At 39.2% G+C, this 576,716-nt stretch overlaps 11 protein-coding genes and 2 long non-coding RNA genes across 41 annotated transcripts in view; 7 read left to right on the top strand and 6 right to left on the bottom strand.

The window, feature by feature from the left end:
• The window catches only part of LOC121185645 (RNA-binding motif, single-stranded-interacting protein 3-like), a 160,128-nt gene extending 27,011 nt beyond the window's left edge, over nt 1-133,117 (top strand). Inside the window, exons 1-16 of one of the 8 annotated variants that reach the window (XM_041043919.1) lie at nt 22,686-23,450; nt 23,708-24,054; nt 55,221-55,405; nt 64,040-64,098; nt 73,471-73,562; nt 91,211-91,243; nt 99,012-99,169; nt 100,234-100,313; nt 113,786-113,892; nt 118,382-118,425; nt 122,422-122,518; nt 124,568-124,618; nt 130,355-130,471; nt 130,794-130,880; nt 131,527-131,651; nt 132,440-133,117. In XM_041043919.1, the coding sequence (XP_040899853.1) occupies nt 23,980-24,054; nt 55,221-55,405; nt 64,040-64,098; nt 73,471-73,562; nt 91,211-91,243; nt 99,012-99,169; nt 100,234-100,313; nt 113,786-113,892; nt 118,382-118,425; nt 122,422-122,518; nt 124,568-124,618; nt 130,355-130,471; nt 130,794-130,880; nt 131,527-131,651; nt 132,440-132,443 (1,314 nt within the window). In that variant the 5' untranslated portion in view covers nt 22,686-23,450; nt 23,708-23,979 and the 3' untranslated portion in view covers nt 132,444-133,117. Of the gene's footprint in view, nt 1-22,685; nt 24,055-48,687; nt 48,865-55,220; nt 55,406-64,039; nt 64,099-73,470; nt 73,563-91,210; nt 91,244-99,011; nt 99,170-100,233; nt 100,314-113,785; nt 113,893-118,381; nt 118,426-122,421; nt 122,519-124,567; nt 124,619-130,354; nt 130,472-130,793; nt 130,881-131,526; nt 131,652-132,439 lie in introns of those variants that run through there. The other 7 variants (XM_041043920.1, XM_041043918.1, XM_041043926.1 and 4 more) reach the window with 7 other exon arrangements.
• Nucleotides 133,118-134,806: 1,689 nt separating this feature from the next.
• On the bottom strand, nt 134,807-146,718 carry entpd3 (ectonucleoside triphosphate diphosphohydrolase 3). Its single transcript, XM_041043917.1, has 10 exons — nt 146,572-146,718; nt 143,401-143,538; nt 142,893-143,010; nt 142,513-142,672; nt 141,507-141,666; nt 141,171-141,398; nt 140,238-140,501; nt 140,039-140,149; nt 139,238-139,375; nt 134,807-138,416 (listed from the first exon to the last, which is right to left on the bottom strand). Exons 2-10 carry the CDS (start codon nt 143,533-143,535, stop codon nt 138,228-138,230), a joined length of 1,503 nt encoding a protein of 500 aa, XP_040899851.1. The 5' UTR covers nt 143,536-143,538; nt 146,572-146,718; the 3' UTR covers nt 134,807-138,227.
• Nucleotides 146,719-155,835: 9,117 nt separating this feature from the next.
• ddc (dopa decarboxylase) lies at nt 155,836-170,939 on the bottom strand. The gene is made up of 14 exons (XM_041045378.1): nt 170,849-170,939; nt 168,799-169,006; nt 167,752-167,865; nt 167,532-167,651; nt 165,156-165,290; nt 164,257-164,400; nt 163,632-163,698; nt 163,100-163,194; nt 161,562-161,629; nt 160,638-160,714; nt 159,349-159,368; nt 159,134-159,232; nt 157,121-157,222; nt 155,836-156,936 (listed from the first exon to the last, which is right to left on the bottom strand). The coding sequence occupies exons 2-14, from the start codon at nt 168,997-168,999 to the stop codon at nt 156,736-156,738; spliced, it is 1,443 nt and encodes a 480-aa protein (XP_040901312.1). The 5' UTR covers nt 169,000-169,006; nt 170,849-170,939; the 3' UTR covers nt 155,836-156,735.
• Nucleotides 170,940-236,090: 65,151 nt separating this feature from the next.
• Nucleotides 236,091-299,550, bottom strand: grb10b (growth factor receptor-bound protein 10b). 7 transcript variants are annotated; one of them, XM_041043777.1, is made up of 17 exons: nt 299,322-299,550; nt 285,717-285,842; nt 278,692-278,788; nt 271,218-271,527; nt 268,754-268,898; nt 250,952-251,108; nt 246,412-246,527; nt 245,792-245,866; nt 243,982-244,119; nt 243,585-243,695; nt 243,074-243,172; nt 242,710-242,787; nt 242,307-242,423; nt 241,784-241,850; nt 241,570-241,657; nt 241,285-241,378; nt 236,091-240,902 (listed from the first exon to the last, which is right to left on the bottom strand). In XM_041043777.1, exons 2-17 carry the CDS (start codon nt 285,765-285,767, stop codon nt 240,756-240,758), a joined length of 1,890 nt encoding a protein of 629 aa, XP_040899711.1. In that variant the 5' UTR covers nt 285,768-285,842; nt 299,322-299,550; the 3' UTR covers nt 236,091-240,755. The 7 variants fall into 7 exon arrangements, with proteins under 7 accessions (XP_040899711.1, XP_040899716.1, XP_040899715.1 ...); XM_041043782.1 differs by having other exon boundaries at nt 241,784-241,847; XM_041043781.1 differs by having other exon boundaries at nt 278,692-278,785.
• Nucleotides 299,551-301,331: 1,781 nt separating this feature from the next.
• LOC121185737 lies at nt 301,332-313,845 on the top strand. The gene is made up of 3 exons (XR_005894385.1): nt 301,332-301,344; nt 308,034-308,036; nt 312,689-313,845. It is a non-coding gene; the product is annotated as an uncharacterized LOC121185737 (long non-coding RNA).
• On the bottom strand, nt 304,729-357,084 carry cobl (cordon-bleu WH2 repeat protein). 5 transcript variants are annotated; one of them, XM_041044114.1, is made up of 19 exons: nt 356,984-357,084; nt 356,593-356,725; nt 344,462-344,653; nt 341,890-342,100; nt 339,532-339,760; nt 337,343-337,387; nt 336,476-336,564; nt 336,097-336,168; nt 330,659-330,841; nt 319,795-320,374; nt 316,008-316,181; nt 311,990-312,311; nt 310,431-310,546; nt 310,052-310,243; nt 308,228-309,846; nt 307,867-308,094; nt 307,539-307,655; nt 305,699-306,010; nt 304,729-305,039 (listed from the first exon to the last, which is right to left on the bottom strand). In XM_041044114.1, the coding sequence occupies exons 2-19, from the start codon at nt 356,619-356,621 to the stop codon at nt 304,956-304,958; spliced, it is 4,794 nt and encodes a 1,597-aa protein (XP_040900048.1). In that variant the 5' UTR covers nt 356,622-356,725; nt 356,984-357,084; the 3' UTR covers nt 304,729-304,955. The 5 variants fall into 5 exon arrangements, with proteins under 5 accessions (XP_040900048.1, XP_040900049.1, XP_040900050.1 ...); XM_041044115.1 differs by lacking the exons at nt 356,593-356,725; nt 356,984-357,084 and adding an exon at nt 345,944-346,080; XM_041044116.1 differs by lacking the exons at nt 356,593-356,725; nt 356,984-357,084 and adding an exon at nt 345,989-346,074.
• Nucleotides 357,085-357,723: 639 nt separating this feature from the next.
• Nucleotides 357,724-373,678, bottom strand: LOC121185922. 2 transcript variants are annotated; one of them, XR_005894393.1, is made up of 3 exons: nt 373,482-373,678; nt 369,195-369,255; nt 357,724-357,989 (listed from the first exon to the last, which is right to left on the bottom strand). It is a non-coding gene; the product is annotated as an uncharacterized LOC121185922 (long non-coding RNA). The 2 variants fall into 2 exon arrangements; XR_005894394.1 differs by lacking the exon at nt 357,724-357,989 and adding an exon at nt 368,173-368,706.
• LOC121185918 (C-C chemokine receptor type 5) lies at nt 359,254-362,839 on the top strand. Its single transcript, XM_041044438.1, has 3 exons — nt 359,254-359,483; nt 360,626-360,808; nt 361,225-362,839. The coding sequence occupies exons 1-3, from the start codon at nt 359,477-359,479 to the stop codon at nt 362,130-362,132; spliced, it is 1,098 nt and encodes a 365-aa protein (XP_040900372.1). The 5' UTR covers nt 359,254-359,476; the 3' UTR covers nt 362,133-362,839.
• On the top strand, nt 363,548-367,071 carry si:cabz01093077.1 (C-C chemokine receptor type 2). Of its 5 annotated transcripts, none has more exons than XM_041044442.1 (4): nt 363,548-363,669; nt 365,293-365,429; nt 365,621-365,793; nt 366,354-367,071. In XM_041044442.1, the coding sequence occupies exons 2-4, from the start codon at nt 365,297-365,299 to the stop codon at nt 367,062-367,064; spliced, it is 1,017 nt and encodes a 338-aa protein (XP_040900376.1). In that variant the 5' UTR covers nt 363,548-363,669; nt 365,293-365,296; the 3' UTR covers nt 367,065-367,071. The 5 variants fall into 5 exon arrangements, with proteins under 5 accessions (XP_040900376.1, XP_040900374.1, XP_040900377.1 ...); XM_041044440.1 differs by having other exon boundaries at nt 363,548-363,676; XM_041044443.1 differs by having other exon boundaries at nt 363,618-363,676; nt 365,296-365,429.
• cabz01093075.1 (C-C chemokine receptor type 5) lies at nt 368,041-372,991 on the top strand. Of its 2 annotated transcripts, none has more exons than XM_041044437.1 (3): nt 368,041-368,179; nt 370,244-370,320; nt 370,593-372,991. In XM_041044437.1, exons 2-3 carry the CDS (start codon nt 370,250-370,252, stop codon nt 371,674-371,676), a joined length of 1,155 nt encoding a protein of 384 aa, XP_040900371.1. In that variant the 5' UTR covers nt 368,041-368,179; nt 370,244-370,249; the 3' UTR covers nt 371,677-372,991. The 2 variants fall into 2 exon arrangements, with proteins under 2 accessions (XP_040900371.1, XP_040900370.1); XM_041044436.1 differs by having other exon boundaries at nt 370,590-372,991.
• Nucleotides 373,679-379,644: 5,966 nt separating the features above from the next.
• triob (trio Rho guanine nucleotide exchange factor b) lies at nt 379,645-482,803 on the bottom strand. The gene is made up of 61 exons (XM_041044434.1): nt 482,567-482,803; nt 471,127-471,180; nt 443,844-443,918; nt 441,663-441,777; nt 439,512-439,704; nt 438,402-438,506; nt 437,743-438,213; nt 436,788-436,910; nt 429,610-429,801; nt 428,547-428,678; nt 427,871-428,101; nt 426,424-426,546; nt 425,764-425,955; nt 423,541-423,710; nt 422,980-423,154; nt 418,138-418,333; nt 417,397-417,563; nt 414,801-414,920; nt 413,730-413,828; nt 413,513-413,605; nt 413,097-413,246; nt 412,871-412,985; nt 412,538-412,653; nt 411,038-411,160; nt 410,384-410,578; nt 409,779-409,894; nt 408,647-408,713; nt 408,281-408,390; nt 408,039-408,108; nt 407,739-407,828; nt 407,412-407,504; nt 407,104-407,215; nt 406,588-406,778; nt 406,258-406,359; nt 404,984-405,123; nt 404,531-404,630; nt 401,147-401,399; nt 391,412-391,698; nt 391,132-391,302; nt 389,698-389,793; nt 389,047-389,195; nt 388,802-388,868; nt 388,589-388,692; nt 388,338-388,407; nt 388,078-388,167; nt 387,783-387,875; nt 387,640-387,690; nt 387,406-387,483; nt 386,938-387,129; nt 386,493-386,670; nt 385,351-386,246; nt 384,032-384,282; nt 383,768-383,897; nt 383,626-383,653; nt 383,261-383,423; nt 382,920-383,041; nt 382,618-382,696; nt 382,212-382,412; nt 381,951-382,089; nt 381,235-381,421; nt 379,645-380,221 (listed from the first exon to the last, which is right to left on the bottom strand). Exons 1-61 carry the CDS (start codon nt 482,634-482,636, stop codon nt 379,806-379,808), a joined length of 9,477 nt encoding a protein of 3,158 aa, XP_040900368.1. The 5' UTR covers nt 482,637-482,803; the 3' UTR covers nt 379,645-379,805.
• Nucleotides 432,996-436,022, top strand: LOC121185920. Of its 2 annotated transcripts, none has more exons than XM_041044445.1 (5): nt 432,996-433,346; nt 433,468-433,548; nt 433,995-434,081; nt 434,249-434,355; nt 434,478-436,022. In XM_041044445.1, the coding sequence occupies exons 1-5, from the start codon at nt 433,022-433,024 to the stop codon at nt 434,574-434,576; spliced, it is 699 nt and encodes a 232-aa protein (XP_040900379.1). In that variant the 5' UTR covers nt 432,996-433,021; the 3' UTR covers nt 434,577-436,022. The 2 variants fall into 2 exon arrangements, with proteins under 2 accessions (XP_040900379.1, XP_040900378.1); XM_041044444.1 differs by having other exon boundaries at nt 434,475-436,022.
• Nucleotides 482,804-484,800: 1,997 nt separating the features above from the next.
• On the top strand, nt 484,801-575,296 carry dnah5 (dynein, axonemal, heavy chain 5). 5 transcript variants are annotated; one of them, XM_041044455.1, is made up of 88 exons: nt 484,801-484,890; nt 493,988-494,122; nt 494,437-494,521; nt 494,673-494,839; nt 496,388-496,606; nt 497,042-497,179; nt 497,582-497,758; nt 497,921-498,034; nt 498,190-498,297; nt 498,798-498,920; nt 499,084-499,299; nt 499,978-500,004; nt 500,423-500,530; nt 500,886-500,971; nt 501,540-501,747; nt 501,867-501,980; nt 502,254-502,460; nt 503,656-503,736; nt 504,198-504,288; nt 504,625-504,770; nt 505,615-505,753; nt 505,969-506,223; nt 506,652-506,848; nt 506,987-507,080; nt 507,699-507,841; nt 507,973-508,049; nt 508,186-508,310; nt 508,499-508,734; nt 509,068-509,286; nt 509,480-509,542; nt 509,688-509,926; nt 510,759-510,906; nt 511,080-511,172; nt 512,006-512,205; nt 512,410-512,563; nt 512,787-512,950; nt 513,190-513,346; nt 513,607-513,819; nt 514,124-514,348; nt 515,381-515,553; nt 516,995-517,065; nt 517,194-517,301; nt 517,394-517,581; nt 518,454-518,648; nt 518,808-518,942; nt 519,254-519,361; nt 519,846-519,999; nt 520,382-520,528; nt 521,967-522,208; nt 522,560-522,736; nt 523,440-523,644; nt 523,880-524,022; nt 525,537-525,671; nt 526,049-526,171; nt 526,493-526,706; nt 527,057-527,280; nt 528,462-528,660; nt 528,790-528,962; nt 529,467-529,597; nt 531,858-532,011; nt 535,896-536,163; nt 537,027-537,150; nt 537,537-537,644; nt 538,637-538,751; nt 539,641-539,817; nt 541,566-541,769; nt 543,312-543,491; nt 546,044-546,181; nt 549,160-549,295; nt 549,539-549,720; nt 550,192-550,326; nt 551,980-552,135; nt 554,787-554,969; nt 556,321-556,425; nt 556,803-556,941; nt 557,401-557,515; nt 558,813-559,003; nt 560,031-560,152; nt 562,982-563,131; nt 563,876-564,121; nt 564,388-564,607; nt 566,078-566,283; nt 566,702-566,905; nt 569,459-569,674; nt 570,414-570,626; nt 571,692-571,844; nt 573,572-573,803; nt 575,066-575,296. In XM_041044455.1, the coding sequence occupies exons 1-88, from the start codon at nt 484,801-484,803 to the stop codon at nt 575,215-575,217; spliced, it is 13,950 nt and encodes a 4,649-aa protein (XP_040900389.1). In that variant the 3' UTR covers nt 575,218-575,296. The 5 variants fall into 5 exon arrangements, with proteins under 5 accessions (XP_040900389.1, XP_040900387.1, XP_040900388.1 ...); XM_041044453.1 differs by having other exon boundaries at nt 494,670-494,839; nt 505,615-505,792; XM_041044454.1 differs by lacking the exon at nt 499,978-500,004 and having other exon boundaries at nt 505,615-505,786.
• The last annotated feature ends 1,420 nt before the right edge of the window (nt 575,297-576,716 follow it).

Genomic DNA, 576,716 nt, shown 5'->3' with positions numbered 1-576,716 from the left:
TTCTCTTGATTCTCTTACCTCTTTTCTGCCCTTCTTCCCTTCTGTGATTTTGTTCTGATTCTTGTTCCCCCCTCGTTGGCCTCTCCTCTCCTCTCCTCTCCTCTAGAACTTTCTTCCTCCCCTCAGGTGACAGGGTGATGGATTAAGCCCAAATAAACTCGTTCATCTTTCAATTAGAGCCAGTGTTGAGGAGGTGTCAGCCATTATGAAGCTGTCTGGAAGACTGGGAGCAGGGGAGTGATGGAGAGAAGAAGGGAAAAGAAGGTGAGAGTGAGTTATGGCATTAGTGTGAGAGACAGAGATAGAGGGATGTTTGTGAAATACAGTGAGAAAAGAGGTAAGAAAGGAATAGAGAGGGTGCTTTGTGTGTGTGTGTGTGTGGGGGGGGGGGGGTTGGGGGGGACTTATTGGTTGAGGGAGCAGATCCAACTATTAAAACATCACTCCTGTGCTGCCATCAGAACAGAACTCCCATGCCTGGCCGACCACCCACGGTCTCGCTCCCCACGTCATCACAAGCCCAGCTTGCATTTTTACGCAACATTGCCTTTCACTGATTTGATTTTTTTTCCTCTATTGTTGTCGCTGTTTCTTATGAGTCTGATGAATTTGTTCTGAGAGGCTTAGTCATAGAATAGGAGGGCTGTGGAGTGTGTGTGTGTGTGTGTGTGTGTGTGTGTTTGTTTGTTTGTTTGTTTGTTTGTTTGTGTGTGTGTGTGTGGAAAGGTCCTTTCCTATACGGACATATGGGTGTAAAGGTAAGCATAGGTGTTTGTCTGCAAATGTGCATACTTAATCTCATACATCACAGTGTGAATACGTACACAGTATGTTAATTACACTGTATGAAAACAATATGTATATTTATATACAGTAATGAGTGTGTGTGGGTGCATGAGAGGAAGAAAGAGAGTGGTGTTTGTGGAGTCTGTTGTGACTTACTACCCTCGCCTTCTTTCTCTTCCAGAAACCAATACTGAGTTGTTGGCAGATTTTCATTTTTTCTGTTTTACTTCTTCTTCTTCTCCTTCTTCTTCAAGGGAATATTATGTACTGTAGGCACACAGGGACGAGTTCTAATGAATTTGAATGAGCGTCTCAATTTATTTTCCATGTTTTATTTATTTTTTCAGGGTTTGGGGAGTAAATTGAATCGACGGCAGTGATGCGTGCGCTAGTCAGGAGCAATATAGGGACCTGCTGTTCTGATTAAGTTCCTGTTATGGAGCCGTTCATTATTGATTTCATTTCTCCTCACTTCTCCTCCCTCTCACATTCGCAATCGCTCCATATCTCTTTCTTCTTAGCAGGTCTCTCCCTCTTTCTCCGTGCCTCTTACTCTTTCCCTCTTCTTCGCTGTCAGCTCTCATTTAAAAGCAGCAAGTTGTTATTTATAAAACTCCTCAATTTTATTTCAGACTAAATACACAGTCATTTTTTGCTACTAATTCTACTCTAGTATCGGGCCTGTGAGACTCAGATGTATTGTAGCCGGCAACCCTGTAATGTGGAGGCTCTCTTTGTTCTGATTGGAGCAGAGTCCTGAATCATGTTGTTTGGCTGTTTCACTCACTCTGATAAGTGGACTTGACAACATCCATGGTTTATTCACCAACCAGTTAGATATAAAGCTCAAGCTCTGAGCTGAGTATTATTTATTTTCTGTTAAGCGAGTAGTGCTAGAAGAAAGACTACCAGCATGTGTGTTTAAATAGGAATTTACACATTATATTCTGTAAAAAGTGAAATATTAGTAATATTGAAAATTAAAAAACAAAAAACAATTTAGATTAAGAACATTACGTTGTTCTGGTACTTCTGTGTTGTTAAATTAAAACTGATTTTTTTTCTGCTTCATACACATATCTACATCTCAGAAGCCAATTCACTTTGTCTTTACACAAAGGTGTTATCACCATCATTGTCAGCTCTTGTGAGACTTGCACTCAGACTGTAAGCTCTGCATTAATTGGTGCCCATATACATTTTGTCATTCTTCTCTGTACTCAATGTGTGATGAGACAACTGGCACCCAAACCACAGCGTACCATATGTCTCTCAGACTGTAGACCGACATATTGGTTGTTAGGTTATCCACCACATACAGCTAAATCTCATAAGTTTAATGAGTATTTATTATTATTAAATCATAGCCTGTTAATTGATAGCCTCTCAAAGCAAAATGTCACTGGTGTCTTTGAAATGCACGTTTCTGTCAGAAACCATTCACTTCAAATTAGGCAAAGGTCAGGCCTTGCAGATGCTACCAATTTTCATTTTCTGTATGCAAACATGATAGCATGTATACTGTGCAGAACCACTTCACGCTAATGAGAGCGAATTCTGGCACCAATCATCTATAGTTGTATGGATGTAAGTTCTGACATTTTGTTCTGACCAAAATTGGAAACCTATTTGAGAATACAGTTTATGAAAAAGGAAGTCAGTGTTTCTTTAAGGCAACATTTGTTCTGGCTTGTTTTGCCTCTTCAGATCTTAAGTTTCAAGTTAATATTTTTTAAATCCATTGAAACCATCATTTCCAGCTGCTAATACAGTAATAGATCGCAGGTGGGCCTGACAGCGCTCTCTCTCACTGGGAAACAAGTACTGATTGAGCTTTCAAGAAATAAGTAAACTCTCAAATAAAACGGCATTCCCTTGACAGAGCCTGAAATTAAATCTCTTGTGTGAGGGATTAAGAAGTACGGCTTTAGTAAAGTAAGAGGCCTGCAGCTGTGTGGAGACTGGGCTATGGTTAGAAAGCTGGTGTTATGACTAACTTCCTATAACCTGACCACTCCATGAGTCAAGAGCCACCTCACAGAGAAAGGAATGCAGTAACAGGTTCCATGGAAAAATGAAGAGGGGAACCTGTTGTTTTAATGAGAGTCTGACCTTTTCGACTGGCTGGCTGTGTTGCTTACTGGCAGAGTGGCCGGCAGGTTGGCTCATAATGCACGTAGTTTTTTTCCTGGATAATATTCTGACTTCCTTGGTTTCTTGCTGACATGTGAAAGCTGGCTGCTTGGCTTTTTAGCTGGGCTAAAAGTGTGGCTGGATAATCCAAAGTTTGGTTGGTCATGGCAACAGTAATTGTCCTCTGCACTATACAGTATTCATATTTCAGGTATTTTCTGCACCTCATCCATCAGTCTGATTTATATATATATATATATATATATATATATATATATATATATATATATATATATATATATATATATATATATATATATGTGTGTGTGTGTGTGTGTGTGTGTGTGTGTGTGTGTGTATCTAAATATATATAGACACATATAGTTTGTTATATATAGACTTTTGTCAGCTAATCTTAAAAAGTACAGTTTCAAATTTAATTTTGTCTGGCAGCCTCGGTCGGGCTTTTAAAGGAACCACCCAGCCAAAATTCTGGCCTTTTTAATCCAAACTGTGAGAGAGTGAGAGTGGCCTGCTGAAACATCTGTGGTCTTGGCTGGGAATGAATGACTATGGATAGACTGGGATTAAGGTTCCTGGATGGGAGCTCTGGGGTGGGGTGACGGAGAAGTTGGCTGGGTCCGTGGGGTGGTGGGGGGCTGTATTTGGGAACAAGGGTGGGGTGAGGTAGGGGTAAGGGTGTAGGGCTGGGAAATTGGGGAGGTTAGGAGGACTGGAGTTGAGAATCGGGTGAGGAGAGGATACAGGGAATTGGGTGTGAAGAGGGATGGACATGGAAAGGGTGCTGTGAATGCTGGGAAACGGGTTAAGACTGGGACAAAGGCTGAACTACAGCAGAACTACCAGTCTGCTTCAAACAAAAACAGTCCCCACTGTGCGGGGCATTTCTGTCCCAGGTAATAAATACAGTGCTGAATGGACTTTAATTTAATCACTTAAAATAACCAATACAATGAATTAGATTAATACTAAATCAATATTTTGATAGTGTGGGATTTGGTGTAAGGGAGACTATGAATTAGGTGGGCTAAGGAAAAGACCCATGCTCCTGTGATGTGGAGACTGTGGTGAAGCATGACTCCGGAGCTGGTTTAGGGTCTGTGAATTGAGGTTTGTGGAAGCAGAGCTATGTTCAGTTTTTTTTTTCTCTCTTTTCAGGACCACAGTGGGAGGCTGATGTTGAAAAATGCCTGCTTTTAGCTGAGATAGATGGATTACAGATAAGTTGGAATACAAAAGAATTTGGACCGAGCTGCAACACGTGAGAGTGGAGTTGGCTTCCCTGTTGGGAAGTTGGTCTGGGGGTTTGGGGGAGGGTTGGGATGAGGGTCATTTGATGCTATTTTGGCTGTTCCCGGATTCAATAAGGGCTAGATATCTCTTCTCTCTCTCTCTCTCTCTCTCTCTCTCTCTCTCTCTCACACACACACTCACACACACACACACACACACAAACACACACTTTGACACACATACACACTTTGAAATGCACAAACTCCTTTCATCTTAGGCCAGTTGTATGTCCAACTCTGGGGAGACTTTTGGGAAGATGATATTATGGACGACACGGAGCACAAGATGACTCAGCCACAGGAATCCCGGAAAACCCACAGTGGCTGGCTGGACTACATACAGAGACAGAGAGACAGTGAGACAGATCGAGGCAGAGGAAGTGTGTGTGTGTGTAAGTGAGAGAGAAATATGAAAACCAAGGAGAAGTAGAGGAGAAAGGGAGTCATGGGAATGTGTCATTGGAAATAATAATTGTTTGGACTGAGTTCTTTTTGGAAATTGATGGTCTTGGTAGGTTCCCATTAGCAGTTCATAATTATCCCTTATTAGTCACCACAAATAGCCACAAATATATTATAAAGACTGACAACCAATAAAAGAAAAACTCCTGCCTAGCGTCGAGTGAATGTCAGATCTGCATCGTGTTGTTGCTGAGGTAACACAAAAGTCTAAATTTCAGCCAAATTGTGCATGTGGTTTAAAAAAAACAAAAAACAAAAAAAGAAAACTGCAATTGGAACAAAAAAGTTCTTCCACAGTTGTTTTGAGGTAAAGGCTGAATGCCAAAAGAAACATTAGCATCGATGAATATTTCATCGCCTATCATGACTAACTGTGATAACTGTCCACAGCCAAATTCCACAAATGCAACAGCTGAGAATTGTCCCTGCCTGAGGTTTGAGATGTGAGACGTTTGTTCTAAGTGCACCTTATGCTTTTTATGTTTCTGACTTCATTATTTTATGGACCTTAATTGCAATATACTTGTAAGTTCTGTTTATAGCCATGTGATGTGTGCTGGTGGGATTCCTTTATGGCACAAAATTGGAAATGAGTGCTGCTCTTCAAATGCACACAGTGTTCAAAGTTTGTTGCTGTGGCTGATGGTAAAAAAAAAAAAATACCACAAGTTGTTTGAGAATGAAATATTAGGGATTAAATATCCAACATGTCACGCTTCTCTTTTGTTCTCTTCGGCTCTGTGCTGTTATTGGGGCTGACATTGCATCTCTGCTGGGGTATTTTGTCTGTTGTCCTGCCAAGTGGACATGAAGAGGTCCAGAAACAGGCCCGGGATCAGCTCGAGGCTGAAGTCCAAAATTCTGTACCCCCTCTGCTACTGGGCAGACACAACTGGAAGGAAGTAAAGGGTCAGGCAAGAGGAAGAATAGTCCTAAGTTTCATGCATAGCAATTTCTGGCTGCGTGACATCCAAGAGATTTAGAACTGATTTTGTGAACATTTGTCTGTTCCTCCTTTTATCCCTTAGAGAACTCCAACCAAGCACACTGCTTTCTTTGGTTTGTAAGGTCGGACGTTTCTGTTTTCTGCAGGCCCGTTTTCGCAACATCACAGCAGCTTCACAATCTAGAGAGGAAAGCCAAGACAGACTCAGATTATGAGTAAGCACTTACTGGAACTGTGGGTAATAAAACAGTAATTTTTGATAGAACGCTGCAAATTCAATGTCACTGAAAGCACAAATCCTCCCTAAATTAGAAACACCGTCTGCTGTGTCAAACGTGGATATGAGGCACAGAAAAATACCAGGATTATGACATAACTGAAAAATCCAAAACATCTGTAAAGTGGTGATGCAACAGCCCAACTCACATTTTATTAAAAAGAGTAGTTCTACCCACGATGCCACCACCACTGACATACAAGTGAGATATATTGGACTCTGTTAGAGGATTCACACTCTCTCTTGTGCCAGTCTGGCAGTTAGAGACAAGGAGAGGAGTAGAAAAGTGCTGACTCACCCTTGAGCTCCTGGTATCATGTACCTTCCAAACTTTCGCAGTGTTGCAGTGACCTTGAGCAACGCAGAGTGGAGCAAGCGAGTGAGTGACTGAGGAAAACGAGGAGTGGAATAGAGAGAGGGAGAGAGGGACCCCTAAAGCCTGCTTCTCGACAGATAATCTGTCAACCCCCCACTGGTCCCCAGACTCATGGTACATGCGGCATACACACACACATATGCTACGTAGAGCACACACACACTCCTCTCACCAGCCGCCTACCTCTGCAGCACCGCTGAGTGTCTGACAGAGAGGTAGTTGGTGGAGAACGCGCATATCTCCCTCCTCTCCTCTTCCTTTTTAAACTCCATCCATCATATCCAACACATCACTTTCCTCCTCTATCTTTCACTTCCTGCCTTCTCTCTCATATATTATCTTGCATCTCTCTCATAACCTTCCTTGCTGTGGGTCCATCGTGCTCTCTCCCTTCACTCTTTGTCCTTTTTTTTTTCTCTCCAATTTATTGTCTTTTATTTGTCTTTGCCTAAACCGCCTGGGTTAGTTGAGATGGAAAAATAAAGCTTAATCAGTGAAAAATGAACACTGTGGAGAACACACACTGGTCTGTAATCTAAGTACACGCTGGAACACTCTTGATTGTATTAGCCCTGAGAAAAGCTGTAACAGACATGTGAAACAAGGCTTCCCTCGAGTGGCTGTTGTTAACTAATCCGAAATTGCAAGCTATTGATTAGCTCACTCACCGTTTGTCACACGCACATTTTGTGTGTCTCTTTTTCTGTTTGACCTACCACACACACACACACCAGTGTTAGTCCATCAGATGAGAGAGAGAGAGTAGTGGTATCAAGGTCTGGTCTGTGACCGTCTTGCCAAGTGTTTGTCTCAGAGGTCTCCTGCAGGACTACAGCACTCTACAACAGACCTCTGTCTTAGGTCCAGATGCAGAGACACATTGACACAGCCATGGGACAACATGTGCAGATTACATAGGTCCCCCATGTCCCCTGCATACACTAATACATAAAACAACTCAAACTCCTACATCAAAGCCGGTGAGTTACACAATTTTTCACTCGAGGAAGTTTTCTAGTGAGTTTCAGTGGATCATCATGTGTAAGCCGTTCTGTGAGAGTCCTGATTTTCCTGGGGGACTGGATACAGCAGTTAACTTGTGTGTCTTTTTTTTTTCTTTGCTGAGTGGGTAGAGTGCAGAATGAGTCAGTGGGCTGACATTAACCAGCAATCTTGTAAAGTGCGCAGATGCATCGCAAAGACTAAAGATGAGTCACTCCTCACATCAAAGATGATAATTGCACTTACTGACTCAATTACCACATTTGGATTTGAATGATTTCCATGGAAGTTGTTGGAGAACAAGCTGAAGTGAAGAGACATGCTTTTGCACAGAGACTGGGAGACAGAGAGGGAAAGGGAGAAATAGGTTTGGGTTGTAAATATGCGAGAGAGATAGATTTAGAATACAGAGTGGTGATGCTTCCTCCAGCATGTGTGATCATTTAGACCATCACTGGTCGTATTGTTTGTTCTCAACGCCTTAACTGCTGTGTCGTCCATCTTTCTGCCAACTTAATTTCCCTGCTATGTGACGGTTAGATTTATTGATGTGTCCCCCCACTGAGCCGCCACAGGAGGTGGAGAAGCGCAGATGTGATGAAGCACTGTCCAGAATCCAAGAACTACAGTGGAGTTTCCAACCTGTGCCAAGAGCCACGTGAATGCTTTGGGTTGATGCGGTGGTGTTGGTGAAAGCAGCTGAAACTTCTAGAGGTGCTGTGAACTAAATTCAATTGAACATCTGTAGTGGGAGATGTCCAGTTGGTGACGCTCATCTTCTGGATGGGTGAGCAGACGGGGGTGGCTGGTTATGGATTGAACCAGATGATGCATCTTCACATTGGAGTTTAGGGGGTGGGGGTGGGGTGATAATGTTAAAGGATTATAGTTCACCCACCCACAAACTGTAATTTTAATCAGTCAAAGCTCCTGCTTAAAATTCTGATTCACAGAAAACTGTTAAAAACTAAATTGTTTTAAACAGAGTTTTATCAAAATGCATAACATAGGACGTTGATTGAACAACAGTTTCATTATTTTCTATGAGATGTTGCACACCTATATATGCCATAATGTGATATATATGGCCCATCACATTGAAAGTCAAAGTGTATATGTTTGTATGTGATGTTTCAGTCAGTTTAGCATTAGATGATCTTCATCATATTTATGTCATTATGCACAGATAATGCAAGATTCTGTTTATTTATGATATTTCATATGCCAAAGGTAAACATTTATTTTATCTGTAACCAAGCCATGGCTGTCAGTTCAGAAACTTGACATAGCCCCATATCACACCCATTAATCACCAACTTGGGCATCATAATATCGCAAAATAATGATCCATTTCCTTTATTCAGAGTACTCATCTAATTGACTGTGCTTCTACCAACAGAAAAATCAGAAATGTACAAAATTGCACCCAGAGCGTCTCCCACTAGGAAAATGTACATTTGCACACATAAAGTAACTTCTGAATTTATGAGATGTCTGGCAAAACAAAAGCCATAGCTGTTGCGTAATGAAGCATTTCATTTCCATCATTGTTTCTGCACCCCCACAGGATTTCAGTGTGTCTTTTTATTTGATGTATATGTGAAGTGCAGCAGAGCACTGTATCTACGTAATTTTAGATAGAGGGCTCTGAAGCAGTGCCTCGGCGTTCAGAATGGGCTGGTAATGAGAGTCACAATTTTCTTCTGCACAGAAATAACTGGTGTCTCTGTGTATGTATGCACGTGTGTGTGTGTGTGTGTGTGTGTGTGTGTGTGTGTGTGTGTGTGTGTGTGTGTGTGTGTGTGTGAGTAAATGCTCTGTGTGTGGAACAAAGATAATTGAATGTAAGTGGTGCCTATCAACTGTGGTCGTATTTCTCTGTGGTATTGAAACCTATGGAGATTTGAAAACTCATTTAGCCATGCCACTTCAAAGAAAAGAAAATATTACGTAAAAACTATGCTGGAAATGTGCCCCCCCCCCCCCCCCCCCCCCCCCCCACCCGACTTGCTGTTGCGGTGTAAAGTGCGAATTAGTACTAGAACTGGAATTCATTGTATTTTCCACTGTGCTGTGATTGTGTGTGCATATGCATGTATGTATGTATCTGTGTGCGTGTGTGTGCGCTTGTGTGCAAAGTACTCATCTGTTCACATCTTGTCTGAGCTAAGTGCATGTTTGTATCCATACTAATTAGTGTGTCCACTGAAAAACAGGAAGCTGTTCCCAGTCTGCGAAGATGAAAGGCATTAGAGCCGTGTCCAGTATTTCCTCCCCTGTGTGTTACACTGTAGCTCTGCAGCCTTTTACAATGCGATCTCTGACATAATAAAGAAACAAAGAAACAGAGAAAAAGGAATTTCTGTTCCAGAGTTTCAGAGGAGTTTCATGAGATAATTGCTGTCAGGTCAGGAAGGTTCCAATGAAGACTGCTGCAGAAGGTGTGGAGTCAGGTTATTTGCAATTAATTATGGTAGACGCAGTATGGTCTGGTGCAAATAGATGGAATACGAGCTGCTTTTTAGTGGGAAATAATGGCAAGTGTTTGTTTAAAGACGAAGATGAACGAGTTTCATAAACAAAATGTATGCTATCAAACCAAATAGGAAAGAAACTAAATTAAAATGGCTGAAAGCAAAACTATAATTCAAGCGTCAATTTAGATTTGCAGTATATTAATACAGTTTAGAGTATATATACAAAATAAATGTGTGTATGTGTGTGTGTATTATCAGCTAGGCCAGCAATTGTAATGAATTTGGCAAGCTTGAGGCAAATTTAATTCATTGCATTCATCAGAAGGGGCGTGCATTCATTTAATTACATTTAATTAAGGTAAATGTGATCCTAATATTCTTTTTCAGAACAATTCAAATATATATTGTTGGGAATTTAAATGCTAATATAAAAAGAAAGTTTTTTTCATAGTTACTGATTCAGTTAAAATCTGAATATGGTGTAACTGTTTTGCTATACTTTGGGAAATCTTTGTCATGTAATTGCTACAGTACATGCAGTTCAGCTATTGGAATTACACAGATGTCATTAAAATTCTTATTGTGTACTACTGTTCCTAATGTTACAGTGTAAATACCCTTTCAAATATGTGTTTGAAAAGTTTGAAAGAGCAGAAAATGAGCAATAATTGATATTTAAATCAAGTAATTAATGCCTCCCCCTGACAGATTTTATAGTTTATACTTATATAAAAGTTGATGAATGAATCATAACATAGCATATTGGCCTGAAGAACTTCTATAATTAAAGTGGAAAGGATCGTATTTTTTCATGCTAACGTGACAGAAGTGGCTGAAGGGGACAACTCTCCAAGTCTAATTAAACAAAGAACCTATTCATAATATGCCATGAAATATTTATTATGTGTCCCAGATACACATTCCCCAAATTTCACCTCACATTATTACTTGAGAGAGGCTCAGCTAAAGACTCTCTGTTATACCTGTCTGCCCTCACAACATAAATTGCCTCAGTTTTTTTTTGCTGTCTCATTGCTTGGATGTGTTTATGTTTGTTGCAACAGCCGCTGATTACTCAAATGCAGCCTTATTTTTCTCCAGTCTCGTCAAAAATCTTTTACTTTATTTCTCTTTTTTCTTTTTATTGAGGGATAAACATGAATACAGACAAAAGAAACAAAACATGACTAACAAATCACATCAATTCTCATAAGAGTTCAGACCACAGAACCAATGTATTGCCATTCAGCAGTAATACCAATCTTCATTCATCAATAATGAAATCAATATCAGACGACAGAGAAGTAGAATTAATTAATAACAAAAAAAGACAATGGAAGGAAAGAAAAAGGAATGCCATGTGGTCAGTTTGTCTTCACATTGAGACATGCAGGGGTGTATTGCCAGGTATCACTGAATTGTTGGGATTGTTTATTTTTTTTAGCTGTGATTTTTTACATTGAGAGAGAATTATGCCATTGTGACATTGAGAGTGTATGCATTTCCAGTTAAGGAGTGTTGTTTTCTCAGCTTTGGCCAAGGTGAAGTATGGTTTTGTGATATCTGTGAAGGTGACTGATGAGTGTGAGATCTCCTGGAAGGCAAAGAGATGGGGACAGTGGAATCCTGTGACCCATAAATTCAGAGAGTTCAACTGTTACCAGAGATTTTGGGTCGGTGTGCACTTCCAAAAATAGTGATAATAACAATCTCTTGTGTTGAGGGTTTTAACCAGCTTCTTTCTGATGATTATGTTCAAATGTTGCAGTGATGTGCCGAGGCCCCTTCTTTGCTTCAACTCCAAGGTGATGAGCCTGGTGAAAGGTCATATTGTTAACGGTATCAGAGGGAAGCTTTAGTACAGTTGTCATGAAATCATGTTTAACTGGTTTTCCAATTTGTTTTCGGAGATCCCAGAGAAAATGAAGTTATCATGCATACTGCTCGTTTGTATGTCTGATATTGCTTCTTTCATAGTCTTATTTTCTTTGTTCTCTGTTTATTATTTATTCTTTATGTTTCAACAGTGATTTTCAAGCACTTCTTGTCTCTTTGTTCTTGATTTATTTGTGATTAAATTTAAGACTCTCTTGCATTTCTTTAAGTTCAACACTGATTCTATAAGACAGAGTCTTGCATCAGTTGAATGAAACACACTAACCTCTGGTATTGGAGAGTTTAAGTCCTTGGTGTCGGTGGAAGATTCCCAGGAGCATCTCTTGGGTTTCTCAATCTTGAGCCATCTGTGTCCTGGTTGGGCTTGTGATCCGGCATCTCAAACAGATTGCAATGGTATCTGTCAACGAAATTTTCAATTTTCTCCATGGTTGATGTTCAGTGAAGGCCCAGTGTCAATTTTTAAAGAAAAGAGAGGTTTGTGCTCTTTGAAATTGAGAGACGCGCCTGTATAAGTGATTGGCTGCACCTTCATGGCTGATCACACCTGCGTTTGCACGAATTGCTGTCTCAGGGTGAAGTTTCTCTTGCTGCAGACTTTCCAACACAGCTTCCTGTTTGTCAAATATTCAGTTTAAGGCTTGGGCCGTTTAACAGTAAGACTCTAAGGAATTGCTATAAAACAGATTATTTTCCAAAACGCTTCCTCCTGTAATCAATAATTGCTGACTCAGTATGGAGTGCTGCACGATACCGGACTGTAAGTGTGATGTCGTTTCCTTGTTGCATATTAAAACTGGGCGATTAAATGCCACAGCAGGACAAGGACAGTATAACTTAATGGCTTCTTTTTACTGCAGTTGTTAGGTCCTTGCCTCAGCCCCCAGTGAGCAGTATCTTTATATTCAGCAACAGGGACAAGGTAAAATATTGTTTTCACAGATTTTTCTTTTAAAGTTAACAAGGGCAATGCATGACATATTTTGTGTTAACAAGGGAGATGCTGTCCCCCCACTCAAATTGCCCCTCTCCTGTTAAAAGCCACCAGGGTATGAAGCAGAAGCCGTCGCTGTGAGGAATGAAGGCCATTGAGTTAAGCTTGTTGAGTTTAATGGAGCAGGAAGGCTATAGTAGAAGTAATGACTGAGGGTGAGCTTAGCTACAGGCCTGTCAGGTACCACAGAGAAAGGGGAAGAAAGGTTGTATCCTGCTGCCATCTTTTCCTTTCTTTTTTTTCTTTTTTTTCTTTTTTCTTTCTTTCTTTTTTCTTTTTTCTTTTTTTTTTTTTTTTTACCAATGACACCCATTCTTTTTTTCATTGAATACTATATTTTCATTGTTTTGGCTTTGTTCCTGTTTGTGCTACACAGGGAGGAAAGGCCCCTACAGCAAAAAGCAAGTTGAAATTGTATAATATTTCTGATATGTATGTCTGATAAAATATTATGTATTACTATTATAAAACAGTATGTAAATTACTGAACGGTAGCTGATTGCCATTGTTGGTGGTTGCCCTTATGTTTCAGTGTGCGTCTTAGAAAAGGTCAACTGTTAACACCTATCATTGCTTGTTGATATTAAGGCCTAAAATGGTTGCTAATTAAGAGCAGAATTGAGAATAGACATACCTAAGATGACATTTGGCTTTGATAATATGGTAATGCCAGCTAGATGTTGCCTTTAGACATCAGTGGTTTATGGCTGTGTGATGGTGATATGGGGCAGATGTTGCAGTTGCTAATGGTCGATTTTATGTCTGATGTGGTTTGTCGTGGAGGGTGAGATGCATTTTTACTGAATGATTGTAGTGCAGACATGTCTGTGAGGGCATAATGATCACAATGAAAGGTTTGATTTTGTTTATTAAAGTAGAAATTACTGTTCTCCTTTTCTCCTCTCCTCTCCTCTCTTCTCCTCACTTCTCCTCCCCTCTGCCAGATGGCTGCTCCTTAATCAAACTCTCGTACCTCAGAGAGGTAAACACATTACGCTGCCCTGATTACACTGACTTGGCGAAGCGTACAGCTTGAATGTGTGTGTGTGCCGGCTTCGAATGTGTGTGACAGCAAGTGCATATGTATTTGTGTATATAGAAGAGGTAAATGGGGGTTAGGGGGTGCTGTTAAAAGTCAGTGCAGTGGGTTATGCTCTCGGGCACCCTCGCCATCTTATTAAGAGCTGTTCCATCTAGAAGGGAAACATTCACACATGCAACATAAGTGCAGAAATGATCGCTCAGCATATACGTAAAGAATCACTCATTCTCTTAATCTCTCATTCTCAGAGAGTAAACAATCCCCTCAGCCTGCTGTAACTATGGAAACACTTGCTGCTGCAGGCCCCTCATATGGCTGCACTAGTCTGTTCTACACTGTGGTATACTATAGTTATCCCTGCCAAGTATTGAGGCAGGCAGACTGCTGTCATACATTCCTGCAAAACCCATAAAGGCCCTTGTCATACAATCCAGCAGATCTATAAGCCCCTGGGCTTGATGTCACACAGTAATGTATATCTAGCTGTGAAAACACTGACTTCGAGGCAAACCATGTAACTCGCTTTGGCAGGGGGAACAAAGCAGAGTGGGGCTGCAGCACTAATAGTCTGGCAACCCAGTAGTGTTAGAGGCAAACAGAACGGTTTTCACAAGACTCGGCTGACCGAGTGCCGAGTGACTGCGGTGTGGCTCTGGACTTCTTGGGCTTTGGAAATTCTGAGGAGAAAGTGGGAATGTCACATGCTGTTGAGTTGTAATAACAGTCAGACACAGAGAAAACTTAAGCTGATTTAGTTTTATTGACCACAGTTTTCAAGGGTAGGGCGTATATTCAAAATAAAGAGGGAAGTGATTTAGGTGCTGAGTGATTTTGGAATAAAGGTGCACTATTGATGAAACTGTCACTTTTGTTTCCTTATGTTCTTTTTTGGGATGGAAAGACGACCACGATGGTGAAACTTTACTGATGTCAGCAGCTTAGTAATACATGCAGTTTGTGTGTTTCATAACAGGACTGACTGAGAATTTGGCAGCGTCCTGTGGCTTGTTTCTTTCTGTGGCTGCAACTATTTTCATTACTGATTAATCTACCATCTATTTGGTTTATAGAATGTCACTTACTAATAACAAAAAATGCTAAATTTCATTAAATTTGAGATGTATTCTTTTTGTCCAACTAGCACTCCAAAAAAAAAAAAAAAAACTACAAATATATAGTTTACTATCATTTCATAGCAAGAAAACCAGAAAATGTTGATGAGCTGGAACTCATGAAGTTTTGCCATTTCAATCAAAAATTATTGCAGATTAATTTAATGGCAGTGTCAATTGTTTCTTTATCTTCATATGTAGAGTTAGCTGTGTATGATCCAACCACTCCTACACCCTGGTCCAGTTTTCTAGGTGGAGCATGTTTTCAGGAGCAAAGGGCTGAAAATTTGGGTGGTGAGTGACTGAACTGTTTTTCTTGAGCCTGAAGATGTCATTGAATGTCTGGATCCATGCAAGTACAGTTAAAAATGACCAAACTTGTTACGGCACAGTCCAGTTGCAGCCAATCTAAATATTTTCTATTACGCAAACAGCTAACAGCTTATAATTTCATGGAGGAAAGAGGGACATTATGTAGCCTTTGTTTTTCTGGATGTGTAGCATTGTTCCAAATGCAGGCAATGACAGTAACAAGAAGAAAATTGGGCTGTTAAGGTGTATGTGCCAAAACATAATAAAGGGTGGTTATTTTGGATATCAAGTTAAGCTCAGATCTACAGTAAAATCATTTCACTAGATTACCACAGTGATGTTTAGTCCATGATGCTACACATAATTAGCAGTGATGATACTGGCCTTTGATGAGACCTGATGAGATGTAGTGAAATCCTTCATGCATTATAATTTTTTGTGGTGTGCAACAGCGTAGGCGTTGAGAGAATTAACACTATGAATATGGATGCTGGGTGAGCATCATGAGAGTAAATGTGCTTACTCTATTGATTAAATCTCCCATCAGTCACCTGGCAGCATGGTCCCCATCCTCTCGCTCTCCCTCTGTCTGTCCCTCTCCCACATCTCTCTTCTCATCTCTGTCAAGGCGGGCTCAGTGGAGTGGTTAAATTGTCCATAGCGCGTAAACGCTCGTTTATAAAAGCCGACAGACGTGGCGGTCGTTTGCTGAAATTAATTACCCCTTGGAGCCACAGCAAGCATGGGCCCTAGTCAGTCAGTCACGGTCTACTACCTCCCAGGCCCAGTACCTGCAGAGAGAGAGAGAGAGAAAGAAAGGGGGGAGAGAAAGAGGGAGAGGGGGAGAATGCCAGGGGGAATGACATGAGGTTTGCATTAACAACCTGATGTGAAAGAAAGGGATGAATAAATATTGAGGAGTCTGAAAAATTTATAGTTGATGCATATATTTTTCCATAAACAGGAAAAAGCGATGGAACCAAACAGACCCCAATCCTCCAGAGAACAATACAAGTCTAAGTAATGAAAAAAAGTAAAAAAAAAAAGAAAACAATGCAGGCATCTGTGCTATTAATCAAAATTGCACATTTTAGCTGTGAAATATCACTTCTTTATTTCTTAATTTTCCTTCAGTAGAGGATCCATGGAGAGTTATGCACTGACGCAGCCCAAGATGATAATGTGATACACACCATAGTGACATCAAACTAATCAGACTGTATTCATCTTCAACTAGAGTAACTTAATGAACTTCAGCACTATCTGATGCAACACTTCTCTAACATTAATAAAAGCTTCATCTCCTGTCTAATTTGCATAATTGTTCAAATGAATCCACTGATGCGCTGTTCTTTTTTCTTTTTTAATAAAATGATGATTTGTGTTAAAGTGAGATGTGGCTCGCCGTTGAGAGGAAAGGGGAGAGAGGAGAGGAGAGGAGAGGAGGGGAGGCATGGGGGGAGAGGAAAAGGAGGATGGGAGGAGTGGGATTTGCAAAGGGCCTAAGGTGATTTGTCACCATTTTGATTCAGTCATGTAATGAAGCGTACAGTGTTGTACAAGGGGTTATTGCTTTGAAGTGATTTTTCATGTGGGGTTGTGGCTACAGAGATTGTTTAGGATGTGTTGCTCACATTGTGTAACTTAATATCTCCCTCATCTTGTCTGCCCGTCTCACTGACTGAGTCATCAACATTTTCCCTCTGCCCTTTATTGTTGGTGTCCATTACAAACTCTGTGCAACCCATTTCAGGTTCTTCAGTATTGCTATTCCCTATTTTTTTGAGGTTTTGAGGTTCTTTGCTGCAGTGACATTACCTCTAAATGCCTTTCCACTTGAGCACAAATGACAGGGTGGCAATGCTGTGTTTATTCCTTCTCAGTTTGTAGCATTGAATTACGCAATAAAAATCTTGTTTGAAAGTGCCTCCTGCCATTTGCTTTTCATGTACAGGCGGTCTCACTGTTGGTTTCTGACTAAGAATTTGAGAAAATCTAACTTCTACAATCTGTAAGGGGGGGGGCATGTAACTGCTGGTAAGCTGAGCTAGTGCCCACTAGAAAGCTAATCTGCTAGCATTTTTACCGGCGCTGACCACTGTTGACTAGTATCACAATGTTATCTTGTGTTTGATTATGTTGTTTTATGAGTTTACATTTAAAAATATTTACAACGGATACATTTCAGTATGAACAGATTATTCAATAATGAGGTTTGTTGTCAGTTGCATTGAGCTGCGCCCTCCTCATTATCTGATATTTCTCCAGATAGACACTCTGAACAGAGCTGGTGGAAGCCTTTCACCAGGGGAAATTCAGTGATAATAGAACTGCAATGCAGAAATTGGAAAATAACTTATACTGAAATTAGTTTTCAGATTCTGATTAACTAGAAGTTATGCTGACTACATTGCTCACATGTGAATCATAGTCATGAGATGCTGCTTTGTCAAAACTAAACCTAGGTAAATGTAGGTGGTACTAAGTCAGTGCCAAAAGTCGGAGAATATGATGTTTTTCTACAGTACTGTAGGTACCGTAAATATCGTAAGTATTGGAGATGGAATCTGTTGTAGCAGTGCCCCACACACAACATTCACAAAGGTTAACGTTATCTTGTTTAGTCTAATGTAGCAACAGCTCATAACGTGAACTGTGTGCTTAGAATGTGAAGGCTACCATCATTACTATTCAGTCTGTCAAAATATAACATTGACTTTTTAAAGAAATATTTTCACGCAATTGGTCTGTTACCATGTTAGTCAATTTAAACTACTGCTTGCACACTGACAACATGGAGGACTGTGCGTGTGTGCGTGTGTGCGTGCGTGCGCGCCATGATGTTAAATTTGGTATCAAGAATCGTGGAATTTCAGTGATATTGGTACTGAATACCAAATTTCTGGTACTGTCACATCCTTTGGCTACAAAAAGGGCTGATCAACAAATGTTTTTCATTCATTGTTGAGAGTTTTGCTTCATTGTCAAAGGCAGTTGTGTTATGTGCTCCTTCTCTATATACCTATATAGTCTATATAGTTTTGGCTGTCTCTGTTTGACCCTTGAGACCCTTACCTTGCAGATTGTATCGGTACTTTGAGAGTTACAAGGGGGCATTAATCCAGTATTATCGGTCATCTGTGGAAGTATGTGTCATGTAAGATACATACGCTGCAGTACAATAATTTGTTAGATACTTGTGTTCAGAGTGCGGCCACCCAGCTTTTCTACCTGAGCCAGAGCAGCCCAGGTTCACAAACATATTGTATTTACTCACGCTTTCAACAAAACCATTTTCTGCAAGATACTGACCATGTATGAACAAGGTTATGGAGATGTTAACACACTCAGCACTAAATTGCCCAAGAGAGCGACTTTATTCTCTTAAGGTGTTTAAAACCTGAATTCATCTTATTTGATTTTGTGGATCAAAAGAAACCTTAAACAGTTTGTTCTGCATTCTTGTGCAGTCTCTGTATTTGTATCTCAGGAGACTTGCAAAGAGACAAATTCCCTCATGCTGTGTGTGGCAATTGGATGTAATAGTCCATTTACCACTGTAAATCTGCTGTGTGCAAATACCACTCTGTGTGTGTGTGTGTGTGTGTGTGTGTGTGTGTGTGTGTGTGTGTGTGTGCATACGAGTGTGTGTGTGTATGATGATGATATCCTGGCTCGTGTTTTCCTTGAAAACCAACCAGAGCAGCTTCTGTCGAATAGGCCTATCGTCATCATGACCTCTTCTGTTTTCCCAGCTGTATCTGAGCTAAGATGTGAGGCTTTTACTCTTCTTTTTTTCTTTCTTTTTTTTTTTTTTGGCTCTGTGTTTGTTATACATCTGGTGGTCAGTGATGAGAGGAACACATGAGATTCACAGCATGGCCTTTCCTGCTCCATTTGAAAACTGCTTTGATGACCGGGGGCTGTAAGAACACACAGTGTCAATGACAGCACTTTGATATTTTGCTCCAGCTGTCAGTTTTTGTCTGGTATTTGTCAAGCACTGGCACATGGAAAAAAAAACAGTGTCTCTGCTAAGAATAAGGTCCTTTTTTTTGCAAAGAAATGCAGATGCAGCAGATACATACTCAGGCTTTAGAAACAAGAAGGCAATTAAATTGTGGCTAAGATGTAATAGAAGTCTGTTTGATATTAAAATTAATGTAATTAACTAGTGTGTATTTACCACCACCATTATGGCTGTCTTGTCACTAGACAAGGTAATTAGGAAGCTTTATTGTGGCAGCAGAATATAGATAGAGATGTAAAGATTGTGCGTCTCATAATAGGACTGTACTGTGGAGTTGGAAGAATCAATTCTCTCTCTTTGTTTCCACAAACTGCGGTGTCAGCAGAATCTTAATTTTTCGTGAAAACTTTAGCTGGTGCACTACTCATATATACCAGACACACACACACACACACACACACACACACACACACACACACACACACACACACACACACACACACACACCTGATCTCCCTGTATCCCTCTGTCATTTGGCATTCCACACGCAGTACCGCTGAATGAATGTATAACCATCCTCCATCAAACTGCTTAGCCCTGTGTGCGTATTACCCTTCTGACTGCAAAGATTCAGGAACGCACACTCCTGCAATACAAGTGCAATATAATCAATACAGGCTGTTTTTGCTTGCAGCAGCCCTACAACATGCTTAGATATTTCACTGCGAGGTTCAGGCTGGAATTACTGCAAGATGAGCTCATGCAGCAGCTCCTCTGCAATCTAGATGAGCATGGATCATGACTTGCATGTAACAGGTAAAAAAAAAAACCAAAAGGGTTCATTTAATTCACTGAGCAGTCGCCTACAGAGAATGTACAAAAATATAAAGATGGTATGCTGTACTGACTTTTCCACCGCCCCTACTTGACAGCTGTGTTCACGCTATATTTTCCTAAGCAGGCAACTCTGACACTTCACCTCATGAAGTAGTTTTCCAACAAGTTTCTAAAATGCATCAGATTTACCTGGTTGAAATGCATCATTGCGTTTTCCAGCACATGATGGTAAGTTTGGACTGGTGTTTGTAGCTATTATAATACAGTAAATGAAAATTTGTGTTAGTGTTTCACAGTTTGTTTGTTTTTTTAACATTTTTACTTAGTGTTTAATTTCTGACAAATGCTGTTCATCTGCGAGTAGAAGCAGCTTTTCAGTCAGTAAGTATGGGAGTAGAGGCAGGGGCCTGCGTCACTGTTAACGTAGGAGTATATTTGATGTGATATATTTGTGCTTATCTTAACTACTTGTAAGCTGATGGCTTCAACCTGACTGCTACAGCTGTGGCCCTTGGTTGGCTGAGTCACTTCTTGACCTCCATTTACAAGTGACGCTTTGACTCCACCATATCCGATGTAGGCTGAGCAGCCATTTACCTGATGACTAACTTCCTGCCTGCGCTCCTTTGGGTTGCAGACAATGTCTGTTACTGTTGTTACTGATAATTATGATGATGAAACATTCTGTAACAAGGTTCTGCAGATGGCTCTGACTATGCAAAAGCCACTGGTACTATATCAGTAAAAATTCAAGGATAAACTATAGCCAATATATAGCAAACAATAACAGTTAAAGAACATAATATATGATCAGAGCAACTTTAATTATTCCCATGGGAAAATGTAGCCATCGCAGTAATTAACACAACACACACACACAAAAAAAACATAACCAATATTTACACAAAAAGACAATTACAGAGATTGACTATTAATGCATAGCTAAGAAGGATAACTATATACAAATTACAGCGCGTAATGTTTGCAGTCCTGACGACACACTTGGTTCGGTTCGTGGAATAAATCAACTCAGTTTGTCACATGGTTAACAAGGCAAAACAGACAACAATGAAAACTAAAGTGATTCTCAGAGCCGTGTCCACTCTCGCCGCCGGGCTTGATGTTACTGTTATCCTGTGTTAGACGTTATAACTCAAGGCAAGAGTCAAAGTAAAAATTCTCTCGATTTACTGGAACCCCAATTAAGCCAGTGGCAAACTACGGTGACACCACTGTGGTTTCGCGATTTCAGGCAGTGTTAACACTGTCATCATCAGTGGCGTACACAATGTTTACCCACCTCTCAGTAGCATCTGTGCTCATCTCCTAGGGCATAAATGCATACTTTACAGCGGTTAGTATGCTGTGAGGGGGCTGGTGTCAGCTTAATTACTGTCTTTGCTCCCTATCTCGTCTGGCTTGTCCTAATCTGGATCAAACGGGTTTGATGTTTTTGTTGTTGAGTGGTCAAACAAGGAGAATTGTCAGACATCCAAATCAATTTTGAGAACATTGAAATATCTTCATGACACACTGTGTTGTAGGCACCTACAACAACTATGTGTAACTACGCTGCAGCCCTCCATATGATGCACTGAAAGATGTTTTGTTGTTAAGTATATCTCTGAGCCAAACATATCATTAGTGTGTATTGTATAAGCTGACAGGAGAAGGCTACAAAAATACAGACAGACACGTGGGCATAGTGACAGAAGACTCGCAGACGGGCACACAATAGCACGAAGACAGTGATGTGTTTTTTGCATCACAGCCCGCAAAGTAGTTTAATTGGCCACGAGAAATAAAGCCCTTATCTTAGAGGAGGTTCTGCGTTTGCATTCTGTTCTCGTGCCCCTTTTTCCACTGCAGTGAACTTGCATTGTCTGCCAACCCTTGTCTCTTTCTCACACACGCACAGCTGCAGTCAGAGGGCAGAGCAGTCTTTTCATGCATGGCTCACTGTGCTTATGTAAGAGCACTACTTAAACCTGGTTACATCACATAACAGGCAGCACTGTGTCAGTGGGTCACTGTGCCACCCAACCGCTGAGCTACATACACACTCTACGTTTGGCCCTGCACCGGGCATGTGTGAATGGAGCATCTCCGTGTACTGTCGGGCATTCAGGCACACATTTCGGAAGGTCATTCAGACCTGCGTTCATGCATGTATTTACGCTGTATGTGTGTATGTTTGGGATCATCGTCTAATTGTGTGATGTTGTATAATAGAGATTGGTGTTAAATAATAGCTCAGATAAAATTGAACATATGTTTTTTTAGTTTAAGGATTCCAGAGACTTTTATTATGGAAAATGTGCCAGTGCTGGCCCTATAGAGTGCCAGTAGGGGGGCCTCTCTGTTTCCAAATTCTTCTCCTTGTGTATCCTCTTCTCACCCTTTACCCCAGCTCCTGCTCTTCATACTCCCTCCCCAGCTCCGCCTCTCTGTCAGCAAGAACAGCCCATCTCTGTCTCTCTCCTTTTCTCTCAGTTTCTATTTAGTACACACACACACACACATACACACACAGACACACACACACCCCAGGGCTTGAACGAGGGCAGGACCAACCACTCCCACTGTTCTATAGTTCCATGAAAAACACAAGGGGCGAGAGACACAGACAGAGAGAGGAAGAGAGAGAGGGAGGGAGGAGCGTAGCTGCGCTGAAGCCGAGCCCCTCTATGCCTCAGCACGCAGAGTGGAGCAGACGGCAACAGCCACACAAACACACTCCCCTCTCAGTTACATGCACAGTCACACACATACCACACGCACACACCACCGCCACCACCACCACCGCTGCTGCTGCTGCTGCCGCCGCCACCACCACCACCACCACACACACACAGTGACGGCTGCCAGGCGCAGTGGGAAGCAAGCCGTCAGGGAGAGAGCTTGAGAAGAAAGAGAAGGATCGCAGAGGGGAAGAGAAGAAAAGAGAAGAGAGTTGAAGGAGGCACCTTGTGGATCAGAAGGGATTTTCCTCTGTGTGAGTGTGCGTCTGGATAAGGCTATCTGCTTCTTCCTGAGCGAGAGGAGTTTTTACCGAGGCTTTTTCTTTTTGCTCATCCTCCACGCCGGGCTCCAGCGATATCTACCTATCTATCCCCAGAGCTTAACAAAAGAGGGAGGGAGTAAGAGAGAGTGAGAAAAAAGGCAGTCACAGCTTCAGCTCCAGACCACCCTCTCTCCTCCTCCTCCTCCTCCTCCTCCTCCTCCTCCTCGTCCTCCTCCTCTCCTCTTCTCTCACTAGCTCCACATCCATGTGTGAGTTCATCGCTGATTTCACTGTCTTTTGAGGATAGAGCAGAGGACAGCGTGTGTTCTCCAGGATACAGCCGAGCTCCCGGTGGGATCAGGGTCTCGTCTGGTGTGAGAGAGAGAGAGGAAGAACCAGACAGGGAATCGGATACACAGGAAGAGAGGAAGAGACGGAGAGAGACAAGAGAGAAAGAGACACTGGAAAGCAAATTGAAGGGGCATGTAAGGGGCAGCAGAGAAGAAGAAGAGTGAGTCTGATTTTTAGAGCGGAGAGTGCAAGGGACCGGCAACCGAATCCCATCTATTCCTTCTTTCCTCCTCCTCCTCATCCTCTCTTTCTTTCCTCTCCTTTTACCCTCTCTCTGTCCTGCTATTAAATCTCCCCTATTGTCTCCTTTGTTGCCTCCTACTATCCTTTCATATCTTCCTTTTCTTACCCTCTACCTCCTTCTTTCCAAACCTCTTTTCTGCTGCCACTCCAGATTCTCTCTGTCTCCTTTTCCAGACCCACGGGAAGAATGGATTTGTGAGGTTCCCTGTGAGCTCCCAGACAAGTGGACAGACTAATATCCCGAGTACTATCTGTCCTTCTATCCATCCCTCCCTCTGTGCGTTTATCACACAAACACCTCAGTAAGAGGAGAGCGTTCTCTCTCTGCATCCTCGACTCTTGGAAACAGTCGTCTGAAAGATCCAGGCCAGTCCCTCGGAGTGATCGTACCCCACCTGAGAGCATCTATCTCCAGCCTCCAAGACCTTCAATTGGATTCCAGCTACATGGGAAAACGTTTGGAGCAGCAGCCAATGTACCCCCACTACACCTACTACTACCCTCACTATCTCCAGACCAAGGTAGGATGGTCAGTGAGGCTGACCTATTTTACTTCTCGAACTCAAAAGAAATAAAGTTGTTTGTGTGTTGCAAATACACATTAGTGTTTCACCTTGTAACTGTCTTAAAAACATCTTGAAACCCTCTTTTTAATGAACTTAAAACCATCTATATCTGCTCCCTCTTTGTTTTTTTTTTTCCTTATCTTTACCGGATCGGGACCAAAATTCCTTTTTTCAATGGTCACAAGTTGTTTCACCAACCCAGGAAAAGATCAGAATTAGAATACACAATAATACACACTTTCTAAGCTCAAATAGTTTGAGAAAGCACAGAGATAGACATTGAAATAACCTCACGAGATGACTTGCCATGTCCCCCTCTTCTCCATCTGTCTCTGAGCAGGGAGATATTGGTGTCACTCAGCCGGGTTTTTCCCTTTTTCCTCCCACTCTGAGCAGTTGACCCTATCCTCCTCTCTCTGACCCCACCAGCTCCAAGTTCAAGTTCAGGGCATGAGGCCCACCCTTCCCTCAGCCCTTGTTTTTTCTCCTACTTTGTCCCTCTCCCGCTCTACCCCCACATCCCCCCACCCCCATCCACCGTCTACCTCTCCATTCACTGGCCATCCGTGGTCCATGATGGCATGTTGTAGACGTGGTTGATGGAACCTGATATACCTCTCCGATTACCAAGAGTACAGAAAACTGAGCTCTGCTTTTTTTTTCTTTCTTTGTTCTTTCTGTTATATTCCGATTCTCTTACTCACACACAGCATGCACCCACAGACACACATATTTCACTCTCTGAGTCTTCTACCACCAAGAGGAAGAAAATGGATTACTAAGGACTGATCAATTGCTCCTGCATCAAATCGCCCGGGCTGCCATTCTCTTTGTCTGCTGTGATTCATTTGTTTGGTTTTTTTTTTTTTTTTTTTCTTTTGTGTGATAGTAAGTGTGAGGACTTGGCAGGTTTGCTGCAATATTTAGTAAATGTGTACATGTCAGTTGGCAAGAGAGATGGAGATAGAAGCAAAGATAAAAGAGTAGGAGTGGGATGCTGCGAGAATAGAGAGATCATGCTATTGGGTGGACACAGTGTGGGAAGAGCAGGTAAGAAAATGATTGCTCCACTGATAAAAATACGTTGAACCTTGAACCAGACTCAGACTGCATGATTCATTTGCAGGCCAGCAGCAAAACATCCAGTACGTGTGTGGAGTCAAAGACACTACACATTCGTAGTGTAGTCTCAATCAAGTTTTTTTTTTTTTTTTTTGCCCAATTTGAGTTATTTTATAATGAACATATAGCAAAGCTCCAATCTTATACATTACAATTAAGCAAAATGAATGCAGTTTAGGCAGGATACACAATAGCACTGCATCTGCTCGCTCAGATGTTTTTCATTTACACAATAGCAAACTGTAAAAGTTTAAACGTCTCCTGTAATTACAAAACCGCTGACCAAAAAAGACAGAATATTCTAAAAATAACATTTAAAGGACAATCACAATTAAAAGTGTTACGATAACCCAATTTGTCGTGTTGAAAGAGGCTGTTGTTGCCACCACTCGAAGAGATCAGAGAAAAGATTACAAGTGGATGTTAGACTGCTTTCATTTTCTAATTTAAAACGCTTCCATATTGAAGACATTTTCACTGCTTGTTAACTTTTTATAACTCATGCCTCACTGCCACAAGTTGTGGATAATGTCAGTTTACGACAATTACTGCACATACGAGAGCTGGTGGAGACGGAGAATGCTGAGGCAAGATAGATTAGGGTTTGGAATTTTATCTGGTTTTATAAAGCTGATACTGATCAAAATAATACAGCTCAGTCAACACTGACTAAAGTATTTTTTGCAGCCCTTCAGCTTTAGTTTAGGAAATAAAATTAATATTTCCTGTTAGCTGCGGGATGCATTTGCAGACGACGTGCAGATTGTATTTGCAGCATGTTGACGTTACCCACTGATCTTGCTGATCTCAGAGCTGCACACATTCACATCTGGGAGCTGTCTAATGTTTTTAAGAATGTGCTCAAGATGAACAAACAGAAGCTGGGAACTGTTTGTTCATGCACATCTGTGATTTGATTGTAGTAAACAACGTCTCCAATGATAAGCACGCCTTTTTGTTTGCTAATCTGTAAGAATAAATGAATATATGGTATTTGTCTCTTGGCAAAAGTGTTTTTTTTTTAGTTATTTTCTTCCCCCTTCAACATGATGAATTAAACTGACAACACTGAATTGATCTTCTTGATGAATTCCATTTCCATTCCACAAATTATGCTTAAAAAAAACACCATGCTTTAACACTGCATATTTACACTTATAAGAAATTGCTATTGTTGTTGTTGTTGTTGTTGTCAGGGATCTCCTAATTGTAGCAATAAGGAAGAAACAGCAGTTCTGCATTGCCTGTGAATGCAGGTGCATCCAATAAAATTTATGGTTTTAGGTTTATGTTACGCCGCATGCACATATATGTTAGATTAACTTCAACATTTGATGCACGTCTGTCACATCGTTTTATGTGTACAGATGTCACCGTGCCACACTGCTGTCTCTTGTTCTATGATTTATCTCCATCAGTTCAAGGTCATCTCATTTCTCTCAAGTATCTGCAACAGGCATCTGGCCCAGACAATCACTTCATTCCTTACACTCCATCCATCCCTCCCTTACCCCAGCCCTCCCTCCCCCTCTGCGCTGTCAAGGTCAAATCAAATTGGATCCTACCTTCCCCAGTGTTCCCTCTCGGCTATGCCTGTGTGTGTGTGTGTGTGTGTGTGTGTGTGTGTGTGTGTGTGTGTGTGTGTGTGTGTGTGTGTGTGTTCGCATATATACATCCACATATGAATAAACCTGTGTCTTTATGTCAGCCTTGTATCCTTGAATGTACATGAGTCTGTAACTTTGTTTGCCAGTGTGTGTGTGTGAGCGTGAACTGAATTGATCTGCTCTCTCTTCTGTGTATAAGTGCAGGCGAGTATCCTGTGTGAGGTAATGTGAGAGTGTGTCTGCGTGTGTGTGTGGCCTCTGAACACTGACTCTCCTGCCTGACCCCTTCTCAGTGCAGCTTGCTGTCATTAAAGCTCTCTAGGTCCCAGAAGAACAGTTCTGTGTGTGTGTGTGTGTGTGTGTGTGTGTGTGTGTGTGTGTGTGTGTGTGTGTGTGTGTGTGTGTGTGTGTGTGTGTGTGTCAGAGGCCCCATAGAATAGCTCGGTTATACATCTGTATGGACCTTGACAACAGCCTAGTGTTTGATCTGCCTGTGCTGCTCTCTGACTTCAAATATGAGGAATATGTGTGTGTGTGTGTGTGTGTGTGTGTGTGTTTGTAAATGTTTGTGGGTGTGAATATAGGTGTGCAGGTGGTTTTCAGGCTTTTTGTACACAATGGACAAAAGCAGACAAAGAATTAGTGGTTGTATTTGTTCATATACTCTTTCATATACTTTGTCATATACTTTTTCTTTTTGCTCTTTTTCCTGTTTTCTACCTTTCTCTCTCCCTTTCTCCGCCATGCTCACTGATCTGTTTGGAAATGTAACTGGCCTCTTATTAATCTTGGTTCCAGAGAGTTGAGGCTCTCCTCCTTTGGAAATCAGTCGTGTGTGTGTTTGTGTGTGTGTGTGTGTGTGTGTGTGTGTGTGTGTGTGTGTGTGTGTGTGTGTGTGTGTGTGTGTGTGTGTGTGTGTGTGTGTGTGTGTGTGTGTGTGTGTGTGTGTGTGTGTGTGTGTGTGCGCACTGCCTGACAACAATAGCAGTCTTTTAACAGACAGGCTCATGTACACATGCTTCACCTTCACACAAAGGCAGTTATGAAATGACTAGCTTAAACCAACAATACTTAGCCAGATGACAGAGTGTGTGTGAATGTGAGGCTATTAAACAGAGAATTGCTCTTGCTTTTCCTCCATAATGGGCTATAGGTACAGTTAGTGTACATTAGCAGGGGGCAGGGAGGGACAGCATGCTCTCTTATGTGAGCCTAGCGGCCCTTAATCATGGCTATAAGAGGGTTCGAGGGGACCGGGGGGAGGGCTAATGCTCAAGCGCAGCTGCATTGTTGTGTGATTTGCTAAAGTTTTACCAGAAGGCATAGGTGGAGGGACAAGCCATAGCTCAAATCTATCATCCTTAAGTACAATCAGTGATTAGGATTTTCTTAATTGCCTCTGTGAGCTGGCTTCAGCTGGCATATTGCTGATGCCTGTTCAGTTGCTTTCGAGGGCACAATTTTGTAATCTACTGAAAGCATCTTTTCTCACATTTGCCAGAAATACAGTCTGTGAAATCCCTAATTGGACTGAATCAAAGTGAAAAACAAATTCTCCAAGCTTGTGATTGTTGCTGTGACTTTGTGAATGTTTTCCTGTGGTTTTGGTGAAATGTGTCATCACAGTAAATTTCAAAGCAATAACAACAAAGTCTGACATGTTGCCTATTTAAGAAGTGGAAAAGTGGCATTTGTGACGTACACGCCTGTTTGGTTTTGACGAGGCAAATGCGTCTTGTTACTCCCTCGTCACACACATTTGTTCTTTCCCACAGTAAAGCTTCTGATACTCAGAAATTAGTTTTGAAAACATTTTTATAAGTTTGATCTGCCGGACTCTTCCTTAGATAAGTCAAGAACTCTTCTTATCTTTAGTTCATATAGTAAAACTTGTGTGATACCTTCTTGTCCATCTCCTGTCCCCTTGTGCCTTCATTTCTCTTATCTCAAACTTGCTCTGCTTTGACTTTTGCACACGATTTAGCGTCTGTGTGAGTGAACTTTCATCTGTACATGCCTCTGAATGTAGTAGAGTTATTCAGGTTTTTCTCTCTTTTTAGCTTTTCATTGATTGAGGATGTGAATCTTTGATAATAATCACTAAGAGCAAGATAAGAGAGAGGCTGAAGGAAAAAAAAAAAAGCCACATTATCAACCAGCCGATCAGTAGTTTGCTGCAGATCACTGTGCTAATATGCTCAGCGGCACACGAGGAGCTTTAATTAGGGTAATGAGAAACAGCATTCAGCTGATATCAAAGTAATGACACATGCGGACACGCCCGGACATCTAAATAGAATACTCCATCCCTTCAAAAATGAGCTTTTCACATTCAATTACTCTCTATTATGCAATAGATAAACGTGGTCAGTTTGGCTTTGCTGTGATGAGTAAACATTATAAAGGCAGGGGGGGTGAGAGGGACACACACACCATGGAGATAACGCATGTGTAAACACAAAGAGGACACCAAAAAATTGATTAACTCGTCCTCTGATCTTTTTTTTTTTCATCCTCCCTTTCGCATTACTTCCTTCTTCCTTCCTTGGTTCCTTCCAAGCTTCTGTTCCTCCTCCTGTCAAACATAAAGTACTTCGCCCTAACAGAAACAGCGACCATAAATTATGCAGCACACATCGCACACACATACAGAAACTGAACGGTGTGTGTGTGTGTGTGTGTGTGTGTGTGTGTGTGTGTGTGTGTGTGTGTGTGTGTGTGCAAAGTAAACAGAGGTTATAGGCTTTATAGCCCCAGCATGCATTCTACTCATGGCCTGTTTCTCCTCACGCATCTGCCTGCCTGCATCAGTTGTAGTTTTATAACCGACAATATTATCATGTGCTTGTTGTTTAAGACCCAGCTATTCTGTTTGGATCTCAGCTCTGCTCTTGATAGCATCAATGTAGAGAATAGAGAATGGCCTTATGTTGCCTTCTTCTAAAGCCCTACCCAACGCTCTCCCTGCTTTTTCTCTGCCTCTCTCTCTCTCTCTCTCTTTTCCTGCCTCTCTCCCACTGTGTTCTGGGCTCTCTCTCTTTCTCTCTCTCTCTCCCTCCCTCTCTCCAACCATCTGTTCAGTTTGCCGGGCATGGGTAGTTTTTACTGCTTAAAAGGGACTCTCCTAACCACCCATATATGTCCATTTATTATTCTCCGTGGGCTGTTCTATTCTTGTCCCAGTACAGTAGCGGACGCTGACCAGTGCCTCGCAATGTTAAATAGGAGTGAAAAAGCTTCAGCGGGTCAGCGTATGCACAGAGGGGTGAGAGAGGCTCACCCCTGCCAGTTTTGTAATAGAAAAATATGTGGAGGAGGGAGAGAGAGAAGGGAGGATAGAAGAGGGGATGTGAAGGAGAGTATGATGTGATATATCAAAAAGAGAACAGATGGCTGTAGAGAAAAGAATTCAGAAGAAGAAGAAGAGGAAAAAAGAGATAGACATCCAAAGGGGAATGAAAAGTGATGCAGTGAAGGAGACAGAGTTGTTGGCTAGGTCAGGGAATAATGGTGCTGCTGCATTTTTAATAGTTGGCCACTTTGTAGCGACCCTTGTCTAATGGATTCTCTGCCTCTTAAAAGCTCCTGTCAGAGCCCTCTACCTCAAACAGCTACGCCACGGAAATTGCTGAGGGCTCCAATAGTCCCCAACGCTTCCTGATAGAATGTCCAATGATCTAATATTGTCTGGCAGCTAACATAATTCCAGTAAGTACGCAGATGTTTTGGCAAATCATGTTTAGAGCTAAATTTACTTACAAGGAGCAGCAAGTGAAACACTGAGGGCTTAAAAAAGTCCAAGGCTCACACTGATATCACAACTCTTTGAGATCTAAAGCTCTGGCCATCAGCTTGCCGGCTTTTAGAACATTGTGCTAAGTGCCTGACAAAGACTTTATTGGTGGAATGAAAAGGGGAGAGACAAAGTGCACAACCTCTAGCTGTTAGCCATTTTAAGTGTGTGTGTATGTGTGTGTGTAATTCAGAGCAAAGGATATGGCCCCCTGGCCATGAGGCTGATCTAGTTTCTGGAGATAGAAGGAGGTTCTTTCCACATTTTACAAATGCCAGTATCTTTGTATTACATGGAGGTTGGTCTTCAAATATACTGTGACTACACAATGTTCAGACAACTTTCCAAATTTTAAGGTTGAAAGATGAATATAGTGTCGGAAATGCTGATATTTAAGTACATGTACTGGATATTCAAGATTGAGGGTCCATGAGAGTTTTAATGGATTCAGAGAGGGAATCTCAGTTTTTGCAGTGTCCATGTGGCCCAGCAGTACCTTTCCCTGTTAAAGTATAAATTAGTAAAATATTTGGAATCACAATGTTTTGTATGGATTTTGGGGGCTGGCTAGTAATGCAGCTCTAATAATAGTCTACCTGTAGTTTAACGTACTGTCCTTTGTATTTGCACATTCAGAATATGCTCCTTTTTCATTATTTCTCTTCATGTTTTTTCATTTCTTACAAAATCAAAATCTTTGCGTCTTGGTGAATGGGAGAAGTTAGGAGATGTATTAGGATTCTGGTCTATGTCGGTTTCAGTTATCCTAGTTTAAGGGTGTGTGTGTGTCTCGTTTGGGGACCTTTTTACACCTGTTGACCCACGATATCCTCATGTCAAACTGTTTACACAGAATGTGTGTATGGGACATCGGTCAGCCAGTGCACCACAAATGAGCCGATATTTTATTCATTACAGTTTCAACTACAACACAATCTGTCACCTATTCTGACACTATGAATTTCAATATCTCGCTCTTTAAATCACACACAAAAGGATCTAGTACATATAATTAGGAAGCCTGTTTTGTTTCTTGATGAATAGAATTCTATTTTTCATTAATGCCAAATTGTATCACATATGTAGTTCAGACTTAATGACATCTATTTAATTATCTGTAATAGATTTTGCATTTAATTAGCCCATCATTTTTTTATACACATTTATTCATTCATTTTCTTAACTACTTTTTAAATCCAGGGTTGTCTGGGGCAAAAAATATGTTGGAGAAAAAGAAAAAATTAAAGCAAAAGCAAGAATCTATAAAGCTGATCTTTCATTTGTTTAACAAATGGAAATCTTGAGCACGTTAAGATTTTATTCAGACTGTTACTTGTCAGAATGCAAATATGAAATATTTATGTTCATATCACCAAATATATTTATAAAATTAAAGCATGTTCATCTACGGCACATGACCATTATGCTGTCTGTGCATTAAATCCATGATGTTGCTATTACCATTGATGTGGGGATGCAGTCCACGCATTACTGGTTCTCATTTTCCATTCATTGTGTGAACTCTCTGCTGAGACCGTGTGACGGGGTGAGGTGTGAGGGTTTGTGCGCTGGTGGGCGAGTGATCCCTACACCAGGGACCAGAGAGATAATTGAAAGAATGGCCAGAGGGATTTTCCTCCATATGTTGTTTCTTATCCTACTTAGCTGTTGCTTCCTTCTATCTCTCTGTGCTCGCTCCACTCCTTTCTCACTCTCAGTAGAAGGGTGGTGATACCTGTAGCAAAGAGAGTCTGAATTTTCAGGGCTGAAAAACTGTGAAAAAGACTCCACTGGTTATCTGTTGCTCCACATAATGGAAGAAACCCTCAAAGAGTTGCTTTAGAGCAGCTGTAGTCCCCCGCGGATTTGACGTTAAGCAACAGCAGTGACTTAAAGTCTGTATAAATCTGTACTCTACATGTTAGAATTCACACACGTTACAGTTCTCTCGAAAATCTGTCAGCATTCTTCATTCCAGTAGATATGCTGTACTAATAAGTACTATAAAAATGACTATATAGGGTCAGACAGAGTACTTGAGCTGACACTTTGGAAAAGAGGGGACGACAAAAATTGTGCTTGAAAAACAGGCTCCGTTAACGTGAACATGCACCTTGCAAAGCAATCTCCTTTGCAGTGTTTCTGTCCTCCTATCACAGGCTCATATTTATTAATGAAACAGTGTCAGCATCACAGCATCACAAAGAAAATAAAATAAACATAAAATAAATGTTAATGCAGAGAATATAATTAAAGCATACGTCTTTAATTACATCTGTAATTAATACATCTATCTAGTGTTGTGATGGCGCTGTCAATGGTTACAATGTGGTGCTGAACTACAAGTCAAAACCAACACAGTAGGTCTCAGTGCCAGGACTCCTGTTAGTCCCTTGTGTCAACCATAAATCCAGCTTGATCTCTTAGGGTTAGATTTAGGCTGTACCCGCCGATATAACACAGAGCTCATCGTTACATCCCTGTATTTTACACATATTTACTTGCTATCATTTATGGTAAACCTTAAAGCACACTCTAAAGCCTTCAAAATGAGATCCTAGTATTTGCAGGGATTTCTCACCAAAGTCTTTTCTGGGCCAAATAACTGCAGGACTCCAGGATCTGAAGCATGTGTGTGTGCTTGTGTATCTGTTAGAGTGCGTGTGTTTTGTCTGTGCTGAGGACTAATGAATGCACTGAAAGGAAGCTGCCACCTCCTAACTACATTAAAGCTGTCAACACAGTGCAAAGATCTGTAACTGAAAGACAAAATGTACACAGCATTTAACAAATACCTCTGTGCATCAAATGCAGAACGCAGTACATTAACGATACCGTAAAGGTCCCATATGTAAGTTGTACAGTGATTATTTTAGTACAGCACAGTATTCATCAGTATTCTGTATTCTTGACAATATGCATTTTCTATCTCAAAGAAGTGTTTTTTTAAGTTATTGTTATAATCTATTATTTATATTATTGTATTAAAATATTACCACATGCTCTCATTAATACTAAAGCCCAACTGCAAAAATGAGAGAAAAATAAAGTCAGTCTCTAGAAAAGAATAATACATTCCTGAGAAGTAATCATTTCCAAACCACAGGAAAATGCTCAGCCCCAGCTCACAGAGCGCCTTCTCCTCGATACTCCAGTGTCTCACCTTACCGGCCGCTAAACACCAATAGTGTTCAAACCCGAGTCACTTTAGAGCGCCTACAAGTACACAAGAAGCATTTTTTTGAATCCAGTAGCACAGCAGGACAGCTCCAAGTGTGAACAAACTCTGGAGCCTAACCTCTGCACTCTTTCTTTCTCAGTCTGAGGGGAATATAGAAAGAAACACAGAAAAACTCTATAAAACTGCAGCGGTGTTTGCCCTTATAGACAGTTTAGCTGGGTAACAGACACACACTTGTCCCTGAGCCAGAGGTGGCTGACCAGGCCAAGCATCTCCCATTCCCTGCTAATGAAATCCTGAATAAAACCCTCCCTGCTCAGCTTGATCCCCCGTACACACAATTGCACAAGTACCAACACACAAACACAGACACCCACTCTCCAGGGTTCTGGTATGCATGCACAAACACACACACACACACTCAGAACCCCTGCAGTCCTGGTCAGGGATTATCCTGTGAAAACACTCCTTTTGTTGGGCCCCAGTCAAATTACTTTTCATAGCTCTACGCTTTTTTAAGAGCTGTCGCCATAACTGTGTGTGTATATGTGTATGTGAGTGTGTGTATGGACATGCTTGTTCGAGGCTGTCCAAACACAGGCTGTTGTTGATTGCACGGAGCACGTCCAAAGTGAATGGTCACTAATGACACTTGAAAGTAAGCTGTTTATATTTCCCTCTGTGTGTGTGAGACAGAGAGATTGCGTGTGTGTGCCTACTCATATGCCAGTGATTTTCTAAAGATAGCATAACACCAAATCACCATGTTGTGTTGTCTGTTGGCACGCTGGTCTGGTGTTTGTGACATTTCAGCTTGACATTTATGAATAAAGACACTGAAACTTATAAAACTTATAAAAAAAAAAAACCATGATTTAAGTTGCTTCCTGTTGGGCCTGCTGGTTTTGGGACTCCACCCCCTCTGTGAAGACATGTTTGGGAAGTTCTGCACAACTACTTCAAGGCTGTTCTCATTTGAAGAACAACATCATTGGTTGTTCAGACGCATAAAATGACCTGTGGTTACATTTTCCTGAGAACCTCAAAACCTCTCAGAGAGAGGGGCACGTTGTCCTCCTGCCATACTTTCTTTTAACCACTAAAATCTTTCCCAAACCTTGATCGGGTACTTTATGTTATTTAAACAGAACCAAAGCTTCACTATAGAGGTGACAGATCAGGAAAATGCTCACGTTTTGTTTCTTGGAACAGTGATTTGTCTGAAGAGTGACCTTTTTTTGTTGTTTGGGTATGAGGACTTACTGACTGAATCAGTATACATGGAGTTCAGGGAGACCGCTATAATGCCAGCCAGAATAGTCATGCTTTTGTTCAGTGGATAATTATTTTCTGGGGTACCAATTCTCAGCCTGGGCAGTGGCCAACGCAGCTGACTGGGCACAGATTGTTTAGGCACATTCAGCATCTATTCATTCGCACTACCGGCTCTCCTTAGAGACTACCAGCCTTTTTCAAAGTTGTGTGAGAATGTGTGTCGTGTGGAAGTATGTTTTGGTGTGTGACTGTCCCTGTGTGTGTGTGTGTGTGTGTGTGTGTGTGTGTGTGTGTGTGTGTGTGTGTGTGTGTGTGTGTGTGTGTGTGTGTGTGTGTGTGTGTGTGTGTGTGAGCGTGCGTGTTCAAGAGTGTGTGTGTGTGTTTGAGAGATGTGTGCTTCTGCTTCTGTCTGAGACACAGAGAGATGAAGCGAGAGTGCCAAAGTGAGACATAAACTGAGACTAACAACTAAGGAGGGGAAGTAAAGTGTGTGCACGTGTGTGTGCGGAGGGTGCAAACTAGCTTTGTAGCTCTTAGTGAAGTGTTGATTTAAGTGGAAGTTGAGGGAGGAGATGGGATAAAAGGCCTGACTAGATTAGGCTGGCACACACTACTGAGGCGTGCTGTACTGCCTGGCCTTTCAGTGCACTCTGTACTCAGCGTGCGCGTCTCAGAGACTTGTGCTCGCGTGACAACGTTGAGGACATTCAGATAGGGCTTGTGTGTGCAACCGTTGGATGCAGTTACTCTGCTACTGATGTTGGTGCAGCTGTACAATAAAGCAGCAGATGAGCAGAGCTAAGGCAGCCGCTATAACAGCAGTGAGAAGACTAAGCACTGTTCTGACATCTCCGCAATATTCCTGAGTGTCTCCGATTTTTTATATTAGTAAGGAGATGGGAAATAGATTACAGACATTGCAGCTGTTTTTTCATCTTTATTTCTTTTAATGTTCCTATAACCTTGCCGTTGCTGCCAGTAGGAGGCTGAATTACTGCACATTCGAGCTCCCCCACCCAGACACCCCACTGTTTAAAGTCAAGGTGGTCTCCAACAATAATAGTTCGCTGGCGAAGACATTTGCAGAACTGTCTTTGCGCGTTAGTCTTTCTGTGTGTGGGACACTGACAGTTGAGGGTAAAAATAACATTGAAAGTGGTTTTAAATGCTTGAGGTGTGTTTGATTTAACTTGAACAGACAACATAACAGCTTCAAAAGCGGCAACAGTCCTTGTAAAATTTGACAAGTCATCCAGCCTCTTGCCTTTTCAAATATTGAACATGAGTTCCACTGCTCTTTAGCCAAGGTTTAAAGAGCAGCACAGGCTTCACCCGTTATTGGTAAAGTGTTGGCGCAGGAAGGTTTAACAGTCATTGAGCTTTTATTGTTAAACAAAGCAGTGCTAAAAACACAGTTGAATGGGTAGGAGTCCATGGGCTGTCACATTTTGGCAACAACAAGCTGAGAGTTAACTGAAGCCACTGTTTAATAATAGTCCATAGTAATTTATTTATTTATTTATTTATTTATTTGCCTGTGTTCAGTGCTGCTGGATGCTCACCCCCGTGCTGAACCAGCCGGAAGAGGCAGAGACGTTTGTCTGCTACGTGTGGTACAGCACAATCTGCATTTTTCATTGGTTTAACTTCCTGTATAAATAATTAATACCCTGGGAGGCATTATCTCCAAGTGCATATATGTTTGAATGTTCGTACGCCCATGCTCAGCTGTCTAGCTGTGTATACAATGCATAGCTGATGTGTGCATTTATAGACTTAGTAAGTTATGTGTGTATGTGTGTCTACGCTTGTGGATGCCATTTAGAAGTTCATTAAAATGTACTTTGTACATTAAGATGTTCTTTATGCAGCATGTACTACAGGGCATCAGTGCAGTATATTAAAAAGACTTTCCCATCCAAGCTTGACATTGTTCTTGGACTCTGCATATTTGTGGCTGTGGGCGTTTCTTAGGGTGTCCTGCTGTCATTTGTGCTGTTTTTGCGTTGACCTATGACTCATGGGTGATTGACTCATTCTAGCATTATTGAAGTTGGCTGAGCTGTGCTGGATTTCCCAAACCGTCCTAATATTAACATCACTGTATTCTGTAATCTTATAGTCCTCTTCTGTTAATCTTCATCTGTAATGCTTTCTTTATCTCTTCCTCCTGTTGTTATTTTGTTTTTCCTCCTCTCCCGGGTGTTTATTCTTGGGCCTTTGAGGTGCTGTGACGTGGGTTAGCAATCACAGAAATATACAAAACAAATACATGCCTTATTTTAGGGAGATTCTTTGACAATGCGCTATTATGAAAATTTAATCAAGTGTTCAGTTTCCTAAAATCATCCCTAGTGCCTGAATCTTTAACATAAATTTAACTTTTTGCCTAGATATACAGCAGCAGATACACAACTTACATATTAATGGATATATGTACATTATCACTTTTATAGTTTTTTGACAATTTCATTAATTTTACACCATGGAGAACAGTAGCTCCTGAACCCACTCCTTCCTCCCATCAGATCAGTCTGATTTTCTTTTCCCACACTTAGAATAACCCTTCACTGTTGGTTAATGCCTTTTACAAATAACATCAAATTGCGAGACACTCAAAATCCCATTTTACGGTGACTATAAAAATGCCAAGCATGCATGTACGCATGCAGACATAAATGAGGTGTACTGTGATCACTTGTATATGCAATAAAATCATGTATACACATGTACACACACACACACACACATACAGCAACTGTCAACTGCTAGATTAGATGCAGTGGAGGCTCTGAGTACAACAGGACGAGCATTCAGTGCACCGCTGTGACAGAAAATACTAACTGTAGCACTCTTACCAATACCAACCCTAGAATTATCCTCTCAGCAGAGGTCTCTCTCAGCCCTCCCTGTCTCTCTCAAGAAGAAATCAATGATGTGGGGGACACTCACATCAGTATGGTGGGAGACCTACTTGCATACAAGGCATACAGTAACTGTAAATTATATTTTGTTCTGTAGAGAATGAGAAGAGAATGCAGATGTAACCTGATGATATGATAACATGCTGAAAAAGCTAAAGTCGCCACCAATTTCTTATCCAATATTTGAAGTGTCCAGTGTGCAATGTTTTTTTTAATAACAGTTACGCCTGGTGTGTGTTAAAATGATCACACTGATGACTAAATTTGACGCTTTAGTTTTGCTTTAGTTTATCTCAGAAGCACCATGGTGGATTAAATACTAAGCAGACAGAGGTGAAACTGCAACCAATCTTCTTATTGCACTGCAGTAAATTGATCCAAAGGATTATTTTCAAAAGTCAATGTATTCCAGTAATGGATATCTGTTGTTATGGAGTACTGTGGCTGTGACTGTGTAAGGTCCAGAAACTAATCTGGTTCTAAAATAGGGCTGGATGGGTGGGGAGTTGGAGGGGGAGAGGGGGGGGGGGGGTTAAGTTGAGTGGTAGGTACTTGAAGGAGGAAACAGAGGAACATACAACTGAAAATAGCATAAAGATCCTCTGACTACTCCCACTGTGCTACATTCATGTACATATAGCTGTATCGCTTTCACAGATTCACTGCAGTGGGCACAGCAGCACACTGTACACATAAGAGGGAGAGTACATATCATAGCATAATGGACATTATATAATGACACTGTGATCTCCCCCCACTTGAGCCTAAAGCTCAACATATTCACAAAGACACTAAAGTGGAGCAGGCCCAGGTGGTGTTGGTTACAGTCTGGAGGAGGCGTCTGTTGGTTTGTTCAGTCAGAGCTTGTTCACGCTAGGTCAAAGAAGTGAAAACACAACAGCAGAGAAGATGTGGAGGAAATAAAGGAGAGGGTCAGAGCGACGGGCACAAAGACACAGATAAGGCAGAGAGAGGGGAAGAAAGGGGGTCAGAGGAAAATATGAAGAGCTTATAAAATAAGCTTATAAGAGGAGAGTTGTTTGGATCAAAGATCTCCCTGTTATCAGAGTCAGTTGCCTTTATGCACTGAAAAATTGAACTTCAGATCCATATGTCACATTCCCATCCTGCATCATACCATATATCCTCTCTAATTGCTTTACTCTAATTGCTCTCAGCCAATGTGCCTTTGACTTCTCTCTGAAATATGTAATGTTTTGTATATTGAGCTACTGTAGATCTCCACGGTGCCACAGTTGTTCTTCTTCTCAGACTTTTGTATTATTGCATGCTTATGGTTTTCTTGCCCAAGGAAGCTTATTCATATTCTAAATAAAAAAAAATAAAAATTATGAAATTATACACAAGAAAATGGAGTCAGGCTAGACCTCTCGTCAGGCGCAAAGCTGAAACTAGCAGTAATGCAGATTTGAAAACATACAGTCTTTACAACAGTCAATCAGAGACAGGATGTCCTGCTGGATTACAGATTGAGTGACAAACGCAGGCAGAAGGGAAATGGGGCTGACAAAAGTAGAGAGGAAAAACAGAGACAAAGCAGCAGAGACAGACTCTTGCTTTCTTCCATAGTACAGCCACAAGCTGTTGGTCTCAGTCTGCCAACCTAGCTCAACTTCCCAGCCATAGATAAGCTGTGTGTGTGTGTGTGTGTACATAATTCATAAACATAGCCAAATCGAGATCTAGAGATTATCATGACCAGTGGCACAAAAGAGGAGAGGAGAGAGGAAGGGAATGGGAACAGAAGAGAGTGGGAAAAGTAGATATATGGGGAAAATAGTTAATAAAGATACACAAATAAAATTACAGAGCATGAACTAGTTTCTGTTCGTCCCACACTTACCTGTATTCACCCCCATGTGTTCACACAGACATTCCCACAGGCTCCCTGTGTATAACTCTCCTCCCTCTGTTTCTCTATCTCCCTTCAATGGCTCCCTCCCTCCCTCCCTCTTTTACTTTCAAGGAAGGGTAATCCCTCTTGTAGCTAATGTGCTGTGACATTTCATGGTACAATAGGATTTGGGAGACACTATGTATTCTCATGGTGCCGGGGTCTGGCTGATAACCTCACTGTCTGGGTGATTTTGGACTGCAGCAACTATTGGACTAGTTTTTATCTCACTTTGGAAATCTAATTCTCAAGGTGGAAATGTAATTCACAATAATATTGACTGAGGTGACACATTTGGGGTTATTGGTAAACCGCATACTGTCAGGCTGCATGTTAGATTTAAAAAAAAAAAGTACTGTTAATTAGATCTGAGTCATGGATTTAATGTGGCATCAACAGCAGTGACAGATTAACGTTTTTCTGAGTGGTGACGCAGGTGACAGCCAATAAAATTATTATGCTAAATGAGTGGTGCTTATTTGACTTATAATATGTACAGAAAAGGATATACACCATACAAAGGCATCCCTTTGCTTTTGTGAAAGTGCTTTGTCAAGCATTTAACATTTGATATCCTGGAAACCAGACCAATCAGAGAGCTCAAAGATGCCAGGCTAAAGATTTGAAATGTAACAGAAAATAAAGGTTCTTGCTTGCAGTATAACTCAGGAGGAGAAATGAAGGGGAATTTCCATGTTTTGACTGAAGTTAAAGAAACTGAAACCTGTTAATACCCAAGGATCCTGAGAAACCTTTTGACCGCATTTATAAATAGATTCTTAGTTGAAAGAAGTTAGTTTTTTGGCAAGCAAATGATAAAGAAATAAAACTAAAATACAAACATAATAATGGCATAATAATAGTGCAAATACTTTTTTTAGGCAATATCTGTACAGTTACCCACATTTTTATCTTTGCTATGAGGAGTGTTGATCTGATGATATGCTTGTTTTGCCTTATATTATCGATCGGGGCTGGTTGTGAGTTTAACAAACTGATAAATGTAATCGACAAGTGTTAAACTCTATGTTGAGAGAATTTCTCAATTACCATATAAAGGTAAAATCTTTGCGTATGAGAGGCCATGTGATACAGATAGCAGGGTTTCCCCTTGGATCAGCTGAAGGCCAGTGCTTATCTCACCAGCAGAGCCGATGCGTGAGGATTGGGTACGGGGCCGGTAAATGTCCTCATCAACCTTCAGGCAAAGATGTAATGCTGCCAGAGATCGTTCAGCTGGATGGGGCTTAGAGGAGGCAGGGATGGAAGGGATAAATGTTAAATAGTTTGCATGACATTTATTGTGGATTGTTCTTTTAGTTTGTCCGAACAAAAGCAGGATGTTAAATGGCAATAAATATGAACGTCGGAAACAAAGAAAATCCTGTTCACAGTTGTTTTTCACTTTTAACTTTACAAACATTCACCGAAGACTCCATAAATGGTCCTGTAGATATTTTTTGTGTGCAGTACTGTGAGGTGCCAGCACCTTACTCTGAGAGGCATTTTACATGTTCCACAAAGAGACAAAACTCTGAACACAATTTTCTGACTTCAACACACAGTTGAAGCAGCGTAAACATGTGGGCGCACACAGAGGCATGTAAAAGACACATCATTTACTCTGCTGCTCAGAAGTGCTATGTACTTCTATTGATATTATTAGGTGCTATACACACAGTTCCTGTTGAAGCTCAAATTTAAAACTGCTGCAGGTTAACTATTTTTCAAATAACGGGTCAGGAAATCTTCATTTTCCCAATGACGCCTCTGCAGATTTTAAACCGCAAAAGGGCTTTGAATAAGTCACAGTGGCATAGAGAGGGATACATGAAACCGAAGAACAAATTGTGATTATGAGATTATCACATGACAGTAATGACTTGCCCTGAAAAGGCAAATTCAGGACCTGTCATTTTCCTCTGCAGTTATTCAAGCCTTAAATCATCAAATGAATGACTTTAATCCAAGTCATGCAAAAAGCCTCCACTGTCTTCCTCAGCTAAATGCAGATTACAGCTGAAGTGAGCCGAGTGTTTATGTAGCTAACAACCGTGCCGAGGGACTAACGTCTTGTCGTTTTGATTTGCCGTAAGATTTCTTTTGAGAGCATGACAGCGAGCGTGAGACAGATAGAAGCTGAGAAGTGTCACGCCCAGATTCATGAGACGTGGTTGGCAGGCCTGCTATTGCTGTTTTGGCTGACTTTGTTATACCTGGAGGGAACTCACTGCTGCCGCCGCTACACTGTAGCCAATTTAGGTGGAGCACAGCTGCTAAGAGGCTCCCCAAGGTGGATGTGTATGTGTGCTTCAGGATTAAGCCACAGCACCAATTAAAGCCTCAGACTGGTTTTAAAAGGATAAATTATTAACAGCAGAAGTGACCTCTCTGGTGGCCTTCCTTCCCTCCTCTCCTTTTCTCTTGTCATCTCCGCCTGTATGTTTGTCATACATGCTTCCCTTCCCTCACAATGCCGTCTCTTTCTTTGCATGTGTTTGCTTCTGTTTTTATTCTCTGCAGGTTCTTTTACTTCACTGTTTACGACTTTGTATATTTGTCCTTCTACACCTCACACCCAGACGACAGCCGTCGCCGGAGGCATTATGTTTTCGGGATGTCCGTCCGTCTATATGTCCCAATCTCATGAATTCAACATCTCAGGAACGGCTTGAGGGAATTTCTTTAAGTTTTGCAGAAAAGTTCACTTGGACTTAGACATGAACAGTCAAGGTCACTGTGACCTCACAAAATACATGATTGGCCAGTTGGCTAATTATGACAAAATGTCACACAAGTGCCTAATAGGATAAAATGATGAAGTGATGATGTTTAATATCCAAAAGTTCAAAGGTCAACTTCACTGTGTCTGCAGAATCACTTTTCTTGCCATTATTCAACACTATAGCTCAGGGACAGAAGGGCAGATTGTGGCCATATTTCACATTTAGTCCGACACTAAACTGGTGACACTGATCTTGGGTGTCCACCTTGAAACTGTGGTGATTGTACAGATCCTCTGTGCTGCCAGGTTGAAGATGTGTAAGAAGAATCCACATTGTAGAATTTGTAGCTTCTTTGCAGCAAACTTTGCAGACTGTAACAAAGTTGTTACAGTCATGGCAACAACTTTGTGTTATATCAGAATCAGCTTTATTGGCCAAGCATGTGAACAGATATGAGGAATTTGACTCAGTTTTTTATTTCCCTCCTTGAACTTACACACTAATGCTTCAGAAAAAAAAAGCAGAACAAAAACAACAAAGCGTAACAGTTAAGTTAAATCTATTTTATTTTAATATATCATAATATATCAGAAGCCAAAAATACACGTAACACCTTTTATGAAATTCCCTCAAAGTCTTCACTACATATAGCATATAGCATATGAGTCTGGCCAAACATAGATGTAAACTGCAGCTTGACTGATGGGTGGGAGGCACGCAGCTATGAGGTGGTAATTGTAGTTTAAAAGGTTTTCATATTTTACTCTTATATGTTAGAATTTAAATGGAAAACAGGCCTGGTTGTGTGTTTTGGATGTCCTCAAAGTTGCAATCATCTTTTCATCAGGCTAAAGTGAAAGAACGGTAAAGATGGCTGTATATTCTGTCAGCAAAGTATAATCGAGAACGATTTCTTTTTGTTTACTTCACTGCACTCTCTTTACCTGGTGCCTGTTCACTGTGATATTTCTCATCTAAGACGTGTTTTTCGTCACTGAATACTTTGGTATTTTTATGCCTCCAGGTTACAGTTTGGCTGGATTGTTGCTCTATGCAGCTGCATTCCCCTTTTCTCTCTGTGTTCAATAGCAAAAGCATGTTAGCTGGTAATGGATACTTTTAACCTTTTCCAGGTAATTTGATCAGGCCTTTAAATCAATTCAAGCACACACAGTGTCTGGGTTATGATCGGTGAATACATCGAATGCTGCTCTCACTGTTCAGCCATTGTTTTTTAAATGGGCGAACCATGTCTCTTTCTGATTTGATGAATGGTTCAATACTGGATTCTGAATTATAAATGTGAGCTGCTGTGTATCATCTCTCACGGGGACAAAAGAGGAGTGAGAGTTGAAACGGTTTAGCGACCCAAATGTATTTAACATTGGGGGTTACTTCATGCTGCATTTCAGTATTCCAGCACATGGAATTTCCTGTGGAAAATGGTGCGGCATCCCCTCCTGATATTATATTGGTCCAGTCATAATCCACATGCAATTTGTTTTGGCAGCTGACTCCACCAAGACACTGTTGGATCACAGTGCATAGAATATAAATTGTGAGTTTCATTTCAGCAGTAAAGTGTATATTGTGGAGGTGCCTTCCTGAGTGAAAGCCCAGAGTGTAACATTATTAGGTCTAACTCATATCATATGTGTCTGATGATTTGCTTTGTCTCTTTAGTCTGTATGTGCGCGTTATGTATTTCTCTCTGCCACACTTTTTGTACATGTTTCTGTCTAATCTTCCACCTGAGAAAAAAAAAACACATAATGATTTGACTGAGCTCTACCTTTGTTGCAATGGCCTATTATGGATTTTCCCTCTAGATATCCTCGGGTCATCATCTGATCTCAGTCAGCAGGCTTGGATTCCGCTCAATATGTTCTTACACTCTGATCTTTCCCTCTGCCCCTCCCTCTTCTTCTTCTCTCTTTCGCTGAATATTTGCTCCTCTTTTTGATGAAGGAATTTAATTAGAGCACAGAGAGAAACAGGAAGAAACGAGGGACACAGTGAAGGAAGGAAGGAAGCAGAGTAATAATGTATGGTCAGTGACCCTGAGAGTGGACAAGTTAAAGATAAGTGTGTTTAAATCAGACCTGGTCGATCTGCAGGAGAGAGGCACATTGAACCCTGTTACTGCATAGATGAGACTGCATATAGATGTTGTGGTGCAATGATGCTGCAACATTGCTTCACTTACATGTGGAATTACCCTCAGTTCCCATGCAGGATCATATGAGTTGAATAATCTATGTGCAGACGCCTACTGCACCATCACGTCTTGCAGTTTCACATTCTGTTTGCCTCCGTAGCTCAGTGAGATGACCTTAAACAGGAGTACTTGTTTACAGTGTTTTCATATGACTTCCATTAACATAGATTATGTGGAATAGACTAAATCGACCGTGGTTGAGTTTTACAGTGCAGCTCAGCTGTGTCTTCTTGTTGAGTGCTAATACACATCCTACCACTGAAGGGAGATGGATGGATATTTGTACATTCCCAGATTAGAAATGTACAAAAGCTGAAGGATTTGACTAATTAAGTTATGTAGTTGTGAGAATGTTAGCATGCTGATGGTGTACTGTGTTCATGTCACAACTACCTTCAGTCCCTGTGTCCGAAAAAATGTTCATATGTCATGTCATGTCATGTACAGTCATGTCAACAAACTGTTGGCAGAAGGGCTGTGAATGCAGGCTATTACATCAAAATAAAAATCCAGTATTAAAACAAATAAATAATCCATTCATATTATTTTATAGGAGCTATACACTGTTTGCATCTGGGTTCACTTGGTCATGAACTGCTACAAATATGTAACACAACAGAAGTAGCTAATTTATGCTGTTATTTGTGACTACCAGGTTAGCACTACAGCTAACGACCTTGATGTAATGCCTTACCACGACTAAGTCCCAATTTTTTTTCTTCTTCTTCCCATTCTGCCGACATTGCATGAATGCAGCATTAACGTTTTGCTCAAAAGCTCTGCTGTGCCAAAGCACAGGCTCACAGAGCTGCTAGCATGACTTTAGACTCTTAGTCTTATTATAACTGACAGGTTTATCTAAAGTCTCTATTTGTGTTTTGAAGTAAGTGGTCTGCTACATGATGTTGAAGGGCATTTTTCTTTTGTGTGTGTGTGTGTGTGTTATCGCCTTGAAAATGTGATGGTTCATTTCAAGGGGTCTATCCTGGTACACAATAAATCTGAACAGCAATATTAACCGATGTGAGGTAATATAGACTGGCAGTGACCCGACTGTGCTTTTTCATAACTTCCACCTCTGCAACTTTCACAACCCAGAATCTATTCAGCAGCACCTGATATTACTGCTTAGCTGCCTGTTCCCGTAATGCAATAGGTTACCGTTCCCATTTCTGTTGCCTCGTAATATGCTGTATGTCATGACCTGTGTTGTTGCTACACTTATAGAGACATTTTAATTGATTCACTAATGAGAGTAGACCCCCCAATATACAAGCAACCCCACACACACACGCCCATGCCAATTGCTATCTGTTCAGTTTCTCATTCTTGCTGCGAGAAGACGAACCCAACACACAAGTGCGAGCACCCACACACACAGACACACACGCCAATCCCTATCTTTTTAGCTTCTCATTGTTGCCGTGGAGAAACATTATTCTGTCTGCACACTTATTCTATAGTCTCCATTCTTTGACCTGATGCTATATAAGCATTCTGTTTTATTCTCATGCCCTCTTATTCTGATGGTAATTTGGCTGCCTGAAAGGACTGGCAGAGGATTGTTCTGTCTCATTCAACAAAATACGGTAAAAAGTCATTCCTGGGATTAAAAAAAGCTCCGTGGTGGATTTCCAGGGCTCTGTTGTCGTGCCTGTAGTTGCCTGTCAGCCTCCTGTTCATATGCTAATGAGCCAGAGCTTGATTGTTTCCTCATATTTTAATCTCCAGCACAGTGTTGGAGGAGAGAGGGGGGCAGCAGATAGGAGGAGTGTGAGTACGAGGAAGCGATGAGACGAGAGGAAAAGAGACGATGGGCCAGGAAAGGAAGAGAGGGCAGAGGCTGTCGGCAGCCGGGGGATGGAGAGGAGAAGAAAGTTGAAGACGAGAGACGAAGAGATGAAATTATATTGGAGGAGGAGAAAAGCAAAACGTTTGACAAGAACACTGAAGAGGTGAGGGACATGGGAGGGCAGGATGAGATTATTAATATGCAAGGAGGAGACGATAGATGAAGATAAAGAGCGATAGAAGCACTACTGGATGATAAGCGGCAGGTAGGAATACACAGTTCACCTTATGTATATAATGAACATTAGCAGTGACGAATTGGAACTACTGCTGATAGACCTCTGCAATTTTTAACACATTGCTTCATTTTAAACTTTGAGAGTCACTGAAGAGCATTGAAACCTCCATACTTTTCCTTCTTATATAGGTTTTGTGTAAAACCAATCACAATTCACAAACCCCGTCTGCCACTGCTCATCATGCACACTGCAGGGCTGAAACACTGACCAGGGGGCAATGAGAGGAGGAGCAAGAGAGACTTTCTTGAATAAACTAATGTGTCATTTGCATAAATATACATAATAAAAGAGCTTTGTGCAAAGCTCCTCTTCAATATGCATGTTTTTTTCCCTTTTTGTAACTTGCATGCTAGAGGTCATGCAATTAAGAAAGAAGAATGTAGACTATGATTTTTTTTTTTTTTTTTTTTTTTTGGAATACACTCAGAGAAGTGGAGAAAGAAATTGTGGGTTTTGAAGTATAATGTGCTGGAATGATTTTCTTGGACATCACTCAAGAAGGTTTTTTTTTTTTTTCTTAAGAAGGAGGATGCGAGGTCAGCCCCTTCAGTGTAGTTAAATTTGTTATTTATGGTGATTGTTGCTTAGAGCAAAAACAGAACATATGCAAAAAAAAAATAGCTGTAAAAAAGGAGTTGTAACTTAGCCAACATGTGAATAGTACACATATGGTCTACATAAGATACGTGCATTGGCAGAACTTACTTGTCTGAAAGGGTAAGGAAAAGTGAGTGAAATTCTTACTCTGATGTCAAGCCAGTAAGGAGATTTAAACTAAAAAAGCTGATCTATATGCATTTCAGCCAGTTCAAATATACTGTCTATACCTTGCACATACCCAGAATCCACTTCCACTTGCAGCTCCAGATCTGACAGGGCAGCAAAATGTCACCCAACGTCCATGTTTCTCTGTTTTCAGAGGACACCAGGACAGCAATGCTTATCGGTAACAAGAACGTCAATATTGGATGATTCATCAAAACCTGGATTATGTTCACTCTGTGCTTATCCATGACAGCTGAACACGATACCTGCCCATCCTCTGTAATCACTGTGTTACTGTAATTTATTTGTATTCGCTGTATGATAAGTTGAACGTGTTCAGAGCCTTTATTACATGGTGACCATGCACCATTCAACATGAGCCGCTGTGTGACTCAAGATACAGCTCACATGAATTACACCAACGTAATTTCGTAGTTCAATTTCTAGAATGAAGTTATGTTTACACATAAAAATATACATGTAAAATATTCCAAAATACAGAAAATTGCTTCACAAGCACATGTTGGTGGGTTTTTCACCAACATTTCCCATAACCCCACACACGAACACTCGCTCAGCTTTGACCCAAGAACAACAGCCGAGCAGTCTAATGCAGATTCAAATCAATCCCAACTCAAACAGCTTGCCTGTAGACTCTCACACATCCTGCACCTCCCCTCTTCTCTCTGACCTTCTCAGAAACACTGCCACTGGAATTCACTCAAAATGTTCAGCAACTTACCACCGTCGCTCTCCATCATCTCCTTATCTCCTGCCAGGTCAGCCAGCGCCAAGCCCAAACTGGATGTCCCCCTGGGATGTTTGCGCAACTTGTTTATGACAGCTCAAGTGTTGTTGATGCTGTTGTTGCTTGTGTTAACAAGAGAGATAGAGAGGTAGACGGCTGGAACATGGCGTTCCACGGGGAAGCAACCTAGACGACCTGATCTTCTGAGGAGACGGAGAGAAACAGGGAAGGAGTCGTTTGGGAAAGGGGACTGGCAGTGATGAGGCAGGAGAGGAAATTAGGTGAGAGGTGAGAGATAAACAAGAAGACCAGAGAGAATGAAAGTGGAAGGTACATGAAACGTAATGGCGGAAGATGAACGGGGCGAGCACAAGTCAGCAGAATGCGAGATCAACATTAGAGTAAGTGGCTTTGTCGCACTGCTAGTTCTAAAATGCTGGAACAGAGACTTGATTTTAGGAAGCGTGAAGCATTGACAGAAGGCAGGTGTTTATTATGTTTGACAAGGGAAGCATTTTGATGAAGAGCAATTTTACCAACAGTATTTTTTGTGTTACAGTATGTATATTTTGAATAGCGTTAATCTACTGCTTTACTTTACATCTTAACTTTAGTTTTGAAAGCCTCACAAATGTTGCAGTTTCCTGTTGCACTTTTCTTCTGATGAAAAATTCAACAGGTCATGCAGACTATATCCTGATAGGTCAACTTTCTGCATATTTAATTAAAGAGATCATTTTCCATTCTGATTGACCTTACAATGATCTTAAATCTGGGCTGATGAAACTTGCAGACACCCCTTGTTAAAAAAACAACAAAAAACATGATATCCAGTTATTTCTGCCTCAAAAGACTGCAGAGTGTCTGCTGGCCCTGAAAACCTTAACCAGTCTTAAATTACAGTAATTATGGCTGCATTCGCTCAAGGGTATAGTAAAATCTAGTGTTACGCTTGTAAAATATAGTGGATGGTGTGGTATGTTTTTGTCCAGAGACAAATAATCCCAATCACAAAGACCCATATTTGACATGTATTTTAACTGCAGATTTGTTATGGTACTTTATCGTAACTGGTACGAGAAGAGGTCGCATTTAACTTAATGAAACATGCAGACTCTGGATGGTCGTCATTACTCTGACAAACTCGATTATCAGTGCACCTCATGTAAGGACACAGTCAAAGAAGTGCAAATCCTTTTCCTGGAATTCTGGGCTGGTCATGGAACTGGACTTTGAAATGATTTTATTAAATAACCCACTGGTGTGATTTCCCCAGACGTATCATTTACTCCCCAGACTAATCACAGGCTATACCTCTAGCCTACACATTTCTCAGCTTGACACTTGGAAACCTGTAAGTGTCCTGTATTGGATGTCATTAGGCTTGTCTCCAAGAAAGCTATTTATACCTGTACACAGCATTAACTGGAGATTCTGCAGTCTTCTCTGCTTGCCCTAACATAAATATGGCATTTTACTTTTGCTTTATTTTTTTTTTTATTATTATTATAAGAAATATTTCTTTGTTCTTTTGTGATTGCAACAAACTGAAGCCACATCTTCCAATCAAACAAGGCCTGGACATTGCCGGTTTGGCAATCAACTTATTGTAAATTTCTGAAAAGATTTGTTGTCTTTTCAAGGTTTCCGACAGAAGCAATAACCGAGGCTTAATTTAGCTGCTTGTGTAATCTCCAAATGGGGGACGGTATATTGGGAGCCATGTTTCCATTCCAGTGTATTCATAAGCTCTTCCTTAAACCCTTCCGCTGCTGTGTTTAGAGGCGCTGAGAGTAAGAGAGAATCTCAGCGCTGGACCTAAAAATAGCCTGCATTCTTTCCTCTGTGTTTCAGGAAGCATCAGAAGAGGCCGGAACAACCCGCTCTCTCATGTCCCCCTCTTTCCTTTCTCCCATGTCCCATCCTCTGTCCCCTTATCCCCTGTCACTCAAACCTCTTCCACAGCCATCCCTCTTTCACCATCTCTCTCTGCCACGTTCTCTGTCACTGTCTGTCTTCCATCTCTTTATCCCCACCGTCCTTTCACCCAGAGTTCACCTCTCTCTGGGACTGTGCAGTTTCTTCTCCTCCTCCTTTGTACTTCCATGTCATCATTTAATGAGTCTTTACATCCCTCTGATTATAATGGACTCATGCTGAAAGTTGCTAAGCTTGATCCTTGCAATGAGAGTGTCTGCATATACGGTACAGGCACTTACAGCAGAGAGAAATAATGTGTTACATCATATTAAATGCACATAGAGCAGCATATTGCCAGAGATGCCTTGTTAAAGTATAGAACAGAGTTATAGCAGCAGATAAATGGACTCATTGTTGGCTATTACTCTCTCAAGCCCTATTTCTGTCTTTCACTTTGTCTGTGTTTTCTTGTATCTCTTGTACCTCTAGATCTCAGTTTTGTTGAAACAAAGATCAGTGTCGACAATGTACAACAGCAGGACACTGACACACACTGAGACAAAAAAGGGTGAAGGGGCACGGATTCACTAATGGAGGCAAAATAAATCAGCCTGAGTCATCTTTACAGTGCTGATCTCTAAGGGAACTGGGAACCTGAGAGTCCAAAATAGAGGAAGCTGTTGAAGCTTATTAGCTGTGTGGCACCATCTACTTTTATTTAACTGTCCTCCGATGCAGTATAAACTGCTGGACAAAAGGGAAGTAGTTTTCAGACAGTTATGACACAGGAGTCAGCAGGACAAGTCACACGAATATACTCACTACGTCACTAAGCCTCTAGAGCCATGTTTCTCAAAAGACCAAAGCAAGAAGTTTTTTTCAAAGATAAATGGAATATTGGTTTCTTTAATGATATCCACAAGCCAGATTAAAGATAAAAAATAAGTGTCTTAATGTGTTGGGCCACCAGAACAGAATCAGTTTGCCTTGACATAGGCTCTACATGTCTTGGGATCAATCTGCATTTGTTATGCTTCTCTGCTCATTTATTTAGGGTTTTTCTTTTATGGCAAAAGCAAATATGAGTGTCATGGAATAGGCCTATACACAACAGTGTCACCTGTTCGAGGTGATGCAAGTGATGCTATGACAGCGGCATTAGAGCTCACGGGAAGACATTGAGCAAATATTTAAAAAGGTGCTCTAAACATTTTTTACAGCGTCTTGAGAATAAATAACTTGTTTTTCCTCTTTTCAGTCAAATAAAAGCTCATCAGGTAGTCACAGCATGCACATACATGACACCGTGCAGCAGTGTTTTGCAATGTGCTGTTGTTCACAGGCTCAGCCGCGCGTGAAATCCATGAAAACCCGGTGACTGTGTTTGTTTTGTGTGACAGTTTGTGTCGCTGCCTCTGAGCCTTTTCCCCACTGCGAGAGCTGCTTCACTGTACTAAGTGTATCAACAATACCAGCTGAGAGGCAGCCTTCAGTCCACACACTCCGACTGCAGACTAATCTTTAAAAGAGAGAAACTGGAAAGAAAGATGGGAGGGAGGGGGGGAAGGAGGGGGGAGAGAGGGAGATATGTAGGGCGAGTATGTGAGAAGTGGAGGGATAGAGGTGAAAAGAGCAAGAGATTGAGCAACGGTGGAGTCAGATTTGACAGTGAGCGAGAGATGTGTAAGCGAGGAGAAAGCATGGATGCCAGAGAGAGAGACAGAGAGGGAGAGAGAGAGATTTTAATGTTTCAAAGGATTCCCTATCACAGTCTCTGACACATTACATACACAGCTCACTATCGCCCAGACCCTGACAGCTCCACAAATTGGCTGAAAGAGGTTCCCTGGGCAAGACCTTTGATCAGGTGTGTGTCTATGTTGTGTTAGCGAGTTAGAGGAAGGAGAGAGATTTTTGTACATTTGTGCATACCTGGACATCTGGATGTGTGTGAGTATGTGTGAATAAAGAAAGGCTCTTCCAGATCATGGTTGAATAAAATGAATGTAGAGATAAGGCCGACGGTGTGTGTGCATGTGTGTGGTGTGTGAGAATGAAAGCTTCCAGTGTGGTTATGTTTTTGTGTGCGTGTACATATCCCATGTGCTGGCATTGTATTTGTAAGCATGCCACGTGTGAAATGTTGGTTTCATTAATCGCGTTATAACTTTTATTCCAATGGTATTTCTCTTGCAGATTCCAGCCTGGGGTCTATTATTTGTATCTGACACTTCCCATCAAACATGTTGTCTTGCAGAGGTGGTCGGTAAACAAACCCATTGTCAAAAGGCTTATATGGAATCAGTCCTCAGCACAGTTCAGGCTTTGAAGCAGTGAGGTTTTCATTATCATGATCACAGACACCACATGCAAACACATACACGCACTTCTCTGTACAAATTGCACACTGCTGAGGACTGTTCAGCTCCTCTGGAGTGTTTGGAAGTTTGATTCTTTGTACCGTGCGTCTGTTTTCTAACAACTAGAAATCTGTTTTCCAAAAAAAAAAATATTTCAAGAAATGAGAGTTAACCTTTTCTTGTCACTTTTTATTATTATATCGACACATTTCATTATATAGTTTTAGAAAGCTGGTATCTCTTGTATGCACATGACAAACCATTCCTCGTGAATGGAGAAAATCCTGTTTTTCTATTACTAGTGATATTTAGGGCTTCAGCTAATGATTATTTTTAAAACTGATTAATTACTCAGTGGATAAAATGTCTGAGAAATGGTAAAAGAAAAAAAAAAAAAATCATAATTCTAGAGCCTTGAGTAGCAGTACCAAAAATATTCAGTTTTCTAGTACAATATAAACCAGAAAGAAAAACAGCAAATAGAATGAGCAGAACATGAGACAGTTTCACCTGATAACTGGCTTCGTTTATTGGTGATTACATCTCTGCCAGCTAATTGATTAGATCCAGTCGATTTTAGCTCTTTGCATTTCTAACATTTGCATCATCAGTAGCTTGAAGACTCGAAGACAGTGTTTTCTCAGTGAACACTGTATTGGGAAATATTCTGGAGAAAAATAATGCAAATGTAAGGCTTATAAAAGACGCTTGCAATATAGAACAGTATTTGTCACTGCCATTAAAATGAAGTATTAGGCTGTGTAGCATTTTTTCTTCTCTGTACTGTTTTTTTTTTTTTTTTTTTGCATAGTCTCATTCTGAGCTGTTAGTGTAAGGCACTGGCCTGTAAATGACACTGCTCCACAAGCACCATCTCCTTTTACTGCTGTACATGTGTTGAATCCTGTTAGCGCTGTCTTTTCTGAGCTGCCAGCATGCCTGTGTGTGTGTGGGTGTGTATGTGTGTGTGGGTGTGTGTGTGTGTGTGTGTAGGTGTGTGTGTGTGTGTGTGTGTCAGGAACAGTGTGCCAGTTGAGGGAAATACAGGTAATGGATTAATATCAGAGCTGGCTCAGGCACCACATTGCTGTGTTTTGACAACTTGTCATTATCACAAACACCGGCTCACATGCACAAGCTCACCACAGACACTCACAACCATATGTGTATGGACATGCACACGCACTGCCTAATACAGTATACACCCGAGCACATGCACTGTTAATGTCTCACCTGTCTCTCACCCTTCCTTTCTATCCTCTTTGTCTGTCTCTCTCACTTGTCGTCACGGCACACAGTGGCTCTGGCCTGTGATCACCTCAGACTGCAGTGGGTTCTTGAACTTGTTCTATCCAGTTACCAACAGTGGGACCAATCCTGAGACCAGACTTCTTTTGTCTAGCCATTGTGTCTGTTTTGCTCCAAATATCAAGGCAGCAGACAGAGTGTTTTGAACGCTGCTGTCATATGAGCCATCAGGCTTTTTTTCACTTCCTCCAAACTTAACCTAATAGTTTGCCTAAGGCAGGAGTGGGTGTGCACTCTGGACCCACCAGTTCCAAACCCTCATTAATCCTCAGACTAGCCTTCTTCCCTGCCAGAAATGGTCCTATTAAATCATTGAACTGTGTGTAAATGTGTCCAATGCAATCCTGCATAGTTGAAAAAATTTCCTTTAAACAGATGACAGTACCTTGAAGAAGGAAAATCACTTGTATCAAGAAAATGTCATTGTATTCCAGATGATTCCCTTTGATCTGTTTGATCCGAGTCGGAAAACAAGCTAAATGATCCCATTTTTAAGATTTGGTTTTCTAAATGACCTGTCAAGGCAGTTTCTTCTATTTTAACAGTGTGCTGATTTATCTGTCTGTGGTGTGCTAACACACACACACACACACACACCAGAGAGAGGACACTTGCTCACTGCCTCCTGTCCATCAACACTTTGTAAACCTCTTTATCCTCAAGAAAGCTGCCAGCGGCTTGAAACATTTCCTGATCCAAAACATGAACACGCTGTAACTCGCAGCAGGTCACTCCAGTCATGAAGATGACACCGACTGAATAGGAATGTTTATTGCAGTATCATTAAAGCTAACTAAAGCTGTAGAAGTTACTGCAGAGATGCAACACAGCCTTTAATTGTTATTGAGACAAGCTTGTGTTAAAACTTGGTGCCGTAATCATAATAGGCACTAGTAATTACACATATCCTGCTTCCTTAATTTGATGTGCTTCCTGTCGAATCAAGATATTGCGTTGGGACTTGATGCAGGAAGAGATTATTCAAAAGGATGTGAGTTCGGTAGAAAGGAGATGTTTTATTTAATGGGTAGGACTGAGGGGCAGCAACTGAAAATAACTTTGTTTGGCATTATTAGATTTGTTTTTTATGGCTCAGAAAAAGAAATATTTTTCATCATGCTGTAACCTTAAGTCACTTTTTCCCTCTCTATCTTTCTCTGTCTCCACAGCAGTCGTATGCTCCTCCCCCTCCACCCATGGCTCCGCCCAGTCCCAGCACCACAGGAGGAGGAGGTGGAGGTGGAGGAGGTGGTCACGGAGGAGGGCTAGTAGAGCAGCTTAGTAAGACCAACCTGTACATCAGAGGCCTGCCGCCAGCCACCACCGACCAGGACCTCATCAAACTCTGCCAGCCGTAAGTTCTGTTCTGCTCTGTCCTATTGAATCTGATGATATGCATTCGAGTCAAACAGCTTCCTTCAGTACAGCTGAGTTCAGTTCATTCCTGCTTAGTTCAGTTCAGCTTGTGGTAATTAGCTTTGCGTGAGTCCAACAGCAGCTTCTAATGAGTATCAACAGTTTGCTCTTGACCCCTGTGTCCCTCCTCTGTGCTTCCTCAGACGTATAAACACAACCCAGCTGGGGCTAACCCATCCACTCCGTCCTGTGCTGTGGGTCACCCACACACAAACACATACACATACTAGGATACAGACATACACCCTTCTTCTGTCCTCTCTCAACAGAAGTTTTAAACCCTGCGGTCTGCAACAGATTGACCAATGTTTTTGAGACATGTTATGTTTACAGACTGAAATATTTAAGTGGTAGGTTTCTTCATTCATTTCATGATAATAGTAATAAAAATTAGGCTGTATAGAAGTTCACTTGCACCGCAATTAAAGCTTCCAAGTGATACCAGTATAATTTGAATGGCAGTCCAGTATTTTACAGTAGCAATTGAAAAGATGTTTCACCAACATAACATAAAGTAAAATAAAATAATATAATAAAATGAAATGTATCTTCATCAGTTCTAATACTGATTTTTCAGTTTGGATATAGCTTTCACTAAACCCTTTTAGAGTTTAATAAACATGGAAATATGGATGGATGCACGGATACATCCAAACTGCAAGATCAGCATTGAGATTGAAAGTTAAATAGAAACAGTCAGTAATTGTTCTGGAGCTTTTATTTGTTTGACTCGAACAAATAAAATTATTAAGCTATAGCTAAGCAGATTAAGCTATATATGTTCATATAGGTATGTGTATATTTTAAATATATGTACTATAAAAAAAATGCTAAACAATAGTTGAGAATTTTCTGTGTTATGATCTGTGGTGTGATCACACCCTTCGGTATAATATACTGCACAGTGTGAGCAGCTCAGTGCTAATGACTCATTTTTGCTACCATGCTGTAATGACACTAGCGGACAACTTACCTTCACAGCAATATATCTGAGCCTGTTTGTTTTTCTTGATAATATATTAGTGAATGATGTGGTGTCCCTGATTATTCCTGGCCTGCTGTAACTTCAGCTGCAGCAGCAGAAAAACTCAACGCATGATAACAGAGAACTGGACTCAGTAGAGTTGGACCCTTCACTTCCTTTTCTATTCCTTCGTGCTAAAATGAAATCTTGTGCGTTTCATTCCCTGTTGTCCCCATTTAGACAAACAAGAGTCAGCACAGAATGTAACGCAAATGATAAACCAGCTCTCCCACAGAGGGTCTTGTTTGCCTACAGCTAACATCTGATATCATTAAATTGTAATTGGAGAATTTAATATATTGAGCAAAATATTTTGCAGGTAAGGGCTTTTAAATGATCTCATCAACATTTCAAATTGATCTAATTGATTTTGGAATAAAGAAAAAGGCAGATAAAAATAAAATGTGCAGACTATAACACACACACAGACACCATACCTTGCCCTTCTGCGCGTCAGCTGCAGTTCAAGCCTGTTGTATTTCAGCTTAGCCCTGGAGGCGTTCTGGAGAAACAGGGTGAAAAATGGGGGCCAATAAAAGTTTCATTAGAGGCCCAGTCAGTGTGCCAAGTGGCCAGTAACATTTAGGAAAGGTCAGTGGAGGAGAGGGGCCTGTGTGTTCTGTTGGGCAGCAGTCTTAGCCTTGGGTTTCCAACTCTCTCCGGCTTTCGGAAATAGACTGAGTGGCAGTTTCCTGTCAGTCACTGACATAACATGCACACATACGCACGCACACACGCTCACACACAAACAGGCATTTCATTCATGCACACAGTTACAATGAATAACGGAAGGACAGTCCCTTGACACTGACACACATACACACACACACACTTTCAACTCAATATCATCCTCATCCTTATTGTTACCAAGCGCAGCTTTTTTTTTGTGTGTGCCAACCCGCCCACCAGCACCATCCTCTCCCTCCCCATTCTGTCATCCTCCTCACTTCCTCCTTGCATCCTTCTCTCTCTGTCCCCCCTCCCTCTAGCCCTCACCCCTCCCTCCCTGCCTCTCTCCCTGTCTCTGTGCCAGTTCTCAGAGTGTCAGTGAAAAGTGCTGTTGTCAGCTGACATTTCCAATCACTCCCCCGGTTGCCCAAACTATGGACACACTTTTAACGTCTGGGGACAGAGCAGAACGTGAGTGGAATCTAAAGCGTAGCGCAAGGGCAATCTCTCTCTCGCTCACTCCCTTTCACTCACACTTGTTGTCATGCTGTCTCTTTCATGCTTACCACTGCATCTATCTATCTATCTATCTATCTATCTATCTATCTATCTATCTATCTGCCAGTCTCTATGATTTAGAGGCTGTATCATGACAGACAAGCCTTAGCCACTCAAAGAGGAAATGGCTGAAGAAGAATATAAAATCCGTAATGAGTTTATAGTCTCTCATGTATCATCAGCAGCTGGATTAGAAAAACTAAAGTCTTGGTCTAAAACCTGCAGAATAGCTAATAGGAATTTGAAAAGCTTGAATGTGCTTGGTGTTTCGGTCGCAGGCGATTGTTATGAAACCTGAACCCTAGACATATCTGTCTGTCCTTGAAATTTATTACTTAATATTTCAAAGACAGATTCCATCTTTAATCATCAGCGTTTCGATGACATCAAGCCATCCTTTAAATTCACAGCACATTGCCTTTTCATCATGGAAACGCTCCAAGACTTCATTTCTTTATAGTGCCTGAAGATGTTAAACTACATATGGGGAATGAATTCGAAGACATCTTAAGCACTGCACTCTCTCAGTCCTCCCTCTGTGTTGGTCTGTTTGAGTCTAACTGGCAGAGAGGGGGAAAAATGAGGCAAATGCAAGAGACAAGACAGCTGTATCGGATCCCCAATTAGGAGATACCACACACAGAGACCAACCTGCGTGTACGCTCATAAATGCACAGCCACACGCACACACACACACTGCCTCAGACAGAATACACAGAACCAACAAATACACAGCGTGTGCACATATACATTATGTATATATACACTCACAGACATCCTGCAGAGATGCAGAGAGAAATGATGCGTCCGTGTTTGTGTGTGTGTGTTTGTGTGGGTGCTGGTGGGAACTGTGGTTCAGTAGACATCAAACGGTGAGCATCCATAGGCTGACGGTGTTGCACAAGGGAATGAAAACACAGATCTGATGTGAGGGCCCTCTGAGGACTGTCATTAACACTTCACACACACACACACGCACAGCCAAGGGTGCACACTGATTTTGTCAAGCTTGCCAAAATTGGGTTTACTGAGTTTCGTATTGACAGTCCTCGATCTCGACAGTTGGGAAAAAACTGTCAGTTTCAGTGGCCTTTCTGTCCTTTGTGCTTCACACTTCTTGGTGGGGAAAAAAAAATCAAAACTCCAGTTTTTGCAAGGATTCTAAAGAGTTTCCCTGTGTTGAAGAAGACACCTACCTTGTCCTTAAAGGACTGTCATAGTAAAAGTCAGTTTACCCGACCGCTGCTGAGGAAAGGCGTTCTCTGGCTTATAGTACTGTGTTTTAGGGCTTTGTAGCATTTCTGTCAATCCAAGGCAAACAGAGAATGATAGGTTAGCCGGCAAGTCCTGGTGAGTAGTTTAAAAGTCAAAGACAAAATGCAGACGGAGACGTTCTTCTGCTGCTGTTTTCTGTGTTTCCAGATGAATACCTGCAGGTTTTGGCATGTTGGTTGAGCATGTTTTTGGAATTTGCAATGAGCATTTTTCATAACTGTTTTATGTTATAGTGACTTTGACTGTTGGATGATTGTTGGTGCCAGACGGGCTGATTTGAGTGTTTCTGACACTGCTGATTTCCTGGGATTTTCGCACATAACAGTATCTGGAGTTTACTCTGAATGCCGCCAAAAACAAAAAAGCATCCAATGAGCGTCAGCATCTGCAGACAGAAACGTGATGAGAAATTGTTGATGAGAGAGGTCAAATGAGAATGGGCAAACTGGTCGAAGCTGACAGAAAAGCCAGGCTCACCAAAACTGGACAGTTGAAGACTGGGAAAGTGCAGCCTGGTCTGATGAACCTGAATTTCTACTGAGGCTGCAGATGGTAGGGTCAGAATTTAGCATCAGCACTATGAATCCGTGGACCCAACCTGTCTTGTGTCAGCAGTCCACACTGGTGGTGGTTTGAATTCCACAGCCTGAGTATTGTTGGTAACCATGTTCATCCCCACAATTTACCATCTTCTAATGACAGTGAGTTCAGTGAACTTCAGTGACTAGTATTAGTATGGTGTTACTACTAAAGTGCTCAGTGAGAGTTTACTGTATGTCAAGTAGCTCTGAAACAAGATCACAGAACTACAGATCTAGCTGTGGTTTAGATCGCTTTGTCAAACTTGTTAGAAAACTGCTCCACTGTTGCTTCACACTTCACTCCCATTACTGACTCTTTAGTTACGATGAGCATCCAATGGAAACTGGTTATAAACCTCAGATCACATTCAGAACCTTTTCACTTACTGTTTCTACAGCACTATGGAAAGTAAAGTAGTGGAATAAGGAAGCTCTAACCGTGGCCATCTGGCTCCTTTTAGTCCTTTGGTGGTATGTTTTAAGTATTTGAATAGTTTTTACGAGTGTCTCATGTGTCACTGCCACTGGGTCAAGTGCACGTCGATGTTATTTCAACTAGTTCCAGGCTTCTGCTGGAATCAACGAAAGGCTTCCAGTTGGAGGTTGAACACAGAACAGGACATTCTGCACTCTTCTCTCCTCTTATTCCACACTATCCTCAACCGCCTTACTTCATCATCTGATCTGTTATCAATACTTTCTTCCACTTCTTCACCACAATAGCAGATTGTTGTAGCTGCCCGGATAAAATGGAATTTTACCACTGAGTCAAGTCCAGAGTGAGACACCATTTTGGATGATGCAGTGTTGTTGTAATTTGACATTTCCCCAAGGCCATAGCGTCATCCTCTTCTCCTCTTCTCTCCTCTCCTCTCCTCTCTCTTTTGTTTTTCAGTCCAGCTAAAATGTGTAACTAGAGAAAGAACAGGTGGATTTCTGCTTGTACGTCACACACATTGATCTGACGATACCACACACACAAACACAGCCGCACATTAGACATATGCTTTAGTTGTTTTCAATTTTGTGAAAATGGACAACTGTGAACACATTTTTTTACGATTCATAATGTGTCAAGTCATGCACCTCCTCTCTCTGTGTCTTTCCCTCTCTCCCTCTCACTCTCTCTTTTCTTTTTCAGACACACACACACACACACGCACACACACACACACACACACACACACACACACACACACACACACACAAACCAAACGCACAAACAGAGTCTGGAAATGTTTCACTTTTCTGCCGGGAACAACAACCTGCCAAAACACCGATGGTGCATGAGATCTTTGTCATGCATTCATACTCACTTCACAAACATACACACACGCACACTTACAAGGAATTTCACCCACACAAGTATTTGTATGCTCAAACATGTCCAGGAACATACACTCACACATGAACTGTAGGTGTTTACTCTCACACACTGACACCAAGTTTGAATCACACGGAGGCAGAAGTCAACAAAGAGCTGGGTACTGCCAGATGGTGTGTGTAGTGTGTGTGATTACTGCTTTGGTGTTTTTGATCTGTGATGTTGCCTTGCGTGTGTGTCTGCATGTGTGTTTGTTTGTGCGTATATGTGTGGGCGATTAGTCCAGCCTTGTTTTTTCAGTGTTTTCCACGTATGCAGCCGTTGGATTGCTCCCCGAACCGCAGGCCAAAGACCTTGTTTACCACCAGTCAGGACTTTGTAAAAAAAAAAAAAAATAGAGAAAGGAAGAAACCAACAAACTCCCAGGCAAACATCAGACTTGATTTCAGACTGTCACAATCGGTGAATTTGTAAATATCCTAAAAATGTCTTAAATTGCAGGAAAAATGTGTGAAAATTGAGCATTGTTCAGAAAAAAAGCAGTGATTTTTCTCTCTACCAATTGCGAGATCATAAACCGCTCAGCTGCCATGTTATGTGTGATAGCAGCCTTTTAAAGCTTTTTTTCCTGTCTTTATTTCTAAAGTCTCCTGTCCCAATAGAGTTTGATGTGAGGCTGTCAGACGAGCTAGTCTCTGTTCTCTTCTCCTCACTGACAGAAGCAGTTGGCTGACAGAGACTCTCCTGATGGTGACAACTAAATGATCTCCTCTTTATTAAACACCTCTTACTATCTCTCCATCGCTCCCTGACTACCTCGCTTCCTCCTCGCCTTCAGTGTCTCTTTTTATCTTTTGACTGACTGCTCTCCCTCTACTTGTCTATTTCTCATTCCTCCGAGTCTCTCTCCCTCGCTCCCTCCCTTTGCTTTTTTCACCTTCTCTGCTCGTGACCTCCTGTGTTGTATCTTTGCCTGATTTGTCTTTTGTTTTTGTCTCCCTCCCCAATATGCCCCCCCCCCTTTTTTCCTCTAAAAAGGAAGAGGGAAAATACTTCCATTCCTCACCTGAGGCCACCAGCTAGCCAGTCAGCCAGCTTGTCAGCCTGTCAATCTGTTTAACAGTCACTCAGCCAGCCAGTCAGTCATTGTCAGTCAGTGTTAAAACATTAATTAAAAAGTCTCATCCACAGAGCCAGGCAGTCATCCAGGCTGATCTCAGTGATCCAAGCTTCCTGTCTCAGCCCCCCCCCCCCCCCCCCACCCCCCACCCCACCCCCACTTTCCTCCCTCCTCTCTCCTCATACCTTCTCCGCCTCTTTCTCGGTTTTTTGTCTATTTCTTGTTCCTCTCTTTCCAGGAGGAATGAAAGGCCAGGCTGATAAGAAACATTATTAACTTCTTTCTGAGAACAGAGAGCTGGAGAATAGAAGTGGGATGGAGAGGAAAATAAGGGAAGAAGACAGAGAGAGGCAGAAGTGTCAAACGTCAGTAAAAGAGTGAGGTACTGAAATGGACAGGAGACATTAAAAGTTGGCAGAGAGAACAGACAGAAAGAGGTATGGGACTTGTCTCTCTCTCTCTCTCTCTCTCTCTCTCTTAGAGGCCCCTCTAGCCGGATTGGGTGCCATACAGATGTCTGGTTATTATCATAATTTATGAGACAGTAGTGGCTGTGTTCTGAGGCCCGCGGTTGGGATTTGAAATAGATAAGGACAGAATGGATAGATAGAAGCGTAGATAGAAAATTTCACTGTGATAAGGTGGACACTCTGAGAAACTGTGTGAGGATCATTTTTTTGTTCAATTTTGTGTGTCATTTTTATTTTGCCTGTACGTTTCAGATTCAAACTTGAACGCGAGCTTGTAAAAACAGCTTTACAGTTGCATTTTTCTAAGCCTACATTCCTCTCATTTACAGACTAGTCTGTTTCATGTAACCAGCTCATAAAAATGTAAAACAAGACTAGAGAGATTACAGTAGTACTTTGAGCTAAATGCTAACATTCTCACAATGACAAGGCTAGCATGCTAATGTTAAGCTGGTGTAAAGTTTACAGTTTACAATGTTCGTCTTAATTTAGCATGTTTGTGCAGTGTCTTCGTGTTGTGTAGGAAGAAAGGGCACACTTCCCAAGAATGTCCCAGCAATTTATTTGGCAATGCGCACCAGCAACTGCAATTTTGAAGAAATAAGCCATTCACAGGGTTTCTCTTGTGTACTCTCAGTGACTGTGTAACATCGTGAGCAAAATCACTAAGTGTTCCATGCTAACAAACACAGTCTCAACAATAAACTTTAGCAAAATAATTTGCACTGCAACATGTCACACACAAACTAAATATAACAGTGTTACTACATTAACATTACATATGTTTTTTAAGTTATTTAACTTCAAATTTGCAATCACAAACAGCACCGATGTAGAGATTAGCATGAACGTGTGGCTTCCTCATGAAAGTTATGAAACAAAGAGGGAATAAAGGCGCTTGCCTTTTCTGAACTGAATGTTTTCCGAATTGAATTTTTCATGCCGGCTAACCCATACTAATGAATACAATTTTAAACAAACATACTGACAACATATCAGCAACACTGAAAGAACCAAGGAAATGTGATAGTGGAAATGCTAACCCACATCCTTCAAAATAAAGGTCTGTGCTTCATTCCGTACAGAATTCTTTCAATGCTCTGCTCATAATAACACCACATTACTACATTTGCATGCTAACATTTGATAATCAGAACTAACACAGAATAAAGCTGAGGCTGATGGAATTAGTTTTGCAGGCACTTTAATTTCCCAAGAATAATGTCCAAAACTGTCCATGGGTAAAAGTTTCTCCAGCACATCGTGATTTGTGTTTCCATAGCAGGGCCAAAACCTCACCAACGTCATTAAGATTCATCCTCTGAAGAACATGTTTGTACAAAATTTCATGGCAATCCATCCATTAGTGGTTCTCACCAACAAAGTTGTAGACTGACTTAATGGCCGACTGACATTGCCACCTCACAGCCGTGGTGCTAGCATGGCTAACAACTAATTTCCATTAGACTCAACAACCCATATTGCTCCAGATGTTAAAAATAGCAGATGTGATTGAACTTTTAATCTGAATTTATATTGTTGTTTTTACAGATATGGGAAGATTGTGTCAACAAAGGCCATCCTGGACAAGAACACCAATCAATGCAAAGGTGAGTGAGCATCCGTTGACTTAATCCAGTGCCTTTATCTTGTAGCCTCGAAAAGTCGCCCCATTATTCACACGCTCAGATTTTGATATGAGATTTCAATCTGGAAAACATAAATTGCAAATTGATTGAACTTGGCAGGTTAAAGGCAGACCAATCAGTGCACTATGGGGAGCAGTTCTGCTTTCATACATCCCTTACTTTTACTTTTTTGGAATCCCCAATGAATTAATGCCCAAAAAATGTCTGTCAGAAAAATGTCAACTGACAGTTGACGTAAATTTAAAAAAATTTCTTTAACTTTTGTGAGCCACCCACTATGCAGCTGCACGAAGTCCATGTGTTTGCATTACAGTTGTGTGTTTCTATGTGGTACGGGTGTGTGTTTTTTACACTGTTTACAACACAACAGTATTGACTTCCATAATAACCATGTCATCCTTTAATCTATCCAAATGATGCACTGCTAGAGTACCCTCATTTTTTTTTAACTTCTTTATGATGATGATTTCAGGATTGCACCCTAATGATACTTAGATTTAAGCAGCTTTTGAAAGCAAGATGTTGGCATTGTTGTCATTGGCCAAATCCAAACTGAGAACACCATACAATAGCCACAATGTGTTTCAAATAGTCTCTGTGGTGAGTGAGGCTCACTCAAGTGTCTTGTGATGAGGGTCGGCTTGATTGTAGGAGAGGTCTGAACAAAGCACTAATCAATATGATTGTAGTCGTCTGCTTGTGAAGAGGCTCACAAGAACATGTGTTCAGCATGATTGCTTCTCATCTGCCGGGCCTGCTCTCAAAGGTATACTGACAAGGTTTAGGACAACAGCACAAATGCCCTGTAATCAGCATATCAACTTCAACAGTGTGAGTGAAGGAAAAGCCAGTCTGATTGATACTGATGGCAGAGATGTAAATGTAGATTCTAAGACTTAATCTGCTCTGATTACTTTGAATAAAATATTTTGAGGAAATGATTGCAGCCCTACCTGCCTTAACATTATAATGAGAAACCAAACTTCAGTGAATCTCCCCTGAAGACTGTTGTACTTCAGTTATTATCTTGGATCTTTCTAATTGGCCAGTTTTATGAATCTTATAAACTTCATCATTCCACTGCCTGCTGTGGCATCACGTTATCAAATATGGCTTTGAGCTCTGAAGGCATATTGAAATGTCTGTCCTGACATCATTACAGCATAGCTGAGGGGAAGGCAGAAAATTCTGTAAACCCAGTGATAATTATCAATTATTCTTCCATTTTCTTAACTCGTTAAATTTTTTCATCTGTGTTATTTGAAATGGAGTTTTTAAAACCAGTTTCAGCACAGCCTCATGCCCATGACTTTTAAGTTTACCAGTTATGGCTTTAGGCCTCTTTTTAGTATGATTTACAAATGGAAATTAATATCTCTTTTCTTTAAAATCACATTGCATCTCAAAAGGCCATTTAATATTCAGTGCTTACAATTTTAACCAAAACTAATTTCATGTATAATTAAAAACTAAAGCTTACCATATTCTACATTTTTGTGGTCAGCAGTCCCATGGAGAGACCAAAACCAAAACCTCCACTGAACTGCTCCTACTAACTGATATTTTCTGCAGATCCAAAGCCATGATACGAGAGGTGATTGATAAGTTTGTGGCCTAAGGTAGAAGGAAGACCTAGCACATTCAGCTTTCATAGAGCATGCAGATCCCGTCTTTGTAGAAGTTGGCATCTTGGACCTCCATAAAGAGGTGCACAGCAATGATGACGTCTTCATTACTGTCAAAGTGGCAACCACTGAGCTCCTTCTTCAAATCAGGTCAAATCAGGCCGAGGACCTCCTTAGATGATAAGCCCCTGAGACGAAAATAGCAGATGTGGTTCATTTTCTCAGACACTGCTGACTTTTTTAAAAAAAAGTTTTAGATATTTATGTCTTTAGTAGGGATGATTAAGCTTGGAGTTAGCCACAGACAACATACAAGGTAGGGAAGTTGGTAAGTATTGAGTGACAGACTATAAGAAAATATAAAATCTTACCTTAATCCCAGAAAATACTTTCTATATCTACATGACTGCGAGGGCCTGTATGGTGTAAATTTCATCACTCGTCTACAATGGTCTCTCTGTGCTTGCTGCCTGGAAGTTATGAAAAGTGAACTAGTACGTTTATGCAGACTCCCAGTGTAGTATAAACAGAACTGCTTGTCTCCTTCTGAAATCAGATAAAATAATTCAGTGAATGAAATTCTGTGCCAATTCTAATAATGCAATGAGAGAGGACATGACTGAAGGACTGTGATTTAATCAGATGGAGGTCATCAGATGTTCTACAGTATCAGTTGCTCCAGACTCAAGAAGCAAGGTGACAGCTTGATTTAATCACTTAAATCACATTTTGTGGGCTAACACGGTTTGAATTTGTAGTTTGAGGAGTCACCTGTGATGGTGTGGAGTTGTAAGAATGAGCTGCTGGATGTGTGCGCACATGTTCAAAAAAAGTAGAGTCAAATACAGATTACAGATTAGCCAAAGATGGACAAGGACAAAAGGTAAAAGAGTCAGAGAGGTAGCCCTTGGGGATGTACCCTAAAGGGAAAAAAAGGGTGCATAAAAGGTATATCTAAACCAGGAACCAGCAAGGTAAGAGTGTGCAAGGAGTAGGGCTCATTATTTTCCATAAGCACTGTGGGTATTATGGGTATGGGTTGTTGTTTTTTTTTTTGTTGTTGTTTTTTGCAAATGTGTGAAAATCCAATTTAAAACAATTAATGATACAAAGAAATCTGTGAAAATTTACTTAAAATTGCCATTTGCAGCTCAAACACACCATAGTTTACCCAGTTATTGTCTTTTCTTTTATTTGTTTGCTCAAAATTGCTACTACCCTTTCTCTAACCATAATAACTGAAGTGTCGTTTTGCAGGACAGACACATCTTTCAGTAGCATGAGTGCATAAAATCCAGGTGAAAAGCATTTCAAACAATCTGCTCCTTTTCTTTGTGAAAGCATTGAGCCTTAAGCAAGCATGTGTCTGACAACATTGATATGTGTGTGTTAGCATGTGAATAGTAAGGGTATTCCTGCCACCGGATGTGGCTGACTGAATTCCAGACAAGGCCTTGAAGAATACTCAACATTAGAGTGGCTGTTTCAAAATGCAAACCCTTTCATCCAGCTATAAAATTATGCTTATTGTTTAATGCACAGAATACCCAGAATGCAGCAGCTGAAGCTGTAGCAGCAGAGGCGATGTGGCCCCCATCAACAGTTTCACTGCTCGTGATGTAAACTTCATACATCTCTTAGCCAGTTGTTAACTCACAATGAAGGAGTTTCATTATCAGTCGGCCATTAGAATGCCTTACAACCGGATAAGTGTTGGTTTGATTGCAGAGGCATTCAGTGGGGACAAGATAAGTGCTTAGCGTGACTAAGAGAGTACAAATTGGCACAGAGAGTTCTCTTGGAAAGGGAGGGATGGATGGGAGGAGGCCCAGGGAGGAGGAGGGAGGGGTAAAAATAACCTGGGGCTGACAGAAAAGGAAGGGGACCCTTTGAAACTGATGATTTAGCAGACAGCCTCTTCTTTTCAGGAAGATTTTGCAGAGAGGAAAAAGAGGGAGGTAGAGAGCGTTAGTGAGCTAGACAAAGAGACAGGTAAATAAATAAAGTCGTCTTCCTTTGCGGTCCACAGGGACGGTGTTTGATCAGTTTGCATACTGCTGTTGTCATGTGAAAATCTTGCGGTCCACATTTCTGTGATGTTTTTACTTTATCTAAATGATTTTGTTGTGTTCTGAAATTTGATGACTCCTGGGCTTTCAAAATCCTCTCAAGCCCTGTTCAGTGAATTAAAATATGCACTGTCTTCAAGGCTTCCTTGCTTCTTTGTCCTTGAAAAGTTGACGTTTCTCTCTGAGCAATATGTAAATATGTGATTTTTTGGTGTATGGATACATTAAAAAACACTATCCTGAGAATTACTGTTTAATTAATTGTCATTTCAGTGAACAAAGAAAGCCAAACTTTTTGGTTTGTCATCTGAAATATTATAAAGATTTACAGAATTTCTGTAAAGTCCTCGGCTTTGTAGCAGGGTAGTGGCTCAATGTTAAATACACTGACAGTTTTCTAGTTAGCAGTGTGGGAGCTCTGGGGGAGGGAGAGGGCACAGAACAGGATGGAGGAAGGAAGGGAGAGGAAACCACTTTAGATTGTAAAGGATTTCCATTTCCCAAAGACAAGCACCCTCCCTCTTACTGTCTCCATGTCTCCTGCGTGTTCTCCACCTCCCTCTCCTGTTGCTCATCTCCCTCTTACTCTTTCTCTCTTTCTCTGCCTGCCAGTCTCTCACTCTCCCCCAGACTCACGTCCCCCCTCCCATTCCTCCTTTGCTCCATCTCTCTCCTGTTCCTCTGTACTCTGTAGCCCATTCTAATGGCCCAAGGCCAGGAACTCTGGAGGCTCAGGAGATTAGATGGAAGCTTGGGATGTGTGTGTGTGTGTGTGTGTGTGTGAGTGTGTGTGTGTGTGTGTGTGTGTGTGTGTGTGTGTGTGTGTGTGTGTGTGTGAGAGAGAGAGAGAGAGAGAGAGAGAGAGAGAGAGAGAGAGAGAGTGCCCATGTTTATCTGTGTTTCCACGTGTGTCTGCGAGCCCATTTGCATGTGTGTATTCACGTGTGTGTGCGATTTGTAATAAAATGTTTTCTTTTTTTCTTTTTTTTTCATTCACAAGTGGAATATTTGCCAGGCTTGACTGAGCAAGATGAATTTTCATCTCTGTGTCATCATAAGGCCACAGCTGGGAGGGACAGGGCACAAATGAGGAGGATTATATAATTCAGAGATATTATTTTCATTCTTCCGTTCTCTGGACATATCCTTATCATCGTGCCCAGAAGAGCTATCATTTACATTCACATGAGATGAGAGTTTGCACTGAATTAGAGAGAGGGTAGTTTTTAGTGTTATCAGTTATATGAAAATGTACAAATTACATCTTGGGCAGAAGCGTGGTGTAGTAATTTGGCAAAGTGTCCGTCAGCTTGGAAGGCAGACACCTGCTCAAAGGCTCATCAAGCTGCCACCCAGCTGAAGTGTCCTTGAGCAAAACAATGAATCTCTACCAGCTTCTGGGGTGTGTTCTGTCGTTGATACTTGACCTCTGACCTCCCCGAAGAGAGGGGCAAATACATTTTCAGAATACCCAGATCTCACATTGAATGATAAATAGAGTCAGAGCGAATGGCCCATTCTCTTCAAGGCTGATGTCCTATCAAACCAAACTAGTCGAGGAGAATATACCCATCATTCATGCCTAATATAATGGTGACTGGTGTCTGGCATAACATATGACGTGTGCCTGTAGCCCATGCAAACACATAGTACTCTCTAAAATGTGCAGAACAAAGCTAGATACATGTCAACATTTACAACTACTCAATATTTTATTTAGAAAGTATGTACAAGCCTCATGAGAAGTGGTTTGAGTTTTCTGGAACAGTAATACTAAGGACACATTTGATATGAGCCTTCATAGTTCATCTGTAAATCACTGTAAACAGAGCAGCTCCAAGAAGTGGCTCCTGGTTACACTGCAGATTAAAGTCTTAAGCCTCTAGTTTGATTGTAATCTAGCCCAATCAGCCAGTTATACCTGAGAGCTGTGGGTAAGAGCATTTCCTATAATACATTTAAGTTACCATCACATTTAGTGTGGTCTCCCTGATGTGTGTACGTGTGTTATGAATATTCCACTTGCTGCTACTCAAATGTACAATAAAAATGAAAAGATTAATTTAGATAAAACCATGTCAAAATCATGTTATGGTCATCAGATATTCTGCTCATAAGAATTTTACACAGGGATTTAATTGTTCCAGTGTTTGATATTACTGAAAACACCAGCGTAATTTTGGCTTTATAAATTTGATTTGTCAGGAATTTGTTATTTTGTTTGTGACAAAACCTTTAACTTTTACATCTTGGATGGATCCACATAATTGAAAATTGGCTATTACATGAGGCTACATGCTACTAATGATGAGTAACATTCAAATTTTTATGTAGACCTGCAGTATTACGGAACCCCCTGCTGCCCTCATAACCCAGAACTATTATAATCCATAATGAATTTCATGCTTAATTATTACACAGGAGGAAATGGAAATGGTTAAATAAACTACTTAACAAATGAAGTACAAGGAGCTTTAAGCTGTTGTACATATGATTAATATTGTTTGGAGAAAAAAAATCTCAACAGTGACCTGAAATTTTACTGATCTGAAATATTATGTTTATCTCTGATGATGAAGCTTTGTGACAATAGTAACTTACTGCATGAGCTGTCTGTGGCTGGTACACAGACAACTCATGCAGCTCATTATTTTTTATGTAGCCACATGTTCTTCTCTCCTTAAAGCACCAGCTTTATCAATGCAGCCGTTCTCTATTTCAGCAACCATGTGCACTACTGATTATGTTGATGCTGCTGCCATCAAACAAAAGGCCACTGTTTTGGACTAGTGGTGACTGAATTATCCATTGTGAGCCATGTTTTGGGTTTTATTTCCCCACTAATTACATGGACAGCCTATGGTTAAACAAACAGCGATTAGTTGAAATGTGAAATATGAGAGATATGGAACTTTTCAAATTTTTCTGGAATAAAATGAGAGTGTCTTTCAAGGCTACTGATGAATACTGTATGTGCATTCACAATTAGTTCAGCTGTTTTGTTGTGATCCTAATTAGATAAATATAGATTAAATGCAAAAAAAAGTGAATGCTTGTGTATGTGGTGTGCATGTGTATGTGTGCATGCTTGCATACATTTGTAAATCTGTTTTCTGGGCTTATCTGTGTGGATCTGTGTTTGTTGCAGTCACTAATATGTGCACGTTATATGTGTATGAGCTATAGTAAGAACTTGTGTGTGTGTTTGTGTTACCCTATTTTGGCTAAATTATGGGTTTCTCATTAGCAACGGTATAAATATTTGTGTGTGCAGTGCAGATCTCGCTGTGAAAGCAGCTTGCTGCCTTTGAACAATAAAAAAAAAAGAAATCATCTGCTTATCGGCAAAACTGAGCGTGGCTCCAAATCCTGGGAAAGACAGACAGACAAGAACAGATGTTAGAAATGAAGAGGGCGGTGGGGTGTATTCCCTCATTCTGAACATCTTTACATTTAGGACTATGATGAGTGAGGCTTTTGAAAATCATTTAATTGTGTTAACATGCAGATGAATGCAGCAGAGGTACTTGTGTTTTTGTGTCTTTTTTGCTTTTTTTTTGTCTTATTTTACAACTCTTTCCAGCCCCACCCATATGACCCAGTAAAACAGGGCGTGTTTCTGAAAGCAGAGATTGATATGCATGTGTTAGGACCCTTAGTCCTTGAGTGATTCCTGTTGTACCAAAAAAAAAAGATCCCTGGAGCATCAACAATTTGACAGACACACCATCCACACACACACACACGGACACGGACACACACAAAATGGTGCAGACCTTACAGTATCACAATAAAATCGACTGGGGTTCATTCTCTTTGCGTCTTTATTTCTTTAAACTGGACTCTGAATCACTTTAATCGCTGCATTAAATGTGGAGAATTTTTCAGGATGTCACTGGTGCAGAGGCATACAGTATTGAGCACTACCACAGGAGCACCATGCGTAATGACAGATTTAGTGTAGTACAGGGACCAAATGAGCTCACATGGTATTGAATGCCAGACAATCGGAAAGCAGTAGATTTCACATGTAAAACTGAGGATTCTTTCAACATTGAGTCACAATATACATGGTAAAGAATACATGTACATCTACAGACAATGCGTTGGAGCAGTGCCATTATGAAGTACATTAAAAGACATTGGAGTCATTACAAAGCATGGTCATAATTCTAGTGCAGAGAGCTGTAATGGACATAGACTTGTGCCATTAGAAGATCTTTTCACAAACAGAAAAGCAAGAGTTACTGTTATCACACCAGTTCTGTTGATGTTATGTGCTAAAACACATTTAATGGAGGAACTTGCATCTTTCATTAAAAACATGACCTGACTTGACTTTGACACTTTTTTTCTGATTAATACAGTGTTGAAAACAAAACAGACAGAAATAAACACTGATTGCTAGGGGTGTGCCCGATTCATCGATTAATCGTGACGCAACACTTTTCGATTCAGAATCGATTCATAAATGTTCAAAAATCGATTATTTTAATAACGGAAGGAAAGTGCAGCGATCGGAACGAAAAAAAAGTTGTGCGTGCCCTCCCCCCGGACATATTATAGGGTCCTTTATTTCCGCGATCACTGAATTGCGGAATTGGCCGATTAAAACGGAATCTACTTTTTAACGCGGAATATCGCGGAATTTGACATAATTTGAGTGCAATGCTGTTTTCATGTGGAAGAGGAACGTGTGTCTAGGGAGAACTGCACGGAGGGAAGCAAATCTGGGTGGCACAACAAGCCCCTTCCACAGACTAAGCCCCTCACCCTTCAAAACAATGCAAGCATGGCGAAGCGGCTACCTACGGCTTTGTCTTCGTTGGTGAAAAACTGCGAAACTCGACGCGAACTGCTCGGCTCTGTACTGAGGGGTTAGCCTCGAGTGTTGCATATTCTGTCAACACTCCGTTGACTGGAAATGTAAGAATACGCGCAGTGACCACATAGTGTCCAAAATCCATATGAGAAACAATCTGGCTGACAGGCACATACAGTAAGATTTAAAAGGATTACTTTCTGGACATGTAAATCAAGATATCAAATTGTAATAGAAGTGGAAATACTGTCAATTTCCTTTCCCTATTTTTTTCTTTTCTTTTTTAACATATTTTTTTAATTTACATGTTCATAATAAAATAACCAAATCAGAATCATGTCAGTACAGCCACACAATATATATTTTTTAGTATTATTATTATTATTGTTTTTAATCTACATCAATAAATGAATCAGACATTTAGAACTACATGTGCAAGCTAATTTTTTTTTCTTCTTTTATCAGGAGTTTTAGACATTTTAGTCATTTACATTAAAATGGATGGATTAATGGATATTTTAAAAATATACATTATTTTACAAGTAGCTACAGAGTGAGAAAAGAAACATTCTATGTGTGGAAAAAAAAGATTAATCGAGATGCATCGATAATCGGTGAATCATCGAATCATAGTACTGTGAATCGTAATCGAATCGAATCGTGAGGTGACTTAGATGGCACATCCCTACTGATTGCTTTTGCTCATTAATATCAAGACCAAACATTAACTGATATTCCTTTTATTGTTTATCTTTTTATCCTTTCTCCACACCCTGCTCCTCCTCACCTCTGTTACCGCTGTTGTCTGTGTTTACAGGCTATGGCTTTGTGGACTTTGACAGCCCTGCAGCAGCCCAGAAGGCTGTGGCCTCACTCAAAGCCAGTGGAGTCCAGGCACAGATGGCGAAGGTAAGCTTCACTCTTTGGTCTGCTCTGCTTTTGCTTTTTATCGAGGTGTTTGGCTCCTTTCTTGCAGTGCTGTATACCCCAGGCAGACTCAGTCATTGTCTGTAAACCCCTGGAGTTAAGCTGATGGCGTTGGCGGTGACGATGGTCGGTGTTATTTGCGGCCATAATAATATTAGTGACAACAACTGTGTGATGCTGATAATAACTGGATTCATTGTGTATCAGTTATCCTGTTACACTGACTGATGTGAGACTGATAGCTGCAGCTTTGATTAAGTCAATGATGAGATTATTGATTGAGCCCATATAGAGTTATTGATTAATGATTATGGTCATGATGAAGTTATTGATCAAAGCCTTGAAAAGATGGGAGAAAGGATGGACCAGGTGGTTTGGACAGCTGAGCTGAGCTTCTTTTTTCTTTTTTAGTTTTTATTTCCCTAGTTTTTGTGTGTTCCTCTTGTATTTGTTCTCTGTTTTCTTTTCAGATGGCTATAATCATTAACATGAATCACATCAATATACAGTAGAAACAAATCGCCTGTACACCTGTGTTACTCTGCAGTATGTGTGTGTGTGTGTGTGTGTGTGTAGCTGGCAGTTGTGGACAGCAAAACACGTGGGCTTAACCAGCACAATCACATTATACTTATATGCGTGTGAGAGAAAGACACTGAATAGTCTGCCTTGCTTTCAGATTCGTTAAGGCTGTATTGCTGCATGCTTCCTTTTATAAATGAGAGAGGAGTGCAATTAAAATGGGCCCATCTTCAGGCACCAGGAGCATCCCATTGAATTAAACAGCAGCAAGCCTCTGAGCCACCTTTGCCTTGCTCTTCTATTAAACCTCTTTTCATTAGACTTCCATCTCTTATTTTGTTCCTAACGGCTTGGGGGGGCATTTGGAAGAGCAGTGTTGATGTGTTTAGCTGTTATTAAAGAGAGAAGAACCCTCGACTCCTTGGAGATGGAGTTTTCCGGAGGGATGGAAAGGAGGGCAAGGAGTCAATTCCAAATGAAATTACACAGACCTCTCACTGTTTCATGAACTAATTATACACAGAGCCGCCGATGTCCTGGCTAACTTTCCTGAATCAGGGTGCAATGAGAAAGTCAGTTTCACTGATGTTGGATTTCCCGTTCGAGCCTTTAACTTTTTGTAAGATGAGCAGCTTAATTGGGGTTTGACAAAATCTTGGTTCTAATGCATTCAGTACCAATTAGACTGACTGAGACAAATTTGTCAAAGTGAAAACTCATGTCATGCTAGTTCTTACGTCTTTCTCAGAGTACACTGATGTTTTGTAGGTTAGCTGGGACAGAAACCTTTGTTCTTAGTTCTTATCTGTTAGAGAGTTGAAAGCTTTACCACCAAAGAGAGAAGGGAGGTGGCAGTAGAGAGGGAAGAAAGAGGAGATTAGCTTTTGTGAAAGAGAGAGGAGACGTATAAGAAAGGTGAACATTGATTATTTTTAAATGAGCGGAGGTTTGGAGAAAGCCTTGTATAATGCTATACTGATCTGACATTCAACTTCACTACCAAGCCTGTGGTGGACTGAAACGCTGGGCCAGACACTGTTAAGTTCTCCATGGGATCTAATCTTTAAAGATATATTCAGCCAAGCATGCAATGTGCTTAACTCTAAATATCCAAAAACATGGTACAGAAACATGGGAACCATTAGTAAGTTAAATTAAGTAGACTTGGTAGTAATATAAAAAGGATTTAATTAATATGCAGAGTGGGATAATGTGTCATGATGCTGGTTAAAGGTGTTGCTTTTAAAACATTTTTCTTAGCCATACCTCGATCAAAGTGCTACAACACAAATAACTTATATATTATATTATATTTGTATCACATACTGTATAAAATATGAAGGTAAACATATGTATGTCCTACAGCTTAATTTCTGTAGAAAGTTAATGTTGGTTGCCTGGAAGCCCACAAACAAGTTAAATGGGTCCACTACAGAAAAATATATACAATTATTAGACAGTAGTCTTGTTGTTGTCTCTTTTTAAACTTTTGTTCTTTTGTATGAAGTAGATAAATACAAAACCACAAGACACTGTGGAGTTGCATATCTGATGCTGTAGAGCTTTTGACAGGAGATACTAAATCCTTAACTTTATTGACAAAATAATAAATTGAATAACAGGGAGAGCACCAGAGACAGTTTCAACAATGCTTTCAGATAAGCTCTCATTTAAAAGATGTGTTGGATTACAGTGAAAAATGGGTGTGAAAAACATTTCTGTAGTCAGTGTGAAAGGTTAGAGAGCGTGTTAACACAGTCATTAAAACTCCATTTCAATAGAAACGTAAGTTCTATACATGACTGTTTTGCACATCAAGTGAGGGACGTGGGTGGCATGTCCTGCCTGAGAGGATAAACTCAGGGCAAGAAGTTTAAATTAGCTTAAAATACCAAGCAGGAGAGTATTAAGCAACTGTGTGTCTCACAGTGTAAGAAGTCTGAAAATTCAACCTCAAAGTTTACCATAATTAGAGTAACTTCCTGACATTACCTATGAATTAATTGGAGCACAACTGAAGCAAGATTAGACAGTTGCTGTGTATATAATTGTACTCACTGTGAGAAACCTTTATCCATTAAACCCTGCAGCCTGCACCGACATCCACTTTGTGATAGGTGCATGTTTTGGTTGCAGAAGTAAACGAGACACGGAGAAAATACAGTGAGCCAAGATGTGAGGAGAGAAGACACTGCGTGTACTACACTCTCTTCCTTCAGTCTTCTTGGTAATTACTGTTGACCTGAAAGATGATTACTGCTACAGCTGTACTCCCCCTCTCTCTCTCTCGCCTGCTCTCTCCGTTAGTTTTTCTTTTCTCCCAGGCTCATTCTAACTTTCTCTCCTCGTATCTGTCTGTTGAATCCACATTTAATACTTTAAGTCATCCTTACACTCAAACACTGTGTTGCATCGAAGACGGTAGAAGCTTTTAATGATATCTCTTGTTTTACTTGTAGTAAAACTGTATTTTAAATATTTCTACTTAAGCTTTTGTTAATTGTTGAGTCACAGAGCACAGCCTGTGTAATTTACTTTGCACAGGTAAGTGGTGAGGGAGTGTGTGTCCTTTTCTTTGTTTTCTATTTTCTATGGTTCTCCTTGTGTCCGTGAAGCCTGCATTGACACAAACTGCTGCACTTGCCAAAAAAACAGATGTGTGTTTGTGTGTGTGTGTGTGTGTGTAGTGTGTATGTGCATAGACGTATGTGTGAAATGTCTGTGAAATCTTGTCATTACAAAAGACTGACCTTCCTAAGTAAGTATTTAGCGCAAGAAAAAATATTGTGTATTAAAATTCATATCGGGCACTTTTTTACTATGCAAACACAAAACACACACTCTGCTTATGAGCAGTGAGTGTGCGTTTGTGTGTACAATAACAGTTACAGAGGACCAAGGTCACTATGCTAATTAGAGAGATGGTACCACTGGCAGTGACACTTCACACCTCCCTCCCTTCTCTCCCTTTCTTCTTCTCTCCTCCACTTTGTCCTTGGCACCTCCTGCCTTTCTCTCCCTTTCTCTGTCTCTTTTTTCTTTTTACCCCCCCACTCTCTTTTTTCTTCTCTTCTCTTCTCTTCTTTTCATCTGACCCCCTCTCCACAACCTTCCCTCCTCATCCTCTCTCCTGTACTTTTTTATCACCCCCTCCCCACGCTGTATGTGTTTGAGTCTGTATGTGTGTGTGTGTCATTGCCTCCTCCAGAGTCATTAGTTACAGGGTTGAGTAAGGACAGAGAGAGAGAGGGAGAGAGGGAGCGGGAGAGAGGGAGAGGGGGGTCTGTGTGGGTTGAGAGAGGAAGGCTTGGTGTGATGAAAGGACACACACACACACATAAAGTGAACATCATTGCGTGACTGTCATTTATCAGCCCTGAACAAACCCTTCGATTAGTCCGATTATGTTCTTTCTTTCTTTCTTTCTGTCTTTCTTTCTTTCTTTCTTTCTTTCTTTCTTTCGTCTTGCGTGTGTGTCTGATAAAAGCCAGATGCCTGATCTTCTCTTGCCTGGGTTTACTGATGTATCCAGTGTGTGCTAGCTTCCTCCCCTGTGTGCATATGTGTGTGCTCTGCCTGTATATGCCAGTATATATATTGCGTGTGGATCTTGACAGCTGAGGTTAGTGATGGGAAGAGGAGGACAACAGAGCAGGCGGAGACATAAAAAAAGATGAGCGGAGACAAAAACACACAGACAGGAAGACGCGAGCGTTGCTCTCGTTCTCACCCCACTCGTCTGTCACTCTCGTCTTTTCCTTTCCTGAAACTGTGTCACCTTCTTTCTTCACCTCGGTTTTTCCTTTTCCTCATCTTTCACCCCAATAGTTCAAATGTGTTTGTTTCCTTCTTACCTACTGTAGTAGTGCTGCTTTATGGTCTGTTTTGAAATGTGAAATGATCAGTCTCAAATCACATTATAGGAGAGAAGGAGAACTTCAGGCTAGAGTTAGCTGTCTCTCCTTCATGCGTCCACATGTGATGATGGCAAACCTCAGCAAGTCTGTATGTTACCCTGTAATTTAAATCACAGCCAGGAGTAACGTACATAGTCATGGAGAAAAGTAGGGGGTGCTCAAGTCAAGAATGACCCTATTCAAAACAAACACTGCGGATTTGCACTCACCAAGCACTTCACCAGAAACACCTGCTCATTCATGCAACTATCCAGTCAGCCAATCATGTGGCAGCAGTGCAGTGCATAAAATAATGCAGATACAGGTCAGAAGCTTCACTTAATCAAACATCAGAATGGAGAAAAAAATGTGGTCTGAATAATCTCTGGAGTTTACTCGGAATGGTGTGAGAGAGGTAAGGGGAGACTGGACAGACTAGTTGCACATGGTAGAAAGACTACCATGTGCAACTAGTCTGTCCAGTCTCCTCTGACTAGTTGCACATGGTAGAAAGACTACAGTAACTGTACAGTAACCACTGTGTACAACTGTGTTGAAAAGGAAAAGCATCTTCGAATACACAACACATTGAACCTTGAGGTGGATGGGCGACAACCAGGTCAGGTTTCACTCCTGTCAGCCAAGAACAGAGTCTGAGGCTGAAGTGGGCACAGACTCACCAAAACTGGACTGTTGAACACTGGAAACACGTAGCATTCAGAGGGCTTATCTAATGAATCTGGATTTCTACTGAGGCACAAAGATGGTAGGGTCAGAATTTAGACATCAACAGGATGAATCCTCAGACTCAACCTGCGTTGTGTTAACAGCCCAGGCTGCTGGTGGTGGTGGTGTAATGTTGTGGGGAGTGATTTTTGGCTGACTCTCTGCCTTTTAATACCAATCAATCACCATTTGAATTCCACAGCCTGTCTGAATATTCTTGCTGACCGTGCACTTCCCTTTATGGCAACAGTTTCGGTCTTCTGATGGCTACTTCCAGCATGATAATGCTCCATGTCACAAAGCAAAAGTTGGGTCATGACAGCGAGTTCAGTATGATGTGTTGTCCCACCAGTCCCACCAGATACAATGTCAGATGAAACTACCAGATACTGTATGTCGTCCAGCTGTCCTGCCATAGACAATTTCTTATGATTTCCAACAGCTGGGGCCAACAAGGAGTCCTTTCTGCAACATTATTTTACAGTAATCCAGCATGCACATATTTTTTTTGTATCGTAAAAGAATCTATTTTGGACTAGACATTTGATTAATTATAATGTTCTTATCCTCCCCAAGATCTCGGACCTTGTGTCTGTTTCAGTTTCAGTTTAAAGGTGGAGGAGAGCGGAGTGGCCAAGGACGTGTGTGTGCATGTGTATTCGTAGCAGCTTTCAAAATGAAAGCTGAATTTATTTGTGTGCATGCACGTTGTACCCCTTCTGTGTGAACTTGTGTGTTTTTGTAAGGCCGGACCACCTCTGGTCCAACAAAAGCAAGAAGAGCACAATGAAGAGAAGGAGGAAAGAAAGGGAGAGAGGAGAGAGGAGTGGGAGGGAGGCTAGTGAGTGAAACCCAATCGAATTAAATGTAATCTGGCCTGAATGTGCACAACCATCAGCTGCTCTCCAATCTTATTAACCCTGCATTACCAGCCCTGGGTTGTGTGTATGTGTGCGTGTGTGTGCGTCTTCTTGCGTTAGTGTGTGTGGAGGGAGATGGTCGGGAGAGAGATGGAGGAGTTAAGTGGATAAGTGAGAAAAGCAAAGGAAGAGATGGACGGGATGGGAGGAAGAGAGTGTGAAAGGCAGAGGGATGGAGAAGAAAATGAAGATGAATATGGGTGTTTGAGTGATTAATGTGCCTCTGTGGCATTACTGATGAGAAAATATTTCTCATCATAAGAGTAATCATAATAATTTCTTGTGACACTTAACAGTTTCTTTATTTTGGTGCATTAACTTGTGTATTATACCATCAAAAGGGATTGCAAGTGCACCGCAATCAGTGATGCAATATTGTGACCACAGTTCAAAATCTTAGCTAAATAAATGGCTGAAAGTACTTGTTTGATAAAAACACAGAGTACAAACACAACATTTATCTAATGATTTTTCAGCTACCAGTTGGCTATGACTCTATTTTATTTTTTTTATAACAACAACAACATAACACAAAATAATCAGATTCAACTTCTGTTTCTTGCAAATAACAGTTTCAGAAAGGACAACAGGAAACACCAACACATTACCCAACAAGCCTTTTTGGACTGCTTTCTCCAAATGCCTCTATCAGTGTTATATGCCACCATGAGTAATTTTGTGTAGTTCCTAGTGCCCTGCCTGAAAGCCATGCCACAACAAATGTAACAAGATATATATATATATATATATATATATATATATATATATATATATATATATATATATATATATATATATATATATATATAATTTTTTTTTTTTTTCAACAGTTCATTTACAATTTAGCCTTCCTACATATATTCACAAGTGCAAGGTGAAAATTCCATCTGTGTTTATTATACAGTAGTTTTTCTCACTCTGTCTGTGGTCTGCTATTTTCCAGGATATCAGCTTGATGTTTGAAAGACCTTGTTGTGTGTATCCAGCCTGGGGCGGCATACTGTAGCTTAAGTGATACGCAGCCAAGAACCATCCATCCAAAGGGTCCCGACTCATAAATACTTTATGCAATGTTTTCATTAAAAATGATCACTTTAGCACTTGAAACGAGGAGTCGTGCCTTTCCTGAGATGAAGTTTGCCAGAACTAAAAGAGGTTCACAGACAAATAAATGGTAGTCGCACGGAGAGACTTAACTAAGAACACAGAGGAGTTTCTTAGAAAGGGCCTACCTAAAACCTGCTGTGTGGGAAAATATGTGCAAATGCCTTCATGAGTTTGTTATTGTAGGATTCCTAAAATCTGATCACAGAGATTAGCAGAAGGGAAGTTTTTTTTTATCTAAAAAAGCTCCCTGGTTGTTAATTTAAATCACAGATTTGTAGCTTTATTACTCATAGTAAGCTTGTATCTCTGTGGGCACCAGAGATTAACACGCTATGATTTCTGCAGCTCCCTGCATCATGTCTGACAGCAGAAACAGAGAGAAAAAAGAAAATTGGGTGGTGGTGAAGTTTTGATGGCTGCTCTAAAGGAAAATGTACCAAGAGCTCCAAAACTGAATTTTTGAATCAGAAAGAGAAGCTTTGGAAACTTGTTTTTAGACGTTGAGGCATTTATGGTGCTTCATGAACACATACAGTGTAACAGCTACACGAAGGATCCCCATCACCAGTGAAGTGTTTTAATGAACCTTCTCTTATACACTCACTCAGAAGTGCTTAGAAATTCTGGGTACAGTTTTATTCATTTGTGTCCCAGTCCATAGAATAAATATTACAGCAGAAAACCAGCATATGGATCATGATGTCATTACATAGGGTCATAGTATATCTAAGTGGTGGTAATGTGATAAAATGTTAAAATGTGTTGTTTGATTTCTCCCTCAGGCTGATGTCAGCGCTGTGCTTGCTAACAGCAGTACAGCATAGATTTCAACTGAACCTGGTCCTAACACGTGCAGAAACACACCCACAGTGTGATAGTGGATGAAAGCATTACATCTTCATTGTTTCATATTTCAACAATACAAAGCTTTTGGCTACAACAATAACATTTAAAATGCTATTATTTTAGAAGAAAACGAGATAATGAGTCTCCAGCTTATATCAGGCCTCATTTTGTCAGAGTGAGGTGTTTTTCAACTGGTGAATGCCTCATTTAGGAATGAAACCCTTCAGGTTTAGTATCACCCCGGCATGGAAAACAAAGAGGAGCGAGGGAAATGTTGCCATGAAGAGAGGAGGAATAGAGTAGGCAGCTGGAGAGTGGGGGTGGTGCTTGGTTTGATGGAGCTGGTGTTGAGAACAGCTCTATAAGGACAGAGATAACTGGAAAACTCTATAAAATGCCTCTCCTCACATTCTCTCCCTCTGTGGAATTAGCCTTTGAGTGGGCTGCTGGAGCGAGGGAGGGTGCATATGAGAGATTGATGGAGGGAGGGAGTGGGAAGCCCGAACTGTAGCGAGAGAGGATAGAGAGAGATGGAGTGAATATGGAGTGGGCAGCCTGAACTCTGAGAGGGAGGAATACAGAGTGATCAAGGAGAAGGAGGTAGTACAGGAAGGAAATAAAAGGCAAGAAGAAAAGGAGGGTTTGAGGAAGAAAAGGGCTGGTGCTGCATTTAAAATCTTACTCCATCCACTCCGAGGAATACATATGAATGAAGTATATTAATGGTGGTAGGAAGAGGCTGACTGAAATGTCCTTATTTTATGGGGACACTATTAAGTCTGTTTTCTGATTGGCTGCTCAGCCCGCACATCTCTCATTGTTATTGGTGGCCAGGCATATTTGTTGTTTGTCATTGGGCAGACAGCAGAGTCGGCTAGATTCACAATCCGATGGCATAATTCAGCTATCGATCAAACTTTGTGGACAGCAGTAGCCAAACTGCTCCTCCAGACAGAGAGAGACAGAGAAAGAGAGAGAGCTTTCAGAGTAAAATATCACAAATCAAATGCTGTAACCTTTTAGAATGTCTGAGTCTGCACATGCCCACTGAAAACCAATGAGGCTTTTTCTCTTGCTGCGTCTGTCTGCTCTACCTCGTCACTTGTCTTCCTTTCTTTTTGTCTTTCTTTCTTTCTTTCATTTTCCTCCACTCACACATCTCCGATTTCAGCTCATCCTCTTTAAAAGTTTCTTTGCTGAGTTCCTCAGGGTCACTCGTCTTTGTTGATCTAAATGGGAACAGGCTGAAAATCTTGATGACGGTAGAGTGAGACACCTTCAATTCCTGCTGGTCCATGTAACATTTACTTGGATGAAAGATTTGCATGCATGTGTGTACATCTCTGCAGAAAAAGGTGAACTGTTCTAAGCTTAAAAATCAAGACAAAACCAGCGCTTCATAATTCAGCAGCATGTTTAGCTCTGTTACATTCTGTAAGACAGATATGGAAGGCGCTTTTGACACACAACCACGGTTTGTGAGGTTAAAATATTTTACAGTTCAGTTCACAAAAATTGTAAAAATGTGCACTATTTACCACAGAACCAAGTGTAGTGAAAACTGTGCACAGTGGATTATTCTGAACAACCCAGACATTGTTTTCAGTGTTGGTTGCAGAGCAGAGGAAGCTCCAACACTTGCAAATATTGCGGGTCGCAGCGATATTTCATGACAGATGTCTCAAATCCCCTAAGAATATACGGTAGAATTGAAAACATCTTCACAGCATGATATCACTAGGGGTAAATATCTTTTTTGCGATGTGGTGAACTGATGCTTTAAGTATAGCCAGACAGAGCACCAGTTAATAAATAAATATACCTATTTTGTTTTATTTTAAGGCACCTGAACAATATGAGCATCTTTAACTAAAGTACAGAACATCTTTTAGGTCCAATTTGAGTTAATGGCTTGTAGCAACAGTCACTCTAAAAATCAGGGGAATTAAATCTTCAGTCATGATAATCATGAAATAAAACCATTTTTCACATTAGAAAATAGCAACATTTCTATACAGTATATACTTTCTCAGTTTCACCTACAGGTTGCAGCTAAAAATTAAAATCTGAGATGATGGAAAGAGCTTGGAAGATCCAGCTGACATCCACTGGCAGTCCTGTTTTTTAAAGAACATTCACACTGGCTAGAGAGGGCAAATTGGACATTAGCAGCCATGGTCCTGCAAGTGGATAAAAATTCCTGGCTGCTCCCATGAATGTTAAGTATAGAGGCGCTTGGGTCTGTGCTCCTATGCATGCTATTTTAATAAATCATATGTAATTGCTGCTTCTGTCCTCTTCATGTGTCTGTGAGGGTGCCTGTGTATGAATGTATGAATGAGTGTGCGCTGTGTGTGTTAGCGATAAGGTCGTTATTAATTGGTCGACTTGTTAGTGGTGGGTTCTTGGTTATCAGATCCTGTACAAGTACAATTTGGGGTTATGGCACTGCTGGGAACCAAAATACGACACATGCCAGTTTTGCGGTGGGTGCTCGTATGATGAAACTTTAACGAGGCTCTGTCTCAGGAGGACACTAAACCTGTTCAGTTTGGGCTGGAAGGGTTTAAGAACCCTTGTTAGAGCCTAATGGCTTTGTAAGAGGGGAGGATGTGGTTTGTGCAGGTAAAATGAATAGTTGAATGTGAGTGTAAGTGTGCTGTCATGAGGTGTCCTTGGTGGAGGATATGATGGTAATTAGACTGCTGTTTTCTCAGTGGTGTTCCAGCGATGAGTCTATTTAACCTCTTGGCGGTGTGCATGTGTGTATGTATGTGTGTGTTCAAGTACTGTGTGTGTGGAGTCCGTGAGAGTGTTGTGCGCGTAGATAGATGCCCATGTCTGTGCATGTATCTTTGCATGAGTGTGTGTGTGTGTGTGGCTGCCCTTTAGTATTTGCTGACTCAGGCTGGTTTTCCCTTTCTAAAAGTAAATAACCTTGGTCCGCCAAGCTGTCAGCTGGCCCCACTGTGCCCTCGTCCCGACATCTAAAGACGGCGAGAAAATCTCCTCTCTCTCATCTGAGCACCACAGCAACACACACCACAAGCACATCTTCAGAGAGTCTGCGCACTGCAAAGCACTTGTATCTTCAAAAAGCCACCTTCTGATGCAAAACTGGTACAGTTTACATGCTTTTATTTTCTGCCAGAATATTAAATTAATTCAGCTACATGTTGCGACGTGTTGCTTTGAATGCATTGTCTGTAGCACAGAGTCTGTTTTCCAACCAGAGGGCTCAGGGTCAAACTCACACACTTGTGTTTGGGAAAGAGGATCGTTTGCTGAACTGTTTGTGCAGAGAGTGGTGATGGCAGTGGCTATGTTTTGTTGTTTTCCATAACAAAGCATAAAGACAGCCGTTGAAAAAGCAACAGCTCAATAAGAGAATCCCAATATTTAGTTTTTAAATATATGCCAGTGGTGTGGTCTGCACGGCCAAAGCAAACCAAGCCGAGCCAAACAAAACTAGAATTTAAGAAGGGAATAAAGTTGGCAACATAGTTAAGGTAAATAAAGTCAGTCACATAACTGTTTGGCTGTAATTTTGGCTGGACCGCAATAGCAGGGCCAGCCCTATGAACGCAAATGTCTAACGCTGACTGACTGAGTGATGAAGTTACACCATTGGTTGGTTGGTTGAGTGTTGGGAGTTTTCTCATCGGCAGCTGCTCTTTCAAGCAGCTTGGAAATGACTTAGAAGTGACCTCTGGTCAACATGTAGTCTTGATGGGCCGTGTTTCAGTCACTACTTGTTCTGTTGTCTGACAACAGAAACAGAAAATCAGGTAAATGAGAACAGCTTTACTGGTATTTTGTCTGTATTAAATTGCAGTATATGTGAGCACAGAGGGCAGGAGATAAGGGCTGAAACCCACTGACAGGCAGAATGCAAATATGACACAATGACGTCATGAAGATGCTAATGAACATATTACGTCTTCTGCGTTTTACCATGGCTGTAGCTACTTTCCGTTGTTGTTTACAGGGGTGCCCATAACTACATCCTACCTTTCTGATGTTGACCATAGGCTGTCCAGCCAGATACTAGGTTTTGACCGAGTCTTATAAAAAGCTGAAGTACTGTGGTTGTATGTTGAGTGATTGTGTTGATACACAAGACAGTGCACAACAAGGACATAGCAACCTGTCCACCTCCCCAGTCATTACATTAATTTGTCCCTCCATGTCCCTCCGTATACTATCATTCCTCTTTCCTCTGTGTCTCTATGTCTGTGTTTTCTATATATCTATGTATATCTCTTTTCCTATATTATTGTTGTTTTGACTTTATCTAGTTCTATCATTGTGTTACTCTTACCCATAGTTGTTTGTCTCTCCCCTTTTCCCTCTTGTTTTGGTCCTCTCTCTCATTTCTCGCTCTGTCTCCTTTTCTCTCTCTCCCAAGCTATCCCCCTGGAGGTTAATCCCTCCGGTTTTAAATAGAGATAACCATGGCAACAGGCCATGGCTTTCGAGCTTTGGATCTGTAGGACAAAGGCATTGATCAGGATGAAATAGTATCAGGTGGAAGCGCAAAACACACAACATGCACACGTGTACACACACACATATGTGTGTGTGTGTGTGTGTGTGTGTGTGTGCGCGTGCGTGCGTGCGTGTCTTTGTACTGGAGGCAGAGAATCCACTAACCCCGACTTGGCTGCTCAGTCACTCATATTACACTGTGTGAAAATCAGCCAAGTATACATGAAGTTCTTGTTGTTAAATCAATACATTGTTAAATCCAACAAATCCCTGTAAGAGGATGTGTTTAAAATGATGAAGACACAGTAACAGTAATTCAACAATGGTGTTAAAGGTGAATAAAAGTGTAATAGCCACTTCGGATGATTGAATAAGAAATGAGAGCCGCACGTTTGAGTCTTAAGATCTCTAGTTTGGAGCCCCAGAGTCACATGGAAAATGTCTGGAGGGAAAACAACTTACACTTTGCTTTTCAACAACCACAGGTCAGTGTCCTCGGGCAAATTTAACCCCCAAATCCTGCTGCTGCTCAGCGGCCTAGCATAGAAAAATTACCAGTCCTGGTGTGAATTACTGACAGTGAATCTTTTCCATGTATTAGTGGTGGTTTTTGTGAAGTAAGATCCAAATCGCATATATTTCACCTAATTCACTAGGATTAAATCAGACATGAAAAATAACTATTCAGAATTGTGGTGGAAATTTAAACTTGAGCTATTTTTGTTGCCTTTATTTTGATTTGACTCAGGTGATATTTGCCATCTTAGAGCACACACACACACACACACACACACACAAACACATATTTGACCTTGATTGTTGGATTGCAGCATGACAGATGCGGAGAGAACAGCAGAGTTGATGAAAAAGGTCTTTTATTGAAGTGTAAACCAGTATGCCTTTCCTCCAGGACTTTATAGCCGAGGCCAGCAGAAGGTGTGGGTGGACACGGGCAGCTTAACTCTCTGTTATACAGCAAGTCAACCAGCTTGTGTAACTTTTATAAGTGCTGCAAGTGTTATATGTCCTTGGATGACATGACAGAGTCATTTTTAGCCTTTTACTGCAGTGCAATTAAGGTGAGAATAAGGCTGTAGCCATTGCCTTAAAGCCCCTTATTTACAATCTAACACTGGCTTATCTTTGTTTACCCTCAAGAGATATTGTTTTGAAAATCCATAAATGTTCAAATGCAGGATACAATAGATCAATGGTGGGTTTTCTGCAGTAATCACCAATATGCTGCATGCAATTTGAATCTACTTTTCTTTGGCTGTACTTTTCCAATTCATCTTGGCATGCATGTAGAGTATGTAACATGACACAATGGAAAAAAAAAAAAACTCCAACTTTGGTCAGAATCGACTTCACCCCTTTCTTTCCTCTGAGCCGATGTGATTCTTGTGTCTGAGCCAGTGCTTTATGTTTTAATCACTGCAGTGCCGAGAGCACAGACCTACTCCTCCCCTGCACTTTTCGAGAACTTTTTTAATTTTGTAGTTTCCTTTTAATTTGTTTTCTCTCTAGCTGTGGCTCTTAACTTCATTTTTCAATGATTTGTTTGAGGACAAGTCACATTCCATTAGTAGGGGAAAAGAGAAGCCAGAAACAAAAAAATCATTCAATAAGTTTGTCTAAAAACTTTCTTTATTAATTTTCTCTTTCCTTATCCGAGAAAGTGCTTCCTCAATGATAATCCAGCAATCCAGCAGGCCTTCTGGTTTATTGCATTCTTTTAATGAAATGCTCTGATACAGACAGACAATCAAGGAGCAGTTCAGTGAAAGGATAAGAGAGGGGAATGAAAGAGGTAGTACTGTATGTGAGTCACTTCAGGAGCACAGCTGAACTTGCTTTTAATCTGTTAGAGTATGTAGTGCAGCGTCACAGTGTAGACCATGCAACCAGGACTATAAGGTTTGAGTCTTGCTCTTGACCAGCTTACCATTTCTCATCTTCTCTCCCTTCCCACATTTCCTGACACTCTCTACAGGACACTGTCCAATAAAGCAGAAATGCCACTGCTGTGCAAAAAGCTGCCTTTAGCAAGAGGCTGCAGTGACTTAAAACTGATTCAACTCAGACAACCTAAATCAGTTATTGTTGCTGTATCAGATATACACTATGTTGACATCGACTCAAAACAACAACAACATATGTTTATCAGAGATTTAGATTGTGCAGCAGCAGATAACAAAAGAGAGCCAGAAATGTGAGAAACATCGGTAGTACCTATTTTAGTTTAGAATTTAGCTTTATCAATAATAATATCCATGATTAATAATAACAGTAATGGAATCTAGCGCCTAAACTTTCAGGTTATTATTCTTTTATTACTTAAAACTGATTTTGGCAATGAATTTCTGTATTCATTTTAGCCTAATTTGATTGGGATAATCAAAGGGTTATCAATCAGAAGCCCTAACCCTAACCCTAAATTATTGCCTAAAAAGTTGTTGGCATTAACGACTCTTCAAGGCTCATGAGTAATTTCATGCTACCTTGTTTAGAGAAGCTTACCTTTAGGTTGGATGCCCATATAGAGTTTTTCCTCTGGCAGAAAAGCGCTGGCAGGGCAATGGGGAGCGTTTCATCAAAAACTGTTGTTTTTTGGGTTTTGTTTCTATGACAACAGTGTCTTGACACCGTATCACCACCGCTGTTTTATGATAGACTAGCATCGCCCCTTTGCTTTTTATTGTTATTTGTAAGCAGCCACACTAAAATAGGCAGAGTGCTCTGAAAAAATACACTGGATGCAGCACCTTTTCTCTAGGTGGCTGCATGCCGCTGCACTCTCTTCTTATTTGGAACAAATGGAAAAAGCTTGTGCTCAGAAGAAAATATTATTTGGACACACAACCTTAGTGATTGTAGAGGCTTCTTCCAGCTCTGACCTCCTACATATGGGTTTCCCCAGGAATCAATTTTTGGTCTTTTTTTATTTTCCCCTTCTATTCTTCTGTTGTGCCTCATAAAAGACATATGATCAATTTTATGTTTCTATGCAGATGATATACCACTTTACCCTGGTCAATCAGTTAATGAAAGGCACAGTCTGTTTTTTTTTTTTTATCTACAATTTTCAGTATATTATTTTACTTTAACCTTTCTTGTAACAAGCAAGTGGCTAGAGGGATGCAGTCTTCTTTACTTCAATAACAGCCAAATCAACCATATTTCTTGCAAAAGTCGTCCATGCTTTTATCTTATTTTGTTTGTATTTTTGTTTGCAGTACTGCTGTTTGGCTCTTAATAACTTAAGAAACAAGAACAAATTGTACTGGCTCTTACGTCTCTTTTCTGACTGCCAATAAGTGTTAAAACCTGTTTTACATTTTGGTTGACATTTAAGGAACTACAGGGTCAAACTTCTGCAAACTGCTGCTGCAAACTGCTTAATCGATCCTACTACTCTTATTACCAAAGGTGGAACTCTCTTCCTGAGCAACTCAGGCTGGCAAAATCAGTATCACCTTTTAGACAAATCTTAAAACTTACCTTCACATAAAGGCAGTCCAGTCAGGCCCCTTTTGAAATACCCCTGTTCAACCTTTATTTGTTTCCTTTTCATAACCTCCCTTTTACTATCATGTGTTATCTTGTTGTTTATTATTGTTTTTATTTGTTGTATTCTGTTTATTGTGAAGGATTTTACAGATCCATAGAAAATTGGTTAAAAAATAGTGGTATCACTAGAATTTTTATTATTGCATAAAATGGGCTTTAATTTAGAATAGTATGTACAACTGTATTAGAGATACATTTGATATTTAATATACATTTAATCTTTTCTTATCTCTTTTATTCCCATTCATACATCCCTTCATCCTCCATCACACCTGCCTTGATCATCTCAACCCTGTGTGACTTTTTTTTTATTGGTGTTTATGTTTCTATGTATGTTTGTATGTGTGTGTAGCTGTCATCATTAGTGAATCCCTCTGAACTGCCATGAACCAGAACAGTGTTCACTGTGATGATACTGCATCAAATGCAAACTCTCTCTCTCTCTCTCCTAGACACCCCCCCCCCCCCCCCCCCCCCCTCCCCACACACACACACACACACACACACACACACACACACAAACCTAACTCTCTCAAAGGCGTCAATAGGGTGTGTACCTGCAGAGTCAGAGACAACTCCCCTCCTTGGTTCCAGACTCCATTAATCATTTAGAGCGAGGATTTCCCTGAAGCCTGCTCTCTCCTCAGGCAGACACTACGACATCAGGCTGACAAGGCCTCAAATGACGCTGAGACACATTTATCATACATACAGGAGATTTGCTACAAAATCCTTCTCTTTTGATGAACATTCAAGTCTTCTTAACATTTTTTTTCTATTGTTCTTTAATATGCAAATTGGATCTGTGGATGGGGTGTACTTTTAATGTCTTGAGAGCCAGGAACTCTATGACTCTATGTTGCTGTTGACTGTTTTACATTCTGGACATCATTTCAGTCAGCCCCATCTGAACTCTAAAAGGTACAAGCTGTTCATCCCTGTATATAAAAATTTTCGAGCACTTGGCATGCTGCTTTATCATAGCTTTGCCATTGAAAACGTTTGAAAAACACCTCTTAAAATAAACAATTCTGAATTTCCATTCAAGGTTATTTCACTTTTGTTTCGGCCCTGATCGATTGCTTTAATCTCCATCCATCTCACCTTCTTAAGGAGGTTAAGTCTTTGTCAAATGACTGAGAATTTTAGTGAAAGTGGTGGGAAAGTGTGACCCAGGTTGAAAACAACTGGAATGACTCAGTTAATAAAAAACATAGAAATAAAGACCAGAGAGGTTTTTGTGTAAATTTAACAACAGGCTTTTCTCTGCCAGGCGGCTCCCTGGGAATTCCTGACTTGGAGGAGAAATGGAAATTTTTGCCTGAGCTTTTACTGACCTTTAACAAATGCATGCATTCATGTGCACACAATCACTTTCAGCTTATTCCTTTAACACACGCAAACACATGCCACACACAAACAAGCACATGCTGACTCATACTACAAACACACACACACACTTTTATTTGAGTGGCAGGTGCATGGAAGAAAAATGTGTGTCTATGGAGACTTTTGACTATATGTGGTGTATGTGTGTCTGTGTGTTTCTGTGTAGGCCTGTCTCCCAGATCATCCGTCTGCATTCCAGGTAATTAGACCGGCCAACAGCTGAGTCCCATTAGCCTTGATTACAGCATTCAGTATTACAGAAGAGAAGAGGGAGAGAAGAAAAAGAGCTAGAGAGAGAGAGAGGGATGTGTATGTACTGTACACGCAATCTGTTTTTTAGGCATCGTGCCTATTATGTGTAGGCGTTTGTGTGTGTAATCCCCCTACATGGGTTTTTATGTGTTATAGCAGTGTCTTGGCATGGTTGGCTGCCTTAGTATCTTAACAGTCTAACCTAAGGCTCTCTGTGTTATGAGGGGTATAACCATAATGTGTTTTGTGTCTATGACCATAAACACGTGTTTCATATTTTGTAGTATAACCCTTGAAAAATGTATTTTCTTTAATTGGCTTCCCACAGTGGAAGCTAAGACATTTTACCAGTCAGCCAAATTTGCAATCTTAAACCCAAAATGGATCACAGGCCTGTGTCTGGTGGATCCCCACAAGATAAGAAGGATCATATTTTTTCAATGAGTTTAAATGCCACATTTGGGGTTTTTTTTTTGACAGAAAAGGATTCAGTACTGAGCCATAAAGAAATAACAACAACCACATAACCACAGGAAATGACACCACTTCTACTCTGCTGTTAGGAATCAGGCCCACACTCATAAGTTGTGTTTGTGTGGCCAGTCTGAAGAATAAACAAGTACATCCACAATAAAAAACAGCACGACAGATGTAAATTTACAATCAAGCTAGGATATTGCTTAGTCTGTCCGTGTATGAATCTATCCAAAGTATCTTTTTTTTTTTTCAAATCACACCCAAGGGAAATTGATCAATTTACAAGACATTTTGATCTGTATTCAGCCCAGGAAATGTTTACTTAATCCACCCAGAGCTTCTCTTTTCCCTCTGTATGTCCACCTCCATTCTTTCTTCCTCCATCTAGCTTTCTGTGTGTGTGTTTGTGTGTGTTTGTGTGTGTTTGTGTGTGTGTGTGTGTGTGTGTGTGTGTGTGTGTGTGTGTGTGTGTGTGTCTCTCTCTCTCTCTCTCTCTCTCTTCTAGCTGTGTCTCACCCTCCCTTATGGTTTCAGTGTCTCAGGATTGGGTGATTGATTCCAGCTCTGGACGGCTGGCAGGCAGGCAGCTTGCACACTGGTGTGCAGCAGGGACTGCACTCTGCTCTGACTATGTGATGAATTACTGGCCTTTTAATACACACACTAGAAACAGTGTGAGTGAAAAAAAGAGATGGGAAGAGAGGGGAAGAAACCATGTTAAAATTGCAATGAGATAGAGAGGAGAGCAGAGAACAATGTGATTGCGGAAAAAGAGGGCTGGAGAGAAAGAGGGGCAAACATGTAAATTAATGGTTGAATTTAGTAATAACTCCATGTGTGACTAGAGAATGTGAAAACTGTGTGTGTGTGTGTGTGTGTGTGTGTGTGTGTGTGTGTGTGTGTGTGTGTCTGTGTGTGTGTAGTCCCCATTATCTTGACAGGCCTCTCTTATTGCTTTAAATGAGTCACGCAGAGTGTGAAGACGCAGGCAGTGTTGGAAGCCAGAGGGAGGAAAAACGTTCTGCCCGTCACGAAATTGAATTAAACATTGAAACATAGTCAGTCTCTCACTTAGTCAAGTGTGATGCTATTTCTTTGAATAGTCAGGGTTTCTTTGCCACTTCACAGTCGCTCGAGAGCCACAGAGTGGAAAACAGCTTTTCTACCTCTGCATAGTTTCATAAGTATGCCATCACTTGAAAAGCCTCTAACCCCAATTTTAATGATCCATGAGCGTTAGCTCAATCTTTCAAAGGTTAGCTAAGCCAAATGACCTTCGTAGGCAATTAACCAAGGCAAAAACCTGGTGGAGAATTTACAAGTGCATGAATTAATCTTAGTGTTTTCTTTTTCTGCTTGAAAAGTTGTTATTACTTGGAAGTTGAAGGGATGTGACAATAGAGATAAAGTCTATGCCCTTTTTGTATTATTGTGTATTAAAACCAATTCTCTGGAGACATTCAACACTCTAATATATAGAGGAAATAACCAGCTGTGGCTCCTCCTGTGCTGGCTAGCACATGCTGTACATCCCGAAACTCTGGAATCTCTTAACTTGCAAGAACACTGACATTACATTACATTACATTACAGTGGCCTTTAGCTGGCTGAACCATGCTGCAGTGCTACAGGAATTTTGATCATGTCTTAATATTTCCATTTTTTTTTATATTGTGCCCACAAAAGCCACATAACAAGCAAATTAGCTGAGCCAGACTGAAAACATACTGTACATACAAGTGATTTGACATGTGGGTGGTGTGTTAAGACCTTTATAATTGAGAGAACGTACATCCTATGTATAACTGATCATCTTACAAAGAGATTTGTGTCATTTGTGTTTTTGTGCTCTCCGCCTACAACCCAAGAGCAAACACATGTGAATTAAAAGAGGCAGCAGCAGCCAAACAGCATGCCTACTGATATGAACTGACCGGAGCATTTAATGATGAGGTAATCAGTATCCAGTGTTGATTTCACTGAGCCTGTAGTCATCATGAAGATGGAGAAAAGTGTATATCTCCATGGATAATGAAACCCTGGGGATTTCAGGGTTTAGGGTTCATAAAGTATTTATGGTATGTTCATTAAGTATTGATTAAGCCGTTAGAGAGCGTTTAGACACCCAGACAATCATTATGAAAGATTAGAACTTGGCTTGAGGAAGAGGAAGATGGAGGAAGGCAGAAATGCAGAGAGAGAGGGGAAAAGGTGGTGGCGATGGATGAATGGAAATGAAGGAGAATAAAGACGAGGATGGAATGAAGAGGAAAATGTAAGACATGGAGGAGGAAAAAGAGTGAAGTGGCAAGGGGGAAAGGAAAAGAAGGATGAGAAGGGCGAGGAGAAAAACTCTGCTCTTTAAATATTAATTAAGCATTCAGATAGCATTTTAGCAGCAAGGCTACCATTATAGGAGATTAGGTTTTAATCTGAGGAAGAGGAGGGGCGAATAGCAAGTAGGGAAAAGAGGAAAGGACAGGAGGAGGGGGGTTGGGGGGGGGGGGGGGGGGGGGGGGTGACCATGAGAAAGGAGGAAGTTAAGGATAGAGAGGAGGTGGGCTGAAGGAGGGCAAAGGAGAAGGAAGAATAGATGGATTAAAAGAGGAAATGAGCAGGATTAAGCGAAAAACATGCTGGAATGGTAAGAGGAAGGAGTCAACACATAATGAACAGAAAGTCTGATTTCCCTCATCACATACTGCTCCTTTATGAAAGTGCTCTGCTCTTGCCAGTTGTTTTCAAAGCATTTCTCTGCCAGTCTTCACTTAATTTTACCTAATCTTTCCCTTCATCCATTTTCAATAGCCACTCATTCCTGTTCAGGGTTGTGAGATGTGTCATTTTCTGATGTGAAGTGTTGCTATTTGAGATGCAAGTGGGGTTGCAAAGAAATGTGACATTCAAATACCGTCTCACCTCATATCCATCCATCTAGTGTACAGACTCTGCCTGTCTTTTTCACAGGTACCTAACCATTGCTTTGCCCTCCCTTTACCCTCTACCTCTTCAGCAGGTGTTGCGACATGGGAAGGTAACTGGGAAGTAGAATTATAAGAGGCACAGACCTGCTATAATGATGCAGCAATGAGGTTTAATGGGGCTGAAAACACAGGCTGACTCACTGGCAGGCGACACAGTCAGGGAGAGGCACAGTTGGTGTGAAGCCGTTTCCAGCTCATGACAGATGTTGCAGAAAGTGGGAGGGGGGGACAAAGAAGCAGAGAGACAAAGAGGCAGAGGGAGAGAGGGGACAGAGAGAGAGAGGTGAGTCATTTGCAACATGCAGAGTGAGAGATCGCTGAGAAATAACTTTGTGCAAACGGCAACTTTGAGCAAAGTCGAGCAGAGTTCATTCACATGTGGGTGCTCCAAAGCACTTTAGTTCATATCCCAGGAGTACTCATGCAAATATGTTTTACAGCCAGCTGTGTCCAGAGGTGGTGAGGTGGAGTGTAATTCAATTTCAGTAACCCATCACGATGCCTCTGTTGATTTTGTGCCCATCCCACTCTTGATTTCCCTGGATTAAGACAATATAAAACATACAAAGACATCTGAAGATTTTTAGGCAGGCAATGCAATAGACAACGCAGACATGTATCATAATCAGCAACTGGAGGAGTGGAGGAGAGGTTATGGCATCCCTCATGTTCGCACAAATCTGCACTCATTTCCCTTGTTACAGTAACTGCAAACTGTACGGAAAATGTGTGCAGAAACAAAACAGCTGACCCACTTTTCGCTGAAATTGGGCAAACCACTGTGAGATTTTGTTTAAGACATATTGTCTTTGGATGAAATTAGCTTGTAACCACATTGACCACAGGGATAGGAAATCTTCTGTTTTACCATTTAATCTTTTTAGGGCTTGAAAACAAACAAAAAAATAAATAAATAAATAAAAGATTTAAAAAAGAGAGAGAGAGAGAGGGAGAGAGAGAGAGAGAGAGAGCAGGATTCTGGTAGTTTTGCCTCTATAGACAGCCAGGGGAAATTCTGCTACATGCACAGTAACTCTAGATTGAAAACTGAAATTCCCTCGTGTCTAGATGAGCAAGTTATTGTTGTTAATGACAAAGTCCACAGCCACAATGAGAGTGTAAAGCACAGCAGAGCGTAGCTAATTTGTTTGGATGACAAAAACTCGGAGACTTGTAACTTTAAGTAGTGTGACATGGCCATGGATGCGTTTGAGTTTCTCCAGTGATTACTTCACTGAATTCCTGTAACATGGATGTGCAATGGTGCCTTTATTAGCTTTTGCCCTATTAACTATAGACGGTGTTTCACTGCTGAATCTCAACACAGCTGTGAGAGCTGTAAAGTTCTTATTTTTACTGTAAAGCTTTCCCACAGCACCTGGGTATATAAATTCCCCATTTGTCAACCCAGACCTTGCTGCAGCTTGTCAGAAGGTATAAAGATGGTCCCATGGGGTAATTCTTTGCGCCTCTGCAAACTAGGATATATCTTGGTTTCATCAACACAACGCTCACTGTATAGTCAGATATGTCTATATGCTGTGATTCTACACATTCACCGTGGTTTCAACCATTTGACGAGTAGGAAGTTTGCGAGATGAAACCCAAACCCTCTGGTAAAAAGAATAGTTTGCAATTTTTATCAAAATAAAGTGATGTGCTTATTAAACTATGAGCTCCAAATATCCAGTTTTTGTAACCTGCACACTCAAGTGGCATTTTGAAGGCTTAAACAGGATTTGCTTATTGTAATAGTTTCTCCAGTTCAAACAGGATGTTAAATGATCTTTTCCAAATTTCTGTAAGTGATGGGAATCAAAGAGGGAATCTTATACTAAAAAGTCTAATTTTGTAAGATAGCTGCTTATTTTAATTTTTGACCAAGACTACCAAAGTCTCACATTAGCTTCAGATAAACTTTTTGACCAGAAAGAGGACCATTAATTCGTATTCCCCCATCATTTACCCTGAAAGGACATAAGGAAGAGATCTTTTAATTGCCAGTTTGAACAAGAGGACTGATTACAGCCAGCAAAACCTGTATCAGTGTCCATATGGGCACCTGACTGGTGTTTTAAGACAGACTTGAACATTTTAATTAAATCAGTTTTGAAAAGGATTGAAACTATAGTTTGCACAGGTTTGTTGCAAGTAGATGTCCTTGACGATTATAGTGATGCAACTCCTTAAGGAAGATGACTCTAAGTGACAGATTCCACAGCTGTTATATGACTCTTTGCATTTGATGGTGCTGCTTTCGTCTGCCGCTGCTCGCATAAATGCACACACGCACAGGCACACACTCAAATGTAAAAGATTACATTCAAAGCCAGTTGCCCTGTGTGGGAAGACAACTGTGCCACTCTGTTTATTGGACACTGCCAAAGGAAAATCCCTGCCGCCGAACAGAGATATTCAGGCTTAGAAAGAAAGGTAAATATTTCAGACTTTCTTCACTGAAGCTGTTCTGCTTACTCTGAGTCACTGATTACATAGATGGGTTTGGTCACAGTCAGCCAGACTTGGAACTCCAACTCTTGAAATCAACCAGCTCTGGTGCATGCAAAGGAAAATCCTCCTCGGATAAAGGAAAGATTTAAGTTTAAAGTGAACCACATAGGGCAGCTTTTTTTGGTCACAAATACACACAAGTATTCACCCAGCAAACCCAGATGCACATATATATAGTTGTTTGCCATAGTAAAAAAACAAAAAAAATCAAACTAAACATTTTGGAGTCTTAGTATTTAGTTCGAAGCATAGGAAACACTATATGCATTTAAAGTATTTCATTTTCCATGACAACTGTGGAATAAAATAAATGAACAATGTCCCATTACAGTCCTGAACAGAATTGTGTGTCAGCCTGCAGTATTACTTATAGTTCTGATGTCTTGAATTGTGCACAGGAGATGAGAGGAATATAAAATATGAGACACTAATGTTTAATATGAAGAAGAGCCTTCTGATAAAATATATCAGAGGCCTTCCAGGAACTCCTGGGCCCTGATTGTAATAAAATGTATTGTGTTGCATGCATCTACCCTGCCACTGTAGCAAGTTTATAATGAACGCACAAGCATCATTACAGCACAGAAGAGAGAGACAGCCAACGCAGCCATAAACTCTCACGAAACATCGCAGAACCATTTACAATTTACAGCATCAACACAAGCTCTGTGGGGAACTGCGTATCCAAATAGTTTAATGAAATTACAATGTAATGGCTTAAAATTGTGCAGTTGTGATTCGTAGAACATATGTGTATTATTCCTCTTTTTCTTTCTCTGTCAATAGTAATTGTCTGTAAAATAAAGCACCCACCATCAAACCCCCTCCTGCATCCATCCCTCTTTAATTTGCAGCACTGTAGTTACACACACACACACACTCACACACACATGCTCGCACAGGATTTGGTCTCCTGCGGAGGATCATTTCAATGGAGTGCTGCCAAACAGAACGAAAATAATTGAAGTGTACTAGTCTAACTAACTGAGAGGCACATTAAATGGAGGTTCCCTCATTCCAGTGGAAAATTTTAATGCAACCCTGTTAACATCTATGAATCCTGAGGGGGTTACCTTATTGCTTCAGGGGTTCTGAATGTGAAGCTGGTGTACTGTCTTTCCAGTGAAATGTTTATTCCTCTTTTGAGAAGAGTTTGCCACTTGAGTCAAATTCACAGATATTTTGCAGTGGGATATTCTGTCATAAATATGGAAATAAACAACTTGAATGGCACAACTTTAACCTTTAATGCATTTACTGCTGCAAAACCAGCTTTCAGTGGAGGGTTATTGTCAACTCTTTTATTCCTCTCACTTTATTTTGGGCTTTTTACATTCTTGAAAGGAATAAAAAAAAATGGCTTGCTTGGCACAAGGGCAATATCATGTCTAGATTTATCCTCCTGGAATGAGGATAAATACAACATTTCAGCCCTTCACCATTAGAGCTCTTTTTGTGTACATGTGCTGCTGATCTTGCAGCGATATTTGTCTTTAGGTCTTATTTTAATTATTATTTAAAGTATAAATTCAGTTCTTTTTATATTTTCTCTAAGGAGAGCAAGAGTTCATTGTGAGACCAGTGATTGTTTTCAAGGCTTCAGAGTCACAGTTCTTGACTCTCACAGACCAAACTAAAATATGCAACTTCTGTTTTCGGGCTGGCATTGAAACTTTTGTTTATGTAAGTCAAAGACAGTGATGATAGCAGGCTGCTTATCTTCTACCCCTACTCTTTCCACAGCAACAGGAGCAGGACCCCACCAACCTGTACATCTCCAACCTGCCGGTGTCCATGGACGAGCAGGAGCTGGAGAACATGCTGAAGCCCTTTGGTCACGTCATTTCCACACGGATACTGAGGGACGCCAACGGCCTGAGCAGAGGAGTTGGCTTTGCCAGGTACCCACAGACAGACACATAAAGCACGCACAGGATTCTCTGTTCTTGCTGTGGTTCCACACAAATTTTATAATTATAACGACTTAATAGACAAAATAATTCTGTACTCATAGTTATCACACTATGGTCCAGTTTAATGTTTTAGATCATTGCAAGAGACACTGTTACTCTGAGGTGACTCCCTTCCAATTTGCAACTAAAGGACTTTTAACTCTAATGATACAACTCCACATTCCTCTACCCTTGGCCCCTTCACTGTGTGTGTGTGTGTGTGTGTGTGTGTGTGTGTGTGTGTGTGTGTGTGTGTGTGTGTGTGTGTGTGTGTGTGTGTGTGTGTGTGTGTGTGTGTGTGTGTGTGTGTGTGTGTGTGTGTGTGGTCTTCTCAGTTACACCGTGGAGTGTGCCAGTGATTAGAATGCAGTCAGGGCTCCATTCAGGGTCACTGGCTATGTGAAGAAAACCCAAGACACACACATGCATGCTCACATACCACATGCACACACATCCACAACCTCTCTCTCTTTCCAGACACTGTTTTTCTCTCTCCTACACACACACACACACACGTATTCACACACTAGCTTTTGCTTGCCAAGCAGGCAATTAGTCATTGAGCTGTGATTGGGTGAGCGGAGCTGAATAGGGGCAGACAAAGAGGACATGACACACAACAGATCAGACTGAATGGAGCTTTTAAACCGGGACAAAGGAGAGGAAACCCCATAGAAAACACACAGACACAAAAACACACACACATGCTCGGGCCTACCTAAGGCATTGTGCTCAGGCATACATTGACAAACAAGCACAGATGCATAAACAGGCAGATATTTAATGTATTTACTGCAATGTAGGACACATTGTAATGCATTTATATCCACATACAGCACTTTCACATTAGCAGACTTCACAATGAAACCACAGTACCTCTTGTGAACATTGAATTGTAAACATAAAGAGCTGATTGTCCTCAAGAAGTCCATGTTTCTTTCCCTCTCTCTCTCTCTCTCTCTCTCTCTCTCTCTCTCTCTCTCTCTCTCTCGCTCTCTCTCTCTCTCTCCCAGGATGGAGTCCACGGAGAAGTGTGACGTGGTGATCCAAAATTTCAATGGGAAATTCTTGAAAACCCCTCCAGGCATGACAGGTGGGTGTCGATCACCAAGACAATTGCTTCATGCTTTCTAAGCCAGTGTTTTCCACAGTGAGAACAAGGTGTTTCTCCATAGGTCAGGGTGCTCATAGAGATGTAGCACCATGCGGCATCATACACTCAACCTTCCAGCAAAAGGTCAGATTATTTGAACCTGAACTCAGTTTGCTGCCAACCTTTAAAAAGCACTTCCAGTGAGTTAAGAGGTTTTGTGTTGGAAGTCATCTTGTGCATTGTGTCTTGTTTGTGGAGAACACAGCAGTGTTCCTGTCATGTATCACCCACGCACAGCATGATGCTGTTATGTTCACATCATGACAAGATGGACAGCTTGCATGAAAGGGGCTTGGTATTGTGTGAACATTTTTAATGCCAGTTCCTACAGTACCTGAGAGTTTGGTACCGATACAGACATGATACTTTTTTCTGTACCTTAGTTTGATGGAATTAAACACATTTCTCTACAAAGGCATATTTAATTATTTGATAAACTTCAGTCATAATTTCTGATTTCATTGGTGTTTAATGTTATCTTCACACACATAGCCATATATGATCTTAGCCTAAATAAAATACAGACTAAACTTGATTTGCTGATTTAAATTAGGAAATTATTTGACATTTTGGTAGCTATTCAAAAACTATTGAGCTCCGATATCCAGCTTTATAAATTATTTTGCCTCAGGAAAGTGGGTTATCATCTGGCTGTAGAAGCATTAACATTATCTTTGTTTCCTCAGATTTTTTTGTGGCTGCTGTAGAGAAACCAGCCTTGGTTTCAGACTAGAAGACAAATGTGTACTGTGTGACATCAAATCAAGTGGGGATATTTCTCTTTGTTTTGTTTTGTTTTGTTTTTTGAAGTAAAAATCTCAGTCCCCCTCACATCAGGACATCTCTGCCTGTTGGTATTGCATCTGTCTGTGTACAAAGCAGTGTCAGTGCGACTGGTATGACTTCATAATCATCTGTGCTGCTCTCTCTCTCTCTCTCTCTCTCTCTCTCTCTCTCTCTCTCTCTCTCTCTCTCTCTCTCCCACCCCCTAGACCACCTTGAATTTATTTAGTAGGAAGGTCTGAATGATTAATTCCTCCAATGTGCAGGACACAAACTGAGACAGGCACACGCACGAGACACATGTACATAGACGGACAGACATCCCCTTAAGCAAGCAATCTGTCTCTGATTGTCCCCCAAATAAACAGCAAAGACTCACTGCCTTTTAACACAGAGGGGAAGGGAGAAGGGTGGGGTTAGGGAGATGAAGAAAGAAAGTGAGAGGAGGAGGAGGAGCAGGAGGAGGAGGAGGAGGAGGGATGTGTGGGTGTAAAAGAGAACAATATATACTGCATAGAGAGAGCCTGGTGGGGTGACTAAAATGAGTGAGATAACAGAGCAAGGACAAGGTGGTGGAGAAGAAAAAAGGCTGAGGTGGGAAGCAGCAAACTGAAAGTGACACAGAATGAGGGAGAAGAGATGGAGATACAGAGGGATCAGATATAGATAGAGGAGAGAGAGGAGTGCGCCACACTGAAGGAAATGGAAATCAAGGACAGACACAGAGAGCTATGCCCTGTGCCCTTCCAGTATGATTTGTTAGGTACAGAATGGTGGGTGACTCAGTTTCTCACCTGGACACACACACACACTGCTGTACCTCTATAAACTGTGAGACATAGCAGTTTAATTTTGTAGCAAGTGATTAATGCATCATCGCACCCATTGCTGCTTCTTTTTGCCCCTGTGTCTGTGTGTGTGTGTGTGTGTGTGTGTCTGTGTGTGTGCATGTGTGAGAAACACAGAACCTTAACTTCTCATACAAGAAAAGCTGTGACTACCAGCACATTAAGGGGTCATGAGCCTCATGGTTGTGCTCTTTGTGCTGGTTAACCAGCTTGATTCTGTGACAAATCTGAAAAGAAAACTGTTGTGGTGAAGATTATTATATAAAATCAAAGAACTAAGTGCGGCAGATTATTGTTCCAGAACATTTTTATGAAAATATTTTAAGAGAAATTCCAGGTTATCATGTTAATAATTTATAAATGTATTAACTTTTGCACACAGTTACCGTGACATAGGGTGGTAAATGTTGAAAGCTACTGATGGCTGGTGTGTACTCCTACATATATAATTGACTTATATTTTCACATTAACGGTGGATCAAATGTGTAATATGAAAGCTCCCATCATCCTCATTTTCGTCTGGACACAGCAGCTGTTTACAGTTGCTGGCTGCACCTGCAGACACTGAAAACCCAATATACACAACCTACCCAACACCAAACGTCAAACGTAGTGGACATAGTGGAGCGTTTCACAGCTAAAAAGCCAGAACTGGACTTTCGCCAGGTGGCCAGAAACAAGACTCCAAACGAAGGTTTTTGTTGCTCTGTATCTGCTGGATTTGTGCTTAAGCAACTGTTTGCTAACAGATTTGTTATAAGGTGATAATACGTCAGTGTTGTGTTTACAGCTTGTGGTGCAAAAAAATGATTTCAAGTTTAAACTTAGTCGCACGCACACACACAAACACAGTTATGCTCCCTCTCCCCACACCCGCCAAGTTGCTGACCTCTATATTGAAAGAGATGCATTGCTTGTCTTTGCCAGGATTGTCCATTTTCTCTTTTGTGTGTGTGTACGTGAGAGAGTGTATGTATTAACGTATGTTGACCTCTTAAATTGCTCTGAGCTCACCAACCGATGAAATAGGGAGAATCTGGCCAAGCCAGATCCTCTGTGTACTGATCCACAAAACACACACACATACGCTGTGCCTACTGATGTAAAGAGAAAATGTGTGTCCCTGAAGCCAGATTCTGTTGATTTATGTCACTGGTTTTCTGTGTCACTGACAGTCTGTTGGCATGGTCTCTTGGCATTTCCAAGGCTGTTGCAGTGACTTTAATGACAGGCAATGTTTTGTTTTGTCATTAGTCTCCTTATTACTTCCACTTCTTATCTTACCACAAAAAATACCACAAAATCATTGTTATAAAATGTTAAACCAGTGCCAATGCTGGAACAGTGTAATATTGTAATGTGTGTGTGTGTGTGTGTGTATCATTAAGTGATTTGTACTTGTGCCTTTTCCCTGTGTCTTCCTCTGATTGATACTGCTCTCTGTCCATCCAGGCTGATGTATTGACAGGCAAGAGTAATATTTTACTCTCTAGCTGCAAGATTAATGCAGACATTGATCACATGACCAGAGCTTCCATCAGCCCTAGTTAGCAGGAAGTCCATTGATCCACAGCTTTCTGCTTCGCTTGGTGGGTCCTTTCATAGGGATAGAGTATCTAGATTGAATGTAGACTTGTTTTTCTCTTTTTTTTTTTACCTTTTATTTATACAGAGTGTATAGTGCTGGATTATTGTCAGACTTTATACAGATCTATATCGTCTTCATACAATATAGGTTATGTTATATAAATACAGCATATTTAGAATAGGGTCATTTTCTCACAGGCCTTTGTAATGGATCCACAGCTTGAGGTCTCCATAGATAAAATGTGCTGGAAACATCTTTACTGCTCCTAATGTCTCATCACTTTTACCGAGTTGAGCCGCCTTGCTAATTCGACATTCCAGTCTGAGGTGTAAATCGAGTAATCACAGTCTGTGCATTTACTATACGTTGTAATTCTGTCTTCTCTGTGCTCGTCATTCGATAGTGTTTTGCCCCGAACTGTGAGGGAGAGACTCAGCTCCAGTGGGAGGTCCCTATCTGTCCCTATCCACCCATTAAGAGCACTTGCCACAGCTTCATCATGACTTCATGTCACAGCCTGATATTTTAAACCTGGCTTTCAAAGCTGTAGTTTGGTTCATCTGATCCAGATCAAGAAGGGGAAATAAGATTCATCCTTGTCTTTCAGTTCTGGTCCGGTTCATGTTCACACTGACTTATAACAAACAAGCTGTAAACATAAAATTAAATGGACTGAGAGTTGATTTATTCATTTGACTCTTTTGGTCACTGTCCTCCTGTCAATTCGATCACCAATCCAATATTATGAGTCAAGGAACTGAACCTTTTATGTTACACATTTTGTGCCATAATATTAAAGGAAAATACTGTTTGGTCCTTTCGCTGGGGAGCACAGACTCAGCACACCTCTGTTTGAACTCCTTTTCACTGATAGAAGGGAGTTCCCCACACTCAGTTGGTGATGCATGTGAGGCGTTACTGTGGTTACCAAATGAGCTTGAATAAATAGTGCTATAGGTTCTACATTTATACTGACTGCTTTGAAAAATCCCTTTTGTAATGACTTGTGATCGGCAGATGATTTAATAGTGGTTCAGCTTTTGAATTCACTCTAAAACCTCTGTGCATGTAGCTGCCATCAGAAAATCCTGTGGCTGGTCCGTTAAGTTTTTATACCATGGGCGATCCACACCGGTGTCTGCCTGGAAGCAGTTGTTTAGTTTGATTGCAAATGCAGCAGAATTTGATTGAACCAAAGCAAAGATCTGGTGTGAAAGTCAAATCCATGTAACGTTATTGGACAAAGGCCTGCAAGTTCTATTTTGACCTTTTTTGTTTTTGTTCAGTGTAAATAAATCCTCAGGCCAATAAGTAAATTGCTGTTCAGATCAATTTTGGTTTTAATCCACAAACTGACAACGTGCACCCTCATGACCCTTCACTAAAAGTTATGAGTTTCTCAGGCAATTTTGTTGAATCATGTTTATTTGAGATTTTGGTAAAAATAACCTCATGCAGCACTGTAAAACAAATACATTGTGGTTTAAACTGCTGTTTTCAGTCTTTTTTTTAAACTTGATGTGTCACTGAAAACAGCTGCAATCACATATGATCTGCTCAGAGACAGCTTAACACAAGTAAAAATTCAGGCAAAAAAATTAATCATTTTCACCCTTTGCATTTTCCCTTTATGTCTTTTTTACTGTTCATGTTATTTGTTTGTCTCCTCTTCTCCCCCTAGTTATCCTCTCTCTCCCCCCACCACCTCTGTCCCACATCTAATCTCCCCTTCCTACATCTCCACTGGTCCCTTGCCATTTCTCCCTCACCCACTTGGCACTCTTCCTTTCTTTTTCCATCCCTCTTCAACTTTTTTGTCCAATCTTTCCATCTCTCTTTCTCTCCCACTATCTGATCTAGTGCTGTAGCTTTGATATTTCCCTTTGTCCTGCCCTCCCCTGATGGGAAGACAAACGGAGGACAAGAATGAGTCCAGATCTCAGAGAAGGCACATTATCACTCAGTAGTTTCAATAATAATCAGGAGGCTTTTAAAAATGTGCGCAGCCTTATATGCCTGGTATAATCACGAGGCATTAAGCTCCCATTCATTGCCGCCATTCAAGTGGTTCAATACTTTCAGAAATGGGAAATGAATTTTATTTGATGTTCCTGATAATGGAGGAAAAAATTGAACAAGGCTGCGCTGAGAAAAAGATTGTGTAATTATGTGGCAGTGCTGCACTGTCAGACTTGGTGTCAGCTTACATGTATTATTTGGAGCCACTTATTCAACACTGAAACATAGCTATGGGTGTTAAAATGCGATGCTTTTGAAGCACTAACCAAATCACATCAATGCCGTCAAGTTCTGTAAATTGCGAAGACATTTGGTGCTATCTTCACATCATTTGGGGAATTAATTTCCTAAATAAATGTGTCAGTTCATCGATGCATTTTATTCCTGCTTGTCTCACTGCCAGTTTCTGTCGTGTGTTGCCTTAGGTTTATGATGAGAAAATGGAGTGAATGTAGTAAACTTCCTCTCCCCCGAGGATGCTTTGAGGGAATGGTTTGGTGAGTGCTTGTCATTGTAAGGAACAGCCAGAGGAGAGGAAGACAGAGGGCAGAGACCATCACTTCTCTTTTAAACTTATTAAATGAAAAAATCTTCTAAATCTCAGTTCTCTGTCTCAGCTTGCAATCCTTACCATTATGTTTATCTCTGTAGACATATCTATTGAAATTTTAATGATATTAAAGTGCTAACAGCAATATGAATAAACTAAAATATATATTTTAAAATTTGGTGGCAAATAGTTGGCTTCCTCTCATGTGTGATGCTTGAACAAGTAAGTAACCCTCCAGAGTTCATACTGTTCTGTTCTTTGAGCTCTTTCTTACCGGATAACTAAAAAAAAAAAAAAAAAAAAAAAAAAAAGAAGAGGAAGAGGGATTGCATCCCATTCGACCCAGCTGAGGGATTCACATTTGGGGATTGGATCCCATTTTCCAACTGAATGATTTCCCACGTTGCTAATGGATTTGACTTTATTTTAAATGAGAGCTTTGCCATTTCAAAGCTGGGTCCCACTTATGATACCCCCTCTGTTCTCACAGTGAAAACCTAAGTCTACTTACCTACAGACTGGTGTCTTGCTTAGAAACACCAAAGCTATATATCCTTCACTTAACCAGGTACATCTAGAGTAACCTTTGTGTTTCTTCCTCCCCCATATTTTTCTTTGTCTCTTATTTCTGTTCCTGTGCCCCTCTCACCAGAGGCGAGATGGATATGTTTGTTTGCTCTGCTGGAGTTTTAACAGTTTCTGTGCAGCCCTACTGTGGTTTGCAATATCCCACAGCTCCAATGAGTGGTAACAGTGTGTGCTCCACTCTTCACAGTACAAGCCATGCTATATGTACACATCCTGTCAGTTAAACACACAACGCCACAGATCGAAAACTCCAGTTCAAATCAGTAAAGCACTAGTTCTTTTGCCCTATAGCACACACAAACACACACGCACACACATTCAGACACACAACTACACAACTACCTATCCCTCTGTCTCTCTCTCTTGTTGGCATCTCTTGCAGTCTACACACCTTTTATGTCTTATTTGCGCTGACTGTCTCTGTAGCGAACGGATGTCACAATGTTTTTCTCCCCAAATAACACAAAAACTGGAGTGGAACTATCCAGGAAGCAATGACATTTTGATAACTACATTTAACCAGTAAATCAACAACTGCAAGCCTTAGTTAATGAGTGCAAATAAATCTTGTGAAAAGCCCCCAATTTGAGAACAAACCACATGTAGGTTTTGTCCAATAAAGTGTTTTTGTCTGTTCACTACAGTTACTTGCCTTTGTCAAGTCTACAGCTCTTAGCAACGCCTTATGTTATGTTTAGTTGTATTGACTGCTGGGAGACACACATGTGCAGTGACGCACAGCTACACATGTAGTAGCTCAGTGTGTGGGTGGGTCTTTTTTATTTTTGGTCTTTCAGTATTTGAGTTCACACATTTTTCAGAGCGATGGAGCTCAGAAGCACCTTATAAAGCAGAGAAAAAAACCTAAGAAATTCAGTTTGAGACACTGAAAACTGACATGATAAATGATTTATCAATCACAAAATTTGTAGCCATATTTGTTGAAAGACTTACAGTAAGACTTGTTTTATGTTAATGTTAACATTTTGAAATATTAATACAGACAGTTTTCACACAGATACATGGACCAAATACCAAGGATACCCCACACTAAGCATGGGGGGAAGAAACAAACAAAAAAAAAAAAAACAACCAAACTAGGCACAGTCACTGGTTGGCAGCTTTTTCCTCCTCTCAGTGTGCCTTCTCTCTCTCTGAGTATCCACACTGACTATTTCTGTAATGGTCTAACTCCACCAAATGTAATCCACTAAGGAGCCAGCTCTGTCTCCATTAACTTCCCTCGAGACATGAGCAGTTGTCTTCGCAGTGCAATAGTTTGCTCTGCAAACTAGGCAATGATGTTTAGATTTGCCGCTAAGTATGAGACCCCCCTTCTCCCTACCCGGCGGGATGCTAGGAAGGGAAACACAGCCTGGAGAAGGAAGGGGCTTGGGGCTACAAAGATCAATTTATGTGTGACTTTAGCAATTGTTAGCAATAATTTACCTCATTCGATTTGGATTTCATTTCATTTCTTCAACTCGGTGTCCTGTTTACTAAAAATTTACATCTCTCTGAACTCTTTAGATATCCAAATATTTGGTTCGGACAATGTTAATTAACTTGACATGCCCAAAAGTGACCCATTTCAGGGGCCAGATGCAGCTGTACCCAAATTCATCATGAATTCATCACATTGTGTGACAGAGAAGGAAGAGTGAGAACAGCAGGGGTCAAACTGACAATTAAAAACGTTCTTCCTTTTAAAGCCCTCTTGTGACACGCAACAGATTGTAGAAATGTAGCTGTGAAAGCAAGCTGAATAATTCATTTGATTCACCAGTTTGAGCAGTTTTTCCTGCAGGTAATCTTGTCTCTGGATGTTTTTTTTTCGGCTGTTGTTGCTTCCTGATTGTGTGGTGACTTAGTTTGCCTCTTGATAATAAATTCAAACATTCATTATTGTCATTATCAGTGTCAGTATTTATGGCCTGTCACTGTAGCTGGCATTACGAGAAAGTAATACAATAGCGATGTTACACTTGTCTGTTTTTACCTTATAGCTGGACTATAATGTGAATAAAATATTTTTTACGTATTTCTTTGGCTGTTACGATATTGCTATTTTTCTGTAGTACAATAGCACTGGTAAGCGAGAATCATTTTATATTCCTCATCCTACATTGGCTCTGCAGCAGTAAAATACAGATGAGCTTTTAGACAAAAATAATCATGCTGTTAAATGGCTTAATTGCTTTAATGAAATGACTGAGTAGACAAACTGCCTTTATAGGTTGGCTGATTTTTGCAGGGTATTCTTTTGCTCATGATCCAATTCTGATTAACTAATAGCCAGTTGCAATCATTTCACCATTTTGTGCCCCATTGAAATCCTGGCTTGCAAGACCAGTTTTGCAATATTGTCTAATTATGTTAGTAATGACAGACATCCTCTTCCTCTGAAGGTGAAAATTATCAATAGCAACACCAAAAAAGTACTTCCCCTACAAGATACTTAGGTGTATTGACACTTCTCCTTCACTCAAACAGGCACCCATTCACTCACAGCCACATACCCATATGCACACTATATACTGCAAATGCAGGTTCAAACATTATTGTGTGTTAAATTTACATTTTTAAGTTGTTTGATTTAAAAATTATTTTATTCTCTTATGTCTGTTGGTTTGGTGTCATAAGCTCGAGCTCAAATACTTAATCTACTCTAGGTTTGATGTGTTGTTTTGGCAGAATTGGGAAATGCCACGACAGTATAATCTGACATGTCAGTTTTAAATAATAATAGGATTAAATTCCAGGTATCCGAGAATGCGGCAGCATTGTGCAAAAATTACAATTACCTATAGTAAAAAGAAACACAGCTCTCTCCCATAAATTGGTCGGTCCAAATTTCCTGCACAAACAAATATTGAACTTCTGCAACAGTCACTGAAAAACACAAAATTCAAGCTCCAGGTGCACCAAGGCAACCAAAACATTATAACAGTATTGATGCATGTGTGTGCGTAGGCGTGTTTGTGCATGTAAATAGTGGCCGATAGCACTGAGCCAGTGTTTAATATCTGGAGTCATTTCACCAGCTCAGATTAAAAAAAAAACAGCTTACAGCAACACTGTTGTGTATGTGAACTTTTATGTCTGTGTATGCGGATGTATGCTACAATTGGGGATTATATAAAATGGAAGAAGGGCAGTGTGTCACTTTTAACAAGCACAGTTACTTTTATTTTGCTGTCTTAGAATCTCCTACTTTGCATTTGTGCATCAATAAATGGACCCATTTTTTTCATCTTACTTAAGTCCAAAAACACAAACTTTTTTGCTGTCTACAAGATAAGCCAGGTGAGTAAAAAAAAAAAAAAAATTGAAACCCAGAGGCATCCTTTTCATGCCAATACCAAGGACAAACAATTGTTTTAGATAAGCAAGAGTTTCTCCTGTCTTTGTGCTGTACTTTAGAGGAGAAGCAGAAAAGAAAGTGTCCTGACTATAAACTTGACAAGTTGTCAACCATCGATAATGTTGCTTTCTCTGTTTGTCACACTAGTAAAACAGAACAGCAACACAAAACAAACACTGCCTTTAAGTCTATATCAAGAGTGCGTCTCTGTCCTCACATCACATATTTCCTCATACTTGGAATAGCAATCATTTGTCACACAAATACACACACATCAGTGAAAGTTTAACTTTACACCCATAAACCTGACAGTTAAATCCTGTCCACGTCATTCTCAAATGTGTCTTTTACCAATAATCTGAACTTTATCCTGTTCTTAATCAAAAATTAGAATTCACAGCTATTTCATATGAATAATAACCCTATTTTCACTTTTTTTTCTTATCACCCATTAATACCACATATTGATTCAACCTAAGATCAACTAATAGATTTTACATTTGCATTTCAGTGACCATTTATCACCAAAGATTTTGCCAGAGTCTCACAAATTAAGAGTAATAACCCATTTCTTCCACAGGAAGTTCTCCAAAGGGCCAGGAACTTTACCAGTGCAGAGGAAGCTGGGTCTAAATTTAGTTCTTCTGACCTTAGTTCCCGGTGTAAAAAAGTACCTTCACCGATTAGTCAAACGCAACTTCTGTGCAGCAGGATGACGAGTGAACACGAAAAACAAAACGATTATATTTAATTGCCATTGCGCTAAAGCAGAGATAAATAACCATAAAATGCTTAAATTGTTGCCACTTGGAAGACAGGTGCTCTGGGGTTTTCAGTCTCCTTTTGCATCTCCTTGCGTCCAAGTAAAGGTCAGAGGTGGGTTGGCACGGCGACTTGGAATTTTTCCTTGTGTGAGGAAGTTTCACAGTTCCTTTATTGTGGTGGAAATGCAAACAGGAATGCATAAAACAAAGTTTTAGGCTATAATTGCAAAGCACAACTTGAAATGACAAAAAGAGCAGCTGAAGAATGCAGTTCTAAGTGAGTTTATAATGCCATCAAACATGCAGTACCAACATATTTTTTAATATCTTCTGGCACTACCCACCCATGTTTCTTTCATGATGCTGCTTTCTCTCTGGTGTTGTTTTCTATCTAAGAACATCCATCACCTGTGATGTAAATCTTGGCCATTTTTTTGTGTTTCTCTTGTTTTTCACGAGGAAACTAGACAGATTTTTGTGGTGAGACATGATGATACATGTACTCATCACGCATACACCTACACACATGACTGTTTACCAGATGTACTGTATATGAATGCATGGAGCAGAGTAAGGAGAAGAGGGACAGAGAAGAGGAGTCATTGAGAAAGATGAATTGCAAAGACGAGGGATGATAACAGGGGCCCAGCCGTGTGGCCTACTATTCAGATAGTCATCAGGTTAACAACATAGTACCCCTAAATGCAGTGTAATCACATAGCACTGGGAATTTCAGTCCTTCAGCGTCAGCTTTGGAGAACCCATCCAGGCCCCAGGCATTCCAAATAACTCTTGTCTCAACCTTGAGCTCTGAATGCTTTTCTCCGCTGAGAACACCTCTTCTCATTTTTCAGTTTACAGAGACGAAGAAACATTTTTCTTGAAGTAGGCGAGGTAATTGCGTTGTTTATTTTGGCATTTACAATGTGTGAATCAGTACCAGCATGATGACATTTCTGTCAAAAATTTCTGTATTTCTAAGCTACACACAGTGATGACGCTCCACAATTTGACTTTCTGCAGTTTGAAATCATTGCCAGTTAAACAGGATAGTGCCAGCTAATTGTCTCTTTGAATATGCAGTCAGTGACTCAAACATGCCATGGTGGATGTTTTAAAGGAACAAGTGAGAAGCAATGCATAAAAGTGGGTGGCTTCTTCGATTTCAAGGTCAGGAGGTGTCTTCATAAAACTGACGCAGAACACGAACAGAACATTTGTTGGTGTGACACTGTTCTACTGCTGCAAATGACGCTCAGTGTAAGTTCAGTCAGGGAGACTGAATTTTTATGCCTCATTCATTAACAATTCTCTCCTCGCTGCCTCTAAACAGCTGACTATGGGTGGTTTCGATAAACCAATCAGATTTCGCCACAGTCTCAATCAGCCAGTCATGTAGTTGCTCTCAGATGTCATTTCACTGCGAATTGCTGTGACTCTCCTCCACTTCATTCACCTCCAGTTTTCATATTCAGCGTATTCAGCACTTGAACGTAAATATACGTTGCTCGTGCCACTCACTGAAACAAATTATGCTGCTGGGATGACAGTCTCCAACTTGTATACATTATTTATATGAATACACTATTATATTCCTTCTCCAACTGTATAATATATAAATATTTATATATGTACATGTTGTAATTATATAACACACCTCAGGCAGTACTCATGCTGTGGTAACTGCTGTGAAAGTCATAATAACTGAGGGCAGTATTTACTTTCATCCAGGGTGGGAAGATTATTCAGTGTTTATGAAGTTTATTGAGTTATTTCAATAATTTCTCATCTTTATTGGTCTCTAATCTCTTCACTCTGTTTATGCTGAATAAAAGACTGGTTCTGAGTTTAGTGGGTATAGATGTGTGGGTTTCTATGCGATCGGTTGGTTAAACAATAACTGGAAATCCAAGCGATACACCCTCCTCTCAGAGATCACATAAAACAGAACACTGTTGCCTGTCAGCTACATACGCCATCAAGTGTCTGATCTGAGTGTCCTGGCTCATGTCAGGATAGGACCTTTTATTGTGTTTGTCAAGTCGTGCTGAAGCACTTCCCAGAAATAATAATTCACACTCTCTTGCTTTTTTAACAAATTCTGAAGATATGCTTTTAAAATAAAATTAATTGATAACAGAACAAAGCCTTATTTCTTAAGGAGAACCCTGCTCCAATCCAGATACTTCCTGCTATTTCAGAAGCCTGTAGGGTATTTGAAGCAGAAGCCTATCAGGTTGCAGTTGGAGTTTGGTGAACTTTTGTATGGGAGGTCACACTCAGCTAATCCTATTTGTAATCAAGGCTTTCTTCTTTCTCTGGTCCAGAAAAGGACCATGTTGTCTTTGGAGCAATCACAACCGCAGTCTGTTGCCCGGGGGTCAAGCTGTGTGGAGTTATTTAGCGTATTAAGTATGCCTGTTTGGTTTGTCGTTTGAACCACGCACACCACGCTTTGATGATTAGCCCATGGCTTCATTTCTACGTCAAGGCTGCTTTTGTCGAAGCGCGGTTGTAGGAGTTGTAGAGATGGCGCGATAACTGCTGTTGTTTAGATGTTTGGATTAGGGGTGGAAGAGATAAATGTAAGAGCTGAAGTGCTGTTTTCAGGTCCAGTTGATTTATGTTATGTTTTTGTTTAAGCCACAGCATAACACCCTTTCTTTAAATCTTATCTTTGAAATGTAACTCCTAACCTAATGCATGAAATTTCACTTTTTCCTGCTATTAAGATGATTAATCCATCTCTGTGTTTGTCCTTGTCTCTCTCTCTCTCTCTCTCTCTCTCTCTCTCTCTCTCTCTCTCTCTCACTCTCTCACTCTCTCTCTCTCACTCTCTCACTCTCTCTCTCTCTCTCTCTCTCTCTCTCTCTCTCTCTCTCTCTCTCTGGCTGACTCACTGTGTAGCCCCGGCAGAGCCATTGCTGTGCAAGTTTGCTGATGGAGGCCAGAAAAAGAGGCAGACCCAGGTCAAGTATCCCCAGAATGGCAGACCGTGGACACGGGAAGGAGAGGTAAAGCTTAAAAGTTTATTTAATTATCAAAAAAAAAAAAAAAAGATTCCCTTCACCCTCCACTGCAGCGTTTTCTTAAAACACAAGTGGAAAAGGTAATTGTAACACAAGAACCGTGTCTTTCAATCAGTTTGTTACAACGTAATCCTTTTCACCCTCTGCCACTATGAAAGAAAGCAACCTAGATTTTTCCTCAGGCAGAATTATGCTGCAGCAAACATTTCCTAAATCAACAATAGCCTCTCGCTTCTCACAATCATAATGAGTACACCACGTCTACTGAGAGGATTTTTTTTTTAAGAGGAAATGGTAAAGTTAACAAAACCAAAAGTGGTATTGTTCTAACTTAGTCCCAAGTATGAATACAGCACATCCACAAACCTCTTTAAAACCTTTTGCTACTCAGCTTTCCCGCAAAAGCATAGCAATAATTTTATCATAATAGAGTGAGAGTGAGATACTGATATATATACTACAGTAGATTGTACTGTAGCATAGTGTCCACAGCTGCTTCACAGGAAGCATTACCAAAGGAACAAAAAGTCATCTTTTACATACATATTCAATATCTAGCGGATGTTCCCTTTGACATCAGTTTCTTTTTCACATTTTATAACAAGAGTATAAAATCTGAAGAGCTTGACAGGCCCCCCTGCGGGGTCATTATCAGCTTTCATTTCCAATAACATACTGTAGGCTGAATTAGAGATGCTGCTGACAGTATGAAAGCTGGTGTATATAAAGGTTTTTAAATTTAAAATGCAAGGTTATTGCAAGACTCCAGTGCCAAGTTGTTTTTTCCTTTTGTTGAAACTCTCACTTTCAGTCTGTCATCTTCAGACGAAATGAAACCTTGTGCAGCAGATTGAAGGCAGATTGACTGTTGCACAATGCTGAGAGTTCGGGAGTTGTTAGTGTCGATACCAAAGCTTTAATTTACAGAACAAGGGAAAGCGAATAATAATGTCGCCACCCACGCACTGAATACAGTTTTAAACAATTTCCCAACATTCACATTACATGGACTTTGGGAAAGAGCAGTGTGGTGAAGTGAAATGAAATGGAACCACACTGAAACAAATGTGCGCTGAAACTGGAGCTGCCACAACAAAAACAGGATACCATGGTGTGTGTGTGTGTGTGTGTGTGTGTGTGTGTGTGTGTGTGAGTGTGTAGTAGTAGGCACAGATTGCAGTTTTATTTGTATTTATTTTAATATTCATTTTATTTCTTTTTTTTTTTTTTCTTGAGGGAGCAAAGAATGACAAATCACACCAGGGCTTAGTTAATATTAGAGGCCTCGGTGTTAGTGATTCTTTTTTTTTTGTTTGTTTCCTGTTATCAACATTTGTGAATTGTCAGATGGACTTAAAAGAAAGGATCTGTGCTTTCAGTGGGATTCCTCACACATTTGTCAGTCGCCCAAGTCCTGACAAGCCCTCACTTCCGAGGTTTATGCATTTGTCAGAGCCAAGTCTCCGAGTCCAGGCAGACTAATAGAGACATCTGGCCGGGGAGGTGCTTTGAGGGGCCTCACTGCGTCCTCACACTCAGTCAGCCGACCCTAATCTCCCAGAACCCCTCACTCCTAAATGAATCTGGCCTTGGGACTATGACATGGGCACACATCACACACAGAATCACTCATACAAATAACATTTGTGCGGAGAAGCACACATCGGATAAACATGGTCAGACTATGAAATAGCAGGCCCCTGGACGCAGCCTATATAGGCCCTCACCCCCCCTACATACAACCAAGACACCCAGAGAAAGAGGGGACACAGCTGCATTGTTTGTAGTTGTTTTGTGTCTCTTTCAGGTCGTTTTGTGTTTCTTGGGGTTTCTTGGGGTCATTTTTTGTCTCTTTGCAGTTGTTTTTTGTCTTTTTGTAGTTCTGTTTGGTCTGTTGAATTTTTGTAGTTGTTTTGTGTCTCTTTGTTATTGTTCGATGTTTCTTTGTAGTTGTTTGATTGACTTTCACACATTCATGGACTAATGCAGAGGAGGAATGTTGTCCAGTTTTTGCTTTTAGGTGAAGGAAACTTAGAGGACAAGAAGCAAACATCAAGATGCTTCACAGAGCTGGTCTTTTCAAGCTCTGGCTAAGAAATCTTTTGTTGCTAAAGACAATTCAATAGATCACCAAGGAACCAGCAGTGAATACAAATTTTGCTCAAGGTGAAAGACAGAATTCTTGTGTATGTGTAATTTTTTTACCTGCTTAAACTCAGATGTTTGTTTGAGGGCTGGTATGAAAATGAATCTTGGGCTTTGGAATGATTTTTTTTTTTCTGTTTGATGTCATCAGTGTTTGGCACTCCTTTTAATTGCTTCTGTGGTCTACATTCCCCCCGTCCTGGCTAGGAACAGTGTTTGGGGAAAAACCAAAACATCACAGCAGAGTTCAACATCAGGGCACACTTTCAACTCATGTGCCAATTTGGAGAGAAGAGCCTTGTGTGGAATATAGAAGAAAAAGTACAAATGACTTTTATAACGCTGCAGATAGGGAGGGGGGGGCAATGACAGAGGGAAAGACAGAAGAGGAGAAAAATAAAGATTAGAATAAAGATTAGAGGACTAAAAACACTATTGATGCTTTAAGTTTGTTACAACATTGCCGAGAGGCAGTCAAGTGGATGAAGATCTCCGTTCATTTGCACATGATAGAGGAAGTGAGTCACAGATAGAGAACATTCAAAAAGAAAAGTGTCTCTTAATGATGAACACTTGACGTAATAGGGACAACATTTAATGGAGAGGAGGAGGGACAGAGAGAATACTCAGGCACCTAAAAAAAAAAAAACACTCTTGTGGCTTGACTTTCTTCTCACACTGATATTATGAAGCTGTGTAAAACCTTTTCTTAGTCATTCTTTTAGTCATATCTGAGCCCTGTGATCAGTGGAGATTTCCATAAGAAAATTACTTGTACAGTATGGTGTCCACTTGTTGTTGCATGAGCAGCGCTTCTTGTAGTTGGGGTGTAACAGTGTAGAAACAGTAGTGAAACCAAAATGGTCTTGATATGTATGATGGAGCTGAAAACTGGATCGTAGTGTTTAGTAAATATTTACAACTGGCTCCCAAACTGTGAGAGTTTTTTTTTTTTTTAATGAGAAATGACGTTTGATTTTGTTTTGATTCATTGAGTACATTTGTTGCTTTAAGTTTTCTTACTGATAATACAGACTGTGTGTGTGGCAGCTCAGACAGACTGCTTTCGAAACTTACCAGGAACTTCCATTTTTCTCATTTTCCCTCCAGATTGTCTCCTTTCTACTCCTTTGTGCGTTCACAAAGCCATACGGTTGGGAATAACTGACTAATTTTCACTCAATATGAAACATTTTCAGCTCAAGCAGAGGTGCTGTCACCTTAGTTCATGGCGCCCAGTGTGGATTTATGTCTGTTTCTCTCTGCGTGGGTCTTTTCTGTTGGCTTTGTGAGCTCCACATTGTTAAATGCAAGTGGAGCGAACAGCAGCGTTTGCCGCAGTTGGTTTAAAGAGATGTTTGTGGCGTTTGTTTCATCGAGGGACATTCCTCATGTAGATATTTATTATTAATCTAGTGATTTTAGTCTATTTTGATGAATGATGTTCTGTTATTTGCATTTTGCAAACAAAACCTTCTAGAAAACTACCAGTGATGAAACACGAAAAAGTGATGAAAAAAGTTAAGGACTAAGGAGCAATAAATAAGAAACCTTCTACTCTCGTATATTATAGTTTAAAACATTGCAACAAAGAACTTACATGATTAAGATAATGACAATCAGACTTTCTGTGGTAATTTTACTACGTCTGAGTTTACTTTTGAACATGACACATAGTTTTAAGTGGCTCAGGAGCTCATACACAATCATGCAGAATCATTTTCATAAGTTTTTCTAACTGGCTCGTTTGAGATTTTTGGGCTACTGTGGACATCATCCATTGTTCTTTATTTAGCAGGTCTTTGTATTCCACTCAGTTGTTTATAATGGTGAATGTTAAGAGAGAGAGTCTGTGTTCAGTGTTTACCTCTTGAATCATCTTACTCTCCCTCTTCACTGTCTCTCCCTTGCTCAATTCATTAACTTTATTGGCTTCACTATTTGTCATAAGCAGTATTACTAAAGCAGTTTTTAATGTCAGTCGACACCACCAAGTAACAGTTTACACATAAAAATCTGAATGAAAGTAAACACAAATCCCTCAAAGGACATATGAGGTATTTTACAACGTTGCACATTATTTGTACAGATTGTATATATCTCCAGTATTACTTTTCTTGCTTTTTATCCTTCTCTTAGTACTTTCTTTTTATTTAGTATGTTTCACTGCATGTGTTATGGGACCTCTCAGTCCAAGTTTTCTGTTTTCACCAAGAACACCATGCCAAATTCCTTGTATGTGTAACATACCTGCCAATAGAGTGTTTCTGATTCTGATTCTGATTTAACCTTTATATGTATTTGTTTCTCTCTTTGCCTCTTTCTCCAGAGTGGTATGGCGTTGACGTATGATCCCACTGCGATGCAGAACGGGTAGGTGGAAAGTTTTCTTCGCAGATTTGCAAACTGTGTCTACAACTTTAGATGTACAAACTTTACTTTTGATTTTTAAAGCAAACCCCACAAAACTGCTGGAGTCCCAACATCAGCTCCCTGTATACGAACCTTTACAAACCTGACACATAATCTCACAAAGCTGCACAGATGCACATATATATCAACCATCCATCAGCACTGATATCCACAGGAGCACTTGCATACAAATGAGCAGACCACACATATTCACACACACTCTCATGCAGACACAGGGCATGCAGGTCGTTAACACACACACACACACACACACACACACACACACACACACACACACACACACACATATATAGTATCTCTCTCTCCCTCTCTCTCTCGGCTTTTCCTGCTCCCGCCCTCATTCCCGCGTCTGACTGATGCAGATCAAGCATTTATTTATGCACCTATGCATACAAGCTGTCAGGCATGTAGGTTTTGATTGCAGACAGGGAATTTGGGTGGTGTTGCAGTGCCGCTGTAAGACTTTCGTCAGCCGAGGCTATCTGCAGTGCTCCCAGGCTGAATGCAGAGAGCCGAGCGTCTGCCTGTTTTAGGGGGAAATTGGAGATCGGTCCTGTCTGCTAGGAATGCTGCTGGTGATGCGATCCCAGGAGACGCGTCCCCCCAGCTCTGTGTTTCTCTTCTCCTCCTCCGTCTACTCAGCCCTCCTTCCTCTTTGTATCTCCACTTTTTGTCCTCCTCCTTACTCTTGTCCCATTGTGCTCTACACTGTTACACTCACCCTTCTTCATATCACCTTATAACCTGTCCTTGTGCTTGTCTGACCTTATCCTAAGTTTTTTTTCCTCTCTTACCCTCCTTTGCATTGTTTGTCTTGTTTGGTTCCTTTCTTCTTCTAATTCCTACTCTGCATTTCCAAGCATCTGCTTTACTTTTGGTCATTTCTCTGTGCATGTGTGCGTGCTCGTGCATGCATAAATGCATGCTCACACGCGAGCATCTGTGAGCTCGCGGTGCTTAAGCCCTCTCCGACCTCTCTTCCGAGGTCATCCGAGCTCCTTCCGGCAAAGCACTAAATGACTGTGAAATGCTAATGCAGCTAATTAGAGAGGTGAAAAGCAGGGAGGGAAAGGGGCTGAATAAAAAGGGTGGGCTGGGTGGGGTCAAGAGGAGGGCAAAGGCAAAAATAAAGTCAGCCCAAGGAGAGGGGAAGGGTATGAATCAATTACAGGTTTGCGAGTCTCTTCAAGCTTGAGGACTGCTGGTGTTTAAGGTCTGATGCCAATCTGATGTTATTGGAAACATGTGTCCCAAGCGGCCAGACTGCTTTGGCTTATAGCCTGTCCTTTCTTTATCAGAGAAACACAACATTTACTTTCTCTGGCGGCTCTTTTTCTCAGTCTCCCGCCTCCTGTCTGGTCTGTCTGTTTTCCTTTTGTTTCTCCATTCTTCTCCCTTTCTCCCTGCCTCTGTTGTTACCTCTGTTCCTCTGTTCTCTCTTTCCTCTGTCCCTCCTGCCCACACACATACATACATACAGTATATTTTAGCATGCTCACCCGCATTTCTCCGCTGAAAAGTCACTGAGGTCGGCACTAAATCATTTGCTAATTTTTCAGGGCAAACTCCTGACAACGCAGCTAGGTCACACCAGGGATTCACAGAGAGGTTTTAAATTCAATCTCGTCTTAATGTTCTCTTCGCAATTACATGTTTAGTGTATTGTTTAAACAGCCGCGCTGGAGTCCCTATTGACAGCGCGCTGCTCAAGGCTAATAGCCTCCATCAATAACCTTGGATCTGTCCTCTACCTACGATTTCTCTCTCTCAATACACATCGCTCTAATGAAAAATACAATAAACACAATCAGAGAACCATATTGAATAACCTGGTTGTGTTCGCTCATTTGTAGTCATCAGTGACAGTAATACACTATCTCTAATGCAAGTCATATATTAATTGTACAGTCAAAAAGATGGATCCCTTCTGCCATATTATCCGTAGAGAAGTTTTTTGTCTTGTCACTGATCATCACATGTCCCAGTTCTTACTCCAACCTAGATCTGGAAACATGTGTCCAATCCTTTCAATTCAAGTGATGTCTTGTGGAATTGAAATATATCAATAAATGCAGATTACAGTGCACAAGAACAAAGAAAACCAATCAAAATACCAATGCAGAATATTTGCGTAACTGACAATACACATGGTTTCCTTTGCAAGGAAAGCTGAGGGAGACATAAAGGTAAGCCAGAGTTGAAAGTTGCAAGGGGAAAATTTTAGAAAATCTATGTCCCATCAAGGACTTATGGGGAAATCAAAGTAAGTTGAGCCAGTATCAACACGCCTACACTAAGATAAAACATACAATCAACCTGCGCATGAACCAGAGCTGAAACTTGGCAAGGGAAAATATATATTGCTAATAATTCATGGGATTTCTTTTTCGTGGTTCCAAAGAAGTGAACCACGTTATATCATGAAAAGTAGAGAGCAAGTGTTGTAGCTCTACTCTTTATGTACAACTGCTTAGGCTTCAACACACCAAGGAGAGCATAAAAATCCAGCAGGGAGGCTGGATGTCCGTGTGAAGCACTATCACGCTCTGGAGCTTATCGCCGGCAGTTGGAAACCAACTGCATCCACAACGGGCTGGACAGCAATAGTTTAAAAATATCTGAGGGTTTGCATCTCACAGCTGAGATCCAAAACTGCTCGTGCTATCGCTGACCGAACAAATGTAATGTGAAACAGAAAGTGCAATAACAGAACAGGTGGGCACTGCAGGAACCCATTTCACCCTTGAAATGAAATGTGTGCCTGTGTTGCAGTGGAGTAGCACCAATTCATCTACATTTCCTGTCTTTGGCTAGTCGCTGAGCCCCGCTGTCAACTCAGTATGTTGTTTATTCTACTATGAATAATAGACAGCTACAAGAATACAATTCCTTAAACATTAAAACATAATATGTATTTGTCTGTGGTAATTTGGAGTAACCGTTGAAAGTTAACCAGCAGTGTTTGTTTGTTTAAGTACTTTTCTCGCCCAATTAAACAACACTTGATTTGTTTGCAAGTACCTTTTTTATACAATCATGGCTGTTAGAGATAGAAAGGGGAGGGCCTCTGTCTCTGTCTGTGCCTCTCTCTCTCTCTCTCTCTCTCTCTCTCTCTCTCTCTCTCTCTCTCTCTCTCTCTCTCTCTCTCTCTTTCTCTCTCTCTCTCCCTCTCTTTCTTTCTCTCCCTCCCCTCCCTTGCTCCATTATTCAGTCAACAGACACTTGGGGATCGATCGGGCACAGCAACATGGCCTGGCGGATGAAACATGTCCTCTCTAGGTACACAATGATAAATAAAGCACCTCGAGCCACAACATTCTACTGCTGCAGGGTTTAGGGGGTGAAATGGAAAAAAAGGGAGTTGGAGTAAAATCAGAAATGCAAACAAAGGTATAGGAAGAGAAGTAAACAGAGTATAAAATGCAGATGTTGCAGATGCAGCCTTCCCTCCGAAGTGGAATATATGTGTAGGTGGGAACATAAAAGGCAATACTGAAATAATTCACCCACTCACACATTAAGGTGATAATTCATTATTATGCATAGCAGTGGAGCAGACTCCTTTGTAACATGATGTGTACTTCGGTGCAGTGTCAAGTCTCATTCTAAGACGTCTTTGATGGTGTAGCACGGAGTGAAGCTGCAATATTTATTGTTTCCAAGACAGCCTTGATGATGTCTAATCCATTTCGTCAGCGGCATCTTGAAGTGTGCGGAGTGGTTTAAAGCAAAGAGGTACAAAAGGCTCATTCTCTCACCTTTGCATGTGGCTGTGTCTGGAGAGCTGAAGCTAAATGCTCAGAGAAGCCTCTCGACTGATGTTACATTTCTGTCAGCATAATACTGTCTCTTCACATGCACAGTTTTATCCCATTCACATGAATATGGCGATACTGATTATGTCAAAATTAAACATTGTCTTGTTTCCTTCCGTAGATTCTACTCTTCGCCATACAGCATCTCCACCAATCGGATGATTGCACAGACATCAATCACACCCTTCATCGCTGCCTCTCCTGTCTCCACATATCAGGTGGGTGGACCCTGTCCGGGGTCTGCTGGGTTAAGTCGAGCCTTGTGGGCCTGTAAGAGCTTTTCTGTTGCTCTAGAAAATGAAACGAGCAACTTCAAATAAGCAATTGGAAAATGGCCTGTCTAATAAAGGATAGAAGATGTGTGTTTAGATGAATAACTTAATAGCTAAAATTATGTATTCATCCTGTTCATTTCTCTCCAAATTCAAAGTCACCATTGCAAAACACCTCACCCAGCTTATGACATGCTTCTTGACTTTGCTAGCTTAAAGCCCAGCCATCAGATTTAGCAAAGCAACTAATGCTCTCAGTCAGACATCTCCAACATGGCGTCCCATGGTTATATAATGCAACCTGGTAGCACTGTGTTAGCCTTTTGAGTGAAATGAACAACAAATGTTTCCTCCTGTTAAAGTGATGTTTGCTCAAAACTACAGTGTGCAGCAGTAGAAAATATTTAATTTATTTTTTTTTTAACGAAACTATATATTTGAGACCACCATGAATAAATGGAGCTTTGGCCTGAGACTCACGCACAGGGGGGGTCTGAAGGTATTATATGATGGACAAATACATTGTTGGTTTTTTTATATTTTCATGGGATGTGCTGAGAGGAAGAAAAAAAAACTGAACAACGGCTGCCTCATCTTGAGTGAAGAACCCTGTAACCTTGCATAGGACAAGAGCTTTTGAAATATGTAATGAATATTTTCAAATGGTCCCTTTCCACCGCAGTTCTGGTCCATGGTTTCTGAATTGAAATTTAGTTGAATTGGCCATGGTCAAAGAAGTAGTTTGTCTTTTCTGTGGAAAGACTTTAACACAGAAATTGAGTTATCAGCTCCCTCCATTCAAGACAGTTCTTAGTCTAGCAAAGATAAAACATAGGCTTACATTGCAGCACTCCTCCCGATCTTTCATTCTTAGGCACAAATCCTCCTTTTGTCTCACTCTGTTCCCATGTGTCACATTCTCTCTCTTCCACACACACATACACACACATACTATACCAATTCATGTCAAAGCTGGTTGGCGATGTAGCTTCTTTGAGAGGTTGACTCTGTACTTGATCCTCAGTGTGTCAAACGCATAGACTTTAAAACAAACACCAGTCCTCCCCCACAGGTTTTCACAAGCACAAAACAGTGCTGCAAATGAGAGAGACAAATGCAAGGACACACCTTCAGCGGTGCAGAATTACACAGTGAGACAGTCACATCCTGCTTATTGAGGAAAACACAAGAAGAAATTAACCTGCCTTGTGTTACCTGAACTCCCCATAGACAGATAAGCTAACATACACATGCACTTATATAATTACTGTATACACACGTATCATAAGTTACATGTGACAAAGGGGTCTCCGGGGACTTATTTCTCCTGATGTTAGGGCTGGGCAGTGGGTAGCAGTAGGAGATGAAAGTGGTGATTTGTGGCCAAGACAGACTTTGATGATGAAACCTCCTCTGTGAAACAGTAATTATTAGACTGAATTGCTCTCTGTGGTCTTCATATCCTCTTATAATTACAACATAACATACTGTATAGTGGACCCTCAGTTACCGTCGTAATATTCTTTAAGACACACTGCCGCAGGGACTGAGACTCTGAAATGGGCTTGTAAAGACTTGAGCTAATGATTAATTTTCTCTGTTCTCCTCTTTGGTTTTCTCATTTTCGCTGCCTTCCTGTCATTCCGTCTTACAATTGTCCTTCTTTATGTTCACTCTTCAATTCTTTACCCACTTATAACAATCTTCTCTGTGATCTTCTCTTTTCCTCTCATCTGTTCCTGACCTCCCTTCTGCATCCTCCTACTCATGCCCATCCTCTGTTTCTTTAATTACTGTACTTTTTTTCCTCATCCTTCCTTTCTTTTTACCCTCCCTCTGTCTTATTTCCATTTCCTTCGTCATCTCTGATCATATTGTCATCACCTCTACTTTTGCTACATCTTTATTTTTTCTCTTCTCTTCTCTTCTCTTCTCTTCTCTTCTCTTCTCTTCTCCTCTTCTCTTCTCTTCTCTTCTCTTCTCTTCTGTCCACAGGTCCAGAGTACATCTTGGATGCCACATCAACAGTATGTTATGCAACCTACAGTAAGTTTCTGAAGGACACTCTCCTTAGTTCTTTTGTGTCACATGTCTTGTTCCCATTGGAGTAATTTTCTCTATCTTTGTCACTGCTTCCTTTTTACATTACATTCCTGTCTCAGTACTGCTAATCTCAAAATATTTAACATATTTCACAGTAATGCTCAGACCAGGAATGTGAGTGTCTGTCTTATTGGCAGCCCCAGGATTTATGAAATTAAAAACTAGTCATTCAAACCACTAGGTCATGTTTGGGCTATAAAGTTCACCATAATTGCATTTAATTGTTAACCGCATATATAGTTTCAGGTTTTTTTTTACTTCATAAATTTCATATTTCAGTGCAAATGATGGACTGTCTTTGATTAATTACAGAGTTTCCAGCAAGTGCAGCAGTGTATGAAAGCCAAACTAAGAGCAGAACAAAAAAAAAAAAGAAAAAGAAAAAAAAAATGTAGCCCTGCATCTGAGTCCTGCTCTGCTGAATCAGCCTGTGAATAACCACCTTAAAGTAGTGAGAAGGGCTCAGCGGACTGAAGACTGAAATCCATAATAAAAGGTTGCTCCCTGCTGGTTTGAAATGAAACTGCAGGTACAGAGAACTGTCTTCCACAAAGTGTAGTGGTAATTGTGATACTGATGTTAAAGTCAATTTAAACTGCTAACTGTGGATCAGATTTATACAGATATAAATATAATACAAATACAAAAATATCAAGATGCAGCATTACAGTGATATCAGAATGCTTCCTTTCCTGCTGGAGACCTGGGTAAGTCTGTTAGATCTGAAGGATTCAGACTGTCTGAGCTCAGTCTGAGCACACACACGCAACATCTCTCTCACACACATATGTGCACACAACTTTGACTGAAACACAAAATTGTGTTAAAACACACCCACACATATAATTACACTTGTAGTCACACACATGTACACCTACACAATCATTATGCATGTTAAGCTACAGATTATCATTTCTTCTTCTGTAATACTTTCTCATACACTACGCTCCTGACACATACATCAGAGTTTTCCCTTGTTTTGGCCAGAGACTGTAAACAGCTACAGCAACAACCTCCACAGACTTTGAGCCCCATGTGAAGTCTCACCTGACACCCTGTCTGACTTACAGTAACTTAACCACACAAACATAGAATAAAATCACTACACCTTCATCCAATCCAGGAAGGGAGTCCTTTATTTACAATTACATTCTATAAATGGGTTTCTTTAAATTGTTGGGAGGAGTGAGGTAGATTTTACTCTGGCTCTTAGGTGATAAGCTGGTTAATTATTTCTCAGTACATCAGGGCCAGTATCATGTTTAGACCATACACTAACCTTGAAAGTGCATCAGATGACACACCTTAATCCCCTCTGTTACATTTATTCACTACTAGTTCATAGTTTCACTGGTTTGGCTTGCGCACAGTCTATATTAGTATTTTCAACATGTAGTCTGAAAAAAACAAAAAGTTAAAGTAGCCTATAAAATATGCATTTTATTTTTATGCCCATGGGTTTTAATTGCACGCATGTTCTGAAAACGTCCTCTTCTTAGACGGGTTTCATATGAAGGGGAAAGAAATGAATGTTCCTGCATAATAATAAGTGCTTTTATATTTTTATAGGGAAAATTTCTATCAGTCAAGAAGTAGGGGTGTCAGTCATCAGACAAGTGCAAAATCCAGTGATAACACTCTCTTGTGCAGGTTTTTTTCTTTTTTCTTTCTTTTTTTTTTGTAATGGAAGAATAAGATTTACAGTGCATCATGCTCCTGCACTGTCAATATTTTTTACTTGAAAATAAAGTTGGCTTCTCTAACAAAGAGGCAAAGATAAATTTGTGTTAGTGAGTTGGTTTCTTTCCAACAACTGCAAACTGTTTTATACCTGCAAAATTTAGTTGTGCGACTTTGAAATTGTTGGCTGTAGGGGGCTGGAAGGAAGAGGCAGCACAAATACTATCTAACACAAGTTCCAAATTCTGTCGCTCCTCCTCCTCTCTGTCGTTCTCTGTCTTCCTCTTTGTGTCTATCTGCCAACTGGTAAAAACATTCTGTTGTTGTGTCTGATTAAAATTATGTCTGTGTGAGAGGATAATACCCTTCTGTGTTTTCAAACAAATGTCCCATCAAATTATTTGGCAGGCGGCTTGATATGACTTCCTTAGACTTGGGAGAAGACAGAGAGAGATAGAAGGGAAGAAAAATGAGGAATTGGAGAAAGAGAAAATAAATAAAGTGCCTGTATTTCACAGAGAGAGAGAGGACAGGGGAGAGAGAGAGAGAGAGGACAGGGGAGAGAGGCAGGCACAGGGAAAGGAGAGGAAAGAAGGGATTACAAAGAATAAATTGAGAACAAAGAAAAGAAAACAACTGCTGCAAAAGCATGTCTGGGCTGTGCGTGCCTGTTCCCCAGCCTTGTCTCTGCATAGTCAAAATCCCTGTTAGACAACAAAGGCGAAGGCTAGTCATTGTATTTCCTGGATGCAGAGGAGCTTGGCAAATTAAAGCTGCGTCAGGGAGGGAGACTGGGAGAGACACAGCGGCTTAATTCTGTTCCTATGGTAGCAGAGGCTTCCTCACTGCTGTACCACAGTTAATAACTGGTAACTTCGATTAGTGGTGCACGTCCATTGACACATTTAGGTTGATGCACACGGGCGCGACTCTGCTAATCACTTGGTCAACAGTCCATCATACAGTTAGAGATTTTTACATGCTTGTGGTACTAAAACTGTGAGGTGGCTGTGTGTATCACTGACAAATACACTTTTATAGATACACACTGTAGACACATGGTTGCTTAAGAAAGGAATGACCCTAATTAAAAGGTTAGAATAAGAGAAATAAAAACACTGCTAAGTGCTGTTTTTGTTCCTCAGGAATAAAGAAGGGACACATACATGCTCTCAGACAACTATATTTACACACAGACACAAGCGCTCTCCCAAATTAATTCAGATACACACACACCTATACACACAGTGGAGTGCCTTAAGGACTGTGTGTTTCCGAGCCTTGGTGGAATGCCCAGATTACTTGAACTCCCTGTCTTTACATCTTAATTAGTGAGAGGATGTCTTTGTGCATAATTACTCACAAATCCCCCTACAGGAAATGAATGCATTACCCTAACCATGCATAGCAAGAGAGACAAGGAAGGCGGCTTATTGGGGAGGGCTGTAATGAGACATCCAAAGAATTGGGATTTCAGATCTTCCTGAGTTAAATTACCATGTTAAACCTATTTTAGGAGACAAAGGGGGTGAGGAATGTGTCGGAGGAAAGCACAGTTCAGTACATATCTGAGCCTGCACCTACTGTACAACTCTCACTTTGTTTCCTTTTTTGAAGCTGAGATCCTGTGTTTGCTGGACTGTCACCCATGCATGCATGTTGGTGCGTGTTTAGTGTTTACAACCCTACCTGTCTTTTTAGTTCCATGCAGTCCTGTGAAAGCCAGTTTGCTTTTGTGTGCAAAAAAAAAGAAGAAGAAGACGATAAAGGCGAGGCACAGAGAAAGGGTGTGGTTTCAGTATGGAAAATCGTTCCTGTAGAATAATACAAACATCTGCTTTTCAGAGCACACCACCTGCAAGAGAACAAATAATGCCGGTTCACATCCTTTGCGTGCTCACACACACAGCGCTCCCCTTCACACGAGCAGCAGTTAGTGGTTTTCTCAATAAACTGGTGTCATTATCACTAATACTGTGCATTTGATGCTGCACGGTGCCTGCAGCATTCTGTTAGTCAGCTTCACTTCTCTGCTGGAAAATTGACAGCAAAAGAAGGGGGAGGAGAGGAAGAGAAGGGGGGAGAGAGTGAGAGAAAGAGCGAGTTCAAAGTTGAAGCAAGATCTTACATTTTTCTCTCTCCTGTCCTCAGGGAAGAGATAACTGTCTGTCTTGTGTACTCATTTATTTATTTTTTGTCTGATACATGAAAACATTAACACATATGCAGACGCTCCAGCACATTCAGTTATACAGCCATCACACACCAGCTAATACACAGTGCTCACACACAGATACATATGGAGATAGCAGGTTTAACACTTGTACAGCTATAAATCAGAGCAGGCAATTAGTCATTGTGGGTTTCTTTTCTCTTTATGCATCTTTCTCTCTGCATGGAGGCCTGCTGCGAGATTGGATGAAGTGGGAGAAAGAGCGAGGGAGGATGAGAAATCATTAAACAAGAGAACGTATTATATGGATGGATTGAGAAGCTTGGATATTAGCTAGAATCTGGCCGCTAAATCTACCTGCCTGCCAAAGCATTGTGAGGGTTTGTGGGTAGATTTGTTGATGCATCTGTGTGTGGATGCACGTGTGGATGCTTCTGTGTGTGTATATACAGTATGTGTGTGAGCGTGTGTGTGTGTGTGTGTGTGTGTGTGTGTGCACATACAGAAGAAGTGCCACTCATTCACTTGTGATGTTGAGGAGAGTGTTGACAGAGCATTTCTGAAAGCTGGGCTGCTGTGCTCTTCAAACAGATCCCCCAATGAAGACAGCAGTCAGGAGGAAGAGCACTCACCACTGTTAACAGCTCTGACAATCCCTGTCTGTTCTCTGTGTGTGTCTGTGTATATGTGTGTGTGTATGCCTCCCTGTGAAGCTTGCAGACATAAGGATCTTCACTTACAGCAACTGTGAACAACTCTGACAGACTGTATGTGCCTTCAAGAGGAACGCTTCACATAGCTAGAACTTTGATTACTCTGTGTGCGTTTACGTACCTAAAACTAAATTTAATACAGGTGTTCTTCTAACATCCTGCCTCACCATGCAGCGACAGAAGTGCTGACTGCTCTCTGGAGCAATGCTGACACATATCCACTGCTGCTGTCTGTGCTCATGGGACATGCAGTTAAACAGCTATCACAAATGAATAGTGTTTACCGCTGCAAGGACATGCGTTGCCAGGCGTTTCAGCACACAGGGTGAGGAGCCTCCTATTAAGTCTATCCAGAGCTGTTGAGTCTGTAGCAGAGCTGTACTGGAAAAGTAGAGCTCAGTGCATCAAGGTGTTAGGCTGCATCACAGCCCTTCACATTGAGGGGATTTACAGTAAAAGCCTTTCTGCTCCATTCAAAGGCATGTTCTGTCAAGCCTGCCAAGCTGGCTGACTGGCTTCATCGCCATGTACAAAGTCAAACCATTTGCAGTCATCAAACTTAACTGGCTTGGAAGTTTCCTTTAGGTGTCTGTTTTAAAGGGGTGTTATGTAGCTGTATATCACAAAAAAACAACATTTTTTGCCATTGCTGTAAACATATCAAGTGACATATTTTGCTGCTATAATTCATGTTACCATTAGTTTTTAACTGTCTGGCTTCTTAGTTTGCATGGTACTTTTTTCCACCTAATAAAAGGAATAGTTGTAGATTTTGGAAATGCACTTATTTGCTTTCTTGCTGAAAGTTAGATGAGAAGACTGATGTCACTCTCAGATTTGTCCATTAAATACAAAGCTGCAGCCCTGAGACGGTTATGCATTAGCTTAGCACAAAGACTGGAAAACAGGGGGAACCGGCTGGCCTGGCTGCATCGAAACTAAAAGAAAGCTGCCTAAAAGCACCACTAAGGCTCATGACTAGCAGCTTATATCTCATCTGCATCATGACTTCGACTTTGTTTCCCAAATTATATTTTGGTCAGTGGATGAGAGCTTGTGCAGTGGTGTCTATAACCCAGTCGGTCATGTGTCCTTCCTTCCTGCCTGCCTCAGGGTGCTGTCATCACCCCAGCCGCGGCCATAGAGCCCAGTTTGTCCCTTCACCCCTCCAGTGTTATGGCTCCTCTCACCCAGCAGATGAACCATCTGTCTCTGGGCACTACAGGCACTGTGAGTATCAAGTTTTACCTCCCCGTAACCATCTTACTCTGCATGCATGTTTACATTCTGAGTTGCGATATATTAAATTATATTAGTAAGTAGAAATTTCTGTGATCAGCTGTAGTTGTAAACCACACAGACACGTTGAAAAATGTCTTTTCTTGTTTGCAACAAGTCTGAAATGTGCAGTGACCTCGGACTCGAGCCAAACTGTTGTTACGTAATGTTTGGTGAAATGTCAAAGTGGGAAATGTCGGGCGCTTCTTTTAATCCAGGGATTCTGGAGGACATATCCTTTGTGTCTGTATCAAAATATCCTTCCTCTCTGCAGTACATGCCTGCTGCAGCAGCTGCTCCTATGCAAGGAACCTACATTCCCCAGTACACTGCAGTGCCTGCCTCTGCCATCACAGTGGAAGTAAGGACAAAAAGAAGAAGTTGTTTGTTGACTTTATACTGGTTGCTCCTTGGACCAACTTCATACACCAGCTGGAACTGTATAGAACTACACCAGGCTGTATTTAACCATTTTATTGTGGAAGGTTTAAAGCATTTTGAGCCACACCTGCACACAAGACAAAAAGCAAATATGAAATTGTGTTTACTTTATAAAGAAAGATGAGTATTTCTTATATACACTATATAAAGTATAATTCTCTCACTTTATGGCTCTCAGATTAAGTACATGTAAATAAATGTAAATGTACAAGAAAATGTGGTTGATATCCTGTGAGACATCAGTGTCAGTCACTTTATTGCTACTGAGGGAACTGAAAGCTTTAATAATATCAGAATCAGATTGTGGTTCTGTGCAATTCAGTGAGAGACACTACCACTAAGATCCCGAGGGCCAGAGGAACTATTTTCGATTTTTTAAAAATGATTGTCAGGAATTAAACGGAGCCTGTCTGAAGAAGTTGATGCCCTCGCTTTTTTGTCTTTGGTAAACTCTTTGGATTCACTCAGTGAACTTTTGTGCTAAATGGAGGTTGAAATTAAACCTTCTAACAGCTTGAGATTGTTTCATATCTGACTTATTTCTATAACTGTGTCTCTGGCGACAGGGCGTGGTGACAGACCCATCTCCACAGACAGCCGCCCCCTCCTCGCAGGACGCCAGCGGGCCGCAGCCTTTATCAGTGGAGAGTACGGGAGATCATGCCACAGCCTACTCTTACCAGCAGACTAAGTGAGTAGATTTTTTTTTTAATCACATTCTTCCTGTACAGCTGGTACACTCGTTATTGCCATATCACTCCTACATTGCACTGTCAAGTTGTATTCAAGTGTTTCGGCACTGTTTTACATTCACAGTAATAGTTGTAACAGTTTTGTTGAAAGCGGATGCCAGAGAGAAAGGAGGCTGAACGCCAGTGTGGGACTGTGATAGAATGCAACAATTTGCAGGATAACTTAATAATAACAGATATGCTGGAAATATTTCCTACTTTTAATAGATTAATTCATAGAGATTTGCCAGTGCTGCTGATTATAGCTTCATATTTACTGCATAGATATGAGAATCCCATCAATCTTCTCATCTAACTCTCAGCAAGATGTTTTGTTTAACGTTTCTACATGGAAAAGACCCTGGATAGAGAGAGGGACATAATGCAGTCATCAGTGTATTACAACGGTGTTTGCTAAGGCTGTGATTTACAACTGGAATAAATCATGTTGAATAGTGTGTACATGCAGAGTAATTAGCTACAGGAATCAGCAGTGTACAGTTGTTGCAGAGACAAAATGCTATGCCATTTGTTGTGGGGTTTTTTTGTCAACCTTTGCTTGTAAAACACTACTTCCCCATTTTTATCTTTCTCCTTGTGTTTGTCCTGTTTTTTGCCTCCTAGATAACCTGTTTGTGTTCTCCTTTACGCACTGCGGCTGAACAAAGAATGTTGTGCTCGCTTTAGAAACACTAACATTGTCCAGAGTTTCCTCAGTTACCCTGACTTGTTTTTCTGTCTCCTTTAGATAACAAGATTGGGTGGAATCGTTACTGCATTGCCTTTAGAAGGACTGCACTGAGGCGCTGGAGACACAGAGAGAAATCAGAATGAAACAGGGAAAAAGAAAAAGAGGTGACATGGACAACACTGAGGGGGAGAATGCTTCCACTGTGCACAGGCACCAAATAAAAGACAAAATGCAGAAAAAAAAATTAATTATATTTCTAACATGATTGAACCAAGAAAAAGACAGAGGAATAAAGAAATGATGGTTTGCTGAACTTGAGGACGAGGAAATTAAATGCAGTCTGCAACTCTGAGTTTATCATTTCTCACCGTGAGACAGGACTTTGCCTCCAAAGGAAAAAGAGAAGACACAGACTGAAATCTAAACTCAACCAACAAGCTGTACAGAAAAAAAGAACATTTGAATGTGCAGGTAGATTTTCAGACTTTTTTTTATTAAAAAAACAAAAAAAAACAAAACAGGAAGGAAGCAAAGTCTAGAAAAAACAGGTTGTCTTCCTTTGATATTAAGCTACATTATTTTCATTCTTTTTATTATTTGAGTAGTTTTCTAGAATATCAGTGTTTTCGTAAATCTTTATTGCCTTAATTTTCTCAAACTTTGGGAAAAAAAGTTTCCATAGTGTTGAATTATAAAAAAAAAAAAAAAAGACTGAGTGATTGAATGACTTGAGAGGTTCTCAGAGTTTCCGAGAGCTTCGAAGACCTAATCTACAAAGCTATCTGTACAGGATTAAAAAAAAAATAAGGTTGTATTTGTATGAAGATGATTTTAAATTATGTGGTGCAGTGCAGCTGGTGTTGGTGGATAAGAAAAAAAAAGTTCTTTAATGCGACTTGTGGAAAGGGTCAGTCCACTGCTCCCTGGAAAATGCAGTTTAGTTTAATCATGGGATAAAAGTTCTATTTCTCCATTGCATTTGTATTTTTTTTTCTTTTTGGTCTTTTTACCTTCCAAAAAGTTTTTTGCTTTGCCTGCTTTGCTTGTCTCACTGCAAAAAGAAAAGTTAAAAAAAAAAGGAACATTTCTGACTTTGACAAAGAGCAGAAAAAAGCTAGGATTTTTAAATGTGCAAAAAGCAATAGTTTTAGTAAACCTGTTGACAGTTTCTTGAGTCTTTCTTAACTGTTGAACAAACGCAGCCCACAGGTGGCATATTTTATACCAAAGATGAAGAAACTAAGTAGTGAAGAGATCTTCCTTATGTTGCTTTCTCTTTATTTTTTCACCTCTGAAACAGAATTTGTCTTTCTTGCTTTTCATGCTGTTGGTGTGTGAGATGATTTTATCTGTGACTGAGAACATGCAGGAGGTGTTTTACACAATTGCCTCAACCAGAAGATCTCAAGATGATCTAAAGTGGCACTGTAACATCTGATGAGAGACCAGACACCCTGTGGTATGAAGATATTGAAAGAGGTAGGTATATTATTGGGAATAACTTGGTATAGTATATTTTAGTGGTAAAGAGGCTAAATATCCTGTGGAATACTGGTGTGTCCACTTTAAACTTCCTTTTTCTTAAACTTTAATACACCAACTACACCATCCTCAGGCTGCATTGACTAATCTCACATGCTAAATGCCGACAGTGAGCTGCTGTAACTCATTATGACAGCTTCCCAAAACACTCCAGCGTTAACAGTTTTGAAATTCATATCCTCAGTTCACACGACAAGCTGTTTTACACCGCTGTCTTGCCAAACATAAGCCATTTAAAATGTGAGCAGGGCAATGATCTCTGTAAGATGAAAGGGCATTTTTGTTGAACGAAATCATTTCAGCTTTTGTGGATTCTCCCTGAAGGACGGGGAGATAGTTTTTCTTTTTGTGTTGCCTTTTCTTTCTCTTTTGAGAACTGATTATGATATGTGAGCTGCTAAACACTTTTTCAGTATTGGGGATTTAAGTTGTCTTGTGTTGGGTGGGTGTGAAAGAGGTGCGCCCCCAGAATGACAGTAATTGACCATTTTACGCCCAGATAAAGACGATCATTCGTACTGGATAAAAATGCATCAGTTGAGAACAAAAAAAAAAGAAAGAAAGAAAGAAAAGAAAAAAGAAAACACTATATGGACTTTAAGTGGCTGACGCTGGCTGGCTCTGAGGTCACATCCTCAAAGCCCCACCCACCAGACTCTCCACCAATAAAAGAAAGCTAATGGAAACAGACACAAACAGAAAAAGAAAGGTTCAACCAAAATCAAGCAGATACAAACCTCTATTGGAAAGTAAATTATTGAAAGGGGAGAGTGAGAGAGGGTAGAGAAAGCAAGAACAAAAGTAATATTTATGAGATCTTTTTTTGTACAGGTGTGTAAAAGATGATGCAACAGAAATAACTTTGATGATGCTATTTTTTTATTTGCTTGGTCACATGCCTCCCATGTCTTTCAAATTGTGATTCTGAGAGTGTCTGTAGAACCAGTGGATATTGCTGTAGTTCCAAATGTCTCTTTTCTTTTTGTTTTCTTTTTAGACAACTCTTTCAATAAAAAAAAAAAAATTTCAAACAGTCAACACTTATCTTGCACATTCAGCAAGTACACGACACGACCACTGGAGTGCACTGCTGTACACAGCTAAAGTGAAGGGTTGACAAGGAGCTGATTGTGTTAGAGCTGATTGTGTTAGTGTGTGTTTGTGTAGATCCTCAGCATGTCAACAGGGATTTTACAGTTCGTCAGATATAAAACAAGGAGGCATTTAGATTCAAACAGGCGTAATTATTATAGAGTCTGACTGATAGATTTTATCAGCTGATATTGACAGATTGACAGACCTTGAACAGATATATCGGTATCTCTGTATATGATATACGATATGTGCAGATTTGAAAAATATTTTTACAGAAAATATTTTTGCACAATGCAGAAAATGCAGAAAAAGATGCTTGGTGTAATTTAGAAATTCGGTCATTACATAGTTTGTCCAGCAGAGCATGCTCTGACCCCACTTTTGCTAAATAGCTTGTTAAAGTTGCTAAAGTTGCTAAATAGCTTGTGAAAGACATAGCTGAAAAGTTAATAAATAACAACCCCATCATGTATAAAGAGTATTGGTTGATATGTCTATTCAAATTTTTTTACTCCACAAATTCTGTATCAGCATTGGCCTTAAAATTCCTGTATCAGTCAGGCTCTGTAAGGTCAGTAATTACATCTGTAAGGTGTGTTATGATGCAGCAGCCACAAAATGTGCAGTTAGTAGATATGTTTATTATTTACTGTTTGGAGAGAATTATGTAAAACAGATAACAATCAGTGCATCAAATGAGAATCATGCATATCCTGCAGTAGTTGACGATAGCATTTGAAAAAAAGATAGAGCCGCAAACCAAATAGTTCCTGTTGAAGGATTTTGTTTGCTGTTGTGACGTTTAGCAACTTTACGTGAGGACACTGCTTGGATCCACACCACCATCTGCTCAGTTGTCATGCATCTCCTGCTGGTGTGCCTTGTTCTTTAAACATCCCAACAGCAAATAAAGTCCTTCAACAGGAGATCTATCTGTATATATCTGTTGCAGATTGATCTCCTGTTGAACTACTTATAAATGTCTTTTTTATCTAGGATCCATCCTTTTGGATAGTTTACAGTCATGCATATCTTCCCATCCTTTCTAGTGCAAAGAGTACAGTATCACTGAAAACTTCTCAAATAGAGCATGATGTATACAGAATGGCAAAAGATACACACTCACACACCCATGCTGCTTTTTTGATACTTGAAAAACTTTGGATGTACATACAGCTCAATCATTCAGATTCATTGCTCCCTCTTAGCTAAGCCTTTACCATTTAGACTCAGGACTGGGGCTCATCTCGAAAATTGGCAAATCAATACCAAAAAAAATCAAATTGATATGTTGTCGTCAACCTTTGTATTTGCAGATTAATTTTCTGATTTAATCTCTCATGAAAGGCTACATATTGACATAAACAGACAAATTTCATATTATGTAAGCACTGTGTATAGATTACACTGAAAATTGGACATGACTCAGTTGTCAGTTATACTTTGTTTAATTCTCTGGCATAGTAGCCACTCCACTGATGGAATTTATTGTACTGAATTAATCAGTTATGTATATTTATCCAACAATAATCTGTTCTTTAAGCACAGAATGAAAACAATCCCAGGGGTGGAACAGCACCAGGTTAGCATCTGAATATGATGTACTGCATTTAATAGGAAAAAGCAACATGTAGAACAGTTGCAGCACTAAGTCATTTTCTGTTGCTGCTTGGCTGCTGTGCCAAACCCGGAAATTAATTTTTATCTAGTGCTTAAATCTATTAATTGTTTGCAGATAGACTACATAAAACTTAATGACTTCATATAACATGTATTTAGTTTGCAAAATCCTAAGAAAACAATGTCAAAATTCATATTCATTATATTATTTATAAGGAAGGTTTTCATTCACTAAATGTGGAATATTGTTGTTTAGTTATAGTTTCAGAAACATGGTATAAAACACAATAATAAAGCTGTGGCTAAGTGCTGCCATTTTGTATGTAAACTAATGCATTCAGTGCAACTACACGTATAATACAGGAAACAAAACATAATCAGTAGCAGAGTGAATATATCATGCTTTTGCATGAGGGGTCCATGTGTGAATGTGAGCATACAAGTGTGAATGCACGTATAGAATCTCATTTTAAGATTATACAATTGTAAGATTACACAATGTGCAACGAGAATGAGCACATGGACACTTCTGGGTGCTCCTTCATCATTTGTGAGCCATTCAGGCAACCACTGTGTCAACTTTTTCCCTGTAAAACAGCAATGTTTCCCTTTAGTGGAGCTTGAAAAAGAGCACTGTCAACTAAATACATATTTAAATCTATGTGAGTTTCCCTGAGGTATAAAATGAAGTGATAGTTTTTAGAGCTGTTTTATACTATTTCTGTGAAACCAGTCCCACATCTGAACCGAGTTCAAGGACATGTCTGTGTAGGTTCTCATTCATCCAGGTCATAGTTATCCTTTGGGTTGATTTGAAGGCCGCTGGACTTCTTGTTTGAAACTTTGAAGATGTTTCACCTTTACCTTATCCACTAAAGTCCCAAGAGGAAACACCAACAGGGAAAAAAAAAACACAAACCAATGCAAAAATGTTGTTCTGTATGTGACAGGGGAGTGAGAGAAAGTCAGGAGGATGTTCTTCAAACATGACATCCCGTTTTAGGCCTTGTAACACCCTGTGATAAAAACTGGTTCACCGCAAAGACAAAACTACCAAAAACAAACTGTGACGTGGTCTATGCTGTCAAGTGAAGCGAAGTGCGCTCTGACCTATACATAGGTGAGACTAAACAGCCATTCCACAAACACATGGCCCAGAGTAGATGACGGCCCCACCAAGCTGTTTCGATTGTCCTGAGTGGACCGCCCACTAGGGAAAGGAATAGGTTTAAATGTTTGGCCTTTCAAACCAGTCTTCAGAACTGAGGAAGCTTCTCGGATGAGAGGTGAAACGTCTTAAATGCTTCGAACAAGAAGTCCAGCTGCCTTCAAATCAACCCACAGGCTAGCTCAAGGACTAGAAAGACCATAAATGGACACACAGTGGCAGGTTTTAACGTTAAGGCTTTTCAGTTTTCAATGAAAATTGACAGATGGCAGTAAATGGCTCAAGCTGAAAAAAAACCCCCAAAATAAAACAGTTTTCTTTGTAAGTACCTTGGCACATGCTGCTGTAGTGCTCTCCACTTACTTACAGCAGCCCCCAAGGCTTCCAATGGCAGATCACTCCCTTTAGTAACTGATAATCTCAGAAGCAGGTGCGAATGAGGATGATGAAAACTAAGACAACAGTTACAATGGTTAGTGATGAAAATAGATAGATAAGGCCGGCAAAGACAGGGTCTGCCATGGGGGGGATTTCTTTCACTTCAGACGGGATCATGTTGGACATACTCAGCATGTAGCCCAAACTCCAGCCTATGCTGGTTTCCTTTACCTGTGGAGAAGAGAAGAGAAGAGACTCAGCTAAGACATCCCTTTGCATGTCTAGAGAAGTTGAGAATGTCACACAGGCCTGTCCTAATGTTGCACAGTTGCAGCTCTAGGGCAAAAGATGAGTCATAAAACCCAAAGAACACCCCTGTAAAGAATCCAAGTGTGTCTGTTTAGCTTCCTCTAAAAAGACCTACCAAGCATGAGACTCCAAGACACCACGAAGGCATTACATCACACATGCAGCACACTAACTCTCTTGTTGGTGGGGGCTGGAAATTGGCAGCCTTGCCAACTGTTATGGGACAATCTTGTCCATGCAATTTGGGAACTGTGGCTGTAATGTGTGATTATCTTCCTTTGTGATTCATGAGTGACTCAGCGTCACAGACCAGGAATCCCCTTCTGCTGAGGGAGTTTCATTGTGAAAGACGTTCCATACCCTCAGGGCATCCCGAAGCCATACATTGCCTGTCTTTCACTCAACCTTTTGATCGCAGATGATTGGGATGTCAGCCATCCATCTTTAATAGGTCCCAGTGGGTGGCCTCATTCACATTTGTGTATGTAAAAGGCTGATAAGCTGGTAACAGCTCAGCACCAACCACTCTCATCAAATATCTATATTTGACATATTCTGATGGTTGTATTTTTCTACTTTAAATTATATATGAGCATAATTTTGTTGCATGAACATGGGAACACGAAGGATAAACAATGGATATGCATTGGCTTCCTTGTTGTGAAGAGGACAGCAGAAGGAAGCATTAGAAGCAAGAAATGTCTTGGTGAAAATGATGGGGTTTTTTTTGTTGTTTGACCAACCTCTCTCTCAAAGTGAATGCTTTTCCACGTCTCTTTGTCAAACTTGTATCCATCTGCCAGCAAAGTGAAGACGTAGTGAGCTCCAAAACAGTAAGTCTTAAGGTATTTGTCAGAGATCCAGGGCTTTTCTTGCTTCAGCTAAATGACAGAGAAATAAAGCTGTGATTAGCCTGTGAGAGAATAATGATACAAGACAATTAAAACCAGTGCTGTGGAGAAAACATCAATGTTGTCGTCAAGATGAAGGTGAAAGACTTCAAGACCAAGACAAGATGGAGAGAAGATGGTGTGTAATCAAATCAGATTTCAATGTACAACTTCAACCATATAGAAGGCATTTCTTTCAAACAAAACAGTTGCAAAGATACTGTGAAGCTATTTTGGGTTTCGGTGCACTGAAAAAAGCCCCTGCAATATCCATTCTTACAGTACACTGAAGAAATATTCTCTTATAAATGTTTTCTCTTGATTAAAATTGTAAAATAATAAGTCCAGCAAACCTGTTCTGTAAGCTCAGTTTCAATGCATCTACTTTTTATTTAGTAGATTAAGCTGCATCATGTGGTATCCTGTTTTGAAAGGAACACCAACTAAATCACACAGAGAAGAAAATGCTGTCACAGTTTGCATTACCTCAGTTGGTGATATCAAAGCAGGTATGATGCCTGAGGAAAAATCCTCTCTGTTTGCTATTCAACTTAATGGATAATTACTGTTTCTGTTTGTTCATTCTTGCCTCCCTCCTGTTCCACCTTTTTCCATTCTCTAGATTTACACTGTATACCAGTTTGAAGTACTTACCACTGTCCAATGTGTGTGGCAGTGTTTCCTGACTGACGAGTTGAACTGATCAAGATCTGATGTGCCATTCAGTAGCAGAGCTCTAGCAGTGAAGAAGAATCCAGCATATGCCTGGCAGGAACAGCAGAAATATACAAGTAAGTTGTTTTGCATTGTCATCTGCCTACCTGCATGTATTACATTTTGCACTGTGTGTTACCATAAACTCTCCAGCGACTGGTGGCTGCTGAACCCCGTTGAAGGAACACTGGGATGAAGTACAAGTCTTGAAATCAAATATGGACTTCACTATGCTACCGCACTTGTCTGAGTCAGGGTCTCCCACCATGAAGAGGTTTTGATCTGGGTTGTACTTTTCTGGCTTCTTTGTGCACTCCGTGTCATAAATGGTTGAGGCCTTTAGAGTGATGTTGAAGCCTTCAGGATAGCACGGGTTTATAATGTAAGCAGGGTCAGATGATGCCTGGAATATTGAAAGAAGGCAGAAAATATCAAAAGAACAAATGGAGGAATAAGAATAAGAATAAGAAAGAGACGGAGAGGACAGGAAGAGGCATGGCAGGATGAGATAAGAGAACAGTATTACTCATGCATTTACAGACATATCATCTATACTGTTTAAATAAACCATGACTTATTTATTCAAATTACATATGATCAAATACAGATCCTAATGTAACTACAAACAAAGTTAAAATTTGATCCTAGGATCATGCCTCAAATTTATACCCATTACATACAGCGTGGCATATTCCTCCCGCAACAAATACTGTTAGTTTCAAGAATTAAGCTATAAGCTACCAGAAATAATGCATTTCTCGGAGACTGGCTTGATGACATTCACGGTCCAGTCAATATTCTTAATGACATAATGCATCCTTGACTGGTCTCTGTCTGCCTGTTAGCAGCTCAGGGACAGCAGTGTTCACTAATCAATTCTTTACTGGGCATTAATGGATTTTGACGTGCACATGCATGCAAAAGCACATGCATTCCCACTGCTGCCTGCACTTAAACATGAACATAGAAACACACAAAGAGAACAAGTTCAGGAGAGAGCCACCACCCTTGTACAGATATGACCTTCAGCACACCTACACACATGCAAAAGACAAAAAGAAAAGATGTGCACCTGTACGATTTTGTCCAGAACCCTCTTCTCAGCCTCATTCTTGCCATAGCAGAGGAAACTGTGTGTGTAGACGTTGTAAGGGTAACCGTACAGTTTGACATGCATGTAGTCAGGCCCTCTGAGATCATCCTGGACTACAAAGGCGATCTGGGTTGACGCTCCACCAAGGTCCATGGATCCTACTGTCTTTCCCCCTTCTGGCCGTACGTAGGTGTTCCACAGGTTCTTCTGTAATGGAAAAGGTTAGTCTACAGTGAAACGGGATCCTGTTTGTGAAGCAGCACACAACTGAACTTTGACTTAGATCAACCAGATAGATCAATGATAGTGTCTGACCTCTAGGAAGTTTCCATTGAGGTAGTTGACAGTGATCCACCCATACAGCCCTTCTTCTTGACCACTGATGATGGAGGCATTTTGGAAGGAGAAGGGCAAAGAACTCAGGTATTCTCTGAGACTTGCCAGGATTTCATTGGATCTTTGTTCATCCTTCTCTCTTATGGCAAAAAAAAAGAAACAGGATTACAGTCAGTGGCTGTCAAAAAGTGGAATCAGTGTAATTAAGTGAATAGTTTGACTTTTAGGAAAATATACATTTATTTTCTTGTCAAGTGTTAAGACGATTGATTACATGTTCATGCCTGTACACCAAATATTAAGCTGACGCCAGGTAGTTACAGAGTCAATTAACATTAATACTGAAGGCAAGGAGAAGGAGCTAGCCTTGCTATGTCCAAAGATAACAAAAATCCTAGCCTATCAGTAACTTTAAAGATCTTTAATTAACACACTATATCTTATTAGTTTAATAGATGCATGAAAGCCTAAACTTATTTCCTGGAGTACAGTCACTGTAAGGTTATCTCCAGGAAATACCCCTACCTTTGGACAGAGTCAGGCTAGTTGTATCCCCCTGCTCCCAGTCTTTATGCTAAGCTAAGCTGTGCTGAACCTTTTTATCTGCTCACTGCAGCCCAACCAGTAAATGCAGTGACCACAGCACTGTAGAGCTGAGTGAAGGAGCAAATCAGCCCTTGGACAAGTATCATGAATTTTATGACCCCTACAGCGCAGTAAGCATCTCATGCAGTGACTCACTATTGTGTGAAGATCCTATGTTTGCAGCCTGACTGTTACACTGTCTGAGCTCCTTACGTTTGCCCCAGCCTGTTGTCTACACGTTTTTATTTCTGAGGTTCCCTGGTGACTCAGTAGGCTTTGAGAAAAATCATGTGGTGCATGAATGAAATGAAATATCTCTGGCCCTTCCTGTCACTCTCCAGGAAATAAGTAAGAGTGAGAGAATATCATAAAGCCATAACATATTTTGACACTTTCTTACTGTAGCAGTCTCATTCCAGCTGTAGCCCCTAAAAAGAGGGGTGTGGTCTTGTGTTTTTTGGCAGGAATGACTCTGACGATTTTGTCCATGCAGACATTGAATGCTTTCCATGATTCAGCATCTTTCTGAGGGTCAACTCTCATCTCTGAGATACCATCACCTGTGGACACAAAGCCAGTGTTCAGTAAGTGTTCAGTAAGCCTTGGCTTTCATTTTTCTCTTCATTGCATCCTGTACTTCAACTCACTCATTTCAATTTACTCTTTTTCATTTTCTAATCTTCACTTTTCATTTTCTAATCTTCATTTGTTTAACTCAATACTAGAAGATGTAAACATTTCACTGCATTGTGCTCTTCTCTTGTACATACAATGACTCACCGGCAACTCTGCAGTTCATTACTTCAGTCACCACTCCTGTTTCATTTTGCTTCTCCCCGGGCCACTGGTACAGGTACACATTGGAACGAGATGAACCCGAGTCTATCACTATGCCATACTGAAGAGAAGAAAGAAAAAAAATATGTTGCAAGGTTGCATTTTTCACTTGGCCTATCTGATCGCATTTCTCACCTTGTTTAATGAAAGATCTAAAAGCCCTAAATGATGATCTGACAAAGAGCTGAGGTGATGAAGATACCATGACCACACCTCCAGCACGCCTTTAAAAAAAAATCTGCACATGGTTCATCAGGACCAGCATCCATTGCCAAGCTAACAGATGACAAAACCTTATTTTCCTTACCCTGACATCTGGAAAATGTCTGGACACAGATTCACATTCACAACTGAAAGCTTGTTGGCTAAGACACTGTACAGCCAAAGGGCAAGTTCCTATAAGAATCGTGTGCATCTATGAACATTTGTACATGCACATGTGTGCACCCACCTCTACGCTGTACTCTTTCAAAGCCCAGGTGTCCTGGATGACAGCAACAGCGATGAGGGCAGCAATACTGGCCAACAGCAGAAGCACCACTCCTGCTATGCAACACCTGTAGCCCATGCGCTGCTTGGATGCCATTTCCTGTTGGCAAGAAATGGGGTTAAAAAAAGAAGTGTGGTTCTCACTAAAAGCATCTCGGCTCTGAAAGTGATGACGTGGAAATGTTTGAAAAGTGATGATGAGCAATAATAGTACACTTTATTTACTTTAAGCTGGAAAAAATTGCTGACAGCATTAATAGTATTGATGGGCTGAGCAATATCACCAGGGTTAACAACCACATAAAAATTTAAACATTTTCCTTCTATCATGGATGGTGATGACCACAGTGTGATACTTAAATCTCATAAGATTATCTTTGACCTATTAAATGCAATTATGCAAAGCGATGACGTGAAATGGGAATTTGTTGAATGTTTGTCATGATCTGCATGAGGAAGAGCACAAGCTTCTCAAGTGAACTGAGGATTTGAGGTGTGATTTAAGAAACTTTTGGGGTTGACAGCTTTTGAGGACTTGCCAATTTCTGATGAAAGCCCTGCTTATTCGATTCCAAAATCTCCAGGGTTTTGGTTGAGTTGATTATTTGGACTTAATTGCATGAATGAAAACCTTACAGGTGTCTTGTGTGTCCACCTCATTAAAAACACAACAGTGATTGACAGAACTTGTTCAGGTATTTAGGAAGAATCTCAGAGTGTGTGGGCATAGAGCTAAGTTGCAACATTGAATATAAAATTGTTGCCAATATTGCACAAACTCCTGTGGACAGGGAAACCTGCTATTGAAGATATTTAAATTTGTTTAACTCTTCCTAATGGCTTTGGAGAAGCAGCCAGACATTCAGTACTGACACTAAAATCTAGAACAAACAAACTTTAAGCTGCAGGCCAAAGACAAATATTCACCTCAGTGAAAGACTTTTTCAGTCAAATTTTGATCTTGTTTATAAACGTAGCTTGCAAGAAACCGTTCTGTTTGAGGTTCATATTTATACTCAGTGACAGAAAACATGTGTGCTTTAATGTGGAAAATATGTACACATGCACCAGGCAAAAAAAAAAACATTTCTAGTATGAAGGAGTTTTGTTCTTCTTGCCTCTCACATGCTTTTCTCATGTAATCATGTAGTATGGCTACAATTACAGGTCACGCACAAACACTCTGCAACGCAGCTCTTTGTCCCTGAAGGCACACACACACCCTTGAGCTCACTACCGTTCTTTCTAATTTTCCAGTTAATTCTATTTTCCTTGCATGCTATTTATGCCTTCCTTCTTTACCTGTGCATGTTATCACTGGTATGTACACTCAATCCACAACTAAGCTGTGCAATGTCAGGTTATATTATAATAATGATATATATATATATATATTCTGTTTAAATTAGTAAGAGGGAGAAATGGCATACTTTTCTTTATTAAGTCAGTAAAAAAATAAATGTGAAAAATAATACAGCAACGAATATTATTCCACCGTCCTTTACTTAAACCTGTATTTTCAACAGCGGTTTGTCATAAATGGCTGCGACATGGTAAGTATAACCTTGTGTCTGTCTAAAGCCATTAGGCAGTGCTGTCTGAGCCTTGTCAAAAGTTATTATGAGACTATCAAACAGTTTGTAGAGTAAGCAGCCCCGCAATTCTCACAATCTCTCTCTGTACGTTTTCCTTTTCTATAAATTTATTTTTAAGCTGTGCTAATCCAAAATAAATATTTGGTGTCTCAGTTATCAGCAGACTGTCAAAACACCCCAATGACAGTGTTTGTTTTTTTTTTTAATTGCAGCATTGAAAGTTACCACAGCAACACCAGTGGCAAACAAGGAGGACAAAGCTGTTAGACAAGGTGAGATTAGAACCTGGTGACATGTCAACACTCATGTCTAATGTCTGTGACTGATGTTGCCTTTAGTCTGCTTAATGCTTCACTGTCATGTGTGACACAGTTGAAATTCTAGGTTTTTGCATTTTAAATTTCTTTATAGCTATACTTAGGATATTTTCATTTTCCAGTGCTGTTTGCCAATGCTTGTGAAAGAGACAGCGGGTCTCTGTAAGACTTTCAGTATGTGATAGTTTGTGAGAAACATTGTTTGAGAAACAGAAGAAATCAAATATTACCTAATCTTTTCTTTTTTTCACTCTTCTTTTAGTCAGATTTGCTTCCCCACCAGGTTAAGGCCAGAACACATTCTTTTTGAACATTCATTGAAGCAGGTTTTTGAGTCAGTGGCTGCTGTATCTCTAAGAACAAATACCAAACTTTTACAGCTGGTGGTTATTCTGGTCCTTAACGTCAGAGTTGACTTCAGGATGCTTGAGCAGTCCCACTAACATCCAGTAACTGTCCATAAGTAGCAACCAAAGTTTTCAAATAACAGTCCCAGGGACTGTAATTAAGTTTGTGGACAATGTAACGTGTGGTTTTCCGAACTAAGTAAAGATGAGTAACTCGGTTGTACTTTAATTTCATGAAATTATTTGGTGTAACTTTGAACACTGAACTCTGCTTTTTCTATGAACATGAAAAAATCTTACAGACTCCTGGTTTGTGACACCTGAACATTAGTACACTTTAATTAAATTTCAGTGCTTTCTTTTCGTATGAATAGCTTTGCTGTGTGTCATTCATTTACAGTTTTACACTTCAAGCAGTTGTGAATTTACCTGATGCAGCATGCATGTACTAGATGACATACATGTGGATATACTACTACAAAATCACATGTAAAGAACATTAACTTGTGATGGGTCAACCAGAAGAATGAACTAGTGTAAGTCAGAAGTCTGCCACACATTTTATCCCTGCAAAAGAAGAGCCATGACGGGGAATCAAATAACTCATATGTAACTATAACTGACACATATTGTTGCCTCTGCTTGTACAGACTGGTCCATGAGCTTGAGGAGTAGCTGAACACTAACACACCCCAGCAGATCAGTTTGACTCATGCAAGCCTTGTAAATCAGCTGACACAATGAAACAGACTTACCTGTGTGAATTAACCCTTTAGCCTGACTTTTTTTTTCTTTATTAAACAAATGCATATTCTGTTAACAAACCGATAAAGACATGCATGTGAGAAAGAGGAGGCCTGTTGTGGTTTCTTACCTTAACAGGTTTGCAGATCCTTTAAGAGTTCTGTAGATCCTGGTTGGGAGTGGGAGCGAGGTGGCTCTGAAGAGAGGATGATTAAACACAGCAGAAAACAGGGGAGCAGCAAAGGAATGGGGGAGAGAGAGAGAGGGAGGGAGAGCAAGGAAGTGCGCTGTGAATAGGAGATGTCTACAGAGTGACTGGCTCACAGGAACAGGAGCATTGTACCCCATCAAAACAGAGAGAGAGAGAGAGAGAGAGAGAGAGAGAGAGAGAGAGAGAGAGAGAGAGAGAGAGCGGTAGCATGTAGGAGGAGCAATGTACACATACTCCACTCTTCACCACTCCCGCCACACCAGTACTAATGAGCAGCCAGTCCCAGAACTGTGGCTAGTGAATGATGCAGGGCTGTTACTTGTTCACTGTCTGTTTCTAATGATTAAACACAGACACAAGTATTCATGAAAGGGCACATGATTTTAAAGTTAATTGATGTAATCAATAAGATAAAGTGCAGTGTAGTGGAGTGTCTGCTGCAAGAGTTATCACAAAGTCAGCTCTTATCAGATAGGCCTGAACTGAAGTACAATGGACGATGAAAAGCACAGGATCAAGCACTGTATCAACAATCAATGATGTGTTGTTATTTGCAAACGCTTCCGTCATAAATTCTTACAGTGAAAACTAGGAGCCATTTATTTGTCTTAAAAAATGCTCTTTTGCAAATGGAAAACTGTGCTGGAATCCCGCGTGTATGTTTTGCATTCAGAGGTAGAGTGTAGAGCTGAAAGCATACTTTCACTTGTGTCCATGTGTGCACGTATTTTTGAGTGTTTTTGTATGTGCACACACACATGTGTTTGTATTTTACCACACTCTCTGGTAACATGAGAACTGCTCGCATGCATGTGTGTCTGTACAACATTGCATTAGTGGAGTGGAGAGTCATAGGACTGCATCAGCCTCCAAATTCCAAATCAATGGCCAAAATGATTTCTACCAGTTCAGACAGCATATCTAAACAATCCTGAACAAGACCGCACCAAAATGCTCCCATTCCCTCATTTACTATTTTGTTTGTTAATTCATTTATTAATCATAACAGTCACACAGCCACTTATTACCTATCATATGCATTCACCAAATTGTCTTTTACACTTTATATTCACAGGTCAAATGTATGTCTTCAATTCAGCAAATAGTGGCATTCTTATAGATCAACAGGAAGTTATGCATTTAGCAACAAACACTACCAATTTTACATGTGAAAGTCAATTTACCAGTTACAGTGGGTGTTTCTTTGAAAACAGTTGTATAATGTTTTTTGTGGCTCTGTTTTACCAACTAGGGGTTTTAAGTTTGAAAGATGTTGGCATTTACATGATATCAACATATCTTGTACTTGTTTTTTGACTTCTCTTTTAAATCCTCCAATTTTATGTATACTAAATAGCTTTGACCAAGTAATCAAGTTGACATTAATGTTTACTGTAGGGGAGACAAATAAAGAATGTTTGCAGTCAACATTTTGCATGTTTAGTACAAACGTTCAGCAGATGTGTTTGAAATAAATAAAGCTTCAAAACTGAGTAGTAAATGCAAACATTTTTTTAAAGATACGTTTAAAATCTGAAGCCTGTGATAATGATGAAAAATAGATCGATCTGGATGTAATTCTCAGGTGAAGCTGCAGCATTCATTCTCCCACACCCACACTCTTCCTAAGCCTTGGGCTAGCTGCATTTTATAATACGTCCCACTTAGCCTGAGCTAACTCAGCCTTGGGCTTAAGGCTTTGCTGAACTAAGCTAACAAGGAATGTGATAAAGCTGGTCTTACATTATCTCCACTCTATACTTTGCTTTGTGTCATGTTTTTGGTTTGACATATTCATCATGTATTTTCTTCCATTGTCTTAGGGTGATATGTACTGTCATAGCAGTAGAATATTCTCTTCTCTTCTCTTCTCTTCTCTTCTCTTCTCTTCTCTTCTCTTCTCTTCTCTTCTCTTCTCTTCTCTTCTCTTCTCTTCTCTTCCTTGCTCTTCTCTAGTGGATTCCTTAACATTTTTGCATGTGGGTGGTCCTCTGGTATCTGGACTATCTACAAAGAAGATACTGATGGGGCCAGTGAAAGTGAATCGCGTCTCATTCAGTGGATGGTGAATGAAGATGTTAGAAGAAGTATTTTTAGCTGCCTAAAGTGAGACCTGAAACCCACTGCTCTGAACGAACCAGAAAAACAGGACGCTGAAAATTAGATTTGTCCTGAGAGAGAAAATAGAAGAAAGGCAGAGAGCTCCTATTTAGCTTTATGTGTTTGAGGCCTCCTGGATACAGATTACATACCTAACACACTGTGGTTCTGGTGTAGTACTTCTGCTTAACTCTTTGATACTGAGGTGAGGTCGTTCCAGTCTTGGGGCAGTGTCCGGTGTTGCTGTCTTGAACATGATTTATATGAGTAAGTCTGCTGCTTCTCCGGGTTAAAATCATGCAGCACTAATTTAGCACAGACGTTGGAGCTCACCAATCTATAACCCTGTGCATGAAATCTAACAAAAATGTTGACAGCATTTTCTTCCTCATGAAATTTTGTAAAACCATTTTCTAAATGTTGTTACATCAGTGCTTGCTGGGCAGCAGTAGGACTAGTAATAGTTATCAGCTTGTTCTTCCCCAAATTTTGTGGCAGTTGGAAAAGCATGAAACAAACCACAGAGCTGTGTATCATGTTTCCTGCATTCTTACACTAATGTAGTGTTCCACAATGGCACTCATGGTCACAATTCCACTGGGTACATTTAACAAAGTCAGATCATTTGAAACAGCAAATACTGTGTCTACATGATAAGGAAACATTCTCCCCACAGTATCCACCCATGGCAGCTAAAGCAGTACACTGAAACTTGAAGGAAATATAGATATATATTTTTTCACACAGGATAAAGAATAATAATAATACCTTTTATGAATAATCTATAATAAAAAATATTCCAGTTTTGTTGAAAATATTGTGACTGTATTAAACTTTGAGCCCTGTATTGTGTAGTATTCAAAAGTGAGGTGACTGTACCACAACCTATCGGTGGATACTGTACCCTCTTTGCTTAAACATTTTCCCTTTTCCTTTATTGTGTTTTATGTTTTACAACTTGACTCCAGAATCAAGGAAAATGATAATTTTTTTAATGCTATGCATTTTGCAGTTATGCTCCTACGTTCACTGATGTTTTATCCTATTTGTGCTGTGAAAAAGTAGCAATGAAAACAATATTCTATGTTGTTATGAAAATGAATTAGCCTACTATACAATATTATTGATGCTTTATCATTCTGCCCAAACAGGTGTTCAGTTTTTTAATTGATGCAGCCTGTACCTTACGGCCTCCTATAAATATAATCTTGGCAGTAAAGCTGTAATTCCAGTTGAAGCACTTCCATACTGTATTTCATTGGTACAAGCTGAGACCCAAGTCTCTGCAGGGGCTCAGTTGTTTTGTCATCAATAAATGTACTGCCAGACTATCAATAATTTAAAGTTAGTTGTAGGAAAATACTGGCTTCTTGGAAAATACACCTACAGTATTTCAGACTCACCAGTTTTCTTCTTTGAGGCTGAACTAAAGTGGTGTATAAGCCTTCACAAAAATCGAGGGGCAGTACCATCAACCTCACAGCATTACCAACTGTACATTAAGATTGTTAATTGTTTGCTGAGATTTGAAAAGCTGCCCAGATATGTTCTCGCTAATTGTGTGTGTGTCTGATTCGGTGCTTTCAAAACACACTAGACATCCTGAGGAACTTGTGCCACAGGCCAGGGAGGAAATGTTCTGGTCATGCTGCGGTCAGATCAATTAGAGGACAGAGCCACTTGAAATCCACAGGAAGACCCAGGACTTCACTGTTCAGATATCTCAATTTGAGCAATGGGGATTTGATGAGATAATGGAGTTTGCTCCGTCTTCTCCCAACTCTCGCTCAATTGATTTCTTGCGCTTTTCTTGTTTGCTCTCCTCGTTTCTTTCTGACTTATACTCTGAATGTTGCTAAATTCCTTTGCCCAACAATTCTTGTCCCACTTTCCATCTCAACCACAGTATACACACATTGTACGTACTTACTGAAGTCTGTGCCAAATTCAGTGAAAATGAACCATCAAGTGTGTAATGTGTGGCTTACTAATGTGTGGGCTGGTGCACTTTAAACCCAGCCCCCTGCTTTTCGCTTCATCCTCAGTCCTTCCCACCCCCTCGTCTGCCTCATCTACTCATCAGGACCCACTCCCTGTGGTAGCCACTGTGTAAAACTGTCTTTATGGAAGTGACGTAGCCTCTACATAGTATAAAAAACACTCCTCCACTGATGTTACAGAAACACATCCCCCGGAAAGATGTAACACAACCCTACATCTACTTGCATACTAAAGCTGTGAAATAACACTCATCACTTTATTATTGAATTATCAAAAGTGAAACACTTATCCTAACACAATTCTAAGTATTAGTGTTCACAGCAATCAGTGCATGGTTCAAAGCAAGGCAATAAATGACCATGTAATGTGATCTTTGAGGTCTAAGGGGTAGCTGTGACTTCAGATTCAGTTATGTGCTGATGGCTGCTTGATTGTTATGTTTTCCCATCTGATGCCCCCCAAGTGAAAAAAGTGTCTGTGGCAAACATGCAACCAATAACCTCAAACAACATGTCTGACATGCTGAACCACAGCACTGGGACTCAATACAATATCCATTGTGGATGAGAACAGACCCAAACTTTAACTCTTAAAGTGTAAAGTCAGCACTTTAACCTCACAGAGGTTGCTTCTTTTGAAGTCTGGAAAGTGAAATTCTTTCTAAATATTTATGGACTGGATTAGTTGCGCTATCTTCAGTCCGACACACCCTACTGTACATGATCCATATTTTAGAGTTATTGTTTAATTTTCTCAGAAACAAAGGACTGCCAGTTTATTAAGTCTTGATATCATTTTCACAAAAATATCTGAGAACAGCTGTCTCATATGTAGAAAGTTAGTGTACGTGACACATCACCAAATTCCCTTCCTTGTCATGGCCTTTACTGTATATTTGACCTGACTGACCAGGAGCAGATTGCATCTCTCCACAAATTACTTTGAATTTAGTTTTATGATTAAAAAAAAAAAAAAAAGTGGCTTGTTGCCAATATACAGATCCTTATAAAAAGAGTTAGTAAAAGCTTTGTTACCTCCACCAAAATGGAAAAAAAGATCAAAATCGAGAGATATCATCTTTTTAATTCCACACATTCTTCTTCATTGTCAAAACCTGCCGTCTACATTTGTAACAATGAAACCTGATCAGAGGTTTGGGTGTGTTACACTAGTCGCAGCTGATATAGCCTTGAGCTGCTAGCTTCCCACAGAGATGAAGAGTGGGCTACAGAGGGCTGGCTTACTTCATTCCAATTCAGCATCCCCAGATTAGTCTTCAGCCCCAACCAATGCTTCAGACTTCAAATTACCTTGCTCTGGAGCAGCTTCATGCTTTTTTTCATATTTGCAGAAGTAAAATTGGTGGAGTTCCTCTTTAAATCTTGAAAAACTGATTTTTTTTTGGCCACTTGGGGGCAATGCACATGATTGACATAATTCCACACTTATTAAGTTTAAACGGTAAACTTCTTAACAAACAGTTGACCATTTATACTTTCACCAGATAACATTACTGTTCATTTGGAGTCATCCCTCTGACCACCCAGTGAAAGTAGAGGGAGCATAGGCTTGCTAATGGCTTGAACTCTGATATTGCTCTAATTTGTGTTTGTGTGGTGGGCTTAGTTTCTGTCTTTCTTTCAAATCACAGATATTTTGGTTCCAGATTTTAGAATTACCAGTGTGACTGTTAAGATGGAAGCAAAGGGGGAAATAGAGGACAGCAGGTTGACACTGTTTGATGAAGTTAGAAGATGTAAAGACAAGAAGGGCTCATAAAACATGAAGGCTAAAATAGATAATTACTGAATTTCAACAGTTCAACTCATAAGCTTTCTACAAAACGTGACGCACAAAGAAAGATGCAAAGGAAGTGTGTTATGAAGTCATGTATACCTGCCTTTCATTTAGATGAGCGTTGTGGCAAGCCTAAATCCTCTTCTGTGTTGACTCATTTACAGATTTTCAAAAGACCCCCAACTGAAGGGTCACCATGTATTTGCACAGAGCCAAGTCTACACCTGTAACAACAAATATTTGGCACCGGCTGAGCTAGACCGTCTATGTTCAGGAGCGTACCTCTCAGCAGTTACACTGCACTGAAAGTTTAGCTGCTTGCAGTTGCTTTGCTTGGCAAAGGCACAGCAGTCTGCAACAGACAGTGAAATCCACACTCAAAATACAAATAACTGTGTCTTTATATAGTGCACAGCTTTAGATTTGACACAAAGATATATAAGCCATGTAAAGGGCAGGTCATATATTGGAGCATATCCATCCGTGTCAATATCAATAGCATATGTTAGTATGCGGGTCGACCAGTGACAAATGTTTGCCTGTCATTTGATGGAAGATGCAATAGCCTCTCTTTTGGCAACATGTTTAATAGCATCCTCTTGTGGACAGACCAAGCAGCTGCAATTCTAGAGACATTTCTGGCACAAATATACACTGGTACACTGAAGAGGGAGCAACAGGCAACAAAAGTTTTGGCTGTGATGCATAGAAGATCCATTTATGCAAATCTATTTCTACCACTGTAAAATATTCAAGTTGTTCTACAACACACTGCTATTGAGTGCTTTGGATTGCCTTGTATCAATCCACAAAGAACAACAGTTAATTCCAATTCAGGCTTAATACACTAAATTTGTCAGGATTTGGAAGATTATTTCACCTTTGCCATGACTTCCTCTAGAATCCAGTGACATTTAAGTTAGTGGACTGATCTGCCATATTTGATGATTTTTTTTTTTTCATAAGCGTTTAGCAAATTATTTTCCGTCTTTGACAAAAAGACATTTTTTTCAGTATTGTGGTTTTAGTGTTGAGAACTGCAATACTACATATTTAAACCTTAATTCTAAAAGTATTAAAGAATAATAATAAACAAAGAGCATAACATTTGTAAATAAGTCCTCTACCTTGCATGTATCCCTGTTTGCATTCAAGAACTGACATTTCACTCAATAACCCAACTGAACAGCATGTCCAGTAAAAGCACATGTTTTATTCATACAGGTTACATAGGTCAAGTATGCCATCACAAGTGCTTGAACTAGGATCTCAATAACAACATTGTTATGTCCCATGTGATCCATCATCCTAGTTTACAATTTAGTCTGAACTGACCACATGACCACAGGCCACATGACCTTTCCTCTTTGGCATTGTACTCATATTTCTGTAGGGAAGCTCTGCTTGTCTACAACTATAGTTGTATGATGAAGTTGCCAGCAGAATGATCTTAATTTAGCTTTGGAAGCAAGCGCGTTAGTAGGTCAGTAATGCTGAACAGTAATCGGGGCTAAGACTTAACCTCTAATACTGAATCCTCATCTGTATTTATAGTACGCTGGCCTTTGTCCCCAGGGATTAGGATGCTCAGAGGAGGCTGAGTGGCACAGCATGTTGGCTGGTAGTGTGTGCATGTGTGTGTGTGTGTGTGTGTGTGTGTGTGTGTGTGTGTGTGTGTGTGTGTGTGTGTGTGTGTGTGTGTGTGTGTGTGTGTGTGTGTGTGTGTGTGTCTGTGTGTCTGTGTGTCTGGGCTTGTTTTTATATCCGGGTGGGGACTTACAGCTGACTGCACACTAACCCATGGGGACAGAAAATGAGGTCCCCGCAGGTAGGCACTGCTTTTTGAGGGTTAAGACCAATCTTTAGTGTTTAGATTAGGGTTAGAATTGGGTTTTGGTTAGGGTAGGGATTAAGCATTAATTGGCGATGGTTAAAGTTAGGGTGAGGGGCTAGGGAATGCATTATGTCAATGAGTGTACCCTACAGGGAAAGTCAAACAAGTCAGTGTGTACGTGTGTGCACGTTATCTACGCCTGTCATCTTTGATTGAGTACACCACAGTAGAGAGCAGATTGCATTTTTACTACTCTCTCAGTAATGTAAACATAACCTCTGGTTGTGTCCAATGGTTTGACATGGCTAATTTTGACTAGTGCTGGCCAGAAGTGAAGGAACAAATACGTTCCTCTGGTATTTTATGATGGTTTTATACAAATGGCGTTTACACTGCTTTACAGTTCTACAATTGAACATCCTACATCCACAAAATAGCCACATGCTCATACCCGATTGATGACAGTTGATTGCCACATTTTGCCTTCTGGGCTTACCTTAGCTGTGTGCTGAGATTCATTCATGTAGCTACCTGTTAGTCTGTGGATATTAGCACACTCTTTTACCAGCATATGATGTTAATGTGACCTGCACTCTGTGACCTGAAGGGTGCACAACATCCAATATTCGAAATTGTCAATACGATTTTGAGATATGGACCTAATACATACCCAGGAAAAAAAAAAACACTGGAACCTCCCTGCTGTAATTATGACACAAAATGAATTTGTGGTGTTGTCTAATGTGTTATGCGTTTGAACCATTGCTGTGCTGATGCTGTGTGCTGCGACAGTTGTGTCCAGAGAGAGCTATTTTATGGTGTTGTAGAGTTTGCTCTTAAACGATTTAATTAGTGCACTGCCCTAATGTCAGACACAATTAAATCTTATCTTCATCGCCCTGATATATTGGAGACTTTTAATGAGGATTCAAAAAAAGATCCAAACACGTGGACTACAGCAGACTTTAATATAATCAACCCATACCATTGCATGCAGCGCATAGCAAAGCCAAAGAGAAAGCATCTTGATCAGAAACAGCAGCTTCATATGAATCGATAACAAGGTGTGTTGATGTCACACCACAGATTTACAATCCCCTGGCAGACAAACATGAGTGGATCAGTGATCTACAAACCATATTTTGATTGTTGTGGGTGTGTACAACATGCAGGAGACTAGTCTTGTCTTTATTACATTTGTTCATCACAAGAATGCATCTTACATCTTGAGGCTTACACTTAAACATACATAATGACTAATGAGACTAATGTGGGGGATGGGAATGATCCAAGATTCCTGGTACACACAATGCAGAAACATTAGTCCTATGTTCCCCAAAAGAGAGATAATTTCATTCTCATTCCACTGACTTACAGGGGAAGAATGATTGTCTTGACAGTTTTAGGAAATATTGGCTCACTGTGCATAAGACAACATGTGAATTAGTAAGAATTTTGTAAAAAAAAAAAAAAATGTCAGGTGCTTACCTGCTATTATATATTAAACACAACTGCTTTTGCTAATCAGGTCATAAATAAATAATGCACTTATATAAGGGGTTTAACCTGATAACTAGAAGCAATGTTAGACATTTTCAACCACACACACTCTGTGAATCCCTTCTAATAAAATCAAACTATTAATGTCATAAATTAATCTTGACCAACCCTTTTTACAACCCATTCATTACTAATTCCTCCATTAAACTGTATCACTTAATATACACATAAAAAATGGATTTTTTATGTGTATATTAAGTGATACAGTTTAATCAATTTCTGAATGAGCACCCACAGAAAACTGCAGACACTCAAAAATTCTTTCACACACACGAAATGTGCAATACATTCATTGCAACTTAAAACCTTCACCCCAGTTCAACCCTACCAAATCTTGACTTCACCTCAAACCAAATTTCACACACAGAAGACACAGAAGTGGCACAGACAGCAAAGACAAGTCAGCAGGAGTACGAGTGCATTATATTCAAGACAACAACATATAAACAGTGAGAGATAAATCAGTGGATCAATGGAGGCAGAAGCTGCAGACAGAAAATTAAATATTGGAACCCATATCCTTTCCTATTGCACACATTTGGGTCTTTGTAGATGGTTACTAAGTTTGCAAAATCAAAAAAAAAATCAGCAAAATAATGACCACTGCTTACAAGACTGGACAACTTGGTTGCTGACACAAACACACTTGACCGCTAAGTGAGCTGTGAAATCATTGTTCATTCCCTTTGTGACATTTTACATCTACAACATGAATTTTTTTTTTTTTTTTTTGTCCTAACTTTGGTCCTCATTTAGGCATCAGCGTGGACAGACCCTCCCCTGCCTTTTGGTCAATGATTGGGCTCCTGCAGAAGCTCAAAGGTCAGCTGTGTGATGTGCCGCCATGCTTGTTGGATGTGACGCGACTCCGTAGTTCGTGCGCAGATGGCGAAGCGCAAGACAAAGCGGCCGGAGAGCTGGCAAGGCACCAGGTGAATCTCTCTGCTCTTCGTGATCTTTTTCAGCAAGTTCTGGTTCAACTCATTGGAGCCCTGAGAGGAGGGGGCGAGTAAGAGATACAGCTCAAGTTGTTTAGATTTACATTAGCCAGATTTTTTGTCTTGCCTACTAGACATTATAAAAGGGGTTCAACTGGCTAAGGCACTTTGGTAAAGGACCAGACTGGACTTATCAATGGCAATCAAAAAAGTAGTTCTATATGATAGATGTTGTTACCTTCAGCCTGAAGCAGACCAGTCCCATGATGACCTCAGCACAGATCTCAAACCTCTTGTCTGCTCTTACTAGACTTTCAAACTCTTTGGCCAGGGCCACTTGCTGCAAAGAGAAGGAATAAATTATGAAGTGCTACAACTTAGCATTAAATTACAATCCTGTTGTTTTAATTAATCCACATTTATTGAAAAAGGAAAAGTCTTTAATTCTATTGCTTCTTAGTCACTCAAAAGCGTAGAAGGTTATTTACTGTACAAGAGAGCAATACCTGTGAAAAATGTATAAATCAAACTGTTGCCTTGCCTTTACATGACTTAACTGGTCACATGCAAGCAGCTGTACTGAAGGCTGTAATTTCTATGAACTCCATTAGATGGCAGAGCTGTAACATTACATGGCGCAGCTCTTTCAGCTGTGCAGATTAAAGGACTTTCCCCCTGCGTTCAGTTTCCACCTATCTACCAACACCCAAGAGTGTAATCCCCTTCTATAGACTAAATGCTACCTCCTGTACAATCAATAACCGATAGAATTTGATTAAAAGAGCGTGTTGAGGGATGGTGCACATTCTGGGTGGAAGCACTGCCTGAGAGGCTCAGTTCAAATGAGTAATAAATCAGGACTCATTAACCATGAAACAACCTGTATCAAAATCTGCTCCCTGGAAATGTCATTGCACTCCTTTAGAATAATTTTCAAACTGTGTGACCAAAACCTGCTTCAACATCATAATTTATCCACTTATGATCAAAGAGCCCACTGAGACATTGGATGCATGGTGATACTCTAAATGTGCATCACTGCATCTAATCACAGTTATGGACCAACTTCAGCTCCACTTTTCCTGCCAATTCCTCCCTAATGAAGCTAAACATTGTCTTAAATGGCCAACAACTCGTTGACCACCAACTCGCCTCCACATTCCCAGCCAATAATTCACCATCACCCAGAGGTGTTTACAAGCTAATATATTATAATGACCTCATTGTCTCACTTGCTACCTTAATGATACGTAATTAGATGTCATATGGACTCATAGGCTACATGTTATTGTTATTAACATGCATCATTTTGCAGCTTCTTTTGTTCATGGGGGGATAATTCATGAGTGTTTGTAAAGACGTAATGACAAAGTAGAATTTAAATTTGTTTTCTTCAACTGGGAAGGAGGAAACTCACAATCAGTACATCACACATGCTGTGTTTCCACTTAAACATATTTTCTAACTCCACCAAGAAAAGAAAATACTAAAAATACAGCTTATAAACTGTTCTGTCTAATCTAGAAGAAGGATGTACAGTACAGTAGTGTGTCATGGGTTATGGCTGCAGGGATCAATTCTGCTTCTGCCGCTTCATTTAAAATTGAGTAAACACAAAACAGGCTCATTTGATTGACAACGCAGACTGGAGGGAGGAAGACAAAAATGGGGGGGGGGTGGGGGGGGGGGCATGCAGGGGAGAAGCATCAAGAAGAAAAGGGATGGGCATGGGTGGCTTATGAGGAGGAAATGTCACTTTTAAAAGAAGATACAGACCAGACAAATATGACTGAGAGGATATGCTGATGCAGGGAGAGATGAGGAGGGAGGCCACTGAAGGGAGGTTAGTGGTAAGGAGGATTAGGAGGGGTGAGGTGTGTGAGGGAGGAAGGGGATGGCATTTACTATGAAGACCAATTGTATGTAATTGTCATATGTGTTTACTTCCTTCTAAGAAGTGATTGGGTGTGAATGACACAGAGGACGAGAAGGGAGACACATGAATGAATGAAAGGAATGTTTTAGTCATTTTTAACAAAGCACAAGTAAGTCAGGATTTAGATTAAGTTAATAACACTACAGGATTACCACGCTGATGTTGTTAATACCAAATGGCTGGTTATTCACAACTGCTAACACACATACCACATATTTTTTTCAGTCTTTAATGCCCCATTATACCCTTCATAGCCAGGCAAAGATACACTGTATTGAATGCTGAGTGTGGTGGATCATTCAGTTGGTTGCCTACCTTGCGTATATGAGCCTGCAGACCTGTGAGCCCGTAGATACGAAAGACAAACCACATCTTTAGTGAGCGAAATCTCCTTCCCAGCGGAATCTGCCAATGCTGCAGGACAGATGAGGAGGAGAACGTGACAGTGGTTAAAGCTAAAAACTGATGCCCACTGGGTTAAGTAATTTCTTGCAAATTGTAAAAACAAAATGACTATTGATTAATCTTACCCTATAATCTGTGACCAGGCCTGTTGAATGAAAAACAAACATACAATAATGTCCATTACATGTTAATAGTTATACTAATAATTATAGTTATACTAAAATTTTAATAAAACGTCATATCATACTATGATACAAAAACAAAAACACAGTGTCCTGAATGTAAAACAACAGTCCAATACAGATTACAACTTTCAGCAATAAATCTCTGACACTGAACACTGTTAGCTTCAGAAGTGTATCTATTGTGCGACTGTTTTGTTTTGAATTCTGTTCAGATTTCCAGGTGTTGCAGTCATTGTGCCAACCTCCTGTATCTCACTGATCACAGCACTGTCAGCCCACGCAGACCACTGGCTACGGGTATCTTATCTCTACAGAATGAAGGCCCATGTTAGCTGGAGCTAATAACCACTAATTAGATTGAAGAGTCCAGATTGTATGAGAGAAGGCTTTTGTAAGGTGCTTCAGTGTGGTGGGAGGTAGCTGTTTGTCTTTCTCTCTGTCTGCTTGTCTGTCAGACAAATTATAGTGCGGATCTGAGCCCATCTGCAGGCTAGGAGCATGTACGCCAGCACACACAGTAGCAGCAAACGCACATGAACACACTGACTCACATTAAAGGACATTTTTATTTATTATATTTAAAGTTTTATTTGTTTTAATTTTAATTTTAGTCCTAGGTTTGCATTCTTACCACGTCTCACACACACACACATACACACACCTCCAAGGCAGGACAATGTGTGATACTAACAGGTTGTATTAATTAAATTAGGTCACAAATACTGTAAATCAGCTTAACTACAGGTGGGATAGGATTATGAAATTATTAAGCTGGCTCACAGGAGCCAACATTTACTCACACACACACAGAGAGACTTGTGAGATCCCTTGTTGACAAAATGCATTCTATAAAACACTAAAGCCAAGTCTTAACACTCGAACATCCCTTTGAAGAAGTTAGAATCAGATATGATTTCCTCACTTTCAGCGTCTAAAGCTCAATTTTACATAAAAAAAATAGTGGATGCACCAGAGCACACTCAACACACACACTGTTTAATTGTCACATGTTTATCTTTTTGCTTGTGCTTATCTGTATTTGGCTACACAGCATTTCAAGACACTGGTGCAATGCTTCAGCAGTTACTGAGTTATTGCTGAAACTAAGCAGCTTCCTCACAATGCGAACAGCAAACAAAATCACATTGTTCATTGTTTGCATGTAGCTCAGGTTCATCCAAGCTGATTTGTAATCATTGATTCAAATAATGTAAGTGAAATGACACTACCTGACTCCTGATTTTCATGTTTCAGGTAGAGCGGTTCCATCTTGAAGGCTCCAATAATGTCTGCTCTCTTCTTCACCCTGTTGACAGGTGTTGACAAGCAGAAAAAAATCTTTATACCAAATATTACTGGGCCATTTCACGCCAGAAAAAAATTATTATAATCACTCGTACAAATTCTTTTTTTGGCTTTATCAAAAATTATTTTGTTGGATTTCACACAATATTAAATATGTTTAGTGTATACTGGTTCAGTGCCCCATGTGTGTTTTATAGTATAGACAAGTATGTCATAATATACGTTATCATTAGTATGTTTTATTAAACGAGAGTATGTTCTGTAGTGTAACACAGTGTACATTCATGAATTGTAGCCATAAACTGTGACAAATATAATTTCTTTGAGGAAGATAGCTTAATGGTTATAATGTACATGTGCCAGAGAGCTAAAACATGAAGATATCTCAAAGACAATAGATTTTATATCAGTATTGTCAGACTGAGCCAGAGGTGATGGAAAAAGGTTGTAAGAACCTCTTCCCTTCACGACATGTTTGGGTTTGAAACACCTCTGTTTCCATCTTGTGCAGAGCCTGTCTCGTTTAGTTTGCTGCTGACAGAAGGAGCAGATGGAAGGCGTAGTTCTATTTTTATTGTGCAAATGAGTGAGGTGTAGATGGATATCACTTCTGTGATGGCAATAACTTCCCATTGTTGCTTTCACTCTGAGGTAAATTGGTATACCAGTATATTGGACAAAAGACAAATACAGAAGATGCTAGAGGCTAATAATATGTAGCTCCCGCTTAACAGGTCTTTGTGTGACCAACAGTGTATTGTCATTTTCTGTGTGCACACCAATTGTGTACTTGATATTAATGTTTTTTTGTTTGTTTGTTTTGTTTTTAGGTGTGTTAGACAACTCACCACATTGCAGAGCAGTCAAAGTTGACTAAAAGCCATTTGTGTGGGTTGAAGTTGAACGAGTCAGCAAACTAAAAGAAACAAGAAGTAAATGATAATGAAGACACACTGTTGAATACCTCACCAGGATGACAGGTAATACAGATTAACAGAAACAAACAAAAAAATTGGGTTTTTTTTTTTGGTTTGTTTTTTTAAGATCTAATAATGCACCCAGAGGAAAAATAAATCTAAAAAATAACTTGTTTTTGCAAAAAACACAAACCATAATACATCTTTATTTACCACTAGTGACACAGAGACAACCTTTTCATCAACAGCTTTATCTAGACTGAAGCAGCCACAGGTTATTTGAAATGCAAAAGAGAAACATCAAGCCAACAGCCTGCAAAGAGCATGGGAAATAACCCTTTCCTGGAGGGGTTTATTCACAGAGAGACAAACCCTTCCTAATCGCTTCTCATCTTTTTGTTGGCTATCTTTTGTAATATCCTTTTTTTATTCTACCTCCACAAATGCACTAACACAGCACTGAGAGACACTGTGACACACTCCTGGCTGACAGTTGCCATGCTGACTGATTCAAAGGGGGGCTGGTTGCCTGCTTGCCCGTCACTCATATCCTAGCAACCAACCCTCCAGCAGAGCTGCACTCTCATCCAAAAAGACTGGATTCCTTCCACATGTCCCCTGTCAAAAATGTTCTTTGACCCTGTAATGTTTCAAAGTTATGTACTATAACATCTATACAGTATGTGAATTGGACTAAATATTACTGCATATGGCTTAAATGCAGTAATACACCCTTCCTTGTCCCATTGCATAAAAAAATACAAGTTAATGTAAAATTGCTAGATTACTAGAAGAAAACATTACTGTAAAGAGCCAGTAGCAAATATAACATCTAACAATCAGTGGGAGAAAAGATGAGAAAACAGTCAGTCCTTTTACGGTCAAGTCTGTTTTCTCTGTCTGCCCACCAACATTGTTTGAAATTGTGTGTCTAATAAACAGTGATATATAAAGGTCTAACGCTGCCTCAGGAAATTACTCTGTCCTTATCTCTGCGTCTCTGCACAGCTTGGGGAGCACCAGCTGCCTCGGCAGCCTCAAAAGGCAGACTGATGCTCCTGCGTCTCTTGCCGTTTGTTCAGCCTATTACTCATTCTTGCATGCTTCCTCCTTGACATTAACGTTATGCCATTTTCAAACAGAAATATAGCAGCTGGATATAATGAGTATGCAGTTAGTGTTTCCCTTTATAGATGTTATAAGAGATATTTCACAAGTAACTGAACAGAAATAGGTTCTCTTGTCATTCAGCACCAGCTGTGTTTAAGCAGGTGGATTTTTCACTTCAAGTTTCTGACCACACTTAAACCACATCCTGCACATACTGATGATCAGAGGCAAAAATCCTACTTTGTAATTTTTCTCATGAGAATTCTTGGTGCAACTTCATCACTGAAATTTTGCCAAGAAGCTAAAACACTGTAACCAAGACACGCACTATATGAACAGGGATGTATATTTTTACACACCTCAACGCCATTCAACAAAGGCCTAAATTCAGGACAGATAAATGCACTCCCAGCATATGCTGCATCAATATGCATCCACATATTTTCCTTATTACCTGGAAGAGACAGGAACAGAGAGGTTAGTTACATCTGTAAAAGAACTGCTTTTGTTTGTCTTGATTTAACAACCTGGGGTATAAAACCTGTAGAGCGTAAATTATCTTTAGCTGGGAATAATTGAGGATCGGTAAAATTAATACTGAATATTTAGAAAATTGACTGAATATATACCTTTTTTGGTCACGCATTATACTTGGTTGGAGCTAATGGGAGTTTTTAACTCTGACTCCTTATTTATCTGGATTTTCCTTCCAAACAACCTGGTCCTACTTAAGTCAAAGCCGGTCACAACTTAACACAAGTGCTTGTAAAGCTAATAAAGAATATTTGTGCGTGTGTGTGTCAAAGCTAATAAAGCCAATTGGGTTTTACAGTCCACTTCCTGTTATGAACCAAAAAAATCAAGAGTGCGCTGCTGCAGTGGTTGACTCACATATGGGCCCCAGCTCGGTGATGTGATCAAAAGCACACGATGGAGTGGTGCCGAGAGTCGCACAGAACTGAAACATACACACATACAAATCATAAAGACCCTAAAGTGCTTTATTACCTGTCGCAACAACAGATCTAATTATACAAAAAAATTAAATACAAATCCACCGTCAACGCAGTTACTGTAACATATTGCTTTTACACAAGGCTTGACATCAGTTTCTTATCTAAACATAGATCCAGCCAGTTTGGACACACACAAATGATGCAGAGCTGCCAGAGTGTTGCAGCCCCCATGAATATTATACACTGATAGTGATCTGTGCTTCCAGATGAGGCAAGGATTATTGTCCTTAACCAGATAGACATAGATTAGATTCAGCAGAAACAATGTTATCCTTCAGCAGAGGCCTCAGGGTGTGCAAAGCAGCATCAGTTGTGGCTGTCAAGTCTGTGGGTGGTTGTGCAACTGGTTGTAGGTGTATGGGTAGCAAAAGCAAATAATGACAGATGTGTATGAATCAATGGAAAAAGAACATAATTTAATGTTGGAGATGTTGCTATGTGTGTCCATCTGTGTGTGGTGTCTGTACGATAGCTGGATGTAGATTTTTGTTTTTTCTTACATAGAAAGGGATGAGTCCAGCTGCTTTGTCCTCCTCCAACATCTTCTTAAGGTCGTCCCCTCTGACAGCATAGGTGTTGTCCGTAGGTACCTTCTTGATCATCACTGCTCCAATCAGAGCCGCACGCTCCACAGAGGAATGAGCCTAAAGAGGAAAGAAATGCAGAAGATAAACCTTAACAGCCAAATCTAAGTGCTATTACACACACACATTTTAATAAATGTTAAATGGGAGTACTCAAAGAGAAACAATATTCTAAGTAATGTGAGGACTTCCTGTCAACTAGGAAAACCCACAATTACTGCCAGTGTGTTGAAGTTCACACAACACTATGATAATGGTAGATTTGATCAATGTTTCTTCCACGTCGGAATTTTTGTACCATGCTCAACCACCGATTAAATGTTTTTTTTCTTCTGGTCATCTACAATAGATAACTGTGCAAAAAGATTCACATGCATACGTTAGACATGTCCTTTCCATCAATGGAACAGTGTTCTTCAGTAGAAAAAGAACTAACTGGCCTCCCTTGAAAGGTCTTTGTGGCCTTCAGGCAACTCCCTAACCCAATCACAAAGTCAGCCTGGTATTAAACCTGATCAGAGCTAGCAACTGCCTGACTGACCCTCTGTCTCTGTCTTTCACTGTTACCGAGGTAACCTTTAATGATCTGAGTCCACGTGGAGGCCATTTACAGAAGTCAACATCTTTGCAGAAACTTTGCAAATGCACAGTTGCATTGTATTTTCATTTGTCCAGCAGTTCTGGCTATTCAAGGACACAACGTTATTAAAATTAGACTGATGTGTAAAGTCAGGAATTTGAGAGAAATAAGTGGAGTTCTTGCTTTAGCCATAAATCAGACACTAGTAAAACTTGAAATCTGTTCTAATTCTTACCTGCTCAGAGGTGTACGCCACCAGTTTGGAGAGGATTTCAGCCTCTGATTTTTCAGGGCAGGAGGCCTGAACCCATCGGACTGCTTTACAACGAGCAGCGAGCAAGGACATCAGGGTCGCCTCACTGGCTGTGCCCTGGTGGAGAAAGAGTAAACTTGTACAGTACTATTTCAGCTCCCACTAGTGACAACTTGTTGACTAATGTAGTTGGGGATGCTGTAGTTCAATATGATCTTGTGAACAACTCAGTCTAGACATGTACACATGGTTCAGAAGATGCATGGCATGTTCTTGACTACAATGTACTTGAAAACTAATTCTGGTGAGCAGGGTCGATCTTCATGTTTCCAAAGGAGGTTCTGTGGTTTTCCAGCTGATGTTTCAGCAAAGGACAGCATTTGGTAAACCTCTTTCGATTGTTGAAAAATTATACAAATTTAAATGGTATAGAAGCTACTGGCAACATTCACAAAGTCAGTTGATTGTGTGAGCATTCCTACTGTATTGTTAATATGATAAAAAATGATAGAAAAATAATCAACTAACTCTTATATTTATACTTCCTATAATGAATTTAGCCTGTAGTATCACACTCAATTTTTTTGAAAGCACACAATCACACACTCAGAGCTGGTCAGCATTTTGTGCTGTTGGATATTCTCTTTGATTTGAATGCTGTGACATCTCCACATTGTGATTAGAGAAGAAAACGACAGTATGTAGAAACTGTGTGATCATCAGACAGTCTAATACAGAGAGAATTGTTTGAGGCTACATAATGAAGTGAAGCGTGGCTTCTGAGGTATCAGGGGGCATTACTACAAGAACGTCAATGAAATGTTCAAATCACTCAATCAATAAGAACAAATTACACAGCAAACAAGCAGGCTCATATAGGTTGTGTCATTTGTGTCAAAACAAATTGTGAGGTGGAGTAAAATTAAGCTCAACCACTGAGAGGTCAGGGATCCACAAAATGGATCAATTAATCAACCTACCCATCATCAAATCACTACAATTTTCAGGGCGCTAACTCTAAGAAACTGAACAAAAAAAAAAAACTGTTTCAAACAGACAACAAACGCAAACCTCATGCTTCCAAACACGGCCAACCCAGGTGTACTTCCTGTCTTTTCCTTTGGACATTAGCCTTTGAGCTTTCCATCTATCTTCCTACCCACCAGTGAAGGCAAAACATGATTTTGTCTTATTCAATATAACTGAGCTGGCTTTTTACCATAACATCCTTTTCCCAGCTGAAAACACAGCACAATTGATCTTAAGTGATGTTCCACTGCTAAAGATGATCTGAGGAACTTGATGTAGAAGGTACCATAGAATGATAACACACTATTGTGTTTTCTCTGATGCATTGGTCAATTAGACTAATCTTTTGTCATTTGTAATTTATTTTAATCATAGGCAAAGTGTCTTCTTCTGCCACCAAAGTCTAATGACTCACACAAAAGTAAAAAGGGAAGTCTAAGGTCACCAGAGGGCCTTTTTGAAACCATCCCAGTTCCCCTTTGTGTTGGTATAAGGTTTATAATAATAGGCTGGCAATATGCTGTCACAACACTCATTAGCCCTGCTGCAGCGAGAAGAGCCCCATTCGTTGCCATAGCGAGCTGGTAAGCTGCACTTAAAAAGGAGAGTGGCAAGACAGAAACAAAAACATGATGAACCAGATGAGCACACACATAAACACACCCTCACACTCTGGTGGTCACAATAGAAGAGGCATGAAATGATCTGTCATCAGCGTGCGCTCTCATGCGCCACTACACCCCATCCCATGAACACACACACACACACATATATAGCTATCAGCTGCCCCCGCTGCTGCTGTTTCAGTCAATGGAACACTAAACTAATGTTTAGCCTTTTGCCTCACAAAAACAATGCCAGCACCGTCACTGTCATCTCTGTCTGTCTGTGGATGACATATTAAAAGGCAATTTCCTGCCAATTTTCAGCCAGTGTGAATCAGGGAGAGAAAGAGAAGACAAATCAATAGCACACAAATTGCTGATGAATATGGGTTCAGAGTTGTTAGTGCGTATAAATGCCTTTGTTCTTCCACAAGTCAGACTGGCAAGTACATTAGAGAAAGTATAGAAATACAGATACCTGACAGTTTCAATGTAAATAAATACACAGAAAAGACTATCATTCTGCATCACTTCCTGGCCACAAGCCTCACAATCAGCTATAAAAACCCAACACCATCGTATAGCAGCTAATAAGAATTTATGGACAAAAAAAAAATGCAATAAGATGGAGGTCCCTGTATTATTTTTTATTTTCCTTTATTCATTCTCCTGTGGACAGGTTTTGTTACACAGAGCATCTGATACTAAACTAAATTCAACTTACTTGGATGACACCTCCTCCGTGACCGTGAGTCCCGGCTATAAAACTCCCAGGCAGTTGCAGCATCTTCCCAAGCCAATCTAACATCACTGTCTCCAGCTCTGTGCAGGCTGGGCTGGCAGCCTGAAACACACACACAAAATATAGACAAAAAACTCAAAATGTTCTGCAACAGTCTTGAAATACAGAATAAGATACAGCGACACAGGAAAGTGTTAGCTACCCAGGAGAATCCAATGCAGCCAATGGCTCCAGACAGCATGTCAGCCAACATGCCAGGGTAAGAGGAGGTAGCTGGAAAGTAGGCAAAGAAGTGTGGGCTTTGCCAGTGGGTGACCTGGAGACAGACAAGACGTGCAAACACTTTCTTAATTTGAAAGCAAGATCAACTTTAGTTCTTCATTGGGAACGAGTGGTCACCAGAATGATTGATGAATATATAAACACTGGGCGGTTCATTGCCAAAAGCCACAGATGGGGTTTTCAATGACTGTCAATTCTTTTGCCACAAAAATGTTATCGAATGAAATAAACTGCTGTAGATTTTGGTTGCAAAGGAAATCTGTATACACAATACAGTAGCTGAATTCCTACTGCATGGTTTTTCTAGTGCAAGTCAACAAGTAAGACTACTGCATACTCCCACTTTGGTAAAGGAGTAGAGGTGCTGGAGGGACAGTATTGTTGATGTCTTGCAGGTCTGAAAGGAGCAACACTCTTTTAAAAAAAGGTTAGGGGTTTCCAAAACCACTTCTGTTGCTCATTGGGCAACTCATGTAGCATTGAGTAAAAACCCTTAGTATACAGACAGACAAAAACCATTGCATGTTTTCGACTTCAGTGTTTTCAAGAACATGCCTGCTCTTGTCTGTTGCACAAAACTTTTATCCTCCTAGTAGTTGCTGTAATTGTTTCAAAAGCAACACTAACAAAAAGCTTTATAAAGCACAATTTCATATTACTTTAAAATACCTATTTTCCTTTTAATAATTTAATTTATAATAATTCCATTTTATTTCATCTATGCTATGCTGAGATGGAATAAAATAAATGATGAAAATGAGCTGTTGCTAGGTATTGTTGTTGAAAAGTTCTTTTAGGTATGGGACATGAAATTGTTTTGTTTTATTAGTGAAACAGTACAACATGTGGTCCCTACAGGTGGCGTCAAGATTTTACAACCAGCAAAGGACATTTGAATGACATTGTGAGAACAACATGAGAATCTGTACATCTACAACAGCATGTACATCTGCAAGTATCAGCTCACCCCTGGCATTATGACCCTCTCCACATCTTTTATAATGTCCTCATAATTCTCAGGCTCCAATGGGGCCTCGGTGGGGATCAAGGAACGAAGATACCCTGGTTCCAAATCCGGGTAGACAGGTCGCTGTTCTATGTTCTCCAGGTAGTCTGCCATATAGTCCACCATCTCCTTTCCTCTGCGCCGAAACTCTGCTGCATCCATGATACAACTGGGATACAGCACAGAAACACTTCATTTCTTTAGTGACTGATGTTGATATTTCAACCAGTTGGATGTAACCTCTTGAAGCACACACATATTCACACACACTTTTAACCTTTGATCTCACCAGTAGGACTGAGTTAATTGTTACAAATCAACGATTAACTCATGATGCCAAGTAAGTTGCTGACTTTGAAAATGTATTGAGATTTATAGATTACATAAAATGACCCTAGATGAACTCATGTTATGGAAACAAAATTAGCACAACCAGATGGAAACAGTATCTGTTGAAACTACCACACTTTTGTCAAAGACTGTTAAAGCATATTTTCACATTGATATGACATTTACAAAGTATTGCACACACTGATATGGCTACATTTACAAACCGTCTCTGGTTAAGCATTTACAAGAGCATATTCTCAAATTTTTGTAAGGCAAATGGCATGATTTGAGCCAGTTGAGAGTTTGAGCTCTACCTTTTTTTTCTAGTCTTTTTTTTCTAGAATTTTTTTTCATGTTATTTTACTCACACTAGAAAAAGACACTGAAAAAGTGTTAAGGTTATTTAAAAAAAAGTTGCATACATGTGAATGCTTAAAAAAAACCTACAATATGGGATTTAACTGTTGACTGCCACAAAATTTCTGAAAATTTATGTAATGTTTAAAATGAGATAAAGGGCTAGAAAATTATTGTTTTCGAAATTTCTGAATTTAACAAACGTTTGTGGGAAAATGTATCTATCTATTTATTTATTTGTTTATTTATTTATTTATTTTTAAATTCCATGAATACGATATACTGATCAACCACAACATTAAAACCAGTTACTGGGTTTAAATGTTGTGGCTGAGCACTGTACATTCTCACTTAGTTCAGCAGAAAAATTTCAAAAACAGTCAAAAACAGTTGCTGGGTTGCTATTTTCAAAACTGTTTATTTTAGAGATAATATTTAATCTGCTGACCACAGAGATGTCCATCATTTAATCCCATTCCACTCTCAGCTCACAAAGGTTGGTTACATATTGTCAGTATTAGTCCTGATTTACAGCAATTCACATTAACACAACTTGTAGAGTGGGGTGCATATCAAGAATAAACATTGACTAAGCTGTTGTGTGCATATGTTTTGCAAAAGAAATCTGTAATCTGATTTTCTTTCCACTTCCACAACAATCAACTAGTAGTACATGATGTACAATACAGATACACTTACACACAAATACACATACACAACCTGAACCATTCTCCTTGGCACAGTTTGTATGAGCTTGCACAATTTAAATGTGCTCCGATCAGCCACAACACTGAAAAACGGTCACTGGTTTTAAAGTTACGGCTGATCAGTGTGTGTATGAACCCTTGACCCTTCTTACCAACACATTAAGCCAGTCTGATCATAGCTTGGTTCCCTTTCACTTTACAGGTTGACATGAATGACACCTTTTCTCATAAGACAATGTGCTAAAGGGCAGTTTCATGAACCTGTTTAAAACAGAGCCCCATCAAGATTTCTTTGATTTCAACAGCAAACCATTTTTATGACATACATGAAAGAATAATCGGTTGTAGTTCCATAACAATAAACTAATTAGACTGTAGCAAAAAGCTTTGAACATATTCTGATGCAAATTACTCTCATACTGCCAATTCAAACGGCACAACAACGTACGAACATTGCCCCTTGCTCTTGCACTAGTGCCTTATCAATCAACAAGTGTTTCTCCCTGCATGTTTCTTTCCACTCTTGAGAAGCATAGCCCTTATCCTTCTCCTGATCTCAAATAGGATTAGGCATGTTGTATGAGGGTGTGTGTGTGTGTGTGTGTCTGTATACTTACATTTTCAGGTGAGAATGTCAAATGGTTTGAATGGTAGATCGTCTCTTCTTTTAGCGTACACAGACAGCCAGACACGTGGTGAGTGTGTTTGTCTGTGTGTAAGCAGGACAGGAGACATTTGCTCCTTTTATCTTGCCACTAACCACCCCCACCAGCCCCCACTGGTCCAGCCAATGGGAATGGGGCTCACAGCCCATGCAAGAAAGAAACATTCATAAATTTCTGAAGCTGTTCTTCACATACACACACAACATATGTATGCTAGGTACCCACTGTAACATCTATATTCACACAGACAGATGTTAAAATAATGTGGAGACACCAGAATAAAAATACAAAAGTAAAAATGCATGCAACAGAGAATAAAATATACTATATGCAGTATTGCAGCACACACTCTAATAATTAAAATCTCTAATAATAACAATGATAATAAAATTTAATTTAAAAAATGCTTCTGAAATCTCCGTCCAGTTCAGGATCACTTTTTTCCCCCCAAATTTTTGCTTTGTATATGTTGCGCATTATGTGACAATCAGGAAACCACTGGATGAAAGGGAGGGTTGAATTCATCAATATATAGATATAAAAGTGAAAATATGGAACACCCAAAAAAAAAAAACCAAAAGAGAAGAAAGGAAGACATAGATAGCATACTTACATGTCTTACAGTATTTTAATGATTAATTTTATTGTTAGGAGCTGGGGTTAGATTTTTAGGATTTTTACTAATTTATTTATTAGTCTTTTATGTAAAACACCCATCAAGTCTATGATGACAATACCCTATTAATAAATATAGGACACATAAATACAGAGCATATTTTGACGTCATACTATACTATGATGTTTTTTAATGACATTTTGAGGCCTTACTAAAGTATGACATTTTTTGGCATATTTTGACGTCATACTATACTATGATGTTTTTTATGACATTTTGAGGCCTTACTAAAGTATGACATTTTTTGGCATATTTTGACGTCATAGCGCGGTATGACGTTTTTTATGGCATTTTGAGGCCTTACTAAAGTATGACTTTTTTTGGCATATTTTGACGTCATAACGCGGTATGACGTTTTTGATGGCATTTTGAGGCCTTACTAAAGTATGACTTTTTTTGGCATATTTTGACGTCATACCTCGGTATGACTTTTTTAATGGCATTTTGAGGCCTTACTAAAGTATGACTTTTTTTGGCATATTTTGATGTCATACCGTGGTATGACGTTTTTTTATGACATTTTGAGGTCTTACTAAAGCATGACTTTTTTTGGCATATTTTGACGTCATACCATACTATGACGTTTTTTATGACATTTTGAAGCCTTGCTAAAGTATGACTTTTTTTGGCATATTTTGACGTCATTTTTGACGTTATTTATGACATTTTGAGGTCTTACTAAAGTATGACTTTTTTTGGCAAATTTTGACGTCATAACGCGGTATGATGTTTTTGATGGCATTTTGAGGCCTTACTAAAGTATGACTTTTTTTGGCATATTTTGACGTCATACTATACTATGACGTTTTTTATGACATTTTGAGATCAAAAATTTTTTTGACTTTTTTTGGCCGATTTTGACGCCTTACTATACTATGACGTTTTTTATGACATTTTGAGGTCAAAAAAATTTTTGACTTTTTTTTGACAGATTTTGACGTCTTACTATAGTATGATGTTTTTTATGACATTTTGATGTCAAAAAAAATGTTGACTTTTTTTGACCGATTTTGACGCCTTACTATAGTATGACGTTTTTTATGACATTTTGAGGTCAAAAATTTTTTTAACTTTTTTTGTCCGAAAAAAACGGCATACTATACTATGACGTTTTTTATGACATTTTGAGGTCAAACATTTTTTTGACTTTTTTTGTCCGAAAAAAACGCCATACTATACTATGACGTTTTTTATGACATTTTGAGGTCAAAAATTTTTTTGACTTTTTTTGTCCGAAAAAAACGCCATACTATACTATGACGTTTTTTATGACATTTGGAGGTCAAAAATTTTTTTGACTTTTTTTGGCCGATTTTGACGCCATACTATACTATGACGTTTTTTATGACATTTTGAGGTCAAAAATTTTTTTGACTTTTTTTGTCCGAAAAAAACGCCATACTATACTATGACGTTTTTTATGACATTTTGAGGACAAAATTTTTTTTGACTTTTTTTGTCCGAAAAAAACGCCATACTATACTATGACGTTTTTTATGACATTTTGAGGTCAAAAATTATTTTGACTTTTTTTGTCCGAAAAAAACGCCATACTATACTATGACGTTTTTTATGACATTTTGAGGTCAAAAATTTTTTTGACTTTTTTTGTCCGAAAAAAACACCATACTATACTATGACGTTTTTTTATGACATTTTGAGGTCAAACATTTTTTTGACTTTTTTTGGCCGATTTTGACGCCTTACTATACTATGACGTTTTTTATGACATTTTGAGGTCAAAAATTTTTTTGACTTTTTTTGGCCGATTTTGACGCCTTACTATACTATGACGTTTTTTATGACATTTTGAGGTCAAAATTTTTTTTGACTTTTTTTGTCCGAAAAAAACGCCATACTATACTATGGCGTTTTTTATGACATTTGGAGGTCAAAAATTTTTTTGACTTTTTTTGGCCGATTTTGACGCCTTACTATTCTATGACGTTTTTTATGACATTTTGAGGTCAAAATTTTTTTTTGACTTTTTCTGGATGATTTTGACGCCTTACTATACTATGACGTTTTTTATGACATTTTGAGGTCAAAAATTTTTTTGACTTTTTTTGGCCGATTTTGACGCCTTTCTATTCTATGACTTTTTTATGACATTTTGAGGTCAAAAATTTTTTTGACTTTTTTTGTCCGAAAAAAACGCCATACTATACTATGACGTTTTTTTATGACATTTTGAGGTCAAAAATTTTTTTGACTTTTTTTGTCCGAAAAAAACGCCATACTATACTATGACGTTTTTTATGACATTTTGAGGACAAAAATTTTTTTGACTTTTTTTGTCCGAAAAAAACGCCATACTATACTATGACGTTTTTTATGACATTTGGAGGTCAAAAAATTTTTTGACTTTTTTTGGCCGATTTTGACGCCTTACTATACTATGACGTTTTTTGTGACATTTTGAGGTCAAAAATTTTTTTGACTTTTTTTGTCCGAAAAAAACGCCATACTATACTATGACGTTTTTTATGACATTTTGAGGACAAAAATTTTTTTGACTTTTTTTGTCCGAAAAAAACGCCATACTATACTATGACGTTTTTTATGACATTTTGAGGTCAAAAATTTTTTTGACTTTTTTTGGCCGAAAAAAACGCCATACTATACTATGACGTTTTTTATGACATTTGGAGGTCAAAAAAATTTTTGACTTTTTTTGTCCGAAAAAAACGCCATACTATACTATGACGTTTTTTATGACTTTTTGAGGTCAAAAAAAATTTTGACTTTTTTTGTCCGATTTTGATGCCTTACTATACTATGACGTTTTTTATGACTTTTTGAGGTCAAAAAAAATTTTGACTTTTTTTGTCCGAAAAAAACGCCATACTATACTATGACGTTTTTTATGACTTTTTGAGGTCAAAAAAAATTTTGACTTTTTTTGTCCGAAAAAAACGCCTTACTATACTATGACGTTTTTTATGACTTTTTGAGGTTAAAAATTTTTTTGACTTTTTTTGTCCGATTTTGATGCCTTACTATACTATGACGTTTTTTATGACTTTTTGAGGTCAAAAAAAATTTTGACTTTTTTTGTCCGATTTTGATGCCTTACTATACTATGACGTTTTTTATGACTTTTTGAGGTCAAAAAAAATTTTGACTTTTTTTGTCCGAAAAAAACGCCATACTATACTATGACGTTTTTTATGACTTTTTGAGGTCAAAAAAATTTTTGACTTTTTTTGTCCGAAAAAAACGCCATACTATACTATGACGTTTTTTATGACTTTTTGAGGTCAAAAAAAATTTTGACTTTTTTTGTCCGAAAAAAACGCCATACTATACTATGACGTTTTTTATGACTTTTTGAGGTCAAAAAAAATTTTGACTTTTTTTGTCCGAAAAAAACGCCATACTATACTATGACGTTTTTTATGACTTTTTGAGGTCAAAAAAAATTTTGACTTTTTTTGTCCGAAAAAAACGCCTTACTATACTATGACGTTTTTTATGACTTTTTGAGGTTAAAAATTTTTTTGACTTTTTTTGTCCGATTTTGATGCCTTACTATACTATGACGTTTTTTATGACTTTTTGAGGTCAAAAAAAATTTTGACTTTTTTTGTCCGATTTTGATGCCTTACTATACTATGACGTTTTTTATGACTTTTTGAGGTCAAAAAAAATTTTGACTTTTTTTGTCCGAAAAAAACGCCATACTATACTATGACGTTTTTTATGACTTTTTGAGGTCAAAAAAATTTTTGACTTTTTTTGTCCGAAAAAAACGCCATACTATACTATGACGTTTTTTATGACTTTTTGAGGTCAAAAAAAATTTTGACTTTTTTTGTCCGAAAAAAACGCCATACTATACTATGACGTTTTTTATGACTTTTTGAGGTCAAAAAAAATTTTGACTTTTTTTGTCCGAAAAAAACGCCTTACTATACTATGACGTTTTTTATGACTTTTTGAGGTCAAAAATTTTTTTGACTGTTTTTGTCCGATTTTGATGCCTTACTATACTATGACGTTTTTTATGACTTTTTGAGGTCAAAAAAAATTTTGACTTTTTTTGTCCGATTTTGATGCCTTACTATACTATGACGTTTTTTATGACTTTTTGAGGTCAAAAAAAATTTTGACTTTTTTTGTCCGAAAAAAATGCCATACTATACTATGACGTTTTTTATGACTTTTTGAGGTCAAAAAAAATTTTGACTTTTTTTGTCCGATTTTGAAGCCTTACTATACTATGACGTTTTTTATGACTTTTTGAGGTCAAAAAAAATTTTTGACTTTTTTTGTCCGAAAAAAACGCCATACTATACTATGACGTTTTTTATGACTTTTTGAGGTCAAAAAAAATTTTTGACTTTTTTTGTCCGAAAAAAACGCCATACTATACTATGACGTTTTTTATGACTTTTAGAGGTCAAAAAATTTTTTGACTTTTTTTGTCTGAAAAAAACGCCATACTATACTATGACGTTTTTTATGACTTTTTGAGGTCAAAAAAATTTTTGACTTTTTTTGTCCGATTTTGATGCCTTACTATACTATGACGTTTTTTATGACTTTTTGAGGTCAAAAAAAATTTTGACTTTTTTTGTCCGATTTTGATGCCTTAATATACTATGACGTTTTTTAAGACTTTTTGAGGTCAAAAAAAATTTTGACTTTTTTTGTCCTATTTTGACGCCTTACTATACTATGACGTTTTTTATGACTTTTTGAGGTCAAAAAAAATTTTGACTTTTTTTGTCCTATTTTGACGCCTTACTATACTATGACGTTTTTTATGACTTTTTGAGGTCAAAAAAAATTTTGACTTTTTTTGTCCGAAAAAAACGCCATACTATACTATGACGTTTTTTATGACTTTTTGAGGTCAAAAAAAATTTTGACTTTTTTTGTCCGAAAAAAACGCCATACTATACTATGACGTTTTTTTTTGACTTTTTGAGGTCAAAAAAATTTTTGACTTTTTTTTCCGAAAAAAACGCCATACTATACTATGACGTTTTTTATGACATTTTGAGGTCAAAATTTTTTTTGACTTTTTTTGTCCGAAAAAAACGCCATACTATACTATGACGTTTTTTATGACATTTTGAGGTCAAAATTTTTTTTGACTTTTTTTGTCCGATTTTGATGCCTTACTATACTATGACGTTTTTTATGACTTTTTGAGGTCAAAAAAAATTTTGACTTTTTTTGTCCGATTTTGATGCCTTACTATACTATGACGTTTTTTATGACTTTTTGAGGTCAAAAAAAATTTTGACTTTTTTTGTCCGAAAAAAACGCCATACTATACTATGACGTTTTTTATGACTTTTTGAGGTCAAAAAATTTTTTGACTTTTTTTGTCCGAAAAAAACGCCATACTATACTATGACGTTTTTTATGACTTTTTGAGGTCAAAAAAAATTTTGACTTTTTTTGTCCGAAAAAAACGCCATACTATACTATGACGTTTTTTATGACTTTTTGAGGTCAAAAAAAATTTTGACTTTTTTTGTCCGAAAAAAACGCCTTACTATACTATGACGTTTTTTATGACTTTTTGAGGTCAAAAATTTTTTTGACTGTTTTTGTCCGATTTTGATGCCTTACTATACTATGACGTTTTTTATGACTTTTTGAGGTCAAAAAAAATTTTGACTTTTTTTGTCCGATTTTGATGCCTTACTATACTATGACGTTTTTTATGACTTTTTGAGGTCAAAAAAAATTTTGACTTTTTTTGTCCGAAAAAAATGCCATACTATACTATGACGTTTTTTATGACTTTTTGAGGTCAAAAAAAATTTTGACTTTTTTTGTCCGATTTTGAAGCCTTACTATACTATGACGTTTTTTATGACTTTTTGAGGTCAAAAAAAATTTTTGACTTTTTTTGTCCGAAAAAAACGCCATACTATACTATGACGTTTTTTATGACTTTTTGAGGTCAAAAAAAATTTTTGACTTTTTTTGTCCGAAAAAAACGCCATACTATACTATGACGTTTTTTATGACTTTTAGAGGTCAAAAAATTTTTTGACTTTTTTTGTCTGAAAAAAACGCCATACTATACTATGACGTTTTTTATGACTTTTTGAGGTCAAAAAAATTTTTGACTTTTTTTGTCCGATTTTGATGCCTTACTATACTATGACGTTTTTTATGACTTTTTGAGGTCAAAAAAAATTTTGACTTTTTTTGTCCGATTTTGATGCCTTAATATACTATGACGTTTTTTATGACTTTTTGAGGTCAAAAAAAATTTTGACTTTTTTTGTCCTATTTTGACGCCTTACTATACTATGACGTTTTTTATGACTTTTTGAGGTCAAAAAAAATTTTGACTTTTTTTGTCCTATTTTGACGCCTTACTATACTATGACGTTTTTTATGACTTTTTGAGGTCAAAAAAAATTTTGACTTTTTTTGTCCGAAAAAAACGCCATACTATACTATGACGTTTTTTATGACTTTTTGAGGTCAAAAAAAATTTTGACTTTTTTTGTCCGAAAAAAACGCCATACTATACTATGACGTTTTTTTTTGACTTTTTGAGGTCAAAAAAATTTTTGACTTTTTTTTCCGAAAAAAACGCCATACTATACTATGACGTTTTTTATGACATTTTGAGGTCAAAAATTTTTTTGACTTTTTTTGTCCGAAAAAAAACGCCATACTATACTATGACGTTTTTTATGACTTTTTGAGGTCAAAATTTTTTTTGACTTTTTTTGGCCGATTTTGACGCCTTACTATACTATGACGTTTTTTATGACATTTTGAGGTCAAAAATTTTTTGGACTTTTTTTGTCCGAAAAAAAAACGCCATACTATACTATGACGTTTTTTATGACATTTTGAGGTCAAAAATTTTTTTGACTTTTTTTGTCCGAAAAAAACGCCATACTATACTATGACGTTTTTTATGACATTTTGAGGTCAAAAATTTTTTTGACTTTTTTTGTCCGAAAAAAACGCCATACTATACTATGACGTTTTTTATGACATTTTGAGGTGAAAAATTTTTTTGACTTTTTTTGTCCGAAAAAAACGCCATACTATACTATGACGTTTTTTATGACATTTTGAGGTCAAAATTTTTTTTGACTTTTTTTGTCCGAAAAAAACGCCATACTATACTATGACGTTTTTTATGACATTTTGAGGTCAAAATTTTTTTTGACTTTTTTTGGCCGATTTTGACGCCTTACTATACTATGACGTTTTTTATGACATTTTGAGGTCAAAAATTTTTTTGACTTTTTTTGGGCGAAAAAAACGCCATACTATACTATGACGTTTTTTATGACATTTTGAGGTCAAAAATTTTTTTGACTTTTTTTGGCCGAAAAAAACGCCATACTATACTATGACGTTTTTTATGACTTTTTGAGGTCAAAAAAAATTTTTGACTTTTTTTGTCCGAAAAAAACGCCATACTATACTATGACGTTTTTTATGACTTTTTGAGGTCAAAAAAAAATTTTGACTTTTTTTGTCCGAAAAAAACGCCATACTATACTATGACGTTTTTTATGACTTTTTGAGGTCAAAAAAATTTTTGACTTTTTTTGTCCGAAAAAAACGCCATACTATAGGCCTACTATGACGTTTTTTATGACTTTTTGAGGTCAAAAAAAATTTTGACTTTTTTTGTCCGAAAAAAACGCCATACTATACTATGACGTTTTTTATGACTTTTTGAGGTCAAAAAAAATTTTGACTTTTTTTGTCCGAAAAAAACGCCTTACTATACTATGACGTTTTTTATGACTTTTTGAGGTCAAAAAAATTTTTGACTTTTTTTGTCCGATTTTGATGCCTTACTATACTATGACGTTTTTTATGACTTTTTGAGGTCAAAAAAAATTTTGACTTTTTTTGTCCGATTTTGATGCCTTAATATACTATGACGTTTTTTATGACTTTTTGAGGTCAAAAAAAATTTTGACTTTTTTTGTCCTATTTTGACGCCTTACTATACTATGACGTTTTTTATGACTTTTTGAGGTCAAAAAAAATTTTGACTTTTTTTGTCCTATTTTGACGCCTTACTATACTATGACGTTTTTTATGACTTTTTGAGGTCAAAAAAAATTTTGACTTTTTTTGTCCGAAAAAAACGCCATACTATACTATGACGTTTTTTATGACTTTTTGAGGTCAAAAAAAATTTTGACTTTTTTTGTCCGAAAAAAACGCCATACTATACTATGACGTTTTTTTTTGACTTTTTGAGGTCAAAAAAATTTTTGACTTTTTTTTCCGAAAAAAACGCCATACTATACTATGACGTTTTTTATGACATTTTGAGGTCAAAAATTTTTTTGACTTTTTTTGGCCGATTTTGACGCCTTACTATACTATGACGTTTTTTATGACATTTTGAGGTCAAAAATTTTTTTGACTTTTTTTGTCCGAAAAAAAACGCCATACTATACTATGACGTTTTTTATGACTTTTTGAGGTCAAAATTTTTTTTGACTTTTTTTGGCCGATTTTGACGCCTTACTATACTATGACGTTTTTTATGACATTTTGAGGTCAAAAATTTTTTGGACTTTTTTTGTCCGAAAAAAACGCCATACTATACTATGACGTTTTTTATGACATTTTGAGGTCAAAAATTTTTTTGACTTTTTTTGTCCGAAAAAAACGCCATACTATACTATGACGTTTTTTATGACATTTTGAGGTGAAAAATTTTTTTGACTTTTTTTGTCCGAAAAAAACGCCATACTATACTATGACGTTTTTTATGACATTTTGAGGTCAAAATTTTTTTTGACTTTTTTTGTCCGAAAAAAACGCCATACTATACTATGACGTTTTTTATGACATTTTGAGGTCAAAATTTTTTTTGACTTTTTTTGGCCGATTTTGACGCCTTACTATACTATGACGTTTTTTATGACATTTTGAGGTCAAAAATTTTTTTGACTTTTTTTGGGCGAAAAAAACGCCATACTATACTATGACGTTTTTTATGACATTTTGAGGTCAAAAATTTTTTTGACTTTTTTTGGCCGAAAAAAACGCCATACTATACTATGACGTTTTTTATGACTTTTTGAGGTCAAAAAAAATTTTTGACTTTTTTTGTCCGAAAAAAACGCCATACTATACTATGACGTTTTTTATGACTTTTTGAGGTCAAAAAAAAATTTTGACTTTTTTTGTCCGAAAAAAACGCCATACTATACTATGACGTTTTTTATGACTTTTTGAGGTCAAAAAAATTTTTGACTTTTTTTGTCCGAAAAAAACGCCATACTATAGGCCTACTATGACGTTTTTTATGACTTTTTGAGGTCAAAAAAAATTTTGACTTTTTTTGTCCGAAAAAAACGCCATACTATACTATGACGTTTTTTATGACTTTTTGAGGTCAAAAAAAATTTTGACTTTTTTTGTCCGAAAAAAACGCCTTACTATACTATGACGTTTTTTATGACTTTTTGAGGTCAAAAATTTTTTTGACTTTTTTTGTCCGATTTTGATGCCTTACTATACTATGACGTTTTTTATGACTTTTTGAGGTCAAAAAAAATTTTGACTTTTTTTGTCCGATTTTTATGCCTTACTATACTATGACGTTTTTTATGACTTTTTGAGGTCAAAAAAAATTTTGACTTTTTTTGGCCGATTTTGACGCCTTACTACACTATGACGTTTTTTATGACTTTTTGAGGTCAAAAAATTTTTTGACTTTTTTTGTCCGAAAAAAACGCCATACTATACTATGACGTTTTTTATGACTTTTTGAGGTCAAAAAAATTTTTGACTTTTTTTGTCCGAAAAAAACGCCATACTATACTATGACGTTTTTTATGACTTTTTGAGGTCAAAAAAAATTTTGACTTTTTTTGTCCGATTTTGAAGCCTTACTATACTATGACGTTTTTTATGACTTTTTGAGGTCAAAAAAAATTTTTGACTTTTTTTGTCCGAAAAAAACGCCATACTATACTATGACGTTTTTTATGACTTTTTGAGGTCAAAAAAATTTTTGACTTTTTTTGTCCGAAAAAAAACGCCATACTATAGGCCTACTATGACGTTTTTTATGACTTTTTGAGGTCAAAAAAAATTTTGACTTTTTTTGTCCGAAAAAAACGCCATACTATACTATGACGTTTTTTATGACTTTTTGAGGTCAAAAAAAATTTTGACTTTTTTTGTCCGAAAAAAACGCCTTACTATACTATGACGTTTTTTATGACTTTTTGAGGTCAAAAATTTTTTTGACTTTTTTTGTCCGATTTTGATGCCTTACTATACTATGACGTTTTTTATGACTTTTTGAGGTCAAAAAAAATTTTGACTTTTTTTGTCCGATTTTTATGCCTTACTATACTATGACGTTTTTTATGACTTTTTGAGGTCAAAAAAAATTTTGACTTTTTTTGGCCGATTTTGACGCCTTACTATACTATGACGTTTTTTATGACTTTTTGAGGTCAAAAAAATTTTTGACTTTTTTTGTCCGAAAAAAACGCCATACTATACTATGACGTTTTTTATGACTTTTTGAGGTCTAAAAATTTTTTGACTTTTTTTGTCCGAAAAAAACGCCATACTATACTATGACGTTTTTTATGACTTTTTGAGGTCAAAAAAAATTTTGACTTTTTTTGTCCGATTTTGAAGCCTTACTATACTATGACGTTTTTTATGACTTTTTGAGGTCAAAAAAAAATTTTGACTTTTTTTGTCCGAAAAAAACGCCATACTATACTATGACGTTTTTTATGACTTTTTGAGGTCAAAAAAAATTTTGACTTTTTTTGTCCGATTTTGAAGCCTTACTATACTATGACGTTTTTTATGACTTTTTGAGGTCAAAAAAAAATTTTGACTTTTTTTGTCCGAAAAAAACGCCATACTATACTATGACGTTTTTTATGACATTTTGAGGTGAAAATTTTTTTTGACTTTTTTTGGCCGATTTTGACGCCTTACTATACTATGACGTTTTTTATGACATTTTGAGGTCAAAAATTTTTTTGACTTTTTTTGTCCGAAAAAAACGCCATACTATACTATGGCGTTTTTTATGACATTTTGAGGTCAAAATTTTTTTTGACTTTTTTTGTCCGAAAAAAACGCCATACTATACTATGACGTTTTTTATGACATTTTGAGGTCAAAATTTTTTTTGACTTTTTTTGTCCGATTTTGATGCCTTACTATACTATGACGTTTTTTATGACTTTTTGAGGTCAAAAAAAATTTTGACTTTTTTTGTCCGATTTTGAAGCCTTACTATACTATGACGTTTTTTATGACTTTTTGAGGTCAAAAAAAAATTTTGACTTTTTTTGTCCGAAAAAAACGCCATACTATACTATGACGTTTTTTATGACATTTTGAGGTGAAAATTTTTTTTGACTTTTTTTGGCCGATTTTGACGCCTTACTATACTATGACGTTTTTTATGACATTTTGAGGTCAAAAATTTTTTTGACTTTTTTTGTCCGAAAAAAACGCCATACTATACTATGACGTTTTTTATGACATTTTGAGGTCAAAAATTTTTTTGACTTTTTTTGTCCGAAAAAAACGCCATACTATACTATGACGTTTTTTATGACATTTTGAGGTCAAAATTTTTTTTGACTTTTTTTGTCCGAAAAAAACGCCATACTATACTATGACGTTTTTTATGACATTTTGAGGTCAAAAAAATTTTTGACTTTTTTTGTCCGATTTTGATGCCTTACTATACTATGACGTTTTTTATGACTTTTTGAGGTCAAAAAAAATTTTGACTTTTTTTGTCCTATTTTGACGCCTTACTATACTATGACGTTTTTTATGACTTTTTGAGGTCAAAAAAAATTTTGACTTTTTTTGTCCTATTTTGACGCCATACTATACTATGACGTTTTTTATGACTTTTTGAGGTCAAAAAAATTTTTGACTTTTTTTGTCCGAAAAAAACGCCATACTATACTATGACGTTTTTTATGACTTTTTGAGGTCAAAAAAAATTTTGACTTTTTTTGTCCGAAAAAAACGCCATACTATACTATGACGTTTTTTATGACATTTTGAGGTCAAAATTTTTTTTGACTTTTTTTGTCCGAAAAAAACGCCATACTGTACTATGACGTTTTTTATGACATTTTGAGGTCAAAAATTTTTTTGACTTTTTTTTTTCCGAAAAAAACGCCATACTATACTATGACGTTTTTTATGACATTTGGAGGTCAAAAATTTTTTTGACTTTTTTTGTCCGAAAAAAACGCCATACTATACTATGACGTTTTTTATGACATTTTGAGGTCAAAATTTTTTTTGACTTTTTTTGGCCGATTTTGACGCCTTACTATACTATGACGTTTTTTATGACATTTTGAGGTCAAAATTTTTTTGACTTTTTTTGTCCGAAAAAAACGCCATACTATACTATGACGTTTTTTATGACATTTTGAGGTCAAAAATTTTTTTGACTTTTTTTGTCCGAAAAAAACGCCATACTATATTATGACGTTTTTTATGACATTTTGAGGTCAAAATTTTTTTTGACTTTTTTTGGCCGAAAAAAACGCCATACTATACTATGACGTTTTTTATGACTTTTTGAGGTCAAAAAAATTTTTGACTTTTTTTGTCCGAAAAAAACGCCATACTATAGGCCTACTATGACGTTTTTTATGACTTTTTGAGGTCAAAAAAAATTTTTGACTTTTTTTGTCCGAAAAAAACGCCATACTATACTATGACGTTTTTTATGACTTTTTGAGGTCAAAAATTTTTTTGACTTTTTTTGTCCGAAAAAAACGCCATACTATACTATGACGTTTTTTATGACTTTTTGAGGTCAAAAAAAATTTTGACTTTTTTTGTCCGATTTTGAAGCCTTACTATACTATGACGTTTTTTATGACTTTTTGAGGTCAAAAAAAAATTTTGACTTTTTTTGTCCGAAAAAAACGCCATACTATACTATGACGTTTTTTATGACATTTTGAGGTGAAAATTTTTTTTGACTTTTTTTGGCCGATTTTGACGCCTTACTATACTATGACGTTTTTTATGACATTTTGAGGTCAAAAATTTTTTTGACTTTTTTTGGCCGAAAAAAAACGCCATACTATACTATGACGTTTTTTATGACATTTTGAGGTCAAAAATTTTTTTGACTTTTTTTGTCCAAAAAAAACGCCATACTATACTATGACGTTTTTTATGACATTTTGAGGTCAAAAATTTTTTTGACTTTTTTTGGCCGATTTTGACGCCTTACTATACTATGACGTTTTTTATGACATTTTGAGGTCAAAAATTTTTTTGACTTTTTTTGTCCGAAAAAAACGCCATACTATACTATGACGTTTTTTATGACTTTTTGAGGTCAAAAAAATTTTTGACTTTTTTTGTCCGAAAAAAACGCCATACTATAGGCCTACTATGACGTTTTTTATGACTTTTTGAGGTCAAAAAAAATTTTGACTTTTTTTGTCCGAAAAAAACGCCATACTATACTATGACGTTTTTTATGACTTTTTGAGGTCAAAAAAAATTTTGACTTTTTTTGTCCGAAAAAAACGCCTTACTATACTATGACGTTTTTTATGACTTTTTGAGGTCAAAAATTTTTTTGACTTTTTTTGTCCGATTTTGATGCCTTACTATACTATGACGTTTTTTATGACTTTTTGAGGTCAAAAAAAATTTTGACTTTTTTTGTCCGATTTTTATGCCTTACTATACTATGACGTTTTTTATGACTTTTTGAGGTCAAAAAAAATTTTGACTTTTTTTGGCCGATTTTGACGCCTTACTATACTATGACGTTTTTTATGACTTTTTGAGGTCAAAAAAATTTTTGACTTTTTTTGTCCGAAAAAAACGCCATACTATACTATGACGTTTTTTATGACTTTTTGAGGTCAAAAAAATTTTTGACTTTTTTTGTCCGAAAAAAACGCCATACTATACTATGACGTTTTTTATGACTTTTTGAGGTCAAAAAAAATTTTGACTTTTTTTGTCCGATTTTGAAGCCTTACTATACTATGACGTTTTTTATGACTTTTTGAGGTCAAAAAAAAATTTTGACTTTTTTTGTCCGAAAAAAACGCCATACTATACTATGACGTTTTTTATGACATTTTGAGGTGAAAATTTTTTTTGACTTTTTTTGGCCGATTTTGACGCCTTACTATACTATGACGTTTTTTATGACATTTTGAGGTCAAAAATTTTTTTGACTTTTTTTGGCCGAAAAAAACGCCATACTATACTATGACGTTTTTTATGACATTTTGAGGTCAAAAATTTTTTTGACTTTTTTTGTCCAAAAAAAACGCCATACTATACTATGACGTTTTTTATGACATTTTGAGGTCAAAAATTTTTTTGACTTTTTTTGTCCGAAAAAAACGCCATACTATACTATGACGTTTTTTATGACATTTTGAGGTCAAAAATTTTTTTGACTTTTTTTGTCCGAAAAAAACGCCATACTATACTATGACGTTTTTTATGACATTTTGAGGTCAAAATTTTTTTTGACTTTTTTTGTCCGAAAAAAACGCCATACTATACTATGACGTTTTTTATGACATTTTGAGGTCAAAAAAATTTTTGACTTTTTTTGTCCGATTTTGATGCCTTACTATACTATGACGTTTTTTATGACTTTTTGAGGTCAAAAAAAATTTTGACTTTTTTTGTCCTATTTTGACGCCTTACTATACTATGACGTTTTTTATGACTTTTTGAGGTCAAAAAAAATTTTGACTTTTTTTGTCCTATTTTGACGCCATACTATACTATGACGTTTTTTATGACTTTTTGAGGTCAAAAAAATTTTTGACTTTTTTTGTCCGAAAAAAACGCCATACTATACTATGACGTTTTTTATGACTTTTTGAGGTCAAAAAAAATTTTGACTTTTTTTGTCCGAAAAAAACGCCATACTATACTATGACGTTTTTTATGACTTTTTGAGGTCAAAAAAAATTTTGACTTTTTTTGTCCGAAAAAAACGCCTTACTATACTATGACGTTTTTTATGACTTTTTGAGGTCAAAAAAAATTTTGACTTTTTTTGTCCGAAAAAAACGCCTTACTATACTATGACGTTTTTTATGACTTTTTGAGGTCAAAAAAAATTTTGACTTTTTTTGTCCGAAAAAAACGCCTTACTATACTATGACGTTTTTTATGACTTTTTGAGGTCAAAAAAAATTTTGACTTTTTTTGTCCGATTTTGATGCCTTACTATACTATGACGTTTTTTATGACTTTTTGAGGTCAAAAAAAATTTTGACTTTTTTTGTCCGAAAAAAATGCCATACTATACTATGACGTTTTTTATGACTTTTTGAGGTCAAAAAAAATTTTGACTTTTTTTGTCCGATTTTGAAGCCTTACTATACTATGACGTTTTTTATGACTTTTTGAGGTCAAAAAAAATTTTTGACTTTTTTTGTCCGAAAAAAACGCCATACTATACTATGACGTTTTTTATGACTTTTTGAGGTCAAAAAAAATTTTTGACTTTTTTTGTCCGAAAAAAACGCCATACTATACTATGACGTTTTTTATGACTTTTAGAGGTCAAAAAATTTTTTGACTTTTTTTGTCCGATTTTGATGCCTTACTATACTATGACGTTTTTTATGACTTTTTGAGGTCAAAAAAAATTTTGACTTTTTTTGTCCGATTTTGATGCCTTAATAAACTATGACGTTTTTTATGACTTTTTGAGGTCAAAAAAAATTTTGACTTTTTTTGTCCTATTTTGACGCCATACTATACTATGACGTTTTTTATGACTTTTTGAGGTCAAAAAAATTTTTGACTTTTTTTGTCCGAAAAAAACGCCATACTATACTATGACGTTTTTTATGACTTTTTGAGGTCAAAAAAAATTTTGACTTTTTTTGTCCGAAAAAAACGCCATACTATACTATGACGTTTTTTATGACTTTTTGAGGTCAAAAAAAATTTTGACTTTTTTTGTCCGAAAAAAACGCCTTACTATACTATGACGTTTTTTATGACTTTTTGAGGTCAAAAAAAATTTTGACTTTTTTTGTCCGAAAAAAACGCCTTACTATACTATGACGTTTTTTATGACTTTTTGAGGTCAAAAAAAATTTTGACTTTTTTTGTCCGAAAAAAACGCCTTACTATACTATGACGTTTTTTATGACTTTTTGAGGTCAAAAAAAATTTTGACTTTTTTTGTCCGATTTTGATGCCTTACTATACTATGACGTTTTTTATGACTTTTTGAGGTCAAAAAAATTTTTGACTTTTTTTGTCCGAAAAAAACGCCATACTATACTATGACGTTTTTTATGACTTTTTGAGGTCAAAAAAAATTTTTGACTTTTTTTGTCCGAAAAAAACGCCATACTATACTATGACGTTTTTTATGACTTTTAGAGGTCAAAAAATTTTTTGACTTTTTTTGTCCGATTTTGATGCCTTACTATACTATGACGTTTTTTATGACTTTTTGAGGTCAAAAAAAATTTTGACTTTTTTTGGCCGATTTTGACGCCTTACTATACTATGACGTTTTTTATGACATTTTGAGGTCAAAAATTTTTTTGACTTTTTTTGTCCGAAAAAAACGCCATACTATACTATGACGTTTTTTATGACATTTTGAGGTCAAAATTTTTTTGACTTTTTTTGTCCGAAAAAAACGCCATACTATACTATGACGTTTTTTATGACATTTTGAGGTCAAAAATTTTTTTGACTTTTTTTGTCCGAAAAAAACGCCATACTATACTATGACGTTTTTTATGACATTTTGAGGTCAAAATTTTTTTTGACTTTTTTTGTCCGAAAAAAACGCCATACTGTACTATGACGTTTTTTATGACATTTTGAGGTCAAAAATTTTTTTGACTTTTTTTTTTCCGAAAAAAACGCCATACTATACTATGACGTTTTTTATGACATTTGGAGGTCAAAAATTTTTTTGACTTTTTTTGTCCGAAAAAAACGCCATACTATACTATGACGTTTTTTATGACATTTTGAGGTCAAAAATTTTTTTGACTTTTTTTGTCCGAAAAAAACGCCATACTATATTATGACGTTTTTTATGACATTTTGAGGTCAAAATTTTTTTTGACTTTTTTTGTCCGAAAAAAACGCCATACTATACTATGACGTTTTTTATGACTTTTTGAGGTCAAAAAAATTTTTGACTTTTTTTGTCCGAAAAAAACGCCATACTATAGGCCTACTATGACGTTTTTTATGACTTTTTGAGGTCAAAAAAAATTTTTGACTTTTTTTGTCCGAAAAAAAACGCCATACTATACTATGACGTTTTTTATGACTTTTTGAGGTCAAAAATTTTTTTGACTTTTTTTGTCCGAAAAAAACGCCATACTATACTATGACGTTTTTTATGACTTTTTGAGGTCAAAAAAATTTTTGACTTTTTTTGTCCGATTTTGAAGCCTTACTATACTATGACGTTTTTTATGACTTTTTGAGGTCAAAAAAAAATTTTGACTTTTTTTGTCCGAAAAAAACGCCATACTATACTATGACGTTTTTTATGACATTTTGAGGTGAAAATTTTTTTTGACTTTTTTTGGCCGATTTTGACGCCTTACTATACTATGACGTTTTTTATGACATTTTGAGGTCAAAAATTTTTTTGACTTTTTTTGGCCGAAAAAAACGCCATACTATACTATGACGTTTTTTATGACATTTTGAGGTCAAAAATTTTTTTGACTTTTTTTGTCCAAAAAAAACGCCATACTATACTATGACGTTTTTTATGACATTTTGAGGTCAAAAATTTTTTTGACTTTTTTTGGCCGATTTTGACGCCTTACTATACTATGACGTTTTTTATGACATTTTGAGGTCAAAAATTTTTTTGACTTTTTTTGTCCGAAAAAAACGCCATACTATACTATGACGTTTTTTATGACATTTTGAGGTCAAAAATTTTTTTTACTTTTTTTGTCCTAAAAAAACGCCATACTATACTATGACGTTTTTTATGACATTTTGAGGTCAAAAATTTTTTTGACTTTTTTTGTCCGAAAAAAACGCCATACTGTACTATGACGTTTTTTATGACATTTTGAGGTCAAAAATTTTTTTGACTTTTTTTTTTCCGAAAAAAACGCCATACTGTACTATGACGTTTTTTATGACATTTTGAGGTCAAAATTTTTTTTGACTTTTTTTGTCCGAAAAAAACGCCATACTATACTATGACGTTTTTTATGACTTTTTGAGGTCAAAAAAATTTTTGACTTTTTTTGTCCGAAAAAAACGCCATACTATAGGCCTACTATGACGTTTTTTATGACTTTTTGAGGTCAAAAAAAATTTTGACTTTTTTTGGCCGATTTTGACGCCTTACTATACTATGACGTTTTTTATGACATTTTGAGGTCAAAAATTTTTTTGACCTTTTTTGGCCGATTTTGACGCCTTACTATACTATGACGTTTTTTATGACATTTTGAGGTCAAAAATTTTTTTGACTTTTTTTGGCCGAAAAAAACGCCATACTATACTATGACGTTTTTTATGACATTTTGAGGTCAAAAATTTTTTTGACTTTTTTTGTCCAAAAAAAACGCCATACTATACTATGACGTTTTTTATGACATTTTGAGGTCAAAATTTTTTTTGACTTTTTTTGGCCGATTTTGACGCCTTACTATACTATGACGTTTTTTATGACATTTTGATGTCAAAAATTTTTTTGACTTTTTTTGGGCGAAAAAAACGCCATACTATACTATGACGTTTTTTATGACATTTTGAGGTCAAAAATTTTTTTGACTTTTTTTGGCCGATTTTGACGCCTTACTATACTATGACGTTTTTTATGACATTTGGAGGTCAAAAATTTTTTTTACTTTTTTTGTCCGAAAAAAACGCCATACTATACTATGACGTTTTTTATGACATTTTGAGGTGAAAAATTTTTTTGACTTTTTTTGTCCGAAAAAAACGCCATACTATACTATGACGTTTTTTATGACATTTTGAGGTCAAAAATTTTTTTGACTTTTTTTGTCCGAAAAAAACGCCATACTATACTATGACGTTTTTTATGACATTTTGAGGTCAAAAATTTTTTGGACTTTTTTTGGCGGAAAAAAACGCCATACTATAGTATGACATTTTTTATGACATTTTGAGGTCAAAAATTTTTTGGACTTTTTTTGGGCGAAAAAAACGCCATACTATACTATGACGTTTTTTATGACTTTTTGAGGTCAAAAAAAATTTTTGACTTTTTTTGTCCAAAAAAAACGCCATACTATACTATGACGTTTTTTATGACTTTTTGAGGTCAAAAAAAATTTTGACTTTTTTTGTCCGATTTTGATGCCTTACTATACTATGACGTTTTTTATGACTTTTTGAGGTCAAAAAAAATTTTGACTTTTTTTGTCCGATTTTGATGCCTTACTATACTATGACGTTTTTTATGACTTTTTGAGGTCAAAAAAAATTTTGACTTTTTTTGTCCGAAAAAAACGCCATACTATATACTATGACGTTTTTTATGACTTTTTGAGGTCAAAAAAATTTTTGACTTTTTTTGTCCGAAAAAAACGCCATACTATAGTATGACGTTTTTTATGACTTTTTGAGGTCAAAAAAAATTTTGACTTTTTTTGTCCGATTTTGATGCCTTACTATACTATGACGTTTTTTATGACTTTTTGAGGTCAAAAAAAATTTTGACTTTTTTTGTCCTATTTTGACGCCTTACTATACTATGACGTTTTTTATGACTTTTTGAGGTCAAAAAAAATTTTGACTTTTTTTGTCCTATTTTGACGCCTTACTATACTATGACGTTTTTTATGACTTTTTGAGGTCAAAAAAAATTTTGACTTTTTTTGTCCGAAAAAAACGCCATACTATACTATGACGTTTTTTATGACTTTTTGAGGTCAAAAAAAATTTTGACTTTTTTTGTCCGAAAAAAACGCCATACTATACTATGACGTTTTTTTTTACTTTTTGAGGTCAAAAAAATTTTTGACTTTTTTTGTCCGAAAAAAACGCCATACTATACTATGACGTTTTTTATGACATTTTGAGGTCAAAAATTTTTTTGACTTTTTTTGGGCGAAAAAAACGCCATACTATACTATGACGTTTTTTATGACTTTTTGAGGTCAAAAAAATTTTTGACTTTTTTTGTCCGATTTTGAAGCCTTACTATACTATGACGTTTTTTATGACTTTTTGAGGTCAAAAAAAATTTTTGACTTTTTTTGTCCGAAAAAAACGCCATACTATACTATGACGTTTTTTATGACTTTTTGAGGTCAAAAAAATTTTTGACTTTTTTTGTCCTATTTTGACGCCTTACTATACTATGACGTTTTTTATGACTTTTTGAGGTCAAAAAAAATTTTGACTTTTTTTGTCCGAAAAAAACGCCATACTATACTATGACGTTTTTTATGACTTTTTGAGGTCAAAAAAAATTTTGACTTTTTTTGTCCGAAAAAAACGCCATACTATACTATGACGTTTTTTTTGACTTTTTGAGGTCAAAAAAATTTTTGACTTTTTTTGTCCGAAAAAAACGCCATACTATACTATGACGTTTTTTATGACATTTTGAGGTGAAAAATTTTTTCTGACTTTTTTTTTCCGAAAAAAACGCCATACTATACTATGACGTTTTTTATGACATTTTGAGGTGAAAAATTTTTTCTGACTTTTTTTTTCCGAAAAAAACGCCATACTATACTATGACGTTTTTTATGACATTTTGAGGTCAAAAATTTTTTTGACTTTTTTTGGCCGATTTTGACGCCTTACTATACTATGACGTTTTTTATGACATTTTGAGGTCAAAAATTTTTTTGACTTTTTTTGGGCGAAAAAAACGCCATACTATACTATGACGTTTTTTATGACTTTTTGAGGTCAAAAAAATTTTTGACTTTTTTTGTCCGATTTTGAAGCCTTACTATACTATGACGTTTTTTATGACTTTTTGAGGTCAAAAAAAATTTTTGACTTTTTTTGTCCGAAAAAAACGCCATACTATACTATGACGTTTTTTATGACTTTTTGAGGTCAAAAAAAATTTTGACTTTTTTTGTCCGATTTTGATGCCTTACTATACTATGACGTTTTTTATGACTTTTTGAGGTCAAAAAAATTTTTGACTTTTTTTGTCCTATTTTGACGCCTTACTATACTGACGTTTTTTATGACTTTTTGAGGTCAAAAAAAATTTTGACTTTTTTTGTCCGAAAAAAACGCCATACTATACTATGACGTTTTTTATGACATTTTGAGGACAAAAATTTTTTTGACTTTTTTTGTCCGAAAAAAACGCCATACTATACTATGACGTTTTTTATGACATTTTGAGGTCAAAAATTTTTTTGACTTTTTTTGTCCGAAAAAAACGCCATACTATACTATGACGTTTTTTATGACATTTTGAGGTCAAAAATTTTTTTGACTTTTTTTGGCCGATTTTGACGCCTTACTATACTATGACATTTTTTATGACATTTTGAGGTCAAAAATTTTTTTGACTTTTTTTGTCCGAAAAAAACGCCATACTATACTATGACGTTTTTTATGACATTTGGAGGTCAAAAATTTTTTTGACTTTTTTTGTCCGAAAAAAACGCCATACTATACTATTACGTTTTTTTATGACATTTTGAGGTCAAAATTTTTTTTGACTTTTTTTGGCCGATTTTGACGCCTTACTATACTATGACGTTTTTTATGACATTTTGAGGTCAAAAAATTTTTGACTTTTTTTGTCCGAAAAAAACGCCATACTATACTATGACGTTTTTTATGACTTTTTGAGGTCAAAAAAAATTTTGACTTTTTTTGTCCGAAAAAAACGCCATACTATACTATGACGTTTTTTATGACATTTTGAGGTGAAAATTTTTTTTGACTTTTTTTGGCCGATTTTGACGCCTTACTATACTATGACGTTTTTTATGACATTTTGAGGTCAAAAATTTTTTTGACTTTTTTTGGCCGAAAAAAACGCCATACTATACTATGACGTTTTTTATGACTTTTTGAGGTCAAAAAAAATTTTGACTTTTTTTGTCCGAAAAAAACGCCATACTATACTATGACGTTTTTTATGACTTTTTGAGGTCAAAAAAATTTTTGACTTTTTTTGTCCGAAAAAAACGCCATACTATACTATGACGTTTTTTATGACTTTTTGAGGTCAAAAAAAATTTTGACTTTTTTTGTCCGAAAAAAACGCAATACTATACTATGACGTTTTTTATGACTTTTTGAGGTCAAAAAAATTTTTGACTTTTTTTGTCCGATTTTGAAGCCTTACTATACTATGACGTTTTTTATGACATTTTGAGGTCAAAAATTTTTTTGACTTTTTTTGGCCGATTTTGACGCCATACTATACTATGACGTTTTTTATGACATTTTGAGGTCAAAAATTTTTTTGACTTTTTTTGGCCGATTTTGACGCCTTACTATACTATGACGTTTTTTATGACATTTTGAGGTCAAAAATTTTTTTGACTTTTTTTGGCCGATTTTGACGCCTTACTATACTATGACGTTTTTTATGACATTTGGAGGTCAAAAATTTTTTTTACTTTTTTTGTCCGAAAAAAACGCCATACTATACTATGACGTTTTTTATGACATTTTGAGGTGAAAAATTTTTTTGACTTTTTTTGTCCGAAAAAAACGCCATACTATACTATGACGTTTTTTATGACATTTTGAGGTCAAAAATTTTTTTGACTTTTTTTGTCCGAAAAAAACGCCATACTATACTATGACGTTTTTTATGACATTTTGAGGTCAAAAATTTTTTGGACTTTTTTTGGCCGAAAAAAACGCCATACTATACTATGACGTTTTTTATGACATTTTGAGGTCAAAAATTTTTTGGACTTTTTTTGGGCGAAAAAAACGCCATACTATACTATGACGTTTTTTATGACATTTTGAGGTCAAAAATTTTTTTGACTTTTTTTTTCCGAAAAAAACGCCATACTATACTATGACGTTTTTTATGACATTTTGAGGTCAAAAATTTTTTTGACTTTTTTTGGCCGATTTTGACGCCTTACTATACTATGACGTTTTTTATGACATTTGGAGGTCAAAAATTTTTTTGACTTTTTTTGTCCGAAAAAAACGCCATACCATACTATGACGTTTTTTATGACATTTTGAGGTGAAAAATTTTTTTGACTTTTTTTGTCCGAAAAAAACGCCATACTATACTATGACGTTTTTTATGACATTTTGAGGTCAAAAATTTTATTGACTTTTTTTGGCCGAAAAAAACGCCATACTATACTATGACGTTTTTTATGACATTTTGAGGTCAAAAATTTTTTGGACTTTTTTTGGCCGAAAAAAACGCCATACTATACTATGACGTTTTTTATGACTTTTTGAGGTCAAAAAAAATTTTGACTTTTTTTGTCCGATTTTGATGCCTTACTATACTATGACGTTTTTTATGACTTTTTGAGGTCAAAAAAAATTTTTGACTTTTTTTGTCCGATTTTGAAGCCTTACTATACTATGACGTTTTTTATGACTTTTTGAGGTCAAAAAAAATTTTTGACTTTTTTTGTCCGAAAAAAACGCCATACTATACTATGACGTTTTTTATGACTTTTTGAGGTCAAAAAAAATTTTGACTTTTTTTGTCCGATTTTGATGCCTTACTATACTATGACGTTTTTTATGACTTTTTGAGGTCAAAAAAAATTTTGACTTTTTTTGTCCTATTTTGACGCCTTACTATACTGACGTTTTTTATGACTTTTTGAGGTCAAAAAAAATTTTGACTTTTTTTGTCCGAAAAAAACGCCATACTATACTATGACGTTTTTTATGACATTTTGAGGACAAAAATTTTTTTGACTTTTTTTGTCCGAAAAAAACGCCATACTATACTATGACGTTTTTTATGACATTTTGAGGTCAAAAATTTTTTTGACTTTTTTTGTCCGAAAAAAACGCCATACTATACTATGACGTTTTTTATGACATTTTGAGGTCAAAAATTTTTTTGACTTTTTTTGGCCGATTTTGACGCCTTACTATACTATGACGTTTTTTATGACATTTTGAGGTCAAAAATTTTTTTGACTTTTTTTGTCCGAAAAAAACGCCATACTATACTATGACGTTTTTTATGACATTTGGAGGTCAAAAATTTTTTTGACTTTTTTTGTCCGAAAAAAACGCCATACTATACTATTACGTTTTTTTATGACATTTTGAGGTCAAAATTTTTTTTGACTTTTTTTGGCCGATTTTGACGCCTTACTATACTATGACGTTTTTTATGACATTTTGAGGTCAAAAAATTTTTGACTTTTTTTGTCCGAAAAAAACGCCATACTATACTATGACGTTTTTTATGACTTTTTGAGGTCAAAAAAAATTTTGACTTTTTTTGTCCGAAAAAAACGCCATACTATACTATGACGTTTTTTATGACATTTTGAGGTGAAAATTTTTTTTGACTTTTTTTGGCCGATTTTGACGCCTTACTATACTATGACGTTTTTTATGACATTTTGAGGTCAAAAATTTTTTTGACTTTTTTTGGCCGAAAAAAACGCCATACTATACTATGACGTTTTTTATGACTTTTTGAGGTCAAAAAAAATTTTGACTTTTTTTGTCCGAAAAAAACGCCATACTATACTATGACGTTTTTTATGACTTTTTGAGGTCAAAAAAATTTTTGACTTTTTTTGTCCGAAAAAAACGCCATACTATACTATGACGTTTTTTATGACTTTTTGAGGTCAAAAAAAATTTTGACTTTTTTTGTCCGAAAAAAACGCAATACTATACTATGACGTTTTTTATGACTTTTTGAGGTCAAAAAAATTTTTGACTTTTTTTGTCCGATTTTGAAGCCTTACTATACTATGACGTTTTTTATGACATTTTGAGGTCAAAAATTTTTTTGACTTTTTTTGGCCGATTTTGACGCCATACTATACTATGACGTTTTTTATGACATTTTGAGGTCAAAAATTTTTTTGACTTTTTTTGGCCGATTTTGACGCCTTACTATACTATGACGTTTTTTATGACATTTTGAGGTCAAAAATTTTTTTGACTTTTTTTGGCCGATTTTGACGCCTTACTATACTATGACGTTTTTTATGACATTTGGAGGTCAAAAATTTTTTTTACTTTTTTTGTCCGAAAAAAACGCCATACTATACTATGACGTTTTTTATGACATTTTGAGGTGAAAAATTTTTTTGACTTTTTTTGTCCGAAAAAAACGCCATACTATACTATGACGTTTTTTATGACATTTTGAGGTCAAAAATTTTTTTGACTTTTTTTGTCCGAAAAAAACGCCATACTATACTATGACGTTTTTTATGACATTTTGAGGTCAAAAATTTTTTGGACTTTTTTTGGCCGAAAAAAACGCCATACTATACTATGACGTTTTTTATGACATTTTGAGGTCAAAAATTTTTTGGACTTTTTTTGGGCGAAAAAAACGCCATACTATACTATGACGTTTTTTATGACATTTTGAGGTCAAAAATTTTTTTGACTTTTTTTTTTCCGAAAAAAACGCCATACTATACTATGACGTTTTTTATGACATTTTGAGGTCAAAAATTTTTTTGACTTTTTTTGGCCGATTTTGACGCCTTACTATACTATGACGTTTTTTATGACATTTGGAGGTCAAAAATTTTTTTGACTTTTTTTGTCCGAAAAAAACGCCATACTATACTATGACGTTTTTTATGACATTTTGAGGTGAAAAATTTTTTTGACTTTTTTTGTCCGAAAAAAACGCCATACTATACTATGACGTTTTTTATGACATTTTGAGGTCAAAAATTTTATTGACTTTTTTTGGCCGAAAAAAACGCCATACTATACTATGACGTTTTTTATGACATTTTGAGGTCAAAAATTTTTTGGACTTTTTTTGGCCGAAAAAAACGCCATACTATACTATGACGTTTTTTATGACTTTTTGAGGTCAAAAAAAATTTTTGACTTTTTTTGTCCAAAAAAAACGCCATACTATACTATGACGTTTTTTATGACTTTTTGAGGTCAAAAAAAATTTTGACTTTTTTTGTCCGATTTTGATGCCTTACTATACTATGACGTTTTTTATGACTTTTTGAGGTCAAAAAAAATTTTGACTTTTTTTGTCCGATTTTGATGCCTTACTATACTATGACGTTTTTTATGACTTTTTGAGGTCAAAAAAAATTTTGACTTTTTTTGTCCGAAAAAAACGCCATACTATATACTATGACGTTTTTTATGACTTTTTGAGGTCAAAAAAATTTTTGACTTTTTTTGTCCGAAAAAAACGCCATACTATAGTATGACGTTTTTTATGACTTTTTGAGGTCAAAAAAAATTTTGACTTTTTTTGTCCGATTTTGATGCCTTACTATACTATGACGTTTTTTATGACTTTTTGAGGTCAAAAAAAATTTTGACTTTTTTTGTCCTATTTTGACGCCTTACTATACTATGACGTTTTTTATGACTTTTTGAGGTCAAAAAAAATTTTGACTTTTTTTGTCCTATTTTGACGCCTTACTATACTATGACGTTTTTTATGACTTTTTGAGGTCAAAAAAAATTTTGACTTTTTTTGTCCGAAAAAAACGCCATACTATACTATGACGTTTTTTATGACTTTTTGAGGTCAAAAAAATTTTTGACTTTTTTTGTCCGAAAAAAACGCCATACTATACTATGACGTTTTTTTTTACTTTTTGAGGTCAAAAAAATTTTTGACTTTTTTTGTCCGAAAAAAACGCCATACTATACTATGACGTTTTTTATGACATTTTGAGGTCAAAATTTTTTTTGACTTTTTTTGGGCGAAAAAAACGCCATACTATACTATGACGTTTTTTATGACTTTTTGAGGTCAAAAAAATTTTTGACTTTTTTTGTCCGATTTTGAAGCCTTACTATACTATGACGTTTTTTATGACTTTTTGAGGTCAAAAAAAATTTTTGACTTTTTTTGTCCGAAAAAAACGCCATACTATACTATGACGTTTTTTATGACTTTTTGAGGTCAAAAAAATTTTTGACTTTTTTTGTCCTATTTTGACGCCTTACTATACTATGACGTTTTTTATGACTTTTTGAGGTCAAAAAAATTTTTGACTTTTTTTGTCCGAAAAAAACGCCATACTATACTATGACGTTTTTTATGACTTTTTGAGGTCAAAAAAAATTTTGACTTTTTTTGTCCGAAAAAAACGCCATACTATACTATGACGTTTTTTTTGACTTTTTGAGGTCAAAAAAATTTTTGACTTTTTTTGTCCGAAAAAAACGCCATACTATACTATGACGTTTTTTATGACATTTTGAGGTGAAAAATTTTTTCTGACTTTTTTTTTCCGAAAAAAACGCCATACTATACTATGACGTTTTTTATGACATTTTGAGGTGAAAAATTTTTTCTGACTTTTTTTTTCCGAAAAAAACGCCATACTATACTATGACGTTTTTTATGACATTTTGAGGTCAAAAATTTTTTTGACTTTTTTTGGCCGATTTTGACGCCTTACTATACTATGACGTTTTTTATGACATTTTGAGGTCAAAAATTTTTTTGACTTTTTTTGGGCGAAAAAAACGCCATACTATACTATGACGTTTTTTATGACTTTTTGAGGTCAAAAAAATTTTTGACTTTTTTTGTCCGATTTTGAAGCCTTACTATACTATGACGTTTTTTATGACTTTTTGAGGTCAAAAAAATTTTTGACTTTTTTTGTCCGATTTTGAAGCCTTACTATACTATGACGTTTTTTATGACTTTTTGAGGTCAAAAAAAATTTTTGACTTTTTTTGTCCGAAAAAAACGCCATACTATACTATGACGTTTTTTATGACTTTTTGAGGTCAAAAAAATTTTTGACTTTTTTTGTCCGAAAAAAACGCCATACTATACTATGACGTTTTTTATGACTTTTTGAGGTCAAAAAAAATTTTGACTTTTTTTGTCCGAAAAAAACGCAATACTATACTATGACGTTTTTTATGACTTTTTGAGGTCAAAAAAAATTTTGACTTTTTTTGTCCGATTTTGAAGCCTTACTATACTATGACGTTTTTTATGACATTTTGAGGTCAAAAATTTTTTTGACTTTTTTTGGCCGATTTTGACGCCATACTATACTATGACGTTTTTTATGACATTTTGAGGTCAAAAATTTTTTTGACTTTTTTTGGCCGATTTTGACGCCTTACTATACTATGACGTTTTTTATGACATTTTGAGGTCAAAAATTTTTTTGACTTTTTTTGGGCGAAAAAAACGCCATACTATACTATGACGTTTTTTATGACTTTTTGAGGTCAAAAAAATTTTTGACTTTTTTTGTCCGAAAAAAATGCCATACTATACTATGACGTTTTTTATGACATTTTGAGGTCAAAAAAAATTTTGACTTTTTTTGTCCGATTTTGAAGCCTTACTATACTATGACGTTTTTTATGACTTTTTGAGGTCAAAAAAAATTTTGACTTTTTTTGTCCTATTTTGACGCCTTACTATACTATGACGTTTTTTATGACTTTTTGAGGTCAAAAAAAATTTTGACTTTTTTTGTCCTATTTTGACGCCTTACTATACTATGACGTTTTTTATGACATTTTGAGGTCAAAAATTTTTTTGACTTTTTTTGGCCGAAAAAAACGCCATACTATACTATGACGTTTTTTATGACATTTTGAGGTCAAAAATTTTTTTGACTTTTTTTGGCCGATTTTGACGCCTTACTATACTATGACATTTTTCATGACATTTTGAGGTCAAAAATTTTTTTGACTTTTTTTGGCCGATTTTGATGCCTTACTATACTATGACGTTTTTTATGACATTTTGAGGTCAAAAATTTTTTTGACTTTTTTTGTCCGAAAAAAACGCCATACTATACTATGACGTTTTTTATGACATTTTGAGGTCAAAAATTTTTTTGACTTTTTTTGTCCGAAAAAAACGCCATACTATACTATGACGTTTTTTATGACTTTTTGAGGTCAAAAAAATTTTTGACTTTTTTTGTCCGAAAAAAACGCCATACTATACTATGACGTTTTTTATGACTTTTTGAGGTCAAAAAAAATTTTGACTTTTTTTGTCCGAAAAAAACGCCATACTATACTATGACGTTTTTTATGACATTTTGAGGTGAAAATTTTTTTTGACTTTTTTTGGCCGATTTTGACGCCTTACTATACTATGACGTTTTTTATGACATTTTGAGGTCAAAAATTTTTTTGACTTTTTTTGGCCGAAAAAAACGCCATACTATACTATGACGTTTTTTTATGACTTTTTGAGGTCAAAAAAAATTTTGACTTTTTTTGTCCGAAAAAAACGCCATACTATACTATGACGTTTTTTATGACTTTTTGAGGTCAAAAAAATTTTTGACTTTTTTTGTCCGAAAAAAACGCCATACTATACTATGACGTTTTTTATGACTTTTTGAGGTCAAAAAAAATTTTGACTTTTTTTGTCCGATTTTGAAGCCTTACTATACTATGACGTTTTTATGACTTTTTGAGGTCAAAAAAAATTTTTGACTTTTTTTGTCCGAAAAAAACGCCATACTATACTATGACGTTTTTTATGACTTTTTGAGGTCAAAAAATTTTTTGACTTTTTTTGTCCGAAAAAAACGCCATACTATACTATGACGTTTTTTATGACTTTTAGAGGTCAAAAATTTTATTGACTTTTTTTGGCCGAAAAAAACGCCATACTATACTATGACGTTTTTTATGACATTTTGAGGTCAAAAATTTTTTGGACTTTTTTTGGCCGAAAAAAACGCCATACTATACTATGACGTTTTTTATGACTTTTTGAGGTCAAAAAAAAATTTTGACTTTTTTTGTCCGAAAAAAACGCCATACTATACTATGACGTTTTTTATGACTTTTTGAGGTCAAAAAAAATTTTGACTTTTTTTGTCCGATTTTGATGCCTTACTATACTATGACGTTTTTTATGACTTTTTGAGGTCAAAAAAAATTTTGACTTTTTTTGTCCGATTTTGATGCCTTACTATACTATGACGTTTTTTATGACTTTTTGAGGTCAAAAAAAATTTTGACTTTTTTTGTCCGAAAAAAACGCCATACTATAGTATGACGTTTTTTATGACTTTTTGAGGTCAAAAAAAATTTTGACTTTTTTTGTCCGATTTCGAAGCCTTACTATACTATGACGTTTTTTATGACTTTTTGAGGTCAAAAAAAAATTTTGACTTTTTTTGTCCGAAAAAAACGCCATACTATACTATGACGTTTTTTATGACTTTTTGAGGTCAAAAAAAATTTTGACTTTTTTTGTCCTATTTTGACGCCTTACTATACTATGACGTTTTTTATGACTTTTTGAGGTCAAAAATTTTTTTGACTTTTTTTGGCCGAAAAAAACGCCATACTATACTATGACGTTTTTTATGACATTTTGAGGTCAAAAATTTTTTTGACTTTTTTTGTCCAAAAAAAACGCCATACTATACTATGACGTTTTTTATGACATTTTGAGGTCAAAATTTTTTTTGACTTTTTTTGGCCGATTTTGACGCCTTACTATACTATGACGTTTTTTATGACATTTTGAGGTCAAAAATTTTTTTGACTTTTTTTTTCCGAAAAAAACGCCATACTATACTATGACGTTTTTTATGACATTTTGAGGTCAAAAATTTTTTTGACTTTTTTTGGCCGATTTTGACGCCTTACTATACTATGACGTTTTTTATGACATTTGGAGGTCAAAAATTTTTTTTACTTTTTTTGTCCGAAAAAAACGCCATACTATACTATGACGTTTTTTATGACATTTTGAGGTGAAAAATTTTTTTGACTTTTTTTGTCCGAAAAAAACGCCATACTATACTATGACGTTTTTTATGACATTTTGAGGTCAAAAATTTTTTTGACTTTTTTTGGCCGAAAAAAACGCCATACTATAACGTTTTTTATGACATTTTGAGGTCAAAAATTTTTTGGACTTTTTTTGGCCGAAAAAAAACGCCATACTATACTATACTATGACGTTTTTTATGACTTTTTGAGGTCAAAAAAAAATTTTGACTTTTTTTGTCCGAAAAAAACGCCATACTATACTATGACGTTTTTTATGACTTTTTGAGGTCAAAAAAATTTTTGACTTTTTTTGTCCGATTTTGATGCCTTACTATACTATGACGTTTTTTATGACTTTTTGAGGTCAAAAAAAATTTTGACTTTTTTTGTCCTATTTTGACGCCTTACTATACTATGACGTTTTTTATGACTTTTTGAGGTCAAAAAAAATTTTGACTTTTTTTGTCCTATTTTGACGCCTTACTATACTATGACGTTTTTTATGACTTTTTGAGGTCAAAAAAAATTTTGACTTTTTTTGTCCGAAAAAAACGCCATACTATACTATGACGTTTTTTATGACTTTTTGAGGTCAAAAAAAATTTTGACTTTTTTTGTCCGAAAAAAACGCCATACTATACTATGACGTTTTTTTTTACTTTTTGAGGTCAAAAAAATTTTTGACTTTTTTTGTCCGAAAAAAACGCCATACTATACTATGACGTTTTTTATGACATTTTGAGGTCAAAAATTTTTTTGACTTTTTTTGGGCGAAAAAAACGCCATACTATACTATGACGTTTTTTATGACTTTTTGAGGTCAAAAAAATTTTTGACTTTTTTTGTCCGATTTTGAAGCCTTACTATACTATGACGTTTTTTATGACTTTTTGAGGTCAAAAAAAATTTTTGACTTTTTTTGTCCGAAAAAAACGCCATACTATACTATGACGTTTTTTATGACTTTTTGAGGTCAAAAAAATTTTTGACTTTTTTTGTCCTATTTTGACGCCTTACTATACTATGACGTTTTTTATGACTTTTTGAGGTCAAAAAAAATTTTGACTTTTTTTGTCCGAAAAAAACGCCATACTATACTATGACGTTTTTTATGACTTTTTGAGGTCAAAAAAAATTTTGACTTTTTTTGTCCGAAAAAAACGCCATACTATACTATGACGTTTTTTTTGACTTTTTGAGGTCAAAAAAATTTTTGACTTTTTTTGTCCGAAAAAAACGCCATACTATACTATGACGTTTTTTATGACATTTTGAGGTGAAAAATTTTTTCTGACTTTTTTTTTCCGAAAAAAACGCCATACTATACTATGACGTTTTTTATGACATTTTGAGGTGAAAAATTTTTTCTGACTTTTTTTTTCCGAAAAAAACGCCATACTATACTATGACGTTTTTTATGACATTTTGAGGTCAAAAATTTTTTTGACTTTTTTTGGCCGATTTTGACGCCTTACTATACTATGACGTTTTTTATGACATTTTGAGGTCAAAAATTTTTTTGACTTTTTTTGGGCGAAAAAAACGCCATACTATACTATGACGTTTTTTATGACTTTTTGAGGTCAAAAAAATTTTTGACTTTTTTTGTCCGATTTTGAAGCCTTACTATACTATGACGTTTTTTATGACTTTTTGAGGTCAAAAAAAATTTTTGACTTTTTTTGTCCGAAAAAAACGCCATACTATACTATGACGTTTTTTATGACTTTTTGAGGTCAAAAAAAATTTTGACTTTTTTTGTCCGATTTTGATGCCTTACTATACTATGACGTTTTTTATGACTTTTTGAGGTCAAAAAAATTTTTGACTTTTTTTGTCCTATTTTGACGCCTTACTATACTGACGTTTTTTATGACTTTTTGAGGTCAAAAAAAATTTTGACTTTTTTTGTCCGAAAAAAACGCCATACTATACTATGACGTTTTTTATGACATTTTGAGGACAAAAATTTTTTTGACTTTTTTTGTCCGAAAAAAACGCCATACTATACTATGACGTTTTTTATGACATTTTGAGGTCAAAAATTTTTTTGACTTTTTTTGTCCGAAAAAAAACGCCATACTATACTATGACGTTTTTTATGACATTTTGAGGTCAAAAATTTTTTTGACTTTTTTTGGCCGATTTTGACGCCTTACTATACTATGACATTTTTTATGACATTTTGAGGTCAAAAATTTTTTTGACTTTTTTTGTCCGAAAAAAACGCCATACTATACTATGACGTTTTTTATGACATTTGGAGGTCAAAAATTTTTTTGACTTTTTTTGTCCGAAAAAAACGCCATACTATACTATTACGTTTTTTTATGACATTTTGAGGTCAAAATTTTTTTTGACTTTTTTTGGCCGATTTTGACGCCTTACTATACTATGACGTTTTTTATGACATTTTGAGGTCAAAAAATTTTTGACTTTTTTTGTCCGAAAAAAACGCCATACTATACTATGACGTTTTTTATGACTTTTTGAGGTCAAAAAAAATTTTGACTTTTTTTGTCCGAAAAAAACGCCATACTATACTATGACGTTTTTTATGACATTTTGAGGTGAAAATTTTTTTTGACTTTTTTTGGCCGATTTTGACGCCTTACTATACTATGACGTTTTTTATGACATTTTGAGGTCAAAAATTTTTTTGACTTTTTTTGGCCGAAAAAAACGCCATACTATACTATGACGTTTTTTATGACTTTTTGAGGTCAAAAAAAATTTTGACTTTTTTTGTCCGAAAAAAACGCCATACTATACTATGACGTTTTTTATGACTTTTTGAGGTCAAAAAAATTTTTGACTTTTTTTGTCCGAAAAAAAACGCCATACTATACTATGACGTTTTTTATGACTTTTTGAGGTCAAAAAAAATTTTGACTTTTTTTGTCCGAAAAAAACGCAATACTATACTATGACGTTTTTTATGACTTTTTGAGGTCAAAAAAATTTTTGACTTTTTTTGTCCGATTTTGAAGCCTTACTATACTATGACGTTTTTTATGACATTTTGAGGTCAAAAATTTTTTTGACTTTTTTTGGCCGATTTTGACGCCATACTATACTATGACGTTTTTTATGACATTTTGAGGTCAAAAATTTTTTTGACTTTTTTTGGCCGATTTTGACGCCTTACTATACTATGACGTTTTTTATGACATTTTGAGGTCAAAAATTTTTTTGACTTTTTTTGGCCGATTTTGACGCCTTACTATACTATGACGTTTTTTATGACATTTGGAGGTCAAAAATTTTTTTTACTTTTTTTGTCCGAAAAAAACGCCATACTATACTATGACGTTTTTTATGACATTTTGAGGTGAAAAATTTTTTTGACTTTTTTTGTCCGAAAAAAACGCCATACTATACTATGACGTTTTTTATGACATTTTGAGGTCAAAAATTTTTTTGACTTTTTTTGTCCGAAAAAAACGCCATACTATACTATGACGTTTTTTATGACATTTTGAGGTCAAAAATTTTTTGGACTTTTTTTGGCCGAAAAAAACGCCATACTATACTATGACGTTTTTTATGACATTTTGAGGTCAAAAATTTTTTGGACTTTTTTTGGGCGAAAAAAACGCCATACTATACTATGACGTTTTTTATGACATTTTGAGGTCAAAAATTTTTTTGACTTTTTTTTTCCGAAAAAAACGCCATACTATACTATGACGTTTTTTATGACATTTTGAGGTCAAAAATTTTTTTGACTTTTTTTGGCCGATTTTGACGCCTTACTATACTATGACGTTTTTTATGACATTTGGAGGTCAAAAATTTTTTTGACTTTTTTTGTCCGAAAAAAACGCCATACCATACTATGACGTTTTTTATGACATTTTGAGGTGAAAAATTTTTTTGACTTTTTTTGTCCGAAAAAAACGCCATACTATACTATGACGTTTTTTATGACATTTTGAGGTCAAAAATTTTATTGACTTTTTTTGGCCGAAAAAAACGCCATACTATACTATGACGTTTTTTATGACATTTTGAGGTCAAAAATTTTTTGGACTTTTTTTGGCCGAAAAAAACGCCATACTATACTATGACGTTTTTTATGACTTTTTGAGGTCAAAAAAAATTTTGACTTTTTTTGTCCGATTTTGATGCCTTACTATACTATGACGTTTTTTATGACTTTTTGAGGTCAAAAAAAATTTTTGACTTTTTTTGTCCGATTTTGAAGCCTTACTATACTATGACGTTTTTTATGACTTTTTGAGGTCAAAAAAAATTTTTGACTTTTTTTGTCCGAAAAAAACGCCATACTATACTATGACGTTTTTTATGACTTTTTGAGGTCAAAAAAAATTTTGACTTTTTTTGTCCGATTTTGATGCCTTACTATACTATGACGTTTTTTATGACTTTTTGAGGTCAAAAAAAATTTTGACTTTTTTTGTCCTATTTTGACGCCTTACTATACTGACGTTTTTTATGACTTTTTGAGGTCAAAAAAAATTTTGACTTTTTTTGTCCGAAAAAAACGCCATACTATACTATGACGTTTTTTATGACATTTTGAGGACAAAAATTTTTTTGACTTTTTTTGTCCGAAAAAAAACGCCATACTATACTATGACGTTTTTTATGACATTTTGAGGTCAAAAATTTTTTTGACTTTTTTTGTCCGAAAAAAAACGCCATACTATACTATGACGTTTTTTATGACATTTTGAGGTCAAAAATTTTTTTGACTTTTTTTGGCCGATTTTGACGCCTTACTATACTATGACATTTTTTATGACATTTTGAGGTCAAAAATTTTTTTGACTTTTTTTGTCCGAAAAAAACGCCATACTATACTATGACGTTTTTTATGACATTTGGAGGTCAAAAATTTTTTTGACTTTTTTTGTCCGAAAAAAACGCCATACTATACTATTACGTTTTTTTATGACATTTTGAGGTCAAAATTTTTTTTGACTTTTTTTGGCCGATTTTGACGCCTTACTATACTATGACGTTTTTTATGACATTTTGAGGTCAAAAAATTTTTGACTTTTTTTGTCCGAAAAAAACGCCATACTATACTATGACGTTTTTTATGACTTTTTGAGGTCAAAAAAAATTTTGACTTTTTTTGTCCGAAAAAAACGCCATACTATACTATGACGTTTTTTATGACATTTTGAGGTGAAAATTTTTTTTGACTTTTTTTGGCCGATTTTGACGCCTTACTATACTATGACGTTTTTTATGACATTTTGAGGTCAAAAATTTTTTTGACTTTTTTTGGCCGAAAAAAACGCCATACTATACTATGACGTTTTTTATGACTTTTTGAGGTCAAAAAAAATTTTGACTTTTTTTGTCCGAAAAAAACGCCATACTATACTATGACGTTTTTTATGACTTTTTGAGGTCAAAAAAATTTTTGACTTTTTTTGTCCGAAAAAAACGCCATACTATACTATGACGTTTTTTATGACTTTTTGAGGTCAAAAAAAATTTTGACTTTTTTTGTCCGATTTTGATGCCTTACTATACTATGACGTTTTTTATGACTTTTTGAGGTCAAAAAAAATTTTGACTTTTTTTGTCCTATTTTGACGCCTTACTATACTGACGTTTTTTATGACTTTTTGAGGTCAAAAAAAATTTTGACTTTTTTTGTCCGAAAAAAAACGCCATACTATACTATGACGTTTTTTATGACATTTTGAGGACAAAAATTTTTTTGACTTTTTTTGTCCGAAAAAAACGCCATACTATACTATGACGTTTTTTATGACATTTTGAGGTCAAAAATTTTTTTGACTTTTTTTGTCCGAAAAAAACGCCATACTATACTATGACGTTTTTTATGACATTTTGAGGTCAAAAATTTTTTTGACTTTTTTTGGCCGATTTTGACGCCTTACTATACTATGACATTTTTTATGACATTTTGAGGTCAAAAATTTTTTTGACTTTTTTTGTCCGAAAAAAACGCCATACTATACTATGACGTTTTTTATGACATTTTGAGGTGAAAATTTTTTTTGACTTTTTTTGGCCGATTTTGACGCCTTACTATACTATGACGTTTTTTATGACATTTTGAGGTCAAAAATTTTTTTGACTTTTTTTGGCCGAAAAAAACGCCATACTATACTATGACGTTTTTTATGACTTTTTGAGGTCAAAAAAAATTTTGACTTTTTTTGTCCGAAAAAAACGCCATACTATACTATGACGTTTTTTATGACTTTTTGAGGTCAAAAAAATTTTTGACTTTTTTTGTCCGAAAAAAACGCCATACTATACTATGACGTTTTTTATGACTTTTTGAGGTCAAAAAAAATTTTGACTTTTTTTGTCCGAAAAAAACGCAATACTATACTATGACGTTTTTTATGACTTTTTGAGGTCAAAAAATTTTTTGACTTTTTTTGTCCGATTTTGAAGCCTTACTATACTATGACGTTTTTTATGACATTTTGAGGTCAAAAATTTTTTTGACTTTTTTTGGCCGATTTTGACGCCATACTATACTATGACGTTTTTTATGACATTTTGAGGTCAAAAATTTTTTTGACTTTTTTTGGCCGATTTTGACGCCTTACTATACTATGACGTTTTTTATGACATTTTGAGGTCAAAAATTTTTTTGACTTTTTTTGGCCGATTTTGACGCCTTACTATACTATGACGTTTTTTATGACATTTGGAGGTCAAAAATTTTTTTTACTTTTTTTGTCCGAAAAAAACGCCATACTATACTATGACGTTTTTTATGACTTTTTGAGGTCAAAAAAAATTTTGACTTTTTTTGTCCGATTTTGATGCCTTACTATACTATGACGTTTTTTATGACTTTTTGAGGTCAAAAAAAATTTTGACTTTTTTTGTCCTATTTTGACGCCTTACTATACTGACGTTTTTTATGACTTTTTGAGGTCAAAAAAAATTTTGACTTTTTTTGTCCGAAAAAAACGCCATACTATACTATGACGTTTTTTATGACATTTTGAGGACAAAAATTTTTTTGACTTTTTTTGTCCGAAAAAAACGCCATACTATACTATGACGTTTTTTATGACATTTTGAGGTCAAAAATTTTTTTGACTTTTTTTGTCCGAAAAAAACGCCATACTATACTATGACGTTTTTTATGACATTTTGAGGTCAAAAATTTTTTTGACTTTTTTTGGCCGATTTTGACGCCTTACTATACTATGACATTTTTTATGACATTTTGAGGTCAAAAATTTTTTTGACTTTTTTTGTCCGAAAAAAACGCCATACTATACTATGACGTTTTTTATGACATTTTGAGGTGAAAATTTTTTTTGACTTTTTTTGGCCGATTTTGACGCCTTACTATACTATGACGTTTTTTATGACATTTTGAGGTCAAAAATTTTTTTGACTTTTTTTGGCCGAAAAAAACGCCATACTATACTATGACGTTTTTTATGACTTTTTGAGGTCAAAAAAAATTTTGACTTTTTTTGTCCGAAAAAAACGCCATACTATACTATGACGTTTTTTATGACTTTTTGAGGTCAAAAAAATTTTTGACTTTTTTTGTCCGAAAAAAACGCCATACTATACTATGACGTTTTTTATGACTTTTTGAGGTCAAAAAAAATTTTGACTTTTTTTGTCCGAAAAAAACGCAATACTATACTATGACGTTTTTTATGACTTTTTGAGGTCAAAAAATTTTTTGACTTTTTTTGTCCGATTTTGAAGCCTTACTATACTATGACGTTTTTTATGACATTTTGAGGTCAAAAATTTTTTTGACTTTTTTTGGCCGATTTTGACGCCATACTATACTATGACGTTTTTTATGACATTTTGAGGTCAAAAATTTTTTTGACTTTTTTTGGCCGATTTTGACGCCTTACTATACTATGACGTTTTTTATGACATTTTGAGGTCAAAAATTTTTTTGACTTTTTTTGGCCGATTTTGACGCCTTACTATACTATGACGTTTTTTATGACATTTGGAGGTCAAAAATTTTTTTTACTTTTTTTGTCCGAAAAAAACGCCATACTATACTATGACGTTTTTTATGACATTTTGAGGTGAAAAATTTTTTTGACTTTTTTTGTCCGAAAAAAACGCCATACTATACTATGACGTTTTTTATGACATTTTGAGGTCAAAAATTTTTTTGACTTTTTTTGTCCGAAAAAAACGCCATACTATACTATGACGTTTTTTATGACATTTTGAGGTCAAAAATTTTTTGGACTTTTTTTGGCCGAAAAAAACGCCATACTATACTATGACGTTTTTTATGACATTTTGAGGTCAAAAATTTTTTGGACTTTTTTTGGGCGAAAAAAACGCCATACTATACTATGACGTTTTTTATGACATTTTGAGGTCAAAAATTTTTTTGACTTTTTTTTTCCGAAAAAAACGCCATACTATACTATGACGTTTTTTATGACATTTTGAGGTCAAAAATTTTTTTGACTTTTTTTGGCCGATTTTGACGCCTTACTATACTATGACGTTTTTTATGACATTTGGAGGTCAAAAATTTTTTTGACTTTTTTTGTCCGAAAAAAACGCCATACTATACTATGACGTTTTTTATGACATTTTGAGGTGAAAAATTTTTTTGACTTTTTTTGTCCGAAAAAAACGCCATACTATACTATGACGTTTTTTATGACATTTTGAGGTCAAAAATTTTATTGACTTTTTTTGGCCGAAAAAAACGCCATACTATACTATGACGTTTTTTATGACATTTTGAGGTCAAAAATTTTTTGGACTTTTTTTGGCCGAAAAAAACGCCATACTATACTATGACGTTTTTTATGACTTTTTGAGGTCAAAAAAAATTTTTGACTTTTTTTGTCCAAAAAAAACGCCATACTATACTATGACGTTTTTTATGACTTTTTGAGGTCAAAAAAAATTTTGACTTTTTTTGTCCGATTTTGATGCCTTACTATACTATGACGTTTTTTATGACTTTTTGAGGTCAAAAAAAATTTTGACTTTTTTTGTCCGATTTTGATGCCTTACTATACTATGACGTTTTTTATGACTTTTTGAGGTCAAAAAAAATTTTGACTTTTTTTGTCCGAAAAAAACGCCATACTATATACTATGACGTTTTTTATGACTTTTTGAGGTCAAAAAAATTTTTGACTTTTTTTGTCCGAAAAAAACGCCATACTATAGTATGACGTTTTTTATGACTTTTTGAGGTCAAAAAAAATTTTGACTTTTTTTGTCCGAAAAAAACGCCATACTATACTATGACGTTTTTTATGACATTTTGAGGTCAAAATTTTTTTTGACTTTTTTTGGGCGAAAAAAACGCCATACTATACTATGACGTTTTTTATGACTTTTTGAGGTCAAAAAAATTTTTGACTTTTTTTGTCCGATTTTGAAGCCTTACTATACTATGACGTTTTTTATGACTTTTTGAGGTCAAAAAAAATTTTTGACTTTTTTTGTCCGAAAAAAACGCCATACTATACTATGACGTTTTTTATGACTTTTTGAGGTCAAAAAAATTTTTGACTTTTTTTGTCCTATTTTGACGCCTTACTATACTATGACGTTTTTTATGACTTTTTGAGGTCAAAAAAAATTTTGACTTTTTTTGTCCGAAAAAAACGCCATACTATACTATGACGTTTTTTATGACTTTTTGAGGTCAAAAAAAATTTTGACTTTTTTTGTCCGAAAAAAACGCCATACTATACTATGACGTTTTTTATGACATTTTGAGGTGAAAAATTTTTTCTGACTTTTTTTTTCCGAAAAAAACGCCATACTATACTATGACGTTTTTTATGACATTTTGAGGTGAAAAATTTTTTCTGACTTTTTTTTTCCGAAAAAAACGCCATACTATACTATGACGTTTTTTATGACATTTTGAGGTCAAAAATTTTTTTGACTTTTTTTGGCCGATTTTGACGCCTTACTATACTATGACGTTTTTTATGACATTTTGAGGTCAAAAATTTTTTTGACTTTTTTTGGGCGAAAAAAACGCCATACTATACTATGACGTTTTTTATGACTTTTTGAGGTCAAAAAAATTTTTGACTTTTTTTGTCCGATTTTGAAGCCTTACTATACTATGACGTTTTTTATGACTTTTTGAGGTCAAAAAAATTTTTGACTTTTTTTGTCCGATTTTGAAGCCTTACTATACTATGACGTTTTTTATGACTTTTTGAGGTCAAAAAAAATTTTTGACTTTTTTTGTCCGAAAAAAACGCCATACTATACTATGACGTTTTTTATGACTTTTTGAGGTCAAAAAAATTTTTGACTTTTTTTGTCCTATTTTGACGCCTTACTATACTATGACGTTTTTTATGACTTTTTGAGGTCAAAAAAATTTTTGACTTTTTTTGTCCGATTTTGATGCCTTACTATACTATGACGTTTTTTATGACTTTTTGAGGTCAAAAAAAATTTTGACTTTTTTTGTCCTATTTTGACGCCTTACTATACTATGACGTTTTTTATGACTTTTTGAGGTCAAAAAAAATTTTGACTTTTTTTGTCCTATTTTGACGCCTTACTATACTATGACGTTTTTTATGACTTTTTGAGGTCAAAAAAAATTTTGACTTTTTTTGTCCGAAAAAAACGCCATACTATACTATGACGTTTTTTATGACATTTTGAGGTCAAAATTTTTTTTGACTTTTTTTGGGCGAAAAAAACGCCATACTATACTATGACGTTTTTTATGACTTTTTGAGGTCAAAAAAATTTTTGACTTTTTTTGTCCGATTTTGAAGCCTTACTATACTATGACGTTTTTTATGACTTTTTGAGGTCAAAAAAAATTTTTGACTTTTTTTGTCCGAAAAAAACGCCATACTATACTATGACGTTTTTTATGACTTTTTGAGGTCAAAAAATTTTTTGACTTTTTTTGTCCTATTTTGACGCCTTACTATACTATGACGTTTTTTATGACTTTTTGAGGTCAAAAAAAATTTTGACTTTTTTTGTCCGAAAAAAACGCCATACTATACTATGACGTTTTTTATGACTTTTTGAGGTCAAAAAAAATTTTGACTTTTTTTGTCCGAAAAAAACGCCATACTATACTATGACGTTTTTTTTGACTTTTTGAGGTCAAAAAAATTTTTGACTTTTTTTGTCCGAAAAAAACGCCATACTATACTATGACGTTTTTTATGACATTTTGAGGTGAAAAATTTTTTCTGACTTTTTTTTTCCGAAAAAAACGCCATACTATACTATGACGTTTTTTATGACATTTTGAGGTGAAAAATTTTTTCTGACTTTTTTTTTCCGAAAAAAACGCCATACTATACTATGACGTTTTTTATGACATTTTGAGGTCAAAAATTTTTTTGACTTTTTTTGGCCGATTTTGACGCCTTACTATACTATGACGTTTTTTATGACATTTTGAGGTCAAAAATTTTTTTGACTTTTTTTGGGCGAAAAAAACGCCATACTATACTATGACGTTTTTTATGACTTTTTGAGGTCAAAAAAATTTTTGACTTTTTTTGTCCGATTTTGAAGCCTTACTATACTATGACGTTTTTTATGACTTTTTGAGGTCAAAAAAAATTTTTGACTTTTTTTGTCCGAAAAAAACGCCATACTATACTATGACGTTTTTTATGACATTTTGAGGTCAAAAATTTTTTTGACTTTTTTTGTCCGAAAAAAACGCCATACTATACTATTACGTTTTTTTATGACATTTTGAGGTCAAAATTTTTTTTGACTTTTTTTGGCCGATTTTGACGCCTTACTATACTATGACGTTTTTTATGACATTTTGAGGTCAAAAAATTTTTGACTTTTTTTGTCCGAAAAAAACGCCATACTATACTATGACGTTTTTTATGACTTTTTGAGGTCAAAAATTTTTTTGACTTTTTTTGTCCGAAAAAAACGCCATACTATACTATGACGTTTTTTATGACATTTTGAGGTGAAAATTTTTTTTGACTTTTTTTGGCCGATTTTGACGCCTTACTATACTATGACGTTTTTTATGACATTTTGAGGTCAAAAATTTTTTTGACTTTTTTTGGCCGAAAAAAACGCCATACTATACTATGACGTTTTTTATGACTTTTTGAGGTCAAAAAAAATTTTGACTTTTTTTGTCCGAAAAAAACGCCATACTATACTATGACGTTTTTTATGACTTTTTGAGGTCAAAAAAATTTTTGACTTTTTTTGTCCGAAAAAAACGCCATACTATACTATGACGTTTTTTATGACTTTTTGAGGTCAAAAAAAATTTTGACTTTTTTTGTCCGAAAAAAACGCAATACTATACTATGACGTTTTTTATGACTTTTTGAGGTCAAAAAAAATTTTGACTTTTTTTGTCCGATTTTGAAGCCTTACTATACTATGACGTTTTTTATGACATTTTGAGGTCAAAAATTTTTTTGACTTTTTTTGGCCGATTTTGACGCCATACTATACTATGACGTTTTTTATGACATTTTGAGGTCAAAAATTTTTTTGACTTTTTTTGGCCGATTTTGACGCCTTACTATACTATGACGTTTTTTATGACATTTTGAGGTCAAAAATTTTTTTGACTTTTTTTGGGCGAAAAAAACGCCATACTATACTATGACGTTTTTTATGACTTTTTGAGGTCAAAAAAATTTTTGACTTTTTTTGTCCGAAAAAAATGCCATACTATACTATGACGTTTTTTATGACATTTTGAGGTCAAAAAAAATTTTGACTTTTTTTGTCCGATTTTGAAGCCTTACTATACTATGACGTTTTTTATGACTTTTTGAGGTCAAAAAAAATTTTGACTTTTTTTGTCCTATTTTGACGCCTTACTATACTATGACGTTTTTTATGACTTTTTGAGGTCAAAAAAAATTTTGACTTTTTTTGTCCTATTTTGACGCCTTACTATACTATGACGTTTTTTATGACATTTTGAGGTCAAAAATTTTTTTGACTTTTTTTGTCCGAAAAAAACGCCATACTATACTATGACGTTTTTTATGACATTTTGAGGTCAAAAATTTTTTTGACTTTTTTTGGCCGATTTTGACGCCTTACTATACTATGACATTTTTCATGACATTTTGAGGTCAAAAATTTTTTTGACTTTTTTTGGCCGATTTTGATGCCTTACTATACTATGACGTTTTTTATGACATTTTGAGGTCAAAAATTTTTTTGACTTTTTTTGTCCGAAAAAAACGCCATACTATACTATGACGTTTTTTATGACATTTTGAGGTCAAAAATTTTTTTGACTTTTTTTGTCCGAAAAAAACGCCATACTATACTATGACGTTTTTTATGACTTTTTGAGGTCAAAAAAATTTTTGACTTTTTTTGTCCGAAAAAAACGCCATACTATACTATGACGTTTTTTATGACTTTTTGAGGTCAAAAAAAATTTTGACTTTTTTTGTCCGAAAAAAACGCCATACTATACTATGACGTTTTTTATGACATTTTGAGGTGAAAATTTTTTTTGACTTTTTTTGGCCGATTTTGACGCCTTACTATACTATGACGTTTTTTATGACATTTTGAGGTCAAAAATTTTTTTGACTTTTTTTGTCCGAAAAAAACGCCATACTATACTATGACGTTTTTTATGACTTTTTGAGGTCAAAAAAAATTTTGACTTTTTTTGTCCGATTTTGAAGCCTTACTATACTATGACGTTTTTATGACTTTTTGAGGTCAAAAAAAATTTTTGACTTTTTTTGTCCGAAAAAAACGCCATACTATACTATGACGTTTTTTATGACTTTTTGAGGTCAAAAAATTTTTTGACTTTTTTTGTCCGAAAAAAACGCCATACTATACTATGACGTTTTTTATGACTTTTAGAGGTCAAAAATTTTATTGACTTTTTTTGGCCGAAAAAAACGCCATACTATACTATGACGTTTTTTATGACATTTTGAGGTCAAAAATTTTTTGGACTTTTTTTGGCCGAAAAAAACGCCATACTATACTATGACGTTTTTTATGACTTTTTGAGGTCAAAAAAAAATTTTGACTTTTTTTGTCCGAAAAAAACGCCATACTATACTATGACGTTTTTTATGACTTTTTGAGGTCAAAAAAAATTTTGACTTTTTTTGTCCGATTTTGATGCCTTACTATACTATGACGTTTTTTATGACTTTTTGAGGTCAAAAAAAATTTTGACTTTTTTTGTCCGATTTTGATGCCTTACTATACTATGACGTTTTTTATGACTTTTTGAGGTCAAAAAAAATTTTGACTTTTTTTGTCCGAAAAAAACGCCATACTATAGTATGACGTTTTTTATGACTTTTTGAGGTCAAAAAAAATTTTGACTTTTTTTGTCCGATTTCGAAGCCTTACTATACTATGACGTTTTTTATGACTTTTTGAGGTCAAAAAAAAATTTTGACTTTTTTTGTCCGAAAAAAACGCCATACTATACTATGACGTTTTTTATGACTTTTTGAGGTCAAAAAAAATTTTGACTTTTTTTGTCCTATTTTGACGCCTTACTATACTATGACGTTTTTTATGACTTTTTGAGGTCAAAAATTTTTTTGACTTTTTTTGGCCGAAAAAAACGCCATACTATACTATGACGTTTTTTATGACATTTTGAGGTCAAAAATTTTTTTGACTTTTTTTGTCCAAAAAAAACGCCATACTATACTATGACGTTTTTTATGACATTTTGAGGTCAAAATTTTTTTTGACTTTTTTTGGCCGATTTTGACGCCTTACTATACTATGACGTTTTTTATGACATTTTGAGGTCAAAAATTTTTTTGACTTTTTTTTTCCGAAAAAAACGCCATACTATACTATGACGTTTTTTATGACATTTTGAGGTCAAAAATTTTTTTGACTTTTTTTGGCCGATTTTGACGCCTTACTATACTATGACGTTTTTTATGACATTTGGAGGTCAAAAATTTTTTTTACTTTTTTTGTCCGAAAAAAACGCCATACTATACTATGACGTTTTTTATGACATTTTGAGGTGAAAAATTTTTTTGACTTTTTTTGTCCGAAAAAAACGCCATACTATACTATGACGTTTTTTATGACATTTTGAGGTCAAAAATTTTTTTGACTTTTTTTGGCCGAAAAAAACGCCATACTATAACGTTTTTTATGACATTTTGAGGTCAAAAATTTTTTGGACTTTTTTTGGCCGAAAAAAAACGCCATACTATACTATACTATGACGTTTTTTATGACTTTTTGAGGTCAAAAAAAAATTTTGACTTTTTTTGTCCGAAAAAAAACGCCATACTATACTATGACGTTTTTTATGACTTTTTGAGGTCAAAAAAATTTTTGACTTTTTTTGTCCGATTTTGATGCCTTACTATACTATGACGTTTTTTATGACTTTTTGAGGTCAAAAAAAATTTTGACTTTTTTTGTCCGATTTTGATGCCTTACTATACTATGACGTTTTTTATGACTTTTTGAGGTCAAAAAAAATTTTGACTTTTTTTGTCCGAAAAAAACGCCATACTATATACTATGACGTTTTTTATGACTTTTTGAGGTCAAAAAAATTTTTGACTTTTTTTGTCCGAAAAAAACGCCATACTATAGTATGACGTTTTTTATGACTTTTTGAGGTCAAAAAAAATTTTGACTTTTTTTGTCCGATTTTGATGCCTTACTATACTATGACGTTTTTTATGACTTTTTGAGGTCAAAAAAAATTTTGACTTTTTTTGTCCTATTTTGACGCCTTACTATACTATGACGTTTTTTATGACTTTTTGAGGTCAAAAAAAATTTTGACTTTTTTTGTCCGAAAAAAACGCCATACTATACTATGACGTTTTTTATGACATTTTGAGGACAAAAATTTTTTTGACTTTTTTTGTCCGAAAAAAACGCCATACTATACTATGACGTTTTTTATGACATTTTGAGGTCAAAAATTTTTTTGACTTTTTTTGTCCGAAAAAAACGCCATACTATACTATGACGTTTTTTATGACATTTTGAGGTCAAAAATTTTTTTGACTTTTTTTGTCCGAAAAAAACGCCATACTATACTATGACGTTTTTTATGACATTTTGAGGTCAAAAATTTTTTTGACTTTTTTTGTCCGAAAAAAACGCCATACTATACTATGACGTTTTTTATGACATTTTGAGGTCAAAAATTTTTTTGACTTTTTTTGTCCGAAAAAAACGCCATACTATACTATGACGTTTTTTATGACATTTTGAGGTCAAAAATTTTTTGGACTTTTTTTGGCCGAAAAAAACGCCATACTATACTATGACGTTTTTTATGACATTTTGAGGTCAAAAATTTTTTGGACTTTTTTTGGGCGAAAAAAACGCCATACTATACTATGACGTTTTTTATGACATTTTGAGGTCAAAAATTTTTTTGACTTTTTTTTTCCGAAAAAAACGCCATACTATACTATGACGTTTTTTATGACATTTTGAGGTCAAAAATTTTTTTGACTTTTTTTGGCCGATTTTGACGCCTTACTATACTATGACGTTTTTTATGACATTTGGAGGTCAAAAATTTTTTTGACTTTTTTTGTCCGAAAAAAACGCCATACTATACTATGACGTTTTTTATGACATTTTGAGGTGAAAAATTTTTTTGACTTTTTTTGTCCGAAAAAAACGCCATACTATACTATGACGTTTTTTATGACATTTTGAGGTCAAAAATTTTATTGACTTTTTTTGGCCGAAAAAAACGCCATACTATACTATGACGTTTTTTATGACATTTTGAGGTCAAAAATTTTTTGGACTTTTTTTGGCCGAAAAAAACGCCATACTATACTATGACGTTTTTTATGACTTTTTGAGGTCAAAAAAAAATTTTGACTTTTTTTGTCCGAAAAAAACGCCATACTATACTATGACGTTTTTTATGACTTTTTGAGGTCAAAAAAAATTTTGACTTTTTTTGTCCGATTTTGATGCCTTACTATACTATGACGTTTTTTATGACTTTTTGAGGTCAAAAAAAATTTTGACTTTTTTTGTCCGATTTTGATGCCTTACTATACTATGACGTTTTTTATGACTTTTTGAGGTCAAAAAAAATTTTGACTTTTTTTGTCCGAAAAAAACGCCATACTATAGTATGACGTTTTTTATGACTTTTTGAGGTCAAAAAAAATTTTGACTTTTTTTGTCCGATTTTGATGCCTTACTATACTATGACGTTTTTTATGACTTTTTGAGGTCAAAAAAAATTTTGACTTTTTTTGTCCTATTTTGACGCCTTACTATACTATGACGTTTTTTATGACTTTTTGAGGTCAAAAAAATTTTTGACTTTTTTTGTCCTATTTTGACGCCTTACTATACTATGACGTTTTTTATGACTTTTTGAGGTCAAAAAAAATTTTGACTTTTTTTGTCCGAAAAAAACGCCATACTATACTATGACGTTTTTTATGACTTTTTGAGGTCAAAAAAAATTTTGACTTTTTTTGTCCGAAAAAAACGCCATACTATACTATGACGTTTTTTTTGACTTTTTGAGGTCAAAAAAATTTTTGACTTTTTTTGTCCGAAAAAAACGCCATACTATACTATGACGTTTTTTATGACATTTTGAGGTGAAAAATTTTTTCTGACTTTTTTTTTCCGAAAAAAACGCCATACTATACTATGACGTTTTTTATGACATTTTGAGGTGAAAAATTTTTTCTGACTTTTTTTTTCCGAAAAAAACGCCATACTATACTATGACGTTTTTTATGACATTTTGAGGTCAAAAATTTTTTTGACTTTTTTTGGCCGATTTTGACGCCTTACTATACTATGACGTTTTTTATGACATTTTGAGGTCAAAAATTTTTTTGACTTTTTTTGGGCGAAAAAAACGCCATACTATACTATGACGTTTTTTATGACTTTTTGAGGTCAAAAAAATTTTTGACTTTTTTTGTCCGATTTTGAAGCCTTACTATACTATGACGTTTTTTATGACTTTTTGAGGTCAAAAAAAATTTTTGACTTTTTTTGTCCGAAAAAAACGCCATACTATACTATGACGTTTTTTATGACTTTTTGAGGTCAAAAAAAATTTTGACTTTTTTTGTCCGATTTTGATGCCTTACTATACTATGACGTTTTTTATGACTTTTTGAGGTCAAAAAAAATTTTGACTTTTTTTGTCCTATTTTGACGCCTTACTATACTGACGTTTTTTATGACTTTTTGAGGTCAAAAAAAATTTTGACTTTTTTTGTCCGAAAAAAACGCCATACTATACTATGACGTTTTTTATGACATTTTGAGGACAAAAATTTTTTTGACTTTTTTTGTCCGAAAAAAACGCCATACTATACTATGACGTTTTTTATGACATTTTGAGGTCAAAAATTTTTTTGACTTTTTTTGTCCGAAAAAAACGCCATACTATACTATGACGTTTTTTATGACATTTTGAGGTCAAAAATTTTTTTGACTTTTTTTGGCCGATTTTGACGCCTTACTATACTATGACATTTTTTATGACATTTTGAGGTCAAAAATTTTTTTGACTTTTTTTGTCCGAAAAAAACGCCATACTATACTATGACGTTTTTTATGACTTTTTGAGGTCAAAAAAAATTTTGACTTTTTTTGTCCGAAAAAAACGCCATACTATACTATGACGTTTTTTATGACATTTTGAGGTGAAAATTTTTTTTGACTTTTTTTGGCCGATTTTGACGCCTTACTATACTATGACGTTTTTTATGACATTTTGAGGTCAAAAATTTTTTTGACTTTTTTTGGCCGAAAAAAACGCCATACTATACTATGACGTTTTTTATGACTTTTTGAGGTCAAAAAAAATTTTGACTTTTTTTGTCCGAAAAAAACGCCATACTATACTATGACGTTTTTTATGACTTTTTGAGGTCAAAAAAATTTTTGACTTTTTTTGTCCGAAAAAAACGCCATACTATACTATGACGTTTTTTATGACTTTTTGAGGTCAAAAAAAATTTTGACTTTTTTTGTCCGAAAAAAACGCAATACTATACTATGACGTTTTTTATGACTTTTTGAGGTCAAAAAAATTTTTGACTTTTTTTGTCCGATTTTGAAGCCTTACTATACTATGACGTTTTTTATGACATTTTGAGGTCAAAAATTTTTTTGACTTTTTTTGGCCGATTTTGACGCCATACTATACTATGACGTTTTTTATGACATTTTGAGGTCAAAAATTTTTTTGACTTTTTTTGGCCGATTTTGACGCCTTACTATACTATGACGTTTTTTATGACATTTTGAGGTCAAAAATTTTTTGGACTTTTTTTGGGCGAAAAAAACGCCATACTATACTATGACGTTTTTTATGACTTTTTGAGGTCAAAAAAATTTTTGACTTTTTTTGTCCGAAAAAAATGCCATACTATACTATGACGTTTTTTATGACATTTTGAGGTCAAAAAAAATTTTGACTTTTTTTGTCCGATTTTGAAGCCTTACTATACTATGACGTTTTTTATGACTTTTTGAGGTCAAAAAAAATTTTGACTTTTTTTGTCCTATTTTGACGCCTTACTATACTATGACGTTTTTTATGACATTTTGAGGTCAAAAATTTTTTTGACTTTTTTTGTCCGAAAAAAACGCCATACTATACTATGACGTTTTTTATGACATTTTGAGGTCAAAAATTTTTTTGACTTTTTTTGGCCGATTTTGACGCCTTACTATACTATGACATTTTTCATGACATTTTGAGGTCAAAAATTTTTTTGACTTTTTTTGGCCGATTTTGATGCCTTACTATACTATGACGTTTTTTATGACATTTTGAGGTCAAAAATTTTTTTGACTTTTTTTGTCCGAAAAAAACGCCATACTATACTATGACGTTTTTTATGACATTTTGAGGTCAAAATTTTTTTTGACTTTTTTTGTCCGAAAAAAACGCCATACTATACTATGACGTTTTTTATGACTTTTTGAGGTCAAAAAAATTTTTGACTTTTTTTGTCCGAAAAAAACGCCATACTATACTATGACGTTTTTTATGACTTTTTGAGGTCAAAAAAAATTTTGACTTTTTTTGTCCGAAAAAAACGCCATACTATACTATGACGTTTTTTATGACATTTTGAGGTGAAAATTTTTTTTGACTTTTTTTGGCCGATTTTGACGCCTTACTATACTATGACGTTTTTTATGACATTTTGAGGTCAAAAATTTTTTTGACTTTTTTTGGCCGAAAAAAACGCCATACTATACTATGACGTTTTTTATGACTTTTTGAGGTCAAAAAAAATTTTGACTTTTTTTGTCCGAAAAAAACGCCATACTATACTATGACGTTTTTTATGACTTTTTGAGGTCAAAAAAATTTTTGACTTTTTTTGTCCGAAAAAAACGCCATACTATACTATGACGTTTTTTATGACTTTTTGAGGTCAAAAAAAATTTTGACTTTTTTTGTCCGATTTTGAAGCCTTACTATACTATGACGTTTTTATGACTTTTTGAGGTCAAAAAAAATTTTTGACTTTTTTTGTCCGAAAAAAACGCCATACTATACTATGACGTTTTTTATGACTTTTTGAGGTCAAAAAATTTTTTGACTTTTTTTGTCCAAAAAAAACGCCATACTATACTATGACGTTTTTTATGACTTTTAGAGGTCAAAAAAATTTTTGACTTTTTTTGTCCGAAAAAAACGCCATACTATACTATGACGTTTTTTATGACTTTTTGAGGTCAAAAAAATTTTTGACTTTTTTTGTCCGAAAAAAACGCCATACTATACTATGACGTTTTTTATGACTTTTTGAGGTCAAAAAAAATTTTGACTTTTTTTGTCCGATTTTGAAGCCTTACTATACTATGACGTTTTTTATGACTTTTTGAGGTCAAAAAAAAATTTTGACTTTTTTTGTCCGAAAAAAACGCCATACTATACTATGACGTTTTTTATGACTTTTTGAGGTCAAAAAAAATTTTGACTTTTTTTGTCCGAAAAAAACGCCATACTATACTATGACGTTTTTTATGACTTTTTGAGGTCAAAAAAATTTTTGACTTTTTTTGTCCGAAAAAAACGCCATACTATACTATGACGTTTTTTATGACTTTTTGAGGTCAAAAAAAATTTTGACTTTTTTTGTCCGATTTTGAAGCCTTACTATACTATGACGTTTTTTATGACTTTTTGAGGTCAAAAAAAATTTTGACTTTTTTTGTCCGAAAAAAACGCCATACTATACTATGACGTTTTTTATGACATTTTGAGGTGAAAATTTTTTTTGACTTTTTTTGGCCGATTTTGACGCCTTACTATACTATGACGTTTTTTATGACATTTTGAGGTCAAAAATTTTTTTGACTTTTTTTGGCCGATTTTGACGCCATACTATACTATGACGTTTTTTATGACATTTTGAGGTGAAAATTTTTTTTGACTTTTTTTGGCCGATTTTGACGCCTTACTATACTATGACGTTTTTTATGACATTTTGAGGTCAAAATTTTTTTTGACTTTTTTTGGCCGATTTTGACGCCTTACTATACTATGACGTTTTTTATGACATTTTGAGGTCAAAAATTTTTTGGACTTTTTTTGGGCGAAAAAAACGCCATACTATACTATGACGTTTTTTATGACATTTTGAGGTCAAAAATTTTTTTGACTTTTTTTTTCCGAAAAAAACGCCATACTATACTATGACGTTTTTTATGACATTTTGAGGTCAAAAATTTTTTTGACTTTTTTTGGCCGATTTTGACGCCTTACTATACTATGACGTTTTTTATGACATTTTGAGGTGAAAAATTTTTTTGACTTTTTTTTTCCCGAAAAAAACGCCATACTATACTATGACGTTTTTTATGACATTTTGAGGTCAAAAATTTTTTGGACTTTTTTTGGCCGAAAAAAACGCCATACTATACTATGACGTTTTTTATGACATTTTGAGGTCAAAAATTTTTTTGACTTTTTTTGGCCGAAAAAAACGCCATACTATACTATGACGTTTTTTATGACATTTTGAGGTGAAAAATTTTTTTGACTTTTTTTGGCCGAAAAAAACGCCATACTATACTATGACGTTTTTTATGACATTTTGAGGTCAAAAATTTTTTTGACTTTTTTTGGCCGATTTTGACGCCTTACTATACTATGACATTTTTTATGACATTTTGAGGTCAAAAATTTTTTTGACTTTTTTTGTCCGAAAAAAACGCCATACTATACTATGACGTTTTTTATGACATTTTGAGGTCAAAAATTTTTTTGACTTTTTTTTTCCGAAAAAAACGCCATACTATACTATGACGTTTTTTATGACATTTTGAGGTGAAAAATTTTTTGGACTTTTTTTGTCCGAAAAAAACGCCATACTATACTATGACGTTTTTTATGACATTTTGAGGTGAAAAATTTTTTCTGACTTTTTTTTTCCGAAAAAAACGCCATACTATACAATGACGTTTTTTATGACATTTTGAGGTCAAAAATTTTTTGGACTTTTTTTGGCCGATTTTGACGCCTTACTATACTATGACGTTTTTTATGACATTTTGAGGTCAAAAATTTTTTGGACTTTTTTTGTCCGAAAAAAACGCCATACTATACTATGACGTTTTTTATGACATTTTGAGGTGAAAAATTTTTTGGACTTTTTTTGTCCGAAAAAAACGCCATACTATACTATGACGTTTTTTATGACATTTTGAGGTGAAAAATTTTTTCTGACTTTTTTTTTCCGAAAAAAACGCCATACTATACAATGACGTTTTTTATGACATTTTGAGGTCAAAAATTTTTTGGACTTTTTTTGGCCGATTTTGACGCCTTACTATACTATGACGTTTTTTATGACATTTTGAGGTCAAAAATTTTTTGGACTTTTTTTGTCCGAAAACAACGCCATACTATACTATGACGTTTTTTATGACATTTTGAGGTCAAAAATTTTTTTGACTTTTTTTGGCCGATTTTGACGCCTTACTATACTATGACGTTTTTTATGACATTTTGAGGTCAAAAATTTTTTTGACTTTTTTTGGCCGATTTTGACGCCATACTATACTATGACGTTTTTTATGACATTTTGAGGTCAAAAATTTTTTTGACTTTTTTTGGCCGATTTTGACGCCTTACTATACTATGACGTTTTTTATGACATTTTGAGGTCAAAAATTTTTTTGACTTTTTTTGGGCGAAAAAAACGCCATACTATACTATGACGTTTTTTTATGACATTTTGAGGTCAAAAATTTTTTTGACTTTTTTTGTCCGAAAAAAACGCCATACTATACTATGACGTTTTTTATGACATTTTGAGGTCAAAAATTTTTTTGACTTTTTTTGTCCGAAAAAAACGCCATACTATACTATGACGTTTTTTATGACATTTTGAGGTCAAAAATTTTTTTGACTTTTTTTGGCCGATTTTGACGCCTTACTATACTATGACATTTTTTATGACATTTTGAGGTCAAAAATTTTTTTGACTTTTTTTGTCCGAAAAAAACGCCATACTATACTATGACGTTTTTTATGACTTTTTGAGGTCAAAAAAAATTTTGACTTTTTTTGTCCGATTTTGATGCCTTACTATACTATGACGTTTTTTATGACTTTTTGAGGTCAAAAAAAATTTTGACTTTTTTTGTCCGATTTTGATGCCTTACTATACTATGACGTTTTTTATGACTTTTTGAGGTCAAAAAAAATTTTGACTTTTTTTGTCCGAAAAAAACGCCATACTATACTATGACGTTTTTTATGACTTTTTGAGGTCAAAAAAAATTTTGACTTTTTTTGTCCGAAAAAAACGCCATACTATACTATGACGTTTTTTTTTGACTTTTTGAGGTCAAAAAATTTTTTGACTTTTTTTGTCCGAAAAAAACGCCATACTATACTATGACGTTTTTTATGACATTTTGAGGACAAAAATTTTTTTGACTTTTTTTGTCCGAAAAAAACGCCATACTATACTATGACGTTTTTTATGACATTTTGAGGTCAAAAATTTTTTGGACTTTTTTTGTCCGAAAAAAACGCCATACTATACTATGACGTTTTTTATGACATTTTGAGGTCAAAAATTTTTTTGACTTTTTTTGTCCGAAAAAAACGCCATACTATACTATGACGTTTTTTATGACATTTTGAGGTCAAAAATTTTTTTGACTTTTTTTGTCCGAAAAAAACGCCATACTATACTATGACGTTTTTTATGACATTTTGAGGTCAAAAATTTTTTTGACTTTTTTTGGCCGATTTTGACGCCTTACTATACTATGACATTTTTTATGACATTTTGAGGTCAAAAATTTTTTTGACTTTTTTTGTCCGAAAAAAACGCCATACTATACTATGACGTTTTTTATGACATTTGGAGGTCAAAAATTTTTTTGACTTTTTTTGTCCGAAAAAAACGCCATACTATACTATTACGTTTTTTTATGACATTTTGAGGTCAAAATTTTTTTTGACTTTTTTTGGCCGATTTTGACGCCTTACTATACTATGACGTTTTTTATGACATTTTGAGGTCAAAAATTTTTTGGACTTTTTTTGTCCGAAAAAAACGCCATACTATACTATGACGTTTTTTATGACATTTTGAGGTCAAAAATTTTTTTGACTTTTTTTGTCCGAAAAAAACGCCATACTATACTATGACGTTTTTTATGACATTTTGAGGTCAAAAATTTTTTTGACTTTTTTTGGCCGATTTTGACGCCTTACTATACTATGACATTTTTTATGACATTTTGAGGTCAAAAATTTTTTTGACTTTTTTTGGCCGATTTTGACGCCTTACTATACTATGACGTTTTTTATGACATTTTGATGTCAAAAATTTTTTGGACTTTTTTTGTCCGAAAAAAACGCCATACTATACTATGACGTTTTTTATGACATTTTGAGGTCAAAAATTTTTTTGACTTTTTTTGGCAGAAAAAGACGCCATACTATACTATGACGTTTTTTATGACATTTTGAGGTCAAAATTTTTTTTGACTTTTTTGGCCGATTTTGACGCCTTACTATACTATGACGTTTTTTATGACATTTGGAGGTCAAAAATTTTTTTGACTTTTTTTGTCCGAGAAAAACGCCATACTATACTATGACGTTTTTTATGACATTTTGAGGTCAAAAATTTTTTTGACTTTTTTTGGCCGATTTTGACGCCTTACTATACTATGACGTTTTTTATGACATTTTGAGGTCAAAAATTTTTTTGACTTTTTTTGTCCGAAAAAAACGCCATACTATACTATGACGTTTTTTATGACATTTTGAGGTCAAAAATCTTTTTTGAATTTTTTTGGCCGAAAAAAACGCCATACTATACTATGACGTTTTTTATGACATTTTGAGGTCAAAAATTTTTTTGACTTTTTTTGGCCGATTTTGACGCCTTACTATACTATGACGTTTTTTATGACATTTTGAGGTCAAAATTTTTTTGACTTTTTTTGGCCGAAAAAAACGCCATACTATACTATGACGTTTTTTATGACATTTTGAGGTCAAATTTTTTTTTTGACTTTTTTTGTCCGAAAAAAACGCCATACTATACTATGACGTTTTTTATGACATTTTGAGGTCAAAAATTTTTTGGACTTTTTTTGTCCGAAAAAAACGCCATACTATACTATGACGTTTTTTATGACATTTTGAGGTCAAAATTTTTTTTGACTTTTTTTGGCCGATTTTGACGCCTTACTATACTATGACGTTTTTTATGACATTTTGAGGTCAAAAATTTTTTGGACTTTTTTTGGGCGAAAAAAACGCCATACTATACTATGACGTTTTTTATGACATTTTGAGGTCAAAAATTTTTTTGACTTTTTTTTTCCGAAAAAAACGCCATACTATACTATGACGTTTTTTATGACATTTTGAGGTCAAAAATTTTTTTGACTTTTTTTGGCCGATTTTGACGCCTTACTATACTATGACGTTTTTTATGACATTTTGAGGTCAAAAATTTTTTTGACTTTTTTTTTCCCGAAAAAAACGCCATACTATACTATGACGTTTTTTATGACATTTTGAGGTCAAAAATTTTTTTGACTTTTTTTGGCCGAAAAAAACGCCATACTATACTATGACGTTTTTTATGACATTTTGAGGTCAAAATTTTTTTTGACTTTTTTTGGCAGAAAAAGACGCCATACTATACTATGACGTTTTTTATGACATTTTGAGGTCAAAATTTTTTTTGACTTTTTTGGCCGATTTTGACGCCTTACTATACTATGACGTTTTTTATGACATTTGGAGGTCAAAATTTTTTTTGACTTTTTTTGTCCGAGAAAAACGCCATACTATACTATGACGTTTTTTATGACATTTTGAGGTCAAAAATTTTTTTGACTTTTTTTGGCCGAAAAAAACGCCATACTATACTATGACGTTTTTTATGACATTTTGAGGTCAAAATTTTTTTTGACTTTTTTTGGCAGAAAAAGACGCCATACTATACTATGACGTTTTTTATGACATTTTGAGGTCAAAATTTTTTTTGACTTTTTTGGCCGATTTTGACGCCTTACTATACTATGACGTTTTTTATGACATTTGGAGGTCAAAAATTTTTTTGACTTTTTTTGTCCGAGAAAAACGCCATACTATACTATGACGTTTTTTATGACATTTTGAGGTCAAAAATTTTTTTGACTTTTTTTGGCCGATTTTGACGCCTTACTATACTATGACGTTTTTTATGACATTTTGAGGTCAAAAATTTTTTTGACTTTTTTTGTCCGAAAAAAACGCCATACTATACTATGACGTTTTTTATGACATTTTGAGGTCAAAAATTTTTTGGACTTTTTTTGTCCGAAAAAAACGCCATACTATACTATGACGTTTTTTATGACATTTTGAGGTCAAAAATTTTTTTGACTTTTTTTGTCCGAAAAAAACGCCATACTATACTATGACGTTTTTTATGACATTTTGAGGTCAAAAATTTTTTTGACTTTTTTTGGCCGATTTTGACGCCTTACTATACTATGACATTTTTTATGACATTTTGAGGTCAAAAATTTTTTTGACTTTTTTTGTCCGAAAAAAACGCCATACTATACTATGACGTTTTTTATGACATTTGGAGGTCAAAAATTTTTTTGACTTTTTTTGTCCGAAAAAAACGCCATACTATACTATTACGTTTTTTTGTGACATTTTGAGGTCAAAATTTTTTTTGACTTTTTTTGGCTGATTTTGACGCCTTACTATACTATGACGTTTTTTATGACATTTTGAGGTCAAAAATTTTTTTGACTTTTTTTGTCCGAAAAAAACGCCATACTATACTATTACGTTTTTTTATGACATTTTGAGGTCAAAATTTTTTTTGACTTTTTTTGGCCGATTTTGACGCCTTACTATACTATGACGTTTTTTATGACATTTTGAGGTCAAAAATTTTTTGGACTTTTTTTGTCCGAAAAAAACGCCATACTATACTATGACGTTTTTTATGACATTTTGAGGTCAAAAATTTTTTTGACTTTTTTTGGCCGATTTTGACGCCTTACTATACTATGACGTTTTTTATGACATTTTGAGGTCAAAAATTTTTTTGACTTTTTTTGTCCGAAAAAAACGCCATACTATACTATGACGTTTTTTATGACATTTTGAGGTCAAAAATTTTTTGGACTTTTTTTGTCCGAAAAAAACGCCATACTATACTATGACGTTTTTTATGACATTTGGAGGTCAAAAATCTTTTTTGAATTTTTTTGGCCGAAAAAAACGCCATACTATACTATGACGTTTTTTATGACATTTTGAGGTCAAAAATTTTTTGGACTTTTTTTGGCCGAAAAAAACGCCATACTATACTATGACGTTTTTTATGACATTTTGAGGTCAAAAATTTTTTTGACTTTTTTTGTCCGAAAAAGACGCCATACTATACTATGACGTTTTTTATGACATTTTGAGGTCAAAAATTTTTTGGACTTTTTTTGGGCGAAAAAAACGCCATACTATACTATGACGTTTTTTATGACATTTTGAGGTCAAAAATTTTTTTGACTTTTTTTGGCCGATTTTGACGCCTTACTATACTATGACGTTTTTTATGACATTTTGAGGTCAAAATTTTTTTGACTTTTTTTGGCCGAAAAAAACGCCATACTATACTATGACGTTTTTTATGACATTTTGAGGTCAAAAATTTTTTTGACTTTTTTTGGCCGAAAAAAACGCCATACTATACTATGACGTTTTTTATGACATTTTGAGGTCAAAAATTTTTTGGACTTTTTTTGTCCGAAAAAAACGCCATACTATACTATGACGTTTTTTATGACATTTTGAGGTCAAAATTTTTTTTGACTTTTTTTGGCCGATTTTGACGCCTTACTATACTATGACGTTTTTTATGACATTTTGAGGTCAAAAATTTTTTGGACTTTTTTTGGGCGAAAAAAACGCCATACTATACTATGACGTTTTTTATGACATTTTGAGGTCAAAAATTTTTTGGACTTTTTTTTCCCGAAAAAAACGCCATACTATACTATGACGTTTTTTATGACATTTTGAGGTCAAAAATTTTTTTGACTTTTTTTGGCCGATTTTGACGCCTTACTATACTATGACGTTTTTTATGACATTTTGAGGTCAAAAATTTTTTGGACTTTTTTTGTCCGAAAAAAACGCCATACTATACTATGACGTTTTTTATGACATTTTGAGGTCAAAATTTTTTTTGACTTTTTTTGTCCGAAAAAAACGCCATACTATACTATGACGTTTTTTATGACATTTTGAGGTCAAAATTTTTTTTGACTTTTTTTGTCCGAAAAAAACGCCTTACTATACTATGACGTTTTTTATGACATTTTGAGGTGAAAAAATTTTTTGACTTTTTTTGGCCGATTTTGACGCCTTACCATACTATGACGTTTTTTATGACATTTTGAGGTCAAATTTTTTTTTTGACTTTTTTGGCCGAAAAAAACGCCTTACTCTACTATGACGTTTTTTACAACATTTTGAGGTCAAAAATTTTTTTGACTTTTTTTGTCTGAAAAAAACGCCATATTATACTATGATGGTTTTTTATGACATTTTGAGGCCTTACTAAAGTATGACTTTTTTTGGCATATTTTGATGTCATACGTTTTTTATGACATTTTTAGACCTTACTAAAGTATGACTTTTTTTGGTATATTTTGACGCCATACGGCCACATGACGTTTTTTATGACATTTTGAAGTCTGAAAAAAATTATTTTTTTTTGGCCGTTTTTTACACCTTACTATACTATGATGTTTTCTATGACATTTTGAGGTCTGAAAAAAAAGACTTTTTTTGGCCGATTTTGTCGCCTTACTATACAATCACGTTTTTCATGACATTTTGAGGCCTTACTAAAGTAAGACTTCTTTTGGCATATTTTGACGCCTTACTATACTATGATTTCTTTTATGACATTTTGAGGTCAAAAATTTTTTGACTTTTTTAGACCGATTTTGTCGCCTTACTATAGTATGACTTATTTTATGACATTTTGAGGTCAAAAAAATTTTTGACTTTTTTCGGCCAATTTTGACGCCTTACTATACTATGACGTTTTTTATGACATTTTGAGGTCAAAAATTTTTTTGACTTTTTTCGACCAATTTTGACGCCTTACTATAATATGACTTTTTTTAAGACATTCTGAGGTCAAAATTTTTTTTGACTTTTTTTGACCGATTTTGACGCCTTACTATAGTATGACGTTTTTTATGACATTTTGAGGTCAAAAAAATTTTGAATTTTTTGACAGATTTTGACGCCTTACTATAGTATGACTTTTTTTATGACATTTTGAGGTCAAAAAAATTTTGACTTTTTTTGACAGATTTTGACGCCTTACAATACTATGACGTTTTTTTATGACATTTTGAGGCCTTACTAAAGTATGACTTTTTTTGGCATATTTTGATGTCATACGTTTTTTATGACATTTTTAGACTTTACTAAAGTATGACTTTTTTTGGTATATTTTGACGTCATACGGCCACATGACTTTTTTTATGACATTTTGAAGTCTGAAAAAAAATTTTTTTTTTTTGGATGTTTTTGACACCTTACTATACTATGACGTTTTTTTATGACATTTTGAGGCCTTACTAAAGTATGACTTTTTTTGGCATATTTTGACGTCATATCGCGGTATGATGTTTTTTATGACATTTTGAGGCCTTAGTAAAGTATGACTTTTTTTGGCATATTTTGATGTCATACGTTTTTTATGACATTTTTAGACTTTACTAAAGTATGACTTTTTTTGGTATATTTTGACGTCATACGGCCACATGACTTTTTTTATGACATTTTGAAGTCTGAAAAAAAATTTTTTTTTTTTGGATGTTTTTGACACCTTACTATACTATGACGTTTTTTATGACATTTTGAGGTCTGAAAAAAAAAGACTTCTTTTGGCATATTTTGACGCCTTACTATACTATGATTTCTTTTATGACATTTTGAGGTCAAAAATTTTTTGACTTTTTTAGACCGATTTTGACGCCTTACTATACTATGACGCTTTTTATGACATTTTGAGGTCAAAAATTTTTTTGACTTTTTTCGGCCAATTTTGACGCCTTACTATACTATGACGTTTTTTATGACATTTTGAGGTCAAAATTTTTTTTGACTTTTTTCGACCGATTTTGACGCCTTACTATAATATGACTTTTTTTTAAGACATTCAGAGGTCAAATTTTTTTTTGACTTTTTTTGGCCGATTTTGATGCCTTACTATACTATGACGTTTTTTATGACATTTTGAGGTCAAAAAAATTTTGACTTTTTTTGGCCGATTGTGACGCCTTACTATATTGTGACTATACTACGCCTTACTTAGTATATACCGATTTTGATGCCTTACTATACTATGACGTTATTTATGACATTTTGAGTTCTGAAAAAAAAAAGACTTCTTTTGGCCGATTTTGACGCCTTACTATACTATGACGTTTTTTATGACATTTTGAGGCCTTTCTAAAGTATGACTTTTTTTGGCATATTTTGAAGTCAAAACGTCATAAAAGAACAAATATGCAACCAGAAGATAAAATTAACGAATACAGGCCACCCAAACTGTGGTGCCTTTGAACACAATGTCTTGTACAACATGTTACATTTAATTCTAGGACCTTCACTGAAACCCTCATCACTCTTTATTTTCAAGCTTGTTATGCACCTGTGGTGAGGTAAATTATCTAAGTATCCAAAACTTGAAATGTTGAAATTTTTTTTTTTTTACTTTGAATTTAAAAAGAAAATCAAATGGCTCATTTGTGGAAATGCTGAAAATACCTCTTTATCTGTGTATCAAGAAGACTACACCACAGGTGGAGAGCCACATGGATCAGTGGATTGCATCACATTCAACAATTACGCAATCCACTACAGAAACACACCCAACACAAACTACAGCTTCCCAACACATCTCTGGCACAGTGTCATCAAATGATAAAACTCAGCAAGGGAGGTATTTGTTGCAGGGCTACTACAGTGGCTTTGATTACATAGTCATGTTATTTTTTCCATTTATTTTGTACCTAAACATTCTCTAAAATGAAAGAGTAGCAAACAAACCTTGTTTTGTGAGTTTTGTGTAAAAGGTTATTTAAAGGTTGCGCTGGTAGCAGACTGCAAAGCTTCAGATATGTTAATCTTTTTCTTTGCCCACAACAAAACTTTTTGCATGACTGATAATCCAAAGGGTGTGACACACAGATGGTGTCAAAAGGTCAGCTTTCAGTAAAGACCAATGCAGTGCTCTTACTGTGGAACACCACGTTAACCTGATTTCCTTTCAGCATTCACACGACATGGAATGAATAATTTCCAGAATTTATTGGCTCCATGTGTATCATTTCTATTTTTTTTCCCTATAAGTTCCAAAGACTCAGATGTTTTTAGAGTATGAGCCATTGAACTTGTTGTGACATTAACGCCATCTGGTGGAAAGACTATGGACTACTCTTTAGAGTAGCAGAATTTCAGGGAGATCAACAATTATAAAACATGAAAAAACATCTAGTTCATGGCACCCAAGAATTTTTTTTCAGAAATCAAAACAATCCATTTTGAGCATTTAGTTGTTCCTACCAGAATTTGAGATGACCGTGTTTTTTGCCCTTTTATGTGTTATCCATTTAGTTCAACTGTGCCAGACATGGTCAATCAGTGTCACAAAAAAGTGTCAAAATATTGACTCGTGCTTAACCTCATTTACATGCTTAAACTCATTTGTTTATGGGGAAGTTGCCAGGAAAATACTTTGGGATCTGGAGTGTGCAAATGAACATCAAACACAGAAGTAGCTTAGGTAGATAAAGAAGATATTGCAGGTATCCATATTGTTATTATTTTTCCAGAGTAAGTAAAATGGTTTTAATGTAACTTCATGTTAATCAGTCCTTGAATTTGTTGAGGTATTAGTGCCATCTAGTGGAAAAACTAAGGGTTACACCTTATGTAGAATTTCATTAATTTAGTCATCATTTAGTTTTAGTTACCATCATATCTGTATTTGGCCCAGGATAAGACCTAGAATTTGGAATATTTGTCTAGGATCTGAATCTGGATAATACACAACTGTTCAGTCAATAGTCATGACAAACAATGCACATATAGTTAATGCACATACGTTTGAATAACACTTTGTAAATTCATTCATTTTCTACCGCTTAATCCATCAGGGTCGCAGGGGAGCTGACTATGGGCGAGAGGCGGGGTACTGGGCTGACACACAAAGACAGCCAACCACACACGCACACACTCAGGCCTATAGCCAATGAAACAATTAACCCATGCATGTTTTTTGGGATTGTGGGAGGAAGCAGTAGTATCCGGAGAGAACCCATGCAGGCACAGGGAGAACATGCAAACTCCACACAGAAGAGCCCAGACCGGGGTTCGAACCTGGAACCCTCTTGCTCTGAGGCGACAGTGCATAGCACATAGCATAACATATTTACTTTGTAAATATATATATTGTAAAAGACAAACAGAGTAGTTTTTTTTATATCAATGTATTAATGTTTTATTCTAATTACAATAAACAGAATATATCAGTCCCTTATTTGTACAAAAATACCTGAAAAGGTTACAATTAGATTTATAAGCCATTCAACTATTTACAGATTGAAGCAAAGCACATTATGAATACAGGAGCTCTCTCTTACAAAAAAGAGATAAGTTACTGTTTTCTTTTTTTGCATTCCCTGAAATACATAATAGTTTATATTTTTTTATATATAGATATATTTTTACTTTACTCATTTGTACAGCCATGGTATCTTGCATTGTGACAATGTTATGAAAATGCACAAGAGCCAAGATGATAAGTGATCAATCCATGTTTGCAGGATTGGGGCCAATTCACTTTTAATTCAAAAAGTAAACTGAAACTGCACCTGAAAATACGAGCATTCGTTCTCAATCACCTTTCGCCAGAGTCTTTTAGAGGGCAGTTGAGTTGTTGAATTGAATACTTATTGAAACTGCACAGGTTTTTGAATGTGAATAGTCTCCTCTGAAGGGTAGCTCTGTCTGTCAGTGGGCCCAAATGTTAGGTCTGGTTTATGCAGAGAATAGAGGAGTTGTCAGAGGCACCATCTGTGTTTACAAGGTACCTGGCTACCGAAACTGACACTGTACTACACTATATGCTTTGAGTGTTTACTTGATCATCTAGATAAGATGCAGCATAATATAATAAAATGAATCATATTAGATTATATTTTCTTCTAAATTACTCAAATTGATGGCATGAAAATTGAGGGTGTTTTATGAATTGCCCAGTTTCTGTTCAGCCCAGTGTGATAACTGAGGCTGAATAGGTAACATAGTGTTGATGGGGCTTTAAATCAGCTCAGGTAGCCAGGCAAGAAGATTAGGCTTTTTTTTTAAGAACAGCTTAAACAACTGTATTAAAAACACTGTTAAACTAAATGTACTATTTAAATAGTACTGGATCTACTCAATTTTGCTGCAATCATATTTTCAAGTAATCACAACTAGCAGATGGATGGTGCACATAAAGGAGGAAAGTTAACAACTTCCAGCTTAATGAAACTAAAATTTTCAGGAGTCATCATCGTCCTGTGCACAAAAGTCCTAGAGATCTGATGGACCAGTAGTTTTTAACATGCTCCAAGTCAGCCCTGAGCAACCCAGTTACATTCATCTCCGTTAAGTGTAAAAATGTGGATATCCAAATCCCCTGATTTATTTAACCACATGTTCGCTAATTGAATTCAGCTTTCTGCCTTTTGCTTTCAGAACAAGTAAGATCCTGTGACACTTTTCACGCAAATACAAACTTCACCTTACAACGCTACCTGACCTGTCCCTCACATTAACATCTGCTACCACATCAGTCAGAAAAACAAAAACCTAATATTGGGAATTTGAGAATGAGAGTGGGTAGACTGAATCTGAATCTCAGGGGGACTTAGATTAGTACTTAGAAATTGCTAGCATCAACATTTCAGTAAGGTCTTAACAGCTTAAGATGATTTTCAGCAACTACAAAAGAATTTATGTATGGTTATGATCCAGATTCTTCCAAATATCAACATTTCAGATATCAGATTTGACAGAATCCCTACACAATAAACTCAACATCCACATTCATGCAAAGATTCATAAAATCTACCTACTAATTTAAGTTTCTTCATTCTGAGGTCAATGCTTTAACCCATCTAACAACGTTGCTCTGCTATGGTTTGGTTATGGTTTGGTTAGTTCCCTGTTCATTGCAGTTTTAAGGGTATAAATAACACAGAGGAAATTGTGACAATGGCTTACTATGTGTATGGGGGGATTGTTTTATGCATTTCTTCAATTATATCTACTCTAAGCATTTAAAGATCTTCATTGAAAAAGTTTAACTTGAATGTAAAGTTTTTTTTTTCTACATCTAAATTTCTACAATTCAATTTAAACAATGAATTATGAGGATGTTGAGGCTTACATGACCCAGTTTCCCAAAACATTTGTGGCTTTATTACTTTAATTCAGATCTACTTTTTCTACTTTAGGTCACCACGAGATAGTGATGATAAGAAAACTTGAGGCTTTTTAACATAAAAACAGATGGAGTTCTTAACAGAAGATATTTTTGTAGATCGGGGAGGGGAAAAAATGGTATGAAAAACATCTCAGTGACTAATGCTTTGGGAAACTCACATTGTTGTTTTTTTTTTCTTTTTGTTTTTTTTTTGTTTTCAATTTCACAACATTCCACCTGTCATCTATTGGAATGACAATGTTAACACTATGGATACCAGTGTGCTTTAAAACATCACTTCATAACAAGTGTTGATGATGACAAAATTATTTTTGAATGATCAAAACTAAAATACAAAAAAGAAAAGAAAAAAACTCAATAGATGCTATGTCATTACAATAATAATAATAATAATAATAATAATAATAAAACACACTGGTAAATCATTTCATGGTAATGACAAAAGAAAACAGTACAGAACAGCGCTGAGAAAAAGAAATCTAAAATTTTCAAGTAATCAGTCACATCCAGATAAATAAATACATTTTGCTGCAACAATACTTAAAAAAAATGATTGAGTCATTGCATCTTCGATGGTGACCACGCAGAGTGTCAATATAGTGCGGCTATTCTGCATCTCAGATATTCAATATACCTTAGAACAATCTGCAGGTAAATAAAAGATGGCTGTCAATGTTGGTAAATACAAGTAGTTTTCTAATAATCTGCTGGCTGGTGGCCTAAACATAGCTACCACCAACAAAACATGGACTAGTATAAACTTTCAAGTGAGTGTTCAAAAAAAAAACAGCAATTGAAAAAAGAAATGTTTGTGGTGAAACATTTCAAAGAGGGTGATTCTGAACCTAACTTACTTGGAGTGCCATGTGTTTAGTGTCAAACCAGACTTAGTTTAAATATCAACAGAAATATAAACAAGAAATTTGAGCATTTACTTGTGTCTCTTCCAGAATTTGAGATGGCTGGGTTTTGCCCTTTATGTGTTATCCATTTAGTTCCATTCTGCCAGGTCATGGTCAATCAGTGCAATAAAAAAACACAAAACAAAACAAAAAAAAATATAACTGTCTGAAATCTTTCTTTAATTGCAGGAGCTCCTCTTGGCTGAAACACAAAGGGTAATCCATTAAAATATATTTCTGGGGGTTAGACTGACCTTGGCTGGCATTAGGAAAACAATCGATTTTGGCTGAAATGATACCGTCTGGGACAAACTAACTCAGTAAGAGCTGTATGTTCTTTGTTCTCAGACTCATGCTCTCATTATTGTCATTCAAAAACATAGCATGTACTAGGGACAAGTAAAAGTAAACTCAAATGAAGCGGGCCCTGTAGGATTTTTGCAGTCTGAACACTTGAGTCCTAAAACTCAGGACACTGAGTCCTTCCCCACTGCTCAGCATTTTCAGTTTATCCAACAGTAGGTTAAAGAAGGTGTAATAAGACTGGGTGAGACGGGCAGAGAGAAAAAAGAGAAGGACAATGAGAGGCAGTTATCATCATCTGTTTTCAACAGTCTGATATGTGACAAACGTCTCTCCTTATACATTTACACACACTGTAGCAGCAGCTAACTTTTTGTTGATAGTCTGTCTGAATTCACAAACAGGTGGTGTGCAGTAGGCAGTAGGTGTGTTTGTGATACTGTCTGTTCACAGGCAGAGAAAGGCTGCATTATGCGGAATGTAATGCACAGAGTCTACTATCAGTGTGGAGTCAGAGCACACTAAACCATGTTACTAGCCACATTTATGTTTGACACCATCTTACTGACTACCAGCAGGTAGCGGATGATTGCTGGAACACATATGAAAAGAGGGTCAGCAACCAGGACAGATGTTGCCCACGGGATCCACTGTATCTCCGGGCTGACGTAGGTTTGTTTGGCAAAGAGTAATACAGATTGTGTTTCCTTTGATTTGCTGACAGTTACATAGGTAAAACTCCTGAAGGAAATGCTAGTGGTTATCCTTCCCTGTGCTGTGGTGAGGACATTCAGACATAAAACTGATGCTCCCCATTGTCCCACTTTATCTTGTGCAACAGGTAGCTTTATGTAGGTATTTGCCTGCAGCGAAGGAAAAATTGATAAAACTACTGCATACGGCTGCACTTGCAAAACTGTCTACCTGGTTACAACTGCTTTAGCTTTAGTACTTGTGATTTTACCCTGAATGACACCATGGTTTGATTCATGCTTATTTGTTTATGTGGACGTTTTCTGGGAAATACTTTCGGGAAGTAGAGCGTGCAATAGAATAATGAGTACAGAATGACCCTATTGTAGCTTAGGTAAATAATGAGTTATAAATATCCAGAATGAGAAAAAAAAGAACTTTAAACAAAATTATTAAAGTGAATATTGTTAACAATACAGATCTGCAATGAATGAATCAATAAGAAAAGAAACCCTATGTTGTCAAGGATGAGGAAATTAATTTCTGAGAGGGTGAACAAAGCAGACTTTGTATTGTCCACTATTTAAAAAAAAATACTTTGTTCCAATAGTTCCAGATTTTTCCTTAGCCTTTTACTCCAGGGTTGACAAACTTCTGATGTCTCTGAACGTCAAAAGGATTCAACAGCAACACTCTTTCTGGCGCCTCCAAATCTCATCCATGTTGAATTTGGACATGTCCTTGCATGCCTATGACACTAGGGGGCGGTGGCACCATCTCACAGTTAAGTAATGCAAAAGCGGAGAGGTCATGCACCGTCAAAGGCCACTCCCAGTTCCATGAGTGCAAAACGATCAACTCTCCATCTAACGTATATTCTTTGAGGACGTGTGATGAAAAGTTTGAGTCAGACTACTGTTTGTTCTCAGAGAGCAGAGTGGTCCAAACGAAAGCTCGAATTGTCCTGCTGATTGTCCAGTTGTAGGGAAATACAGTCTACACTTGCACTGTGAGACTAAACCTTGAAGGATTTTGGGTCCAAGCTTATTGATGACTGTGGAAAGCAAGATTGTGGAAGATTTCGCAACAGCACTGACACAAATGGCAGTGTTCATTTCCTATATGTTCTCTTTTCTTGACTGAGGAACCTTCTGAGAATGTTGTACATCTGACTCCTCGAACATCCATGCAAACTAAAAGAAATCCAATGGGTCAGCAGTCTCTGGCGGACACACGACAATACAAAACAACAACAATGAAACATCAGTCAATTCACCAGCTTCTTATAAAGATAAAAACAAAAGAACCACCCAACAGAAAGATTCTTTGTGTTTCGTTTGTTTTAGGCAGAGTCAGGTCAAGTGATAGGGTTCATGGGGTCAGATGATCTGGAGATGTCATAAGGCCACGACAGTGCAAGGATGTTTGAGTTTACAAGGCAGCACTCCTCTGTTGAGCTGGTAGAACTCCACCAGCTGAATCAGGTCGGTGAATTTGGTGGCGCCGTCGTCAAGGCTGAAGAAGACTTGGCCGTCCTCTTCACACTGGCAGCGTCAAAGGGTCCGGGGGAGAGTGAGCAGGGACGCACCACATGGCAAGAAAAAAGAAAGGACAAACTGAGAAAGAGACTCTCTCCTAAAGGACCATGACAGAGTTTTTTTTATGTTTGGGCTTCTTAGCAACAAATCAAATATATATATGAACCATACTATCATTTTTTAGACTAATTTTTTGACACAACAAAAACGAAAAATGTGCTGCAATGTTAATGAGCTAGCAGGTGCAACATTATAACCTGCAAGGGATTACAGAAGCCCTAAATCCCAGTTAATGTCAAGGTTGATTTTATCGTTTCCCAAAAAGAGAAAACTGTCTTGAACCAGAAGAAGTGTCTCTAAAAATGATTAAACACCATGAAATGCATACCGGTAATATCTGGAAATGTTTGATTTTCTGGTGATGGCACAATGTGAGCACAAATGCCTTGGGATTACTCTGACTGACTCTCAGCAGAAACAACCTAAGCAACAAGAAAAGAAGGAGAGGAGAAAAACATTTAATTGACTGAAGTTTCATGGTGAGGCAGTGAGGAAATAAAACACAAAGGATACAAACATACAAAAACTATATAGTTTTTGTATGTTTGTATCCTTTGTGTTTTATTCACAGAATTGTAAAACTGCATCTATAACATTTCTCCAGTTCAGTTACCCATCTACTTGTCCCTGCTGATGGATAATACGATGGGATTCTTCTCTAGATATCCTGCCATGGAACCACAGCTGAGCTATGTGGATAACTACAGAGAAAAAAAAACAATATTTGAACATACATTTTTAAAATCTGTCATATTATTTAAACAGAGAAAGAAAAAGTTAAATAAATTAATGATCAATTGCTTTGATGATCTTAAGTTTGCCTTTACCTGAGCTTAGTGAGGAGTGGTGTAGTGGACTGTGGGAGCCTAATATGTTCATTCGTTGACTCCTCTTCTGAGAGAGATGCCACATCGAGACAACAAAACGGGGATTATTTCACGTGATGGTACATGAATACATGAAAGTTCAGCATGGATATTTCTCTTACAGTATTTCTCAAATACATGGTGCTGAAGCTTCAGTTTTCTAAACAATAAAAAAAAAAATCTATGTACTGTATTAATTATACTAACTTACTGTTGTGGATTATTGTTTAAGTTCAAATTTATTAGAATAAATCTGCCACTTTCCACATATTGACATCTGCACCACAGTCATATCAGCTTCATGAACACACAAACAATTTGTTGGCTCAAAATAACTGAATAATCAAAACTTACAACCAGAGGAAAATTTGTTCTGTATGAATATTTGAGCAAATATAAATAATGCCATCTGTAGAGATCTTTCTACAGGTCTGCTCCTAGCATTATTGACAGTGATAACATAAAAACTGAGGTTGTGTCTCACCCTCCACGCATGTCCCTCCTCCATGGCAGCACTCTGAGCTTCCACAGGGTTGTCAATCACCCTGCCTATCCTCCCTGAGAAATCCATTGCCACAAGGGAGTTCTCTGATACACTCCGCTAGGGGGTGACAGAGATACATGACAGTCAGAATGTGGATACAAAGGCACATGTACTACAAAGGCAGCAACACAAGTGCCAAGGTGGGGTTATGTACAAATGTAGACTATAAATCTACAAAAATAAAAACTGGGGTGGCACAGGTAAGCATTTTGGCTTGTCAGACTAGCTTGTTAGCAGATCTGTGAGTGTTTCAAAGCAGTGTTGTTCTGCTGAAATAGGTGGTTCAGTGATGCATGTTGTTTAAGGAGCTTTAGCAAAATTTTAGATAAAGAAGGAAACTTACCACAGGTGCTGAGAAGTGTGAAATTAAGGTTTTTCTTTGTTGAGGAATCTTGTAATTCTGGTACAATACAATCCCATACTGCAAAGAAAAGGGAACACACTGGTCAACGGACACTATCAAAATGGTTAATGTGTATTGTGAAGAGTTAAATGTTGGTAGTTAATCAGATGGGGTTAGAAATATTATTTTTGTTAAACAAACCAAACCCCTTTCTGATTCCAGCCCTGTTAAAATGCACTTTCTGACCAAAGTTACTGTAACTGTGCGAGAGTGTATATGCTTTTGTGTGATCTGAGAGAAAAAAAAACAAAAAACACACACACACCAAAAGCTATGTTATGTATTTTGACTACCATGGCATTACCTTAAAGAGTCGGAAGGCAGTCATCCAACAGGTTCTGCCCTGTTCGTCCTCGGCACACAGCATCCTCAACTCCTTCAGCTCCCCTCGACCTTTGTTGGGCTGCAAATGGGCATTTTTTCAGAATCAGAACAAAGATAATAACTCATTACGTGATATTGCATAATTTTCTCCATCACTTTTACCACCTTCATCACTGGTAGTTTTAACTGAACTAATAAGGATAATGAGAAAAACTGTTTTAACAGTCACTACAAAAGTTATTACTCATAAAATTTAAAAACAAAAGACAATATAAGGAAAAAACACTATTGGTTATTCGGTTCATACACTTCTCAAAAATGAAGCAGTAAATCAGCAGTAAACCAGAGCCTTGGTACTCATATATTTAGTACAAATGAATGCCAACGCCCTTCTCGTGCAACAGGGAGCTGAACAGGATGTCAATCATTACTCAGCTCATAATGTTTAGTCAGAAATCAGCTTCGTCTCACCCCTTTGATCTGAGACTCACCTTGATACAGAAGCCGTAGTCTGTGGGTGCACCGTGCTGCTTTTTGCCTGTGATGACAGTGAAGATGTTGCTGTCTTCTAGGTCTGCTAGTAACTGTAGATGTCTGGGCTCCTGGAGACAGAAATAATTAATAAGTCAGAACATCACAGAGAGACGCAGCCTGGAGGCACACTGAAAGACAGAGACGTATGCAGAGAGACCACCATCAATAACAAGCTGTTTCTTTGAAGGTAATCTTTACTGTTATAACTTTTTTTTTTAAATAATATGATTATTATATGATGATGAATTCTTTTATGATAAAATAATGACTGCAATTACAAAGCAAAAAAATAATTAAAAAAATTACATTAAATATATTCTATCACTTGAAATGAGATGACTGTGTTGTTGTTACCTTTGAAGTTCCCTTTGTGGAACAGTAGAGTCCCGAGCGCCGCAGAAACATGTAAACCTTCTTCCACGACTTCCTACCCACCTCCTTCACGTACAGATACCCCTGGATCTCTGGACAGCTGCTGGTTGCTAGGAAGTTCTGAAAGAGGGAGCAAGAAAGACCATGAAGCAAGGGACCAGCATGCAACATTATGGATTTATTCACCCTATAATGTTCTCTGTCAAGGACTCTCTACCTCAGGAGGGCAATGCTGGATCGCATCTGAAGCCCCCGAGCCCTCTGTCACTGTCAATTACTTTTTTTTTTTTAAAGAATAGAGTGTCATCTGGGCTCCTTGCATCAGTGAAAGACTGGCAGCTGACTGGCAAGATGGGCGGCAGCTTGGATTCTTACACAACATGGTAGCGACCACAGTAAAGTCAGACAGTGTGCTGCTGCCAGGAGAGGGCTGACAGGATCCTGACACTCTCGTGTGTATACATATATATATGCACAGTGAATACATTATTTATTTATGTTTTGAGCTGGATCTGTACTTAACTTCTAAAGACATTTCTCTATTTATTTTACAGACAAAAAAAAAATGTAAACACACAAGTGTCATGTTATGCTATGAGCCTGCCAAGATAAATACAGTGCATACACTGAATCAACCTACAGTACATTCCTATTGGGAACTTAAAGCCTAAATTGTGTTGTGGGTGTCTAAAGTATTTGGAATTTGTGGTTTTCATGTTTCACAAAAATATCACACCATGAAGTGGCAGGTTAAGTTATTAGAGCTGAATTGGAATATGTGGCTTGCGGCTAAGAAGGTAAACTGTTCCAGAGGACTCTTCAATATTTAAAGCACATGTTTCCCAGTGTTTTGGAAACAGCTTACAATGGGCCTCATGCATGAGCATTTTCCAACATTTGTGGAGCGCACGGTCACATGCAACGTTCATTCAAACGGCTTTCTTTTTGAGGCACACTACACCTAACCACTTTGCAATGACATGTGGTTCTTGCACCGGTGGTGAATATTGGCAACACCTGGTTGAGCTCAGGCAATAAAACATCTTGGTTTGGACAGCACTCTAATTGAGTGCAAAGATCTTGTGTTTAGAAGAAGTCAAACATTGGGGATTCCTCACAACTCTGGCTCGTCCCATCCCTATTCATTTATTGACTCCTCTATGTAGAGCATAACAGAGCAAAACGTCTATATGATCAGCAGGGGAGTTAAAAGCTTTCTGCGAGTGGCGAGGATGAAGGGCTGGATTCCACTTGTGGTTCTGTCTCTGACAGCTCCATTATATGATACACGAGAGTACCAGACTGCATGTAAAGCCTCTATCCATTAGGACCAAAAGCTCTTCAAAGTCCCAAGGATCTTTTTGTCTGGTCTCCTCCTGGACTTTTTGCTTCTTAACGTGTTTTGAAAAATCACTGTACAGCCTCTGAGTGGTCTTTGAGGTAGATATGTAGCATGACGTGTGTGTGAATTTGTACTCTGCAAACACACAGTAGGCAGGTGAAGAACTGTATGTTCTATTTCTGACTGCCTAATTCCATCCATCACAAGTGTCGGACCTGTGGCGCGTGTGCCGAGACAGTCATGTGTCAACAGGGGATCAACCGTAGTTATTACTGTAGGCTCTGACGAGACACACTGTCTAAGGGTCAGAGGTGAGGTATGTCTGCTTGATTGTATGCTATGTAGCGGGTGCTGACTCTGAGGTTAACTAATCTGTGTGTGCGTGTCAGGAAGAAGAGAGAGAATAAGTGTGTGTGTGTGTATATGTGCATCTGCGTGTGCTCTGTGTACCTGAAGGAGCTGAGATGGTGGAATCGTACGATTGGTTTCCTGACACCACGCAACCATGTGCTCCGGGAAAAACGTCTGGTGGAAGAAGGAGGTAGGAAGAGACGAAGGCAGGCAGACAGAGAATATCAGCCGCCGTGACAATAATTACAGGGTAGGAATTTGCGACAGAAACAGAGACGTCACGCAAATCTCATTAGTACAGTCAGCTGTCATAATATTTCACAAGAATACAAAATGAACAGGGATGTTTTGTCGTGGAACATGCCTTGCATTTCATCTCTGAAGCAAACTGCCATTCTTTAAAGTAAATAAATACTATTACAACACTAAAGCTTTCACTGAAAAATCTCTTTTCATGTGACTGAGTGCTCCAAATACTAGAAAGAGTATGGTGTAATAAAGCTATCCTTTAAGTAGTCCTATATTCAAACAGTCTGTTTCAAATGACTTGAAAAATAATAATAGTAATAACAAAACTGTAAAAACAAAATCCACGAGGAGCTATTGCCCCAGGTGTGTTTTTTTTTTTCTTTTCTACAGGCTATAGGTATAACACTTTCAACAACAGGACGTCAGGAGTGACACGGCATGTTAAGAAATGTCTGAGAAAACGCAATTACCAAGGGGTTTCTGAAGAATTCATATTTGGCATAGTTCTTCCTGAAGAGGAATCTACTGTCGCTGTTCATAGAGGCCTGGACCTGAACCACCAGCTCATGGTCTTCTAGACAGCGCTCTGAGGTGGGAAAGGAAAAGAGAGGAATAGAGAAGTTATTACTTATTGAAGTTAAACTATCCTACAATTACAGATAAGCTCATTTTAACAATAAAACTCGCTTTAATATAAGGTGTTCTGTCAAAAAACGAGAGTAGTAATATGAATATCTGAACAAAGCAGTCTCTAATATTATCATCACAATATTTCTTTTAGTATGTCAAACAAATTCAGTGAAAATCTCTAATGATCTGTGCTGATGCCAGAACTTGAGGGAAAGATATTTTGTGACTTTCTCAAAAACTGGAAACAGAAAGTTTAAGAAAACCATCAAATTGAAAGTGAAAGAAAAAGTACAATCACTCCATCTCCACAAGTATTTTGGTGGAATGTAAAGCACTAGTAATCTTGTGTATATCTATATGATTAAAGACTTTTCTCCTAAGGTTAATAAATCATTTTAGGCAGTACTGAACTCAGCATAAAAAAATGGTTAATGGGACCAAACTGCTCTAAAATTATCCTGGGTTTCATTTGACCTGTTCAGTGGCCTAAAAGGATCTTCTAAATTGCAGACTGGTTTCAATGGTTTGTGCTCATCAAACCAGCTGTGACAGATGATCACACTAAGGCCTTTCTCTTTTAATGTGAATAAAACAGCATGTGAATCGGCTAAAAGTGCACCCCTTGAATAAATGTGGTCAGAAGTTCCAGTGATTTATATTCCCTGACTGCGTTGCTGAAAGCGGACGTGACTCAGTCAATTCCAACGGCCTGACAAGTTTTCCCTGTAATGCCTTTAATAAGTGACATCCTTTCTTTTCCCAGAAGATTTAATTACCTTTTGTAACTCAACTAACTTTTGCAGTTCCCCTTTTTGATGTGAAAATGGGAGAACTTCTGCTCTGGCTGCACAGCTCGATCGCATCATTATCTCATTTCATGTGTCCCCTTGTTCGCCCTCTTTATCCCCTCTGTCACAATCTCTTTAACACTGTCACGACTTTTCTTTTTCTTTCCGTTTCATCCTGTCGTTTGTCTGATGAGTCACTCATGTTCGTGACAGTGAGTCACCCTGGCCACACTACTTCACTGTCCCAGAGTTGTTAACCTTTTTGAGCTGACAAGTAGAGGTCAATGTCACTTAACTCAAAGGACCATTTCATCCTATTCAGCAGCGTACCAAGAGTGGGCAGCGATGTACGGGAATAGGCCTCTCTATTCAAACACACTATTGTTCGGGTCTCTGAAATCGCTATTCTTGTCTACCACCCAACCACATGTGCACACATCAAGTATCACAGCAGATACATGTGCAGTGCAGACTTGCAGTCTATGCACACACACACACACACACACAGGCATGTAGACACTCAAGTAGGAATCTCACATACTGCCTCATCTCATACTGCAAAATGAAAAAAAAAAGAAAAATGACACACATTTATCACAAACACATTTCTGGTTTTCCAGTGGACCATTCAACATATACAGAGGAAATCAACACTTAATGGAGAAGTAGCTTCAACACAACAAAACATTTGACAATTATAGAAAAGATCCAGCAATCAGACAACAGAGCACCAAACAAGCCAAATTACTGCTTAAAATATCTAAATTACTGTTATAAATGCACCCATAAAATACACATGATTTCCAGAGGAATAACAAATACCTATATATGGAATTCAAACCTAAATATTCCCCTCCTTTGGAAGGTTTTTATCCTATTTTCTATATATATGGACACAAATTCACACATGCACACATCTACAAACACACACACACGCATACATACTCTGTAGTGGCAAAGGCAAAACCCTTCAATTTTAACAATCAGCACGCTGCTGCCTCACCACATCTCATTTACTGAAACTTCTAAACATAAAATACGATAAGTAGTTATTCCAGACCTGAAAAGAATACGGTTGCAGTGCAGGTGTGTCAGAATAGAAGAAGGGCTATAATAGAATAGACTTACTCTGAGCCAAAAATGATGTCATTCACAACAAGCCAACCTAACTGTATTTGGCAGCACAGTGTTGGCAGCTCTGATGAGAAATGTAATCAGATCATGATGGATGGTGAAATATTAGGTTAGAGCTTTGGGAACTGTACTTTGAATAATGCAATATATTGTCTAAAAGTTTCCTCACATGACAGCATAACAGCCTGTGTGTGGATGTAAATTCCTGAAAAAAAAAAGAAAAAAATGTACTGACAGAAGTCATCAGTTGAAACGGCAGAAATGAAGTGTTTTTACATAAGTTTTTCACCGTCTCTCTACATTTCACTACCAGGCACACTGCTCTATATAAAACTACACCCCCTTCTCTCCCACATCTGTTAAACTGTACAGACATGAGCACAGAGCACAAGCTCAACTTGTCTTCCACAAGTGCTTTATAATCGCCCTCTCCTCAGGGGGAGGTTGGGTTTTCTAACGTTCAGCTGGCCGCAGCTTTCCAAACTCACTGTTATGGTGCCAAGTCTAACACAAAATCACCCTGACAGAAACGCAAAGCTCTCTTTGTTCTTAATGTGGCAACAAGTTAAAACTCCTTGATTAAGCAGCATTTTTTTGACAATTGTTTTTTACTTTTTAGACTATTTCCTTATGGTATTTTGTTGCCACATTTAGATGTAAAAAATGTAAATCCGCAAAAGCAAATGTGCCATGCTCAGTGAGCTATACTAAATAAACCTTTCCTCTAACTTCAGTCACACAGTGTTTGCTTCTAAATCTATGAAGCACAACAAGTTTTTCTTTAACTACTACAGACCAGAAAACTAAAATATTAAAAATTGTTTTAAAAAACTAAATGCTCTACTAATATACTATTTTCTGAAAAGGTCCAGCAGTCATCATCCAGACCTTTTTACACCACACAGAGTTCCCAGTCTGGTGCAGCCAGAGCTTCTATTTTCAGGAGAGTGGTGTCAGTGGCATCGTCACTTGTGAACTAAAGAAGCTCTAATGTGAAAGATATGCTTCTATACTCCTCATCAATTATCTCCATCACCTCTCTGCTGTGTCATTTATAATACTGGATCAATAACATTACACCGACAGATGCAGAGAAGAGCACAAGTTGTCAGAGGTTTTGTTACAGTTCATCAGTTACTGCCAAGAGTTGCTACATCTCCTCATCCATAACCTTCAGTTTTCCCCTTCTCTTCCTTTAGCTGGATTCCACTGTGTGCCCTTCATGTAATTCCCCTTCAGTAAGAACTGAAAAAAAAAAAACAAAACATCATAATATAATCTTCTGTATACCAATCTTTCTTCACGGGTAGCTCGGGAGAGTAATCTCGGGTGGAACTGTACTGGATCCAGGATGAATTTAGACTAAGACCTGAATCCAAGCAATCCTGTGACCTTAAATGAGATTGCCAGAGTTAAAAATATCAGCAATGGATGTCGAATACCATGTGTGATACTCTCTGTTACTTTTGCTATTCTCTGCATAAACCATACAGTTTCCCTAAATCACCAACATCAAATTAAATGACTCAGTAAGGCTCAAAAGAGTCTAAAGATGTTGGCTTCAGGGGGTGAAATTGCTGTGTTTTGTAGAGATTATCTGCTGGTTCCCCAAGAGGCTGCTAGCGCTTTAATCAGGACCCCTGGAAAAGGCTGTCTCTGCTTGCAGTAAGTCTGCATGGAATAATTCTAGGAAACCCTGGGCTCAAACATACATCACCTTTCATTCATTCATGCAATTAGCATCAGCTTTCATGATGACAAGGTTTAGGGTTTAATCATCGGCTCACACTCTATCAAATCTATCATCTAGCAGCAACTGTTCCATCTCTAACACAACTACTCTGCATTTAGGTCAGACGTCTTGCAAGTGCTTTTCCTTTATCTCAACTTTCAGCGGTCTCCTCACTCCTGAATTAGAAAATCCCTGGTCTCTCAGTACTAAAGCAACTCTGACCTCATGCGCAATGCATTATTTATTTCCATCACTTTCTGTTCGTGCACAAGCTGATCAATACGTTTAACCTACATGGTTTTCAGTGACAAGCGGCTCAATGTCTGCCTCAGTTTTTCATGACATAGCACAGTCCTGCCTCTTCTGCATAATACTGCACTGCACTACAGCAACCTTTCACACAGTGTGTTGTACTTGATTAGATCACTGGACACTGTTCGTGCATATGCTGTATAGTATGTGTAAGCACTCATGCTTGAATACATGCCTCCGTGAGAATATGTGCCTGAACTGTCTGCCAAAGTCTGTGGGCACGCATGCGTGCATGCATACATGTGAATACACCTGTGTATGTCAGAGATTGTGTTGCACCTCTCAGCCCCCCCAAAAGTCCATGAGCATCTGTGCGGGCAAGTGAGAATGTGTGAGCATCCGTTTATGTGTGTTCACGTGCGCTTTTGTGCGTATGAGAGAAGCATTTCGGGCCTGCAGGGCTCTGCCCCTTACCTAGCCCTAGCAGCGGGTGGTGTTCAACAAGTGCCCAACTATTGTCATCCACACAATGGCTTTTATAAACCAGGAGCTGGCACAGGTCCCTGGCTGTCATGTCGGCTGGGATCTCCACCACTTTACCCATGCCGTCTTCACTGAAGATCTTCACAATCTGTGAGGAGAAAACAGAGTAGCGTACAGTCAGACCTTTTGAAGGTAGTTCTGATAAACTGAAGAACAGTTTCAATAAAGCAGGAGGACATTTTTAGTTATCTGTACCAGCAATATAAGAAAATGGGGAAAAACACAGATACACCTTTCCAGTTGCAAAGGATTATTTCAAAATGAGACATGTTTTGATTATCAATTTATACAGCACCACCACCACAGTGCTGCCATAAAAATTCTGATCAAGTCAATAAAGTTTTGATAAAGTCATTGAACACAAACTATTTTTCAAAACTCAGCCTAATAAGTGGGTGAAGCCAGCAATTTTCTTCAAACACTAGAACAGTATTTATCATATAGCGCCCCATACACTATAGCATACACAGGCCTGTAATTATAGCACACAATAGAAAAGAACAGACACTCAAGACTATGTAGCAATTGTGGTGTTAGAAATCACAGACAAGCATTACTTAAAGAAACTTGTTGGTGTAATATAGTAGCAAATATACTGTAGTGTATAACAAGCATCTGCCCTTGTGAACACAAAGCAGGACTGTCTATGCCCAATGGTTATAATACTGTAGCTTAAGGGGAAGTAAGCACCGTGTTACCAATAATAGCTTATCAAGAAAATGTATTCAGTGATAAGACATGACCACTGAATACACTTAAAGCTCTACTTCACAAACGCAAGTTCTTTTTTCCATAACATAAAGTTGAAATTGGGCCAGTAATAAGACTATAGACATACTGAATTTCAGGATAAACACATTTTTTTTGTTGAATAATTTATACCTTTTTTTCCCCAGTTCATGACTAACGGCTGTTTTCATTTTGTTTTCATTAATAATACAGAATCAAAAACATACTGAGACACTACAGACGAGTTATGTGTATAGGCAATATACAGGATAATGTATATACTGTATGGCAATGATGCATCAGGTGCTAAACAGATGAAACGCCTGGCTAAGACCCCATCTGTGTCAGAGACACACATTTACAGCCAGACGTTCTTATGTATCTGTATATACTGTAAGCTTTCCCTTATTATTTTCATCCTATAATCCCGGAAATATTATTGTCATCACTATTGCGGCAAACAGTACTAAATTTACTTCCACGAAGCGTCCACACGTTGGCTTTTCACTCAGAAACCATGCAGTCACATTCATAGGACACACATCTTATGGCCCACAGAGAAAACTAGAGCAGCCTACTTAACTTGCTGAGGAATCCAGCCTTGTTAGCCTACACAGAAATCCAGCCAACTAAGCCTACACATGTAATGTATGGATGCTTCCCACATAATATATCATGACAAGGGAATTCTGTTCTCTTCCTGAGCAAAGACGCAGCTTGTAGCATCACACTTTGTGCAAACTAGGCCTGAGGCGCTCTATCCATCCAAAATGCTCAAGACAAAAAGCAAGGGAACCTCAATCATTCAAAGCTGCTGACGAATTTTACTCTATTTTTTTTTTTATTGCTCTGCTCACATCTTGAAAAAGACAAATTGTCTTCAGCCCTTAAGGTGTTTACACATTCCATTTCTCGCCTCTGGTCAAACACAGCAGTACTTCAAAGGGAAATGCACTTAAAATGTAAAAAGAGACGGAGGCAAAGAGAGGTACAGACACACAAGGAGAGATAAGAGACACCGAAAGAGAGCGGTCTTACCTCTACGGCCCGCAGTAGGCAGCAGTCTGGGGAACACGAAGGCATTTTTGGACTGAGCCTGGCTCCCCACACACTCACTCACACACACAATCACTCACACACAGTCACTAATACAGAAAACCTTGCTGTTCTGTTGCCTTGTCTCCTCCAGAGAGAGTGAGAGATACAAAATTGAATGCCAGCAGTTGACAGTTGCGGTTCTGCTACCTGTCACATAGCCTGGAGACTAGTCCTTCAGTCTATCTAGGCCGCTGGCTCTGTCTGTCTGGAAAAAAAAAAAAAAAAAAAAGAAAGAAAAAGAACTGTCTGTGTGACCTAAAGCCGGTGTCTGTACAGCTCACAGGACAGAGACACAGAGACAGTCAGCGATCGGATGGCAGCAGGTACAGTACAGTGCTTCCAGTGCCGGTTGAGTCTGACAACTATCTGTCCTTCTCTCCCTCCCTCTCCCTCTTTCTCTTTCCCTCTCTCTCTCTCTCTCCCCCTCACAAAGGGTTACAGCCTCAGCCACGGGCTCCGAGGCACACTGAATCAAACCACACGCTCACCAACCAATCATAAGGCTGCAGCAGGCTGATGTAATCATTCCCACACAGACCTAGGAGCGCGCACGCACGCACACGCGCACACACACACACACACACACGCTCCCTGAGAGGCATACACACTCCTGTAAGACGCACAGACGCACAGTCACAGACAGACACAGCCAACTTTTTCAGACCTCTTGCAAGCTCTCTGCTTCAGTTTCTTTTCAGAGCTCGAAATGAGAGGGTTCATTTGAGAAGGGTGTGTGGCAGTGAAGAGGAGGAGCAGGGGCAGGAGCAGGAGTAGGAGCAGGAGCAGGAGCAGGAGTAGGAGCAGGAGCAGGAGTAGGAGCAGGAGCAGGAATAGAAAGAAAAAATGGTAAATGAAGGAGTAAAAAAAAAAAAGTTTGTCTTTGTCGCTTTTCTCGCTTCCAAAAGGTTTCAAGTGAGGGCTTGTTGGCTTGTATGTTTTTCTCTGCTTCTTTGCCTCTGTTTCCCTCTCCCTCCTGTCCTCCCTCCTTCCCTCTCCTCTCCTCTCCTCTCCTCCCTCCCTGTGGCTTAACTACGAACTCCGCAGTCAGATCTCTCTGCCTCTCACAGCAGTAACAAGACTCATTACAGAGCAAATGAAATGAAACAAACCTGGAGCAGCACTTGAGCACTCCGACCTTCTCCTCCTCCCCTGGTGGCTAGCTTTGTGCCAACATTCTTTCTCACTAAAGAACAAAAAACCTGGAGACTTTTGCACGCACACACACATACACACACACTCAAACCCCCCCACTCCTCCTTTTAACTCCGATATTTAATATGGCATCAGACAGACAAAAGCCTTGACACACCCCGTCTGGGAGAGGTGAGAACAGCTTTATGCTGTCCTTGAAACAACTTATTTTGTTATTCTACTGTTTTTTTTTCAGGGGACAGGAGTGTGCGTGCCTGTGTGTGTGTTTGTCCATTTGTGGTTGAAGTGTAATCCAGGAATAAGCAGAGTTCCACAGAAGGAAGGAAGAAACTGGTAAAAGCGATAGAAGTCAAAGAGATACAACTTAATTTACTATAGTGAGAAACTTTGGGGAGGGAGGGAGGGATAGGGGGAGTCTGTGGCTGGGGGAAGGGAGAGAGAGAGAGAGAAGTGTGTGTATGATTGCACATGCACACAGGCACGTATGTGGGTGTGTGTGAGTGGGATAGGGAGAAACAGCAGACAGACGGACGTGAGAAGTGAAGGGAAAAGGAGTGGGAAGCAGAGGGAAGAGAGAGAGAGAGAAACTGCCTGGTGACACATTACAGCAGAATGTGTAGTATGAATGCTTTCTACTGTTAACTACATATCTGGCCTGCACAGCTGTCTCTCTCACCCACCCCTTCCTTGCCACTGAATTCACACACTCACACAGACCGAGACACACACCCTTGTCTACGTCACAGTCAGTCAGCCAGAGGGGAAAGTCCCATGAAGGCTGCACAGATCACACATGCTGCAATACAGGATTTTACATACAGTGCCGCAGCTGTGACAGCTGATCGATCAGTCCATGAGCATCAACCCTTTTCACACAGAATTTGCTGAAACTCGTTAGAAAGTTGAGGAGATATGATCTACCCTTTTTGACAGTTTGGATGTTTAGGAGACTAGAATGATAATCTACTAACGCGGTTTATGTCGTAGTCATTATCATAGTCATCATAGACAAGAACAAGGACCCAGGTAAACCTCATGTTTGCCAATGGTGCTAAGTCAACACAGGTTGTATGTACATTCTGCACAAGTTAAGAGATGCCATCACAAGTGTGGCGATAAGAAACTAAAACCAGGAGGCCTGGGAGATGGAGAGAGTTATCAGGACAAACAGTCAGCAGCTGGTAGAAATAAGCAGAAAAAAACAGCATCTGTGGGAGCAGCCTCAGTCATCAGAAAAGCGTCTCCTTGTCTCATTCTAAAGACCAGCTCATCTCGACTGGTGATTTCAACAGTCAAGACGATACAGATCAGCTGAGAGTGTGAATGACTTCAAAGCTTGACCTGAACTAAGGCAACCGTTCACTCTTGTTGCCCGTCATAGGCTGCCTTCACAGGCAAGCGAATCATATCATGTAAAATAATTTGGGCGGGAGCCAGTGGCAATAGCATTAGATGGCCTCGGGAGTGGAAGGAATGAGAAAGCAGACAGACAGAGATGACAACAGAGTGACACATTTCAACTGACCTACTCTACTTCTTCTTGGTCTCCTTCTTAAAGGTATAGACCTGCAGGCAAAAAAATGAGGTAGGCATAGGTGAGAAAGCAAGAAAGGAAAAAAGAAAGAAAGAAAGCAGGAAAGAAAAGGAAAAAGAAAGGTTTCTCCTTTTATCTTCTAATGCATTTAACCGTGTCCTCATTTAAATGGTGGAGCAGAGCAGAGCGGGGCCTCTCAACCTCTCTGATGACTCAGGTCTGATAACTGCCCTGTGATGTAATACCCCAGGGAGAGACTGAGAGCTTTAGGCAACACACACACACACACACACACACACACACACACACACACACACACACACACACACACACACACACACACACACACACACACACACACACACACACACACCCTCACGCTCTATCAGACACACAGGCACCCAGATGTGCTCGGTCACGGATACACATCCTGGGATACACATAACATAGACACACACTGCTAAGCACATACATATCTTACATTTTGTGTATGTTACAGTTTCTGCATGTACGCACACAAACAATCCTCCCACAGACTCACACAAAGACACAGCTAGACAGAAACTAGACGGGCATAAACAGACAAAGAGAAAGTAAACTGCACTGTATGAGGACGTGCTTTTTGCAAACTGAAGTATGTACACAAGCATGTGTGTGCACGCCCAGCAGCTCACACATCCATCTCCTTGAGAATTGGCTGCTGGTCTATAAATAGTTCCACTGGTATTACGTACAAATTACAAGCCATTACATCAGACAGGAGTTACTGTGGCAGATTACAATTCTAAAAGTCTATTAGTCATTAGGCATACAAGCCCGCACACATGTAAGGATTCATTACATGTGGGTGATGTTATGAAGCACTTAAAGAAGGACATGCAACCTGGATAACAGCTGCAGCAGGGAGAGGACGGTCAGTGTTGGTAAAACAGCGTAGGCAAAACATCATGAAAAAAAAGGAAAACCACAGTTGTTGCCAAAAATCCATTTTCTTTTGTTTTTTAGAGTCTCCAAGGTTTCATATGTAGATTCACCCTTGATGCCAGCTGCCATGTCAAGTCTTCCTGGAATACTGAAGCAACAGGGGAATTCTTTCAGATTAACACGCACAGGGACTTTCTTCCCCTCAGTTGAGCCTTCAGGCTGTGTACAATTATGGCCTACCCTAACCTTAACCACAACCCTTAAACGAACCTTAGCCGTCTACATCCTCAACATCTGATTGGCTGAGCTTGTTGGCAACAGCATGCACTTACTGTACTCTGTTTTGTTTTCATTTACTGTTGAAGGTTGTACTGTGTCAGAGCTCATGCAGTGCTTGCAAAGCAGTACTAGGGATAGTTAATGAAATAATTATTTCACAGATATTTGGATAGTATAATATTGGTCATGAATTTAATTTTCAAAATTAGAATGGATAATCAGTCCCTAAGGGAGGGAACTGAATGTAGTTTGCACTGATAATTGTCTATATGGAAACTTTGGTGCTGGATTTTTTGTCCTGCCAAGGCAAACTTTTCCACTCAATATTTACCTTTATCTTCATCTTCTTTGTCCTACAACACAACAACAAAGAGCTGTAGCCATTTATGAGCTGATTTGGCTCACACGACCCACCCCATAGCTCCATCTTCCCATTAACAAGTGCCCTCTATAAAGCCCCTCTGACTGTAATGTGGTGCTGTGTGTGGCCTGGGCCACCCCTGGAAAATGACGGCCGGATGGAGATGGAGATGGAGACACAAAAACCTGAATGAGCCTCAGACAATTGGCCGTCCCCGCTCAGCGCCTGTAGTCAGCAGGAGTTGGAGGCAATAGCCAAGAAAACTTTGCTGACTCATGAGGAAGGGACGGTGAACTGTCCCTTGTCATCCAATTACAGCATCAAATTAAGACCCAAGACACAGAGGCCTATCTGGGCTCAGCGGAGCAAAAGAAGGCAGAAACGGATTGAGTGGGAACAGTGAAAGAGAGAATAGGGAGGGAGAAAGGGAAGGGGGTAGGAGAGAGGGAGGGATGGTGTATATAGAGAGAAATGTAGGAGCAAAAAAAAACCCCAGTACACACTGACAATACAAAGTCATGTACAGTGGCAGGCTGCCATCTGTGCCACTGTGCAGCCATGCATCATGACCATACACTGTACAGTGTATTGAGTATTTAGTCAGCCCACAGAGCCTGCTCTGTCAATGGAGTCCTAACACCCACTCAGGCTCAGTAAGTCAAAATTACACAAAATAAAAATGTGTAATCCAGGCTATAACGGGCTTATTTTAAATTAGATAAGCCATTTTGTTAGCTCCTATGGCCTTGCCTATGACCTTCCTACCTTTTGGTGACCTGGTGATCATAATTTCTTGATCTTGATCATATCCATTTTGTTTGTTCAAAACTGTAGGCTTCAAACAAATGATCTGATCCGTGTAGTGTGGAAATCTGTCCCGTCCTCCTATTAATTTATTCATGTGCTATTTATTTAATTTGAATTTCATAACAAAGGTATTACCAGCTGGTTGAAAGCTAAAACATAACCTTGCTTACTAAAACAAGATTTGCACATGCACAGTAAATGGCAACACACTTCTTAAAGGCCATTTAAGAACGGGTTATGACGATGAAAGAACCACCCCTTGTCTATTTACTGTGACTTCCTGCTGAGAAACACCCCGCATGGAGCCAAATATTTTACCAAAAGGAGTAAAGAGGAAGCGGATGCTTAATTGTGCCCCACGGCTGATTGCCAGCAAACCCCGGGCAGCAAATGTCCTTTCAGACCACTGCTGATTTGGACCCATTGTCCAATTACAGCAGGAGGGCAGAAGGAGGGGGCTGGGGAATTGTGATTGGGCAAACAAAGCATGACATCACTGGCATGATTATGGCAATACACTGGAAATGGTCCACTGGTTGTATGGAAAGCTGTGGTGGTGTTGCACTGTGGCCTCAATATGTAACGTGGTCTCAAATGTAAGGCAAAGTTGAGACAACCAACCAACCCATGAGACATTATATTTCTCATATTTACATTTTAAAATCTGATAAAACTTAGAGTTGGTACAAACAGCACACAATTACCATTCCCACAAGTAACCAGTTGCAATAATTCTGTGATTGAGTGAGTCATAAAACTACTGTATAATAAAGATATTGTATAACAGCAACTTTGAAAGAACACTGCAGTTCAGCAGCACTAAGGGAAAACATCTACAGGTCTTTGTGTCTCATGAGTGTGAAAAAAAAGCCTTGTAGCATCACTGACAACTACAAACAATCATTTCCCATTCGGAGGAATCACAGAATGTGTCACAGTTCTGTACAAACTGTCCTCAATAATGAGAAGTTTACTCTGGAGACGCCAAGATCACAGTGTCTGTCAAACTCTCTCTCTCTCTCTCCCTTTCTACTGACACAAATCCCTACTTAAAATAAATGTGGCATGTCCATCTTCCTTAAGTGTTCCATTCCATTCATGAGGAGAAAATAAAAGCACAAACATTAGAAAATGACACTGGCAACAACAATAACAAATGTAAAGATTCCTTTTCTTTTCCTTCTTGTCTCTGGATTCAGCTTTTAACCCTGAGTTGTTTCTCTGTGATTTAACATCCTACATCCTTTCACACTTTCAAAAAGAATGAACTTATAGTTAAGAATATAGTAAAGAGTTTCTTGTGGTAAAGGAAATGAGCAGTAGATGAGCAATACAGCAACAAAATAATCTAATAAAAAGGCATCATGTAATCACTTACAATTTAAAAAAAACTTTCATAATGCAAATAAATTAACACTTCTCAGCATCTCATTTTCTCATTTTCTATTCTCCTGCTCCTGCTTTTTCATCTTTCTTCTGTCTTTTTCTGCCGTTTCACAGCAGCAGCTTCAGAAATCTGAGCTGTCCTACTTTCCCTGAGAGAGGGAGAGGGAGAGAGAGAGAGAGAGAGAGAGAGAGAGAGAGAGAGAGAGAGAGAGAGAGGACAGAGATAAAGCAGAGAGAGAGGGAGAGAGAGGGAGATGCAGTCTCCATGACCTACATGAGTCCAACAGCTCTGTTCAGCTTTGGCCAGATGAAATGCCTACAGGCAGCAACACATTGCTCTCTTTGTGAAACACATGGACACACACAGTCCTGGACACATGTGTATACACCTGTAGTCCTACATTTATGAGTGTGTAGAGAAACAAACACACACACGAAAATTTAAAAAAATAAAAGTTGTGTTATACTTCTGAGCACAGTTTCTTACAAACTACACCTGAAATTGTAGCATCTACCTTAATGTCTGGGTTTTTACATCAATATGGTTTCGCATAATCAGTAGTTTGCCATCAGAAAGACAAATGCACCGGCACGCACATCTGATACTCTGACAATCTAAAATAGAGACAGGGATGGACCAGAGGGCACACACTATCAGGGATTCCCATTAGCTGCCGGAGTAATGGGATCTTGCCCTATTAGCTGGGTGAAAGTTGTGGCTTCTAATCTTTCACTGCCTGCCTTCTGGGACAAGGAGTGAAGGATTAAAGGTGCATCATCCCCCCAGTGCCTGGGTGGTCCAGTCATGCTCCTGTGGAAAGACATTTATTTAGTTAAATTTAATACAGAAATGAACTAAGTACAGAATGAATTATTAACTCCTTTCTAATATTTAAGGCTTAAGCTTTCCTGCCATTACCTCAGTGGACAATTTAAAATGCTCAGAATGGGATCTCTTCATAAATCTATCACTAAAATATTAACTGTGATGACATGATTTAATATCCACTTTTTTATTTTTTTTATTATTATTTATTTATTTATTTTGCATTTATATCTACTGTACCTATTTGAGAGTCTGTCGTCATTACCTTATTGATTGCCTGACATGTTGGCTACTCTGGGAGTCTATCTGTTCTTCTTTGGTTTCCTGGTGTCCACAGTTTTAGTTCAGAATTGTTATTTACTTCAGTCACAATGTGCACTGCCAACTAACTGAGGCTGAGCTGTTCCTGCACAGCTTAGTTCACTACTCTCAAATACAGTGTCTCTTGAAATTGATCAGCAATGCCACAGTTGTAGTTTTTAGATAATTTTACACTGTTTTCTTGCAGCACTGGGCTACACAGCAGATTGTAAAGCGATATGTTTTGTTTTTTTTCTAATATACCAATGTCTTTCCAGAGTTCTTGTGTAAGCAATCTATAGCTAAAGTCACTTTTCGCTGCCTGTAAGAAATTTATGTTTTTATGCATAATCACAACAGCTGGAATTTATTTTAGACCTCATGTGTATTCCTCGTGTTTTTTCATTGGCTCAGGGCTGCCATGTGGTGTACATCACGTGCAGTTTTCTGCACTGTAGGCAGCGGATGTTAGTTGCAGATGGCTTAGTGGTGGCTTTGACAGTGACCTATTTTTTACTGGAAGCATGTAATTTAATTTAGCATGTAACAGGATAATTTTAATACTAATATTTCGTGTCAAACAATCTGCATAAGTGGGATGCTTCTCTAAGAGTTAGCCACGAAATAAGTTGCTCTAAAATGGTCTTGATCTTGGTGGGACACCATTGTTTTGAGAGCGCCTTGTTTATGATACATACTCTACTGCTATTGGTAATATTCAAATTCACAAACAAAATTTCACATAACCACAATGGTTTGAAAGCACATTATGAGATGTTGATCTGCTTCCATCTGGCTTTAACCAACATTAAAGTCTTATTTATTTAAACAGAGCCATTACCAGACTACTCTTCCTCACCTACCTTATTAATCACCATGTGTGTTTGTATGCCTGTTTGTGCGAGTGTGTCCCTGTGGCAGTGTGGCAGTAGCAGGTCTAGCTAGCAGGTCGAGGCATGTTTCCATTTAGTGGCGAGGGATAAATATGGCCCTGACACATGAGATGTTCCAGACTCAACCACAACCTGCCTGGCTCTCCTCCAGGTAGCATTTGTTCAGCAGCAGCCAAACAATTTGTATTTCACAGCACCGAATGCTGCAAATCCAATCAGTCACTCAGTGCAATTTGTGTATATGTTGGTGTTGGTGTGCGTGTGTGTGTGTGTCTGAGAGAGAGAGAGAGAGAGAGAGAGAGAGAGAGAGAGAGAGAGAGAGAGAGAGAGAGAGAGAGAGAGAAAGTGAGCAGTCATGTATGCTGACAAAGGGTTACTGTACTGCCTGCATAGTCTCTCTACCTCTGACACAAAGAGCATCAGATAACATGCAAGTGTGTGTGTGTGTGTGTGTGTGTGAGAGAGAGAGAGAGGGGGAGAGTTTGTGTATGTGGGCTTAGAGACTAGATATAATGAAGCCAACAGGCAGGCATGCATCAAATATACACACATGGATACACACACGCACAAGCTCAATAAAGCATCCAGTTTGAGCACATTATTTATATTCACATCAGTTACAAATAATCACACAGACGTCAACAATCCAAGTGGTGTAAACAGTTCAAATCACACACATGCACACAAGTGCACAGACAAAAAAAACACAGAAACATGACTAGTCGGTAATTACACAACAAGTGTCTGTGTGTGTGTGCCTGTTTGTGTGTGTGTGTGTGTGTGTGTGTGTGTGTGTGTGTGTGTGTGCTCCGTGTTTCACTTTAAGATCCATTTAAAAGGAGGCTGGCTGCTAGAAGAGTGAGCCAGCAGATTTCTGGCGCTGTGTCACCTTTGATCTCTGCACAGTGCAGCCTGCGGAACACATCAGCACTACAATGAGAAGCAGAACACACACACACATGCGCACATACTGCTGCACTACTTGTAAAGACCAATATACATTAGGCACATACACATACACACCAAATACACAAAACTGAACCTCCTTGCAAACACACCCTTTCTTTTAAAAACACACACACGCACAGGCCCACAGACGTTCTCACACACTGAGGCCAACAGTTTGGGCTTCGACAGCATTCCATTCTGCTTTTCCATTTACAGTGGAAAAATCTGCCCTCTGACCCGGAGTATTTCCAACATTCAGGAAGGAGGCAGCCAGGGAATGCCATGCTTCAGGGCTAAGAGAGTGAGAGGAGGGATGGATCAGTGCCCATCATTTATGCACCCGGTGTTTCTAGTTTAAATCCTGCTGCCTTCTTTTCAACAACGAGAATGGATGCTTTGAGAATTTCTTTAGTTAAAACTGCCTTGTTAAATTGATAATTCATTGCTTAGAAGTTAAAGATGTTTTTGGGGATAAGGAGATATTGTTTTCTGGGTTTTTTTTTTTTTAAGATGCACAAGTTTTATATTAACATATGGATCAGGTGAGTGTGTGTTCTACAAGGAATTATCACTGTTACAGTCACTGCAGGTTGAAACTTATGCTCAAAATTTTCTGAAAAGAACATTTTGTTTTCTGTAGGTGATAGTTGTGTGTTTCTCTGTTTAGCTACTGTATGGTGGTGAGAGTTATTCATGCTAACTACACAATCTCTCACATTTTCACCACACAGAGTTCATGGACTTGGCATATCATGAAAAACTTTTTTCAACTGTGGTGGACTAACATCATGAGTGAGTGTTTGTGACATTCGTTCTCATTCATATTCTGCAGCATGATCTGGTGTATTGATAGTAACATCAGTCTCTTCAGCAGCTTGTACAAGGCTGAGATGCAAAGAGAGACAGTATTCTAGCTGTTTCATCACTGCACCACACCTTCCTTGCTATTTCTCTCTGCCCAGAGTAAGAAATTGGATAGAAGCTAATAGTGATTCTTGTAATTCTTATACATTTTTAGTCTAACATAAGCCTGGGAGTGACGATTTTAAATTCAGATTCATCTAAAAGTGGTTGCATGATTTCTACAAGCTGAGAATGGAGGCTGCTAACATCATGAGCTCATCATTCAAATTATACTTCAGCACAGTACACTTGATACTGGCAGCATTCACAAAATGCTTTTTTGATAAGTTGGTGTCACAGCTTTGAAGTCTGGCTGACTCAACTAGAGGCAGTCATGCAGAAAGAAAGAGAGAGAGAGAGAAACAGAGAGAGAGAGATAAAGAGAGGCTAGGAAAAGTAAGAGGAGGTGGAAAGGTGATCAGCACAATCATCATTGGAGTAAATGTTAATGATCCCTTTAGGGATGCTGTGGCACAGCAGCTGCCAAGAATATAATCCAGATGAGAAATAGACAGAAAAGGATACTAACGTGATCTCACCTGCTGAACATGCTGAAATGAAGAAGCATGTCTTAGAGCTGTTCCCCTTGTAGCAACAACAACAAAAAAATATATATAGGAAAGCGTATGGGTGAATGAAAATGCATTTCACATATTTATATTCAGTGATTTCCTGATACTGCAAAAGATGCAGGAAGTATGTGCAACACATATAGATTCTGTAGCATTAAATGACAGAGGAAAAACACACACACACACACACAATTATATATATATATATATATATATATATATATATACACATATACATATACATATACATATATATATGCAGTGTTAGTATTATCCATGTTCAAATGCTTGTGTACGTACTTATGTGCATTCTACAACCTGATTATGTGCTGCACATATGTCTGTACACGTTGCTTCCATCGCTAAACCTAATACTATAAATAGGTACAATATTTGCATAACCCTGAACATTTTACATTCTGAGCTGTAAAAACCTTCAATGTAAAAAAACACATTACATAAACAGGTACAATATTTGTATAACCCTGGACATTTTTACATACTGTACCTAGCGGTCTCCAACTTAAGAATAATAACAAAGGATTATTTTGTTAATGCTAGAAAGCATGCTAGCAAGTTTGGTCAACCCTGCATGATACAGAAAGCTTATTTGTTTTTTTTTTTTGTCAGACTTGTGCAACTGGGCAATGATGCTGGCACTGAGCACCAACAGCCCATTTGCTAACATTATTAGTGCCAACTCAACCATCACTGCTTGTCTGGCACCATGCTCTATTTTAGGCCTCTTACTTCATCATGTGTGAATAAGTATTCATCGAGTGGGCTAAATTGTCACAGAACACGCTGCACTGTGCTCCTGCCTAGCTAAAATCAACAAGAAATTGAACTGAACTAAAAGTAAAGGGACAAAAGGGTGGAGGGATGACAATGAAACACTTGTGACAGACCCGAAGATAAACACTGACATACAGTCCAAGAAATGCAGAGATAGACAGACCAATAGGAAGATAATGAAACACAGACAAGAGAAGCAGAGACAGGGCGTGGGGATCCTGCCATACCATAGAGCACAGTGAGCTACAGGACATCCAGTCCAAGTACAGTAAATCCAACAAAATCTGGCAACCCAATGATCAAATCAGTGTTCCCACACTAGAGCGACTGGGGCAGCTATGGGAACACAGTGTCCAAGTAAGCACATAACAGCACTCTCTATTACACTACTGCGGACAGACTGTCAAGAACCTAGACTGAGAAAATTAATGGATACACTGGCTAACTGCCTCGCATTCAAGGCTTCTTATAGGTTTTTCCATTGCACGACATGGATTACACAGGCCAAGCTTCCACTATTTTCTTAAGTGTAGTACCTGCTTTTTGGCCAGCTGGCTGTATATGGAAAGATGTATGTAGTTTTAGAATTCCATAAAACCCAGATTATGTTTGTAGTAACCCTTAGCAGCAACAGGAAGTCAGTTGTTTATGGACGTGTGCCCATCTGCGCACTCTTTCATACATACCACACTGGACTGGGGCCAGAGCTCACAGACGGCAGCTCCTGAGTTAGATGTTCTTAATCATCCTGTGGCTCATTCAATCATTCTGATTTAGGCTTATATCTTTCATTCATTAATGCTACACTTCACAGCAGCAGCTTGAATATTAAGTTAGGCACACATACACATGCTGTAAACACATCAGGAAGCTTCAGCAGCATTGCCTGGACAGCATGAGCAGCTACCTAATTTTAATGCTGCTTTTTATTTCAGTTATTATCTATACAGCTAAGGAGACAAGCTGGAGAGGGTAGCACTAAGAGTGGAGAAATGAAGGAAGACAGGAGGGACGGGGCAGCAGAGGAAAGTGAGGTAATTGGGAATCATATGGCCATGTCAAACAGCTTGCCCAGAGATTCCTGACAGCCCTGCACTGCGTCCTCCTTCCTCCTGCCTCCTGCGCAGAGGCCAAGGAGTGAGGTAAGGAGGAACAGAGGGACAGAAGTATGAGAGTCTGTCAGAAAGCGCCCGGAGGTCGGAAAATTCAGTAAACTAAACAGAGAAACTTCTCAACAGCAGGCTGGCTGACTGGACTGGATGTTTGGAGGGCAGGAAGAGGGGTAGATAGAGACAGACGGACAAAGAGTGATAAACAGACCGAAAAAAAAAAAAACACGCCACAAAACACATATGGTTGAAATAATTAAGGTCAGAGGTCTTAGAGTGGGCTGGGAACAATAATCTACCTGCTCACAATCACACTTGTCAGACCTTAAACAGATCACCCAGTTCTTCTTATAAAGTCTCTGAACCACTCAAGGGAGGAATACGTGTTTGCAAGAAAGCAATTTTACCACCATTCCCCGAGCCTCCGAAGCTGGACCCCAGAGGCGTGTGTATGTGTGATGAGACGGCTCAGCGGGAGTTTTTTGCAGTGGAAAGGTGCTGAATTGAATTTCCACTGAAGAACAACCACAATGAGACATACTTTCCATTGCCATCAACAATGGATAGACACTGCCAATGCTGTAAATAGTTTACAGAACTCACAAAGACAAACAGGCAGGCGTGAGCACAAACACACACACACGCAGACATGCATCTGAAAAAGAAATACACCCATGTGCATGGACGGATGCACGGCGCGCTCACACAAGTTTACACCAGTGTCTGATTAGTGTGTGCACTGTAAACACACATACGAGGAATTCAGTTTTCAACAGCTTTCTCAGCATTGCCTCTTCATTGCAAAGGTTTGGTGGTCCATGCAAAACAAAACCAGTAAACTGTTTTTCCTATATTGAGGAACGGTTTACCTTTACAGGCATGTTTAAGATGTAGTACATTCTGAGCAGATGTATGGCAATACTTCAACACATGATGCAAAACTGATGTTTTCAATGAGGTAAATTAAACTCCAGTTGAATTCTTAGTTTCTATTAAGACTTGAGCGGATGAGAAGATTCTGTCAACTTTATAGAGAACTGGTGAAAACAAACTCATGTTACAGTGGCTTCTGACACTATTCTGACACCTTTACTTTTTGTACACTTGTTGTTGATTTAATTGTGAATGGATAAAACTGGCATTTTTGCCCAATACTCCAGCGACAGTGACTTCGGGTCTCTGACTGTGCTTGAGTGAACCAGCCAAGCCCCAGACTTAAACCCCACAGAACGTCTGTGGAGAGACCTGAAGATGGCAGTTCCCATCCAGTCTGATGGAGTTTGAGAGGACTGGCCAGGAAGAATGGGATAGACTGCCCAAATCAAGGTGTCCGAGGTCTTTTGAGACTTCCCCAAGAATATTCGAATGTGTAGTTGCTGCCAAAGGGGCTTCTACAAAGTACTGAATTAAGGTTCTGAGTATTTTTTTTATTTTTTTATTTTGTAAATAAGAGATGTTTTTTTAGTTTTTAATATATCTACAAAAAAAATTTAAACATGTTTTTACTTTGTCATTATGGGCTAATTAAATGGCACTGAGCCCATCTTTATAAAAGTAATGTAAAAATGGGGCCATAACTGTAATCAATGTCAAAGGCAGATCTAGTAGGTGGATAGACACTCTGGCTCAAAAAAGAAACGTCAGTCTGCATTTGTAGTATTTTTACTGACCACCTGGACAAATTTTTACATATTTTATCGTCTGATTACTGTAAGATCACAGAAATAATTTACCTCCACCACTAATCTCCGACTCCCCTGCCTCTTCCAATACCTGGCTCCACTGCATGATCTATACTGCACTCTTAACAGGATATCTGGGAGTTAAAAAAAAAAAAACATTCCTGTCCCGCACAGGTCATCCAGCCTAATAAATTGGTTTCTGAATATTTACCAGACTTCACTTAGCCAAAGTTATATCACAGTCAGTAATTCAATCCAAAGCTCATAACCACTTAGTGAGACATTAATCTCTGACCTATCTACCATATGAACTGGGATTTCCCATACAGTGTTGAATTTATTCCACAGCTAATAATTCAAGCCTGCAACATTCCCACAAAGAAAGAAACACATAAAGACTAGAATGAAATTTAACCTTTGAATACTTAGTCCAGCATTAGCCATTTAGAACTTCATTTATGTCACAAAAGGTAAATCAAAGCTACTGCTTCCTAACTCTTGAAGCATTCACCTGATGGCACAGGTTTATCAATTCATCAGGTGATTTATGAGCTACTGTTTTCAAGGAGAGCAGGTCATATTAAACTCAGACTTTCATTTTGGCTCAAAGTAACTTCACTGGAATTTGAGTCTAGCAGCCATGACCAGAACAGGCCGGGATCGCAGTCAGGCAGACTATTTATGAGAAATAGTCCTCCCTCACATTACTGTAAACTGGTATGTTACTGTAACCAGCATTGGCTGGCCCCATATGAAGATCATTAAAAGTGATGGTAGAAGGACTCTGACTTCCAGGAATAGACAGAACAGTCCCTAAATCTTTTTCAGCACATGAACACACAAATGCAAAAAGGTTCACAGAAATGCAGCCATGTGTGCAGGTACACACACACACACACACACGTGAAAACACACTCAAGCTGTCTACTCCTCCACTCTTCACCTCATTCTATTTTTTCCTCAAAAAAAGCCACAAACCCTGTTGAGCACACACATGCACTGTACAGTACAGTTCCATCATATGCAAGCAATCAACATGCCTCAGATGAGCAAAACATGGGGGCAGATGTAACGCAGGGAAAATTCCTAAATGCTTATGTCCAATACACAGCTGACCACTAAACACAGCTGATTTATGATATTCAAATTCTGCATCCTCCAAAACAAGGAACTTGAGTCACACACGTCTCAGTTATCAACATAAAAGTAAATCAAAATCAGCAGATGTTTCATATCCTGTTTTTCAAAAAAAAGGAAAAGCATCTGACATGGGCTCCCATCCTCTATGAAGAAAATGTTTTGTGCTCATACAACCACACTAAATTATAATGTAGAGTGAAAATTTAAGTTTTTTTCTTTCTCGGTTCCTGAAAAGTCAGAGTCTCTGCAGAGAGATGACATTTCGACAGCCGGTCTTTGTTGGATTTTGACTTACATAATTGCCAGTGGAGGGTTCTCCAGGAGGTAGGGATCCAGGACTGAGGACAGGTGAGCTTGCTGGACTGCACAGTTCGGGGAAGGGGTTGGGGATGGCCGGGAGAGATGATGTTCTCAGCTGCTGCTCCTCCTCCTGCAACCTCCTGAAGGACAGGGAACAGGACAAAGGAACAGTCATATTGTGTGGCGATGGTAGGATGGTTTGATGCAGTGAGAATGCATTTTGCTATCAGCTTGTGCTCGCTAATTATTTGTGCACAAATATGAACTAAAGCCTAAGATTGTGCCCTGGAACAGGCCCTTAAGAAATGAGATGGGAGAACTTTGAAATGAGACCCAGTGACACGTGAAAAATGTACAGGAGAGATTTAGAATTAATAAAGTATTTCTGTACAGTATCCAGGCCTCATGTCTGTTTCTGTCTGATCTACCCATAATGAACAGTCTCCCAGCAAGTGGAAATCACAGATCCGCGCAGCTTGCTAGCTAATTTTCTGAAATATTTATCACACATCAATATTGAATCAAGACATCACTTTAAAGGAGTTTTTAAATTAGGCACAGACAGTGTAAGCTTGTGAAGAAGGAATGATGATTTGACTGTTGAACATAAACTTTTCAGGACTCAATCATTTCAAAAAAAAAAAAAAAAAGAAAATGGGCGGGTCAGTTTGTGAAATTCAAGCTCCATAGCTCGCTTAGAGAATCAGTGTAGAAGAGTCTATCGGCCTCTTTCTCTATCAAACTCTGTCTCTCTGTAGAACCCAGTGAGTTCAAAAGGGAACAGGCCTTTTGATGTCGTCCCATCTGAGCTTGAGAACGGGGTTATCCAGAGGTCAGCCCTGAATAATAAGAACTTCAGGGCCTGTGTCTGTGGGTGTGTGTGTGTGTGTTTGAGAGAGCTCAAAAGAAAGAATACTCCATTACCTGATTATCCCTCCTCTGTTTCTGTCAAATACTCCAAAGGCGAATAATAGGAGCTGACACCAGCTCTACTGTGAATGCATATTTGTGTGTATGGTATGTATGCAGCCATACTTCCGCTGCCTCAGTGTCTATGTGCAAGTGTGCATACCCGCTTTTCAATGCATACCACCATACCCTCAGGGAGAATATGGGCTAGTACTGTTTAAATTGAGAGAGACATTTGCACTTGGTACTAAAATAAATGAGATTTTTTTTTTTTTTTTTTTTTTTACCTTTCTCCTGCTGCTGGTGTGGTTTGAGACAAAGAGGGAGTGACAAGAAGGAACGGGCCATTCAAGGGCTACAGATAGGGAGAGGGGAAGAAACGTTGCGCCCAATTATTGAGAGGGTGTGGCGGGATGAGTGTACAGTGAGAGGCTTCTTTTCCAGTGTGAGAGAGAAAAGGGTTTGAGCTCCTCATGAGTGGCTATGCATGTGCAAATGTATGAAGTCAGAAGGAGTTAGCCGACAGCTTAGTGCCACACTTTGGTTGCCTGAGTGCATGTGTCTGTATGTGCCTGAGCGTTTGTGTGTGTTTGCTTGTAGATTTGCTCAGTAGATGTTGACTGTATGAATATGTTCATTTCTTTTATGATACTCAGTCCGTAATGCTTGAGATGTGTGGTAAATCTAGATAACATATCTTTATTTCAAAAGGAAGGAAGTTTATTTCAAAATGTTTTACCAGTAATAAATTCAATTACACAATCAACACCGAGCACTTTCAGTATTGATCAAATCTACAGACTGTTTTCTCAACTACACAACTGATTGTTTGGTCTATAATATGATGGATATGGCCATAACAATTTCCAAAAGCCTATAATGATGTCTTCAGATTCATAGTTTTGTGCAACCAGCATTCCAAAGCCCAGAGATATTTATTTAACTATGTAGGACACAGAAATGTAGCAAATATTAACTACTTAGAAGCTATAAATGCTCACCTGTCACAGTTGTACTTTTGTGTCACTTTTCAAGCACAGTTTCTTTCTACTTTTAAAGAACTTACTGTTTGCTGGCACATTTTTATATTGCATCAAAATTAGCACGAGGTCAGGGATGGAATGTTTTCCCTTGAAGTGCAAGAGAATCAATATCTTGCTTAAGAGCACTTTGTTACCCAACACCACTTTCACAAGCTGATGGACATTACCTTCAAACACCGTTTCTGTCATGTTAAAATTCACATGGGAGCAACTCTTAAGTTTCTCTATGCTAGACACTATTTATTTCACCATAGCGCCTCCAGTTTTTCAAGGGCACTCTCCTCACTCGCAACACCACTCTGCAGTCAAATATATGTTAATGTTAAAGTTTTTGTGCATTCAAATTGAGGGTTGTCTTTCATGTTAGTCCAGACAGTTTCCTCCACGGTTCAGTTGCCATGTTGACTGCTTGTCGCTCAACCCATTGAACTATGAGCTGCTGAAGTGGTGTGCTGAAGACATTATTCTTATCAGTGAAGAGTCTGCACTCACTGTGTGAACACCTACCTGACAGCGAGGATGTGCATAGGTTGTGACCGTCGGAGGCTAGTTTGGGGTGAGTCCGCAGACAAGGAGGAGGAGGAGGGCGGCTCCGGGGAGACGTGGCTTAGCGCTTGTGAGTGCTGACCCTGCCGTGGGTGGTTAAGTTGTGTGTGATGATGATGATGATGGTGGTGGTGGTGTTGGTGTGAGGAAGAGGTCTGTCCGTTGTGCAGTAGTGGGGTGGACTCTGTCTGCTGACCACTGCAGGTGGAGTACAGGCTCTCCAGCGAAGAGTTCATATCATTCACCAGGGCCTCGAGATCAACATCATCTTCTGGTAGAAACCGACAGAGAGGAACACTTCACTGAGTGAAAATATCAAGACAGAAAATTGCCAAAATCCCTCAAATGTGCAGCACCGGCTATGCTTCTGTGAAACACACAGCAGTAGGTTTCTAAACTGTTGTGGACAAGTGAAAAGAACTGAACTGACCAAAGGATAGCGCAGAGCAGCAAACACAAGCTGGACAGAAACTCAAACCCTAAATGCAATAAAGCACAATAAAAGAAAAAAAAATGAAAGTCCTGTGAGCCTGCAGCTTTGGTTTCAAATAGTTGAGGCATACAAAAAAGAGGTGAAGTCCCTGGAAAAAATTGGGACTTTCCCTTTTCTATTTCAGTTTCTCTATCATTTCATTGTGGCCAGGATTTGAACCCTTGACCTGACTTTGCACCAACCTTAATTCCAAGTAATACTAAAAAAGGGGGGAAAAAAAACACTAGCATGCACAACACACGAGTACACACACACACACACACACATTGGTAACCAGTTTTGCCAGCGCTCAATCAGCAAGACTATCTTGACTACACACGCTGTGCTGCCCTGTGAGCCAAATCTCCAGGGATAACAGGTACAAGCACGAACCTGCCCGTAACACTTTTCAACTCTTACCACTGGGGTTCACAGCAAAGGCATCGCACTGTAAGCATCTGCTCTACATTCGCCGCATGTATCAAACATCCTGTTTTTAAAGACCTTTAAAAGCAGGACGTGCAATTCTTTTCAGCGGAGGAATCTATCATCAAAGCCCTTGTGAAAACCTCAAGGCACATTTAAATTCATGAAGTGAATTTTTCAACTGACTCCGGGAGCACGTTGTATCAAAGTCTGAAGAGAGCTCAACTGAAGGGAAGAGCTCACATCTACTTGCTTCATATGTGAAAGTTTTATCATCTGGGTAAACTGGGTGCCTGACTTTGCTCTTTATAAATTACAATCGGCAATCTCTCTCCTTATGATTAATAATTCTTCATTATGAAAAAGAAATTTATGTCATGAATCCATTATCAAATCTCAGTCTTCCAGATCCCACAACTTGTACTGTAGGACACAAGTACACCACTAGGGGGAGACAAGCTCTAATTGTACAGGGTGAGGACTCCCAGACTGATAGGGTTCATGTGAAGGACCCTTGAACAGATAACAGGACATGACATGGACTCATATTTAAATAGCATTAATTATAATGATAAGAGAAACCTTATGACTTATGGCTTAGGATAGATTCACACTGTCCTTTGCACTGAAGGATATAGAAACATCTGATCAGACAAAAATGTTCACGTTTGTTTGAATGTAATTGCTTTTTATATTCTGTCGCTAATTCGACTGTTGGTTCTCTTATAGGCCCTCAGGTCATATAAAACTGCAATAGTTTTTTTCTTTATTATGATACCAGAAATGCCCTTTTTTTAATTTATTTTACTGCTTTTGTGATAACATACAAAATGAGAAAGTCTCAATTTTAATGATTGAAGGACAAACTACCTGAAAAACAGAGGCAGGCTAACATGATGTTTGCTCTATAGGATCGTCAGCATCTACAAAAATTGCAGCAACTCATAGTTCAAAAGCAAAGCTTTCTGATACAAGGAATGAATGAATGAAAGCATATTAGGCACCATATTTTAACTTTCACTGGTCCTGCTGTCAGAACTCCAGAGCATCAAATATAAAATGTATGACTCATGTAAGTTCCTCACAGGTCAGGGTGAAGGACAGCTGTATCAAGCGAGGTGGTGTGAGGGTCACGCTACTCTAAAGCAGCTAAAAGTCCTACAGCTCAGCAGAAAGCTGACATTGGGAAACAGCAATTTGATTGATGCAAAGTTTTGAAAGTGCTGGCTTCAAAGTAAGCCTCTCAGCCAAGCAAGGAATCAGTTTCCTGTGGAGGTGCACCAGATATTTTTATTTTATTTATTTTTCACAAAAAAAAAAAAGAAAAAGTCCCAGAGGGAACAACAACAACAACAGGAGGTACAGGTTAGCAGGCTAGTAAACATCTCCATCCCTGCGTGGATCAGCATAGTTTTGTTCCCAGCACTCTGATAGCTACAGCTACTTGCTAAAACAAAATTGTTGCCTTTGAGGAGCTTTTCCTGAAAACGTGTCAGGTAGCTGTATCACAGGTGCCTGTGAATCGCAGGTGGTTAATCTGTAGGTATTAATAGTGACAGGTAAGCTGGAGCAGCTACTTATAGATAGCCTGGAGAGCTAAAGAGCTATATACCACAGGACACGGGGTGCGAACAAGGCCATACAGAAGGCTAAGGACAGAGCAAGACACCTCAAAGACAAGACACTGCAACATTAAATGCATGCAGCAACAGTGATAAAAATTTATTTATCAATACAATTTTTTTTTTTTTTTTTATAGGAAGGAGTAATCAGACATATGCTTAACAGCTGCTGTGAGGGTAAACCAGAAACTACATCAAAAGTGAGTAAAATTCCCCAAATGATTTTTACCCTGAACACATCATATGCTCATCATCCATCATTCTCACAAGGTGAGACACGTGCCCTCGAGCTAGCGAGAGAAAATAAGTTTCCTCATAAATCTGACCTATTTTGGCCTGTGGCTGGGGGACTGGTAGAGATGTTTGTATTACAAAGAAACACAGCCCATAGACTCATGCATGGATGTAGGATTTGTGCGTCACTATCAGTCATACGATCGCAATCACCTATGCATGTCACAATCAGGCAAACAAAGGTATGCGTCATGCACCCGCGCGGGTGGAGAGAGATTGATGACACAGACACCATGCAGGCAGGCACGCACACATGGAATTTAAACCCATGCAGATTTGGAGCGGGGAGCAAACTATGGTTGTTCTTTCCTCGACACACAGTACAGAAAAATAGAAGTTATGCCAGATACTTGTCCTTGGCAGGCACAAGAAACAGCATAAACCCCTTTATTTGAGCCCACCAAACACACAGCAGTCACGGCATGCCTGGCCTTACAATATTACAGCCATTAATTAGATCCTCTTAAAATATCAGAGCAGCTCAGGCAGCAGGGAGCACACAACGCTACAGATGTAGACAGAGCAGCTGACAGCATTTGCAGCGGTGATGGAGATGCCTCATGGCACTAAACACTACAGTGAGTCTTGCTACACTGTCAAGATCAACATGTTATGTAGCAGAGGTAACTGAACTTCTACTCCAGCGCCATGTGCCAATTAAGCAAAGTGGTTTACAAAACAAAATGGAGACATGCCAGCAACAGCCGGGAACATCTGACAGAGAGCAAGAATTCACTTTAAAGCTGTATCCACCTAAAATATGGATCTGAGCTGAAACTCACAGAGTGGCCGTGGCTTTGGAATGCAGCAGGGATAACAGGATAAAATGGGTATAAAAGGGGTATTAGCACCTCTAGGGCTTTATTACAGAGAAAAGCATTAGAAGTTAAATGCACTGCTAATGCTGTGTAATAAATGGATATAAGCAGAGGAAACAAACGCCTCCCTAACAAATCCTTCCTCTAAACAAATCATTTATTTTAAGACGTGCGATTATCCTGAATCCTTTCGTCTTAAAGACTGTGGATCCGTGTGGAGGTAAAAGGATAACACTGACATTATTGTTCTCATTTCCTCATTGTTTCATTTCTCCCATGGCTCGAGTCCATTTACTCCTCTTTTCCTCTGGCATGTTTACCCCCCCTCCCTCCCTCCCTCCTCTTTTTAAGAACCTCTAACTGGTTAAATTAGGGGGTAAAAATAGCCCAAGCTTCCTCTATTGTCTGAGCCACGCTAAATACAGTATTAGCCAACTGTAAAACTAGTCAAGTCTGGTAAGAATCTGCATAAAAGCTGTTTTGAATATTTCTGATCATTAGCAAGCAAGACATGGCCCAAACAAAACTACTGTATTGATAGCAGATCCATATGGCTCTCCTTACTGCAGCCTATGCATTTTGTCTTCATTCCTGCTAGTTAAAAACAAAAAAAGAGGGGCTACCCTCTTGTAGAAAAGGGGAATGTAAGGGGTATACATACATACAGTACATCAATTGAACACACACACACAGACACACAAAGGGGGGTAGGGGGGGATAAAAAGTCTCTGAATACAAGCCCAGCAGAGGGGTTTCCATTCAAAGGGAGCAGTGGGAGTTTAGCCAGAGCAAGTCTAAACTGTAAAGCGTGGCTCTGCACTGGGGAGTACAATACCTCTGATGACAGCACACACACCCACTAAGGGCCAAGCCTCCTGACGAGGAGGGAGAGTGTGGGAGGGTCAGAGGGAGATAGGAGGATCGAGGGGAGGGAGGGAAGGAGGGAAATGAGAGGTGAACGGAGGAGAAAGGAGTAACAGGAGGGACAGAGACAAGGATTCTCATTCTCAAAAGGGTTAAAGACTTCACTTCACACAGTTTCACAAGAACCAAAACTATTACTTTTGACAGTTTGATTTAAATAGTCGTGTTTGCGATGCAGCTCCTGGTCCACCACTTTGGTCCATTTTTTCATGGTGTCCTGGAGACAAGGGTGACTGACTTTTCTTCTAGTGCCACCATGAGGTTGACATTTGTGGTTCTGAGTGAAATGTTTTGACAAACACTGGATGGATTGTCTTGCAGTCTGGTACTGCATGCTGTCATTGTGAGCGGGTTAGCATGGTGACGTTAACATTCAGCTCAAATCACCACTGTCAGCTTCACAGAGCGACTATCATAACTGTAGAATTTTTTTTATTAAGAAATACTACATTATTTTTTTTTGTTCTCTCCAATGTTAAAGTTGTCAGCTGTATGTTAATTATACCCACAACCATAAATTTTGCATTTAAGAGAAAATCAGTATATTGTGACATACACTGATTTCGCTGTTACAAATCACCAAATTTCTTTCACATCACCTCGTAATCTGCCCGTACCCCACCCTTCCTTCACCCCCTGTTAAAGAGCCCCATTCTTTGCAGGAATGCGGTCCCTGGTGCATGTGTGTCTGCACGTGTATGCCCATGCATGTGTACCCCTGGTATGTCACTCTCCCGCTACAAAGGCATAACTGGAATAACTGGAGGTGGTCACTTCATTGGCAGGCCTGAGATCATGGCTGGTCATCGCCTCCAGAGCCATGCCGTCAGATTACTGCACTGCATTGGTACCATTGATGGGATTTGCTGCCTAGCAGCCCAGCAGCTGCGTGCCCATCCGAGACTCCCCCACCCCACCCCAAACACCACCATCACCACCACCAAAAACAGAGTAGTGCAAATGTCAGGGCTTTTTCACCCCCACACATACAAACACACAAACAACACACAGAACATTCTAGGTCTGTTACACTGTGGCATCACTGGTGGTGTTTGCTACAGCGTAGAACAGGACGTAATGCCCTCGCTGCTGTACTGGTCAGAGTAGCACCTCAGATATCTTAAAACTAGTACATGACATACTGGCCAATGAAATTACAAAATAACCTTTGTACAGCCACATTCAAATGATTTTATCTTGAATTTGTCACAGTTACAGTACATAGATACATACTACTACATCTCAAATAGTTCAGTTATTCAAAAACTAAGGTTCAAGATGAAAAAACACATCTGAGATTATCTCTTTTCTTTTTCCCTTTGTCTCTTTTCTCCACAAGGACAGAACAATGTCCGGACATCATGTCATCCCAGAGAAGTCCCAGGACTCAGAACAAAATGATTGCAGGCTCTACACTGCTTCTGCGTTCCTTCCTTACATTTTACTGACAGATTTAAAGCAAAAACAGTGCTATTTCACAATATGTTGGGAATATCATGTGGTACAAGTTCTATTTCTAGACATCAAATATTGGCTTGCAAATGCCCTGATAAGCCGCTCAATACTATCTCATTCCAAACATATGAAATAATGGCAGGTCGTGTTCCAACAAAGCCGTACTGTTCCCTGCAACGTTAATAGGTTTATTACTGTTGTGGCTTTATAGCAAACACAGCAAGTAGCTGGTGGCTGTATTAAAGTCCTATAAGAATGAAAGAGTGGGTTTTACTGAAAAACAAGTTTAATAACGTCAGCAAGGATTATCATGTTGCTAATAACGCCAGTGGCACTAAGGCTAAATTCAAAATCTCAGCTCAACTGATACACACACACGTAATATAGCTCCTGAGACAGGCTTAAGAGGTATAAGTTCTTCAAAGTTGTAGCTTGCTGGCCATATTTGCTGCCAATTACATGGTCAATTTTTTTTAAAAAAAGAATGCGACTGGGGAGAAGGAGATCTGACAAAACATCTAAATAGTCTACAGTACCAGTGCTCATCAGTCAGGCTCCCAACACATGTCTGGCATGATCTATTGTACAAAAAACCAGGCTATACATCCACAATATCATTATTTAGATAGGGTTAGGGTTATTTAGATAGTGTAAGAAAAAAAAAAAGTCATGTTCATTCGTCTGCCTCTCTGGTCGTCCTCAGTTCCCTCCATCCAGGCCGATCCTGAAAAATGACAATGTAATTTATGCTCCATTTATTTCCCATGCCAGGGCCAAGCGTTCTAATTCACTCGTTGAGTCCTTGCAGACTCCCCGCCCTTACCTCCCATGCTGAGCCAATATTGTGCTTAAATCTCATGCTCCGATTGTCATGGATGAACCCTGCATGGCACAATTAGATAGACGGCGTAATTATAATGGCACCCTGTGTCCATGCAGATCACTCTTTGAACTGCTGAAATGTTTACAGCGGAAGAGACCCAAATATATATCATCTCCCTCGAACCACCCCCAGCCCAGCGGAGGATAATGAGCGGCAAGCTGCTCTCTACACTGTACTGAGATGTGACACACACACACACACACACACAGACACACACATGCCGACAAACCCAGATTCTCAGGTAATTTCTACATGGCCTTTCTGCAATCTACATGTATGAAAATAAATGTTGTAAAATGAGAGCACAGCAAGCTAATGTTACACCAAGTCAATGTACAGTGAGTCCCTGTAGTAGGCAATATCGCATGACAAGTCCCACTTTGTATGTAAAACCATATGTAATTTGATGTCTGAGTACAACCAAGTGTGCTTTTCTGTGTCACACAACACCAGCATAACTCAAGGATATTTGACAGGTCTAATGTTCAAGCATCAGCAAAACACTCTTACACACAATATCAACTGGTTGTTGAAAACCAACCTTGATGGTTAGGAGAACTTCGATTGGCTGATTGCTGGAAGCTTGGCCCAATGAGGTCAGCTTGTCTGTGATTGGAGGACCGGTCTATATTGTCCTGCTGAGGGAGAGAGGAGCAAGAAAACAAAAAAAAGGACTGAGAATGGTTACATGATCCAAACACATTAAAAAAAAAAAAAGAAAACCTTATCCCAACATTGTTTGATGAAAAAAAAAAACTCAAAACAATAACTTTTCTGCTGCCAAATCTTAAATAAAAAATACGGACAAAAATACGAAGCACTTCTGCATCAGTACACAAAGTACAACAAATTAAAAAAAAAGTTGAGCTAAGATAACCTCAGCTCTCTGTACACTGTGTGAAAACACTGCTACATGCCAGTAGTGAGAACAGTGTGAGAACATGGTCAGGTGTGTATCAGAGCACATGAGACTATTTAACCACACTGTCCAGGTTTGACCTTTGTTACACATTGTCAACACATTCCAGTCACTGCAAAACTGTTTGATAAGGAAAAACCACGAAAAAAACTATGTTTACATGCTTAGAAACATGCGTGATTTTGATTTGTTTCTAGCACTTACAACTACAGAAGAGCACTTACTTAAACTTATCCATTGTTATCCATTGTGTGTGTGTGTGTGTGTGTGTGTGTGTGTGTGTGTGTGTGTGTGTGTGTGTGTGTGTGTGTGTGTGTGTGTGCGTGCGTGCGCGTGCGCCTGTGTGTGCAGACTGGCGTCCCGCGCAGGGCCTAACAGCAGGAGTGGGAACAGAACGTACTGGGACAGACTACTGTGTTCAGAAAAACATTGCTACTGACTCTGCGTCTCTCTTACACAGCAGACCTCCTCTGATGCTGTAATAAAAGCTGCTGCGGTTGCTTGTTCTGCCTCATTTAGAGCAGTGACAGACAATGCAGGCAGAGCTGGATTCTTTTACTCGTTTTTTTTTTTTTTTCCTATGATGTTACTCTGCCAAATTTTCTATGATAGATGCTTTTGCCTTACGTCAGTTTGAGTTATGTTTGTTGCCTCCAGAGACGAGTTACAATAAGTAAATGATGACGGTCCTCGAACCCATCATGTAGTTCTTTGGACTCTCAGTCAGATATATTTTCTGGACTTTTTTTTATCTCATTTAATGAAGCCGGTCCGGGCTGTATTTAGTAAATTCTTAAGCTGAGTGGTGTTCTATTGCCTCAGAACAAGATTCATCATCGTTCAAACAGCCATTCCCTCCTCACGCTTTGCCTTGTTTCCTTGTCCTAATGTCACACACACACACAGAAATCTAATGAGAGTAATAACAGTTTTATCCTATATAGTAAAATAAATAAAAGGCATTGCAAATAGCAGCTACTTTCCAAATGGAAGGTTTTAGATGAAATCAAATTATAACAGACCTTCCTATAACACTTGAGACATTTAAAGTACCTTTGCTAACAAGACTTAATGAGTGCTTCAAAGAGGAGTGACTCACTGTGAGAATAAAGCTTGAAGTAGAATTCCACTCTGATGTCTCCATTCTTCAAAATAAGGACTTAACAGAAAATTCTGAAACACCTAATCCATGATTTTTCTGCTAAATTTTTGGCTGTTGTGTTAAACCAGTAAGAACTCATTAGCGTTCCTCTCCGGTGTCTATACTGGTGTCTACGTTCAGACTAAACTGGATATAACTGGATGTACAATGTCAGTATATGGTTCTGTCCACCGCCACCCCCCAACCCCTCTTCTATACCAACTAACCCAACCGCATCCAATCATTATGTTGCATTGTTCCGACTTTGTATTGTCTGGAGTTCCAGATGTCTTGGATGGACTGAAAAAAAAATAGATTTGAGTTCTTAATGGGGCTAACATGCTTTAGAACCAAAAAAAAAGAAAAATAATAAAATAACTACCACATCACCCCATTTGTTCCTGTGACATGGCGAACCCCATCATCAACACACACCGTCTGGGGGTCCAGCTACCAGACTGTGACTGATCCCTACCCAGTCACCCAAACAGCACTGGGACTCAGTTCGGTTGGTGGGATGGTACAGCACAACGTTGATGTGTGTGTGTGTGTATTCAGGGCAAGATGGTCATGGTTCAGCTCCACTGAGCAAAAACGTAGGGACTCTTTCAGACCATATACTGGTTTTGAATGCTGTTTTGCATGGCTGTCTGGGAGTAAATGGGTTAACTCAAACACACACAGTAAAGGACTAACAGACCTTTAAAGCACACCTTGATCCCTTTTGTGGATCTTACCAACAAAAATCTAAAACCCAGACAGCCTTTGGTGCCTCTATAGACAATTGACAGAATGTTAACTTGGGGCTTTAATCCTATAGATACTGACCATTTAGCATAATTCTCAGCCATGCCATTGCCTAATGCTGCATTTGGTTATAGGTTTATTGAAGTCTATAAGGTTGAGACAACAAAGAGGAGAAGGAAAATAAGATAGCACATAAATGCAGACATTTCTTTTTGAAGGAATAAAACAAAGACAGACGTTCTTTTTCTTTTGTCCTTGTTCTTGAATTTTCTCATCCTGCCTCTCTCTCACGCTCATTCTCACACAGAAAAAGCACAGCCACACACACACACACACACACACACATACACGTGTTGCTTCAGTTCTTAAAGAGGGGTCAAAACAGGACTGAGGGCAGGCCAAGTTTTGACAAGGAGCATATAAGGGCCCTTTCATATTGATGAAGTTGAAAGGAACTCCAAATAAGAGCTAAGAGGTTGAGGGTTCAGCTTTTTAAAAGGGGTCAGTGGAAGGCCACAGACAAGGTTAAGGCACTGAAAGCAGGACAGACAAAAAGGTCTGGAGGTTCCACCTCAAACAAGAAGGAAAAGACTGAGACGCATGTCAAAGCTACGCCTTTATAAGAGGTCAGGCTAAGGTTAAATGTTATGACCGGGGAGTGAATATGAATCAATACTTGAACTTACTGAGAGGCTTTTGGCTGAGGAGGAACAGCTGAGAATGGACTCGATCCATAAAAATAATTCAAGTTTAACAGTATAACATTACAGTTTCCATTACAGTTAGATTTACCTGGAACTGGATATTCTCAGAAAGCTTTAGAGATATGGAAATCTTACTCAAGGGGTCCCGGACTAGATTCTGGCAGACCATTCTTGCTGACAGCAATAGTGGATAGTTCTGTTACAACAGAACTATCTGTTAACACTAAACAGCAAGTGGAAATCCCCTCTTACATAATTAACCAGAATGAGATCAGGAGGTCACACTAATGTCTGCTCTGGTGCTTCGTTTATCTGTTTGTTTATACTGTAGAAGCTCAGCTGTAACTGCTGCCACAGCACAGCTGGGCCAAGGTAACACCAGGATACTGCATATTTTTCAAATGGGATTAATTATTTTAGGTTTTCATGGTCTTTTTCAGTCTAAATTGTTCTAATTCAAATTATAATCCTTTGACAAGGGTACAACATTACTCCGTTGTTAGCTGGTAAAGCATTTAATACACCATATACCCAGACACATGAACAGCTTTATGGGCTATCAGAAGCAATATGAATGTTTTCACTGTGACAGACTGTGGTTAACGTAGGTAGTGTGACATACTGAAAATACATAAATCAAGTGTAATTTAAGACCTAATTAAATAAAGAAACAAAAAAAAGTTTTGAAAGCAAAACATGAAAATGACAATATTTAAAGAGGAAATAATATCTAGAGTAAGGACATCTTAAGATCATCGCCAGTATAATAATGGCTGAACAGAAGTGAGTGGTTTTCTTCCAACTCGTCCCACTTGTCGCTGGCGAGAAACATTTACATGCCACATTCAGAAGCAGTTGAGAGTTCACTTCGTTACTGTTTCACATCATAAACTAAAATAAGAGCATTAAAAATGTTATAAATACAGATAAAATATGAAGGGTCCCACTCCCAGTCATAACTGAGACACAGTTTCGACCACCAGTTTAAACAACTATGCAATATAACTGCTTGCGGGTCATCATTTTGTATCTCTGTAGCGATACAGCCAGGTATATCTGCCCATAAATGCAGAGATAGATTCACAATGCATGCTGGAATAGGCTCCAGCTAGTTCATGGAAAAACTGAGTAGGGCGTATCATATGAAGGAACACTCTGATGTTGTATATTTGATTGAACTCCAGTGGACTGAAAGTGATGACAGATGGGGTCAAAGTTGACTGAATTACCTGTCACCGTAGCCCCAGTGCCCACATCAACACTGACCTATGGTTTTTGTGAAGTGTTCCTCTTACAAACACAATGAAATACTCTCATGGCAAAAGCTCCGGTAAAACAAATTTGATCTTGTGATACCGAGGATTACTGGTGTGTTATGGGAAACTCCAAACAGTTGTGTTAATATTCAGCCCTGACTAAAACAATACAGCTACCTCAGGCTCTCTCACAGAAAAAAAACATGCACAAGTGCTGAATGTTTATCCAGTGATCTAACAGAGATTTGGGGGAAACCCTTATACATGAAATTATTATTTTTTGGCATTTGGATATTCATTGATTTCTGCTTATATAGGATTTTAATGTGTTATCACCTACTCAAAATTTAAAATATATGAGAGCCCAGGTTAGTTTCACATGTCTCATGTTTCACATGCTTTTTTTTTTTTTAACTTAATCAGATTTGCCTGGCTTTACATGTACCATCATTTATTCACCAGTGACCATCATACAACAGAAACAACATTAAAGTGGCAATATAATCCCTTGAGTTTAGTATGAATGTTATCTTCACTTGAATCTGTTTTGAATTGCTGCTGCAGTTTTATCAGGGAAAATCTTCCATAACCCTGGAATTTCACAGTGAATGGGTTTTCTCATCCAGCAAGTCAAGGTACATCTGTTATAGCTGAATGCTTTGCAAACAGCCAAGAGAGTGTGTGTCTGTGCATGTGTACTGCTGCGTGTGTGTGTGTGTGTGTGTGTGTGTGTAAATTTGAGTATGTGTACATTAAGGTCTGTATACTGTAGCTCCACCAGCCCCCATCCAAACCACAGGGCTAAGATGAAAGAACGAAATGATTCCTCACTCCTTTGAGATTTAAACCTACATAACCTATAATAATGGAATCGTCTGTCTGCCAAAAAAAATCGTTAGCTGACTTCCATTAAAATCACCATAAATGACAAGACAAAATATTTGGCTGTGAGAGGGCTTAGTCTGTTTGAGAGAATGGGAGCTACAGCAGATTGAACATATTGCACATATGGAAAGCAAAGCCTGCACATATTTACATTGCTCTATTTTTGGACACTATATATGACGCTTCGCTGAACCAAAAGGGGTATCACCTCAGCCTCAACTCAAGGCCTGTTCCATGTAGTTGTATTTTTGTTGGGTTCGTTTCTTATTTGTTCCGATATTAAAAATAAGCCTCAATAAAAATAAAAAAAACATAAACACTCAATGGATAACAATGGATAAACACAAACTCCAGTGCCTCGTGTGAATCTTTGGTTTCATGAAAGCTTGTCTTCTCTAAGCTGTGGAAATCTGGGAGATTCTAGCAAGCTGAACTCTCTGTCCTCTAGCTCTGGGGTCAAAGGTCGATAGGTCGGTAGATAAAGCCATGACCCAGATGACGAGCAGACAACAGGCCAGCTTCTGATCTGGCTAATAGTGCTACCGCTCTAATACAAATGTTTGGAAGCCCTTTGCTCTGTAAAGGCTGGTGTGAACAAATCTACTAAACCTAAAACCTCATGTCCAGAAGTCAAGTCTCCTTTTGCTTGCACAACAACAAATCAACACATCAGGATACAAGGTGATGTTTAGAGGTCTTAGTACTCAAAGTTCAAAGTAAACATTAACAAAAATAGTGTATGTATCTATGTATTTATATACATACATGTGGCTGATTGCGCAGCTCCTTGTGAATTCAGTATGTTCACAGTGGTGGGATGTAGTGACCATTCAGTGACGCTCTGTTTGGTCAAGACTAAACGGGACAATCTATTTCTACAGATCATTCTTTTATTTCCCTCAGCGTAACTAATAAACCAAAAATACTATCAAGTGCAACTATAGGGCTGATTAAGATTGGCTGGGAAAGGCAGGACTGTTGGCGTGAACTGTACTGGCCTGAACTTACCACCCCCTGTCTGTTCCTTAGAATTCTTGGAAGCAATTGCTCGGCACCTTGAGTACTTTTTGGATGGTTTATTATTAGTTTCCCCATTTAAACATAAATAAGAAGGTGCTTAGTTTGTACAAGCACATAGTTTAAATTTCACAATCCCATCCAGCGAACAACTTCCCAGGAGTTTTCATTTATGAAATACTTAATGTGCATGTCAGCCATGCCCTGTGGAAAAACAAACCTAACTCTAGACCCTGTGACAGGATCCAATGTAATTTCATGGGGACATTGGCACATTTCTGGTTTAACAAGAATTACTGCCTCACGGTTGTGCGCCTCCGCCAAGCAGTCAAGTTGTAGTTTACATTCAGGTCTGTCCAGACTCATGTAATACATGAAGACTTTGAAGGAATTCAGTTAAAGGTATTAAGTGTATTTTATCATAATTAGAGTATGAACTCTTGAATTATGGCTAAAAAGGTGTTTTGTGAGGTCAGAGTGACCTTGATCCATGACGTCCGACCTTTGACCACCGAGGCCTAATCAGTTTATCTTTAAGTCCAAGTGGACGTTTACGCCAAATTAGAGAAAATTCCCTCAAGGCCTTTCTGAGATGGCCAGACGGACAACCAGAAAACAGTGCATCCAGCCATGGGTGTCGCCAGCACAGAGGTATAAAAATGTCGACAATTCCACTCAATAAAGTTAAAATAACTTATCTTATACAGACATCATGAATCCAACTCGGATGAGCATCTCATACTTACATTAAAGTCTGGTTTTGCACATTTGTCTTGGCAACATCTAAAATGGCAGCATTTCACCTCTGTAAGCACTAGTTGATCAGTGGCATTTAAATTCTTCTTTAAGAACGATTTTAACTTGTTGATGAAAAACCTACAGGAAATTGTTGCTTACCTGATAATTTGGATGATGCAGGAAATAATCCGGACATCCGGCCACAGCCATGTTTTGTGCTTCTCAGCTCTTTCGTACAATTTGACTGGCTGGATCAGTGTCAGTACAAGATGGACAGAGCAGAACCTGCAGAGGAAGAAGAGAGGACAAATAAAGGTTAGTGGAAAACTCCAAAGGAAGCAGGGGGAGGGTGAGAAGGTCCAAGAAGGAAGGAGAGGAGGATGACAGAAGGAAAGGAAGATGAAGCCTAGGTTCTGAGAAGACAGATATAGCACAGAGCACTTCTTAACCCACATAAACCCACAGTAAACAACATCAACAAGCAACAAGGCAGGAACAGTGATTGGTCACAAATTGTTAAACACAGGTAAAATAGCTGCACCTTATCCAAATTCCACTAAAGTACTGATGTGTATTCCTTTGTCCCATGAGTTTGGTTTGTCACTGACTCCATATCTGAAAGAGCGGTTTAGAAATATGACCAAATGTTATTGTAAAATGAGGCAGGGAGTAAAAGTTATTTGCACCCATCAAATCCAGCTTTTCAGTGAGGTGAAAATGGATCACTTAACTGGAGTAACTCAAATGATGAACAACATGACAAATCTGAGCAAAACACCTTGTGGTGTTGTGTTTATTACCGGGGGAAAACTCCATTCACTGGAGCAAAGATACCAGAACCATAATGGCTTTTATTTGGATGATAAAAGAGCTCATTAACTACTGCAGAGTAAACAGAGGTTAGCTATAAAGAGGTGCACCCCGTATTAGTCTCTACTGTGGAGCCTCAAGACTCTACACATGAGGTGCTTCCCTTACCAAAACTCTCGTCATCTGGGGTTTACCATTCTGGCTCCTACGCAGCTGACAATCTCGCCATATTCCACCATACTTCAATTTCACATCAATAAATTATTGAACAACCTACTGAGGTGTGGTCCTCGTAAGCTGACACAGTAATATAAGTTGCTCCTCAGGGGACTTGAAAGTTGTTCTTCTGCTCTTGTGAAGCCTCCCTCCCAGCCATCCTTGGGTCACAATAACCACAAATTCAACAACATGGACTTTAGTCTATTTGAACTTCTTAAAGTGGGTATCCTATTAACCTCTTGGCACTGCTGCCACTGAACAAACACCTGTAAACACTGACCCAAAAATACCCCGCAGGCACCTCTCCAGTTCTTAACTTAGACCCCAGGGTATATCTGGAACCAAGCAGCTCGGGCTCACAACTATGATGGTCTTTTAAGCAGCAGTTCATGACCCCCTGTTGGTATTTTAAAAATATGACCTGCCATTTTATAGACAGCTAATATTATCTCATGTTTGCATTAGCGGTTGTGAGCGGGCTGCCCTTGTGACCATACAGTGTGTATATGTGTGTGCATTTCTCCCTGCGCATGTGCTTCTGCATGTGTATGTGTATCTGTATGTGGGCATATGTGTATGGGGATGTTTACATATGCTGTGCTTGTGTGGCTGAGTGTGGGTGTGTAAAGGCTCTATTTTTAGGAGTTTTCACGGTCTTTGAGAAGTTGTGTGTACAGAGTTGTGTATCTTGCCGTCTCCGACCAACTAGTGTACAATGATAGGACCATTCTGCCCCCAGTAAAGTCACCTACCACACTGCAAACTGGGAATACTGTTTAATTTTTTTTAAACATTTTGAGGTACAAGAAGTTTAGGTACTTTTTAAGTTAAACTGCTATGACAGCATCAACTGTACATGTTCTTCAGTTTCTGTCGTCAGACACAACAGAACAAGTAGTGACTGTAACATGGCCCATTAAGATAACATTAACCAGCAGTCGCTACCAAGCTATTTCCAAGCTGTTACTCTGCATTGCTAAAACCCTGATTTAAAAACCTCAACTTCTGACAAAATCGCCATTCGCATAAGTTGAAAGTCACAAAGTCAAAGACTGTGCTGTGATTTCAGCTATCTTTACTTGTAAAATGATGTCTCAGAGAGAAAGTTAGAAGCTCATTCAAGTCTACGTCAGCTGCTGTGCAAGATCAAATAGAAACAACTAGTTAAGCACTATGTGCTAAAATCAAATTAATACTCTCACTTGCTAATGACACAAATAACAGAAAATTGCTCAAACTTGCCAACAATTATATCAAAACTCCAAATTTGTCTCTTTGCTTTAACGTCCATTGTGGCTGTAAAATGTTGATAACTATACATTCCACAGTTTTCAACCTTTTTCCCAACAAGGTGTGGGTTATCCTAAAAATGGTATCAGCCGATGAGATAAAACAAAACTCACTCACAGTCCTCCCTTTCCAAACATTTTTTTAAGAACTAAAAATTAAAGGAGATTTTTATGCCTCCAAAATTGGGCTTGCAAATAATGACCAAACTGTGAATGCATTCTAAACAAAGAGCTTGGCACCACGATCATTTGGACCGCTGAAAGAGCTTGCTTGTAATGAGTTTCTGTGTGTGGGTGTTACTGTGTCAATCCATGTGTGTGGCCTGTCCGGCTGGCATGCAAGGACAGCTCGTCATTTACAACAAGAAACAAAACAAATTAACATCAGCCTAAACTCTCAGAGCAGCCCCTCATTAAGTGCCACAGACTTGCTGACTAGCTGTGGCTTATTATATTTCAGGAGTCAGGAGGCTGGGCAAGAGGGACAGAAGTAGGCTTTAACTAACTAACTATACTCTGCCTTTCAACATCACAGGTGTAAATTGGAAATTCTGCTTCAACTGTGCGTGATAAAACATGGGAAAAAGCTCAGGCGTTCCATGTAGCATGTTCTCACAGTGACTCTCAGTGACTGATATATTGACCAAACACACACACACCTATGTTAATTGCTCCCTGACACAATCAAAGCCATTCCAGTGCAGGGATTAGACCCTCTCAGAGTCCTTTGATTCAATTTCTTCCACTTGAACAATGCACTGAAACCTAAATCTCTGACCTTGACAGTGCAATTATCCAGACGGTGTCACTGCACTAGAAAGGGGGACTTCGGGGTGTTGCGGCTGTACCCAGCGGTGAGGTGACTGCATCTGGATTAATTAACGTGATTTTTGTTCAGACTTGCATGTGGGAGAATGTTAGCTGATGGACTTCAAACGCAGGGGCCTTAATGATGTCTATCATGAATCCTAAATCCTTCCCAGCACTAGCACCGTCTTGGGTGAGACCTCACCGCAAAAGCATGACACTCTGATGAAGGTGTCCTGCTCTAAGGGTTTATTTTACATTCATCTGATGTTGTGGGAAATATTTAGTATACAATTTGTACTATTTTAAAAAGGTTCGTACAGGTATTTTTATCCTGTTACCAGCAAATCTGCCTACTATCTAAAATTGCTTTCACGCATGCACTGTAGTCCTGAACTTATCTTGACATTACCCAGAGGGGCTGTAAGCTTGAACGTAAATGTCCAAATCATTTGGACCGGACATTAAACTGATTTTACTGTGCCAGCTTCCTAGTACAAAGTCTGTGTAATATCCGATTGAGCCCATGTGTGAATAACTGTCACGACTGTTGACAAGGGCCGATGCTGAATTCAAGGAAAGGTGAGAGCATTCATTGTTTATGATGTGAACAAAACACTGCGATTAAAGCAACCACAGTAGGTGAGAGCACATCTGATGCGGACAGTCTCCATTTTGACAGAGACAGTTGTGTGCTCCATGTGTGAAAGTGTCGACCCGATTTTCCCGACACTGTCTGTTCATATGAGAAAACGGCTTAAGTAAGGAAACTAAATCTGAGAAGAAAATCAATAAGCAAACACGGTGTTTGTGAAAGGTTGTCATAATCGTACTCCAATGAGTTTCACACAAACAGACAACAAAGTACTTCAAATATTTCCTGCTTCCAGCTGCTATACCACATGGTGATAATTTAACTTTTGAAAAACAGCAAACAGGACCTTGATGTTTACTATGAGGAATTAGAGATATCATGCAAGTTTCCAGTTGCTTTCTGCTTCTTACATCATAGAAAATCAAAATCATATTGTACTCCTTAGAAAACGGTCAGCATCAATGTGAGGTATATGTGATTTGTACTGAGCTTGGACACGCAATCCGTACGACATTGCACCTCAGCCAATAAGCTATAAACACTACGATAATTATTCAGTTGGGGATTCTCTTTAGTCTAAAGTCAGTTTCATTTAACTGTAACAGTATGAGTACATACATGAACATAATGTATGTATTGGGAAAATGAAACACTTTGACCTCTAAGTGTTACAAGCTGTAGTGGATGTTACACATATACAACTACAAGTCATTATTCAAGTAAAATCTAACTTTTTTTTTTTAGAAAAATAACAGTATTTGACCTCTCTGTAAAGACCATTAACAAATGCTGCACAGAGTGTCTTTGATCTTGAACAGTTGAATACTTGTGACATGCTTAGTCAGTTTAGTGGTTAATGTGCTGATATGTGCTTACATCTCAAGGGTCCAGCTTTAACATCTCCAGGTGATAAGCCCTGTAGAGAAGCCAAAGGCGAGGCCTTGGATCACCAGAAACCCGGGCTATTTAAAGTAAAGCCTAATTGAAACAGTAAAAACATTTCCCTGAACAGTTCTCCTCTTTTACATGGATCAGTGGCTGACCAGCTCACCGGACCAAACATGGATGTTAAGACGACTTTAGAGGCTCCAGGACTGTTTGCAAGCAGTACCATGAGAGTAAAAAACAGCGTACAGTGCAGATGTATTGATACAAAGATGTTTTGCAAAGCAAAAGACACATTTTTCAAGGTCATGTCTCTTCTGAAATGTTAAATATACATTTCGAATCATGTTTATTAACTCTCATAATAGTTTTAAACAGTCATTACTTATTTAGGCCACAACTTCCTCCCATATTAAATAACAGGTTATTAAGATTTTCCTTTCCTTAAGTCTTTCCGAGGAGTCCAATAAAAATACCTAGAGTGAGAAATGGAAATATTAAACTTTTAACCTCACATACTGTATGTAGGCCAAACCTGAAATAAAAGAGTGTCTTGTGAACTGAACTGCCAAACATGCCTTGAAAGCTAAGGAGTCGGTTTGATTTTTTTTTTTTTTTAAACCTGCCTGCTGGTCTGTCTTAACTGTCAACCTGCCTGTCTGTTCAGCCTTTCTGTCTCTCTCTCTCTCTCTCTCTTGTGTTCAGTTTACTTGTCTGTGTATCTACCTGTCTGGTCACGGTCCATCTGCCCGCCAGCCCATGTACATTTCTGTGAGGCATTCACAGCTCTATAAATATTGCAGCCCTTTTGTAATTGGGAAAACATTTAAAAACAGTGCGTGTTATTTATAGCGGGGCGTCGAGAAACATACCGTAGCTTAAACCTATGCAGTGTACGAGTCAGGGGAAGTCAAGTAAGATGCTGGAAGAGCTCTGGTTCACGAAAGCACATCTGTTTAAATGGTAGGAAAGAAGTTCTTTGACTCTAAAACTTCATCCCACATTCAGTGTTACTGAATGAAATCTAAAAGGTACTGAAGGATTATGTGTAAATTCATAATTGCCATTTTAATTGTTGCCAAAGTTACCTCTGAACCAACAGAGTATTTCTTTGGAACAACAGAAACTGTGTGTATTACAGATTGTTTATTGTGCAACATGCTGCTACATAGGTATATGTAACTTTAGCTACTGTACACATTATGCTACGTTACAGTCCCTATGCATGCAGGGTAGGATTGGCAGAAGCATAAAACTCCCACTAATGTGCAGTTACTGATATGGACACTGGTGTCACATGTCTCCACTGTGGCCCTTTTGGCAAAAATAGCACAAGTCAGAGTGATGAGCTGCTCATTGTAAAATTACATATTTCAGGACATAGTTTTATGCAGACATAACAGATCTATAAGAAAATAACCCAGAAAAATAGCCTTTGTGGTTACATTAGGAATTAATCGGACCTCTTTCATGCATGGAACCTGCACTGCTGGGTTCATTAACCATAAAACAAAACCCCACAGTTCTTCACGGCAGCATCTGAACACCTCAGCTGCACAGCTGTGTCAACTACTTGCCTTGTGTATATAATTGTAAAATGTGTTCATCTCAGTCAGCTTGAATTCAGCCGATTGGACTGGACACAGCTTAACACGGGGCTGTTCGGCTCTGCTCAGTCATCTTTGGAATGCAGAGAGCACATTCTTTCCATATAGGGTACTGGGTGAAAAAACATGTGCGATATAGCGAACCCCAAACCTCGTGAAATGGCATGCGCTGATTTGTGGGCCAGCAAGGGTGATCAATGGTGATGAGAGAAAGTCATGAACATATGGCAGAATATGTGTGTGTGTGTGTGTGTGTGTGTGTGTGTGTGTGTGTGTGTGCGCGCGCACACACACACACACACACACACCTCTGAACCAGCAGTATTGTGTGTGCACACAATACACACACACGTATTCTGCACACTGATTGTAAGTTTTCTACTTAGGTATCATAAAGGTCAAAAGGTGACTTTTTATGCCTGCAGGGGTCAGGTAGTGTCAGGGAACAAAGTGTTTTATCTGCGACAACCGGGGGTATAGACCTGCACAGGACTGTTTTTTCTAACTCATGTCTAACTCCTGCTCCTGCAGGATTTCCAATCATTACTGCCCGCTACTGCAGATGCACCACCTCGTCAGCTCCTGTCAGGAATCTGATCACCCTTTGATCCCTGATGTCCCCAGTCCCATGGGGAAAATGTGTAGTACTTATGGATTTTTTTTTTTATCATAACTAGTGCCAACACATATGCTCAACTGTTTGATAAGCTATGTTTATAAGTTCTGAACTAAACAGGACGCTGGGAAAATCATACTTTGAAGCAACACTACAGTAGTACTCTGTTTGGATTATAGGTGTCAGTTTCTAATGTTACTGACATTTAAACAAATTTCATGTCACTTGACTTTATTTAATGCCTTACCATATTTGCTGCATAGGATTTGCTGGGAGGTTGCATAAGGTTTACTGGTAGATAGTACTTTTACATGAAAGGGCAAGCCCAATAATAAACAGCCTCTCATATTTTCATATATGAAATTTAATCTTGTGATAATGATGCTGACTATGCGAGAATGAATACGTCCTACACCCGCAGCATTTGTGTTGGGTCTCGTGGGATCTGTGGAATCCCACTGCAGCCTCATCACTGAGACATCACTGAGACACACAAGCTTCACCCCGCTTATCTTCAAATGGCAGAGTCAAAGGCCTACTCCTGCACCCAGGGGGAGCAGTGAGTATACACAACTGTGTCTTCCAATATGTGTGAGTGCATACGTGTGTGCATCTAAACTTACTGTTATTTGGGTTTGTAATAATTCCTTTGAAAGTTTTTTGTTTTTTTGTCTACAGTAAAGCAACAAAATAAAACTCTGACAACCCAAAGGTTGGCCCGAGGGTACCCCATCTACTGGCGTGTGTCCTACAGTCCAACTCTGCTGTAAGAAGCTGTAAGAAGAGTTGACCTGAAACAACATGAATAAACAGCTTTAAACCATGCTGATTTCTGTGGACAAGTGTCAGAGTAACACTACCTGAACAAGAGAAAATTGTGTTGATTAAAAAGGGGTGGCGGTAAATGAATCTCAGTTAAGCAGATGGCAACACAGCTAGCAGCTGGTGCTTAAAGGACCCTCAGCAACTCTAGATACAAATTAGTTAAATCTTTAGTTACACATCCACGACCAGTTGACCAGTCTCAGGTGAAATGAATGTAGGATGACATACGATGTTGGGTAGTCAGAAATACAACTACAAATCAATGCTAATTTTCTGAGGGTTATTACAGACAGCATTAGGCTCACGGGTACTTCCATGGTGCATTGTGTCTTAGTCACTGCCAAAGAAAACATAATCCATCGCATTAAGCCCAGATTTCTGCATACAGTTTGTGAAACACAGAAATGCAACAGGTTCCTGACACCCGTCAGAGCCACACCTGCAAAACTCACCCGAGTCACACACCCCCCCCCCCCCCATGCTGCACTGTAACGCATCAGCAACCCAAGCTTCTCCGCCAAAACCCTCGCCCAAACTCAGCCCCAGCCCCCCGCCTGTCCGACCCCTCCCCTTATTCTGCAGCGCGCCAGTCCAGAACATAAACAGCGTCTTAATTCAGGAAATGGCACGGATCCAACTCTGTGTCTGGGGACTTGTATAGAATCCTTTGACATGAATGTACTGACCGTAACCCAACCCCAAGAGAGGGGAGGTCAATTATTCTACTGTATATGTTTAAACTAGACAGACGCCTTAAGTGAGAATATTTAGCCCGACGCTGTGAGTTATCAAAACTTCCTATGGTGAGGCAGCCTATAGAAAAGCGCTGTGTGTGAGACGGGGGGTGGTATGAGTGGAAAGCTAAGTTGAGGGCTCTGCTGCCTTGTGTTGCTATGAGCTGGAGATTACCCCCACTGATTCCCATAGGCACATTGCTCTATAGGTAACCCTCATAATGCGTGTCTTTTTATACCTGACAAATCATCTTGAACTTGAACATGAACATAGTCTGGCGGAATCATTAGACTACACCAAACAAAAACTGACAAAATACAACTTAATCTACAAATAAATACTTAAACACAATAGTCAAACCTTTAGAATTTACTGTATGCACATGTATGATACTACACTAATAAAAAGAAACTGACGACAGATCAAAACCTTTGGTATTCCAAGAAACTCCAATGAAAACTGCAAATAACTCCAATTATCAACTTCCAAGCTTCTGAAATGAGGGTGTCAGAGAATGTGTGTGTATGTGTGTGTGTGGTTGAGAGTGTGGGCTGGCTGTTGTTTCTGCAGCAATGCAGCACTGAAAGACAGGGAGAGAGAGTTGAACAGAGCATCTCTGTCTTCTGTTATAATCAGCAGATTAGATGGTAGTCACTCCTCACTGGATGTGCTTGTTGCACATGTTGATTAGTCATTAACTGGCAGCTTTCATTATCTGAGAGCAGCAGCGTAAAGTGGGGCTATAAGAGAGGGCCTGATGTCATGCCGGGGGAGGCTGAATAGCACCAGTCTATGAGAGAAAGGCCTTTTGGAAATGTGGACAGTGCCTAATTGGATGAGGATTTCATTGGGCTGCTTGGGAGAACTGGTCTTATGCAATGGCAGAGATGAATGGACAGGGCTTGGGAGCACTGTTTTGCTGTTGGCCGTAGCTGGTAGTAATGATGCCCCAAGAGGGCCACATTAGATGGAATCACCTTCTCTTGACACCGTCTTTGCTACACCTGTTAGTTGCACAGAACTTCTTTAACAGATGACTGTGGCAAAAAGCACACAAACCTGCTAAAACCAACTAATCAAATCTGGGCAAACAGCATCATAACCGGCAGCAAAAGGAAATATCAAACCCAAATAAACCTGACCTTGTAAGTAAAACATTTAACTTGCATCCCAAAAGGGATAGAGTTCTATGTGACCACTTGAGGGGAAAGGGGAAGAGGATTTATTTGACTTCCTTACTCTTAGGAATGCTAACAAACTTGGCTGAGTGAAAAAAAAATCATATTAACAAAGACTTAGCATAAGTCCTATTCCTAAGTACCAAAGTAAAACACTCTAAGCCCTAATCGCTCTAAGTCTGGGAATAATAGTAAAAAACCAGAGGGCAGAAAATGCAAATTATGTATGACAAAATACATCCTTAGATAGTCAAAAGTGCTATATTCAGAGCACGAGAGAGATTCAGAGTGAGGTTTGCACAGCGTTATAATTCAGGCACAGATAAATGCCGGTATTGTTCTAAGTTTTCACATTGAGAAATACTATATTTCTGGAAAAATAAGCCCTTTTTGTATTTGTTCGTACAGTACATTTACCAAAGCCAACTAACCATGGTTTGTTTTGATTCTGCATTGCAGATTTCAGCTGGTAGAGTGAGACACAGTTCAACACAGAGAGAGACAGACAGAGATAAAGATGGTGAAACTAGGAGAGAGAGGCTAGCGAGAGAAAAGAGAGAGTTGATGGGGGCAGACAGTGGGGTAGACAGATGGACAAAGAGACAAAGATAAACTGAGAGACGACAGACGTATAGAGATAAAAGCTAGGCGACGTGAGAGCAAGGGCAAAAATGGTGTATCTATGCATTAGAGAGATCATTTTGTCTGACACATCGCCCCCCGTGCATCCACACCACGTTACCCATGCGGCGCACCTGAGCCTGTGGTCCCTCAGGTGTTCAGTTACCTACAGAATAAAGGCAACATTCTTGCCTCTCACGCAGGCTTGGGTTTCAGCCACATTTGGACCAACACCAGACGGTGAGAAACTCAATCCACTGTACACGGTGGTGGTTAGACAAGCAAGCATTGCATCATCTTAGGTCACAAGTGGCAAGCGGTGATAATCGGGTTTGTACAGGTCCATATTTACAGTATGGGAGGGGGGGAAGAATAATACCACAACTTTTTCCTTTGGCAAAGGTTTAGGTTCTTAGAAATGACTTCTCACAAAGCAAAAACATGATTACTCAGCAGTTATCGTTGAAACACAAAGTACATAAAACATTATTTGAACTGTGATGTCAGCAAGAGGAGGTCAAATTAGTCTAAAGAAATGTTCATTTATGGTTAAGTACCAATTCAAACAGCCCAAGTGCAAAACTTTGTAGAGTTATTTAATAGAAGAGAAGGTGAGTATCTAGAAATGACGCCTGATTATGCAACTGTGTCCAAACTTTACCTTTAACCAGAAAACAAGCAGCAGTCCCTAACATCACTGGATTATTTTGTGACCACTGACAGCCCAGCTGAGCATTTTGTGCAGTTGCTCTGCTTTTAGGTCCACACAGAGCCAGTCGTCTGACATGAACTGTGCTGTGGCCCCCCAGCATGCTTGGGTTAATGGTGTCATGACATCAGGGAGGGGGTATTAACAGTGTATAAGCCTAGACTAACCAGCGCTGAATGACTGCTGGCTGACGCAAGACCCAATGGAATGCTGCCTAGAACACGACCACAAGCTCTTATACCACCAGTACCAGCTAATAGGATATCTCTGTCACTTTTGCCCTTGGATGGCAGCTGAAACTGAATGCAAACAAGCAAGGGCTAGGGGAGTACACAAGTTTATTGAAAATGAGGCTCAAGTTTTGGTTATGCAATAAATCTCTGGGGCGACCACTGCCAAGCATACAGTAATTCAATCAATAACCAGTCAAGTAGGAGCAGCAGAACCAAAACGCATTTTAGATTTTTAAAGAGTTTTGCAAAAGACAAAAAACATGTCTGAATCCTAGAGTGAGCTGAGTATAGCTTATTGTAAGTATAATTATGTGCAATATGTGCAGTCAGCAGCCTTTTGGCAGCCTGTAGCCTTGCAGAGTTCATGCCCCGTCATGCCTGTGCTTACTGAGCATGGACTTGAAATAGCAGGACTGGTGCTGAGGGGGTGAAAGAAACCGCAGCTCAGGCGGTTGCCATGTACACAGAGATGTGACCACAACATAATTAAATGAGAGAAAGCAGGAAATAATGGGCAACGGCAATGAAAAGAGAAATCCTCTTTGGTTATGAACGGGAGGGTGCAAAAAAAAAAAATGACATGCTTGAAAAGACACGGGTATAGCATGTTTTAGACAGTATGTGGCAACAACCATGTGATCAAACTACTTCATATTCAACCACACTTAGAGGTTAACATGGAGAGAACAGTGCATGTGTGCAGTATTTAAGTGCTCCACTGTAAGCTGCCAAGTTTAGTGAAATATCAGTGGTTGGCCAGATTGTGTTTCACTTCAGTGACTCCAGAAGGTTTACTGACTGTGCTTTGCTTGCCTTAATTCTGAAAGGTATTGAGGCTAAATTTAAGACATACTAATAAATTTAAGTACACAGGATTTTAATCCGATAGTAATTAATCCAATTAGGGATGAATAACAAAGTCAAAATGCTACATGCACTCTAAACCATCACACCTAGTACTATTATCATAACTACAGCTTGGTTTCATCCAGTATTCATCACAGAAGTCTCACCTATGGAAATGGGGGCTCACTCGCCTGAGCAGCTGACAAATTTCGGTGTATTCCAGTTTTTTGAACACTCAGTTAAGACTGTTATCTCAAGGTTTCAGCAACTTTCCCCCTTGAAATATGCATTGGCAGAATAGATTTTGGACCCATTACCTACAAAATCTCACCATGTGCATCAGTCTCCTTCCAGTCTAACCCCACATTCCCAGTGAGAGTCCTGATCTGCATTCAAAACACACAGGCCAACGCTGATAGATCCCAGAATCATAAATTTGGGTGGTTATGCAACTTTCTAGCAGAGACCACATGCAGCCAATAAAGAAATTGATTTGGACGAGTGCCCAAATGACAGGGCAGATTAGGCTATCTGTGAAGAGTTGCTTTGTTAAGACGTTAGCACATAAAGTTAGATTAGATAATGATCCGACTCTCCCTGACTCATTTACCCTTTCTCTGTCTATTAACGTTAACTTCGTTAAACACAGTTTCTCAAAGCATTGTATAACGGAGACAAAATATTGCATTACTGACTTGACAACAAAAGCTGAAGTGGGCTTTGAGAACAAATGTCACAATGAAACAATAGAGGAGTATACAAGAGAGAACAGGCAAGTGGAGCATCTGCAGTTACGGTATGCATTCACAGTACGGGGCAGTAGCTTTAGTGAAGGCTTGAAGATGAATGAATAGGCCGTGGGTTTCCCAAGGATTTTCACATCAAGCAACCCACGTTTAGTAAGACTTCCCAACACACTCCCTCTGGGACTGTTTTTGCTATTATAGCCTATTGATTCAGTACTATGGACCTGCTTAACAAGTGCACTGATAACTTTTTACAGTCAGCTTGATGATTAAGAAAAAAAAAACTTCACCCTCTTATTGTGTTAAGTTACAGTGGCTCTTTGCAATTCAACAATTCCTCACTTTACTGGGGACCCCCTGGAACCCACCCAAGGACCCCCTGGGGGTCCCGGGAGCCCACTTGGGAGAACCACTGCAGTAAGACTTCATGAGTATGCCTGGGAAAACGCCTCTTTCTCCCCCTCCCCACCCCCAAAGCAAACGCTGCCAAAAGGATAAGGCGATAAGGCGAGACTGGCGAAACTCTCACAGAATTGAGTTGTTGGGGGGGGCTGGAGTCCTACTGGATAGAAAGTAGGCTATGGGCCACTGTAGACTGCTGTTACGCAACTGTAAACAGGGCATGTTGAACCACACTAAATGTTAGGAAAGGTGAACGAAAATCGCACAAGTTTCAGGAGGCTTATCGGCACGCGTACAAACCCCGGAACAGACTGGGGTGTCTCCGGCGGAAGCTTCCCACCAGTAGGACTACCGTGAAGTAAAGTGTAGTTAGATGCAACAGCGCGATCCGATTAAATAAACTTGTTTTCAAAGTTCAATGACTACGCCGCTACGTTGTCAGAAAGGAAGGCATGGACCCAGGTCCCGCAAAGCGGTTTTACGCGCTGTGCGAACATGTGTTCCGACCCAGTGTGTGTGTCATCACAACAAGCACGTTCAACTTTTATTTCACGCGCTTACCGACCTCTGTCCGTGGACTTTCTTATTCCCCCAAACACTGAGCGTGAAACCTGCTTCTTCACCCGGTAGCATGCACTCACCTTACAGCCAGATCAGTTGAGACAGGAGACGAGACGCTCAGAGAGAAAAAAAAAAAACACCCAAAAAACTAAACGTAGAGAGGCGGTCTGGAGATGAAGGGGGACACTCGGCAGCGTTAGATCAGGCCACGGTGGTCAACATTCCCGGACTGGACAGATAGACAGAAGCAATAGAGGAGGAGGTGAAAACAGTGGCTGCAAAGACTGCAGGCAGCTCATCTCATGCGGCCGGGGAAGACACACACTCACACGCACACATGCACACATGCACGCACACACAAACACGCGCGCACGCAAACAACCCCTCCCTTTTAGACTTAGACCACGCCCACACGCGAGGGGTGATTAATGCGGCGTTCACGTCTTATGGGAATAAGGGCGTGTTCAGAGGATTCCGCTTTTTTTTCTTTTTTTGAAGAGCTGTCTCACTGGCATTTTGAGCTGTGTTTGTGTGTATGTTCTGTCAAACACAGAATCTGTATAAAGGAGGGCGTCTCGGACTGTATATAAATACAAGAGTTTTTAACAGGTTGCATGTTCAAGCTGTTGCTCCTCTCACACCGTATAAAGACAGAGGCAGTTGCTCAATTATTGCTCCTAAGTTGTTTCTAAGCTGTTGCATCACCTCGTGAAAACTTTTAAGTCCTGCCATCCTCCATTAATCTTTCGGATCTGAAATAAACAGATTTGTAAATGTGGTGTACAAACGGTAGAGGATTTAAACACTGCTTTAAACGTTTAAACTGCTTAAGTTCATGCCTCAGCTTCCCATACTTTTGGAGACAGGCAACTATACTTTTATTATAGTTAAATCCTTTGAACATTAATGCAAAGGCACCCTGCATGACATTAGCAACATTTAGAGTTTGATGATGTGTCCATGTTTAAATATCCATTTTAAAACTGGCTATTCTATATTACTTTAAATGTATTTAAACAGGGGGCTGTAAGGTACACCATTGAGAGGTTCTTGTCTGCTTGTTTCCTTCCCTTTCTTGCCACAGAACATCAAGGATGTATAAGTAAGACATGAAATATTATGTGCACTCTCCCACCAAATGGAAGTGTTTGATGTTCAGTATAGATCTGTATACGTACTGCTGTTCATTGAGGACTATGTGAATAAAGAAGCATCAAACCACTTCACTGACTCTGATGCATTCCACACCAGATGTTCATCAGTGGATAGTTCAAATTCAGATTCATGGACATTAAATATGGCTTTGTCTTTCTGTGGATCTGTATTGAAGTAAATATTGTGATATTTAACAACCATTAAAAATTCTTCTTATTATTATTTTTCTGGATCATTATATAGTAGGATTAAACGGCTTGTTTCCTCTCTGCCAAAGGATTCTGCCTCTAAACGGTGTGACACACTGTTAGAACAATGCATGTACTGTACTGGCTGTAGTCAAGGGTAAAAGTTCATATGTCAGTGTTATGGATCATTTCTAAAAAATACGTTTCAGGGCCAAAGTGGTCACATAGCAAGAATACTTTTATGGTACACCATGAACCTAAAGTTAAGCATAACGCTGCGCTTTTAATTAAAAGCCCTGCTCTGACAAGCACAATCAGGAGTAAAAACACTGGTAGATGTGAGGTATGTACATTGCACAACTGGGGGTCAAATCACATTGCACCAGAGTTGCCTTCCTGCCAATGTTGTGTTTTTATCCCTCTGAGCCTTGTAAGTGTATTGCATAAGACCTTCTGATGTTTAGCTAGCTGAGAGCAACATCAGGAGGTGTACATCCAGCTCATGGGTTAGTTTAGACAGTTAACTAGTCTAAAACATATAGATATTTATAAAACATTTACAGCAGAAAGAGTGATTGTGCACCAAATGCAATGGCTTGAACTGAACCCCACAGCCCTGTCAGATAAAGCTCTGCCTGAGGCTGCACCGACACCAGGGATAACCCAGCACCTCAGTTCATTTTTCATTCTGCCTGGGATATTTCAGACTTGGATTAGCTTAAGTGATGGGAACACACCATGGGAGTCTGAAGAGCAAAAGGTCATCAGTCCTGAGCTGTGTATGTGTGTGTGTATGTGTCTGGATCGGGACAGCAGGAGACCTACACTGTGTGCCCTCAGTGTGTAAACACAAGCTCAAAGAACAGACATTGTGCAGCCATGGCATCACACACATACAAACAAACACACATCATGTCACTCATATTCAGGGTGCCACCATGCAACAAAGCATTCTTCCTATGAGACACATTATGTTGATTTCACCTCATCAGACATTCCACATCACACAGGTCCTTTGTTAAAATTGATTGATCAGATACATAGTAGACTACCCAACATCAGAAAACAAAGTCAACATAAACCCCTGCTGATAGTCTGTGTCACTGTGTCCATCACTCATAAGTCGGGCAGTCAGGACTAACAAAGCTGTGTAATATAAGCAGAGACAGTTGGTGAATGGCTTTCATTGAAGTGTCTCAAAGGACTATGGATGAATATGCTTTTAGTAAATGCTGCCACAGAGGGAACTCAGCTGTTTTTATATTATTTAGTGTTCATTATTTCTTAAGTTAAAAAAGGAAACATATCCCTCTTCACACCAATATCTAAGTAACAAAGTGATAACATGATTTTATTAGTCAAACTGATTGACATTGTGATGTGTAACACCCCTGCCTTAGGCCTTCATTTGAAACTGTTATGGCAACAAATGCAAACCAGCCAATAAGGTTGGTAAAGGCCTAACCAAAACCAAACCTAACTGGATTTATTTCTGTTGTATGATGTGGTGTGATCTTCTGGTAATTCTCGATTCAGAGGTTGTTTACGTTGGCAGGACGGTTAAAATGGTTTGGGAACCGTTAACACAGACTCAAGCACACGTACACAACAAAATATCATTCACACCCACCCACACACAGAGACAACCACCCACCCATACACACCCTTCAGAGATTTGTAAGGCAGATTAGAATGGCTGTAGAATGAGTTTTAATTTTGACCCACAAAAGAGCCTGTGGTCCCTGCAGGAATTCACAGCTCTCTCTGGCCAACGAGGGCCGAGATTACCCTTCCGCACTCTCCGGCTCACAGTATTTCAGTGCTTGAACTGACTTAGCATCACCCCACTACGATCAGTGAAGTCCATGAAAATGAGACCACATCAGTTCACATTTTTCCTGTTAACCCCTTTCTTTTGAAAAGAAAACAAACAAACAAGTATTTCTTAGTGATGGACAAGAGGATAGAAACAACTTATTCAACTTGTTTACCACAGATTATTGGCCATAGATCTAAGCTTTATTTGCTGATATGTACACAGTGTATTTCCATGTGATTTTGCAGCTGATGTGGATGTTTGCATTATTTGGTTGCTTCTGACGGGAGACAGAGGGTCACAATGACCAGTGTCTCAGGAATCAGGAATGCAGGTTAGGTTCAAGTTCTGTGAGAGTCATTTCGTGGTACCACATAGTGATGAGTCAGGGCGATGAACTGCTGCCCGGAATAGTAGCTCATCTGTGGTGTGGCGGAGGGAGAGAGAGAGAGGTTACAATATATTTCATAAGGACAGCAGGATGGCCACAGTCTTACAGGCAACCACAGTGCTGGGAATGGCACAGGCACATCAGAGTATTGCTTTCCAGGGCAAGGTTCACACTGCCATCTGTTCACTCTAACGTTTGGCTATTTGAGGGGAAAAATGAGTCTTTTTGATATGTATAATTTCAAAAACAACAACAACAAAAAAATGGCAGCAGCAAGTCAGTTTTCTCTTGATTACAAAATTATTTATTGAATCAAAAATTAGGTAGGCAAAAATAACTGTGCAACCTCCTGAAAAAAAACAATGTGCAATTAAAACTTAAAAAGCAATAGCTTATAAAATTCAAAGCTCTAAATGAAATCTATCACGGTGACGATCTTTCTTTAGTTTACAAAATATACAATGCTACAATGTGCTGTAGGCTACTGTGTATAGATGAAGTCATCCAGCCTAAATGAAATAACTCTTTCTAGTTAGAGAGAAAAGGAAAATAGAAAAGTTCTTAAGCTTTTCACTCTCAGGATATAACATACAACAGTAAAAACATTTTTTTAAATGTTTAAACTGAGTATAAATTAAAATAAATCTCTACAAAACTAAATCAACTCCCTTTACTCATATTTATCTCACAATACACAACCACAAGCATTTACACCTGAACATGGATGCTCTAGGTTGTTCTTTATTCTACAGCTTCAGTGTGGACATCCTGCTTTACCCATAACTATACCATTTAATGGTAGTTGTCCACTCTCCCACTGTCAAACATAACTACACCACACTGTAAACTTTACCTACAGAGGAGCAGAAAGAAACACACTAACATTTGCCTAAACCAACGGCACAGATAACCTAAACTTCTGCTTTGCTATCTACTTTTTTTTACTTAAATATCCACTACATATTGGTAGTGACTTGTTGATTATTAAACTAATCTCTTTGCTCATTGTGGCATCAATCATTGATATATTTTAATAATAGTGCTTCAAAAGTATTGAAATGTCAAGGAAAGGAAAGGTTCATCTTAACATGTAATATATTAAACATAAAAAGGCATGGTCAATCATATTGCACCTGTACATATATAAGTTTCTTCAGGGCACTGACCATGTTTGACAATATCCTTAGATTATAAACAGCAGCACAAATGAAGGTTAGAAACTAAAACAAGAATATAAAGAGCTAACAGGCACTATTCAGTCATTACCATCTTACTCCTCAGAGCCAGGAATTGTAGATGTTGGCATCATAGACCAGATCTGGGTAAAATAATATATTTCTTAAGATTTCAATAATCTTAAATTTGTTAAACAAATATTAAGCAGTCCAAATCTGGAAATATCATCAGATCCAACTTACTGCATCCCTTATAGAATTTTTACAGCAAACATCATATACATAACACTGAGCAACAGTATAAGGCATCCATGACTTACTGTGGTAAAAGCAAATAAAAAAGATCAGAACAAAAAAAAAAAAAAAGAAAAAAAAATTACTTAAAGTAACATTAAACCATTTAAATTTGCTTTCATTGGCACATATTTTGTACAGCGTTTCAGTTAAAACTACTGAATTCAAGTACACATGGCAAGATATGTTGTGGAACAACACTATGTTATGAAGAAGAAGACAAACATTTTCCAGCAAGCGACTGTTAGAAGCTGAGAGATCTGACACTATGGATGGAATTAACTGCAAACCTTTCACCTGTGACACCTTTATCAGACAGATGTTACAGGTGTTTGGCTACTAACAGAATAAGATTCCCCTTGCAGCAAGAAATGTTTAAATCATCTCCCTTTTATCTATCTATATATATATATATATATATATATATATATATATATATATATATATATATATATATATATATATATATATATATATATATATATATTTTTTTTTTTTTTTTTTTTTAGTGGATAATGTAAGTGAGCTCCCTAAGACTGGTAGTGAGCGATGTGAAGTTCAAATAACATTCACTCAAAGTATGACTGAATCCAGTTTTCTAAATGTCTGCTGCAAAAAAAGTATAATGGCAAAAAGCAAAAACCAGAATGGAATTTGATCAACTAATCCTTGTTGCGAGGATGTGAGCTTCCCTCTTACTGCTGGGGGAGTGCTGAGGAGGTTGCTTTGATTGTTCCCAGTCTCCCATTCACTTGGACCGTCTTTGTGGGCACAGCAACCTGGTTAAAATAAACACAACATGTCATGTTTGTATTTCTACACTTTGGTCATAACAGGAATAATAGTTTGTTGCATGCTAGAAATAAAATATCAGGCTCTGTGGTTTTGTGGAGCCTAAGTGGATACAAAAGAAAAAAAATGCTTAAACTGAAAACATGTTATTTGTTAATTTTGTACTTCACCAGATCTGAAAGAGATGTGGTCAACAACTCCCTGATTATTTTTCTTATTGTCTGCACCCTAACACTATTCACTGTTCCTGTCTAGTTTAAATTATGCAAAAATAAGAATTCAAAATTGCTTCATGTTTCCAGCAACTCTAGTTTTACACAGCAGTTGACCTAAAACTGAACTTTTATCTTCTTGAAAATGTTCATACAGCAGTATAGTATAACTCTCAGATGAATCTTTCTATGTGTTATGATCATTTCCAGTTTCCTGGCTGCCGCAGCACAGGAGAGCTTTGTTCTGCCAACGATGTCTTCCAATGAGGCAAGAAGTGGGAAATCAGACCAAAGAAGTGAGAAGAAAAAGGAGACAGGTTCAAATCATATATTTTTCTGTTGCTATCATGGGACATGTGTTAATGGTGTCAAGACTTCTGCAACAACTTTCACTCTGTGGCGTAAACAGATGCTGTGCTTTTCTCTCTTTGTACCTTTTTTAGTCTCTCAGCAGCGGATCCAGAACGAATGGCCTCCAGCATAGCCTCCCTGGCCAAGGCAGGGTTCATGGGGGCGTTAGCGCTCAGATTTGTCACAGCACTAGGCTTACCCTGGGGCAAGACAGGGGGAGGAGGTGGAGGTGCAACCATGGGTGCTGGTGGTGGTGGAGGTGGAGGGATAAAGGCAGGAGGTGAAATGGAAGTCAAAGAGGGAGGAGAGGGAGAGGAGGAAGGGTCTGCACTTCTCTCCTCTTCAGAAGCCAGCTTCCTGAACCTCTCAAGCTCATCTGCAGCTTCAGATTTGGTCTGCAACACACAAAGGAGTGAGACAGTGGTAACTCTAGACACATGAACACAGGCAGGAAGCCAGCTGCTCTCACATATGTGTAACTGAAATCACACTCACACTGACCTAACACATAAGTGCATCAAACATCGGCCTCTGACACAAACAAACAGAGATACTCTTAACTCAAAACAAATTCCATTCTGTTCTAATCTTGTTATACACATTCACATTTATATGATTTTATCTTATTTATTGCAACTCCATTGCACACGGGTATTTCGTTTTATTTATTTATCCACTTTTTTTTTTTTTTTGGGGGGGGAAGCACAAAGTTTTTGGGACAGATTTAGTCATGCAACATTCCAGAGATTCCTGTTCTGGTAAGGAACCTCCAGAATAGAACCGCAGATGTTTCAGCTACAGCAGCACGTTTCCTGCCCCTTTCATTCCACATGGGTCCTTATATGACAGCAAACCACAACTCACAGTCCACACAGAGGGAAGGAAATAGACACCCATGCTTGCATAACTTGATTCATACATGGTTTTGTGAACTGCTAACTAGCTAACAACGCAGACGAAGAGAGACATTCACATTTCCTTATGCCATTCAATTACAATAGGCACAGGTGTTTGTTTTTTTGTGTAAGAAGTATATGAATATACAGCCACACTAGCAGCTCTGTGAAGATGCACCAAATGCTACAGTAAGCACAGCAACATGCTCACAATGACTAGGCTGACCTGCTGATTTTTAATAGGCATAATGTTCATGTTCACTGTCTTTCTGTTAGCATTCTGCTAACATTTGCTAAAATCAAAGTGCAGCCGAGACTCATGGGAATGTTGTTAGTTATGCAGGAATATGATTATGAACCATATGCATATTGGAAAAAAAGTTTGACCTTATGGTGCCGCTAGAGGAAAGCTTTCCAAGAGTATTATTCATTCATCGTGAGGGGACCATGAACATATTTACCAAATTTTGTGCTGATATAGAAGATGATGGAATATGCTACTTGATAGTAGCAACACGTTTTCTACTATCTGGTGGTGCTAAAGGACAAGTCAGGGAATCACCATAGCCACTAGGATTCATCCTCTTGGGACAGTGAATATCTGAACCAAATTTCATGGCAATCCATCCAATAGTTCATTTCAAATGAAACCAAACATTTCAACCACATTATGGCACTTAAGGAAAAGTCAAGGAATCACCAAAGGGATTAGAATTCATCTTCTGGGGATCATGAATCTTCAAACAAAATTCCATGGCAAGTCATCCAATATTTGAGATATTTCAGTCTGGACCCAAGTGGTGGAATCAATAACCAACCAACACTGCCGCCCTAGAGCCCCACAGCTTGTTCTGCTAAAGAGAACAGCATTGTTGAGATGTAAAAAGTCATGAACTTATAATTATTTGAGGATAAATGTGGATACATTCAAGGAGCCATTCAAGCAAGGTTTTTATTTACCTGCCACCCCATCTTGATTTTGACACAGTGCAGTGATATTACATAAATAGTTAGACAAGTATTTTACCTTCCTCAGCCCGCTGGAGTTGATTTGGGCTCTAATGGCTGCCAGAAGAGCAGACCTCTCATTCTCCTCCTCAACATAAGATGCTTTCTTCATGCTGCTGGGACCAGAAGTGGATATCTAATAATAAAAAGAGGAAAAATCAAAATCCCCTTCTTGTCTTCGAGCCAACAGTAGCCAACACAATAATATTCTTCCAAATTTAAGAAGATACTGTATTTCTATCACTGGTAGTGACGTGAAGGCTATCTCATAGTTCTCTTCCAGCTCACTCTCATTCATTCATCCATCCATCCATCTGCATGCTGTACTATGCTTATCTTGAGCTCACCTTTTTGAGCCTGTCCCTGCCTCCCCCTGTCTGGATTGCCTCCATCAGGCTGCTGTGCAGAGATGTCTCTTTCTCCACAGATCTACAGATAACTGGTTTGAACTTTTTAACAGGCCCAAACACTGTCACCGGCTGTGATATATCATCACTGTCTGACACTGTGACAGAAGGTTGTGGTCTCGCATCAGGTGTTGGATCGGGGCCTGCCTTGGTCATGTCTCTTGTGTTCTGAAGACAAAATGTGGAATATTAAGAAGTACACCGTAATATACAAGAGCAATTTTATGGTTAAAATCCTCCATGGTATTTATTTTTCAAGAGACCCAAGACATGCAATTTTTATAATTGTGGTTTTACTTACACTTGTCTGGCCTTGGGATATGGTCTTTGGGGCTGTGGGTGGTTTGGCAGATGAGTGCAGAGGACTGCTCTGTGCAGGGCTGGGGCTTCTGGGCCAAATATTTTTAACATTGTCTCCGTCACTGTCGGCGGTCACAGTTATCTGGGTGGGGCCACTAGACTGAATGTGCTTATTCTTGGCTGTTTCTGTTTCCAGCGTATTAGAGCTTCCTTTGGTGGATCCAACACAAGTTCCAATTCCTCCCCTGTCCAGTCTCACTTGTCCAAAATCTCTCTGGCTATCTGACACATACTCTGGGGAGCTCATGAACCTCACAGGACCAGAAGGGTTGGGTGTAGAACCAGAGTCATTCTCCTTATTATTTGACAAAGATGACTGGAAAGATTGGTGTGGATTCACTTGTATGGACTGGGTCGATCTCTGGAAGTTGATATTCTTTGTTTTCACAGAAGCAGAGGAGTCAGGGGTGTTAGGGATGGAGTTGGGTTTAGCTGAGGTCTTTGGGGTGTATTTAGTGATGGCAGATGCCATGTAATGGCTTGAGGTTCGTCTGGATGGTTTGAGGAAGGACAGGTCTCTTTTCAGGCCTGGAAGGAGTGAAGGGGGAGGGGCAGGTTTAGTACTTGGCTGCTGGATGTTTTTGGGCATTGACATCTTGTTCTCCACCTCTACCGGCTCCTCCTTTGCAATGTGGATGTCTTTCACTAATTCTTTAGCTTCTTCTTTAACCATCTCTATAGGCTGGGCTCTCTCTGCAGGTTTATACAGCATACTTTGTGTTGTTTTCAGGCACTCTGTGTTACTGGTCTTCCATGTAGTTTCTGGACTTACAGTTGGAGTACTTCTCAGGCCTTCTGTGTTCTCCTTATTAATCTGACCTTTGCTGTGTGGCACAGCAATTTCCTTCTCGTTCGAGCTCCAAAAAGCTTTGGCTTTCCCAAGAAGAGGAGACCCCTCTCTGCAATTAATCCCTGACTCCGATGAACCACCAACTTTGTTCCGGGAGATACCCACTTTCACCATGTTTCCTTGATCGTCAATCTTAATGGCGCCGGTAGTTAATGTGACAGCTGGATCTCTTGTAGCAGCATGCATGACAGAAGGTTTGGGAGGGACCACGGTGAAAGTTTTCATACCGAAACGTGATGTGACATTGCGAGTGATTTTTCCATGTGAAGTATTAGAGCTAGAGTTATTTTGGTAAACTTTGTGTGTCTCTTCAGCTCTTTCTGTAGACACTGATCTCTGACTGGTTGGTGGTAGAACAGGTTTCTTCTCTTGATAAGACTGAGCGTCACTTTTGACAGGATCTGGTTTGATCTCAGTGCCCTTGCTCTGTTTCTGCATGTCGAGATTAGATTTCACTGCAGATGTTTTTCTTTGTTTATCCTCTTTCACACTGTTGGTATCACTGATACTCATCTCTTTAATTTTTGTCTGAATGATCTCTTCTTCCTTTTTATCATTTATAGATCTGTGCTCCAGTGACTTTCTGTGCTGCTCAGGTTGAGACGGCTGCTTAGCATTTGCACTGCTGCTTTTATTAATGTCAGCAGCTGTACAAGCATTGTTGTTTTTGTTCTGTGGCTCTGTGCTGGACTGGCGACAAAAACCTGAACCTGTAATAATAAGATGGGGTAAGAAAAATTCATTATTTAAAAACAATATGTAAACAGACAAATAATTCGAAAATACATATTTTTTTCACTGTATTGTATTGATACCATTGATCTGTAAAGCAAAGCATGAAATTGCGGACTCTGGCAAGGAAATATCAATAAAAATATCAAAAGTACTGTTGTGTTGTTCTATTGTTTTTCCTACCTTTGCTGCCCACTGACTCAGTCCTGTTAAGTGACTTTGTCTCATTTTCTGCAATGTTGCGTTCATAGTCCTCCAGCACTTCATCTATGGCTGTGACTGGCACATCCATGTCCACTACAGACACTGGTACCTCATTACTGTCTGTGGACATGGTATAGGGAGTCTCCTTTGCCGAGGCAATATCTATGTGGTCTGGAAAAGTGGAGCAGAGAGCCAGAGTGTTAACACATAATATTTTGGTACTTGGGGAACATTTGGATTTGTATTTGTAAGGAGGCAACAATGGCTATTAATTATTGTTTGGAACAGTCGCTTACTGTGGACCACAGTTCGACAGCTACACTTCACTAAATCCAGTTTAAGATTACAGTTGCATCACCTGCAAGGTCTGCTTCAAAATCTGCCAGAGTCTGATGGAGCTGGGCTGTGAGCTCTGAGTCTTCATAGCTGTCTTTCAGCTTGCCTGACTTTGCCTTTGGGCTGATGTCATTGTGCCTGAGGATGGTGCACAAAAATATGTGTTAAAAAGACATCTGCAAACATACATGTGTAAAAAACCACATAACATTCCATCATATAACAAGTCTCATAATATCTGCACATGCAAAACCGCATCAGTACATAGGTGCAGCCATCATACAGCACCCTTTATGATTCCATGGTTTTTATTAATAGCAGTCATCAACAGCTGTTATGAATCACTTATTTGATGATGGCGTTACATCCAGCACCCTTCCCGTTACTAAACTGCCACAGAAACCAAAAGGGTAAATGCAGTTCATTAGTAGGAGAAAGCAAAAAAAAGGGTGTTAGTTTTAAATATTTTGTGCTTGTTCAAAGTTGAATTTTATTTTTACTGGAGCCTGTTGGCTTTGACACATGCAGCAGTGAAGATATTATTACCACAGTTCAAACTTCCTTCACTCTCTTCAAGGGTTCAACAGAGCATTCTCAAGAGTTAGTGGTGTATTAGCCATAACAAATTGCAATAAGGAGGCCAAGCCAAATAGAATTTGTCTTCTAAGAGACTTGGACCGGTCCTCTTTTCCTCAACGATTCTGAGAAAACAAGGGTATAGTGCTTTCCTGGAATACTGAGGAGCCAGCAGCGTCAGGCCAGACTCTGGATTCATAAAGTTTCTCTCAGTGAGAGCATAGATCCAGGATCCCTGGTCTGGGCACATTACCATACACATTTCACAACAACTTAAAAGGCGAAAAGTGATCCAGGGCAGCATTTATTTTGCACAAAGGCCTTTGAAAAAGGGCCTAGAACCATAACTATGAAAGCGAAGCACTACAAGTGGAGGGTGCCAGCTTTGGCTACAACTCAAATATAACACATGGTGAGAGCTGCTCTCGGTTATTACCACTAGCACACAGTTAAAAACTGTGGAGACTTTTAAAGTTGGTTGAAAGAGTGATGGTTCACTCCTGAGGGAAAAACACAGGTGCAAAACTAGACCTGACTGCCAAAAGCAAGTTTCCAACCGAAGATTTCAGTGCAGCTTTTGGTTATCAGTGGTCAGGCTGGCCTCAAGTAGACAACAAGGTGAACAGCACAGTCATTATCTTGGCTGCCAGGAAACTAGGATCAATTAAAATGGATTTAGAAATAAAAGGGGACAGCAAAGATAAAGATCTGACAGAAGATGGGTACAGGTTGGAAAACGGATGTGTAAATGCTGGGAAGCATGAGCCCAGATAAATGAATGAGTAAGGTAGACACTTTTCCCCTGAGGCCTAAGCAGCCATGCATTAATGAGACACACCTTCTTAAATGAGGCTTTAATCATGTTGTTGGACGAATAAAACATAAATTATGTAGATTTAAATAGAGTATGATTGACTTAATTGAACTTCCTCCCTCGCTGTTGTTTTCAGCCACCAATCACTCTACATCAGTGTGTCATCTATCTTTCTATGACTTCCCCTCTACCTGTGTCTTGATCCCCAGGTGGCACATCCCTCATCACTGTCACTGGAATTGTCCCGTACTGGTCCCAGCAGTCTCTCTCCTCCGCTTCCGCTACTTCCATCCAGAGATAAACTCCCATCTGGGGATGTGGACTGGGTGTCAGATGGAGAGCTGACCATGCCTGAGTCCTCGCCTTCTGCCATGCCCTCTGAGGCCGCGTAACCCTGGTCAGGCAGGCTGCTGCCACCACTACTGCTGCCAAGGGACAGAGTTTCCTCCTCAGGTGTTTCAGTTTCTGGTTTCTGGCCACTGGCTGCGGAGTTCTGCATTGAATGGAGCCAGGCTGGTAGAGGACAGAGGAAGATCTTGGCGTCAAAATTGGCTCTCATCACTGTTCTTTAAAACTGTGAGTAACTATTAGCAACAATCGATTTCCACCAAATCAGAGAGTTTCCAGTGGCCTCAGGTTGTGTTTAGTGAAAGTAAACAACTGAGAATGGGCTTATATTGGGGTAGAAAATTACATTTGCCAAAATCAGACATCATAGAGGCCTCTGTTTTTTTTACTCATGCCATGCATTAAGTTCAAAAAACTTTTAGGCCTTATTATATTTTTCTCAAATTCACAAACCTTAAAAGACTTCTAGATTAATACTGAGAAAAAGAACACAAATCATGAGGACATTTGTTTGAAAAGAGGCAAAGGATGCAGGGAGGGAGAAGGGAAAAAAACAAGTATTTACGTTAGTTTCAACATTCATTCAGGCACCACACACACACACAAACCAGAAAAAACACAAGCCAAATATACAAACACAGGCCCAGAGCACAACCACCTGTGGCTTGATAAAACAGCTTTAATGATGTGTGGGTGGACTTACTGTAAACAAACCCTTTTAATTAGATTTTTACAGTACTGTTTTAGGTTCCAGTGAAAGACAGTATTGCTTCATACCCTCTCATCTCTTTGGTACAGTCATGTTCTGGTCAGTCCTGTGGGTTTTGGAGAAGTTATTTAGTCTGTCACTGATCTCATTGAACTCTAGGCCAAGAGAATAAAAATCAATGCACCATTTGTTAGGCTTCAGCAGCCCAGCCAGCATGCATAGCACTGGGAACTCTACAGGGGATTCTTTAAAATGAGTTTAACAGTAAGTGACCTTGTTAGTGATACCAGGTGTCTGTGAGTGTGTGCATGCATTTGGGCACATATTGTGCTCTAATATGTCTTCTTATGTGTGCGTGTCCATGTTCGTGTGTGTGTACGTGTGTGTGTTTGTGTGTACTAGTCCTGACAGTTTTGGGCCTGGTCCTAATGGTGTGGAGAGAACAGTCAGTTCCAGGAGATGTGGTGATGACTCACAGGGCTGTCCTCCCAGCTCCTTCCCAGCAACAGCTTAGTCATGCCAGCTACAGCCACAATCAGTGCACACACACTCACACGCGCACACATGCACAGGCAAGTGCATGATGTATACACACTGTCTAATGCTCTCATATGTTTACATAAGTATAATGCATGCTTGCATTACAAACACACAAGTAAACATCCACACATAGCTCTCAAACCTCTAACTCAGTATGACCTTAGGCGCATGCCTCTGTTAAAGCCAACCAAAAGGCGTCTCCATTCCCGTGCAAATCAGTACTCTGACGTGTTACTTATCGAAATTTAACCTTGGCAGTCCATGCATGATCCAAAAACAAAAATCCTTTATTCTTCTTCCAGTCTTCAGCTGTTTAATTGAAAAATGTCTTTCAAACAAATATTTTGTCTTTCAGTCACAACACAGATAAGTGTGTGTTCATTAGCACAACTCTACAGGCTCCATAAGTACAAACCCACATACTAGGCCACACATTTTCAGAACTTAATGGCTTACAACTTGCAGAGGATAAATTACATTTTACATAAAAATTGAATTACTTTTTTTTCCAATCAGATCTGCAGCATACATTGTTAACCAGAGCTAAGAATGAAAGGTCTTCATCTCAAAAACACAAAATATTACTCCACTGAAAAATGACTAGATTCTCTGACACCACAATAGTTGCTTTCATACAGTTCAGAAAAAGTCATATGATAAAAACAAGAACTCCACTTCCTTAATGTGGTCAACAAACAAAAAGAATATTTTGCATTTGTTCAAAATATATGTAATCATATACTGCTAAAAATTGTAAACAAGCAATTTCCTATGAAACAGTCTTCCCTTAACGCCAGAGCTCCTGCAGTATTTCAGCCAAAGATCCAAATGATAAACTAAAGTTTTGGCTCTAAACCCCAAACAATTAACCCACACAGAATGTCACTACAGAAGGGTAATTGCGGATCCCTATCCATCATTTCAAAAACAAGCTATAAAGCCTTCATGCAACTATGCCAAAGTCTACAAAAAACAGTGTGTAGTGTCAGTGTCTTTCCAGTGTAGATTGTTATGAGCTTTCCTTAGGAGGACATCTTTTGTTTCAAATCCTTGTCTTTAAAATACATGAGCCACTACCACCTAAAAGCAACATGTCATTGATAGATCACCCTTTCCATATTATTGCCAAAGGCAGCAAGCATTCAAGTCTCAGGTTTCCACACTAATCCACAACAACACACATAAAGAAAGAAACATTCGCTGTCCCGCACTATTGATCTGCAGATATCACATCACCAAAATATTGGCTGATAGATACTGCATGGCCTTGCCTCATAGCCTCATTTCAGCATGTCACTCATCAATCACACTGTAACTGATACATCCAGGGTTTAGCTCATCTGTCATTGTGTCGTCTTCTGACCACATTCTGCGTGTCCGCTTTTAACTCAGCCCTGATCTCATGCATAATCAATGACAACTAGAGGATTATGTTGAAATGCAAAACCACAAAAAGTATATACATACATTTGTAAAAAAAAAAAAAAAAAAAAGAAAAAAGAAAAGAAATGAAGAAAAGACGAAGAAAAATCAAACATAAACACAAAGTATTGCTTTAAGAGTGTAAGTGGAGGGTATGACTTGCTTTCACTTGCAGCATCCTCTGTCCTCAACAGGCTCAAATCCAAACCATCAGGAGGACAGATGCATGCAGGCTGCCGCAAAGTGGCTTCTGCGAGTTCACTGTGACACCAAGTGAAAGCAAGTAACAGAAATGAGACAATTAAAGTTATGACAGAACTGAGACTGCAACAACAATTACAAGAGGACTGAAGGAACAGTACAAAAATTTTGTAAAAAGAACAACAGGAGGCCGGTGAATGCCAGAGGGAGGTCCAGCAGAAATGAGAAGGGGTGAAGAAGAAGTAAAGGGAACTGATGAAAAAGGACGGTCGGGCGAAGGAAGGGTCAAGCCAGAGAGAGGGACTTCAGGAGTGTTTGGAGCGCAGACGCATAGGCCCACAGCAGTACACTACAAAGGAGGGTGCGGGGTTTGGAGTAAAGAAAAGAATAGACTTGATTTGAGATGGGATAGATCATGAACATTGCACTTGGTGGGAATGGCAATGAAAACAGGATCCGGAGAAAGCCCTAAAAGTAAAGGAAGAGTACAACAAAAAAAACAATAGTATTTTGGCCATCTTAGTCTGATCATGCAGAGAACACATCCAGAGACAGAATGTGGTTCAGCATCTCTTCCATTATACATCTAATATACTCCCATGTACTGTATAAATGCAACATAAAAGGCACTCCAGTTGATTGGTGTTGACCCCAGCCCTGACCTTTGGGCCCAGAAGAAATAACAAGGCTTACAGGTTGACATTTATAGATATGAAGCGGCTTGACCCCACATGGGCCCAGCATCACTTAACAACTCAGCTGCCAGGGTCGCTGATTGAGGGATGGAAAGCATGTGAGGACAGAGTGCAGTATTCACATTCAGTATACACACACAAACAGACGTGCACAGGTTTGGCAGAATAAGAATAGCTGCAAATTCTGATTGAGACAAATGAAGTAAAAGTTAGAGAACCGGGAGAGCAGCTTCTAGGAAAGAAAAGAAACACCAAGAGTGAGAGAAAGGGAGAGGCAGTCCATCTGGAACCTACACTGGGGAGCTGCTTCCTCCACCTCCACGGGGCTCTCTGGGGAGTTACTTTGTGTGGGTTCAGTGGGAGGGGAGGGCGGGGGAGGAGTGGACGGGGTAGGGGGTAGGACAAGCTGTGGTGGTTCCCGGGCCGGGGAGCGACGAGGTTTGGGTGGCGCTGGTTGATCAGTGGTTCCTGGAGGAGAAACAATATGCAGGCAGGGAAGGCACTGATGGTCATGCTTGTAAAAATGGGAACCGTGACACTAACATCTTACATGCAAACTTCTTATAAAACTGAAAGTAGTAAAGAGCACGTGTTATGTAAACATCAAGACCTTTGTTTTTTATTTATCCTGACAACATTTTGGCTGTTGTTGTTTTTTCTCTTCTTTGAGACTGCTTTGTCCTTGGATTATCTGGTGGTGAAGTTTGAGTTTCTGTGACAAGAACTCCTTTCTTTGTCTGCTGAGCCACAGAGGTTATCGCATGTTAAAGTACACTACGTTACTTCAGTGTTTACAGTACACTCATTTCTTAGTTTTTACTTTTTTAGTTTGTTCCTGTGGATTTTCACAGTTTTACTTGACTATGTAGTGGAAGGCCCAACCTTAGCAAAAGGGTTGGTAGATTATCAGCTGAAGTTCTGAGAAAAGGGGCCACAACACAACCATTACACACCCATTGTTCAGCTGCCTTTCAGTTTACATAAATCATGTATCTTGTGAAGTTCCAAATAACAATAAATATGTTCCAGGAGTGGAACTGTTGTTTGAATCATGATTCAGGATTTTAAAATGTTTACTGAAACAGTCAAGTCCTGGTTAGAACTTGTTCAGACCTGTGATCATGACACCTGCTATGTCATTATTTGTTTATTTGAGTTCATGTTAAATATCCTCCATGATCTGATTTGTTTTATTTGTCTTGTTTTATTTTATTTGCCTGTTTATATGTATGAATGTTGTCATGGACTGTTGCTTTTCTTGTTCTGTTACCACATGAACTGATTTTATGCACTAATATGAGCTGCATTGATGTTATATGCACTGATATATATGTACTGATTATAAACTGCAACATATAGAGATAGTTTTAACAATTGTTTGATAAATGCCCATTAAGGGACAGTTTTTAGAAATAAGCTTTGGCTATACACATATGAAAAGTACATAGGACACTGCTTCTGAAACTGTCAATGTTTCTCCGTACTTGTCCCTTACAAATAAACCAAATAAATAAAATACATTTCTTAGGTGCATGCTCTACCAAAGTGTAACATGTGCAGACCATGATACATAAAGTGTGGGCTGACAAATGGGACAAAATCAATATGTTTAACATATTGGGATGTAGGGGCAAAAACACAATTACTGTAAAACAGCAGTGCTGAACTATAGCTGCCTAAATTTCCTTTTAAAGCTTGTGATGCATCGCTGTGCTGTGTCTTAGTCAGCAGGTGCTGTCGATGTGCTACTTTATCCGTTTACTCTGTTGTCCACAATGGGAGGGAACTGAAACAGCATGCAGAGCTGAGATGATAAACTACACCATCATAACCTTGACAGCCTCTGGATCTCACACACACACACGCACACGCACAAGCAGGTTAACATGGTTAAATCTTTCCCTGTGTTATTATATTACATTTACACTGCACAGAGCTGCATTCATTGTTGATGTCTTAGGTGCTCCACTACACAGAAGTATGATTAACATAGATATAAAGCAGAAACACTAATTTACATTTTCCCCCATAGTACCTGATATCAGGCGCTAGTAGAAGCAATGGTGTCAAACCAAGATTTAAAGAAAATACTAGAGTAATGCTGCACTACACTATAGCAGCTCCACCTCTGTTTATTTAGAATTAGAGACCTTTATCTAAGTTTCCCCAAGCAAATGATAAACAGTTTACAGTTTGACATACACATCAATTTAACTTAAATGAATGGCTAAAAAAAACTACATAAATTAAAGACTAAATCAAACCTATATAAATGAAAGACTAACTGAAACCTAATAAATGCACTGTGTACATTTCTGTCTCTGCCTATACAAGCATGAGGGCACCACCCTATACTATACGTGCAGGGTGTTGTCTAGCCCTAACGTATATACCAGCTATTCATTCAGTGCCAAATATGTACTGTTCATGTATAACCGAGTGCAGTTGTCAGGCTGCTATGAAAAATACATTACAGGCAATGTGAAAAGTTGAAAAGTTGATGCTGAGGTTGTCTAAAGGATACTAAAAGGGAGTTTTTGTGGCTTTGGGAATTAAACTATTTCAGCTCAAATACACATTATAACTCAGCGAATACTTTCTAACACATTGTAAAGGGGAACAGAGGAAGAGTGAAAAAAGGGAGAGAGTCAAAGCAAAAGAGAAAAGCGAAGGTGATGCACTGTCAGCAGTGCCAGGATAGAAAAAAAAAGGAGAAGTACCTAGGTCTATAAATTTATTAATGATCCTTGTGCTGTCTGTTCCATCCTGTCTAATGCACAAACCGCCTCATACTTCATCCTTTCTCTTGCTTTCATGCGCCTGTCCATCATCCTCCTCTCCTTAAACCCCCCTAGTCCCCTTTGTTTCTAACACACTACTCTATCATCCTGCTGCCAAAAACCTTCCCATGCTCCTTTCTCTGAACTTCTTTCTAGTGCTCTCACCTTTCCCATCCCTGCTCTGAGGTCTGCAGCTCTCTCATCTCTGCCCCTGTCAGACACGATAGCTGCAATCTCACTTTGCTACAGAGAAAGATCTAGGTTATATAAAGATCAATATGAGGCCATAGAAAGTTCAAGTAGAGCCGGTTTAAATCTGCGATGGATCTGTCTGACTTTATATCTGCCAGCTTTGAAGGTTTGTGTGAGGGGCTGCATGCACATTAGAGAGATGGTGAGAGACAGAGGGATAGAGAGAAAAGAGAGAGGGAAAGAGAGAAAGATAAGAACGTGAGGGATTGATAAGCATGGGCAAGAGACAAGGACTGTATTGTGTCATGAGCTATGATGAAAACCAGCTCCACTAGTTCCTGTACTTTAGCCATAACGTGCACGCACACGCACACACACACACGCACGCACACACATGCACACGCACACAAATTATGTATGTGGTTCTTGACAGTTAAAGTTTCAGACACTGCTGCAGTGTGACAGCTCAGTTCTCCAGGGCAGACGTTCAGTCACTTTCTAACAGGCAGAAAATTTTCTTTAGGAAACTTCTGACTGTCTCACTTCTTTAACATACAGAGAGAGCGTTTAACATCACTGTCAAGGATTCAGTGATCAACAGCCAAGTTCATTTTCTTTTATGAATATAAATATTTTGTGGACTAGGGTGTGATATGTGATATGTCAGTAGATTTAGATCAAAATTTAATGCACAAAGGCAACTGATGGAAGATAAAACAAAGAATGATATATGGGATTACGATATACAAAAACAACAATTAGATCTCATTACAGTTTCATTGCCTATGGTGCTGTGTTTGCTTTATCATTATAAATACCTTTAGCTGGCATTTGGTATTATTCCTGCTGCTGATATGCTTTATAATAGTCTTTAATTGCAAAGAAGGAGTCTGCCAACTGAGAGATGTTAGACAGTAACTCGAACAAAATAGGTTGTGTCATCACCAACAAGGAAAAAAAGACTAGATAATTGTAGGGTGTTTTCAGAAAGCATGAATTTAGGCTTATTAAAGATTAATTTCAAACAATGTCTTTCTAAACTGGTTGCATCTAAACTGAAGTCTTCAAATGTTGTTGTACTGTGTCATGTGTTGTCATCGGTTATTTACCAATTGCGCTGTGTCTGTTGTTCTCAACTTCATCTAGTTTCAGGTTGAGGGCTGACTCAGTCTCCGACCTTGAGCTGCTGGCTGAGGTCGCGTCTTGATTTAATTTGGCAGCCACACTGCTGGACTTCTCAGAGTCCTCCATCCTGCTGCTGGAGCTTTTCGTAGCTGGCTGAGCCGGCAGAGACCCGCTCACCGTGCTGCTGGTAAGGGTGCTGCAGGGCGAACCAGCCCGGTCTAGGTCTGCTTCTGAGTCATCAAGGCTGTGGCTGAGGTCAGAGCTGGAATCCTGGACAGCTAAGCTGTCGGTGGTGCTGCTGCTCGGGGTTGGGGAGCTGGCGGGTGGTGTGGTAGGTTCTACTGCTGTTTTCAAGGGGGCCGGTTTTATTGTTTGCATTACCACAACTGTAGAGGAGACTGGAATTGACTGTGCCACCTTGGTGCGGGAGGCCGGGGTAGGTGTTTCAGTAGCGTGGCTATCAGGAGTGGGAGCAGCAGAGGCTGAAGTGTCATCAGAGGCTGGGGTAGGAGGAGGGGCTGGAGCCTTTCTTTTCCTCTGCTGGCTTTCTGAGCCAGGGCCCATCTGATAAAATAAGTGAAAGAAAAGGAGAGAGACAGTAGAAAGTTAATTTATGTGAGCACCTTGTGCGTGTGTGTGTGTGGTCTAACCATAAATCAGGCTGTAAATTCAGTCTGCCAGGACTGAAGTACAGTTTACAACTGAGTAATTAAATCAAGTGGAGTTCTGGCAGGCGTCTGACTCTTCAAATCCATTACAGTGCCAACATTCCTTTTAAATTATCCTACAACAAGACATACAACGACTGGCAGCGATACAGTTAATTTGATGCAGTGTTATTGTGATAGTACATATTGATATGTGTATTTTTACTGTGGTGTTTCTCATAATTATTCATAGGGACATCAACCATTATTCAAATACCGTATTGCTGAATTACTTGTAAAGCTGAGTCACTGATCACCTAAGGGGTGAAATGACAGCTCAGTGACAGTAATTTTGTCTGTGTGTGCAAAAACAAAAACATTAAGAAACTAGCAAAGTAACTTCAACACTCAGTTCAGTTCAAAAACTATAATTGGAAGAGAACAACCTAAGTCACAAAGCCACATTAATACTGGTTGTTTAATGTTTTTTTTTTTTTTGATAAAGACTGTGATGGAAAATCACAGATGGTTAATAGATGCTTGAAGGAGAGAAGGATAAAGAAGGAAAGAGAGATAGTAAAAAAAGGAGGAAGACAGGATAAAACTATGAAATCAAATAACAAATCGGATATTATCTGTTTTATTCCATAGGGAAATGATACCATTCTCACCCTCCTGTGTAAGTGCTCTTAGTCTCTGTAAAGTCAGTTTTCAGGGAATCAATTAAAAACTTCTATGGGCATGTTTGAACAGTATAGATGTGCTTTTTTTTTCTATCCTACTGCTAATTTAGTGTGGTGTCCAACATACTGTGCTGCTCAGCTTTTCTTCACTCTGAAACTCTACAGAGAACATGCCCGAAGCTGCATGTAGCGTTGCATCATGCAGCCGGAGAAGAGGGAGACAAGGCCATTGCCCAGTTTGCCTTTCTGCAGGCAAACTGGGTTCACACATGTGAACTCAATGAACTCACTGCATGGCATGCTATGGAAATCCAAATGGCCCCCCAACTGGTTGTCTTTCTCTTTCTTGGTCTCCCGCTTCTCTCCCTCTCTGGCATTCATACATACATGAATACAGACTTACCAGTGATGTGGGCCAAAGTTGAAGCTGAAATGGATGACTGACTTGCCTATGAAGATGGATGTGTGTGTGCATGTGTGTGTACGTGGTGTGTGTGCATGCATGTGTGTGAGTATGTTTGTGTGCGTGTTCCCTGCAGAGTGAAACATAAGACTGCAGCCAAGCCCCGCTATGAAAGGAAGAGAGCTGCGCCCTCAACACTCATGCACACACACTTTTCTGTGTGACTGTATGAGCACATACACACCCTCGCATATGCCCACGAGTGCACACACACACACATAAGAAGGAACAGTATATCTCATATGTCAGACTGAGCTGGGGTGTATGGATTAGGGGGTTGTTAAGGGTTGCGGGGTTATGTGTGTGCTGCTCTCATGGGCTTATTGGCGCCATGACTGGGAACGCAGCATGTACTTAAGATTGTTAGAGACTGAAGACTCAAGACTCTGTATTATACCACATTCAAGGTCACACTATACATTAAGTTAAGCTGACTGTGTAATATGATTATATATACACTGTGTTTATGTGTGTTGTTTACTGATCCTACATTTGCAGCAGCTTTTCAAACTTATGTCGCACAGCAGAAGAACAGCTGTATATCATCGGGGAGGATGATCTCGGTCGGGAGCTGAAAGAAAGATCCCTTTTTTTTCCAGCAGCTATGCATATGCATGTACTGCTGTAAGCTAGAGGCAGGATCTGTTCATTTCTCAAGTCAACCTTGTGTCATGACATCACAAGTCAAGTCACAACAAACCAAAGGACGGTCAAAGTATCGAGTGGATTCTCAAGTCCCAACGCCGAAAGTACAGTCAGGTCATGTTGCATCAAATCACAAGCAGAAACCGTGTCAAACGAAATCAATGCAAAGTTGTGGAAGTGATGAGTTCACTATTAGGCAATTCTTTCACACAATATAATAATTAAAGATGGTCGAATGATAAACATCAATATGCGTGAGTACACCGCGAGGCCACAAACTTTCCATTCCATTTACTGCTTTTGAAATGGATTGATCATGTAGTAGAATTTATTTAGGATGAATGTTAGAAAGTTATTCATTATCACAGGAACCAGAGTCATGTATTAAATACCTTTGAGGTCTCAGTGATAGAGAACTTTACTGTTTATCTTGGCACACTATGCCTACAAAAAACATAATCAACAAGTCACCAGTAGCCCATTTGTTTCTGATGTTTAAGAAAGGATGTAGGGACATCATCAGTCACCATCTGATTATCTGACTTCCTGGTTTCCATACCAATGTGAATTTGTTTGTTTCTACAGTAACTCCACTAGCAAGATCAAAATAAAGAATTTGATTACAGCTATTCAAGTAGTGGACAAAATAAAACCAGTAAATTCCTCACATTTTTAGATATAACCAGAGTCTCTCCCACTGATCGCAACTGGCGGGGAGTGAGCAGCACACCATCCACGACGTGCACGTCCTGAACAAGCTGTCACTATCAACATGCTTCTTTGGTTTAACACATTATAATTTTCCTCCTCTTATTTGGTCTCTCAGTGGCTCATTAAAGAAAGACTGAGAAATTTGTGTACATGGGCATATTTTTAAGGGAATGCGCCTTTACACAAAAGTGCATAGAAGGCCATGCCAGGACAGTCTGGTGTGTCCATTAAATTTTCCACTCTGTGGTTTAAGAGGCATAGGGCCCCATGTTGGAGCATGCTGATCAGATAAGGCCACCCATGGAGGCTTCAACCTGGTGGCGTGACCATTCATCAGTTGTTTTGAAGGACTCTTGATGGGTGAGGGGCTTTGTAATAGGGCAACATTACAGCGCTAATGTGGAATGTGAAATGGAGTATGTGTGTGTACACTGTATATGTGTGTGCCTGTGCATGTCAGCATGCATGAGTACATTCATATATGCATGTGTGTGCACAGAAGTATGCATGTGTATGTGTGTGTCAGAGATAATAATAGCGACTGAACTGTCTCAACACAGTGAGGGCACCAAGGTCAAAAACATCCTTGAAGACAGTTAAGCGTGTGTTAGGGTTATTGTGTGTATGTTATAATGAACATATGTGGCCGCGCGTATATGATGAAAAAAGTTTTATGTTAAAAGTCTTAACAATGTGTCTGTGAAAAGGAGGGGTGTGGAATAGGCTAGCCAGGGATGCGGAGACACATGGCTGACCCAGTTCCATTGTCGTTCACTTTGTCCTACTAACCCACTGAAATTGTATGTTTTCTTCACCTTTTCCCTACATTGACAGTGATGTTCATATGCGCTGTGGTTGCAGGACTTAAAGGAATCAGAGTAAAATAACATACATTAATACTAGAACTAGGAGCAATAATAAAGGGAGTAATTTGTCTACATTAAATAAAAACTGAAAACTGTAGCAGGTAAAGTCAGATTAGAAATTTTGGAGTCCCACTTGGGGTGCTTTGACTAATTTTAATGTTGGCCTGCTTTACACAATATCTGCATAATTTAGCTTTAACAGCTAAAAAAAAAAAGATTAAAAAAATATATTGGATCTGAATCTCTATAAGCAGATAGAGAATCCCTGATTATACAGTTATATACTGTATATTTACAAAAAAATAGGTAAATAGAAATAATTAGGGGTATTCATTGATTGATTACTTATTATAATGAACATCAGATCAATAATTGGCTTTCTAAAATTGCAGTATATCCACATTCTATATATATCTCTTTGCTACAGTTTTATAGGAATTGTAACACAGGTTCAAAGGCAACAACAAACAGTTGGAGACTAACACAAACATAGATTTGCTTCATTCGTTTGTCCCATCTGTCCTGGCTGGTGTCATACACAAGATGTTTTGACAGCTTCAAGTGCAAACAAATCCTGTCCTAAATAGGCGGCATGGCAGGGTGACATTTTGCCCTATTCCTGGCCCCTAACTCACACTTTCACAATCTTCAAGGTCAGTGCATAAGAATAGAAAGCCTCCATAGCCTACCTAGAGTAGGCTCAAGGCACCACAACCACAAGACAAAGCAGATAGTACAGGACATAGGGCATGTCGCACACTAACATAAATAGTAATTATGTTGTTAGAAGGTATGTATGACAAAGAAAAAATTAAAAACAGCACAAGAGCAACAGAAGTACAAATAAATAAATAAATTTTGGAGGAATTACATACTGTGCTGTGTGTCAAAAGCTTTTTTTTCGATGGCTTTACAGCACTCTGCTTTACACTTGTACTCAATCTGAGACGTTTCAGTGTACAAGGAAACACAACCATTAGTAAAATAAACCATAAAAGATCATCTAAAAAATAAAAAAAGATTTTTTCTCAAATTGATGTTCAATAATTCTGATGTAACTGAGTCACATACTGACCCTGCAAAGCTCAAATTAAGATCTGAATATAGCACTTTATATTGCATACAGTATCATTGTCAATTACATCAAGGCCCTTTTAAGACATATGTGAAATGTACATTGCCTTACAAGAGCACCTGCTACTTTCAGCTGCAGCACAAATGAACAAAAACAGCAGCTCTAAATGAAGGCTGAGAGATGAACAGAGGCAGGACTGCCTGTTTTCTTTGGCAGCAGAAGTCTCACTTTTTCTTTGCTCCAAACGGATTCAACAAAATCTGTTTTGTTCCTTGAGAATACGTGGAGAGAAACAGTAGAGACATGTGACAGACGGGCAAACATCCGTTTCTACATCCTTCCAAACCTCTACTGACCTCTCACACCGGGAACATCCAGGTTACCTCCTTTCTTTCTGCTCTTCTAATTTTTACCCTCCCTTGTTTAGCTCTCTTGTTCTCTCACAGACTCTTATCTGACCGAGGCTTAGCCTATCTAACCACAAATACAACAGGGACGAACAGTGATGAAACCCAACAACAGTGTGGCTGAGCTTCTTTGTTTATACTGTCAAGTGGAGGGTGTATTCACTGGGTGAAGCTGTGACCAGTCCAAAAATGTTGTAAAGGAGACAAAACAGAGGGTGAGCAGCAGAAGAAAAGCTGATATCTAGGGGAGAAAAAAAAGGGGGAAAAACAGATGGATAGCAAAAAAATAGGCAAAAAAATAAAGAAGGAAAACGTCTTACAGAAACTCTACATTACTGAACACAGATCCAGTAGCAACTTGTGTTTTATCTGGCTGATTGAACCAGAGCTGTGCATTAGAGCAGATTAAAGTTAGCTACAGTTATAGACAATTACAGGACTGATGGATGGCTGTGAAAAACAAGCCTCCCTCTGCTGCCAACGATCTATTTTCGGAGAGTGACAGATCATCAGGAGGAAAAACGTAGCCAGCTCGGTCAATCAAGAAGCCACACAGACACAGGCAGGCTTTACAGCATGCACAGAAACGAATTCATGCAACACAGAAAACTGTTTTTGACAAAAAGCGTAGACTGCCATGTTGTTTAAGAAACACGCACAACTGCATACACACATTCACACACAGATGTCCTGACAGCTGTCCCATACACATAAACGTGTAGCGTGGACCAAATGAAAAGCACACTTCTGACCCTCGCACTATTGCAAACTGCTACAATTAAGATTTGATCAGCAATCACATAACCATTATCAGAGCTGTCCCAGGCAATTCTTAGTCAGATCTGATGACTGGATTTCCCTTGAGGAATTTGATCTCATTCAGATGCAACAGTGTTTCTGCTATCACGGTTCATTTGTGTTCTTCCAAGTGAGAGACAGTCATCATATTTTAATTCCCACATCAGGATTCACTTGTCTTGATAAACAGATGTGATGTGAAATTAAGAAATGTCTGTCCTCTCTCCTCTGGCCCTAGGTTTCACACGGAACTGCTGTATAGAGCAAGATGTGGTTTTGTGTTGTATTGGACCTTGTTTGATTGGCTATACTACAAAGTTTTTCCAGATCTACATACATGTAATGCTACCAATCACCTCATTTCTGGGTCGTCCAGAGATTACTTAGGAATTACTCCAGTGAGTCATGCAGGGAGAAATGCTAATTACATTTGTTTTGTTGTTTGGTGACACAAATTTAGCAAAGTCAGATTATATGAAATATGGGAGCAGTGAAAGCCCTTCGAGTCTATATTTAACTGTAGATAATCCACTTCAGAACGTTTGTAATGTTTTCTTACAAACTCACAGAGAGTCTACTCACTGCTACTGGTCTTATTACTCCTCCATCTTATGCAGCTTGTCCTCTGTTAAACTTTTAACCTGCTGTGTTCTTCTGCAAGTGAAGGGTGGCGCTGAGGGCTTGCCAACCAGATGTCATGCTGTACTGCATTTTGGAAATATGACCCAAAAGCTTATACATTGTTATTGTTGCACAACCAAACTACAACACATCTAAACCCTTATAAGGCCTGATGTTACCTTACTCTGACTTTCTGTCTCTCTACGTGACTCAGTTTCTCTCTTTTGCTCTTAATCCTCTCTCTCATTCTCTGCTTCAGTTGCTCTGTCTTTATCTTTCACTCTTCTTGCACACACAACACACATGAGCACAAATGCACTTACTCAAGAAGCACCTTCTGTTACTGAGCAGTGAAGCAGAAAGCTCAGAATTTATCTGAACTCCTTTATCACAGAGGCTATGTAGACATGGCTTTCTTTCCAAACCACAAAAACAGATTGCCTATCACTGCTGGAAACCCACCCAAAGGAAAAAAAAAACAAAAAAACAACAAGATTGTGTTTCTCTGAACTCAATGTTCCAAAACATAATTTAATTCAGTGCTGCTCTCATAAAGACAGACACAGACTGTTGATTGTTAAGCTGAGGAAACAAAACTGCAAACTTCTCTGACTTCATGATGACACCAGCATGTGAAAACATCTGATTCTCCTACAGTCAAAGAAGACTTCACACTCTTCCTGGAAAACCATGTCATCTGTTTTTAGTGCCCTTGCTATTCCCATTCTCACTGCTGTATATAGCAACCTGCTCCTTGGACATTGAAAAAGGTCAACGATCTTCTTTCATTACTGTAAATGAAACAAGATCTTAAACAGAGATGTTCAAATTCTCCGTCTCAGAACCCTGACAACACCCTGGCATCAATCCACATGGTGTAAAAAAAATCTCATTACTACCATGTATGAATGATAATTAACAATGCTGTAAACGGTCATCCCAAAAAAATCTATACTTGTGTTTACACAGCTCTACATTATGGTTAAGCTTCAGGTTACTTGCAATAAGTAACTTAAACATAAATTCAGCTTGAATTTTTATAGCACCAACATCAGAAAAAGTAAAAGCAAAAAGTGAAAGGGAAGGAGACAAAGTACAGCCTCATATGTAGCAAAGACTCCAATTATAGCAAATTGACCATTTGTGATAAAATAAGAAGTTGCAAGTAATTGCTAGCTTGTCATCTTGCCCTAAAACGTGGCCCTCACTTTGACCTATATTTTCACAGAGATTCTGGCCCTCCTAATTTTGTCAATGATGTTAATATAACCATATTCCTACTAAGACTTAAATGGCCACCCTTACTGAGCTCTGTATCTCCAAAAAGTTATTTGAAGCCTTTAGTTTCATTATAACAATCTCATCATCCTTATAGCTTATAATACCATGTCACTGTCCATTACTGTGTCTCGTAAGCCACAATTAGTTGACCACCTAAGCTTGTTCAGCGCAGAGGGAGGTCTATAATGAGGACAGTCATCATGTCTCAGCTGTCCTCAGATGACCTGCTACGATGTGCCTAATCCTCCTCTCTCTCTCAAATACACACCCATGCATGTTCTCATACTGTATATACAGACATCAGGTGGGGCAGAGTGTAACACAAACCAGCATTCTGCAGATCCGGGAAAGTGTTTTTACTGAACTGAGAAAGTGTTTTTCTAAGTCAGCAAAATGCAGCAAACATTTAAAAAAAAAAATACAAGAAAAACAAACTGCACATTTAGTGATCAATTGAATGTGAATCTGCCAGCGAGCTGGCACAGTTCCAACCCATCCCTTGTGGACAAAGCTGTATCTGAACTATAATATTTTAACAAGTATAGCGTGACATCTGTTTTCACTGGAGCTTGAACTTGCTGAAGATGATGTTTCTCTACTCACAAGCAAAGTGTGCCAGTTTTTTTTTTTTCCCTATTGTAGCTTAATACCGCCTCCAGCAACGTTCATATAAACGTTAAAGTACAACTTAGATTCTGATTGTGATGTGATTTGATTTGACATGTACAATTGTTCCACAGATCCAAGTCATGCAGAGCTCTTTAATGCCAATGCCCCTGAGAAATTGTCCTGATGAAACCTGGCTGCTATGACACCCTTCACTGTCATGAAACTAAATCCTCCTTAACCACAGTCGCACAACAAACACAGGCCAAACATGCTGTTCATTTTTGAACACCTCATACCTGTGTTGTGTCCTTAGATGACGCTGCCTAATCACACCCAACCTCCTTATCAAACAATAATTTCAACTTTCCATCCATTTATTCTTCACTAAACTGATCACCTACATGTGTAAAAATACACATTAAATCAACACAGACTATCTGCTTTCTACAGACATGTTGCTATTTCATTATTACCGTGAAAGACATGAAACACATGAAATCTCTGTCACTTTTTGACCTAAGGCTGAACTGTTGATAAGACCAGCAGAACCCATCAACAGCCTGTCCTCAATCTCTCCGCTCAACGAGCAGCACTGCAAAACAGAGAGGGAAAACATGAGAGGTGTCCTGCACCACAGTATAACCCTGCAATGTGTGGACGTGCATGAATATACACGAGACTTTGTGTTCAGGGTAACAGTTCAGAGAAGGCATAAGAGCAAGATGGATAAATCTATTATTAGACCAGTCATCGAGTCCTGAAATGACCTTCCCAACTCCTGTTCTGTGTAGCAGCCCTTGTGACTCCCAGTGGTGTCTCAGTATTCCAGCTCTGGTGTCTGTCATAACTCTTAATCGGACAGGTGGACAGATAATTTACCGTCGCCTTCTGCACAACCACAATTTGCAGTACAGAAAATAATCACAGCCGCTATAAGGAGCTTCTTAGTAGAGTCACAATGACCACAATCACAAAAACAAAAGAACAAACAAACCAAAGTTTAAATGTATGCTAAACAGGAAGGATACATTCAGAATTTTTGGTGACAATGAACACTAGTTGCATTTATACCTTCAGAAATGGTCCACTGGTAGCTGTAGCTGTTAATCCAGCTCTACAGTAGTGGAAAAATAATGGGAAAGTTTGGTTTAGCAGATTAGTTAAGTGTACTGTAGTTAGGTTTAGGATAACCTCTTTAGAGATACACTGGGTTTTTGTGGCATTATTTCACTACAGTCTTGTTGTTGTTTTCAAGGCTTAACTTATTATGGTATTTTTCAAGAACAAGACTTTGAAGCCAATCATTCGTGCTTGTGTTTGCAGCAAGTTATGATTCTCATCACACACTTCTCAGAAATGTTTTCCGCTGCTCTGTGCTCAGTTCAGTTTAGTTAATTAAGCTTAAGAGGATAATGGCGTCCTGAGAACAAAATTTCCTCTCGATAACATGCTTCAAGAACACTTGCTCCTCCAAATAAACAAAACCTATTATCACAGGGAGGGAGGAAGGATGTTGGTTGCTAAACAACATTTCCCAGCATGCCGCCATAACACTATAATGAGACTGCAGGGAACTGTTGCTCTAAGGTAGACTATACAGGTCACTCTGATCTTGAGGTGCTGAATCTCAGGCCAAAATACCCAAAGGAAAGTCTGTCTCAAAGAGATAGCAGCTTTAAGACACTCTACTTCAGGTCGTCCTGAGGACTGATGGATTTGGATATTTTACATAATTGGGCCCTTTTCTAAGATGAAAATGCCGGGTTGTGTGATCATTATAATCCCAATTATATATTGTTTCAAAGCAGTTTTGGAATTTATGTTTGTATGCAGTATGCCTTCAACAAATGATCTGTTCATTTCTGAGTGTATTAATAATGTATTCATTTCTGCATGTGTTAATAATATTTTTGGTCATGATGAAAATAACTGGAACTTTTCACGAAAGCACTGTTTCTCAGGAAGTGTCATGCATCGTTTAATCGAATTATTTAAATCTGACAAACAGGCACAAATTCAGCTCAGGTCTTTCGTCCCCTCACCTGATAGCCCTCGAAGCTAGTGTGTCCCATGATGGGTGTCGGGGCCTCAGGTGGTGCTGGGGCCCTCCTCTTCTTGGTTTCAGCCTTGGGAGACATCCTGGGCATATTCATGACTGACTGAGACTGGCCCAAGGTGCTGGGCCGATCTTCTACACTGGGGACAATGGACACCGTGGACAGACCCTGTGGATAATATCAAGATTAAAAGGGGGTGAAGTCAGACTGACAAAAATGTATGTGAACACACAAAAAATGTCTACATGTGGAAGATCTTGCAGTGCATTTGCTAAATTTAAGGTGAATCAGACAAATGAACACTGAATTATAGACATAAACATCCATCAGGCTCTGTTGCACCACCCACGACTGAAATGCCATTAAAAAGAATTGACTTTATGTCATTTTCAAAATGCAAATGTACTCCAGGTTCATCCAACATGTGTGTGTGTATATAATTAACAATATATATAAAATATATAATATGAAAACATAATTTAACCAAATTTAAATGAAAAATGTTCCATGGTACAAAATCCTTTTATAAAAATCCTTTTCATAAACAAAAGCACAGACAGGACTAACATTGATTTCAGGGTCACAGCTGACAACTTTATTATAAGGCTTTATTTCATAGCCACATGAACTTTGAAACTGATCTCAGAGAGAGATCCCCAACCCATTCGTTTATAGTCTGTCCAAGTTTAAAAACATTCACACATGCACATACACATGCAATCAAATGTGTACATTTCTGTATGTATAGTCTGTCCTTTAGTCAGTTATTGTAGTTACTGCAACATTTATTTGACCAAGCTGCAAGTGCAACCGCATTTTCAAAGGGTGGCTGCTCCTGACTAAAGCATTGGAACAAAAAATGGTTTTCAATAACTGATCAAAGAGAGCCCAAAGTGCTCCTGAATATCTGAACCTCCCCGTGGCTCAGCTTGGTACAGAGCCTTGGCACAACGGGGGAATCATACCCCCCCATGATCTCAGAAAAGAAAAGTGTTTAAAAGCAGATTAATTGATGCGTTCAGACAATGCCTGGATACAACATAAAAGCAGAGCAAAAAGGAACATAAAGTTCAGATCATTAGAATTAATTGGACCCAAGGTTAGAACATCTCACAGTGGGGAGGGATGGGAAAAGAACAAAACTTCTGAAAAAAGCGGTAAGGAGAGAAGTCCCAGGGGCATGCTTACATCTTTTTTCACATTCTGAAAAAAATAGAAAATATGTTTTGGCTGTTGTTATTTTGAATCCTGTAGTATGACAAATAATATTTTATCTGGGGAACCTGTTGCCCTACACTTCAGTTAAAGAAAAGCAAAGGACTGCAGGAAAACATCGGTGCTTTTGAGAATGGAGATGTCCACTAGGATCATCATGTATCCTCTACATTCGTATCACCTTGTTTCCAAACACTATCCACATTATATTCATAACTTATACTGACTATTATATCAGTTACTGTTGTGTTATATCATGTGTCAGTAGATTCCCAACTACAATGCTCAAGTATTACAGAAACAAATCACATTCAATACATACATAAAATAAGAACATTAACATTGTACAACCTAAACTTAGGGTAGAAAAAATGTCAACATTAAACATTAGAGAGAAAAAAAAATTAGAGAGAAAAAAAACCTTTACTCTCAGGTCAAAAGCTGTACACTGTGCTGTGTGATTGACAGGGGTAGGAGCGGGGCAAGGGGGGAGGTGGGGTAGATGGCAGATGGAACAAAAAGGAAGTGTTGGATCGATGTGATTTCCAACTTTAAAAAAGGAGCATGTTTCTCACCTCACCAAAAACATAATGTTCAAAGCTTAAAAATTCACATGAACTCTGTCTGACTTTCTCACTCGCTCCCTTCTACTCCTTCCCCTTGGTAAACAATCTGAAATCTGTCAAAACAGCAAGAGAGGAAAATAGTAGCACATGTACTCCAGCACTTGGGAGGGAACTTACTGAACCTCTGTATAACCACGAACATGGCTTACATACTGTATCTCCAGCGAATGGTTTACTCATCCCACTACAGTTCACACATGGAAATATTAAAATGATGGTTACAATCTATAATGGTCTATCAGACGTGTCAGAATCACTCCCTGCTAATCACAAGTTTTATTTCAGGACAGAGGAGAATCCTCCTACACCTCCTTTGAACAAAGAGTACTAGCTCTCCTTTTAGAATGTAAAACACACATCACTGTTTGGCTACACTGAGAAGTGTGAATTGAAATTAATGACAACATTGTATCACCGAAACTAATAGGAGCACTACAATGAGACACACACAGGTTATAGTCACCTGCTTTTATCACATCAGTTGAGACTCATGTCACACTATATCTGCATCAAAATTATGAGTAAGCGTGAACCACAATATTAATTTAGAGATTATATAAGTGGGGCTTTTGGTTCATGAGCTGAATGTGTCTTTGCATTATACAATGAAACTGTATCAATTTACTTGGGAAGCATCTTCATCCGTGCTTCGTGTTAATGTTAACAATTTATTCGACTTAGAAAGTTGAATGAATGTTAACTGAAAGTATGTGGAGCTTACAAATTTATTCCAGCATTTGGAGCCTTAAGGTCTGAGAAATGATTTCACAGTTGTGAGACTCGCAAATTGTTGCCTCCGTAACTGCATTTTCTTGCTGTAATCAGGAGGTTGGCAAAGACAGGATGTCCTTCCTAAAGTTAACAAAGCCTTATGCCTGAAGTGCGGCCAAATTTCTGCCACTCTGACAGTGTTGGTTAGGGCCGATCTGCTACTCTGAGACACTTGATAAATATGGACCTTGGTGTTATTTAAAATGTAAAAAGAAGAGAAGAAAAAACAAGAACAAATGTCCCAATTTTATGTCAGTTTGCTTCAGAATGAGCACTGCCCCATAACACAATGCTCTCTGACCACGCACACGCACACACACACACACACACACACACACACACACACACACACACACACACACACACACACACACACAGACTCACACACACACACACACACACAGTAGATTAGCCCCTAATGAACAATTAGAGATAAGAGGCTGGGCTTTTAGTGCTAATGTAGCCAAGGTAGGGTAATCTGATGCCTTCAGGCTGATAACACTGTATGTCTATATGTATGTGTGTTTGCTTGTGTGCACAAATGCATGTGTGTGGTCTGATAACAGTCCCTGACTGAGAAACAATCATATCAGAGAGAAAAAGCCCAGCTGCATTAAAGCCCACTGGGAAGAGAGATATGGCTGAAAAATAGTCATATGAATAAATATAACTTAGCTCTCACTGTCTTAGATAAAATCCAGTGTTTTAAATAAAGTCTAAACTTTCACATCAAAGAAAATACCAAATATTCTGTATCTGATTTAATGTTTAATTCATGCTCTGCTGCCATGTGTTTTTCTTTCCTCTTCCATATGTTTCTTCGTAGATGCTATTTTATTTGAAACCCTAAAGCAATAGTTCTCAGAAGAATCTGATGAAGACACTGGAGATGTAAAAAAAAAAACACAAAGAGGGTGAGGAAGACCACAAAGATAGCTTAGACCTGGAAGAAGAGGATATAATGGTGACAATGATTCAGCAACGCATGGAACAAAGAGGCAAAGGGTGGAGAAGCTGGACCAGAGGCTACGTGATTCACGGAACAGTGAAGTGAACCAGAGTGAGCCAGGCAGTGTTTTTCCAGCTAATACAATCAAATGCCATATTGATCTGAGGTGAGCCACAGATGACTGCTGCTCAACTGAGGTTCATGGCTTCAAAATCAAATTAACGTGATTGAGTTATGGATATAAAAGATAGAGAGCTGCTTAATGCAGAGTCTAAATGTAAGTCTGGTTTGACAGGGATGCACTCCACACACACACACACACACACACACACACACACGTACACACACATTTGTCAGTGTTTTTTTTTTAAGGTTAAAAATTCAACTTTGAGGCAGTTTTAGAAGATGATGATTGGGATTTGTTCAGATGCTCCACAAACCCCCCTAACTCTTTTGGGTGGTTCAGGTTTGTTGTGAATCAGTTAGGCTGATCCTTCTGATCCTTCTGGGTCACAGATCATCTAAGAGCACTTAATGATGACTGTAGGATAAAAGCTATATACTATCACTATTTAACATTATGTTCTGTAGCCATTTTGTTATTCAGTACTAACCTGTACTAAGGGGAGTGGGAGCAAGAACTCTGAGAAGCAGTGTTAGGACTCCACTTTGGACCTGTGGTGAACAGAGCCCTAACACACTGCTGACTAACCTTCTGGAGACAGCTGCTGCCCTCTGGAGGACATCAGTGCACATGAGCACAACTCAAATATCAAATGTGCATCAGCAACAAGGTCCTATTTTGTGAAAATGGCCCTCAGCTTAAAGGAAAAGTCCCATATACACGGTGTCCTATAAATGTGGCCATTGTGACTCTATGGGTCATGCTAGTGAATGTATTTACACCCTCCGACTCCATTACGGACGGTCAGGGAGACAAATACTTGCACAAAACAACGGATATCGGGGCAAGCTGCGTGAGCCTCCTATAGTTTTCCAAATAATACCACGATTTTTACACAAATCTTTTCTTGTCTTTCTTGTCCTACCACCTAATGGCTATTTCCACTATCAACTGATGTAATGATTAAATTTGAATGAATAATTAATTAATCGTTTACTTTATAAATATAAAAATGACAAGATGATGTGTTACCGTGAGTTAAAAAAAAACTTAGCAACCAGCAGTTAGTTGGTATTTAACTGACTGACTTTTTTTTAATCACTTCACTATATTACTTATCAAATATTGTAAAACTATTTTACTTTAAGCTAAAATTCTCAACTGTCTGCACATTTAAACTGCGGCAAAAATGTTTTTGAAGCCGATTCCCTTTTTCACAAGCAGCAAAAATTGATCGTTCCGTAAAGAAACTTGAACGTGAATATATTGTTCACTACAGTGATAAGTGTTTCAATACAATCATATTTAAAACAAAAAAACATTATGTACTCTGACCTAAAGAAAGACAAACTGTATTATACATCAGACTGTATGCCATGTCAGATTATCAGCAGCCTTGCAAGACATGGACAAAGAATGGATGCAACAACAGGAGCCCCCAAACCATGTGATTACACCTAAATCTACTGACCTGAACTAATTTTGCTCAGTTTGTTAAATTTTTGTTGCAACAATATCAACCCTGTGGTAATGTCCGGGGTTTGTTTGTAGTCTGAGCAGTTGTCAGTGGTTTGTAATATACTGTCTGTACAAGTGTTCCTGTTATTCTGTCCACCCCTCTTATCTATGATTGGAAAGTTCCAGAGACGAGTTAATGTGGGCATAAAAGTAAAACAAAGTCCCACTTTGATTTCACTTATCACCTCTGGACATTTTCAGCTGCGTCAGTGATACTTACATTGGATTGTGTGTCAGTATTTTGGATTACTTTATCATCACAGCCATCCATGTCCACAGATGTTGTCTCTGTCTGCAAACGGAAGGCACAGCTAACATGCAGCATTCAACTGTTCAGGCATGCATTTATCTTGCCTCAGCTATCAATATCAGTAAGTATGAAGGGCATGCATCACTCAAGGTTAGTTTGATAATTATTATACAAACTCATATTTCTCATGGCACTTCAATTTGCAAACTGCAAATGAATCACTGCTAAACTTTGTGGATAGTTATGGTGACATTAATCTGGCCATTAAACCAATAATTCTGAAGTAATATTGACAACTTTGACAACATACTACCAAAAAAAAAAAGTAAAGCAACATTTTTTTTCTTACCTTTGATTTCCTCCTGCTGAACTGGAAGATACCCAGGAAGCCCTTCTTCTCTGCTCTCCCCAAACTGGTGGTACTGGAGCAAATGGAGTCTTGAAAAAGAAAAAAAAAAAGACTAAGAGGAGAGGAGGGGAAGAGTTGGGCATGATTGTGTCAGCACTTCAAATTAAAAGTAAAGGGACCAGGGTCATACTGAGAAACTGTTTAGGAGGAATTCAGTAGACAAATTATCCCTGCATGCATAGATGCATTAGGTTAACAACAAAATTCACCATAGATTTTGTCATGACAGCAGGATACTGTGAATTGACTAGACGCTATTACTGTACATGTAAGTCAATTTAGCTTGATTCCTGTGAAATCCAATTTAGTTGCTTGACTTGGCAAACAGAAATAAATCTGTTGTCTAAATTCTCAACTTGTTTTTACTCACAAAGAAATGAACAGAACAATCTACTGATTTTCCTCAGCAGAGGGCGCTATAGCTTTATATATAACTTCTCAAGGGCCTACTCGCTATCTAACTTTCACAGCCTACAAAGCAGTAACTGAGAATGTGTCATGATAACACTGTTGGCTCGAGGACAGGACAGGAAGGTTAACTGGCATTAAAAAAGAAAATCACAGAGCTACACTACTGGGTTATTTGGATTCCAGGAAAAGCAGAGGCGAGGTAAGTATTGAAGGGCATTGACAATGTTACAACAAATATTAGAATAACAATGGCATGAAACCAACAAGCATTGCCCAGCACACTAAAAAAGCATGGTTAATGAGCAAACAGCAGTACACTGGGTTAAACAGCTGACGTACATGGATTTGAATGGAACCAGCAACACTAAGACAGACAGGATTTATCACGACTAATACCTGAGTAGTTAAGAGCAGGTGCAGAAACCATTTTAGGCTGGAGAACTGGAAAATATGACAAGGTTTATAAACACGCTGACAGCATAGAGAAATACTTGCATATCATGATATGTGCTACAGCACAAAAGCTTTAGGACACCTCCACTTTTCTAGTTGTCACTTAAATTTACATAATTCAATGTCTCTGTGTTCCTGAAATTAAATTAGAGAAAAAAATAAACAATGGGAGATTTTAAAAACAAGGAACCATGGAGTCTTCGTGCTAAATCTAATCCAAATTTCTGACTCATTCATCAGCTGAACACACTCATGACGTCCTTTGTAGAATGGAAATCAAATGTTGTTCAGAAAGTTTATCCCAATATGTTGCAGAAGTTCCCAACAGACCTGCCTCTGTCCAATTTATCCCAAACCAGATCTATGGGGTTTACGCCTGGAGACTGTGCTGGTCTTCATCATGTGAGGCCAACGTCTGATTCTGTTCTTGTAATGTTTTGAGTCATAATTTTGCTGTAGGATGAATCTCTGACCAATCAGTCTGTCTTCCCGTTTTCTATGAAATTTACATGAATATTCAGTTTTTGGTGACTAAACTAAACCTTCTTTTTCGTTTTTAACCACTGGGCAGTTTATCGCTTACCGTAGTACCATTTAAGATTATTCACTGGACTTGAGGTTAAATTTCAATAAACTGGAAACATAGGGCTTTTTTAAGCAGTTGTACAAACTAAATGAATTGTAGATTTCCCTTAAGTTACACGTCTTTGATAATAACTGCAAAAGGTCAATGTCAAAATATAGCCATTACACAATAGTATCTGGCCATAAAAAAATTACATAATGTTCTAAATGTTCCTGCTTAAATCATTCATGACCATAAACCACAAGCTTTTCCTCTCAAGCCACACTTCATGACAAGAACAATATCTATAAATATCTATGGGTGTGGACTGTTACCATGGGAATGATCCTTAACACCAGATCTAAGGCATCGATAATTCAACTTTCTACTAGATAATGGATTGTGTATCCAAATTACTGTACCCCCAGGAACAAACTGTGCCTCCCGACGTTGATTTAGTTGAACTTATGATCAGAAACACAACACAAGCTCATATTTCTGTTTATGCTTCGCTGTGGTTAAACCAATATTGACTCTGACTGCGTATAACTTTATGTCAATAAATATTTACATGCCCGTCACGCTGTACTGCAGAATACAATGTAATGCTGGTGCTGTGGCTCACTGCGCTAGAAGCATTTCAATCAGCTGTGACATGCTGGGTTTACATGAAATCCATACTTTTCTCAGATTCCTGTTATGGCAAAAAAAAATGTCTTATTCTCTTAATTGATTTCACACAGTATAATCTGGTTTCAGGTGGTGAAGTTAAAGGGTGATGTTGAATTTTATGTTCCCTACAGGAAAATTCTCTTTCCTCCTGTACTCATTCAGAGCAGCCACAGGGGAGGAATTCTGGCAGGCTGAACTAAATCAGCTAGTAGAGAGTGGAAGTGGACTATAAAACACCAAGTGAGCATTTGTGCTCAGCTATGGTCCCTAAACAAAAGCTCACATGACAGAATGAAGATCTTGTAATTCACTGTATGTAGTTGTGTGTTATGCTTCTTTGTCATCTGATCATAAATATAAACCTTTACCCTGCTTTTTTTTTAATCATAGCTTTAGAAAAAATCTTTTCAGTTTGTAGTATAGTTAAGTTTATGAAAGGGGAAATATATCTATTTGTTTGTCTCTATTATACATTGTTACAAAGACCTTATAATTTACTAATAGCATATGCTGATTGCTTTGGGGAATATATTAATTTGCAAGGCCAACAGGAGACAATATAACAGAATAGCTGGACAAGGTTCAAGGCACCAATCAGTATCCATGATGACGTGTTTTATCTGCTTTAATAAGCCTACCAACATTAGCCACTACTTTACCAAACATAAATAAAAGGTTAGGCTCCACTATGTTTTAATTAATTTAATCCAACAAAGAGATTTTAATCAAAATAATGCAAGTATTCATTATTTTCCATTAATATCAAAATTTGGCTCCATTATGGGAACCTCTTTTTCAATATACATTTTAAATTGAGTGATTTAAAAGTGAACGTACCCCAATCCTTTAATGAAACAGAAAATTGCATAAACAGAATCACGTGGTTAGGTTTTACCTAAACTCTGATCGTGTACGTAGAGCTCCTTGATCCCCAGCTCTGTCAGAGATTTGTTCAGTGGTAACTCGTGGCGACTGATGCTGTCCTTCAGTAGCAGGACATGTGCCGGGTTAAAATCACACTTGTCACAGATGACCGGCGTCAGAGCCTGGAGTGGTACCAACGGGTTGACCCGTACCACTGCCTTCTGGGTGCCGTGGTAGTTCACCATCAAACGAACTGTTTTCTGGTACAGAGAGAGGAGAGAGAGGAGGAGCACAAAAATTACACATTAAGGTCTAAGAACTGGATGAGAAAATGGGCTAATGAGGGCACACTGTTATGACCATTGGAGAAATCTTCCCAAGAGCAGGGAGAATAGGTAAACCGAGTGAGGTGCTGTCTGAAGATTCAGTGTAAACATGTTTACAATACAACAGAGAAACACTTAATAGTGATTATAGTATAGTGATGAACAGCTGTGCTTTCTTTGGTGTTTGATTTTCTTATAGAGTAAGAGAAAAACATGAAATCTAAAACACGTGAAGAAGAGAGAAGCACAGGAGGAAAAAAGACTTTCCAAACACACAAAAACACTTTGGTAATGAGTAACTTAAGGTTAGACTTTGGTTGCTGATAGAAAAAATAACATTTAATGCGCTACAGATGATGTCTGTGTGCAAATGTGTGTGCAGACATGCATGTGATCTTGTGTGTAGTTAGCTAGTCAATCCCACAACACTACACTACACAGTGTTCTGTAATGGAGAACAGGCAGATGTGCCACTCTGTACAGAAACCTTTATCACTAAGTGTTTCACGTCAGCCTCAATAAAAACACACACTCCACTCAGGAGTCAAGAGGCTGAAGAATTCATAAAATGCCTCTTCAGTCGGTGGCTCTGCAGTGGCTTTTGTATAACAAGTTAAGTGGCATTCGAAGTTATGTAGCCAGCTTGGCTCCCTTCTTTTGCAGACATAAATGAGCACAGCAAACATGCATATTTAAGTTGGGTTTTCCAAAATCAGCAGGTGTTTTACTCCTAGTAGTGTGTATGAGTTGTGTGTTTAAAATGTTTCAGCGAGTCTGGTCAGTAGTAGATGGAGGATGTAAAATACTAAAGCTTGGTGGAAGTATCCATTTATCACAATCAACAACCATCAGATAAGGTGTTTAACCCAAATGTGGTTTTTACGGGTCCACAAACACATCAGTGTATCATAATGCATTGACCTGAGGTTGTAACTGCCACCTAAATGCGTCAATTTAAAAGGTAAGGGCTATTTAAGATCATTAAAAGCCTAAAGCAAATGACTGCCTCTGTCATGGTTTCCAGGTTAGCTTTAATTCCTCATGTACCAATGAAAGGTATTAAGTTCTTTTTACGAAAGGCTAAAGATTGCCTTTCAAAAGTAATGTCATTCACTGAACACCTGGCTGGATACAGGGTTTATGTGTTTAACTGCTGCCCACTGAGTCAGTCTAGTTACTTTTTACAATATTATACTGACATGGATTGTACTGCATTTTACCAAAACATGTTTCTTGCACTATTTTCTATTACTATTTTCTGTACTCCATTCAAATAAATTAGTGTACACTAAATACACCTCTAAATATAAAACAATACAAATCAACAGCACCACAAACTACAGCAGACAGATAAAACAGAGAAGAGGGATGACTGACGCCAGGGTCTGAAATAGTGTCAGTCTCTGGCCTGAGGCCAGGCGGGGTCAAAGGGAGAGAGAGCAGCCAGTGAGCCCTGAGAAGAGCAGAGAAATAATGCATGGTAACTAAAGGTAAGGCACTCATCAAATATTCAAACTGTAGGAGGAGAGCAGAGGAGAGGCCAGGAGAAAAAGGGAGAGACAAAGGGTCTAATGCTCAGTAGAAAAAATAAGTTCAGACAGGCTGTTAAGGCTGTAAAAACATGTGACGACAAGATGGATAGAAATACAAGGGAAAAGACAGAAAAGGTACAATTAGACGGTGTAAGAACTGACTCCAGTGTCATGCTAGGCCAGTTTGATTCCAACCAGCTTCCTACCTTAGCGTGGGCCCTTATAGGTTTCACTGGCCTTGCTTTCTGCCAGCAGTCAGAGGTAAAAGGCAGAGAAGGAAGGGACGGATATTACATAGGGCTTCAGGGTAAAGGTGGTACACATGGTGGTAAAGGTGGTAATCTATACAGACTGTACAACTATCATATTCAGGGAGTAGCTCTTGCTCTGGCATTCTGGGATCCATCAATCTACATTTTTTTTCATGCAAAATATAAAATAAATGTCTCTTCAATCAAAAAACGCAAAATACGAAGTGCACATGACAATAAGCACATCCAGATCACAGTATCAGGCTCCACTGTGACTTACCTCTGGCACTTTGGGTGCCGGCCTGCGCACCACTTTCTCCTCCAAGACTTTCTCCTTGATGAAGACACAGGCCACGTTGAGGGAGCCCAGCAGAGCGTTGGGCTTAAACCCCAAAGGGTGACCCTCGGGCGACAGAAGCTCCAGGGTATGCAGTGCTGGATTCAGGTGGTAGCGGCTACACAGCTCAACCAGCACGTCCATCAGCGCCTTACTGAGAGAGGGAGAAAGAGAGAGAAGGGAGGAGAGAGAGAAAGTGAAAGAGAGGGTGGGGGGGGTGGGGGGAGTTTGGAAGAAAGAACCATTGGAAGAGATGGGGAGAGAAGGAGAAAGAGAGTAAGGAAGGGGAGAAGATAGGGTTACAAAGCCAGCTGAGCTTTAGCGCTAGTAAAGAGAATAGTAATTACTAGATACAACAAACCAGAGACATAGTCTCACCTGTTGTTCTTAGAAAGTATAGCTAATTGATAAACACAATGGACATGATTTTAAACACTGAGCTATTTTCAAGGCCAAAGGGTTGAATGAAAGGCAACAGCAGTGATTCTGATGTGAAGATCAAAAAGCTGTTACTGTCTTGATTCCTCCTGTACAAATATTTCTTGGACAGTTTTGTGCTGACTGTATTACAATGACAGGATTTTACTAACTGTCTGTAACCAAAATTCCTGAAAATGCCTGTAACCATACAGTGAACCACCATAGTTAAAATACTCATATTGAGCGAAAATTTTTAACGTGTAGCAGACTAAAACCTGAACATGAGCCTAAGATCACTTTCAAACAACTGCTATTTAGAAAAGAAAATACAAGAAAAACATGTAGTATTACGCTGTTCATATGACAAGCTTTGGAGAAATTAAAATAAAGGCCCAAAATCAATAACAGAGGCCACTTATCACACGCTGTAGATTTAATCTGTGTGGTTTATCTCGACAGAAACTCTAGAGAGCCCCCCACAATAAAAGGGCACTGACAAAAAAAATAGTTGCACAGAGAAACGATGACAGGCAAAATGCAGAGCACTTGTTGGTATGACAAACTACCAATGTCCACTGAGTGGGGGAGGCAGCTGATGAGGAGGCCTATGGTACTACCTGTCAATCCTCAGATAAAGAAACCAAGAGACAAGGTCCAGTGTTTTCTGGGAACAGCCAGATCAGATGACAGAACTTAGAGAGATACCACTACAAAGGACACCACTGACAATCACTAACAAATGGATACAGTCTATAGCAAAAACAACAATCTGCAATCAACATGTGTCCCTGTGTCCTGTGTTATGTGCTTCTTGAGCTGATTTTGTATGTTTATTGTGTATGTCACAACTCAATCACTTTAGTTTGAAGTACGATTTAGTCCAAATCCTAAATTTCCAGTCATGAGAAGTGATAACACAGGGAGATATGAAGATTATACATAAAGGCATCTTAAATGTTAATTTGATGCAAAAATATAAGTCTAAGCACGATATTAGTACAAGGATTAAATGGCAAAACTAGATTAGGAATAAACAGGTGAGTGTAAATATTGCATTATTTATTGTGTATTATTTACTCTTTATTATTGCAACTTTATGGCATCTTTATGGTATCTGTGTATAACTGTCTGTGGTTACATAATAAATTGTTTGTGTTTCTCTGTATCAGCTATTTATGATAGATATGTGTTTATGATACCTCAGCCATATCTAAACTAATACCATGTGAACTATTAGTAGCATGCTCTAATGTTGTTATTGAGCACCATCAGAAAGTGAACTGTAAGCACAGCACATCTGAAGCGAAAATGTCATGTCATGCATTCCTTTCCCGTAAATGATCTGGAATAAGGGAACCAGACACCTGACAGATGAATACAACATGACTGTCTTATATCAGATAAATAAAGGATGCTAAACAATCCTAAAAAGGAGCCCTCGGGTTGTGATACTAACCACAACCTTTTGTAAAACCTTTTGTAAGTTTTAAGCATTGAAGGCCATTTGAAAAGATTATAAAACAGTTCTATGTACTTATGTGTAGAATGTATGTAGTCATTTCTAAGATCCTTTATAAAACCAAAGTTTCACAGAGACACCTGCTGGCCTAAAGCTTCTCTTTTGTTATTTAAAGAGCAACAAGGTGCTGTTAAAATAGCAACTTGGTTGTTCTGTATCACGGAGGTGTCCGCGATTTTCTGCCCCAAAGGACAGAGGCTCATTAGGGGCAGAGAACGCTAGCAGGTCAGGCTTCATCTGTCAGCTCTCTGTGACAAAGCTTGTGCTGAGACCGGGAATGGGACCCCCTTGACAGGGCCTCAGCAACCCATACAGACCCAGAAATGCCAAACAGGTCTCATACTGTTTGTCTGGTAACTAATGATGAAGGTCAATGTATAGAAGCATATCGTGTAGCTAAGTATAAACTACTATTCTTGTATTTACAGATAAGCAAACAGTTTGGTTATGACACGTCACAGCCAAATGCAAAGTAAAAACATGGAACACAGAGCAAAAAATAAAAATAAAAAACTGAAAAGGGAGTGATACACCGAGAGTCCATGTGTGCTTGTGTAGCCCTCTTTGTCTACTCACCTGCCCTCCTCTGTTACAGAAGTCTGGTATCCCTGTGGCAGAGTAAGCTGGAAATCCACAGTGGGCCTTAGCATGTTTTCCTTGGCGTCCATGCCTGATGTCCCTCCTCCATCCGGTACAGTGTTTCTGAAGATGTGGCGTGGAGCGGGTTGAGGGGCCTGCGGCGGAGGTGGGGCACGTGCCTTCATCCTCCTGGGTAATGACAGTGGCAAAGACATACAGAAAAGAATGTTACTGACTTTTTTAGGTGTTTGTTGTAGTTTCCTTCATTGTAGAAGTTTTTTTTTTCATTTAGAGGAAATAGTGCACTGAAGTAGATAAACAACAGTAAACAACTTAATTAATTTGAGTATCACATTCACAAATAATGAATCAATTAGTTTATCAGCAAACAGCTTATCATTTCCTTAGCAACACACACATTTCATTTGATGCACTGTGTTCATATGATGATTCACTTTAATTATGCTTATTTAAACAAATGACGTAGATAATTTTGCTTTATCTGAGTTATTTTTGTTTTTCTTGAGTTCAGTCTTAGTTACACGGCACCACAGCTTAATGAACAACAACCCACTGCCACCACCTCATTAAGAGCCTGAATACTAATGACTTTTATTGTCTTCCTGTTTCTGTTTGTGACACAACCTTTCTCTTCATCTAGATTACATAACAGTCTACAGATATGCTGAGATGATCCTTTTGGTTGTCAAGATGAAGGCTGTTTATTCCATCTGTTCCTCAGACAGACTCATCTGAATAATAATCTAATAATTTATAACAGCGCCTTCTCTATTATCACTCCTAAGCATTCTTACTCTTGCTTTTAGAAAATAGTGTCACACAAGCAGTGTCTGCTTTCAAATATCCTTCTAAGGGAAAATGATTAGCAGCCCTACTTTAACACAAACGACATCCCTCATCAAATCTTATTCCATGCCTGGTCAGTTTATTTAAAGATATACTCAAACAATGCAGTCAACAACCATATAATCAACAAAGTAATTCTAAAGTGTGAACATTAATCACATATTAACCTCCTCCCTGGCATGGACTGTTTTGCAACAGAAAACAATCTGATAAAATTTTACCACTGTAGTACAACAGTTGTTTTTTTTTTTTGTAGTACCAAAAACTACTCAAAGCAGCAATATTTAGGTGGCCATAAGGTATTTGGTTGGCTCAAGAAAAACAGACATGTATACAAATCCACACTGTGACCACAGCTCAATTGGGTGGACATGTGGCAGATGCCAATGACATGCTAGCAATGAGATCCTGCTATCTCCGTGTTTGACCTCGGTTCAACATAAACTGTACTTAGCCTGACAGAGACAGCTGATCAGACAGAAATCACACACTTCATTCTGCTAACTATGACAAATAGCTTTTCTATACCACACATTTCAGCACGCACTCCCTCTCCTGCCTTCACAGCACAAATATTAGCCTTAGATAACTAAAGAAAAGCATCCCACTCACGTCAAAAACAGTCTTTGTGTTGATTAAGTGTTCCAAAATTATTACAATATCAGACTGTTTATAAATCCAGTTCCAAGGATTTGCCCTCTCTGGAACCCAGTGGTGTCTAATCCAGTATCCTTCAAGGTACTCCTGCCCAGTGTAAAGGCAAAAACAGCAGAGTGAGGGAAGAATGCTCGTGAACATAGCACCGTGAGCGGACTCTAACCTGGCTAAAGTTAACCATTAACAGCTACGTGGAATATCAACTAACTTTCACCCACAGGACGCATAGTGTCATTGACTCATTATGCAATGTAGAAAATGGTTTTCAATGGATACATCATGGGACTGACAGACTATACTTAAAGGTTTGACTGAGCTGAGCATAATCACGTTAGGAGTCTAATCTCAGTGCATATAATTACTAATCATTGACTAAAAGCACATTTTAAAAACACCTGGTTTACTCACTTTGATATTAAGAGAAGAAAATTATTTTCATGAGCTGCTTAGAGACCTGTAAATGCATGAGAATTTTGTATTTTTCTGGTGAGTCTGTGTCTTTGAAAGTAAAAAGAACTGAGACCTGTGGGACTGGGTCCCGGCCAGGCTTAACACAGTCAGCTAGTATCCTTCCCTCCATCTCACTTGCTGTTTGTTTCACCATAACATTTCACTCTCCCTCTCCCTCTCTCTCTCTCTCTCTCTCTCTCTCTCTCTCTCTCCCTCTCTCTCTTTCCTTTCCCTTACACGCACAAAGACTCCTTTAGGAAAAGCCTCGTCTCCCACAGAGTTAGAATGAGCAAGCTTAAACAGGGAGAGAAAGAGTGAGCGAGTAAAAGAGAAGCAGGGAACGAAAAGCAAGAAACCCTGCTCCAGCACAGGGGGGCAGTAAGTGCTGAACTGCTACAGGGACTGAATTACAAATGGGCGTGTGCACACACACACACACACACACACACACAGGTTACTAATGGACCTTTCAGAACCACTCAGTTCTTTTCACTTGACTAAACAGCATCAACAAGGATATATTTCTTTCACTATCCTCTATCAAATCTGTTAGCATTTCTTTTGATCCGGGACAGGTGTTTGTTTAGGGGTGTGTGTGGCACTCAAATTACCGTTTCTAACAGTTCGTATGAATCTAAGTATGAATCTAAAACAAACAGATGCTGAATTCACTTCAAACCGCCAAAAGTGCTGTTGACTCATGTGGTCTGTGGCAAAACCATCCAGGACAACATGTGAGCAGCTATTAGTGGAAAACAAAGTGAGCAGAGAACACACCAAACTGTTCTAAGACTACCGTTTTCATTTTCAAATATAAAGGGAACATACAGTAAAATCATCCAAGTCTAACCCAAGAGGTAAATCACTTCTGGTTGCCATCTAACAGGAAAGATTCGGGTGTCTAAACTGATCAGCAGGAATCCCTTCGTTCTCAGTTAAAAAGTAAGCAACAGTAACAGTTTAATATGCAGGTCTATACACAGTCATCCTGTTTTTCTATCTGTGGGCTAGCCTCTTTAACAGATTAGTCTCAGTGTCTGCATTTACAGTGTGTGCGTGTGCAGGCTACCTCCTCCCTGACCCAAATACAACCTTGCTCACTCCTGATCACAGCCCTCAGGCTCAATCATGCCCGGATGTGTAAGCATGCCTGTGTCTGTGAGTGTATGTATGGTTGTCCTTATGCAAAGACAGGACAGTGTAAATATAAGATAAAATGAAAAACTACAGTATAACTAACTGTACAAATTCAAAGCTGTCTCATAGAGAGATGGAAAAGGTGTCAGATGATTTTAGGATGTAAGTGAAAATTTAATGCTCTTCAAATTACAATGCAAATCCACGTGCGTCACAGTTACTGATGTTTGTTAAAAAGTTAAATTACATAACACTGATCAGACACACTGGAGACTACCTTAAGCTTTTTGCTGAGGAAAGAAGTAACTGTCAGGGACTGTATTTATTCCAGCCATGGAAACACGGCCTAAAAAGTTCCCACTCTGGAAGGTCTTATAAAAATAACGGAATATATTAGTTTATGCTCTGAATTGTGCTCTGTCAGCACCGTCCCTACCAATACAAATTCCATTCACAAGTGTCTTGTTTTTCGGCTGAAAACCATTTTGTTGCCATCTCACTTAACAGGCTCCTTCATCCGTCTACTACTGATATCTACTGAACAATGGCCACACAATATAACGACTGAAGTTGCTGGGGCTACAAATGGGACAGCAAGAGAGAAACAGAGACAGACAGACAGATTGACCCGATCCAAATAACAAAGTCTCTTGTGGATGTGAGTGAATACAACGATGATTTAAGGCAGTAAAAAGCGCTCCAAACATTTATGAAGCCTCAGTCAGAGAGACAGTCATTATGATAGACAGACAGCCAGACGTGTCCCCAGTTAGAGACATCCTGTCAGTGTGATACATTCAAATCACTGAAACAATGAGTTACTATCCTCTAATGAAGACAATCAACTGGGAATGGGGCAAATTAATTGGCCAAAAGCATAGGGCCGACTGACCTACATTCACTATGACACACTTTGTGAATTCTGAGAATATAAACAATGAGCAAAATCAAAACTCTACGGGCATTTAATAAGGACTGATGTAAAAAAAAAAAAAAAGGCCACCTGTTATATTGTTTAACACAACACTGCATAAGACAAGATTACAACTGCACTACAAGGCCTTTCCTTTGACAAGCAAAAGGACTCTACCAAAGACTGTCTTCAATACACACTATTGGCATTATCTATCCTTTTCTATAAGTTAGGGGACGCCTGGTGTTTCAGATCTAATCTGTCCTGCCAAACAGATGTCCAGGTATGTGTTCAAAGCAGTTGTTGGACCGTGTGAATTCCTAAAACGTTTTACTTAGCTTAGTGAAACTCCACTGAGCATCTACCTGGTATCTACAATAAGTTTTTTTGCTCTACTGAGCAATCTTACAGTTCCTACCAGTGGCTTTAATGACAGTTAGACTGAGATCTAAGTAGGCAGCAGTAGTTCAGTTCCATCCATCCTTGGGCAAATCACTGAACCCAAAAATCCTATACAAAGTTTAGTAGTGGTACTTTAAAAGTAAGTCACTCTGCTTGGGAGACGCATCAGTGTAGAGTACAAACATCAACAAAGTAAGCATGAGTGCCACTTCAAGAACTCACCCACCCACTCTCATTTAAGTACTCACACATGCACACTGGAGCCACAACCACACTTGTCTGTGTACACACTTGAGTTCTCACCTCCTGTTGTGCTTTGGACACAGCATGAACGATACACATCCTGGACCCTCAGCCACTCCCCTCACTCTCTGAACACACACACACACACTCTGTCCTGCTACCTAACCAGCATACCCCTTGGGTGTCATGGTGTCCCCATGGTAACCTATATTTACACCACTTGACTACAGAAGAGAGCAGACCTCAGTTTAACAGCAGCTGTGCATTTTGGGCGCATGCAGACAAAGGGTGAGTGACCCAGAGGCAGAGAAACAGAAACAGAAATGTACGAGGACACAAGGCAAAGAAAAGACAGAAAGATTTTCTGTTTGCTGTCTGTGAGCACTGGAGTCATACGAGTCCAGGAAAGCATTTGTTTGCAGTTGCTAGGCACACAACCATCTAATTCAGCATATGCCTTGATGCTCATATTACCAACCATGTAGTTGAAGCCTCCACCCACTGCAATGCCATGTAAAGTGTCTCACTGATAACACCAGTCTGACCCTATGAATTCACACTAGTGGCCCACCACAGCCAAGTAAAAGATGCAAAAAATTACAACAACACAGTGAAGTACAGACTGCAGACATATTTATGTTTAAATCTCTGCCTTCTCTAGACAGTTTTAAGTTTAAAATTACTTTGATATTTTGGAGATGTCAGTAGTTATTATAGAAAAACAGAAATAATCTTTGATGCATCTCTAATTTATCTGGCGTGCAAGGTAATCAAATATCAAAAGGAATCAGGGATGAACATTTAAAAATGCTACATGTGTAAATACATGCATTGTTTTCCCGTTTTTCCATGTTAGTTTGCATGAAGTCCACAAACTGTCTAAACACCTACTGTAATGTACTTATTTTATCCACTTAGCCAATAATAAGAATTGAAAATAAGAATATTTCAGTGTTGAAATGGTTTATCAGGTCGCGTGCAACCTGGTTTACCTTCATTATCATGTGACAGCTTCTCTAAAACAAGCAGGTTAGAGCTCGGCACAATCTGTTACACGGGAGTGCAGAGCAAGTAACAGTAGCATAATAACCCATGGGAGATAAAAGGACAACACCACACCTCAGGTGCTAAATGAGTTGTTACTCATTGGGATCAATTAGGTTGCTTACACACTTTATAGTTATTTAAAGGTTTTTACCTCCAGGACATACTGCAGTGACCTCAGGTTGAGTCAGCAACCAGTGATCCTGGAGTATCTATTTCACACCCACTTGAAAGAGAGAGAAGTCCACTTACTGTAACAGCACCCCACCCTACCTACCGTCTCCTCCTCCCTCCTGTCCTCTGCTCTTCTCTACTGACACATGTAGTCAGCTTGTCCACTTGCGACCAGTGACACAGAGGCATGCTCTAACAGTTTCAAAACGAGACATGTTCCAGAACAACAATAATTTGCCAAAAATAGGAGCAGGAAGCCAACTCACCCTACTGTCTGCACAGCTGGAAAAAACATGTCTGTCTTCCCGTTCAAGACCTTATTTGACCAAATATGATTGACACTTCCGTAGACCTAAACTAAAAAGTATTTCCGTCCTCTCCTAAACATTTCAGTTGTTTCAAGCCTATTTCCTCTGTTATCTCCTGCCATCCTTTATTGACTAAGGTGGATTTATTGAGTGACACCAATAGTGGACATTAAAAGAAATTAAAAAAGACAATAGAGTCAAGAGTTTTTATCTGTATATTCCTGGACAGCCATGGAAAAAACAGGTTGGTGTAAAATAAGGCAGCTCAGCACTCTGTAATGAGATAATTCCTTTTGCAGCCCAAGGCTATCAGCTTTGATCTATGCTACTAATGTTCTCAATCCTTTGACATCTAAATCCCATGTTTTGTGTGCTTTTTCCGAATGAAATAATATTCTAACTTCAAAATCAAATTATTATAGGGGAGATAAATAAATCAACTGCTGAGTCACATAAGCATTTTAATTCCTCTTTTTTTTTTTTTTTATAGGTGCACATAAGCTCTGGGTCCAGTAAACATAAAGCTCCTGGGTCACAAACAGGCTCACAGCAGAGAAAGAATGAAAGGAAAAAGGGAAGGCTGTGGTGATGACAGTTGGTAGGAGGGATGAGGAAATCTCAGGTGGCACAAAACTCCATATGGCTGGAGTGCAAAAATAAAGGGAATAGAAAAGGGTAGATGGGTGGAGTTCAACATCAGAGAAGAAAAGAGGGAGAGATGGAATGTAGAAGCAGAACAGCAGGAAATAACAATTAGTCTGTTCTCTATTCCCTAAGCTGCTTGTTCAATTAGACAAAGCTCCTGCTGGAGAGACAAGAAGAAAAACACTTACGTTACGGACATTGTTACCCCAGAACCCTTTGACTTGGAAAAGAAGCATGACACAAATCAATGAAAAGCTACTGTAAACTCGTGGTTTTTAGGTCTTAACCACTGAATTCAGTTTTTGCAGAATAAATAAAGGCATATTTCTTTTTTGGAATTTTATAAATGTCACAAGCTTGCTGTTTTTACCATACCATCAGTTAATAGGAAAATAAATAACTTTTTTTTAGATTGTTTTAATAGAAAGACACTCTATCTGATAGTTTAGTAATCATTTCTTAAAATATTAAATATGTTGCTAAGTTACTGACATGGTGGCACAGAACGGTTATACTTTGGTTTCCCTCCACTCGAGACAGAAGCTAGCAGCAGTGTGTGTTAAACGGTTAAAATTGTGCAAAAGCCTTCCCAGCTTGTGCGCAGAAAAGTGCACTCCACCACCTTGGCCTTATCAGGCGATACCACAGCTATGGCACGTCAGTTGGTGTTAGAAGAGTTTGTCCCATCTCTACACACACACATGCAGTCCGTCTGTCTTCCTCCCTGACAAACCCACATACCACAGCGACTAACATATGACAGCAGGCTTCCAGAAATAAATCCGAGCAGCCCATAACAGCTGCATGATACAGGCACATACAGTCTACTGTAAATGCTTGACACAGGCAGTAGTTTGCTTTTATGTTGTTGTTGTCGTTGTTGTTGTTGTCTGCTGCACTGAAAAGGGGTGGCAAATGGGTGAAAATAGGTTGGATAATGTGGTCGGGCCTAAGGAGCACAACAGTCTATAAATACATCCAGCCTAGATGTCTCAAATGTTCCCAATGTATCACGGCATGGCTCTGGAGTAAATATATTCAGAGAGCCAATGCTGCTTTGATTGTGCACAGATCAAGGAATCATTTTATTACATCCTACTACTTCTGGTCTCATAATAAACCAATACTTGGAACATTAGTCACAACAGACATTGCTGTAATTGTTAATGACATGCAGATTAATCAAAGATTCTGAGTTCTCATACACTGTGAATAACAGCAGCACTTTCAGCACTTAATTAAGAAGTAAACTATTTCATCTCAGGTGTTCGGCATGTTCACAGGGCTAAAAATACATACACATGACCACAGGCCTTATCAGTCAGTCAATCAGTCAGGGCTTGTGATCTAATATGCTCAGTGTCAGTGTCAGTGTGTACTTTGGTCAAGCCTCTATCCTTACAGAACAAGCTTGTGGAAGCGCTGCATCCACACCCTCTCTATTTAAAACAGGATGGTCTGTGAAATGGATGCAGATATCGCCAGACACTGTATCTCTGCCAACAACGCACAGCCTCTCACTCGCCTCTCTCAGATTTCACAGAAGTTAAATTTAACCTGTCATAAAAATAACCTTAAGTATCCAGATGTGACCAAATACACTAAACATTTTCCTCTTTGCTGAAAGTGCGTACAGTATAGCCTTTCAGCAAAAGAGAAAAAGAGGGAACTCCCTTAGTCAGCAGTCCAGAGCTCGCAGCTGACCACACAAACCTTAAACTTCTAAATAGAGCATATTTTGTGAAGGGTGTGTAGCTTGGGGAGGATGTGTCTGCATCAGTGTAAATATCTCCCATCATCTGAGACCACCACAGGGAAAAAACCCAGTACTGAGGGATAGCATTAAGTGTATGGACTGACAGACACACATGGCAGATACTATGCAAAGGATGAGACTGACATTTAAGTCCACCAGGCACAGCTTCCACTTAATGAGCATTTACACTGCAGCAAGCAACTGGTGTTGATCTCCCTCCATACACAGTGCCCATGAGTGCACACAGGCTTGCATGTACACACAAACAGGACAGTCCGTAGCCGATAATTATCTCTGGGTGTGTGCTGAGAGTAAATGGACAGTTATTTGTAATCCCATACTGTATTTATCTGTAAAAATCTGTCAACCCAGTCTACCTGTGGGTGCGTTTTAAAACTGAACAGTCACAGAAAAAAAGTCCTTCACAAACAACAGATGCATTGAAAAAGAAACGTGTGACCTACCAACAGTGAGGCAGATGGCAGCCCAAATCAGGATTTTGAGGTTGGTGGGGCTTGATTATTTTTCTATTCTTTGCACTTCATGAGGCACTTGAAGGCAAAATCAAGAAATAAGAAATGCGCCAAGCCTCTGTGGTGATAAATGGCAACAAATGCGTTCATCAAAGCAAGGCTGTGGGTGGTTCATCATCACCAGGGACTGAGCCATGTGACCAAGGAAAAACTCCCAAGGTTCTGACGTCACACATGATTGTGTCTCAATCATAAAGACGGACAGAAAACAGAAAAGGTCTATGAAACCTATAAGAGCTCGTTAAAACGCTTTGAAGATTTTAAAAACACAAAAAGTCAAAGCTGTTCCTGAAAAACACTGTAAATTTTTTTTGAGCAGTTCCCTTTTAATTCTTCCTCTGTTTATTTATATTAGCCTGTTGCTTTCTTATTGCTTCTATGAGAGCGGTTACCAAAATTAAGTCATGTAACAAAACCACATTAATCATAGGCTTCTGGACTAAAGCTCACTCATGACACAAACAAGCACTTATAGACACACATAAACAAACCAAGTCCAGACGTGTAGAGGAAAGCGCCAGTGTGCCAATTAAGACTGTTATGTATCCAGACTTCAATATGGTCTGAAACTACTCTAGCCTAGATGCAATTAACATGCTCCACACCAAAGCTACTCAGAGCCAATCCATGTGACACAAAAATATTATATAAAAATATATATATAAGTTCTGGTAAAAAGGAAAATGTAATTTTGTCCTAGGTGCTGCCATATTTTGGGCACTGAGATCAGATTAATCCTGATCTCAGTGCACTGTGAGAAGTCAGCGTTCATTTAGTCTCTGGGAGGGAAGGAAGTTGCCTTTTGTCCATTCTTAATTACAGGGTTATGAAGCTCAGAACTAAGGCTTCATTCAGGCTGCCCTTCCACCACTCCTAAAGTACACACACAGACTTGACACACATTCGCATACACCCACACACAAACACACACACCCACAGCTCAGATTTCAATGGCCAGGTACAAACGAATTTCTCTTCCTTCAAAGGAGCAGTCTCTTCCTTTCTCATTTGTCTGCTCAGGGACCATGCTGTGTGTGCATGTGTGTGTGTGAGAGCGTTGAGAGTTGTTTTATGAGCTGTCTTTCATTAGGACTCTGCTATGCAGTAAAGCTTCTACTCCCTGCGTGATGACGAAAGAGAGAACAAAGGGAGTTGTCATGGTAATTTACATGGACAGAAATGTCACACGCTGACCTGGTAAAAAGGCAAGTGGTTCCACTGCCAGCTGACTCTGTGACCAGACTACTTTGTAATTTGGCCCAAAAGCTCCTGAGTGTCTGAAATCACTGTAGTACAGAGTATCTGGTTAAAGGGACCTTTGCTTGAAAGACCAGAAAAAAAACAGACCAAACCTTTATTCACCTCATCAACTCTCTTTCGAACAGTATCACACCCTGCTCGTGTTGCCACTGAAGAACACCCATGTTTAACTGTACATCTGCACTACACCGCGGTTGAGGTTTTTCCCACACACCTATCGTCTAGATAATTTATTGTTCCTGAAGAGCTAACACATGATGGATTAAAGGTGTGACACACAGAAATCCCATCTTAAAATAATAATTACAATTATGCTGAGCTCAGAGCTGATGACGTCAGCAGCATTTTGGCTCTCTCATACACAGCAATTATCATAATTTGCACCCAAGTAGCATATAATGATGCTGATGCAGAGTCATTCCTGGCCAGTGAGCTGCTCATGAAGACATCCCAACTCTAACTTCAATTTTGCTGTTAAAAAATTCCAGATAAATCAGTGAAAACCATTTTGATAATCAGCTGAACTGAGTCCGATGTAACTGCAAATTATTAAAAACTGAGGCCGCAGCCACCTTTTATCTCACGCCCCTTCCATCAATGAGAAATTAAGAAAAATTACCAGATAAGTTAGCACAAAGACTTAATGAAAACTTGCACCTTGACTGTGAACTATCAAAACTTCATTTAGGATAGAAAACATCTACCCTTACCTCTCTGCACCACAATGACACACAAAAGGCTGTTTTACCTCTGACACAGAACTGCAGTCAGACAATCAGTACTGTATGGACACTGCCCTCAACAGCAGTATATTTTGGCATTCAAATTTAAGTGATGAAACAGGATTATTTGAAGAAGTGATCAGGTGACATTGTTTGCAAGTGCCTGGGTGAAAAATGTCAGTGTGACAGCAAATAAGATACCAGGGCCATGAAAATGAAGCAGCTAAATGGACTTCACCCATCATTAATCCTACTATTTGCACTTGTCCCTTCACTACTGTGACGTCAAAATATCTCTCGTGAAATAAAGCCCTATACTAATATTCAGGTGGCTGTGGCAGCAACACAAGGGTCCAGCCAGCGGACACGCCCCATACATCACAATTAGAGGCACACTGTGGACAGCACCCACAGTTGTTGCTGCTGTTGTTGTTGTTATTCCCCCTGAAAAAGGTCTTGTCGTTTTCTCTCCTGTAGCAACCGACTATTGTTGCATTACGCTTTGCTTCAGAGCCACCCATACTTACTATCTATGTGTGGCAAAGAGACGGTAGGTGAATGGGGAGCAAAGTGGTCTTTCTGCTGGAACACTCTCTGTTGTCACTACTGACTATAGGCCACATGTGTTGCTTATGTGACTGTGGGCCTCATACTGATTTTGAAAAGGCAGACTTGGGGATGCATCTCAGTGTATACCAATTAATTCTGCAGTTACTTCATTGTCCAATGAAATACTGTTATCAAGAAAAACACACATTAATGGGAACCCTGTAACACACAGCCAGACCACTGACAAATACTGTTTCTGAACTGATGCAATGAACTGCACACTATTAGTAAGTTATGGATGTTTACACTAGGCATAAAGCCTAATGAGGACAACAAATTCTAGATTTAAGATTACATTTCAGTCAAAATTATCAAGAAAGTCTGTTTTAAGTTAGGAAACCCATCAGACGATGAATATAAACGTTCAAGTCCTTTAATGAGCCGGACATTGTTTTTTGAAGGACTTACCCTAAAGGCGGTTTTGAGGACTCCGTCATTGCAGTGATTACGAGATCCAACTTCAGATGAGAGCAGTAATCAAGCTGGGCTCCCAAAATCCGCTGCTGCACTTAAACTCGATGGATATCCATTAGGCTCTCACCTGCGAGTTACCACATCAAAATTAAATCTTTTTTTTTTCTGCCGTCGAGGTGTCTAACATGTGTTAACCAACAAAACGCCTTGTTTTTTTGTTAAGAAAAGAACAACTTTGCGATTTCTGTAATGGGTCCAACAAGTGACAGCGCGCAGAGATGACAGTCCAGTGCGCCCTGAAGCACAAAAGACCCGCAAAGTGCCCGCTGAGGCTAACTACGACACACGAAGCGATGCATGTTCAGTACAACCGAGTCAAACTTACTTTGGTCAAAACAATATTACTGGGTCATTCTCTCGGACTGAGTTACTTGACAAATCCACTTGATATAATCTTCGTATCCCCCCGGCTGATTTTCCCTCGAGCATTGTCAAGTCTGTAGGATTAGTAAACAGAGTTTCCGGTATAGCGTTTCAAAATAAGCGTCAATTACCAAAATGGAATTTTGTGATCTTTTGTTTTTGCCCTCTCTCTCCTTTGCCATATTTGACTAGCCGGTATGCGTAGATATAGCTTTTAAGAACTCGCCTGATTGGGTGACAGCTACAAACTAGGCTTTTATCTAATAAGATACAGCGCACAACCGGCGTTGCATCTCAGATAGATATTTCTTTCAGTCTTATTGTAAATTTTTATTTAAATGAAACTTATATACAAAGATGCACAGCACAAAGTTAGGCTGCTGAACTGATTCTGTCGCGCTAAGAAATTCTAACGTCCACTCTTTTATTCTGAAGGCACGGATAGACTGTTTCCTGTGCATTTTTGGCTGTATCTTTCTAACCTGACGCATCTCTCTCCAGCCCGCCTTCGTCAGCAGATCTCGCGTCAATCATTATCATTGGGAATTCACTGAGCGCCAGCTGGAGAGCGACGGCACGAATTCACAAGTGCACCTTAAATATAGAGCGATACACACAAACAAAAAGTCAGTAGTTAAATTAAAAACCAGGCAGGATTTTCAACATAAAGTGATATACATCCAATACAATGTTTTATTATTAATAAGAATTACATTATTATTATTATTATTATTATTGTTGTTGTTGTTGTTGTTGTTGTTGTTGTTGTAGGGTTAAAGCTTCGATGCATAATGTCTCATAGAAATCCCACGATGAGAATTCAAATTTTCTCCCGGCATGTTTCTCCCGGCATGCTTTGTGCTATTTTACCCATATGATGTGTTGGTCGCGAACGAAACGGCTCTTTGAGGCGGCTCTTGGAAGTGAACGATGGGAGCCGACTCCTGCCTGGGAGCCGGTGCCGCTACCTGATGTGAGGTGTGTCCGCACAGAGCAGGAGGGGGAGGAGCGGAGGTTACAGACACAGGGAGAAACAAGAGAAAGAGAGAGAGAGAGAGAGAGAACAGAAAATGAGTGACCGCAGGAAACACAGTAAAAACTGGATGCATTTCAATTACATCGATATATACTAAGCCATATAAATAATAAACATTTATTATGATGTATGTTTTGTACATTAGTAAATCATTTATACATAATTTGTTCCCAGAGGACAATTTAAGGCACATTGAGCAGCATGACGAGGAAAAAAAAAGACTTTTCAAAACAAGACAAATTAAAAATTTTAAATAAATATATATAATAAAATATAAAAATAGAGAAAAACCAATATATACAAGATATTTACAGTGGATAAAGAGCAGGCAGTGTAAATGTAAACTGGAATTGCAGGGATTATAAATTTACATGTTATTGCAGAGGTAGTATGGATAATAAATTTACTGGTAATGAATTTAAGAAACAAAAAAACATCTGAGGAGCCACTAGTGAGCCGAAAGAGCCAGCTCTTTTTAGTGAACCGAGGCATAGCCTCTCTTAAAAGAGCCACAATTCCCAGCACAAGCCCATATGCTACACCTCTCTGCTCAACTGAGATATGATTTTGCGCCACAAGAGGTCACTCATAGACCAGATTTTACTTAAAATCCACAAGCTGAGGAGGTGAGGTGAGATATTGTATGGTCAGCAGAGACTAGCAGCATTACTATATAAGAATAATAACAAAAAATGATAAAGAGGACAAAGATAAAGAAGAATGTCTTAATAGCAGCAGAAACCAGAACAAACACATGTGTAGTCTAAAAAAGGACACAGTCCCATACCATCACAAAGACCAGTTACGGCCAATTCAGACATAGGCTTTTGGTGGTACTTGCATTTCACTCTAAACTGAAATCTTTGAACATGATATCACGCCATCTTTGACATTCAGATAACATCAAACTTGACTGGACTGTGACGTATTAAATATTAGTCTACAGATGTAAAAAAAACAAAACAAAAAAAAAAAAACATTTCCTTCGGAAACTCATTTTTTTATCACACAATCTTTACTGTTTTGAATAAATCTTTCAGCTTAAATCAACAGTTGTTTTGTTGAGGCTGAGATGTGAAAGTCTGAAATGTCTGCGATAAAATGGGCAGCAACATGCTTTGCTGTGATGTGGCAGTCTTTATGTTATTTTGGTTCTCTATACTTCAGGCAGTGTGAACTGTGGGCTCCTGATAAGCATCTCATAGTCACACTTAGGGACGTACAGGAAACAACATCTGCACTTCTGTTTCTGTGTTACTGGTTATTGGGGGACTGCTAACTGTGAGAGAGTTAGTTCACCATTGTGCATCTGAGGACATCGCGTCCAAAAGGATCAAAAGAACAGACAAAGGAAATCAAGGAGTCCTGATCTGCTGCCACTCATTCCCTGACTGGAAAGGGCATCACTGAAATCTCACCATGTCAGGTGAATGTATTTTTGATGACTTTACAAATTTTGGAATATTTAACTTAGTGTTTTGTAGACTTGTTGAAAGAAATATGTGTAATAATGTACGATTGTTAGGTTAAATGTAAGTTTTATGTTTTATGTCCATTTTCAATTAAAATTAAAATACTTTTATGCGGTATTCATCATAATTTCTTTTGCATTTCCATTTGGAACATTATCACTATTTTAAATCCTTTTTACATTTTTTTTTGAAAACAAAGAAAGAGTATTGGTCTTTCTGTATTCTTTCTATATTTGTTTTCATCAAACACGTAACCTACACAGTTAACGTATCTATTGTTTTCTGTATTTTGACTTGCAGTCTGAATTAACATAATGATAATTTCAAAGACTCAAAAAATGTGTCTAAACTATATTTCACATGTTAAATGAAACAATTGTAAAAAAAAAAAAAAAAAAAAAAGAGATAAAATTATTAGTGTTTGTTAGTCAACATCAAATAAAAACAGTAAAACAATAAAACAATCACTGCAAGCCAAAATCAACGGGGATAGCTGGGGATGGCTGGACAATGGATAAACACCCTAATAAGACCCATCCTAAAAACAGTGTTCTGTCATCCTCTTGTGAATTAATGTATAGGCTTGATAAATGTTTCCAACAAGGAAATAAATGACCTGTGAAGTCCAGCAGGTGGCATTATAATCTTCATTATCAATTGACTTTGAGGGCAGATTCATCCCCAATTACAAATGAACATACTTTTTCTTGCAGCAGCAATTATCCATGCAAGCAGTTTTGGTCTTATTCATTTGGTTTAACTTCTGTCTTGATATCTATCTGTAAGGTTTCCACCTTTATGTCAACACAGTGGCATACTGAAGACTTACTGAAAATGGAAAAGTGACATTTAGAAAAAGGTCAACATTACTATGAATAAGCTATGAATAAGCACAGAGCTCACGGTCAGCAGCTTTTCTGGGAACTTTGTTTCGAAACTTCTGAAGAAAATAGTCTGAGATCCAAAAAAAAAAAGAAGATCTTTTAAAAAGAGTTTTCTTTGAGGTTTAGAGGCAACCTGACTGTTTGAATGTATTATATTCTATCAAAATGTACAAGATGATGAAATTAATATATAAACATATATCTGTCTGCAGATAATGGAACAAATTCCACCGTCACCACAATGTCCACAATGTCCACAATTTACGATTATTCATCCTACTACTACGATGAAAACATTTCAAGCTTCGCTCCATGCAGCCACAGCGAGCTTAAGCAATTTGGCCAGGTGTTTCTGCCCATTTTTTACAGTTTGGTTTTCATCGTCGGCTTTGCAGGTATGTTTGTTGTTATGAGTGTGTGTGTGTGTGTGCACGTGCTCTGTCTTTTTAGGTTTGAGGGGACACATTTTGGTTTGAAACCAGCATTGTGAGGACATTTTGACCTATCCTCACAACTCTGAAGGACTCTTTGAGGGTTAAGACTTTGTTTTAGGGATCAGGTTTAAATCAGGGTAGAGTAAGGTTTGGGGTTAGTTCATTCAGATGTGATGGTTAAGGTCAGGTTGAGGGGGGAGGGAGTGCATTGTGTCAGTGAGTGCACTCACAAAGATAGTAAGACAGGAATATGTGTGAGTATGAGAGAGAGAGAGAGAGAGAGAGAAAGGGAGCATTACTTTACATATGTTAGTATGATGCGTTGTTATGTGACAGATGTAATGTGTTTTTTTTTTTTTTTTTTTTGTCCTGCCAAGGTAATGGCCTGGTGGTGTGTGTCCTGGTGAAACACCGCAAACAGACCAACTTGACAGACATCTGCCTCTTCAACCTGGCTGTCTCCGACCTCCTCTTTGTGGTCACGCTGCCCTTCTACGCTCACTATGCTGTGGTCAGTCAGTGGACTTTTGGAGGCTTTATGTGCCGTTTCATCTCTGTCTGCCACAGCATCGGGTTCTTCAGCAGCATTTTCTCCATGGTGGTCATGACGGTGGACCGCTACATGGTCATCCTGCACACCCATGGGGTGGCAGGATATCGCACTGTGAGGGCAGGCGTCTTTGTGAGCATGACTGTCTGGATGCTGAGCTTGTTTGTCTCCCTACCATCTGCTATCTACACTGAGGTTATAAATGACCATGACGGGCCGAGTTGTAATCCTGCCTCAGATGACAAAGCCTGGAAGCTGTACAACATCCTCGTAACAAATATATTGGGTCTTGTGTTGCCCTTCTTGGTGATGGTAGTTTGTTACTCCAGGATCATCCCCAGACTGGCGAGCATAAGGAGTCCTAAAAGGCACCGCATTGTCAGGCTGATCATCTCTATAATGATTGTTTTTTTTCTGTTCTGGGCTCCGTTTAACATTTCTATGTTCTTGACTTTTCTTCAGCTTAAGCGTATATTGCCAAACGCCTGCGAATTCGACAACAATTTAAGGATGTCACTGACAGTTACTGAGACCCTTGCATACACTCACTGCTGTCTGAACCCCATCATATACGCCTTTGTTGGACAGAAGTTTATGAAAAGAGCCGAGCATCTGCTGAGACAGTGGATACCTGCCAGCAAGTTTCTGCCTATCAGAGACTTCTCAGACAGCCTCTTCAGGAGAAGCTCAGTCATGTCCAGGTCCTCTGATGGCACCTCCACTTTTGCCATGTAGGATGTGAAGGGCAGAGCTGATATGTTTTAAGGATGCCACCTGCAGAGTTTGTATATGTTTTTATTTGAGTTGCCTTGGTATTAATGCAGACCATGTTATTTTTGTTCATGGAACCTGACATTACCTATCACTTCTATTTGCCATCCACGCCAGTGTTAGTCACTGACAGTGTCTAATGTTAAAAAAAACTTTGTTTTGACAACACGATGACAGACATGTAGGCCCATCAGTTTTGGAAGTAATTTAGGTGTGATCTACTCATCATTACTGTCCTATACTATTGGTGGAGATTTGACTGCACTTGAAGTTGTACCTCTTGACAGAAAGTTAGGGCGTCTTGTTTGTGACAATCTGTAACCACAATGTTTGCTTGTATGTGCCGTGTTTCCAACATTTCTGCTACCTGCTACAACATGGGTTTTTTTTTTTTTCATTTTGCACTTTTATGGTGGAAATTTTTTCATTCAAATGTTTGATGACTCAAATCTGCAAAGGTGAAACTAGCACAGGGTTGGATTGGAACAAATTTTGGCTCATGAAATCTGTAATTTTTCATATATTTTTCCAATGTTTTTTTTCTATATATGTACAGTATATTGTATATACTTTATTTTACAGCTATTTTCAGATGTTATTTGCATGAAATGAGGCCAAATGCGCAATTGCTTGTTTGACAAATAAGATTATTAAAGTTTTACATCCTCTCATCTCTTCTCCTATCTAAGAGTACCAAACAACTTTTGGTTGGTGGGTTGTATGGCACACTAAATCCATGATACCACACACCTAGCACTCCTTCAAGGTGAAATGACAGTCATGTACTGGGTTATTCAACTTCTCTATGTAACTGAGACCATAAACAGATTTGAAATCATCATAAATGGCCCACATTTTTACAGCTCCACAGAAACGTTGCTATAGCACGTGACAGCTGACATGTTGGAGAGTTGTTGCCGTGAATAAAACACTTATAAACAGTAATATGTAGTTGACACTGTCAACGTTTCACGTCAACACCTCATGTTACTTCTTTATATATAATTGAACAAATGCTAGTTTCTCATTTAGTTGTATGTGCTGTACTGTACAGATTGTATTAAACACAAGCACATTCAAGTATATTGATAATTTTATGTTGTACAAGCACTGAGAAGTAATATGAAATATATTCTGTAATTCCCAATGAGAGGGATTCTATTTTCAAAATTTAGAAAAAGATGCGCACGTGGATTGAGTAAAATACCAAGAAAAAGCAAAAAAAAAAAAAAAAAATCCTAATTTGAATACATTTCCCCTGTACTCTTTTCTTTTCACGTGTCAAACATGAAGGAACATTTCTCAGAAAACCACACTGACACCTCTCTGCAATTTTAACACAATGCAGAGGAAACAACAAAGCCCAGGGTTCACCTTACCAAAAATGAGATCGACAGCAGGATTTGACACAAAAAGCGAGCAATGCAGCTCGACAGGATGACTTGTAACGTTGATGCACAACACAAGAACATACACATTCAGGAGCAGTGATTTTGGCAGAGTACGTGGTAAGCACGTTGGCATTTTCAAAATTTTTAGTTGATATTTACGAGACTTATTTGATTACTGTCACCTCCTACACCCATAAGTGCGGTGTGTAGTTGGGGATTATGTGCTCACGTGTGTGTAAACATTGTCACCCACAGGAAGTGAGGGTCGGCATGGGTGTCAAGACAGGTGGTTCGGTATATGGTGATAGTGAGAGCAAAAAGTTTGAGATGTGGTTTAAACTAGATCACATGAATTTGATTATGGTCAGAACAGGAGGAAGTTTGTGATATTCATAAATGATCATTAAAATTTGCATATGTGGCAGTGGTGGTTGTTGTTTAGGTTTGAAACGACAGCAGTTTAAATGTTGTTCATGGAAGCTTTGACATGACTCACTAAAAGATGATTATATCTGAAAGGTTCAGCTGAAAGGGCAGGAAAGTCCAGTAATAACACTGAATTCCCTCACATCTGAATGTGTTTCAGATTGTTTTGTCTTTTCTGAAGATTACATCTTTGCAAAACGTACAGTGTAGAACACAGAGATTTCAGTCGTGTGAAACACCAAGTCGATCATGATAAGGAGGAAAACGTATCATCTCCATTTTTGTTTTTTACCAATATATGAGCAGAGGCAACATTTTACAAACTTAGAGCAAATGAAGGGAGGATTTTTGTCAAGATCACAAGAAAATTGAATCAGGAGTCAAAAGTTCTCATTGTGGAAGTAAGTAGTTGTAAATTTGTTTTTATATTTGAATGATTCGGCCACTTGGGCTTCACTGTCTTCACTGTTCACTGTTTTAAGTCAGAAATTTGATTCAGATCAAGAATGCCCTAGAAAACAAGTTGGCTTTTCACATGGCATAAAATCAAATTTTCATTTATTTGGATCAAAACATATGCTTGTCTTAAATGGTCATATTTTTCTGTCAAACCTTCTGTCAGTTAACTATATCTGGTAGAGAGTAGTAAAAGTGGAGAGACTGTAATGTTTAAGGCCCCAAAGGAGGTGAACAAGAGCTTCTTTGTGGAAAAAATCTAAACGAACCAGTAAAGGAAGTTTAAGACCGCTGGATGATTCCATTGTTTTGTGTTGTTTTCACTATTTAAATTGTTGATGGAGTGAGGGTTAGGGTATGGGAGGAACACTGAAAATAAATTACAGATCTCCCAGATGTTGGGTTTGAAATCAGCTTACATCGAGTCCAAGAGTTTGGGTGGTTGCCTCTGAAGAACAGAGCTATACAACCACAACTCAGTAAAGTTTATAAAAGATCATCTCAAACATCTGCCACTTTTGTAGGACTGGGGGAACTCAGGTCCACCAGATTAGACCTAATGTTGTAGACTTGTGCTTGCTCTATTCAAAGTTGCTCATTTAGGTTGGTTTGTATCACTAACTGGAATAAGTTAGTGATACCAACTACAGTTTTGAAAAGAAAGTCAAATTGTAGCATATAGAAAACTGGGACATGTGACATGAACAGTACCATTTGAGCTTGTATGTCGTTTATATAATTTTTTTTCTGCAAGAGGAAAATGTTTTAGACTTTATCTTGTCATTCTTGGTGTTTTGAATTACTGTGTTAAACCTAAGTAATCCCAAAATGTTCTGCTCCTTCTCACACAGCAGTATGAACGCATCATACCTGGAAGAGATTGACTATGACTATTACACCTGTGATCAGAATACCAGTTCAGAATTCCCCGATGGATCCACCATCTTGCCAGTTTTGTACTATGCACTGTCTTGTCTAGGTCTGCTAGGTAGGTTCTAAAAGGCCTAAATCTTAAAAAAAAAAGGATGTTTATGTGTAGATATGTATCACTCTCTTGACACATTTTAATGCATATTTGCATTTTAGGCATTTTTAGCTGAAACTGATGCAGTTAGATGTGCTCAGCGGTTCAGTGCTCCAACCCAAAATAATGACTAATAACTTGAAGTGCTTTCACAGGCAACTGCACAGTTCTCTGGGTTCTCCTCTGGCACATAAAGCTGAGAAATATGACGGATGTATGCCTCCTCAACCTGGCCCTGTCTGACCTCATACTGGCTGTATCCCTGCCTCTCTTGGTCCACAATTCCCAGAACCTTACATCGTGCAAACTGATGACAGGAGTCTATCAGGTGAATGGACTTTGGGTACTTAATCTTTCGAAAGCAGAAGTCACAAAGAAGTGCAGAAAAGTAATTAGCCATTAAAAAACATGACATTTATACTAATGTGTGAAGCCATGATTAGTCTAGTGCTCACAACCCTGCACCTGAAATGGTATAATGCAGTAATAGAGGGTGTGGGTGGTTCTCGCTCTCTCTTTTTTTTTTTTTTACTTTTTAAAGGATTACTTCCAACAATATTTATTTTTTTTGCAAAGTGCAAAACTGAATTACTGTTAATGAAAATTCAATATAACGAGGCTGTGCAAGTATTTCTAGTGTATGTTGCACTGAAAACACAACATAGTAGAAGAAGATAGAAGATAGAAGATGGTATTTTTTAGATTTTTTAGAATTGGTAAATATTTTGCTAATAAGCAGAATGAGGACATGTTTTTCATGATAAAGGCAGCTGTCCTCAGATGATGTGTGAAACAGCGGCTGTTTTATGTCGGCTGTAAAGCCTGACAAATGTCACCTAATGTTACATCCTGTTCTGACTTTTCTCCGTCCTCTGCTGCTCTAAACAGCTGGGTTTCTACAGTGGGACTTTCTTTGTGACTTCAATGAGTGTGGACCGCTACCTGGCTATCGTCCATGCTGTGGCAGCCATGCGCGCCAGGACGCTTCGCTATGGGATCATTGCTAGCATCGTTATCTGGGTTGTAGCTGTCACCATGGCAGTCCCTCAGGTGATATTTGCCTCCTTGGAGAAAGATGACAATAACAGCGTCAGCTGCCAACCGCTGTACCCATTTGAAAGCCAGCAGTTTTGGAAGATGCTGCGAAACTTCAGTGAGAACACAGTGGGACTTTTCCTGTGCCTACCCATTATGATTTTCTGCTACGTGAAAATCCTCATTGTTCTGTCCAAGTCCAGGAATTCCAAAAAGGACAAAGCTGTAAAGCTGATATTTACCATAGTGTGTGTGTTTGTGGTGTGCTGGGTCCCCTACAATGTCACAGTTTTCCTTCAGACACTGCAGCTGTTTGAAATCCTTAACAACTGTGTGGCCACAGCAACCATCAACTCTGCCATGACCTTTGCTGAGATTATTGCACTGTCTCACTGCTGTGTAAATCCAGTCATCTATGCATTTGTAGGGGAGAAGTTTAGGAAGTCTCTGGGCAAAGTACTGACTAGATACTTCTGCTGGAGCAACCAGAGGAGAATGGCTTTCAGTCAGAGAGACACCACAGAGAAAGAAACTTCCAACACACCTGTAAGATCAGAGTACTAAAAATGATTAAAAAAAACACACCTTGCTTCTGTGTGTTGATGGCGGGTGCATGTGTGCTTACAATGATGTATCTTTTCACTGAAATTTAGAGACAGCAGTGTGTGTGTGAAGTGTCATGAGGGTAGATGATATTTCTTAAAACTGTAAAAGTAACAAGTAACAAGGGAATTAATCATTTTGAAAGTGTATAGAATTTTATTCAAATCATTTAAAACAAAGTACACCTGTAATTTGTAAAACTTTGTAAAGTAAAATAAAGAAAAAAAATTCTTTGGATTGCTCTGTCTTAACTTTGTTCATAGCAGGAGAAAAGAAAAAAAAACTGTTATTCTGGTGTGTGTGTGTGCACATTGGCGTGTGTCTCATTTAAGTGAAACACAGCAGTGCAGTGTTCTCCATGTCCCTGTGGTGACTGAAACATTTCAGACTTTGTCATTCTTGGCAGATTGTAACCATTTTACAAGAAATGTGCAGAGCGAAATCCCTGTGTCATTTAACAATAACATACTGACTAAGACGCTGTTCATCTGGGCCTACAATCCAGCTACTGGCTGAATCAAAATGATGCATAAAAATGTTAAGATCTGTAAAATGTAATAGTCACATCTCTGTTTTCCCTTCAGATATTAGTCAGAACTTTTCCCTACACAGAGAAAGTAATTTGCTTTCTATACACTGTACTGTTTTGACACATCTGTCACTCTTCACTGGTGGCTGCATCAATAGTATCACTTCTTCTATGCAACAAACCTGCAAGCGGTTGTGTTCCTGCAGATGTGGTCTGAGTCACCTTGCTCTTGTTAAAGCTTACATATGGACTTGTGGTTCAGTGCACCCACAGACACTGTGGGCTCTCTTGTATGTGCTTTTTTGAATACGCAGGAAATAAAAAACCATACCTGTCTGTTGTGAAAACCCACAAGCCCACCCAGATAAATTGGCTAGAGGGTGGAACGTTTTTTAAAAAAGTCTCACACACTTCTCACACTGCCTCATTTGTGGTATGAAAACTTGTTCTCAATTTTCCTGTGTTGTGCATAATCAGATTGGACGGACAGCTGATCATTTGTTTGAGTTGGCTTCACACTTCAGCGTTTTCTATCCAGTGCTGGCAGGTAAAGTTTTTTTTTCTACTTTTACAAGCACATGCCTTTACGTGACATATATAACATGTCTACACGATTTCTACATAAGTATGATATGTCTACTTCTGTCAGAGGGGAAAGAGATAGCCGCACACTGAAAATTGGCAGCCTGTAATAATGCAAACACACCAACATTTCAAAACTACTGCATTTTTATCATAATGAAAAACATCAGTTGATCAAGAATGATTATTGTGCAAACTGTTTTGTTTTTTTTTTCTAACACCACCATTAATTTCTCTTTAGCTCTGAGTCATTCTAGACCTGAGTCATTATCAGTCCAGGCACTACAAGGGGCTTAAGGAAGTTAATTCACAGTACAATTCAAGTATGAGAAGTCTGGTTTCAGTCAAAGTTGAGGAGTTGGATGTTGAGGACAGATGTGTGATTGTTGAGGAGAGGGGTGCAGATAGAAGAAGGATGGGAGAGAAGAGTCAGTGTAGGAATTCCGTCTAAGGCGCAATTCTGCCTGAGCTGATCACAGGTCACCCCCAGACCTAGAATGAGATGTGGCAGAATTACGCGCCAAATTCAATTGCTACTAAATCTGGTGTGGGATGGGATGAGGGAAGGAGGGAAAAGAGGATGATGTGGGAAGGGATGAGCAGAGGGAGGGATGACCTAGGAAGGTAAATGAATGAAAGGAAGGGAAAGGGACGGTGGGTCAATAACTCTGAGACAAACAGTTCAGCATGTCGGCTGACCACATACACTTAGGCTTGACAGGTGATCAGGAGAGGGGTTGAGATGTGGTCTCTGCTCCCAAACTTAAGACAATCAGTTCACTTCACCTTTGATTTATGTGTTGGGAATATATCACGTGTTTTGTTATTGGTCCAAGGCAAAAATTATTCTCATTCCACTGCATGTTGTCAAAAATTAGGTTTCGGAAAAGAAACATTCATGATAACCTGGTCATTAGTCAGTGAACAATTCCCTTTCTCTTTCTTTCATCATCACAAAAAAGCTCAATTGCAAAACTTACCCATTCTTGAACTTCAATTGTCCAGAAACAGCAGGTAATGTAATCAAGCTCCAGACTAAAGCTAAAAAAAAAACAAAAAAAAACAAAAAAAAAAGTGCTTAAAGCAGTTGGATAACATTATATTATATATTTCCTTATCCTACATGGGAGCATCCAGAGTCATCTACTAAGTCATCTGCTGAGTAAAAGTATTTAAAACTCTTCAACACGGATGCGCTCAAAACCATCTTTTGACAGTATCAGCTCAGTGCCTCACTTGGTAACTTTTAAATATGCAGACTGTTTCAGTCTGAAATAAACAACTGGCAGGTTTGCACACAACTGCACACAGTGTTCTTTCTCTTCAAAAACCAAATACCTCACGCACTCACGCACTGATAAAAATACACTATAAAAACACATTGTTAACCTTTTCATATGCTGCACAAGCGCACATGTTAAAGTTGACCACAAAATCTGTTTATTTTTTATTTAATTATATGCACAAAAACTGGTCTACGCAAAACATAATGTTGAGGCTAATCATGACTCTTCAGTCATTGAAGTTGTGGTAAATAGAAGTGACTACAAAATGAACATCACTGAGAGACATGTTCCTTATTAAAAGTGTTGAGCCTCGGATTTTGACCAAGAACTGAATCTGTCTTGCTTCTTTTCTTGATGAAACCTTTAGATTTTTTTTTTTTTTTTTTAGATATGTACAGTATGTCTGCTGTGTGAAAATACTGTATGGTGTGTGGTACTTGGACTTTAGCTCTGGTACATCTCTCAGATCCATCATCCAGTAGACCCAGGACCAACATCCCACTTTAGAGCTCTGCACTTAAACTCTGTACACTAAACTTGTATAAATCAAGTGAATGACAGTAAAGCTGTTATCCTAAGGATAATACTTTAATACTTCACCTGATCCCCATTTCAATAAAACCCTACAAAACATTATAAGAACTTTGTACTTAAAGCTGTATTAGAGAGGCAGGGTGTGCACAGCTGTTTTCAATTTCCGAAAGTAGGTCATGTTGTTTTTTTTTCTTCTTTCTTTTCCACAGCTGATCATGGCTACAACCACCCCTGATGTCGCTATTTTCAATTGCAGTGACAATTTGAGCACAACGGCTATACCAGAGTAAGATTAAACCAACCGCTGACACACACACCTTCACCGTTTTGTACATTATGTTGCTCAGATTACACTTATATAAAGTCTGTGATGCCTCTGTCAGTTCATGCCTTGCTGACTATCGCTGTTTCCCTTTACTCTGAGCTGAGCAGGAATTTTTCTCCACAGCTGGTTGAGCTTTCCAGTCTAGTATTTGAGTGTATTTTGCCATTTTGCTGACATGTTCTCATGAATTAGGCTGCAAGATTACAACTGGTTTTGGTTTTTCTCACCAGCAGGACTGCATCATCCTTGCCTCATAGCACCACCGAAGATTACTATGCCTACCCTGAGGGGGACTTTGGGATGTGCGTTTACGAGCGTCATGGGGCCAAGTTTCTTCCTGCCCTCTTCTCCATCTTCTGCCTCCTGGGTCTTCTTGGTAACTCTCTTGTCATCTGCGTCATTGCATGTGGGGTGCGACTCCGTAGTATGACTGACGTGTGCCTTCTTAACCTGGCCATTGCTGACTTTCTCTTGGCGTGCTCCCTTCCCTTCCTAGCCCACCAAGCCTGGGACCAGTGGTTATTCGGAGATACTATGTGCAAGGTCGTCTTGGGCATTTATCATATTGTTTTTTACTGTGGGATTTTTTTTGTCTGTCTAATGAGCATTGACAGGTACTTGGCTATAGTTCATGCTGTTTACGCTATGAGAGTACGGACAGGGTCCTGTGGACTGATTGCAGCTGCTGTTACATGGGTGGCTGGATTTTTGGCTTCTTTCCCTGACTTGATCTTTCTCCAACAGCAAACTAATGTTGGTATGTCTAACCGTAATTACTGCTTCCCTGTATATCCCAAAGCTGCTTTCAATAATACCAGTTCTTTCAACCCCCACTTCTGGAGGCTCTTTAGTATTTTTAAAATGAACATTTTGGGTCTATTTGTCCCAGCTATCATCATGGGATTCTGCTACTCACAGATTGTCTGGCGGCTACTGTTCACTCAGTCATCCAAGAGACAGACCATCCGTTTAATTTTCATAGTGGTGTCTGTTTTCTTCTGCTGCTGGGTCCCCTACAATGTTGCATTGTTATTCAAAGCACTAGAGCTACTGAATATCTATCTAGAATGCGAAAGCAGCAAAGCCATCACACTGACTTTACAAGTCACTGAGGCCATTGCCTACTCTCACAGCTGCCTCAATCCCATCCTGTATGTGTTTGTTGGGGAGAAGTTCAGGAGGCACCTGGTGAGGTTGATAAACAGGGCTTCCTGCAGACTGTGTCAGATGATCAGGGTCTACATACCTCAGGAAAGACAAAGCTGGTCAGTTTACTCACAAACCACTAGCATGGATGAGAGGAGTACAGCTGTGTGAAGTGGGGATGTGCAGGATGTGGTATGTTTGCTTGTTACATCTATCTTTATCATTTCCACAATGAGGACATGTCCCCTAAAGTCAAAAAAAGGTTATTCTGAGTAATTTTTACTTTTTAATAGGGTCTTATGATGTTTTATTTTTCAATACAGTTACATATTTTTTTATGATTCATAATTTTGTTTTCCTGCTTAATCACATACTGGCTGAAGCTGAAAAAAAAAAACAAAACAAAAAAAAAACAAACCAACAAAACCTTAGATACTGACCATTACCTTGTATTCAATCAAGGCACATGCCATTCTGAAAAGTGAAACAAATTTTTACTTATCTTTGACCAGTCTCACATATGCATGTGTAGTGTGTATCACATTACTGCAGAGCAAAATGTCCTTGATGCAATGTTAGTATTATAAGTTTCACAGCCTCTGTAGCAAGTGCTTTGCACATTACCCCAACCCAGAGAAAACCACAACTAAAACGGAAGTAGCTAAACTGTCATTTTAACCTTTGCAATCTGTGGTGCACATCTGAGCATTTTACTATAACACTTTGAAAATGTTGTATTATGCTTTCTGATATTAGCCAGCATTGAACAAAAACAGGTCATTTTCTAAAAACTTCTAATCTAGTCTTGAGGCAGAATGAAGAGATAAATTAATTAACATACTTTATGTAAAAAATCCCAAAATTAAATTTTATTCATTCTAAGTATCCCATCCAACTCACAGTCCACTAACAGTGGACCATGTGAACAGTTTAATAATGGGAAGTGTTTTGAATTTACATCACCTAAAGGACTGAAAACTCAATGGGCAAGCAAAAGGTGGAAGTGATCTACAATCTGTTCCAGTAACTTTAGTTCCTCATTGCATGTCTTGAAATGGTTTCTATCATTACTGTAGCTAGTTACTCTACTTGTGCTTGTCATATTTATTGAGGACATTGACAAAGATCCTTTTTCTTTTTTTTAAATTTGTATTCAACAGTAACATCATCCCTTGAGTCAGGGACAAATTTAAAGTGATGTACTCTTGTAGATAAAGATGGGTGACAGATTTGAAGGGAAATAAAGCAGCAACTTCAACATCCCCTTCTCTGGCCCTGCACTTCCTCTCTGTAGCTGTGCTGTCACCATCACAAAGACATAATGTCAACCAAATATTCTTTTAAAAGAAAACCACTGTCAGAGAAACCACGGTGATACGTGCAGCCTGAATGTTCCAACATAAGCAAGATCTTTTTGTACTGCCATGTTAAATATTTATGTATCATGTTGTCCTTAATATATATATATATACATATGAAACTATATTGTATAAACTGTAAACATTGAATGAAGTCTGTTTTGTTTATTTTTTCCTCTCCACACTGACATGAACTGAGAAAAGCACTGATTGTGGTCTCGTGACACCCCCTTCCATGCATTCTTGGTGTCTGGCCTCCTTCATGAGGAAGTGCTCCTCACATTATACATCATAAGTTAAACAGAGACAAGAATCTTACTTTAGCACAAGGAGTCCTCCTAAATAGTTGCTACAGTTACAAGGAGTTTCCTCTTATGAGCTATTTTCAAAACTGCTGACAACTGAAGAATTGGTGAGGACTCTTAAGCTAAGAGAAGGGGAGGGGAGGGTTTGCCATGGATGACACTGAGGTTTCATGAGCAAACTTCCTCACTACGTCTACAGTGACTGGTGTTTGACAAGTAAGGTCTGTATCAATGATACAATAACATTCATTAGTATTCATTAAAGCTGTACCCTTATCAAACAAAAGTTCTGTTTACATTCATAGTTACTCACCAGACCGCAGTGTGTATGTCCTTGACTTCTAAGAAGTGTGTCAAGCGCATTTCCTTCCTCATAAAAGTGTTGTGGTAGCAGTATTTTGAATCCAGCGTTGTTTACATCCATGGTTGCTAGCCTGCAGTCTTCTCTCCTGCATTTGCTGGTGCGCTGCTGCACATCTTGGCTGCCACCTGCTGAGCAGTGGAATAGTGTGACAAACAGGTATCTACTCATGGACTCAAATGGCTAAAGGTCTGAAACTTCACAGGGAACCCTTAATACACTGGAGTGCAACAAACAAATTAGACAATCTCAGGCTCAGTTACCCCTGGGTATGTCTACCTGGCTATGAGCATGTTCATTTGAAAGGGGTGGAGTTTTACGAGCAAGACTGTTGGAATAAGCTGAAACATAAACAATATGATCACTAGATGTGATGACCAGAGTAGAAAGGAAACATTAGGAATAATTTACACCTGGTAAAGTCAGGTTAAGGATATAATGTCTGTATTTTCTCATTCACCGAGGTCATAATTATCCTATGGTTTGATTTGAAAGCAACTGGACTTCGTCAAAAAGTCTTCAAAGCTTGAAAGAAGAAGTCCAGTTGCCTTCAAATCAACTAAGGATATAATGTAAATAAATTCAGGAATTATTATCAAGTTTCTTACTGGATTAGTAACAAATGTGTATGAATAAATGAAACAGGTTCTGATAATGCTGCTTATGATGATGAGCCACCGTTGTAACCCGGAAAACCCAGTGTTAAAATTTAAGTTACTGCACTAGCCCCAAACCCTTCTTTGTAGTACAGGCCTCAGGTAAGACAGGTTTAAAAACCAGACAAAAAAAACAAAAAAACAAAAACAAAAACAAAACAAAACAATGACTTACTTTATAACAAGAGATTAAAACCCTTTTGAGAAATCCCATGTTCCAGAGGACTTAAGAAGATTTAAAAATACACTGCTCAAAAAAAAAAAAAAGGAACACTTTTTAATCAGAGTATAGCATCAAGTCAATTAAACTTCTGGGATATTGATCTGGCCAGTTAAGTAGCAGAGGGGGTTGTTAATCAGTTTCAGCTGCTTTGGTGTTAATGAAATTAACAACAGGTGCACTAGAGGGGCAACAATGAGACAACCCCCAAAACAGGAATGGGTTTACAGGTGGAGGCCACTGACATTTTTTCCCTCCTCATATTTTCTGACTGTTTTTCACTAATTTGGGTAGGGTCAGTGTCACCATCTGGTAGCATGAGGCAATACCTGGACCCTACAGAAGTTGCACAGACAGTCCAACTCTTCCAGAGTAGCACATCAATATGTGCCATTGTCAAAAGGTTAGCTGTGTCTCCCAGCGCAGTCTCAAGAGCATTGAGGAGATTCCAGGAGATAGGCGGTTACTCTAGGAGAGCTGGACAGGGCCGTAGAAGGTCCTTAACCCATCAGCAGGACTGGTATCTGCTCTTCCAGGGTGAGCACTGCCAGAGCCCTACAAAATGACCTCTAGCAGGCCACTGGTGTGAATATCTCTGACCAAACAATCAGAAACAGACTTCATGAGGGTAGCTTGAGGGCCCGGCGTCCTCTAGTGGGCCCTGTGCTCACTGCCTGGCACCATGGAGCTCGACTGGCATTTGCCATAGAACACCAGAGTTGGCAGGTCCACCCTGATCACATGTGACAGATGTGAAAGGGTCTGGAGAAGCCATGGAGAATGGTGTGCTGCCTGTAACATTGTTCAGCATGACCAGTTTGGTATGGGGTCAGGGGAGGCATATCCATGGAGGAATGCACAGACCTCTACAGGCTAGACAACGGTACCCTGACTGCCAATAGGTATCGGGATGAAATCCTTGGACCCATTGTCAGACCCTGCACTGGTGCAGTGGGTCCTGGGTTCCTCCTGGTGCACGACAGTGCCTCATGTGGTGAGAGTATGCAGGCAGCTCCCGGAGGATGAAGGAATTGATACCATTGACTGGCCCCCATGCTCACCTGACCTAAATCCAATAGAACACCTCTTGGACATGATGTTTGGGTCCATCCGGCACCAGTCCATACCAGTACAGATATCTGGCATGATTTTTTTCCCCCATTGAGATCTGATGTGTTTTCAAAGTGTTCCTTTAATGTTTTTGAGCAGTGTATATTCGTAACATTAATAGACCTACCTATATTGTTGCATAATGATGGCAATGTTACTGTTCAAGGAGTTCTAAACCTAAATGCAGACAAACGTCTAGGTAAATGTAGCATCTTTTTCACAAACTTAGTCAAGCATAAAGACAAGATGGCAGAACAGAATCCAGATACTAGACATGTTAGTGTTTCTGTGAATTATTTGTTTATCCCACAATCATGAGTGGTTGATTTCTGTTGTTTCACAGAGTGAGAAACTCTGTCCTCACTTTGTACTTTTGACCTCAGTTGGTTCTACTTCAGTGGTTCTACTGTGTAACTTGATGACCTACTATTTGTTGTACATGTGTTTATCAAAAACATCAGTTATTTAGTGCCACCTAGTGGTTTTGTAGAACCTGGTTGAACACAGGATGTATCATACATCCAATCTGATAATGATCTCTCAGCTCATGACTGTATAGTCTGCCTGTGTATAGGTCACAATCACATCACTGTCTGCAGAGTACTGAGAAAATCACTTTCATTACTGGCAACAGGACTACAACAGAACTTCATATCTTGCTGATTCAACTCTTATGTTGGTTTCACTTATCTAAACAAAGAACAGAATAATCAGACAGGGATTTCTGCATGTGACTCAATGCAGAATTCAGTGGGTTAAGGAGATACATGGATGCCCAGAAGTAGGCGGGATGTCATTGAGAGGAATTAATGTCTGGGTGTTAGGAAATACACAGTGTCAAATAAATCCTACAGTTGAGACGTAACACAGCGTAGGTCAAACCAAATGTGTAAAGCAGAACACAAGACACAAATGTGACAAGGAAAGGAGAAACAATAGCCTAGCATGCACCACCTTTACACTTCACAGCTCTTGCATGAGATTTTGATCACAAGATTGTGAGGGGAGATTGCACAGATATGTCCTCTGTGGTTGCATGCAAAACGCAAGCTGATACAGGAGCTAAGAAAAACAAAATTGATTTCACACCTGACAAAAGTATTTGTTACTTTCGCACATACATCTGTGTACAAACACTCACTCTGAAGTCGCTTGCAGATGTGCAGAGACAGGTACGGCAGGTGAAGAAAAATAAGCCTACAGATCACCTGACAGTTACTTCTTAATGTAAACAACAAAACTTCTATTTTATCAGAATTTGAATGTTAAATTTAAAAGACTATAACTGCACAAAAAATTAATTCCTACTCATATATTTTTTTTTCTTCAAATGACAAATACAAAGGATGATAACCATTGTATGTCCTATATATCGAAGCATGACAGAACTGCCCTTGGAGATAATGTCTCTGTTTTGTTCAATGAAAACACAAGTGACTGACATTAAATGTGGGTTAAGGAGGTGGGGAAACTGCATTCTTCACCCACATAAGCAGAGTCTGCAGAGGGGAGATAAGATCAGTGACACCTCCTCTCTGCTTCATCAGAATACGTACATTCACTTGCTATTACTGTACCAACATCCTTCTTGTTTCGATCCCCCCCCGTGTGTTTCTTTTCTCACAGGTTCTAGCTTGAAGTGTAACAGTATGGAAGTTTATCATTGCAGATTTTCATTTATTTTGATCAACTTTTACTCTGTTCAGGGGTTTTCCCTGCCTTCTGCTCATTCCGGGAATACAGCACTGCCTCTCAACTCTCCTTTCAACCCTCAAAGGTTATGGAAAAATAAATTAATAATAATGCTTTCAAGACAAACTACAGTTTCATATGTGGGCGTATGAGTTATCACAGGGCGTGAATATGTTGCATGTGCATGCATTGTCTCAGTGACGCCAGATGTTCCTTGTACGTTTAATGGCAAAATAACAGAGGACAAAATAAAATATTTACAACACATAATAACATGTAAACACAATCTTCTGTACAAAGAAATATACATGCAAAAGTAAAAATAAGTCATAATAAGACATTCAAAATGACATTGCTGCAGTCTTGTTCTATGTGTATTTAAAATATGACATAGTTATGAGGTTTACATCCTGGGTATGGGCACAACTGCCCGACCCTCTCTGTACATCTTTACATCATGAAAAGGTTGGGTTTCTCAAAGACATTTTATTACCTAGATCTTTTTTTTTCTTTTTTTCCACAAATAGGCTCTAAGAGAATTTGACAAATTGATTAACAGCATGATTTTGAGAAACCCAGATCCATACCAATAAATAAAAATGACACAAAAAGAGAGACTTAGACTGTACAGACCAACAATAGTCATTAAACTCAACATGTTATTTAATTCTTTAACATTAAATCAGACTCACTCAACTGGCACTTTCAAAAAAAAAGGAAGTTTTCAACAACTTCTCAACCTAAAGACATCAGCTCATTCAAATAAAAATAACTGGAAGAGATCTCTTTCATGGCAGATACCTGTTAATGCTGCTGGATATTCATCAAAGGGATGTGTTTGAAATGTTGGTGGTACAAGATTTGGGTGTCTCCTAAAAAGTATAATGCATTTCCCAATCTTTTTTGGGAAATGCATCTTTTTTTCAAATCCATGGTGGATGGGCCACAATGAGCATTTTTTTTTCCAGACCTACCGCTTGATAAAAACGTCAACCAAGTCTGTCTTAAGATGTCGAACTGAGATGCTAAAAAAGTTTTGCAACATACACCAGCATCTACCTACAAAAGCCAAACAAACTCACACAGCAAACCACTTTGTGCACAGCTTGAAAAAAAGACAAGTGAAGTATAAGTTTGTTTTTTTTTCAGCAATATACCACCAAACAAGTTCTTATTACAATAAGAATAAATAAAGCCAGGCTGAACCTATGTAAACACATATGTCTGGGTTCAGTGTGCTCTGTTATAACTTAACATGAGAAAAAAAACCCAAAACAAAACACATTTTTTGCAGGAAAAGAAAGCATAGTCAACTTTGGTATTGTTACAGAAAATAAAAACATAATAATGATAAAATGAAAGCATAAGTGCCTATATTTTCTAGATACACATTTTTATACATTATTTCTGAAAACCCTCCTTGTGTCTGGGGGTTTTGCAGATATTAATACTGAACTTAATACATAAGAGTTAACACAATACAGACATCTATCGCAGTACCGGGTACGTACATGCCTTTTTAAGAATACGGCTACAACACAAGTCTTCATAAATAGTTGCATAAATGTTAAAGCTGCAACATTGCACATGGGAATTGATGCAAAATACGAGTGCATTTCTAGTAGCGGTTTGTTCATAGTGAAAATCCGGCCGCTGAGGATTCGCAGGAAGTGACTTATCTCACCAACTGCATGGGCTCATGAATATTAGCCAAATGAAACTGCTTTTGTTCATCAGAGCCATATCCTTCAAAATGAGAATGAAAGGCAGGAATATGTTATTTACAAATAAGGCGGATACAGGTTAAAATCGGAGAAGCCTTGCCAAATAGTTTTAATGCTTTTTTCAAGAAAAATTTAAATTTCTCTCAGTGTCACAAACCAAAAATGATTTCACTGTTCAAACTGAAGTGAGGGCATAAAGATAAGCAAACTATTGCACTGAACGTAACTACAATGTGTTTCCGGAAAACGTGGTTTTGGTCTTCGTCTAGAATAAATGGACCCTGCTGATGGGTGCCACTTTGCTCACACATCTCATTTCTCTTATTTTCTCTCTACTTATTAACTAACCTTTGTTTTCCCAAAGGTATGAATAAAGACAGTTCTCTGTTTCCTCACTATACATGGTTTCATTTACAAAAAGTAATCTCTCATTACAAAAAACATTTTCACGTGTTCAACCGAAAGCAGCCTGAATTATTCCTATTATACATTATTCTATTTTCTCTGTTTTAACACTGTCCAAAACGCAAGACTTGCTCACGCTGGCTTGTTGAGAAAGCGTGGTTTTCTCCCTGCTAAGTCAAGGATTGAAATCTCAAATAGATTCCAACAGTTCATTTGTTGTGCAGGCATAATGACAATATGCCAAGGTTAAGGACAGGTGGGGACAGTCAAAGGGTTTATCAGCAGAGTAGTCAGTCAGTCAGCAGCAGCAGGAATTTTGTGACTTAGTGAAGGAAAAGGAGATCATCACGGACATGTTGCTGGTGGTCCTCTCAGCATGTTTTTTTTTTTTTTTTAACACAGCTCATCTGCAGGAACTGGTGGCAACGGTACATGCTATTGCTCTCATGTCTACCTAGTGACCCATAAGTCAGATGTGGTTGAGCAGGCGGCTTTGAAGGAAGGCCTTTATGGTGCCGATGGGCCGAACATCGTTCTGGTGTTTCCGTCTCTCGATGAAGGAAATGAGTCTGGAGGTGTCCAGATGTGCTGCGTGATGATTCTGAGATGTCGGCTGCATGTGATTTAATGTGGCATGTCCAGTGTCTCTGTTTATCACACCACGAGGCTGGAGCCAGGGCTCCTGCAAGCAGGATGCTGCAGAGGGTCGGCGTTCCGGCTCACCCTGAAGCAGCAGGCAGACAAAGTCCCTGGCAGCTGGGCTCACACCTTGGAAGTAGTCCTCGGGGAAGCTGAAGTCCAGGCGACAGATGTTCAGACATGTCTCCTCCAAACTCTCATCCAGGAAGGGAGAGGCGCCGCTTAGTAGAACGTACGTCACCACCCCTGTAAATCATCCGGTCCATCAATACACCGGTAAATTAACCCCTTAACATTCCTGCCAAATTTGCCAAAAACGCCTGTCAAATTTCATCACAAAACAAAGGCGACAAAACGAAGAAACGAAGGAGAAATAGTAGGATATATTTTCGAACTGGAACGATCCGATTGCAACTTTTGATCATTGATGGACCTAAAAACATATGTTTTTGACTGTATTTTTCCGCTGGACGTGATTCTTTGGACATTTCTGGACAAAACAAGACCATTTTTGTTGTTGTTGCTATGCGTGTTGGAACCGCAGGATGCGTTGAGGAGAAATAAAAAAACAATAAGCGTCGACATTATTCCTTTGATGTTTTTTAGAAGATGGTTTAGTTGTACCTACAGTTGTTGTTGTATCTTGTAAATGTTTATATCACTGAAAAGATAAGACTCTCAGCTTTCACATGCTGTGCTGCATGTGCACCACCTTAAATGTCGTAGTTATGCAGGTACGATAAAACACAGAAATGTCCGAGAAATAGCATGTTAAAACTGATGGCCCGCCGGCGGGCCGTCGGAATTTTAACAGGTTAATCAATCCATCAGTCAGTCAGTCACAGGCAGCGTGGGATGTGAGCCATTTTCATCTGCAAATTTTTCTTTACTCATTTTATAAGTAAAGAATATATATAATATTATATATTTCAATTTTTTTTAAATACACCTGGTCTTGTAAGATCAAACAGTGATGCCACTATACAGTACCTATTTTACTGTTTTACTTCCACTTTCTTCTGTTCTACCTTAATACCTGTTGCAGCAACACCAGTGGCAAAATAGTCCCTCACAGTTTCTTAAAAACTTTGTTGTATTTGCTCCTTAACATTTCTTTTTACTGTATTTTTATAACCTGTAAAGCAGAAGAATCTTACCTGAACCACCAAAATACAAAATTCATATAAAATGTAGCTATGAATTGCTAAATGTGTCCTACAAATGCCCAACATATGAATCCTGTGTTCTTAGTTACAGACCTAAGCTCCAGAGGTCAGACATCAGTGAGACGGGCTGACCCAGGACCAGCTCAGGAGCAGAGAACTCTGGGCTCCCCAGGAGAGGATGGATGAAGGAGGAGGGAGGGTTCAGCTGAACAGCGTCACCAAAGTCTGTCAGCTTGATCAGTGGCTGAGAAGATGCATGTTCCACAACAATGTTCTCAGGCTGCAGGAGCAGGAAAAAAGAGTTTTAAATAATTGCATTTTGGGGCCTTCTATGCCTTAATAACTTGCAATAGTGGACAGATTATAGGAAAGGAGAGAGAGAGAGTGATGCAACAAAAGTCTCCTGCAAGTTTCACAACGGGCATGGTGCAGTTCATACTTGGTGTCTCAGCCCCTAAGCCACCAGGGTTTAGGGAAATTCAGACATGAAAGGCAGATACAGGAAACAGATAACAGAGAAACATCTGACTTGACACCAGCCCAATTTGTCTGCTGATTTTTTTTTTTTTTTGCACAAGGTAAATTTAGCCAAGCTCTGGTTTGTTTGAAAAGAAGTTATCAGTGCAATTTAATTTCAAAACCATTATCTGATTAAAAAAAAAAAAAAAAAAACACAACACTGAGGTGTCTGTAAAACTTCAGAGAATTCACTGAGTGGAATAAAAGCTTTACGAATTCCATAATATTCCACAGACGACATGACTTGAGGAAAGATTGCCATGTGCAGTGATGTAATAATCTGTAGTTACTTTGATATCAAGGTGTGCTATCCTCCAGCTGTGCAAGTAGTGGAGAGCTTCAAGAATATCTCTGAGGTAGAGAGCCACTTTCTCCTCTGTCAAGTTTCCCCAGCTCACTATATAGTCCAGGAAACGTCCCTGGTCTGCCCTGAAGACAGAAACACACAATGCATTTGTATGTCTTTAGCGACTTAGAATGGAAATTCACAAGGAAAATTAATTCACATTCTTCAAACAATGGGGAGTCACAGGAGCAACATGGAAACTTACATCTCTAGTACAAGTACGTAGCTGTTGGCCGTCTCATATGTGTCCAGCAGTTTGACCAGGTTGGGATGGTCCAGTGTCCGTAGGAGTCTGATCTCCTGCAGCACCTGTTCTCGACGCAACAGTTTCTTGTTTACGTGTTTTGCTGCTACTGTCCGCTTGCTCCCTCTCTGGTCACACCGCTTAGTCACTGAGAACCGGCCTCTGGGGAGAACGACATTTGGAGTAATACTATATTTAACACTGTGTAGCATCCTTACACCAGCGCTATCACAGTACCTCTCTACTGATACTGCCGCCATGGGTAATAATGACAGTAAAACTGAGAATTTATTAGCTTTGATGTGGGCAAGTAGTATCACATGACAGTCAAACAGTGAGAGCAGGGGTGTCATGTGTACCTTCTTACCTTCCTAGTTCAGTGATCTCTGTGTAGTGGGACTCAAAGCTGCTTTTCCAGAGGACTTCACTACCATCATCAGAAATTCCTGAGGACACATATTTTATTCAGAATGGGTTAAGTATACAAACCCAAATTCAAAATTTAAGTTTTTTTTTTTCTTTGCTTGTTTGATTGAAAGTAAATAGAGTTCAACCAGCGTGTACAGTTTTAGCAGTTAGCGGAGTGGTGTATACCACTGTGTACTTATTCATGAAGCTTTACAGAACAAATTCAGTTAGCTCACTGGTAAAAGAAAAGCTGGCTCTCACCTGAGACTCTGAGGCTGGCGGAGGAGGTGACGGAGCCTGCTACATTTGTGGCAACACAGGTGTACACACCACTGTCCTCAACAGACACTCCGAGGATACGCAGGGCTGCTTCTCCTGTCTCGCTGTAGAAAGACACAAGGAAGGAGAGATGAACTATCAAACAAGATGCTCCATGCAAGCCTGCTAATTTCTCCACTGGATCATTCTCTTTCCTTATCCTTGCTTTGTGTGTTTGTATTTTAATTTTGGATCTGTGTGGATACAACTGTCAAACTGAAATGAAGTTCTTTATAACTCCACAAATACAAACTGCACAATACAGCCAAAACACATGCTGTCACCTGTAAGTGATGCTGTAGTGTCCGTTGTTGCTCAGGGTGTTATTGTCAGGTCCCCGCCAGGTGACAGTGGCCCGGGGTCGACCGCACACCTTACACCTCAGAGTAACACTGTCGCCACTTTCACATACTACATCGCTAACCAGGATGAGGAACTCTGGAGGAGCTGGAGGGAAAGGGTACATGTTTAAGTACAGGAGAGAGAGTGCTGCTGTACCTTGAATCCTAAATTAGTGTGAAACATTTTTTTTTCATTCATTAGAAGTTATCAGTTCCTGTTACCACAGGAAATGACAGATGTTTCCTTTATCTTTTTAAAACACACAGCCTCATCTATTCATTCACCAAAAGCAACAATGTGGACGTACCATCATAGATGAAGTTGGGATTTAGAAGCTGCAATGAAAATAAAAAGGACAAAATGAGATTTCTTGTACAAATTATTGCATAACGAGAGGACAAAAATGTAAATTTACTTTTAACCCAACAACTTATGTTCACACCCTCTACCTTGACAGAGACTTTGTTGGCCAGACTGTCCTGAGACTTGCGGTAGCCGTTCTCCATTTTCCTACCCTCCTTATCTCTTTTTTCAGATTTCCGGCGGATGCGGAGCGCTGTGTGCCATGATAATGATTTTCTATGACAAATAAGACCAAAAACAGAAAAAGGAAATTCAGGTTATGTTGTGTTTTTAGATTATCATTGTGGTTTCTGACATGTGTACTTGCTTGTTTTTGTCTCAAAAACAGGGGAAAACTCATTTTTTCTTACTTGATGGTTCCTTCAGGGAGTTCGGGTGTAATGGAGGATGAGGTGTGTCCCAATACATAGCCAGGGATCCAGCCTTCAGCTGCAGGGCAGTGCTCGTTGGCTGCCCGGTACACCAAGAACATATTTTGCTGGTTGCTGGCTAGCATTTGGACCACCTCGCCCTGCACCACACTGATTTCATCCTCCTTCACTGCCACATAGTCCTGGGTCACCAGCATGGTGGACACACTGCTGCTGCTACTGCTTTCACTCTGTCAGAGAAAAAGATTGTAAAACTTTAGACTTAAACACACGTACTATTTAAAAGCAACATGAGACTGCACAGACACGCAAACCAACACATTTGCATTCCCACGTTAAAATACAAGCATGCTACTACATTCTTGAAAAATGGAAGTACAGAGGTGTCAGTGGCTGCAAACCAATCAAATTCACGATTTGATTGAGAGAAACACACACAAAATGATCTTGCTAATATGCTTGATGCATGCAGCAAATGAAGCATTGCAAAATGGTCTTCACCCCACAGAAGAAGTTTAAAAAAAAAACCTCAAAGTCTACAGACATGTCTGAAAAGTCATTGTGAAAGACAGCAGTTATATTCTCAGAAACTGTGAAGCAAGTTATGGTCCTCACGTCAGAGATGCCAAGTTGAGGTGAAAAAAAAGAAAGAAGAGAAACACCAAACCAACTATTTCCTGTTTCTAAGAAGAAATACACAAGACAGTCTATCATCTTGAAGAGAGGCAGTAGGTTGAAGTGAAGCCAAAATCAGGTGGTGTTATCTGAAGGCTAACCACGGTAAAGTTCAGATTAAACTGGCTTACAGGAAAAAATAAAAGAAGGAGAAGTGAGGTCAGATGTGAGAGAGCTCCTCATACAGGTCAAAGTTTGAGATCACTGACTATCGCATGGGAAGTTTTCCGTGGAAGAATGAATGAAAAAGATCAAAGAGAAATTTTACTTTTAAAAATCATTTGGTCACTGTTAGTGTCTATTAGCTGAAGTTGAGAAGCACATACACACTGAAGCTCAGAGGAAGTGTCTTAGAAAGCAGATACCACAGTTGCTCATTGAGTTAGATCCACACTGTTAGTACACTCGGGGAGAGCCAGAAAATCCTCTCTCACACACTGTTGGTGAAGTTAGTGCACTCAGATAGCCAATAATCTTCACTGTAGTAGTTGCTGCATGTACAAGCCATTCTCAGAGCCAGCGGCAGGGTGACTGACTGACAGCCAGTCAGTGAGGGCAGGGTTAGTCACTAGTGAGTAGCTCTAGGGCCTCACTGAAGCCTGGGCCTCGTCTTGGCATCTTACCCCGTTGCTCTGGGTGGAGTGTATGGACTGCTCACTGGTGGAGGAGCAGGTGCTCATGCGGTCTGTGTCCTTACTGTGGGTGGAGTGGCGGTGATGAGAGGGCGTCCCATGGCTTCCTCTGCCCAAAGAGTCCCCTCCACCACCACTGTCACTGGGGTAGGAGAAGGAACCAGGCCGACTAGCCTGAGAGGGAGGCATGGCAGGGACCATAGCCCAGAAAGTGTTGCTTTTATGAGCCGGACTGGAGGGTACAAATGCTTCTTTTCCTCCTCCTGCTCCTCCAGGAGACTGAGGTGAAATCAGAGGAGAAACTGTCCCAATTCGAGGGCTTTTTAGAGGCAAATTCAGAGGAGCCACAGCCATCTGGGGTATTCCAGCTGTTTGATGTTTCTGGGTTTCTTCATAGCCTCCGAGACCCTGTCTGACACTGCCCTCCATGCTGCCTGACGGCCTGTTACTGTTATTACTGTTACTTCCATGAGGACTATCCAGCATCCTCATCTTAGGGACCTCTGAGGCTAACAGCTCTCCGTTTGTGGTGGTGTCTGAGTAGGGGTTAGAGGGGAGGGACTGAGGGTGGCAGGGTGACCACATACCTGCTGATCTGTCAGGCCCCTCAGGGCCTGGAGGGTGGTGGTGGTGGACAGGCTGGGGGAGGCGTGAGGATGGCTGGGGGATGCGGGAGGGTCGGGAGCGAGGGCCGCACAGAGAAGAGGAGCTGCCTCCTGATCCTCCAGAACCACCACCGCCACCTCCCCCTCCCATGTTGGAGGTACTATTGGAGCTGCTGCCCCCTGGCAGGCCTCCAGTACTGCTGCTGCTACTGCTGCTGGGAGGACCACCTGGCCCGCCGCCACCCACATGGTTCCTCTGGTACTCTATGGGGGATGTCAGAGCTGTGGGAGAGGATGAGGGCCAGATTTCACACAAGTCACAAAATTAGATTTGTGTCAAAACTCATATTTGAATACAAAAACCTTCATGAAAACAAGAGATTATTCAGTTCAAAGAGGCTGAAGAAGCAGTAGAAAAACCTGAAAACTAAAATGTAATTCTATTGTTACTGTTACAAGTCCAGCATCATTTTAGTGTAAGGTTGTAATTTTGCATTGTTCACTGTAACAAGCACACTAATGTCATACCATTGAGGAAATTGCGCTGGTTCTCCAGTATCTGGCTGACCTGGTGGACCCAGACTTGACTGACTCCAGGGCTCGTTGAATGGAGGGTGTACCTCTCCAGGTTACCACTAGATGATCTGGAAGTAAGTGTGAACTTGCAGGGGTCATCTGCATTTTCTTCTAGACCCAGCCAGCTCACCTGGAGTAACAGAAAGGGGGAGGCAGGAAGGAGGAGGAATGGGAAAAGAGTGATGGGGATAAAAAGTTAAAAGGACAATGGGAGATATTTAAATTTGTAAAGGGAATTTGACACTGGCTTCATGAATGAAAAGCTACAGTGCAACCCATGGATAGTATACTTATAAATATTAGAATAATAAAATAAGTAATGTAATATTATCACTTGTGAGAGACTTACATTTTGCTCTTGCAATAGCTTTCTGACAGCTTATTGAGATGCACTCACCTTGATGCTGTTCTTGAAGAGGTAGCCAGGAGTAGAGAAGCCCTTCTTTTTGTCTAGGGGCTCACTGAAGATCACAATCTGCTCAAACAGGAAGACTCTCCTCTCTTTCATCCTGGACAGAAGTCCCCCATCCTGGTCTGAAACCATGAAGGTGTCTTGGAGGATCAATCTGCCCTGAGCCACAATTTTACCCTGAAATAAGAAACAGAGGAACTTAAATTTGAAATAGGCAAGACAAAAACCGAACAAGAACAAAGATCATGTCTAACAAACTACCCAGAAGTACTCACATTAAATCTTCAAAAAACGAGTACACACTGACACCTAGTGGCAATTTACTGAAACTAAAAATTGATTTCTACAGGTTGTAAACAGCTTACATGACTACATAGCTAAATTTAGCAAAGCTGTCCAAACACACAAACACAAACAAGCCCACACTACTGGGAGTATAAAAATCAGTCTTACATCGAAGCCTTGAAGGCGGCCTACATTCATCATGTCATTGCAGCGCTTGGGGACCACACACATCACCTCCACAGCTTTCTAAAACAGAATATGAGAGTAAAACAAACCTTTAGAGACAAAGTTCTTGCACTAGAGTCCAGTAAGAAAGAACTGAGGTCTTGTCATGTGTGGCTCTGGCAATGTATATCATCACTTCAAGAAAGCTTGAGCTGAAACCTGAGAGGTTTGTCTTACCTCCAGCTCTGTTGTGTCCACTCCAGCCTTCTTAGAAACTTTGAGAAGATCCTGTAAAAAAGTTAAAATGTTTAGAGAAACATTAATAGCGTTGATCAATAAACAGTTTTTCTGCACAGTAAGAAACACTATGGTGGATTTACCTTTAGCAGCAGCTGGTACTTCATTATACGCTGCACAGGTTTGATTAGCAGGTCAGTGATCTGCAATCTGTGGCCTAATCGCTGCTTGAGGTCCTAATGAAAGAAAAAATGAAAAGATGATAAAATGAAATGAATGAAAATGAAAAGATGATAATTTGTGACCATTACAACATAGACATGGATTTGATACAAGTAAAATATGATTCTACAGCCAGGGATTTTATTTGACTGGATAGAGAATAACAAATTAAGCCAGTCCACAGTGGGTAGGTGTAAAATGGTTTAACAGTCTTACTTCGAAGTAAGTGTCAATGTACTCTGACACAATGTGCTCAGATTTAGGCTTGTTCTGGCAGTACACAATGTACATGTGTAGCCTCCGCTCCTGTAGTTGAGACAAAACCAGAAAGCAAAGGAAGCTTTTAAAAGTAAGAAACAATATGGCAGCCTCAACATTTCATTTCTTTAATCTCTTTCTTTTAAATTCAGTGAGATGTACTCGATAATCCACCCTTCAACAGAAAACAATGAAAAACAAATGAATAGGTCTCTCACCTGTTTGACAAATAGAGGAGCCAGTCTCTCAGGATCCTCCAAACACTTCTCAAGCTCTCCCAGGAAAAAACTGTGAACAGACCAAGAGGGAACAGAAACACATGATTTAACCTTCCAGGGAACATGCTATTATTGACCGTTGCATGTCTTCATTCTGGGGCCAGGATAATATGACTGTAAAAACTTTTTTTTTGTTTTAATTTGTAGTGGGAATTGTAGGGTATGTTATTTAAAGAAGATTGTCCACATACTCTTTGTGCCAGTCATAGATCTGATGGATGTTTCCAAAGACAATCTTGTCTTTTCCTCTCATGTCATCTGGAACTCCTTCCTCTTTCATCCTGTTCATGTAGCCCTGAGGGGATGAACGTCGACTTACTTGTAAAATACGCAGCAAACACCAGAAAAAAAAATCTCTGGGAAAAAAGTTAGATACTTTAACATCTTTTAAATTTAGTTTTTACCTCCACCACTGATCCCAAGTCCCTGACATAGTCTCTTTCAGTCTCCACCAGCTCCAGAAGCACATAACTGAGAGACAGAAAACAGAAATTGTCACTGTGTAATACAAATGTAATGCACTCACCCATGGATGAACATCAGAAATGCTCCATATAAGCACACAAATGAAGACAAACATGATTAACTGATTGAACTCAAACGGCGTTTGTTTATTAAAGCACTAACAAGACACAGGCTAATAACTCACTGTCTCCTCTTGAGGAAGCCAGACTTGCGCTCATCCACCTCATCGATGGGTGAGGAGGAGGAGAGGAGGGAGTTGTCGGAGGGGTTGAGGGAGGGGGAGCTGCTGTCGCCCTGCTCTACTGAGAGAGAACTGGGACGATCCTCCAGAGACTGAGGAGAGAGGAGGACAGAGGCGAGGAGAGGAAGAAGAGAAGGAGAAGGAGTTGCAAAGGGAAAAACAGAAGAATGAAGAGGTAGAAAAAATGAACAGAGCTGAAAAAACAGAGGCTGAAAGAGTTTTTATAGTATGTGTTCTTATCTTTTTCACAGCATCATTCATCTCATTTATTTAACATGGATCAAAAATAAATCTGATGACCCCAGAGAAAACTGTCCTGCCTTTACTTTGGTATGTGTCTGTATGTAAGCCAGTGGACATGAGTGTGTTGGGCTGTTGGCCAGAGTGCAATGCCCATTTGTTGGAACAGTGGACAGCTGGCATAGTGAGTCAGAGTCCTGACAGATGACTAGTAGGCCATGATGCAATTTTCTGTCAACAACACCAGAGAAAAAGTGTGTGTGTGCTTGTAGATACATCGATTAGAATTGTCCTGCGTACAAATGTGCCACATTTGAGTGTACTAGTGAGTTTAGCTTATGATCTCTCTCTCACCATCTTGCTCTTCACCAGCTCTTCGATGGCACTGACCAGTTCAGCAGCACTGGGCGTCTCTGAGCTACTGGGACGAGCGGACAGACGAGATGCAGACTGAAAAAGAGAGAGAGAAAGTGGAAAAAAGAAAGAAAGTTATCAGTTAAAGTACAAAACATGAGCTGTAAAACATGGTGGTGCTGCATGCATACAGGTGTGATACATTTTCACTGACTACAACTTTGTATGTGATCAGGCTCACCATTGTTGAGTTTGGACTCCGATATTCCACATGTCCAAAATAAGGACTGGTGGGTGTGATCTCCCTAATAAAAGGGTTAATTGGGGGCCAAGTTGGAGCCAATCACAGGCTGCTCTTGGGTGGGAACAGGGGTTATGAGGTAGGTTTAGGTAAAGGGCAAGCTCTGGGATTGGACTGCTCTTCAAACATGAGCACCACGATTGGTCAAACAGCTTACATACAGCAAACAATGTTGCTTAATACTCCATTGGAGGGAGAGTTTGCCTCTGTAACAGAGCCCAGTCTGAGGCAAAGGTTTAAAAGGATTCCCTGTACACAACAGGACTTAATGGGAATTTACCATTTAGTCCCACAAACACCTCAGTACTGCAGAAGCACGTGATTGGAGTATACACTTCAGCCACAGAAGTATAATTACACTCCATTGAACAACATTTAGTTGGTGGAAGAAAGAGAAGTAAAAGGCAAGAAGAAAAAAGTGAAATAAAGAAGGATCCAAAGTGGAGATGATGAAGTGGTTTTACATGGAAAGATAGGGAAACTGGACAAGAAGAGAAGCAGAACAGAAATCAACATAATGCTGGAGGAAGGAACATGCAACCATCAAGAAAATAAAAGGAAAAGAAAGAAATGTTATTAGCACCAAAGTAAAAGTTTGGTTGTGCTATTGTAAGTTATCTGTGTGGGTGGGAAAATGATATCAGTGCATCTCTATATGGAACCAAATGCAAAAACGTGGCTGCTTAAATTAAGAATAATGTGGATAAAATATTTAAGAAATCAGCAAACCTGAAAAGAACCAAATGACTGTTTTTTCTTTATCTACATATCCAAGTTTAGAAAACTAAACAGCTTCAATAAGCTTCTTCCTGTGAAGAGCAATTTATTTTATGTGTGCCTGCCCTTATCTGTCTTATTTTTACACGTACAACCCCCCTCCCCCTCCCCATTTCATATAAATAATAGTTTCATTTATGTTTCACAATATTCCTGACAAAGCAAAAGCATGTGTGACTTTAAAACAAATTACAAAAACACATATATCCGTTTTGTTCTGGTTAAACTTAAGAGAAATGTATTTGTCTTGTTTGTGTGTTTTCTGCATCCCACTGTCTGTCACCATGTATAGATACACATATTCATGCATGACAATTCAATACACATATTCACAAAGACAATCCTGTATGACCCACCTTGTCATCCTGGGAGTCAGGCTGCAGCAGGCTGTGTTGCTGGATGGCCATAGGGGGAGGCAGAGGGACAGCGTCAGCCCCCTCCTCTCCTTCCTCCTCACCACAGCTCTGCATGCCTGATGAGGACGACTTGGACAGGGTACCACTGCTCAGCCCCTCATTACGCATACGCTGGATGGAAAAACAATGATTATCAATTGGTGGGTCAGAATTAAAACTGGGCCTTTGAATGTCCTGACACTGTGATAGCTATCCACTTTTTTAAAAAATCTGTTCTTACCTCCTCCAGTGTCTCATCCTGTGGCGTAGCAGCACTGTCATCAGAGTCCTTCTGTGAGCCGGGAATTGTGTCCATGTTCTTCCTTGTGCCGTCACGGTTCTTCTTGTGCTTGTGGGCGAGCTTCTTGACGTGGCCGTCCGCTTTGCCGGAGCTGAGCCGCCGTACGGGGCTGGTCAGCCACTTCCTTAGAGTGTTCCCAGGACGTTTGGGCCCCGGTGAGCTGTGAGGGCCCAGGGTATGGCTGGAGCCTGGCTGCAGGGCATCGTTACTGGATACAGACAAGGTGTCTAAAAGTGAGAAGGAGAAAAGACAGAGGAGGTTGATAATGATATTACCACACGTGTAAGGGAACAATCTGTGATCCAAATGAAGACAAAAGTTGTGTTAACAAAAATCAAAACACAGGACTGGAACTTGATGTTGGTCTTAGACGTTTTAATTCAGGGGCTAACACTAGATAACAACTAATCCATATGATTATTGTTGTATGGTTCTGTAAAACATCACAAATGCCTGCAAACACAACAGCATCAAGTCCTGCAATATGAAAATGTGAAGTTCTATAGCTAAAAGGTTAGTAAGGTAAGATCTGTGTGCATTTGTTTGTTTGTACTGTTTTTGTATGTGTTGTGTGCAGTAGGCAGGCAGCCCTCCCCCTCACAGTGATGGCGGCTCCTTGGGGAATCTGTAGGAGGAAAGATCTTCTTCCAGTAGAAATGGAGCAATGAGATAAATAAATACAGGATAACGGGATGCTTGAGGCTTTGTCTGAATACTTCAAAGACACACCTGTCTGTCTCACCTTTCTGTTCACTCGCTCCTGTTCTCTCTCCTCCTTCCTTTTAGCCTAGTCCCCTTCGCCCTCCACTGCCCCTTAATAGTTTTATTTTCATCATCCAAAACAACGCTGCATTCTATTGAAGGAGGAAACAAAACCTCTCGCCTCACTCAACAAACTAACTGACCAAGGAGTCCTGGGATGATAATGCTAATTTCTTTGTGTGCTTTCACACTGTGCAACATGACCCCAGGTTTGAGACCACACAACATTCCCTGAACAAGACCTTTCACCTCCTGTAGGACTTCACAGCTCAACAGAAGGGAATGCATGATTTAAGAGTGTCCCCTACTCTGCTGCCAATACAAAAGAGTGAGACAAAGAACTTCGGCAGTCACCCAAGGATGAGGAGAGAACCTTTTACTATCTTCCAAAAATCCAAATGGGACATATTCCAAGGATTCTCATCAAAGCTTCTGAACACAGTCCTAAACTGATGAAAGGTCTCAGGAGATGATGTTTTCATCGTGCAGAGCAGCACGTGACTTCCAGAGAGGGCCTGACTGCAAAAACAAATGCATGTGTATGGGGGCTGAAGTTGACTTGTAGACGATACTCTCCTCCTACATCACTCAGCTTTGAATTGTTTGCATCAGATCACATTGTGAGCCGTTGATCTCCAAAGCTAAATGCAGAAACGCGTGTTTTTGAGAACCATATTGATTTAAGTCTGAATACAAGACAAGACTATCCATATTTTTGGGATACTGTGCAGCAGCTTGACAAAAGAGCAAAAGGTCTGAGAGATTCAGGCTTCAGCTTCTCCATCGTTTATCTATTAATGTGGTTAGATAGATGCAGCTGCTAAAGATTAAGCCATGTGACCAAGCTGAACGGCTCTTATGAATGGCAGGTGTGGAAATTCTGCTCTCCTTCACTGGATGTTTTCACACAGCCCCGCATTGTTGAGTGTGTACGTGGTTGCTCCTGAATGAACGCATCTGCACACGAATGTGCGTGTCACTCATTGAGCCTCTGGGAGACTCATGTTTTACTGTGCTCTGCTGATATGAAGCATGTGTTCTCACATCGCATGCAAAGGAAGAAGAAAGCACTGATCTCAGAATATCAAGCAGCTCCCACATCAGGCTCTGTTAAGAGTCTAAAGCCACCTTCTGTCCGACTCCTCTCACCATCTCGCTCTGACAAAGCCCAGGTCATTTGGAGATATCTTCAGAATAACCTCAGTCATAACAGTCCTGATCTTTCAATCATTCTGCAATATTCAGCTGCCTCATGTGAGATTTTCTTGGCCCTCAGTCAGGAGAACAACAACCTGAATATGTCGAGGCAGAGCGGGTGAGGACACACATCTTCTTATCCTGTTTTCATCCTGCAATTCTTTTTTTTTTTTCCACAGGAGAGTCATATAGATACTGATGCATCGCTCAGGGAAAGCGAAGCTTGAACTGCTCATCAATAAATTCCACCCAATGGGCCTATTTAAAGACAACAGGAGATGTGCAGGGTTTCTCTGTCTTGCTTGAGGGCACTTTGATAATCGCTTTTGGTAGCACAAGTGGTTACATACAATCTCAACGTTTAGTATAGATTTTGGGGAAGCCGTGTGATTTACCTGCCTAAACTATCTCCCCCGCATAACTAAATGAAAACCAGAGTCACAACCATTTGTTGCCCTGGAATGTTTTAGTCATGGGTGCAATCATGGAGCCTACTAAAGCCTGTAATTCTGATCTTGGAATACCTTTGCATTTACTACAGTTGGTCTCCAAGGACTATCAAAACCTGCCTTTATGAGTTCTGTATACAGTTACTTCAGCAGATAACACCATTACATTTTATCCACTATTCATACTAAAAGCAAAAAGTGCAGGTGCTGACTAGGCTTTTGTATTATTGGGTAAATAAGGGTATGCTTAACCATCATAAAACTGTTGTTTATTAATGTAAACCAGACCCCTTTCTGCTATTTTTATTACAACTGACACACTGACGGCATACAGCACACACTTACTGACCTACATAATGCAACTCTAAGGTGGAAACTTGTGCTTTTAAAGGGGAAGAGCCAGGGAGCCAGACACAGGAGTCAGGACTTCTCATGCGGAGTAAACAGATTATGCTTCCTTCAGACGTGCTGGGGTCACAACCTGACATGTACGCATGTTGTTAGCAGGCACATCTCAGCTGTTACATCAGATGCTGCCTGGCAAGTCTGACAGATACGTTACGCTGTGGATTCATACCATTTGTGTTTGTGGTGAGAGAAAATTTGTTTTAAATCCCTTTAAATACAATTCAAATACCCTCAACTGAAACGGAACAAGGTCTCCACAAGTTGACAATATTAAAATTAGATTTCCATAAATTTGGACTAATAATTGTCATTAAATATATACACACACACACACACACACACACACACACATATAATTAAACCATGGATAATGTGGTGCACCCCCCCCCCCCCCCCCCCCCCGCCTCCCCTCCCAAAAAAAGCTCTCCACCCATCCTTTATGTGACATGACTAAAATCTTCACACTTTAACAAATAAGCGTTTAGTGCTAATCTACATGCTCTGGTTAGACAGAAGAGGTCGTGCTAACAGGGGGGTAAATGGATGAAACATGGGGTCAGTAGCCTTGACACATTCCTCCTCAGTGGAAAATAACCCTAGAGACACACATACACACACAGAGGGCCCGACCTTCGGCCTTTACCCTGCAGGGTGTCTTTCTCAGTGGAGACACCTCAGGAACAGCTGGTCAGACTCTTATTCATGGGAAACAAAAACGGCAGACATGCACTTTGTTTGCAGGGGTGAGACCAGCTAAGAGTTTATCCGCTTCTCATAATAATTGTATTTAATATGATTAAACTGAAGTAAAACTGCATTTGTTGAAACATGATTCTTAAACACGTCAAGACCAAATGAATAATCCACTGGACTGAAACAGTAGACGTGAAGATGTTTCACAACTCAGACGCCAAGACGCCTCTTCAGAACTGAAGTGGATTATTCTCTTCATCTTGACATTGTACTACCTGAATATATGAATTATTGTATTTCCTCTGGTTTACACTTGTGAAATTAATTTTTAATTCTTATTTTTTATTTCACCAGCAGCATTTTTATTCCTGTGCTCAAAACAAAAGTGGCAATTCCAAATAACATCTGGTCCCATCGCTCCCATCTGGAAAGCTTCTATTTACAACCAGCCTTCTAAATATAAAAACAATAAATACATCAGAGGCACATAATGATGCTAGGTTAACACAGCATTAAAAAAAATTAAATTGCTGGCCATTTCCCTGAAGCTGCAAGAGAATAAACCTAATATGGCAAAACTTTATTAGGACAATTTATCAGTATCTCCTGTATAATTCTACAGAGGCTCTAACCAAATGTCTCTTTTTCATAGTCAACATAATTTTCTCATATTTCATTTCCAGACAAAACTTTTTAATTACAACAAGCTTTAAAAAAATGTAGTGATATCTTTATTAATCTGTGCCAAAATGCTTATCCTGACTCCGTTAGTGAACTGGTGTGTCTGTCTCTGGAGCAAATGGCATCTCGTTCACTTCCTGGTTAATTCATCAGACGGACTCATTAGAGTGCTTTACTGCCGAGACGTCTGCGATGATCACTGGAGTCATGCGCTTCTGTATCTTTATGCAGAATTAATGTTTGGCACATGATACACATACTAATTACACAGACACACGTGGATCACATACTACACATGTATGTGCAGACACTCAACTATTCCAGAACATCAATGTATCTTCTACATTTGCCTACACAGTTCTGCTTAAACTTTTACAACCCTCACATATATTTGAACCTCTAATAATACCATGCTCTCAGTGTAACTCTGTGGGCTGATAGTCAAGAGAAGAATCCCACTAAGAGGCCACCAGATGCTCTCTACTGCATCTTCAGATGTTTGCTAATTAATCTGCAAGCTACTGACATGCTACCATAATTCAGTCACTGCTCATTCGCGCTACTGCAAAGAACATGCTAGATTTACAACTGTGAGTGTGTGTGTGTCCCTATGTCTCAGAATAGGAGGGAGGGGAGGGGCCGTTGTACAACTGGAGTGATCCCAAAAGTCTGCGCAGCTCCACAGAAGCATGCCTGGGATTCCAGAGGTGTCACCAGTGGAGCATCTTTGGTGTGGTCTTATCTTCCCCAGGAGAAGTGATACACTGCCACAAACACACACACATACATCAGTGTGCTTTTAGGAGTGGAGGTGCAGGGTGTGGGAAAGCTTGTTGTGGGGGTTTTGCTGGCTGATCTGTTAAAATGTGGACAATGCTGGAGAATGCTTGCCACCAAAAGCCATAGTGAGCGAGGGCGCGGAGATGGGATGGGAAATACAGAATGTAGAGACCACCCACTACACGTTCTGGCTAATGTAGTCTGATATTTTGGTGGGTTTTTTTTATGCTTTATTAAATGTATAAGGCGAACAAAGAGCAAAGGGACAACATTTAAGAGGCTCATGTTTTGTTTTGTTTTGTTTTTTTGTTCTGTTTGACCTCATTATTTCCTCTTCTCTCTGGGGTATAACACAGTGAAACCCTCTGCCCATCTGTGCAGCCCCAGCCTGACCTGTTGTGCAGATGAGCGCAAAGATGTAATCTTGTCAGTGCGATTTCAGTAGATTTAACCTTTCATCACTTAATAGTACAATCACCAAATTACTTTCACAGCAATAATGCCACAACATAATCCACACTTGATTAGTGAATACCCTCAGCACTAAACCCATTTGAGAATAACTGCTGTGGACTTTACAACAAACAAGGACAAGCTGAGCAAAAACTGTGTCTTCATATGATACAATCACAAGCAAAATCAAACTCAGACCTTACCAGCATAGTTTCTTTACACCTTGGACATGTCACGATGAACAATAACACCAAAATGGTAAACTAGAGCAACTCATCACTTATGTTATTTCTCATTCCCGACGTACTGTAACCTATAGTATCAAAAGCATAAAAAGACAGGCTATAACCTCCAAAACAAACTGTGGTACAGAATAAAAAACAAACAGAAGAAGCCCTTTATAAAACAGAACAGCTGCCCTCGATTCAACTCTTCTTGGATAACCCTGACCTGGATTATTGAGAATCTTCATGGATATCAAGCAAAACCTACCCTGACATTGAAATATTGTTTGTTTGCAGAAGCAGAAGAGAAGCAAAATTATTCGTGTTCAAACCATTATGTTGTTACTCGTGTGTTACTCATGATCGAGCCACCTACCCAGATCCAGCAGCCAGAACTTGCAGCTGTCAGAGTGTCCTCCCTGTGCTGAATCCATGGAGCAGAATGGATTTAGAGACACCAAGGACTCGATTCCACGGGCCATGTCAGTCAAATATGAACAGAACACTGACTTGAAATATTCCCTCACAGCATCTCCACAGGTACGGCAACTGACTTCATATTCAAATTCCAATGCAAAAGCTAAAATTGTTTTTGAAATGACTTACAGTGAAAAAGTAAGAATAATGCTGCAGTATACGCTGCTGAAATTCCAGGGAGAGAAAGTGTGAAGTTCCGTATGAAGAAAAAGAAAAAGTCAAATGCAGCATTAGAGAGTAGGATGTTTTCTCTCGCTCTCCTCTCTTTGTATCTCCTTCCCTCCCTACCCCCCTCCCTCCCTCGTGAGTGGGCTGCTGTGAGGATATTGGGCAAGCCTCCACTGTGCCTCTCCTGTTCCAAAGGGACGTCTGGAAACATGCAGCACATCTACCGTATTACCCTTTGTAGAGGCACCCACTCAGTTTGTGTGGGTGGGTGCATATTTTACAGGCATTAGGATGCATACAAGTTGTGCAGTATGCTTGGAACAAATATAGACTTGGTTATAAAACCCAACAGAAGTGAACAGCAAAATGCTCAGTGGAAAAATCTGTGTCATACTCAGTGGTTGGTTACAAATTTCAAATAGTTTCTGCAGAATTCAGAATCCCCAGTGGGAATTTATTAAAAATCCCGAGATTTGTAACTACTGCTATATATATTCAACACTTAACTCTATTTCAAACATCGTCATTTCATCTGACAACGTTCCTGTGCACACTAGGAAGTCTAGATCAGCTATGCAGGCTAGATGCACAAAGATCTCCCTGTTTAACTGTGAGTGTCTGTTTGTGTGTCTGTGTGTGTGTGTGTGTGTGTGTGTGTGTGTGTGTGTGTGTGTGTGTGTGTTTCCCTGGGCTCCAAACATACTCCTTCCTGTAAGAACACGCACGCACATGTACAGACCCTGGTCTATACTTACTCTCTGCTCCTTACAGATTCCTTTTATCAATAACACTGTCATTAAGTGTGTGTGTGTGTCTTTGTATTTATTTTATTTTGAGAGGCACTGAGAGTCAACCTGCATGTTTCAACTGATTTGGTAAACAAGGGAAATTCCAGCAATCAAACTGAAAATGTGATTCGCATGTAGATGAAAGTGATCTAAACCTGATTGAACAGGAATGTGTAGGTTTGCACAGCTTTCAGCAGCTAGCTGAAAGCCACTGAAAGCTGTGCAAAATGTTAACTCGAAACACAGGTTTTGAGTTAACATTTAGAAAATACACACTGAGCACACGTTATACAAGTGAACTACTGTTATTTGACAGTAAAACATCTCAAAATCAGAGCAGACGGCCAGCTGCCACTTCACAGGCTAATTTTACTGGAAGTGAACCATTCATTTCTATTCAGTTCTCAGTTCAGTTATTCCAGACACAGACATCGGCCACCAACAGTTAATTATTCCTGGCTGTGAGACACAGCAGGAAAATGGGAGATTTCCTGGACAATGCCCTAATCCCCTAAACGGTTGCACCTCCACAACTTTGGACAAAGTGGTCGAAATGGTTGGTCAGTAAACAAAAGTCTAACAAAGTAGCAAAGACATTTTTTTCTTTTCTTTTCTTTTTCATCCTTGTCTTCCTCCTCCTCCTCAGCAACAGCCTTTTTTTTTTGACCACAGCAACCCCTGCAGTGAGAAGCTCCTTTTCATCACTCCCTCTGACCACACAGATACAAACACTGAGGGCTGGTTATGCCACAGCCAAGAAACCAAGGAAAGACAGAAACAACAGCCTCTGTGAGCCAGCAGAGATGAGAAACAGTGAAGCTGGAGTTAAAAAGCAGTTGGGAAATTCTACCCTTCTTCCTGTACTGTACTACGGTAGTAAATCATTCAGCTAGTTCCAAAGCTGCGAGCTCCTGTATGTAGAGTCCAAGCACTGTATAATTTTAAATTCAAATGCAGACCTTTCTCATACTGATTACAAAGAGGCTGCCAGCAAAAATATTTGTATGCAATATTGCCATAGAAACAAGCAGCTTTCACCCACTCTTCCAGATTAAAGAGGGAAAAACACAAGCAGAAACTTCTGTCAAGACATGACGACAGCAGCTCTTAACTTCAACCAACCAATGAGGGTCAGGTCTGTGTACAAAGCCGTTTCCTCTCACTTCTTTTCTTCGCTATATTTATTCTTTGCTTTGTACTTTAGTGCTGAATTGATTATGGTACATGCAAATATAGTAATAACAATATCTATTTACCTATCTAGCTATAATTTCAGATGAGAGCAACACCAGTGCCTTACATGGCACAGGTGCTGACATGAGAAAAAATATCATGAAGCGGGTGAGATCAGGCCTGATTGCCAAGGCTCAGTGAGATGTCAAACTGTAAGACAGCAGATGCCATTGCATCAAACCACGAACGGATGCTCTGTGCAAGAAACAGACCAGATTACCCGATGGAGGAACCAGTCACCAACCCATTTATATATGAATGTGTGTGTGTGAGTGTACACATCGATACATATATTGAACTGCATTGCATTATACCTGCACTGATTGATCTGAATGGGATGGACAAAATAATAGGAACACTTGTCAACAACATGCAATGTTCAACAACATGCACCAGAGACAACATTCAAAAAATTATACAGTTTCAAAAAAATCTAAACATTGACAAGAAGGAGGATCTGTTATAGACTTGTTGCATTAGACTACATTAGTCTTAGCCAGGTGTTCCTAATAAACTGCCAACTGATAGTATATAGAGTAGTGAATGCACAATGTGTGTGTGTTTGTTTATGCAGAAAAAAAATTCCACATTTTTTATAATAATCTGTTCAGAACTATGACGCAGTTAATTTCCTGGCAGGGCATGATTCAACAATATTTCTGTTACTGTAACGGTTACAGTAACAGCTCTGGTTACAGTGTAACCAGAGCTGGTGTGAGGTTAACACACACACACACAGTGGAAAACACCTTGGGAACCACATTATTGACTCCTCTTAATGAAAACCTTTGGGTATGAAACTGATGCAAACTCTGACATCAAATCCTCCAGGGTTGCACCCTGACAAGGCAGTTTTAACATTTCATGTTTGTTACAATTGATGGGCATGCTGCTGCATGTATAAGACAAAAAAAGGGTTTTTGACAATAATGAGGTCTGTGGATGTTAACAGTGCTGGCAATTCAAAGGTTGAAATTATTTTAAGATAATTAAAAGAGAGCTGTGCTTCAAGCGGGCTATGCACAGTTGCATAGCAACACCTAGAAATACATGTAGATGCTTTCCTGAAGCAGCTGTCTAATGAGAAGTAAAGGTTCTACAGGTCACCAAATGCTATGTTTGCAAACAAGAAATACATCCTATTAGCTTTCCCTTATCTTTCAGGTGCCTGTATGTGCATGGATGTGGCAATCAGCTGTTTGGTGAGATAAGAAGATTCAGCAGGCCACCTTCGCTGTTTCCAAACATGAAATACATTCAATTAGCTTTTCTTAATGTTCTGGTGTTCTCAATATTAGAAAATAACTCCCAGTCCACCTGCCAATGTAGGTATAAAAACCTAAGGGAACATACTACTCCTACCTTTGTGGTTGAAGAGCCCCTCCATCTCCATGGAGGACCTGGAATGAGCGATACAGAGCATGGAGCAGGGTACGATGCCCTCCTGGGCTGGAGAACGGTCTGTGGTCCGCACGAGGCACCAGTCCGGCTTGTCGTGGAGTCGCTCAAGAACCTCCACAGTCTGGCCTCTGCGCACCGTCAGCTCCCCACTGCTGCCGCCATTACTGGCCACAAAGTCATGGATCACGACTGTCAACTCACAGCCACCGGACAGCTGAAACGGGGACAGAACAGAGATCTGTAAACACTTGTTGATATTTGTTCATTTTATTTGTACTGTTCACATGTTGGAACAAAGCACACGTTCAGTCTCCACCAGTCATTCTGTGAAGATAAATTAAATCCAACACATCATTAAACAAAATAATGTAAAAGGAGGAATGAAAATCTTCTTGGAAAACTGATTTTTCAAAAGATAATTCTCCAGCCAGTGTGTAGTGATATTTAGGACTGAACACTCAATAAAAGAGTGACTTATAAAAGCTACTGTTCATATTTATCTCATTCAATTAGTACTGATTACCAGCTCACAGGAAAAGCCAGCGTTGTATATCTGTGACCTCTCAATTCGACTATAAATTCAAAAGACAGACATAAATTAAATTTCCTATTATTTCTTCTGAATTTCAATAATCTTGCCACTAATAAACTAAAAACAGTCAATTACACAGCACTATAAATACACGGTACTATGAGCCAATGCCAACAAGCATCAACCTCCAGTAAAATTAATTCTGACATTACTAAATGGAATTAATTGGCTCTCAGAGCGAAAAGCAAATATTCCCACGCAACATCCTTTAGTGACAGCACAGGCAGTCAAGTAGTACTGTAAAGTAAAAGTGTACATGCACTGACGATTGATGACTCATTCTAGGCTCAGCTGAACAAAACGTCACTCTGACGATCTGACTCTGATCATCTGAGTGTCTATGAAAAGAAAAGCAATATGAGATAAAGGTGGAACAAGGTGGAAAATTCAGCTGCTCGGTGCTATTCATGATTCTATCTCGTAAAGAAGAGTTGTGTGCTCACAGAACAATGGTACACCAGAGGGTGCACATATTCTGTTATTGTACAATTATCTAATACAAAAATAAAACATTTCTGACAGTCTGTGACATAGTTAAAATGAACTGTTTTTATTGAAAACATTAACTGCAAATGAAAACCATAAATGTCCAGTAATGTGTAGCTTCTCTTCCTTCTCCTCTCCTCTCTGTTGTACGTCTTTTAAACATAGCAACCTAGTTTCATTACTCCAACTACCCTAAGTCACCCTTAATCACATTTGCAGCTTGTAAGGTTGTATTTTTATCATGAGCAAGCATTTTCAGTTCACGTTGTCCATGGTAAATTTTGAAACTGTAAAACTGATGTATCTTTATATCCGAGAATTCTGTGCGAGGAAAACTTTATAATATCAATCATTTTGTGAGCATTTATATTAAACATGAGGAACATGGTCATTTACCCAGCAGCCCATAAACATTCACACGTTTCATTTACTACAGATTAAATTGGACTTGTGTTCTTTATTTATAATGTTGAAATTTCTACAGCGTTTTTGTTTTCTTTTTTGTTTTTTCTCATTACTGAAATAGACTACATCAATAATTTCAAAGATGTGTAAATGTCACAATGGTGTTTTTCTTTTCAAATACTGCAAAGCACGATATTAGCAACATACCCTTTGGTAGTGTGGTAAAGCCAGAGAGCTGAGGAGCTGAGAAATGGGATGTGAGCTCCTGTCTTCCAGCCTCTCCATTGTTTTCCACTCCCTCATTGTGAGAGAAGTCCCAAAGAAAACTAGAAAACTCTATAGAGCAGTGTGATTTCTACAGGAATCCACAAAGATCGTCCTGAATCACTATGAGAAGATGCTCACTAGATAAACATAAGTTGTCAGGAAAATAGTAAAATTTATTGTTTTTAATCGAGTATTTCCTCCTGGAAAACCAGTCCTGGTAATTAAAATCCTGATCCACGTGAACAACCCAAGGCTCATAGAAAAGTCGCTGCCATCCACTGTTATAGTCAACAGCACCCCTCTGTGGGTGCTTACAATCAGACTATTGAAGCTTAAATGATTCCCTGTTGGGTGTCTCTTCCCCGGAGTGGTGCAGTTAATCCATCCTTGTCTTTAAACAAATGTTTCCACAATTTAGCTGACAGAAAATTAGAGGGGAAAAAAAAAAGAACCACAATGGTTGCCCGATTCTTTCAATTGCTCGAAGCAAAGTGTGAGATCGATAGCTGTGAGGACTTAAAACTGTGCTCTCCTGTCTGGCATACAGACGAGCATCCTCTGCGAAGAGAGCGTGGGAGGCTGAAGCTGCTGACACACAAGTCAGTCACTAAAGCATAGGCACACACAGGAACATGGACACACACATCAACACAAACACACCACTGTCACTGCCTCTTGAATGAGAGGTCTCACAGAGAGCCCTCACAGAGAGAGAGACAGAGAGAGGCATTCAAAACGTGAGGATGAGACGCAACATTTACATTTGCATGTGTTACTGTGTGTTTTGATGGTTTGTGCAAGGGAGTAAGGGCTAAATGGAGGGAACTGTTACTAATTAATCAGCATCTGTGATCGTTTTGACAGAAGTGAATAGACGCACATGCACACATAGATTTAGGAAACATGAGCACAGAGCACAGAGATGAGCTTTGTGCTAACAGTTAACTAAACAGCAAAGGAAAACACACTAAACTAATTTTCATATTTTCCTGATTACAGCAGAAGTGTATTTTCAAGCATGAAAACAATGACCGCATTTAAGAATCCACTGCTGCAGTTTATAATTAGTATGACATAAAAGTAAAGAAAGATTTTTTTTAATCTGTGTGTGTGTGTGTTAGCTTTACAGTTGCTCATACTGAGCGTAGGAGGACAGGCCTTCTGTGGTGCTATTACCAGATATAACCATGGCCGACTGTCCCTGTTCTCACTGAGATAAGATTCTCTCTCCCTCTCACACGCACATAAACACACACACGGTTGCACTCAATCACACACACACACACACACACACACACACTGCTTTAAAGCTCTGTCAGATGGACTGTGTCTTCCTCCCAACACAAACAAACAATTTTACAGGAAACAACTTACACAGAGTTGCTTGTGCCTACCCTGGCTGCAGCTTCTTACCATCATGTCGCTGTGTGACGGCATCGTATGGACAAAGGACAGAATAGCTGCGTACTAACTGAATGAACTGAGTAGTGTCACATCACAAAATAAAACAATCCTAAAAAGTTGTCCTTTTTTCACCATACTTTTTTCCTATACCAGGATATTTTGTGTGTGTGTGTGTGTGTGTGTGTTCCTACCTTGTCACTGTCCAGTGTGTTCTGAGATGTACGTGAGGCAATGGAGATGGTGTCTGGTTGGCTGCTGGCGTCTCCCTGGCTGTCCAGTTCCTCTCCGTCCCTGAAGGCAGACAATATTATTACGGTGATTCCTTTATTACTATTATTAATAATCATTAAGTTTTTATAAATCTGTTACTGCAAATATTAGTTATTGAGTTAATATACTGCAAAAGTCTGGGTTCTGAGATGTTTTTCCTCCGTAGTGTCACTCTACTGTCATTTTTTGCATTAGGTTGCTGTGTTTAATTCACACTGCGCCCTTACCAATTGGAAAATTTATTGAAATTAAAAATTTACGACTGCATTTATTTCCCAATATTTGCTGCATGTGCAAAATAACATGACTGGCATTTAATCTTTTTCACAACATGAATAAAAACTTAAACTTAGAGTGATGCACTGTGAGCTCACCGTCTGCCTTTGTGTTTAGTTGTGGTGGCTTTGGGGATGTGGATGGGCTCCTTCAGAGCTCCGCGCAGGTGCACAGTTCGCTCCTGGATGACTTCGCGAATGTGCTTGATCCAGTCCTGCTTGTTCTCAATGCTTGAAGCCTTGAACACAGCACATGGTTGAATTATGTTCATTGTAAAGGTTCAACTATGTGCAGCTGTTAAGTCAGCACAGCAGCCTGGTCTGTTTTTTTCCTCCTTTTTTCACATACACATACAGACAAAGAACGATAAATCAACAACACGGAACGTTAACAGCAAAGAAAATGAGGAGCAGTTGCCCTGTTCACTTGGCTTGAATGAATGAATGAATTGTTGACCCATAACACAGTATCAGGTCTCATTTGGCAATTACAGCTCTGTCTGATACCAGAAGTGCTTTGATCTTGAGTCACACATTCATATTCAGACACAATGTGAAATGACGGCAACACTGTCTCCTGAGCTCCACTTAGGGTTCCCCAGAGACATCATGGACATTTATTGTCAGCCTCTTGTTTATTCACGTCACTAAGGCGATGCGTAGACACTGTATTTAGCATATGACTACAGCTGTCTGTGTCTTCTCTTCCTCTTTCACTTAGCAACCAGCAGCACCGAGGCTGTTGAGGCACCGTGTTATATAAGACACAGATTAAGATGCTCCTTAACAGTTATGTAATAAGACAGATAGCTGTACACCGCACATTCACACATCGTAACACACTGGTATCCGCAAGTTCCTGTCCTTCTCACTGTCAGCCTAAAATCAAACACACACAGTACCTGCACACACACCCTGAATAAGACATTGCTTCTGACTCACTGTGTGACAACTACCAAGTTGCTCGAGAGTTTAGGTTATGACCCATCAACTGCTATGCTAATGTTTGTGTGTGATGATTGAATAAACACCAGAAAGTAACAGTCCACCCCCTGCAGGGAGTGAACTTTCTTGGCTGAACAGAGGGAACTGTGTAGATTCTACACAGTTCCCCCACTAAATTCTACACTGTAGAATTTAGTGGGGGTGGACTACAGACATGGGGTGACTCTTCTTCTTTATGTGTGAACATCTTGACTGGTCCTGCAGATGGGGAATCATATGGGGGTCTATTTTACATTTAGTACAGTGCCGGAAGTGCAACTGATGCTCCTTATGAAGAAAAAAATGTTTTGGTGCTCACTTCTTGATCATTCATATAAGACACTGTTGTAAAATATTTATCTTCAGCAATAAAGCGAACATCTTGATACCTTGAGGACAATCTTGTTGTCTGAGGTTGGGGTCCTGCCCACCCACAGGGCAAACTTACAAGGATCTCCCTCCACATGTTCTGTCACTCCAAGCTCTGACGTCTGAGGGGGTGAAAAACATAGAAGCAAATTTAGATGTTAACAAAAAAATGATGAAATAGCAGTTTGTAAAATAAATAAAAATACTGCATAATACATGCATGCCATCCTAAATGGGGTCCCAAATCTGATATGACCCAAGAAATCGTCTGATAACTGTCTGAGTTGGTGCAAAACCACCTAAGACCTCTTAAAGAAACAGCCAGGGACATAAAACAGCACATGACTTACAAAGAGCTTGCTCTTGTAGAGGTATTTGCTGCGCCCGTTGGAGTCTTTGACTTCTTTGCTGAAGACCAGGGACATTTCGAAGAGGAAGAGGTGTCGGTCACGACCCTTACGAATAAGCGTTTTGGGATCCCACACCTGGAAGGACTCCTGGAGTATCAGCTCTCCCTGGGAGTCAATGTTCCCATCAAAGCCTGAAATAGCGCAGTGAAAGGAGGAAGAGCAATTTAGGGGTTTTTGACTGTGTGTCCTCTACGTACAAACATGTTTGTGGGTGGCAAATGGAGTGGAGTTCAATGAAGTTATGTCTGAGTCACAGCTGAGCAATCTGTGCTATTATAAGAGACTGACGTGATTCCATTCACAAATACAAAGGGGAAGTTCAAACAATGGCAACATCAGCCAGGGACACACTCAGTGAGCAGGTGTAGAAGTGTGTATCAGAAAACATCCCAAGCAAGTGAAATTTGCATAAATATGTGTGTGTGTGTGTGTGTGTGTGTGTGTGTATACACCTACCATCCAGCATAGAGAGGTGCATGGCATCATTAGCTTTCTTGGGGACACTTAGCATCACTTCAAGACCATCCTTGATTTCACCTTTTCCCTCTTCACAGCATGTCAACAACTCCTACAACAAAAAGCGCCCACACACACATACACGCTCAGTGACATTTAAATAAAAAGGTGCAGAACACATTTTTAGTAACTAATAATTTTGATAGCTGTTGGTCTACTAAGTTCCAGTGTATGAATTTCCTTTGCCTGGAAAGATGAAATAGACCAGATTTCCTTTCTTTTACATACACTATGTGGAAATGCTGTACCTTGAGAAGAAGCTGGTACTTAGTGATTCTCTGGACTGGTTTGATCAGGTAAGACGAAATGGAGTTGGCAAGACGATGTCTTTGCTGGATTTCCTGTAAAACCAAAAGACAGAAACAGGTATTGCACAAGCTAAGGTCTTCATTAAAAAAACACAACAGCCGGTTTAAGGAGTGAATTTTATACATCAAATTCTCTGTCTCTATTCCATGGTGGTGTATTTAGACCAAAAGAAGCAGTGTCAGAGCATAGACTGCAAAATGTGAGACATCACTCTAAAACTAAAACCACAAGTTATCACAAATCAAACAGTACTGACAGTTACTTACATCAAAGTAGGCTCCAGCATGCTCCAGGATGAGCTGAGTGGAGTCCGGCTTGTTTTTACAGTAGTTCACATACATCTGGAACTTATCAGCCTGAGCAGAGGAAATAGCATCACTGCTTTACTCACCAAATATCGAGAGTCTTTAGGAAAAATGTGTAATAGTCTACTGGCCTACTGAGCCATACACACACACACACACACACAGAACTTTGGCACAAATTTGTATTTGCTGAGATGTTATAAAGCACAGGCACGAAAATATGAACTCATATGTAAAAGTTGTAACTTGTAGATCTCCTACCCAGGTCACAAAACAATGGCCGACATCCTCTGGAAGCTGCTCATACTTCTCCAACTCCTTCAGGAAGATACTGCACAAAGACAGAAAGATTTAAAGGAGGAACAATCAAAAGCCAAGTAACAAATGTCGTATGGTCACAAGTCCTTAAAAATTATTTCTACTTGAAATGTTTAATTTTAAATTAAACTTTCTGATGCAGATAGTGACAAGCACAAAACGTCACAGATCACTGCTCTACTGACTTGTGATGAAACTCGTAGAGATCCTGCATGTTCCCAAAGATGATGTGTTCCTTGTTGACAATACCGGGAGGAATCTCTTCCACACCGCTGGTCATCTCCCACAGGTATGTCTGCACGCGCACACACACACACACACACACACACACACACACACACACACACACACACACACACACACACACACACACACACACACACACACACACACACACACACACATAACTAATTAAATACCTAGAAATCTCTCTGCGCCAGCTCATCTGATGTAAGAACTGACTGAAAGTCCAGGGACAACTAGTTATGTAACCATATTAACATTTTTTGGAGGTAAACGAGTCCCTTGTGTGTGTTTGGTACAATACTTACATCCATACATTCCCGTAGGTCTCTGACGTAGGCTTTCTCTGTTTGAATCAGCTCAGCCATTATAAATCTGAAAGGTGACACATAGTGAGAGGAGACAGTGTTGGATGTGGTCAGCTGCTGTAGCTGTAGCTATATAAATTAATATAATAAATAAAAAGTAAAACTGCGGTATGTGTTTCCAGTTTCCTCTGATGACTCATTTTGTTACCTGAAGACTGGAATGTAGAAACAGCGAAGCTTTTCACTCTGCTTGACTGTCTGTACATTCTTTGTGACTACTGTGGCGTGTTGTTGATTATTAAGCTTTGGTGAACAACAATGAACAACAATTAAAAAAAAAATCATCATTTTAAAAGTAGGTTACTGCAGCTCATTCCTGTTGTTTCTAAAACATAAACTGATAATGTCTTCATTTAATTAGTTGAGTTAAACAACTTAATCCACATGACAGAAAAGAGTCTGTGTACTAATATCACACACAAAGTATGAAGTTGACTGTACAGAGACATTGTCTGGCTTTTATATTTTGACCTACAGCAACAAACATTCTGCATTTTGAAAATCAATTTGCTGCTCTAAATTCATTCAAGGCAACTCTTTAACAACAACATGTCTTCTAGGTATAAACTTAAGACAAATACAGCAGTGTTGTTGAATGTGGATGTATTATGGCTTCCTTATGACTTGTGAACATATGTACTATAATTTACAGGCTATTCATGGAATCCCTCCTGTGGGATTGTCCCTCATAAACCATTTAAAGCTAATTACCAAAGATAACCTATACAACATCAGGAACACTGACACATTACTGCTCTGCGTCTCCTCACATGCACCATAAATTCCATCTCCATTTGTTTACCTAGCTGACTGGATTTGAAGATTTCATGAGGATGTGATCCTGTTTTCTGGGTACACTGACATTAAACGGCATATTATCGTATTTACGTGGCAATGTGAAGTGAAAGCCTGGCTGACGCTAATCAGACTGAAAAATGTTTTCATTTGTTTGCTGGAAACCGGACTGAATTATTCATCCAGGCATTTTTCCAGGCCTGTGCAGGAAACATGAAGCTGAACATCAGGTATTCATCGGGAGACAGTGTGCCAGGGAAAGGTCTGTTGGACTTACTCTTTCCTTCGCGCTGATTTCCTCTTCTCCTCGTTGAGTTCATGGGCAGCATCCCTCAACTTGACCTCTGACCCTGGAGCACTGGCTGGGATGATGTCCAATTGCAGCTCTTTACTCTGCAAACACAGGAGACAGTGGCTATTATGTGGCGCATAACACGCATGGTATTCAGAAGTCAACACACCAATGTGTGATGAATTTGCTTTCTCTTAGCGCCAGTTCATTAAAATGAACTGTTGGCAGATGTTTAAATAAGAACATGCAATGATAGAGTGTCTCCAATATCTGTCTACATCACCACCTGGTGCAACCTCACACTTTTGAAACTACAATAAAATTAAAGCCAAGCATAGTCTGTCACATAAAACATGATAATGTTTAAATCCCACCCTGGAAAGGCTAGAGGCCAATGTTGCATCCTTATTACTATAACCTCTGCCAGACATACACAATATTTACGCCTATATCTGTCATGGTCTTTCACTATACAGCATCAACCCAAGGCTTTATTATAAAGCGTAGGGGACACAGTTTGTCAAAACACATTAGGAAGAACAGAGCTGATCTGTAGCCGTCTTTGCTTTTTGTCAGTGGTGAGTACTCACAGCCTTGTTTGAGTCGGAAGAAATGCCGAGCGCCGTTTCCAGGCAGGTTCGGTATTTGTCCATGCGGAGCGAGAAGTCCCTGTAGCGTTTGTCCACTGAGGACACCCATTTCTTTATCTCCAGGGCATGGGCGTGGCCCTTGTCACAAAACCCATCAGCCAGCTGGATCAACAGCTTTACCCTCTCTTTGGTTTGCTGTTAATAGAGAGACATTTAGGGAGGGGACACAGAGAGGACAGAGAGGCAGAGCCAGTGGAGAAGAGGTAGATAAGAGGGAGACAGAGGGACAGAGAGAGAGAGAGAGAGAGAGAGAGAGAGAGAGAGAGAGAGAGAGAGAGAGAGAGAGAGAGTCAGGAATCAGGGTGTTGCTTGATGGACACAATAGCTTGTGCTCTAACACAATGACAGTGACACAGAAAAGAGGAATCAGGACAATACACTGCCTAGGGAATGGGCCTCACAGCGGAGCGCAGAACTGTGCAAACACACACACAACAAGCAGGTCAACAGGCAAAAAAGTAGGCACGCACAATCTCTTAGCCTCCATTTCCACAGTCATAGATCCACAAACAAATATAAAAAACAAACAAACAAACAAACAAACACACACACACACACACACACACACACACACACACACACACAAACACACACCTTTGCTGTGATCTGGAAGTCTTCGTGCTCTTTCAGCAGCTCCTGAGTGTGGTGAATACTGGAGCCGGTGGATGTGTGTGTGGACAGGTAAAACTCCCCAGTGTCATGGATCCACTCCAAGGCCTGAGGAAACAACCAATCACAAGTGAGAACACTGACACTGCAGGGATTTTTGTTACGCAGTTTCTCTATTAAATATCCCAATCTGATGGCCTGGTATAAGCTAATACACTCGAGACTCCACCTACAATAAAATTCACGCCATGGTGTGTGTTGTATAGATAAACTCACCATCATCCACATCCATTTTACACTGTACAGTTTACAGTTTGAAGAAACCCTTCTTAATATCACTTGATCACATTCATTGAAATTCCAGACTGGAACCACTGTCATCCATTTACTATCACTGAGACAACAGTGATACAGAGATGCAGACAGAAACTTTTACCACCTCTCAAAGTTTTCACTTCTTTATACATTTCTGGCATTTTTATTTCCTGCTTAGTTTGTGTTCTTTTGAATGTGTGTGTGTACTTTATAACTGGGCCTGCAGGTGATACCTCCCTGACCAGCAGTGGCAGAACTGGTCCAGTCAAAACTGTGAGGCCAGAAAGCATTTGGGCTCTAGGGATAAAACCTGGACTGCCCTAAAATAGCCATGTTAGCTTAAAAATATCTATGATGTCATCTGATGCTATTGGTTAAATGCGTTGCTGTGTGCCTGCACTGTGCTATCAAACCACCACAAGAGGGAGCCAAGAGTCTAGTAATTAAAAACCTCAGATCTAAAAAAATAAATAAAAAATAAAAAAACAAAGACAAGAGTTAAGATCTTGAGTGCCATGGATTGAAACTTGCTTGCTGTCTCTAACAGTCAAAGTCATATTTAAAAAAAAAAAAAAAAAAAAATCAGACTCAAATGTCAGCTCGGTCTGATATCTCACAGATCCTCGCAGCTTTGAACAACGGCTGATCCAGGACTGGTTTGATTGAAAAAGATTAAGTGGTCTTGTGACTTCACCTTTCATCCTACTGTAGCTCTGATCTGTTGTTCTTCTAAAACACAGAAAAGCTTTACAATCAAAATCCCAGAGGCTGAAATGTTCAGCACTGCCTGAGGGGAAAATGAGCCGTTAGAGTTATATGTTTAGTGATGCTCTGTAGCAAACGTAGCGTTTAAGTTTACTGTCGCCACATAATGATAGCTGCCTTTACGACAGTCATTGTTGTCGTAAATGTCTGCCCGCATATTTGAAATGTGTCATTCTGAAGAAAACACAGGCTGCATATAAAAAAAGAGACAAAACAAGATGGAAGCTGCTGCTGTATGTTAACTGAGACAAGTCAACTCGTTCCAGTCCAAACAGGATCCAATCATCTAACAGACTGTCTGCCGTGAATCAAATGGCACAGATCTGCTCAGCCGTATCTCCGAGTTGTGCTTATTGCCAGCGCCCACAGAAGCTGACAGAAAGACCCACATACACAAGCACACACCTGTTTGGCGCTGCGTTCAAACACTACATATTGCTGGCACTGGTCCAGCCTCCGCTTCCTCATGGTCCAGAAGTGGAGCACTCTGTTCTCTCTCTGCAGCAGCTCATTCAATATATCTGATGAATTAACAAATACACAAAATAAATATATTCAAGATGTTTGTTACTGTACTGTATCAGCATTATAGAGAAATATGCTGAACACACACTTTAATTTATAAGTCTGTGAATAAATTAAGAAAGGGTGGATAGAAAAAGTTAAATAAGCTAATCAATATCTTTGTAATGATAAGATGCAGAAATGTTAAGGGTGATTATTACGTTGTTTACTTACTTTTAACCTGAGTCTCTGGAGCTTTGACATGGGACAACATGCCGGGCATGTTGACACTGTTTCTGTGCAGGTACTTCAAGAAGACATCAGCATTACGCCTGGCTAATGTACAGGCCTGTAAGTATGCAGAATGAAAACAGATGTCATTTACAGGGTTAATACTGTTATCCTTCTGATAGATACAATTTTGTAAGTTAGCTTAAAAATCACACCATCCTTCTCTCACCTTGAGGAAGGCCTCTTTCTGCTCCAGATGTTTGCTGATCATGGGAGTGACATGGTCTGACTCACTGTTTGGGCCCAGTTTATCAGCACCGCCACACCAGTCTTCTTCTCGCTTGTACTCCTGCTCCAGGCTTTCCAACACGCTGCACACCTGAGATAATACAGTACATAAAACTTCGGTGAGATAAAACGCTAACCTTCATGCAGTCTGTGCAACTGTAAATCCTTCAGAGTCATTAATAACAAAAATAAAAAATAAAAAATCATGTTCTGATACTGCGTTCCAGGTCCACTTCTTCAAAACGGGGAGTGTAAGTCCCATAATCCATTTTATCATTTTCACTTACTCCAGTTTAAGATTATCTAACACACTTTAACACCTATTTGACACACAAACACACACACACACAAAGGCACCTGTTCAGAGGTCTTGTAGAAGGCCACAGAGGCATTAACCAGCTTGAGCCGGTCCTCCATCTTCAGCATCAGCTGCTGCCAATGGTCTGCCACCTTCAAAAGTCAAACAAAACAAATCAGTTTGCCACTTACAGCTTAAAAAAGGAAAAAAGCTACTGCACTTCACTGATATTCTTGTTTTCCTTTAGGGATGTGTAAAATTCTATGAGAGTTCTACCTTTTCTGCACAGTCTCTGATCATATCCATATCGTAGTGGTTTGCCTGGAGTAAGGCCTCAGCCTTCTGCTGTACCTGCAGTGCACTCTGATGGGTTTTCTGCATGGGGGATAAGGTTGAGATAATAAAAAAAACAATGAAATTCAAGAGTTATATGAATCTCTAAATCAAAATGATTGCTTTGAAAACATGATCCCAGCTCTCAGTTGCCCCTGCAGGGCAGTTAGGTAGTGAGTAAAGGACTAGGGAGCAACAGAGGAAAGGGTAAATAAATAAAGGTTGTGTCTGATTAGAGCCGTGTCATAAAGATTGTCCTGGAGTGAGCATTCTGGAGAGGAAATGAGACAGGAGGATGAAAAACAAAGGACTGACGATTTTTGTGTTATAGTGGTTAGTCTGAGAATAAGGCTTTCTTGTCCTTGCTGGACTCAGAGCACTCGAGGGAAGGAAAACAGAGATAAAGGAAGAATGAAGGATTTCCCGCCACCTTTGATAATGTTAGCGTGGCATCATTTTTAATGTCTGCTGCACCTGCAAGGTACGGTTCTCACCACGCAGGAACCAGTGTGGGTTTCAGGGACTTCAGTAACGGCATGCGTGTTAAAATCCCAGGCTCGCATCAGCAATAATCAGAAACACAGCTTTCTTCTGAGTGTGCATCTCTGTGTACACGCTTTGTGTGTATGTGAGCTCTGTAGAAGTAGGTCAGGCTCAGGCCTGCATTAAAATGAGCCAGGCTTGATAGAGTTCAAAGGGAACACTCCCTGCATAATCATTGGTAAAGAGAGAAAGGAAATAAAGAAGAAAGGTGAGCAGAGAGGAGAAAGAGAGAGGAAGAGATATTAGTTATTCATAATTCCATTTCATGTGTGACTTGTGATAAGAAGGGGAGGAGGTGCAGACAGACATGAACCTGAGTGCAGGTTTAGAAAGGCAAAAGTAGAAAGTTCAAGGATGACGGGCAGTGAAGCAGTCCAGGTGTAGGTGTGGTAAAAGATGAGTGAAAAGCCAGCATATGTATCTATATCTATCCAGAGAGATATATATAGTTTTTTTTTTTTTTTTTTTTACCTCTATTGCATGTTGGAACTGCTCGTGTTCCTTCTGCAGCTGTTCAGCCTCTTGTAACGAACTGGCTGTGATCAGGCCAGCGTTCAGCATGGACTCTCCATTACGGATCCAACCCAGAACCTGCAACAAACAGACCCCACACAGGCATACAGTGTGTTTTGTTATTGGTCCTTGTTTATATTTTAACAAACTGGAATTAGTTGCACTACTTCTGCTATGAAAACATCTTGATTTAATCAAACTCACAAACAAACCAATCGCCTGCAAAAAGGTGTGAGCTGTCCCCCAAATTTCTCGCTCTGCCATCTGTTCTTTGTTATTTTGCATCTTATTTTTTTTTCTTCCTTTCGACATCTATGGGCTCTTAAAGATTTTCTCTCCATGTGCCCCAACTCTTGCCCTTCGTCTGTCTCTTCTCATATATTTTCTTTATTGCTTCTTGAATCCTTACACCTCCTCACTCTGTTCCTGTTTCAATCCCTTGACTCTCTTCAAATCTCACACTGCCATCATTTCGATGCTTCCCTACTCTATCTTTTCTCCCCCTCGGTACATAATCTCTTTAGCTACCACACCCCCTGCCTCATAAATACACGCTCCTAGATGCACACAAAATCCTATTTGCTCATTGTTTAGTTAGCCTAGTTCTAGCCAAAGGGTAGCCTCTCAAAGACACCTCTCTCTCTCTCTCTCTCTCTCTCTCTCTCTCTCTCTCTCTCTCTCTCTCTCTCTCTCTCTCTCTCTCTCTCTCTCCCTCTCTGACTCAGCAAGCACACCTGCTGTGTGGGTGATGGGCAGAAGTGCAACTGAAGCTTGGCTATAAAAGTGATGATGCAACACAAGTGTGACTCTTGTTTTTTCCGCAGCTTCAACAGGGCTGATGTTTCCATTGCATTTGCAATGTCCTGAGGCGGAGCAGGTTTGAGTGTTAGCTTCTGAATATCAAAAGATCTGCATGACGTAACTCTAATTGGGTGAACAAACAGCCGCAACATCAGCAATTTTGAGTACATATATGATTCACTGGTGTGGTGTGGCCTACCATTAGATTTACATAATATAATAGTATTTCACAATGCCACTACCCCTGACACCCCTTTACTGTACTTACATTGCTTTTATCTTTGCTATAACCCCCTTCTCTATCCCTAATCCCCATTCTTAAGAGAAAACACACTAACAATAGCAACTGTAGTGCAGTGGTAACCTCGGTCCAGGATTGAAAATAAATCAGCAGCAGAAATATACAGGCTACAATTAACAGATTATGGATGTGTCTAACTTTAGTCTCATAAGTCTGCCGTTATTTTCCCAGGATTCAGTGGGGGGGAGAGTGATAGTGAAGTTTTCCTGTGAAGGAATGGATGAGCTGTATTTTAAACCGAAATCCATGTGAAAACTGTATTGCAGATTATGAAGTGTGCTGAAGGTCATTCAACTATATTTACTAGATTAAGAAATAAAAGCCATCTCTTCAGGAAATTCAGATTTATAGGTCACTGTTAGCTGCACAGGCAGGCACAGGTTTCTGTAACAAGCCATAGCTACATATATAGCACTGTCTCTCAGAGAAAAAATTATGCCATGGCATCATATTGGCATCACCACTATCATCAGTGTCAGGTCTGTTCAATCAATATAATATGCATCTCCTGAAATGTTTTGCTGCAGTATGTGTTGGGTGTAATTTGGGTTATTTCAGTCTCAGTTTCATTTCTGCCACCACTTATATCCAATTTCTCATTAATTCTAACGCAAGCTGAGGCATAAAGCCTGTTGTTATTCGGCTGCATCACCATGATAACAGGCCTTGTTATGAATATGTTTGTTTTTGTTTTGCTTTGAAATATCAGTAGGGTACATTGAAAACTCCACACAATTTTCTCGCTGCGATTGCATTCAACTGCTGAATGAATATCAGGAGGGAATCGCGGGTTGACGCGTTCTTCACTCACAAAACAATAAGCGTAGAAATTTCTATCTCTTTTCTTCCCCCAGATTCTCTCTGGTCCATTTGTCTTCTTTAGCCCTGAATTTCCATTTACCTCACACTCTCTCCCTCTCTCTCTCTCTGAACCTTGGCTCAACATCCAACCGTACTGTACAGCTCTGTCTATTCCCCGAAGTCAGAGACAGATACAGACAGATGAAATACCATGAGAGAGAGAGAGGTAGAAAGAAAAAAGAAGGTTGTTGACACAGGATGAGTCATCTGCCCATGGTCATGTACAGACAGAACATACTGTAGGCTTTTTAACACTTAAACACATTCTGCTCTAACAATCATGGCGTGCTGTAGCAATAGATTGTCACCGTGATTTTGCACATATCAGTTTGACCCCTTTTTTAGGAGGAAAGAAAGCATTACAGAAAGCCCTGTGTATGTGTGTTTATTTCTGAAACGCACACATGAGCATACATTTGTGAGCACATGTACATTTACATAACTCTAAACAACATAACTAATATTTAGATGTGCTTTAAATACAAGGATTGCTCTGTAATAAGCATGGCTTCTTTGTAACTTTTTTTTTTTTTTAATCCCACTGACTGTTCCTGTTTTGCTCTCTTGTCCTTTTCTTCTTCAAGTACATACCTGTTTGACTTCAGCCTGTAGATGCCTTAATTGGACACACTGCTCCAGGTGTCTCCGGTGCTGCTCTGCTGCCAGGTCCAACTCCTGCTGCTTCTCGTGGAGGAACTCCAGCAGGTCCTGGACCCGTGTGGCCATGTCCACATCTCTGTCACATAACAGCTCCACACCTGCACACAATGGACATTTCATTACATCACCAATAACAATCTGTCTTATATCACATCTGTTTATGTCCTTTATATCTTTATTATTCCCTCAATAATCACTCATTGTTACCAATAAGGGTAAATGAGTATGAAACAGTACAATGCAATTATTTATTAGTCCAGCAGCTGGCTTTATCAAGCTACACAGGTAGCTATTGCACATACAGTATCCTTAAGTTTGCAACAGTGTAGCTGGGTGACTGCAGAGCCAGAGTTTTGCATTACAAGAGCTAGTTCTGTGCTGTGACAGTCTCTGAGGTGAAACATCACAACAACACAGCAGGCACGGTCCTGGTCATCTAAAAAATGACAAGCTGACAAGAGCTGTTTAACCACATGGTGAACATGACTCTTACAGATTAAGAGGCAAAATCTGCTTGGTTAAAGCAGATCTGTCTCTCATTCCCTTCTCCTCTTTCCTTAAATTTCTTTTTCATTCCCTCTTCCAGTTTTGTGCTAATTCAATTAAAATGAATGTGTAGTGGCAAGAGATTAATCTTAGATACGTGAGCATGGCTGTGGTGCACTCACTCACCAGACGCCTGGACCTCTGTGACATACTGCAGCAGCTCTTGTCCCTGGTGGATGACGTCAAAGGTGAGGTTGTTCATAGTAAGCGCCTTGTCTGCATGATGCTGTAGCCTCTGTTCGGCCAGGGTCAGGTCCTCCGTGTCAAAGTCACTCATCTGCTGCGACAGTTCCTCGTTCCATGACTCCAGGTCTGAGATGATCTGAGGAGGATTATGACAAAAAAAAAAGATTACAAAAACTTAAATAGTTAAAAACTATTGTGCTTGCATTTTTTTTTGTTTTGCCGTGAAAAGGAAAGGAAAGAAAGAGTGTATGAAATGATGTGTCACACACTGAATTCCAACCCAGGACATCAAGATTTCATGGTGCATATGTAACACAGCTAAGAAAAGAAGATGGCTTACAAAAAATATTTTCATCAGCACAAACACACACAAATAAAACAACCCACAGCCATCTCATCATCCATATAATTTTATGATTAAGAGAATTTTTTAATACCAAGTCAGACAGTTTAATTGCTGTGATCCAACACCCTAAACTGCCATAAAAACGGATAACATATTACACTGGTGATGCACGGCTGGTAAAGCAGATGTACTGAGGTGTCAGCGCTTGTCTGTGACTTCCCACGCAGACTGAATCATGATACCATGAGCACCTTGATCCTGGCACCATCCAGCTCTGTCTGTGCTGTTTTTTTTTTTTTTAACAAACTCAAAACTCTAGTCTACACTTCAGAGTTCAGAATTCACCCACCTCCTGCCCTGGGGCATATGGAGTTACTGTAAACTGTCAAAATAGTGACTGAGGCCTTTATTTACTGTAACTGAAGAGAGAATCAAGTCTTTGAGACATATTGCTACTATAAAGTAGCTTTAATTATAATTTCCCTTTGTACAAGTGATTTTTAAACACTAGTTACTCAATTTAATAATCGCTGTTTCCTAATTTGCTCTGTTTATCGTAATAGCTTGCTGTCACTGCTGAGTGCGCTGGAAAACACCTTTTCCCAGAAGACATTTGCTATGTGACATCTGCAGGATGTGTTCAGTTTTATTAAAAGCATCAACGAGAAAGAATCAAGTTTCAGTAAGTATATTCGATCCAAGTTCATTTGTGAGTGAGAACAGTGTTTCTTGTAAAAGAGCAGCAAATTGAACTGTACGACTGTGCTGTCGTACTTAAATGAAAGTGGTGAAATAATGGTATGAGAAATGATGATTATTAAGAACTTGTGAGATGTCATTATAATGTAATGTCATTATTTTTCAAAGCTTCATAAGGCTTTGTTTGGGACCTGGTATGGGTGTCAAATCTGGGCTGTGAAACCATCTGATAATGTCAGATTTGTTCTTTCGAGAGTGACATTTACAGTGCTGCAGACATAACACGGTCCATGACAGACGAAACTGATCAAATTCATCAGTTCACTTCTTGAGTTAAACTATGAAGTTCCTCCATAGGTTTCACACTTTTTTGTCCAAAATGCAGCTGCTCTGTAATCTTATAAACTACTGTCAAGAGTATGTCAATTTGAAATTTGTGGAGTTACCAGGCCCTGACAATAGTAATAAAATCAGTGAGAATTAAAAAAAATAAATAAACCACCTGCAGAGAGGAAAGTCCAGTGAGTTTAAATGTGAAAGAGTAAAGGGAAACAGTGATACACACAGACAGACACAGATAAAGCGAGAAAGGATAGTTGACGGTTGCATGTTTGCAATCACGTGTCCAAGATAAGACAGAAAAACAATGGTTAAGTAAGATGCTTCCTAAAGTGTGACTGAATATGTGTATGAGAACGCAATCCTCTCAGGCCATGCCATGTTTAATTTCCTCTGTCTCACAGGTACTTCCCCAGGCCACAGCTGATCCTGTGGAAGTATGTTGTAAATCAAGAATGCTACAGATAGAGGCTTTATTCATGATGCAGAAACAATATATAGTGATAAGACTTGGCAAAGGATGCTTGTGCATTTTAGCTCTAACAATTTACTGCAGGCAGAGTAAATGATTGTGCTGTTTGTCAAATGCAGTATTTAGGGAACACCAGGGACTAGCTAATCTTTGTTTCTTTGTCTCTTTCTTCCTCTCAGTTTCAACTGATACGATCCAAATAAAACAGGATCACTGCCCCACTATTCCTGCCCAGGCTGTACCTACCCTCAGTGAACCAAGTATGCAATGGCAGGACACCTTATACTCAGAACCGCTTCTTTCGACATATTCGATTGTCGGTCACAGACAGTAAAGGACCTGTTAAGCTCTCTTAGAAACAAACAGGTTGGGGAGTGGTTCCTCAAACCTGGATCCACAGAAGCCTCAGACTAATTAGATATACTCTAAAAGATGAAATCCATTGCAAAAGCAACTTTTAAAAAAAAAAAGTCTAGGACAAGGTTCACTACAAATTCATTAAAGTTGTACTATTTGTTATTAAAAATAAATAAAGGGAAAACAATACATACAAGTCCATTTCATAATTATAAGGTTCTTAGCTCACTGCGCCTCTCCACTGAATGTTTCAACAAAAAGCAAGATAAACCTCTTTTGAAATAAAGAGCTTATTCTCCTTCCACATAAAAAACTAGTTTAAGACAATATACACCAGGATTTTGAATTCACACAAATTCCCTTGCTATAAATTCTCTGCTGTATAGAGATGTGGCTTCCTTGGCTAGAACACAGAGTAACCTTATCAAACCATTTCCTACTAGAATAGAATAATACCATCTCTGAACAATATGATCATTTTACAAATCTGGCAACAAAGTAGGAACTTACCAAGCACTCATCTACACTCTGCTCTCCTCTCCTCTTGCAGTTCAGTAAAATGCCCTCTGTGTGCAAGAAGACCATTTCCCTCAGCTACCAACACTCCGAAAAAGAACTAATGGAGGAGATAAGTCTCCTCTGTGACTATGCTTTGTTTTTTTCCCCCAGGTGGTGTGCAGCAATACAGAGCTTATAGTCAGAGAAGAACACACTGTGAGACGAGTGTATGTCTCAGCTAAACTCATGAACTCACCTCAAATGTACATCCCCCCGAGTCAAGCCAGGAGGGAGTGTCATAGTGTGTGTGTGTTTGTGTGTATGTGGACAGGGAGTGAAGGGAAACAAATGCCTCCTCCGCCCATCTTCATGCTCGAGCACTGTGTCATATTAATCCTGTATTCATGCGTGTGCGTCTGTATCTCTGTGTCCGTGTGTGTGGGCGTACTTCAGTGTTGATCACGAGTGATTAGCGGATTCACCACCATCCTCTGACCTGACATGCAGAGCTAATGCAAGACTTGGTGTTCTTTCAGACTTAACAATATAGACACAGCAAACTTTAAAGCGCCAACAGAACTTCTATTAGCACACAGTGAAGGAGAATTCATGCATGGGCAGACTAGTAATATAACACCAATTATAATGTAAAGATAAAGGAGTTAATGTGGATGTTCTTCTCTTTCTGTGGTGTGCAAAGTGGCTATGTTTCCCCATTGTACATCTATTAGATATTATAAGTAGTCTATCCTTGTCATCTTCTCCTAATCAAAGTTATGTCTAGAAGGTTAGTGGTGCCTTTCCTGCCGACAATAGCAGATGTTCTGGGTAAGAACAGAAATATAATACATATACAGCTTCAACTGTCTGATCAATTAACACACAAACAGAAGGTGCTTAGCTCAAAAGTTACCTACATCAGGTTTGGCTGACAGCACAAGACTTTACAGAAAATTCTGAGATGGATTTTGTGAATTCAGATTTATATGATGAAACGTAACTGACACGTACTCGATTTCCTCCGGAGCAGATGGAATAATGTGATTATTATTGAAAGCCACTCCCTTACACACACATTTTCATTCAAGCACCACAGGTTCACCGTGTCTGCCGCAATTACTTTCCTCAACCCTTCTTTTTACTTACATGATCCTCATGAATATGAGCCTCCATCTCTGCTCTAGGCTTTTGCTTCTAAAAACGACAGAATGCAATTCATCTCTCAACACAGTGTGGTTCAACAAATCTGACTTGATGGCCATGATAAACATGACGAGAAATGTGAAAACATGTTTTTTTAAAAGAGCAGTCATCATATCTGAGCACCAGCTGAGAACGGCATTCACTCTCACAGCGGGACGTTAAGGAATTAGCGGATACAATGTAGCCAGTTGCTGGCTGGAGAAGGGGGGGGGGGGGGGGCAAAATTGGAATGAGTCAGTGGATGAGATGCTTCGAGTGGAACTAAATGCTTTTTTTAAATGTGGCACATGCAAGAGTATCGCTGTGAATTCAACCAAGCTTTGAACCAGCAGGAATCCTCACTACAGGACCCAATCTTTCTTTTACAGCGTAACGGTCCATCAGCTCAGAGTCACAGTCATTTTGCTTTACCAGTGTGTCCCTTGCCACATGTAATTGATCCTTTTGCATTTAAGATCAGTCAGTTTTTTCATGCCTTGCAATTTTCTTTTTATCTCCACTCTTCCTTCCCTTCCTTTTTTCCTGACCTTTGTTCCCTGGTTTCCACCTCAGTTCCTCCCTCTCATCCACCATCTTTCTGGAACTTTAAAAATTCTGATCCACCTCTGATTTTTATTGCTCATTAGCAAAGCTCTTTTTCCAACTATTTTCCCCTCAGATGTCATTCATGCAAGTCTCTATTTTCTATTATCCGCCATGCTTCATCCACTCCACAATCTTTTCTTGCTCTCTTAACCTTGAGCAACCCTCGGACCCCATTTCCTGCTTTTTTTCTTTCTTTCATACTCTCACTTTTGCCTGAACATTTCAGGATAAAGCAAAAATAAATATTCATTGAACACCAAGCCTCCGTCTCCCGCCTACTCACGTCGATCGCATCCCGCTCAAAGATGCGGAGCTGAAGGAAGAGCTCAAGTTTGATCTTCCTTTCCTGGAACAGTTCCTCCATCTGGCCTTGGGCCTCGTCCAGCTGCTGCAGCACGCTCTCGATGTGGGCCATGGAGCTGTTGTGGGGAGTCTTGTTGCTCGAGATGGCCGAGTCTCTGTGGAAAGAGTCACATACAGGGGATATGGAGGTAAAGCGTATATATGGTCAGAGATCTTACTCCCTGTTCTTGTAAATACATCCCTGAGGAAGTTAAGAAAGAACTACTTTTTTTCTTTCTTTGCTCAGTTTTCTTATTGAGTAACAGAAAATCCTTTCTATCTTTTGCCTTAGCTCTAGTATTTAGCTATTCTGTTACTTCACTCTCACATGATTGTCAAATGACTGCAGAAACAATGTTAAATCACTAAAGGGCTTAAAAGAACTGCAAGTTTCTCTGAATAAAATTCATGAGAATGTGTTAGCTAATGTCCTGCATGAGTGTGGCTTACTCTAATGCAAATTACATATTGCAAAATTCAGATTTCAGTGTACTATCTTAACCTGAGCTGCTGTATGAGGTCCTCTCCCTCCTTGATGACATTGACAGTAGCCTGTAGGGTGGTCTGCTGCTGCTGGCCAAAACGCTTGATCAGGTCCTGCACTGCTTCCACCGACTCCGCGTACACATCATCCAACAGTTCCTTCTGAAGCTCCTCCAACCACGTCCACAGCTAAGGGTGATGGAGACAACAGGCAAGTCAGTTAAAAGGTAACGTACACCCCCATGAGAAGAGAAAAGAGCAGGAAGCAAGCAAACAGTGATGTTGTTAACAGAAAAACACATGCTGGAAGAGGGTGGGGAAGAGCCACACAGCGCTGTAAGTCGGAGAAGAGGCCACATGGACAAACAGAAGATGGGAGACAGAAATCAAATCCAACCAGTTCTGCTCAAAGCTGGTGTTTTGTGAATGGTCATCTTTGTAACAGATTAGCCATCTGGGTGAATTGGCTCAGTGTACTGAAGCCCTGGCACACCACCCAGGCTGCAGGAGAGAGACCCTGACACCTACGGTTTGTCTACCACCCATGCTACCTACACAAAAACAGGTCTATTTTTGGTTTTGCCACCATCATCCGCTTAGTAAATAAGCAGTAAGTTACTTATTACTTGGCATGTATGTAAACTACATACACTACATTTACAATTATATGGAATCCCCTGAGTGAGTGACTAGTTTTTGAAGCACAAAATGCTTTTTATTAAAGCATGGTAGCAGTTTATTTTAATAGGCGAATCTAGGCAAGAAATGAATAAAGAGATAGATAGAGTCTTTTATCTGGAGTAACTTCAACTGTCTACTCCATGAAAATCATTGCAGACGAATCCCCTCTCCTCCAGTGCAGTTCATGCTCTGTCTCCACAACAAACTGTTTGATGCCTTTCAACATGCTGGATTGCATCCAAAGGCTTCTGCAGAACTAGAAGAGGTGATGGGCAGGAAGGTTGGAAACATTCGCTTGCACGCACATATACACATCGGAGGACATGGCGTACAGGCGCGCACACACACAAGCAAGCTCACACATACACACACACACAACACCACGGTGACCTGCACCAGTGTGAGCTGACAGATGGGGTGAAGGAGATTAGTCCATATGGACATTAAAGACTAGCTTCATTAATAACACCATGGTTCTGACTGCCTGTGAGTCTATGTAAACAGGATGTAGTGTAAACACATGTAGAGCACAGAGCTCTGTCAGTCTGCAGAGGTTCATTACATTAACATAACACTGTGAGAGAAATTAAAGGAGCAAGGCAGCCATTCACACATTTAGGTATATTGTTGGTTCGATTCCTTTCCTGGCCTGTGTAGCTTGATTGGTCTTTATTTATTTGTTTAAGGAATAAAGTAAATAATACAAAGGAAAGTTAAAGGCATGGTTGTCATTACCACATTGAAGGAGGAGGCTGATTGAGGTAGACTACCTTTAATTTCTGTAAACAAAACTGCACTACAAACGGAAAGGAAACCACAGATGTTTGCACAGGGGGAGAATGTAATGACTTTGGGAAGAACGTGTTCAGGAGTATTTTGAGGACTGATGCTCATTTACACATATACAAACACAAACACAAACACACACATATAGAATTGCTCTCACAACAAAGGCAACAACTTAAAAAGCAAATACTTGTTAATTTTAGGTGTAGATATAATGCACTTTAAAATTTCGATCATAACTCCTGAGGCAAAATTGTGTTTGTGGCCCATTTGACATCAACTGCAAAAACAATTCAACACATTTCACAGTTAAGGCAATACTAAAATTACAAACGCACAAATAAGTTGTGATCAATCCTGCAAATTTTATGACATTTCATCTCTGGGTGGCGCTTCAGAAATATGATAAATTCATTCAGTCGACCTTGACTTACAGATATGTGAAGCAAAAATGGCCCTTGCATTGCCATTGCAATTGTTAGATACAGTCTATAATGGTAACCATTACAGAGGAATTCCCCATCCATTTGCCATTTAACCAAGGAGTGTGAGAGGCAACAGCAAAAAAATAACTAATGAGTCAGTTGTTGATGGTGGTACGACAGGTTCTGTGACTGTGATTCCTGCCTACAATTACAAGTAGGAGTGAGATCAATAAATCAATATCCCTCTACCTTCTTGGATCCTGATTTCATACAGAATTAGAAGCACAGAGTTTTAGCTTTAGGTAAAACAGAGGAGGAGTAGAAGAGAGGAGAGGACAGGAAATACACACCTCTTTGACGTGTGTGTGGAAGGCCACGGACATGTCCAGCAGGACTTTACGTTGTTCGACACGTCGCACAAAGTCCTGGATGCGATCTTCTAGCTGGTGGGCAGCCTGGTAAATTTCCTCTGGGTCACACTCTCCGGTCTGAGCCAGCTGCTCTGCTGCCTCCAGCAACTTGTCAGCATTGGTGTAGGTGTTCTGAAATGTTAACATTAAGTATATTTAAAATGGGAGCACAGTTTCTCACACATCTCATCCAGAAAGGTGTTGCAGCGGTTAGCACTGTCACTTCACAGCAAGAAGGCTCTGGGTTTGAACCTAGGGCATGTTCTCCCCGTCCCTGTGTGGGTTTTCTCTGGCTGCTCCAGCTTCCTCCCACAGTCCAAAGACACACAGGTTGAGTTTACTAGCAAATCTTATATTGCCCGCAGGTGTGAACGTGAGTGTGAATGGTCATCTGTCTCTATGTGTCATTGATTGACTGGCAACCTGTCCAGGGTGCACCATACCACACCAGCTGGGATTGGCTCAAGCTCCCTGCGACCCTCAGTGATAAGTGGGTATATAGCTAATGGAAGGATGGAAGGAGTATCTCAGACACTTCAACGCCACAGCTACTGATCTTTTGTCTCTTGCTTTCAAATGCATTACTTAAATCAAACTCACCTGTGCAACTTCTTCAAAGTCCTCATGTCTCTTCTGCAGAGCCCTGGCTCTGTGCAAAGACTTCCCAACACCAGTGTGTTTACTGAGGAAGGCCTCGCCATGGTTTTCTATCCAGTCCAGCACCTTGAAACACACACAAACACAGTATAAATACATATTTAAACATGCACGACTATACTGGGTAACTATGTACTGAGAATGCAGTTTGCATGATCAAACAGTAGGGGGCGCAAATTGACTGGAACGGCTGTCTTCAGATCACATTAGAGTCACAATAGTCTATAGATGTCATCTCTCTTTCCCTCATCCCTCTGCTCATCTCCCCTTTCTTTTTTTCTTCAGCTGCAGTCTGTCATGTTTAAATTACACAAGTGTGGACAATAAGGTTTTGCTAAATAGAAAATCCAGAGCAGTGCAAAGTGTCAACATTTCCGCCGTGGATGAGATTAGCTATAAATCTTTGTACATAATTACCTTATTATCTATTAAACAGATGGCCATGGTCCATCTGTTTCTATGTGGGGTAATGAATAGGATTTTCATGATGTTTTCAAGGTCTCTGAGAGAATATTTTGATGGGACGAACACATATGAACACATGCACAATGCCCTCGACACTTGATGTGACAGTAAATTGCATCACCATGGAAACCACTACCAAGAGAAAAGGGTGATGAAAGAGCGGATGGAAGAGGGGAAAGACAGAAGAGCAGAGATGCAGCAAGAAAGTGAGAGAGAGAAGAGGGGGCAGAGAGGCAGAGAAGGGTTCATGCCCAAAGGGTAGAAACGCAGAGACGACAGATACACCAACTCAAGAGTTTTGATCTAAGAGCTCTGCCATCCAGACAGTCACAGAGACTCACTCTGAAAACTCAGGAGGAAGTGGGAAAAAGCCTTTGAAGAAGCTGGAGCTGATTATATTATATCCTTAATATCACTATCCAGTATGGATACTTATACAGTAGAATATCCCTCTGCAAAATAACAAAGACTTCTTGGATCTTCATGAACATTAAATACAGGGACCTATTCACTTTGCCTACTGTTTGTATAATAGAACAGTTTAATTTTTTTTTATTTACTATGGATATAGTATATATGTACTATTTCTTGAAAAACTGTTTTGTTTTGTCAGTCTTTCTCTCACATCAACTACTGGAAAGTTCATAGCATAGATTAATACCAGTAAAAATGGCTGGTAGGATAGATCTGTGTATCAGCAGTGTTATATGTTACTTAATGGACAAGCTGTAGGCAAACTTAACGCGCTGGGTAGCTAACTGAGACACAGAGGAAAGATGGAACAGCACTCTCTTCTTTTTCTAGTGTAATATTTGATGCACGGGCATGCATGTCAGCCCATGTTTGCAAATAAAACCTGCTGAAGCTCACAAATGTGCAGGTCTGTAGCTGAATATTGCTCTGTATGTCCGTATGCGTCGCTTACTTGCTGTACATCCTGCTGAAAGACACACAGCTGCAGGCGCTGGTGCAGGCGAACTTTGCGATGCTGCCAGATGTTTTCCAGCTGCCTCTGGTGATGCAGCACCTCGTGGATGATGTCCAGGACATGGTGTACTGCCTTGGAGTAGTTAGCTGATGCCATCAGTGAATCTGCGCTTCCTGGGGTCAGGGGTCGCTGCAGTTTGTCCAGGAGAGACTTGCCATCCTGGCTTACCTGTACAGGTTGAAATGCAGTTTGGCACGCTGCTGAAACTCACCAAGGGTCGCAATTGACAATAATGAAATGCCTCATGCCACAGCTGCTAAATTCCTGAGAATCATCATCATCATCAAACGTGATTCATCTGATAAACAGATCCACTAACTTAAAGAGCCACTTGTTATTTTCTTACTTTCGTTTTCCCCTCTCACACCAATCTCCATTGTTTTTTTTTATGCCATTTGTGTGATTTTAGCCTGTGCAAATACACATAGATGGATCAATGGAGAGGCTTTATTTTCTTGTTGAAGGTATGTGTGTACATTTTGAATACATGAACTGGATAATTATCTGCCTTATTTTGTATTTTAGGAATTTGGTATTTGCATGTACCTGTGTGTTTTGCATGCTCACTTGGGTGCGCATCCAACTGTGTATGTGTGCGTGTGTGTGTACCAACCTCAGAGTATGCAGTGGTGATGTGCTCATATAATCCCTGGTGATGGTGGATTGTGTCTTCCAGATCCTGGAGTTCAGAGGGCAGCTCTCCTTCACCGCACGCCTTACACCACGGCTCCACTTTACTCATGTACTGGGGAGAGAACACACAATACAAATGTTGCACAACACAGAACACACATCTCAGACTTTAGCTGTCTTTGTCTGTTATTATTAACTGTTATACATTTATATTGTATGTTCAGGTACGAAAATATACAGTAGAATTGAAATGCCTTCAAAGTGGGAAAAGTGTGTGTGTCTCTGGAGCTTGACTCTAAATGGCTCTGAATGAAAAACATGCTGTCTATTATACAGTGAATCAACAGTAGAGTCTATTTTGCTATAGCCTATACATGGTGCCTGTAACACTGCTCTGTCCAGGTATATTCACAGCAAAGGAATATCAATTGCTTACTAGGAATCTGCTTTAAAGACTATACTGTAAATGAGCCACTGAGCAAACAATAGGTGTCAACAACTAACTAAAGTGTTGTTACTGCAACCATAAGCAAAACAACAGAACGCTGTATTGATCATTTAAATGGTCTTTTAGGTCTATGAGGCATAAAGCAGCCCCAGTGCCTGAAAACAGTACTACCACTCTTTCTCTTTAAATCTATTTTTCTGTTATTTATTTTAAAGTGTATAAAACTATAATGAGGTTTGGATGCTGAGGTATGCAGGAAAACCTTTTCAGCCTCAAACACTGTAATGGATGTAACAGTAAACTCCATTACGCTTCTGATATACACAGTCTATACTGTATGTATATGAGAACGCAGAACTTTATAAATGCATGCAGATACTTTGAAGCATTTCAGTGCAGTTGTATTTAGTTCAGTCATAAATGTTTGCATGTGTGCAGGAAGATTACATGTTGATAAATGTGTGTTTTTGCATGTATGATTAAACAAAGAATATATGTTTACTGTGACACGAAGCACATGCTACATACAAGTTTGGTGACATCATCAGAAACATACCTGATTTTCTGTGTGTCTATCAGTGTTGCGTGTCTGTACCTGGTCTGCTTTCTGGTGGAAGCTCGCAGACATCTCCAGCAGGGTACTGCGTTCATCCAGTGCTGCAGCGAAGGCCTTCCACTCCTGCTCCAGCTGGCCTGAGATCTGCTGGATCTGCTGTGAGGCATAGTGGCCTGACTCCAGGAGCCGGTTCCCTACTGACATGATCCGATTGATGTTCACGTACACATTCTGTGACAGAGAAACAAGACATCAAAGATTAAAATTCTACTTGTGTATAGGTGGACAGACAGACAAAGTCACTACTAATGAGTACTAACAAAGTTGTTACAACCAAAGTCCAGTGGTTTAAATCTAGAAACATCTGAGCTGAGTCACTACAAACTATAAATATAAACAGTGTTTTTTCTGTTTCACATTATTATTGGAGCATCCTGCCCAGGTATATTAAAAGGCTGTCAGGTAAAGTATTGTTGTGATTTCATTCTGGGTTCTGCGATGCATGAAGCTACAACTACTATATGTCTACAAACAGTCAAGCTTGGCTATATTTTTGCAGAGCAATTAAGGTAAGTTTGTGAAATATCTTGGCCATAATTACATTCATGTACAGAGTAAGTCGTGTTATAGAGAATAAAAGCCAGCACATGCACCCTTGTTAAAAGTCATCCCCCAATTCCCACATACACACACACATGCAACCTTGTGGACATTTAAAAAGTCATTCACATGTGAGGCATACCCCCGTGTGAATAATGAAAAGAAACCCATTTGCCTCTTAATCTTTCAGTCTTTTTTTTAAATATATGGGCTCCAAGCTGTTTTGTGTAGATAGGCATGGATCAGCAAACGCTAATTAACAACTGTGTTATTATTCTATTCAATTACAGCTCCTGGAGCCTATTATGGCTCTTAGTTCGGTTGTTTCAATCACAACGGGAAGGAAAGATGAACCAAACACCAGCTACTGCCTTAAGCAGAGGCAGGGTCTTGGGAAGAGTAACTCTACCAACAGAAATTACAGTAGCAGACAGTGGAATGACGCTTTTCTTTGTTTAAGCTGTAAGGCTTCTGAGATTATTTCTGATGTTGTCTTTTTCTGAAACTGGAGTTTAGAAATGGTCTTGAATAGCATTAATTTTGCTTGTAGGAGTTTATCCATGTGTGAACCAAGCAGAGACACCCAACCCCCGCCCACCCTCACCCCCTTCCTCTGTCCAAAATCCAGGCAAATCTTGACACTGGGACATCAAAAGCACTAGATTAAGTCTGATGTTGGCTCGAGGATAATAGAGACAGCGGTGTGCTAAGGAGTATGGCTCACATGAGAAATCAAGGGAGCCCAAGTGCCCTCAAATACACAGCAGTAGGTAAGTTGTGATACACAAAAGAACAGCAGTGCACAGTAGAACCACTGTAATCCTATTATAAATTTTACAAAGACGCAAATCAAATATAACCGGAAGAAATATCTCTAAGCTACTATAGGTCTTATGTGGTATTATACTGCAGGAAACTATGGTGATTTTTAAAGAGACCACATGCACAAGAGGACCTCCAGGAGAATGCACATCCCGTCTATGAGCACATGCACACACACACACCACACAGACACACACACATATACACAAACAGGGGAAGAGGGTACTCAGGGGGGAAACAGGGAGAACAGAGTTACGGAGTCACAACCAATAAGCCTGAAGGCCTTTGAGCATATCTGCACAATTATAAAGAGGCTGAGACACTGGGTGGTAAAGCCTTAATCCAAAACTGACGGATGGTGGAGATAGGGTGAAGATATTCCTGATTTAAACCTGATGAATGCAAGAATGTGAGAGAGAAAGACAGAGAAAGCAGAGAGAGAGAGAGAGAGAGAGAGAGAGAGAGAGAGAGAGAGAGAGAGAGAGAGAGAGAGAGAGAGAAGGACATCACTGTTGACCTAGAAATTTATCAATTTATAGAGTAGGAAAACAATAAAGCCACATTGTTATTTGCTTTGTGAAAGGAAAACAGACCAAGATGAACAACTGTCAACAACAACAGAACTTAACATGCTTCCTGTCTTGCAAAATGGCAATGCAGAGATACAGGATGTGACAGGTGTTCCTCTGTATTTGCTACCTCGTGTGATATATTTACTTCAACCCTCAAGAGTTGTGGGTAATATGTATGCCCTATTTAGGGCCCTTACAAAACCCAGCAATGAAATGTAATGCCCATAAGGGCAAACCTGGAACAAATGGCTAAATAATTTTTTGTTTTGCTATGAGTTTGCTGTCCTTCTGACTACTTTCTTTTCCAAAATTGCTCAAAATTCTGTCACTTTACTATGAAGGCCAAATAGCGCCGACATAAACAGCTCTCTGTAGTTATCACCAGCTCACACTGTGCAGCTCATGCATTAGTGTTTGGGGCAGGAAAGGTAATGTCAGAAGTTTCACTACTGAGAAAACATGTTGCTACTGACATACCAGTTGGACGCTTCACATGAACACTGAAAGCACACCTACTTGCATAAACTCTTTAGTAATAATACAAAGAAAAAAACAACATATCAGTCAAAAGAAAAAGAAGAGGAAACTCTAACTTAACTGTACATATACTCTGTAGTGAAGCACAGATCCGACTTTGTGTCGGACAATGTTTTGCCAAATCAGTCTTTTGTTAAAGTCACTGTCTACAATTCTCCTGCTTGACAAAGACGAGCCAGCCAAACAATGACAACCACAGCTTTGAATAACTGTCACTGGTCACTGGTGGACTTGTTATCTCTCTGATCAATTTCAAAACACCCGGTTCTCCAGTATACACAAATAGTCATAGTCTCAATGAAAATATCTTGTATGCAAATTGGACGCAAATCATCTCTGTGCCTTTAGGGATGCTCTAGTGTTTTCCATTTTTCATCTGCCTACCATGCTAAAATGATCACCTGCATGGCTTGTATAACTTGCACTGTGCACATACTTAGCATTTTCTTAGTGTTTAGCATTTTTGCGATTTATTACTATTTGCTACTGAAATTACAGAGTTTCCCCACAAGGATCATTAAAGTTTCATGACTGCTCTTGTAGGCTTCATTTATGTAATAGTATACGGAGTGTTATGTTGTATAAATCACTATAACAACAAATGCCAGTGACCGCAGCCATTACAGAGCATAATCAAACCCTCGTTTTACCTGGCATCATTACAATGAGTTACACTTAAATCTTTGTTTGTTCAATTGTGGTCTAATCTTTTTTTTTTTTTTTTTTTAAATGTATGGTTATATATGCCAGCTGCAAAAAAAGTTGAGGTTGGTAGGAGGAGGAGCCTCCACCTTAGGCAGCTGACTGCTCTGTCCTGTGCTTCCAATCAAAGAAATATAAACTGGTCCCACCTGTTATCTCTAAGGTATTTTATGCATACTTTACACGCAGCCACTGACAGACGGAGACACAATTCAACAATGGAGGGACCTGCAGCAGCAGGCGGTGCTGATGATGAATACATGACAATGGATGCTGACCAATGGTCAGCACAAGACGATACTTATGAAAACGGAGATACACTGGGTCTAGATTCAAGAGAAACAAGGGGACATGAATCAGGTCCTGATTCACGGGGACAGAGGAAAGAAGAGCTGGAAAAAGGGAAAGTGGCAAAAAAGAGACCACAGCAACAAACCCAAAACCCAAACACTGCAAAACCCCCCGCCCGCCATCTACCTGAAAGATATATCACCATGAGATGCCCTCCATTGAAAGCAAACAGAAGGCCACTACCTCAACTGGGTAAGGTACAAATTCAAATTATATATGTATATGTACACACACACACACAGTAAATACAAACACACGAAAGACTAGCATGTTATGGTCAGAACAGATTTATATTTCATTATTTTCTTATTAGTTTTCTTCAAGGTCATTTCAGCGTGTCTGGTCGTGCTGTGTATTCTCTTACTCGGAGCGCTGTTTGGTCTGAGCATCTACTGTGAGTCTAAACTTTCCTTTAGGAAATCACAACTTTACAGATGCCGCAGATATAATACTGTATATTAATGTTTGACATTGCTTTGGTCTGCTTAGAATAATTTTGTAATGTCTTGTACTGAGGTATAACCCTTTAACACCCACTCCTATTTCGGGTTAGATTCACCTAATTAATAACAAACAAACAAACCATTTTTTCAAGCATTTATTACATTGGAAGATGACCAGTCTGCTTTTGACATACTGAGATTTTACATGCTCATATTCCCTTAAGTCTTCATGGCACTAGCATTCGGTGATAGCTCTGCTTAGTGTCAAGCAGGCGGAATTGTGGGTGATAAAAGGTTAAAGCAATATATGTGTGCATGCACATGTATATGAACATGTGTTATACATGGCCTCCGTCAGAGACCAAGTTGAGAGACATCTACATCTCTGTTATAACAGATGACAGATTATCTGGGACTCAAAGGAATAAGACTGAACAGGTTCTCCAACTACTTGAGGAAAACAGACACCTTAAAGAGAAAATAGGTGAGTGGTCAATCAACATATGATTCACGTTCACAGCTGGAAATTCACAGTGTATGCTCCTGAATTAATAGCACTGACGAAAAACAAGTCCTTGATCAAATGTTTTAGAAAAGCTGCTATTCCCATAAAAAAGAAATTGTTTGAAATTAAACTGCTCATCTTTACAGACATTTTGAAATACCTCTCCATACCAATATACCACGTTTCCAGGACTAAAGACCCAAATTGTTCCTCTGGGAATGACCTGTACATACTGAATTATCAAGTGCTGGAGGTGAGGATGACATTTGCTTGTGTGTGCATGTCCACATGCACACACACTTACTCATGTATGCGCAGGTTAAGGGTATAAAGTGGCATAATCTCAATCAACAACTTTATTTGCCTTCGCAGCAGCAAGTGAAAGGGAATTGGTTCCATCTGGGAAACAAGTTGTTGGCAAATGGGACCTGCACCACGCCATTCTCCTGGAACTGCACAAGTAACCATAAATAACCATAAATAACCAGGGATGAAAGCCAATCTGAAAATATATCTACACTGTAAATGGGCAACCACTTGTTCAGATCATATATTCATGTTAAAATGTGTTTATTACTTCTACGAGCATATTTTTGGGGTTATTTTCTGCTATTTATTGTGGTGGTGTGATATATTATACCCCATGCCTGCCATTTATTCTTGCTTTTTAACACTTCATCTACTATTCATATATACATGTCCAACTCCACACAGGGCAAGTTAAAGAAGTCTGAGAGAAAAATTGTTCACACTGTGTTGGCTGTGGTTTTTCTTGCTGTGCCAGAGTTGTGAAATGAATTTGGACAATTTATAACTGGATGTTATAAATTAGCAATGGGTGAAATTCGTAGCTGGCCACATTTTAATATGTTTGTGTTGTTAATAAAATGTGGATTTATCACTTAGTTACTATCAATTCTAATTCAAGGTAGAGTTTAAAATAACGTCCCTTTACACTTGAAATGAGAATAGAACATTTCCCATGATTGGAAAGTAGTAACTAGAAAGTAATAACAAAAATAATAATAAAAAATGGTCACTAACTGTCAGTTACATTTGTGTAGTGTTTCTCATTGTCACCAAAGACACCTAAGAAATACGACCTGTTCACTAACACAATTGTGACATGGCAGCCACCAAACAAAATGTCTTATAATGTGTAAAACGGGTCTCATGGATCTTTCACTTCTTCTTTTGACACCTTCGTGACACATTGTCACTTCCATGTCCTTTAAACGTTGATTTCGTGCTGATGATGCTCGTATGGTCACTGACTATGAAAGCAATGTTGACACCAACAAATTTTTTGAGACCGGTGATGCCAATGTTTATCCAGCGGAAGCTGACAAACATGTTTAATTGTGTTGTTTCACCTTGTTTTTACTCTTGTTTTTACTCTCTTAGAAATATGTTGACACATATTGGAGACACAGGCTGTATCTGTACATAGCTGCACATAAACACACAACACACACACAGACCCCTAACACTATGTATTTCCATTGAGCCAAGCAGGCAACAGGAAGGGGAAACGGTGCTTCCTGTGGAAGAATGGGTGGAGGGGGCGGAGGTCACTCTCAGTGTACTGTGCGTGTGTCTGTGTGTGTGTGAGTGTACAGTGAACATATGTGCGAGTTTATACTACAGTTTTGTCCTCTCTACTACTGTTGTCTCAGGGGTTATTGGTTCATCTCAACCCGTACTGTTGACACAACTGGCTTTGGGCGGTCACTGAAGCTGCCCCTGGGCCCTCATGTTGACACTGCTCACTGCGAATGGTTTCTAACAACATGGACACTGTGAGTGGGAGGATGTAGGCCATGGGCTCTGCTCTCCCTTGGCTACACTTTTGCCACACTAACAATAGTTACAGTGAGAGTGAAATAAATAATATATATATATATAAATAATATATATTAATATATTTGCCTGTTAGGGCTGGGTTGATTTTTTTTTTAATAAATCATCGATGATCAATTTCATCTGGTCTAATTGCTTAATGATAGCTGCAGAAAAGGTATCATATACCATTACATATTATGCGGCGGTAAAAAGGTGGGAGCACCTGGGAGGATTAATGACAGGATGCTGTTGTCATCTAGGTTGTGCAATAAAAAAACTGCAGTAATGTGACAATGTAAGGGCAGAGAACAGTTTGAGGCTGAGCAGAGCACAGTTAGACTGCAGAGTCAATACAGTATAATGTCCTTAGTTGCACTTATTTGTCAGCAGCAGCAGAGCTCCACAGACTACAGTAAGGTACGGGAGGGCAGGGAGGGGCATGGAGGGGCATGGAGCAGAGCAGCAGAGGGCAGCAAACAGCTATGGGAGGGGCACTGAGGTAATATGGGTCAATTATGGGAACAGCACTGTGACAAGACATGACAGAGTGAGGCAGAGTGGGGGCAGAGTGGAAAACAGCTGAATAATATGAGAGAGACAGCGGCAGGACAGAAAATATCAGTCTGCGGCAAGACACAGCTCAAGGGAGAGGATGGTTTGGGATAAAGGCTGTGAAAAGGAAGAGATGCGTGTTTGTGTGTGTGGTGGTTGTACAGTGGTGGGAGGCCTTAGCCTGTTACTATGAATGACAGTAATGATGATAGTTTGTGATTGCATCGCTTGTGCGTGAGCCTGTTTCTGTGCGAGTGCGTGTGCACGACTGAGACAAAGACAGCGTCTTACCATGCAGTTCATAGCAAAGTGGTTGTGCTGGGTCTGCAGCTCGACAGCGTGCTGGTGGTTCCCGCCGATCTCTGTGTAACTGTTGAGGAAAAGCCCCTTGTTGTGCATGATCCAGTCGAACATCTACACGTGGAAGAGGGGGAGAAAATGCCGTTCGTCACTCATCATTGCACTGACTTCTACAGACAAGTCATCGTTAAGATTTAAGGCTCTGTGATAAGTAGGAACAAAAGAACAAGCTCTTTGTGAGCTCCCTACATATTTGGTGTATGGAAAAGGTGTGTTTAATTACAGCCCTGACGCTTTCCATAGCAGGCCTCTGCATTTGCCTCCAGCTATTTGCAGTTCATTTAGCTACATTTCCCAGCCCCAGACACGAAACATCACACTCTCCTGAAACACTGACAACATACAGGCACACACTCACACATTCATTTACTCTCTGTTTCACACACAAACGCACAGCTCAAATGGTATTTGACCAAGATATGAAACAGGGCTTGAATACACACATAAACATACACGACTCAATCTTAAATGACCAAAAGTATAAATCCACAGGCAGTTACAAACGTAAGAATTTATATTATTAGGATACTGTACATAATATTCTGTCAACAACAGCCAGTAGTTTCAGTCCATCAATACACCTCATCTGTTAAGCTTTTACCACTATATACATACACAGCTAATCTGGTCTACATGGGGATGAAAGTTGATCTGAGGACTTAAATGTCTGGATTAATGTAATGTTTTCAAATACCCAGCTAAGACTGGCATGCATGCATGCTCACACATCAGATTAACTCCTGCGCGACCTGAAATACCTAACATAGAAGCACCAAGGGGCAAAAAGGTGAAGAGGTAGTTAACTTTATCTTATACAATTGATTATCATCATGTTGAAGTAGAGTAGCATAGAAAAGAACAGAATGGAACAGAAAAGCACTCTGACCTTCTCAGCGTCCTGTTCAAACAGTCGCAGCTGGAAACACTGGTCCAGCTTCAGCTTCCTCATGTGCCACAGCTGCTGCAGATTCTGGCGTGTCCCATGAAGCTTATCCAACAAACCCGTCACTTTAGCCACTAGGTTGTGAGCGTCCGCATGTGTGTGGAATCCATGATGATGGTCGTTGGAATCTCCGCTAGCTCCACCTGCCCGATTACCGTACCCGCTTTCACCACTGCTCCCACCTCCTGCAGTTTGTGACTGTAGCCTCTGGAGCAGCCTTCGTCCCTGCGTGTCCAGCTCCTCTACTGATGCCTTTGTGGCCCTTTTCTTGAGTGCAGCATGTTCTTCCATGAGCCGTCGAGCCCCCTCCAGGTCCCGCGGGAGATCGCGCTGGGACAAGGTTTCCTGGAGCTCCTCGAGACGTGCCAGAGCCCGCGTTGCATCGCTGGCAAAGGTCTCAAATGAGAGCCGCACCTGAAATAAAAGTTAAATGCAACATGCATTCTCCTAAGTGGAAATACTATTGACTTTAATAAAGTATTAGCAAAAGACTTGATGATAAAGTCTTCTGCTTTTTTCTTAGCCTTCAGTCAAAGACTCTTTTGTGTGACATCTAAAGAGTATAAAGAAATGAAGACAGACAAACAAAAAGAAATCCAAACCTCAATCCAGTCATCATGGTTGTACTCTAAGCTGCCCTCGAAGTCAGCTGTCAGCTGGGATGGGTCCACAATCTTGGATAAACCCTCTAAGGAGACCATCACCGTCTGGTGTGGGTAGGTGTGTGTGTGACAAATGAAGTAGGAAGAGACAGTAATGAGGTAGAAAAGGTGAAAAAGGGGGTGAATGGGCAAAGGATGGGTAAGGGAGGGTCAGACAGAGAAAGAGAAAGAGAGACCACCACAGTTTACACAGTCATCATCAACACCATTTTCCAAACTAATCAAACGCTAACATGTCAAAATATTTCCCACCATTGAACCTAGATTATGAAAAGAATGTGCAGAGTCAGAGGCTCCACATATCGACTGTTTAGATAGGTGGTCTGACCAAGACAAACATTCCAGAGACTTTAAGCAGCATTCATGTTATCATTAATAAGATGGAAATACATGGATATAAGCTCTTAGGAAACAAAAACAGAAACTGCTGAGAGCATTGGAAACACAACGACAATGTAAAATAAACGGTCAGATTTGGGGACTGGAGTCTCTGAGTGCTCTCCTGTATAGATGTTATTATACATGGTGGGTCTGAGAGACTCAAACCAGAGACCTTGTGGTAATAATCATATCCTACTCACATACAGTGCATGTTTAGCATAAGGAAAAAAAAAGTAAAACACAACAAGTGGCATGTCCAAACCCAACTCTCTACAGTTGAGATGAAGTGCTTTGCCATGTCCTATATATCCTGTTTCCATAGTAACTGGGTCAGGACTAAATATACCAGCACCACATGCCCACACGGGACAGAATAGTGCCACTGTCACCGAGCAGCAGTCCAATTAGACCTGACAAATTAAGACCGGTGGCTATGCTAAACTACCTACGGCTCTAATAGCTACAAAAAAATGCTCATCTTCAAATATATTAATATAATGAGCACTAAAAGCATCTCCATCTCTTGTGGAAAATAATTATAACCCTATGTACTCAAAAGTAGCCAGTGATACTAACGGTTCATGTACAACAGCCACAGCAACAAAACCCCGGCTAGAAACGTTAAAAGGATTAGGGTTGTGTAATAGAAGTAGTAAAAGTGTCACCCACCTCGAATTCAAACTTGGAGCTGCCAAAGTTGGTCCTCTGCTTCTGCCAGAAGTTGTCTGGCTTGATGATGAGAGCGACGTGGATGCAAGAAGGGAAAGACTCCTGAAGGATCTTCAGCAGAGGCTTGATGCTGTCCCACTTAGAACCACGCATGTCCACAATAACTGTGAACCCATGTCTGGCCACCTCCTCGCTGCAGAAACATAAATAAGGAGGTCAGATTCCAGGATAAAGAGTAAATTAACACAGGAGAGGATATATTACTTTTAAAGGATTTTATAATTCTAACTTGAAATCATCAGGGCAGCTTAGAGTATGAACGGTAACAAGCACAAGGAGAAAATCAGTCAGATTTGATTGATTTGAGGCTGAATGAGCTAAAAGAAACAATGTCAGTCTATTGAGTTACATCATCTCCGCCCTCACATCAGAAATAGAAACACTATAAAACCGCAAAACAAAAAAAAAAGACTCATTGTGAAAATCTATTTTGCAGAGGGTCTATTCTCACTGTGAAAATGCCAAAAAAAAAAAAAAAAAATTAAGTCAAAAATCCGGTGCAAATCTCCAGAGCATCTGGGGAGGGAAAAAAAAATTAAAAATTAAAACATTCAAGCGTTGAAATTTCCACTGCTGCTTACCAGGAGTCCTGCTGCTGTATAAGTCCATAAAAGGTTGTTTCTCAGTGTTAAAGGCTTTAATCTCAATGTGTCTAGCTAGGACACAGAAACAGACACAGGCCCTCCTGCTCTAACTCACTCTGACCTCACTCTCTGAAAACAGATCGGCAGCCAAATGGGTAGAGAAAAACAGAGAGGGGAGGAGGGAGAGTAGGGGCTGAGGGGGGAGGGGGGAGTGAGAGAGAGAGAGGTAGAGACAGATGCAACAGAAAAAGGGGAAAGAGCGAAGAATTTGGACAGGAGAAAGAGCAATCAAGCGGAGGAAAAGTGGCTAACGTCCTTCTGAGTTGGTGACACTTGATTCCTTCTCGGCCTCAGACTGGATGGCTGGTCACCTCTGGCATTCACAGTGAGATACTTGTCTTTCACCTCGTCTTTTTACGGATAAGGGTTACACTATAAAAATAATATTTTTGAAAATGGCTTTAATACATTCTATTAGTATGGGACCACAAGCATCTGACAAAGTGCAGATGTTCTGTCTTTTGATAAAATTTACATTTTAACAACTGCTGACTGAAATGTTTGTAGACTCTATTCTCGATTTTGCCTCAGATATCCGTAAACCCCAACAAGAAGCCTTGAAGAAACCTGGACCCAATTTTTGAAGTAACTGGCCCGGATCACTTCTCGCCTCAAGACAAATCTCCAAACTCTACGATGAAAAAAGACTTTAAAGCACTAAACCTGCGAGGAACTAGAAACTGCAGAACAGGGGAGATCAGAAGCAGCAGGACAGAAGAGTGCAAGCTTCCCCTCCAAGCTAATCACAACCGACTCCAAACAGAACAGCCTGGAGCTAAGCGTTTGAATGTGAAGGAAAGGTGGTTCTAGACTTGAAAATCAGCCTGAACAGAACTTCAGAGTACAACTCTGCGAGAACATCCTGTGGCTACATACAATACCTACTTCCTGGAGGAGTTTTTAGACTCAGGCCCAAACAACAACACAGCAACCAGTGAAACAGGGAAGAAAAGATAACAGATATTTAAGACTGAAAGAGAAAAAAAGAAGTGAAAACCTCCATGCAACTTTATTCGATTAGAACTGACCCACTCTAACCAGACATTATCAATAACAGAGAGAGGGAAACACGGATGAATGGTAACTTACATAAAGGAGTGTTAGCTTTTTCTAGTGAGTTAAGAGGAAATGAAAGGGGGGGGCAAAGAGGAAGGGGGGTTGAATCTTCACAGGGAAACCAAAATAAAACCATCCCAGCTCTTTGTAGCCTCGGGTTATGCCTCAGCATTTTAAATCCAAGCAAGGTGGGAAAGTCTGACACAAAGAAAGTGATGAGATGTGTGTGTGTGTGTGTGTGCATGAGAGGCCAAGATGAGGAGTCTGTTTCAAATTAACCCAGGATCAAGAGCAGGGTCTATAAGTCAATGCATGTGCATATGATTGTTTGCGAATGTCCACATTTGAATCCTCCACTGAAACCATGTGTATTTGTGAGTACATTTCCTACCTGGGAATAGTAGCCAGGTAGGCTATGAGCCTCCGCAGGTCTTCGGGTCGTATTCTATCATGGTTGCTCCGTGCTGGAAAGGTGAGAACGGGACCTCCACGTCTGTCTCTGCCACCTTTGGGCAGAAATCAAGATGACAAAAAGAGTTATTACAAAACAGCTACCTGCCATGCAGACATTGCTCATCTAATGTAGCACAGTCTGATTTTTTTATTTATTTATTTTTTTGGCTTTTCACATATTTGTGTTGTGAAAGGCTTGAGGAGCCAGAAACACAGGCCCTGTTCAGACTTGGTATTAACAGACCAGGTCTTGGGTGATCAGTATACAAGTGGACAGCTCTAAGTACATGTGTGAATGCACTCAAGACACATTGAGGACGCATTTAAGATCCAATCACTCAACATTCAGAGGTGGTCAGGGCTGCATATGGCCATACTCTTTTAAGAGTCTGAACACAAATGTGTTTCAAGGGCTTCCTACTCAATTGACATCCTCTGTGTGAGCAGATGTATGTACTAACAAATACAAGTTGTACAAGTCATATAAGCCAGTTTTGTCCAGGATGAACATTTTGAAAAGCTCACAGAGATTTATTATCAGCACGTCAAACAAAGTTTGCCTGGAACACGCTGAGGAACAGACCCAGAGTCTGTCAGGTTTCTGGTAGCCATCAGTAGCCTTTGAGTGGCACAGTGAATTAAGTTATTTTTTCTACCTAGCTATCGCTAACTAATAAAGATGAAAAGGTAGCAAAGCATCCTTTCATTCATCGCTCACCCCTCTGAGGGTTTCGTTATTTGTGCTGGAGATGAAAGCTTGCCGAGGTACATTTTCATAGCCTATTGAGCTTTGAACTTTTCCTCAGAATGGTACGAGTAAGTAAATGAAATCATTCAAAACACAAACCACTCGTGTTCACTGCTCTCCATTTAAAAAAAACAAAAAAACAATGCATTTGGTCATTTGGAAAAGGGAACTGGCATAGATGTTTATTTCCATACAGAGCAGAGAAGTGAGATCCGATCACAAGTGGTCACTCGAGACTCATGTGGACAAACATTTTGATACCAGGTGTGAAGTGACGTACTTAATAGAGCTGTCCACTTGTGATTGGATCATGTTAATGCCAGGCATGAACAGGGCCACAAACACTCAGGAATTATGACTATCCCACATATAACATTCAACTATTATCCTAAGCAGAAGAAATAAACAGAGATTTTAATTTCAAAAGAGTTATTTCACCTTCTTCTGCATAGTTTGATTCTATAGGCAGGAATACATAACCTACAGAATATGACCCCAAAAAGATGTAAAACGAGAGCTGCAGTGTTATGAGATGACAGCAGCTAATTTGTATGGGTACCATCTGTGAATGTGTCTGCAGTTAGTCATGATTATACTGAGTCAAATTGAAGAGTCAGGGGTCAAATTAGTCTCACGATGACAAGACTGGTAATAGCCTTTCAGTCAGATTGCAGCAACAAACTGCACGGACTATTAATGAACAGAGACAAACAAGTCTCTCAGACTCAACTAACAATTACGGCAATGCCCGTGCAGTTAGCAGTGATGAGGTAAAGGTCGGGTCAGAAATACAATATGTTCCCTATAATTATCAGTTTTAAAAATATGATGTCTTTCAAGCACATGAGCAATCGAGACTCATACCTGTGTTACTGTGCAGTGACCTAAGAACTCATGGATGTAAATAAACAATTAAAGATGTTATTTACGCTGAGAGAAAATAGGTGTTCTACTGATTTACTGACACTTTTCTATCTCCCTCTGTCTGAATGATCTTGATAACTTCACCTTAATTTCTACAGTTGTCTCTTCTGTTAGACCTGCTCCTGTGCAAGGTCCCTATAAGAATATAGGGACACACTAGCTCCTTCTAACTGATGCAGGAGAGAGATTAAATTTTGAACTTATATAAGATCAAGACCAATATCAGCTTGTTCCAAAGAAAGGTAACCTTATTCCCCATTGTTCTTCACAAACACCACTTCTGAAATAGATTTCTACACTTGAAACATGAGACATTTTTATTTTCAGAGCACTCAAATCTCCCCTGGATACAGTCCAATTCAGAATGACTGGTTGAGGAGCAAGTTTTAATGAGTGCAGTGCCAATTATCATATCAGTGAAATATGCTGCAACTGTATATATCTGACCTGAGAGAAAGGCAACCTTCTCCTTGAGGATGGGAAGCACATCAATGGCCTTCATGTCCTCATTGCGATGAAACCCTAAAACACAGAAAAGAAGGCAAGAGATTTGCAACCAAAATTCTTCAACAGGCATAAACAAACAGAGCAACAACACTTTTTTTTTAAACTTTCACATCTGTCCAGCTCACAGGATGTGATATATTTAGTATGAGCTGAGTTGATCAGTATTTGCTGATAACAGTTTAATTATACCACACATATCATTCACACAGAGTGTTTTAATCCAGATGAAGCTAATCAAACACATAATTGTCCGTAGACTTTGAGAAAAAAAAAAACCTCTTAAGCAAGGCAGTGCACTTTCTTTGACACAACGTATAAAAGGCAACATCATTATACTATAAGCATGGACATACACCTTGGACAATACCACTCTGTTCAGCTGCATTTCAAAAAAATAGAACTTACAGTATGTAATGATTTCAGTTAGTGCGTTGACATCAACGGACCAAAGTGCAGAGCACATGTGAGCATCTATATGGGTTTGGTTGCGACTGAAAAACATGAATAACTATGGCAGGACAAGCAACGGTGTTGTCGTGGAATTAGTTAGCGCATGCTTACAGCCCTGAATGTTTAACCTAACCTGGTATAAAATCCTGGTATACTTAGGATTTTCCACCATGGTCTTGCTCTCGCCTGTTACGGTATGTTCTTCAAATGTCAACTCTCTTGCCTCGCCTCCTCAACAGATGGCACACTGGTTAATACCAGGAAGCAAGATGGAGCAATTCAACACACACACACACACACACACACACACACCAACTGACTTTTGTCTCTTAGGTGTGTCAGAGCAGTCAGTCATGAAGTCAACTGATTTAGTCGACTGAATAGAATAAGGCAGGGATGTGTGATATAGTCAAATGATGGTGACCGATAAAGAGATTTTCTTCAAATTCAGTGTATTTTCATTTGACTTACATCACAAATTCTCTATCATTGCCACAATGAACAACTTTATGACTGCTAAATGAAAAAAAACAAAGAGACAGACAAAACAAATGTGTTATTCAAAGCAATTTCATTATAAAAATGCAGCAAATGAAAAAACAAACAAATAAAAAAAAAAGGACCGGAAAGCACAATAATGTATAGCTGAAGGCTATAATGCAGCAGGTAGTCAAAAATAGGCATCAGCCACGATACTGACAGCTCTGACCACTGAATGTATGAGTGTATGCACGTGAGGATGTGGCGAGAGAGTCTCTCTGCAGAGGCAGTTAGCAGATGATGTCATCAGATATCCCTCATCTCGCTGTGAGTCATCTCTCTCACATTTACACACACACACACACAAAATATTCTCCTTTACAGAAGCACATGAGCAATATAAGGAAGAATGTAACAGAAGTTGCATGCTAACAGCTTTGTACTTTGCAAAACCTTCGTAATTTTTTTAGCTCGCATTTTGAAAATGGACTGTCAGTTACTCAATACGCTCAAATAAGCTGCATCAACACACTGCACTATACTGTGCCTCAAGAAATAAACTGCTTGAATAAAATCAGAGAAGAGAAGAGAAAAGAAGAGAAGAGAACTATTCACTTATTTTGCAAACTTGAAAGGAAGGATCTTGTGAATTCCTTCAATACATCACTGTCACAGTACTTGTATTCCTACCGATGTGCCTGTATTAAAAAAAAAAAAAAAAGATAAAATGGGATCAGTATATTATCAGGGAAAAAAAATATGAGAAACATTTTAAAGCTATACTTTGGTAAAAAGAGCTCAGGAATTTAAAAGGAAAACAAACACTGCAGAAGGAAGAAGCAACTTTACACAAACACTGTGTTGCTTTGACAGTTATAAACATTTAATCACACTGACTACGAATGGAAATGACCTAATTAGATTGTGGCTAGACTGCTGAGTACTGAATGATGCACTCTCACACACGTACACACGCACACATAAAGTCAATGCCCTCAAGTAAAAGTCAATTATGACACTAAATTCATTTTATATGACAATACAAGCCATAATCACCAACAAGAGCCAATAATTACACAGAAGTGAGTATTTGCTTTCAAAATTGTGATATTTTTCAGCCCACAGCTTTTTCTGCATGAGCCTCATTATGACAGTGTCTTACAGGTTGCAAATACGTTACAACTTTAAGATATGAAGGACAAAAAAAGACATGTGACAGAGAAAGTGAGGACAGGGATAGACAGAAAGACAGCTAGATGAATGGACCGACAGATAAAAAGATAAATGGGCCAAAGGCAGATTATGATGGAAAGGAACAAATTCTTACAAAGTATGCAGTAAGTAATGACAGGAACAGAGAAGCACAGGCTGACAATGATTCAAGCGGCAAGGCGTAGAGAAGAATATGGGGACAGACAGAACTGCAGTGTACAGCGAGACAGATAATGGTACAGACAGAGGAGACTGCAGAAAGACAGAGAGACAGCTAAATAACTCCTACAGGTTTTAATGGCTCCTGTAATATCGATTTCATCCACAGTCAGAGGGAGTTAGGAGCAGCAGTCAGGCTTGGATGACAGCACATTAGCTCGTCGTGGGAAGCGGCCGGACTGGACACGACCTGACTCACAGATAATGTCACAACCAGCTGAGACAAGATGGGACTGTGGTAGGAATAATGCTTTCACTCTCTCTCCACGTCTGGCGAGGAGAGTGAGAGAGATGCAGTCCCTCGCAATCCACTCTCACGGTTTTCATGATCTCCCTCTCTGTTGCAGACTGTCTCTTTATAACCTGCTGCACCTGTTTCTCACCCAGCCCCCCCCACCCCCATCTCACTCACAGAAAACATGGTAAAAAGATGGAGCCTGACATTAGTTGGAAAGAAGTTGAAAACAGTGACTGACGTAGACGTCAGCATGTGTCTCTTCAAAAGAGAGTCCTCCAGGGCACGAACGAAAAAAGAAACAATACCCCTCTTGCACTTTGTGTGTTAGCACATGTGTTTGTGTTTCCTGTGAAGTGTGCCCAGACACATTCCTCACTGTGGCGGTTTATGTAAGATACCGGAGCTGGCAAAAAGCCAACACTGACCTCTGTTATACTGCTGCAACCCCGGCTGCTAAAACTGCAGTTCGACACTTAAGTCTGAAACAGATGTAACTGAAGATCGGAGTGGAAAATTCCACATAAAGTGTTGTATGGCCATAAAAAAAAAATTGGTGAGCAGCAAAATATAAACAGCAGCTGGTGAAGAGTAGGTTGCTTCCATGGTATGATGGCTCATTACTTCTTAGTGATGTAAACATAGTAAAATAGGCACAACACTCCAAGTACGCATACAATAACAGAGTCTCTCCTAATTTTAGTCATGATTATGTGCAGCAGTAACCCATACAATATCCCAGAGAACTAAAGTATTACCCTACACACTGTGATTCATGAAATCCCATCATCGCCTCTCGCTATATACACTAACACAACGGAACACACAGGCACACACGACAATCTCCTCTCCTCACTACACACAACCCCTCATTTACAAGTCTGCCGAGCATGAAATAAAGCTTTTCAATCACAGACTGCTTGTTCATAACACACTCATACTGAGAGCAATCCATTTTACTGGCAGCCTGCACTCAGCGCCCTGTAAAATGTGGCGAAATGCACTGCGTTCGTCCAAGAAATAAGGTTTATGCAGTGAGCTTTTTCTCTAATTATTATTTATTTTAATCTAGAATTCAAAGACGGAAAAAATGGAGAGGAGAAGCTAGCGCTCGCCGTGACACATCTGTCCCTGCATATCTACGTAATGACAGGAAACACAAGGTGATGACTGCAAGATGAGAAGATCAACTGCACACATGACAGGCAGTGAATCATTTCGACGTAAGCAATGCAGGAGTGGTGGAAGCCTGTCTGTCATTTACGGTGCACATGCAAACGCATCCCACATAAGTGGACACTCCCATGTGTGCTTCCGCTCACTTGCTCTCCTTGCACATCTTAGTAAAGGAGACATGCTGTGGATACATCCATCAAAGGGACAATGATAGTATGTCACGTGGAATATTTTTTGTGCTTAGACTGGCTTGACAACACATTATGCATCATAAGTGATAATGCTCTTGCTTTTGTGCTATGAACCTTAACATGTAAGTGCTGTAACTATTTGTCATAGCGGTAAAAAACAGTCGGTTGGTGATTTTGCTGGTGATGATTTGTACCTCTTATTGCAGCTTTTTTTCATTTAATGCATATGCAGTAACATTTTCGTTTCCAAAGCAGTGGAATGCTGCAAAAAGAAGTCATAAAGTTAATGCATTTTTCTCCTCTTGCCTTGCCAAGGGAAACAGGCAAAAAAAAAAAAGAACTTGGAGACAAATGGATACAAGTTTTTTTTATTTTTTTTCCCCCACAAGTCTGCAAACTCCAACTATAGGCTATCATTCAGCAAATGTCTTTGCCCAATCACATACTTGCATGCAAATTTAGAGTTACAACTAACCCCATTTGTACTAATGCAAACTTTGCTCTGTGATGGCAGCAACTTGTCTAAACATGTGCTTTTATACTGCTCAAAGGTCAGTCAACTATTTTGGTTTAGCAGTGATATTCTAGTAAAACACACAACCACAGAATACAGAGGTGAAGACACAAAATTGTGCCTTACACTTTACTTGAAGACCCAGAGCGACTAAGCCCATGCACGGGACTGAATGGTTTCATGCTTAGTTTTAAAATAATTTCTCAGTCTATGTTTTTGCAAAGCTTGATTCCAAAGTCACTGTGAGAAAATCTCACATGTAAGTTAGAGCAGCGAGTACGCTGCGTTCGACTCCTGTTGCTCTGCATGAATTTAGAAAGCAAACACAAGACAGAGCAAGAGGCAGCGACACAGATTCACTCCGCTCAAGCCTTCTTCTTGTCTTTATAACTAACTCCACAAGGATTGTGCCCTAAATCCTTAAATTACAGAGGCAGTACAACAGGACACAGCACAGAAAGTGTGCCAATCCATTTCCTTTTGCCCTCCTAACTCCAGGCAGCAAACACTCACATGCTGAACTGAACACACTACTACAGAACAGATTGTGTTCGTGCCTTGTACCGATTCTTCACACCACAGACTGAAAACATCCTACATGTTTTAGGATCCAAACTGGACTGCAGATTTGTGTCTAGAGGGCTTTAGTGAGATGTAATAGGGAATGAATGTGCTAAGTTTAGATCAGAATGGAAAAAAAGTTTATAAACCCCTGACCAAAATTGTAACATGTGCAGGGATAAACACAACCAATTTCTTCACTTACACGCATCATAACCCCAAAATGAACACAACTGCATATTCCTGTCGTCTTTACACAGCACAGCTGAGCAGACGGCCTCAGTGCACGGTGTCAATCCCTTTGTTTCCAATCTTTTAGACCACAGGCTAGACTGCGCATGGTGCATCTGCACAGCCTGGCACGCCGCACCATGCCAATCCTCTGGCTCATAACCTCGTAACCTCAAACTCAGAGCAATTACAAGCTAGGCTGTGAGTGTAGTACAGCAGAACAGACCAGGCCTGCTACATAATACTACAGAAATACAACAGTACCATTCCCCTGGCTGTTGTCCTGGCCACTTCAGAACAGACCTGATAAAACATATTCCAGCTGCTAGTGAGGATAACTGTGGTGACATCCAGAGATTCAGAGCAGCAGTCACTATGAAATGCATTTTATACCAATGATGTGCACCCAGCACTTGACCACTCAGCAATATTTCACAGTACAAATACAGCAAATGCGCTCTCATCATTTATTTGTAATCACAGCTATATAAAAGTAAGCCCTTTTATAATTTAGTGCCTGCTATATATGAAGGTTTACAGGGACATGTGACTCTGATGGATTTCAGATGGCTCTTTCATACTTCAGTTCTGGGTCAGAGCCCAGTATGTGAACCCTGCTATGAGTTTGTGTGAAAAAGAGAGAACTGGGAGGCATTTGTCACACTGCTCAGCCTGGTTTGGCTCAGTCTGGCCTGACTTGGACCGGCATAGAATGCGGGGAGCTTTTGGGAGCAGCGCAAAAACGCAGAGGAAGTGTGGGAGCGGATTCGTTTAGTCAGTGTTGTGCTGGATATAGAGAGTGTATTCATTAATCTTACTGTATGAGGGCGTGTGTGTGTGTCTATCCCTGTGTGTCTGTTAATGTGCATTTCAGTGTGCAAACTATGCATGTGTCTTTGCAGGCGCACATTTGTAACTTTGTCTTTGTGTGTATGCCGGCTTGTGAGTGTGTGTGTGTGTATGTGCCTGTGTTCTGACCTGTGTCTCACTGTGTGCACCAGTGCGACTGACACCCTTTGCAGGTCTCTAAGAATAGTGCAGCCTGGGAGAGAGGGATGTGCCACTTTATCAGCTTTTTGGGTAAAACTTAACAGAACTCAGGCAGAAGGCAGGGCACAGGCCACGGCAAATCCTCGAGCAGATTCGCTTCAGCGCGACACAAAACGGACTCGCGGTCTCTCTAAGGAAACAGTAACATCAGCGTCCTCCAGGAAATGTCTAACCGTGAACGTCTACCAACCAAGTTTTGTGTCCTGATGTTCAGTGTTTGAGAGTTAGATAAAAAGACGAAAAATAAGGCAGCTTTTTTAGAGGTGAAACCAATAAGAGCTCTTTGAGTTGCACTTAAAAGGTCAAACATAAAAATACTGTAGTAATAAAAGTTTAAAAGAAACACTCTGAGGTCTAAAACACTCAACCTAAACTTACTACACTGCTGACTTCCACAGTCTTCTTCTATTCTTAATTAACTCTAAAAAAAAAAAAAAAAAAGGAGAAGCTTTTAGGTCTGTAACTAAAGCTGGTTTTATCTACTTACACTATCTACTCTCATCATGTATCTGCCATACGAAGATGCCATGTTGTGTGCTATTTCTGCTTAACCCCCTAGTGTGAAAGGGTATCAGGCTGCCATTGCCCTTCATGTTGTTGTGGGGAATCTGAGTGTTTAACCTAGTCTACATGATGGGCTGTTACAAGCAGGCTGTTTGTCATGTCCCCCGTGTGACAACCTCAACCAGAATAACACCAAGCGTGTGTTGCCCTGGTGCAACAGGATGATAAAATAAACAACTGCGAGCTACTGGATTTCTCTCTCTTGTTCTGCCCCTCTTCCCATTTTGCAGAGATATAGCCTTTTCATTTATTTACTTTTGTCTCTTTTACACACACAGACAGAGAATTTCTCCCCCTCCCTCAGATACAAAGCCACTTCTAGCAGCCTCTGCTCTACTCTGGTTCCGTGACCTTCAGCCGGAGCTGGCAGGGGGCCTGGGGACTGTGGTGAGCTCAGCTTTCATCGGGTCTCTCATATTGTTGTTACAGTGTGGCTTACAGCAAAAATAACACTTTGCTCCTACCGCAACCCCTCGACCTGCATATAACCCCAAAGCACAGCAAAAATGGGTATGAATAAGTCATAACAACATGGGAAGGGTAGGAAACAAAAGCTAATCTCTGGCACTATGCTCAAGAGTTCAACTGCAGCTACAGTATGGCACCCTCAGATGAAACAATGGCGTCCCACCACTGAAGGCTTGTTTTTCTATGTTTCTTCCTGCAATTTTTTTTATAAAAACCTAAGCAGCAGTATGGAGTCATGGCACCAGATGCAAATTTATAGGTTAAGACCATGATAACAATTGCTTTCATTATTGATTAACCTGTCGATGACTGAATGTAATGAATAATGTCCACTACCACACTCTTTGCAAATTCTAGTCCGCACTAGTCTGACTTGGTCAGACTAGTGCGGACTAGATAGACCGATGCGTATGAACTGATGAAGCCCCTTGGATAAGAGGCGAAACGTCTTCCCAGACAAACATATGTCCAGTTGCCTTCGATTCAATTTGCAAAGAGAGAACTATGACCTGGATGAATGAGAACATTCACAGACATGTCCACTACCACAGCACAAGCTGACACGGAAAACAAGATTTTACTCAACTTAAAGGTATAATCAATAATCAGAGTTGTTTTTTATTAATTTTCGATAAATTGATTGATCAACTCAGCACTAGCCATGATCACATCTCCTGCTCAAATACAAATGTGAGCACTGCAGTGCAGTCAACACACGCTGTGCTACTACAATATATTGTAACTGTGGAACAAACTATACAATAAGTAATTTTACTGTTAAAGCACAATGAGATTTTATTTTATTAATGTTTCAGTACTTTACTACCAATATTTCCAAATACTTTCTTGTAACCTGAATGTAACCCTTGACCACAATGTGATGCATATAAAAAAAATTCTCAACAAAACCTTTCAAATGACAGAATAAAAGAAACACATTTTCACCTATACACATCCTAAAGCTTAAGAGCTCTCTGAATGAACAACTCATCATACAGTGCAGACCAGAGAACAGAAAGCACTGTAAATCATGTCCACACCATTCTTGTTTAGTGCAGTGAGCAGCTAAGGGGCAATGCTAAGATAAACAATGGTCAGCAGTCTTATGCAAGCCGGCGGGTGTGCATGTGAAGGCCAGTTAACTGAGCTGTGTGTGAGAGCACTGAAGGGCACAATCAGAGCAGTTTCAGTGCTGTATAATGAACTAGTGTGCTCACATCTGTGCTCTCACAATACTGCAGCACCACACAAAACACACACACACACACACTTAAGATTACACTTTTACACTAATAACGCTGAAACTTGCATATGGTAAGAACAACATTAAGAAGAGATACACACACATAAACACACCCAACCTGAAGACAGCTCGAGGATGAATGCAAGCTGCACAAAAGAGAAAAGACGTGTGGCTGTTTGTTTGTGTGTGTAGCTGTTTCATTTGTAATGTGGTTAAGGTTGTAATCAACCTTGACAGACTATAAGAACTGTATGTGTTCTTATTATGGTGCTACAGCTGTTTTTTTCAATTCCTTTCACACTTCACTGAGCCTGAATAACAACCTCGACTGTGTGTATAATTTACAAATCTACTTTCTTCTCTTTGTTTTTCATTTCTCATGTGATGTCCTACCACTTCAGTCTGTACCTCTCTCTCCATTCCCCCCTCCCTTTGTTGACTCTATTGACTTCTAACATACTTAGTGTTCCCCTAAGCCTCACTACGGGCAACCCTCTGTGTCACCTACCAGTACTTACTGCTGTCTGTTTTTGTTTTTATGGAGTTTGTGTCCACACATCACAACACGGCTTAATTTGAAAGGATGAGAAAATGTGAGTTGATGCTGCACCAACAGTCAGCACTTTTGACAAGCACTAGCCCTTTCTGGCAGTGTCAGTAACAGAGGACCAAAAGTAGCAGCCTTTTGATTGGAAACATTTGTCTTCCTGTCATTACCAACTCGCCGCAGCTCTGTCCTGTATCTGTCCATGTCTTATACAGTAGGACTGTTGCAACCATTCCTCCTGGGGGGGCATAAAAATAGGACATCGACAGCGTCTGTGCATGTATTGAGCCTGAAAGTTTTAAAAGCCTACAGCAAAGTTTGACGGGTCATCCAGTGATAACAGGTTTTCATTTGCCTGAGCAGTGCCTATTAGGACACGATGAAAGCATTGTCAATTGATAATTTGCCTTTTACAGGCTTGGCGGTGAATTTTTCCATTGATCTAACCATAAAAGTGAAAAGGACAAACATTTTATTGTGCTTTACTGTGTAAGGGCAAAAGGTTCATCTGTCCCAAGTGATAAAAGATAGATTGACAGCGCAGTCATCATCACAAGTAATAGCTTGGACCCCTGACTTCAAGTTTTACCCCAGGTCTTGGGATGTGTACTTTAAATTCAACCATACCAGGGTCATTATAAATCCTCCCTGAGAGAACCTTGTTGTGATCGCATGCTGCAGTGCTCTCCTCATGACAGATCGCACTATTTCTCCTAATCGCCTCAGAGCAGTCATCTCCTCAGACATCTGCATTTATTACCCCTGCAGGCACCAAATCTTGGTGACTGAGCAAGAGGAGATGAAAAAGAACCTTTCCACCCTTCAGTCCCACCTGTGCTCAAGGCCTATGCCGACTGGTCCTGGTTCTTCTGTTTACAGCACAAGATGAGCAGAATGACTCATATACTCAACTAAAGCAGGACAACGGCGTGCATACATGTAGTTGCCTTTTGTGTCCCTTTCACCTCGCAGAAACATCCCTTCAACATCCATTCTCTCGAGCATAAAACACATACCCACAGACAGAGATCTGAACATTACAGTCAACTACTGACCTATAGAAATCACAGCTCAGCCTCAGAAATACTTAGTGACAGAAACTTAACAGGATTTAGCTTAACATAACAAATATTGACCGAAGTTAAACTATACAACCACAAATGAAAACAAAAAATGAAACTTAAGGCAGGCAAATCCATCCATCACCCTCCATCCTCTGGTCTATACACAGAGATGTTTTCTAGCACACATGTGATTAAGTCCATCACTGAATAAAAAGAACACAAAACATTTAAAAAATAATAAATATTATAAATCACCTAAATCAAATAAAATGTCCCACATACATATGCCATAAGCTGCTTTATAATGTTATCTTTCAGCTGTATTCAAACTGTGCTTCATGGATTTCAACAACAGCAATATTGTAAACCACAATGAGTTATCAAAAAAAAAAAAAAACAAACCAAAAAAAAAACCCCTACAGTTAACAAAGGCCTGACTTTTCTAATTTTCATTATAAAGTGTTTTTAATGACTTTCACGTTTCATTTCAAACAAAATACACTACAAGGTGATGAAAATACCACTACATTTTCATTTATAACATCCACATTTACTATTTAAGGTGTTGATTATGAGTGCTGAAATCAAAACGTTGTGAGGTGCAATGAGATTCTTGTTATTAATATTAAATCAAAACAAAAAAATCTTTTGAGATACAAAGGCTACATCCCTCTACCAAAGATATTATCATCATGTTTTTTGACTGCAGACATTTCAGTTGTACACTTGAGGTGACCCTGTGTTAGTACTTTACCTGTGTTAGTACAGGATTCTGGACAAACAGTGCAGAATACATTTATGATAGACAATACTCTACCTGAGAGTCTGATCAGGGTTTTTCCAGCCTGGGCGTACTGCCAGCTGTGGTTATCCAGCACTGCCATTATAAACCAAAACCAGCACCAAGCCGTCCTAATCAATCTTAGCCTACACTACAGCGGTTACACAGGTCTACAGCGGTTATCACGCTACCTAGCTTTCTAACCATCCCACTGTAGTATGGCGAGACGGCAACTGAACAACAGCCGTGCCATATACAGTACTGGCCAACGCCCTGCCACCCACTGAGCTGCAGAAAGCCAAAGGCACTGCCAGCTCCTTTTTTGCCTTCACCAACTGGCTTTTCTTTGCCATGTCCCCCCTGTGTCACTAACCCCTCCCCAAAACAAGATTTAGTAACAAGTGCTGCTTTGCATTAAACAGTTTCTCCCCTCCCTGTGTGCCCGGCTTGCTACTCACAGGGAAAAAAAAAAAAGTTAAGCCAGTCAAACAGTTGTCGCTGGTGGATTTGCGGGTGAAATAGGCTTTAATAATGATTGGTTGTAATCTTCTCTCTGACTGACACTTTGTGACTCTGTTGGTCACTGTGAGCTTTTGCACTGGAGCACCTAAGGATCCTCAGTGTAAATGATGACCTCCTTATTCATCAAGTGTATTTACCCAGAGCACAGTGAGTATTTACTCACCTTATGATTGATAAAAAAGTAAATTCATCTTGTTTTTTAACAGGAGTTTGCTACATGCACTGAAACAAGTATTGAATTATTAGTCATCTGGCACAGTATTTTATGAATTCAGGATGCAAAACTGACATCAAACAATAGATTTAATGAAGAGGATATGCACTTGTAATCAGTTCATTCATTTATAATCATGTGCAAAGCTTTTATATTAGACCCTTTACGCCATCTTGACGTCAGAATCCCCCCCTTCTTGAGCATGGCTAAATTTGATTCAAATACTCATGCATATCCACTTTCATAAAACAGTTGCTTGATTAGGAGCCAGAATCTTTTCAGCTGAGGAAACGAAACAAAGAGCTCATTCACAGTTAAGCTTCTTTGTTGTCTCTTAAAGGAAAAAGTCAAGGGGGGGATTACCATTATTTTTCCAAATTGTGAGGACAGCTCTGATAAAGCTCTAAAAATGGCTTTTACAAGACATGGAGCTCAAAAGCAAAGCCAAAAGAAGTCATGATTCAGCAAGTTAAAGTCCTGTGATTAACATGCACTCAAGCTGCTGCAAACACATTATTTTGATATAAAACTGCTGACATAACGGACAGGCTGCTATACATAGGTGCGGACATTTTTGACACAAATCCAATCAAAAGTTTCTATAAAAATATTAACATTTAAAACATTGTTTTCATTTTTACACATTATTCCCTCTACAGCATTTTCTTGGACCACCTACCAACTTTGTTGGCTGTCTCACACGGTCCTGCAGTAAGACGACCTTTCCTGTCCCTGAGAAAGCCCATGTAGTGGAAACGGAACAATATGGTCAGCCCAGCCATGTTCAGTGTCACAGATAACCATCCAAAGTGTACCAAGGTGACACAAGGGAGCTTCCAAAAGCGATGATTCAGTTGGTTATATACTGGAACGTGTAGAAAATTTAGATCCCAGAGACTGAGGTGTCGCAGACGTTCTTTGTAGGCTTTTTGGGAAGTGAATCAAAGTCATATATTCAAGCACACAGCTGCAAAGAGCTAACTGTGTTTCGTTGACAGTGGTCATGTCTTGTCTCAGCGTGTGAGAGGTGACAGACTTCTCTCGCTTCTCTGTGAGTCGAGAGCAGAGTCTTCTGTCCCGCTGCATGTGTTAGCATAGTGGGCCAGGTCGCATATCTGACTGATCCTGATGGAATAAATAACCGAGAGGTATTGTCACCTCTCAGAGAAAGAGACGGGGGGTGGTGAGGGACTCAGCTGTAACAACGGGATATACATACAGATGAGTGTTTGCAGCTGCAGATGTCTTGCTGCTTGTTAACTGTAACATCTGTGTTATACAAACCTCTGGCCATGCAGTTGTATGCAAATGTTTGGGCCCAAGGCAAATTACATAGTTTGTGGATTTTTGAAGTAAATACATCCCCTGCAGCTAACAGGGCAGCTAACAGGCATTAAAATGAGCCTTTCTTCAACTGCTAATGCACTGTTAGTTTTTATTTCATTGACTTAAGAAACAGAAGATTAAACAGTAATGGTGGCATGTGAAAGTTTGGGCACCATACTAAGTCTGTTGTATGAAAATGTTTAAAGCTTTCATACAATGGTGGACATCCACACTATATTCTAAAAATATGACAAAAATAAGGAAATATCAATAATCCATAAGCAAATTAATCAGACACTATTCTGATGGTCGAATAATTACTTTTAACTTTTACTTTATACTTTTTTAAGGATATTACTTTATTACAAGAACTTGATTAATAGAATTTGCTGTAATAAAGGACTGTACTGGACTTTTTTCACTAAAACACTGTGGCTCACTGTAGCCTTCAGAGAGGCCTGTCTCTGTGGCCTCCATACACTGTCTCACTGTTGCATGTTGCACTGTGACTGTAGCAGAGAGAAAGAGCGAGAGAGGGACAGTGAGAGTAGAGAGACCATGAGGGAAGTACTGAGAGTGAGAGGGATCAACACTATAAAAAAAGAATAGAAGCCCTTTTCAGCGTAGAGCATCCATGTGCGTCTGTCTGCTTGTAAGACCACAACAGTATACAGTACAAACTCGCTGGGCAGCCAGCTGAGTCGCATCAACACATCAATGAAGTAGAGAGGAGGATGCTTTGTACGGCTCAGGGAACACCATTCATCAGCTTCCTCTAACCAAACCGTGCTCCGATTGTCCCGCTGCCCAACAAAACCAAGCCAATAAACCACAGCGGACCAAATAACACTTGACAGGCAGGGAGCAGAAGGGAGAGAAGGAGAGAGAGGGAAAGAGGGGGAGAGAGAGAGGGAAAGAGAGAGGGAAAGAAAGAGAGAGAGAGAGAGAGAGAGAGAGAGAGAGAGAGAGAGAGAGAGAGAGAGAGAGAGAGAGAGAGAAAGAGAGAGAATCTCCCAGCAGCTTTACCCAATAGGAAATATTTCCAAAATTTCAGCTGTCAAGAATAATTTAAACTTTTTAATGCTTTGAAACTAATAACTTTCCAGGCTGATGCTGATCGGAAATGTTGCAATCCAATTAGAAATGAAAGAAAAACATCAAAACAAGATAATGTTGAGAGCCATTACTCTGTGTGCGTGTGTGTGTGTGTGTGTGTGTGTGTGACACATGCACTACAATGCCCCTGCTCCATAGAAGTAAATACATTATGAAGTCTGAGGGTTTACCTGCCACTCTAACCATGTCGTAACTTGTCCCCGTTACAAGACCTGATGCCAACCTCAGACCACTTTACAAACTCAAGTGTGTGCATCTGTGGTCTACTGTATTAACAAGTGCCAGGGAAGAAAAAAGGACAGAGAAGGAAAGAGGAAGGAGAGAGAGAGAGAGAGCGAAGATTTGCACATGAAAAATGCCAAATAGGGAAAGACAAAATAAATAAATAAACACAATATCACAAGAAGTCTTTATGTTTGGTTGATGTCAAAAAGCGGGCACATCATAAAAAGAGAGGGTGCAGATTTTTCAAATTCTAATAACTTGTTGATAAATCATTCATGTCATCTGGAGGTCTGGAGGAGTCCAGACATTATTGCATGTCACAGCCTCCCTATCAGCAGAGCGGCTGGTAAAGACAACAAGGAAGCAAATGTGACAGAAGCAACCATTCATTAAAAACAAACACACGCCTTATGTGGAAATCAGAGAGTGTTGCTCAATTAAATCTTGCCACAGCAACTGTTTTTATTTACCTAAAGGCAGTTGGTGGAAAGATGCACATTTGATTCACATTTTATTTTGCCCACAATTTCACAAATTTAAATAAAAAGCTTGACAACATTTGGAAGCATTACTAAAGGAGGGGGGGGTTAGAGTTAGTTAGAGAGAGCTCACAAAAAGAAAAAAGAAATAGACACATAATGCTGGACAGAAATCTAAAGCACACAACTTTTTGCCAAACACAGTGCAACACAACAGGAGACACAGAATCCAACAAGTGTGTGCCTACGTGAGAACAAACATAAAGGACCATCACATCACCTCATTTCACAGTAAAACTGTCTGGTCAGACCAAACCATGGCCTCAGCTGACAGCAGCATTAACACAGCAACAGCTGAGCTCTGATAATAGGATTATTTACTCCCACAAACCTCGGGGACAAAACTGAAAATTAACACGTGATGAACTTAAAACACAGTCATTAATACAAGTGTTGCGATGAAGCTGGAGTCTACACTTCACACGTTTGTTCTTTCATGGAAATAACGTAGCAAACAGGTGAGCAAATCTACGGCAGGTAAATATATAACAGATGCTTTAAATAATCCAACAGTGACTTAGCTCCTTTTCGTTCCCGCGTCAGTTGCTGTTGGACTGAAAAAGCAACAAAAACAAAACCTGGAATAAAATGTGCGAGCAGAACATTCAGAGCTGCAAAAATGCTGCTGAGCAACCTCGCCATCTTTTTGTAATTTTTTTTTTTTTAATTATAAACAGTTGGATGGATGATGCTGGATGATATGCAGGGAATCAAACTGTGGTTTCTGTCTCAACAAATCCAACAAACACACCAAAATATCAGAACTGAATTAAACTGTTTTGTTAGTGTGACAATGTGTGTGTGTGTGTGTGTTGGTGTGCACCTGCAGGGCTTGCAGCTTGCTAAAAGCAGGATACTTCCTGTTTACAAGATCAGCAGTCAGAGCCACTTCCCAGAGGAAGAGACACAAAAAGAGACAAAAAAAAAACAAAACACATTTACAGCCCTCCTCTGGTTTTGTATATTTTTGTTTTATTACGTATGTGTCCAGTGACAGTTTGTGTGGACTCTTTAGGAGCTGCTGGGGTACATATGTATGAGTTTCTCCTCTCCTGTCACCCTCTGCTGTTCATCAGTTAGCTGTCACCCTCCTCCCTCTATCATCCCTCTCCTCATTTGATCTATTCTTTACTTCCTTTTTTTGCCCCTCAAATCCCTCTACATCTCCTGAACACTCTTCTCCAGTCATTTCCAATCCTACCCTCCCTCTCCTCATCTCTCTTCTCTGCTTGCCTCCCTGTCTCCCCATTCCTTTGTGAATAGATTTTCACTAGACTTGTCCTCAACAAAGACCGATGTCCTGTGTGTACACACACAGCAGACGGGGAACTACGGGCCATGTCTCCATAGCCTGTCTCCAAGCCAGGAGGCAGCTAGTGGATCCCATGCCTATCCACTGTTATTACAGCTCCGAAAACAACCAGCTTAGGCAAACAGGGAGCCACGCCACTATCTGATGGAATATCTGACGTATATGCATGGATACCCACATGCATGTGCGCACAAACACCCTGATAGAGAAGCCAGTGGTGGAGCAAAAAAGGTTATACGTCTGCTCTGTGCTTCAGCCAGTGACAGTGAAACCATACTTGCTCCCGAGAAAGGCCTAATGTAAAACATTCGTTCGCATGTGCACTAAATTATACTTTGCAGGGCCAAACTAACAAATAAAGAAGTAAATAAGCTGTGCTTACTGGTGGGAGTATGTTTGCAACTTGCCAGTTGATTTACAACAGTGTTTCTACAGAAGGAAATATTTCACACCAATTTAGTCTGTTGAGCAGTTCCAAATCTAATCTCATCTAGTTATTTTCATATTTTGTTCAGGCTCCCGAGTGTCTCAGTTTCTAACCATCCTGCAAGAGAGGGAGAGGGGGTTGAGGGCTGAGAGAGAGAGAGAGAGAGAGAGAGAGAGAGAAGGAAACAAATAAAGGTGAGAAAAATGAGAAGTAGGGACAGGGATAGAGGAAAAAGAGAGAAACAAACATCACTTCAGACTGGTCTGTGTCTGCTCCCAATTTAAGATGCTCCCTTCAAGCCATTTAATTGTAGGTCTTTTATGACTCTGAGGCCTCAGCTCCAAGCAAACAACACAGAACCACATCTGAATCCGGACTCCACCCTGACTGCATATACATGGGATACCATACATGGTCATGTTATACTTTCTGTTTTTATCTGCATGATTTTTCTATGGGAAACGCACTTAACTGTGAAACCTGTGTACTGTAAATAAACTTAAAAAAAAAAGAAGAACAGTATAACAGTATATTCTGAAGAGAGAGGGACACATACTCACTCCCTGCACTCTTTGTCACACGCAGTAGGGGTCACTACATACTCTCATCAGTAAAACAGTTATTCATGGATAGATAAAACTACAATCTGTGTAAACACATGAATGCAGCATCTATGACATCATCGGTAGTTTTTTAAAATAAAAAATATGTTTAATTCATAAATGAAATCTTTGGTTCAGCAAATCTAGTTAAAGAACGGTGAAGACTGATTATTCTGTCACATCAGTCTTGGTATCACCAGCTTGAGTGGGAAAACTAAGGGGAAAGATCTAAAAACATTTGGGTTGTGTAGCTGACCACTACTACACACAACTGTGTGTCCGCTCTGAGAACCAGGCATTTCAACAACGTCCACATCATCTTAAACCTCGTCTCCCAGACGGTAAAGATGAGAGGCAAATAATAGGAATCTAATGAAGGAAGCATCGTGACATTCCTGATTCCTCATATTCCCATCATCCAGCTGCAGATAAATCCATATTGACGGGCTGCTTAAATATTAAATGCTTATGGGTCACTACACTTTTTTTCACGGCCAACAGGCTCATCTCTCACTGTCCGCACAGGGGAAGGTTTCAGGAAGTAGATAGAAAAATGGATTATTTTAACATTTCATCATCTTCAGGGCCCAGGACACAGTTCTACTGTTACAGGACTAGAATAACATTTTGTATAATGTATAGCTTAAAACAGTGCTGACAGTAACAGGGGATATTCTAATTAACTTCATCTTAAAAACACCTTATGTTGGGATCATGGCAAGTGGCCTACACCACAAGCTACTGCAGCTAATTTTATGTGTTAAGTATGACCTGCTTACCCTGAGGGATAAAAGCTATTCACGCTGTGACTTCAGTGTTTCCACTACATAGTGACATAGGGCCAGAAACTATGATTTCCATTATATTTTCAAAAATGACAGGCAATAGTTTCAAATTCAGTTTCAATTCAAGTATTATCAGGCTTTTCCCCCTCCCCTTTACATATTTAGCTTTGGTCCTGGTTTAAATAAGCCCCATTTGACCACAATCCACAAACCACACACCTGCAGTGTGAGCCAAAGTGAATGTTATGCAACAAGCACAGCCATGTCAGCTCCAACACCCAAATTAACACCTAATAGACCAACCGAGAACAAAATGATCGAGCCAATTACTCATTCCATCTGAGGCTGAAGAAGTGAAGGTTATGCAGAGCTACAGAAAGAGGCTTGGGAACAAATGGTGGGAATCGTGATTGTTTTCAGAGGGTGCTTCACTTCAAACTTCCTCATTAGAAAGAACAAACACTCCATTAAAACATTTTTGTTAATTCTCTCCAGTCCCCTAATATGTACATGCTGTTTTGTAGGGGAAGCAAACAAGCCACAAGAAGTGATTCATTTCACACACTCCAAATTCTTTGCTGTAATCTTTCCATCACAAACAAGATACAGAAAATCCAACTTTAACCAATTCAATGGCCAGTAACGGCCACAAGATTACCTGAAAACAATTTACTCATCATTCATATGTGACATGTAATTATCAGGGATGAAGGGAGAGGATGTGTGAAATTCTACTCTTCAATTATTATTACTCAGTTTTATTAGATTCTTTATTTGCTAAAATCTTAATTTGAGGATGAATTCCTCAGTTTATAAATGAAAAGTAAATCTGCTTTCATTCAAATGATCCTTTTGAGCATCTTGTACAATTGTATGAGCCACCCTGTGTGATCACATTCAATGTGCCTTGGAAATGTATTACTTGAAGACAGAAAAAAAAAGTGAGTTATTTTAGATTATGCAGCCTAAAATATTTTCATCAGTACATGTGAAAATGAACTGCTGCCAAGATACAGAACCTGAGAGTTCAAGATATAAAACTGAAAATCTGGAGCTGTTTCTGATAAAGCACAGGAAATGAAATTTGCAGTCGTATGTTCTACATTTAACGAACACAACATTAAAAGTGATAACACATTCTGCCTTTCACACATGATAAGCTGAATTCATAAGCATTAAAATCTATCTGTTCAACTATAAATACCCTGTATGGTTTCGATGCCACAGCCTTACTTGTTCTAATACTGGATAGATAAAGTTGTGCAGCTGACATTACTGAGTGATTTCAGTGGCTTTATGACTCTTCTCTACTTGCGCAACTGTCTTAACTGTTTCAGCATTTCCCACCATCCTGTGCCGCAAACAAAAGCTACCAGTTTGACACAGTGTTAACCAATGAATTTGCTGTGGCACAGTTTCCAGTCTCCAGCTGGGTCATCAGAGGTTCAGCACTTCCCTCAGCTCTGAGTACAGTCAGAGTACAGTAACACACTGCATGTCAATCATTAAACTCAAACACATTTGTCTTTTATGTTAAGAAGTGCTGCCAATGTGATGCTACCCAAACTAATGACAGGTCATCTGTTCATCCCCTCTGGTGCTTACGTCCCCACCACCCCAACCCCACCCCACCCTCCTCCTCCATGTAAACACAAACCTTCACAGGGGAGGTGGGGAGGGAAGTGAGACCACATGACTCACATGCATTCATTAGTTAGCCAGCCGACCAAAAATAGAGAGCTGCGATGCTGCGATGAAAAGAAGCTCTAAGTATAGAGCACAGTTTCGAGGAAACCAAATGATGCTATTAGACCATACACGTTTCACTAATATGACAATGCAATGTTGCAGATGCACACGCTAATGTACTGTCAGATGCACAATGTGTGAATGCGCACACACGAAAATACACAAACTGATACATATGGAAGTTATTTTTGATAGTTATATTTAACATATAAATGACCTGATGACACAATTTTGCCACTTCATCTCACATTTCAAAGTCATTTTAAAAAGCATGGTGTAAACTCACTGCTGCTGAGCCACTTTGTTCCCCCAACTATGTCTCCAATGTTAAATAATTCAGTCTGTCCCCTTAAAATCATATCATACTTACAAGGTCCAGCAGACAGGATCTGGATGGACATGCCTTCAGCTTGTCTCTGCTCCCTCTGCACTCAAAGAAGTCAACTGAGCGATAAAGCACGCAGCATGACAGCGCAGGAGGATTTCCATCCATCCATCCATCAGCTTCCAAAGGATGAGAGATGATACAACCTCCCCCTCTGAGAAAAATGCAGGTTTTAAGAGTCACAGCCTTTACCCCTAGAGTTCTCCATCTCCTCAAGTAAACACCTTAATTAGGTGTCACCTTTTGTGAATGGCATTCATTCTCACACCACCACTATCTCCACTGCAAAATAAAATCTCAGCGTATTAGTCAAAAAATTCTTAAGAAAGAAAATGGTAAAAGATTCAGCATTAGTTAGACTCTATGTACATGAGTATGTAATAACCACCACGTAGTTGCTATGGATCAAACATTTATCTGGTGTTCTAACATGAAAATGATCTAAATCATTTCTGTATTTCCACAATCCGACACTTTTCCTCTTTTAAATGATTAAATGAAAGCCATTCTAATGTTATTTCTTTAGAATAAATAAGCATTGCTCCTGCAGCAGAACAACCATCAAAAACTGTGACTACATCCATCCAAGAGGATGCAGAGGGCATTATGGTGATATGTCCCCTGTCCCTGGAGCAGGCAAGTATCCTTTATATCCCTCGAATCAAGGAGCGACCAGCTCACATACACAATATCCACCACCCCCCTCTTCCGCCCCACCCTTCATGCATAACCCCTCCCCCCGTTGACCATCTCTAGCAAGGGATTGGCTGATGTACGGGGGAGAGGTTGATGGCGATTGGATGGGTGATGGAGCGGAATCTCACTTTCCTATGCATCAGTGCTCTCCAGGAAAAGACCAGGGATGGAGAGAGAGAGAGAGAGAGAGAGAGAGAGAGAGAGAGAGAGAGAGAGAGAGAGAGAGAGAGAGAGAGAGAGAGGGAGATGAGAGAGGACAAAGATGATGATGATGTGGGAAATGGGGATGATATGAGGGTTGGAGGGGGAGGGGGGAAAGAGAAGAGGTGTGGAGAGAGTGAGCTGGTGAGGAGAGGAAAAGGAGAGAAAGACAGATGATCAGGGAGGTTTGGCAATGAGCTACATTACACTGCTCACCTGTATTTTATCCAAATACTGTCCATGAACATCCATAAGAGATTCTTACTTTTATTATTATTTACATTAAGTCTTGCAGAGTGGAAATATTCTACTGAAAGCTACAGTGACTTCAGGGAAAAAGCAGTTTACAACAGATGGAGTTTATTAGCATACAGCGGGGTGGTGTATTTATGTATTTAATGTGTGTGTTTGTATATATGGAGGGCAGGGTTCAGCTATGCATGCCGATGAGGAAGCATCATTATTGGTGAACCTTATCAGGGAGATGGTTCTGATGCTCGGTTGGTGCTGATATACGACTGAAGGTGTTTTTGTCTGTGCATGTGTGTATGATGTGTGTAGTGCACTGTTTTCCTTAGCCTTTACTCTAGATCACGTGTCTCATAGATTTCCATCTCTCCCTCTCACTCTCACACACATGCATGCATTGCATAAGACTCTGGGAAAGCAGCACTACACTGCATGTACTTATCACGAAGGAGTAGTGTGTCATAAACACAGAATAGCGATGTGATAAATAGTATTAAAAATCCATAGAAAAATAGAGCAACCCATTCAAGCCTGTGAAATTACTGACAATATAAGTAATAAATTGTAATGATAAAAGAGTGTTTTGTTATTTGATGCATTTGAATGATAAAAAAATATATATTTCCTCTTTGACCAATGGATGCTTTCTATTACATTTTTTCCATTGTTTCAAAAATAAATAAAGACATAACAGAGATATTAATCATATTACATGACCTATGGAATTTTGGGTTTTAAGCCAAAACTTATTAAAATTGATAGGAAGCCCATTCACTCGTTTTACAATCAGTGTATTTTTAATTCTTATTGCGTAACAAAGTTTTTGATCCAGCAATAAAACCGTGCCCGAAACTTCGTCTATGCAGTAATACAGAAATTTAAAGCTGTGTGCAAACCCATTCCACAATGTGCATGTTTTCATTAAGTCGATTAATAAATAATGTTTTTTTTGGGGGGGGGGGGGGGGGGTGAGAAATGTTTCTCCTCCCCTTTTTTAGACTTGATTGTTTTGTTATTTGCAGCCACAGGAAATATTGCTTAGCCAAACAGATATCATTATGTTGATATCCTGTGACAGGAGGATGCAAGCTGTGCTCTTCCTAAAACCAACACAGCCAGTGTTCTACAGCATGATCCAATTAAGCGCTTCTGCGCAAACACACACACGTACATGCACACAAAGGAGGCAAAAAGGCACACGCAGAGGTCAGGATGCACACAGTCACACGCACGTCTGAATGAACTGCATGCGCAGAGACACACAGAGGTGCACACAAACATGACACAAACACGCTCAGCAGAGTCCAGCTGTCTCCGTGTAAGACACCACAGGGAGTCTAACTGGCTTTCCTCTCTTTCATCCCATCTCCTTTGTGTGTATCTGTGTGTGTGAGAAAGAGAGAGAGAGAGTGAGAAAAGAGTCTCTCAGCAGCTTTACCCAATAGGAAATATTTCCAAAATTTCAGCTGTCATGAATAATTTGAACTTTTTAGTGCTTTGAAACTAATAACTTTCCAGGCTGATCGGAAATGTTGCAATCCAATTATAAATGAAAGCAAAGAAAAACATCAAAACAAGATAATGCTGAGAGCCATTACTGTGTGTGTGTGTGTGTGTATGTGTGTACTGACACATTCCATTGGACACTGCAATGTCCCTGCTCCATAGAAGTAAAAACATTGTGAATTCTTAAGGATTACCTGCCACGCTGAACCTTAGCCATGCTGTAACTTGTCCCTGTTACAAGACCTGATGCCAACCTCAGACCACTATACAAACTCCTTCTTCTCACAGTGCTACAGTACATGCTTCACTGAGAGCAAACAGTTGTAAACTGTGATCACTCATTCATTTGTAGACACTAGGTGGATGGTCATTGCTTGTACATAATGCATGCCTCCGTGCAATTTATGGTTGCTACTTGTCCAATTACACGCATGCATGCGAATTAGGTGACAGCACCTTGTCTAATCTTGTGGTTTCAGGCAAACCACGTTCAAATGAGGTTCAGCAAACCTCTCAATTAAGCCGTTATATTAAACACACACCTCGTGTGCTTTAGAGGTAAGAACATGAAACTGCCGCAGACACTGAACTCACTTCAACTTATTTCTTTCCTCCATCCTCGGCCTGTTTTTTTTTCCAGTATAGTTTTAAGCTTTTGCTGCATCCAATGGTCTCATTTTGGACATAAGGGTTGATGTTCATCACAAACGAAGCAAGAAAAAAAAACTGGTGTAATTGCCTGCCATCTTTTGAGAGATATAACCAGACAATGACAGAGAGAAAGCAACAGAGCCAGAGAGGAAAAAAAAGGGAAAAAGATAGGGAACAAGAGAGCAAAGAGGGAAATGAAAGTGAGTAAACAAAATTCACTAAAACGCACAAACAACCACAGCCACAAACACACACCATATAGAGTTTAGTCTTCCCCACCCTGGCCTCTGCAGGGGAGAATAAAAAAAACAAAAATCCAATGAACTCCAGAGAAAACCACTTCCTCCGCTGCTTAGAAGTGTGTGTGTGTGTGTGTGTGTATGACTGAGTGAGCATGCCTGCCTGCCCATCTACCCGCAGTGCACATGGTTAGCATTCAAAGCCCAATTCAATAGGAACCACACAGTGAGCTCAGTATGGGCAGAGATGAGAGACTGAGTTCATAGCTGTGTTAAACTGAACAGAAACATATGGAAGAAAGGAAAGGAAAGGAGGAGAAAAGAGAAGACTCAATCAAATATCATAATTGTCTGTGCCCCCCCTTTTTTTAAGCTTCCTATTCCTCCCATCCTGCCCATCTTTCACTTTATCAATGTTCAAATATTCATCTGTTTTTCCAGCCAGCAAGACACGGACCGCAGTCATCTAATTCACCATCCCATGCATGTTAAATAATATTAGAGCAGCAAGAGATCAGAATCATTCTGACTAAACAGGCAGTTGGCTACTGTCGCAGATTATCTTGGACTGAAAGCCAGAGCATATCTGGGGAACAGTCCAAATATTTACTCTAAGTACGTTTAGTCTGTAAATCCATATGCGGGCCAACAGTGTTTTGGGACACTTGTGATTTTGTGGTTAAGTGTCTTCTACAAAATACATCCAGACTGTAGGGCCAAGTAACGCAGAGGTCTGAAAACCCCAAGAAGTATTACTGCATAAATGTGATAATTAAAAAACAAAACAAACAGATAGGAGTGAAAGAGTAAGAAAGTCAGCAAACTTCCACAGTGTGCGCGTAAAGTGAAAGCGCTCGCGTTTAGATGCAGGATCTGCCAAAGCCCCTGTGTGGGAATATGTGACATGAGCAGAACAGATGAGTGCTGACAGATCAGTCAGGAGAGGCAGGCAGATGTTGGTAGAAAGGTTAAAGTTGGTATGGGCTGAGTCTTGGGACGCAGAGACATCACTCAGCACTGAAATAAGGCCTATAGGTTACAAATGCCACGCATGAGTTCTGTTTGTGCTTTCACCAAACATAAACTACATCATTAGTTTAGGTCCACTGAACGTAATGAGTCACTCGTGTTTTTCAATTTTATAGCTATATCCATCCATCAATGAATAAAAAAAGTCTAGACATCAAGTCTAATGTTGCGTGCTGCAGCTCTGTATTGGCCAAAGATTTTCTTCTAACAGTACAGTCACTAGTCTAACACATTCCCCAGCCTGTGTTAGGCTGCAAGTAACCATAGAAACAATAGTGATGCTTTATGCCAAGTTAATGGTTAAACTCACTGATCTAACTTTGTGACTTGGTTAGGGAACGCCAGCTATTATTCTCCATTTTGGGATTTCATGTCATACATTATTGCTTATCTTATCCACATAGACAAGACAGCCTCTCTGCATACACATAGCTCCGAGACCCCAGCAACACGTGGAGTTTAAAACAAGTCTAAAGCTCAGAGAAGACCAATCTTTCTCGTAACATGTCGGCCAAACAAGCCAAGCTTGGTTTAAAAAACAGGAAATATTCAGTTGAGGTTATGTCAAATCCTTTGAAAGGAAGCAACAAAGAATCTATATCTAGCACATCTTATAGAGACAAGACCAAAATTCACAATGTTATGTATGAACACATGCAGCTATTGCAAAAAAAAAAAGGAAAAGAAAACTCTTGAAAATGGTCTGGCTGGGAGAAGGCAAACAAAAATAATAAATGCTTTCCTGCTTAGAGATTAAAATAGTCAGAAAATGTATGCTGAATGTTTGGTCAGGCTCGCTGACGGTGTGCACTCATCCAGCAACGCAGACACACACACGCACGCACACGTACACACACACTCAGACAAAGCTGCACATGTCCGCACACGACCTTGGTTCACACATTAATAAGGACACATAATAAATGTCCTGTTGTGGCCAGCAGCACACTCCATGTTTGGAATGTGCCAGATCAGCTAATAAATAACTTGAAGATGCATTAGTCTTCGTTTTTTTGTCGAGAGGACTTTGCACACCTGCAATTTCATGTTACAGCGAAATGGAACGCTTCAGGCAATTTGCTAAATCGACACTTAATTCAACAGCAAGTTCATTTTGCTCAGAGTAATTGAAAATGAACAATGAACAATCAGCCATAAATGCCCAGTACAACCTGATTACCTCTGATTTACTGTGAACAGCTCATGAATTTCTGCCTGATTCCAATGAAAACATCCAAAGACACCACTGTAGCTCCAATTTATTTATTTATTTATTTATTTATTTAGTGACTCAGCCTCAGGGATGAAGTTCAAGGGTTTTTGGGCAAAAGGCCTGTACGCGGGATTTGGCTGGCATGTCCCAATCATTTCCCATTAACACCCTTTCAGATTCTGGCAAATGGGAATAATAGGCCTGGCTGTAAATTGAAAACAGTCTTGTAAAATGTTCATCCCTGGATGACCCAGTTGGAAAACATCAGGTCAAAACTGTGTCAAACACATGAGGATCACAGAGCTAAATGGAACACAGCCTGCTGATGTTTGTGGAGAGGTCGCAAATATTGCTGCATGTGTCTCATCCGTCCCTGACGCTGTCCTCTTTCTACACCCTAATGTTGTAAAGCTCACATGACATGCTTTAAGATAATTTAAAAAGATGGGGTTTTTTATGTTTCACTTGGCATGACAACAAAAGCACTTTCTGCTACTGTATGCCAGCTTGTCTGGCACAGATTACGACGAGCCTGTTTTTCATGGAAAAGCTCCAAACACGTACAATGTATTTTAGTCCAAGAGAGATTAAACTGAATAATCTATGGCCAGGGAATCAGGCCCATTTCATTTGGGATAATCTATGTGGATACCCTAATATGGGCCACTTAACTGCCTCATTTATACCCAAAAACAACTTACCCTGGAGAGAGTGGCTTGGTGTATTTTTAGTATGCATGTCCTGGGGGTATTAGGAATGTGAATTCACAAGGTCATGGTTGCTAGCTGATGCCACAGAAGAGTTTGAGTCTAATGGGATTCAACGCAGTCTAGCTTTGATGGAACATAATGTTTTACTTACAGTAAAGTGGGCATGGCTCATGGTATTCTTAATGTTTTTAATGTTTCGGCTCTATCTCCGCGCACACACACATGCACATTCAAAAACATACAGTATATCAGTTAAACACAAACACAGCATCTTATCCTTGGGAGTCTTTTGTGCATCCGCCTTGTTGTTCTGCTACAGCGGTTCTCGTTTTGCCGAACACAAAGACACAGTTCACAGAGCTCTGAAGCTTCTCTAAATATGAAAATCCTTGGTTCCCACTTTCAAGTAGAATTCTGTTTGATGCTGGACAAGCAAGATTAAGTCCAGCTTTTTTTCACAATGACTGAATGACTGGTAGGACAGACAGATAGGGATACTCTGTATGGGCAAAGAACAGATGACATGCATATGTTTTCCTACCTGAGGTTTGACCTGGGCCATCCAGTTTGGATTCACATTTTGGAAGAGAGCAATCTAAAAAAAAAAAGAGATAAAAAAAAAATTAGAGAAAGGAAATAAAGAGTGAAAGGCCTCTCCTGTGACCCAGAAGAGCAGTACCTCAACCATCACCGTGTTTTAGTGTCAGAAGTTGGAGCTTTGTGATTACAGAGTACAAATGAGAGAGTGACTGAGCAATTGTGGAGCAGCTCTTTGATCTGAGTCTCTGGATTGTCCCTCCCTGAGATTAAACACCATTAGACATGCTGCACGCAGATGCATGTGCACACACACACACAAACACTGTGTATGTGCACTCACTCGCATGTATAAATGCAGATATAGTACGTCATAGCTGAACAGCTTGGAAAGGCGCACAGTACATCTGAGTCAAAATGTCTGTATCGATCCAGACCATAGATCCTTCTGTGTTCTTTCTCTCTTCTTTATCCTATACTCTCACACCCTGTCACAAACACACCCCCTCAGACACACACACACACACATACGTATACGTGCATACAGACTCACACATGACTCTCAGCACACCAGCTGATAAAGCAAATGAATCATTTAAAGATGCCAAATACAGTAGATATCTGTATCTCTAATGCCTGAGGAATTATCTTCAGGGAGATGAAATGTTAAGAATATTCAGCTAGACGTGTGAAAAAGCAGAGCAGTGTGTCTGGTGCTTGGTATTTTAAGCTTTTAACGTTAAAAGGAAACCACATTGCTTCCTGCCAGAGCAGCTGCGCTGGAATCGGTGACGTTAGTTTCTGCATCACCGTTGATTCAGGACTGATTAATTAACAACGACTGATTCATTATGGGCATTCTGCTAAACCAAACATCCAACGCTCAAATCTTACTCTCAGCAAAGTTCATACAAAATAAATGACTGCATTACTTTTTTTTTTCTTAGGAAAAAAAACAAAAACGATGTGAGAGTGTTCCACGCTGACTCCAAAGACACTTTCTTACTGGGTCACTCATCAGTAGGACACTGTAGTGGCACGAGATAACAGAGAGAAGAGGCAGGGAATGAGGGACAGGGGCAGCTTAGCTCTTCTTCGCTCTGACTTCTCCTGGCTGCCTTTCTGAAAAGAACAGCCTGGCATATGCTGCTGCCTAGCGAGGATTACAGCAAGCACCTGTTCACACTCACTGAATGTTTCATTTTATAAAGTGTAGTGTGGATAAAGTGTTTGGTCCAGTGAGGAGTGCTCATCCTCTTAACAGAATTTCAGAGGCCTTACATGTGTTTGGCATCTATGTCTTGTTCTCAAAGCATGTCTGAATCCTAGGGGGGGAGTATGTGAAAGCAGTCACAAATTTAACTATGGTGAGTGTTCAGATGTTCTGAGCATCATTCTCAGTTTTAAATCATCTTTACAGAGCGGTGGACAGTGCAGTGACGAGATACCGTCTGGGGAAATTATGGTCAGCATATGCTGCCAGGGAGGGATTAGGTGGCAACATGGTCATATGGACAGAAGGAAGCCAGTGAAGGAGAGAAGGGAGAGGTAATCTCCTACCAAACAGGGCAAAAGAAAGCAACCACCAGTCAAAGACAAGTGAGCTTTCACTTGTAGTTGTGATCAAGATCAAGCCTTAAGAAAGCTGAAAGGAAAAAGTAACTACAGAGCATTCTCCACAATCTCCTCATCTGAACTCTGAGAGAGTAAAAAGGACTCAGATTTCTCTCAGATCTTATTCAAACCACTGATAAAAATCTGCCAATTTTTCCCTGCAGCTTCAATACATGAAGAATTTAATGTTCCTAATTGGAAAATACCAGAATGTCTCTTTAGCGAGGATGATTTCAACGGGTGTTAAAACCTGGGACAGAAGAACAATAGTGAAATTTTGCACACAGTTTCATCTTACAGTGGTTTCGTGGGAAATATCAACTTTTTTTATTGGTAATAAGCTTGAGCCTGACCTCTATGTGTGAATGCTTCACCAATAAAACAAAAAAGTGAACTACAACAGTACAACAAAATTGGCCGTGTTTCTTCCAAAACAGCACCAATTTAACAGTGGGTACTTCTGCAAGCCAATACAGTAGGATGGGATGTTAAGTTTGATCCTCAACCTATTTTATCCGAAGCCAGAGAGGCCAAGCGGCAGTTTAGCCTTCCTAAGCCAGAGGAGCACTGGGGCTGGCACTGTTCACGCGACAGGGATCAGAGCCTGCTGCTGTCTTCAAAGCAAGAGGGAATGTTAGTGTGTGTGTGTGTGTGTGTAAGAGAAAAAGACTACACAGTTCCTGTTGGACAGACTGCGTGCAGCTGTTGACAGGAGACAAGCACTCTCAGGCAGCACACAAGCTCACACATGTATGCAAACACACACTGCAGGCTGCTGTGCTTTGATTTAACCAAAGCTGGGTCCGTGCACTGCTTTATTCATTTTTTTTTTTGTTTTCATACTAGCTGAGGTAAGACCTTGGCTTGTCTGCTAAAAAAAAAAAAAGTAAAACACACCATTAGTGCAGGAACTGAAGCACATGGGTCTAGTTTTTGAAGTTGCATGTGAACAGTTGGGAGAAAATATGAATTATTGAAAGTTACTGCTACACTATCAACTTTAAACATGTAATTGCACATGACCCTAAAGCTAAAGAACAAATGATAAAGTATGAAACTACAATAACTACACAATAACTTCACAAGTTCTGTGATCCTTTTTATGCACTCTACACGAGAAGAGGAACTGGCTCACTCACTAACTGTTTTTATGAATTTAAAAAAAAATTACACACATCCTGACACTTGACTTACTGACACTGCACCACTCTCTCAAGAGGAAATTCATTAAAAAAAGCAGTGTGTCTCAGAACTCAAGGGGGGCATAGCCTCATGAGTCTGTGGCTGCTTTTACAAAGTGCTATTCTTGAAAAAAAAAAAAGAAAAAAGAAATAAGAAATGAGGCACAAAGCATTGTGGGAGGCTTGCAACTTCAAATCCCAGATCCAGATGCTTCCATGGTTTAAGCTGTGGGGAATAAGAGGAGATAGGGGAGCAACTGTGAAAGACGGGGAGGACTGAAGCATCTGCTGCAGGGGCAAAAAAGATGGAGGAGAAAGGTCGAGGACAGGAGAATTAGAAATAAGGAGGAATTCTGGCAAATTAATATACATTTATATGATGGTCTTTAGAAATAGTAAAAACCTGTGAACATAATGAAGGTGAAAATGATAACCATGGTCATTCGCCATTGCCGCTCCCTGCTTCATTTACTGGAGCACTATAATATCTTTTAGTAAATATCTATGGCAAAGTGTTGTGGTTTCCTAAGACACCTAAGACGTTTTTGGGTTTTTTTTTTGCACGTCTTTGTTAGTCTGTCAGTCATGTTTGATAACCTTTGTTCTGATGTTTCATTTAAAACAAAACAAGATCATTAGTTGAATATATGACAAGGTATGAGCAGAGGTATGTGATAATGATAGAAGGCTGTGTGGGAGAGGAGAGGAGGAGGCGATGAAAGGAATGAGAAGGGATAGAACGAGTGGGAGTCTGCGGTTGACTGATAGAGGTTTCTCTCTTATCAGATGAGGGATATGTAGGAGACACACAGACCAGGCCACAGCCTATTTTTTATGACCTGCAATCCTCCTATGCCTCCATCCCTTGTTCATTTACCCCACATCCCCCTCTCTTCCTTGCTTCCATGGCCCCGGGCAACGTGGGTGGGATGTAGTGATTTATACCTCTGTGAATGTGTGTGCGTCGTGTGTATATGTGCATGTGTGAGGTAATGATGCTGTCCCACAGGGTACACTTAGCATCCTACAAGCACATTACCAACCTATTGGAATTCCTGATTATCAACAAGGCTCCCAACCAGTATCTTTCATGTATATGGAAGAGTCTTCACCTGATTACAACCATGGCGGCTGGAAATTTCGTTTTCCACCCGGTATAACCTAAAACTAACCTATGTCATTTTAGGTTATATAGTCAAGAGCCCTGCATATTTTTTTTTTTAAATCATTCTACATTATTAAATGAGAAGGGTCTCTTTTAGCATATGCACAATGAAAAGGAATGTGGCTTAGATCAAAGTAGATAGTATCATTGCTCTGCATACTTTTCACTAAGGTCCTCAGCAGTTGTTTCCAACTAGTCCCCAGTGCACCATGTGAGGTGTATGTCTTCAAACTGTCCAAAAAACGAATGGCAAAAATTTCTGTCCAGGTTCATATGGGTTCAAACAAACTGGGATATGTCTGCACATTTTCCTGTGCTGAGAAAAAAGAAATGAAGGGCCTGGTCCTCATCTGTGTGACTTCAAAGTGACCCCTGGCATAGATGTACGTGACATTTTACAACAATCAATAATTTGGAGAGATGGGGGGCGGGAGGTGTTACATGTCCGCAAAGTGTATTACGACTGGCTCGAAAAGGTCGAGAGTCTCTGATGAGATCGATCAGCATGGTCTGGCTGTAAAACAGGTAATTGTCTCGCTGTGCTACCTTCTTGATTGTCCTCTCCATAAAACTCTCCAATAAACACTCCGAGTGGAATGAGCTATAACAAGCATCCCAACATCTGGTCCTTATTGGGAGCATACAGTAGGCTTTTTAATAAACTTAGGGAAGGAGGAGGAAACTGCCTCGCTCACATACTGTACACTGGCCTGGAATTGCTCATTTTTGATGCTCCTAACTGCTTGTTAGTCATGTGATCATTCACACTTACTGATCACATACGGTCCAACACCCTGTTTACTGGCACAGTTAACTGGTTTTTATATCTAGTAATAGAGTGTCATTGCTTATTGTGATTGAGTTCTGTAACTGATTACAGACTTATTAATATGGTATATAATGACGCTGGTTCAATTGAAATTGAATTTAGCCAATTTGCAGCAGTCACAACATTAAGTTGCTGATTACCAAGCAAAAACAGCTGACCCCACAAATGAGGCTGGAAATGAATCAATTATTTACAAAAGGAACACATTTTATGGTGTGGTGCCATAGGTCACAGCCATAAAGGTTTACAGAACATAAGAGCCCTTTTTGCATATTTTTGTGGCCCTGAATTTTGCAGCACACACTCGTATTTTGTAGGCAAACCACTTCCTGACCCTATAGACATAAGTTAGGAATAGGAATACACATTGGAATGCTGAAAAAGAAGAGAAGAAGAGCAAGAGAGCTTTCTTTTCTACTGTATCTGCCTTACTATGAACATAACGTAGCAATTATTTATTTTAAAATAACTCTTAAACTCTTAAAATAACTAATTTCCACGTCTTTCAAACTAGTCCTCTTTGAGTGGAGTACGTGAGATAGTTGGGCCCAGGCGATTTAGCAGTGCAGGCAATGCCAAACTAAGCTTATAGTCTCTAACTCTGACCAACTGCCAATTAGGCTGCCCCTGGATGCAACCATAAGGTTTCAGCCTCATGGAGAGCAGAGTAGCCTACATTTTACAGGGTGCGCTCCACCCAAGCCTCAGCTCTATAATTTGATGAGTGAAGGCTTGTTTGTCCCTCTAAGTATGTCATGTCCTCTCTTTCTGGATCTCACTCTCTCTTCTCCCTATCCTATATTTTCATTTACTTTCCTGACTCTACATCTCTGTGCCTTCACTCCGTCTATCTCCTCTCCAAGTACACATTTGTCTTTGCCTTTCCATCGGCTCCTCTTTCTATCAGCACTGCTTACCATACATTCTGCGCGCTAAGATGCATGGACTGTTGATGTCCTCTTCCTCGTCTACACAATTACATAAGATTTCTGCTTGAGTATGCAAGACCCAAGATAACATTAGGTCATTATGCTTTCATCGACTGTGACTGTGCTAGGAGAAAATGAAGAATCACTGCTCAGTGACTTGGCTCTCATTACAGCCTGCACTGGCACAGGTCACTGGGTTCATTTTGGGCACAGAGGGAAACAGCTCACTGCACTGTCAATACTGACATTGCCATTGGTGATGCTGATGTCTTGTTTCTACCCTCAATGCAAGAGGCACTGAACAATAAGCTAGTAAATACAGCCTGCATAAAGAGTTGCTACAAACATTACTAGTGCTTTTTTACTTGTTAGAGAGGTTTTTTTTTCTTTTGCAAAATTGAAAAAACAGCAGAGGGGTTTTCCGACCTGTCTATAAAACAGTCTTTCATAATTATTCTCAACAGAACTACAAAGTGGAGGTAATCACTTATGCTCAAGCCTATCAATTATTCTTCTGGTATAAAAAAAAATCTATTATTTAACAGCGCAGACTGCAAAGACACTCATACATATATAGTTGAAAGCCTGTCTGCATTAGTAATGAACAGAAAAAAGAAGCCAGTTTCACACAGTAAAGAGATGATCTTTGCAACAACCGTCAGCCTCATACACCATGAGTGTTATGACCGATGACCACTGTCTTATGACCAATGTAGTTATGACTGGGGATGCGGCTCTTACACACGTTGTTTCGACAGATATTTAATCTTATTGCCGCATACAGTACATTCAGTTGCTTTTATGTCAATTGAGTTTCACAGTGCACTTCTATACAATAACGCTATTGCTCAGGCCCAGTAACTTCATTACATGTCACTCAAGAGACTTTTTATGAATTAATACCTTAAGTAAAAATATACTATCATGCATGTGTTATTTTTGGTCTTGTGGGGACAGCTCCCTCCACAGCGCTCAACTACATTTGATGGTGGTTAATCTAATGATAAAATGCATCACAAGTGTCACCGGTGACCAGATGATTTTAGTTCATATGGAGCTAGGGGCTCCAGCTTTAAGATATGATCAATAAGAGACAGCAGCTCTGTTTTACAAATGCTGAAACATGAAATACTGTATGCTAGCCCAGCAACTTTTCTGTGAGCGTCTATTACGGTAGAAGCTTTGGGAAATTTGTAGGCCAGTTATTAATCAGAATGCCTTGATCTGGTTTTCGTGGTCCTGCAAACTGATCAGGGTTTAGAGCACAATCAAGTTTTGCTCCATTTGATGTATTGAATAATTCACATTGCAAGTGATGTGGCGTGTCATCAACTGTTTAAAATACAGAGCACAGATATTTAAACTTACAATGACATTACAATTTTAGCTGCTGTACAATGCATAAGGTTTCTACAGTGGACAGACCGGAATCTGCACACCATAATAATTCTTTCCCATGCAAAATTCATTTAAGTCAAGCCAGACAAAAAATAAAGCCAAAGCCTAAAACCAATAATCCATGAAAAAACTCTTTTTTATGTATATCTGTAATTTAGAGGGGAAATGCATGTAGATTATACAAGGACAGTACGACCCTCATTCATCTTCTCAGTAGATCTACTCTAACTTAAATATAATTAATATTAACAAAACAAACAGTTGTATGCAAAAGTTAGGCCACCCCAGGGCAAATTACATATTCTGGCAATTTTTGAGGTCAACAAAAGAACCTAATGAGGACTCTTCCATGTAGAACCTATTTGTGCAAGTAATGCTGCACAGTGGAACAGTGCACCACCACCCCTGGTTCAGCTAAACCTTCCTACAATACATTCATATGGGGGGTTTGCTTTGCTTTTCTGCCCAGCAGATATGTGAAGTTCCACAGTTTCCCTTAACTGTGAATTTTCAATTACATTTCAGACATTGTTTTTTTTTTTCAAGCTGGAAGGAAGCGCTCAGATGTTTTTTATAGCTTTCACTGCTTTGTCGGCACCCGTTAGCTTCATTTTCAGACCCTCATTGAGTTGCTTAGTGGAGCCTTAGTGGTTGTTGAGTGTTACCACAAGGTTTGAAGCATCAGACAATTTCTCAGCTCTATTAATGAACTCTGTATGTTTTGCAAGTAGAAGGATGACAAAACTTTTGCATGTTATTTTATGTTTTCTAACTTCATGAAATAAAAAGGCTTAATATTAATGTCAGTTTGCTGCAGCGTTTGTGTATCTACTTCAGTTCAATTTAAAAAAAAAACAAAATCAACATATGTCATTTACCCAGGGAAGCCCAAACCTTGGCATACAAATGTAGGACATGACACAGTAAATATTCCAGAAAGGTACTTGAATTTATCCTGTTCATCATGCCTGCAAGTGACTCACTGACAGCTGGAAGATTTTTGACAACAAGGGACTCATCCTAATACAGTTCCTGACCATTCCACAACTGTTCAAACCTGTAGTTATGAGCAACTTGCTTTGATTACAAATTACCCAATATTTCAGGTTCACAGAGGACATCCTGCTAAGCTTTGCGTGGGCTCTCGGCAATTATCGGGCTATGATGCCTCACTTTGACGAATGCTTGATTAAAGTCCAAAACTGCAATCTAAATGTTAAACAAAGGGGTACTCTCATCAGCTGTATGCAAAGAAAAACAGGAGACATATTTTTGGTGTAATAGTCAACTGGCTATGCTATTTATGTAAGGGTAGTAAACAGCTAAATATAGTTATGAAGAGTGTTATTGTATTCCCATGCTTTAAAAGATTTGTATTGCAAAAACTTTCACAGCTGAAGAGATATGCATGGATTGCTGGATGACAGGGTGAAGAAGGTTAAAAAACTTCATTTTGTGTTTAAAATGTTCAAGAAAGTGGCTGAATTTTTCTCATCTTTGATCAGTTGCAAATATTTCGGGATTGGATTTTAAATCACGGCATGAGCAACCTGGGAGAGTGACTCAGCGGCTGAGCTGTGATCCACAGCAACAGTGTGGGACTCAGAGATGGAGCTCCATCTGCTCACTGAAAATAATCAAGCCAAGAGGAACATCAAGTATTTTCAAGGGCCGATGATAATACTTTCCATTCAGGTGAAGAAATTTATAACTAGCGCAGAATCAGAAACTAGGACTTAGGTGCTTTGGGGGAAATCTCAGTTTAATCACCCAAACAGTCAGCCGGCTTTGTGGTTTCAAACTCACATTTGGTTATCCAGCCAGTCAGCGAGTTAGTCTCTCACTAAGTCCACCTCTTAGCTAGTGATCAAGCCACCCAGGTGGCCAGGCAGTCACTTTAGGTCTTGTTTAGTAGAAGAATCTGACACAGTCTAGCCTTCACTGGATAACTAGGGCGCTGGAGTGCATCTAGAGCCCCGGAAAAAAAACAAAACGCACTCACACATACACAGAGACCCAGAAATAAAGTCCTTGGGATCAACTAGGATGAGCAGCTGTGTGCCAAGATTTCAACATGCAACAAGCTGGCAGCAATTAGGGAGCCTGCTGGAGAGGCTACAGGGAGCGGGATGGCCATTACTACTGGTCCTGCACAGTGAAACTGTAAGAAAGATTAACATACATAATACGCAAGCATGAACAAATGAATGAATGGCATATCATTTCCTGTTTAGACAGACTGCAGACATGTATTTGTAACTGATCATACTTAAAACAGAGTAAAGAGATGCAAAAATAGAATTTAAAATGAAGGGGTGCAGCTGATTGCCAAAAAGGTCAGTGAAATAAATGAACTGTCAGCAGCTTTGACAGCCTGTGAACTGCAGAGAAAGGAGAGATGAATAGAAATAAATGAAACCTGAGGGTTAGAAGTACGAACCTTTTGCTAAATGACTCTAATAAAATATTTTCAACATTAGAGTGATAAACTGAACGAGATCAATAATATGTTTTAATGGACTGAACGGATGACATGAAATGATAGCAACATAATTCAAGTCTGCTAAATGAAATCCAATTAAAAGCACAGTAAGTGAAAGGAATTAATGAATTCGTTGATATACAGTATCTTGTATTCTGTTCATCTTCCCAATTTTTGTGTGCCACTACAATGGCATTAAGATAAAACATTAATTAAACAAGATGACTGGGAACATTTTAAACTACCAGCTCTAATCTCAGCGGGAGACATGCAGCTATTCGACAATATTCACTCAGCGCGTAGTGCCATTCTCGCACAAACTTTACTCCATACTTTCTCTTCATAATACTCTCTTATAAAAGTTTCCCGAGGCCATAACCTATTTCTGTCTCCATCATGAATACTGTATGAACTGCGTTTGCTGCTATATAAACATCCAAGCAGTCCAACTTCAATGCGAGCCAACTTTCCAGCCTGATACAACACAGCTATAGGAAAATACATTGGCAGGCGTCCAACCAACCGTAAGAGAGACTGTAGCATTTGAATACAATCCATTTTGACAACATTCCTAACTGTCTGACTGGCAGTGGCAATTTCCAGAACAAAGTATGTGGTTTGTAGACTGTTTAAAAAGGTATCAAGTATAAGTGTGTGTGTTTGTATGCACATGCAAGAACATGTCAGCTACATTTACTTGATTAATATGATTAACATTTATAATTGGATTTGTGCACATGCTGTGTCTATGTGTGTTCCTGCACGTGTGCAGTCTGTGGAGATGGTGACCAGCAGACCCCAAGGCACCAGGTGTCACAGACAGAAACAGCTGAGAGAGAGAAAGACAGCTGCTTCTTCTGGTGTGTATCAGAGGTGGTCCCGCTCTAGTGGTGGTGACGTCTTTCCCCAACGCTGGACCTTTGCTTTAAAATGTACCTTCCAAAAACTGTAACAGCGCTCCCTGGCCTCCAAATGCCTGTGTTAGATTGGGTTAAAGATGTATTTTATAAAGTCAGAACAAGTGGGGGCTTGATTGTGGGTTAATCTACCAGGTAGGTGTTTGCTAGAAAAAGAAAAAATCTAATCACAACAAAGTGCACGACAAAAGTCTCCCTGTGTTATTGTTTTGGCTGCTATCAGGCACCAGTGCAGCCTCTGAGGATCTATAAAAGGTGTTTATGTTTTGGATGCAGAGTGATACGATAGGCAGGCCTAACCTTATTTGTTATGATGATGCCATCATATTAGACAGGCCCAGTGCGTAGAGTGCAACCTATTGCCCATACAGCGTGTGTGCGTCCATGGCCTAGCCGATATCCGTGCATGAAATCTGGGAGACCTGGGCTAAGAGGGACGCGTGATCCCACCTTCGTTTGCGAGGTTGTTCGTTCTACACGCGTCTGCAGACAGAAATAATAATAAAAAAGAATATTCGACCCACATCCAAGAGGTTCGTGATGGACACAGCCTGTAACGTAGAAATACTCGTACAGCCCACAGAGACTATAGTCGAGCTGAAACCATCCACACCTTAGCGTGCTTGGTCCAACCCAAAATGGGGTCACTGCCTAATAATCAAAAGCACATATTTCAGGAGGTGTTATTCGAGCTGTTGTCATCAAAGGCTGCGGAATGTCATGTCAGTGGACTAAAATGTGGTAAATAACTAAGCTGTGCGCATCTCTCTCTCCAGCACGTCCGACGCACTCTACACATCTCGCCCATGAAACCCGTTAGTGTTTCTTTTTTTGGTCGTTTTTGTCAACAATGTGGCAGACCACCAGTGATCACAGCGACAGCTCCACTTGAGCTCTCACAGAGCCAGACTCGCCCCTTCCCTACTTACCGGATTTGAAAAACGCCGCTATGTCTGCCGCGTCCTTCGCAGCCTCATCTAGTCCCTCTCCTGCGCTCATGGCTGTGGTCGCTTGTGCGGAAATAAGCGATAGATATCCTCAGTGGATTTTCTTTTTTTTTTAATTGTTGCAATAATTATTTATCAGCAGAAGCGGCTCCTGACGCCTTTCATTGAAGCAGATCCGGTCATACAATCTGTGCTCCCTTCATTAAGCGAGAGACCTCCTCCTCCATTTTGGCCGAGAAGGGAAAATCCTGGCGACCGAACGGCGGCGCTCCCGAGTTGGGACGTGAGGGAGAGGAGGAGGAGGAGGAGGAAGGGGGTGATAGTGAGAGAGGGCGGAGGTAAATGAGGAGGGGAGGAGGGCTGAGGGAGGAGGGCTATTCCATTTCGAGGGGTGGGTTGGGGGTGGGATATCCTGGGATTCCGTTTCGGGGGGTTTTTGGTGCATTGTGCGCCACCCAATTTTTAGTGTGCGGCACAGCACATCAGCAGCCCCCAGCGTCGCTCACTGCGGTGCTGATGCGGGCTGTGTGGGAGTCATTCGTCGGGATTGTATGCCTTAATAGCTCAAGCCCAGATGTTATGGGAGATGCTATAACGACAAACATCATGGATATCCTTTCCTCATACGTCTAGTAGTAGCAGTGTGTAGCCTTTCTCCCATATAACGGTATCATATAGGCTTTTATAGCTGAATTCTGAGTTGAATATTCCCATGGAGTCACTGAGTTCTCGTTGTATCAGTTTCTTTCCTAACAGTTATGGCCTATTGCATGATTGCAAGTTATTCATAAATGTGAATGTTTTCCTAGGAACGACTAGTCGTGCTTTTAGTGGATTAGCGGGGCAACAGGACACCGACGGAGAGGGACTATTTAATTTTCTCTTCATCTCCTAGTGATGAAGATGATGCTACACTATGAGGTCATTTGCCCCACAAATCTAACCCAGTTCTCCCTGACAGCTGCAGCTCAGCGCTTTTGACTAGCGACAGTGCACTGCTGTCATCTAGCGGCTGCCTCCACGAATTGCTCTGGGTAGGCCGGCAAATACCGATAAACACATCCGTTTTAAAGAAGAGGCTACGCATTGATATCCGTCTGTCCTGTTTATTCCAATAACTTATAGACCTGAAGAATAAAACATATTATAAAATAAAAACCCTGCGCACACACCACCAAACACAGGACACTGAGCTGACCACAGATAAGATCGTGGAAGGACACTGATGGGGACTGACTAACTCTTTTTCTCTTTATAAGAATCATACTCTGGACACGCGTTTGTTCAGCTGTTTCCTCCACTGGAGTCATGCAGTCAGGGAGTCGGTAGGTTAAAGAAAAGAGAGCCGATAAAGGCAGGCAAAAAAGTCTATCAGCAATAAATCCAGATGACTGACAGCAGTCCAAATCGTCTCACTGTGTTACAACACTGAAGGCATGGCTTTGGTGACACGACGAGCCACAAAATATATAAAAAGAAAGGTTAGTTTCGGTTTTAGTTAGTAAAAGCTGCAACGAGCAAAGCCAGCAAGCAGCTGAGTTGCATCTGAACACACACAGTGTTGCTGTTAAACTTCCTGGTAAATTTTGCGTACAGATGTGACACACCTGGAGCAGATGACATTGCCTTTGCTGATGGTCTTCTATCTGATCTTCTGGCGACAGAAGATCTCTCTCTCTCTCTCTCTCTCTCTCTCTCTCTCTCTCTCTCTCCACACACACACACACAGGCATAAGATATAAGATATAAGATCTATATATCTATATAAGATATATATATATATATATATATATATATATATATATATATATATATATATATATATATATATATATAGAGAGAGAGAGAGAGAGAGAGAGAGAGAGAGAGAGAGAGTATTACATATATATATACTCTCAATTCTTCTGTAAAAAAATAGCTTCTGTGTAAGAAAATAGCCAATGAATAAATTGTCTTTCATTACCAGCCCACTCACTGCCTCTTTGCCCCTTTGCCCCCTTCCACATGCCTCGTTACCTAGGAAACCACTAACAACATACACGATCAGAGCGGACAAAACGTGTTTAGAGGAAGGTTAGGAAATCTTGCTGCGACAAAAAACTGTAATCCCGAGTAAACAGCGAAGAAAAAAAAAACTACATTACTTGACGAGGTCGAAGCTGGAAATGTAAAGTCCGGTCATCGAGGAGCCTTTTCAGTGAAGGAATGTTTGAGCCATGTCGTTCAGCTCTCGATTCGCCAAAGTCAGCTACAGGAACAGACCCACCCAGCCTTCTGTCCAAGTGGAGTCACTCAAGGAGATGCAGGTTTGATCCCAGATACTTACAGCAGATGGGTGATAATCATGATAACGTGACATTTTTTTTTAAATGTAAGGAGAATCTCCTCAGTGTCCCCTATCCAGAGGGAATATAGACCGTATATTTCAGGCTAAGAGTCATTCTAACAGACTGTTATCGGCTATATGGCCAATAGAAAGCTTGTGAGTGTAGTATCCTACTTTCAGGTTTTAGGCCTGCAATAGTAATCTATTATCTTGTGATTTTATTATTATTATTTTGTTCTTTACAGGACTATCTGTGTAAAGAAACCTCATGTTGTCATAAGGTTATTGTCACTCTTTTTTTTAACATCTGTAAAACATATAACATTATCACTGGGGTAGGACTGTTTTGTTATGAGCATAGCTGTCCAGCTTAAGTGAAACAGTTCTGCAGTCATTCAGATGTCACGCCACCAATGCAATGAATCCCCCCTTCATGAGGGCTACAGTGGTCAGATTTTGTTTAAACTATTTGTCTTTGTGGTGTTGGATGCTGTAGATTATGGTGTTGGTGAATTGCGTTTCATTATACAGAGTGGTATTTCTGTTATTTAGACTATCCATACTGATATGAATGAGGTGGACAAAATAATAGAAACCCGTGTCACTATAACACAATACAGTTCAACACCACCACCACAAACTACAGCCTATAAAATTTCCATACAGTTGAATCAACACCTCGCTGAAACAGAACAACAAACAACAAAACCTTAATGAAGGCAGAATGTGTTGGGGGACTGAGCTAGATGTACCTAATAAACTGGCATATGCAAATGCAATTCTTTCTTCTATCATTGGGGGGCACAAGAGCTTCTCCATTTTTTTTTAAATTAATCAATTCATTAATTTAATACTAACCTCAGATAAATTACCATAGGTAGTTATTTAGCACAGATTGATGTAGTGAACTAAAATTAGGATCGTATGAATTTGGAGAGTGAAACCTTCCATCACTATTCCCTTCTCTCTTATGTGAAAAAAAGGGAATGATGGAATTAATCTGCACTTCATTTTCAACTCAGGAACCCCATGAGCCCTTTTGATAATTGCTTCTGAGAACCACTACACTATTAAGACTGACTGGCTTCTCAGCACTAGACAAAAACAGCTGTGACATAAGCGTTTGTAATATTTGTTGGTTGTAATGTGAGCCTCGATCCACTAGATGGCAGTGTGTTCATAGTGTAGTTGGAGGAAATGATGCTCCACAAAGATGATGAGGTTGTTGAACAGTCAACTTTAAATCAACTGAGTTTTTACATCTATTGTTCTCAATTAATGTGGAACTGTGTCATTATCAAAATGATAACTGTTATCAGTAAGGCTTTCTTCCTGTCTATGGAAAGCTAATTTAATGGATTTAAAACGGAGAAATACTTTTTTTATTTGAAGGTATTTTTTACTTCACCCACACACTTCAGATTCACCAGTTCCACCAACACAAAGGTCAGGAGCCAATGGAAGTAATCCTCAATGTTTATGTATGTATGTATGTATGTATTTATTTATTTTACTTTGTAATGCTTATTTACAGCTCATTACACTTTTGAATTTTCCAACCTTTCACCCAGGCTATGAAATAAATATTCCTTCATTATAACTTTTGAGCAAAAAAAAAAATAGCTTTAACATAAATATACCACATAGGCTAATATGATATACATGTTCAATTAGTATGCAAAAACCACCTCCAACTCTGCACTAACTAGAAGCCACAGCAATCTTACTGCGGATCTGCTCCATTGGCTACATATGCGTACTAATGGAATTTCTTTTCTTCATATTGATTCAGTTTCACACTCATTTTCATGCAATACTGACCAAGGGGGAAAGCGTATATTCACATTCCCTCTAGGCACTCATGCGTTTAATTCTGCAGCTATTTTAAACACGAAATGACAAGTGATACGGTAACAAAAAGATCTGGCGGAGTAAACAGCTCCCTCTTGTTTCTGCATTATTTTCAACCATCAGTATTAAAAGAGAATGAGAACTGTCTAAATAATAAATAGATAGATAAATAAATAAATAACCCTGGTTTATCATATGTAGATCTGGACAATCAGCCACTGATATACTTTTACTTAAAGCCTTTGCACACATGACCTAGCAATTTAACAATCAGTTGTCTGCGAGAAAAGTGTCAGTGTCTCAAAATGTTCTTGGTCAAGACCAGGAAGCTCAGGTGTGAGTTTAGTGTTTTACAGTAACTGGTGTCCCCATGTGGCTGGAGATTTGTGTCAGTATCTCTGCCAAATACAGTACATGCTGGTCTGCTTTTGATGACATGTTAGGGGACAAGACGAGACTTGGTGTGAACTACCGGCTGCATGGGATGGACCCACAGATAATCCTGCACTGTGTGGATCAATAGAACATTAGACAGCGTCTACAGTACCTGTATGTCTTCCTCATGTCCATATAGTGTAGTGACAGACTGAGATAAAGTAAAATGAAATCACCCAATAAAGGCAATGTAAAACAATTATGATCTATTGGATTTAACTTTGCAGTTGCACTCAGGAGTGGTTAGAACTGAATAGACAGCAAAGTCAATAAAAAAAAACAGTGCAAATCAAAATACAGAGTCCTCAGTCGTCTCTCCTTCGTAGACATATTGTGCTGAAACCTGACGTAGTTTTAAATCAAATGTGTTTAAGCTCTCCATGTCTGTGTCAGTGTGAGCATCCTTGGGGAGAACCGTGGACCTTTCTCTGTCTATGTCTTTCTCTTTTAGATCTCACCATCCCCTCATTTATAATTTACAGTCACTCTCCTGTTTCATGGCAGCTCACAACCAGACAGTGGAACACAGAAAATCAGTCATAGCCTAGTGAAAAATTGATGACCGAATTGCTTTTAAATGCAAAGCTTCGCAATCATTTCTTCAATATCAAACCATCAGTCAGATCCATGTGGAGAGAGCTGTGCTTCTCATCTGCTGGATGGCACAGTAAAAGTTAATGGAATTTAATATTAATTTGTGGGAGGTCTGTGTTTGTGTGTGTTCACTGGGTGAATGATTAAGGTCTCCCCACTGGAGCTGCAACTAATAATTATTTTCATTACAGTCTAATTATCAATGATTTTCCGCTGATAATTCATTTAATCTATAAAAAAAAAAAAAAGCACAAGGTGGCGTATTCAAATTGCTTTTTTCTCTGGCCCAAACCAAACGTTTTTCAGTATGCAATAACATGAAATAGAGAATATGAGCAAACTCTCACATTTAGGATGCTATTATAAGAAAATGTTTTGCATTTTCTTGTAATAGCATCAAGTCTTACTTTGTTCTTGTTACATAATACTTAAACTGTTTTACAGTTAATAATAAAAAGGAGAGGAAAGGACAATGCTAATACCTGTCAAATGTCACCATTATATTCTTACTCTATAGCCGTCTTTTGAAGCTGTTGTCACAGTCACTACAAGAGTAGTTTCAGTCAGTTAGCATACAATGGCAATGCATACTGGAATGTTAACACAGAACCTCTTGTCCTTTTAAAGGGTGACAATTGTCTTGTTGAGGGTCATTTTCAAATTATTACTACACTCATATATAGAATATTTTATATTTTATTTGAGTTTGCAGCTGTGTATATTTTTTAATATCTTATGCCTAAACATGTTACCCACTGATTCTGTATATATATTAACAGCCTTCCCACCCCCACACTCACTCACTCACCCTCATCTCTGTCTCTCCATCCCATTGTTATAATAGACTTGTAAGGTGAGAGCAGGGACCTTGATAATTACCTTGCCGACAGGTGGTCATCCAACACCGCATTATCTAGTTAGCAGTCCCCTTTTAGGAGCAACACTCTCATAATTTCAGGGCAGTAACCTTTCTCACATGGCAAATAAGAAGGCTGATTGCTCACATACTGTAGCAAAGCCACTTGTTCTCTGTCTTGTCTTCTTTGTTGGACGTTGTAATTCTCTAATGTCATGAAATGCAAAGCCAATTAAGAAGGTGGAATGACTTGAAAAGAAGTGTCAGTGTGAAAGGCCGCTGCCGACGATGCTGCATTTTAAACCAGACTATCAAAACAAGGTAAGGTGACCCAAGAGTTCTGAAGTTACAGACGGCTTGGCTTCTTGACTAACTGCATTGGCCAAATGTAATTCATCATTAATGTGTCAGGATTCAGTAAACAGATGATATGTTTGTATCAAAATGGTTTGTAGAAAAGCCCAAGAAGGCAAAAAGAAAGGGAAAATCAACTGTTATGTATGTGTGAAAGTTGGGAAGGGAAATGTTTTAGTATACTGCAAGTTAAGCAGACTTCTCACAAGCAGCAATATAATGACTGATTTCATCTGACAACACATTCAGTCCATATTTATGGGAGAAATCCCCATTTCCGCACTAAATGTTTTTTCAAGCAAGGCACTACCAGAGAGAAATTATTTAAAACTCTTGTTAATGTTTATGTGGATCACTGAAAGTGGAAGTTTATAGACAGAAATAACATCAGAGCTGTTTTCTGTATTTAGTAGTTACTGCAGCTCTGAAAAAAAACCATGTCCAGGAATTATAAATGTGGCACAAACATTTCATTTAATTAAAATGCAAGTCACATTACTGCTGTTAAATTTGAATTTTAACAAATCTGTTACCATCCAAACTAAACAACATGATATGTTTTTTTTTTTGGTATTTTGTGGATTCTGCTCTTGTCTTAAGACAGAACAACTGCACAAATGCTGCTAATCCAAATTTAATCAAAAACTCTGGTGATTTTAAGTTCAATATAGTTGTACAACACACACTAATACGGATCTGTTGCATGGTTGTTTTGCTTTGGTAGATATGGTACATGAAAAAGTCACTGAATGAAATCTCGCTGCATTGTGACAGGTAAAGTATTTGCAAAATTTAGTCCATAGCTACAGATATTTAAGGAAAGCTTCATTCATATGATCTCTGAGATCAGGTGACATAAGTGGCATGGTGGGTGTCCGTGGCCTCAACACAGAACCGACCCTTAAGCATTTTCTTGAACCAGACTGTCACTTTGAGTTACATTAAAGTGAAAACTGACAGCTATATTCCGACTTGCTACCCTGTTCTGTTAGAGTAGTGATACCTGAGGTGTGCACATTCCTGCATGTTAGTTTGAGAGTGTATAGTAAATGAGCTCTCAGTGTTTCTGTCTTCTCTGTTTCTGTTTTGACTTGTACATGTGAGCGCTAATTCACAAGTAAGGGCATGCTGCACCTGTGTGTACAGTGCATAAACTACCCATGTTTTTCAGTTTTGTTTTAACAGTTTACCACAGCAGGCTGTGAAAACTCATACATTGTTGATAGGAATGGCCATTAAACATAAAGCAGGCATAGCTTCAGCTCAGCTGGCTGGGTGGTCAACTCTGACAACTTGATAGGGCTAATCCCTTTGAGGGCGAGAGCATACGGCTTCCCTCTGTACATGTAGATGAGAAAGCGATAGCAGGTTATAGAGAAGATATAGAAGGGTTTAAGTCGGAGAAGCAAGGAGCTGTCATGTCGCGGGTGTTTAGAAAGCAGCTCTGGAAACAAACAGTTTCCAAGGTCATTCAGGTAAGAGAAATCAAACAGCACTGTTGTTGTGGTGGTGTTGTCAAACGAGGTCTATCTCCCTCCCTGTTTTAGTTCATCCATCAATCTTTTATTTACCACAGTGTGATTTGAAATTAAATGGACAAAAATTAGCTGCAAAACTTTAACCACAACTAGTGTTCTGGTTTTGACATTGTGTGTTGTTTCTATTCCCCCGAGGATGTGGATTAAAATTGACTAAATCATTATCTGTGTTTATTTGAGGTTTGGCAGGGCACTGAAAACATTTTGAATTATTTTTTTTTTATATTAGATAAATAATCAGACTAAATTCCTGCCAAACTGTCCTGCTGCACATTTTTTTGTCACAGCTGTTTTCTCTTTAATTCCAAAAGCCACAGTTTGTTTACTATAGAGATTGTCAGTCTCGACATAGCTTATCTCAGGATGGAGCTTTGTTTGCTTTTGAAAACTGTTAATGTTGCAGTTGTTATTACATGGGTCTGTCAGTGCTGGCTTCTGTGTCTGTGTTATGGGAATAACATGGATGTGGGTGTGCATGTCTGTCATTGTTGGAGCTTGTTATTGTTGGCTAGTGTATTTTGTGTGTTTATGTTTTGCATTCAGATGTGACTTAGTCTGCTTGTTTGAATATTGTGCACCACACTGCTGCACTGTGTTTGTATTGTTTGTCTCTGGGCTGAAGACTGAGTTGGCTGTTCACACAATTTGGAATAAAGACAGAGAGAAGGTGTGAAATGGATGGTCGCCCAGCAACAGTTGGCTTGACATGCTTTTTTTTTTTTTTTTTTTTATGGCCGACCTGTGACGTGAGTGTTTGTGTCTGTATAATGTGTGTGCGTATCTCCAAAGACTTCATCAAGGTTGGTTTGATTCATTGTAAGAATTGTGACAATGAATCACACCTTTTTTGAAATATCTGAATAAATGTCCCTATTTTGTGATGTAAAATTGGGTGAATTTTTTAGAAATAATTAAAAAAAAAAGAAAAAAGAAAATTGTTCAGTTGGTCACATAGAGCATGCAGGTGTGAGCTGTTCTACTGCTTCATGTGCTCTTATGGGTGGTTACAAAAGATCACTGTTCTCATGCTTTAAATGAGTGAAATATAAAAGAGTACATACAAAGTACAGGTAAAAATGTTCATGTGTGAAGTGACTGAACTGTGTGCAGTGAGAGTCAGGTCTTTAATTTTGTTGTGCTTAGCAGCCGTCCTGTTATCTGCTGATGTTGCTGGCCTGTGACTTGCATTCACTATTACAGAGAGTGGTTTTGTTGGTGCTTGGTAAATATTAACATGTTTTTCTATAAGTTAATTATTCAGCAGATTTTGTGGACACTACTTGGACTCTCTGGAAAAACATTATTTGCCTTGTTTCACTAAACAAACTTGCATGCCAATGTGGTTGCTGTCTGATCTCTTTTATAATTGCTGACAGGCTAATGTGTTGCTGCTCTTGCTAACCTTGTTGACACATACAGCTTGTGAGGTTGTTGTTCTGTTCCATCTCTCTCTGGCTTCACATGACCACCCTCCCCCCACACACACACACCCTCAGGCTCTAACTAACAAGAATCAATACACTGACTCTTAACCACCCAGGCTTGGATTATGCATTATAAATAACCGTCCCCTCCCTCTTCATCCAAGCCCATGCGTCCTGACTCTTGCTCTCCTTCCTTGTTCTCTTACTGTTTACAATGTCCTGTTACACTCTTTCCTATCTCTTCTCCTACTTCTATTTCTTCTTATTTTCATTTTTCACATTCTTTTTCTCAGATTTTTCCTCAATGTACAAAACAATCCTATACTTCAGTCTTTCTCTCTTCATCCTTCTTGAGATTCAGTCAGTTTTTATCTTTTCCTCAGCATTTTCCTTCCCTTCCCTTTTTCTCCAGATCCCTTGTATCTGTTTTTGCCATTGTATCCAGTTATTTCTCCTTCCATTGTGTCATGTCTTTCTAATCGTCCTTTCAATCTGTAGGCTTTGACATCTTTCTTTTCCCTCTTTATGTCCCTTTTAGCGCTTTATTCTGGGTTCTATCTGATCTATTCCCCAAAACCTGCCACATCTCTCCAATTTCATCTCACATTCTCTCCAATTTGATTCTCAGCATAGTCCAGGGGGACTCACACAGTGTGCTTGCATGTAAATTATGTCCTGTGCTCCAATGTATACTACAAACTTTAACAGTCAGTTACAGTTGCCTCAAGGATAAGGTTCCTTAACAGCAAAGTCCCTGTTCTCTGAGGCACACCACGTGGATGTGTTATTGAAAACACACAGAAGAGAGAGGAGAGAAAGGGAAAACATGATGAGAAACCTGATCACTTAATATGTCATTTTCAATGTTAAAGTTTAATCCAGTTGTTAACAATTGCCTAAACAGACTGGTATATAAAAGAGCTAGCTCCCAAGTGCTCTATTTTTGGCATTGTCAGGCGTAGTAGGATGTTTCCTGCTTTGTTGTAGAAGACAGCCTTTTAAAAGATGGTCAGTCTGTGGTGACGTCAATGCAAAAAGTATTTTAAGCCAGAGAGGACTAGTCCTGTCATCCCCTGTTTGCATTCCAGACAGACAAAAGGAAGGGTAAATGAGAGAATTTAAATGCACCCTGCAGCTGGCACACCATGCAACACTAGGTTTCGTGTAATTTATTGGCTGACCTTTTTCCTCTGTTACTAATCAGCAGAACCTGGCAACCTACTGTGGTTGATTTTACTGCCCCACTATCCTAAATGCAACCCATGGCTTGTTGTAAACTGGCTTTGGTGTTGGTTAATCCATTCTCAGACACCTGAATTTTTTAGTATTTGGCAGGGTGATAAGACAGTAAGACAGTCATAAGAGAGCCATGAAGGCACTTCTCAAAAGCAGAGGGATGAAACTGCAGGTCCTTGAAGGATATTGATATCTGTTTTGGACATTTTCTGACATTATTGTGTGGAGTTATATATGAAGTAGAGATTGATGCTGTGCATTGACAATATACTGAGTATTTTTTCATATTTTTTCATTTTTTCATATATTTTTTACAGTTTTTTTTTTTACATATTCTACCGCTTGTTTATTGAAAACTGTACACACTCGTGGTCCTTTGAATGGACTGTTTTTCTAAATGATGTCTGAGCCAAAGTGTCGGACCACAGGAGAGCTTCAATCATCTGTCATTACCAACAACCTCAGCACTACATATCAAGTATGTGAAATATGGTTTAATAGCTTTGTGTTCTCTTCGGTCATATTATGGCTTAACTCGTCGTCTACTTCTCATGGAAAAATTACAATGCTGTAGAGTGCATTTTTATTTTTCTAATCGTCGGTGAACCTGATCTCAATTCAGTTTTATTTTAGTCTATTCAGAATTTCAATTTTCTTTAAAAAGCATCTACTTCAGCACTCAACCAAAAGAAAAAGGACATATGTTACTTTTTTTATTTTTTAATTCAAAAGTAATTCGACTTCTGATCCTAATGTTAATTGTTTATAATTGACTGCACATTTGTTTAGCAAAAGCTGAAAGAGGAGCGGGAAGCTAAGAGGGCCCAGCTGGATGGAAGACATGACTACATCCTCAGTATTGTAGCTTCGTGCCTGGGACTGGAGAAAGCTGAAGTGGAAGATGCCGTACTGGAAGGGAATCAGGTACTTTAAACTCAAATTTTCACACTTTATTTGTTTATTCGTTTATTTATTTGTTTGTTTGTTGGGTAGAAAACAACAGCAGCCTTAAAACTAAAGCATATAGGTGTATCAACATTTGTAAAACATTCTGGCTTTGTATTTTTATTTATATAAAATTACTGCCACATCTATTTTCTTTTAGTTATTTCAGTTTCATGGGGTGAAGAATGAGACTGAAGTAAATTATTTGGGTTAAGGGTGAATTATTTTAGTTTAGAGTTTGGTCAGGGTTGCACTGAGCATATATATGAGAGTTTTCCTCTCATCTTTCTCAGATTGACCGCATGGAGCAATTCTTTGTGGTCGAGGGTCTTCCACACCTCATGTTCTACTATCAGGATGCTGAGCCTGTCGAAGCAGGTAAGATGTTGGCAATTAGGACAGTAAGATGGCGAAAATCGACCACCATTTAATTCGCAAGCAAATTCCACAGTAAAAATTCACTGTCAGATGTGAGTATGTGATGATACCTTGTGTTGTTTCTGTGTCCAATTCTTTGCTTCAGCAGCAGCAGCCGCAGCTTCTGCACCCTCCCAGCTCATTGCCCAGCAGCCTGGTCGCAGCAAGAAGTTTAAAGTGTTTGTGACAGACGGGAGGGATGTGGCGCTGACGGGGGTGTGTGTCTTCTTCACCAGAGCCAACACTTCTAAGGCAATCACCTCTGAGAACATACACAGAGTGAGTCAGTTTATACTGTTTTGGAAAACTTAAGCATGAAGTCATTAAATTCTTTCAGGATTGATCAGGGATTTGAAATAAAGCAAAACTGTGTAATTATTCTATGGATGAACACTAATTTGACCATCATTTCACTGTAGTTATGAACTACTTTTATCCAGTCACTTTGCCCAATTTCCACATGTGGGAATAAGATCAATGATACGCATTTAAAAATACTGAAGAAGAGAAACTTTGATTTCTCTTGGGTTTACCTTGATAAAACGTAAAAAGGTATATATTCTCCAGAAAAAAGAAAAAAAAGGAGTAATGAGATTATTTCCACACTTAAGCAACATTAAATGTTTTGCTAACAAAGTAATTCTCTGTGTTTCAGAGAGTGACAGAAAATACTGTGTTTCTGGAGATCAAAGAACACTTGATTCCTTTTCCTCCGACAGTGATTTCTCTTTGAACCCATTTGTGTGATAAATGGTGTCCATTAACTAAAACGGGTGCTTTTCATCCAGAGCTAGTGAGACAATAGGGGGTTCAGCAATAGCACTGTGATACCACAGGCAGTTCTGGCTATTGATTCTTGCTGATCACCTGCTGTCAGCAGCAAAAGCTAATCACAGCTACTGATAACAGGGCATGTTTGCTAGGAGACACTCACAGCAAGAGAGGGAGGAAGGACAGCTTTGGTGTGTGTAAGTTAAAGAAAGAAAGAAAGAAAGAAAGAGAAAGATAGAGAGAACACCTGTGCGTGCTTGCCCACGGGAGTGCAAAAGCTTCCTAAAAGTACTAATTTATTCTGGATTAATTTAGGTAAAAAAAAAGATAAATGACAACAATAATAATTATGATGAATTAAGTAATTCAGCCAGTGTAAGGTATGCTAGGTATTGCTCTACCCGGTGGTGTAATTAGTGTTAGCGCTGTTCACTCCCTGAAAATTTTTGAATGCATTGTTTGTCATCTGTCATGAATAGTGAACATTAGCGGGTGGTACAAGTAAGCATGAAAGATGGGGATGTAATTACACCAAAAACTGTCAAAAACAAGAGAGAAACTCACAAAGTTATAAATTAATGAGTGTTAATGTGTTACAATAACAGGACGTTTTCAAAGGGCTAGAACTGCTTAAATGGTAATGTCTGAAACTGGTTCCTCAGTGAACTTCATTAGGATGTTTTTGTTTTGGTTTGTCACAGGCAATTTAATGCATCCATGAGTTGTTTGCTAACAACTTAGCCACAATTGCCCATTTCTGGGTTAGCTTCTTTTCCACCTACTTTCATTGCTCAGTGTTTTCTCAGTCCTTCTGAGAAGCTTAAACACAATGCTACGGTTTTCTGCCCATGTTGTAACCTGGGAGGGTATCTGCTGTGGGCTGATACGTAGAGTAATGTATGAACCATTACGTCTGGTCCTAACTGTCAAATTTTGATGCCAGATATCTGTATCTAGTGCCAAAGGTCATAAAATTAACTTACAAGTCACTTCTTGAGGGTGTCTCTAAATAATGTCAGTTTTTAAATTTAGTAAAATGCACTTATCTCTTCCTAGGATGTAAATTTCAACATGTTGGACACAACAGAAGGGGGTCTGTTAAAGAGCGTAGAGCAGCTGCTCTCTGACATCTTCATCCCCACGCTGAGAAAGATGAACCACGGCTGGGGAGAGCTGGCCAGTCCCCAGGCCCAGGCTGTCAAACATGAGTTCATATCATCATTGGAAAGTTTTGTGTCTGTTTTGGCTGGAGCACAGGAGAGTCTGCAAGAAAAGGTAGAGAGCAAACACTGTTCAAAAGTAAGTTTGATTCTTAATTTAACAGCTATAAAATACCCGACGAAGAAACACCTGCAACACCAAGGAAAGGTCATTCAAATATTTGTGCACTAACCAGATATCAACTTTATACTAGTATATACTGCTTAGCAAAAACATGGAAAAAACGATAATGACTTGGATTCATATAGTGAAATAATGGCTGTTTGTGAACCTTTGTCATTACAGCAGTGTTTCATTATAGCAGTAAGATACCTATACATATAAAATCTTTAAACTCTAAAATAACTATAAACAGCACCTTGACTTCAGTCTCTTCTTTTAAATATATATTTTTTCCCAGAAATTTCTGAGCACACATAGGCACATCCACAAACAAAATAAATTATAGACACCATAGCAAAAATAAATAATGTCACGGCTTGCTTCCAGGTTACCTTGAAAGAGTGTGACACATTTGACCTGCGGGTGCTGAAAGGCCCATCAGACTACATGGCAGCAGCCAGCAGCACAGAGACCACAGAAAAGATAGAGGCCTGCATGAAAGTCTGGATCAAACAGATAGAACAGGTGAGAAATGTTAGTTAACAGGTAAGTAGTAACTTATCACAATTATTATTTGTAATGCTGTAATTGCTGTAATTTTGTACTCTTCAGTGTTGTGCACAGGAGCTTGCTGCCAGGAGATATATTACCTGATCCAATATTGCTTGAAATGTCACTGAATGCGCTGTGTATCACGTGAAGCTGAACAGGTTAAATATAAGATAAATATTTGACTAAATATCCCCTGAATATTTAATGAAGCTGGGGCAACAAATGGTTGCAAATGCAACATAGTGGGATTATTTTCTTGCAGCTACTCACAAATTTCATGTTTTTATTGTCGGTTGGGCGGATGCAAAAATACCACAATAAAATGAAAAATTATGGTTAACCAGTGAGTAGTTATAAAGTGTCTCTGTACTACAGGTTCTAGCTGAGAGTGACCAGCTGAGAAAGGAGGCTGATGACCTTGGCCCTCGGGCTGAACTGGACCACTGGAAGAGACGAATGTCTCGTTTCAACTACCTCCTGGACCAGCTCAAGAGCCCTGATGTCAAAGCTGTACTTGGTGTGCTCCTGATGGCCAAATCGAAACTCATAAAGGTCAGATGTGACTGTCAGCCACCGCTAGATTTTATCAGCGACTGTATGTACCACATGTACAAATTTCTTTCTTTCTTCTTTGCTCCTTCATAGGACACTTGATTCTCCCAAAATGCCCTCTATCCATCATATCACTTTATCGTTCTTGTTTGTTTTGTCTAGTCATGGCGAGAGCTGGACACCAGGATTACTGACGCAGCCAACGAGGCCAAAGACAATGTCAAGTACCTCTACAGCCTGGAGAAGTTTTGTGACCCTCTTTACAACAGTGACCCTGTAAGAAAAATACTTTAAAGATGAAGTGGTCTGCTGCATTAAAAGCAGACCAAATGCACTGTCGCCGTGTTGAACTGTCCTTAAATTGTGAAAATGGCATGTAACACAAATACTGTTCAGTGTGTGCATGTTATGTCATTTCTGTTTCACCCCAGGTATCGATGGTGGATGCAATCCCAGGTTTGATCAATGCCATCAGGATGATTCACAGTATTTCTCGATACTACAACACATCCGAAAAGATTACATCGCTTTTTGTTAAGGTAAGGAGTGGCTGCTGTTCCACACAATACAACAGTGATAAAGAGGATTGCATTCTAACCAGCAATGGCATTCAGCAAAGCTGTTTGCCTACAGTCGGGATATTGTCTGCATTTGAACCCCAGGGATCTGTAATTTTCATGTTTTTATGGATGAGTGAAAACAAACCATTCAAATGTTCAGTTTTTGCCAACTGGGGTCATTGTTACATTAACCCAGTGTGAAAAACAAGAATTATGCACAAAAGGATTACTAAAATTTCCATTTCTAACATCCCAGTGTACAAATTACTGGGTCGGTTTCAAAAGGATGGATGTGAACAGAATATAAACATCAGAATGTTACACTGACCATATTACAGCACTCAAACAAGTTTCCCCTTTGACCTTTTGACATCCTTGCTCATGATATGTGCGTTCATTTTTAGCTACTCTAGCCGACTGTGTAGCCTAAGTTGTCTGGGTCCGCATTTTTGTTTCACCAAATCCGTCAATATCTCTAGGTGACAAACCAGATGATCACAGCTAGCAAGGCTTACATCACAAATAATGGCTCCAATTCAATATGGGACCAGCCTCAGCAAGTTGTTGCTGACAAAATCAAAGCTGCCATCCACCTAAACCAGGTATTTATTGGTAGAACATGTAATTTAAAAATCATTTATCAACAATTCTGAATGGAAGCAATGTCATTTTTCAACCAGCAATTGCTTCCACATTGATTTGATGGTTTAATGCAAATGAAGGTGACCTGTTTTGTCAAAGCTGTGTCAAACTTACATCCTCCAGGAGTATCAGCGGTGTTTCCATAAAACCAAGGAGAAGCTGGAGCAGACTCCCTCAGAGAGGCAGTTTGATTTCAGTGAGATGTACATTTTTGGGAAGTTCGACACATTCCAGCGACGACTCAACAAGATCCTGGAAATGTTCGACACGATCTCCACCTACTCTGCCCTGCAGGACTCTAAGATAGAGGGGCTAGAGACCATGGCCACCAGGTTTCAAGTGGGTATACTTGTTAGATCAGATTGCTGTCCAGACATCTTTTGATAACAAAGAGAGCCTTTCCATTAACTGATGAAATGCCACTGCTAGCCAGATGAGCCTGTATTTCTTCTGCAAGTCATTGATGTTGGAATATGTCAGTGGATGGCAAACGTAAGGCTGTTACAACAATGAAGAGAACGAGTTTGACATGTCTTGTATACCTAATGCATACGTGAAATGCTAATATCCTGTAGAGTTCCAAAGAATTACTTTTTTATGATTTCATAAAAAATAATTACATAAATACATGTAATTTAATGAAGGACAGGTATGGATGGAGAAGGAAGAAATATTTTAGAGAAGCATTTTATATTATGATATGTTCAAGACATTCATTTTAAAAATGGCAGTGCAGCTCAGTAGAACAGAGTATATGCCCAAAAGTGAGTTCAATCTAGTTAACACAAAGCTTCAGGCTGTTTATTAGCAAGATAGTGCCAGATTACTTCTTGTTGTGGGAAAAAGTGATTTATATTTACATTAAATCATACTGCACTGCCTTGGGTCATAGAATACAACTTAAAACTATAAAAATTCTTGAACTGCATCACTTTCTCTAATTGGTGTTCAGATATTTTCCTTTAAGAGTATATTGATGTGAATCATCTGTTTGTTTCTCCTTCCTTGGATGTGCAGACTGCAGAAATGCAGGGAAAATGGGAGGTAATGTCTCATCGCAGTCTTCACCTTGTAGTTCTGCATGGCCTATTTTCATAGTTGACTGCATGCATGCAGACATGAAATTTTACCACATAACACATATATATCACCCAGTAACAACATGACAATACTAACTGCATGGGACACAGAGAAGAAACAGAGAAGCAACTTTTGTTGCTTGTATGAGTTTCTCCGTTGTTTTTTGTGTTCTTCAGACGAAGGCGCTGTGTTGCCAATACCAGTGTAATGTGATCCTAAAGCCCTTACACACAGCTGGTCAAAGAAATTGATTAAAGATTGATTGATCATTTCCAAGCTCAGGGTCGACTGCAGCAGACTGTTTGCTTTAAAACTGATGGATTTTTAACAATAACACTTGTGTATGTACATGTGTTTGTGTGTGTGTGTGTGTGTGAGCTAGGCTATTGTGCTGAACATGAAGAAAAAGCATTACAGTTTCCTAGACCAGAGAAGGACTGACTTTGATGTTGACTATGAGGAATTCTGCAAAAGCACCTCTGAGCTCCATGTAAGTAAAATATTACAGACAAAACTACATGGTTTGTTTCCTCTATATCGTACTGTAAAATTAATAGGCCTTTGCACAACACGTGTTTTCAGTTATTGTGGCTGATTACACATTTACTCTGTAGCATGGGGTCACCAAAGTCCATATGCTAGAGGGAATTATAAAGGTCTAAGTTGACCTGCCCTAACAAGTACAACTAAACTAAGCAACAAAGGTTAATCAAGTGTGTACACATTTGCTCTCAGTGCTGAGAAAATGTCTAATCAGGTGAGTGAAAACAACAGTGCCCTGCCTCGTTAGTTTGTCATCTTGTAACTGCTGCTGTTGTTGTTGTTATTGATCTTTGTGCTTCCAGAATCAGCTGAAGACTTTCATGGATAGCACCTTTGAAAAAATTCAAAACACAGAAAGAGCTCTAAATGTGCTGAAGAAATTTGAAAGGTAACTCACTCTTTAGCATTATTTATCATCCCATGCATATTTATCTATACAGGTATTTATCAGTGTGGTCTTCAGCACAGAGGACTGCTAATTCTCTTAACTGCTAATTAGAAACAGATTCACCTGGCGAATGGCCAGCATAAGAAACTAGCAGAACTCTGAACAGACCTTTCTCACTGTGGACATTCTGACTCATTAAATACAGGTGTAACTAATAACAAGGCTGAATTTCAATAGCTTTGCCAGTTTCATGGTCCTTTTTTTTGTGTAAACAGGCTCATTGGCATGATTTACTGGCACATTTAAATGGAATTGTGCCATTGTTGATGTTATTAGTTAAACCTGTGAGTTTCCAGCAATGACAGGAGAAAAAAGTCATGCTACAAGAGAGGTCTTTCCAAGTGACTGTAACAGACCTTGACCTTAGAAAAAAATTGAATCACTGGAATACCACATTACAGTTTGCTCTGTTCACACCTCCTTTATTTCCATCTTCTAAAACTGCTTGTCTATTTTCAAATTCTGATTAAATGCAACTACCTCTTATTTTCAATCTGACTAAAAACAGACTGGGCATCCCAGACCTTGGCATTGACGAGAAGTATCAGCGCATTCTGCAGAACTACGGCCGGGACATTGAAATGGTCTCCCGTATCTACATGAAGCAGAAACTGGACCCCCCCATCGACCGGGACTTGCCCCCAGTGGCAGGCCGGATCATGTGGGCTCGGCAGCTATACAGCAGGATCCAGGGTCCAATGGATCTCTTTCAACTGGTAATATTGAATTTATGCCTCCTTACAATAAAACTCGGCTGGCCCTAGGTGCTGTTTTTGCTTATTTCCAGTAGTATCGTCAGTTCCTTTCTTTTTTTAACCGTTATATTCCTGTGCAGCATCCTGGAGTTCTTTCCACACCAGAGGCCAAGAGGATCATCAGGAACTTTAACAGGGTAGCAAGGGTCCTGTTGGAGTTTGAGATACTCTACCATCATAACTGGATGAAAAAGGTAAAGGGAGAGAGAAAACATGATATGGACTGGGAAAAAAGGAACATGACTTTTTTTTTTAACAATAAGGTGCAATATGTAACAAATGACCTTTTATCACATGAGCATGCATTTAAGATATTGATATTCATGGTCTTCTCGTAAACAACATGCATATGTGTGAATGAGTTTCCTTTCTTTTTCCTCTTTCTCTCACCTCTCCTTCCTCATCTTACTCACAACCCTCACTAAACTGACCAAACACCTTTGATACTGATGTCTGATCTCACCCAGATGGAGCATGCCCGTGTGGGCCTGCAGGCCTCTCTGCTGGTCAGATCTCCAGAGACAGGGGAGCTGTTTGTCAACTTTGACCCAGAGATTCTGACCCAGATCAGAGAGGCGAACTGCATGACAAGGATGAATCTGGAGATTCCGCCCTTTGCTGCTCTGCTGCAGCAGAAACAGGACACCCTCAAAAAGAACTACAACAAATTACAGGTGGATAATACAGACAGTCATACACACCTGTAAATACAAACAACGTAAAGAGGCAGTATAATGATAATATGCCACAAGATGCTAAGAATGAAATTTAAATTGTACCTACAATAATCTACACTAAGCAGCAGTGGTGGAGGAAGTACTGAAGCTTAGTACTTAAGTACAAATATCCTGCAAAAAATATACTCAAGTGAAAGTGGAAGTACTGCATCAAGAATCTTACTTAAGTAAAAGTACTAAGTACTTACTTTTAAATTTACTTAAAGTACTAAAAGTACTCACGCAATGGGTTGTTTCAGTTTTTAATTACTTTATTGATCCCTCCTGCGGAAATTATTCTCTGCATTTTACCCACACCAAGTGAACGAAACACACACAAAAGCATTATGCACATGAGCAACATGCACTAGAGACGCTTGGGCAGGGGGCTGCCTAGTGAGGCGCCCGGGTGAATCGGTGCTTTGCTCAGGGGCACCACGGCCATGGTCGCAGAAGCAGGGGAGGCGCGTCTCCTTCACCATCACCGTATCCGGTTTTTTTTTTGCGCTTGGTCGAGGGATCGAACCCACGACCCTCGGATCTCAGGCCGGTCCAAAGTCCAAAGCCGCACTCTTAACGTACTGCGCTGCGTCCCCAAATTTTGAAAAAGAATGTAGATATACTGATTTGTGCCTCTGCCTATGTCACCTGCTTAAATACGGCCAAAGATGGTTGTCTGATTCTGAGCTGGAGGGCTCAGACTCAGGCTCAGCCGACGTTGGCTCCGGATTCGTGATTCATAACGTTTCTTCTCGCCGGAATCAGGCCAGTTCACCAGATCGTGCTGCTACCAAATGCGCGCTCTGCCATCATTGGAGGTAACAGAGCCACCTGACTGGTCGGCAATGGCAAACAACGCCTCAACGCAAGCAGTCTATTTTTTTCATGCAAGATTTTGAGGAAATTATGTTCATAACATGTAACGAGTAACGGCATAAATTGTAGAAATGTAGTGGAGTATAAAGTACAGATAATTGCTGCGAAATGTAATGGAGTAAAATACAAAGTATGCATTATTATTTTTACTTAAGTACAGATACGTAAAAAAATACTTAAGTACAGTAACGAAGTACAAATACTTTGTTACATTCCACCACTGCTAAGCAGTATTGCAAGTGAATACACAAACTGTATCAGTATCTTTCCCCTGCAGCTAATGCTGAGTGAGAACACCAGAGTGCGGGCTAAGATTCAGACAGCTTTTGAACAGCTGGCGATGCCGCATGTAGCTAAGGTAAGGTGTGGTTATGGTATAAAACACGTTTCATTTAAATGAAAGCTCATATCCTGCATGTTTTTGATTTTTAGTGCTATGGGGATTTAATTAGCCTCAGAAACAATATTATTACATGTGCTCTTCAATCATTTTAATTCTGTCTGAAGTACAGGTGTGTTTAATTAGCGTCCCGCAGGTGTTGATTACAGCCCCCAGATCCTGTCTGATTAATCTAAAGATAATTATGGGCCCTTCTGAACAGTCACCCTGTATTTTAAGGTGGACCTTGAGAATTTACACAAAGCTGTCATTGAATTTTATTATTTTTTCTCACTTCCTGTGGGTGGAATGGCAAATTTGGGGAGTGGGGGGAACAGACCACACAGGCACACAGAGACAGTTTCTAACATTTGTGCTTATTTTCATTGTTTTAAAGTTATTATATACAAGTGCATCATCATACATCATTGACTTTACAGGTGGATGAGGCTATACAGCCAGGTTTGACCTCCCTAAACTGGACATCTCTGAACATAGACAAGTACCTCAGCCGCATTGACAAAACTTTGGGTAAGCAACAAAATCCAGCGAGATCAATGTTCCACATGCTGATGCACAAGACATCCTGCAGCTCAGCACTGGCTGGCAGCATCTGATAAAATTTACATTAATGGATCCATTGTGCACTCACTGTTGGTGTGTGCATTTGTGTGTATTTGTTCCTATGAGTATCTCTCCCACATACATGCTGCCACTCTCTACACTCTTTCTTTATTTCTCACCTTGTAAATTTGGCCCTTTTTCCTCCTGTCTCTCTCCTTTTTTCCTCCAGTGCTTGCCGTCTTCTTTCCCTTCTCCTCTGTCAGACTGTGTCCCACTCTTATTCTTGTTGTCTTGTGTCTCCAGTTGACCTGGAGCTGTTAATGGACAGGGTGAATGACCTGGTGGAGTTCAGGATAGACGCAGTACTGCAGGAGATGAGTAGCTCCACACTGTGTATTCTGCCGGAGGATGAACCAGTCACCTGTGAGGAGTTTGTTCAGACCACCAGGGTAAATAAATATGTACTCTGTTTTAAACAAACTAAACAGTATTAGTCTGTAGTTGTAGCTTTACTAAACCCACCTTTCAAGTTAAGCAACACCCCCCAACCCCCACTCCTCTATAATTTGAAAGCTGCTATGATTACATAAATATTATATGCACAGGGGCTTTAAAATGCTTTTAAGTGCTTCCAAAGTACTTTGAAAGTAATTTACTTCTCATGCAACAATTTTTATTCTCCAAAGGCAATCATTTAGTGGTGACTCATGTACAGGATAGATTAATATGCCCTCCATTAAGGCTATTGCTTACACATGTCTTGTGGCACTGAGAATGAGCATAAAGTGGCTCAGCATTCAAGGCTACAGGTCATAAATCATGATTTATTAACATGACGGAATAGCTGCTGAGTTATCACAACAAAACTGTTATATGAATGATACCCTCACTGCAGAAAAAGCCGTATACTGCATGGTATATTACAACGATGTCAATTACACATTGACTCATGGGAATCCCCACCCATGCCTTGGGATGTCCAGTACTGTGTAGAAATCATTGACACTAATTGAAGCCGACATAATTCAATTTTGTGCCCACGTAACTTCATTGCAGTTCTGAATGTAGAGTTGAATTAAAATGAACTGAAAAGAAATGACAAGCGTTCATGTAATTTTCACATTGTCCTGCTATGAATTCTGTGCCCTTTGTTTTAAGAATTTTTTTTTTAAATCTATATGAAAAGTTTTATTGTGGTTCATGGAACCTTGGGAAAACCTAATGCTATGCTGCTGTGCACTGGCCCTTTTGTGACATATTTAATGTATATGTCACATGTACATATGTGTGCAGGACCTGTGCATAAAACAAGCCCAGAATCTTCACACTAAGAGCTCACTAGTGGAGGAGGCTGCTAATGAACTGATCAACATGCTGCTGGAGTTTGACCACAGTCAGAGAGAAGAGGTGGAGAGGGTTGAGGAAGAAAGCTGCACCGAGAGCAAGACCATGGACCACATTGATAGTGAAGGTATACTAACATTTTCCTTTTGAGATCAAACAGAATAGGACATGATAAGGTGAATGGAATATACTAGAAGAGAAGTAGCACAACTAGTCTCTGTTTGTATTTAAAGTGTTAGATCCTGGCAACTGCAGTTAAAGGCATTCATGTTCACAGTAACTTTGTCACCTGCTTCATCTCAGGTGAAGATGAGGGCCGCTCAGAGGGCCGTCTCTTCTCTAGAAACACGTTGCTCCCTCCTGCCAGCGTCGGTCCCTCCTCTCCCTTGGTGAGGAGGAAGAAGAAGAGGGATCTGATGGAAGTGATGGAGGAAGAAGCTCAGGAGCTGCTCTCCTACTTCAACCACCGTAACGTGGATGCCTTGCTTAGATTGACACGCAACACTCTGGAGATGTTACGCAAGCGCATCCACGCCTCCTCGCTCATGCATTTCTTGGGTGGGTCTTGTGAGACTATTTTGCCTTGTCTTAAAATAAAACCTAAAAAAATTAAGAAAAATAGATAACTTGAAACTTTAACTTAAGAGATGTAAAAGCATTTTGGGAAGACACAAAAGTAGTGAATAATGAAATAATGATACAACATATTTTGCACCTATTGTAACAAAATTGCTTTTCCCATCCTGACTGGTGGCCAGCAGCCTCCTATCTCTGTGCTAGTATCACACTGTCATGGTACATTTTTCACCACTTAGCCACTCTTTTACCCCAACAGAGATATTTGACCACATACTCCAGTTGTATCGAGCACCATACATCCCTGCTTGTGAGGCTGATGTTCGCCTTTTCTGTCTCCTGAGCTCATAAAATGTCCGTCTTTGAATTACATCATTTTGCATCAGAGCTGTTTTACTCTCCCCCTGTAGCTGAGAATGAGTCACCCAGGCGTGGCAAAAGCAGCGGCCAGCAGGCAATCTTCAGAGTCAATGTGACCCTCTCCATCCCTAACATTGCCATAGTTCCAGCTCTGGAGGAGGTTCAGCAGGCTTTAAACCGGGCGGTGGAGTGTGTGGTCAGTGTCAGCAAAGGAGTCAGCCAGTGGAGCAAAGAAAGGATCTCCAAGGTGGGTTTGATCTAATGAAGGAAGCAATCATTTTTGACAACTAATGGATTTATTCTCACAACGATACTAACTTTATGGTCCTGCAGTCTGCTAAACAAACCCAGTTATGTTCCCTTACGTCTGTTTTCTCTCTTGCAGAGAAAAATGAATGAAAGGCGAATGGCGGCACTGAAACGGGACAGTTCGGAGAGCGAATCTGAAGATGGAGCAACAACGTACAGGAGCCTGGCTGGTATGAGAGGACATGAGCACCTTGCCTAACATAACCTCAGCAGTTCAGCAACTCAAAACTTTGTCTGTCTTGACTTCAGAGTGATTTATCCATATTGTCTCCAACAGGCAGACCAGAAAACTGATCATTAAGTACTGCACCACACTAACTTGATCATCAGATTTCCTTATTTCACAGCTCAGCAGAGCAAAGCCGCATCTAACTAGGAGCAGACAGAGTCGTGCTGATGGAGATGACATGAATATGTCAGTGGCTTTGGGAGGAAAGACATTAAACAAAAGACCTTTTAATCTCACACAGACAGATCAGCTCTTTCAGTCACATTCCACAAAACCTAACATGGAGTTAATGTGGTGAAGTTGCAGGGTGATTGCAAAATTGATTTTAATATTGGAAGAATAATTTCCCGGTGTCCACACCTGTAGAGATAAGACATACTTAGCAATAAACACTTGTTACAAGATTTCAGCTCTCTATGAACCACGCTTTAGTGATGTGTAAGTATAAATGAAAGTTTCTGGGTGAGCCAAGCTGTTTTTAATGTTTAGCTGTATCGTGTCCATCCGCTCTCTGTACATTCTATCAACATGTCGATTTTGTCCTTCAAACTCTTTCTAGACGCCAGCACCTCAGACATTTCAGCATCTGTGATTCAGGCCATTCCATTCCAAGCAAGAAACTACTACAAGAGTGTGTCTGAGAACAAGGAGATAGTCAAACTGGTGTCTGTTCTCAGCAGCTCCATCAGCTCCACCAAAAAGGTATGTGCTCTTCAGTATTTGTATTTTAATCTCCATGATCTTCCATAAAGAGAAATTACCTTGTCATCTTACATTTTATGTTGTTAACTTCTCACATTTCCTATGTAACTCTTGTTTGTGTTAACGTGCAGGAAGTGATGACTGCTCTAGACCGTTTTAGCCGCTACCATCACATCTGGAGAAAGGACCGTGAGGACACCATGCAGAAGTATAATAAACTGAATGACTGATAATCATAACTGACTCTTACAACTGAGAACTAACTGTTTTTTCTTAGCATGTAGTTATCCCCATTGAAAACAGTAGTAGCAGTTTTGTTTTGTTTTGTTTCGTTGTTTCTACAGATTCACCCAAGGATGTCCCTTGCTATCAGAGTTTGAGAGCCAGATTCTTTTCTATCGAGATCTGGAGCTGGAGATAAACTCGGAACCAGAGTTCATTACAGTAGGAGCTTTGGCTCTATACACAGGTTAGATTAAGTTCCAGCTCTTTGCTGGAACTGTCACTAGCTGTCTTTGGTAACTACAATATTACTTTGCTTCAGTAAAATACAACACTTTCACTTTCTTCATTAAAGATAAGAAGTCTAAAGAAAATTTGACACTTCCAGCCAATTCATTACAGCTCTGCATGCTCACATCTATTTCTTTGTATTAGCGGACCTGAAGATGTCCCTCACTGCTGAAACCAAGAACTGGATGGTGGACTATGGACTGTACTGTAACAGGAAATATCGCTCAGAGATGGAGCAGATCTTTGCTTTTGTAGATGAGGCAGGAAAGAAACTGAATCGACAGATCAAAGACCTGGATGATATTCGCATCGCCATGGCAGCACTCAAGGAAATTAGAGAGCACCAAATATCTATTGATTTTCAAGTTGGACCCATAGAGGTAAAGCACAGCATTATGTCTTTCGTGCAAATTCTGATGTTTTCAGTAGTATATATGAGATCATTTTAGCAGTGTTTGTTTCAGTTGTGCGTATAGTGAGACTGGTCATCAATCGCAATGTGCGTACGTGAAAGTTACTTAAGTGTGCATGAGCATAAAGCTTCTTAGTAATATTTATGAAAGTGTTTAGGTTGAGTCCTGTATCAGATGCTCAAAGGCAGTACAGAAGTATATATTTGATTCATTCCCAAAATGATGATGCACTTTACATTTGATTTTACAACATTTGTAGATGCCAGGTAGAACATGTAGCATCTTTTTTCTTCGTCACAGGAGTCATATGCCATGCTCCATAAATATGAGCTGTCCGTGGCAAAGGAAGAGGCCGATAAGGTGGATACTCTGCGTTACACCTGGGAGAAGCTGCTGTCTCGGAGCACAGAGGTGCAGAACGAGCTGGTGGCCCTGCAGCCAAACTTCAGAGGAGAACTGGTCAGCAACGTGGGGACCTTCCTGGAAGACTGTCAACACTTTTACCAGGATTATGAGAAGGTAAAAGACACAATACAGGCACATGTCTCTACATACTGTACACTCAAAGGCTCAGACTGCTTTTGCAGCCACCTACAGTATTGCACTAATTTCCCATCAAGCTATTCAGTTTTAATTACAGCACATAATTAATGTAGTTTGATTAAGACTCAGTAACAGCTGACAAAGACTTACTTTTTCCTCTTTGCTTCAGGATGGCCCCATGGTGGTGGGGCTAGCTCCTCAGGATGCCAGCGATAGACTCATCATGTTCCAGGTTTGTTTCTGACAATCTGAGTTGGGCACAATAATTAATTAGTTATTTAGTCTGTGAATAACTTGAATCCAAAAATTGATTTTTTTTGTCATTTTACACTGTACTTGAACTGATTTGGGATATTTCGTTCCTTTCTCCTCTTTAGAATCGATTTGACAACCTGTTCAGGAAGTACATCACTTACACGGGTGGAGAGGAGCTGTTTGGACTACCTGTTACCCAGCATCCTCAGCTGCTGGAGATTAGGAAGCAGTTGGCTTTGCTGCAAAAGCTGTATGGTCTTTACAGCAATGTCATTGAAACAGTCAATGGTTACTATGATATCCTCTGGGCTGACATCAACATTGAGAAGATCAATAATGAGCTACTGGACTTTCAGACGAGGTTAGACGGTTTATTTTCGGTGACATTAATCTTAATACCCCATTTAAAATTTGTAAATTAAACTCAGTACTGAACCGTTACAACCAGAGTTGTGCTGAACTGTACCAGGGAAAGTTTATCTGGCCGCCGTGTTGCCATGGAAAGTGGATGGCCATCAAATCTGAAGACCACCATGAAAAAAAAAACATCAGAACAAAGGAAAATGAAAAACAACTAAAATCAAATGAACTGATTTCCATTCGTTTGTCCTTCCCAGCAGCATCACCCCTTTTGCCTGATGCAAAGTCCTTCCCCTGGAGTTATGCTATAAAATGTTTTTCATTAAGCATTGCATGAATGCTCTAAAAGATTTCAATTTCACCAGCCCCATCCACGATTATCTTTGTCCTCCACAAGGGTTCATTCATTCTGCGCATCATAGGGAAATTGCAGGGGAAAGAGGCCTAGAAAATACATTTTGAAGCATTCCATCTAGTAGAAAAAAATGTAGTTTTTAATATGTCTCCACTTTTGTTTTCTCCTGATAGTGTGCTACTAGTTGAAGGCTGTAAGCGGTTAGCAGTCACAAGGGGAATATGTGCTGATGTAAGAGCTGAAGAAGACAGGACAGCTCCGTCCTCTGGCAGACGTTCTGTCTGTCAGTTTTAGAAGTGTTACTTTGGGCTAGGCACACTGTGCTACTGTTCAGTGTCTCTGGTGCATGTGTGTCTCAAAAGGTCGTCCACATACGTATCTGGCCTTTTGAACCGTGTTTTGTGTGGAATTAAAGTCTAGTTTGGAGGACAGGTGTTAGCTGTGAGTTTGTTGACTGTTGTATCGCTTTAATTACCAGGTGTCGCAAGCTGCCTCGTGCTCTGAAGGAGTGGCAGGCCTTTTTGGATCTGAAGAAAACAATTGATGAATTCAGTGAGTGCTGCCCCCTGCTGGAACTAATGACTAACAAGGCCATGATGACGCGCCACTGGAAGAGAATTACAGAGGTCAGAAAAACAAGGCCACCAACATACCGCTGCCGATTACTTTAATTATTAAGACCTACAGTTGTACTCACTCTATGAATATAATATTAATAGAAATTTTCCTGACATTTGGTATGAATACACCACCTAGTTTTCTTACATTTGACGAACAAATTTCCTGTTTTTGTGACCAGGTGACTGGGCATACCTTCGAGGTGGAAACTGATACATTCAAGCTACGCAACATTATGGAGGCTCCTCTTCTCAAGTATAAAGAGGAGATTGAGGTGAGAATTTATGGTGGGCTACTTATGCAGATACAGAAAGCAACTTTACTTTTATAATACAAAGAGTGGATGATAAATAAAATAATACCTATAATAGTTTTTATCTGTTTTCACTGGTCAAATGTATCTGTGATATGAAATAAATTATGCCCAATGAATGACAGACATTGTTGGGGGAAGGTAGACAAGTATCAAATTTGGTGTTGATTCTAATGCGAATTATGTTACATTATTGTATTTGGAAATCTTTGTAAACATCCAGTTGTAAACATTTCAGTTGTTTTTGTTGGATGTATTGCATTAATTAACAGAGCTGCAATATGCCTTAATATCTTCCCAATGCAGTGAACATTAATCTTGGCACCAAACAGGTGTGCTTAAGTTCTACATCACTGTCATACAGGCCATTAAATTAGCTGATGACACATGGTAATAATGGTTTTGCTCTGATGATAAAAACTGGGCTTGCATTTTATGTGTTTATGTATGTGGAGTTTCAAAAAATGTTGATGATAACGGTATGGTAATGGATGTAAATACAAAAAAATATGTTCAATGATAATATTGATAGTGGTAATTGCTGATGTTAATGATGATTATGTTGATAAAGGTTTAATACTCATGTAATTTATTAATTCCCTTTCTACCTGAAATGTCATATAATCATTGCCTCCCTTTAACCCCAAAGTAGTAGTAGTTTTTCTTCCTATGATATGTACTGTATATACTTCTGTGCTAATGTCCTGAGTTAGTGAAAAAGTTTATTTATAGTTTTTTGCCACTATAATTGGCGTTGCTAAAAGTTTCAACAAATCTGGGGATTTCTCACTCAGGATATCTGTATCAGTGCGGTGAAGGAGCGGGATATTGAGCAGAAGCTGAAGCAGGTGATTGCTGAGTGGGACAACAAGACTTTTACGTTTGCCAACTTTAAGACCCGTGGAGAGCTGCTACTGAGAGGAGACAGCACATCAGAGATCATTGCCAGCATGGAGGACAGCCTGATGATTTTGGGGTCTCTTATGAGCAACCGGTATGTCAGTGTTGAAACTCAAGATCAACAGTGTGAGGATTTTGATGAGAGTGTATCAAAATACTTTCTGTGGGGGACTTGCTCAGCCGCCAGAGGCTTGGGAAATGTAATTGGATCGCCTTGTATACTTCACAGCAACCATACAAGTTGTTGCGGTGTGTGGTGCAATGTAAGGTGTACATGCTGATGTACCTTATTTCCCAGGTACAACACCCCATTTAAAGCCCAGATCCAGAAGTGGGTTCAAAATCTTTCCAACACCACTGATATCATCGAAAACTGGATGACTGTTCAGAACCTCTGGATCTACCTGGAGGCTGTGTTTGTGGGAGGAGACATCGCCAAACAGCTGCCCAAGGTAGATCACATCACAGTTAATTATACATATTTGAGTCTTACTATTACTGCCAGTAATTTTCTTTACATTATGCACAAAACAAATAGCTGAGAATTCATTTTAGTGTTTAAAACAACCAAGTGGTTTTTTTTCTGCAATGCAACTTGACTTTTAGCAAAAGTAAATACTCTGCCAGCGACAGCCTGGCACCTCTGATAATAATCAACTGTTCTTCTCTTTTTAGGAAGCAAAGCGTTTCTCCAACATCGACAAATCATGGGTGAAGATTATGATGCGAGCCCACGAGATGCCCAATGTCGTACAGTCATGTGTGGGAGATGAGACGATGGGACAGCTGCTTCCTCACCTTCTTGAACAGCTGGAGATCTGTCAGAAGTCACTTACAGGGTGAGCATGAAGTATTAAAATCGTAATCAACTCACACGTCAAGACGGTATGAAGATCTGAAGTGAGTAGTTCAAACATTATTCAAAGGGTAATACTTTTGAGAACTGGTATGATAAGAAAGATTTAGTTTTAGTGCTGTGCTGCCAGCTATTGTACTTATGTCTGCTTTGTTGTTTTTCTTGTTTTTGCTTTGAGACAAACTATTGTAGGTAACATGTTTTTTTTCTTTTGTCAAACAGCTATTTGGAGAAGAAGCGTCTATTGTTTCCTCGTTTCTTCTTTGTCTCTGACCCTGCACTACTGGAGATCCTGGGCCAGGCTTCTGACTCCCACACCATCCAGGCCCACCTTCTCAATGTCTTCGACAACATCAAATGCGTCCGATTCCATGACAAGGTGAATTTTTTCATGGGGCCACAGTGTTTTGTTGTTTGTATTACACATTTGGCCTTTTATCAGATCTTTAAAACACTCTGTCAAGAGATTTTTTTTTTTCATAACTGAAAGGTATGGAAAAACAAAATGATTCCAATAGACAGAATACAAATAATACAACTGAATTTACTAATTAAATTCAGTTAAAATCAGTTTTTAATAATTACTAATTATAAGAATAATTTGTGTTTCTAATCAATAAAACATGTCATCCTTCCCAGATATACGACCGTATTCTGGCCATATCATCCCGGGAGGGGGAGTCTGTGGAATTGGAGCGTCCTGTCACAGCAGAGGGGAATGTAGAGGTTTGGCTCAATGCTCTGCTGAGGGAATCCCAGAGGTCTTTGCACTTGGTGATCCGACAGGCTGCCCTGACCATCCAAGACTCTGGCTTCCAGCTTATCGACTTCCTAAACTCCTTTCCCTCTCAGGTGGGTCATAGGTGGATTCAAAGCACCAACATTTAAAAATATGGACCATACTCTGGGGTTGTTGACTGTGTACTGAAAAGGAAACATGTTGGAAACATGACATTTTTATAAACGTTATCAACATAATGAATTTGTTGTCCTTAAATCATTTCTTGAATTTGCAACTTAAATTTGGTATTTAAGGAAGTACAATACAGTTTTTGTGGATCTCTCAGCAAAGCTGAGAATTTACAATTTAAAGTTCCTCAAACATTTGATTATCAGGCAATGATGTGATTGCCAAATGTTGCTGTTCTTGATCCAGGTGGGCTTGCTAGGTATTCAGATGATATGGACAAGGGACTCTGAGGAGGCTCTGACCAACGCCCGATATGATCGCCGCATTATGGCCAAAACCAACCAGCTCTTCCTGGACCTGCTCAACACACTGATTGACATGACCACAAGAGACCTGGGGTCTGTGGAGAGGACCAAGTATGAGACCCTCATCACCATCCATGTCCATCAGAGGGACATATTTGATGACCTGGTGAGTATGTTGTTTATTATTTAGCACTACTTAACCTTTCGTATTAGAGCACCTTGGACGATACAAACAAGCAATTTCTGTTCAAGTTTGTTTCTAATCGGTCCTATGCTTTTGTTAAACTGGATTTGATTTGATTGATTTCACCCCAGGTTTGTGGTGTCAGAATATCAAAAGGTATTTTCTTCAAAAAGTCAATTCTTTATAACAAAAGTCTTCAAAGCTTTTTTTTTCTTTTCTTTTTTAATGGAAGCCAAGTGAAATTTAGGCCTAGAGAAAGGGCTTTCTTTGAAGTCTTTCTGCCAGGCAAAGTAAATTGCCTTGCTGGTCTCCAAGGTGAATAGAACAGGTGTGAAGTAACTTTATTTGGACGTGTTTTTTTATTTATTTTATATTATTATGTAATCCCCTCATAGCTCTATTCATTTATTCTCCTCTCGTCTTCTTTCGCACAAATCTTACCCTTGTTCTTTTTTTCCCGAACCTCCTTTGCTGTCCTTTTCACCTCACTTCCCTCTCCTACAATGTCTCCTGTTACCTTCTATCCCATCCTCCTTTCCTCTTATTTCATCTCTTTACTCATCACCCTCCTTATTTTCCCACCTCTTTTCACCGTACTTCATATATTCATTTTACTGATTTTTTTGACTTGCCTCTTTCCTGCCATCCTTCTCCCCTCTCCTTTGCCTTCCTTACACCTCATATTCATCTCATGCCCCTCACTTCTTTTCTTTCATCCTCCCTTTCCCTGCCTCTCAACTTCTTTCTTCCTGTAACCTTCCTGTCACCTCATGCTCCCTCACACATCTTGCCCGTCCACCCCCCCTTCCCTCTTTCTTTCTTGCTTTTATCTCTCACCTCACATCACCTCCTGAATGGTGCCCTTCAATTTCCTATTCTTCACTTGCCATCTTCTCTCTCCCCCTTCTCTCCATCCTTTTATCTCCATCGTCTTCTCTCTCCCCTCTTTCCCTCCTCAATTCTCTTCTCTTTGTCCCTCCTCCTCTCTCTCGTCCTCACTCTTCCTCCCTCCAGTGCCGACTGCATGTCAAAAGCCCCAACGACTTTGAGTGGCTAAAGCAGTGCCGTTTCTACTTCAATGAGGACTCAGACAAGATGATCATCAACATCACAGACGTGGGCTTTGTCTACCAGAACGAATTCCTGGGCTGCACCGAAAGGCTCGTCATTACGCCGTTGACTGACAGGTAGAGGGCTGTAAATGAGAGCACACACACACATACACACACACTTCCATGAAGCCAGACACTAAATGGTCTTTTAAGAGTACTGACCAGCAAGCAACCCCTGAATGATAAACACAGACAGAGTCTCATTAAAAATATGCATTTTAACATTTGTAACTAAGTCAGCAATTGCATGATGACTTGATACTGTTTGTATCTCATGCACAAGCAACAATTCAGACTGAGTGACAGGGGCTCAGTAACATGTTTTTTGTCATAATGCAGGCAACACCGGTCCTTAGTTTTTCATAGATCAGAAAAAAGTACTCACAGCAGAAGCAAGGTATTTTGGGAAACTGCTCAAGATACACACTGGTAACTGTTATCACCCTGATGAAGAAATGCTCACTGTGACATCAATTAAAATTCAGCAGGTCACAATTTCTGTGGCCGACTAATGACTGGGGGAGAGGGAGGGGGAGGGAGAGGGAGAGGGCTGTGGAACTGGGAAGAGAAAGAATTCGAAAGGAGGAGTCGACACTCTTGCACAGTGGTCATCACCTCTGTCAGTGACAGAAGATTTGACTGGCAGAGAGAGAGAGGGAGGAAGAGAATCAGACAGAGACAGGGAGGCAGAAGTCCACCAACAGCTATTGTCAGACGTACAGACACAGAGAGGGAAATATGAGAGGAGACAGACAGTTAAAAAAGATGAGGAGAGACGAGGAGAAAGAGATGAGAAGGGACAGCACTAAGGAGGGAGCTACCAGCAGACCTCAGACAGCATCTCTCCAAAGAAGTGGCATACTGGTCTCATGGCTGAAGGCGCCAAGACATCCTTGATTTTCTCACTGCCTTCTTTCCCTGATTGAAACACTATGTGATTCCTTCTCCACAGTTATAATGTGCTGTGCTGCTTTCCTTTCAATCACTCCCTGTCTTTACTTTTTCTCTTTCACTTTCTCTGTCCTTCATTCTCTCTGCCACTGTATCAGGTCTGGAAACTTGAAAAAGTGAAACTGGTATCACATGTAAGCAGTAATGATTAGTAGGGAGTCAGTAGTCTGATTTAATAGCAGGAGCCTGATTTGTTCCATATTCTCTGAAGGACACAAAATGTGTTGCATGTGCAGTTTACCAAGATTTTTTTTTTTTTTAACCAGAGGCCAGACATGCAGTGAAAAGGGAGCACAGTCTTTAGCCAGAGGGCCAGGGTCAGGTCCCAGTCTCGGTCATCTCCTCTGCTGAAGGGTCCTTGAACAAGACACTGAATCCCCATTGGCTTCAGGGGGCAGCATTCTCTTGCTGTGCCTGACCTCCCGCCTCCCTATGGAGAATCACATCACATTAGTTTTATTGTGTGATAAATTGAAGGCGAGCGCAATAAAAACCTCTTCGTGAGAAAGCAAATTCTTAACCTTATTTATGCCCATGAAATTGAATCGTGTGTCTGTTTTCTCAGGTGCTACATCACTTTAGCCCAGGCTCTCGGTATGAGTATGGGTGGAGCCCCTGCTGGTCCAGCAGGAACAGGTGGGATTGTAAATCTGTCTCAAAATACAGTTTTTATCTATCTATCTATCTATCTATAATAGATAGATAGATAGATAGAAAACGTTGTGCTTCATTTTACAAATAACAACTCTGCCTTTTTCTTATAGGTAAGACAGAGACCACAAAAGACATGGGTCGCTGTCTGGGAAAATATGTTGTGGTCTTCAACTGTTCTGACCAGATGGACTTCAGAGGCTTGGGAAGGATATTCAAAGGTAAAAGACATAAAGCAAATTGGTGCTTTTATGTTAAGCAAACATGTTATTTTATTATGCTTACAATGGACTTGCATGTGTCTGTTTACCAGGTCTGGCTCAGTCTGGTTCATGGGGCTGTTTTGACGAGTTCAACCGCATTGACCTCCCAGTTTTGTCAGTGGCAGCCCAGCAGATCGCGATAGTTCTCACCTGCAAGAAGGAACGTCGCAAAAGCTTTGTCTTCACCGATGGAGATAATGTGGATATGAACCCTGAGTTTGGCATCTTCCTTACCATGGTCAGTGGCTCAGTGCAATGCTGTGTCGTTTGAAGTTGTCTGTTGTAGAAACTTACAGGTAAGACAGAAGCTGGGTTATGCACCTGTGTGAACAAAGCTTCTTGGTTGATGGATTTACAGCATGAAGATATAATTTATTCCACTTGGTCATGTTATTTTGTTGCTATATGCTACAAATAATACAGTTTTATAAGATTTTATAAATGGAATCAACCTGAACCATGTGTTACTGGACAAGCCAGTTTGTACAATATTAAACAGGAGGGCCTGCCTCTTATTAATATTAGCCAGTGTTCATTACCGTACTCTTCATACAGTAATAGTTAGATCACTTTATCTCCTTGGCACAGTTGCTATCCCAAGGCAAGTCATTAAACAGAGAACAGTGGAATAATTCTCCCATGTGGGGAGTGGGGTCAGAGATCATTCTTTATTTTTTTAAACTCTGGGGGAGAGGAGGAGAGGGAGCGAGGCACTTACATTTGTGTATAGAGACAGTAATCAAAGGCCGGCTATGTGGAGAGGAGGGCCTGAGCTGTATCCACAGGGATTTAACTAGCTGAAGGATAGTGCTTGCTATGAACTTTAATGATGTTCTGGTATTAACTTACTGTAAGATTTTGTGTAGTTTGTAGTTTTTTTGTGTATAGCCATCATAAGTAAATACAGAGAGACCCTGCAATATGTATCTATATGCTGGAAATTATACAAATTGCACCCGTATGCTCTTTTGTACTTATTTGATGTATTATTTGATATGGTATAATCTAAATGTTGCCTGTAATACAATATGCAATATTAAATTTTCTCATTATCATTAAAGTTGTTCATTTTCATGCATCTCCTACTTTTTTCTTTTTCTGTATAATCAGAACCCAGGTTATGCAGGTCGCCAGGAACTTCCTGAGAACCTGAAGATCAACTTCCGTTCTGTGGCCATGATGGTTCCTGACCGTCAGATCATTATTAGGGTAAAACTGGCGAGTTGTGGGTTTATAGACAATATGGAGCTGGCCCGGAAATTCTTCACTCTTTACAAACTATGTGAGGAGCAACTCTCCAAACAGGTAAACAGGCCTTTTTTTTATCTGAAATACTCTGTATTTAAAAGTTTGTTACAGAGGCTTGTAGCAAAGGGAGAATAGAGAGGAGGCTGGTATACAAACTCATAATGATGAATCAAATGATATCAAAGCGAATCTAAAATGTTCTCTCTGACTGTCCAGGTTCACTATGACTTTGGCCTGCGGAACATCCTGTCAGTGCTGCGAACTCTGGGAGCAGCCAAGCGAGCCAACCCCAGTGACACAGAGTCCACCATCGTCATGAGGGTCCTCAGGGACATGAATCTCTCCAAACTGGTCAGTCTAGAATAGAATAGAACAAAATAGAGCATCCAATAGATAGTTTTAATATTGCAGATCAAAATTGAAGAAAACAACAATCAAAACTATTTCTTTTGATACATTTTTATGAGCAGAAAATGTGATAATTGCAGAGAAAGTAGCAAGAAAGAATAAATGGCTGATTTGATGACACATAAGATAATCATAACAGACCGGATCAGAATATCAATATCATCAGATAGATTTAAGATGAATTATTCTCCGATTTTTTTGTGTGCATTTTTGCCAAGTTGCATCAATGTGTATGCATTTGTGTGTTTTGTTAGATCGATGAGGATGAACCGCTATTCCTGAGCTTGATTGAGGACCTCTTCCCGGGCATCCAACTTGATAAAGCAGGTTACCCTGAACTAGAGGCTTCCATCGACAAACAGGTACGAGGGAGTGAGGGATGAGTTAAATGTCAGAGAAATACAGTGGGATAGAGGGATGGAGGAACAGAGGAACAAATAAATGAAAAGGCTGAGTAAAATCGGGCAAAAGACTAATGGACTGTGAGACTGTTGTATCCTTCATGTCACTCTTAAATGCCTCAAGATATAGCACCCAAAGGGATACAAATGGTGTCATTTACCACTTGTCAAGGACCAAGTAACTGAGGCAACCACTGTGCAGAGAAAATACAAAATAAGAGATAAAATAAAAATGTTAGGTCTTTAAATTACAGCATTGTAGCGTGTGCAGTGGTGTGTTATGTGCCTTCCTCTGTGCATTAATGTGCGGTTTGTATCTCTGCATGTATCTTCTTTAAATGTGTGTGGGCCTGATGTGATTCTGTCAATACAGCACAATGTATATGTTTAGTATGGTAAATATAAAAGAGCTGCAGATGTATATATGGTAATTGTGTTCCCTAAGGTTGAGGACGCAGGTCTGATCAGTCATGCTCCTTGGAAGCTGAAGGTAATCCAGCTGTTTGAGACTCAGAGGGTCCGACACGGCATGATGGCCCTGGGTCCCAGTGGGGCCGGAAAGACGACGTGTATACACACGTTGATGAGAGCAATGACGGGTAGGACTTCCAACATGTTTTGGGATGCACAGTACTGTGCAAACATTTTAGGCACTTCAGATTTTTATCCATCATGCAATACCATGAGGGAGGCTTAGTCTCAGGCTCAGTCCCAGATTCAGTCTGCAACATGAGACAATGATCCCAAACTTACAGCCAGAGTCACCACGATCTACTTTATCTTCAAAGAGTCTTGCAGCAGATGGTCTGGCACCCACAGAGCCCTGATCTCAGCATCATCAAATCAGTCGGGGATTATTTGAAGAGACAGCCTTGTGCAAGTTGTTGTTTTTTCATGTGCATGTTTTTGTTTTGAGAAATTTATTGTGTTAGATATGCCTACCTTACCAATGCAAGGGTTAATGTTCTCGATGTGTTTCAGAGTGTGGTCAGCCTCACCGAGAGATGCGCATGAACCCCAAAGCCATAACAGCCCCTCAGATGTTCGGTCGACTGGATGTTGCAACAAACGACTGGACTGATGGCATCTTCTCTACACTGTGGAGGAAAACACTGAGAGCAAAGAAAGGTCAGAAAAGTTTCTCACTCAGTAGAGGTGAAATTAGCTGACATTAATGAAGTTTAAAATATAAGTGATTATAAATGACCATTTGTTGCAGTGTCCTAACTCACGTGAATTAAATCACATTTTGTATAAATTAGAGAATATTTAATCCTTGCAAATGTTTTGTGAGCTTGAATATCATAACAGCACCCTCTCTGCTAAGTTAATATAAGTTAAGAGAGAGAAAACGTGAGAGAGATCCCTGCTAAACTATGAAACGATTCCTCCAATGATTCCTTCTAATCTAGGATTTTATTCTGCTTTTTCTCTGAGAACTTTGGGAAAAACCAGCTTGTTGCTACGTTGCAGAGAAGTTTAAATATCTTGGGACATCCTTACATCCACAGTTCAAAGCAGCTCCAACAGCTGTTTTAGCTTTCTCAGACCTATGCCTACACACTTCATTAAAAATGTATGTGTGCATTGGTATGAATATACATTATGAGCGTTTGCTTTTATGTGTCAAAATATGCATCTGATGTATTCAGTATATGTTCTCATGCTCTTATGCATTTCTTTGAACAGGATGCCTTCCATATGTTTGTAAATTGCCTTTGTGCATTGGTTTGTTGTTCATGCTATTCGCTTGTGTAGCATGTTTCTTTGAGCCGACAGGATGTGTGTTGTGACAGGGTGTGACTCCTGAGTGAAATAATCTACAGGGAAAAGAAATGCCCCGTGAAAATAGGCTGCACTTGCATTGTGATGCAGATGCAGCAGCGGCATCCTAAGCCTGATCTATTTTAATGACTTGTGCAGAAATGCTGCTGATGGCTCATGTGCGTGAAAGCAGTCATATTAGTTCTGTATTATTTTGACTCTGTCCAAAGTGTGAGTCCTTTTGGTTTTGTGCCAGAGAATTCAGGTCAGTGATCACAGAGCCACATTACTCATCTGCATCGGACCAAACGAGCATACTAATCTCACGGGAGCATGAACCACATTCATTAATGACCAGCAGCTATACTGAATGATTTCTCCCGTCAGCCTAAGTAGACTGTCTTGTGTTTGTTTCCGGATCTGGAGGTTTTTCTATTATTCCTGCCATATCTTTGGAGTCTTTTGTACTGGTATTTTGGTTGTTTTCTCACTACTGAGGAGGAAGTAGAATTTAATTTACATTTTGAACACTAAACACAAATACTGATGAATTTCAGCTCCTCGAAAAATACTGGTGAATCTGTTTTTATATTGTAGAGCCAGTCCATATAAGCAAGGCAAGATTTTGGGTTCCCTGCTGACCAGACACAGCAACACAGTGCAACCTTTTCTGCGCACTAAATACATATTCATACTCATTTTCATTTTGCCGAATAGCAAATTATAGGTCAAAGCATTAGGTCAGACATCATATCATATTCATATCCGTGTAAACAAACAAAAACAATGTTTTCTCTCTCAGGAGAGCACATCTGGATAGTACTGGATGGACCAGTCGACGCCATCTGGATCGAGAACCTAAACTCAGTGTTGGATGACAACAGAACCCTCACACTGGCTAATGGAGACCGTATACCCATGGCTCCCAACTGCAAGGTGGTTTTCGAGCCACATAACATCGACAACGCCTCTCCAGCCACCGTCTCGCGCAATGGCATGGTGTTCATGAGTTCCTCTGTGCTCAACTGGAGCCCTATACTGGAGGTGGATAAACGAAATAAAAACTTTTTGTTTCACCAGTATTGAAAATGGTGGTGTTTATGGTGTGTTGTTGTTGCAACTGCTCAGTCTAAATTAAAAATACCTGAAAAGGTCAAATAATTTTTATATAGATTTTGGTCTGACTAATCATTAATCAGAGGCCAACAGTTTTCAGTTGAGTTGGTTCAGAGGATTTAACATTTTTGCTACAACTGATTACTTTAAATAAACAACATATAACTGGGCCACAGGACCTATACACAAACAGAGCCCGTACTCCATTGTGCTGTGATAAGACTAATGTAATTCATGTAACCTTAATTAAGTACAGTGATGTGCTTGCTGCTTTCTCAGGGCTGGTTGAAGAAACGCTCCCCCCAGGAGGCAGAGGTGCTGAGGGAGCTCTTCTCCTCCTCTTTCTCTGAGCTCTACCGCTTCAGTGTGCAGTCACTGGAGTTCAAGATGGACATGCTAGAGGCCTTTGTCATCATGCAGTGCATCAACATGCTGCAGGGACTCATACCACCTAAGGTAAGGTTACAGCTGTTCTGAATTCCCATCATGGGGCCGACTGCACTCATGCAGTATGCCAGTAGTACTGTATGTTTTAATGGTGAAGAGGTTCATTCATACTGCCACAAAGTGACTGCTGCAGTAAATGGTGAACAAACACCAAACCACTCCAACTGCACGTATCTAATTTCAGAAGGAAAGCCAAATTGACTCCACTAGCTGAGCTATAAAAACCCATTATACCCACTTTGTGTAATTAGGGTGTAAAAGCATTAACCTGCAGTAATAAATTAATTTTTCTACCTTGCTCCTTTTTAAGGTATGTGGTGTTGGAGCCATCATTACAACTGGAGTAATATTGATCTGAAATAATTAGGCCATATATGACCCAGTGGTTCAGTAGCTTTATTACAGATGAATTGTTTTTCCCTTGAATTTAAGACAGCGTTGTAGGGCTGTGAAACTGCGTTCATCTGTTGATTTGCCTTTGACCTGGTGAGATGGGTTATGCAGTGTGATACATGCTGCATAGGCTGGAACCCATCAGCATTATTTAGTTGTATTCAAGCCAATAAACCTTGCTAAAGAATGAGAACTCTGAAACATGCTTTTTTTTTTTTTTAAACAAATATTTTTGTTTCAAACTCTTGATGTACTCCCCTCCTGTTTTACATTTGGCTGTTTCAATAGTCCTTGAAATGAAATTGTTATTACTCTACAGGAGCAGTGCGGTGAGTTATCCAGAGAGCACTTGGAGCGGCTGTACGTCTTTGCCCTGATGTGGAGCATTGGAGCCTTACTTGAACTGGACGACCGAAGGAAGATGGAGATCTGGCTCAGAGGGAATGACAGCATCCATCTAAATTTGCCAGATATTCCTCGTGACAGTGAGGACACCATGTTTGACTACCATGTCACAGCAGAGGGTATGCAGGCATTGATAAACAGATGTTATCACCTGTAGAATAGCTGCCAGGGACTATCAAAGCAGAGGCACTGTGCCTCATGTTACACTTGGCAGCAGATGTATGTTTTTCAAATCATACAGTGATGCAAAAATATTCCTCCAAATCAGAAGACACTTTGGAAGCGTTATACTTTGTGCTAATCTCTACAACATAGTTTATCTGTTTAATGCATGCTTATTTTTCCTGCTTCCAGGTCAGTGGATCCACTGGAGCACCAGAGTGGAGGAATATGTTTATCCATCTGAAATCACCCCAGAGTACAGCTCCATCTTGGTCCCCAATGTGGACAACGTTAGGACAGACTTCCTAATTCAGACCATCGCTAAGCAGGGCAAGGTGAGCTTAGCAATAAAGTAGTTTGCATCTGCGTACTGCCTGTCTATACAATACAACAAATGCATAGTATATATATATAGATATGCATTCAAAAAGGGTAAATAAGGTAAAACATTACAATGAGTGTGACATGTGACGTCTTCATATGACGTTTGTTTTTACCATCTGAAGTGTGACTCATGTTTCAAAAGACACATAACTTAAAAGAAACTGTGAACAGGAACATTGTACGTACTGAATGTATTGACATATCTATGTATAGCTATATATATATATATATATATATATATATATATATATATATATATATATATATATATATATATATATACTGTACACGTCCCTCTTTATAGCTTCTGTAATGCTTATGATGAAGGCTTAGAGAGGGTAGCGCCCATTTAATCTCTGTTCATTGTATAATGCCTCATGTATTTCTGGCTACGGCTGAGTGGACACACACACACACACGCACACACTTCAGATCGATAACATGGCAGCATGGCTGGACTCAGCACGGCTCTACTAAAAGACCAGATTAAAATACTGTGGTCAATACTCTACTTAAAAGCCCATAAAATGCTCCACCACATGGCATTCGTAATAGTGCCTGTGTGTGTGTATATCTGTGCATATGCATGTGTGTAAGGGTCATTCAGATTCACAATGCCACAAGAGGAAAGTGGGGAGCTTCTGTATGCCGGTGCTTTTGTAAAGAATTGGTTTGTGCAGGGAATAGGTCTCATTTGCTTCCATTCGTGTTGGAAGCTTTGTCAATTCTATTTACTTTTACTGGACACGTTTAATTTGCTTTTTTTTTTTTTTTTTCGCCCACAGGCTGATGGATTTAAATTGTGAACAAAAATGTACTGATCTGAAAAAAAAAAAGTTATTTCATTATGTTAAGCTGTGATAAAGGTCCATGAAATCAACAGCTTATATGGCTGGTTCACAGATAACTAAGGCATACAGCATTTATTTTTAATTAGCTCCGCCTTCTTTGTCTCTTCTCACAGGCTTTAAAATGAACAATCATTTTCTATCAGGTGATAACATGTAATACTCTTAACAAACTGTGGTCTTAGATTGAAGCTCATATTCTAGGCTGTACTATTGCATTTGTTCGCTCCTATTCATTGTCCTTGCTAAGATTTTAACATAACGAACTCATCATTTTAACAATCAGATCTATCAGGAGTAAACAACAATTTGTGGTGGTCATAATGATTATAAATAAATGATTATAATTAACGATAATTACTAATCACTGATTAGTGAGTTCAAGCAGTGAGGTACACTGGCATCTCAAACTGTCTTCAGCAAACAGTTGCACCCTATTCAAACAAGTGTAACAAGGCTGACAATCATGTACTTAAATGTCTCTCTTTTTGATTTTTGTTTTTTTTGCTTTCTTTTGGTGTTTACACTGACTTTTGAGTTCATATAGTATGTCCTTTATTATGTTAAAAGGAGCTTAAAGGAAAATTTGCCTGATAAAAATCTATACATTTTTCCAGGCTGTTTTACTGATTGGAGAGCAAGGAACAGCCAAGACTGTCATCATCAAGGGCTACATGTCAAAATATGATCCCGAGACCCACATGGGCAAGAGTCTCAACTTCTCTTCAGCTACTACACCACTCATGTTCCAGGTAAAGCAGATCCGTCTATTTACAACCCTCTTAATTAATTTAGATAAATAAAATAAATAAAATTTATTCTTTTGCAGTTCCATCCATCAATGGATGCTCTACATCTGTGTTAACATGTCACGGATTATCACAAACTTGTGAAGTAATATTGATTGATGTCTGGTCTGATGAGTAATGCCCAGGCTGGAGGAAGGGACACTGTCTTTTCCCTGTACATGGCTAAGCTGCACATTGATCAAGCTGTCAGAGTGGATTACATAGAACGGAACTTAATAGATGTGTCCTGTCTCTCTCTTTCCTTAGCTTTTTGTTCGTTTTCATCACCATATGTGTTGTGTTTTGTTTTTTTTCTTTACTCGCCCCTGTTTCTCTTGTAGAGGACAGTTGAGAGCTATGTGGATAAAAGGATGGGAACCACTTATGGACCCCCTGCTGGGAAGAAAATGTCCATTTTCATAGATGATATCAACATGCCTGTCATCAACGAGTGGGGAGACCAGGTTTGGGATCATTTTAACAGCATTTACATGAGCAGATGAAAACACATAAAATATCCTTTCACTTTTAGTATATACATGTGTTTGAATTCATGATAGGGCTAACTTTCTTTATCTTTTTTTGTGGAAAATCATAAAAGATCATTTAAAACAAAACATTATTAGTTTCAAATTAATTAATTAAATTTTAGACAGCTTAATTTCCATTTAAAATCCATTTTGGAGACCTAATTAAATTACAGCATGGAAGAATGCTGACACAAACTAATTAAAAAATAACCCTCATCTTGATTTAAGCTCTTACTTTTTTGCTCTTCATCGTAGGTGACTAATGAGATTGTCCGGCAGCTGATGGAGCAGAATGGGTTCTTCAATCTAGAGAAACCAGGAGAGTTCACCAACATTGTAGATGTTCAGTTCCTGGCAGCTATGATCCATCCAGGAGGAGGCCGTAATGACATCCCACAGAGACTGAAAAGGCAGTTCTCCATCTTTAACTGTACTCTGCCCTCCAATAATTCCATAGACAAGATATTCGGTGGGTAAAAACAGTGTAACAATGCCGTAGAGTCATTGCTGATGTATGTATTAAATCAGAGCATTTATTAACATTTATTAATTATGTGTTCACTCTATTATCATCACTGATAGTGGTGATAATAGAATGCCAGCTCAGTAAAATTACTACGTAAACTTACTACTATTGCTGTAATGAGGCAAGGACACTCATAATGAAAAGTATATATTTTTTTGCAGTTCAACTAATTCATTGTACACTGATGTATTAGTATTTCTTGCTACAATAATGAATTGATTATTTCATGACCCACACACTATGTGCTGTATCTATGCTTTGCTCACTAACCCACCATCGACCCTATTATGCAGGTGTGATTGGTGAGGGCCACTTCTGCGCACGCCGTGGTTTCACTGAGGAGGTTCGGAGCACTGTGCCCTGCCTGGTGTCTCTGACCCGCCATCTCTGGCAGTTGACCAAGGTTAAGATGCTTCCAACTCCGGCTAAGTTCCACTACATCTTCAACCTGAGGGACCTGTCCAGGGTTTGGCAAGGCATGCTCAATACCAGCGCTGAGGTGGTCAACTCTGTCCCGGTGAGAAGATTTAAGCCAAGTTTATAATCAATAAACCCTCCCTTGAGTAACAAGGTTTTTTATTTTATTTATCTATTTTTTTGATAACCTGATCTCTAAATGTCATGTAAGATTTCAGACAGGGAGGCTGACATAAAATATCATTATTTCTGGCAGTGCTTTGTTGTATCTACAGTAAATTCAAAGTTCAACTGACAATGACACTACATTAAACCAGCCTAAGTAAGTCTGGATCCTGTTCACTCACTGCGCATCACTTCAAATGCAAAAAAGCCTTATATAATAACACATTTAAAACACACCAACCTCCAGCAAACAGTTCTGCTTGTAAATGCTGGTTTTACAGTAACCTGATTAATGCAGTGCTTTAACCTTATTTCTCCCTGTGGTCTGGTTGTGTGTGTATAAATGTAGCATAGAGGAAGTGCAAAAAAAGTAGTGGCAGCACAGTGCAGGCTGGTGCAGTACTGTATAATAGAGAGCCTGACAGAATGATCAAAACCCCCACTTATGTAGTAGAGGTACTGTGTGACTACATGATATATTGTAATATAATTATGTACAACATCTGAGAAAGATAGAAGGTTTTTTTTTTTTATTGGGGAGAATAAAATGGGGGAAAAAAAAAATCTACATCTGAAACTCTGGCATCTCAAGCTCAATTCTTGCTGAGGTGGCCAACTCCCTGTTGGTTTGTGGCCTCACTGAATAATTGAATAAAACTAAATATATCTTATACCTCAGGCTGCCCAGAATCTCGGCAAACATGATCAACATAACTGCTGAGGCTGCCAGCTCAACCCACAAGTCTTAGACTACAGATAAGAGTGAACTAAACCACTCGAACAGACTCGAACAGAGGTGTGGAATATAAATAAATGTAACTTTCCCAGGCTTTTAGTTTGTGGTGAGGTGCTGTATGTGCAGAATTCTACAATCAATGGACCTAATCAATGTGTGGCTTTGTGAATTTCAGCATAAGCAAATGACCCAGTGTGTCTAAACTCAGTGCTTTTCTTTTCTCACCTGAATCTTTATGTACAGTATGTCATTATCAAACTCGTACGATGTTTCCCTTAAAGTTTAAAGGTTTTTCCCCTTCAGTGCTATTTGTCAAATTGGCTATGCTCTCAACAGAAGGTTTTTGAAGGACATCACTAACACAAACACGTAATTTCCAGGTGTTGCTGGCTTTGTGGAAGCACGAGTGCAAACGTGTGATAGCGGACAGATTTACCATGCCTGAGGACTTGGAGTGGTTTGACCAGTCTTTGGCAAAGCTGGTAGAGGACGAGCTTGGCGAGGAGCACAGGAGCATAGTGGACTATGAAGTGGACAGATACTTTGTTGACTTCCTACGAGATGCTCCTGAGGCTACAGGTATTGATTAATCGTCGGGATAAAACATCTGGAGACAATGACAATAGCGCTGTTGTTCTCTCGTAAAAATTAAATTTAATTTTCTGTTGCATTGTGATCATTTTATTCTAAAATGTTCGTTCCCGACAGGGGAAGAGCCAGAGGATTCAGACTTTGATCTGCCAAAGGTGTACGAGCCTGTTGAATCATTTGAGAGTTTAAAGGATCGTCTGAACATGTTCCTGAGCCACTACAATGAGAGCATCAGGGGTACTGGCATGGACATGGTCTTCTTTCAGGACGCTATGATACATCTGGTCAAGGTACTCTACAGAAGGTTTTTTTTTTTTAATTCAAGAAATGGTAATATCAGCAAGATTCTTACAGAATGGAACAAAAAGTGTTGTAAAATAGTAAGTATATATTAATATTTTAACATATATTAGTATATAGTTATCTATACATATACATAAAAAAATATTGCACACTCAGCCGAAAACAAACACAGAGGTAGAGCCTTTGAGATAGTAGTTGTAATATCTACACTACCAGCAGACACAGGCATCCCATTTGAGACTTACTTTTTTGTTGCTGTTGTTGTTTTATCAAATAGTCAAGGTTCTTAAATTTGTAAGTTGTCTGATACTCCCAGACAACCTTCAAGCACAAAAATATTCTGCCAGTTCGACTTCAGCATAACTCAATTTGTGAAGCCTTAACACACTTTCTTTTTTTAAATTTTTTTTCTCACACACATATTGTCACACATGTATATGATGACTTTATCTATCCTAGTTTAGTGCATATGTTTGCTTTTGCTTGCGTAGGTGTCGAGGATAATCCGGACACCTGGAGGTAATGCCTTGTTGGTGGGTGTTGGAGGCTCAGGCAAACAGAGCCTGACCAGACTGGCCTCATTCATAGCTGGATACAGGATCTTCCAGATCACTCTGACACGGTAATACTCAGTACAGTAGGTGTATATGGACACACCACATACAAACATGCACATTGTAGTTATTGCTTATACATATACCCTAACCTTATCGTAATTATAACCTGACTCACACAGATTGTGGAATGGCAGTAAGACCTAAGTTAATGCCAACCCACATTTTATTTGCTCATTATGGTCTGGCGAGGTGTACTGTAGGCATATTCCCAGGACAGTTATCATTTCATGTAGACTGTAAAAAAAGATGATTGACAAGTCTTCTATTTCATTCTGACATCAACTTCAACACGTTCCCACACAAATGCTCCACACTGAGCTGTCATCGATCATTCTTTTGACTTTCAGACTTCAGAAACATTCCAGCTGCTTTGGAAAAGTCCAATTTCTACTAAATTCTGCTTCAAAATTATTTCGGAATATATTAGAGGCAAGAAATATGGTTTGCAGTTAATAAGAGTGTTATTCTGTATTATATCTGCAACACATATTGTTTATGGTCCATGAGTTTTATATGACACTGAGTCACCTCATCTGTTAAAACTAAACTAAGCTCAGACCTTGCAAAGCAAGGTGTGATGTGCTGCACCATGTGTCACTGGGATGCAGTTATTTTCTACAGACTGTTGTAACACACTTTCTTTTTCGTCAAGTCAGGACTCACCTGCGTTTCATGCACAACATCATTCCTTTCTGACTTTGGTTAAACTTAAAACAATGTTTTGTTAATTGTTGTGTTAAGCGAAGAGACCAAGAGGCTGAGATATTTAATCATCACAGAGGCAGATATACCCAGTGGATTTTAAATCAAAACCACCATACCCTCTTTACAGACTATAAATACATTCTGTCTCAGTTCTGACATTTGAGAAAGATTCATCATGCATCTTTCAGGAGCTACAATCAGCATGAATTAATTCCTGGAGCAGGATACGGTCTGAAAGAAATTGAATCAGATTGATATTTATTGTATAATATCTCCGCAGCCACTCGTCAGTTGAGTCTTCTCTGTGAAGCAACACCATTGTCTCCTGTGAGACTCTTTTCAGTGCAGCTGATTCTGCTTCGCTTCAACTGTGTCATTTTTCTCCGCTCGCTCTGTCCTACACTTCGTCGGCCTCATTGTTCTGTCTCGCTCTGGCCTCTCTCTCGCTCTCCCAACCTGCCAAATGTTTTTCTATCTCGATCCCCATGTGCATTTGTCGCCATCACATTTGCCGTCTGCTCTTTTCCTAACAGATTTTAATGTTTGGTATTAATATGAATGAGCCTTGTGTTTCTCCTCTTGGCTTCACAGTCCTCTGCAGACAACAACAGGCACCCCCTGCCTTCTGTTTTTCTCTGTTGTCTCTTTTCCCACACAAACACTGGCAGACAGTTGCCTTTTAGATTCACATCCAGCACAGTTATGTCTCTCTTACTCATGCAAACTCAGTTTGACTCTCGTTCTGTAAACAATCCCTTTAAACTCTGTTAACCTAACTCTGTTCCTCTCTTCCAGATATAGATCTTTTTCATGCGTTTCTCTCCCATGTTTTTATGCAATTAGTTTCCCCCTGTTAATCTTCCACTTTTATGCTCTCGCTTACTTTTCATCACCCTCTCTATAATTCATTCAAGTTTCACACCAACAAACACAAAAACGGATGGAGGAAAATTCAAAAACAAGCAACTAGGATACTGTTTGCTTCTTTACCACCTTTCAAGCCAGAAATCTATCACTGTGCTCTGTTCTATCAGTTTATTTTTTTCACTACTTCAACTTATCAAACCATAGCAAACTTGAAAATTCAAATGACATCCATCAGTGTCGTCAGTGTCACCTGTCACACATACACACAGCTCTTACAAGGCTGTGAGCGATTAAATGTGATTTCACTGTTTTCATTGCACCATATATCCATATCAAAAGCCAGTTTTGCAGATTACTGTTCAACATAATATGATCATAGACATTCGTGTTATGATCTTTGATGTCATGTTGGCTAAAAATTTCTAGCTCTGATTTAATATTTTATAGATACTGATGAATGTCCTTATATTTAAGGCTCCATTTGTGAGGTGGAGCAACACATTTTTGGGCGCTTAAATATTAAACGCCAAAGCTATGCCCCCCTGTCAGAAAAAAGTACATCCATCCTAACTTATTCAAATACACCACATACACTCACAAACACCCACACGTTGCTCCTTATTATCTCACTCTGACAATAGCAGGATAGGGGGTGTGTCTATGTTTAGTTTATGCTTTTTTTTTTTTTGCCAGCTCATACAACACAGCCAACCTGATGGATGACTTGAAGGGTTTGTACAGAACAGCTGGCCAGCATGGGAAAGGCATCAGCTTCATCTTCACTGACAACGAAATCAAAGACGAGTCTTTCCTCGAGTACATGAACAACGTCCTGTCATCTGGAGAGGTACACGAGTGCACACAGAGGAAAAAAAGACACACATGCATGAATGCATGAGTGCATGCATAAACTTATATTTGATATGAACTATAGAAGTATAAATGTGTCAAATACATTTCTGCTGACCAGAGATTCTCAGAGGTGAGACAGTCAGCTGTACAGTACAGTTACAATAGTCTAAACATAAAATGGTGAAAGCATGGGCAGTTTTCTGGATTTAAAAATTACATTTTCAAAAAGATGCCCTTGATTTCCAAGATGTTCTACAGCTGCAGACAGGAAGAAGACTGAACCACCCTACCATATTTCACTGTTTAATCAGGAGGTCGTGTACACATAAAAGGTGCTGGTCAGCAGGTCAATATTATATCTCCTAATTAAGTGGCACAGAATCAGGATCAACCCAGGTCCTAGTGAAAAGTCACACTCACCCACACCCGTACTGGGCTATTGTTTGATGTTACTGTAAATGGTGTCAGGTTGGCCAAATGGAAACACAGAATAAGCACAGGGAGGATTGCTCATAGAGTTTTGCATTGAACAATTTTTCATTGTCATGCAGCTGTTGTACTTCAGAATTAATTTTATAATGATGTAGTTAAGTAAATATTCCTCAGGGCGTGCTTTATACATGTATAGCCCCTTATAACTTACACATTAAGTTGCTTATTAGTATAATTTGTCAGAATAATATAGAGAATGGAAAACATGGCTCATACCTTTGGCTAAATTCATTAATAACAGTGGTGCTCTTTCTCCCTTTGCACTAATGTGTCTCTCATTTTATTGTGTTTTAATTAATGTTCCATTACATTTGTGTTTTTACAGCAGTTTGATAATCAACACTCTAGTGTTGCCTACCGTGCTGCACTGAATCACGTGCACTAATATTATCCACAAAGGCCTCAATTATACTTTTGCTGTGTTACTGACTGACTGACAGCTGGCACTCAGCCTTGAGTGAAATAAACATTTCATGACCGTGATACCAAGGCAGCAACAACACAGACACAGAGAACAGAACCATGTAGGCTCAATATGGATTATAAGCGGCGCAGTTTATCTCAGTTCAATCAAATTAAAAGGCAAATTGCGTTTTCCCAGTCAGTGTGATAGCATTTCACAATTATTTTCTCATTGATTTGCATGTAATGAATTGAAGCTGTAACTGAGAGAAGAGACGAATACAGCTCCAGTCTTCTCTGTACTGCACCACAGTGCATTATAGCTGCAGAAAGGTCTTTTTCCCCCCTTGTATTACTCTGTAGCAGCAGCGACAGCAGCAGGTAGCCTCAAGGTCAAGTGCCACCACTTGTACATTCATCTGCAGCAGTCCCAGAATCATGCAGTGTACTGGATGCAGTGGTTGTGGTGTAACTGGGGAAAACAAAGCATTTCCACAGCACTTTCCTCAGTTATTTTGTATTCTCTTTGCTTTCCTGCTCTACCTCTTCTCCTTCTCCCTATCTTATCTTATCTATCTTATCTTATCTATAAAAAAATTTCACCACACTTTTTGTACACGCCCACTTGCTTTTTGAGATGTCTCTCTCTCTCTGTTCTGACTCATGTTTTCCTCTTCTTCTAATGCTTGTTTTTTTTTCCCCCTCTGGTTTTCCTAATCCGCTGTCTCCTCTATCTTCCCATGTTTCCATCTCTTTTCTTTCCTCCTCCATTCGACCAACACTTTATTGTCGCCTTATTTGTCTCTTCCACTTCTGCTTCCCCTCTACCGCCCTTTTTCTTCTCCAACTTATTCACATGCCTCTAAGCACATTCTAGTATTGCAGTGTATAGGTGCCATACTCAACAGATGCTATATTCAACACATTTTATTTGGAGGTTTTTTTTAATTTATAAGTGAACTAATTATTATTTTACACTTGCCTAATGCCAAGCTGTTTTTGCTGCTGCTCTGTGCTGATGTACTGTAGGAGTCTTTTTACCCCCCTTCATTCAAGCAGCTCCCACTGCTTGAATGTTTATGTTCTGCAGGGATATTATGTTGTTCTAATCAAGTTTAATGCATGGACATCAGCAAGCTGTGAAAACAGGGCTAACTTACCAACTTCACTTTTTAAAATACACATTCAGCAACAGAAGTCAAGTGCTTATTAGCAGAAAACAAGCAGATTAAGAATCAGAGCTGATAATTAGTCAATAGTATAATTTAAATGGAGAAAAATGGTTTGAAAAGAAATATTAAATATCATTGTTTCTATTCCTGTGCCCTGTGTTGTTCGCTCATTGGTTGATTCTTGCATGTGCCCATTACTCAGTCCTTCTTTTCCTCTTGCTCCTTTCTGACGTGCACAGGTTCTATTGCCTGAACAGCAATGCAACATAGCCATCACGTGATGACTGACAGGCACTTGTAAACACTGGACTTAGAATTTCACTTCCACTTTATTTATTTATTTATTTTTACTTGGACTTACTTGTACTTTTTTCTCTTTTAGTTTGTCTGTGTAGTAATTCTTTGAATTTCCTGTTGCCAAAGTTAAATTAATGGCTTGCATTAGCGGCTGATCCCGCTTTTATTCAAAAGCAGTGTCTTCTGACACCACTAGACTTAAGACTGGGTCTTAATTTGTGCTTAACTTTGCTCCAAGCAACAGCCTGGCTATATTGTCATTATCTACTGAATGTGATGATTCTAAGTGTATAAACTGTGTCTAAATGTTTTGCTAGGTTGTTTCATTTATGTTCAGTATTTATTAGTGATGTGCAAGTCAGTTCATCAACACCGCAGGCAGGCGATGTTAACAACATTGCATGTTCAATCACTTTCTAACAGATTCGTTTTTTCCCCTGTACTTTTCCCTCCCCTCCAGATGTTTTCAATTTTAAATCCTATCTACATTCAGTCCTTTCACCTTTGTTTACCTTCTCTTATTTACCTCTTTGCCCCTCTTCAATCCTCATCCTTTTCCATCTGCTCATTCTCTTTTCTAATCTTCCTTTGTTTTCTGTTGCTTTCTCTGCCTCCCTCTCTGCATGGTAACATGCCTATCCACCTCCTCCACCTGCTCCTCTCCCAGCTCTTCTCCACTCCCTAGCTGGATAAAAATTTAAGCGGCAGCTGCTTTACCAGGGGAGGTAGATAGAAGTGGGAACCAGGGGACGGTAGTGTTTGTGTTGGGGTGTTATTTATTTCAGGTGAGAGGTTTGTGTGTGTGTTGTTTGTATATGCTGGAGAGAGGGTGTGTGTTGCAGACGTGTTAGGATGACTGTGTATGACTGTGTGTGAGAGACAGTGACCGAGGTGACAGAGATGAGAAACAAAAAGGAACAGCAAGCTGTTAGTGTTAGATGGCTGTTGTTTATGTGAGAGTAACCAGCAGATGGTTAGAGACATGGTGTTTCTAACTACCCCCCCCCCCCCCCCCAAAAAAAAAAACAGAAGCTCTCTAACTCTAGGGAGGTGACCTCGTCCCTGCAGCTGGACAAACTGGGAGTGATAGTCCAGAATGAAAAGACAGCAGTTAGTCACCAGCTGTGTAGCAATTACAATAACAACCATACTATTGTAGTGAAGGATAAGGAGAAATCAAAAGGTCGAGCATATGTCAGAAGGGTCAGAAAAATAAAAAAGTTGAGCACGTGATGAAGTCTAATCAAAATAAGAATTAAAAAGCATCTAATTTAAAGAGTTTAATTCTATCGCTACTTTAAATTTGGCTCAATATTAAACATATCTATATACATTTTTGTTATGTGTTCCCTTAATTGATGTTGTCCAACCTCCAACATTTAGCACTTATCATGTAGAGATGTTACTCATCTTTAACATAGACATGGATGCACACATCCACCCACACACACTCACAAGCTTTAACACAAATACTGTGACATCGGTGACATACATGGCTGTGTGTCTCTGTCCTCAGGTGTCCAACTTATTTGCCCGTGACGAGATTGACGAGATCCTCAGTGATCTCATCCCTGTCATGAAGCGAGAGTTTCCCAGGCGACCGCCGACCAATGAAAACCTGTATGGGTATTTCATGTCACGGGTCCGACATAATCTCCACGTTGTTCTGTGCTTCTCACCCGTTGGAGAAAAGTTTCGCAACCGGGCCTTAAAGTTTCCAGCGCTGATTTCTGGTTGCACCATGGACTGGTTCAGCCGCTGGCCAAAGGATGCTCTTGTTGCAGGTATGTTCCCAAGCAGTTTTAATTTTATATTGATATGATCTGTCTATCTAATGGTGGCATTTGTTTCCCAATAAGTATACACTACATCCTTGTATTCTGTTTTCCGTTTGGAGCGGCTGCTGTTATTTTTTCAGTGCTGTAAAATCAGATTAAACTTGGATATTAAAATGCTCATTTATCACTCAGCGAGCTTGATAACAATATCATTTACTGAAAGTCAGAGCAAAAAACCAACTTCTCAAATTGTCGTTGTTAGATGAAATTTGATTAGGAAATTGCAGCAGTAAATCCCAGCAGCATAGCTACAGTTGTCTCATCATTTTTCTGTTGTTAATCTTATAGGTGTTGCTTCATAACTTTCCAGAATGCTTTCCTTCAATTACACTGATATATTGTAGATTATAATTAGATTTTTTCATGCTCTTACAAATGAATGAAGCCTCAATTTTTCTCAGCAATTGTAAATTTGCGCAGCTCGTTTTGTCTTGAAAAACCAATCTCTTTCAGGGCATCTATTGTAAGCATTGTCAGTTTGCTTTTAGAAATTGGGTTGTGAAAATGTCAATATTTTCCAATTATCGGCTTCTCTTCTGTTTCCATTCATAGTTTGTTGACTCCATCAGGAATATGGAACAGATGTTATAGTAATGAATGTACAAAAACCTGTCATCCATAATGCGCCACAGTCATTCCTGCTTGGAAAACAATCAATTAGAATTTCTGACAGAGTGTTAGTGTATTTAGCAGTAGGTTTGGGATTTATTTGTGTTTACAATTGCCAATCTGGTTTCTGCAACCAATTTTCACTCACCGCATTTTTGTTTTTCTCTAATTCTTCTCTCCTCCATCTTCCTGTATTTCAGTTTCGGAGCACTTCCTGTCTGTCTATGACATCGACTGCTCTCTCCAGGTCAAAAACGAGGTGGTCCAGTGCATGGGATCCTTCCAGGATGGTGTGGCAGAGAAATGTGTGGACTACTTCCAGAGGTATAGAATCTCATCAAGGTCATGACTTCGTTTGAGATCTGATAGTAGAAAATAGACAGGAAATTAGGGGGGAGAGAGAGAGAGAGAGAGAGAGAGAGAGATGGGGAATGAAATGCAACAGCTGTACATGATCTGGGGTCACTGCTGGTAATGGTCAGCACCCTAACCACTAGAACCGGAACAGTCTAAAATATGTCTTTAATGCATTAGTGCATCAGAGGAATTTGTTTTTGAAAATCTTTCATCACAAATGTAATATTGAGTAATAGTAACTGGATAAATAAAAGTTCTACTAAATGTAGATTAAAAGTTAAGTTTAAAACACTGTGACTCTCCATCTTTCTAATGACATGAAATTAACGTAATGTAATCTATTTTGAACCTAGATACCGACGCTCCACCCACGTCACACCCAAGTCCTACCTGTCCTTCATTCAGGGCTACAAGACCATCTATAAGGAGAAGAGGTCTGAAGTCCAGACCCTTGCCAACAGGTAAACAAACTTAAGCCTGATTTAAATATCCATCATGTTTACAATGACACCTACTTCTAGCCCTTGTTAGTTGTTGTAGAGTGTAAGGTGGCTTTCCATGCCCCTTTAAGATGGTAGCACATTGGCTGAGTAAGATTAGTGACTTATTTCCTGTTTGCAAGCCAGCAGCTAAAATGGGTTGAGAATCAAAACCTCAACCGCTGCACATTCTGCATACTGTCTACACGTCTTGGATTGTATAAGGCTTGTTTTTAATAAATAATAACAACACAATAAAGTTGTTGAGTCTTATATCTGTAGTCAAGTCTTCCCTTTAGTCACCTCTTAGTCACCATGAGTGGCCAGCCAACAGTGACACATCAGTAATTAGGTATGATTAGTGTGCGTCCTGAAAAATGACAGTTGTTTCCACAGGCGGATTCTCAAAGAACTGTGTCACAGATTGACCCTAGTCTTAGTCAATAGTTACTGTCTCCTTAATGGCACAGACAGTGATCAGTCATCAAAGGGACCAGTCCAGAACTGTTAGTTATAAGCTTTTTTTTTCAGTATACAGCACAAACTACAGCATTAAAAAAACATCCCAGATTTCAGGACAGCATGAAATTGCTGTGCTCCTTTTCCTCATGATTTTGAACCCATGTCTGCTTATCAGCAATGCCCTGAGCCTCCCAAGATTTATTGGCAGCTGTTGAAGGGATATCATGACATTTAGAATTCTGACGAGACACATGCTACGGCGGCCAAGGATGAAAAGCTCTTTTCCTGTGAATAATGTGAAAGTATTTTCACCACCTGGTGCCCGGTGGACCAGAGGTTCAGTCAGAATATCATGTAGTTCATCTTCAACGTTTTGTAGATATTTACGACAAGCAGGACCCCAGGTGCCGACATGCAGATGCCTTTTACAAAGCGCAGCACACAAAAACAAGGTGTATGCTGGGAAATGCATGCAGCTCAACTGATTGTTTTTGAATATTTCTCTTGTTAAGGATGAACACTGGTCTCCAGAAGCTGAAGGAGGCATCGGAGTCTGTAGCAGCGCTCAGCAAGGAGCTGGAGGTTAAAGAGAAGGAGCTACAGGTTGCCAATGACAAGGCTGATATGGTAGGTTTCAGACAAGAGTGAGTTTTTTTCCGTGTGTGTGTGTGTGTGTGTGTGTGTGTGTGTGTGTGTTTATGTTCAGAAAGTGTCTCTAAGGGCACCAACTCTTTCTGACAGTTTAATTTTTTAGTTGACTTAGAATTTCACTGACATTTGAAAATGAATTATCAAGTGATCAAGGCATTTTGAAATTAAAATAGCAACAGTCTATAATTGACTGGTGCTGTCACACTGATTTGTGAGCATTTAATTGTTTCTGGAAACAAATATTTATTATTCTGGTTATTTGTATTGAATTCCAGTTGTATGTGCAGGTATTTGTGGATGCAAATGAACAGCAGTGAAATTAATGATGTTTCTTTGCATGAATGAAAAAGCAGAGTCTGTATCAGTCAGGCAGTGCTGCAGCAGTTTCATGCATAAATAGAAATTAAATTGAAAATAAATAGCAAATAACTGTTAATTGCTGGAATTAGCGTGATATCACTTGGACTTTAGAGTGGGTGGAACTATTGTATTGCTGTGTACTTAAGTGATGAAACTGCTGCAGTGTCTGGAACAAGACAAGTTATGTGTAATGGGGTCCAAGATGTGTGTTATACTACTGTGCCGGAGGACTGGAGTGTATTTGTATTTGTTTTCCTATTATTATTATCATTCATGCCCATATTGATATATCTGTTTGCCTCATATGTCTCAGGTCTGTATGTGTTTGCTTTGAATAATAACTGACATTAAAATTTCATACAGAAGTGTCTACTAAGTGATAACCAAACAAACATGAGATTGGCAGTTATTTTCTTTTTGTTGATACTGAAGAAGCAGTGAAAGTTGAGATTGATGTTGCTTCATTGCCATGTTTTGTTTTGTTTTTTTGTGTGCATACACCCAGGTGTTGAAGGAGGTGACAGTAAAAGCCCAGGCAGCGGAACGAGTGAAGGTGGAGGTGCAGAAAGTGAAGGACAAGGCCCAGGCCATTGTAGACAGTATCTCAGCTGACAAGGCCATCGCTGAGGAGAAACTTGAAGCTGCGCGGCCAGCTCTTGAGGAGGCGGAGGCTGCACTGCAGGTATGGGACATACATAATAAGACATACTAACACTACACAGTCTTGATGAATTCCTGTATGCAGTATGAATATAGACTTTATATGGTTGTATATTCATGTGCTACATCAAATAACAATGACCAGTTTCATTCAAGCCTACTGTATCACAGGGTGCCGTTCCTCATAATGTTCTCTGCTATCCCTGTGTACGACATATGTGAGCACAGATTTGTCAGTAAACTGTGTGTTGGAGCAGGTTATTGTGCACAGTGTGTGTGGCTTATTGCCTCCCCCACCAATATTTTTCTTGCTCTCTTAATTTGTGTTGCTTCAGGGTGCCACTTACAGCCCTCTGTGACTCGCTATCTGTAACTGCATGCAGGTTTTTGCCTTTAGCCTTGTCACCCTGGTGTGCGTATATGTGCAACAGCGGATGTGTCTAAAGTTAGCACGGGGCTCTGGGCCTGGAGCTGCGTTGTAATTAAAGCTCTCCTCCTGGGCTGATGGTTGCATACACATCTCCTACGGCAGGTCTCTGATTAGAATTTCTATTTTGCTCCTGCGAATATAAACCTTAATTTTCCAAACAGGCAACCCTGGGCAGTCTGTTTGGACTGATGATCATTTCAAATGCATGGCTGAATGGCTTAAATAGAGCTGTCACCTAATGCCCGGTGGTGCATAGGGGTTGTTGTAAAATTAAAGACATTTTGCCACTCATTCAAGACACTTATTTCCTCCTACCGGCAGATGAATCCAAGGTATTCACTGTGAACATCTTTATAGCGCCCAGGATGTTGCTAAATTCAAATCACGATTTTTGCAGTGACATTATTGAGACATTTTCATAAGAAGCAAAGGAGACGAGAGGAAATAGTGAAAGTGGAAGCAGATGATAAACCAGACTGTCTGCTGGCTGACTGTGTGGTGGGAGATTCACTACACTCGAGCTGATAAAAACAGAGCGGAAATGGAGCGGGGAGGACAGAGCAGAAACAAGGAAAGTGCAAAAAAGGAGAAGAGATGAGACAAGCAGGCGGGGGGCCTGACGAAACAGCCAAACAACTCTCACTGGGACATTTTCTTTACTCTCCTGCTTTCGCCTTCATTTTAATCAGTCCCTTGAGGTAATTCTCTGTCCCTGGTTTCAGAACTCTTCTCATTCTGTCAGAGTTTACACTTTGTCTTCATGCTTTCTTTATTTCCCTCTGTCTCTCTTTGTCAGTGCCGTGCACTTTTTCAGTTTTATATTGCCAAACTGCAGCATTGTATGTCTTGTCATAGAAAGAGGGAATGAAAAACAAATGACTTTAGTCATTGTTCTCATCTCAGTTAATTCTCTCTCTCTACTCTTCACACCCTATAGTGTGTCCTGTGTGCATCCAATTTGTTTGCCAACTGAAATCCTCTTTCTCTATTTACCTCTATCCCCCACACATTTCCTGTCCTCCCATTTGTACAGACAGACAAAGAGTAATTATAACATGAAACTAAGTGCCATATGAGAACTCAATTCTGACTGTTGGTTTATAATGAAAGATTTAAAGGGGAAAAAAAACCATATATATATATATATATATATAAGCCAGTGTAATTGCTTTCCTTGTTTCAGTGGTATGAGTGTTCTGAGTTTGCTGTAAAATTCACTTAAAAACAAGACCGACTTTAAGCCCTGTTGTCCTTATTTTCAATCCACAACATCAAGTTATCCAACACTATTGAACATTCAGCTATAGCTTACATTCTTCTCTCTCTCTGTACCCACTCAGACAATCAAGCCATCAGACATTGCCACCGTGCGAACGCTTGGCCGCCCCCCCCACCTCATCATGCGGATCATGGACTGCGTGCTGCTGCTCTTCCAGAGGCGAGTCAACACAGTGAAGATCGACCCAGAGAAGAACTGTAACACCCCGTCCTGGCAGGAGTCCCTAAAACTCATGACTGCTGGAAACTTCCTGGGCAGTCTGCAGGTATACCCGCTAACATCAGATTCATACTGCTGAGACTGAAGTACGGTGTAGATGCTGCAGAGGGCTTGGTCACACATGCCATTAACCCCATAATATTCTTGGTAGCCTATAGCATTATTTGCCATATTGAACATGAAAAAGGTAAAATCATTGTGCATGCATTTCAGAAGGACCAGACCTTCCATCAAATTTTGAAGTTTCTTATGTTGTAAAAGTAAATCAGAAAACACACAATTAAAATCTACATTAGACTCTTCAGTAATATCCTGGTGTAAATGATCCTTTTTCTTGAAGTGGTTACAAACACAACTTGGGTGTGTTTCAATACACAGTACAATCACTGGCTGAAGCCTGACTAAACATTGAATTGTATTTTCTATTTTGCTCATTTTTTAATGGATAACATTAGCTGCTGTTCTACATAAGAGCAGCTTTTTCTTGTTTATAACAATAATAAGAATGATACTCATAAAAGGAAGAACAAGGAGACTACTAACTACATTTTTTAAGATGACAGGTGTATTCTGTTGTACATATATATGATAATTTATTGTAAAACAGATTACATCAGGATAATGTGTAAAATGGTGATGTTACATACATGCATGAATCTTCAGAGTGTTTATACTTGCAGGATACTGGTTACCATGGAGCACTGAGGTTTATTACAAATTTTAAAGCATTTACTTACCAACGTTAATTGTAAGCTCAGGTTGGATGATCTGCTTTGTCCCCCCATAAACTTAAGCATTGGCATTTTCCTATATATAAAGCCGTTCTTAGCTTCATAAAATAATAAAGTTATGTTTTAAGAATAAAAAAACATAGGTACTGTCTCAGTGTGAAGAACTTGTGGTCTTGGATTTCAGTCTTCAAATTTGAATCCACAACAATCCACAGCCCTGCTTACATTTGCCTCAACTTATTCCAGTTTTACTTCCCTCTTATTGTTACTTTTTATTTCTGTGTACCCATCTCTCTCACCATTTTTTCTGTTATTTCTATCTCATCTCTCTTGCCACTACACCAGGTTTTTTATCTGACCTTGCACACCTCTGTATCTTATCTTTCATCTTTTTGCTTCCTTGCCTTATACTGCCTACTTCTACTTCACCCACTTTTGCACAATCTTCCTTTTTTACTCTGTTATGTTCCTCTTAGATTCATCTGTCCCTCAGTTCCGCACCGAGCTGTTTTATTTCTTTTCTTTGTGTTTACACTTTGTCTCAGTCTCCAGACTCATCCGTCTTACTCTGCATCTTTTCACTACCTGTTCTCCCCTCTGTCTTTATCTCTCATAATAACCATTGCTCTGTGTGTCTTCATCATTTCTCTCCTTCTTTGTCTCTCATACAATTGTACATTCTTTGTTTTTAAGCAACAGGGGAGTTACAAGTGTGGTTAATCTGTATATTCTTTTGTGTACTGACTGAAAAAAAATGTCCCAGTTCTTTTAATTCAGATAATTTCTCCTCACTCCCACCCCCTACCCCCCCACGTTTTCCACCTTTCTCTCGCTCTCTCTCTCTCTCTGCCTTGCAGCAATTCCCCAAAGACACCATTAATGAGGAAATGGTGGAGCTGCTGCAGCCTTATTTTGACATGCCCGACTACAACATTGAAACAGCCAAGAGGGTGTGTGGCAATGTGGCCGGTCTTGCATCCTGGACAAAAGCCATGGCCTCCTTCTTCTCCATCAACAAGGAGGTCTTACCCTTGAAGGTAACATACAGTGCAGCAGATCTAGGGCAGTAGTTCCTTAGTGCAACAGAAGTTAAAACAGTACTGTTGTATCACTAAAAATAGAATAAAAAAAATAGTTTTCATTGGTTGATAGATAATTGAAACTGCCTGTGAGTCCACTGTACACAAACAAACTTATGTCAGCCACTTACACACACATTATGATGCAAATGTCATCATCGCACTAACAAACACACATAACACACACGCTTGCACACACACACTCCAAGGGCAAAGTCCATGGCCTTCCACTCTTCCACTCAGATTAATAAGGAACACTTACGGTGTAGGAGATAAGTTGTTGATCTGCAGAGAAACCCCGGGCAACAGCAACAGAACAGACTGTCTCTGATATGGAAGGATTTATTCATATTCCCACATTTTGGCAGCAGCAGTCTGCTGATCGGTGTATGTAACAGAAGTACCCTAAAAATTTGTCCAACAGAGAGAGAGAGAGAGAGAGAGAGAGGGAATTGGGCGTTTATCCATTGATCATGAGCATACAAAAATGAAAAAAAAAAAAAAAAAAAAAACTGGATGCATCTCAAATCAAGTTCCCAGAGCCAATTTGAATTAAATTCTGTTCAAATCTGGTACAAAGCCAGAAATGCATCTCCCCAGGCAGACACGCTGTCTGGTCATGAAACTCGTTGTTCCAGTCATAGTCACAAAGTGGAGTCCTGAGTGGGACACATAAAGATTAAATCTTAGACAACATGTTAATTAATATCTGGCAATTTAGATTAACCTCTATAGGGTGAATTAAGAGTTTGGTTACTGTGTGTGAAGGAACATCAGAGGACTTATTTTAAAATTATAAACTACTATAACAACAATAATAATGAACGAATGAATGAAATGACCTTTTGAAACTCTTCAGTCTTTCTATAACAAAATGAAATGACTGATTTCTACAGGAAGGGTCCTCTTAACATCTAAGTGACTGATGTATGTTTTTATTTATTTATTTATTTTTTTACATCTAAGCTTCACTAATACACTCACACTAATTAATTGCTTCTATGCATTGTCACGTCAGTGTTTCTGCACACAAAATTCCTGATTAACACACACACACACTCACAGAGCACTTCAATCATGTCTAGAAAAACAACATTGTAATATATATTTTACCAGTTTTCACCTGATTGCTAAGCCCAGTGGATTTCATGCAAATGTCCCAAATCCTGTTTTTTTCTAGTTTGTCTTCCTGTCAGTACAGTCTGGATGATTTAAAAGTTTCAACTCACCGAGTGTAGTTATACTTTTGGATTGTGTTCACTAAAACTTTGCCTCATGATCACCTCTTCTTTCCCGTTTGTCAGTATTGTGTTTTTTTTATCTTTTTGGGGTTTTTTTTACCTGATTTCCATCCCTCCTTGTTTCAGGCCTCATTTTCCTACTTATTTTGACCTCTGCCACATCTCATTTTCTCCATCTTCTTTGTACTGTCATGTCTCTGCTCAGCCCTGGTTTCTTTTTCAAATCTCCCATTTTTCTCCTCCACATTGTTTCCCTCATCCCTTTTCTCTCTGACTTTCTCCCCCCTCCCTTCTCAGTCTCTCATTTTCTCCATCTCTCTCTCTCTCTCTGTCACACACATACACACACATTCTGTTTTTCTGCTATTCTGTACAACCTCCATGAGAACTCTCTGCCTCTCCTCTTTGATCCCGACCTTTTGCTTTAGCGTGGAACACAGCCTGGCAAATTGATTTTCTGGTTTCCAGCTCAGTGGTGGCTCCCCTTTAAGCTGGCCAGCCATACTGCCAGACAGAGATACAGCTGGACAGACAGACAGAAAGGCAGTCAGTGATGGTCCTCTCAGATGTCAATTAATATTATATGAATACTTCAGACTTCTTCTTGTTCTTCACCAGGCTGCCCAAACACACTCACTTAGACATACTCACAACTTTTCTCTAAATCTGTCTGTGAACCTCTCGCATTGCTATCTCTACAGCCCTAGCTCTACCCAGAAAATAACCTTTCAGCTTTTCCTCTGTCATCCTCAGCCTCTCTTTCCTCCTGCCTTGCTCTCCTCATCATCCCTCTGTTGGTGTTTATTTCCAGTTCCTCTCTGTCTGCCTCATTTCCTCTTGTAAACCTCTGTTGTTGTATCTCCAGTTTGAAGCTATAAATCCCTACATCTGCTCCTGTGACATATTTTCTACACCAAAAGCTCAGAAAAAAATGTACTACTTTCCATACTTGCTTATTTGTTGCTAATGTTTTAAAAATGATTTAATCTCGTCAGTTTTTCATTGTGGGTTTCATGCAAAAGCAGGTTTTTTGCTCTTTAGACAGAGCTGTCCCAGTTCCCAATTATACACTCACTCCTGCCACCTTTCCTCTCTCTTTTTTTCTGTCAAATCCTCCCTACCACCTCATCTGGTGTTTCTTCTCTTGTGTCTTTTCTCTCCCTCATCTCTCTGAGAACTGACCATGACCCCTGCAGGCTTTTAAGTGCAATTGGGGAATCACAGATCCTTTTGTCTCCCTCTCTCTCTCTGTTTTCCCCTCTTCTTTAGGCTAACTTGGCAGTGCAGCAGAATCGTCTGGCCATAGCTAATGTGGACCTTCAGAAGGCTCAGGCTGAGCTGGATGCCAAGCAAGCAGAGCTGGATGTGGTGCAGGGAGAGTATGAGAAGGCCATGATGGAGAAACAGGTCAATAATTTTACTTAATTTCCTCAAAACATATACATAAATCAAATTACCACACAAAAAATGAACAGTATGTGCTTGAAAGACATCCGAAACGACAATTGGATCATGTGATATAACGCAGATGTGGGATTAATTATTTAAGGTGTGCTGCTGCTTCGACTCCTGAGGCTTTGGATTTGGAAAATGCAATAAATACTTAAGGAATGAGCTATCTCGGACAAACTGTCTTTTAAGACTAATTAATGAAGATGAGACAACATCTTCTATACCTGGACTAACTCTCATGTTGGTCTGTTCCACTGAAACCTGTAAGACAATGAGGAATTACAATGTCATTTCTACTTAGCTGAGTTTTAACAGCACATGACACTGCACTACTTGGCCTGGATCCAAACTGGTGATCCCATTTTATTTCCTAATTCGCTTAAATTTACATTGGCTGGCACAGCTGTCTTTGTGCTTTATTGATTCAGTTCATAATTTCCTGGAACAATGATATTTCATTCTCTATGGGAGCTCACTCCCCTTTTTTCACAGCAGCAGTAAGTTTCTTCACTTAGTGTTTTTATGCATAAACACAGGCTAAAACATTTTGTCCATTAGTGAAAAAAATAATGAAAAAAGTGATCATGAAAATATGTGGGATGGCTATACTTAAGCTAAATTAAGTCTGTAATTAGTATCTTTATCTGTACATGTTGGTAAAAAAAGATTATTTCTTAAGCTTCTGTTGTCATGACAGCAGAGCTCTGCTGCTATTTATGACCAGGTTGTGTGTTGAAAGTGGGGTAGAAAAGTTTCTCTAAGCCTTAACTTGCTGATGATGTTTTAACATCATTATCACCACAATACAGTAATTTAGGCAAATAGCAGCACTTTATAAAGTGAGCTGCCCCCTTTTAAAAAAAAAAAAAAAGAAATAGATGAGTCTATAAACTGAAATCTCAGATGTCGACTGTTTTTAAATCACAGCCTGAAGACCCGTGATATGACTCCCATTACTCAGGTTTTAAAATAATGCAGCTAACACCAATGGTACATTGTTAATTGCGTGTTCAGGTTTGTGAGTGTGTCTACTGTGTGTGTGTGTGTGTGTGTGTGTATGTGTGTGCTTCAGCATCAGTACTTTCCGTTCTGTGACAAATAACAGCATGTAAATGGAACAGTATGTGCAGCAACACTCCCTGATTAGGAAATCTGGACAGCCCAAGTTGACTTTTTTTTAAATAATTTTGTGATTAAGACGCAGAACTGTTCGTCTCCAGGGGCCAAAAGCGAGAGGGAAGGTCTCACTGCAGAAGCGTTTGAGGCTCAGACAACGGCTGTTAACTTTGATATGCTTATTAATTAAGAGAAAGCCAAAACCAGACGGTGCTTATTGATGACGTTATTGCCATTGGACAAACAAGCTCATTATTGCCTGTGAACATTTGATAAATGTCTTAGAAGAGCCACTGGCCTCTTGCAATATTTTTAAAAAGGGAAGATAACTTGGTTAGTTAGATAGGACAAAAATATTGACAGAAAATACGAACACATCCATCAGTCCTCCGGGGGTCACAGGGGTCCTGAGCCAATGTAAGCCTAACCCAGTGTGCATTGGGTGAGAGGTAGATGCCTTTCACTGAACCACATTCAGACAGACAACATGACACTTATGGGCAATTTAGAATTTAACTTAAACTGCATGTCTTTCTGCTATGGCACATGGGGGAAACACACACAGTGGTTAAGAGAATATAAAAACATATTTGTCATCAGCTTTATACCTACAGTGGGAAAAGAAAGAAAGAAAGAAACTTTTTGGAATTGGCTGCTTTTCTGTGTAAATTGGTTGTAAAATGGGATCTGTGTAGACAAACACAATGTACTTAAGCTAATAACACACAATTACAATCTGTCATGACTTTATTGAACACACCCATTAAACAATCAAAGGCCTGGTGGAAAAAGTAAGTGAACCCTTTGATTTAATGACTGTTCGAATCTCCTTTGGCGGCAACGACCTCAAACAAGAGCTTGTGTTAGCTATAGATCAGACCTGCACAACATTCAGGAGTAATTCTGGACCATTCTTCTCAACAGAACTGCTTCAGATCAGCCATAGTCTGAGGATGTCTGGTGTGAACGGCTCCCTTGATGTAATTCCACAGTATCTCTATTGGGTTAAGGTCTGGGTTCTGACTGGGTCCACTGCTAAGAGACAGTAGCCACAATACTAAATGATCTGCATTTATGGACAGTTTGTCTGACAGTGGACTGATGAATATCTAAGCTCTTTGAGATCGCTTTACAGCTTCATGTGAACAGTTCTAGATCCAAAGTCTTCTGACATCTCTCTTTTTTTGTGAGGCCTGGTTCACATCAGCAGATGCTTCTTGTGAATAACAAAATCAAAATGTCTGAGTGCTTTTAAAGGTCAAAGCAGCTCTAACAAACCCCTCCAATCTGGTTTCACTGATTGGACTCCAGTTTTCCTAACTCCTGTCTCCAGCTACCTTTTATTGATGTCACTAACTGAGGGGTTCATGTACTTTTTCCAACCTAAAACTCTGAATGTTTGAATTATGTATCCAAATGAACAAGGACAATACAATGATTTCTGTGTTTTTAGTTAAAATAGATTGTGTTTGTTCATAATTGTGAGTTAGATGAAGATCTGACTGATCTTAAGACAAATCTATACATAAATGCAGATAATTCCAAAGGGTTCAATTAATTTTTCTTGCCACCATATCCGAGTCCGAGTGTACTGAGATTAGAGACCATCAGAAACCAGTCACAAAAGATTGTGGATTATTTCAATACTGATATGAACATGCACTCTCTGTCCATATACACAGACTTGAGATTGACATAAATACATATGGACATACTGAGAAAGAATGGTTGGATGAGAGTTAGATGGATGGATTGACAAAGAGATGGTTGGACACATCGACCTACTGACCTGCTTATCTGTCCTCCCTTCCCATCAGACACTGCTGGAGGATGCTGACCGCTGCAGACACAAAATGCAGACAGCGTCCAGTCTCATCAGCGGTCTTGCTGGCGAGAAGGAGAGATGGACAGAGCAGAGCAAAGAGTTTGCTGCTCAAACCAAACGCCTTGTTGGTGGGTTTTTAATGCAGGCTTCTAAACTAAGAGAGGTGTCTCTGCAAATCAATAATTAATGCTCACATTGACTACATTGATATGTTTGAGTTGTGAAAAGTTGTTAGCATGAATTAGAAATGATTTGACACCATTTCTATTGGATGATTATGCAACTAAATGACAAGTTACTCTTGGTTTACCACAATATGGAGTACAAGCCTAATACTTAAGTTCAATGACACCTTTGTCTTCTTGTCCCAGGTGATGTTCTTCTAGCCACAGCGTTCCTCTCTTACTCTGGTCCCTTCAATCAGGAGTTTCGTAATCTCTTATTGAATGACTGGCAGCGGGAGTTGAAGCAACGCCGCATCCCATTTGGCAACAATCTCAATCTGACTGAGCTGCTCATTGATGCACCCACTGTTAGTGAATGGAACCTGCAGGTCAGTGATCTGCTTTGGTAACTAATTCTGACCAAATCAGCTACAGACATGTTTTTAGTACCTGCTGATGTTGTACATACAGTATGTGATTTATACTGTATGTTGTTGATCTAGTTTCTTTGATAGGTGCTTCATAGATAGGATTTGAATGTTCTTTATCTTAATCCAACAGGACAAGCAGAGTGTGTGTTTACTTTGATCTCACAAAATAAATAAAACATCAGGATAGTCACCAAAACACTACCTGGAAAATATCTGGAGTTAAAGAAATCTGACCTTTTCTCTATGAATCATTGCCTGCAGTATTTACTTCATTATTAATTATTGCCCTTCCTTATGGAATAAATGTATTTATCATTTAAATGTTTGCTGCTGATAAATCAATTATTTATGTGCATATAGATTAGCTGGCATTTGCTTAGGTAAACATAAGGATTGAGCCTCACCAGTCATTTGTCTGTCGTCTTACAGGGGCTCCCCAGTGATGACCTTTCCATTCAGAATGGCATCATTGTCACCAAAGCCGCCCGCTTCCCCCTCCTTATTGACCCACAGACACAGGGGAAAATCTGGATCAAGAACAAGGAGACCAGGAATGAGCTGCAGGTTAGAGTTTTGTTTTGTTTTTTTTTAATCTGTTTCATTGTTGCTTTTAAATACAGTGGCTTCAGAATTTATTGTTTTGTTGATTTAATTTTAAATGGATAAAACAAATATTTTGCCCCATCAATCCACATTCAATAACCCATAATGACAAAGTGAAAACATGTTGCAAATTTATTAAAAATCAAAAGTTGAAATCTCTCAAAAGTATTCAGACCCTGTGGTCATCCTCTGTGCTTTAATTACCCTTGAGATGTATTTAGAACTTGATTGGAGGCCACCTGTGGCAAATTGAACTGATTGACCCGATGGTCACTCTAACAGAGCTTCACAAGTCCTCTGCAGAGATGGGAGAACCTGCTGGAACAACAGGTTAGCACTGTCAACTCACAGCAAGAGGGTTCGAACCACGGTCTGAGCTCTTCTGCGTGGAATTTGCATGTTCTTCCTGTGCCTCAGTTCTCCAGGTACTCTGTCTTCCTCCCACAATCCCAAAAACATGTTAATTGGCTACTCTAAACTGCCCCTAGATGTGAGTGTGTCTGTCTTTGTGTGTCGGCCTTGCAATTGACTGGCAACCAGTCCAGGGTGTACTCCTCTCGTCTGTAGTCAGCTGGGATAGGCTCCAGCTCTCCCACGGCCCTGATGGATCAAGCAGTATAGAAAATGAATGAATGTGTATTGATGGGTAAAAAAATTCAGTTTTCTCAATTTAAAATCCACAGCACAGTAATGTGCAATAACTGAGAGGTCTGAATACTTTCTGAAGCCACTGTGACCTGTGTTTGTGGCTACATTATGTAATGTACAATGAGTGTGTAACATTAACATTATACAAGAACAACAGCAGAACACCAGAATGGTTGGTCAGTCAGCTATGTTGCGTGATTGTCTTGTAATATCTAAAACCCACGGACGGCCTGCAGTGTGTCAAATTATTGTTTCTGGTTTCATGTTGTCATCTATCCAATAATGCAGAACTGCCAAAAAGTTAAATCAAACAGGATAGTGGTTCATAAAAAAAACACCTCAACTGCACCCAGCCACATGTCAGGACTTTGTATGGCTCCATTTATGAGGACCATATTAGTTTTCAGTTTTGTAAGATTTTCAGTAGCCTAAAAACATCTTCACATTGCTTGAAGTGCTAGTCCTAGATTCTCAGATTCTGTAGTGTCCTGTTTGCCCTCAAATCCTTCCTAGTGTCCAACAAGCTTTTTCTCTTGTACATCTCCTTGAAAAAGTGCTGCAAAAATCTGCAGGCGTAATAAGACCAGCCAAGGTCACTGGCCCTGTTAGCAGCAATCTCTAAGCCGAGTGAATGCATTCTGTAGTCCTATTATAAGTGTCCTGAAGATGCATTTCCCCAAGCAGTGGGTTTAAACCCTATCCACAAGTGACCTCATCAAACCAACTCTATTTTTTATAAGGTTTTCTAAAAATGGCTCATCATAAAAAGTGAAGTATTATTAGTTTGGATAGTCACATTCCCCAGACAGAGGCTGGCCTTTGTAGCTTAGGAGGAATGAGGGGCAAAGTCAAATGTGTGTCTCACTTTCTGTTTTATAAATGAGTGATCTGCTCATCAGTCTGGTATAAGGGAAAAGCCATTTTAAAATCCATCTATTAATTAGAAGTTCCCTTTTCTGATCCCAGATCACCTCACTGAACCATAAATACTTCAAGAACCACCTGGAGGATAGTTTGTCTCTTGGGCGCCCCCTTTTGATCGAGGACGTAGGGGAAGAGTTGGACCCCGCACTCGACAACATTCTTGAGAAAAACTTCATCAAAACCGGCTCTACTTACAAGGTAATGTGGCAGAAATAACCCTCATCTATATTATTTATTTATTTTTATTTATTTATTTATTTTTTACCTTGGTTAGAAGTGTGAAATGAGCAGGTGTGTTTTGAGTGGTGGTGGGAGGCATGATGGGACTTGGCTGGTTCCCTCCTGCCATGCCAGCTGTCACACCTGTACCAACTTACGCAGGTTGATTAGCTCAGGAAGCGGAAAACAAGCCTGCTCACTGACACTGCACAACATGGGTAGTGCTGGCTGGAGGTGGAGCGGGTCTTTGGTTTCTCTAATCATGCCAGCTGGAGCTCCAGTCCCAAATCATGTTCAGTGTCTGGGGACAGATTAAAATTTGTTCAGTGGGCTTGGTCACTTGCAAAGAGTATGTTTTATTATGTTAAGACTGAGTGACTGTACAGACTAATTTCTTCCTGTTCCTACGGGTCTGTCTTCTTATCAATTTCCATTTTTTTTCCACTTTTATTTTGTTCTTTGTGATATCAGAGAAGTTAATCAGCACCAGCTTTTGTTAAAAGGTATCATATCATAGCACACTTTGGCCTGGCTGTGGATATCTTTATAAGAGCCACCAGTAACTAGGAAAACATATTTTATAACTTCGACCAAGGCCAAGTACAAAAACATTTTTTTCCTGCTGTTAAAATTCTTCTACATTGTCTTTCTCTTTTTCATCTGTGTCTGTTTTTTGGGCAGACGTCTTTCTAACACTTTAGAAGCTCGTCTCAAACATAACTAGGAGACTCAAGGATTCACTTTGGTCTCAGACACTGAGACTCAAAAAAAATTTGTATTGCCAAACAAATTAAACTTAATAATTACCTGGACCTGGAGTTAGTTACCGCTGTAAAAAAAAATGTTGATGGGATCAGTGGTATTAAAGGAAATTAAAGATTCTGTAGCTACGTTTGCAGTTTGTTTCTGTGCTTTGTGTCCTTTTAGCAGTGAAGTGTGAGATGAGAAGAACATTTTTAATATCCAGGAAAACCAAATCAGACCCTAAATATCCACATTAGTCAGGTCATTTAATTATTTTAAATTAAATCTAATAGATAAACATGATGTTCCTGCATTTAATATCTAACCACACTCAAACTGATTTCCACCGTCGCAAGTCTACTGAATGAGTCCATAATGGCTCACTGGCTTCAAGAAACTACATTTCCTGTTGATGGGAAGTGAAATCCAATATTAAGCCTCCACCCTGGTAGATATCTTTTTGCTTTTGCTCTTTTCATTTGTGGCTGGATGGTGAAAAATGGGCCACTCTCTGTCTCAGCTTCCTAATTTCCTCTAATGTTCTGTTGGAGTTAGATATTTTTAATTTGGAAAATTACAGAGCATGGTTTGAACGGTTCTGCATTTTATTAGCCAAAATGACAACCCTGAAGCAAGCTCTGGATGTGAAATCTGGGTATTACAGGAAATACAGAGCTGTGCATGACAAGGAAGCACTCTAAATCGGTCTCTCTGCCAATAAATTGGTTTGAACTTTCCAAAAAGCATTTTTATTGCACACATAAATCTTCTGTCTTGCTTGTAAAGATTTGAGCCATAATTTCAACTAAACACAATTAAGAGGTCAGTGGAAATGCACTGCGTGTGAATTTTTCTCATCCAGATAACCATGAATTTAAGTTGTCATACTGCATATCGCAACAAGGATGGATTTTTACTTTTGTCACTACGATCCTTCTCTCACTCGAGCACGCGCACACACACACAGAAAACTCAATCATACAGACTGTAAAAGGTTGTTAGAAAGAGGCAGAGTGAAAGTGTGCTTGCAGGCATCTCTCTCTCTCTCATTATCGCCTCTCAACTCCTGCTCTGGCTGATGCTGGTTATTCAGCAGCTGACACTGCAGCAGCTGCCTCCCTCCTGTCTCACACATACATCAAACAAACAAACACACATGCATGCACTCACACACACACATACTTTAAACACAAAGTACAACTGCAGGAAAACATGCACACCCTGTGGTGATTGCAAGTAAGCGTGTGTTACATGCAGACAACACATTCAAGCAGAAGTCTCTTGGCTACCTTATAGGAGACCCAAGTAGGTTTCTTCGCTCTCCCTTGTGTCTCATTCTCCCACCCTCCCCTGAAAAGCTTTAATTTCTATTAATACCCTGGTGTGAGGAGGAAGTGAAGGTGTCTGCAGCCAACAGCTCCAGGGAAAAAACAGCAGATGGATAATTAGAAGTTATACTGTCATGAGTAATTAAATGCTGATCAGAGCAAACACAATCACACATCCATGCACATGCGCACACGAATGGAAACGTACACACACACACACAAACACACACAAGAAATCTTTCTCAGCAGCTGTACCTGCAAAGCATTTGTTTGCTGACACCAGGATACTTTTATCGTGTTTGTCAGCGTGGCTTACTCATACATTTGCAAAGACTTGTGGCACCTGCTTAAATGAGTGACTGTCATGACAAATGTGTCAAAGTGTGTTGTTATTGTGTACTTGAAGTGGTGTAAGCAGGATTTGGCTGAACAGGAAAACTTTGTTTCCTACTGTGCATGTGCTTTTGATACTAAATGATGCTAACTTTCTCTCCTTTCTTTTTACATTCAGCTGATAATATAGTAAATATTCTAACTTATACTGCTTTCCTTTTGAAGGTGAAAGTGGGTGACAAAGAGGTGGACGTGATGAAGGGTTTTAGGCTATATGTGACCACCAAGCTGCCTAACCCGGCTTACACCCCCGAAGTCAGTGCTCGCACCTCCATCATCGACTTCACTGTCACCATGAGAGGACTGGAGGACCAGCTGCTGGGCAGAGTCATCCTCACAGAAAAACAGGTAGAGTTGCTCCCAGACAAAATGGTGGCCAGTGTACATATATATATCTTAGCTACTCATTTAAATTAAGCTGTGATTTACTTTTACATCGTTACCAATTAGTTTGTTTAAACCAGTTGTTTCTGCAGAAAGAATGTACCTCTGACTTAATGCAAATTGCTTAGGTCCATGAAAAGCCCATGGAGACCATTTAAATGGCAACACCTCTCCCTACTGTGCACCTCATTTTCTCTCTCTACCAAGCACAAACTGAGTGACAATATAACTGGGAGGTTATTATCACCCTTTGAATAAGGAACATGGCAGGAGGCACAGACAGAGACAGTGTGAAGAAACAACCACACGCCTAGAAGTGGTGAACTTATGTACCGATACCAAATATACACACAGGAGACACCAAAAGTATCAGGGATTTGATTCCTTCATTCCGGGCAATAGAAATGCGTCATAAATGCAACCAGTGTAGAGGATGCATTGATTATGACTGTAAGGAGGACATTTTCTCTCCAGTAATGGCTGATCATCACACGAAGGATTTATGCCAGATGGGGAAAGTGGCTCTGTACTAAATATGGATTTAACCATAATGGGAGCCGAAGGTACTGTCTCAGCTAGAAAGCCTGCATCTTTTCAGTTCATGCAGCTTTCACAGGCCCAGCATCATTGTTCAGTTATTTGCTTTCATTTTGTGTCACAGCTCCCGACATTTACACACTGTATGTCCCTCCAGTTTACATACTGGACAGTTGAAATCCAAGACTCTGTTTCATAGAGGCTGTTACATCTCCCATGGTTTTACTGTGGGGGAGAGAGGGTTTGGTTCATGCTTCTGGAGGAGTACATTCACTTTAATACATGGAGTGTCAGCGTGACATGCAGGGCAGTGGCACTTATTACTGTCATCTGAGTGCTGAAGTAAGATACAGTATTTCACTGCTGAATCTCTTTTTATTTCCTCATTCTTCAGTGGATTCTCGGGCACTGAGAAATAATATGTCCTGCAATTAGAGTTTTTTTTTTTTTTTTTTTTGGCTTTTCATAAAAAAAATGAATGTGAGGAGCATTTAGACTCAATCTCATAAAAATCTATCCGCCATATGAAAACCAGACACTGTGGCTTTTAGGAAAGTAAGCTTTAAATCTAGCAGTATAATGGGTTTAAAACATATCAGTCAGCCTGACAGTAATAGTAACTTGTGACTGTTTTTATACTGTTAACAACAGCACGTAAAGCATGACTCTGAATGACCATCTACTGTCAATTTACAGTATATAGTGGTCTAAAAGGCATGGCCAGTTTTTTAACCTATATGTCTGTGATTGTGTGTTACCTGTGTTTTTATGACTCCAGGAACTGGAGAAGGAGCGAACAGACCTCTTGGAAGATGTGACATCTAACAAGAGAAAGATGAAAGAGTTAGAGGACAACCTCCTCTACCGACTGACCAGCACACAGGCAAGGACATAGATCTCAAACTGTGATACATCAGAAAACATTCAATTAATGAACATTACCTCGGACTGAATTAAGGATTTGGGCATGTGAAAATCATTGGTGTGGATACTGAGGTAGTGTCTGGAACAACTTTTTTTGTTCTTATTTTTAATTCTAAAACCAGTTATTTGATGCCTGTTGCTGTCTTGCTGTAAAAAAAAAAACAGCCATATGAAAGACAGACCCAATGAGGTCAGTGGTGAATGAATAATAGAGAAACATGCATACATGTCTGTTCCAGCTATGTCTCTAATTCTGAACTCCATTACCATAGTAATTTCATGGGTAATGTTTCCATTTCCATTCATTTTCTGTCTGGCAAATATCTCTCTTTGTAGGGTTCACTGGTGGATGACGAGAGTCTGATTCTTGTCCTTGGCAACACCAAACGCACGGCTGAAGAGGTCACTCAGAAACTACAGATTGCCGCCGAGACTGAGATCCAGATTAATGCTGCCAGAGAGGAGTACCGACCCGGTAGGTCATGACAACTGGCTTAAAGACAGAATTTACAATTTTTTTTATTTTTTGGTAATTTACTCTGGTTGATTGCAGTGTGCCTGCCAAGTTTTAGTCAAGATTCAATCCGAAAAAAAGTGATTCATTTTCAGTGTGTGATTCAGCTCAAGCAATGACAAACAGGGATACATTCCAAGAGAAAATTTCCCCACCACATGTATCCAAAAAAAACCCCAAAAAAAACAAAACAGGTTTGGTTCATAATAAGAACTCTGTGTCAATCTGTGCTACAAATGTTAAAGTAAAAACTAAATATTTTTTATGAATGTGCGTGACTGGGATTTTTTGATTGATCAACAGAGGCCATACACAGTGTCAGCAGACAACTCTTCAAAAATGCAGTTACAAATGTGCTTTAAAAAACACACTTCTTTTTCTATTGCTGTTGTCAATTGTTGTGTTTGTGTGTGTTTTCAGTGGCCACCAGGGGAAGTATCCTGTACTTCTTGATCACTGAAATGAGTATGGTGAATGTCATGTATCAGACCTCTCTGAGACAGTTCCTGGGACTTTTTGACCTGTCTCTGGCTCGGTGAGAATACTCTGCCATTTGCTTTGCCTTTTGTCTTTGCTGAGACACACACAAGGTTTTATCTCCTTATTTTGTGCAGATCAAAGTCAACCTTTGTCTCACAAAGCCCAGGCCCACAAATGTTGCTCCTCTCATCGTGGTTTGGGGGGTTTGTATGAGTTGTTGGCATCATCAGTGGGTGCACTTGGACCACCTGGTTCACATGCTAGTCAACTGAATCTGAAAAGAATGCAGCCCTTTGTGATCCTAAATCAGCCATTTACAAAATACTGGTTTTTGAAAAGGAAAAAAAAAATGATATTAAAAGCACTTCAAATAGTTCTTACTGTATAATTCAAATGTCTTAAATCCAAACTGTTTTATTATGTGGCCCAAAACTGACCCCATTATTGATCCTGTTCAGCAATGCTACACAATACTTGCATTATGATGTCAGAAATGCTATTAATTGAAAATATTACCTTTTGTTAAGAGGTATATATTCATCATTTGGAGCCTCAGGGGTGATCTGGAGAAGGTGACTCTTTTTCTAGATCTCTGTAGCACAAGTAAAGCTTTGTGATAGAAAATATGGGAGAGAATGAATTAAATCAGGACTTCATTAGCATCTTTGAAACCCTAAAACAAAAAAAAAACACCAACAGTAGAGAGCAATTCAGTATAACAGTGCTACAAAAGACAACCTGAAGCATCACTACAGAGTTGTATCAACAAATCTCAATCAAGGAGATTTAAAGCAGCTGGATTGAACTGCTTTAAATTTAGCAGATGTTCATTTGACTATATCCACCTATCGCAAATAAATCACAAATAACAGCCTAATCCTCATTATGATTAACTCATGAAATGATCTAAAAGTTTTTCTATCAATATATCTCACGTCTCTGTGATAGACTGGTGATGTGTCAGGGCTGTACCTCTCCTCTCACCCAGTGACAGCTGGGAAACATCAAATACAGTGACAGTCCATTTAAACCAGGTGGTCATTGCTCAATACCAATGTCCTTAATGACTGGATGCTTTCATGTAATTCACTGTTACCAAGCGCCACAGACACACTGAGCCTCAGACTCAGTGCTGTTTATGCATGAGGCAATAAACCAGAAACAGACTGGCCTGTGCTCATTAGGTTAACAAGTCTGACCACGCTGTGATCTCTAGTCTATATTTGATTTGTGGGAGTTAATATAAAAATTTAAACTACGTGACATTATAGCAGGCACTCTAAGTGGCTAATCAGATGTAAATTGGATGAAACTTTATATACCATATCTGTTTTGAAATTCTACTTGAACAGGTCCTCCAAAAGTCCAATCACCAGCAAACGCATCACCAACATCATAGAGTTCATGACCTTTGAGGTGCACAAGTATGCAGCACGGGGTCTGTACGAGGAGCACAAGTTCCTCTTCACTTTGCTGTTGACGCTGAAGATTGACATGCAGAGCAACAGGGTCAAACACGAGGAGTTTCTCACGCTCATTAAAGGTAAGAGCCGAATGAGAACAGGTTTTGCTTCTGTTGTCTTGTTTACTCATGCAGGTGAAAGCATGGATTGTTTTTTTTTTGTTTTTTGAAGCAAGTTTGCTAGTTGAAGGAATTTCTGTGCACATGTATAAAAGCTAAACTCAAGCATTATGTTCACTGTGATGAATTACTCAGCATTTTCAAAACACTATAGGTTAATTTCCATACTGTACAGTACTAAAATACACCAAATGGAACCTAATTAATGCCTATGGAGAAGAACTTTTCAAAAGTGAAAATTATGCTTGGGTCAAAAAGCAAAATGCATAGTTGTAATCTTGTTTAAAGGTAAATCTCGATTTTGTTACAATAGCTCCCTAAAATCCTCTAATTTGCTCAAAGCATAATGGTGTGGCATGGTGAGTATGAAAACATCTACACTGAGCCTCTGAGAAATTTCAGAATTTTATGAAACTATTATGACCTGTAGCAAAAGCAAGGACTTTTTTTTTTCTTGTGTCAGTATATGGAGGATATATTGGACATGATTAGAACTGCAGCCAAACATAGACAGGATGTACACTGGCACACCAGATACTGTGATACTGTTTCCACTACTGTGTTCATTATTTACTTAGCGGGCACAGATTTTTTTTTAAACTCATCTCAAGGTTTACACACATTTCAAACATATTTGTAGTTTAGCAGTTCACTGAATCAGAGATATGGAGTGCTCCTCACCGCAGGGATAAAAGCCAGCTATGACAACTGGCAAAGCCAGAACAGACGCAGTCTGCTACTTGCATGCAGCTTCACCATCTGTTAGCTCCAACCTGCTGAACATGGACTCACAACATGACTTTTGTGTATATTTTTGAACGTTTGCATGTATTTGAAAGATTTAACATTTAACAGATCTTTGCATTTTAATGTATTCTTCTAGGCAAACATATATACATATATATTTTTCACTGTGTGTGCGTGTGTGTGTGTGTGTGTGTGTGTGTGTGTGTGTGTGTGTGTGTGTGTGTGTGTGTGTGTCATCCAGGAGGTGCATCTCTGGACCTAAAAGCTTGCCCTCAAAAACCAGCTAAGTGGATCCTTGACATGACCTGGCTCAACCTTGTAGAGCTCAGCAAACTCTGGCAGTTCTCTGATATACTGGATCAGGTACAACGCGCGCACACACACACACACACACACACACACACACACACATACAGACACCTACACATACACACACACACACACAAACCTGCATAGCTTGATCAATTTAAATGTGCCCTGACAGGTCTATGATACGTCTTTTTAGCTGAGAGAGTTTTAACCCACAAGGACTTTTATTTTTTAAAGTCTGCAGATAGTGCTCATCTGTCATCTGTTTCTGACACACACACACACACACAGACAGATTCAGCAGTGGTCTCTAGGTGCTTATTAAATTTTTTTCTCGGCTCTCCTTTGCTCTAGTAACCATGTCAATATCAGTCTTATGTCTCGCGTCATCACTGTCTTTTATACACATCCACACACACGCACACACTCATGAAGACTGACTGTCATTCACGTACAAATACACACACCCTTATGGGTGACTGACATCCCTGTGGCTCCCATGGAAGGAAAAGCTCAGTGCTCTGTGAAATGAGCTTAGAGAAACTTCCAATCAATTACTTTTGGCTGAGCATGTGGACACATACACAGAAGTATGTGTGTATGTGCGCTTACTTGTATTTCTTCACACAAATACATGTGTATTTTTGTGTGAATGATTAACAGGGAGAGGTGGATTAACAGTTCTTTGTTTCGAGAAATCAGTCTACCAAGAAGAACAAACTGAGGACAGGATTGTGCTGTCATTTCCCCCCAGTGAGAGAGAGAGAGAGAGAGAGAGAGAGAGAGAGAGAGAGAGAGAGAGAGAGAGAGAACCATCTGAGCCTCCCTCTGACTCAGCCTCAACTCTTCAAACAAGACTGTACAACACACCCATGACAAAAAAGCTCTTAGACTGCACCTCGTTTCACACCTAAAACAAACATCATATTCAGGCACCCATTTTAGCCCTGTGGTTGAAGACTGGCTCATAAATTCAGGTGTGGGATGTGAATGTGTAACACATTCGCTATCAACAGTTGCTGTTAATGTGCTCTTCAGCAAAGCAGCGAACCCCTTAAGTTGTTAAGTGGAGCTGCTCAGTGGCTAATAGACAAAGACGAGGAGCTCTCAGTTGTGAGTGTGTTCAACTTTATGAATGTAAAGCAGGTGGTTGCTTCACTTCCCTGAATAAATACTTAATAAAAAAGAAAGACATTTTCTAAATGACCCATACAGCCATTCAGCCTCTTCATAATATCATTTATAATGATATGAAAGCTCATCAAATAATATAAAAGCTCATGAAAAGTAAATAACAAATGCTCTAGAAGTGGGATGATGATGAAAATTAAAATAAACTGTCAGCTTTGTTGTACTGCAGTAACCTCATTTTTAATAGAAAATACAGTTTCTTTGATGAGGAGCTGAGGTAAACCTGGTTAACACAGCTAGATGTTTGTTAGAGTAACCTTATTTCTTGTCCATATATCTGATTTTACTCAATTTCTAACAGGATTTTACATGTGCACATATTTATGAGAGAGACTTAACTACTAACATACTGAAACAGAAGCTAAAATTAATATGTTGAATGAGATGGTTCCACGTCTGAACATAAGAGTTGTAAAATTCAAACACAGTCAGGAAAAATGGTGTGCTCTTTCCTTACAAGACCTGTCCTCCATTTTGACCATAAGTCCAAATGCAAAAAAAAAAAAACAAACTCTGAAGGTTGCAAAGCTGCATCATATGTCACTAATACGCTTACAATATGCTGGGGTTGAAAAATATGCTCGAGATAAATGTGATCACTAACCAGCTGCATGGAAACACTGGTGATACAGTTAACAGGTTATTGTGGTGCATGTGCTGTAAACGTGATCTCTGATTTCCTGCTTTAACCTGATTTTTTTTCCCCCCAGTAAACTGATTTCCTGCACGCATACAAACACAGTCATTAACAGGTTATGTGATGTGTGATGTCACAACACACAGCATATGTTGAGCTATCAACCATTCATATCATGTGTTGGAAGCACACGGTGTTTACAGGGATTCAATACAAAATGCTTTCCAGGCAAGTACAATACAACAAGTGTCAATTCAGCACCTCATGTTTATAATCACCTGAGTTACATGACGCATTACACATGTGTGCCATGTCATCCTGTCCAGAATATGATGAAGGATGACTCATCTGACCACATCCCTGTTTTCCACAGCTCTGTAGACCAGTGCCTATGAGCTCTGAAATGTGCGCTCGCCTTTGTAATGAGGAGTTTATGCACTGCAACCCCACTTTAATATCCCTCTCTACGGACTGTTGTTGCTGACAGTCTGATCACGTCCTGCTGCATACAGTATACAGTGTACAGTATATATGTTTGATTATTTCTGTTTAATTCCACTGGGTTTGACTTTGAACTACATGTTTTTGCAGTCTCTGAGTCTCTGTTACTTGTTGTGTAAGTTTCGAAGAAGAGAAAAGGGGGGACAGAAACCGTCATAATCAGCACCCAAACATGTTGTGCAAGTACAGAAAGGTGCAGAAAGCCACATGTTCATCACGGTCCTTAGGCACATTAGGACAATTTGGACAATTTGTGGTGTGAAACTAGGAGAGTGCACAGTGAATACATTTCAGTATTTAACAGAAACATAGGGTACATTTAATCTTTTCTTTTTCCTTTCTATTTGCATTTCTTTTTGCCACTGAAAAATTTGAGCCTGAAGCTGCTTTGACTATCAGTGTTTGTGTGTCTAAATGTGTTTGCCTGCAGTATGTAATGATTTTATTTTTCTACATCTTCTTCCTTCTGGATTTGATGTCTTGGGAAGCAGTAAAAGGCTTTATAATTTCTATCTGTGTGTTCTTGTGTCAGAGCTGTTTACGTTGTCTTTCAGATAAGTCGTAATGAGAAGCAGTGGAAGTTGTGGTTTGATAAGGAGGCCCCAGAGGAGGAGGTGATTCCGAACTCCTATGACCAGGCTCTCGACTGTTTTAGACGCCTGCTCCTCATACGCTGCTGGTGTCCCGACAGGACCATTGCACAGGTTAGAAAAGACACATCTGTGTGTCTGGTTACGATGTTCAGATTCAAGGATCTGGGCCCTTAAAAACCAACTTTTGGTTGGTCTAATCAGCTTAGTCACGATAAGTGTGCTTCCACTTTCATAATGAACAATATAGGTAGTGCAAACCCAATTAGGCAGAGTAGCCAAAAGCAGCATATTCCTAATGAATTGACGGGTTAGGGCTGGGAGTGCAATGCCCGGTTTACTTCAAAAATACACTTGTATTAATGAGACTGGGTCCAGAAAAAAAGAAGAGTCTAAAAATCTCTTAATCTACAGAAACATCCCCCTTGGCCAAAGCTTTCCTTGAAAGGCAAAAGTGGCACACATTTAGTAAAACGGCTCCCTCTCTGAAGCTTACTGAGCCTGAATATCTACAAAGGCTAATGGACATTCACTTTTTACAGATGCATAGTTTTTTGGTCCATTGCAGACAAGCCTGGAGTGGAATTTATTTTGTTGCACTCACAAACAGTCCAGCAGTTGTCCTTGTCTAACCCTCCTAGTCTTTACTTTTGATTGAAAAGAGCAAGCCAGGAAAAAAAAATCCTTTGAACTACTCACCCAGGTCCTCAGCCTTTCAGAAAGTAAATTTATGCCAATATTTAGTTTTAAATTGGCTTGCAATGCTGAACAAGTCTGTCCCCCAGTGTTTTAGCATGTTGAATTATGAAGCAGTCAACAAATATACTAAGTCCTCAGTTCTTTCCCTTTCTCCTCTAGGCACGTAAATACATAATGGACGCAATGGGGGAGAAATACACTGAAGGGGTGATTCTCGACTTGGAGAAGATGTGGGAGGAATCAGACCCTCGAACACCTCTCATCTGCTTCTTGTCAATGGGCTCGGATCCAACTGACTCCATCATCGCACTGGGGAAGAGGCTGAAGATCGAGACCCGATATGTCTCCATGGGACAAGGGCAAGAGGTCCACGCCCGCAAGCTTCTGCAGCAGACCATGGCTAATGTGAGTCAGTGGTGAGAGGGCTCTGCTATTTTTGCATCATTTGATGCAGCAGCAGAAAATGCTGTTTCATGCAGCATGTTGAACCAGACAGGAAGGTTCTTTGTCTCTAAAAATGTGTCTTTAAGCTTTGTGATCCCTTATAGACAGGACAAACTTTTCAGAGTTAGTTATTCACTAAGATCCTTCTTGGAAATTTTGACATCATCATCACTTTGCAGTTCTATGCAGTATATATGATGAAGATTATCATCACTGATTGTCCCCAGGGTGGCTGGGCCTTACTCCAGAACTGCCACCTGGGTCTGGACTTCATGGACGAGCTAATGGACACGGTGACAGAAACGGACTTCGTACACGACAGCTTCCGCCTTTGGATGACCACAGAGGTCCACAGACACTTCCCCATCACCCTTCTGCAGATGTCAATCAAGTTCACCAATGAACCGCCACAGGGCCTCAAGGCGGGGCTTAAAAGGACCTATGGAGGTGGGCCAGTCTGGTTCAGTTTAAAAAGGAAAACTAATTAACCAGAAATCTGACTGTGTCACAGTTTCCTGAGCAGGTTGAGTGGTGAGACAGTACTAGGAATAAAGATGCACGTATCCTGTCAGCAGTCAATACAATGCTCCAGCCTTAAATGAACTGAAGTAAAATGTCAACAGATTGATCAATAGTTCATATCATAACACTGAGAGCAGTCTGTGTACGCAAGACAATAGTAACACAATGATGAGGATGCAGAATAGGTTTTCTTATTATCCTTCATGTGTACAACTCATTTGTGGAAGCGCACACTCACTGACTCTCGCACACACACAGACACAGACAGACACACACACACACACACACACACACACACACACACACAGACAGACACACAGACTGTCAATCAGTCACATAATCAATAACTAATGAGCTTCGTATGTGTCCTAGGGGAAAGTCAGTGGGAGAAAAGGCAATAAACAACTGTTTGCTGCTGAACTTATTATGTTACATCCAAGTGCCAGAAGCTTGTAAGGTTCCTGAAATTTTAAACAAGCTGGAGCGCACAGTTTGTGTTTTTATTCAAACTCTAAAGAAGGAGAAAGAGAAGACTATTTAATATGTATAAACCAGCTGTCTTTGCCTGGCTCATATGGAAAAGGGATACGTGTGGTTCCTGAAGGGCAACTGAGAATCTTAGTACATGCTTATCTTCAGCTCTTGAATCCTGACTGCAATTAAAAGTTGAATTTCTACATCAGATTAGGAGAAATCACATTTGTTGTGGGCAGTGCATTTAGAATATTAAAGTGGGTTTCAGACCATGCTGATTTTTTCTCATATTCCTTCAAAGCTGTGCTTCTTTTGCTAAATTTGAAGTAAGGCTGTTAGAAATCAAACTGCCTGTTAGATGGATGTTGCAGAGATATTTTTTTTTTTCAATAACTGAGTGTTTTGGAAATCCAGTATGTGGTAGTTATGGAGATTAAAAGTGTGAGCTTTCAGATGGAGTTTTAAACCTCTTCACACTTTTATCTTCCTGAGCCTGACAAGATTCTCCAAACTTCACCAATATTCAGTAAAGCCCTTTGATATGTTACCTGTCAGATTTTCCAGAAGAGAACTGCCAGCTTATATTGTACAATGTTAAGTGTGTATCACTCCTGGAGTCACGGAAATCGCTAGATCTTAAAATATTTAAACCAATTTAATAAAACGGATTCATACGCTAAATATGTAAGAACATTTGTTTACTCAGATCAAAAGTCGTCAGCCTAAAGCTCTTTTCTTTTTTAAATGTTTTTTTTTTATTTCAGCTTTGAAAAGAGAACCTGAACTGGTATCGGTTTCTAATGTATTTAAACCTTCCGTGTCTGAAGTAACAGAAGTAACAAACTTTCTGCTGAGCGGTCTCTTAAACAGGAGAGCTGTTTAAGAGACCGCTCATGCCTTCATCTGTGTGTCCCTCACCAGGTATAAACCAGGACCTGTTGGATGTCAGTAACATGGTGCAGTGGAAGCCAATGCTCTATGGAGTTGCATTTCTCCACAGCACAGTACAGGAGAGGAGAAAGTATGGACCTCTGGGATGGAACATCCCCTATGAGTTCAACCAGGCCGACTTCAACGCCACAGTCCAGTTTGTTCAGAACCACCTCGATGACATGGACATTAAAAAGGTAGGAGAACTGACAAAGCGCCCAAGTGCTTAGCAAACTACACTTTACGCCAGTGTTTGATCACATAGAGGGAAGGTAAGATCAACACACACATCTTTACAGCTATCAACAACAGCAAGGTTTAGCTGAAACAGTTCAGAGTGCAGAGTTACAGAATGATGATGATTTAATTTGGAATTAAAATTTAATATAAACAAACAGCTAAAAAAAATGAGGCTTGTTGAAATCTGCCACTTAAATGACAAGAAAAAAGTGAAATATGTAGCATCCTTTGGTCTCTTATTATGCATTAACTTTACAGATTAAAGTATATTGTCATTTCTTGTGTGATAAATTGTACTATCTATCAGACGCAGGAATTCATTTTGTTTTGGTCAGTTACTGTGACCATCACAATCATTATTTCTCATCTCCTCAGGGTGTATCATGGAGCACAGTGCGATATATGATCGGAGAGATTCAATACGGTGGCCGTGTGACTGACGACTACGACAAGCGCCTCCTCAACACCTTTGCCAAGGTGTGGTTCAGCGAGGATATGTTTGGACCTGCCTTCAATTTCTACAAGGGCTACAGCATCCCGAAATGCTCCAATGTTGACCAGTATCTGACATACATTCAGGTGTGTCCCTCTCTGGTGGATGATAGGTGTCGGTATACATTTTTATGTGACTTCTACAAATAATACAACAGGTTCAAAGGCATTTGTCAGACTGGGCATGTGGCTGTCTTAAGGGTTTCCTGTATGTTTGCACATTAATGCCCTAATCTTTTACGCCTTTGTTAAAATTCTGTTGCGGTCCTATGATGTTGCCGTCATCATTTTCATTGTCTCAGTTTTCCTATGCTGAAGGCTTACAGGGCTGACAGCCTTCAGTGAAAAGAGCAACACTGCAGCGATGAGGTTTTGCAGAACACCAACAAACTGTGCTCCTGCTACATCCAGATACAAGCTGTCATTTAGGATTTTAGATAAAATGCAAACATGCAACATTTTATTATAGATTATGTATGATTTATTAGTGTGCTTACCTGGTGTGTGTGTGTGTGTGTCTGTGTGTCTGTGTGTGTGCGCGCATGTCTGGGGGCAGTTCCTGAGCTAGTTTCATTAAAGCTAGTTTCATTATGATGGATGCTCAGGGCTGCCAGGCTCAGCTTATTCCTCTGCACTGCCTTTCAAATAGAGAATGACAAACACAGCCTTGGAGAACACACACACACACACGCAAAATTCACATGTACCACAAATTTGCTAACAACCCTTCTTTCTCTTTCTGTCACAGACACAAGTACACACATTCACAATTTATCTACACAGACAAGATACACAACAGAGCACAACATGTCTGTGTGTGTGTGTCCACGTCTGTGTATTTAAATTAAATGCAGAAAGACAGGAACAAAGCTAAAATTCCCTAAGAGGAAATAAATGACCACAGCGAGGGACAAAGGCTGTTCTGCCCGGCACCCTGTGTGACTCTCTCTTCATCACCTCCCGTTTTTCTCATCGCATTAGCCGGGCTCTCTCCTGACGTTGGACTCTGTTTGAATGCAGTGTGATTGATGTTTGAGGGATAAACTAGCCGGTGATGACATAAATCACAAGTGTCTCCCCAGTGCAAACGGAGCTATTCTCAATCAACACAGAAACGAGCACGAGAGAAATGTGGTGAGACAGGGACAAATAAATCTGTTTTTGCTAAAATGTGCTAACGTACAAAGATGAAACACTATTTTCTGTCATATTCATGTGCTAATTGCCGTTTCACACCATAACACCATTCTTGGTGTGTTAAAGTAGATTAGAGGTTTAGCCAAAAATAAAACAAAGCATGCAGCAAATTAGATCTCTTTACTTACGTGTTTCCGTTTCAAAGCGAGTTTGTTCTGAATTTTTCTAGTTTTATAAGGAACCTCATTAGTTACACTACAGTAACAGATGGTCTGTCTTTCTGTCATCATTGAGAAAGACACTCACTGCAAGATGTCTTTGAACCAATTAAAGCTACACAGTTTCAACCCAGTGCCTTTCATAGGCGGCTGATAGGCAGTAGGCTGATGTTCTTGAGTCCCTTTTCAAATTCAACCATCCTAATTAGAACAGCTTTGGCCCTGGTTTTAACCTAATTTAAATGTCATCAGTGACAGCCATAGAAACCCCTGTGAGGGTCAGCAGTTGCTCGGTAGAAATAAACCATAATGGTGAGCCACTTATTATGAATTTTTTTTCTTCAGAGGATTTCTTTTAGCCACCTGACCTCGTGAAGAAATAATTAATAACGATATCAGTGACGGCACACATCTATACTGCTGAGTTATTTATCCTATGAGACCAACTGCAAAATTGATATTGACTGCTACAGAGCTCAGAGTCAGTAGGTGAACATCTTTGCAAGAGAGAGAGAGATGCAGCTGAGGTCCACTGCTGCCAGTGACTATGTACATTCAAGTCTGCACGGTCTCTGTGATGGTAAGAATTCACAACACACATTATCCTATAAAAGCACAACAGTGGATTGGTGTCTTGTCTTAATACATGTCCACCAGAAATGCATCGACCCATCACCACAGGGACGGGAGCTCATTTCTCAGCAGTGGAACCTTTGGCCTGGTCTTGTGCCCATTGAGCACAGTTGGCTCTGTTTATTGGTGGAAAGCGGCGGAGGGATCTTGTCGCTGTGCTAACGATTCATACTGATTGGTCAGAGCGGTTAGATAAGGAGGGATGGCACGAATCTCCCATGTGTTACACCCTCACAAAGCTCCTCACTGGAGGGTGAAAAGAAGCAGCTGGTGACACCACGTGTATCAGAGGAGACACTTGGCTGTCTGCACTTCCCCCAGGCCAACAGTGGGCTTAGCAGTGACAAAAACTGCTGTGCAGGGAAACGGGTATTTGAAACTCAGGAGAAAAAAAAAAAAAAAAGAAGAAACATAAAAATCTCTTCCACATTGCTGGAGAATTTCTCCCATAAGCTCTTCCAGCCTGTTTCTGTCGGCTCAGTTTGAGGCGATACTCTGCTCCACAGGGGCACTAGGGCCCTCTCACAGTACCTGTTGTGAGAGCAGAGAGAACATACCTTGGCTATTTCTGTCTAAAAATATTTTTCAAAAATTCTCTGCGACCCGGAACAGCTGACCTGCGGTTCAATAACTGTTGCTCTTTCTTTCTCAGGGTCTGCCGGCCTGTGACACTCCAGAGGTGTTCGGTCTCCACCCGAACGCAGACATAACCTACCAGAGTAAACTGGCTAAGGACGTACTGGACACCATCCTCAGTATTCAGCCTAAAGACAGCTCGTCAGGCGGGGGGGAAACCAGAGAGGCTGTGGTGTCCAGGCTGGCTGATGACATGCTGGAGAAACTGCCTCCTGACTATGTACCTTTTGAAGTAAGCCTGTGTGTATATGTGTGTGTGTGTGTGTGTGTGTGTGTGTGTGTGCACGCACCATAAACACCCTGAGGTGAGTGAAGCAACATGTGCAGTGTTTCTCTGCTCACCACGCCTGCTGTGCAGACTAAGTGGTGTGGTGCTGTCAGAGAGGTGGGATGTGTGTTAGTGAGCTGATGGAAAGTTGTGAGTGATAGATAGAAGAGAGGACTAGGAATAGACAGAGGGGTGTGAACGCAGCTCAATCTTGCTAGATTTGTTTTTATTTTGGGGTTTCTCTCCTGTTTTTGTCACTTAAGAGAAAGCGAGGTGAAAATGTGACTTTTCTGAGTCGAGGTGCAAAGCTCGTCATGGAAAACTTGTCACTGCGCACCCTGTGTCTACCACTTTCAGTTCCAGCTATCTGCTTCTCTGTCTCTACAGTATATGAAAGCAGTTAAAAAAAAAATCCCAAAAGTTGTTTTAAAACAGGGGATAATTGTATGTAGAGCACAGATACGACCATGAATTAACAGCACATCTCTCTTCTGTCCTTTCTTCTTCTGTTCTGAACCTTTTTTTTTTTTTTCTTAAGATCATCTATGAAATGCAGGTGTACTGAACTGTAGGGATTTCTGGCTCATGAACAGGTTTTTCTGTATCTACATCAAGCAAGTCTCAGTATGCTCCCTCCATGCATTAAACATTCAGCTGAAAATTCATTCAAATTCCATCATCTTATCTGATTTAATGAAACCAGGTGAGGGAACGTCTCCAGAAGATGGGTCCCTTCCAGCCCATGAACATCTTCCTGCGTCAGGAGATCGATCGGATGCAGAGGGTCATAGTTCTGGTCCGAAACACCCTGACGGACCTCAAGCTGGCCATCGACGGGACCATCATCATGAGCGAGAACCTGCGGGACGCCCTGGATTGCATGTATGATGCGCGGATACCCGCACGCTGGAAGAAGGTGGGTAGAAAACATAGCCTGGAAATAAAAATGACAAAATGGACACACAGTTGTCACATTGAACACAGTTGATTCAGCAAAAACCAGTAGTACCAGCACTGGTTCTAAAAGACAAGCAGCCCTGAAAAGTTATTTTATTATTGTGATTCTTCTTCTGACACCGACACCATTTAAGTAACACCTAGCCTTTGATATTTTATTTTTAGCTGGAAATTTTCTGCTTCACAAACAACAAAATTAGCTTTTCTAATACAACCAGTCATCATTTAACTGTGCTGAAAGTGATAAATGATCCTTGCTTTTAATACAGAATGCTAGCAAGCCATTTTTGGGATCCTTGAGCCATAAATGAATATCTTGAAGATCCTTTTTTTATGCCTGTGCTGGTATCATTTCTCTGATGTTATTTATTGTCCTTAAGGTTTACTTGTTTATTTCAGATAACATCACATATGTCATGCTAGCTAAAAGGGTGTTCAGTCACTATCATCAGTCAGCCTTGTAATTTCTTGTTTAGCCGGCACTGATGCTCCTTACCTTTTTATTTATGTACCGCAGTTAACAAATTTCTTCCACAGTGCACAGATCCATTTCTGTGATGAATGAAAACGTGTCTTACAAACAAACTTATCTGAAGAAATTGCTAGAATATTAAAACAGAGAGAGCTGGTGCAAGAGAAAACAACAGAGAAGTATGACTCCACATGACTTTTCCCGTAACTTTAGATTTGAATCATTCTGTTGGCATTCAAGCTCTGCTCTCACAAACATTACATCATTAAAATAATTTAAACCCGAGTGGCTTCCCGGCTGTAACACAAGGGCTTTCTACTTACAGTGCTTTCTCCAACTGCCTCCATTCTATTGTTTTTTTTATTCTAATCTTTTTTTTATTCTGTTGAGCTCAATTCTTCCTTTTGCTCTTGCCACGTGGTGATTCACACTGCTTTTTTTTTTTTTTTTCCATGTCTCCCTGTTGTCTTCTCCTCTGATCCTCCTGGATGACAGTTCTCAGTGTGTCATCGTAATGTTTTGTTCGTGTTGTTGTTTGTCTTTGCTTTTCAGGCATCCTGGGCCTCCAGCACCCTGGGGTTCTGGTTCACGGAGTTGCTTGAGCGGAACCGGCAGTTCCAGGCTTGGATCTTTGAAGGGCGGCCCAACTGCTTCTGGATGACAGGCTTCTTCAACCCGCAGGGCTTCCTGACAGCCATGAGACAGGTACACACGGCATCAGGCTACCTACCTACTTACCCACCACCGGGGAGGAGACCAGATGGCACACGGAGGGAGAAGCAGGCACACGGCCACATTCAAACACACACACACACACATGCACACAGCCACTCGCACAGTGGCAGGCAAGCACACACATATTTCTTTGTTTTCTAATGAATTCCAGTTAATGTTCATGTGTGGGAGTGAATACAACAGAGAGATGCAATCTGAATGTTTAAGCCCCCTTGGTTCAAATCTCAAGTAATGTCCCTGATGGTTGGGCTCATTATTCAATATTATAAATATCCAGAAATGTATCTACATTTATATAAAACATAAAAAAAAAAAAACAAGTGATGATAATAATTTGGATTTCAGAGTAAGTGCTCTGTAGCTGATACTCATTTGCAGATTCTTCCCATTTTTCACTTCACTGTCTTGGAATGGAAACATGTTCTGATCTGTGCTTGTTCTTAACTGTAAACTACACTGAACAGTGACAAGAAAATGAAAATTCAGTTGAAACCAGTTAAACCAATCAGCACCATATAAAACAAATGGTCTAAAACATATAAAATAAGAATATTTGACATTGGTTTTGTTGTATTTTGCCTATGTACTTCAGATTTTGTGTGTAATGTCTCTCCTGTAGAGCTAATGATACATCCATCCTACTGGGGAGGTCTTGCTTTTCTATTCTTAGCTATTCAGAGACCCACAACATTTCGCTATCACAATTCACTTGCAGTTTGAACTAAATCAGTCTTTTCCATCTTTTACTGCCTCCACCAGGGCAGTTTTTTTTCCATTTTTAGTCCTGCAAGTGTTTTTATTTGTCAGCAAAATATCTCCAAGACCTTCAACCGTGATGATTGGCGGCCTTGGGACATGACATCTGAATTTGGTGGTGATCCAGATATTATATACAGTAACTGCTAAAATGAACTGAAATAGAAATCTGTAGGCTGAAGTATGTTTTCAGGGCCAACAAATCAGTTTACTTTACAATTTATGTAGAAATAGGAATAGAAAATTGTTAAGCTTTGGTGTCAGCACATCTGACCGCCCTCTTGTTTTTATTTTATTCTACTCTGGAGAAAAATCCCTGTTGCTCAGAGGCAGAGAAAATATTGTGGATGGAGACTTTGTGTTTTGCTGAGCAGGGATTTGTTGGACTACTGTGTTAGCTCCCAAACGCAGCAGTCTCATCTTGTATACGGGCTTCACAGGAGAGACATTGCAGCTTTGGTCCAGTGGCTTCACAGACTGTCTGCATGGTGCTCTGACTCTGTGTGTGACATGTGGTGAAAGTCCTGGCTTGTTTATAAGATCTGTTGTGTGTCTGTCCTCTTCAGTAGTTATGTGCCACTTTCTGTCCAGTTTTTTTACAGTAAGGATTTTGCCTTTTTTTTTAAAGGATAAAATGACTGAAGGGATACAATACTCGCATTTCATTTATTTATTTGTGTACTCTGTTCTCGCTCCTTGTTCTTTTCGAGTCATATTAGATTTATTTTCTGTTTGTTACTGCATCTCGCAAAACAACACCATCGATGGAGTACACTTGCCTCTGCCTGATGGTGTTTTTCTTTTTTATTGTTCCTCTATTACAGTCCTGTTATCAAAATTGATTTTTTTTTTTTTTGTTTCTGTGGGGGAACAGTTGCCAAATGTCAGTTCTGTCATTCACATCACTGCCTTACCTTGCAAATTTGTCCCTGCACTCGTAGGAGATCACTCGAGCCAACAAGGGCTGGGCCCTGGACCGTATGGTGCTGTGCAATGAGGTGACCAGGTGGATGAAGGACGACATCACCCAGCCCCCTGCGGAGGGAGTGTACGTCTATGGCCTGTACCTGGAGGGAGCCGGCTGGGACCGCCGCAACTGCAAGCTCATCGACTCCAAACCCAAAGTCCTCTTCGAGATGATGCCTGTGATTAGGATGTACGCTGAGAATAACGGTGAGATTTATTATTCGAGAACATTAGATGAAGGGAGGCTTCCTTCGAAAATTCAACAAAGTGGATTTTTGAAGACGTTTCAATAGAACGCTCTAATCTGGCAATGGTGCTCTAAGCTTTAATCATGTCTTTCTTAAGAGGATCAATCTTTCTAGTCTGTCAGTGTCTCAGTCTGTCTCTTCTCTCCTGAACGTTTACATCCCACGCAGTCACTCAGAATGGATGGATGTAACATTTAAATGTCAAGCAGACTAAATGCTATTTATTTTGCCTGGGAATAGATTACCAGCAGTATGTGGCACTGTGTTTGTTTTGGATAAGAGCAGATTATATTCAGGCAGGCAGCAGAGAGATGGGGCCCCTGCGGACACCTGCAAGCGAGGCTGCCTGGGAAATGACTTGATGATACGCGTAATGCGGTTTACACTCTGTACCCTCCCAGCTTTTTTCACTGGACCACTGTTTTGCTGTCAGTGCAAAGGAGACTGGTGAGGGATGTTTCGTTAGACAAGTGGTTCCAAGAGCGTCTATGAGTGTGTGAGACACTCATATGTGTAGGTATGCATGAGAGTCTTGAAAACCCTTCTACTTAATTGTGGCTTCCTTCAGAGAGATTAGTTACATCTTAGTATATCATATCTGAAGACACACTCAACAAGGATTGCTGGTTGTGGTGCTGTGGGAGTAGTGGTAAATAACCACATGTTCTCCTAATTTGGATTATTTGCATGACTTGAGCATAACGGATGTTTTGTTTAGCACAGCTGGGTGTCCCAGTGGGTGCTCACATAGATTTCCAGTGGCTTCAGAAAGTGTTCAGACCTTTTCACTTTTTGCACAGTTAAATTTTTTACAATGGATAAAATTGCCCTTTTTCTCCCCATTGATCTGCCCTCAGTAAGCCATAATGACAGAGGGAAAACATGTTTTTTAGAACATTTAAAGCTTTAGAAATGCTTTTATACGCATGCCCCTGCAATCTACAGAGAGTAGAGACATTTTATATACATACAGAGGTCTGTGCCTTTCTAAACTATGTCCAATCAATTGATTCTGCCACAGGTGGACTCCAATCAAGTTCTCAATAAATCTCAAGGATCATTAAAGCAAAAAGAAGGAAACTGACCGCAATTTGTTGTACAATTTGTGCCACAGCTAAAAACACGTTTTCACTTTGTCATTATGGGTGATTGAGAGTACATTGAAAGATAACGTGATCAAGTTGCTGTTTTTTGATTTTCTTCTATTTTTCTATGCCACAGGTGTGAAGGATTCTCGCCTTTACTCCTGTCCAATCTACAAGAAGCCAGTTAGGACAGACATGAATTACATCGCAGCTGTAGATCTGAAGACTTCGCTTTCTCCAGAGTACTGGATCCTACGGGGTGTGGCACTGCTCTGTGACGTCAAGTGACCACATGTTGACAAACGCCGACGCATACCTGGCAGGAGGTTAGGCATTATCAATTGTCTTTGAGTAAAATTGAGACAGAGCGGAGACAACATTGGTGAAAGATGTGGTTTCATACAATGTGACAAAACCTCTGATGTCTCATTTAAATATAGTTGGACTTCGAAGTGTATAACCTCGCTTAAAGTGATTATTGTTACATACACAATGTCAAAATGTATTTAGTGCCTTCAACACAAGGTCAAAAATTGGAATGATTGAATTTGAAAACATCATGACAGTGTTATATGTTTTGTTTGGAGTCACAGTGGACAGAGACAGCTTGAGTGTGATGACTTAAGGTCTATTTGTCCATCAGTTTATTCGATGGCTGTGTTGTAACAGTCTAACACAGACCTGGTTGATCAAGAGTATCAGTCCAGTGTTCAGGGACATTTTCGTCATCCTGCCGTCCACTGTAACTCCTGAGCACATCATGGCACAGTCCCGTCATGTTACTATTCTGTGAACTTAGCAGACCCTTGCAGGCAATTAACAGCACTCCACAGAAGTGAAATACATAGAAATTTTAATGAAGTTTTTACAAAAAACAATGGCATCATCAAAACATCAAAACACTTTTTTGGTTGTATTTTCTTTTCTTACAAAACCACCATACCATACGCACTCTAAAGCTACCCTGTACACAGATCAGGCTCTGGTTTCCCAAATCAAAGTCTTCACACTGAAATCATCTTAATCCCTTTGTTATCCAGCAGTTTTACTCTAACCTGGCTTTTAAATCCACATGGCTCAGATCTGATCCTCCCAGCAACAAAACCCAGATGTTCAGTTTTCAGCAGGTGCTCACAAATCTGACCCATGCCATAAAGACTTCTTAATTAGTTTTAGTTTTGTGTAAACAGTCAGTGTAGACGAGATAATTAAAGTGCAAAGACAGTTTTGGGAAACTTTGCCCCACATGAATATCATAATATATTCATAGATTCTTTTGTTTTTTTTTTTCAATGTGTGTTTTTATGGTCCTAGACCGTCTGTAAAATACATCCAAGACTTCGTGCTTCTAACAAGGTCGATGGAGTTATGTACACACGTGTCTCCTTGTTGGCCGTCTGTGTTTTTTTTTTTTTCTTTTTAAACTAGACCAGCTTCGCCTTTGCAACAGTGGTCATGCAGTTTTCCCTTTTGTTGTTTGTCCTTTGTTTTCATTTTAAACATCAGATCCTCCATCCGTGACCTTTTGTATCACATGGTTGAAATTTGGTTTGGCTGGGGGCACACAAGCTTCTTGATATCCGTAACGCCAGCATGTCTCGTTTGTATTATCACTGTTCACTCTGAAATTTTGGATGCTCTTCAAGAGGCCTTGATGTGCAAATTGTTGCCATGCACGCTGTCTATCTTCTTTGAGCTGTCCATTATTTGACATCCAAAATGTACTGTGTCCTGTAAAATGAACAGAATACAGATTCTGTTTTTGATGCACCTGCCTGATACCACAA

This window comes from Toxotes jaculatrix, chromosome 8 (genome assembly GCF_017976425.1).
Source record: "Toxotes jaculatrix isolate fToxJac2 chromosome 8, fToxJac2.pri, whole genome shotgun sequence".
NCBI classification, from domain to species: domain Eukaryota; kingdom Metazoa; phylum Chordata; class Actinopteri; family Toxotidae; genus Toxotes; species Toxotes jaculatrix.
This window is presented reverse-complemented; position numbering and strand designations above follow the sequence as displayed.

Bases quoted from the DNA above. Each gene is read 5' to 3' on its own strand.
- entpd3 (XM_041043917.1), bottom strand. From the start codon at position 143,535: ATGGCATCCAAGCAGCGCATGGGCTACAGGTGTTGCATAGCAGGAGTG. The intron at 142,673-142,892 runs GTGAGTCATTGT...TTGTGTCCACAG, and splicing joins AATGAACTGCAGAGTTGCCG to GTGATGGTATCTCAGAGATG. The intron at 139,376-140,038 runs GTAAGTACTTCA...TCTGTCATTTAG, and splicing joins GCCACACACATTGGACAGTG to CTGAAGCAAGAAAAGCCCTG.
- ddc (XM_041045378.1), bottom strand. From the start codon at position 168,999: ATGGATGCAGCAGAGTTTCGGCGCAGAGGAAAGGAGATGGTGGACTAT. The intron at 165,291-167,531 runs GTAAGTTGAATT...TTTCTCCACCAG, and splicing joins ACGGAGGAGGTGTCATCCAA to GGCACAGCCAGTGAGGCGAC. The intron at 156,937-157,120 runs GTAACAACATCT...CCCTCCTCTCAG, and splicing joins TGGTCTGCTTCAGGCTGAAG to GGCTCCAATGAGTTGAACCA.
- grb10b (XM_041043777.1), bottom strand. From the start codon at position 285,767: ATGGCTGTGGCCGGATGTCCGGATTATTTCCTGCATCATCCAAATTAT. The intron at 268,899-271,217 runs GTAGGTGTTCAC...CCTGTCCTTCAG, and splicing joins ATGCACATCCTCGCTGTCAG to GAGGTTGCAGGAGGAGGAGC. The intron at 244,120-245,791 runs GTACACAGAGCA...TCCCTCTTTCAG, and splicing joins CACCATCTCAGCTCCTTCAG to AACTTCCTAGCAACCAGCAG.
- cobl (XM_041044114.1), bottom strand. From the start codon at position 356,621: ATGACGGAGTCCTCAAAACCGCCTTTAGG. The intron at 342,101-344,461 runs GTGAGTAGACAA...TCCCTCTCTCAG, and splicing joins TCTGTAACAGAGGAGGGCAG to TAAGGCGCTGATGGACGTGC. The intron at 306,011-307,538 runs GTAAAATACTTG...TGTGTGTTGCAG, and splicing joins ACTCCAGCGGGCTGAGGAAG to ACCAAATCTGAAGCTGCAGA.
- LOC121185918 (XM_041044438.1), top strand. The intron at 360,809-361,224 runs GTATGTTTGTTG...TGTCCTGCCAAG, and splicing joins TTTCATCGTCGGCTTTGCAG to GTAATGGCCTGGTGGTGTGT.
- si:cabz01093077.1 (XM_041044442.1), top strand. From the start codon at position 365,297: ATGAACGCATCATACCTGGAAGAGATTGACTATGACTATTACACCTGT. The intron at 365,430-365,620 runs GTAGGTTCTAAA...GTGCTTTCACAG, and splicing joins GTCTTGTCTAGGTCTGCTAG to GCAACTGCACAGTTCTCTGG. The intron at 365,794-366,353 runs GTGAATGGACTT...TGCTCTAAACAG, and splicing joins TGATGACAGGAGTCTATCAG to CTGGGTTTCTACAGTGGGAC.
- cabz01093075.1 (XM_041044436.1), top strand. From the start codon at position 370,250: ATGGCTACAACCACCCCTGATGTCGCTATTTTCAATTGCAGTGACAAT. The intron at 370,321-370,589 runs GTAAGATTAAAC...TTTTCTCACCAG, and splicing joins AGCACAACGGCTATACCAGA to CAGGACTGCATCATCCTTGC.
- LOC121185920 (XM_041044444.1), top strand. From the start codon at position 433,022: ATGGAGGGACCTGCAGCAGCAGGCGGTGCTGATGATGAATACATGACA. The intron at 433,549-433,994 runs GTGAGTCTAAAC...CTGTTATAACAG, and splicing joins GTTTGGTCTGAGCATCTACT to ATGACAGATTATCTGGGACT. The intron at 434,082-434,248 runs GTGAGTGGTCAA...TCATCTTTACAG, and splicing joins ACACCTTAAAGAGAAAATAG to ACATTTTGAAATACCTCTCC.
- triob (XM_041044434.1), bottom strand. From the start codon at position 482,636: ATGAGCGCAGGAGAGGGACTAGATGAGGCTGCGAAGGACGCGGCAGAC. The intron at 438,214-438,401 runs GTTTGGATTTCT...CTTTTATTTCAG, and splicing joins ACCATGATGACTGGATTGAG to GTGCGGCTCTCATTTGAGAC. The intron at 408,714-409,778 runs GTAAGTCCAACA...GTCACCTTTCAG, and splicing joins AAATCAGCGCGAAGGAAAGA to ATTTATAATGGCTGAGCTGA.
- dnah5 (XM_041044453.1), top strand. From the start codon at position 484,801: ATGTCGTTCAGCTCTCGATTCGCCAAAGTCAGCTACAGGAACAGACCC. The intron at 518,943-519,253 runs GTCAGTCTAGAA...GTGTTTTGTTAG, and splicing joins ACATGAATCTCTCCAAACTG to ATCGATGAGGATGAACCGCT. The intron at 525,672-526,048 runs GTAAAGCAGATC...TTTCTCTTGTAG, and splicing joins CTACACCACTCATGTTCCAG to AGGACAGTTGAGAGCTATGT.